Source organism: Rhinolophus ferrumequinum, chromosome 27 (assembly GCF_004115265.2).
Source record: "Rhinolophus ferrumequinum isolate MPI-CBG mRhiFer1 chromosome 27, mRhiFer1_v1.p, whole genome shotgun sequence".
NCBI classification, from domain to species: Eukaryota; Metazoa; Chordata; class Mammalia; order Chiroptera; family Rhinolophidae; genus Rhinolophus; species Rhinolophus ferrumequinum.
Genome location: NC_046310.1, coordinates 23927115 through 24482246, shown reverse-complemented (window position 1 = coordinate 24482246; position 555132 = coordinate 23927115). Strand labels below are relative to the sequence as shown.

General features: G+C 44.1%; 4 protein-coding genes and 1 pseudogene across 9 annotated transcripts; 4 read left to right on the top strand and 1 right to left on the bottom strand.

The window, feature by feature from the left end:
* The first annotated feature begins 76030 nt into the window (after window positions 1-76030).
* Window positions 76031-106335, top strand: NTPCR (nucleoside-triphosphatase, cancer-related). 4 transcript variants are annotated; one of them, XM_033099756.1, is made up of 7 exons: window positions 76057-76209; window positions 76331-76419; window positions 77183-77237; window positions 79816-79978; window positions 80443-80539; window positions 94836-95045; window positions 105764-106335. In XM_033099756.1, the coding sequence occupies exons 4-7, from the start codon at window positions 79872-79874 to the stop codon at window positions 105830-105832; spliced, it is 483 nt and encodes a 160-aa protein (XP_032955647.1). In that variant the 5' UTR covers window positions 76057-76209; window positions 76331-76419; window positions 77183-77237; window positions 79816-79871; the 3' UTR covers window positions 105833-106335. The 4 variants fall into 4 exon arrangements, with proteins under 4 accessions (XP_032955645.1, XP_032955644.1, XP_032955647.1 ...); XM_033099755.1 differs by lacking the exon at window positions 77183-77237; XM_033099754.1 differs by lacking the exons at window positions 76331-76419; window positions 77183-77237 and having other exon boundaries at window positions 76031-76209; window positions 94840-95045.
* Window positions 106336-109889: 3554 nt separating this feature from the next.
* Window positions 109890-329513, bottom strand: PCNX2 (pecanex 2). Its single transcript, XM_033099629.1, has 34 exons — window positions 329177-329513; window positions 312998-313203; window positions 312276-312396; window positions 311540-311576; window positions 304494-305786; window positions 299344-299491; window positions 299061-299206; window positions 297251-297344; window positions 287300-287435; window positions 281275-281420; window positions 278569-278722; window positions 278452-278484; window positions 270828-270999; window positions 263086-263196; window positions 261823-261914; window positions 241293-241402; window positions 239552-239648; window positions 229790-229882; window positions 228878-229028; window positions 216241-216382; window positions 212501-212678; window positions 188449-188557; window positions 183352-183481; window positions 161715-161773; window positions 157686-157901; window positions 142298-142551; window positions 136676-136909; window positions 135140-135252; window positions 121977-122121; window positions 121297-121527; window positions 120448-120722; window positions 119651-119835; window positions 113697-114145; window positions 109890-112236 (listed from the first exon to the last, which is right to left on the bottom strand). The coding sequence occupies exons 1-34, from the start codon at window positions 329327-329329 to the stop codon at window positions 112063-112065; spliced, it is 6387 nt and encodes a 2128-aa protein (XP_032955520.1). The 5' UTR covers window positions 329330-329513; the 3' UTR covers window positions 109890-112062.
* A 12955-nt stretch (window positions 329514-342468) lies between these two features.
* Window positions 342469-401370, top strand: MAP3K21 (mitogen-activated protein kinase kinase kinase 21). Of its 3 annotated transcripts, XM_033099554.1 has the most exons (11): window positions 342469-343534; window positions 358205-358385; window positions 370715-370863; window positions 371650-371825; window positions 379947-380187; window positions 385719-385841; window positions 391547-391697; window positions 391999-392096; window positions 396377-396561; window positions 396883-397162; window positions 398461-401370. In XM_033099554.1, exons 1-11 carry the CDS (start codon window positions 342736-342738, stop codon window positions 398883-398885), a joined length of 2808 nt encoding a protein of 935 aa, XP_032955445.1. In that variant the 5' UTR covers window positions 342469-342735; the 3' UTR covers window positions 398886-401370. The 3 variants fall into 3 exon arrangements, with proteins under 3 accessions (XP_032955445.1, XP_032955444.1, XP_032955447.1); XM_033099553.1 differs by having other exon boundaries at window positions 396377-397162; window positions 398461-401366; XM_033099556.1 differs by having other exon boundaries at window positions 396377-397178; window positions 398461-398587.
* An 82768-nt stretch (window positions 401371-484138) lies between these two features.
* Window positions 484139-486602, top strand: LOC117018521 (zinc finger protein DZIP1-like; annotated as a pseudogene).
* Window positions 486603-513063: 26461 nt separating this feature from the next.
* On the top strand, window positions 513064-552901 carry KCNK1 (potassium two pore domain channel subfamily K member 1). The gene is made up of 3 exons (XM_033099557.1): window positions 513064-513524; window positions 548570-548965; window positions 551737-552901. Exons 1-3 carry the CDS (start codon window positions 513170-513172, stop codon window positions 551994-551996), a joined length of 1011 nt encoding a protein of 336 aa, XP_032955448.1. The 5' UTR covers window positions 513064-513169; the 3' UTR covers window positions 551997-552901.
* Window positions 552902-555132: the final 2231 nt, after the last annotated feature.

Below are 555132 nucleotides of genomic sequence, written 5' to 3'. Positions count from 1 at the left end.
AGAGATTCAGTCGGTCACGTGGAGTAAAGGTGTTGTTACCTCAGACGAGCTGTGAAAATTGTCCACTTAAACCTGCCAGGGCCTTGGTTATACTCCTAGAACCTTCCAAACACTGAACTCAGAACAGTTTCAAGAAATTTACTAGGGACTCTGGGTATGGGGATCAGTTGGATACCCAATGGATTGTTTGGATAACTCAGAATAATGCCTGCGCACCGCAGCAATCCCAAAAGAAAAAGGTTTTCTTTTATTTTTCATTTTTGGCAGAAAATATATTGTGAGCCTTCTAATCTAGGACAGAGTTAAATTGAATTTGAAGGTTAAATATTAATCACATCAGGCTTCTTATATTCCAGATTGTTTTCTCAATGACAATCTCTTTTCGTGATCTTTACAATTCCTTGTAGCCCAAATCTTTTGGATAAAAATGTCTATAAATTGCTCTAGTTTTCTGTTGCTCTTCCCACTGGCAGATATTTTAGCTTCCTAATGGGCATGTTGATCTAATTCTCTTTTCATTTCTTGATAGGTTTAGAATGATCCTCTCTGGTATTCATTTCTCTCCTGACACAACAATAAAAGGGCATTTACTTCCCTTCATCCCTCTGGCTGACAATAGTATCTCCTTTTCCTTTCTTGTCCTTAATTGATGTTTTTCATACCCATGGGGACTCTTTACCCCTCTTCCTTCCTGGTAGTTCTTTAAGAAAACCACCTGTGTTCACACCTCATTGGTCTCAGGAATTCCCCTGTGTGGCCGCTGGTCCCTTAGAAGCTCTTCAATCTTGGCTTCCCCTCTGGGTCTCAATTACGTGTTTCTGAAAACCCGTCAGCTTTCTTACAGATGTGTGGATGGCAATGCAGTGGGGGTTTCAATTAATGGATCTTCTAGGAAAGAAGAACTTTATAATCCACTGTGTTTGTATTTTTAAAAAGGCAAAACAAAACAATTGTCATAAGTCTTCGGAAACAGTGTTGGTTTGCTTTGCAGGCCCAGTGGTAACAGATCGTCCTTTACCACCTTCTTTAAGAAGCAGACAGTGACAATGCCAGGCTTTGTATGAGAGCTGGGAGAGTAAGAGTTAAAGGGGGACACACTCGGGCATTCATCCTGGGTCTGCCACTCATTTGCTTTGTGGCTTCGGGCCAGCTCCTTACTTACTCTGAGCCTCAGTTTCTCCATCTGTAAAATAACTCTAATGCTGTTTAGTCCAATAGATGATTAAATGAAATAATGCATAAATAAAGAAACAATACACAAACGTTGCTGTGTATTGTAATCACCTAGAAATGAATAAAGAATACAGAAGCCCACATGCATTTGAGGTAGGATAAGGTTCTTTGTATTTTTACCAGAAGTTCCCTGTGATTCTAATACACACCGAAGTTTGAGAAACACCAGTCTAGCATGTTGAAAAGTACAATTTAAAACAATTTAAAGGAAATTAGTTTGACTTAATTTTGAGTTTCAAAGGCAAGAGATCTGGAGAGGAAAGGAGTTATATTGAGGATAAATCTATTTTATGTCTCCCAACTGTAGCCCCAGAACTGAGTTTTGGCCAGATCATTCATCCTAAGGTTGCAATTCCTACTGGTACTTGTCACCTTATGCATATTGATAGGAAAGTATACTCTATAATTACGTAGCATTATACATTTTAAGATTAAAAGGTAAAATTAATCTTAACTTTATTTTTAGTAGCTGTCTTTCATAGTTTGTACTTTTACTACATTATAGTTCATATTTAATAATATTTTTAGAACATACCTTCTATTTTCTGTTATTTTTTCACATATTAAAGCATCTTTTTATTTGTGTCTTTGATGGCAGCATTATTTTGTTTAGTTTATCTGTTTATTTGATATCATTCCTCATTCCAAAAGATCTAGGGAAGCTTACAAAAATTTCTGCGGCCATTGGGCCTCTGCTGAGGATGCAGAAATCTGGAAAGAGAGCTGTTCCCACTCTAACAAGACAATGCCAGATAACCGACAAAATCATAACTTCTCTTGAATCTGTCAGAGTTGAAGTCATATGGCAACCAACTGTTTGAACCTGAAGGAAAGAAAGGCACCTCTAAGGTCATGAGCCCTGACTTAGTTGTGAGGGAGAAGGAGAGCGGCCATAGAAGTACTTCAAAGGATTTCAGCTAAAATTGTTATCAAATTGAGAAACGTCGAGGATAGGCTCAGCCGTTGGCAGTCACAGATACAAGAGGCATCCCCACCCACTCATGGACCTCACATGGGCTGACAAGAAAGATTCAGGGCTGAGCAGGTGATCAGAGGAATCTTCCCAGTGCTGCAGGCTGGGAAGATGGGAGCAGCCACCATTCCAGGAAAGACATCAAGCGCTATTTCCCCAGACCCCTCTTCCCCATTGCCAGCATGGAACAGAAGATTTGAGCCCCTCAGGGAAGGACTACAGACCCTTTGTCCCCAGGACACAGGGGAAGACCCACTATAGCTCAGATCATTAGAAGTCTCCTACCACTGGCGACGGTGTAGGAAACTCGCGCATGAGACATGCCCCAAATATAAGATTGTGTGGCTGCCACAAGGAAGAGGGCCATTTTAACAATAGTAAGCCTTCCAGTCCACAACATAACATAGCTTTTCATTTGTTTAGATCCTCTTTAATTTCTTTCAATGATGTTTTGAAGTTTTTCGTTTACCAGTCTTACACTTCATAACTAAAATTTATCCCAAAACATCTTATTCTGTCTGAAGCTATTGTAAATTGAACTGTTTCTTAATATTATTTTTGGATTGTTCATTGATAGTGTATAGAAATACAATGGATGGTTGTCTGTTACTCCTACTTGGTATAGGGTAGAATCATTTAAATGTGGTGGATTTCGTTTACTTATATTTTTTGGAGAATTTTTGCATCTATATTCACAAGGGTTTGTAGTTTTTTGGGGATGTTTTTGTTGGTTTTGTTTTCAGGATAATATTGACCTCATAGCATGATGTGGGACCTGTTCCTTGCTCTTGTAATTTTTTAGACAAGTTTGTGAAGGATTGGTGTTAATTCTTTTCTAAAGCTTTGTTAGAATTTACTACTGAAGCCATCGGGACCCGAGCTTTTCCTTTTGAAATTATTTTTGCTTACTAACCCAATATCTTTATCTGTTCTAGAGTTATTTAGATTTTTGATTTATTCTTGATATAGAAACCCATTGTTCCCCTTCTGGTGGTTGGGCTACTGCTGTTGTACCCATGAGAGCTTTGCTGAGCATTTGTTGGCTTTCAAGGCTACACAGAACTGGGGAGAGGATTCTGAATAAAAGGCAAATTAAACCACTCCAAACCTTACTGTTTTTACAAAAAAAAAAAAAGTCATTTTTCTTGAATAAATGCTCTTCATATTATTGGAAGCCTTTGATTAATTTTCAGTGTTCTCAACATGTTTATGTGACATTTTTTACTGCTTTGATGGAGGAGTAGATTTTCAGATATTCTTACTAGGACATTCCATCATTTCAAAATTTAGTTTTATATGTCATAGCTGGGAGTAACCTTAGAATTTTATCCAGTCTATCGCTCTAATTTTATAGGTGTACACTTGAAAAATAGAAGATGAGGTTTCTCTCTTCTGAATTTAAAAGGTTGCAAGATTTTCTCAGCTTGGCGATCCTTAATAGCAGGGACTTTTTCTTGCTCACTGTTTATCCACAGATCCTAGTACTGGGTCTGGCACATGTCAAGTGTGCAACAAAGAGTTAACCTGATTGTTTGTTCACATACTCGAAGAGTCTCCTCGGCCCTGTGCTCTGCAGTTTATAATTCAACTGGAAAAGAGAAGGTCCCTGGGGGAACCATGGGTTGTGCCTGTGAATTCTGTTAGATATCAGGCCAACTGTCAATTATGTGTGGGAATTTTACAGACTTTTCAGTTCGGATATAATTTTTTTTATAAGTGCTGAATGCCTCACCCTATATCTGGGTTAGCAATAGATTTAGCTCAATTTCCTGATTCTCCGTACTATACATTTACAATTTCAATCGCTTTAATAATGAGATTGAAACCCTTTGAAAGCTTGAAATACATTCTGAAATATATTTTTTAAAATAATAGCGGGAAACCCTTTCCAGATTGTTTTATTGTGTTATGATTCTTTGATAACCATTAAACTATTGACTCATTTATTCTATAACAAATATTTAGTGAATACTACTCTGTGCCAGACATTATGATAAATGCTGGGGATAGTCTGATGACTAAGGCAAGCATGGTCTCCTTCCCTCTTAGGAAGTAAATGACAGCTCGAATCCAAGCAGAAAATGGGGTCATCTGAGTACCTTATTCACGACCACTCTGGACAAATATGTAGATATATTTACTGCAGTAATATCAATAGAGTATCTTCTGGCACACACTCAGTTCTTACAAGAGGTGGAAAACATTTTCAAATCATTTCCCTGATTTACTCTCCTTTCTCTTCATCGCTTGGTATCTCATTTCTCCAAAAATGCTGGTGTGGATTCCCACACCTTCTCTAGACTCTTTACACTCTTCTCATTTTTTTTCACTTATTTTGTTCTTCCTCATTCTCTCTAGAAAAAGCCTTATTTAAACGCTTTGCTCCTTAAATATGGAGCACAAGGTATGATGGAAGAAAATACAGAGAGTGCCAAAAATATGTACATACATTTTCAGAAAGGAAAACTGTATTAAAATTGTAATACTCAACATATACCGATAACAAAAGATGAATACAAGTCACGTTTGACTTCTGCAATGACAAGAGGGGCTCAAAGTGGTTCCCATCAGCGTCCAGACACTTCTGATTCTAGACACCACTCTGCTTGAGCAACGTTGACCAAAGTGTCCACTTGTATACATTTTTTTGCCACCCCCAGTGTAAGGAAAAGCCAAGGGGATGAAGTGACCCCAAGGCCTCCAGGATATCCATTAGAAATTCTTGTTGCAGAAAAGTGTGGACTCTGGCTAAAATGTAAATATCCTTGGGCAAATGATTGTTTTGAGTCTCATAAGTTATTTCTGTATGGGGGGTGAATGAGTTTATTTAAGCCTTTTTCTGAGAACAGATTTTGGGTGGGAAATACAGAAAACTGGTAACCAAAATTATTAGGGGGGCAGGTAGAGAAGGAAGATACCATCATTACAAAAGAGAAAAAAGTCAGCTTTCAAGCTGAAATAGATTTATAGTACTTTCAAACTATATTGCTAAGTTCCTTTAAAATGTGTTCTGATATATGACATTAACAATTGTAATTAGCTTCATGACAAGCATTAAAATTTCACTGAATATAACACTTGGGATAGAATGACACTTGGGTATATGAAAAGATCTGGAATTCCTCTCTATATATTCAGTGTCTCTGAGGCATTCCTTCCTGTAAACCTCTTCCCACCCCAATCTCAAGGGTGAAGGATTCTTAGCATTCTGAGTACAGAGCATGAAGTCAGTGGACTCAAAATCAAGATTAAAGGAGAACATGAAAGGGATTTTGGAATAATCAAAAGCATTAAAATCTCGAGACACATTACTTGTTCACATGTGCTACACTCGGTACATACGTTACCATTCTGTCATGTCACTTCCTGCCTTATACACACAAACCTAGATGTTTCTGTACAAATATTCGCACTCTCCTCAGAACAAAGCTCCGGCTTTAATCATTAATTATTCTTTAGTTTCAGTATGACTGTTTTAATCATTTTAATAATTTTAACTGATTAATTTTAATGATGGATTTTACAGTCATATTAAACAGTAAGGTTTTTAATGTGAAAGAAATGCATTAAATGAATGCAGCATTTAAATGAATAGCAGTTGTATGAAATTGTGTGTGATACCATCCAACATAAAATATGAGAACATAACAACTACAGACCATCTGTTAAACTGGCATCTTGCTTGTACAGGAATGAAATTTCAATTAAGTTTTATTGTCAGGAAGTGTAAATGACAGATCCCATATAAAAGTCCATGGCCAGTAAACTGTCTAAATAAAGAGTGGGATGTCATACAGTTAATGAGTTGGATCAGGTTCCCTGATTACATACTTTGTAAATAATGTGTTTGTTCACCAGCTCTTGGGAATGAGTACTACTGGTGAGCACTTGGTTTCAAGTGCTGCCCATATGGCAGGTAAATGGGAATGGTTGACCCAGGCCAGAGTTGTCTGGTTAATGTTGATTCATCACTTTAGCTGGAGCGACTGAAATTAAATCATTCATGAGATAAAAGAATGATTTGAAAGGGGAGAAACAAAAATCATATCTACAAAGTCTCTAATAAATTTGATTTGCTAGAAGCCATGTCTCCATGGCCTAAAGACCAATTCCCAACTCCGAGGAACTGATATCACGACCCAGCAGGCTGTGTTTTGAGTCATTCCAGGGGGGAGAATGTCTGCCACTATCAGCAAGTCTCAGGACAAGGGTCTGGGTTACTAATGGGAATTCAAATGGGCTCAGAGCATTTAGCAGTGAAATGCCTCATAACTCATAAAATGAGGTCCTCATTTTCTAATCTGTCATCATCATTCATATCTGTTATTACAAGGGTTAGTCAAGAAAAAAGAAATCATACCAAAATTCTACTTGCTCAAGTGGTAACTTGGAGAGTTGTCAAAATGAAGTCCAATTTTCATTCCCATAAAATAAGCTAAAAATAATCTCAAGCCATTTCTTTTTGGTGTACTTCTGAAAAACGTATAATTAAGTAGCACTCTCATTCATCATAGAAGGCATAATCCACAGCTGTGGACCCTTGAAAAGTTATTCAAACTCTTCCAGGACTTCTGCTGAGTAATGTCTGTGCTGTTCAGTAGCCTGGGCAGGATTTGCCCGAGGCATCTGCGAGCTGGGTGACCTGTCCCCTCTGAGCCCAGATACCTCCACATTTCAAGGTTACTGAATGCGTATCATATCTAGAAAGTGATTCTTCAGTCACTTACCCTGTTAATTCAGCTCTTTTAGTTTTTAATGGGGAGTGGATTTTTTCTTTCTTTTCTTGTTTTTCTTTTCTTCCTTCCTTCCTCTCCACCCTCCTCCCCCCTTTCTTCCCTTGTTTCTCTTTCTTTTTTGGTATTACCTTTTGAAAAGAATGAGAAGATGACAAGGGAAAGAAAAGGAAGCTTCTAATTTGGTCCTTCGTTATTTCTCATCTGTATTACAGCAAGAGTTTCCTAATCATCTAATCTACCCACTGAGACTGATCTTTCTAAAATGTAGATCTTCTCTTGACACTTTGCTATTTAAACTCCTTCAATGACATCTCCCTTTCTATAAGGTTAAAGTAAATAACAGCTGACATTTGTTAAGGGATTGTGATGTGGTAGGCACCATATTAGGTTTTTACTTGGTTACCATATTACACCGCCATAATCACTCTTTGAAGTAAGATTCATATTAGCCCCACATACATATGTTGAAACTAATGCTTGGGGAATATAAGTATTTTTCCAGACTCACACATCACATCAGTGCCAAGAACCGCACCCAGATGCATTAGACTCCCAAGCCTATGCTCGTAACCAATACCGCATGGAAAACACAACTTCTTAGCATGGAGTTCTACTTCTGGATGGCAGTTCGAGGAGCTCTGTGGAGCCCTCCCCAGTGAAACAGCAAACTGATGAAAACTATGAAATAATCCAGCCATTTAAAGTCTCTGAAAAATTTCCAAAGGGCATACAGCAAATGAAGAAACATTTATTCAAGAAAAGCTACTAAAACTCCTTAAGCACAGCACGTCTGTGGTATTTGAACAATGACCCACTACCCCACCCCACCCCCTGCACCCATGCAGCTCAGTTTGGCAGAATCTTCCCTCCAGGTAACCAGGTAGGCTGTGGCCAGAGAGACAGGGCTCCCTCTCCCCTCAGCTCCCAATCAAGGGTTACCATATTTCACTGGGAGAGTCAGGCTGCCAGCATTTCTCATGTCCTCCAACCCAGCTGAAGAGGCTGAGTTGCTGGCGAGTGTGGCTGAGAAGTTGGAGGCTACCTGCTTTCACTCAGTCAGTACCTGTCGGAGGCAGGATAAGCTGAAAGTAGGGGAGCCCTGGGTGCCTCACCCGCCTTGATAATAAAGAGATTCCACATCAGCAGGGGAAAGGCGAGAAGACCAGAGATACTTCCCCGGCAGCGTTCCCAGTACTGGCTGGGATGTTTGTCTGTGGGGAGCTGCCATCAATGAGAAGAGAACTCCAAAGCTCTCCAGATGAACTGATTTTATTTGAAACAGAGTGTGGGGAATTCAAACCGAAGGGTGGTATCGAAAATAGCATCTGCTCTTAATTTAGTGCAAGAAGCTGGAACACAGGCCAGCTTTGCTTCAAGATCTTGGGATGGGTTGTGGGGGATGGGTGGACAGAACAACAGTGATTTACTCCTCCCAGATCCCCAATTCCGCCCCAAACAGAGTCTGACTACTACCTGGGTTAGGTCATAGCCTATACCTTGGCCAGAATAGAGCAGCAGCTTGATGAACAGGACCACAGGCACGGGTGGCCGAGGGGGCTTCTAAAGGGAAATCAGACAGGAAAGGGACAGTCGTAGGGAAATCCAAAAAATAGAAATCTCAGTTGAAGTGTTGGGGTTAAGAAAGGGCCGAGCCTGGGAGGGACGTTTTTGAGCTCCGAGAGGGTGAGCTGGAAGAAATAGTGATGGTAAGACACAATCAGTGTTTCTTCTTTCATTCAAAAACACTGAGTATCTATTATGTGCCACACATTGGCCTGGAAACATGAATGTAGAATGATAGCCATTTCTGGTTTGAATTCACACCTGTATGGCAAGTATGTGTGTGGTATGTTGGAATTTTAGCTTTGGCTAATTTGTCTGAAGACCTGTCACTTTTTTCTGAGCAAAACTGATGAAGGTTTTTCATGTTTCAGCTATGGGACATTGATAGTTCTGTGTATCTCAACCCAAATACATTTCTGGAGAATGCTAAAATTCTAGGACCAGTGGAATAGAAGAAGTTACTAAAAACTGGATTTTATTTTTAATGCATATTATTAATTTCCAGGTTTTACGGAGCGACCTTCTTCCCTCCCTTCCTTCCTTTCTTCCTTTTCTCTTTCCTCCCACCCTCCTTTCTTTCCTTCCTTCCTTCCTTCTTTCCTTACTTACTTCCTCCCTTTCTCCCTTCCTTCCTTCTTTTCTTCCTCTTTCTCTCTTTCTTTCAGAAAATATTTCTCCAGTATTTGATGAAGGAAAAACAGGATTATACAGCAATCAACTGCCCAGAAATCCTTCAGCCTCGGAGACAGAAAGGAGTGAAGACGTGTGCAGTGAATGGGGCTGGGGCCTTGTTAGTTGAGTAGCAGTAGGTGGAGAGGAAGGGAACTAATCCCTAATCACGGTTAGTTAGCAAGATGATGAGGGAACAGCTGGGCTGAGAGCAGGTGATCTCCAGGAACTTGCGTGGTCTCTTTATGGGTAAGTAGAATAGTTCTTTCTGTGAGTGTTTGCGGCTATTGAAAGTTATAAAAGAGCCCGAGACGAGGAGAACTACTCTGTGGATTAGACAAAAACAGCAGCGAGCCTGGGAAATCATGAATTATTTATGGAAAACCTTTTTGAAGAGAAATGTTTAAAATGTCCGAAAGAGAGTGAGTGACAGAGAGTGGAATAGAAAATAATGTAGCACAGGAGAAGACTGTGAATCAAGCTATAAAGATCTTATTTGAATTAATATACGGTTGGATATATTTTAGAATGTAACAATTACTAAAAGAAAAGGTATTTTGTTAAATACGCAAGTCCAGTCTTAAATTGGGGTGTAGACATGGATTGTTCAGTTCATACCAAAAATTTGAATAGTTGTACTCAAATTGCAATGGAATCTACTGAAAAATACTGAAGGATTGTAATTCTACAATTTTCTGCATTTGTTCTATTGGGATGGGTTTTAGGCTGTTTGTCAATATAGTGGTGAATCACCTGTAACAGCATTGGGGGAGCCTGGTTACACTCTCCTGGGAGTGTGACTGCTGTGTCTTGCTGGGTCAGCAGGCTGCCCCAACACCTGGATGCAGCTGCACCTGTGCGGCTCGACTCTGGAAAGATGCCCCGAGGCCGGGTTTCCCAACTCCACTGCCTGTTAGAATAATCCGGGAGCTTTTGCAGTTTTCAGTGCCTGGGGCTCACTCTGCACCAATTAAATAGTATTTGGGGGGATAGGGACCAGGCGTTGTTACTTTCTCAAGTCTCTCCAGACAATCACAATTTACAGAAGGAGCTGAGAACCATTGTCCTTGGGAGAAGCCACACAGAAAATGAAATTGCCTGTGGGACTGACTGTGACAAAAGAACAGAGATGAGACTAGTGGGCAGAAGGGCCAGAAAAACTAAATACGAGAGAGAAGGACATGGTAGGTTTCCGACTGAGTAGCCGAAGAATGCTCTCATTTTTTCCAGAGTGGGAAAGAGACTAGAGCATCACTTTCCCCAGCACCATGAAGCCCAGAGACACAGCAAAGGAGCTGCGATGCTGTTAAACTTCTGGAACAGAGGGGTCCCTAAGAAGCTTTAAAGTGCAGTGGATCACAGTTTCTTCAGACGAAGATCTTGAGAGTCTTTGCAACTCCAAAGAACTCTAACAAACGCAATGGTGAGCTAAGCTTTGAAGAACCAGGATTTCTCCATGGTTCTTCAAAGCAATCGTCCCCAGACAGGGCAGGACACGTTCTTCCTGGAGGAGGCAAAGAGGAGGGTGGGAGAGCCAACTTCAGCAATGAAAACTTTCTTCAAAAGCTGTTTAAGAATTCAACATGGCATTCCAGTTAGGCTTGCCAGGTAAATCAAGGGACATCCTGATGAATTTGAATTTTACAGAAACAATGATGCACTTTCAGAATTGCGTTGGACATACCTATATTAAAAATAATGGACGGGGTTTACGTGAAATGCAAATTTAACTGGGAATTCTCTACTCTTAAATCTGGCAACTTTATTCCTAGGACTTTCTAGTAATAGTTTCTAAAAGGCTGGTCTAGAAAACGGGAACTCTGAGTAATGGAGCGAGTCCCACCTGGGCACCAGATGAACAGAGTGCTGTACAGTGGTGGTCTAATGGGAAAGACAGAACGTCCTGTAGGTACAGCCATAGTTTCCACCATAAGCACACACTTGAAAATGGTTTCCAAAAAAGATGTTAGCGTCTCCTAATAAGAAGACCTCATAAAAGGAAGGTACTCTGGAGTGTGTAGTCAGTACATAGGACATCTGTCAACAGGCTTCAGACTCTGGTCCTAGGAGAAGACCTAACAAGATCCACGTAGAGACCCAGAAAGAGCAGTATGCTGGGATCCTAGAGTGGAATGTAAAAGTAAGGCTAAGACAGAAGCTTCGTTAGTAGAACTGGGGAACCACAACAGCAGGCCAAACTAGCAGCAACAGCAACTACATATATACTTATGCCTCTGTTTGTCTATTTGTCATCTATCTGTCTATCGATCTATCTATGAGGTGTGATTAAAAAAATACGGTGAATGTTTAAATTAAAAAAAATTGTTACAGTAAACAACACATTGCCATTAATTCCCCTCAAAACACTCCCCCTCGCTTCGAACATACTTATCCCATCATTCTTGCCACTTTCTGAAGCAGTTCTGGGAATCCTCTTTCTTGAGTGTCTTTACTTCCTCCTCCATCATGACAACGCTCCATGTCACACACGGTCAGGAGGGCCTGGCTCGGGCCACGGGGTGGGGCAGTTGCAGAGACTTGGGATGGAGACCCACAGACCAAACAGGCAGTACCTCTACAGGGTTTGCCGGCATTTCACAAAGCAGGCTGGATAAAATGTCATGACCATATTTGGCAGTTTGTACAGTGGCAAATCAATGCTTTGTTTCTCCCAGCTGTGCTCTGAAAGTACAAAAATGCCCAGTGACAGAAAAATGTCTGAAATCCTGACTGCTAAGCCTCTCTGTAACAGTAGTCAGTGAGCCACTGAGCAGAGCAGGATGGTGCATGGCTGGTTTCACTTAAACAAGCCAGAGCATGTAATATACTCAACTGTCCAAGGAGGAAACGATCTATTTAGGAATGCCATTCTTCCAGAAGGCCTAGTCCTCATTTAATTCATAATTGTTTAATATTTGAGGTTTCCCGGAGCCCAGGAAAGCTGTGTTCCCCATATTGAATGCAGTTCTTTTCTGCGGCCAAACCTATAGAAGTGGTAGAGGTCTGATTCTCAGAAACAGTGGAAAATGGATTCTACAACAGTGTATGGTCTTTGTAACTTCCAGCTGCAGATATTTAAGTAACCACTTACTTCTTGGCTCTCTCTCTGTGTGAAGCTAGGACAGAACTGAGGGTCCATGATTTACTACGTTCTGTATAAAATAAAGCAGGTTCATGATCATTTAGGAATCAACCCTGGGGTCTATAAAATCTCTAATATCCATGACAGCTTTTAAGTTGTGTCTGCATCAGTCTGCTAAACAGAGCATTTCCATACAAGCAATCACTTTGAAGGGTCAGCTAAGCTAGTGGCTTGATACAAGTAAAACAAGCAATGTGCTGGTTGAAGTTTCCTACTCAGTGAAACGTCTTGAAGAGGGTATTTGGCTTCCATCTAAGTTAGTTTTGTAATAGTATCGATCAGATTAGACCTCATCAGCAACTTTGATACCTTTGACCTCTAATTAGTCATTAAACATAAACGATCCACTGGAGATAGGCTCTAGAAGTGTAGAAATTTGTCCTACACCAGTTCTTATCTTTAAGAACGACACAGTTCCCTTTTCATAATTAATAAGAATTAAATGGTTGACTGTCTTCTGGAGTTGTATGGTGGGTGTACACCACTTCCTTTAGCTGAGCCAGCAGAAGGCTGGGCAGCATAGAGCTGATAAAGCATTAACAGGACAATGGTGACCTAGGAATTAAGAGAAAGTCCTTAAGTTCCCTTATTTTTTGTCTCACGTTTATAGTATAACCCAAAGACAAATCTACAGGTTATTTGTACTTCTTTATTAATGGAAGTACCAAAAAAGCAAAATCTGGCAACGTCAGAAACCACCTTGTTAGTTTACTTTGAGTATCCATCACTGTATAAACCAATTTAATAGGATGTAATAGTTGCCAAATTGTCTGATGTCCAGATTTTCTCAGCATTTCCCATCTGCTCACACATTAGCCAGAAGATGTAAGTTTTCCTGGCTATGGGATAATGCTTTCAAACTGCCTGAAGGAATCTCCTCACCCGAGCTGTTTTAATAAGGTTAAGTACATAAAATATTCGTCTCACAGGATATATGCCCCTATGCTATCATATCGTTAGTTACCAAAATAGATATTTTATTTTTCTGGTCTCTAAAGCCCATTTCGATGGTGAGATGCTGAGGGACCCATGCAGTGATTTTTTTTCCCCAGTGCACAGGGCTTCCTCCATGTTGTGGTATTTCATTTGTCTGTCCATCCGGGTAATTCCTTGTTGTCAATCATCAGCATGTTTGGAGGCACCTAGACCCCTGGAATTCTACAAAATATCCTTAACCATCTCCTTTTAGGTTAGTATATGTTCTTAAACACTCTTACTGAACGTGGAAATTCTGTTCTCACTTCAACGGGAGCCAGAGAGGAAGTTGTTGCTTAATTATGTACCTGCAGTAAAATGACCATGAACTACTGACTAGAATCTGACTTTTCACTCTTTCTAAACTCAACTGTTCTAGCCCTGTTACAGGTTGACCAGTAATAAGAAATCACATTCTGTGTGGGGGGAAAAAAGAATCCTTGGGCCACTGAAAGGCCATATATGATTTTTCTTTCATGTTTCCCTATTGAAAGTCATCACTCAGATTTGGCACTTAATGGAGAGAAATAGGTAAATGTATCATAAAGCTTATATTTTCCCAGAGGGAGAATTGTTTGTACTTTCTGTTTGTAATATTTTAAAATCAGCATACATATCAAATAGTGCATGTATATTTCTACTGCAGATATATATATATATACACCAAAGGATATCTACTTAAATATTAAAAGTATTTCTCTCTAGGTGATATAATTGTATCTAGGTGCTTTGTGTGCTTTTCCTGATGAGGTGAGTTTTATTTCCTCCTATTTGCTTTTAGGTAGTTTAAATTTTTTAACCAAGAATATGCTTTACTTGCATGAATTTACCTTTAAATGTTAAAGCAACCCTTTCTAAACTGCAAGTGGCATCTCTATGTGAGCATAAGTGATGTACGTGTACCCCAGGTATAAAAGCCATGGGAATCCAAAGACAGCCTCTGCCTGCCTCTCCCATGGTATATACAGTGGGCATGCACCTGTGTGTGTGTTTTGCACCTATCGCTGTTCCCCCCAAAAGCTCTGGCAGATGCTGAGGAAGGAGTATATTGGGGTCAGGCAGAGCCATTGCAATCTTCCACTTGGATTTCCTAAGAAAATAGTGGTGAGTAGGAATGTACTACAACAAGGGAGTAGGAAGAAACTAATTTGTAGTAAGTGCCTATTTACGGCCTAGGTATTTGATTGCGTATTGTCTCATTTTTTCTTCATAATCCAGCATCATTACGGTTTTGCAGATAAGATCACTGGCACTGAGTTTCTCATGGTGACTCACTAACCTATGGCAGAGCCATGGCTCAAACTGATCCTAATAACTGAAGTGCTTTTCACTCTACCCCACTGTGACCTGTTCCCCAATTTCTAGAGGAAGTTAGGCAGACTGACATGACACAGACAGCTTGCCAGTCACCTGTAACCACTGGTTTTCTAGTACTTTCCTATCATGACTTCTCTCTCTTTTTTTTAATTTTTAGTTTTCAATCATAGTTGACATTCAATATTATATTAGTTTCAGGTGTACAACATGGACATTTATGGTTAGACATTTATGTAATTTAACAAGTGATCCCCCTATAAGTCTAGTACCCACCTGGCACCATACTTAGTTATTACAATGTTATTGACTACATTCTCTAACACTGTACTTTACATTCCTATGACTATTTTGTTATGATTTCTCTTGACATTGGGAAGTAAATGCCCTCAGAACTCTTTCTAAGACCATCCATTCATTACCGTTTTAGTTGCAAACCCACCCAATTAATAAAATCCTTTGGGACCTTTGATAAACCCCCCGTGCATGCACATTGAGGTTCCAACGTATACTGTAGTACAGTACGTGCTGGCTAGCTTACTCTCAGAGTGGAAATAACCATTCAAGGCAACTCAGAAAACCTTGGCATGAAACCACTGATGGGTTCTCATTCTGCTTTCCTGACACTAAGTGACCATAAGTGAATGGATAAGGATGGGATGAATCTTTGATCCACTCTCCAATTAGCTAACATATTCTGACCTGGTGCACAGTGGTGTGAAGCGTGACTTGGAAGGTGCCCTATAGGCTGGTCCAACCTCCCATGCCACAGCCCTGACCGGAGGTCGCCATAGGAGCTCTATCAGTGATGGACGTGGCGGCATGCTGAGGGAGCTCGCCACAAGTTGGGAAATCCTTTCTTTTATCGACCTGCAGCCTACTTTCTTGCAACCACCACTCAAGATGGACAGAATACAAGTCTTCCATTGTCTGGAAACTGTTATTGGGTCTCCCTCTAATATTGTCGCTTGTCCGGGTTAAACTTGCAGTTTCTTTAAACCTATCTGAGAGAATTCTTATTGAGTGCTATGTATTCTTCTTATATCATCTCTTTTTTCTCATACATCCCTGTGGGGAAAGCGTAATGGTTTCCAGACCCCTACCCATCCTCGTCACTGTCTTTCAATCATATTATAGTTTGACAAAAGTGTCTTAACCTTTCCACTGTGTTAATTGATTTCAAGTTTGTTCTCCAAAATGTGTCAAAATCCACAGAAAATAATTACAGTATTTATACTTTTAAGTAAATACAGTTAAGGTGCTACATTTTATTAAAATAAATGATTAAAGTATAAAAATTTTCTATTGTTATTCATTTTTGAAAAACACAAAAATAACGAAAAATGTACATCTGCTTTCCTAAACTTCCTTTCTGGAACAAACACTAAGTTTGTGGGCTAAAGTCGAACACCGCAGTCAGCGGCATGGAAATATCATTCGACTAAGACGAACGTCGCAGCGAAAATGTTAACGCATGGTGCCTATAATTGAAAGTTAACCAAGAAAAATGTTATTAATCTCACCTATTTCCCCTTCAGTCTTACCTGATAATATCACTGTGGTGTGCGTCCTTTCACCACTTTATATATGTAAGTCTCTCTCTCTTCTTTCTCTCTTTTGCTTTCTCTCTCTCTCTTTCTCTGAATTATAAATTCTCCCATCAGGCACAATGTAAACATCCAAGTTAACTTCAGCTCTTGTTTTGTGTCTTTCCATACAATTTCATAGCCTGCTTCTGTGGGTCCCATCCCTTTCCTGCTAACTGTTAAAACAATATTTAAAATGTAAAAGTCTTTCAAGATTCTGTTCAGTTTTAACATTGTAGACTCTATTCTTTAGACTAATATTCCTCAAACCACCTTCATGGGAATCACATGATAAAATACTTGTAAAAACGCACATTCTTATGCCTGCCCCAAACCTGAATCAGAATCTCTGGAGGCGCCCAAAAACCTGCAGGTTATACCTGGATGCATTGGAAGGCTGAAGACTCTGCTTTGTGTGCTTTTCCTGATTAGGACCAAATGCACAATCCCTCCCCAGGCCCATCTGACTCCTGGGGACAGGTCAGGCCCCAACACCTCCCACTGGAGTTCTTCAGCAAGCCCATGCCCTTGTCTTGGCCTCACAGTGACATGTGTGTCACATGGAGCATGCCCGTATCTTACAAGATACATTCTTGCATGGAGTCAATAGGCTATGCCCATCACGGTTTATTCTGGTGAGGCTGCAGGTAGCAGTGACCAACAAATATTTTGCCCTTCGTGTGGCTTCTTGCAGCATTGCAACTGTTGTCTCATCTAGTGGAAGAGCCCTGTCTATGGGTGAACAGCCCCTTAATTAAGTTAGGGAGCTCCGGGACGTGCAGGCAGGCAGAGGGCTGTAGGGCCCACCATGCTTTCTCCCTGAGACTACTCCCTGTATGCTAAAATAATTACCCCAACCTGGAAGAGCTGGGGTCCCTCTGCCCCCACCCTTCTGAGTGCTGTGTTTGAATTCTATCACCTGATAGTGTGTTTAATCACAAGAAACACTGCAGTGCCTTTCCCTCCAACCAGAAATAGAAACGGATGTGCTGTGAAGCACCTGGGATTTATGCTGATGTTGGGATTTGAGTTTCAGCCCCGGGACAAGTTGCAACAACCCTGGGTACCAACAGCAGGGGTCGATTGGCAGAAGAAAAACAGTCCGTCCCTGGCTTGGCAGAAAAATCAGGACAAACGTGCTCCAACCAGAAAGAGAGGCCGTTTTCTGAGAGAAACGCATGCTTGGTAGGTCAGACCATACCCAGCGGAGCCATTGTGGACGTTTTCAATATGTTTCGCCATGTATTTTATGGTTATTGTTGTACAAAATGACAACCATCTGCTACCCATAAGCAAGGCTCCCAGATGGAAGAGCTGGAGTCAGTGAGGCTCTTTCGCCTTCTGAGAACGGCCAGCACAGCGGCATTTCCGTTCCCTTCAGCCAGACAGAGGGGACCCTGCTCCTGTAAGGACCAGAGGCAACTAGATCCCAAATGCTCATGTACACACACACATTCACCCGTTTTATGCTCCGTCCATTTTGGTAGGCCCATTGTCTTGTGCTATTTCTTGCCTCGTTTGGATATATAGGTATGTATCTTTTTTTTTTTTCCTTCACTATGCTGTTATAATGGTTTTGTGATGTGTCAACTTGGCTAGGTAAACTACATTAACCAGAATTCCCTTTATAGATGTGGGAAGGGTGGGCTATAAGAGATACTCTCTTTCATGAGTGGTGGAGAAAGGAAGCAAAGGTGTTTTGCAGCATATACACACACCTTTTCCCAGGCTTTTCAATCAAACACTAATCTAGGTGCTCTGCAGATGAATTAAAGTCTCTAATCAATTGACTTTAAGTTAGGGAAATTTTCCTAGGTGGGCCTTACTTAATCAGTAGGAAGGTCTGAAAAGGGCACTTAGGCCTTCCCTGCAGAGAGACTTCTCCCTGTGAATAACTTTCAGCTCATGCCCATGGGATTCCAGCTGCCCCTGAACTTCCGGTTCTGACGACTGGCCCAATAGACTGAGGATTTGCTTCATCAGCCCCATCAACTGCACAAGCCAATTCCTTGTAATAGGCCCATCCATCCATCTATCTGTTCATCTGTCCAATCACTATCTATCTATCTATCATCTATCTATCTATCTATCTATCTATCTATCTATCTATCTATCTATCTATCATCTATTCATCCATCCTACTGGTTCTGCCTCTGGTTAAACCTTGGCTGATACAATTCTCAACTCCATAAGGCCAAGAACTCTGCCTCTTTTTTTTCTTTGTTTTCATCCACGAGAGTGCACAGCACAGTGCAAGTACACGGCACGTGAAAGAGCTACTCTTGGATTGTTTAAGTGTAGTTACCGTGCGATTTACTCATCAGATAAATATCTACTTGATAACTTGCTAAGATCGTTTCAATTCATCTGTATTTATTGAGCACCTGACAAAAGAAATAGTAGTGTTTGTGTGTGCTGTGCACACATGTGCATACTAGACCAGAGATAAAACCAGATGTGGTCTCAGGACTATTCCAGATGGAAACAGATCCCACCACTTTCCTGGTTCACTCCCAAACTGGGTTAACAGTAGCACAGAGTGGAGGCTGTTTGACCTGGTATATTGTTATTCATCTGATGTTCAATTTATCAGTCACTTAATTTTCCATTCATTGTGGCATAAAATGCAAACTTATCCGTGCAGAAATATTCATTGAATTCAATAGATCTTGGAGTATTTGGTCCACGCAGGCTGTGGCAATCACCTACCACCGGTATCACAAACACATTGGGCTCTTTGGAAGTCAGGGAATTGTATTACACACTAAAAAATGCCAAGAGAGTATCTTGCCTGTCAGGAATGAATTTTAAGTAATAACTTCTATGGAATGAAGCAGATATGTTCAACGGAGATTGAAGAAGGAAGGCTAAATTTAAGGGGGAGCCTGACAAAATGGCCAGGTAGTTATCCAATCTAATCTTGGGAGTATGGTCCACCGTTCCTAGAATGGCATTCTGCAGGATGGAGCGGCCTTTGAACCTCCGTGAAAACGCCCAGGCTGTGGTCTGCGCTTGCTGGAGCTTGCCAGTGTGAGCTGGGGGACGGGGAGTTGCTGTGTCCCATTTCCCTAGATATGTAGACGGAGACCTGTCTGTGATGCCGGCTGACCACACACGGGGTCATGCTTTCCTAGACCAGTGAGATAACGCCGGCAGAAGGTGTTGGCCTCTTCTGAACACAGGTGAAGTTCCGACACAGGCATGGATTAACAACCACAGGGAGCTGATTTGATTAACTCGTTAAATATCATGATGTAACTGCTGGCTCCTAGTCATAAGAGACAGAGCCCAGTTAGCACAGCGTAATAAGCTAATTTTCTATTATGACATGATCTTTGAAACGAGTTTTTAATGATTCTTTTTACAAAGCATTTACAGATGTTCAGCCTATCCCACTGGCGCATTAGCTGAGCAGTCCCAAATTGGGGTAATGATGACTGTTTGGCTGGAGGAGAGATACCTTCTTTGCCAACTAGAGATCATTTCAACACGAAATTCTTTTAACTATGTTTAAGTGTAGAGTTTTCCTTTGGCTCCCTTCCTCCCCTCCTACCTTAAGCTAACACCATTAAATATTCAGATAAGACAGCCTTCTCCACACTACATTAATAGCTGCGTCCTCAAATCATTTCTCCCCAGACTGGAGGGAGGTAGTGCCTGCCTGTCGGGGCAGCAACCTGGACCACGACCTTAGAAGCACAGCCCTACCTGTTCAGTGGGAGGAGAGCAGCTCTAACCTTGGGGGTGTGCTGTGAGCCTCTATGGGTAGTGAAGGGGCTCGGAGTGACTGTTGATAGTGTCCCCAGCCTGAGACGGTTCACTTGCTCATCCTTTTGTTCCTTTGAAGGCTATTAAAGGAATGGAGGGATGAAAGAGCAGGTGTGCTCTGGGGCTGCAGCTGTGTTCATGGCTGTCCTTCGGGGAAGACAGCACAGTGGGAAAGCCCGAGGTTGAGTGAGGGCCGCAGGTGTGCCTCCCAAGGACACCTTAGTGACCCTTTCTGAAAACCAGCAGCTATCTGTGGACAAGATTTAAAATGTCAAGGTGCCAGTGTCACAATTCATAGACTGGGGAGGAAGATGTCACCCATAGACATATTTTGGTTTTCCCCAACAACATTGGACGTCATTTTAAAAAAACAAACAACAACAAAAATTCACTGTGCCTCCCCATTTCAAAGCAGATTTCACATAACGTTTGCAAATTCCAGCTTATCTCCAAGAATCAGAAAACCTGGTCACCCTGAGTCCCCATTCCCACGTGCCGCCCCCCCATAGGCCCCTCTCTGTGGGGCTCTCCAGGTGTTCAACCTCACTGCTCTGTTGTCTCCCTGATACGGGTCCCAAGGGTCAGGCTCTGTTATCACTCCACGTGCTCTAGTATTTGTCTCACCCTGAAGATCAGAGGGAAGCCAGCTGGTGGGAGTGAACCCCTAGTAATCATCCATGTTTAATATGCAAACAGAGAATATTGAAAGAACATAGCTTAAGGAGCTTTTATGAAACAAATTTGACAACTCTACCCATTTATATTATCTCCCTGGCCTCGTTGGTGTTTGAGTTGGTAAACCATAGTTTTAATGAATTTGGGGGACTTTTTGAGTTGTTGTGGGAAGGGCATGTTTCTGGGCTCACAAAAAAGGATTGAGAAGGAGGTCAGGTGACCGACTGTCCTGGTTTCCCAGATCTGAGGGGTTTCCTGGCATACGGAACTTTCAGTGTGAAATCCAGGAAATTCCTGGTAAACTTACGTGGTCAGTCACCCTCAGAGCAGGCTCCGGGAGGGGGTAGAGGGACTGCTACATGAGCCCCGCCTTGTCACAACTTTGCCCAGAGACAACTGTGGGTACCTGCCCCTTTCACTCTCCTGAGCCCAGAAATGCCTGGTTCCCTGGGACCAGTGGTCTCACTCACCACTAAGGACAGAACACGAATGACACAGTGGGCCCCTCCCGGAACAGATCTGGCTGTGAGTTTAGGCTGGGATTCCTTCGAGAAAGCCCCAAACCGCTAGCCAATTCAGTTTGCTTCTAGCTCAGAATCTGACTCCAGTCTGTCTCTGAGAATGAGAGAGGGCTGGGAGCCTCATGAAGGGCACCTTGGGATCTGAAGAGGACAGCAGTGACACAGAAGAAAGCTGCGTGGCCTGTTTTCCATCTGGTTTCCAGTTTACCGGTCACCCTACTTGAATATTCCCTGAAGTTGTCTTGAAGAGAAAATGATTAGTTATCCTTGCCAGGGGAGGGCCTGGCGTCTTTTCAGCGACCTTTTTATTCCCATAGACTGGATGTCCCCCAAGCTTCATTCCTGTCCCTCCCCATTCAACTCAGCAAAACACCTGCCTCCCTGGAGGTTCTTTCCTTGTCCAGCTCCACCTGCCTCAGTCACCACCATCAGCCCCTGTCCCCTGGGTTCCCTGCATCCTGAAGCCCAGCCCTGAGCACACGTGTGATTCCGATCCCATTCACTTGGAATTCCTGAGAGTTCCGTCTGGGCTGAGCTGAATTTTATCGTGACTTATACTTTATGAAGAAAGGTTTCCATAAAACAAATGAATACTGACAACAAAATTATATGGATGTTTGGTTTACTAAGCAGACAATCTGCCAAAATGCTCTCCGTGCTTTGGGGCCTCGGTGGAGTTCCTTGGCAGAGGTGTGTCTGGTGTACGGTACATGCCTGGCCTCTTCTCTTCCTCTTCTTGAAACCTTCCCTCCTCGTCACCCCGGGCTGACCTACCCAACCTCTCCCTCCTTTGATCCTGGTGTCAGTTTTGTACTTGTAGCCTCTTTGGCCTGCATTTGCCACTGCTGCAGTCAGTTCTGCACCCCTGGGTGTCAGACAGCTCGCATGCCATCAGGTATCTTTGTCACATTCCTCTGGGGCCTTTGGCCATTGTCTGCCCAGTCACCCTGTGGCAGCCAGCTGTGCACATGCTCTAGCCAACACCCTGGGCCCTGCAGCCCCTTCCCATGAGATGCTACACAACCCACTAGGTGTCCACACCTGCTCGGCCTGAGTGGGGGGAGGGTTAAAGCCTGCAAGACAAATTAAGACCAATGGGACACCAGGGCCCAAGGACCAGTTCTCTCCTTTCCCTCTTCTGGAACGGTTGCCCTGGGACATATGCATTTTTACAGCCTCTGGGAAGCTGACCCATGTGACCAATGGTCCGTAGGGTCCGTGAGTAGTGCGCCCTGGTATGGCTCCCCATCCTTCTCTCCCCCTTTCCCCTCTGCCCTGCTTCCCTGGGAGTATAACGCCTAATAAAACAGGTGCATATTAACTTTGACCTCAGGCACCACTTTCTGAAGAACTCAGGCTAAGAGGATCTGTCACTTCCTACCTCCCTGCTTCGGAGTGTGTTGGAGCCAAGCCCAGACAGAAACGTGGAGGTGAGTTCCAGGAGCCAGTAAATGGGGGCGGGGGAGTGGGTGTGGCTAAGCTTGGGAGGAGGAGTCACGGGAGCAGGGAGGAGCTCAGGGGCTGACGGGTAGTGAGCCTCTTCCAAAGGGTGCTTACAGGTGTCTCTGTCTTTGTTTTCTTTCTTGATGTACAATGATGCTTTTTCATTGTTTCTGAGTAAGGAGAACACATAAATTTTATTAATACCTCCCAATATAGTATGCGTTGTTCATGCACTTTTCCTTTTCCTATGAGAGCTTAAAGGTGAGGAAGTGTAGGGTTCTGATGAGATCAGCTGAGCGTCTGCACCAAGATGCCGTCCCAGCATGCCTTGCCCTCATGCTTCCAAGTCACGGGAGAAAATACATCTCTTCTCTCCCTACGCCAAGTAGGGTCAGGGTTTCTAGCACCTGCAACAGAAAGAACCCTAATTGCTGCACCGAATCTGTGGTAGTGCTTTGCTACAAGTCAATAAACGTAAAAGCAATAAAATTCTTCCTTTAAAATATTTTTAAATTCTGACTACTTAAGTAGGATATACCCCGCCCTTGGCATGGGCTACACGGGGGTGTAGAGTCATCTCTTTAGCACGTGCTCAACCCCTCCTGACCAGGGAGAAAAGACAGGTGGGGCGAGGGCCATCTGACAGCACGCAGGGCACCCACACTAAGCATTGGGGAAGCTTAAGAAAAGGCTGGGCATTTTCAGCAAAAAGACTAGCCTGGCTCCTGGGTTTCAGTTCTGAAAATGTGACTGAAAGGGAAATCTCAGGTGATATTGTGCCTTCACTCCTTTATGTTCTTCACCAACTCTTAATCATAGATTTTGTTTCATTGTGGTAAAATACACACAACACAAAATTTACCATCTTAAACATTTTCAAGTGCACAGTTCAGTGGCATTAAGTACATTCACCTTGTTTGTTGTGCTGCCATCACCACCATCCATCTCTTTCTCATCATCCAAAATTTAAACTGTCCCCATTGAACACGAACTCCCCATTCCCTACCCCTGCCCCCAGCCCCTGGCACCCACCTTTCCACTCTCTGCCTCTGTGAATGTGACTTCTCTAGGAACCTCCTATTAGTGGAATCACACAGTATTTGTCCTTATGGGACTGGCTTATTTTCACTCAGCATCGTGTCTTCAAGCTTCATCACTGTTGTAGCAAGTATCAGAATTCCCTTCTTTTTAAAGGGTGAATAAATCACAGAATTTTAAAGATGAAAATTGTAGAAATGTTCCTCCTTTCTTTAAGAGGAAAACCAGTGGGTCGTCAGGTCCACTGAGGGCTGACTGAGAATCCTCAGGGGCTGCTGCCTGGGTGACGACAGGGGTCGCTGGGCGGGGGGAGGCAGGACCTCTCATTTCCTCTCCCAGAGCAGCTGTCGTCATCAATCCAGTACTGAGCGTCTGTGTAAGGTTTCAGTAGAGGAAAAAGGGTTCTGCTGCTAAAAACAGCTTCCGAACCCCTAGAGTCTCTTCCTTCTTTTCCTCTGCCATTCTTCTACATTTCTGCCCACACAGCTTCACTCCCCATCTATTCTTTACTGACTAAATGCCAAGGTGTCCACCTGACTCTGTCTGGCTCTTTGACAGGAGGCCAACAATGTATCCCGCTTCAGCCCTCACCAGGACAAGAAGACTGATCCCACTCTGTGCCAGCTTGGAATCCATGGGTGTTTGCTGGCACCAGGAGGAGTTGGGGTGCGCTCAGAGCATCCACACACCACAAAGGAAGTGGTTCCGAGGTCCGTTACTCTGACATCGGTTCAGTGGACTTGAACATGCATTTCGCATGCTGAATTTGAACTTCCTCAGTACTTTCCCTCCCAGTCCCTACCTGGATCCCGCTCATGCCAGGAAGAAAAGCAGAGCTTGTTATAATTAAAAATAGAAACGCATCGCCCTGCGTTCAGGCTCTCTGAATCATATCCAGACTCATGACTTCCTTCAGAGACCCTGTGGGCTGCGTTACTAGACTCCTTCCTATTCTTCAAAATATACCACAAGCTTCCCCCCTTTTATTCATTTGCTAAACACCTTTCTCACCTGGAAAGGGACACATCTCCCAGGATCCACCAGTGGCAGCTGCCACCAAAGGCCTTAAGTGATGCCACCTGGAGGATAAACCCCAACAGGGCCTGAAGCAAGAGGGGACCTGGCGGGTCATTAATGAACCTGGCGGGTCATTAAGAGCCCCTCCTGGCCAGCAGTGTTGGGGCACCTGGAGATGGCCACCTTCCCCTCTGCCGGGAGTCTGGTGAGCACCGGGGGGCAGATATGGCACTTTGGGTTCCCAAGGAGGAATTAGACTGCAGCTTGCCAAGTCTCCATAATCTGGGGGTAGCTGGTCTCCAAACTGGCCCGATGGTGCAGACTCATGGCCACTAGAACTTCCTCCTGCCCATTTAGGAATTGCGTCATGCCTAATCAGAAACAGGGTGTTTGTTTACTGAATAACTGATTATGGGGACCTCAACCACAGTTGAGATGGAACCCTCTTCATCAGGGATCCTTCGGGCTCCTGGACTTCCCACGGACTCCAGACAGTACGTTTGTGCCCAGGGTCTCATGAGCCAAAGTGAATGAACTAACTGGACATTAAGTAACAGGGTGTCACACCGTTAACTTGCATGACCACTTGACTTCAGCTTCCACCTATCCACATGTCACTGCAGAGTCTCTAATCTCCAACAATTGTCTTTGACTCTGTTTGGCTGTTCTTCTCCTGGCCAGCCTGCCTGGTAATTGCAGCCAATACCTGTATGTTTGATCTCCACGCTGCGTGGGAAGATTTGCAGGATAGCTTTGCAAAGCTGGTAAGTGCAAGCTGCAGAGGACCTTCCTAATCTGTCCCTAAGAAGCCATCTAGACTAGTTCCTTAGTGCCCTACATGCCTGTTCTCTCCAGTTAGCGCCCCGGTCCGAGGCTTCAGGGTCTTCCACCAACCCCTGGACTTTTGTCCCCATGTGGCTTTGTATAGCCCTCCTCAGTCTCCTAAACCTCTGCAGGGAGCCCTGTGGAACTGTCATCAGTTAAGTTTGTAACAGCTTGGATCAAATCTTTCTCCACTCCTCACTCCAATTAAAACATCGCTGTTCTCAGAGGACACTGCTTCCCCAGCTGCCCTCTTAAACGATGCTTCTTTGTTTGCTTGTATGTTTCTCCTGCATTCCACATCCTTGGATCCGGAGTAACACAAGAGCCCTCCTTTTCTCCAATGTCACTTCCAGAGCATTGCTTCTCTGTCCTCACAAACAAAAGCAAACAAACAAAACACAAAACCACTCAGCTCCTTCGGAGAACATGCCACCTGATTGTGCTGTGTGCTGCTCCTCCTTTTCACAGACACCCACCTCCCGTAGCCACGGCCCCCTTCGTGAACAATTTGACACCTGACCACTGTCAGTCTCTCCCCCGACTCCTGTCTGCTTCTTGGCAACTTCACACTGAGCACCCCCAGCCTCTCTTGCACCCCAGCCTCCCACCTCATGTCATATCCTGTCTTGTCATGACCTAAGCTACATCAGCTCCAACATCTTAATTTCCAGCATCCAATTCTCTGAGCACAGCCTTTCATCTTTGGGGCTCACCTGCCCTAGCTTCCTGCTCCAACACTTCTTTGCTCTGCTGGGACCTCTGATCGAGTGGCCCGCCACTTCGCATGATCTGGCCAGCTCTCCCTAGAAGCCTCACTTCCTTCCTGCCGAGCTTAGATGCCATGGCCCTTTATGAAAACCCAAGCTCCTTGCCACTCACTTCCCCTGTCACACTCACCAGGAAAAACCCCAAATGCAGTTGAATCCTGCTCTCCGTCTTCTGCACACCTCTATCCGAGCCGCTGGATGTAGCTGTGGAGAAACAGCGCCATGCGAGAAGCCTTACTTCAATGTTCCGAGCCCGGAGGGAGCGCCAGGGCCTCGGCCTCACCATCCGCCTGCATCCCCTGGCCACACAACTCCTCCTCCCTCTGGTGGTCTTGTTTCTTATCCCATTAGGAAGGTAGAAGCTCACAGGAGAAGGTTTCTTCATCCCCCATCTGTGTCCTCTGGGCCTATCTTCTTTCTCCCTCTTGTGACAATGGATGACCATGGTAAGAAGAGAAAGAACTGACCTTTGTTGAGTGCTTACTATTCCAAGAAAAGTCCTAAGTGCCTGACATGCATCAACTCACTTAATCCCATCACAACCCTGTGTGATGGATGCATCATTGTTTTTATTTCCCACATGAGGAAACTGAGGCATCGGAAGGTTAAGTTACTTGGACGGACTGTAAGTGCTGTTATGTTAGAGAGCACTTCTCCATGATTCCTAAATCTCTGTACTGCCACCTACCCGGGGACGACGCTTCGATACTTTCCCCTTCCCGTTTCCCTGTCATTGCATCTTATCTGCTATATTATTCCCATTAGCTGACAAACTTGCTAAAATACCTTCCATCTTAAGTAAACATATGCCCTTGTCTTCCAGTTATTGGACCATTTCTCTGCTCACTTGGTAGCTGACGTCCTTGAGGAGAAGTCCACCCTCTCCTGAGCCTACTCCAGTCAGACTTTCATGCCCACGACTTCAGTGACACCCTCCTAGCAAGATGGCCAGGGACAGTCACATTGCCAGCCTGATTCTCCTCCTGCGGGCCTCATTGAGTTTCTGAGAACTGCCCCTGAGTAACTCATCAGTCTGGTGTCAAGACCCTGGCTCTTGCTCTCACCTTCAAATTCTGCTTCTCCATCTATTTTGATGCCCATGTGTCACTGCAGATCTTCACTTGGAAGCTTTGTCTGGTCGTTAAACCAGGTCCTCCAGATTGAACAAGGACCCATGTGGTACTCTGCCCGAGAACCCCATCTCTGCCTGCTTTTCTCTATCCTGCCTGGCCGGGCACCTTGGCTGTGAGCTGGCGTGCAATCCTAGAGTCGTAACTTGCACCTAGTACACACTCGGGAAACATCGGTTGAATTGAATTAAGTGGAATGATGTTGCAATCATCTATAGTGGCAGGAAACACAAATAAACACCCCCAAACAACAATGGATTAGTATTTCATGACTGTGGGTTGACTGGATTGTTGTGCTATCTGTGATTGTGTGAACTTTGTTGGGGTGCTGGGGTGCTGAGGTAGCTGGTAGGTCCACATGGCCACCCCCAGTGTGATGCTGAGCTGGGGCCACAGCCTGGGGCTTCAGCTTTCCTCCACATGGGCCTCTCCATATGACTGCTGGGACTTCCTCAGAATAGCTGAATTCAGGGCTCTGCTAGCTGATGTGCCATTGGCCAAAGCTAGTCACATGGCCAAGTCCAGAATCTGTGTGAGGGAACAACACAACGTAACTGGGAGCCTGTACCCTGGGGACCCTGCAGTAGCATCCTTCAAAAATGTCACCCCTCTAATTCCTGAGAAGACTCTCTCTCCTCATCCAACACTTACCTCATCCCAGGTCACCTGAGAAGTTGTTGTCAGGTTAGCAGCCATGATTCCTATGTCAGCACTGACCTTGGCCCAGGCACTGCTCGGCTGACGTATCACTTGGGTGGAGCACACAGTCTCCATGCCCGTTTTAACCTAATAGCCATCATCCTTCACCTTCACTGGGCTTCTGAGGAGCCCCAGGTCTCCACCTACTCACCCTCATGAGTTCTCATGTCATGGGGGACAGGAAGGACAGAGTTCTCTCCTCTGTTTTACCGACGGAAGCTTAGACCTCCACCTGGAGCGATCTCTGTACTACTGACGGGCAAAGACGACTTTTCATCTTTCCTAGACTCATTCAGTATATGGACTGTAAGTTAGTGACAGATCGTCATTAATAGTGGTGGAGGGAAAAAACTGAAAACCCGTTAACTAAGAAGAGCATTTTGGAAGAAAAAGCGTATAATCTAATCTGAGCTGGGCCACCCAGCCAGATGGCAAGTAGATACAGCACCATAGCAGCCAACGAGCCCTTACTTAGAGCCAAAGCCAGGCAGGAAAGATTCAAGTGCTTCTTAGCCCAATGACACTGGGATTTTTATTTCGCAAAGGCCAGGGTCACATCCATGTGGATGAAGAAAGTATTCTTTCCACATTGCAGAATGAGATTGTGACGTCTCTCAGAGACAGGAGATGTTGGCCTGGCTCTGTGTGCTGCTTCTATACTCATGAGGACCAGCCTCCAGCCCTGCTGGTCAGGTGGCAGGTGTGGCAGGTATAGAACTGGAGCCCTCCCTCCAACTCCTGGGACTGGAGCCCACCTCTTCACCCCCTTTCCTAATGCGGATGCCTGAAAAAGGGGATCTGCATCAAACCTGAAGCTCCAGTCTTTGGGAAGGGGGTCAGAACCTCTTTTTCCTTTGGAAAAGAGTGGACTTTCCTGAGGGAGGGGCTAAAAGAACTAGGCTGAGGGATTGAAAGGAAGTGGTGTTGGAGAGAGAGAGAGAGACTTGAGAGGTGCCCCCTTCCCTAACCTGCACTGTGGATCGCTGCTCTCATGTGATATGAGGGAACAGCTATGCTGGACCAGGTTACATCTGCTTGGAGATTTCATGTCTCTTTGGTCAAGAGCTATGAATTACCTTCATTGTAGCTGGCCAGGTGGGGGTGGAAGGGGGAGGACAGGGAGACTGGTAAAACCAGAGGAGCTCAGGGAAAGAGGGTACCACTTAGAATCATCCTCACTTCAGTAAAATGTGGCTGGAGGGCCAAGCTGTATTCCTGTCCCAGATAACACTAAGGGCGGCAGAGCGAGCTCATCCCAGGGCCTCCACTTAGAGAAAGGAGCCCATGGAGTCTGGGCAGATGACGCAGCTCCAGGAGTGCAGGGCGCTGGGTGGATTCGAGCCGCTTTTTCCCCTTAATGGAGCAACTTGCATAACCCCGACTCCTGATTATTCCCCATAAATGACCAGGTAACCGCTTGGACACAGAAAATGAGGGACCCTGCCATCGCTGGGTTATAATGATCCTGGTGGCCTTCTCGGAGCGCTCCCTCTAGGCCACGTGCTAAGCTCGTGCTTTCCTTTCATGACCTCACGCTATCTGTCCAGTAAGCAGATTATTCATATCATTTGCTCCTTTCCTTGCAAATGAGGACGCTGAGGCTTCACACGTGAAACGACTGGTCCCAGGACAAACCTATGTAGCCAGCGGCCCCTGCTCACCCTTTGGTTCTCTGTGTGCTCTGACACTTTGGTCTCCACTTACCGCTGCGAGGCGGGCTCCTCTGACCGAATTCATGCCAAGAGGTTTTGTTTGTTTTCAGTTATTTTTAGTTTATTTAACAGATTCTCTGCAAACTGGCTGCAGATTTAGGGCAGGTCAAACTGCTAGAAAATGGTAAGGCCAAAAGATCTGCCTCCCCAGCCTGCATTCAATCTGCGGGCCTCACCCCCATCCCCCAGCCCTGGCTACATCTTAGTCGCACCCACACCCAGTGACCTGAGCAGATGCCACCTATCTGATGTGGCGAGGCGGGACCAAGCACCGGGAGCCATGGCCTCCTCCCTCCCATGCGCCAGGTCAGCCTCGTCTCCCCACCCTGGTGGCTGCAGCCGCCCACTCTGCTTTGCTGAGATGGGTCCTGTTAGCCCACACTGGGGCATCGTGACTCCAGGGCCTCCGTGGACAGACCTGTCCACTTGTGCTGGTCTGCAGTCTGAGTGGGAACTTGCTGTGACAAACCCCAAGGACAGCTGTTTCACCTGTATTCTCACCAACGAAGAAATAGTCACTGCACCATTTCCTTTTGTGGCCTCAAATTCTGTCCCTCAATAATCCCTTCCATGTCTCAGCCAGGGAGTTTCCCCCTCGGGGAGCTGGGAGTGCTGTCAGGTCCCCGTCACTTCTTTGTCTAGCAAATGAACTGTCTTAGAAGCATGTAATACACACGCATATATGTGTGCATAGCTTTTCATTCATAAATATTATCAAATTATTGACTGTTTTGTTCATGCCACTCTTAATGAATATGTTATATAGACACCAAGGTGGTAAAAATAATGAAAGGTCTCATTAACCCCTTCCCACTAAGAAGGAAAGTGACGAGTCTAATGGCCTCTCATGCTCTGGTCCAGCCCTCCATGCGGAAGTTGAGAACACGAGAGACTCCTAGCAGCCAATTGTCTCTCCTCATCTTGGGGCTGACCGATGCCATGTGTGCCGGGCTGTGGGGGACACTCCTCACAGCCACCTTGGGGCAGAGCACAGGGCCAGGTGCATCCAGGTGGCATGACTGGGGCCACCAGGTGGAAAGACAGGAAAGGAAACACTGTGTGTTTTTAAAAGCTCAGATACTTACAAGCATGTGTGTTTTCAAATTCAGTTTATGGGAAAAGAGACGAATAGCATTGAAAAAACTCCGGTTGGGATGATTTCTGTGGAACATTATGCCGTGTGATAAGATGCACTTGGTACAAATCTGATTATAAAGGACAGGAAAGTCTGTAGGAAAAACAGGGCGCTAGAGGGAGAACGTTTCTTCCCTGGGTTAGAAGGAGTTTTGTCAGGTTTGCAGAGCCTCCAGGATATGGGGGAGCCTCTTCTGAGTCTAGGGGGTGGGGGGGCTGGCCATGTGACTCCAGGCGAGGTGCTTAATGGCAGCCTCCACAGTAAACACCGGCAAGGGACAGCCTTGAAAGAGTTGCCAAGTTTAGCAAATAAAAAGGTAGAACTCCCAGTTAAATTTGAATGTCCGACAAACAAATACTTTTTTAGTATGAGTATGTCACATGTAATATTTGGGACCAACTTATACCAAAAAAAAAAAAAATCCTGCTGTTTATTGGAAATTCAAATTTAACTTGGTGTCATTTTTATAGGGCAATTGTACTAGGAAGGCTTCCCCTAAGCCCCCGTAATAATTAAGAGATAAGAGACACAGGATAAGAAAGAAGTGAACAGGAAGGTGCGGGGAAATTGATGTCTTCTTTCTGGATAGCTGAAGGCAAGAAGTTTAAAGAGGCTTGGATGTGAAAGCTACCTTAAAAAAAAGGACTCGGCACTGAATCAACCCTGAGTCCAGTGGACTTTCCAGCATAAGATGAGGTTCGGATTAAACAGGAAGCTATTTTCTTAAAATAATAATGGTGATCAGCAGCAGTTAAAATTAGGCAGGACGTTCCCTGCTCCTTCCCTTAGCTCCTCCCTCCCTGCCTCCCTTTTTCTTCCTTCCTCTTTGTTTTCTTTCTCTTTCTTTCCTTTGCTCACTTTTTTTCATTGAGTAAATATTTATTGGTGATTGATTCTGGGCAAAAAAACCAAAAGTTCATTTTTTTCACTCTTATCCAATTGTATCTTTCTCTGAGTCGTTAAAAAAGAGAGAATCGCATAAATCAACTTCTATGTACCCCATGGGACCTGGGGAAGAAGGGGCTAGAAAAAAAGAGGCCAGTTTTGTTGATTTAGGCCCTGCTCCTACAACAATCTAATAGCATTGCCAACTCAGCAAAGAGCAATTGCAATTGTTTTAAAAGTAAAACTCTAAACTGTGCTAAGCTGTTTCTAACTCGCCCTTTGGAAACACCTCAACGAAAATGAAAAGTGACAACTAGGGTCACAGAAGAGGCAAAGCCCCAAGGACAGGGAAATATAGGTTGTTTCTATAACTAATTCTTGTGCTGATATTACCTTCAGAAATAGTTTCTAACCAACTGCCTGTCGTTGTTAGCCATAAGAGAATCAGAATAAGATGTAGAAGGAAAATCAGAAAGTCTGCTTTGTTTTTCGAGTTTTCAAAAGCTTCGTTCACATAGTGGGCGGGTTACTGCTTATACCAGGGCCTCCCCGTGGGACACAGAGAGACAACACAACAGGATTGATTGTACACATTTATCAGCCAGCATTTCTTGCGTATCCCTCGCAACTAGGAGCTCTGAATTCCCAAACTACTGACGTCCCGCATTGACAACAACCCCCTCTGCGTTGGGATATCACACATGGACTCTCATTTGCCACGGAGTTTGAGTTTGTTGGTCTCCTGTTAGTACTTACACAAACAGATGTCAGTCGTCTTCCCCAAGCTCGTCTTCCCAGCCCTTCTCATTCTGTCAGGGAGCTGTCACTATGGGCAGCCGCTAATTCACAGTCTCTCTCTCTCTCTCTCTCTCTCTCTCTCTCTCTCTCTCTCTCTCTCTCTCTCTCTCTCTCTCTCTCTCTCTCTCTCTCTCTCTCTCTGCTGTTTCTGGGCTTGATATGCCCAAGCTTTGTATTTGAGCCCATCACTCTGCATGAAAGGATGTTCCTGAGAAAGAGTACATTGCCACCTTTTATCCCTTTCCTCAAATGGAAGTGAATTCTGCTATGAAATCATTGGTTGACATATAATTTGTTCTTGCTGTGACCTGATATACAATTGTACATTAAAAGGAAGCCTTCAGTACAACGGCATCCAAGTTGAAATTCTCCAGCTATTTCTCAAAGAGAAGGACAAAATGCAAAATGTATCAGAAAATATTGGAAACAAATGGAAGCTTTTCATTAGTGTTGGATGGCCAGCTTAGCACTGCTTGAATTCTAGGGGCAATAATTTAGCTCCATGCTCAGCCAATTGTATTAAATGCTTCCCTTTTGGCCCATTTTCATGGCCAGAGTGACTGCCTCCTATGTGTTCTGTGTGTAATTTCTCTTCAGATTAGCTGTTTGCCATTTTGCTCCAGTTCACAGTGCTTTGGGCACAAAAATATATTGTAGGTCCAAAGGGGACATTGAAGGTGAAGTGGTTGAATTGGCAGTGGGGTGTCTGCTAGGCCCCGAGGTTAGTGCTGGACGTGACAATTTCATACTTTGCACCTGCCTTTGGGATTAACACGTAGCCAGTACATTCAACTGGTGGAATTGGCTCCTGGGGTAGCCGTGTTTACCAACAGTTAGGATGCTTCTTACAACCACAGAATGTCAGCACAGGAAGAAACATTAAAGATCATCTAGTCTAGTGGATTGTTTCCTAGGTTAGGAAATGAAAGCCCAGGAAAACACACTGGTCAAGATCACTCACTTCCCTTTTTTGTCTTCATCAAGAGTTCTGAACATTACACAGCAATTGCCTCCCCTGGCAGGTGTTGTGTTTTCTAGTCCTTTGAAGTCCTGACAGAGACTGGCATGGGAAATGGTCATATTCTATTGGGTATATATACACAATTTGGGGAGGTTAAATAGTAACAATGGGTACTGTTTGTTGAACATGGGCTGTTAGAGATAGTTTTATTATATTATCTATAATCCTCTTAATAGCTCTACAATGTGTGTAAGAAATACATGTCACACATGAGAGAGCTTAAGCAACTGGACAAAAGTTACACAAGTGATAAATCATAGGGAAGTGTTTCAACCCAGTTCTTTCAACCTCAAAAGTGCACGTTTTGCCCCCAATATCATTCTGACTCACCAGCACTATAAGTTTTAAAGATGCAATTAGAATTCTTAAATTTTCAAGAGCAGAAACCTGGTTCAGTCTGTGTCTCTTTACTGACAGCTATGTGGCCTAGACTCTAATATTAGCTTGAGAGAGCTGAAGACTCACAGCTTGTAAACAGCTTGTAACCAAGAATATCAACCAACCAAAAAAATAAGCTTTACAAGTCTGAGGGCTGAAGGATGAAGAGGTTGGAAGAAAATATGATTTCATCTATACAGTTGACCCTTGAACAACACGGGTTTGAATTGCACTGGTCTATTTATACCAGGATTTTTTCAATAAATACTATAAATGTATTTTCTCTTTTTATGATTGTCTTAATAATATTTTCTTTTCTCTAGCTTACTTTATTGTAAGAATACAGTATACAACACATATAACATACAAAATATGTGTTACTCAACAGTTTATGTTATCAGTAAGGCTTCCGGTCAACAGTAAGCAATTCGTAATTAAGTTTTGGGGGAGTCAAAAGTTATACATGGATTTTTAACTGTGCAGGGGATCGGCACCCCTAACTCCTGGGTTGTTTAAAGGTCAATTGTACTGGTTTGTGTGCATTATAATTCTCTATCCCTAGTGTTATTTAGAATATGGAAATCAGAATCACAGGTGCTAAACAATTTAAGGGTCTTGAAGGCTCACTGATATCTCGTAAAGGGAACCCTTGACAAAAAGGAATGGCTCTCTGACGTTAAAAAAATTCCAGGCTTCCATGCACATGAGGTAAAATGGGTTTTTAAAACAAAGGCATGGTTTGTCCAATTTTGTAAGCAGAATAATGGCCTCCAAAGACGTCTGTGTCCTGGAATCTGTGAATATGTAGATTACGTGGCAAAGGGGAATTAAGGCTGCAGATGGAGTTAAGTTTGCTAATCAGATGACCTTGAGATGAGAGGATTATTCTGCATTATTGAGGTGAGCCCAGTATCGTCACAAGGGTCCTTACGAGTAGAAGAGGGAGGCAGACAAAGACAGTCAGAGGGAGATGTGATGCTGGAAGTAAGGTTAGATGTAATGTGAGGACTCGATTCACCACTGCTGGCTTTCAAGATGGAGGAAGGAGCTGTGGGCGAGTAGCCTCTAGAACCTAGAAAAGGCAGGGAAACACATCCTTCCTTAGAGCTCCAAGAAGGAACACAGCCCTGCTGAAACCTTGATTTTAGGACTTCTGACCTCCAGAATTATAAGGTAATAAATTTGTCTTTTTTAAGCCACTGAGTTGTGGTAATTTGTTACAGCAGCAATAATAGGAAACTAATGTATCCAGCCTCCCTACTTACTCATAAAAACGACATTAATTATGAAAATAGTGCTGTGTTAATTAGGATAGTGGTTTGGCTGACAGAGATCGAAACAATAGTGGCTTCAATAAGGTAGATGTTTATTTCTCTCATGTAATAGTCTAAACAGATAGCTCCTGGGGGTAACTGGACTTTGTCCACAAGGCCCTCCAGAGACCCAGGCTCCTTCTATCAGTGGCTTCACCATTCCTCAAGGAGACTGCCCTCATGGGCACGGCTGAAAATAGCTCCCCACTATACCCTGGACTCTAACAACTGAAGGGGATGTGAAGTTGTTCTTCCTCACAGAGTCTTGACTGGGAAGGAGAGAGACTAAGCAGGGAGACAGCAGGCAGCCCAGCTCTGCGAGGGGAGGGATCAGGGGTCCGATCCCAACATTCTTAGAATTATCCCTCCCAATCTCTCTGGATCAGGCTGTTGAAGCAGGCACCAAGTAGCTGAGAGATTCCAGGAATTGCTACCACCGTCCTGCAAAATGTAGTTATACGCAGGACTCTAAGTTGTTCCCATTAATGCCTATAATGTAGATCTAGCAGATGGTATCACCTGACACCAGTCGTGGCCAGGGCCAGGAAGCATTTCTATTGCACAACCCAGCTCTCTAAATCCCAGCCAGATCTCTGCACAGACTTCCCTGTCATTTCATTAACCTTGCAAAAACTTTGACCTATGTTTCCTGTGACTGAATTTTTTTGGACATCACTTATTATGAAATGGCAAGCTTTTACTGTTTTATCTCCTTATTCTCACAACAACCCACTAAGGGAGATACTATTATTATCACTATTTTGCAAATGAGGAAACACAGGCATAGAGATAATTAATAATTTGTCCAAGATTACACAGCTAATAAGTAGTGGAATGACATTTGAATCACCAGGTATTCTGGCTCCAGTCCTTCAAAAGGTAAGAGTGGGTCCTGGAAGAAAATTAGCAGTCTCTTCCATGAGTTCTTGGACTGCTGTGAACCAAAGAAAACTGTGGTCATAAGTAATACTGAGTGGAAATATATAAACACAGCCCAGAAGTTTGTAACCACTGCTCAGAGCTGACAGCTAATATTAAAACTACTAGGAGAGGATTATGGGAAGATGGCAGATTAAGAAACACCAGGAATCTGTCTTCTACTAGACAACAATCACATTGCCAAAATCTTTCTGATGGAACTATTTTGGAACTCTGGAGCTTGTCGAAGCCTTGTAACTTCCAGAAAAAAGCTCGGACCATAAATTTCAGTTATTTTTTGTCAAGTTCAGCTCTTAGCACAGTAGTAGCTACCCATGTCCCCTGCCCTGTGGCAGGAGTGGCGCCTGTGTTCCAGGAGCAGCTTGCACACAGATTGGGGAAAAAGAACTTTCTATTCCAAATAACAGTCTATGCTATGATTGTTGGTGGTTGCTCCTGATCACAGATATGCAAAGAGGCAGGCAGCCATTGTTGTTGAACCGCCCCATTGGTGTAAGCCCCGCCCCCTCCAGCTGACGAGACTTTCAGAGCATACAAAAGGCCAGTGCATTTCTCCCATTCTTCATTTTTCTCCTTTTCACCTTTTGGGACCCAGACATTAAAGACTAGGACATTGAAAATCCCAGCTGGGGAATTTCTCCATATATGGGGAAAGTTAGAAAGTGACCGTGCATGTCCAGGGAATGGTGCAGCTTCAGAAAGAACCTCAGAAGACCTTAAATTTAATACCTCAACTGAACCCTTGGCATCAAAATGATAATAATATAGTAATAATAATAATAAGTTGGTGCAAAAGTAATTGCGCTGTTGCAGGTATTTTAAACCTTTTAAACTGCAATTACTTTTGCACCAAGCTAATAATAATCAACACCAAAGCCTCAGGAAGGGGAGAATCTGATTCCCGGAGTTATTTCTTTATTAGATTCAACTGTCCAGTTTTCAACAACAAAAATCACAAGGCATACAAAGCCCAGAAAATTATGGCCTATTCAAAGGAAAGAAAGAGTCCATAAAAAACTGTCTCTGAAAAAAGACCTGATTACAGACATACTAAAGACTTTAAAACAATTTATAAAAGATGCTCGAAGAACTACAGCAAGATGTGGAGAAAGTTAATAAAATTATGTATGAACAAAATGTAACTATTAATAAAGAGATTGAAAACCTAACAGGAAACCAAAACACAATTCTAGACCTGAAAAGTACAATAACTGAAATAAAAAATGTACTACTCAAAGGCAGATTGAGCAGACAGAAGAAAGATAGGGCAATGAAAATCAAGTCTGAGAAACAGAAAGAAAAAAGAGTGAGGAAAAATGAACACAACTTAAGAACTCCATGTAGGAGTTCCAAAAGGTAAAGAAACAAAGAGACAAAAGCGTATTTGAAGAAATGATGGCTGAAAACTTCCCAAATTTGATGAAAGACATGAATATAAACATGCAGGAAGCACAGTAAAATGAACTCAAAGAGACCCACATCTAGGCACATTATAATCAAACTTTTGAAGGACAAAGAGAGAATTTTGAAAACACCAAAGAAGAAGTGATTCATCACATAAAGGGATCCTCAATAAGATTATCAGCATATTTTTCATCAAAAACTTTGGAGACCAGAAGGCAGTGGGCTGATATAATAAAAATGCCAAAAAAAACAAAAACAAAAACCAAATCCTGTCAACCAAGAATCCTATATTCAATGAAATTATTTTTCAAAATGAGGGAGAAATTGAGACATCTCCAGATAATCTAAAGCTGAGGGATTTCATTACCACTATACCTGCCTTATAAGAAATGTTCAAGTAAGTTTTACAAAGTAAAATGAAAGGATACTAGAAGTAACTCAAAGCCATATGAAGAAATAACGAACTCAACAGAGGTAAGTACATGGGCAATTATAAAATTTCTGTACTATTTCATTATGCAACAATGGTTTGTAACTGTACATTTTCTTTTCAACATGATTTAAAAGTTTAATACATTTAAAGAAAAAATAATTATTAGTCTAAAAGCTAAGATTATTGTAACTTTGGTTTGTAGTCCAAATCTTGTTATCTAGACAATTTAAGAGATGAATGCATTAAAACAAATTATTAGTTTATGTTTGGGGGCACCCAATATATGAAGATATAATTTTGAGACATACACAACCAAAAGGGGTGAGGACAGAGCTGTAAATGAACAGTTTGTGTATGTCATTGAAGTTACACCAATATTAATTCAATTTAGTGTTATAACTTTAGGATGTTAAATGTAATCCCCTTGGTAATTACAAAGAAACTAGCTATAGAGTATACGCAAAAGAAAATGAAAAAAGGATTTAAATGTTCACTACAATAAAGGCTACCAAAACACAAAAAGAGAACAGTAATGCAGGAAATAAGGACAAAGAAAGTTATAAGGCATTTAAAAAACAAATAACACAATACAGAAGTAAGTCCTTCCTTCTCAGTATTGCTTTAACTGTAAATGTTTTAACCTCTCCAATCAAAAGATAAAGATGGGCAGAATGGCAGAAAAACACATGATCCAATTATATGCTATTTACAAGAGACTCACTTAAGATCCAAGATGAAAATAGTTTGAAAATGAAAGAATAGAAAAAGATATTTCATGCAAATACTAACCAAAAGACAACAGGAGTCGCTACGCTATCAGAGAAAATAGACTTTAAATTTAAAAACAAATTACAAGAGAAAAATAAGGACATTATACATCAATAGAAGTTCAATACAGCAAGAAAGTATAACTATTACAAATATTTATGCATCTAATCATAGACCACCAAAATTTATGAAGCAAAAGCTGACAGACTTGAAGGGAGGAAGAGACAGTTTTACATTAATAGTTGGGGACTTCAATATCCCACCCCACTATCAATAATGAATAGAACAAACACACAGATACAAGTAAGGAAATAAAGGACTTAAACAACAATAAACCGACTAGACCTGACAGACACATACAAACACATACAACAACAAAAGGATACACATTCTTTTCAAGTGCACATGGGACAGTTTACTGGATAGACCATATGTTAGGTCACAAATTAAGTCTTGATAGACTTAAAAAGCTAGATATCATATAAAGTATTCTCTCTGATTCCAATAGGATGAAGTTAGAAATCAATAACAGCAGGAAAACTGGAAAATTCACAAATTTGTGTAAATTAAACAACACATTCTTTAATAACCAGCAGACCAAAGAAGACATCACAAGGGAAATGAGAAAATACTTGAAGATAAATGAAAATGAAAACACAACATACTAAACCTTATAGGACACAACTTTTATTAATAACTATAAATGCTTACGTTAAAGAAGAAAGATATCAAATCAACACTCTCATTTTACAACTTAAGGAATAGAAGAACAGAGTAAACCTGAAGCTACCAGAAGGAAGGAAATGGTAAGAATTAGAGCAGAGATAAATTAAATGGAGAAAAACAGATTAATAAATTAAATAGAGATAAATTAAATAGAGAAAAGGAAATTACAACAACAACCCCATATACAATAGCATTAAAAAGAATAAAATACTTAGTATGCAACTTAACCAAGAGATGAAAACTTGTACAATGAAACCTACAAAACGTTGCTGAAATAAATTAAAGAAGACATAAATAAAAAGAAACATACCCCATTTATTATGTTCATGAATGGGAGGATTTCATATTGTTAAGATGTCAATACTATTTGGTTGGTTGCCTCTTTGTTTTGTTGATGGTTTTTTTTTGCTGTGCAGAAGCCTTTTAGTTTGATATAGTGCCATTCATTTATTTTAGCTTTTACTTCCCTTGCCTTTGAGGTCAAATTCATAAAATCTTCTTTGATCCCAAGGTCCATAAGTTTAGTACTTACCTGTATGCTTTCTTCTATGCAGTTAATTGTTTCAAGTCTTTGATCCATTTTGAGTTAATTTTGGTACATGGTGACAGATAGTCTAGTTTCATTCTTTTGCACGTGGCTTTCCAATTTTCCTAGCACCATTTATTGAAGAGGCTTTCTTTTCTCTATTGCATGTTTTTTGCTCTTTTGTCAAAAATTATCTGCCACTCTATATGGGGGTTTATTTCTGGGTTTTCAATTCTATTCCATTGGCCTCTGTGTCTGTTTTTCTGCCAATACCATGCTGTTTTGATTACTGTCACTTTGTAGTACAAGCTGGAGTTCAGGGAGTGTGATACCTTCAGCCTTGTTCTTTTTTCTTAGGATTTGCTTTGGCTATTCAGGGACGTTTGTGATTCCATACAAATCTGATGATTTTTTTGGTTCTATTTCTTTAAAAAAATGCCATTGGGATTTTGATGGGGTTTACATTAAATCTGTATATTACTTTGGGTAATATGGCCATTTTAACTATGTTGATTCTTCCAATCCATGAGCATGGAATGTCTTTCCATTTGTTTGTGTCTTCTTCGATTTCTTTTAAAAATGTCTTATAGTTTTCAGTGTATAAGTTCTTTACATCCTTTGTTGAATTTATTCCTAGGTATTTTATTCTTTTTGTTGCAATTGCAAAAGGAATGCAAATCAGAACCACAATGAGATATCAGCTCACACCTGTTAGAATGGCTATCAACAGTAAGACAAATAGTAACGAGTGTTGGAGAGGCTGTGGAGAAAAAGGAACCCTCATACACTGTTGGTGGGAATGTAAATTGGTACAGCCACTGTGGAAAACAGTATAGTTTCCTCAAAAAATTAAGAATAGAACTACCACATAACCCAGAATTCCCTCTCCTGGGTATCTATCCCCAAAATCTGAAAACATTTATCCATAAAGATATATGTACTCTGCTGTTCATTGCAGTATTATTTACAGTGGCCAAGACATAGAACTAACAAAAGTGACCTTCTATAGATGATTGGATAAAGAAGATGTGGTGTATATACACAATGGAATACTACTCGGCCATAAGAAAAGATGAAATAGTGCCATTTGGGACAATATGGATGAGTCTTGAGATAATTATGCTAAGCAAAATAAGTCAGACAGAAAAAGTCGAGAACCATATAACTTCACTCATATATTGAATATAAAACTGAAAGAAACAAAGGAACAAGACAAATAAACAAAGAAACAAAACCTCATAGACACAGACAACAGTTTAGTGGTTACCGGAGGGTAAGGGGGTAGAGGGATGATAAAAAAGATAAAGAGGGTCAAATATATGGTGATGGAATAAGAACTGACTGGGTGGTGAGCACACAATGTGATATAGAGATGATGTATTATAGAAGTGCACACTTTAAATCTATGTAATTTTACTAACCATTGTCACCCCAATAAATTTAATTTAAAAAAAAAGATGCCAACACCACCCAAAGTCACCTACAGAGTCAACGCAATCTCTGGCAAAGTCCCAGAGAAGTTTTTTTGCAGAAATGATAAATGATAAAATTCATATGGAATCTCAAGGGACACTAAATATCAAAAATAATCTCTAAAGAAAAGAACAAAGCTGGAGGACTCACACTTCTTGATTTCAAAACTTACTACAAAGCTATAGTAATCAAAACAGTGTGCTACTGGCATAAGGACATATAGACCAATGGACTAGAATTGAAAGCCCAGAAATAAACCCTTGTGTGTATGTGTATATATATTTCAATGGTAGGGCCACCTGGCAAACAGGGTGACTCCACTGGCCTCTCTTGGGCTCAGGCTGCAGCAATCCTTTTTGGCAAAGCTCCCTGAGATGCCACCTAATCTCCCAGCCCCTGGTGGCTGGAGTTGCCAGGTGTCAGTGATGAGACAGAGAGTGTAAAGCTTACCTGAAAACCGACTGCTGAGCTGTGAATGTTCAGGTTGGGTTAAATGAGAAAAATAATTGCCTGTCAATACACTTCATTGCATCTGAGAAACCTAGTATCCATCTTTCTTTCTGACAGGTGTCCTCAGATTCCTTCTCCTAGATCCCGGACAATCAGCTAATTCTGGCTTCACTCTGTGGACAAACTGTCATCACCCACTAGATTTTGGATGATACCTGGAGATTCTCTCGGATTTGAGGATAACTGACATTAGAAAAAGGAGCACTTGTGTAAGGAGTGGTCAGTGTAGTCCTGGGACAAGTGAAATTTTATTTATTCACATGTCACTCTCACAGAATGGGGGTTTCAGGTAGCCTCAAAAAATATATGTATAACAGAATTTTAAAAATAAATCAGAGTGAAAGGAAAATAGGGGTGAGAAGAACTAGTGAAACACTAATTGGGCACTGATTTTCCTGTTAGGCAAATCAATCAGAAAAATATAAACAATTCTATGAGTCCCAGTGTTCATGAGATAAAACTCCATCAGTTCCTCAGGACAAGCGCACTTCTTCCCACTCTTAGGCTTGGACACAGATTTTTCTCGCGGGTCCTCACAGAGGGGATACCTCATAATATTGTGAACAGGCTCCTCACAGATCTCCTGGTATAAATACTGGGGTGACCAGTGTCGTAGTGCTGGAAGTCAGGAACCCCTGAGGGCTGGTGTGACATAGATGGAGCTCCTCAGCCTGACTTCTTAACGGGGCCCAGCCAGCCAAGGCCCATGGGTTTGAATACCCGAGCTATTCCAAGGGACATAGAAAGGTCAGTAGCAAGAGTTCTGCTTGCCTGTGGACTCCTGAGGGGCTTTTGAAAAGGTCCCGAGACTTCTTCCAAGGTAACCAAACACTGGGTTCCTCCTCTTAGAAAAGACATTTCCCTGAAAGCCACATGCAAGGGTGAGCCTTGGGATTAGTAAAGGGACAAAGGAGACTGCCAACCTAAGCTGAGCTGAGACTGGGGACACATGCCTTCTCCAGGGCACACGGACAGGGCAGATATGCCCAACCAATCCTGAGAAGGTTCTGGAGTGTATTTCCTTGGGGAAGCTGCAGTTGCAGGACTGTGAGGGGAAGAGGGAGGTGACTGTTTGCAGGAGGCTCTGGCACCCCATCAATCCAGATTCCTGGTTCCTAAAAAGGAAAAGAGCATGCTGGTCCAGCACAGGCGCTGTAGTTGGACACACCTGGGCCCCGAGCGTTAGCACTGGTGGGCTGTGTGGATGGAGCAAAGTTCAATCTCTAGTACCCTGACTCCTTCTGCGAATATGAGTTGTATATGTGCTACTATTTAGCGGCAGCTGAAAGAACACTCAGTTACTGCAGACTTACACAGAAAGGGTGTTCGTATCTCATACAACTAGACATCTGGGGGTGAGTGGTCCCGGGCTGATATAGTAGGAGGCCCAGCCGCGTCATCAAGGACTCGGGTTACCTCCTTTGCCACCATCTTCGATTTGTAACTTTCACCTCATGCTGCCTCTCCAGGCTTTGTGTCCGCAGCCCAGCCAGGAAGGAGGAAGGAAAAAACCAAGCATTCTGCTGTAAAGCGTTGTCATTTTCTCAAGAGGAGAAGAAATTTCAGGGTATACCACATTAGAAGTATGTCACATGGTCATCCCTGGCTTCAGGGAAGTATGGAAAGACTGGTCTGTTTGCTGCCCTCCTCTGCGTTTGAGAAAGGTGAGGGGACACGTGGCATGTAGGAGGCCATTTCCATGGCCTGTACCAAGTCAGTAGCAATATTTCTGTCACAGTGCTCTCCTTAAGGCATTTAGCCCACTACCTGGAACGTGGGAAGTACACAGTAAATGTTACAATTACTCATCCCACAGGACAGAGCCCCAAACACGGTTTTGACCAGCTGGACCCAAGGGATTTCTCAACCAAATGCCCCAGTTTACCAATTTAATGGTTCGTTGTCTAAACATGCATTACATAATGAATCCTGATTTGGGGTTTCGGAAATATGATCACCACACTATAAAGAATTCTGGTGAGAGGATACGTTAATTAATATGGTTTTCAGGGAATCAACAAATAAGCCCAGGAAATGGAAGAAATATATCCATGAGGTATTTCTATGTGGAAATGCAGCCACATAATAACTGTGCTCTGGAAAAAACAGAGACTTTAAATCTCTTGGGGAAATCTAAGCTTTAAGGAACAAATCGGGTGTTTTTCCTTCACCCAGTGAAAATTAAGGACAGGAAAAAGAGTTTCTTACGAAATTTAATAGTAATTTACCAGAGCTGGGCTTCAGAGCTCTGCTCTTCAGCCTCCCCTCCACCCCCACCCAAGGAGACTGAATACAAACCCTCAGAACATCAATATTGTGGAGCCAGTTAGAATGCAGCCCGTGAGGGGACAGGATGGCGACCACAGTGAGTCCTGGGAGCTGGTGATCCTCCTGCAGCTCCCTCTCTGGGGGCTAGCAGGAGGTCCCAGGACACTGCCTTTCTTGGACGGAGCTGGACCCACCGCACTCAGTGGTTGAGAAGCAAGAATGAAAATGCACAGGGACAACTTCTGTCACCCACCTGGGAAGAGTGTGAGCTGCCAGCTCTGCTGCGACGCTGCAGGCTGGGAGTTTCTAACCAGAAGAGAGGATGAGGCAGTCTGCAAATCTCTGTGCCAAGACCCAGTCTCTGTGCCAAGGCTGAGTCTCTGTTAAACTTGGAAACCTGATCTATTTCCTTGTGGGAGCCACAGTGTTTTTTTTCTGTGTGGATTTCTGGGTGTGTCCTGCTGATTCTAGAGAGCTACGGGAGCCCCTGTGGCCTATATATAATGCACACATTAGAGAACAAACCCACAGGATAGTGAGGGATGTTTGATTGTTTGAGCCTGCCAAGTGTCATCGAGCCCAAGGCTGCAGCCCTTTTCAGGCTCCACGACCTAGACGCTGCTCTCTTTGCCAAAGCCAGAGCAGCCCATGTTACCATCCCAACTGTTAAAACTATGGAGGGAAGGGGAGAGAGAGAGAGAGAGAGAGAGAGAGAGAGAGAGAGAGAGAGAGAGAGAGAGAGAGAGAGCCATTTCCTGGTAATAAGCAACTGCAGCTTTCACTTTAGAGAATGCACAAGAGAAAAGCCCAGATTGCATCTACTCTATGCCGCTAACTTAGGAATAGAAATCCCCAGCATCTGCCCTTTCTGGGGTCCTCCAAGCCAGCTCAACCTTTGCAGACATTACAACCTGCCTCTAACAGTGAGGTGGGGGCTGGAAACTGACACTTTAAAATGCCACAGCTCCCACTCCTCTCTCACTTGAAAGTACAGGGAAATGTCATTTCAATGCCCCCCTGCATGGGCACAGTTCCTCAGAGGACTCAGAGGCGAGTCACTGAGACTCAGAACTGGGATGAGGAGAAACAGGAATTTGGAAGGGCTGCACTGGGCTGCATCCCGTCTCGCTAGAGGTCTCGGTGATTCCTTAGCGACAAGGGGAGGCAGGGGTTTATTCATAATACCACCGAACATTACCCTAGCTTATAAGGCTACCTCTCATGTATGTGTATGTGGGGGTCACATCTGTACACATGTAATTAAGTTTGGTTGTTCTCTCTTGTTAATGTGTGTCACGTTGACTTGATTATTGCACCAGTGGTAGGAATGTAGAGGGTAAAGGAAATTTTGTTCTTCCTCCACATGGTCATTTACACACGTCCATCTCCCTGCTGTACCATGAGCCTCTGGGAAACAGGGATGTGTCAGCCACCTCTGCATCTCCTCCCAGCATCTGCCCCACTCCTGGCACAGAGCTGTCCCCAGTAGGCATTGTGGAACTGGTGAAAATCCAGCACTAAGAAGCAGTTGTGTGGACGCACGCTGCCTGTGTTTGTGACAGGGTTTTCCTTTGCCGTGATCAATTCCCAGGTTAATATCTGACTAACTGGTCCGAAGGCAGTGATGGAGAGGTTAGGTGGGGCTGCTCTCTGTTGTGTTATTACACCCAACGTACCTTGCACTCCTGGGAGAAGGCAATTTCAAAGTGGATAATTTTGGAACCAGCATTTCTTGTTCTTTGTTAACATTGAGTTATTTGCTTTTCAGGAGTCTGCATTTAAATGGATGAAAACCACAACTTAATTTGGAATAAACCTGGGCAGAAGCAGCATACTCTTAAAAAAAAAAAAAAAAAAGAAGCGGGGAGAAGAATCATTCTGTTGGAAATGTAGTCACAAATTGGATTTTCTTTTTCTGGTACTTTAATTTGCTCCTTCCATGCTTTTGTTATTTGACTTTTAAAAGCTACTTTAAATGGTGACTACAAGTAAAATATTTCCTTTCTCCTCAATAGTGTCAGTCATGATGGCAGCTGCAAGTGGAGCTATTTCGTTAGTAAATAAAATGATTTCTAATAATTCAAGATGAGCCCATTTCCCAATAGCTATTTTATTATCTCCATATTTTTTTATTTGCAGCTCTTCTAAAAGGGTTTGCCCCTAATCAAACAGATCAACTTGTATTTTCTCTTTTCCCTCTGTTTCTGTTTCTCTTTGTGTCTGTATCTGTATTTCTCTCTCTCCCTCCTTCTTCCTCCTCTTCCTTCTTACTCCTCCTTCCTCTTCTCTCTCTCTCTCTCCCTCTCTCTCTCTGTCTGTCTCTGTCTCTCTCTGTCTCTCTGTCTCTCTCTCCCTCTATTACTCAAAAGAAACATTTTCCAATGGCTTAATCTTTGTGTCTCAGTAATGAATAAGAGGATATATTATCAAGGATAGCCTTCTTTAAAACTGTAATTGTAAAACTGTTTCATGTTTTCTGGATGGCAGCCAGCAGTGGTAAGTAGGTACAAAGCGACGTGAATCGCGTCTACTTTTTAAAATGGTGCTTTTTAAGTCTCCGGCTAAATTTATCTTTGAGGCTTTACTACAGGGAGCAGCTTGACGCTGGAACAGCTCTCATCTTAACAACAGCACAAGGATTACAACCAAACCCTCAATCCCAGTCCTCTTCCCACTGCTGTGTCTTTTCCCTGCCCCCTTCCAGCCACATTCGGATGACTTCATGACAATACCTGCCTATCCCACTGCCCCTTCCCTCGTTGTCTCATGAACCCTTCCTGGCCAGGCCTCCATCCCACTCAGTCCAGATAGCCAGTGACCTTCACGTTGGCTGAACCCAGGGGTCAGTGTCTCAGTCCTGATTGATAACTTCTGCCTTCTCGAAAAACTTTCTTCCATTCTCCGTGGTCCTCTCCTCCTTCTCAGCCTCCGCTCATTTGCTAGTTTCTCCTCTTTTTCCCAACTTGTAAGCACTGGCTTCTCAGCAGTCCCTTGTTCTTTGTTAGCGAGTCCTTTTAAAAAGAGTCCTTTGTTCTTTCTATTCTCACTCCCATCCCCCTTTAAAGGCATAGGTAGGAGGAAGACTTCCATATTTATGTCTCCATTTTGGACCTGTCTTCTGAATTCCACACTCCAATTTGACATCTCTCGGAGGTTCTAGAAGCCTCTCAAATTTGACATGTTCAAAGATAAACTCTTGATTTTTAATCCATAAATATGTTCTTTCCATTGTCCTGTCCCATCTCAGATAATGGAAAATTCATTCTTCAAGTGGCTCAGATAAAAAAAAAAATTCTGCAATCTCCATCTCCACATCCCAACCATCAGCAAATCCTGTCCACAGAGCTTCAAAATGTACCCAGCATTGATCAGTCCCACTACTTGTGCCCTCATCTGTGCCATGGTGGTTGCGGTGAACTTCTAACAAGTCTCCCTGATTCTGACCTTGAATCTGCCCCATCTCCCTGAAGAGCAGCACTTGCTCTCAGTCAGTGCTAGCCAGAGAGTTGGGCTAACTTATAGCTGGATTTGATAAGAGTGACATACAGGGAAATTGAAAGGACACTGTCACAGCTAATTCCTGACTGCTAGACCAAAAGAAAAGCTACCCCAGTGGTGAGGTTTCCTGTAACAAATGGCTCAATTTCCACTTCATTCTCTTTTCTCTCCCATTTTTGAGTCTTTGACCTGGCAATGGAAAATTACAGAAAAATGTATTCTTTCCTTTGTCCCTTTGTCTGTGACTGAAGAGTTTAAACATGGAGCTACACAAGCATAGAGAGGGACTTAAACGAGTACGGACCTCCCTGTCAGGGCGACCAAATGAAAAACCCATCAGACACACGAGAGGTGATGCAGTTAAAGCTAGAGCCACAGTCCCAGGAGTTAGAACAAAGGTTTCTGAAGATGCTGCTTGAACACAAGGAAATTTTGGATATTTTCAAATACAGGTATTCACAAAAATTAAGAGAACTTTACGCCTATAACCCCAGACAAGATGACTTGCTGAAATCATAAAAAACGGAATGGAGGTGATAAACATGACTGCTAAGTGGAGAACCCCATTGGAGGCCGTGCTAACCAGGTATGGTGTCACGGAGTATCAACTAAGTGACAATTAACCAAGAGTGAGAAACACCACCAGGTCACATATGCACAAAAGGGGAAAATGATACAAAAATGAAGGGTAAAGTATAAGAAATAAGGAGGCATCCCAGAAAAAGAGAGTGAATGCAGAGACCATTAATTACTGAAAGGAAGCTTTGCAAGCAAAAGAAAGATGGAGACAGTGGTATCAAAAGGCTTCCTCAGTACCAGAGGAAACAAACAAAAAAAACGAGACTAATATTTTGTGTTAGCTGGGGCAATAATTTGAATTTTAAGCATAAAGTAAAAAAAAAAAAAAAAAAGTGTATGTATCCAGGCAGGAATAGCAGAAGAAATAAAGAGAATAAAAAAGCTATCTGCAAAGGAGAGAATAGGTCTCTTTTCGCATTTCCTTCCAAAACAATGGAGCCGCGTGCTATGCAATGCTAGATCCAGCCAGATTGTCCTTGGTGTGTGAAGCTAATGGGAAGACATCTCCCACTGTGCCAAGATCCAGAAAGTTCATTACCCTGTGCTCTCCCAGAAACAATCATCTCTTTCTACATTGCAGCCAATTCAATAATGAATTCAAATGAACATTTAAAAAAGAACTGTGTTAAGCATAATACTAGTGAAACAGGGTTAGTTAAGCCTAACCAATTCTTTTGATTCTGTTATAATATGATACAAATCATTGAAAGAAATGCTACAAAAGTAACCCAATTTTGGTTGATTGTATTCCGATTATATTCAGAGGCAATAGAATGAAATACCAGAGCAGGGATTGTGGCTGAGCGAGCCAAGGCCCAAGCATGTGCCTGTGGCTTGGCCCACAGGGTGGGGCCAGCGAGCAAGGGGCTGCAGTGGGTCCATTCCTGGGCTCCTGGTGGAGGTGGCCGTTCTCAGGTCTCAGATGAGAGTTTGGGAAAGGAAGACACCTCAAAAAATAAAAACTGCCGAGGAGAGAGACGATCTTGTTGTATCTAGATGTTGATAAGGGAAAACTCATTTCTGATCTACTTCCTGTGTGTCACCACTAATAGAGTGAAAATAGGATGGATTCTAGATAGAACAACACTCACTTTCCAGGATCCTTTGTTGGCTTCAGAATAATTGAATTTAGGAACCCTTCTACGTATTGTTAAAACGGCCACTGAAGCCGCGAGGCCACTTTGCGATGTGACTGTCGTGACTCCAACACCCAACAAAGGAGAACAGCATGTTTCTCCTACAGTTTTAGCAAGAGCATGATGCTTTCCAGCAAGCTCATATAAAGTAGTTCGCTATTCTTATTTTGCTTTTTGCTTTGTTTTTACACCTCTGTGACAAAATCCTAGCAGACAGTGTCCTCTGAATGGATACAATACAATAAAAAAAATTACAAAATATTATTTGAACAAAATTGATATCTTCAGTGTCTGCTTCCAATCCTGGGCCCAGTTCTAGGAGAAGCATGTGGTTTGTCTCTGGTCCTCTGAAGCAGGCGTTTCCCAACTTTCTGAAAGGTGCCTCATCCTGCTGTTGTTTTGATTCCCTAACTTTCTCTCCAATTCCCTCCACCCAAATTAAACATGCTTTATTTTTTAGTGTTTAAGGGGTGGGAATTTAAATTGTTATTATTCTGAGAATTTTTAAAGATTTTTATAATATGCTTTTACGTAACGGGAGCTATTACAGTGGGCCGTGAATCCCAGCTTTAAGGCTGTAGTCAAAGCAATGAATGGGACACAGAGTCGGGAGGAGAAACAGTAAATCAATAGGAAACTAATGTGACATAGAGTCAGGAGGGGAAAATCAACAGAGAACTGAGTAAAGACAACGCTGTCGCTCAGAACATGGGGTGGGGGTGGGTTACAGTCATTGGATTGCCAAGTGGACTAAGTTTACTCAATTCATTAATTCAAAAAGAAATATTTTTGAGCACTTGCTATATTACGGTCAATTTGGTACGCATTAAAGGAAAAAAATGAAGATGAATAAAATGATGTTTATTCCCTTGAGGAACTCCAAAAACCTATCGGGGAAAGGAATGGTAAACTGAGTCAAAGAACAATTAACTATGTTCATTAAGATAGGATGAGGGACCAAACTCCAGTCTCACCTTCATACTCCACCAAAATTGGGCTCCTGCTCTTGCTGTCAACACTATTGGGTGACAGAAAGAACCGCCGCTCTGTTAATTAACCTGCTATACCAAACAGCTTGGGAATTGTTCATGAGCTAGAAACCCTCAGGGGCGGCCAGATGGCTCAGTTGGTTAGAACGCATGAGCTCTGAACAACAGGGCTGCCGGTTCGATTCCCACATGGGCCAGTGAGCTGCGCCCTCCACAACTAGATTGAAGAACAACCACTTGACTTGGAGCTGATGGGCCCTGGAAAAACACACTGTTCCCCAATTTTCCCCAATAAAAATAAAAAAAAAAAAAACAACCTGTGAAAAAAAGAAAAGAAGAGAAACCCTCAAGTGACAAACATCCGAGACAAACACCTGAGGGAGGCTGTTTTGATGTATCACATTTATCAAGAAAAGAGTGTGTTTAAAAGATGTCACTGTTGAGTGTACAGTTTCTGCAGGTAAAGAAGGAGTATGTATTTGGGCAAGTGAAAGTGTAGGGAAAAGATGAATTCTCACCGTTTCATAGCTTATAGACTTATATTGTATTTTTATGTCAGATTGGTAGGGGAAGAAGGAGACTCAAAGGGAAGTTTAGAGCTAGGTTTCGAAGCTGCTTCTAGATTTCCTTTACCAAGGGTGCAGCACTCAGCACATTTCTGCCCAGTAGCTGGGGCTCAAAAATGTTGCCTGGCTGGATGGCTGCCTGGATGGGTGATGCGAGTTGGTTCACATGTGCGTCAGTAAGTAGACTGGCTGCCTTCCCAGGAAGACTCCTATGTCCTCCAGTTCCCACTGGGGTCTGTGCATCCTGGCAGACGAAGAATCTAAAGGGATCACAGAGAGTACCCACCCTGACCTCCACACCATGTCAGGTGTACCATCTCTGCTAGCACCATCTCCTACAAATGTGGCCTTCACAAAGCCTCCAAATATTTACTGAGTGTAGCTTAGGGAAACTGGTACAACAAAATTGTTATGGGTTGACTTGTGTCCCCCAAAACTCTTATGCTAAAGCTCTCACCCCTATACCTCAGAATGTGACCTTCTTTAGAAACAGGGTCATTGCAGATGTAATCACTTAAGATGAGGTCATTAGGTCCTAATCAGATATGACTGGTGTCCTTATACAAGGAGAAAATCTGGACACAGAGACACACATACAAGGAGAATGTCATGTGAGGATGGAGGCAGAAATTGGACTGACGCTTCTAAGAGCCAAGGAATGTCAAAGGTGGCTAGAAGCTAGGAGAGGGGGCGGGACAACTCCCTCCCTCAGCCTCAGCCAGAACCAACCCTGCCGACACTTGGTCTTGAACATCTCACCTCCAGGATAATGAGACAATCCATTTCTGCTGTTAAGACCCCCAGTCTGTGGTACTTTGTTATGGTGGCTCTAGCTAAATAGTGCGACCACATTTTGCTTTCCTCGTTTTACCAGCAACAGAGAATATTATGTGGTTTTGTTTACTGGTTGTAATTTAAAAGTGAGTTTATGAGTATTAAGGAGTCACTGAGATAAATAACGACTTTATAATGTGGGATTGCACAGAGTATACTTGCAGAAATGTCTTTATTAGAGTTACCTGGAACGCTTAAACACCTGGACCCTACCTATGAGCTCCTGAGAAAGATTGTCCTATAGGGTGTCCAGGAATCTGTGTTTTTATTATGCTCCCCCAGTTCACATTAGTTTGTGAACCACTGCGTTAAAGATAGACTTTTAGTCACTGGAAGAGCAATATTTCTCACTTGGGCATTCTGCTCTGTGCAACTCAAATTACATTCTGATGGTTAATTCTAGTTGTCAACTTGGCTACACTGGGGTGTCCAGGTGTTTGGTCAAATAGCACTCTCAATGTGGCTATGAAGGCATTTTTTAAAGATAAGGTTGACATTTAAATTGGTTGACTGAGTAAAGCAGTGTAAGGTGGGTGGGCCTCATCCAATCAGTTAAAGGCTTTAAGAGAAAAGACTGACTTTCCTCCCAAAAGAAGAAGAAACTCTGCCTTCAGATTGCTTTCAGGCTCAAGCTGCAACTTCAGCTCTTCCCTGGGTCCCTAGCCTGCTGGCCTGCCCTGCAGATTTCAGACTAGCCACCTCCACAACCATGTGAGCCAGTTCCTTAAAATAAATCAATTTCTCTCTCATACACACACACACACACACACACACATAGAGGGTGCCAAAAAAATGTATGCACATTTAAAGAAAGGAAAAAACTGTATTAAAATTACCCTGATGGTAACCATTTTGAGCACCTCTTATAATTGCAGAAGACAAACGTGATTTGTATTCACTTGTTATTTTAATATATCGAGTATTACAATTTTAATAGTTTTTCTTTCTTAAAATGTGATTCATTTTTTTGGCACCCTCTGTGTACATGCTGCTGGTGCTGTAGGTCCCATTTCTCTAGAGAACCCTGATTAATGCATACATCATGTCCATGGCTTTCTGTGCTACCCATGAATCAGCTGGGCCTACAACTGGTTATTGTTATCATTAGCTCTAGCTGGTAATACTAATTCTGCTCTCATTTATTCTGTAAATAATTTTGAACACCTACTATGTGCTGAGCAATCTGCTAGAAGCTGCAAGACTTTTGCACAAATGAAAATAACCATCTGTGTTTTGGAGCTTCAGTTTCCTCTATGAGTGAAAAGAACACCTTAGTTCACAGGACATGAATGGCTCTTTTTAAAGATGAGCTATACAATCTATTTCCTTTACTAAACAGAGTTTTAGATACACTACAGGGAAGAGATGACAAAGAGACTTGAACTCATAAGCCAACTGGGGTCACGTGCCTGTGGCTGCCTGGAGCAGTCCTATGTGGGAAGGGCTCTGCGAAGCCCTTGGGTTCCGAGAGAAAGGGACCAGTCCGTGACAATCTTCTTTGGTCATGGAGGGGGCACTAGAATCACAGGTGCCCATTTTTGTACCCCCGGGCTTCTGCTTGTCATCTTAAGAACTCAAGAAGCTTGATTTGGAAAGCGGTGCCTTGGTTATATGATTGTTGGGACTGGAGGTGCTGCGATTTCCTATAAATAATATCCTGGTCGTGGCCGTTGTCAGCATGAATGTAAATGAAGGCTGGGTGTTGTTCTCTGCAGTTGTTCCTATGATTTATGTTTGGAGTTGGCCTACTTACATCTTATTGTGCATGGCCGAGACTCCATGAAATGCTGTTCCATTGGAGGAGAACAGAAGGGTAAAATACTGATTATAAAGCACAATATGGTAACTCCTGTTCACATCCACTAGAGGATTTGCCTGACGTGAGAAAAGGGACAGGAGGGAGGTTTCATGTCACAGGGTGTTCAGTTTCATTATTAAAGCTCTTCATCTTTTGAGAAAAAAGGATTTATAATGTTTCCAACAAAGGTGCCAGTTAGACTATGAAATAACGCTGCTTATTAAAGATGTAAAAATCTAACAAAGAGAACTGTTAATACTTACAAAGTTGGAGAAAATGAGTGGTGATGTGGTAAAAATCTGAAGATATTTACTTCTTAATAAACTTGTTTGCAAATGTTACTTTTCTTACAATAAAGTCCAGATACAGTTTGAGTTCCTTCCTGGATATAAAATATTGTGTTAAAATCTTGGGATTGATCATTTAATTTTTCAGGAAGTAAAACACTATTTAAGACAACGTACTGCATCCTCACACTTGACAGGAAGATGTAGAGATTAAAAACTCAGCAATACTAAAATAAAAATAAGAAAAAAACCAGAAAACAAACAAACAAACAAACAAAAACTAAGCAAAACCTATGGACCCTGGCTTCAAGAATTCAGAATTTTACTAGAGATATTGACATATAAGGTGTCTAATTCTCAAAAGTATCTTGTGTGTCTCAATTCAGGAATAGTACTTTGTTTTGAATAAATTTGCCTGATGACTTAGTCAAGGAAAAAGTTTAATTGATTTTTTAATTTCCTAACTTGATTGGTTATAGATGTAATTGACCAAATGAATTCACATTTTGTCACAATGATGGCAAGTTCTACCAATCCAGTGATAGATCATGTATTCCACTTGTGTTTTAAGCAAGGTGGGTCATGCTCCAAGAGCACTTGTTTTCCTTTTTTGAAAAATGGGTGTCTTCCTCCATAAGAAGAGGACTCCGGGGGAACTTTTATTTCAAATGTGCTGCTTGAAAGCTCTTGACAAATCCTGAGTCAGATTCCCCCAGCAAAGAAGACTGAGTCTGGAAGTAGAGTTAAGCAATGGTAGACGCTCATTAATTCTTCCAGACCATTCTTCTGGTGCCACTTCGTAAATTCCTACTTAGGTCCCTTGGGGCCAGGGGAGAACCTGACTCACTCAGCTTTGATCATCTGCTGAGAGTAAGCAGCAGGTCTGGAGCACAGGCGCGTAAGGACACACACCAACCCTGTGGCAAAGGGAACATGGCAGCCTTCTTCCCCCACCCCAGGGGTACGGGGCTGCTACCTCTCTCTCTCTCTGCTGTGGCTGTGAAGAGATGGAGGATGGCATTTATTGTGAGGTTAAAGTAAAGGTGGAGCCACTTCCTAAGGAGGAGTGGCTTCTGATGACCAGATTACATCCTGCGATATTGATTGGTGCTACTTGTTAAGTCAGGCACAGACATGACGTTAGGCATGGATGAGGTTCAAGTTCACCAGAGGCCAACTCAGGGGTGTACGTCTTGCCCTTTCTTTTCTTTTCACTTGTGGGCTGGGGTACAGCTACCATTTCAGTCTCCGGAAGCTGGTGGCGGTAAGCAAAACCATCCTCAATTCCTGAGCTGAGCACTAAACCAAACCACAGTTCAGAAAGGAGGAAAGCACCAGGTGTTGTGTAAGGAAATCCTCCTTGGCTCACGGCAGCAAAGAAGACTGACATCGGTGTCACCTTTAGGCACTGAAGACCCTTCATGGGTGTCTACAAATGCGGACACTGTCATTAGGACCTCCCAAAGCAACGACATTAAGCTGGGCCTTGGAGTTTGCTGTAGCAGAACATAAAGAGACCACAAGCCACCGTCTTCCGTGTTAATAGGGACTATTTGTTAAATGGCATTGCACGAGCCATTTACAGGCCTCTACGGAAGGGGTGAAATTTCAAACATTTTCATGCTTGGTTCAGGACAAGAGAACATGGACCTGTGTCCCTGTGGCGTGGCTCCCTAGCATGTCAGGGTGAGACGTCCTGGAGGTGTCCGCCTGGCTGTGTCTGTGTGAGCGAGCACAGAGCCGATTAAACTGAAAATCCCGCTTCGTTCACTTCTGGGCTGTGACTCATGCATGATTGTGAAGAAACTGTAGTGACTCAGAGTGACCCAACGTGCCGGTGACATCTGCGTCTGTTGCTCCTGAAGTCTCCCAGAGACCACACCACTCTGGGGAATGTGTACAGAACATATCTCATGGATGTCTCCAGGGCAGACAATAGAAAGACTATTCAGGGCTAGCAGAGATCTACTCTTTGGCAATTTATTATGAATTGACTAACTTTCCCAGATAATTGTTACAGCCCCAGGTTACCACTCTATGGGTAAACGCCATGTCAGGGTGGTGTGAGTGAAGTTGAAATTTGCTAATAATTCTCTAGCCCGGAGATGTACTTAAGAGAGAAACTGGAAAAGGACCTCAGACATCGCTGGGTCCCACTGCAGATTTTTACAGGGGCAAAATCACATGCAGTCCGGTAATGACTTACCCAGAACCACATGGCGACTGGTGGCAGCGAGAGACTGGAGCCCAGGTCTGAACATGCAGCTCTGTGATCTGCTGAAAGACTGTGCCGCCCCAGTAGGGACACCACAGCTGACATGTGCACTGTTGGCCATTTGGACTACACTCCATAACCAGCTGAGCTGGACCAACACTTACTACATCAATTAGGGAGCTGGAGGGGCAAGGAAACAGTCAGCCCTACAGGGTGGAGACGAGCTGGCTTCTCTCGGTAGATTGCTAAGTTCTGCATTTAACAAGAGCCAGAGAACAAGTCCAGACCAAAAGCATCTCACGAACAAAATTCTTCCTTTCTACAGACATCTGCACCTCTTCGGGGTGGAGGGGGCCCATGAGGGCCATGTGCCCACAGCAGATGTTTGCTGCTACTTGAAGGCTTCCCTGTGATGTGGTTATTGTTTAATTCTCCTGTAAAGAGAGGTTTGCTCCAATTCAACAGGACGGCTTAAAGTCAAACCAGGGCGCCGTGCCCACGGTGCAGGGGTTACAGTGGCACATCAAAGCTCCGAGAGAGGAAGGGGCTGGGGTCTGCGAGCTCGCCCACAGCCCCCGACGTGCAGGGCTGCGGTGTGTGGCAGTGTCTGCATCTCATTCTCAGACGTGTTTGTTTTCAGCTATGATGCAGGCAGGCCCGGCCTGCTAGGCCCGTCGTGCCTTTTGTTCAAAAGGGTAACCTTGCTTTGAAGTGAGCTGGCAAAACACAGTGACAGAGGGCCTCTCGGGCAGAGCCCATAGCCAGGGCCTGGAAAGGGGGTAGGAGCAGCCGAATTCTTCATGCCTATCCAGGTGGACCCGCTTCATACAGGCCAGCGGGCTAATTTAAGAAAGGGCTGTTACAAAGCCAAGTAGTAAGATGAAAAATGACTGTCCATTGTGACCCAGGCAGGCTGAGACTGTGGGAGGACTCCACTGAATCAGATGGACAAAGGTTCAGAGTAACTCCCATGGGCTCAACGCAAAAGGCTGGGCACTGTTTGCTCTTAAGAGGTGACTGTCATTTTAAACCCACTCCCTTATCGCTCAGGCAGCTAGCTGAAACATGAATGTGTTAGTAACTACAGAATGAAGGCTAAACTAATATTTCGAGGAGAGGTATTCAAGTGCAGTGATTCACTGAGTGCGTAGTGTGTGTTTGCCACGGGGAAGGGAGGGAGAGGCTGGTGGGCCGGGTCCAGCTTTCCAGGAGCGGGCCCTCCTGGTGGGAGGCACTGGGCTTCAACTTTCCCGGATGACATTACTTTCTCTGTTACACCCTCTCTTGTGAGTAAGACTTTATTAGTTCTGTTAAGGAAATAAGAGCCACCTGATTGTCACAGAGAGCAATTCCTTTGTGACAGGATCCAGTACAGACACAACACATGATGAATGAGGGGCTGGTCTTATTCTCAGACGGGGCCACCAATCTTTCAGCTTCACGTGGTGACTGCATGGCGTCCCCAGCTAACAGGCCCCCACAGACAGCAAAGCCTGCGCTGGGTCCCAGTTCACGCCCCCCGTGTGCTTCCTCGGGTTTGCTCCCGTGCATGCTCCATTGCTCTGGTTCAGGTTCTCCCCTGCCTTGCCCCACCTCCTCACCTTCCAGACAATTTGTCAGGTTCACAGAAGTGGACATTTATGGAGCTCTCATCTATCTCTTATCACAAATGGATATTTATGGAGCTCTTACCTTTTTCTCTCTTGGGAGAACTAGCAATAACCCTTCTATTCTCTTTCTTTCCTTCCTTCCTTCCTTCCTTCCTTCCTTCCTTCCTTCCTTCCTTCCTTCCTTCCTTTATCTTTACTGAGCACAGGCCACATGGCAAACACTATGCAGATAATTCAATAAAAAACACTGCATTCTAGAGTCAAGTTAAGGGATATAGGGAAGTAAAGAGGCTGTGAAAATAGTCCATTACATGCAGCGTTCCCAACTTGGGGTGTAAGGAACGTATCCCAGAGAAGTGACATCAAAGCTGAACCAGAATGAGTGGGAGGTGGTCAGGCTAAGGCAGATGGAGGAGAGGGCTTCTGCCCAGAGAGGACTGAATGTCAAAGGGCCTGGAGGCTGCAGAAGCTCAGATGTTTCAGAAGCCTGAGCAAATGTGGGGCCGTGCAGGTGAGCAGGGGCCTGTGGTTGAAGGCCTGGGAAGAATGTCAAGACTTGACTCTGTCATCAGGGTGACTGGAAGCTGAGGACAAGCTGTGAGCTCTTGGGCATGACAAGCTCACGGTGACTTGCCATTTAACACTCACTGGGAATTTTCTTCTCTCTCAGCATTTTAAAGAAATGATCATATCCCAGTGAAGGCTTCGCAGGCACACAAAGGAACGGAGGGTTTTCTCATTTTACAGGTGAGGAAACCTGAGATACATGGAGGTGACAGGATTACCAAGGTCAATGAGAGCCAAAGTGGAAGCTGAACAGTCAGCGGAGTCCGTGACAGGAGGAGAAATGTGACACGGGCACAATGAATGCACTGTCCAAGCAGAGCCAGGTTAATACATGGTATAAATTCTTTAAGTGATTAAAAAAAAACCCACAAAAAATCCAACTGCTTGACTGAAACTTAATCAGAATATATTGTGCAAGTTGCCACACACAGAATGTCGAGGCTTTGGATAGCTCTTATCGTGCCTCCTAACACACAGCCACCCAGGACCATGACAGAACGTGCAGCACTAACTAACTAACTCTCTGCAGAACTCAGTAGACTAACAGCAGTCTACGTAGCTTTAGTTCTAGGGGAGAAACAAAAAATGCAAATGACCTTTGATTCATAGACATGCAGAAGGAAGAGCACAGGCTCAGTGGTTCAAACCCACAGGAAGACAAACAGAGGCCTGTTTCTCAGCTGTAAGGGACCCACCTCACAGGACATGGTACAAGGACAGCACGAGTTGACACACGTCCGAGTGCTTAGGACAATGCCTGGCAAATGATGACTGACTGCTCAATCCGTTAACTGTCTTTTCCCCTGAGTTCCCTTAAAGGTACGTGCACCCCGTTGGAGAAACATGGTGGTAGCAAAGTCTTCCAAAAGCACAAGGCTTCCCCAGAACGTAGCAGTACCTTTCTGAGAATGGAATCGAGTTAGTTGCGGGACATGTCCCCCTGCAACCTCCACGTGCACAAGCACCGCCCTTCATCCGTCAAGCCACGCCCTCCACACGGCAATTGAGTGAGGCCTGCGCATGCTCACTGCTGTTGATGTAGAACGGCAGAGCGCTGGATTCTGGTGTGGACCCTCAGGCACAGATGACCAAGGCTAAATGGATAGAATACATCCCATGTGAAGAGTGTTTTAGCTAAAAGTGTGGTGGTTGCAAAGAACTGTAGTTTTAAAATTCCATTTGAAACTTAATGTTATCTGTACTTCAAATACATAATAGTTTTGGAAAACCTCTGGGAGGTCAGATCTGAGTCATAAATAAGAAGGAGAGGAAAATACACCCCTTGTACTTGAAACACCTCCCTTTATAATGACTTGTATCAGTTGAACAAATCCAGGCCCACTGTCCTCCACATCCCGACTGTCCTGACTGATCCTTTATACCGATGTCTGGACCACAGAGTCAGAAGGCACGAAGAAACGTCACCTTTTTGGAAAAGCCCTGGACCCTGAAAGTCAGAGTTAAAGGAGATAAATCTCAATAGTCAAAGTCGTCCATAAAAATCCCTTTGGTCTGTTATGCAAACAAGAGGGCTACAGACAGTCAGAAGATGTCCAGATTCAACAACGATTTCAAGGCAAGTTCTGTTCTTTAAAAGGCATCTTCATTGCTCAACGGCTCCTAAAGAAGAAGACTGGTAGTGAGTACACCGTCACCATGATTTTCCCACTACCTTCTCTATTATTTTATTTCATAATTCTTTACTGAATGGCCCGCTCATTGGTTTCCCATTGGTTATGTGCATATACTGCACATATTATATGTGCATATGTTATATGCCTCTGCACCTATGTTCCCTTTGATGATTCCTCTTTGCTTAATCTCTGTGGATATAGACGAAAACAACGTACTCACTTTGAACCTTTTGCTTCCTACATAACTAACTGCTTTGTCCTCAAGGAGCATGCTCTTTTCCCCTGCTCTAGATTTAACCAGAATGTATTTGCATAAAAATCTTGCTAAATTAACTTTCATATGGCCACGGCAGGAGTCAGGATCTTTCATTTCAGCAGCAAAGGGCTCTGCTTGTGACCTCTTGTCTATTGCAGTCACAAAAGCAGTCTGAACTGGTAAATCTGACTCCTGTCTTACAGTCCTCCCGCCTGTAGTGTGTAACCTTAGATCTACAAAAGTTTAATTGATAATGACCAACAAGTTTCCAGTATATCCACTTAATGCTTTGTTTAAAATCTACCACAGCTAATAAGTGCCAGAGCCAATGTTCATTACTTATCTATCAAAGGCTTTGTATTCCAGTGCATGTAAAAACCATTGTAATTCAGTAACAAAAAGACAAACAATCCAATAAAACATTAGGAAAAATTGAACAGACACTTTCAAAAGGAGGTTTGCGAATGGCCAGTTAGCAGATGGAAGATGCTCAATGTCATTAGTCATTCGGAAATACAAATTGGAAACACAAGGTTTCAATGCTTTAATGGATTTCATTATCATTTAATGGATAGCACTTTTTTTAAAGACCTGACAATACCAAGTGTCAGCAAGGATTCATTCCACAGCAATGTAAATTTTAAAACCACCGTGGTTGTTTGGCAGTTTCTTATAAAGTCAGCATACGCCAACCGCGTCGTGCAGCCATCTACCCCCAGGTATGCACCCAAGCAATGAAAACACATCCACACAAAGATGGATACACAAATTATTTACAGCAGCTCTTTCTGTAATAGCCTCAAATTGAAAAGAACTCAAATGTCCATCAACAGATGAACAAAGCTTAATATGTCCATAAAATAGAACACTATTCGGCAAGGAAAAAAAAAGAAAAAGAGTCAATAAAATGCTTCTTGAACTAAGTTCACAGAGCTATTTAGTTCTGTACCTTGTGCAATGTCAGCACGTGTCCCTTCTTCCTCTTTATTTTCTCAAGCTTTGCAGCTGAGCGTATGAAGACGCTGCACTTCATCCCAGGTTGTTTTAACTCATGGAACCAACAACATGGATATGATAAGTGAATAAAGCCAAATACACAGAAAAATATAGACTACATGGCATTCTAAACGGGAAAAACTAAACTATCTTGATAGAAATCAGATCGGTGGCTGTTTGGTGTATGTGTGGCAGTGAAATTGTCTGGGATGGGGCACAAGAGAACTTTCTGGGGTGATGAAAATTTCTGTCATGCATTTTTGATCAAAATTGATCAAAGTGGGTGTATCCCTTTAAAACGTGCCCATCTCAGTATTGCTATGTGGATTAAATGAGATGATGCCAGTAAAACATTATACATTGAGCCCAACACGCAATAGATTCCATTTCTGAACTTGTATTGGAAGCTTCTGGTTTCAAAATGGAAACCATAATGAGCTGGAGAAAAACACATATTATAAAAATTATCTATCAGTTTAAAACTTCTCCCCAAATCCCAAAGACTTGGGGTATTGTAAAAGCAAGTCCAAGAGCTTTAAGGGAAATGAATTAAGGGGGAGAAGATGGACAATAGCTTCCCTTCAAGAGATAAGAAGGAAAGAAAGATTCATTTTCTCTCCAACTTAAAATAGTGCCTTTGTTTGTATAATTAAACTACCACTTATTTGTAAGACCTAGTAGACTGGCAAAATGTGCACATTCAAAATTTTCAATTTAACAAAACATGTTTTGATGAAAGCAAGAAAAGCATTAATTATACATTTGATTTTTTGTTTAAATGACAGTAGGAGATTATGAGGTCATTTAATAAAATTCTTTAGTTTTCTAAAAAGGACTCCAGGCTTAAATATCATGAGTAGCTTGAAAGCCATTTATATCCATTTAAACCTACACAGATGCTAAGATGCTCTGAAATCCGGAGGCCTCTGGAACAATTCACCCCTGGCTCAGAGGCAACTAAATCAGCCCATATAATGTGGAAGGGGATTTGAGAGTGCTTATACCGTCCAGAAAGAATGAGAGAGTTGGAACCAAAGTGGAGACTTCTGCCATATTCCTTGGTATAAAAGTGCTTCTGAAAAGCTGTTGGAAATAAATTCACAGAGCTATTTATTTCTGAATGCTGTGCAATGCCAGCCTGTGTCCCTTCTTCCTTTTTTTGTTTTCTCTAGCTTTTGTAGCCGATTTTATACAGATGGGCCCCCCAAGATGCAGCCAAGACCACCCCAGGCTCTGAACCAACTAGGGCTTGTTACTATTTTGCCTTGTCAACTGGTCCTGGGATAAAGGTGCTGAGGATGGTTCCTGGGCGCCATTGTAGGCACTTGGCATCCTCTAACCAGCCAGGAATGGACTGTGCCCCTGCAGCGCAGAGCAACCGCAGCAGGCAGTAAGCAGACCGGCCAGGTGACCAGATGGCCCTACACGTGTCACGTGTCAGTGTGTCAACAGTGCTGGGCTGTGAACTTGACGTGTTTTACAAGTAGGGACTGTGCACCAAAGCAGAGTCGTCTTTGCACTTACACAAAATGCTATGGCGTGTAGACCATGCCTCTGTTCCCTTTTGGACTTCTACTGGAGTAAGCTTACTAAACCACTGTTTTGTGAGGCTGGATGGTAGAGGAGATGTGGTGGTGTAATTACCTTTAAGCCAGAAATGACAGTGGGAACTGTTGTCATCGAACTGGATGCCCTGCATTCATCCACTGGGGATTTAGGGGCCCGGGGTCACCCCAAGCACTGAGTCACAGACGAGGACATGTGGTAACATACAGCAGAACCACAGCCATTCAGTAATCAGACTACTCAATAATCAGAACAGTGTGACCTGCGTATTGCTCATGATGGTCCTAGAACTGAAATAGTTGGGCACGTACTAAAGTCTTAATCTGTGTGAGTGGAAAGGCTCTACGAACAGAAGTCTGAGCTATGTCACCACAATAGACTGGTACGGCTTCTCAACCAGTTCCCAGGCTTGAGTCAGTTCGAGTCTAGCCCAGGGCCAGGACTAGAGTGAGACAAGAAAGACCAGTAGGGTGCAAAGTGCAGGGAGGTGCTCACCCTCAGGCTTGTGCAAATGTAGGGTCATGGCATGGACAGGACCCTGAGAGTCATCTCCTTCAATTTTGTGCAGGAGGCCGTCTCTCTTCTCATCCTAGCCGGTCAACAGAGCCTGAGAAGGAAAGGGAGGTCACGCCCTCTAGAGGAAGGGCCTTGCCACACAGCAAACATTTAATGCTGTAAACTTCCCTCCAAAATATCTGTGGCTGTTTATCCAATGACTGTGCATTGAAGAAACGTAAACAATCAAACTTCTCAGAAATCACAGCACACTGGCTCTAAACTAAAACCAACTCCTGGAGCCCAACCCCACTGTGCTCCACTCGTCAGCATCAGGGCTTATGACGGGCAGGTCGCCAGCGACGTTTTGGTGTGAGTCCCCTTCGTAGTGGACCCAGTGGGGCCCAGCCCGCCCTTTGGCGATTGCCCCAGTTTGGAACGTACAGTTGCGATACACATACTCAGCAACAGGCGAACTCCTCACAATGGTCCCCTGGTCTCCGGGGTGCGGGTGTTGTGCTAGGAGAGGCTGGGGGCCGGGGCAGCCAACCGTGTGAGCAGAGGTGGGAACTTTCAATCCCATTCCTGACCTGCGGGGAGGACGAGGGGCTGGACAGTGAGTTCCATCACCAGTGGTCAATGATTTGCTCAATCATGCCTCTGTGAAAACCCAAAAGGAGAGCTTCCGACTGGGGAGGTGCTGGGAGAACAGCCTAGCTCGGTGCCAGGCACACAGGAAGTGAGTGTAATTAACCTTATGTTTCATGATGAGGATGAGGAGAAGGAGAAGCTGCTCCCCAGGAAGACGAAACTCCACAAACCTGAGTGACAGCAGGGAGAGGCCGTGGGACGGTCTCCTGAGGGAAGGCCGATTTCTTTGTTAAAGAAAATACAGGGGAAAAAGGGTAGGGATGGGAAGTGTCCTTCGTATTAAAGAAATACAAGCTATTTCAATTAATTACAACACAGGAAACTTAGACAGATCCTACTCAAACAAACTAGGAAAATTAATGAGCTGATTAGGAAAATTTGAACAGTGAGTTGGTATTTTATATAAAAAAAATAATAGTTTGGGTGTGTAATGGTATTGTGGTTATGTTTTTAAAGTGCCCTGCTGTTTTACAAAGGCATATTAAAATGTTTACCAATGAAATGGTTCGATGTCTGAGATTTTGCTTGAAAATATCCAGTGTGGGTTTGGGAGGGAGGTGGAGAGGAAACGAGATCACACATGCGCTGATAGTGGCTGAATCTGGGTTTGGGTCCAGGGGGCTTATTATTCTATTCTCTCTACATTTTTACATGTTTGAAATTTTACATAATAAGAGTTTAGGGGGAGAAAAGAAAAAGAAAAAAATATCCACCCGGGGCTGTGACAAGTCTAACAAGCATTTCTCAGAGGAATGCAAGACCTGAGAGAAGGTTCTCATAGGAACTTGGAAGACATCACAGGGGCTGGTTGACTCCATACGTTTTAAAACCTTCTCCACAAATAATTGCACTTCATATGGACACTGAGGTCCAAAGAACTTGAACCACCTGCCTAAGGTAAAATAACAACCTGGTCTCAGCTCAGCGGCTTGAATTCCCAGTTCTATGTCTTTCCAAGTGTTTATTTCTATTGAAAGTGGCCAGCTCAGTTGTCACTAGGGTACCTGTGACAGGGTGGGAAACCAGGCTAAAAGGCCCTGGTTTCGCTTATGCAGGTCTGGAGTGTCCCGCTCTGTTTGGTAAAGATGGGCAGTGTCCCCATTACCACGCCTCAGGTCTGCAGGGGCTGTGGATCCGCAGTGGGGAGGTGGGCTGTGTGCGCGTGCACGGGGGTGGGGATAATTACGTGAAACCAATCTGGCAATCGCGCAGCCCAACTTTCCCAAACCAAGGAGCTCAAGCTCCATCACACCCAGCAGCCCTACTCTTTCCCACTTTCCCATCCGCCCTCACTCCCCTGCCAGTCCAGCCAGTGCATTTGGGAGTGTGGTCCTCCGTGGCCATCTGTCAGCGATTTACAGAATCTGACTTGCGGCAGCTGCAAGAAAGGAGGAGAAGAGGGCTAAGGACAACCCAGGATCTTCCAGCAATCTGTGCTGGAAGTCTCCAGGTGGGGCTGTTTCCTATGGACTAAGAGTGGACATGCATGTCTTTGTCCCAGCCAGGCATGTGGGCCCATATTAGAAACTCTGGAACCATTCTTCGCAAGGATCTTCTCCAGTCCTTACTTTCAGGAACCAGTGTGCCAGGATTCCGGCTCCAGTGAAAGCCCTTGCTGGATAGAAGATCCGCCTTTGGACGCCAGGGTCATGCTGCAACAGCGATCTCTCTCCAGGCTCCCGTCCCCTCTGTCTCACCCGTTCAAGTGACATGGCCTCCAGAGCCCCGCTCAAGCCGCATCTTCTCCAAAAGCCTTTCTCTGACCACTCCAGCCTTTAGTGATCTCTTTTCTTCTGCCTGACTTTCCATACATTGATTTTTTAAAAAAATGTTGTATTGTGGTAATGTACAGATAACATACAATGTGCCATCTTAACAGTTTTCAAGGGTACAGTTCAGTGGCATCAAGTACATTCACACTGTTGTGCTACCATCACCATAGTGATCTCCGGACTCTGCATCTTACAAAACTGAACTCTGTCCCCATTAACCAGGAACGCCCATTGCCCCTCCCCCAGCCCTTGGCACCACCGTTCTACTTCCTGTCTCTGTGAATGTGACGGTTCTAGGTGCCTCATATAAGTGGTAACATACAGTATTCATCCCTTTGTGTCTGCCTTACTTCACTTAGCATAATGTCCTCAGGGTTTATCCATGTTGTAGCCTGTATCAGAGTTTTCTTCCTTTTTAGAACTAGAATAATATTCTATTGGACGCACATACAACATTTGGCTTATCCATTCATCCACTGATGAACATTTGGGTTGTTTTTCCTTTGCTGCTGTTGTAAATAATGCTGCTATGAAATACCTCTTTGAGTCTCTGCTTTCAACCCTTTTGGGTGCAGACCCAGAAGTAGAATCACTGAATTCGATGGTAATTGTAATTTTGGGAGGGACTGCCTGCCGTAGTTTGCAACAGCAGCTGCACCATTTTGCGTTCCCAGCTGCAGTGTACAAGGGCTGGTTGCCTCCAATTTCTTCACATCCTTTCCAACAACATCTTTTCTGCTGTTACTATGATTATTTTTTCTCATAGTAGCCATCCTAATAGTGTGAGCTGTTCATAGCCATAGTGTTGATTTTCGTATCGGTTTTATATGTGTCATGATCTAATTGTGTTACGTGTGTTGGTGTGGTTTCCAAAGCAGATGATACGTATTTTTAGGGCAACGATCCTTTGTTAACTTTGAACACCTAATAAGTACTCTATAAGCAGAAGTGATAAATACAATTGAAGACACTGAACGTCTTCACAATGCTGATATGTACAGTAGGCTGCTACCATTCATTTGTGTTTCTTTCCAAAATATCTTTACCACAAAGGAAAATTTTCAAAGGTGTTCCACTGAAAAATAAATGACTGAGGCAGAAATTCACTTATTTAGCCAGCATTAATTGAACTCCTAGATACTGGGAATGTAGTGGTGAGTAAGCCTGACACAGTTCCCTCTCATAAAGCTTTCATTCTAACAGAGGAGACAGTCATTAAATGCATTTAAGTAACAACTGATCCAGTTACAGTTATGGTAAATGAAATGAACTAGATGTTCAGGAAGCCAAGGGAACATATATCAGGGACAGTTGGCATGTTTGTGGGGACAGGAATGGTGAATAAACGTTAACTAGGGGAAGATGGTGACGGAGAGAGACTGAAGCAGAGGAAACAGCATGTGCAAAGGTCCTGTGATCCCTTTGAGCATGTGAGAATATTTTGCATCTCCTCCATACCAAGCAGGAGCCCTAGGAAACTGAAGGGTGGCTTAGCCCTCAATACAACAAGGCCATTGTTTCTACTCTCCTGGCCCCAGGTGGCCTGGGGCATTCTTAGCATCGGGCAGGACAGCCCAGGAGCCAATTGTCCTCAGGTCTTCCAATGTAAGGGTCTCTGGAGCAGTGAACAGAACTTCTTTTCCCAACAACGCTTTACCTGCTCTTGCCTTGGCTTGGAGCATCATTATGAAATAAGGGCGGTGGGTAGGGGCCTTCAGGTGGAACGGGTTCTATCTGTCCACATCTCTATGAAAATCTGCTCTGTCTCACATTGAAGTGACCCAAATCAAGAATCCAAGATCTTTGTTTCTAGCCAGTGTGGGGGTGTTCATGGTCAGGAAGAACAGAACCTGCCTTAAAAATGCTCCAAATTATTTACTAGTCACCACCATGTAACACTTCATACTTCCAACTTCGTTGGCGTTCAGACCTCACATTGGTGTTAGGAGGGGGTGATGGAGTTTGACCTGGGACAGGAATCAATACACATGGACTCTTTGGGGAGATAAACATATACAATCAAAGGGAAAATGACTTCTTCCTAAAGTTTCCCCTTAATTTTCAGTCAGCAGGACCTTTATCAACTTGTCGGACAGATGGAGCTGAAATCAGCCACTTAACTAGGAATATACAAGGGCAGCTTAGACAGCGAGGAGGGCAGAGGGAGGCTCCCGGGGCTGACGGGGGAGAGAACATGGCTGATGAAAACCAACAGCCTTAGTGCTCGCTTCGGCAGCACATATACTAAAACCAACAGCCTGCTTTGCCTGGGCTACATTGTGCAAACAATTCTTGGGATGATTTATTTCGACCAAATTAAAAAGCAATTGGCTTCCCCTGCAAGTGATTTATAGTGAGAGAGACAGTGAACCTTGAATAAACACCGCTGAGCCTGTACCGGTTGGAAGACACACTCCGTGATGCAGCCGAGCTGGCTAAGACAGGCAGGGGTGTGTCTGATTCAGCTTCAGAGGGAGGACGTGGCACTGTCCCTCCAGGACATGCAACCTCACACCCAAAGTGCCTTTGGGGTGAAACAGTGTGCCTGCTTGGCCCACTCGATTGACCCAGGATCTCCCAGTTAGCCGGTCCACGGGGATGTATGTGGCAGTAGTTGTCGTTCTGGAAAGCCCTCGGAAGAAAAATGAGATTAGAGTCGGGCAGAGAGTCCCGCCGTCATCTGCGGTCATACTACAGTAAGAGCTACTTTCGAGCTCTTATCACACTGTAACATGATTCTTATTTGCCTGGAAGAGGGAAGAGCAGACATGGACCGTGTCTGCAGTCCTTACGTGATCCTTCTTGCTTTGTGACATTGCCCACGATCTATTTTCAGGACAAAAGTTAAAAATCGGCATCCGACAGACTCTGGTGCCCAAACACCTGAATTTGAGTCATGTGTGCACACATGTACACCCACATATACAGATATACGTATGTACACACATACATACAAAGACACACACGTATGTGCATGCATATAAGTCCCTTAGCTTCTCTGTACCTTGGCTTCTCCACGTGTAAAACTAAGTTTCTGTGAGGATTAAAGGAGATAATATAATGTATAATGCTCTGAGAAGAAAGCCTGACACTTAGTAAACATTGCTGAATGTTAGCCATTATCATGTGTTAAATGTGTCCAAGTATTAAAAAAGGTTGGTGGCTAAAATGCAATGCCAGCTTTTAGTGGCATATTTCAGTTAATAAGGTAAGTAATTTAAAGGCATGGGAAAGTAATTCTTCCCCCTAGAGATCCAATAAAGGTATTTTCATTTCGAATGAGAAAACTTTGTAACTCATGGATGTACATACACATATATACATTTTAATTTGGACCTAAGGTATAAAAGGCCCCTCACGGGTGTTTGGGGCTGTCTTAGTCTTCCCAGGACAGAAGCTATTTCAAAAGTATCATTGGTCCTTACTGTTTACCACAGTGCACAGTGTCTGGAATAAAACAGAAGAAGGAAGGAAGGCAGGGAGGGAGGGAGGGAAGGAGAAAGGCAGGGAATATTTAAAAAACAGCTCTATTTATATCAGCTGTTGAATATTCATTAGATGCAGAAATTTTTGGTTCCTACCCATCAGAGGCAGAGTCAAACCAGAACAAGTGTCATATTATTTTGCAAACAATGGATTCTCCACTGATGGGATACGGGTGGAACAAATGACTATGAACCTGACCCAAAGAGCTGTGCAGTGTTAGCATTCCTGGGGAAGTGACAGAAAGCCAAAGAGAAGCTCCTTTTCCCCGTACCTCTCGGCCTGTCCTTGGCTGTCACTCTTACAATCTTCCTCGTTCACTTCCGTCATTTGTAACGAGGCTCAGCAGAATCCCCTTCTTTCCCTCGTTCACCATTCTTCATGGAATCTCGCAGACTTGGTTGATTCCCATCTGCGTGGGTTTTCTGCATTGACTCTGAAAATAGCCACACTTTTTGAAGTGCACACAGCACAGCCGAAGGAGTGGGCCCAGACTGCAGCCCAGGGCCGGAGCCGTGGCCACAGTCAGACAGTCAGGGCCTGGCCTCTACTTCCAGTTCTCCCTCTCCCTCCTCCTCTGAGCCAGAGCTTCTGCAAAGCTCCATTTTCCACACCTCTACACCTGGACATGGGGCCCACAAACGTGCAGCACTTGCTCAGATGAGACGGCATGAATACAAATAGTCCCCAAACCCACACGCCTACACACGAGCACACATGCACACACATGCACACAGGTGATTATCACTTCTAACTTTAGTATTTGTACAACAATGTGAATGCGTAGTGAGAAAAGGAATTCCACTAATTATTCCAGAAATTCAATACACAGTTGGCTGTAAATGAACACAATACCACAATTTGTCTGAAAACTATAAACAAAGTCTATCACCAAAGTCAGTGTGTAACATAGCACAGGTTTCAAAGGCACCAAACCTGGTTCAGGTCTCACCCACAGCACCTAATCGTTCTCTGACTTTGGTTGGGCAGGTGACTTTCTCTGAGGCTAGGTATTTACCTATACAGTGGAGATGGGTGGGTGGAAGAATCTCTGCCACTCAGAATTCAGGGGGATACCGACCGCATGTCACGTGCTTAGCTCCTGGGAGGTCTATTTTAAGGTGTGATAGTTTTAAAACATGTTCACAAATTCTTTGGCAGCTACCCAGGGAATATAGGGTCTATGTCCCCAATATCACTTCAAGTATGACCAACAGAGTACCAGGGCCTGGCACTGGCATTGGCCTGGAAAGTTCTAGAATGGGGGTGCACACATGCAGATGTGTGAGCGGTCTGATTAGTTTTCCGTGGCTGCATCACGAATTAGCAACTGAACCGCTTAAAACCCCATCCCTTTATCAGCTCACAGTTCTGTGGGTCAGAGTGTAGTCATGGCTTAGCTGGGTGTCCTGCTCAGAACGTTTGGGCCGGACTGAGTCCTTCCTCCTTTGGGGGCTCTCGGGGAAAATCCATGGCCAAGCTCATCCTTGTTCTCAGAATCCCATCTTCGAGGTTGTGGGACTGAGGTCTCCATTTCCCGGCTGACTGGCAGCTGGCTCTCAGATCTTGAGTCCTCGATCTCTTTGCCACACGACTCTCTCCGCCTCAAAGCCAGCAAAGGTTGAATCCTTGGGCCTCAAATTTCTGACTTCCTCTTTGGGGACCAGCCAGAGAAAACTCTCTGCTCTGAAGGATGAGCATGATTAGGTCAGGCCCACCTGGGTGCTGCCCCTATCGTAGGGTGAGTTAAAGGACAGAGAGTGTCACCTAATCAAGCAGGTGAAATCCAGCACATTCACAGGCCTAGAGGTTGTGCGCATGGGTGTACAGCTGGGGGCAGGGAACTTGAGGGTGGTGATTTTGGAATTCTTCCACAGTAGGTGGATTGCTGCGTTGCTGCTGCCCCCGACAGCACACCGGGAGGCTCCTTAGAGCAATTCTTCCAGCTGGCCCGCACTCCCCTCCCCAACCCAGCTCTGTAACTTCAGGTGACCTTGGCAAAGAGAGGTTCACGAGACAGTGTGTGTGCACCTAATGGGGCACCACAGGGCTGGGATGGGGGACTTTCCAGTGGGGCTTTGCTGTCCCAATCCTTAGTATGCCACGCCAACCAGCACCCGATTGTCCGGGTTAGAAGGGGAACCCTACTCGGCCAGTGCCCTGCCCAACGAGTTTGACAAAAGTCTTGTGACTGCCACAGGGACTTCACCGGGATGATTCTTCGATGTTACCTCAATGTGACACCCACCCTTTAAGGCTGGGAAAGCCTGTGCGACTCCGCTGCCCCTCTGCCATTGCTCTTCTTCCCTGACAGTGATGCTGTGCGGATGGCATTCTATTATTCACACGTTTACTCAAGGAAACATTTACCGAGCACCTATGATATGTACGTGCCAGGAAACACACGATCATCTCGCATCTGGATTTTCACGGTCGCCTCCCAGCTGGGCTTCCTGTTTCCACCTTTGTCCACACAGATGTCTGAGGATCTGTTCCCAAAACGAACTTGCATAAGGCTGCAGCTCCGTTCAAAACCCTGCAAGGGCTGTTCCACTCTGCCACAGTAAAAGCCAGAGTCCTCACCTCAGCTGAAACGTGCCTGCTGCCCCTCTGACCTCATCTCCTGTCCATCTCTCTCCCCATCTGCTCTAGCCACGCTGGCTTGCTGCTGTCCCTCCTTCAGGCCAAGCATGCCTGCCTCAGGACCTTTGCACACACTGATCTCTCTTCTTATCTGCCTTCCCCCAGATTTCTAAAGGCTCCCTGCCCTCAGAGCTCTGCAATCAATGCCTTCTCAGGGGCCTTTTCCCTGATCGCCCTCTATAAAGTGCATACACACCTCCCTTTTCATCCGCATCCTTCTTCCACAGCCTGACCACAATGTCGCCTTCTGTATATTTACTTGCCTATTTGTCTGTCTGTCCCCACGAGAATACAAGCTCTACTAGGGCAGAGGCTGGTTTCTGTGCGCCTCTACCCCTGCTGCACAGAACAGTTCCTGGCACACAGCGGTGGATGAATGTGTTATAAGTAACCGTGCTACGTGTTGTGCATAAAGAAATGAATAAGAAAAGATCCTTTAGATCCTTGCCTTTTGGGAAATTCCTAGCTGGGTGGCCGGAGAAGAGGGAGATGATCCCTGCACTGCCACAATTGCGGGGGTGCTGAGGGAGCACTGGTGAGGGGCCCCAAGAATCAGAAAAGCCTTCCCGGCAGTGACAGTTGAGCCTGTCTTGGAGGATGAGTAAGAGGTGACTGGGGAAGCCTCTCAGATCCCCCACTGCCCTTGTTCCTCTGCTCCTCTCACTGGCTGGTGGCTGTCTTCAATCCCCAGATGCAGGGAGTGCCATGGTTAGGAGGAGGAAGAGGTCAGATACATCCTGGGTTTCTGAGGGGCTGACTAGCTTGAGTCATGTGTGTTATGTGTGCACTGAGCCAGGAGATGGACTGGTCTCATTGGCCAGACTTGTGTCAACGTCTTCCCTGCGGGGGGATGGAGGAGGGACCATTCCTTTCCATTCAGGGACTGGGCCTGAGGGAGGGTTGTTTCCCAAAGGAGAATTTCAGTCTATTTCCATAGGGGCAAATGAATGCCAGGCTGACAAAACACCAGGGTCACCACATTTGTCCTTTTTCCTCACTTTCATCTTTTCATATCCCCAGTAGCCACATTCTTTGTTCTGTTCTGTTTTCTTGCACTCAGGACTTATCCCAAACTACATGTCAGAACCCTTGTTCTATGTCCAGGTCAGGGAGAGCAGGGTGTGTGTGGGGGTGGGTGTGCAGAGGGGAGGGTGTACTCAGACATGCTGTGCAGGAAGAGGTGGGTGAAGGTGTAGTGTCATCTCTGCTTCTGCACAGCGACGAATAGGCTTTCTAGTTATCACCACTGGCAAGATTACTTGTTCAGGAAAAAGATCCCATATCCAGAAAAATTGGCGTATAATTAACTTTTTTTTTTTGAAGAAACTGCTTGTTTTCTGTCATAGTCCATTCAAGCTGTAATAGCAAAATACCAAGACAGAGTCGTTTATAAACAACAGAAATTTACTTCTCACAGTTCTGGAGGCTGGACGTGTGAGATTAGGGTGCCAGTACGATCGGGCGAGGGACCTCTTCGGGGTGGCAGACTTCTCATGGTATCCTCACGTGGGGAAAGGGGCTGTGAATCTCCCAGGATCTCTCGTGGGGCACTAATCCTGTCACGAGGGCTCTGCCTTCGTGGCCGAATCGCCCCCTAAAGGGCCACATCTCCTAATACAGCACCTCGGGCATTCGGGTTTCAACATATGAATTTTGGGGAGACTCAAACATTTAGCCTATAGCATTTACCTTGTTAAAGCTCTTTGCTTTGCTTCCCAAATGCTCCTCTGTCCTCTAACTGTAGAATGGCCAACCATCTAGGTTTGCCTGGAACTGAGGGGGGTTCCAAAGACATGGACAGTTTTAAAACTAGGTCAGTTTTGGCAAGGCAGAGATACGAAAACAAACAAATAAACAAACAAAAAAAACCACTGAGTTTTTAGGACTTTCGGAATTGTAAAGATTAGACATGTGTCGTGCGGGAGACCCTGCTCGCTGAGTCATGTGTCGTGCAGGGTCTCTTCTGGGGTCTCTGGTCCCGCTCCCCACATAAGAATGCAGGACATGGTGAGGCCAAAAAGGAACACCCACGGAGCCATAGGTAGGGGAGTCATACCACTATAGTCTCACTGGAGGCTGGATTCACACGACGTGCAACCTGCTGTCCGCTTTTCTGCCTGCCAACCGACCAACTGACCAAACAACTGACCAACCAGCGCAGTCACGGCAGTTATATCAGGGGCTAATTGACTAACTGGTAACAGCTGATGGTCAATTAGCCAAAGCTGACAGCCATCTACTACCCGAGCCAGCATCTTTCATGTGAGGCTGAGAGCCTGAAAACTGCTCTCTGCGACTCTGTCCGCACAATATGTACTCATAGACTGCTTTGATAAAGAACCGCATTGCATCCTATCAAAGGAAACTTGTACCTAAGTGCCGTGGGAAGAAATAATTAGAATCTCCTGTTCCACAGGTAATTATACCTTGGTTGTATAGTAAGCAAAACTTAGATTCAGTATAGTACTTTAATAGCCGATTTATTTTAAAATGTGTTCCTAATTATGTCCTCCTCTCTTTTGTTGTTAATGTCTAATATAAGGTATTTCATTGTGGGGACAGAGCCAGGAGAGCAGTTTCCAGGCTCTTGGCCTCATGTGGAAAGTGCTGGCTCAGGTAGTAAATGGCCATAAACTTTGATTGGACAGCCAACAGCTGTGGCTAGTTGGCCGTCAGCTGTAACCAGTGAGCCATTGGCCACTAATATAACTGCCGTGGCTAAGCTAGCAGAAAAATGGGGGCTAGCAAGAAGATGGGGGCTGAGCCAGCAAGCGGCGGAGTGAGGGTTACGGATCGTGTGGCTCCTGTTTCCTGTTTCTCCAATCCAGCCACCAGGAATACTATAGTGGTATGACTCCCCTATGTATGGCTCCGTGGGTGTTCCTTTTTGGCCTAAGCATGTCCTGCGTTCTTATGTGGGGAGTGGGATCAGAGACCCTGCATGACACCCTGCGTGACATTCATCTTTGTTATTGATGTGAAACCCATGGAGGAAACCGTGCAAATCAAAATACTCAGATCAATGAATTATCATAAAGTGAAGACACCCATATAGTCACGACCCAAAGGAACAGTGTTTAACAGAAAAAGAATGTCCAATTCTGGAAGAATTGATTTTTGTTCTCTAAGACATCAATCTTCTACACCTGGAATCTCTATGTTCCTTGAGCCACCTGAACAGATGTCTGCTAGTAGCTACAAGAATTCCGGGTATAGTAGCAAAAGAAAATAGTCCAACCTCTGGTGAGCCTTGCAAATATAAACTGCTTTTTAGTGATGGAAAATGTAAGATAATTAGCATCTAAATATGTTTTTTGATAAAAACAAGAGGATACATGACTGTGCACAAGTTCTTTCTTTTGAAAACCACTCCTATGGGTTTATTTGGCTACATTGGCTATTCTTGATTCCAGTTTGCGTGGAGGTGAAAGATAAACATAGATTATCTTTACATTACCAGTGTTGCAGCGTTACAAATGTTGCCGAAGGTGATAGCTACAGTGTACAAGTCTATATATTTTTAGATGATTATTTTTTAAACAGCAAGAAATGGAGGCCATCTGACTGGAGTACATCACAGGCTCAGGGGAGCCCTGCAGGTCCCATGTGGGCACAAACCAATTAAGTTGAGCACTCACTGAAATTGCTTTCTCAGCCGGGATGGAGCATGATTGATCACAAGTCAAACTCTACACATGTTAGGCGGAGAGAGTGTACAGGTAAATCTGGCCCGAGGCCATGGCCACTTCATTTCGTTGGCTGAAACACATCAAGTGGCTAAGTGAGGGGGAAAGCCACTTAACTCCCTGCACAGTGAGGTCCTCCAGCTGGGTCTGGCAGTTATTCCACGCTTGTGCTATGGGGGTAAAAAGGGGAAACTGGTTTTCATAGGCTCACGCCAGTTTCCTTGCAAACACCCCCCATGAGCCCGCCTGGGAGGCTGAAGCACCTGCGCGCAGAGGGGGCTGGACCAACCTGCCAGACGTCGCCCCGGCGCACCGAACCCGAGAGCTGAGAGCGCGTGCGCGGCACGGGCGCGCGCTCTGAGGCACAAGAGCGGCGGGAGGCGGAGCGCTGGAGCGCACGCGCGGCCCTGAGGGCGGTACTTCCGGCCGGTGGAGGCGGGGTCTGCGGCCCACGGTGGGAGGAACGTGGATAGTGACCCCTATCCCGGATTGCCACCGCGACCCTGACCCTCACCGGATCCGGGCAGCCTCCCCCACGCGGGCCCTTCCGTATGGCCCGGCACGTGTTCCTGACGGGGTCCCCAGGTAACCCGCCTCCTGGGTCCCCGCCTCCGGGAGGCCGACGGGTGGGCGTGGGGCGCGCGGGGTGAGGGCGGCCGCCCCGGGCTCTGCTTCTGGCCGCTGAAGTTCCGAATTTAAATCACAGGCTTGGTAGTCTGAAGCCTACGTATCCTTTCCCAGAAAACGGGACTTAAGTACCTAGGTGAGAGAGGACAAGCGACGAGGCCCCCTGTGGTAAGAAGAACAAACTTGTGATGGGGGACATCTGCGCGTCTTCGTCACGGTGGTGAACAGCCGGGTCCCGCGGCCGCAGTGAGGACGGTTGTGATGTGCACGAACGATGCTTCAGGGTACCTGCCGCAGCCGTGATTGATAGGAAGGGTCGGAGTTCTGAGGAGAGGCGCGCTGCTGCCGGTGCGGGCCCGCGCCCACCTTCGTACCGAGGGAGGTGGGAAATTCAGTAGCAGGGCGGTGGAACTGAAAGGAGCACCTGTATTCGCTCATCCAAGTTCACTGACCCCGGAATTCGCTCCACGCACGAGGCTGCAGGGTGAGAAGCCTCGGTACCTGGAACCCCGCTCAGACCCTGCCTCTGTGCCTGTCCCTCCAATCCCTGCCGGTGGGCAAAGCCCTCGGTCCCGCCTTTGAATGGGGTAGTGGGAGGGCAAATGAGAGACTAGAGGAGCAGAGGCCTTTTAAACCAAGGTGCTACACGTGGGCAGGGCGGGACGTGAAGAAGAGGCAGGAGGATGGTGGCGCCTCTGAGAAGCTAAGGGAGAAAGATGGGCTTGGAGTGGAGAGTGATTTCTTCAGCGCCTTTGCAGGGTGGCTCTAATGTTCAAGTTAGCTGTGAGTTCAGATATCAAAGACGGTAACCCTAGGCCTAGAATTCTCTGTCACTTTATTTTAATGATTATGTTTAGCAGCAAAGGCTGCACTTAATATCGCAGAGAATCCCAATTTTGGAATCCCAGTTTGGCATTTTCTTTTTCTCCAGGCTATGCGGAAGTGATGAGGAGGAAGGTAGTTTGAGAACTTTCTAATATCCAAAGGTACTGGCTAATATCGCAAAGAACTGTCTTCTGAAAGTTAATTGGTCCGTCCTTTATTTGAGATTTGGAATGTAGTTTTCCTTCCCGCATGCTGGTCCCAAGACACCTGTGTGTCTCACAACAGGGGACCTATTACTGTGATTGTACCTGCCTGAGTACTGGAGGTGGGTGGGGACAGGTGCCGGCAGTGGTTCTTCTTTTCGTTTTCTACTTTATAAAAGTTTTATGTACACAGAGTTGAAAAGACTCAAATAATTCTACAGTACAGTTGTCTTATGTCTGTTCCCAAACTCACTCACCCACTCACCTTCTCTTTCTGCCCATCTTCCTACAGCAGTTATAATGTCATATTTAATGTCACTTGTCAGTATTTACAGTGTCATGACTATGTAAAAGCTAATCACCCAAGAGCCATATACTAATATATAATTTCTTTTTATGTACAACTTTTTTTCCCCTTTGGAATTCTTGTCTTTATTTTTTTTGATTGACTTTAGTTTCTTTCCCACACCACCTCAAACCAAAACTGCTTGCTGTCTGAATTTACTCTACCTGTTCAGACCATCAGGTAATGTATCTTGTCAAAGGGGTCACTTTTTGTTGTATATGTGTCAGTGCCCCACCTCGTCTCCTTGGCACTTAGCATTTTTCCTGACTTCAGCTGTCTCACCTGTGACCCACCTTGGAGGGCTTTCTCAAGTCACTGGAGCCCACTCAGCCTGTGCACAGGGACAGGTCTGATGGGCCAAGGCCTTCTTGTCCCCAGGAGCAGCCTCCAACCCATGACAGGTGGAAGGAAGCTGCCTGTGTCCTCACCCCTCAGACAGGATAACTCGGAGCCACGAGTCCAAGACTGTCTCCTCAGCTTCCCCAGTGGGACTGAGCTCCAGCTATTCACAGTGGTAACTTGCTTAATAACGCAGTTACCGCCTTACCAGCCTGTCTTTATCTCAGGGCCGACTTTATGGAGGATCCAGAACCAAAATAATTCCGGAGCGTTCTGACCTGCTTTTCACACTGAAATTACCCTTCAGAAAAGTGCCAGTTTACCACTTGCCTGCATTAGACAGATGCTTCAGCAGTTACCGAGAGACGCAGCTGGGCTTAGAACCTGACACAGTCCTCCTATTTGCCACCATGTGGCTGGGACCCCCTGCTGCTGTTCATGTAACACAAGGCCAGATGCCATTGTTTGTGTGAGATACGGAGGAGAGAAACGTGTGGGCAGCCATAAAAATACAGTTGACCGTGAACAACACAGGGGTAAGGGTGCTGACTGCCCTCGCACTGGAAAGTCCGCGTAGAACTTAAGTCAGCCTTGTGCATGTGTGGATTCCCAGCCGCCAGTTGACCCTTGAAGGGTGCAGGTTTGAAATACTTGGGTCAATCAAAAAAATTCCACCTGTAAGTGGACCTGCCCAGTTTGAACTGTAGTATTATTACCATCCCTGTGCTATCTCAAAATTAGCCCTATTGAAGACCTGCTACAAGTTTTCTCTGTTTTTCCAGTTTTGGGGTAATTATTATGCCACTGACTTAAGTGTACGTGGGAACAAGGCTCATATAAACAGTCATGGTGACAGATAAAGGCCCTTGTTAAAATGTATGGTTCTTATTAGTTGTGTGACCTTGGGTAAGTTACCTTACTCCTCTGTGCCTCAGTTTCTTCATCTGTAAAACAGGAACAAGAATGGTAACTACCTCAGAGGATGGTTGTGAGGATTTAACCAAGAAAATGCTTGTGAAGCGTGCTAGAGCAGTGCCTGGCTCCACGTCAGTGGTCAGTGCTGTTATACAAGGTGGTACCTGTTGGTGCTGATAAATACACAAGAGTTAGCGTGGTCAACAGACAGGCTGGGAGGAAAGGAAGCGTCAGGTGAGCAGGACAAGGGCGGGGAGGCATGCAGTTACAATTTGGGGAGGGTTGGGTCAAGCTGGAGGAACACTTAGGGACACTGGAGGAGGTGATAGAGGGGGTTGTGAGCCTGATGCCATTGTTCCTGTGAAAAAGTATAAACACTGCTGTTTGTAGGGGGTTCGTAGTGTTGAAGAGATGTTTTCAGGAGCCACAGCAACGCTAGTCCACTGGAGTGAGTGGTTTTCCCGTGGCTGAATGTAGGTCAGAGTGTCTTGAAGGTTGAAGTCCCGGTTTAAAGTGCGCAGCCTTTGACCCGAGCACGACCAGTTTTATTTCCTAGGTGAAAGAGTGTGGCCACCCAAGAAAGAGCGCAAATCTAGGAGAAAATTAAGCTTGTCACGTAAGATGCAAATGGCACTTGAGACTGTCATCAGAAAACTGCCTGTTGGTTCCAGGATTGTGTATGTGACAAAACTAATAATGTTTCAAAATTTGAAATAAAGATACCAGTCATTTTTATTATGCTTATTTCTACTTGAAATTAAAAGTTTTAACACCTGGAGCAATCAGAATTAAAGTGAAGTGAATATTCAGAAAACCCATTTGCAGCCCATCCGTCTCTCCCCCACCGTGATTGCCTCTCAGAGTCAGTGAGCGCTGCGCGTACTCGCAAGGGAGCGAGTGCTTTCTAATGGGCTTTTTTTTTTTTCCCCTTTTTAGGAGTTGGAAAAACCACACTGATCCAGAAAGCCAGTGAGGTTTTAAAGTCCTCTGGCATGCCTGTCGATGGATTTTACACAGAAGAAGTCAGACAGGGAGGGAGAAGAATAGGATTCGATGTGGTCACCTTATCCGGCCTGCGGGGACCTTTATCTAGAGTTGGGTACTGAGATTTCATTTCTATGGTGTTTATTCCCCCTGGGCACAGGGTGAGCCACGTGATCGCTTCTGTCTTGAAGACTCTTAGGTCTGGGTGGATTTCTCGGAGAAAGGAAGCAGATTGAAACCATCATATGAAAAACAAAGCATAAAAATATCGTGTTTCACTTGAAACAGATTCCATTTAGGGATAAGCTCTCCTCACTTTGTGATTCGTAGCCCTGTTTCTCATACAACTTTTCAAAGATAGTTGGTGCACCAGCTCCCGGGAGCTTCCGGTTGGCCCCACCAAGGCGACTGCAGGAGAGGGCATGGATTCACATCAGCTTTGCACACCAGCACTTTCTGTGCAGGTGGCTTTTAAGGATGATTTAGCATAGGTGGAAGGCCAGAGGTTAAGTGATGCAGCCAAAAGCCAGAAACCAATGCAGAGGTCTTTGAAAGAGAACTCATTGTCTTTTCATTCAGGTCAGAGCCTCTGCCAGGAAGACGGGAATGCCGAGTTGGGCAGTATGTGGTGGATGTGACGTCCTTTGAGCAGTTGGCACTTCCGGTCTTGAGGAATGTGAGTGTGTGCTTTCTGCTTCTTGAACCCACCTTTTCCTTGTGCATTGTGGGAAATGCTGGTCCTGGAGCAGAGGGCCTTGTGCTCTTACAGGGAGGCCAGTTTTGCATTTTATAGTTTTAAAGTCTTCAAGTGATTGATCCTTAATATACAACGTAATTTGCTGTCACTCTGAACCATAAGGAAGTTCTTTGTCACATAAATTCAGCACATAGAAATATTTTATATTGGGAGGGCTCTGTGCCCAGCTACCAATGTGTCTCCAAAGATAATTCTTTCCTCTATTTTCATTAAATACCTCAACCCAGTTTTCACAGCACAACAAATAAACATTTAGGAAGGGAAAATGTCATATCAACATAATGGAGCACCTAAAACATTATATCACTGTATTACCTGTTATTTTTTTAACCAGCTTATTGATATATAATTCACATAACATGCAATTCACCAATTTAAAATGTAGAATTTGATTTTTTTAGTATATTCATAGGATTGTGCGACCAATCATAATTTAATTTTAGAACATTTTCATCATCCCCAAAAGAAACTCCATACCCATTAAGCATTCCTTCCCCACCCCCATGCCCCAGTCCCTGACAGCTCTACTATAGATTTGCATATTCCGGACATTGTCTAAAAAAAGGAACCATACCGTATGTGGTCTTTTGTGACTAGCTTATTGTTTTTTTAGGGTTCATCTATATCGTAGCACCTATCAGAACTTCACTCCTTTTTATGGCTGAATAGTATTGCATTATACGGATATACCACTTTTATTTATCTGTTCATCAGTTTGATGGCATTTGGATCATTTCCACTTTTTGGCTGTTGTGAATAATGCTGCTCTGAACATTTGTGTACAAGTTTTTGGGTAGACATCCATTTTCCGTTTTCTTTGTATACACCTAGGAGTGGAAATGCTGGGTTGTATGTTAATTCTACATACAACTTTTAGAAAAATTATCAGACTGTTTTCCAAACTAGTTACACCATTGTACATTCCTACCAACAATGGATGAGAGTTCCAGTTTCTCCACATCCTTGTCAACACCTGTTATTGTCTATCTTTTAAATTTTCATTCTAGTCGGTGTGAGGCAGTATCACATTGTGGTTTTGATTGGTGTTTCCCTCATGGCTGGTGATGCTGAGCAACTTCTCATATGCTAATTGGCCATTTGTACATCTTTGGGAAAATGTCTGTTCATTTCCTTTGCCCATTTTTTAATTGGCTTAGTTGTCTTTTTATTACTGAGTTGTAAGATTCCCTTATAAGTTCTGAATACCAGTCTGTTATCAGATATATGATATATGATTTGCAAGTACATTCTTCCATTCTCTAGTTGTCTTCACTTTCTTGATGGTGTCCTTTGAAGCACAAATGTTTTTAATTTTGAGAAATCCAGTTTATCCATTTTTCTTATGTTGTTTGTGTTTTGGGTGGTTTATCAAAAAAGGCTTTCTTTGCCTAATGCAGTTTTGTGAAGATTTATTCCTGTGTGTTCTCCTAGAAGTTTATAGTTTTACTATAAATTAGGCCTTTGGTCTACTTTGAATTAATTTTTATATATGACATGAGGTATGGATCCAAATTCATTCTTTTGCATGTAAATATCCAATTGTTCTACCACCATTTATTGAAAAGACTATTCTTTCTCCATTTTATTATCTTGGCACTCTTGTCAAATTCAATTGACCATAAATGTAAGGATTAATTTTGGACTTTCAATTCTATTCCGTATATCCTTATGTCAGTTTCATCTATTCTTATGTCAGTACCACACTGTCTTGATTACTGAAGCTAGGATTCTGATAAGGATTGTATTAAATCTGAAGATAAATTTGGGGAATATTGTCATCTTAACAATATTAAGTCTTTTGATCCATGAACATGAGATGTCTTTCTATTTACTTAGATCTTTAATTTCTTTTCAACAATGTTGTTTCATCGTTTCCAGCATACAAGTCTCAACGCGCCTTTAAAAATAATGTTATACCTTAGTATTATATACTTTTTGATGCTATTGTAAATGAAATTTACAGTGTCTTTTTAATTTCAAAACATTTACAAAAATGTTTTCTTAATTTCATTTTTGGAACGTTCCTCACTAATGTATAGAAATACAATTGATTTTCGTAAATTGATCTTGTATCCTGCAAACTTGCTAAACTTGTTTATTAGTTCTAATAGTTTTTTTAGTGATTTCCTTAGAATTTTCTATATACAAAATCATGTCATCTGAAATAGATATCGTTTTACTTCTTGCTTTCCACTTTGGATACCTTTTATTTCATTTTCTTGCCTAGTTGCCCTGGCTAGTGCCTCCAGTACAGTATTGAATAAAAGTGGAGAGAGTGGACATTCTTGTTTTGGTCCTGATCTTAGGGAGAAAGTATTTTGTCTTTCACCATTAAGTATGATGTTAGCTTTGGGTTATTTGTACTTGGCCATTACCAGGTGAAGGAAGGTACTTTTTATTCCTAGGTCTTTAGTGTTTTACAGTGAAGAAGTGTTGAGTTTTGTCAAATTATTTTTCTGCATTTCCGAGTCAAGGTGATTATGTGATTTTGTCCTTTATTAATATAGTGTATTACATTAATTGATTTTTTAATGTTAAACCAACTTTGCTTGGACTAAATCTCATGTTTATTGTGTAGAATCCTTATATTTTGCTGGATTCCGCTTGCTAATTTCTTTTGAAGATTTCTGCATCTATATTCATAAGGGATGTGATCTGCAGCTTTCTTTCCTGGTGATGTCTTTTTTTGGCATCAGTGTAATACTGGTCTCATAGAATGAGTTGGGAAGTGTTCCTTCCTCTTTTAATTTTTGGAAGAGTCTTTAATGGATTGGTATTAATTTTTTCTTTGAGTGTTTGATAGAATTCACCAGTGAAGCCATGTGGGCCTGGGCTTTTCTTCATGGGAAACTTTCTAATTACAAATTCAATCTCTTTACTTGTTACAGGTCTGCTGATTTTTTAAATTTCTTATTGAGTCAGTTGTGATAATTTGTATCTTTTAGTTATTTGTTCATTTCATCAAAGTTATCTAGTTTGTTGGCCTACAGCTGGTGGGTATTTCCTTGTAATCCTTTTTATTTTGTAAGGTCTCTAGTATTTGCTCCTCTTTCATGCCTTAGTTTAGTTATTTACTTAAGTCTTCTCTGTTTTTTTGTTTGTTGGTTTGTTTTTTGGCCAGTCTAGCTAAAGGTTTGTCAGTTTAGTTGATCTTTTCAAAGAACCAACTTTTGGTTTAGTTAATTATGTATTACTTGTTTTTTGCACTCATTCATCGAATATTTTTAAATCCTGGATTGACAGTCCCGAACAAGGCAGACATGTTTTCTACTCTCTCAAAACTCTCATTCTAGTGAGAAATGTAGAAGGCATTAAACAAATGTACAACTGTCATAAACGCTGTGAAGGAAAAAGCAGGGTGCTGTGCCAGAGGTAAGAGGAACTGACTTTAGATCAGGTGACCAGGAAAGAGCTTTGAGGAGTGACATTTAAATCAACATGAAAAGATCAGAAGGCACCATCACTTTGGAGAGAGAATACTGGGGTGTGAGTGTGTGTGTGTTGGGGGTGTAGTCTGGGGAGAATATTCTGGAGATGGGAGCGAATACACTGAGGTTCCCGAGCCCTGGTGCAGGGGCAGCAGGGCAAGAAGAAGGAAGACGAGGTTGGTGAGATGGGTGAGGCTGTGTGATGGAGGGCCTTGAGGACCATATTAAGGAATGTGGGTTTAATTTAATCTGTTACAGAGTTACGACTTTGATTTGTGCGAATTGATTGGTGCAGACCTGTTTCAAAGGGCAATATAAACCTCCTGGAAGTTTCCGTTGCACCAGCAGTTAAGTCCACGGTCCTTGTCATGGCCTGGGAGGCCCTTACTGTACTAACCTCCGACCTCATCTCACCGTTCTCCCGCCATACGAGCAGGTTCCCCACACATGCCAGGGCTATACCAGCCTTGGCTGGTATTTCCTTTGGTTGGTACACTCCTCCTATCTTTGCTCTTCTGCTCTTTTCTGACATTCAGGGCTCAGCAAAAATGTGCAGTGAGAGAATGTTGAAAATTTAAGCTGCAGCCTGCCAAGGGCAGTTTCTGATTTCAGAGGGCTGGTGGTGTCCTGCGCTCCGGGGTGGTAGGGGGCTACTGCCCCTCAGAGCCCGGCTTCTCTTTGCTCCCTCCATCTTCTCCTGTCTGCGCCTCCCACCTCCTCCTTTTCTAAGTCCTTCCTCTTGGAACTTCCCGGTTCCCGGGGCTGGGGATGTCGTGTTGCATGGCAGCCATCAGAGAACGTGATATTTTTTCTCTCTCGTTCTTTTCCCATCGAATACATGCCTCTCTACTTAAATGTTCAAAAGGCAAGTGAGATACTTCAGATGAACTTCCAGGTGAAGACTCTGCCTTTGGGCCCTGATCAATACAGAGAATTGATTTTTACTAACCTTGCTTGGAGGAGATGGAATCCTGGGAGAGCAGTGCACACAACGTGCTTATGTCTAGCGGCAAGATTATGTAAGAAATTGTGTGCTGACTGGAATAACAATTGAATCTATTTTTTTTTTAATTAAAAAATAAAGAAAAGCAGACTTTTCCCAATTTTATTACCAAACCTACACATTCATACTCTAGGTAGGAAGAGTTCCCAGGCTGCGGGTTCTTACCCAGTCAAGGTCATGGATTTCGTTTCTGAAGCAGAAATTTTTGTCCATCTCATATATTTCATTGGGATGAAGAAAGGAAATTAGCGTTTTGTCTTTATACTAAAAAAGAGAGAAATATGAAAGTATGCAACAAAAATAGAGGAATATAAAAAGGCAGTTTCTATTACTGGGAATTGGACTGACCAACTAAAGTAAACTGAAAGCTTTGGCGACCACGTTTGGGCAGGTGAAAGTCTGGAGTCAGATAGACAGCCTGTGAGTTTGTAGTGCCCGGGATGTGGAAGACACAGACCCGACAAGTGAAGAAATAGCTCTTCAGTGCTTCCTATGTGTAAGAAATTTCATTATAGGTGAAAAATGTTTTGAGTTGTTTCTTAAGAAAAAAGTAAAAATAATTCTTTGGGCAGGCAGGGACACGCGTGCTGTGTTGGGAGGTAGAATGTGGCTGCCAGCCAGAAGCAGCTTGGGGCTCTGGACAGGCCTGGAGGACAGGTTTGAGTTGTATTTCCTGAGGCAAGAATGGGGACCCATAGGGGCACACATAGGAAATCAAGAAAACTCCAGTAAGACTGGTAAACAGTCTAGACTCAGTAAGGTTTTTAGAAAGACCTTGTAGGGTTGACTGTTGTTGAATTTTTTCACTCCATGGTTGACATCTTTCCTTATTTGACATCATTTATTTTCTTCTTGAGTATTTAAGTTGTACATATTCAAGGTAGGAAATTGGTAAAAAATATAAAATGAAAATTAAAAAGAAAATGTGAATAACTCTTCACCTTATCACTGAGTTAACATGGTTTAGCATGGTTTGTTTCTGCCCCTTTTCTATACCTAGTTTATTTGTTCAGTCATCCAAAATTGGGAAAACGCTGTGTATAGTTTTCCAGGCTTGGGTTTTTTTCCCTTAGTATGATTGGGTGACATGGGAATGGTCTTACGACATGATAATCTTGAATCCTCAAAACTGATATTTTAATGATTGTACAATGTTTCATGGTATGGATTTAACCATTATTCCCTCAGTGTTGGACACTTAGGTTATTTATCACTAGTGTAGGTAACCCTGCAACAAACATCAGTACATCAACCTTTTTCTGCAGCCGCGATTGTGTCTCCGGAAAGGACTGGAAGGTGGGAATTTGAGCTGAAGGATTGTGAGTGTTAAGTTTTAAGCCTGGTGCTGCTGAGATGCTCCCGTGACAGCTGTGTCACTTTGCACCCCACTGCCAGTGCGAGAGCGATTATCTTGCTGCACTTTGGCCCATACTGAACACTACACTGGTTTTCGATACCAAAACACACTTCTATGCTCTGATTTGCATTTTAAGTTAGTAATGAGGTTAAATGTTTTTCAGTTGCTTATTGGGTATTTTTTTTTAATCTAAATTGTTCATTCATTCCTTTTCCCATTTCTTTTCTTTTGGCCTAAAAGAGATCTTTTATAAGGTGAATAATCTTTTTATATTGATCGATTATATTTTTCTCAGTTGTCACTTCGGTGATTTCTTTTTTTTAACATTGAGAAAGTTTGTCTCTATTCCAAGCTATAAAATGTATTTCTTCTTCTGCGTATGCACTTTTTTTTTAACGTTTATGTGTTAAATCCATCTGGATTTATTTTGAATATAATGAACAATGACACCCTCAATTGATTTTCTTCCAAATACTTAGCTGGTTTACCAAAGCCATTTATTAAATAACCCATTTCTCATTAGTTTATTATGCTTCATTAATTATATTAAAAAGTGTGTGCATGTGTGTGTGTAATGTTTTAGGATTATCTGTTCTCTTCCATTGATCTGTTTGATTCTTGCATCATTACCAGACTGTGTTAATTACCATGGTGATTACTTGCGTTATTATTCTTCTAAAATTGTCTTTTCCTTCCTTGTTTGTTCATTTTTCCAAACTGGTAGTATTGATGGTGGTGGTGGTGGAGTAAATTCTGTGCCAGGTACTAACTCATTTAATCCTCAGAGTAACGCTATTACTGTATTCCTGTTTTACAGATGAGGAAACTGAGGCATATAGTAGAAATTAACTTGCCCAGGGACATGCAGCTTGTACGTGGTAGAACTAGAATGAATTGTAGAATCAAGACCTTATTATCCATCATAAAAAGTCTTAATATGGAGTGATTGGAATTATACAAAATTATAGTTATTTAGATATAAAGAATAGCTTAACTATGCAGACAGCCTTCATTGTTCACACTCAAAAACAGAGTCTTTCTCTCTCTTTTTATTTGTTCTGTTAAACAATTTTTGGTAAGGTTATTTATATGTCTCTTCTATTTTCCAATGCTGCTGTAATTAGGATTGGTTTTTTAGTTTTCTAATGATCAAGTCTGATAGGATAACTGGCCTTTTTCATAATGGTCCTTCTGACAGCCCCGCTGAATGCTTTATTAGAATTTGATGTAGGATGTAACATTTTCTTTGTTCCCATTATATCTCCTACTGACACAAACAGATAACAACAGATTATGATGTTCCAAAGAGCAAAGCACACCTACTCAGAGCCCTATTTTCTAGGCTGAACAGTATCATTTTTAATAAAGATCCATGGAAGGAACCTAGAACCAGAACACCCAATGACAGTCAACATAGTTTGAACCTTGTATTTCTCTGTTTTGATCAAAATAAGGCTCTTCGTGTATGTTTGTTTTTGAGAGCAGAATCTGCTTTTGGTTCTGAAATAAGACTTTGCTTCAAATCTTTGAAACTTCGTTTGAAGGTGAGAGAACTGTCCAGGGAAACGCTATTTTTTATCACTTGACCTGGAAGTGCCACTTAGGTTTACAGCTCATCAGGCTTTAGAGAGGATTTAGAAAAATCAAGTTCTAGTCAGGATCATTCTTGAAAGGTTGACAAGAGCCCAAATATTGCTTTAGAATTTCCTTTATTGTTAGCAAATGTGACATTTGTTGACCCCTTCCTCCTCTCCTTCTATTTCTGTACCTCACTGTCACACGCATTGCAACTGCAGCCAGGGAAATTAAAAGCTCTCTGGTGCAAACATAAAAATTAATTTAGAAATTGTCAGTAAGAGCATGCCTGCAGTCAATCAGAACAGGCGAGGAACTGAGTTCTGTACACGGTTGGCTCTGCAGGCGTCTTACAGGATTTGTCAGGCAGCCTTCCTGGGACCTGACCCCACTGGGCAGGGTCTGCGGCTTCAGTGTCCCCACTGCTGGCCTCGGTGAGGTCCTGTGGCTTAGGTGCTGAGCCGGCTTCTGCTTTGGGTTTCCATAACTTCCCACTGTTCTGCAGCCCCCTGCCAAGAACACAGTGGGGTAGAGTTTGTATAAACTGTGGTCTCTCCCTTTGGCTAATCCACTGGGTCCCATTCCCAACACTTCCTATGGCTGCCTCCTCCCATATGTGTCCATCTAGGCCCCCGCACTCCTTCCAGAGGAGGTTTGCGTGTGATGAGTAGATTTTCTTGAATCTGATGCAGAGAAAGTATACGTGTGCATGTGAGTGTTTTCTTTTCTGTATTGAGTCTAATTTTTTAAAACTTTATTTAGATATAATTTTATTCATAGAGAAAATTACAAGACTAAATTGCAAGATTGCCTGTGTACTTGTTATCCAGAGTCACCTGTTTTTTAGCGTTTGCCCTATTGTTCTGTGTGTGTGTGTGTGTGTGTGTGTGTGTGTGTGTAAACATACAAATTTGCAGGGGACCATTTGAGATTATGTTTCAGTCACCAGGGTACTTCACTTTTAAGTGTTCAGTATATTTTTTCTACGAACAAGGATATGCTCTTACGTGTCTGTACGGTTATCTGCCCTGAGAATGTACTTTGGTCTAATCTACCATTCCTACGCCGGTTTTGTCAGTTGACTTAACAGGGTCTTTGTCACGTTTCTTCTCCAACCTGGGGTCAGCTGTTACGTTTAGTTGTCATATCTCCTTAGGTACTGCCATGATATCTCCTTTTTTTCTGGATTATTTCCACAGTCATTCTTTGTCTTTTATGACATTGACATTTTTAGGAATACACTTCAATTTGAATAGGACATTCCGCTTTGGGGGGTTTTCTGATGGTTCTTTGTGTTGGATTCAGCCAGAACACTATGTAAGTGGTGATGCATCTTTCTCGGGCAGGGCATCTGGAGGTTTGTGATGTTTGGTGATAGGATTTATGTCACCTGATGGATTCAAGAATTGTCCATTTTCTCCCTGTTCGTTTACTGTTTTTTCCTTTGAAACTAAGGAGCAGTGAACGGGGAGACACTTAAAGACCCTGCATATCCTCCTCATCCAGATTTCTCCTAGTTGATTCTAATTTTTAAAAACTTCATTAGAAAAGCACATTTAAGTACTGCCTTTTGAAATACTTTCTGTAACAAGGTGAGTACTAATTAACAAACATAATATGACTGCATCCAAAAGCTGAATTCAAAGAGCCGGAATGGTTGATTTTTCCTAATCTAAGTTGCACTCCTATATTTGTATCCAGTTACCTCATTAGTTAGGAAAAAAAGCCATCACCATTTTACTAGAGCAAAAATAATCAGCTTTCTCTCCCCCAGGCAATTTTTAACAAAAGACTATCACGCATCAAAAAATACCAAACTTTTATCAAAAATTTAAATATTGACTACAATTTTTACTAAGTAAGTGAAATTTAAAAGCAAATTCGTTGTTGTAAACACTGTCAGCCGATAAGGACGTGGCAGGAGTTAGCCCATTTGGGAGACCTGGTCGTGTGTCTGCCACTGTGTGTAAAGAGCTGTGCTCTGGGTAGAGGGTGGCAGTCCCTTCACCTGTAGGTCACACCTCCTACAAAAGCGGGCTGTTCTCTAGTAGATAAAATGATGTTGGTGATAGAAATTGTTCTGAGACCCCAAATATGTAGTTCTTTTAGAGTACTGAAAGTAATAGGATTAGTATCCAAAACGTAGAGTTTTCGTGGTTGTGCCTTTGTAGGCCCCTAGAAACTAAACTGCTGTTGCTTCTCATTGGAAAGCCAGGCAGTTTCTTCGTGGTTAGATGAATTTCTTAGGTTCATTTTTTTCCTATTTCATATTGGAAGTGTGCAGGGGGTGTCGCACGCACGTAGGGCGTGGCAGGGTGCTTGGGCAGCAGGTGACGTCCCAGCTCTGTCTCGGAAGCTCAGTGACTGCACGAATTACTTCCTTTCCTTGTTGGTAGAGCAGAGGTGCTGACACTTGCCACATGAAGTTATTACGTAGGACTCAGCTGCAGTAAAGTGTGTAAAGCGCGTTAGTCCCGGGCTGCTCCTGGATGCAAAGCAGGGATAGTCTGATGAGGTGAGTGAGGTGGTGGGTGCAGCACTCTGATGTGTGTCTGCCAGGAGCCCCGGGGCCAAAGCGAGCCGTCCACCTGGCATGGGGACTCAGGAGCCCAGATGTCCAGGCTCTCCATCCGTTGGGCTGTCAGCTAGTGGATGCTGTTTCAGTCCAGGATGGTTCTCATAGCTCGGGAAATTCTAAGGGTGACTTTGTGGTACTCTCTGGTCAGGTGCCAAGTGGAGGCCCCCCCCAAGAGGCCAGGTAGGGCATCAGGAGGAGCCTGAGAACTAGTGTGGCAGGGGGGGCTGCCTCCACCCCGAGCATGCCTCAGTGGGGAAGGGCTGGGCTGCCGGGTGCGTCGGGCTGTCTAGACATCTTGTCCTGGCTGCCAGCCTGGATTGTATCCCCTGGGGACACACAGTCGACCTGCCACCAGACTGCATTCTGAAGGGATTCTGAAACTAGGCTTGGAATAAACACACATAAAAGGCTAATTGGAGCCCTGCATTTTTAACTAATAACGTAAGAGGGTTGAGGTACCGTGGGCTGGCTCGGCGGTGGCCGCTGTTCCCACCATTGGCCTTTCTGGCCCCCCAGTTCTGTGGCTGTTTGTGGGGCCGGGCTACAGATCTGCTGCCTGACTGCTAGAAGGCAGCCCGGTTCCTCCCGTGACTTATACTGGCCGACCCTGACAGACAAGCTCAGGAGACAGTCTGTGTGTCTGATTTTTAACAAACAGTTAACCTTAATACCACCAGAGATAGTTATGAAGTGAATCATTCTGAATAAGGCAAAAACCACTTTAATTAGCTTTCTCTCGGTTCAGTATTTTGGTTAAATGAAATTGCTTTTTATTTATAATTTATATACTTACAAGCACATCTAAAGATCAAACAAAGGGCCAAAGAAAACACACTATTTTCAGGTCTCTGACATAACTGGTACCAAGATATTTTGTTGTTATAAATCTATTTAATATTTCCAGAAAGCAAAGCGCTGAGTGCAGCCCAGCCTGTAACGTTATTCATAGTTCTCTTCCCCCAACTGGTCAATTTCAGGACTCTACCCCAGGGAACCGTCTTTCCTCTCAGAACACACAGGAACTAAAATACGCCTGCACAAAGAAGCTTTTCTCACTCTTGGTGACAATGAGAATGTACGATCAGCTGCAGCATTAGCCTGAGGGAGGAGTGTGCTGAGTATACAGACGCGGGGAGGCTGGGCGCGGGAGAAGAAGGGCCGCGCCGCACAGCACACCGGGCGTGCGCAGTGATGGGCACCCAGGGCCTCAAGCCACCGCGGTTACCCGGCGCCCTCAGGTCCGGTTCCCCCGGAGCCTTGTTACTCCCCGACAGCCGGAAGTAGGCGGGCTCCCGACGGTTCCCAGACCTGGGCCCTAGCGCCGTGAGGCTGCGTCTGTCTCAACTCAAGAGCAGAGTTTGGGACAATGCAAACAGGGTATTGTTTGTTCATTGGCTTATTTTTTGTTTCCCTCTAAAATTGCTTGAATTTATATAGAAATAAACCAATTTTGAACATAATAGTGGTTCTTTTATTAAGCCCTTGAATGAATGTTCGTGTGTTATTTAGAAAAACAAGCTGAGCGTTTACATGCTTCCAGTGGCTTAGCATCTGATAGCTGACTCTCAATTGAGCATGAATAGCTTCCACTTTTCATTAAAAATCCAAGACTTATTTTTGAGATTGCAGTGGTTCCTAGATGATAAATGACAGTCCCTAACTGTGGACAGAATGAGGATTTTTAGATAAGCCCGGGTTTTCAAATGAGCACTCTGAGTTGGTAGAAGATAGTGTCTGTGTGTGTGTGTCCGATACCTTTGGCGGAAGTTGAAATGGGTGAGCTGTCCTTAGTGACTGGTGAAGAATGGCGGGAAAGGTGTCCTAGAGCCACTGGACTCCACTGTGCCCGCTGCTGGCATTTGTGCATGCGCGCCCACATGATTTGACCACCCACATGTATGTGCCCAACTGGATGCATGTGTACGACCGGCACACACATGTTCTTGCATATTGTCCCTCTTTGTCTGAATTGAGTGCTTTCAAAACTGTCATTTTGATATGCCAGAGTAGAGTTCTGTTTGACTGTCACGTGGTGGCCTCCAGAAGGACGGCGCACCACTGTTCCTGGTCTCCACAGGTGGCAGAATGCCCCACACACTCCTTGGTAGGAGTCTGGTCAGTTGGAATGGCTTGCACTTGTGGGATTGTCTGTTTTTATGCTCACAAGCAGGTGGCTGACAGCTGTTTCGTTTCTCCCCCATTTGGCCTTCATTTTTGAAGAACAAGTTTGGAATGAATAGTGACTTACTCCACGGACACTGCTTCTTCCTGTGTCACCTGCAGTGGAAGGCAACGTGAGCTGCTGCAGCTCAACTTGCAGCATTATTCAATTCCATTGGAAAGGAAAAAATTAATACAGCCTTGTCCGCGTGTGTGTGTGTGTGTGTGTGTGTGTGTATGGACACACACACACACACACACACACATACACACATACAACTAAACTGAAAGGTGAAAATGAAGTGCGTTAGAAACACAGAAGTTTAATTGTTTAGACCTCTCTTGGGTGATCACAAAGGACCCCCTTCCTGGTCTTCTGCTAATAAAATGCGTAGAAAATAAGTGATATGTATGGATAATAGGAAGGAAAATAAAAAGAGTGCCACCTACTTGAAAGTTTGAAAACCACTGCTCTGCTGCTCCCTGCAGTCACCAGTCACTGCCGGCTTTAGCACCCCCAGTCTTGTCTCCTAAAAGTTGTGTAGCCTGTGTTCTTGACCCCACACGGGGGGCCAGTGGCCTTTGTGGTATTTGTGAGCCCCCACACTTAGACCCTCCTAGCTGGTGGACAAAACCCCACCTCTCTGTGCACCGCACAGGCCTTCGGCACCCGCCCTGGCCCGCCTGAGCCATGCCTGCCACCGCCAGCCACCCTGCACCAGGGACAGTTCAGCTCTGTTGTTTGCAGTACAGACAGACCAGGCTTAACTCAGACATGTCTTCTGCGAGAGGATTGATGTTATTTATGGGGTCTAAGAACTTAATGAAAAGTACTTTGTAATTCAGCTTACATACACTCTTCAGAGTAATTATCTGTACAGAGATTATAACGTGTCACTCAGCACTCATGGAAGTGTCTATTGTGTGTTCTGTGTGCCACTGCTGTGGCAGGACTACTCCAAGTCATGGCAGCTTCCTCTGGGGAGGTTTCCGAGGGAGGACATGTATGTTAGTTACTGGTCTCTGTGTGTAACAAATTACCCCCAATGCAGCGGATTATCACAGCAAAAACTTGTTGTCTTACATGGATTCTCTGGGTCAGGAATCCAGAAATGGCTTCGCTGTGTAGGTCAGGCTCGGGGTGTCTCGGGGTTGTGAGATCTGAGGCTGGACTGGGAAGGGGCTGCTTCACAGCCACTCTCATGGTTGGTGGGAGGCCTCAGTTCTTTCCACATGGACCATCAGCTGCTGGAATGTCCTTACAACATGGCAGCTGTCTTCCCACAGAACGAGTGATCCCAAAGAGCGGGGGAGAGAGAAACAGATATCGAGAGAAACCAAGATGGAAACAGTAGCCCCCTTGCCTGACCTCAGAAGCAACGTGCCATCATTTCTGCCGTATCCTAGTGGTCACACAGACCAGCCCAGTACTGCATTCGGGGTGGGGGTCTCCATAGGTGCAAGTCCCGGGAGCCAGGAGTCATTAGGACGCCTGGCCTCAGACCTCTTCAAGTGGGGTGTCAAGGCAATGACGGACACGAGTTGGAATCAAGATATTAGGGAGGGCATGTTGGATCTAAGGGGCACAGCCCTGCTCACTTGTTTTCTTTTAACTGAGACTCCTTTTCTTTTCATTTTCACTTCTTTCCACACACTCATAGTGCAGAATATGAAATACACAGGCATTCATCCGCAGCAGTTACGTCCTCCCGCCAGACAGGGAATCTCATTGACTCGACACCGAAAGAGAAGAGGCCAAGGTTATTAAGGGCTGCCAGGCTTGTTGTCTCATTTCTTTGAATCCCGAGGCATTCGGGTCCTGCTTATTTTCTGGGTGTCTATAAATATAAAGCTTGGTTATTACTGGAACCTTTCTAGAGGAGTACAAATTGCCAGGAAAACTGGGAGGCTCGGGGAAGTGAGTGTTCTGGGGGGGTGAATCTGGGCGGCCAGTTAATTGTTCACGTGGATTGTGACACGGTCTTCTGTCTCCCTAAGTGTGGTTGTCTCTCCCTGGTATGACTGTTGGTTGGCAAGTGACTGGGGAGCGGGACCCCTGAGCCCTTTGCCGAGTACGTCATCGGTGTCTCAGTGAATGTCTTTGTCATCTTCAGGCAGGTTCCAGCAGTGGCCCAGGCCAGAGAGTGTGTGTCATCGATGAGATTGGGAAAATGGAGCTTTTCAGCCAGCCTTTCATCCAGGCCACTCGTCACACACTGTCCACCCCAGGGATCGTGGTCCTCGGCACCATCCCCGTCCCAAAAGGGAAACCGCTGGCCCTTGTGGAAGAGATACGGAACAGGCCCGACGTCATGGTGTTCAGTGTGAGTAGCCAGGGCCCCAGGCCTGTGCACACGGGCAGGACCTCACACGGGCAGGACCTCACAAGGGCAGGACCTCACACGGGCTGGACCTCACAAGGGCAGGACCTCACACGGGCAGGACCTCACAAGGGCAGGACCTCACACGGGCAGGACCTCACACGGGCAGGTCCTCACACGGGCATGTCCTCACACGGGCATGTCCTCACACGGGCAGGTCCTCACAAGGGCAGGACCTCACACGGGCAGGTCCTCACACGGGCAGGACCTCACACGGGCAGGACCTCACACGGGCATGTCCTCACACGGGCAGGACCTCACACGGGCAGGTCCTCACACGGGCAGGACCTCCCACGGGCAGGACCTCCCACGGGCAGGTCCTCCCACGGGCAGGACCTCCCACGGGCAGGACCTCACACGGGCAGGACCTCACAAGGGCAGGACCTCACACGGGCAGGTCCTCACACGGGCAGGACCTCCCACGGGCAGGACCTCCCACGGGCAGGTCCTCCCACGGGCAGGACCTCACACGGGCAGGACCTCACACGGGCAGGTCCTCACACGGGCAGGACCTCCCACGGGCAGGTCCTCCCACGGGCAGGACCTCACACGGGCAGGACCTCACACGGGCAGGTCCTCCCACGGGCAGGACCTCCCACGGGCAGGACCTCACACGGGCAGGACCTCCCACGGGCAGGACCTCCCACGGGCATGTCCTCCCACGGGCAGGACCTCCCACGGGCAGGACCTCCCACGGGCAGGTCCTCACACGGGCAGGACCTCCCACGGGCAGGACCTCCCACGGGCAGGTCCTCCCACGGGCAGGACCTCACACGGGCAGGACCTCCCACGGGCATGTCCTCCCACGGGCAGGACCTCCCACGGGCAGGACCTCCCACGGGCAGGACCTCCCACGGGCAGGTCCTCCCACGGGCAGGACCTCCCACGGGCAGGACCTCCCACGGGCATGTCCTCCCACGGGCAGGACCTCCCACGGGCAGGACCTCCCACGGGCAGGACCTCACACGGGCATGTCCTCACACGGGCAGGACCTCCCACGGGCAGGACCTCCCACGGGCAGGTCCTCCCACGGGCAGGACCTCCCACGGGCAGGACCTCCCACGGGCAGGACCTCCCACGGGCAGGTCCTCCCACGGGCAGGACCTCACACGGCAGAATCCACTTCTGGCTTGGAATTACTGTCTTTCCCTCTTATGGTAGAATGTAGGGGAGTCTTATTTTCTAGGAGTTTATAGACTTAGAGTGCACCTCTCTCCATGAAAACACAAACCTGCTGTGAGGGAGCCGTCTGATGCGTCAGCGGCTCCGGACACAGGACCTCGCCAGGGTCTGAATCACCCGAGTGGCTGTAATCAGGGTGACGTCAGGCTGGGATACAGAGATAAGTAAGTACCGTGTTACTTTAAAGTTTCCCTTTTGGACCGACCCACTTTGGGGAGGGGAGGCCGTGGCTACCAGGTGCTATGGCATGGCACCGGCCAGTAGAACTTTCTACGATGATGGAAGTGCTATTGGCATGGTGCACTGTCCTAGCTGCTGTTCACGCTTAAATAAGATAAAATACTCGGTCCCTCAGGCACACTGGCCGTGTCGCCCGTCCCTCGACGGCCCCACGGACAATTCAGCTGTGGCGTCTTGCTCGGCACAGTGAGGTTTGCAGCCCAGTGTGGGCCTCACCTGGGAGCTTGTGAGACAGGCCCTTGGAGGCCCCACGCTGACCACGGGCCCGGTAGTCTGTTCTAAGAGGCCCCTGCAGTGGGAGAAGCTTTGTGGTACCACGTGAGGTGCGTACTTCTGTCGCGTTTACCAGTGGCAGATCCCGTTGTACGGGACGCTGCTAGGGCTGCTGGCGTTGGCTTAAATACTTGCCTTTTCTTTCCCCATGGTCACTCCTTGTCCTTTAGGCAGACACTGTGTTGCCCTCTTCCCCCTCGGTTTGTGCCAGCGATAGCCACGCCCTTGGCTGAGCTCTGCCCATACCCCTCTCCCCTCACCCCCAGTTTAAAAGTTCACTGGCCCTGCAGGTGCAAAGTGAACAAGTCAGGCTGGCAGGCCACCCCCATCGGAGAGTGGAACGTGAGCTCTAGCTGCAGAGCAACAATGAGCACCTTACATCATGGTTCAAATGTCACCGTGGCCAGCTGGCTCTAGTGGGACATCCGAATTGTCATCACCAAAGTATCCTGGGCTACTTTGGGTACAGTAAACAGCCGTCAGGGTTAGACCAGTCCCACTTGGAAAATCCTCCCTTGCTCTCTCCCTTGCCCTCCCCCCTCCTCTCCTCCCCCCTCCCCCCCACTCCCTTCCGTCTCCTCTGCGTTAGGCATCGTTCTCAGTCTTGCTGATGAACAACACTGACCAAGTCCCCCGTTCTAATGGGGGAGCAAATAGGAAAACTGTTAAGCCAGCAGTTAGGCAGTTTCAGAAATCAAGAAATAAAGAGAGAATAAACTAGGGCACTGAGGTCGTTGGGGGCTGGAGGCGGGGGAGGGAGGTGCGGATCAGGAAGGGTCTCTGAGGAGCTGACAGGAGCTGAGCCCTGACAGCCATGCAAGGGCACGTCCTCAGTGGTGTCTTTGAAAAGGCTGTGGGCCACCTGTCTTCAGAGTTTTATGTTGCCTTTTCTACCCGTTATTTTACGTGGCCTCCATATTAGTTTTTAGTTGTGATTCTAGAGTTTCTGTAGAAATAGAAGCAATGAGTAGTGAAAGATTAGGAAAGACAATTAGTTTTCAGGCCGGCTAGCTCCCAGGCTGGGCGGCTGGGAAATTGCTGGTGTTAAGCTCCAGGGATTGGCTGTCTCTGCAAACAAATCTAATCTAAAGGTCCTAAGGTGGGATGGAGGGGAGCTGACTGTTCTGTCCAGGAAAAAATGTTTTATCTTAAGATAGCAGCACATTTTCTCTGCTCTCTAAGTCTGGAAATTATTGTCCAGGCGAGGTAATCAGTGCTCTGAATGATGTATAAATAAAGTGATTAGCTTTGGGTTGATTATATAAGAGAGAGGAGCTGGCATACCCGTACCCCGGTCTTCCTGTCTCTCTTCTGTTCTTCTGGGGCTTGTGTGGTCCTGCTGTTCCTGTTTTATAAATGAAGAATCTCATTTTCCTTCTCTGCAAATGTAGGGGTTAGATCAGCTGTATCTGGGTGCTTCCTTTTCTAACATGCAGTGAAGTTACCCGAGTCCAGTTCTGAGCGCACTCTTTGCCCCTGACACTTAGTCCACGGAACAGGCACAAGCGACGCATGATCATGCCTCTCAAGAAAACAGACCTGGGGACAGTCAAAACTGGGGGCAGGACAGGGAGGAGTTGTATGAGCAGAAGGAGTGGACCGTGGTGTCCTGAAGAGAGTGGGTCTTGGGTGGGTTTTCAAAGGAGGAAGTAGGGAAGAGAAGGGAGAGCATTCCAGGGAAGGAAATAAGTCCTACACAGTGTGGAGAGCAGCCTGGCCCTGCTAACAGGTGAGCGCATCGTGCATGTGGAGACAGGACTGAACTCATGACAGGGGGGACATTCCTCCACCCAGAGTTATTCACAGGATCTAGACTCACCATTCTCAGTAGTGTCAGGTAAACACAGCATTGCTTTTCAGAAGAACACCTGGGCAGAGGTTTTAAAACAACCATCATGAAAATGCATCAGTGATCAATTACAGACATGTTTGAAACAAATGAAAAATAGAAAGTCTCAGCAGAGATATGGAAGATATAAAAAAGCATCAAAAGAAAATTTTAGAACTGTAAAATACAATCACTGAATGAAAAAGTCTGGATGGACTCACCAGTAAAGTGGTGAATTTGACAAAGACTCAGTGAATTTGAAGGTAGAACAATAGAAATTATGCAACAAAGAATGACCAAAAGCAAACAAACATGAAGAGTCAAGCCTCAGGGACCTGTGGGGCTATCACGAAAGATCTAACCTTCATATCTTTGGAGGATGGTTTTGGAAATGTAGAAACTTCTGTTTCGGTTTATGTGCTGGTACACTTGCCTTCCTGAAAGTTATGCTTCTCTTTCAGAACTTGGTTACATTTTTTTCTCGTGTGTAGAGTTTACTGCTCTCTAAAGATAGCCACGAAAAATGTTTTTAATTTATTTCGATAGTTGGTTCTCTGAGGCTAATTATCAGAAAACATTTACTGACGATGTTAGTGCTGTAGAGGCAGCTGAGGGAGATTCTCATGGATCGAGAACACTCGAAAGAGCCGTGTGTGCTGTTTTCATCGTCCTCGAATTAATAGCATGAAAACAAGATTTTTATCCCTGCTAGTCACTGCTTAAAAAAAGAAAAAATAGGAGTTTGGTCATATTAGTGGCGTTTAGGAAGCATATGTCATTGGATTTCCTTTGAACTATTTCCTTGATGGAAATGCTGGAGAATGTTACCTGCTAGGGGACCGAGGACGCACCTGGAGTCTGCTGAGCACTGACTGAGGTCGTCAGGGAGGCCAGCTGTCACGGGCCCGGGGTCTGGGTGCCGTGCTCGGCACTGTGCTGCCTCAGTGCATACAGATGTCATGGTAACCTGCTTAGGGATGTCTCAGCATCTCCGTATGTCGGTGGGAGGTTGCACAACTTGTCCAAGGTCATTCAATTAGGTGGCACAGCTCAGACTCCAAAGTCTGAGCCTGAGCCTTCACTGATAGGGCTGGTGCAGATGATTTGGCTGTGAAACCTCAGAATCCTAGAAATTATTTTGATTTTTCTACCATATAAAAATGTTACTATAACTCAAATCTATTTCACTATTCTGAACTGAGAGCCATTTAAACTTGCTCTTTCCATAAAGTGGTTTTCATAGTTTTAGTTTTTATATGTGGATTGCAAGATCACAAGAATAATAGGAACTAGGTCCCAACTTCCCTCCAATTTGGACATTTTAGACCGCTTCTTACTCTTCCCTCCCGTGTCCTTTTTCTTTCTTTTTTTTTTAATCAAGCAAAGCATCAAGCATTTTAATCTCACCAGAAATTTTGTGCTGTCCTCTGGGTCCTCTGGTCCACTCTGTTTTGTAGATACAGGGGTGAGAGTACATCTGTCAACCTCTAGGTCAAAATCAGGTAGAGGTTTTTATAAAAATCAATAAGCTAATCGTAAAATTCGTATGGAAATGCAAAAGACGCAGCTAACACAATCTTGAAAAGAAGAACAATGTTGGAGGACTCACCCTTCCTGATTTCAAAACTTACTACTATAGTAATCAAGACAGTCTAGTACTAGCATAAGAATAGACACGTAGATCAATGGAATAGAATTCAAAGTCGAGAAATAAACCCTTACATCTATGATCAGTTGGTTTTGGACAAGCGTGCCAGATTAATTGAATGAGGAAAAATATGTTTTCAACAACTGGCGCTGGAAAACTGGACATCCACATGCAAAAGAATGAAGTCTGACTTACCTCACATTATACACGAAAATTAACTCAATATATGGTAGACCTAAATTTAAGAGTTAAAACGATACAACGCTTAGGAAGAAAATATAGTAGCAAATGTTTATAAACTTGGATTAGGCAAAATCTTATTTGACAAAATACCAAATACACAAATGATGAAAGAAAAAAGAAATAGATCAGTTGGACTTTATCAGAATTAAACATTTTTGTGCTTCAAAGGACACCATCAAGAAAGTGAAAGGAGAACCTATAGACTGGGGGGAAATATTTATAAATAATATATATGATAAAGGACCTGTATCCCAGAATTTATAGAGAACTTTTATAACTCAATAATAAAAAGACAGTAAACCAATTGAAAAATGGGCAAAGGATCTGAAAAGACATTTCCCCAAATATAGACAAGTGGCCAATAAGCTCATGAGAAGATGTGCAGCGTCATTAGTTGTTAGAGGCTGCAAGTGAGAACCACAGTGAGAGACCACTTCACACCCACCAGATGGCTGTTGTAAAATTAAAGGAAAGAAATGGAAAACGACAAGCATTAGTGAGGATGTGGAGAAACTGGAACCCTCGGACCCTGCTGCCGAGAATGTAAAGTGTAGCCCTCGAGGAAAAGTTCTGCCGTTCCTCAAAAAGGAAATTTGGAGTAACTATATAACGTCCATTTCTACATATTTACCCAAGAGAATTGGAAACATATGTTCATGCAAAAACTTGTACAATAACGTTCATAGCAGCCTTATTCATACTAGCCCCAAAATGGAAATTACACACATGTGCAACTGATGAAGGAATAAACAACATGTGCTGTATACATATAGTGGGAGATTATTTGACAATAAGAAGGAATGAAGTGGTGATACATGGATGAGTTGCTATCACACTATGCTACGTGAAAGAAGCCAGTCACAATGTTACATATTGTGTGACTCCATCTGTATGCCGTGTCCAGAACAGGCAAATTTATAGCTCCAGAAAGTAGACGAGGGGTCACCAGGGCTCGGGGAAGAAGGCAGTGTAGTGAATGAGCATGAGGTTATTGGAGCGGTGATGAAACTATTCTAAGTAGGTAGTGTTGATGACAGCACAACTCGGAGGATACTGAAAACCACTGACTTCTACCTGTGAAGAGGTTGAATTTTATGGCATATGATTTATATCTCAGTAAAGCTATTTTATATACTCACACACAGGAGTCAGTAGACAGGATACCCAAACAAAGGGCCATCGCACCTTTCTCCTCTGGGGCCGTGTGACAGTGCCATTGGACGCAGACATGTAGTCCCTCCCTGGCCATGGACACTGGGTTCCTGAAAACCCCACTGCCAAGATAATTCTTGGTTGAAAAACTTGAACCTTCAAGGAAAAGTAGAGTTAGAGGTTTTGGATTCATGAATGATCCTATTTTTCAGTTTAATATAATGAAATAGACAAAACATGTAACAAAGAGACTAGTACTAACTTTTGGTATTTGTGAACTTGCTGGTATCATGAGCATTTGCAAATCAATTTCTTTTTGTAATCCCTTGCTTATTAGAAACTGCACAGCCCATCCCATGCAGTTTCAGGGACACGTATGGTTTTGTTTTGCTTTCTTGCATACAGGAGGCATACTAAAAGACCTTTTTCCCCTGCCGGTTCCTCTGCCCAAACGCTCCCAGCTTTCCTTAGATTACGGCCTTCAAGTTGCTAGTAACTCCTAGGTGCTTACATGACCCCCGGAGGCACAGAGTGACTCGGACACTTAGGCTGGCAGCGTCCTCATCATCTTTATTAACCACTCAGCTACATTTCAGAGACCCTCTTCGGCTTAGCATTTAGCATTTATTGCGTCCCCACCGCGTGCCAGATACTGGATGAAGGAGACACAGCCTGGTCCCCAGGCCACTGGGCAGGACAGGGGGCTCAGGCTCTGGCCAGCTTCCTTCCTTTCTGCTCAGGCTGCAGTGCAGGGAGGAGGAGGGTGGGCAGCTTTGTTCCTTTCTGCAGTCTTCCTTGGCTCCTTTTTCTGTTCCCAGCCCCCACTTCCCTCATCTAATTAGCCTCTCAGGAACGCCATTGCAGCTCATTCTGGTGGTTGAATAGCAAGCGGACTAGACGTATGCACTGGGGAGGCCCGAGGCTGACCGCTGCTGCTGTCCTCGTTCAGCGTTTGGGTTTGTCTTCGCGGACAGGACCGGACCGGGAGCACCATCCCCGAGCACACGGCTGCCCTCCTGCGTGGTCTTCAGCAGTCCTAGGGCAACCAAACGGGTCGCAGAATAGGAAGGGCATTTTTGCATCCCGTTCACTAACTTGTAATGAGAAAACGTTCTCAAAATGGGTCTTTTCTGGTTTTAATTTGTATTCTTTTTGTATCTAACCGAGGCTTGGAGAGTGTTCTGTGCACGTGGGCAGCAGCAGGCACCGTCCCTGCTGGGCCACCCTGAGCCCCCAGCAGCTCCGGAGGAGGCAGGGCGGGGATCTCTTTGGGGCAGGGGCAGGGACTCAGGACTCCCGGGGAGGGATGAGCCTTCTGTCCTCGTCTGTCCTTAAACCCCATCTCCTGTACCGTTTGCTCCTATGGGACACGGGGACAACCCTGCGAGCTGGTGTGGAGTTGAAATGTGACTCGGCCTGAAAGCTGAGTGCCGGGACCAGGGTTGCCACGTGATGCCGTGGTGGAGAAGATGAGGCGTTTCCCCGAAACGCAGAATGCCTGTGGTATCTCTGTCTTCCCTGAAGTCTCACGCCTGCCACGTCCGATTTCTCTGCAGGCCTTGGCTCTGCCACCTAAACAGCCTTCACACGAGACCCGTGTCTCAGGTGATGGCATCCCCCGTCTCCCTTTCATGTCCCTTCACATGCCCCCTGACGGTTCTAGAACAGAAATTGAGCCTTCGGATGACCTGAGGAAGGTCCCCTCCCGCCCTCTCCATCCTCGCTGCTTCTGCTCCTTTTCTCTCGTGTGTATCTCATTGCACCACCTTAACGTACAATGAGTGACATCAGAACCACTCAACACAGAACTGGTGAGGTCAGATGCACCAGGTGCATCTCTGACAGCTCCCTTCCGTGGTGTGTCCTCGGGGATCGTCCAGGCAGCGTGTGCTGAGGGTGCAGGTCCTCGGATAACGTTTCGTTCAGTGTCGTTCCTTATAAGGTCGATGCGATTCCTAGGAACCTAACTCTCGTGTCCATCAGTAGCCGGTGGTAACCTGGTTTCATTGTACGTCACCTCACTTAAGTGGCAGACCCTCTGGGCACCTGGAGGTGGGGCTCGCCTACCTGCCCGTCCACACCCTGGCCAAGGTACAGTTCATTCTTTCCAGCTGGACAGTGTGTTTCCTTCCCTCCTCCCCACTTCCCGTTTACTTATCTTCCCTCTTCCTTCCTCTGCACTCCTCCTCTCCCCGCTCGACACCTCCTTTCTCTGACTTGTATAAAGGAAGTGATGGGCTATTCAGAGAGGAGGAAGGGGCCCCAGATGCCCCTCGTGTCCTCCTTCTGAGGTGCCTCTCAGACTCTGCAGGCAGAGCCTCGTGTGAGACCTGGTGAAATGGGGAGGGCAGGACAGGGGAACTGAGGCCTCTGGCCGCCATCCTTACTCTGCACAGCAGCCCCCCCCAATAGCCCCCCGAGTTCCAGCACTGGATGCCCAGCTGCCTCCCCTGCCCCCTCCACAGAGAGGGGTTCCTTGAATGCCAACAGCAGAAATGGACTTCGGCTAACTTAAGTGAAAACAGCACAAAAAGCCTTGCACGGCTGCGGTTTCTCTTCAAGCTGAAGGCAGAGCTAATGGTCCTCGTTTCAGGGGGGACAGAGCTGCCCAGGGAGTGACCCGGCAGGGACCAGCAGGCAGTGTCTGGACAGTGCAGTTGGCGTGTCAGCCTCAGCCTTGGCTGCTCAGCTCAGTCCTGTCAGGGCTCAGGTGCTCAGAAAGGTCCTGGCACAGCTTGTACCTCTTCCCCGAAGGCTAGTTCTTAGATGGGTGGTCTCCCAAAAGAAAGTCAGCCACTTAGAGGAAGGGACAGTGGATGCTGGCACCAGAGGGAGGAATCCACTGTGCATTTCCTCATCAGACGTTTATCAGCACCTACTGTGTGCCAGGCCATCCGGTGGACACGGGGTATGAAGTCTGCCGTGGACCAGGCCCGTCTCAGGGCCCACCACCCGCCCTGAACCCACTCGGGTTTCCCAGGTGCACTCACTGACCATGAGTTTCTGCTCAGGACCTTCCGTCTGGGTGCCCTTCTGTCATTGTCCACCTGTGACAATGAAGTCTGTGGAAGCCTTTCCTGACCCCTCCCCCACCCGCTCTGCCTGCTCCCCATTCTCACGGGTCCTTTACCATTCACTGTGCACGCTGCGGTTCACGTCTGTCGCTGCATGCTGGTCTGCGAGCGCTGTGAGGTCCAGCCCTCCTCTGAGCCCTTTCTCTGCCCGCAGCACCTTGCCGTTTCTGGGTGGCACTCTATCAGTGCTGAAAGGGAGAATGTTGTGTGGGGCCAAACAGGAAGGCACCTGTGAGGGGAGGAGCTGTGGCCCTGCCCTTGCCTGAGCAGCAGCCCAGCTCCCCGGGGCTGTCGGAATGCTTTTGTTGTACTCACTGGGGCTGTGGCTGTGAAAGAAGGAAAAATGACAACCGTCAAGTAAAGCTCAATAAACTCTTCGTTACTTTTGTTTTTGTAATGGTACCAATTGCAGAGCAAGCACACTGGGGTCCGCAGGCCTGAGGTCTAGTCCGCACTGCGTCCCCCACTGGCTCTGAGACCTCAGGAAAATGCCTGACTTCTTGGGGTGTCAGCTTCCCCATCTTTCGAAGGTGGAGTTGACTGACGTCGGGCTCCTGGCAACACTCAGGTTTCCTAAGTTCATAGAGAGATGAGTAGATGAGTGACCTTTGGGGGCATCCAGGATTGTGGATGTGACACGGCCAGCTGCTCTCCGGGGGCCCACCTGGCTCACTCAGGCAGTTCCTTCCCGTCAGGTCAGGTCACTTTGGGCCGTGTCCCATCGTGCGTCCCATCCTCCATTCCAGAGTGCCTTGTACGGGCTTCATTCTTAGCTCTTTTTGTGGTTAAATCTGCCAGTTGGAAACTCCCTTTCACTTTGCAGAAGCCGCTGGTGGGATGGGAAGCAGGACACCTGTCCTGCTTCCAGAGCGTCTGGAGAGCTGGGCTTCCTCCCAGGTCATACCTCACAGAACATACCTCGCCCCTCCGCCTTCCGGGCTGTTCTTGTAGAATATGACCTGTCAGAGAACTGAAGACAGGAAAGGGACTCTGACGCCCACTCTCTCGCTTCTCCCCACAGGTCACCAAGGAGAACAGAAACCACCTTTTGACAGAAATTGTGACGTGTGTGCAGAGTGGCCGGAAATGAAGCTGATCTGTGTCACCGCTTTTCTGCACGTGGGGAAATGTGCGCGTTCCCGAGGAGCCTGTCAAGGTTTTATGCCTGCAGGTTTCTCCAGAGCGCCTGACAGCTGTTTTCCATAAAGTGTTTAAAGGATCGAATTAGCCTTAATGCTGGATTGACTTTAAGACTAACCATCCACTGGGGTTGATTTATGCCGAGAGATTTGTTTATTTCCTCTTGCAGTTGTGCGTATGATTTGGGTAAATATGAGATGAGAAGTGGTTTTCAGAGTATTCGATGGAGACTGCCCCCCTGAAGCTTATACATGTGTTCACCGCCTCCTTGGTTCTGCGTGTCCTGAGCACCAAGTCCCTTTCCAGGTGCAGCTGCCGTCCCAGCATCTTCAAGTGATGTTATTTGATTTTTAAAAATTACTATTTCAAAAGCCAACCATTTAGGTTCTCCCCTATCCATCTCTTACTGTTTGTGTATTGCTTAATACATTAAACATTAATGTGATGTTGGCAGATACATGAGTCCTTGTGTGGGAGGGATAAGCAGCCTTAGAAACCAGACCCTTTGAGATCTTCCTCCCTGGCCTATGCTGTCAGTTTAGATCAAATAAATTCTTATTTTTTAAAAAAAGAAAGAAATGGTGATGGTCTTTGGTACTCAGCAGGCCCTGGCCTGGGGGCACCTCAGAGCCCCACTTTGGCCATATTCTTAAACCTCTCTGTGCCTCGTTTCCCTTCCAGAAAAGGGGGGAAATGAATGTGGTCACAGGGAGGTGATGGCACGTCATGGAAGGAAATGTCCCAGCTGTCTGCATCGTCCAGGGCTGGGTCTATCGGAAATGTGTAGGGTGACAAGGGGCAGCTCACAGCCGGGCACTGCAGAAAAGACTGCTGACACCCCAGAATTCATAGAGGGTGAAAACTGCCCTTGAGGGGTTGATGGTACTGGAGTGATTAACAGTTTTTAGGTCATTTCTGGTGAAGATCAATGAACTTCCAGGATTTTTTTATCAACTAGCGTTAGCTGCAAAGCTGGCTGGCATTAATGGCAGGTGTTCCCCGTTGTACCTGTGTACCAGGCCCAGCGTCTGTGGAGGGAGGGGTCCTGTGACGGCTCTGGGCGCACGACAGGACAGGAAGCACTCGTGTCTCTAAACCGAGGTGACGGCTTGCCACCTGTGACAGGCCTTTATGTCAGTGTCACCTCAGCGCTTCCTCCCAAAGCCGCCTTCTGCAACTTGGTCTGGATTTCCCAAGCCTTTGAGGGACCACAGCTGACAGGCCCACTAGAATATGAACCTATCCCTTAATAAAAAGGCTACCTTGTCCAGTCTGAGGACGTGAGCGTCACTGACTCACTGTCCCTGTCCGGCTGGGTTGTTCAGGGAGGCTGAGCTCATGAGGTGTGACTTCAGCGTGCTCCCAGGATTGGGGCGCACTGAGCACAGGTGTGTCTGCAAGCCTCGGCCTCCTGCACGGCCAGCGCCAGGCCTTGGAACCACCTGCCCGAAGTCCACTCGCCCGACTCCCACAGCCCGCAGTGAGCCCCACTCAGCCCTCAGGAGACCTGAGAAAGGAGGCAGCTGGGGAACTCGTCCCCTGCTCCCTGACAATAGGCCCCGCACGCATCCAAGCCTGGCTGACGGGCTCCATCTCCCGGAAGGCGCTCTGCGTTTACGAGGGTTCACATCCATCTGAAGTCTGAAGGGACAGCTTTCCTTTGCTGCTTGTCTTTGTTTTCAGTCATGACTGTTTAGTAGACTGGTTTTGTCTTACATTAGAAGGAAAGCAATGAAATCGATTCCAATAAAGTAAAATAGCTCGTTTGAGGACACTTAGGGCTGAAGCCAAATGTGGTTCTGGAAGGGCAAGAGCGTATGACCCCCTAGAAATCTGACTGTGCACAGACCCAGGACAGCCCCTGACGTTTGTAGGGTGCTGGGAGCTTCGGCCGTAGTGGCAGGTACAGGATTTGAGGCCCAGCCCCCGTGGCTCCGAAGCCCGTGCTGCTTCCATCGTCACTCCCACTGTTTAGGCTTTCAGTCTTTTTCAGTGTGTCATGTGCCCCCAGACTTCAGGTGACATTTCAGTTGTTTTCAGTGTGTCACATGCCCCTGGACCTCAGATGACATTTCTTCAGTCTTTTTCAGTGTCATGTGCCCCCCGATCTAAGGTGACATTTAGTGTAATAATCTGTAGTTGTTACCGATCAAAAGAGCATTTACTGTCTGTCGGCTGTGAGAAGGTCCGTAAATAACCCTTATATTACTTGGTTAAATAGACTGACAGGGAGCATGCGTGAAGATGTCAGACACAGTCTGTGTTTTAAGAAACGAAATTTAATAAAGGATTATGTAATAATAGAGTCTGATGTCTCTGCCTCCCCCTTCCCCATTCAAATATTGAAATCTAACCTGCAATGTGATGGTTTGTGGAGGTGGACCTTTGGGGGTGATGAGGTGACTAGGATTAGTGCCCTTATAAAAGAGCGCCTTCTGCCATGTGAGGACAGCGAGAAGACAGAAGGTGATGACGCAGGAAGTGGCCTCCCCAGACACAGAGCTGCTGGCACCTTGATCTTGGCCTACGCAGCCCCCAGACTGTGAGAAATAAGTGTTTCTTGTTTTGGCAGCTCTCGGTATCTGATAAGATGAATTCACAAATAACTGCCTCGGGGCCAAACGTGCGGAGCCTGTAGGAACGGCCTTCTGCTGAGGTTTAAAGGAGGACGTGATGACGGGGTCAGGAAGAGACGCCGAGGCACAGCACGTGCAGCCACTCAGCACGAGCCAGGGCCAGAGCAGGAGAGGCTGAGCACTGCCCCGTGGGGCCCCCAGCCGAGGCGGGTGCCCTCGGAGAGGAAGGGTGCAGTGTCAGGGTGGGTGGAGAGTGGGAGTTCTCTTCCATATGTGAGTTCGAAATGCCTACTGTTCAAACAAATCCAGATACCTAACGGACATTTGGTTACGAGTGGAGACTTCGAGGAAGAGTTCGCTTTGAAAGGCACAGACTGACGTGCACCTCCTGCACGAGGGATGTCAGCTAGAACAACGGTTAAATGGGGCAAAGCAGAGCTGATTTAGGAATGGGGGTCCTAAATCCTGTCATCTTCCCCCATCGCAGATGGGACCGCCAGCGCAACATACAGTGTCATCAACACACAGTGTATAAACTGTTTCTTTTTACCTCTGAGTAAGAGTGAGCACAGGTAGGGAGATGGGTGAGTCTTAAGTTCAGAGAATAATCTGATAATAGTGACTGAGAGGAAGAGGCTCCCAGTCAAGTTGCCAGTTCAGTCACGCACCCCATGTCCTGCCCTCAGACCATCCAGCCGGTGTGGGGCGACGGCAGCGCAGAAATGGTGGAAAGGGCCTTGTCCCCGCTCTTCCTGTCCTGCCCCCTTTCTGTTCATGCAAGGTTGTCTGGGAAATTGTGTGTGTGTGTGCTTGCGCGCGCCTGCTGATGACACGCTTATGTCCCTGAAGCTCGGTGACTTGGGACATAACAGGAAAGGGAGGGGCTGGAGAGGAGAGGCCTAAGTAAACGGGTGTCACATTGCACGTTTTATGGGCAAAGAGAAGTTGGAGCATCGCGTGATTTCAGAAAACTACTTGCCAGACAGACGATTTCAACACTGCAAAATTTAGAATCAATGATGCCAGAAAGCCACATGATTTATATAAAAGCAAGCACTACAGTTTCATCTTTAGAGGAGAGATTTTTGGCCAGTATCCACATGCAGAGAATAACTCTCTAGCTGTATGCTGGCAGAACATTTGAATAACTGGCAAGAACTGTCACTTTAGGAATATCTCTTCTAAATGGGGGCTAATAATATGGTATTTTGCAAGGACTATCCTGATAAACAGCCGACAGGCTGAAGACCAGATTAACAAGCTGTCATGCAGGGTGTCATGCGGGGTCTCTGGTCCCGCTCCCCACATAAGAACGCAGGACATGGTGAGGCCAAAAAGGAACACCCACGGAGCCATAAATAGGGGGTTCATACCACTGTATTCTCGCTGGCGGCTGGGTTGGAGACACAGGAAGCCGGAGCCACACGATCCGCAATCTGCCATGCGCTTCTCTGCCAACCGACCCCACGTGCTAACTGCAATGTGCACTTCCTAGCGTAGCCACGGCAGTTATATCAGTGGCCAATGGCTCACTGGTTACAGCTGACGGCCAACTAGCCACCCCTGATGGCCGTCTACGACCTGAGCCAGCACCTATACATGTGAGGCCAACAGCCTGGAAACTGCTCTCTGAGACTCTGTCCCCACACAAGCTCATGAGTTGTAAAGATAAAAGTTGTTTTCCACAATTAAGAAAACAAAACGAAAACGTGACTGCATCTGTGAAAGCCACAAAGAGTTGTGAGGCGAGTTCGACATCGCTCTTCCCTTTCAGGCACGCGCACCTGTGGGCGGAAGTACGCGCAGGACCGGCTCACAGCTGTCTCCGTCTTCACTGGTGACTCGTTACATTAGTGTCTGCTGTTGTGGCTAAACCATAAATTTTCCTCTCCCCTGGCCTCCCCAAAGGCTGCACTGAGCAGTGGGATAGGGGTGGTTCAGCAGTCGGAGGAGCCCGGGAGATTCCCCAGGAAGGAAATGCTGGTGCCCCCAGGGCCCTTCGGCCTTCTCCTCCGAATGGTCCTTTACAGGTTGGCTTCCCGGGAGGTTTCAACTTCTGTTGGACCTGGTGGCTTTCTGTTTATTCCTTCTGGACGCACAAGGAGTGGCCAGTTGTGCATCATTTTTCTTACTAAATTCAAGGAGACACTCTACATGGGGAGGCCCCACTCACAGCTCAGGACCTGCCATATGGTGCCCAGGGCTTGGCCACAAAGTTGCCCAAGAGGATTTCAGGAGCTCCAGCTGAGTCGGTTTGACCAACTTTGAGAACTACATGAGGTTTTATCAGCCCCTCATTCGACAATCATCTGCATATAAATCAGAAGCACCAAGTTTTTGTCTCCAGTGGCTGCTGGTCTGAGAATAATGCACTCGGACTATAGAGCCCACCTATTGTTATTGATTGATAATTTTTTTTTAACCGAAACAAAACAAAAATCATATTACCATCTATTTCCAAGGAGTAAGGAATTACGTATAATACCCTGGCCTCACCCCACACTGCCAAACCCTAGAGACCTTGAAATTTGTAAGACTGTTTCCAAATTCAGTGTTTCTAACTGTGGTCTTTTCAGCGGGTCACGGATGCCATTCTTTGTGGGCTGTGTCTTAAGATTTCCATGGCTCCTTGCCCTGCCTCCTGTGAGCAAGGAGCCAGCCATCTTTCTGTTCTACCCCATGGAAATCTTAAGATGGGAAAAGATGTCTCAGAATTTGCCCAAATGTCATTTTCACAGATTCATTTTTTAGAAATAACAGTTTCAGCAGAACTCAAGCAACTGGACACAGCAATAACTATAAACCCTTTAATTCCCCAAACAAAGGCATGTGCAAGTGACACCGTAGGGACTGCTTGGCTTGGAGTACAAGCGGAGGTCCCATGGGGCACGGGGCACGGGGGCAGGGCCAGCCTGGCAGCTGTGGGAATCACTCTGCCCGCCCAGCGTCATGTCCTCCCAGGACGGCTTCCGGCTTCGTGTGGACGTGGACCAGACTCCCACACTCCCCTCTCCAGGGACAGCTGGCTGTGGCACAGGGCATTGTGGACAGGGCTGCATGCACTACCACGTTTCTTGCAATGAAGCTGTCGCCGGTTTATACTTAACATCTGCATAAATATTATAAAGAAGTGAGATTTTCTTTATGCATGGGCATAACAGTAGTGCACTGGACCGGCGGTGGTATGATTCTATGACACGCCAGTTACGTAACATGCAGCTGTCATACTTCCATCAGGTAGTTATTTATGCGCCCCTCTCCCCCAGTTGTGTGAAGATGGTGCATGGCTTTTGTTTGAATCTTCACGTTCTGGAAAGCATTTTGTGCCTCCCGGTCCCAGCCCTGGGCGCAGTGAGTGCTTGGAGCAGCATGGGGGGTAAGAGGCCTGGCGTCAAGTGGTTGTTTTTCATCGTGTGAGATGTTTTTCAAGATCCTGAGATAAAGTTATTCAGTTTTCTACAACAGCTCTCATTTTTCCACAGGAAGGGCCTCATGTGGATGGCAATATTTGCTCTTTTCAGTTTTGGGGAGAAGGGAGAAAAAGAAAGGGGAAGCTGTGGGATCCGTCTGTCCCGGCCGTGGGGGCCCTTCCAGTCCTGTGCGCCTACTGCTCATCGGAGGCGCTCTGCTGGGAAGCCGTGTCGTCCAGGCCGATGTCCTCCTGGCTGGCTCTTCTGCAGACCACCCCAAGGCCCTCAGCCACCACCTCAGCCCGACGGCGGCCGTGAAGCTGCCTCTGCTCGAGGCCCTCGGTGGGTTCACATGGCTCGGAGAAGTGCTTCCGAAGAGAAAAGAGAAGCAAATGGCTCAGCAGACAGGTGTGGCCACTTCTAACTACCACCTCACTGCCTGCGTACTGACCGACTAAACCTGAAGTCGGGTCAGATTACAGAGGACAAAAAGGGCGGCCTTGGAGGAGGATGTAACATGGGCTGCAGAGGTGCCTCTGAACGTGGGGACCCACTCTCAGGTAATCTGGACATGCTGAAAAGATGACCTCGGGTAAAAGGTCATTTGTGTGCCTGGATTTCCTGGGTTTTGGTCAGTGTCACTTCATAGACACTTAGCCCCTGTCACAAATGCTGAGTCCTGCAGGTTTGACCCTGAACAGGAATCCAGAGGCCTTTTATTCTGGATGCATAGAGTCCGACCAAGGGCTCGGTCATCCGTGCTGAAGAGAATTTGCCAGAATCCCAGAATTACACCCACAGTCTGTGCCTTAAACACAGATTGCGGGTGTGAGAAAGGTGTGATGATATTCTGTGCATTTTTATTGAGGAAATGAAAAAAAGGAAGTTTGTTAATACATTTAGTTATCTAACTAAACTGAGTTACAATCCCAAAAGTAACCAGTTTCCCTGTGTTGGCTGGTGTGATGGCGGGGTGAGGAGGTGGGTGGTGGGGGCTCCAGGAAGCCCATAGAACACCCCCCGCCCCCAGGTGGCACGGCACTGCTGCATTCCCATGGCTCTTCTTAGGGAGGTCCGTGCCAGCCTCGGTTTCTCGGTGGCTGAGGATGGCTGCCATTGCCCCTGGGGCAGGCACCTGCCTGGAGGGCTTCTCCTGTGGGAAGGAGGAAGGCCCCCCACCATCCACCTGCAGGTACTGCACCCTTGGCCAGGACAAGGCGTAGCCATTCCAGAGGAGCGTGGGGAATCTGCCATCTGACACGAGGTCTGCCTTGATGTCTCCTATTTTCCCTCCCTGCTGCAGTACGGAAGAGAATTGCTGAGTATTTATTACTTATGAAGCTCAAGTACTCATCTAATATCAGCTAGCTCATAACTCTAGGTGAGTAACAGTTTATTTGAGGCAAATCCTCAAAACTCTCCATTTTAATGTTTAAATACTTAGAAGTAAATATGTAGAAATACATCTCGGCAGCTTTGAAATCAGATCTGGTGGACGAAATCTGTGGTGATCGAACTCCAGTGTTGATGTGTGTCCTCTGGGGCCAGATTAATGTGAAAAGAGACTAAGGTGACATATTTTCTGCTGTGTGGATGAGTGGAGAACGTCCCCACGCCCCGGGCTCAGGGCTCAGATGACAACAGTACCCCACTTGGGTATTATTACCCACAGGACGTGTGCTACATATGTGGGCTGCTTCAGAGCTCGGCCCAACCCTCTCCTGTCTGATGACCTGCTGTCTGTCACTGTGGAGACAGCGGTAGGAGTCTGCAGGCAGGTGGCCGGGGGCCACAGGCCCGGAGCCCGCCCACCCGCCAAACCCCTTACCCGTGTGGCCTGGCTGGCGGCCCGCGCCGAGGGGCCCATCATGATGTTGACGCTGCTGGATGACTGGGTATCACTGGTGCTGCCTCCCTCTGCGGCAGAGAGGCCGGAGATGACGAGAGCACTGGAGAAGCTCCGCTTGCCGAAGAGGAAGCTCAGGGTGGAGCTGGTGGACGAGCCCAGGCTGGACCTGATGAGCGCCTCGGCCCGCTCGCGGACGCTCAGGTGGCCGGTGGTGGTGACAGGCGGGGGCTGTGAGTGCAGGGACGCGGCAGAGGTGTGTAAGGACAGCCGGCTGCCCGAGAGCCTCGGGGCCAGCCCGTGGACCGACGAGGACGTCTGCAGGAAGGCCTGGTGGCTTTCTAAGATCGGGCCTGATGAGCTCAGGATGGCCGGGCTCTGGCTTAACGCCCCGTGGGCCTGCACAGACTGACTCCTGCCTTTCCTCCTGCCTTTAAAAGAAAGGAGAACAGGTGGCCATGGCAACGTCAGTGTTTGCGCAGTGAGGGGGCGGCCTGCTTTCCTGGGCCTCGGAACCCAGGTGGCCCCCCTTACCGCCCGCTTTCAAGGCCGGCCTGAGAGCTGCCAGCCCCACTGAGGGGCTCTCCTGAGGGGGTGGGGGGCGTGGGTGTGGGGGCGGTGGCCAGGGTGAGCAACCTGTCTGGTTTGCCCAGGACTTTCCTACTCTAACACTAACACCCCACCTTCCTGGCAGACCAGACGGGACCAGACGCATAACCTGTCCCCCTTGAGCAAATCCTGTTTTGTTCCTGCTTCAGGACTCACGTTGCTGTGCTCCTCCCCTAAGCAGTGATAAAGGGAAAACATGCAGGTTATCATTTTCAGGTGCCTTAAAAAAGGGGAAGAAAAAGGGCGGAGCCTCATGTTGTGGCCTTTGTTTTCTAGAAAAGTTTTCCCTTGAGATCCAGGTCTTTAAGAGGAAGCCTTTCATGGCCCCCACGGGCTGGCGGCGTTACTGGCCAGGCCCAGGCCTCCAGGGACACAACCATCGCCTAGTGTGTTCCCGTCCAGGGAACCATCCAGCTCCCTGTACCGGCTGCCCCTCCCCTCGGGGTCCCTCGTGGCCTCAGCTCTTCCTGAGACTTTTTGACGAAAGGGGTTGGACTGCCCCAAAGATTTGGTCCTGTCGATGTCTCTGGGACAGGGACGATTTAAAATGCATGTCCTGTGCATGGCCTGCCCCTGTAACTTTATGGACCAAGCAGGTAGGAGGGAACCTGTGCCCAGCAGAATGCTGAATTGCGTCTCTTAAGCATCTATAATCACTAGGGCTGAATTTTAAAATACTATTTAGAAGGAAGCAGCTAGTGACATCACAGTTCTACCAACTGCCTTATGGGCACGTCTCCTAAAGCTGCTCATTCAATCCGTACAGACGGGGTGGAGGGTGGGCACCGAAAAGGGCTGGAATTTCCCATGTTGCACCTCACCCTAAATTCCTAAATTATTAATTGTGCATCCAGGGTTTCTAGAATATTTATGTGTATCTATAGAAGAACCCCCCTAGAGGACACACATCTTGTGAGAGAGCTCCTTAGGAAACAAATGCTAACGTGGAGATTCCCAGGGACCCCCAGCCCCACGCCTGCCCACAGCAGGTTACTGGCAGGAAGGGCCCTTTGCTTCACGTTGACCTTAGTGCTGTGCGGCCACCATGATGGTGGGTGCCTGTTTCCAGAGGGCACTGGTGTTCCCACCTGGATCTTTCTTGCTCGTCTGCTTAGAAGACAGCGTGCCCCCACCCCCACAATGGTGCTCCTCAGCCCTGCAGGGCTGGCATTACCCTCCCTGGGATGAGGGTGGACAGCCCCTGGCTTTGGCTTTCACCCGGGGCCAAGCCCATCTGGATGGTCCCTGCTGAATAGTTGAATAAGTTACTTTTAGAGAGGGAAAAAGAGGGGCCCTGACGAATCAGAATTAAGAACAGAGCTGGTGATTTGTTAGTTTATGCAGAGTCTGGCGAGGCCAAACATCTGTTTGTGATTTACACCGTAATGCTGACTGCTGTCCAGAACTGCTCCAGTCGTCCGCAAGTCAGCGACTCTGATGCCGGATGGAGGACCACCCGGGCTCGGTGGGGGCTTCCCAGCAAATTCCAGAAGGAGAGGGACAAAGACCCCTGTGTGTCAGTGAGTGGGGAAGGGTCTGTTCTCTGCAGGACGAGGCCACCTCCCCCCACCCTCATTGCTTCGGGTTTGCTTGTTGCTTTTGTTGTTACTGTGCTTGATTTTTTGGTAAATTTAATTTTACACGTGGAACAAGTGAGCAAACCATGCTAAACACTTTTGTGCTGCTCAGGACCGCTGTTTCTTCATTTAACTTTGCCACTTCTGTCATTATTGAATTCTGGGTGTTTCCAGGGAAAACCTCCTTAGAATCTGGTTGAAACACCACATGAACGACCCTTCTTGGTTCGTCACCCCGGCACTGTGCCTCCATCTTTGATTGTCACCTGACAGGTTGGTTCTCACCAAGAGGACGGCAGACTCTTCCTCTCCTAACTGCTCTCAGGTAGGCCGCCAGCCTTCGCCAGGTGGACCAGGTCCCCTACCAGCTGGGACATACACTGTTTACCTCAGCAAGAAGACTGCAGGCTGTCGGGCCGCAGCTGAGGCCGCAGCTGCACTGAGTGTCTGGCAGCCGGGTCACACCTGGGGTGACGTGCCGGGCACGCTGGGAGCAGCACGCCACCCGTCTTGGGAGGGGGGCCCTGCTTGTGGGGACTCAGGCAGGACCCTAGTCCTCTGAGAGCCTGGCAAGGGCCCAGTATTGGGACACTTGGCTGGGAACTGAGGCAGGGAGCAAGGGAGGGAGCAGGTGGGGCCCCAGTTATGGGAATTAAGCCTTGGGCACCGTGAGTAAAACAAGACCTGATCTTAGAATTTGGTTCGCATTCATCGTCCAGACCCGCTCTTCATCACTCCTTGGTTGAGCTTCTGGGTCGTGCCCCACCCAGGGTGAGGTCCTTCACTTCCAGCGCCCCAGACTCCCTCCGGCAGGGCACTTAGCACACCTGTCCTGACTGCCTTTGTGGCATCACATGGCCCTGTCTACCCTTCATCCCGCCTCTCTAAAGTGACGGATGACGACTGCATCATTTCATCAGGAGCCACATACATACTGACTGACAATAAGGGACATGAGGGACCAACCTACAAAACTGCATCAGCCAAGTAACCACATTCCCAGCTCCCACCCCAAAGGGGCTCAGCCTCTAGGTCCCAAACGGTTCTAATGACCAAGGTTAAGAAGCCCTGTACACCGCCCCCCCAACTCTGACTTTCTGGGTCCAACTCTTTTTAATCAGAAGAATGACCTGAACCAACCTAAGGTAACAGTGCTCTGGCTGCTGTAAGGAGAAGAGCTGCATGGTTTCGTGCGGGTGTCAGGGTTGTAGGAACAGCCAGAGAGAAAGCGCAAGGGAGAGATGCTTCCTTTGTATGAAGCGGGTGGGACTCTCCCAGCTCTCTGACTCTGCGGGGCCACCAGGTCTCAGGAAAACTCCCAGAGTGCAGTGCTTCCTTCCGCAGGCATGTCAGCTTGTTGAGCAAGGGGAGGGACCTGTGACTGTCCCTTGTCCCCTTTCCTCCCCGTGCCCACAGTGGGGACCTAAACTAACCCTACTGGCTGCTTCAGGAAGAACTGGCACCAGCTTTGCCTGCTGTGGGTCAGAAGGAAGACCAGTCGTAAGAGGAGCCCTTGCCTTGTCAGCAGTAGACAGGACGACGTCAGGTGGGAAGGGGCACTGCCCGTAGCACAGACACAGGGCTGGGAGCGAGGGCGGTGTGGTGGCTCCGTTAGCCCCTTCCCAGCTCGGGAACAAGGAAAGGCCGCGTCCCAGCACAGGTGATGGGACCCTGTGCGGCGGTTAGGATCGCAGGTTCTGGGCTCATCCTGCCTGGGTTCGAATCCCAGGTCAGGAACTGACTGGCTGGGTGATTCTAGGCAGTGACTTAACTTCTGTGTCGAGTTTCATCAGCTGCAAGATAAGAACAGGCAAAGTTCCTGTCTCTTAGGGTCACTTGGGTGAGGATGAAGGGAACGTGTTTGGCACCCACTGGGCACAGGAGGCGGCTGCTGCTTACTGCCTTTTCTCATGGTGGCCGGGACGCCGTGAACAGGAGCTGACCTCACAGGGAGCGGGAGCGGGACCCACTGGCCTCGGAGCCTGGGGCTGGCAGCGGCAGGTGGGCTCGCACGCCTCGTTACCTTGGAGAGCACAGAAAGCCAGGAGTGCCCGTGGTAGGGGCAGTGGTAAGAAGCAAAAATGCAGAAGTGGGAGCTAGTCCGGGCTCTGGGACATCCTGCTCCGACATGTGTCACACGGGTGTGTGAGGCTGCTGGCCTGGCCTCGGCTGTGAATGGCAGGGATGCTCGTTACCCCGTTTCAGGAGGAGAAAGAACTCGCTCTCCTTTTCGCTGGCGCTGCCTTCCTGCTCAGAAATGGGCGAGGCCTCTCACTAAGCCACGGCTGCTCCAGCCCCCGTCTCCACCTCCACAAGCTGTGCCCCTCCGGCCACCTCCCCTCATGCCGGTCTCCCTCCGGTTCAGAGGAGCCACCTGGACCAGCAAACACCAGACACCCAGGCATTTCTCCATTTGGAACCTACTGAAACGTTCCCATCTGTAAAGTCACTTATGTGATTTTAAAACTTATATTTCTCATACGATAACAACTGTTAACTAAGCAATGAGAGAGCCCAGCCTGCGAGCCAGCCACGTGCCACAGCCTCTGGATGCCAGGCACCCTGCTCAGGGTCAGGCAGGTGGCCAGGCCTGGGGAAGGGGGCCCTGTCCCTGCTGAGCAGCTAATACCGACTGCTTTGCCCATCTACCTAGGCACCCCTCTCTCAACCTTCCCTCCCGTGTTTCCTTCCTTCCTTCCTTCCTTCCTTCCTTCCTTCCTTCCTTCCTTCCTTCCTTCCTTTTCTTCCCTCCCTCCCTCCCTCCATCTGTCTATTCTCTCTCATCTATCTATCTATCTATCTATCTATCTATCTATCTATCTATTAATCATCTTCTCTCCACCTACCGCCTTTCCCATTTGGAATGAATCCTTACCATTTCAGTTAAACCCTCAGCCTTGCTCTGGGCCCCTCCAGGAGGCAGGACTGTCACTTGCTAACTCAGTGGTGTGGAGCTGGCAGGTGGAGCAGTCACAGACAGGCACTTACTGAATGCTTCTGGATGGCGAGGAAGCACGAAGACCAAGGATGAAACCCACCTAGCCAAGCGCCCTGTGCTGGTGGGAACCAGGATGGAGCGTCCGTCTCTCCTGCATCTGCCTGGCACGTCCTCTGTAAGCCTCAGGGTTGCCTCCCCTAACCCAGCCCAGCCTCCCAGCCCTCCACGTGGTCAAGCCTAACTAGGCGGGCTGTAGTTTAAATGTGATTTTAAACTTTAAAGTGTCCGATCTTGACCGAGGCACCTCCTCCACTCCCATCTGCTGGCTCCTTCTTCCTTTAAATGTCAGGTATTATGTAGGGGGGTGAAAACTAGAGGAGCAGGAAGGGGAGGGCAGGAGGCCTGTCTGTGCCACCACAGACTTGGAGTGGGGTGGGGACCACCTCGCAGAAAGATGAAAATGCCACCATGGATCAAGAGCCCCTCCAGCTAGCCACAAAAGGCACATGATCAAGTGGTCCCTGGATGAGTGAGATGAGATGGAAAGCGAGAGACTGGGCAGATGGACAGAGAAACACTGCTGGCTGAGGTGATGGACAGACATGGACAAAGGATAAAAGCTGAATCTAAGAGAGAGTTTCTTCCTGAGCAGACGTGCAAGCGTTGGTAAATTTTGGGCGTCCTTTGTCCCAATACTGATTTTTCTTGCAAAAAGGCGCTCTCAGAGGTTAGAATGACACACAGCCATCCGCGTTGGCCACCAGGACCAAAGGTGCCTTTATCAGTAACTGTGAGGCCTCTGCTGCACCCACCTGTCCGCCGTGGCCCTTCCCGGGGTGACCAGTGGTGGGCTCCCTGTTTTCTGGGCTGTTCTGTGCTGCTCTCCTGGCTCTCCCCACTCGGGGCGCTGCTGCCGCCTGCGGACGGGCGCCCCCTTCCGTCCACATCGTCTGCGTTGCCAGCAGTGCGCGGGCCAGCATCGCAGTCCTTCCGAATTCTGTGGGAGGGAGAAGCGCCCCAAGGTTCTCGCCCAAACATCCCCACACGCCCACGCTGAGTCAGGATGGAAGGCACACGCCAGAGGGCAGCAGCACACCTGGGATGCAGGTGGACAGAGGGGCTCTGGGTCCCCAAACCTCAGTGTCTAATGAATGAAAACCCTGCGCCATGGTGAGTAAGCTGCAGTCTCAGCCGTCCACAAGGAACCTTGGCTTGGAGGCCTGAGACGGAGCTCTGCCATGTGCAGGTGAAACTTCTAGAACTCATTGCAACGAACCAGAGACACGCTCACAACCAGGGAAGAAGACTAAGGGACGAGAGCTGAGGGCTGGGGCAGTCCTGGACGGACTCCTTGCAACAGACGTGGGACTTCGGGCCCAACGACCCAGAAGCTGCGCAGCCGGCTGTGTGGGCACTCAAGCCTGGGGCTCAGCGTGGGGGCGTGCGGGAAACAGGCCCCACTGACTGATGCCCTGACACTGCGAGGACACGTGGGGTGGCAGTTTCAGTCATGAGAAAGCAGCAGCGATGGCAGCGATACCAACAGAAGCCTAGAGCTCCCCACGCCCCTGCCCCAGCGTCCGGGGAAGGCCTGGCCGTGGGGACCTACCTTACCCACTTGGTCCGCAGCCACGTCCTAATGCTGCCCACAGTGACGGGCCCACTCCACACGTTCCTCAGCTGCCGGTGGGTCCCCAGGTAGGACGTGGTGAGCGGGGAGACGTACATGGGGTAGCCCAGCGGCTGGTCGCAGGAGGAGTTGATGAGGTTGCGGAGGACCTGCCTGTTGTTCTGGATGCTTCCGCGCTCGGGGTTGCAGTTCCGCAGGAAAATGAGCTCCTGCTGCTGCCCGGCCCACAGCCCGCGGACACACTCCTTGTTGACCTACGGGGAAAAGCAGTGTGTTCCCTGCCCGTGGGGTCAGCGTGCAGTGAGTGAGCCTCGCTCCGGGGCTGAGGATCCTTCGGCCTAAAGCTCTGTCTGTAGCCACGGCGAATGGCGGTCCTACAAGAGGACATGATGCCATTTTCACGGGAAACGCACAGCAAATGGGGAGGCCTCGGGTTTTTGTTCCCCGCAAGGGTTTGAAGCACATTAAAGGAGAATTATTGGGGAGGAAGTTCTTGGGTCCAGAAATAGGTTACAGGAAAGATCTGGAATTAGGAAGCCTTTAAAAGACAGCCTGGGTCCTGACCTCCACCTGTATTGTATGTGCGTCTCCCAGGACTTCTTGCCAAAGCCCTCGCCGACACACCGGCTGTCGGAGGTGGGACGTGGCCCTGACAGGGCTGCAGCTGCAGGTCCGACCTCTGCTCCCTGCCAGCACCCCTCTGAGACCGAGTCTGAACAGGAGATGCTGGCTCAGACTCGGGCGTTGGTTCCTACCACCACTCGGTGCCTTCTCACACATCCCCCCCACGCGAGACTCGTGCCCACCTGGGAAGGGCGGCCACCATACCTTGATCACCTTGAAGCTCAGGAAGCTCCTGTGCAGCATGATGACCTTGTACTCGTCGGTGCCCTCGTCCACCACGTGCCTCAGGGTCAGTAGCTCCTCCTTGTTGGAGAGCACTGCGCCCCTCCAGGCCGGGTCGCCCTCATGGCAGATGACCACCTTCTTCTCAAAGGACTGGATGGCCTCGTAGAGGACCACTGGGTCCTCGTACTCATCAGGGCACGTGAACTGGTCCTGGGGGAAATAAGTCCACCCGTGGGCTCGGTGGGGACAGCGAGCTGATGCTTGGATGAGTGTGAGACGGCCACTGGGCCGGTGATCTGCAGGGCCAAGTGCATTCCACATGTCACTCTCCACCGCTCTGTGTGAATCCTGACCTGGATGGAGGCCGCGCCTCGTTCCATGGTCCTAACGCAGGGACGTGCCTAGAGAAAGAGCTTCATGGCCTATGTTTTTAGGACTTTTTGGTACAGTTTGGGCACTTCTGATACATCATTTCCTCTGGCCAACTTCCTTCTTCCATCCTAGTGGCCAATGTCAAGACTACCCAAACGGCCTCAGTGCTTGGTTGTCTAAATAATAAACTCACTCACGTCATGCCAAGAAAGGGGACCCTATTTCTGAAAGCTTATTTTATTTCCTAATGTTTCAGGCTCATACTTTTTTACAAAATGGATTTTTACCTGGTGAAGCTTGAGGGACATCCTGATGGCTGGAGCAACGACTTTATGCAGAAGGTCCATGTCAGCGAACACCCACTCATCTCGTGCTGTTATTCTGAAGTCACCTTTGAAGAGCGCGTGAAGCCCGTACAGGAAAGAGTCCAGGCTGTGAAACAAAGTCCCACTTACTGTTCTTTCACACTGAACAAACAGGGTTCAGAATCCTGTCACTTTGAGCTAGGGCTGAGTCTCCTATTTGTCACGTCATAAACGGTACTGATTATCTTTGGGCTGATCCAACAGGAAAAGGAAGGTGGCCCTGGACTCATCCCATTGTACCAAACGCCTAAGCAGAGCCCGCATAGGACCCTGGGGACAGCTGATGTGATGGTCGTTGTCAGTAATTTTAGGAGACACTGATGTACTTGACTTCTCAAAGTGACAGTAGAGATCCTGGTCAGAACTGCCCTACCACGTACAGGTGAACCTACCGCAATGATCCCACCCGCTCTCCCGTCAGGCTGTGACGGGCTAACTGGGGCGCAGCCCAGGCGCTTTTATTTTCTCCTTGGTATTTCACTTTCAGGCTACGTTACTCATCGTAAAAACCTGGATTCTACAATATGGAGAGAAAATGAGACCAAATGAAATCTCAAATTGATCATTTAGATTCTCAGAGAACATCCATTTCCCAATCCGTCCTCTTTTTAATAACCAGTGGAAGAAGCATGAGAAAGGGTTGAAATGAACGACCACAGGACCTTTCAGGATCATCCAGGTTCTCACGTTTCTAGGTTTTTCCTTCTTTGCGTCCATTTCCTGCATGTAATTGAGCATTGTTGGGGTGGGGGACAAGGCAGTCACTCAGGGAAATCTTCCATGATCTGTGTCCTTTACATTTTGGGAGCACATAGGGAACCTGGGGGAAAGCGACGCATCCTGCATCGGAGGGAAAGAGCTGTACATTTCTTTTCCTCCGTTTGCATTAATAGGCTCGCTCGCAGCCGCCTCCAACAACCTGGCCTGGGACACCCCAGAGAGGTGGTTACGGGGCGGGTACCAGACACGGCACCCTGACAGGTCACTAGCAGGAAAGTGTACGTGAAGCGGGACCTCTGAGAACGACTGCTCTTGAGGATTTAATGAGCTGCTCACTGAGCAAGACTTCGGCTTCCATACGGCGCATGGCAGCTACACTGACTGCTACTTCAGCATTTTGTTGGAAATGTACAATTGTCATTAACTTCCGTGCAGAAGTCCCTGGAGAGAGAGGCTCAGGCTTCAGGTCATGGCAGACTGTGGGAAATGCCAGGTGGGGCACAGGTGCTGTGGCCTGGAGGAGCCTGGAACCTTCCAGAAAGAGTTCCAGGAGGCAGCCTTGCTGAAAGGCTCCCCCTCACAGAACAGACTTCCTGTGAGCTTTAGGGGCAACCTGGGAGGCACTGAGAGGGGAGTGACAGAGGGGACAGGACAGCAGAGCCGGGCTGCCCAGGGGACTCTCTGCTCTCAACTGAAGACATTTAAAAATGTTCCTGCCATGAGATAGCAGCTCAGTACTGCAAAGGGGGAGCTCAATCGGGAAACACGGGTGGGGCTTATTCTGGAAAGAACCAGGAATGCCCTGTTGCTTGCACACACGTTAAAACATTCTTCTAGGTGGGGACAGTGGCGCAGGAAGATGAAGGGGCTTGTCAAACCCCCAGGGCACCGTCCACAGACCACAGGAAGAGGGAGGAATTCAAGGCCCAGCCCACTGTCTGCTCAGGGGCAGCGCAGGTGACCACAGACGGCCCACTTAGTGGGGAAGGAGCCACATCCATGGAGCCTCCGAAAGTGCTGGGTTTCCCACCCAGACCCCCAGCAACAGCTCCTCTATTTGTCATTTCCATGTTCAGAGAAAAATGACTCATTGCCGCACTTAATGCTGTTCTGTTATATTAAAATGATTCTCAGTGCGGCAAACAACGCCTGATTAGAGTTCCACTAGACTAGGGGTGTGGGCTCCAGCACATTAAAGCTGAAGACATCTGAAAAGTCAGGTGGCTCATCTCCCCCGTTATCCTCAAGAGAAGGAAGAGGAGGAGGGCGGAGGGTGTGACCAGCTGGGGAGGGTGTGGGGCGGAGAGCACAGGGCTCCAGGAGCCTGCCGCACGTTTCTGATTTGGAGCCTCTAGAGCAGGGGTGTCCAAACTGCAGTCCACAATCCATTTTTAATTGGCCCGCAGCAAATTCCAAAAATATATTAGTTTACTTAAATAAACCAAGTGAGGCAACACGTACTTCACCTCGAGTGAGTGGCCCGGCTGTTTGCGTATTTTACCGCATACGGCCCTTGGTGAAAACCGTTGAAAAAAGTTTGGACAGCCCTGCTCTAGAACCACGTCTTTTGAAGACTCTTCGGAGTCCCCACCCCCAGGCCAACAGCTGGAGTGGGGCAACAGTGTTCCATCGGAGTCAGTCAAGGTGGGCCCTCCCGGGACTAAAACAGCCGCCACCCCTGCCTCTGCTGCCCTCCCCCCACTCCACTCCAGGACGCTGAAGCACGCCGTCATCCTGTCTCACCATGGCAGTCACAGAGGTCATGGAGTTTGTGGGCCAAGCAATCAGCATGAAGGGACCACCATGTCCACGTGCATGGGGACAGGGCAGGGCAGGCCCCTGAGGAAACCTGATGTGCAGTCGCACGTTAGGGAAGCACGTCCACATGTCCAGAACCGAAGAGTGCGGGGCTGAGATGGCTGGGCTCCCGCAGCACCATGTGCGTGCCAAAGTTAATAAATAAAAATAGCTCTAGAAACACTCCTCCTTTACATGAGACGAAGTACATGGTACTTGAGTGCATTTTCTTTTTAACTGGAAAAGACACCACTCAACCTGGAACACATGCATGGCTCAGCCTGCGCCGGAGTCTGTAAGACGCACCAGGTCTGCTCGGCTTCCTGTCGGCCCCCCGCCTCCCGTCTGCCGGCTCAGTCCTTGTTCCAGTCAGGACTTGAGCAATGGTCTTGCCTTTTTAGCTGAGTGTGCATGTGTGTGTGCACGTGTGTATGCGTGCACATGTGTGCGCGTGCTGGAAAGGACGTGCCAGCCTCTGCCTCAGAGTGACCCTGCACCCCCAGCAGACACAAGGACCATATAGCAGGGTCTCACTGCGTCTAATTGTACTGACCCCACTGACCCTGTCTGTCTGGTTCCTGATCCAGCCAGAAGCCACGAGGACATAACCGCTGATGGGTACATCAGCGGGAGGCTGATGGGTACCGCGGGAGGCTGGGGCCATCAGCACTTAAGCGCAGTTGTTCACGACCATCCTGGAAACGGCCACTTTCTGCCTCGAGGCTCCGGCTGTTGCCTGTCAGCCCCTGACGACACTTCAGCTCCAGGCTTATGCCTTCACGGGTCCAGCCCACTTCAGCATCCTCAGCCTTCACCTTCCAGGGCAATGGCCAGCTGAGGGGGGCCAGCTGGAGCAAAGGTTCTTTTTCATCTCTTCTTGGTCAGTTTTCCTTGTTCGCAGAGGAGTCCTCACAGCTCTAATCTAGCCAGAGGTTGCTTATGCCCCTCTAAGCCTGACTCTTGTTCAAAAATCACTGACCAGCTCAGCCCAGTTTTCACCTGTACCCTCTCTTACTGGTCTCAACCGGTGGCCATTTTGCTGCTCAGGGGACATTTGGCAATCTGTGGAGACATTTTTGGATGTCACAAGTGGGGGTGCTACTGGCATCCAGTGGGGAGAAGCCAGGCAGGGATGCTGCTACAATGCATAGGACAGCCCCCCACAACAAAGACCCATGCAGCCCTAAAAGGCCACAGTGCACTGTTGAGAAACCCTGCTCCTCCAGAAACAAGGGGACCACCGGAGGATACAGATCCTAAGGGTGGGGGATTGAGGTCATTATCTTGGATCCAGACTTATGGATCTTAGGATGCAGAGCGAAGTGGCATTGATGCTGGGATAGTTTTTGTAGGACTGACAATGGGCTCTTCAGAGCAATGATTTGTCCATTTTAGTGACTTATTTCCCGAACAGGTCTGCGTCCTCTGTGCTTCCAGGTCTGTTGCAGTGTGTCGGGGAGCTTGTAGGACACATGCAAACAATTACGTGTGACTTGCAGCCCATTTCCCTGTGCTCACTGATCAGTGACGGAGATACTTCAGACAGCACGTGCTTATTTACCCAAATCGGTATCCCAGGCACGTCCCCGGGAACGGCGTGGCACACATGCTTTACTCCCCTCTGGAATCCAGCACCCACGTACGTACTGGTCTCACCATTCATCCCATCACTGCTGACCACACTCCTGCCAGTTTCCAAAACAAAATCTACAGTCCAGGTGACTGGCACCACCTCTGAGCGACTGGAAGGGAGGGAGAAAGGACAATGCCATGTTTTTCTGCAGGTTTGTGGGTTACTAAGTACTGGTTCTGTCAGTTCATGTCCTTCTCCTGGAGGCCTATACAGATGTATTATTATTACCCTTTCACGTACGAGGAAACAGGCTGTCAGAACTGAGAATGAGGATGAGACAGGTGGAAACAGATACTCTGTGTGTCATGTCACACCCTGGAAACACGAGAGCAAACCCATGGCTGCCCCCCAGGCTACCTGTCTCTTTGGGAAACCAGAGTTGCTCTGAAACGTGTAACTGGAGTCGTCTTCTTAAAGACCAGCTCTGAGGTTGTGTTAGAATCAACAAATCTCTTCAAAGGCTTCAGGTGACTCACACAGTAAAAATACTACAAAAGTGTAGTTCTTGAACTCACCCCCAGCTCACCCTCCTGAGGTGGGTCACCAGCAACTTTCCAACGTGTAATCTGTGTGTGTACAAATCCTGAACTGAGGGTGTATTAATAGCTCTTTCAGGCACTCTTTATTCAGGAAGCTACCTTATGGGCCCCTGGTTTGGATCCCAGCAGTCTCCTACCTGTAAAGAGGCACTCAGAAAGAGAGCAACGGCGCCCCTCCAGGAGCTCCTAGGTACTTGGTTTGGAGTTCAGTGCCACCTGCGAGGCAGCATATGGCCCAGCAGGGCTGGAGGGATGCGAGCCAGGAGCTCCAAACGTAAGCTCCGGTCTTGGCTTTGACACTTGTGGTTGATATTTGGGCAAGTCTCTCGTCCTCCTTAGCTATTTCTTTCTGTGTTCGTCCTTGGGAGCAAGTCCATCCAGGGGTGTGTGCAGGCTGGGTGAAGGGCCTACTAAGAATCTAAATGGGGGACTGAGTACACACTTGTGGTTTAAGGACACCCCAGTATCCAGCATTCATCTGTCCTCTGAGACCCACACCTGAGTCCTAAAAGACACAGAAGGTGTCTCCAAGAGAGCTGAGGCATTCAGAGCGCAAGGTGGTGGCAACTCCTATAGGAAAGGGCACCGGGCCACAGGAGGGGGTGGGGCGCACAGCCCACAGTGAGCTTTGGGGGCCCTGATGCAGACATCAGCAGGCACCTTCAGCAGCTCTTGGCAAAACCCAGCACAGAGCACATTGACCAAGGAAGCTTCGGGAAATGAAGACACGGTGGGAGCCGTGGAGTGGCTGTCCTCCCATGGAGGTGTCCACACGGCCGGGGTACTCTGAGGAAGGCCAGTCACAGCGCCTCCCTCCTCCCTCGAGCCTTGAGAGAGGATGACATGCATCAACCACGTAAAGCTCAGGACCGTCCCCAGTACACAGTAAGGACAAGGCAGGTGTGCACCTCGATCGTTCTTCTTCTCACCTTGACCTGGTCTGTCCCAGCAGCACAGGCCGCGGTGATCAAGACAGGTGTTTATAGCGCAGAATCTCGCATAATCATTGGAAAGCAACCATGTGGCCAAAGGGTTTCAGTGACACTGTTTCAAATAAATTCCAAATAAAGTGTGAAATAATAATCTCCAAGCAAGAAATAATTAAAAGGCAAGAGTTGATGATGAACTTTTAAAACATACATTCACCCTCCTGGCGTTTTACCACCTGGCAGATCTAGGCTTCTGAGTCTCCGTATCAATGGGATAAACTGCTATTATACAGAGCCCACGCTTCCTAAGGCCAGCTGGGGACCAGTGTCCGGCGGGCTGCTGAACGACCGGTCACTGGCAGCTTGCTCAAGAGCAGAACTATGTCTCCAACCCAATTCCCAGAGAGTCTCAGCTGGCAGTTTGGAAGGGGGCCCAGCTCTATATTCTGAACAAGGCACCCAATTGTGGGGTGCAATGGGGTTCGGGGTTTGAGGCACCAGAGAGCCTGGGAATCTCCTACTGATGTGCAGACATTTCAGAGAAGCCAGGGGCCTGGGGTTGTAGAGCTGAGCCTGGACTCCAGGCCCAGACAGAAGCAGGCTTTCCCACGGTGTTACAATTTAAGGTCCCAGAAATTCTCACTCATTTTTCTAGGTTATAATCTTTTTTTATGCTTTAGACTTATATATTTCCCCCTGCTCCAAGATTCTGGTTTTAGCTTAATGACCTAACTTGTATCTCCTAGGTCAGAATCTTACCTCATGTTTTCTTTATCTATTTCTCTTTAGATCCTGATTTCTGAGTTTCCAACCCCAGTCTGGCAAGTGGCCCTCAATCGTGTCCGTAATATGATCCAGGCTGATGTCTGGCCCGTTTGGTGCCTCATCTCCAATGAAGGTTGGGAAGAGAAGCTGAGATTATGTCTTGGGTTTCTGAACAGCACTATTTTTCTCTGTCCACTGTGGGTGAGTAAATGGTAGATGCGACCTCAGACCATGACAGTGACCTCCTGCCACAAGGTCAGATGTCAGAGCTCAGCCTCCAGCACAGGGCTTGGCGTCGCACATCTTTGGCTGGCTTGTTTACCTGTCACTTTTCAAGATTACATTTATTTTGAGTTTCTATCCTCTTGGAAGGCTATTCTAGTCCAAGAATCAGCAAAATTTCTTCTGCAAACAAACATGTTTCTGCCATGAAATGCAGACATGTCCTAACCTTTTATGTGTAAACAGAGCACCGGCTGGATCTGCTTATCACCTTCCATGAACCTGAAGATGGTAACCGAGCCGCCTCTTAGCCTCTGCGGTCAGTGAAAATATTCTGACTTCCTACTGAAACATCCCATTATATTTGTATGCCTTTCTTCAGCGGGGGTCATAGTTCTCCACGGGAGATATGCCTCAAACTCCAAATTTCCAAAATGATCAGTGTTTGCTTGTCACATCCATATTAATCCATTCTATCTCCATAGCATATCGACATTTTATTTTATTTGAAGACATTTTATAGACTTGTTCTCTTTTGTTCACTTGTACTCAGCTTATCATTTAAGATGATTCTCACTTACTCATCCTCCCTAGTTTGGCATGCACATATTTTTATTTCTGAAGGATTGTCCATCAGAGCTGTGTCACTGTCATAAAGTCAAACTCTGTCCCTTACAGATCCATCAAATGAAGCAGAGTGTGTGAGTGACATTAGGCGGTAGTATAAGATTTACCTGGGGAGACAGTGTCCAAAATCTTAAGTTACTCTTCAACAGTCAATATATGAGAATGACTTGTTAGGTCTCATAAGTACCTAAGGGCATACTCCTGATTTTAAAATTATACAAGGACAGAGTACACATACACACAGACGCACACACACACACACACACACGCACGCACACACACGAGCCATTCATAAAAGTATGAACATAGATATAACTACATGAAATAAAATAATTAGAAAATTGAATCCATCATTATATAAAAATAATAATATATCATGACCAAGTAGAGCTTATCTCAGAATTGTAAGGAGATTTCAGCACAAAGAACTCTATTAAAATAACTCATTACATTAGTAGATTTAAAGAGAAGAATATCATCGGAATGTGTGTCTCCAATTTTAAAAGAATTCAACATACATTCCTGATAAAAGTTTTAGCCAGCTAGAAAGAGAAGCAAACTCCCTGTCTTGATAAAAATGTTCTAATAGAAACCTAAACACCTTATTTTTAATGCTAACGTATTACACGTGTCCCCATGAATGTCTGGATTAAGACAAGGCTGCGGTGATAGGCAGAATGATGGCCCCAAAGACATCCACACCCTAGTCCTGAGCTGTGAACATGTTACCTTACACAGCAAAGGGACTTTGCAGATGTGGCTGAGAATTCTGACATGGGGGTATTATCTTGGACTATCTGGGGTGGGCCTAACGTCATCACAGGGGTCCTTATAAGTGAGAGAGGGAAGTGGGAGAGGTAGTTTGGGTCAGAGGGAGGTTTGCAGACGCTGCAGCGCTAGCTCTGAAAACAGAAGTCGCACTTGGACCGCAGGCAGCCTCTGGAATGGGACGGGCTGTCCCCTCAGAGCCTCCTGCAGGAACGCAGCCCTGCCAACACCTTGATTTTAGCCGAGGGAAGCCCCTTTTGGACTTGTGGCCTCCAGACTGTAACGTAATAATTTGTATTGCTTTAGGCCACCACGTTTGTGGTAATATGTGACAGCAGCAATAGGAAACAAATACAGATGCCCACTTCCAACACTGCACTGGAGGTCATAGCCAATGTAACAAGAAAAAGAATTGTTATAGATATAGAAAAGAAAAAGCCAAAATTGGCGTTATCTGCAAATATGTCTTTCTACCAGAAAAATCAAAGAAAATTAATTGACATATTATATTTATGATAGAACTCAGTAGAGGTGCCCAGAAGGAGGTCAATATTAAAAAAATAGAAAATGTGACAGCAAAAAAGATCTATTCAAAATCACAATAAAACTATAAAATACTTAGAAATAAATCCATTAAGAGATTACAAATCTCAAAAAAATAATATTTTACTGAAAGACATTTAAAAAACTGAATCATTGCAAGGTACACCATATTATTGAATAATGTCCATTTTTTTTCTCGAATTAACCTGTAAATTCAATACGATCTCAATCAAAATTCCAACAGAGGATTTTATAGAATGTGATTCTAAATTTTACCTGAGGAGTAAATACGCAAGAATAGCACCCCCTCATGAAACTACAACAGGTAAGAAAAAAAAGAAAGACGAGCAGACTGAGCTTATCAGATGCCAAACAATGCATCACTCTAGTAAAACAAACGGTATGGTTTTGTTGTAAGAGTAGAGAAATGGATCATTGTAACAGAAGTGGAAATTGAGGAGCGCATCCTATGTATGGGGATGTAGTGTGTGACAACAGTGGTATTTCAAGTTTGTGGTGATTTTCACTAAGTAACTAACTATGAGCTACTTAGCAAACAGTGTTGAACTATCAGCCATCCATTTGGGAAAAACACTGGGATCCCTAGTTCCCACCATGTATGCAGACAGTGTATTCTCTGTGGAGTTGTTGGGAGCCTATTCTCTATGGGTCCCATTATTCTCCAACACAGCCTACGGGTTTGCCGTGAATGCAAGGCACAGGCCGCTCCGCAGAGTTCTATTTGCAGCGAGCACCCTTGTGGGGTTAATAGCATCATTCTTTGCTATAAAATAGCTGGTTCTGTAAACTCATCCCCGAGCCCGGAGGGTTTGGGGGCCAGGGGAACTGACACAAATAGACTGACGCTGTGCTGTGCGCAGTAAAGTCCTTTATCTCTGACCCAGGCGTCTCATGTCCTCTGCCAGAATCCATGAAACAGTAACAAAACAGCTAATAAGTGGAATCAAATCAAATTCCAAGACCCAACAGGATTCAAAAACTAAATTGAAAGAAATAAAAGTACAGAAGTATCAGAGGAAAAGGGAGGCTGGTATTTTTATACCCTGGAGCTGCAAAAACAGGTTTAAGAAAGACACAAAATTGAGAAATAGTAAAATAAAAAATTTAAAAAGATGTCATAGATAATTATCAAAGACACAAGTATCTTGCTAGAAAATATTTTAGCAAATTTATAAATTGCTCCTAAAAACCAGTATGTACCTAACAAAAATGGGTAAAGCAGATAAGTGTACAGGCAATTCACATAAAAAACTATAACTGACCAATAAATATGTAAAAAGATTGTTACCCTCACTATTAATAATGGACATGTAAATTCAAATCAGAATGAGATATTTTTCATGCATGAGATTAGAAAAATTTAAAAGATTGAATACCCAGCATTCGTGAGGGTATGGCACCACACTCTTGGTGAGAATACAGCCTGTGACAGCTTTTTTGGTGAGCAATTTAACAGTGTCTATAAAAATTATGTTATAAAAATTTTTTGAGCTCTGGTAGCATTTTTTGCAAGCAAACCCATGTATTGAACTCCAGCATATGGAAAGTAGAGCACAGCTGTTTGGCTGAAACAGAGGTGGCGTCCTGTTAGGCTCCAGCCTCCCCCCACAAAATCCGTCCCTGTCCCCGTGACATAGCCGAGGAAGTCAGAACTCCATGGACGTCACCCTGAACCACTGGCCGGGGACAGCGTGGAAAATCAGTTACCTTGTGCAAGTCAAAGACTGAAGTGAAAGCACTGTGCTGTGGGAACCCTTAGGAAAGGGAGCCAGTCCCCAGGAATCACACCTTCCTCTGGAATACCAAGGAGAGCCTTCCCAGATTTATCTCATCACTGTTTGGAAAAACTAGAGTTGCCATGGAGTATGAGGAGCTGTTTGAAACAAAGGAAATCCCATCAAAACAAGGTTGAAAAAGCAGCTGGTAGGCATAATGCTTAATCAAGGAAAAAATAAATAAAGCAGACCAAGCAAGAAACACCTGGAGCAGGACTCTGAACAAGTCACACAAAGAACAAACTTGAAGACTTTGAAAGTATCGTATATCGGAACTGAAAGACTGAAATCTTTGAAGCATTTCATGTGCAATTTGTAAAGAAAATTTGAAATTTATTAAAGAAACTTCAGATTGGTCAAACCAAAGAACATGTATGTGGGACGCTCTGAGTATCTGAAGGCTGATTTTGTGATTTCAGGCTCCCCAGCCTCTGACGCCGTCCTCAAACAGTGTTGTCTGTCAGCCACATCGTCCCGGGTTACAACGCCGCCCACTAGCCTTCTGTTAGGCTTTCAAACAGCCGACAACTACGAGGGAGCTGCCTGGGTCTAGCATGAGGCTGAGCCCAATAGGAGGGAAGGGAGGCTGGAGGCCGGTCAGCTCCGCCCAGAGTATTTCCTACAACAGGTATTCACATTGGGAAGGGGCGCGAGGGCTGTTCCTACAGAAGAAGGAACTAGGAGGTCGGATTCCAAGCCTGCTGCCTACGTGCTCCGAGACACAGAACTCAGGCAGACGTTCATCACACAGAACAGACCATCCAGGCCTAGTGAGCAAAGAGGTTCCATTGCGATGGCGATTCCTGTAATTAAACCTGTTACAAACCAGCCACAGGCTGTACCTTACAAAAGCTAAAGATAAACCTGCCTCTATTCTTCTGGCACCTTGCAGAAGTGAAAGATAAACTTAGTATTGTTCTGCTTTCCTCCTTTTCCCCATACCAAGAAATTTTCCACAGAAAGGAGAAACACATACAAGCCCTACCTGAATGTGCGGGGGGGTCTCTCTTTCACTAGTGATTAGAGACCGCGACCCCGTCCGGGTGGTTAGGGGGGTGGGTGGGGTGGCCTTTTCTTACTCTCTGTTAAATAAACTTAGTTTCACTTTAAACTCTGTATCAGCTCACGTTCGAATTCTTCCCTACATGAAGCCACGAACCTTCTAGGTCCAGGACTTGAGTCCCTACTCTGGGGATTCACCCGTCGGCATCAGTGTGGACTCAATACTTAAGGTAAGTCAGGTAGCCCTTCTCACCTGTAAGATAATCAGAGCATTCTGAGATGTGGGAGTGGAAACAGTAGCTCATGTCACCAATTCTGATTACCTCGGTCCTTACCTTTCCCCCTCAGTGACTCAAGGCCACTCCTCCAGCGAGAAGTGACCAGGACTGTCAGTCACATCCCTTCCCCCTTATCTATTCACAACAAACAACTGACGATGCCCTTCCCCAGCTGCCACCAGTAATGCCCCACCCCTGTCCCCTGCAGGAAGGGTACATGCAAACAGTCGACAACCCCCTGGACTTGTTTCCCTGACAGCCGTTGTGAGGGTTGTTAAATAAAGACACAAGTGGGCTTTGCCCCTGAGAAGCTTGGAATCCAACCTGGTTATCCAACAAACCAGGAATCCAACAAAACTCACTCAAGTCAAGTATCTGCAGGACCCCTTTTGCACAGCATCGTGTCAAAAATACAATACAGAAACCCTGAAGAAAGTCCAAGGAGAGGAGAAACCAAGGAGGAAGGCTAATAGAACTTTCTTTTTTCTTTCCTTTTTTTTCTTTTTTTTTTTTTAGGCTCCCTCATTCTGCATGCTTCTCGACCTTGGCCATGTGCTGAAATCTCCCGGCGAGCTGTAAAAATCCTGGTGCATGTCCACCCACAGAGGTTCTGAGGGAGTAGGACCTGGGCGCCAGGAGATTTGAAAGCCCCTCAGGAGACGTGAACGTGCACATTCGGGTGACTCCAGTGGACAAGCAGAGTTCAGAACATGGTCCATGGTGCTAGATGCCATTGGAGCAGTCTGTGAAATGGCCATCGGTTTGGAGGATGAGAAGGTGCCAGATGAAATCCATCAGAGCAGTTTAGCCAGAGTGCCAAGAGCGGGGCGCAAACTGGCAGCGAGGCAGTGGGGGCTCTGGTCGTCTCACTTGGGAACGAAAGGTCAAGAGCTCTTTGTGAGTGCGAGATAAGAGCTCAGTGACAGGGAGGGAGGGTGAAAGGGCGGGGAGTGAGCTTGATTTTGTTCTGGTCCTTCAGAAGGAGAAACTGGCTGTTTACATACAGAAGGGGAAGGTCCAATAGAACGAGAGTTTGAAAAAGCAGGAGAAGAGGCCTCCCATTAATCAAAGCCCCAGAGACAGGCGAGTAGGGTCTAGACTAGAGAATAGATGTGAGAAAACACAGGGAAAAGAAACTAGTATCGAGCATTAATTTTGCTAGACACCATTAATTTGCTAGGCATTCATCTGTATGATTTAATGTAATCTTCCCAGCAAATCTGCCAGGCCCCTTGTAACACTCAAGCCCCCGTATCCATTATTCCGGGGTTTTGCCGGTTCACATTAGGGCCATTTCCCAATCTTGTACTCGAAAAGATCACAGAGATCAAGAAAGTCTTCTTGCAGGCCCAACATGATTTATTACGGAACGCACTATCTGAAAGAAGTATAAGCAGTCCAAATTTAAAATAAAGAAAATGGGGCAAAAGACTCTGTCAGAAACATGCAGTGCCAGTGCCAGGTACCTGAGAGCGACGCTGTGCGCGGCTGTTCCCAGAGCTCTCCTCCCGAGGATGCACAGGGCGAAGGTCAGGGTCACTAACGGAGAGTCCTCGTCACTGTCCAGGGCCTTGGAGGGCTGAAGAGCAAGGATGTTAATTCAGCTGGCGCACAGGGGCCAACGAGCAGCACAGCCTCTCCAGAGCAGTCAGTTACTTACAGGAGGCTTTTAAGGCGCCCACTGGGGTCATCCCGTCCCCGTTCCCGGGGGCGGGGACACTGTTTCTTGAAGCAGGTTCTCTTGTGGATGGACATGGGGAAACATTTCACGAGAAGCTACCATAGGGGAGGAGTGGGGTAACATGGAGCTTGCTGACCTGATTCCCTGGGATTTTGAATATGGCGCTTCAGGTCATAAAGATGGTCAGCCGGATGCCCGCTTCACTGTCACCGCCCTCCCCACTGCCCACCTCACTGCCACTGCCCTCCTCACTGTCACTGCCCTCCTCACTGTCACCGTCCTCCTCACTGTCACCGCCCTCCTCACTGTCACCGTCCTCCTCACTGTCACCGCCCTCCTCACTGTCACCGCCCTCCTCACTGTCACTGTCCTCCTCACTGCCACTGCCCTCCTCACGGCCCTCCTCACTGTCACCGCCCTCCTCACTGTCACCGCCCTCCTCACTGCCACCGCCCACCTCACTGCCCACTGACCACCTTCACACTGTGCAACGCAGGGGAGTTGCACATCTAGCAGGGAGAGAAGTACAGGAATCAAGGTCAGATGAGTGTTTCTGTTATCCCTACAATGAGGAGGCCCCCTGAGTGACCATAAGTTCACAATCAACCACTAAATTAAGGGGGTCATCCAGAGTCAGCCTAAAAAACGTGGCGGGGGGAAGGGCAGAAGAAATTAGAGTCAAAATGTCTTTTGCAAGAAAAATGAAATGATTTCATGACCCAACTGAGGAAAGAGGAAGCCACCATGGCGTCAGCCCACTCCCCCCTTTGTTTGTCTCCCCTTGTTCCTCCTCCTTGCCTGCCCTCCCCCTCTCATTTATAAGCTGTCACGTCCTTAGTTTTGGTCTCAGAGGCTGTGTTCATCTCCAGAAGCATCCTCAGCACAGGAGCTGATGCACGAGAAACACAATTGAGCAGGAACGTGGACTATATGACTGTTAAACAGAATTTCTTGTCCACAATTCAGTATGTGCAGTAAATCCCCCAGATTTCCCACAGATACATGTTGTGCAGAAATCTCAAAAAGCAACTTTCAACTAAGAAGTTTCCAGAGTTTTAAAGCTACGACAGAGACTTAGGACTGCCTGCTCCTGAGTCCAGTGTACAGGGAAAATACACCTGCAAGGCTCCTTCATGGGAGTTGTGGCACATAAATTCTGCCACTTAATTCTGCTTAGTCGTTAAACAGGCATTTATCCACATACCAATGGTTTTTCTCTTCTTTATTGTATTACAGTCTGTCAGGGAGGGTAGGAAAGAGATGGGCTTTACATGTTTCCTTGTTTTTGAACCTGATGTTCAAGCGACCAGCCCCTCCCTACCTCTTGTCTTTTCCGTGCACAGTACTGGATCCATTCGAGATAGACGTTACAGTAGCTGGCGCGTGTGACCCCCTGGAGACACGGAACGTAGTCGTCGTCAATGTTGATGTTGAACGTTGCAAGGTCACGCTCGATGTAATGCCACTTGGCAAACGGCTGCAGGGACTTCAGGAGAGACTCATTTTTGATCCAGGACAGGAGTTTGGGGGATGTTACCATGTAGTATATTATACTCTGTAGAGAGAAAGCAAGATTTTCAGCCATTCTAAAGCCAGAAAGACTTTCCATTTGTTATATCTCATAAAGGAAATTGCGATCAGAGAAATATGAGACATGAAATCCCCATGGGGGGTGGTCCACTTGAGACATTCTGAAATGTTCTCTTAGGGGTCATTAAGGGGAGAGGGCAGTGTGAAAACAGAACACTCACAGAACGTACCAGAACAGACTTTCTGTGGGAAGAAAGAACGACAGCCAGCCCCATCCTTTCTGAGGGAAGCACATGAAAGCACCCATGGCTTACCACAGCTTCTGTGGACGCCAGGCTAAGCTGAGCCAGCTGAACGAGACTGGGAAACGCTCTTCTGGCCCCAGCCAGAGTGTTGAATGAGCTAAATCAGCAGAGTCCTCAGGGGAAGTACTTATGCTGTAAAATTGTGGTAACACACATGCACACGTAATCCTGGGCGTCCAGACAGAGGACGTCTGTGATGTGCTCACAGACAACCCACGTTCTTCTCCTCCAGACACTCTACTTAAGAGGCCCAGTGGGGAAAACGCCACCCTCAGACTTTATTATTCAGAGTCACAGCTTTATCGAAGGCCAGCTTGTAGTCTTCGAATGCATCCATCTTTCCAAAAGGCTAGCACCTGGCCTAGAGAAGTAAAAGTGTGACACAGGAAACGGCAATCCAGGTCTGACGGGGGCACATCAGCAGCAGGTCGGACCAGAGTGCTGGGGCGTCCCCTCCACCCCTCACTGCACTGTCATTTCCTCAGTGCCCCTGAGGCTCAGGTGAGCCCGGGAGCCTTACCTGCCGCCCAGCTCCAAATCTGGGAAATCACGAGGGTGGGAAAAGCGGGGTGGCGTTGGATGCAAAGAGGCAGTGACACGTGTTCCTGCAGAACCAAACCCTTCATGAAGGGCCTTCCCCGGTTCTAAAACACATGCTTCCCCAGTGAGCAGACAGGAGGTAATGCTCGTGGAGCAGACATGAACAGGGCTGAGGGGACAAGCTATGCAAATGAGTGGGCACAGCCACTGTGGTCCTCCCCCTTTGGCTGGGATGAGGAACCTGGTGATTGGTGGCCGAGGTGCCTGGTTTCAGGTTATTTCAGGAGAGTGAGCAGGTGAGCAGACAGACACACGCGGTAGCTGGATGTGGGCAAACACCTGGCCAGCCTCGCTCTGCTGTCAGGACCAAGAGTGGCTGGTATTCCCTATAGGCTCCAGCCCTCCTGTCCCCAAACTGGTGGGGGTGGGGGCGGAGAAATGACATCCAGACAATAAGTAGAATCCAGGAATTCACAGGTTCTCCCACCTCTGTACTACGGAGCCCAGGACACCTGTGCTGGCCCTGAGAAATCCTTCCAGGGTCAGGAGGGAGGGAGGAAGAAGCCAAAGGAAGCCGAAAGCAGAGGAGGGAGAAACAGGCGCTATCAAGGGCGCTTTCCATCACTGCTTTGAGGTTTAAAATGAGAAATGGGTGTGGAGCACTTCGCCTCTGGCCTGGCAGGCACTACAAAGAAATAATAATAACAGCTACCTTTGGCATCTGTCACTTGCTACCCACCAAGCGTGAGGCCGCAGTGACAGCAGCCAAGCTGAGGTCTGAAGCAGGGGTGAGGGAACAAGAGACCCAGAGGGCACACCTGAGGTGTAAATTCCAACTCTGGGCGCTTCTCTGATGTCTAGTCACCTTAAAACTCCTGTGAGCTTGGCCGTTTAAACAGTTGGCCCAAAGTCACAAGCAAATGACAACTGGCCACAGCCACAGTCACCACTTCTCAGCTGACAATGACAAAAGGAAAAAAGAAATGTGGTCTGTCATAACATCTGGCCCAGTAAACATCTGGTCTAGTCTTCCCCAATATGTCCTGATCACGTGTCCCAGATGGAATAACAAACAAATCAGAAGACGAACGTTTACCTTTCCATTCCTTTCTAGCGAGGAACTAAAACAACCCCTCGAGATGAAGTCAGAATAGTTCAAATCACAGAAGTTACAGCTTCCTCCTCTAGTTCTGGCAAAATCCTGCAGTGCTGACTTTGGAGAAAAACCCCCACTCCATGCCCAGTTTTCCTGTGCATGCGGGGACTTGGTCCCCAGACCTCTCACTGGGAGAAAACAGAACCACCCCAACTAGTTGTAAACCATACTCCATTTCCACTTCATTTGGGCAGAAATTCTGTCAGGGAGACATGTCAACGAACAGTGAACAGTGGGAAAACCTTCCGAGTCTGTCAGGGAGAGATGGATACAATACTAAGTAAAACTGATAAGTAAGGATGGTGAAAAGCAATTGCGTAGACCCTGATCCGTGCTGAAAGCAGGACCTCTTCTGAATTAATTCACTATGTCTGGCTCCTCCAGCAGGATTCTCCTGGTTTCTCATTTTAATTGCAGATCAGTGCATCCTATCAGACGGCTCCTTCCAGGAAGGGGGCCCCTGGCAGGCAGACCAACATGTCCGGGTTTTCCACTCCTCATTCTGCAAGCCCAGCGATAAGCTCATCTCCTGTCTCCAGGAGTCAGGCAGAGACAATGGCCGCAGGAACACCAGGCCCTCGCAGAAGGCTGATGTCTGGACTGCAAAGAGGGTTTGAAACATGAATAAATGGAGGAGGCACAGGGGGAAACCTCAAGTCGTCAGGAACGAAATGATTTCAAATATATTCAGGGAGGGTGGGGGAACTGACCCAGTTTATTAGGAGATTAAAAAAAAAAGAATTTTTTTATGCGAAGGCATTATTCCAAGCTCTTTTTCCTTTTGATTCACTTGTCCAATAAAAAATAATAAAAAGAGTAAAACTGAACTCGTGAAACGTGAAGCAATTCAGAGCTACAAAGGCAAAATAGTTCACCATGGAACCAAGACCAAGGAAGGATATATCCATTCATCTTTATCCTAAAATGCCGTTTCTTCTGTTCTAACAGCCTCTTGGCACTCTGGAAATCTCCTTGAACTAACTGCACAGGGGAATGAGGGCAAGATTGGAGCGACCCCTCACCAGAGGGGAAGGGACAGGGAGCCCTCTGTTTAGAGATGGCCTTGCCTGGATAGGCCTATGGGGACCCATCTGCCTCCAAATCTCTGCCCCTCCTGCTTACTGCTTTGGAGTTAAGAAAATTCTGTTTCTATTGGGCACAAATATGTCTGTAGTGGTTCCCAAGACTAGTTGTATATCAAATCACTTAGGAAACTCATTTAAAAACATAGGCGCTCAGGTGCCTCCCTGGACCCATAGAATCAGAATTTCTGGGCAGGACGTGCCCAGAACCTGTAGAAAATTTCACCTGGCTGACTGGGAGGACTGGATGCCACAGGTCTGCCCCTGGCCAGTGAGAAGTGCCCGTTAGGGAACAAACCGTCACACTGTGCGCCTCTCCTACCCTGCCTGAAACTCTCATGTTAGCATCTGCCTTTGAAAACAGAGTCAAGGGCATTGTTTCCCCACAAGCTAACGATTACCGGGCAAGTTCAGGGCCCCTCAGCCCTCTGCCCTTTGTACATGACCCTGGATTTGTTTAGCAGATTGCAAAGTGCCATTTTAGACAACACATCGGGGCCACGTGCTTCACGGGCTGACCAGCCCCTGTGACCCATCAGCCCCTGGGTCCAGCCCTCCTGCAATGGCCCCAACCTGTAGCCACCTATGAACTAAAGGGGATACTCTACCCTTTCTCTGCTTTTTGAGGGAGGTGCCAGAGATAGTTGGTGGCCATTTAACAGTTTCTCTTTCCATGAGCATAGTTTCTATCTGGGTCCCTGGCTGCCCAGGCTACACTTTCCAGACCCCTGTAGCTGGCATCTGACACCTTCCGACCAATGGGATACAGCAGCAGCACACTGTGGTGACGTCCAGGGACCCTCTTAAGGATCAGCTGGTGAAGGCCCAGGCATTCATCTTCTGTGTCCTTCCCTCCATCCGATTAAGCCTGGAGCGTAAGGGGGGGCACTTAACATGGTGGAACTGGGAGCTGAAGGCACCTAGGTCCGAGGACTTCTGGAGCAGAGTTGCCACACCAGCCTTCGTCTGTGTGTGAGAGAAAGACACGTCTGACGTGTGTGCCACTTACTTCATGGCCCTCTGCCAAATCTAATACCATCTGACGTGCCGAGTGTGCCCAGAGTTGACTGTGAAATCTTCTTGCAGTCTCTTTTATCATGGCTGAGGGGACGAACCACGGAGCTGGGAGGCACGAGGTCACAAGTCCCTGATTCGCTTTCCAGATCCTCCCCAGTTGACGTGAAGCTGGGCAGAACAGCTACAGTGTGGTTGAGATTTGGATGTAAACTTTTGCATCCCTCTAGCACACATGAAGGAGGTGAGTATGAACCGCTAAATCTGTTTTAAATACTCTGCCCCAGAAAAGGGTTTCACAAACATTCCTTGTTGCAATCACCTTGGGGTGTGATAATGAAGTTATTTAACATTCTGACCTTCACGGTCCTTCTATCTCCTGTAAACTTCAGCAGCTACTGCTGCTCCCCACTGTAGCAATTCCAAATTTTGAAACGTCCTCCTTTTCAGTTGGTTGAAACGCCTGAAACTTCAGGCGCCCATGTCACCCTTTTTTTTGTATTTGCTCATTTCTATTGGACCACGTGTCTGCCTCAGCTGGCAGGGAGTTTGGGGTCTCAGACAGATGAGCTTCCTCACTTTGAATGGCATTAAAATGTGGACCCCCTCAGAGGACCGTCGGCACTTCCACCATGCAAACTTCTCCCCACAACAGGGGATCCCACGGAGACTTCCTCAGCCATGGCTGCCGTCCCCTGGCCCTTCCCTTTAGAAGACACCTTCGCCCAGTTGTCACTCTGCATCCTCGGTCACGTCTCACACTGGTTGTACAGGAGACTTATTCCAAACGGCACGTTGTCTGAGTAGAATATACACTGGGCAGACATGGGTGCCGAGAGACTGAAACAATATGTGATTAGTCGCCACATGAGTGAGCGGAAAAGGCTGTCGTAACTAATCCTGATGGCATCACTGCGCTTTGGTTCTGAGTTCTCATCATGAGCTAGAAAGTAATTGTGGTTCTACAGTGGACATTAGCAGAGGACCTGGGTGGACACTCACAGCATGTAAACAAGGCTGGGTAGTACCTTCAGGATGTTCAGTTTACTGTCACCAGCGTCACCGCACAGCGTGCTGTTAGCAGGGGGGACACAGTGGCAAGAGCCCAGGCCTGGAATGTGACGGGCGCGTGAACCTCAGGCTGAAGCAAAGCCCCCAGGGAATCCTCACAAAACCAGCGGTTCCCACACCGAGCTGGGCCTCAGACCCACAGGCCAAGAGGCAGCCTCAAATCGGGCTGTCTGCAAAGCTTTTCCGGTGCCCCTTGATCCAGCCCCCACCACCCCCAGCCGAGTGTCCGGGACCCAGGGCGGTACCTTGACATAGTATCGGACGAGGAGCCTGCGGAGGTCGAACACCTGCAGCATGGGGGCTGCGTTGTTGTCTATGACGCTGTAGCCCTCCAGGATGTACTGCGTCCGCGTGACCTCCCAGGTGAGCCAGCGGAGGTTAAAGGCCGCGTTGCAGGACAACAGGTGTGGTAGGTGGCCCGGTTTGCAGCAGCAGCATCCTCCGTCATCCTCGTCGCCTTCCATGATGGCTTCCACCTCTCTCTGCTGGCAATAGGTTCCTGGCAGAGCACAAACAGGACGCAGTTACAGGATTTGCTGACCGATTTGGAGATGGGATGGAGAAAAGATGAGAGAAGAGTAAGCTCAGTTTTCTGACCTGGTCAAGATGAAAAATGAAGTTGCCATTTCCTGAGAAGGGGAAGGCTGCAGGGGGAACAGCGTGTGCGGAGGCCGGTGGGAAGATCGGGAATTTGCTTTTGTATGTGGTTAAGTTTTTGCTGCCCATTGTTAATCAAAATGGAGATAGCAAGTGGGCAGTTCAGGGGGGAGGTTCTGGAGGAGATTTAGAACATCAAGGAAATTATCCAGACATATGGGCTATTTAACGTAATCTGGGAGAGAGTGCGCATAGCGTGGAGAACAGGTCTGAGGAGTGGGCTCCGAGCAGGCCAACATTTAGAGGCTTGGGGACGTGAGGTGATACTAACAGAGTGAGCAGAATGGCCTGGGAGGTCAGGAGCAAAAGGCAAGTAAAAAAGGCAAGCCCTCAAGGAAGAGGGCTCATCGGCTGTGTCAAATGATGCTGACAGGTCAAGTTACATGAGGAATTAACAGGTTTGACAACATGGAGGTGAACTGTGACCTTTGCAAGAAAAGGTTCAGTGAAACGATGGGTCGGGGAGGGACAATCGAGTGGAGAGAATTCAAGACAGAGGAGGAGGAGAAAAGCAGAGGCAGTAAGTATAGGCAACACTATCGAGGAGTTTTAAAATGACTTTATTATTAATTTTTTGGGCACCTCAATGCACAGGCTGGGAGCTCCTGTATGGGGCTGAATAGAAGTGGTGGGAGTTGCCTTGTTTCTTGCAGGAAAGTACGTGGTGTTTTAGGCTCATGTAAGGCAATCAGCCGGAGGTGTGTGCACAGTTAGGACTGTTACGTCTTTTTGATGAATTGACTCTTCAATCATTATGAAACATTTTCTTTATTTTAGTTATACACCTCATCTTGAAGTCTGATATTAATACAGCTATTTCAGATTTCTTATCATTAGGGTTTGTAAGGGATATAATTTTCTGTCATTTTTCTTTTAACCTATCTAAGTCATCGTATTTAAAACATGTCTCTTGTAAACCACATGTAATTAGGACTTGCTTTTTTTATCAGTCTGATAATCTTTCTTTCAATTATAGTGATTAGTCTATTTACATTTACTGTGAATATTTATATGATTGGGTATAAATCTGTCATCTAGCTATTTGTTTTTATTTGTCCAACTTTTTCCATTTGCTGATCTTTTTTTCTGATCTTTTTTTTTTGACTGAAAAGCTTTTAGTATTATATCAGTTAACTATGTCTTTTTTTTTTTTTTTTTTGCCAGTTGCTCTAGGAATAACAATGTGCATTTTTACCTTATCAAAATCTGCCATGGACTGATTTCATACCACTCTTCCTATAATGTAAGACTATTATAATGGTATATTTACCCCCTCATGTCCTTTGTGTTATTGTCAAACATTTTACTCTAACATACATTTAAACCCCACAATAGAATGTTATTATTTTGCTTTAAAAAATCAATTTTTACACTTGATCTTAGCTAAAAGGCCGAGAAACGATAAACAATCAATTTTTAAAAGGCATTTTAAAGAGAAAAAATATCTTTGCTCACATATTTGCCATTTTTGGCAATCTTCATTCTTTCAGGTAGAATCAACTTTCCATTTGCTATCACTGTCTTTCTACTTGAAGAATTTCCTTTATTATTTCATATAGTATAGGTTAGGTTGTGATTATGTCAACTGTGGTTTACTACCTGGAAATATTTACATTTGCCCTCATTTTTAAGGAGTTTTTCCTAAATGTAGAATTCTGGATTGACAGTTTTATTTTCCTTTCAGCACTTAAAAACATCATTGCATTATTTTCTCGTTTGCATTATTTCTTATGAGAAGTTTGTGAAAATTCATATGGCTGTTTCTCTGTATATAATGTGTTTTTTAAACTTTCTCATGGTCTTTTAAATGATGATTTAAAAAATCTCAGATGCTCTTATGTTTTTTATCTCTAATTTTCAGCAATGTGATGGTTATGTGCTTACAGTTGGTTTTCTTTGTGTTTATCTTGCTTGACGTGCCCTGGGATTTATGGATTGATATTTGCTATCAAACTTTTAAAAGTTTTGAATAATGTTTCTTCAATATTCTTTGCCCCTACTTAATAATTCTCCTCTTGAGACTCCCATTACACATATGTTGGAATGCTTGATATTGTTCCACAGATCACTGAGTCTCTATTTATTTTCCTTAATTTTCAAATTATTTGCATCAGTTTGGATAGTGCCTATTGCCTTGTTTAAAACTTCATTGATCTTTTCTTCTGTTAAGCCTATGCTCTAACATATTCATTTCAGACATTGTTTTATTCAGTTTTGGAATTTCAGGTTTTTACTTTTCTATTGATAATCTCCATCATTTCATTCATTATGATAATCTTTCCTTTGAATTCCTGAACATCTGTTTGAAACTTCTTTTCTGTTAACTCCAACATCTTTGGGCGTATTTCTATTTATTGTGCTGTTTCCCTGTGTATGGACCACTTTTTTTCTGTTTCTTTACATACCCAGAAATTTTTATTATATGCTGGATATTGTTGATGGTGCACCAACATCAGTGGTTTGCTGCAAGTTAAAAATGTAATTTAGGAGGAAACTCTCTTCCAATGAATAAAGTAAGACAGTTCTTAGAAAGAGACTACACAAAGAAGAAGCAAAAAGGAGAATTTTCATCCCAAATAGATTAGCAAAACTGGTGAAATGTAAAATGATGCCTGAAAAATCTGAGCTTCTTTCCAATTTCTCCCTCCTTCATTCCTTTCCATCTGGGCCTAGCATTTATCATGTTGGGATGAATGTCAGAGTTTTTTTTTTCCCTTACATCAAACAAAATGGAAGCTGTGTGTGTGTGTGTGTGTGTGTGTGTGAGAGAGAGAGAGAGAGAGAGAGAGAGAGAGAGAGAGAGAGAGAGAGAGAGCGCGTGCACCTGCGTCTGTGTCTATGTGTACATGGAATGATGCAGAGTTTGGATTTCTACCATCCCAGTGAAATAAGTTACCACCGCCCACTGTGAGCCTGGGAGTGTTTCTACATTGATGAAAGGACAATTGAGGAAACAGTTTGCTGGGAAGGACTGCTCAGCTTGATAGAGACGTCATATCTGCCAAAGATTTTTAATAATCACACAGTTCAGGTAGGTCTGGGTACCACCTCTTAGCAACAAAAGATTCATAGTCAGGATCACATAGTAAAACAATATGAAAATAATGACACCCAACTATTTCTGCACAGGCACTAATTTCGCATTCAAATGCGAATCAAGGCCCATATTCTTCTCAGAGAGGCTTACACAGTTTAGAGAATATTCCCTTCAACAGCGAGACGTGAACATCGACTGCTCCCACACTAACTTTTCGCATCACTGGTGGAGGTGAATGACAAGATGGCTGGCTGACTGGTGTTTTCACTGAAACTGACTTTTGGCATCTTTATGTTGCGGTGTTCTCATGGTCTAACTCAATGGGACATAGAAGGCATTCGATAAATATTTTTAAAATTAATGTTGAAAGTATCCTGGAGTCTTTTGGTTCTGATAGATCAGAATGCCTAATGAAAACTGTGCAAATTCAGTGTTTGAACTGAAAATGAATCTGTCAGACCCCAGATGTCTTGCCACACAATTTCCTGAGTGTGGCGAAATGTGAGGCAGCCATTGGCACTACGGCTGGCAGCCCTCTCCTGACCACCTGGCCCTTTCCCCCTCCCTTTTCTTGTTTCCAAAGGAGCAAGCACTGCCCCCACTCCCAACCTCTGTTTGCCATATCTACCAGCGACAGGCCAGGCCTGGCGTATTTATTCACACTTAATTCCAACAAGGGATGAAGTCAATCTAAGAAGGCATACACAGTACAAAAACAAATGATAAAATTTCAGAGGAAATGGGGACAGGAACAATATGATAACGTCAGAATAATGTCAAGGGGCCCTGACTGTGTTCTCTGATGCACTACATATTTACGAAAGGTCGGCCACAGATGTCACGCAGGCTTTCTAGCAGCCAACCTAGAGAGAAAACTTGAATAGTTTCTTGTGTCTTAAGACAAAATCATTATTTGGAAAGATCACAGTTATTTCTGGCAAAGACACCAGCGAGACGATATTCCCAGGACCCTCATGAAAATAACACAGTGCATTATGGGAACACCATCCTTGATAGCATCTCACAGCAAGTACAAACACAAGGTCCCCCGAGCCGTCCTGACATGGCCAAAGCACAAAGAAAAAGCACTTCTGTAGGTGGCTCAAACAGTCCAGCCCTAGGGACGTGGTCACCTGAGGGCAGAGTTCAGACTCGTGCACACGGGGAGTGTGTCCTTGGAGTGGATAATGTCTCTCCACCTAGTTTTGACAATTACTGTGTCCAGAGCACCAAGGAATTTTGATGTTTTCTCCCTGATAAGCACCAAATATTCTGTGTGGCTGGTTGGTGTAGGTGTGCCTGCCTCAATGGTCAGCCTGGTGAGATGTAGAGGCGACCCTCTCTTGGGAAAGTTGGGACACGAAAGGGTGATAGTTGTCTGAACAAAAGGTCTGGCAACCTTCAATTACCTTAAAGTGCTCCCATGGGGGAAATACTTTAGCTGGCAAGCCGGTGCCAAGGGCAGGATCCCTGAAGGGGAGGAGTGGTGGGACGCAGGGCAGGTGGCTGGAGTGGAAACTGGACTCCTATGGAAGCATTTTAACCTAATTCTGAAGGTAACAGGCAGGTGATGGGGATTTTTTAAGTCCCAAAGAAATGTGGGGAAAGTGGCTCTTAAGAAAGAGTTCCCTGCAGCCTTGCGGGAGTCAAGTGCAGAAACCAGTGATGGGAAGTCAGTTCCCCACAGTCCCAATTCAGGTGCAGAGTGATGGGGGCTGGAACTAGGATGTAGGCTGTTTACCAAGAGGTCAGAGGAAGTGATGGAGACTCTGGGCCATTATGTGATGGGGACTTCAAAGGGACACATTTGAAAGGGTCCCCTGCAGCAGAAAGCCTGCACTGAAAGAAAATGTCAGCGTGCTTTACCACTTTCCAGCAAGAATGTGCATATTACAGCCTAAATGCAGGACACATTTTAAAGCGGGGCCTCTTGGCCCTCCAGTTTTCCTCCTTATCTGATATGAATACTTTGAGAAACAACGCTCAGTTGTTCCAAAGAATCTGACTAACTGGAATCCACAGAAAACCCCAAATATCATCAATATTATTACATTGGTGTTATTTTAAAATTAATAATGTTTTAAAATAATTTTACTAGACTTTATTTGAGCTGAGTTTTCAAATGGTCACTGCCTTCATCAGCCCAGTATGCACTGGGCCAAGCAATGAGGTCCCCATGAGGGGACTCGCAGAAGAGAAGCTTGCACTGCCCTTAAAATACAGTCAGTCTCTGCCACGGGGTAGATGCCAGTTGGGCACAGAGATGGTTTGGCCAGTACTCTTCATGCTGCGGGTGGGATGTAGAGACACACTGGGGTGTGGGCCTTGGATTGTTACATAACATGTATTCGCCTCGGAGGTCACAGTTAGAGTCATTCCTGAATTGCTTAAGGCCACAGAAGGAGGAGGCCATCAGGTACGTCACCGCTGAGCTCAGAGCAGTTCAAGTCCATGAACATTTGGACCTCACAGGATGTGTATTACATGTTGGAAACACAAGACGTGTGAGACGCGGCTCAGACCCAGAGAACTCTTATTGGAGATGCAGCCCCCTGACTGCCCTTCTAGTATTGTGCCCCACTACAGCTCTCCTAGAAGCTCTTGGCGGTTGAATTCTGATTCTGAAGAATTGAGCTTTCCCAGAAAAGACTTATCTTCCAGAGAGTCTAGCTTCCCTGAAGCCACCAGGGACAGAGAAAGGCTGAGGCTCTCGACTTGGGGCCAATCTCTGATGGCAGCCTCCCCACTTTAGCAGAAGTAACTACGGCCGCCGTCACCAACAGATTCTCTCATTACACTTTTTATTTCCTAAATGCTAAACATCCATGTGGGAATCACCCCTTTAAAGTAATCCAGCCTTAAAGGTGGGGAAATAGTCTAGTGACACGACTGAGGTTACGGAGCGGAACTAAAACCAGTGACAGGATCGGCCTGTGGAGCCCCAGATGACTGTAGGTAGTCATTATTTAACTGGACAATGTGTCCCCTAGTCCCCAGTTCCAGTCCTTCAGCAGCATTGGGCTCGTGCAGCTATTAAATACATGCTGAGAACGTAGAAGTGGGTTGGCCCACGGTGCAGTAGAGGAAAAAGACAAAATATGTGGGAATAATTTATAACATGTTTAATTCTGTGGACACAGCAGAAATTTTTTTTATCACAATTTTATATTCCAAGGAGCCTCAATTTGGTTTAAGATCTGTCCAAAGGAGTCCAATTTTCCCCCCTATGATTTGTTTGGCAAGTAGGAATTACAACGTGATGTGATACCTTTAAATGAAAGAGCATTGATTTTCTCAGAGAAATTTTATTTCAAAGCATCATCTATTTTTGTAGAGACCTGAATTATCAACTTAAAAAGTGATTTATCAGAGAGTAAGCATCTCATTTGTTGGACACAAACACATCAACTTGCTTACATAGGTATAATTTCCCCTTTCGTAAATAAGGACGCTGAGTCTCAAAAGCAACTTATCCCCTAGAAGGGTCTGGTCTTTTGAATTTAAAATCAGTATTTTTTCTTTATTACACACTGTCTAATGAGCTTTGACAAATTACAAGCAAAAGTTGCCTGAATTTGCTTTTTTCGACCAGCCCATCTGAGAGAGTGAAATGAACCAAATTGCTTAGTACACATGGTAACTTATGTTGGGCAGGATGGAGGCATAAGTATGAGAAATGGTATAATATATAATAATTATCTCTGTGAATGATGTTTTTTCCCCAATCCTGCCCCATTTACAGTTGAGAAAAGCAATGCACTCAACTTTCCTCAGAATCTGGTACTTCCTATTCATATTTAATTGAAAGTCAAATTATCTTCCTTTCCTCCCACCAACTTATTTTTGAGTGTTGATGTTCAAATATGCAGACTCTGCTAACGTCCCCCAGGAAAGCCCCTTCCCAGACTTGCTATCCAGACAAGCATGGCTTTGTCTCTCCCACTAACATATCACATAATTTGAAATTAAGAAAAATATGGGTTTAAGAATTCCGAATGGAGAACCTATTATTTTATGGGTAAAACTTGCAACAAAAGGATTTAACAGATTATTCAAGCTATGCAGACATAAGAACTAAGGAATCGCTAATGACCTAAATGTTACCATAGAGAAGAGAGAATTCTAGATAGTTCCAAGATTAGTGGGAGAGCTATCACTCTACATGGATTAGCCAGTTAGGATAAAGGTTTGGGTTGGATTAGCTTTAGATAAGATTAGGTTACACAGATATTTTTAAAATGTCCCCAAATGCCAGTGATTATGGGGTGTTAGTCAAAGTATGAGATGGCTGATAACATTTCACACACACAGGCACATAAATCCTGTCTTCTGATATTTTCCAGACCCCATGGCAATGTGCGGCGACCTCCTGATAACCATGTCTTTCCCTTCCACGTTTATTCCGTGAGAGCCATCAGGTTTCATGGCTGCTGAGGCAGGCAGGACCCCTAGAAACCGAGCTGCAGAACAGGGTGCCGCCACGGTGAATTCTAGCAGCACGTTCACCTGAAACTCTTGTTTCTGAGTTTCAACAACCAAGTAGATTTTTATAAAATGGTTACTCGTTCTTTTTTTTCCCCATACTCTCTCCCTATTTATTCTTCCTCCCTCTCTGCCGCCCCCCTCCTTCCCCCTCTGCCTTTCCCTCACTCTCTCCTTCTCCTCCCGCACCCCCCCCCCAGCTGTGGGGTCCAGGGAGAAGGCCATGGACTTTGGGGTCAGCCACATCTAGGTGTTTGCCCCTCCCCCACCACTGGTGATTGTGAAGCTTTGGGCAACTTGCTGAACCTCATTCACCCAATTCTGTCAGGTCTAAAATAGGGATAAGAACACCCCCTTTATAGAGTTAATAAGGAATCTTCTGATAATGTAAGTGAAGTGCTTACCATGGCACCTGGCGTATAACGGGTGCTCAGAGAACGTCAACTGTGTCTACTTTCTCACTCAACGACATTTACAGGGCGTCCTACCATGAGGTGGGCCACTGGGGAGGGACGAGAATAAGACAAGGAGGGCCTTGTCCTTTGAGGGTCTCACCACCTGGTTTGGGGGAGTTTTCATAGCCTTCAGGAACAAAGAACTGAATGTAAACTGGCCTTGGTTTTCACATTATTACTTATTAGTTTGTTGTCAGGAGACATTTATTGACTGTCCACCCTGGGAGGCCACACGCCGCATCACGGCTAAGGTCACAGGGGTCGTGACCCACACATGCAAACGCCGAGAGCAAACTTAGCACTCATCATAACTTTGTTTTCAGTAAAAGGACAAAGTGATCAATATTGGTTACATTCCCTTGTTTGACAAAGTTATGTGAGAAAAACCTGGAAATACTTAACCACATGGGAATGTAGAATATATATACAAACACAGTATCATTCATTGTAAGGAAAATACTGAGAAATGAATAAATTAACAGAGAAAATGTAGTGATACAAGTAATAGGAAATGTAAACGTCGACATAACACCTTCAATTCTGATACAGTTTTTCTTGAGCTTTCCAAAAACCCACTTTATCAAATGACTCTAATATTTCCTAAGACCTCCCCTAAGAAGATTTCTGGAAAACACCCCTTGCTGTGATAAAAATGTAGCAGTTCTCTGCTGATGAGAATAAGGAAAGCTGCCTGCATACCTGCGTGCAAATTAGATTTCATTTCTGCGTCACCTTCCATGAGAGAACTGCTTTACTGCAGTTCAAATCACCTGCCCTGGGAGGCCAGACTCCCCGCAGCCTAATTTCCACACTGCTCTGTGAATCACCTCTTCCACTGCCCCACCCTCACCCGGGCCATGAACTCCGGAAATCCTTTCCCTGCGCCCTCTGGAACGCCAGGTCCATTCTTCAACTTCTCCTTGGTGCTCTGCTGGAGACCTGGCTGTCCCCAGTGGGGCTGTTTGCATGCATTCCTCTCGCTGCTGGGTCTGAGGCAGCTGGAAGGTGTCCTCTTGTTTCTCACGGACGCTTTCAGGCCATTCTCTCACTACCCACACCTTCCTCTCCTGGGGCTGTCTTCCACGACCCCTCGAGGGCCTTCCCAGTCCTTCCATGAAGGTATTGGCTCTGGCTCACCGCCACTCTCCAACACACCTCCTGCCATCGTTCCTGGGATTTCAGTACTCACAGAAGGTCCTTCCAATATCGGGGGGGGGGGGGGGCACCTCACCTGCGATGCTCTGTTGAATATCCTGATACAAAGTGGGGGGTGGGGTTGCAACTAGATTCATGATACAGACTTTCTGAAAGGCTGCATATGTGATCGAAGGTATTATACACCAGTTACTTAGTGTTTAATAAACCAAATAAACAATAGGGTTCGCATTTCAAACAAACACCCAACAAGAGTGAAAGAAGGTGAAACGGCCAGGTAGGAAGAGAAGTTCTGGTTAAGCGAGTCATGGGGTTTGCCCAGCTCGGCCACTGACTGGCTGTGAGCCTCGGGAGACATCCACCTCCGGGGGCCTGGCTTTTCCCATAGTTGAATGACTGTGGCCATTCTGAGGGTTGATGTCACTTCACAGGCGAGTGCTCTGGCCCTCGCTTGGAGTTCACACGCGTCCCATGAAAGACTCTCTCTAATGCCTTTTCGGTTTTGCTCCTATTTTTGGTGCTTCACCTCTTCAGACAATTGCCTGGCTTGTCTTGTTGGCAGCACTGTGACTCCTCATTCATTTTTCTCCTATTCTAACAGAAATAAGAAAACCTATCATTCTAGGTCACCCGGATGACAAAAGGAGAACAGAAATGGATTGAACAGATAATCAACTCTAGCTTTTCCATTTTTCTGTGTCCACCTACTGGAATGATGGGTTATATGGGATTTATAAACCAATAGATTCTATTTCTTTTGAAGAACCTTGAACTTGGTGCCCCTCACGCTGTTTGCCTTCTAACGTACATTATCTGGTAGCCTGACTTAGATTTAGAGCCAGTGATTAATCCATCAACCATTGAATTAATCCGTCAATTCTTCAGCCTTCCTCAAAGGCTCCCTGGTTAGGACGATGCAAGAAATAGTCATAATCCTAACAGCAGTGGTGGCTATGATGCTGTTACCTTTTATTAACAAGAAAAGAATTATTTCTATTCTGGGAGCACGGGCCAAAGATGTAGAATAGAAAACATGGCTTGCTTCCTTATTTGCATTCTTGATTTGAATTTGTATAATCATTTACTACAGTACCAGCCAATGGAAATAGGATGTGCCATGGACCTTGATTATTCAAATAAAGATCAATCTTCTGGGCTACCCAGGGTCTGAACCCTTATTCTACATTTGGGAAATGACCCACTGTGCCACCGACTACGTAACTGTCCTCCAAAGCCTTTTTCTTTTTCTCTTGGGTATTCAGCTAGACAGCATTTCACAGCTTCTCCTATAATTATGTCAATTCTTGATGATAGACTGTAAGAGCAAACGACATATCCCAGGTCCAGGCCTGGCACCTCACAATCTTCCACACGATCCCCCCTGCTTGATACTGAAGCCCAGGGTGACCTCAAAAGCAGTATGCTGGGGAACAGGCAGAGCTTCCGTCAGCCAGGAGCCCTGGTGGTTTCGAACAGAACCATCTCCCCACCACCTCCTCCCACTGACTGGACTCTGAGTACAAAACACACATCTGTTGTGCCAGCCATGAGAGCTGGGACTTCACTGGTACAGCAGCTAGCAGGATTTCAACCAATGGACCCGTATTATGATTCTCAGGGAAAGCCGGTGATCACCTCCCACTACAGGAACTGAAAAGTCAGACACACTTTCCCAGCCTCCCTTGTGCTTAGAGCACATGCGTGTGATCTCAAATGTGTCCGTCAGATACACCATGAGCTGGTGACACGAAGAAGCAGGGCTCATGTGGAATTGATTCCGGAAGGGAGGCAGCAGCGGGGCGTATCATCCAGTTCCCAGGGGCAGCTGCGTCCAATATCCGGGTCACGTGTTGATGACCTGAGGGTCGTGCCTGCGTCTACCAGCTGAAATGTGACCTCTTCATGGTGTGATGTTAGACATGTTTCTTGTCTGATACCCACCATGCCTGCTTCTCCAGCCTTCTCAGCAAAGCTGTGCCCTGCCAGGATCTTCCAAGAAACCCTTCTCCTGCATAAGTACCAGAGTTGATTTCTGTTGCTTGCAGCTAAGAACTCCTCTTGGTGCAAATGCATCCCGTTCAGTGAGCGAGAGATAGGTGGACCTTCCTGCTCCCTGGTTTTGGGGAGGTGCCTTCCCCTGGGGAGTCCGGGTCATTTCCTGAGAAAGTCAGCCTCTGCTGGGAGCGGCTTACACTCCCACTGCTGGCTTCAGGAGGAGAACTCAGGCATCTGTATTTTGACTGCCCCAGGTTGTGCTGAGGTAGATTACATTTGAACAAAATAAATCTTGCTATTTGGGAAAATAGGGAATGGAAATAAATGTGAATGCCCAGGAAGTATCTTAGAAAACACCCCAGGAGGAGAAAGAACACCAGATCTTTCCTGGAAATACTGTAATATGTGTTGGGAAGAACAGAAAACAGAACAGTCATTTTAGGTCAACTGGATTCTTCCTGCAACAAAGGCACAATGTAGATTTTTCAAGCTATATGTTCTCTCAGTGGTCCTGTGCTCCAAGCCACAACCAGACTAGGTCAAAGAAAACGTATTGTGCAAGGGTGAGCAGTACTGGGGCAGGTCACCCGGCATTTTTCTTCTCAATATGTCGCTACTGTGCTTAAGCCAGCCTCACAGTGGGCATGCATCTCTTCTGGGGTTGGCAGGAGGAAGGCAGGTAGCCTTGCAGTAAGGGGGAGACACTGCTGGGCAGTCTCACTTCACACAACCACTGCCTCTCTCCTGCGCCTGCCCGCAGGGGAGTCAGTTCTGAGCCTCCTTCCATAATTCACCCAAAGAGGTGTCTGGGGTCTGGTATGTTGGCCCCCGGTGAATCATGCAATGTGACAAAGCCCCTTTTCTATCACTTGAATCTGAGCTGACCTTGGGAGTGGCTTTGACTAATAGAACGCAGTGGGGGTGACACAGTGCCTGACCTGAAGGCTGGGCTGTAAGAGGCCTCGGAGGGCTCGTTGTTCCCCCTTTGGAACCCTGAGACCACCTGGTTGTGAAGATGCTGAGTCCAGCCCACTGGAGGCTCAGCAGTGACCTGGAGATGAGCCACCGTGGCAGGGGTGGTACCAGCCCCAGACGTGGCCCTTGGACGTTCCAGCGTGTCTCATCTATCAGCTGGATGCAGCTGTGTGAGTAACCGGGCGAGAGCGGCAGAGAGCTAAGCTACCAGCCAACTCACACAATCGCGAGAAAGAATAAGACATCCTTGTTGTCTTAAACCATTACATTTGGTGATGGTTGGTCGTGCTCCCCAAAATAATTGATTTGAGGTGAGACCAAAACATTCCAAGTGGCAGACTAGGCAGAACCTCTCTTTTGTGAAATGAAGAGCTGGCAGACAAAGTGCTGCAAAGTTCTAGAATCTGATTAACTTTGAGCCGTTAAACTCAAAGGTCAGTTAAGTTTGCTAAAGGAGCTGTCAGCCGCATGAAACCTGTGATAGAAACTATAATTCAGATTCAACTAGGCTAACTTTGAAAGTTCTGCCTTTGAATTCCAGAAAAAAGGGAACACTCTCAAAATAGACGATTCTATTGCATTATTGTATCAGAGACACTTAATTTCCACCCCCTCCTGTGGCATTTTCTGGCATTTGTGCGCAATTTCAGGGAAGCGCTGCTTCTCGAGTTCTGTAGAATCTGACCACTGCTCCCTCAGCCCAGTGACCTTTTCCAAAATAAGCTCCCTAAGTTAGATTCCTAAAATTTGTAGGATGCACAGAATGCACACCTAAATCGTGCAACCCACCACTCCAGAGAAACTCATTTAGGAATGTTATTACAAGGAATGGAGAGTCACAACACAATGCTTAGAAATTCTCACCCACAGAACCAAAAGACTTGGTCCTCGGTAGGGTAGGATATTGAAGATGTGAAATAATGGCAATTTGTTCTTGGCTAAAAGATGCCCTTTTGTCACTGGGAGGTTCTGGCTGGCTGTGGCCTGGCTCCGACTCACCTTTCTAGCATTATCTCTGACCCCTTCCTCCCAAATCACCTGGAAACCGTATCTGGCTACTTCGTGCCTCTTTGTTATTACATCAGGTGTCTCTCGTCCCCCAACTGTGGCCTCTCCTCTGCCAAGCTGACCTGGTCTCATTCCAGGGCCCCTTCTCAGGTTCCTGTCGTGCCTCTCGCACAGCACAGCCACGATACTCAGCTCATTGATCACTAATTACTCTTTATCTGTCTATCTTCTCAGCGAGGGTCCAAGTGCCTTAATTGGGGCCTTCACTTCTGTATTCATAGCACCCAGCCCAGCGCTTGACATATAGCGAGTGCTGAATAAATGTCTCCTGAAGGAATACAAGGCTCCTAAGTCCAATTAGCTACTGGATATATTCACTTGGATTACTCAAGGGCATTTTAAATTATTTGAAATGGAGCTCTTGATGACACCCCCAAATCAAAAGTTCTTCTCCTAATCCAGGCTCCCAGTTTCACTAAATGTGCCTCTGTCCACCCAGGCACCTGACCGAGAAACGGGAGCATGGCCAGACCTCCCTTTCCCCCCAAGCATCCAGCCCTGCCATCCCCACCCCCAAACCTCCCTGCTCTTCTCTGGCTCCACCATCCTCTGCCTGGGTGACTACAAGCCAGTCCTAAGTGGTCTCTTTGTTTCTGCTTTTGTCCCCCTCTAGTACATCCTCCACACAGCTACCCGAACCATCTCATAACGTGCAAATAAGGTCAGTCATTCCCCTTTCCAGAACCCCTACAAGGCTCCCCATTATGCACAGAACAAAATGCAGCCCCACGTGACCTAGCCTCCAGCTTACCTGGTGCCAGCATGCCAGTTAGCTCTAGTCACCCTGGGCCAGCGGCTGCAGGAACCCTCTGAGGGGCTCTCGTCTCATCCATTCGGCACTTACAGGTTCCTGGCCGGGAACTTCCTTCTTCCTGTGTCCTCTAGAGGCCTTCCCTGACCATCCCATGTAACGCAGCAGCTCGTCACGCTCACCCCTATAGTGATCTTGGTCACAGAACCTCACCTACTTCCTTCACGGCACTCTCCCCAAGCCGTAATTAGTTTGCCCATTTATTTCCTTGGTATTTTCCATGCCTCCCAGGGAAGGTGAAAACCATCAGCGAGCGTGAGGCTGTTTCCAGTGAGGTACCCACTACATCTCCAGCACTGGAACTTTGCCGGACACAGGGGAGGTATTAGGACAACACATATTGAACAAAGAAATAAACAAAGAGCAGAGAAGAAGGGACACGAGCACTCGCATTATGCGCCACCTGCGTGCGCCACCATGTACGCCAGCATCTGATCAATGGAAAAACTGGGGTCAGACTTTCAAGATTCAGAACAACTCGGCAGCCACAAAATGATGAGTGTTCATGCAGGGCCTGCATGTATCTCATCTCATTTAAATCACACAAGAGTGTTATGAGGCAGCCATCCTTATTATACCCATCATTTTACAGAGACAGAGAAAGGCTCAGAACAACAAATGACGTGCCCACAGCACACAACCCCTGTGACCCACAGACCCAGGCTGTTTCAGGTATGGCTGACTCCACATGCAGCCCATGCATGTCCCACGACCTCCTGTTGCTTCTGAGATTTTCCCAGAAGGTTCGAAACCGAAGGCCTCGACTTCCAAAGCTTTACACCAGGTTACACGTTTCAATTCCCTGTCCCCTCAGACGGCTGGGGCTTATTTATATCAGAATACTGGACACAGGCAGTTGTGGCAAGCCTCCCACTTCTCATTCTACAGGACAGGCATTACATTCTTCCTCTCTAATGGTGACTTCTTATTAAAGCTTTGCATGATGATGAAGTCAAGCCACTGACTTCCAACAACTTCCACAATAAGGAGATCCTTACCTCGGAATTCCAGTCCTCGAAGTTGGAAGGTGACAAGCCCGTTTCCAATTTCAATCAGGTGAACAAAAGCATTGAGGTAATCTGAGGCCAAAATAAAGCAGTCGCCAGAGCTGTAGTTCCCCCATCGACCAAGAATTAAGTCTCCACAGAGGGATTCCTGGAGGGCCCTTGTCAAGTGCTCATAAAAGATGGAATTGAGATTGTTGTCATCGTTCCCTAAAGACAGAACGACAAACAGGCTCGGTGAATGCTCACTCCTATGTACGCAGACCTAGGAACAGTGAGTTGGCATTTCATTAAGGCTAAAATCAGACTTTTTAGATACTTCGCCCATTTTAGAGGATTTTGTGAGACCCTCCAATTTGTTCGCTTTACACTTTTTTCTAGGCTACACAAATGGATTGAATTACTGTCTAAATGCAGAACTTACAGACTCGTACCTCCAGCCGAGTCTTCTCATCGGAGCCCTAGACCTGTACACCTACTTGTCTACTGACCGTCTTCCCTGGTACGTCGCGGACGCTCCTGACCTTCAGCATGTCCACGCCGGGCCCCCACTGTTCCCCATCCCAGTGAATGGCACCAACATCCCGTCAGCCGTAACCTCGGCATCTTTGTTCCCACTCCTTCGCACTCTCCATTTTACTTTCTTCTACTATTTTTCACATCTTTCTACCTTTCTCCAATTCCACTACCTCTAGCCTATTCCAAGCTGCATTATTTCCCAAGTGGACAACCGCAGTAGTCGTGTGACTCACGTACGCACCTCCCCTGGGACGTGCTATCAGACCACACCAGAACAGCTTTACAAACCGAACAGCAGGACGTGCTACCCCGGCCACCCTGGCCCCGGTCCTTCAAGCCCGCTTCTTGGTGCTCTTGAGATGGAGATGAGACCTCTCCACGTCACCTGTAATAGGCTTTCCTATACTTTATCACCCACAGGAATGAGCTGGGATGGTCCTGAGCCAACACAGCATATGTGGCCCCACGAGACGCACCTGTTCCTGCTTCTGTCTCCATCCTCACCTCACCCTGTGGGCTCAGCAACACACAACTGGCTTCCGCTGAGGGACTCATGTACCGCTTCGCACCCTGGGCCTTGGCCGACACTGATCTTTCTACCTGGGTTTCTCTTCCACTCCTCTCCAGTTTATTACCCTACTATTCTCTGGCCCTCAGCTCTACCACCACTTCCGGAAACCTTCTCTGACCACTTGGCTGGGCCAAATCCTCTGCTATCTCCCGTTGTCCATGCTCCTCTGCTTTGAAGCACTTGTCACAGTTGGCATTTGACTTTTGTTTCCTTGTGTGTATGTGTGTTTATGGCTATTTGATTAACATCTGACTTCTCTGACGCACCATGAGGTGAAGGCAGATCTATGTCTACTTCGCTTAATGTTATATCTCAACCCTGACAGAATTCCTAACATGGAGTGGGGACTAACTGAGTATCTGCTGAATTGTAGATAACACCATAGATTGCACAGTTTCTCTAAGAGAAATTTTGTTAAGAGCATACCCGTTAAGTACTCAAAGTCACTGGAGTGTAATTTATAGACAGGAAACAGCATCTCTCTCTATATGCTATAATATAGATAATTCTTACTAGCATTATATATTATGTACAAATATATGTTACATATTATATGACTATGGACATAAATTATTAAATACACGTGCCATTTATTGTGTTTAAATTATATATGTATATAAAACTCCGATTACTAAGGACTAGTTCATGCAGAGTACAGTTCAGTCTTCCGAGTGAATCCTATAATTCTCGCACAACGCCGACAGCCAAGTAACCACCCCGCAGAAAAGGCGTCTGAGAGGCCGCCACGCTGCACACAGCGTGTTCTGTCTCGTTGCTGAGTACGAGTCCCTGGCATGTACTGCAGTTTGTTTATTCACTCACCAGTTGAAAAACATGTGGGTTGTTTCCAGTTTGGGTGATTATGAGTAAATCCACTAAAAATATTGACGAACAGAAGTTTGTGTGGACGTAGTTTTCATTTCTCCTGGGTAAGTCCCTAGGAGTGGCACTGCCCAGCTCCAAGTGGCTGTGCCCTTTTTGCATCCTCCTCCCCTCCCACCATGACTGAGAGTCTGGGTCATTCTGCCTCCTTGCCAGAAATTGGTGTGGTCAACTGTTTGTTTAATTTTAGCCATTCTTATTGGGTGGGTGAATGATGACACCAAGGGAAGAGTCCAGGAAGGATACAGCAAAGGAGATGGAATGATGGGTTGCCCTGCTTCACAATGGAAATCCAGGGTTTGTGTGTTTGGGGGAGTGTAGAATTTGGGGTGCATGGTGTACTTCCCTTATCTCCCTGCTGAGCCCTGACTCCTTTCACTCCCTCCATTGGCTCTCAAATGATGAAGGATAGAAACGTTTTGGAGAAGAACGAATAAACTGGGAAATCCTCCTGGATTCTGGTCCTGTGGGTGGAGGAAGTGCTGGGAGAGACATTTGCATTCGACTTTTATTTTAGGAGAATCTTTTCTTTGGGGAGTACATTATGGTTCTGGAAAACATGTTGCCCAGAAGAGAAAACGCCTGAAGCAAAACTCAAGGCTCCAGTCTAGGCTGCCTACTGGAGGGCGACATAGATTCAGGGAGGTAGGTCGAGATAAATAAAGACTGTGGCTGAACAGGGCTCCCTCCCATGGGAACCGAAGCACGACTGGGGGGACAGGAAGGTAAAGACTGACCCCAAGTGTACCCATATAAGTGTGCTGATGCACCTCCAAGCAATATAAGGTCACACTACCAAATTACGAAGTTCCTTGCTAGGCATTCATGACAGTTAAAAACTGAATTGAAATTAGTATATTTATAAGCTAATTATGATTAAAGGAAAGAAAGAAACTGTTCTATGGGCTGAGTCATGTTATGTCATCTGACAAAAGTGTCTGTGTGCTTAATTTCCTATGCAGAGGAAGCCTGCCTGACCTGCCATTATATTCATTTTCTACGATGAATCGGTTTGCATCTCAAGACACTAATTAGAGATTACTTTGAGTCTCTGGAACTTCTAAAGGAAGGGCCTGAATGACAGAATTAACTTTTGCTCAATTGTTCAAACAGTTTGATGTTTAAATAAAAGAGTTTAACCCAGTAAAAGTGGAGATCTTCTCAGAACACACTGACCATAAATTAGGTTAAAATGAGACAAAATTCTGAATAATTACAGGCATAAGGCACTCACGAAACCGTCCTTATGCCTAATATCAAGGGCCCTGCGATGTCATTGAGTCCCACAGCTGCACTTGAGAGATTTTTGTACCTACCCCCAAGCTGTACTGACACACAGTTCAAAAAACAAAACAAAATAAAAACTCTCTGTCTAGCTATTTTAAAATTTCAACTTATGATTTCAAATTAATCACATATATGCAATTCAATAACAGATAATGAGCACGATACAATTCTTCCCAGACAAAATTGTTAGCACAGGGGAAAGTGAGGGGGATAAAAATAGAGAAGTTCAAATTTGCATTCTGATATGAGGAAAAAAGAGGTAGAATATTTAAAAATTAGATACAGTATGGAGAGAAACGAAGTAAACTAATTTTCTAGCAGGTAAATCCTTCCATAGATAAATGCTGAACGAAATTTCTGAAGACTGCTGGATCGTGGATCCCGGAATGGCTTGCCTTTGAGGATATTACATGCTGATATTATTGCAAAGAATTTTTTTTTTTTTTGGCTAAAATACCAAGGCTTATAGTGTGTATTTGAAATTTATCATATGCAACATAAACAGTCTTAATTAACAAAGACGTTCAATTCATTATTTATAATCAATTCTAAGTAATGGAGGAATGAATTTCCAAACCGAATCGTATGCTGGGGCAGACTGCTTGGTACAGTCTGAGCTGTGGAGTCAGCATATTTACCAAGACATGCGTTGTCTCCACAATGATTAAAAAGAGCGAGTACTTAATTCCCTTTTTGGATCGAAGGAACCCATCTATATGACAACATAAACAGTCTTTAAAAAGAGGAGGAAGATATCTTCTTACCTGGATCCCTTTCAATTTGGACTGCCAGTCTCGTGTTGGAATTATCCATGCGCCTCGTACTAGAAGGGGCCACAAAAAGGTGAAAGGTCATGCTTAGATCTGTACAGGTGAGAGAGCTGGTTTATAGAATCCGCTGTGTGAGTGGGAAACGCAGGGGAGATGGAGCTCACATGTTACGATGCCCGCTCCAATCTAATGCTGGAGGGAGGGTCTCATGGTAAAGAAGAGAGGGGAACATACAAGGAACACACGGTGGGGGAGAGAGAATGTGTTCTCTGGATGAGACAATGGCCTTCTGCCTTATCAATTGGGAGCACCTGATCCAAACAATAACAGCAAGCACTTGAACTGCCCGCCGAATGCCAGTCACTCCAGAACTTGAGAGCTGGGCGCACATAAGTGTCTTTTCAATCTGATTCCAGAAAGTCATGGGGAGTGGTCTACGTCTCCACCTCTTGCTTTCAAGAGTTGGGTGCGTACTTACAGGCCTTTCTTAGGTTAAACCACAAAAATGAAAACAGCTCTCACCGACTTCGGAGAAGACAGATTGTCTGTAGCCATGGTAACAAGTGGTCACCAGAACCAGTTTTAAACCTCTTCCATTATAACTCACCTCAGTTCACAACTTTTGTAAGCCAGCCAATCCATGGTGGCCCTTTGCTTCTAAATGTCATCCAGTGAGGGACAGACTCACTCCAGACTTCTGAAGGGTGAAAGCTCTACAACCGTTTCCCCAAGTAACAGCCTGCGCAGATGGCATCACCCCACTGATGCCTCTAAAACCTCACCAATCCCAGAATTGAACATGCCCCCAAAACCCTTTATAAGTGCCACGGTCTGCTGTGCTCAGAGAGACTGTGCCTGACTAGCTTTGTCATTTCAGTTCAGCTATTGCGAGGCGGTCTCATCATCCTTTGAAGTGTGGCATGAAACTGATGTCGACCATATGAAGTGGATGATATTCAAGTACTTACGACCTACAAAAAAATGGCCCTTTCATACGGTTAAACCTACCTAAGCCACGAAGAAACGGCTTTCACTAGAAATACATCACTGTACATAGGGTTCCACACACATTTGAATATAACGAGGGTCTGACTAATATCTGTGAAAAAGCTGATCTCGGCAGGCCTGTGCTCCGTCATTGCTCACTCGGCCAGCGGCTTTTTCTGCTCCAACCTCACGAGCCTTTGGCTGGGTGTTCAGCATGCCCAGACCTCCTTTTCCTCCCACCCCTCTCTCCTCTGCATCTTTTGCGACTGCTGTGTCCGCCACTCCCTCTCCAATTCCACACACTTTTCCTTCTTGACTCTCATCCTTCAAGTAAGCTCAAGTCTCACTTTCTCAGCAAAGCTGCTCCAGGTCAGCTCCACGCAGCACACATTCTTTCGCGCACCGTGCCTCTTTTTGGGAGCATGGTTAAGATCACGAATAATAAGGGCATTAGTATATGTCTAAGTATGCCTATTTACTATTATGCCTCTTAGCTAATTTATTATTATTATTATGTCTCATTATTAAATGAGTAATTACAAGGAAATAAGTAGCACTTACTTGTGCAAGTACTTTCCATGTATTAACTCACTATATCTCCACAACTACTTTCTGAAGAAGGTACTGTTGTTATGTCCATTCTCACGGAGAAGTAGTCGGACACACAGTGCGATTAGGTCAAGGTCACCCAGCTAACAGGTGGTAGAGCCAGGCTGAGGCCAGGCAGGCTGGCTCTGGAGCCTTTGCTCCATGCCACGTCTATTCACTATACCTGTCTCTTACACCAGAGCCTAAGTATCACAAGGCAAGCGCTGACTCACAACTGGTGTGCAGTAGTCACTCAGTTAGTCTTTGTTGAATGAATAAACGAATAGTCAAGATAATGCTGCATCTAAAGTTTTTCTCTCTCATGATACCTGCTAAGAAGAAAGGAGAGTCACTGCTACGAGATGACATTTAACCTTGATCATTGACAGACTATGATTTAACAAACGACGAACACTTATTGGTAATGGTGGTTAAGAAGAAACCTCCAAACGCAGACTTCTTTTGTGAACTTGTCTCTTAGAAATCAGGACAGATAAAAAGATACTTAGATGGAACTGTAATTTGAATAAACGAAAAGGTCTGTTTTCAGAAAAAAGTATTCTCTTTTCCGCATGTCTCAGATATTCCAGAACCACCTTGGCACGACTCTGTTTGACCTTGGAGTCGGTGAGAAGGAGTAGTCTCACAAAGGCCGTTAACCCAGCTCGCTGTCCTCTCACTGCTTCAGTTTTCCTTACAAATACCCTCAGACCAGCTTTGAAAATAAAAGAGCCAGGATGGTAGAAAATAAAGCGAACAACAACAGTCTTTCTAATGAAGGCCGAAATCCCACGTGGACACAGCCAGTCCCTAAATGGAATTTTAATTTCACCTTAAGACCCAGGACAAATGGAATTTTCAGCAGCGGAATAAACAATTTTTAAAGTGGGACTGAGCCGAAAGAAAGTCATTTACCAAACTCCTTAGGGAATTAAAACACCTTCTAAAACTACGTTAACTGGAAAGCTATCTTTTCAGAAAGCTATGCAATACAGAGCTAAATTCTGACCTGCCATCACTAAGCTAAGCTGCCTGTGCACCCTGGGACTTCCGGCTCTCCACCAGCCTCGAAGCATGTGAACTTCAGCCACATGGGTTCATTTGAGCTCGTCTCCACTGCTTTCCTCCTGTAAACCTGGTACTTACCATTCAAAGGCGCTAATTAGCTCAGTAATTGGATTTCTGCCTTAACTGTCCTATTGCATGAACATCAAATCTGCTGCTCAGAGAAAAGGGGGGCTTACATCTCACTCCCCAGTCTCAGGGGGAGTGCAGACGCTGCTACGTGTTTGCTGAGCACCCCCAAGTACCCTTCTTAGCGCCTGCTTGCCAGTCACGGTGAATTGCTAGGTGTCCTGAAGGCCAGAGGCCAGCAGTCTGGTAATAAGTCTTTCCAGATAAGATGACTTACTCGAAAGCCTTCCTCCCTCGTGCTGATACGGAATGCAGATAGCAAAGCGTTTCCTCCCTGTAAACTTTGCCTTACCACCTCCTGACCTGTGTCCCGAAATCAAACACCTTCTCTTATATGGCTTCATCTGAGGAGCTTAAATAATGTAACAATAATTTAATTCTGCGTCACATTTCCATTTGCACACAGAGATGGTAGAAGCATTCCATTTTTGATGGGGAAGTATGCCTGGCTGGGGTGAGAACCCCAAGATGGAATTCTATTCCTGGGCAGGACAGCCTCAGAGAAAACTGGACGACAAGGCAGCAGAGCTTAAATAGAAAAATACTGACTCCACAAAGTGGAAAATATACATAAGGATTACCCGGGTTTGTTTTTCATCTTTGATTTTGGCTGCCACGGACAAATTAGTTCTTGCAAAGCCAGTGGTGCTTTTCTGGCTGCTGAATGACCATGCATTTCAGTGACTTGGAACTAACAGGCATTTCCTGAGGATACGGTGCTGTACAGCTGGCAGCGTGGGCTCTGCGTGAGGTCAGCCAGGTGACATCCAGTCTTGCTACCATGTGGGAGGTCTGGTTTAGTTGTGGTTTCCCAGTACTTTAGGGGGTAGCTGTTTGGAATCCCAAATTAAAGGTGTGGTATCTTTGTCAACGTAGCCACCATTCCATGGGCCTGGGCTCTGATTTCCTTTCCATTTGCTCTTCAAGACCACAAGCACAGCTCAGTTCGGCTGTTCCTTCTTCCGGGCCAGCAGATGCTCTTGGCATGAAAATGGGTGTAAGTGCTGGGTGTTCGCCTTCTAGATTTTGGCCTGAATTCCTCAGTACGTTGATAGTTTTAAGAAAGCTGCTGGTTTTTTTCTTTATATTTTATCTTTTTTTTTTCTTAGTTTCCTTCAGTAGGGAAAGTTGGTTTTGATTACCCAGCACGTTGTTAACAGAAACTGAACTACTATTGTAGTTTGTAGGAAATATGAGAAGAGGGAATTCTTTTTAATTGCCTAATATATAATCAGTGTGTCTCAATATTCCATGGGCACTTAAAAAGGCATACCCCATTTTCTGTGTGTATATTTATGTATGTGTGTGTGTTCTGTAATATGTATTAGAGCTACATTATTAATTACGCTATTTAGGTCTCCTATATCTGCACCTAATTTTTGGTCAGTTGGTTGGTCATGAACAGCAAAAGTGAGAGTTCATTTCCTACCATGACTGTGTTTCTATTTCTTATCAAATTTCCTTTTATTTTTTTCTTTATGAATTTTTCTATGAGAATTAATGCATTGATAGTTATAGTTTATATTTCTACTGTGAATTTCAGTCTTCATCACTATAATTGTTCTTGATCTTAATGATTTTTTATCCCAAGTTAATCTTTGTTTAATAGTAAACTACAACCTCTGCTTTCATTTGTTTACATGCCTAAAATTTTTACCTATTCTTTTATTTTCAACTTTTCAAGTCAACCTATTTTCTTGTTGTGGCTTTGCATTTGGTGTGCAGACATATGTATATCCATCACATTCTGTCTTCATAGTTTATGCTGCTACCTAATTTTATTGTTTCTTTGCTTTTTGAACACATTATACTATGGTCTGATTATAAAATCATAAAGACAATATTATAAAGTCATAAATCATCAGACAGTACCATGAACTACTCTGTGGCAATAAATTTGAAAATTTAAACAAAATAGGTAATTTCCTATAAAAGTATAACATACTAAAATCAACTCAAGAAGAAATCAAAGAGCAGAATATACAAATAACTATTAAACAGATGGAATCAGTAGTTAAATAACTACCCACACATAAGAAAATGCAAACATCTAACAAGAATGATTTACCAAAGAAGAAGAAAGATGAAGGGAAGAGGAAGAGAGAGAATGAAGAAGGGTGAGACAACACAACTAATTATACCGGGAAATAGTACACCTACACATGTGACTGCACTGTTGTGTCTGGAAGTCTCCCATCAGTCACGCGACTACACTTAGGAGGTTAGTGGTGCTCGGAAACTTCATTATTGTGTGTGAAAAAAGGTGGATTTATTTTTGTTTATTGTAGTCATGACTTGTTAGATTCCTGATTCTAAGGATTCATGTCTTGCATCAATTTTGAAAAATTCATATTATGTTCTCTTGAAATTATGTTTCTCCCTGTTTGCTTTATGTCTTCTTCCGAGAACTCCTTCTAGATTTGTAACTGGCGGCTTTCATTCTATTTTCCATGTCTCTTCAACTTCCTGGAATAGTTCGATATCTTTATCTTTCTTTGTTGCATTCTGCTCAATTTTCTTAGACTGCTTTCTTGTTGTGTTTAATTGACTATTTAACTTATGTGTTATATTATACATTTAGTGCCTGTATCAATTTATTTTTATAAGATCTATTTGTTCCAGTTTATCACTTTTTCATAGTATCTCAGCCTCATGGTTTTATTTCTTTTTAGATGACTTTCCTTTCTAAATATATGTCCAATTTATTTGTGCAATTATCTGTAGCTTTGGAGGGTCTAAATCTGTTGGTTATTTGATTGGCTGGATCTTGTTCACGATAAATGTCTTTCTCCTGTGTTTTGTAGTTCAGACTGAGAGCTCATTTCCACTGAGTGTTTAACTGGGATTATGTCCTTTCACGTTTGCTTCTGTCAGCTACTCTAGGGGTTTTATACACCACTACCATGTTTATGTACTTTCTCAACTGGAGGCTTTCCAGACGTGGGTAGTATGATTTTGAACTGCAGACCCACATTTCCAAGGGGACTTGCTCCCATCTGGTCTCTGGCTGACACAGTTGGGCTTCTGTGTCGTTTTCTGTGTTAGACACTCCACTCCCTTACTGAGGGAGAAGCCTTCAGGGTTTTGGCTTGATGTGGAAGTCGCAGCTCCAACTTCCTGCCTCTGTAGGACTCATCACCTAGCCTGGCATGCATTTCTAAATCTCAGCCCCTAGGTGACTGAGACCTACAACCTTGACCATCTCCCACCCCCACCCTTCCCAGATAGCAACAGTGGTTTGGCTGTTTTCTGGCTCCCTCTTCGTTTCTAGGCTTTGGGAATTTTCTAATTTTCTTGCCGTGCTCAAATATGAATTGAAATGAAATTTTTACTATCTATCATTTCCCTGGAACTTGTAACAGGAGGAAAAGTTTTGAACTTCTCTAATTTGCTCTGTCTCTGGAAATGAAAATTTCTGAATCAGATGTTTATAAAAGGAAAAAAACTATTTCAGTTATACAACTTTCCAAAGTAATGCATTTTTTAATTTAAAAAGTGAATTCAACTTTATGTTCTCCATCTAACGCTTATAAAGCCTGCCAAGCTTTATACCACCCTCTGCACGAGGATCCTATCATAACTGATTTTGAATCAGCCTTTTTTGTCTCCGTTTATATTATCTCAACTCTTTTCTGGTTCGTTCTACTCTCCTATGGAGAAACTATGAAATATACCTAGTAAGTGCACTGTGTAGCCTACCTAGAGGTAAATTTCCAGGACTCTATGTAAGTCTGTATGTGTGCTCACATGCAGCCATCTAGGTATAATGAGGCAATTCTCTTCACCACTAATGTTACTGTGAAAAGTCTATCTGAGGCCTGTGGTGAAAGAATCCCTCATATATTGTACCCACCACGTAACGTCATAATACCATACGATATGCTGTACAAGGAGCTAAGCGTGAATAAATAAACAAATAAATACAGCTTTCTTATATTCTTCTGGGAAGATGGAGTTGATATGCTTTCTCTTGTTTCTCCACTAAGTATAACCGAAACTCTGAATATGATATTTAAAACAACAAACCCAAAAAGAAAACAACAACAAAACACCCAATACCTTCTAAAAGGTAAAGACAAAGCAGTCTACCTAAGAACCTCAAGACCCAAAGAAGGACACTGAGGTCAGCTCCCTTGGTTTTATTTTTCCCTCTTATATCCCAGAAACTGGCACCCCAAAATGCCAACAGAAGCAGCAGCAGCAAAAAAAAAGAAAGAAAAAAGCCCCAACAAAACCCTGCTCTTTCTAGTCTAACATCCAGTAAAGGGACAGCCTCCCAAGACAGAAAAGTTTTAGACAACAATCTCTCTGCTGTAGCCAACATCACAGAACAAACTGTGGCCCCATCTGTTCCCACACCAGCAAAGACTGAGCAGGGAGCCAGACTTCCACCCTGCCAGGCAGTAATAAGGTGCCCCTTCTCCACCTGCTGGGATGGTGTCCGAAGGGCCTGTTGGAGAGGTTAGCTTTTCCTAATGGCCCAGGGTAAGGGGGCCACAGTGAGAGCGGTAATGAAGTACTCTTCCAACCCCTCCCTTCTCGGAACTCTCACTGAAGGTCTAATGGGATGTCTGAACTCCCACCCTGACAAACACACAAGGAACTCCCCCCCATTTCAGTGTCAACAGAGGCAAAGTGGGGAACCCAGACCTCTAACCCCACCTGGAAGTCACAAAACAGTGGTCCCCCCTCTCCTCCCAGAGTGGTGTCAGAGAAAGCCAGTTGAAACAAATACTTAAAATAATATCCAGTGTCTCATAACATAATACCCAGAATGTCCAGATTTCAACAGAAAATTTCTTGTCATTATAAGAAACAGGAAAATCTCAAACTAAATGATAAAAGACAACAATAGATTGCAACAGTGAGTTGACAGTATTATCTGAAAAGATTTAAACTTAAGCATTATAAAATGCTTCGATGAGCAATTAAAAAGACTTCAGAAACAAATGAGAAAATTGAAACTCAGCAAAAAAAAAATAGGAAGTCTCAGCAAAGAAAAATAGAACACGTAAAGAACAGAATAGAAATTTTAAAAAAGAGGACAGAGAAAAGAATCAATGAACTAGAAAGATAGAATAATAGGTATTACATAATCTGAGTAACAGAGAGAAAATAGACTGGAAAAGATTGAACAGTCTCAGAGGCTTGTGGGACTGTGAGGATAAATTAACATTCTTGTCATCAGAGTCCCATAAGGAGAGGAGAAATTGGAGATAAATTCAAAGAAATTCACAAGAAACATCATAGTCAAGCTTCTAAAACCAAAGCCAAACCAAACCAAATAAACAGAAAAAACCACACACACACAGTGAGAGAGAAAGGACAACTTACTACAGGGACAAATAATTTGAATAAAAGTGAATTACTATTAAAAACCATGGAGGTCAGAAGGAAATGGCACATTTTTTAAGTGCTGAAAGAAAATAACTATCCACCAGAATCCTATATCCAGTGGAAATATCTTTCTGGAATGAAGAAGAAACAGAGGTTTTCTCAGGTGAAGGAAAACTAAGAGAAATTGTCAAGAGGAGATTTATCCTAAAATAATAGATAAATTCTTAAAAAGACACAATGCAAGAATGAACCATGGAACACCATCGTAAGCAAACATATGAGCAAATATAACAGACACTTCCTTTCCTCACGTGTCTTCTAAGTTACAGTTTATGACTGAAGCCAAAATTCTGCAACTATCAATGTGGGTCTTCATGTACGTAGAGAAAATATTTCTAGCACTATATTAGAAATGGAGAGAGTAAGAGGGCGTGGAAGGGAGGTAAGGTTTCTGAAATCACTTGAATTGGTACAGTGACAATACTAGCCGACTTTGATAAGTCCTTTATATATAATATATACAATGCCTAGAGCAATCACTATTGATACATGGCATTAACTGTGAGTTTTTCCTAGGTGCCCTTTAGCAGATGAGGACATTCTCTTTTATTCCTAGTTTGTTGTTTTTATTGTTGAAGAGTGTCATATTTTGTCACATGATTTTTCTGCATCAACTGAGATGCTTGTGTTTTCTCCTCTGCATTCTATGAATATAGTATATTACACTGATTTTTGCATATTGAACCTCTCTTGTATTCCTGGGATAAATCACACTTGATCATGTTATGTAATCCTTCTCATAGGTTGTTGAATTTGGTTTGTTACTACTTTTTGAAGACTTTTGCGTCTATAGTCATAAGGGATATCGGTCTAAGTTTTTCTTTTCTTGTGATAACTGCCTGACTTTGGTGCCAAGGTAATAATGGCCCCACAGAATGAGGTAGAAACCATTCCTTCCTCCACTGCTTTTTTGGAGGTTTGAGAAGGATTGGTGTTCATTTTTCTTTAAATATTTTATAGAATTCACCAGTGAAGCCAACGGGTCCTTGGCTTTTCTCTGTTGGGAGTTTTTTGATTAATAATTCATTCTCTTTACTGGTTATAGGTTTATTCAGATTCTCTATTTCTCCCTGTCAGGTTTGGTAGTTCGTGTGTCTTTACCGATTTCTCCAGGTTTTCTAATTTGTTGGCATACAATGATTTATAAAACTTCCTTATAACCCTTTTAATTATGTAAGGCTGATAGTAATGTCACTTTTCTTGTGATTATAGTAATTTGAGCTTTCTTTCTTTTGTCATTCTAGGTAAAGTTTTATCAATTTTATTGATCTTTTCAAAGAACCATTTTAGTGTTATTTACTCTGTTGTTTTTCTATCCTGTAATTTCATTTATTTCTACTATAATCTTTATTATCTCCTATTGTCTGCTTGCTTTGAGTTTAGTTTGTTTCTTTTTCTAGTTTCTTACGGTGGAAGATTGGGTTATTGAGTTGAGATTTTTTTTTCTTATTTTTGATGTAAACATTAACAGCTATGAGTTTCTGAGCCCTGATTTTGCTGCATCCCATATGTTTTAACATATTATATTTTAAGTACCTTTCTGTGTTATGTTAAATACTAGTATATAAAATATATAAAGAACTCTCATGACTCAACAGTAAAAACACAAAGAATCCAATTAGAAAAATGAGCAAAAGACATGAAGAAACACTTCCCTGAAGACAACATCCCAACGGCAAATAACTCAGGAGAAGATGCTCAACCTCATGAGCCATCGGGAAAATGCCAGTGAGAACCACCAGGAGACATCACTACACACCTGCCACCTCGGCTAAAATAAAAAGCAGTAAAACGCCAGTGTACTGCCAAAGGGGTGGCGACACTCGATCTCTCATGCATTGCTGCTGGGATGTAAAATGGTGCAGCTCCTCTGAAAAAAGTTTGGCAGTTTCTTAAAAACAAACAAAGAAACAAAAACAACAGCCATATGACCGAGAAATTGCATTCCTCGGCCATTACCCCCAGCAAGTGAAGATTTATGTTCACACAAAAATCCGTAGCGGAATGGCCACAGCTTTATCTATAACCACCCAAACCTACAGAGAGTCCGGATGTCCTGCAGCAGGTGAGTTGTTACAGATTACAGTACACCCGAACCATGGGATACTACTGAGCAACGAACAGGGGCAAACTCGGGACACACACAGTCACCTGGATGAATCACACAGCCACTGGATTACGCTGCATGAAAACAGCCACTCCTACAGGTTAAGTGCTGTACAGTTCCATTCATGGACCATTCTTACAATGAGAAAATCAGAGGCATAGAGAACAGATTAGTGGGGGACAGGAGGTAAGCAGAGGGTGGGGGCAGGAAGGATGAGTGTGTGCGATATGAGGGCACCTCGAGAGATCTGTGTGGTGATGGAAACTTCCTGTGTCGTCACTGTGTCCACATCGATATCCTGGTTGTGATAATTCTGCACGATGTTAACACCTGTTAAATGGGTACAGGGTACATGGTGGGGGGCTCTGTACATGATGTCCCTCAAAGGCATGAGAATCTATAATCACCTAAAAAGTTTCATCAAAAAAATCTCCACGGCTAGTAGGCCTGAATTTAGTGACTTGCATGCATTCACAGGCACTTCTCATCTCCGATCCTAACTTGCTTGCATCTCAAATTAAGATCGCTTGTCCAATTTCAGCCAAAAAACCCCAAGATGATCCAACATTTCAAATACAGGATATGAAGTCCAACTATTCATTCACGGTAAAGTCATGAATATTCAGGGTTGAAAAGTGTAACTTCTCTTTCTGCAAATGCAACTAATAAAAATAGTAGTAAAAAAATTCAACTTGCATGTGGTTGGTCAGAGAGTCAGCCAAATGGAGAACTGACTCAATGGAGACGCAGAGGATTATAACCGATTCATAAGGATAAAGTCTCAGGGTGCTGCTGGTCTGTTCCAAAGCAGGTCTAACAAACTTAAGGTTTTGACTCATGGGTGCGATATCCTTCTGGTAAAAAGAGGCCCACTGAATAAAATGACACTAGCAATGTTTCCCGCCGAGACAGACCCCACCTTCCCTCTGCTATTTTATTTACTCCCAAAGCACATGCTTTGCTTGCATTCATCTTAAAATCTGTTACAAATCAGGTCTAACTAAGACGAGGCTCCTGATTCTACAATCATCCTGAGGCACCGTGTCAGTTACACTGACTAAAACTCTGAATGAAGGAACGCCTCACATGCAAGTGTGACATCTCATGCTTCCATTTTTCATGGTGGCGTGCCTTGTGCAAAATAACTTGGCCTGGAAACATTACACTAATGGTAAGGCAGGGGTCTCCCGAAACAGGACAGCAACTTTAATAAATTATAAACCAAGTTAGTAACAGAAATCAGTATTATTGACTTAAATCATATGAAGGGTAGGAAGGAGAGGACCACTTAATTCTTCTGAACCCTAGTTTTCTGAGCGCGTAAAACAGCAACTAACCACAGACCAGGCTTTTCGGTAGGAAATTAACACAGACTCGTGCCTGTGACTGCCTTCTGCAAAACTAACGAAAGAATCACTTTAGCCTGTAACAGTCTGGTCACCTGTGGGAAGGATGAGTGACACTGGGTGAACAGAAAATAGTTTTGTCACTGCACCAGGACGTCTGGGTATAGATTTTTTTTTAATGGGAAAAAAGGAGTAGTATTTTTTTATCCCGACTATGTTTTCAAATTTGATTTTTCAAACATGAAAATAGATTGTGTGGAATCTTGGCTCACAGGAGCCAGAGTCAACAGAAAATGAGTTCATTCGTCTCTGCCAGCCGTCCTCCAGACGCCCCACCTATTCCCCAAAACGGGTTCTTTGACACCTCGAGAGAAACCTGCTAGAAGTTTCCACATGGCTCCCCTTTATCAACAATAGTTTTAACTAGAAAGCTGGGGTTCTATCATTTTGGATTGCTCCTAAAATTAGGCTGTTGAAGAACTTTGTTTTCTACCCATTTTTCTTTAAAACCCACTAAGAACTTTCTCTCCTTTCTTTCTACCAAACCTCACAGTATACCTTCTCTCTAAAGCCTTCCGTCTCTAGGAAAATAAGCTCAACTATACAACCTCCAAAACATGTAATTTTTTAAACGTAACATAGTAAGACATGACAAAATGGAATAGGAATTTAATATATTAAATTGTCTGTATTTTTATCAAGTAATATTTTTTTTTCCCTCATTCTCCTGCATGTGATTTTTTCCCCATTACTGGTCATTTTTTATTAAAAAATCTTGACGGGGGGTATCAGTCTACTTAATTGTGTTTATGGAAAGAGGCAGACCCAGCAATCCAGACATGAAAAAGCATTATAAGCTCTCCGGAGTGGTAGTGATGGCAGAACGTTTCCAAAGTGACAAGAAAAAAAGAGCACGGCTTCTTGTGTTCACATAACGTATTACTTTTGTTAATCAGTCAACAGACTGGGCCACATGAAGCAGCAACCGCACGCGAAGCCCGAGCCAGGGCTTGGCTTTCAAAGTAGGATTAAAGTCAGCCTTGGAAATATGCTCAGGGAAAGCAGATGAAAGAAGCCCCACCTGATAACCAGAATGCAAGGAACGAGTTTCAATGTAGAGCCTCAAATACAGAAGTGGATTCAGACCCAACGTGGCCTCCGTTAGGGGAGAATGTGGCCGGGACACCCATCCATACTGAGTGTGGGCCGATCACAGGGGAGACCCTTTAAAGTGCCTCCATCTGCACCACGTACACTCAAGCCACAGAGTAAAAGGGTTTGAGACGATGCAGATTTAACAGCGGACTATTTTCCGCCTCCCTTTGTTTAGAATAAATCAATCCCATCTCCAACACTTCCTTAAAAGCTGGAAAAGCTGAGATCCCCTGCTCGGCCTCCTGCTGTACTAGACTTACACTCCCAGCACCATCCATCACCCTGACTCCGTCACAAAGCTGCACTCCTGGGTGACCTTGATGTGTCGAGTCAGCTGCTCCAGACGGCTGGGAAGCAGGTGGGCAGCTTGGACGCCGTCCTGCAGGCGTGCGGTCAATTGCACGACTTGGCACTTTTCAAATTCTTTAACTGCTCAGCAAAATGTAATAGGACCCCGAGTGGAATCACGCTCCACGCATACTGAATGAGCTCAAACCCGAGCTGGTGGAGAAACTCATCGCGATGGAGTGCCTCCAAAGCAGCTTCCTTCTGGAATGTATCTGCATAATCGCACATCACCACACCTGAAGTGTCAAACCTCACCCCTGGGTAGGTATGTGTGTGACAGCTTTCTCAGCTGTCAGCAAACGGGGGGATGGGCCACGATCACCATTTAGATTCTCAGACACAATGGCCTGGAATTCCAGTGGGAGAAATGCAAGAGAGGGAGGTGGAAGACTGGTTTGCGACATGGGACACATCTACCAGAGAGTGGGGGACGCTCAACTGTCTGCCGCTCGACCCTGGTCGTACAAGGGGGGACGCCGGGCACCTTCTCTGGACTTCTCTTTGGGGACACTGATGATATGGTGATAAAGGTTTTATCTTTATAATGAAAGGAATGGGGGAAGGACCCCCTGAGTAAAAGCCATCACCTGCTTTTATTAGGAGTCTTTTGAGTCCAAGTGACAGAAAACCTAACTGGAAATGGCTTAAGCAAAATGTGGGATTTATTGGCTCCCACAGCTGAACAGCTGATTGGGATGCAGGGACTAGGGTGGTGTCATCAGGAACCATTTGACGTCCCTTGGCCCTGGCTTCCTCTGTGTGTGTGTGTGGCATTCTCCGGCCACTCTCACTTGTGGGGACGAGCAGGCTGTCAGCAGCATTAGGCTTGCATCCCACGCCACCACATCCAGTGGGAGGGGGGTTCTCCCTTCCTGCAGCTCTCCCACACCCCAAAGTTCCAAGCAGAAACAACGGCTCTCCAGGACTCTTGGTTCCACACCTTGCCTTTCTATTCTTGGTCCTTTTGGCCAGTTTCACTTGCTTGTCTGTTTCTTGCTTACCTGTGGCCAAAATCCAAGAAAACATTTCATCCAGAGCTAACTTCTACTGGAGTCCCCAGCTCTCTGGCTGATGTGAAATGTGCGGCAGGCCCCCAAAGCCGTAAGCTCCGCCCACACGTCCCAGCCACTTGGCTGGGGGCACTGATACTAAACTCTAAGCTAGTCGGGTTGCTCAGGCGGCCTTGATTCCCATTTCATTCTACAGAACTACGAATGTTTCTCGCTGGTGTATATTTACTTCTATTTCTTTTGGAAAGTTCAAGACTTGGTCCATGTTCCTACCTGGCTATGTCTGGAAGACCCAGGATCCACTCCTGCAATAGCTAAGCTGTGCGAATCCCTAAACACCTGTCTTTTATCAACACACGCAAAGGCAATTTCAGAGTGACTCCTAAGAATTTTCACATTGCTCAACACTCTCACGTTTCTATACACATCCAGACAACTGGGGGTGCCTTCTGACAGGATCCCCGAAGACCTACCATTAGCTCCTAGGAAAGCTGAGGGCATTTCCTAACCCTTCTCACAGAGGGCTTTGGTAGTGCTGGTGGCAGGGCCACACCCAAAGGGGTGCCCTCATGCCTCCCTGCTTGGGGTCTAGAGCTACTGGGATACAACCAACACACAACCTCGTGAAGGAGATGGCCCCACTGAGACCTGCTGCGCCCTGGCTCAGGGACCTGGGGAAGCACCACGAAGTTCCTGTAGGAACAGGGGAAAACAGACTCAAGAGCAGACGGCTTGTCTAGACTGTGCAAAGCGGCCCCGCACCACGCTCTCTGATGGCCTGAAGACGGACTCCAGGGGTGCAGCTATCGGTGTGGAAGCTCAGCCTAACAGTTTTAAGAATAGTCCTGGGTGAGCTGTGTTGCTTCTGACCCTCCAGAGGTTCGAAATGAGATGTGGAAGCAATGTCTGCTTCTGAGAAGCACTTTGAAGGTGACAGGGAACAGTGTGCCTCAGCAGCGCCTGGCGCTGTCCCGTTCAGGGAGGGAGATGCAGTATGCTTCCCTTGGGGACTGAAGGAGGCGACTCCTGGAGTAAGGCCCGCCTGACCTTGGGTTCCGGGCTGTGACAGCCTTCCTTCCAACAGGTTCCTCCCGCCACGCTGGGCTCTTACGAAGGCATCCCTATTTCTTTTCTGAGCAAACACTATAGCTGGTATTCACCGATGTGTGTGTGTGTGTGTGTGTGTGTGTGTGTGTGTGTGTGTGTGTACACGTATGTGTGTGTGGCATTTGAGAGGCTTCAGGACATACTGGAACATGCTCGGGGCCTGGGAAAAGACCAGAGCTGGGGTAGGCTGTTGGCTCAGCTGTGGACCTTGTTCTGTGACCTTGGGCAATTATTTAACTTCCCTGAGTTTCCTTTTTCTGATCTCTGAAAAGAGAAAGACAAAATTCCACTTCCAGAGGGGGTGCAGGGCCAGAACGGATACACTTGAGGCGGCCAGCAGGGGCGTGAGCAGGGGCGTGAGCAGGGGCGTGAGCAGGGGCGTGAGCAGGGGCGTGAGCAGGGTGGGGCTGCTGCCGTGACCGCCTGGTGCAGCTCGTCCCACCACCTTTCTCCCTGGGATTGATAATGACATGGCCGGGTCCCATCACACCGCTGGGGGTGGATCTGAGAGCCCAGCAGCCCTGAGACATCGGACAGGGGACTTCGTGACCTTTACCTCAGCAGGAGATAAATGTGTCCAGGTACTTGGTAAACATACCCAAATGCATTACGGGGGGGAGCTTAATCGCAAGCTGAAAAATATAAACCCCTCCCCTGCATAACTGCGAATTTTCATTATAGTGCTGCATTTCACTGTGAACCCATACGCCATATAAGCTCCCTGCTTTGTGCTTAAGAACAAAATTGCCTGTGGAGAAGCCTGATGCTTTAAGCAAAGATCTTACAAACCACGCTTTGAACAGCTCAGTGGGCAGAGAACACACAGCAAAATCCTCCCCATTCTGAACAAGTTAGAAACTACACACTGGCAAGTGGAGAACTCCTGTCTCTGACTGCCTGACCAGCATACCGATGATTCCTGAAGGAAGACCAGGTGGTGACAGGCCCGGCATCTGCAGGCAGCACACCTAAGGGGCCGGAGGGGTGAGGAAAGACACGACTGAGCCGGCCTCTGTGGGCGGAAATGCTGACTTAAAGCCAGGAAGTTGAGAGTTGATAGAGGAAATGAGAATTGGATTGTCAGTAAAATACACGTCAGGCTCAAATGCTGAAGCCCCGGCTTGGCCATACTTCGGTAATAATTGAGAGGCTCTACATTTAAGAGGCATAAATGAGAACAGAACATCTGGCTTGCAGGATGTCACGGGTCCCTCTATTGCGAGCCGCGTAAGTGACATCTGGAGCTGGCTAAGCCGGGGAGGCTTAGGGACAGTCCAGTGAACATCTGGATGAGGGTGGCTAGGACACCCAACGTCAAGGTCATTTCCAGCAAAGAACAGTTAGGGCTGTTTAGCTTGAAGGAGGGGGTCAAAAGGAAGGAGAGCTGCCTTCGAAGGGTAAAGGGTGGGATGTGTGGGCGGCGCGAGGGTGCGGGGTCAGCAGGTGCACCCAGGTGCTTGTGGAATCAGGTACCACCACCAGCAGCACAGCCGGCTCTCTGAACAGCCCACAGCCGTGCCAGACAAAGCTCACGAGGGCTGCCCAGTGGGGAGCAAGGAGAAGGAAGAGGATACACAGGGGGCTTCTGTAATTCCTAGGGTCCGTGCCAGCCTCACGTGCCAGCCACAAAGGTGCTAGGAAATAACAGTATGACTCATGGGAGCCCGCTGAGACTAGTGAAATATCTCAGTCGGATATTTTGTTGTTTGATAAACCACAAAACAGTGGTGCATTAGAGAGCCTATTTTTCCACCGAGGCCGCTGTGATGCTCAAAGAACAGAAGCGAGCTCTGTGACCGGTGAGGCGTCAACATAAACTCAGCACCTGGAGGTGACCGACTGACGGTTATGGGGTGACTCCCAGCACACTGGCCGATAAGGCTGCGCCCTGCCCTTGCAGGTGGGTAGCAAGGACATAGAAAACGTGTCTACACACAACTGAATTTTAAAGTTTAATGAAAGAAGATAGAAATCTAGGGAAGGAGAACACAAAGGGGTGCGAATAAGGATCAGAATGCTGCCGCAAACAGACCTGCACATTTACCACAGCCATGTGCTTCTCACTTGGTGTTTCTGGCTCTGTGAGGCACACAGAGACAGCATCCCATTTTACAGACAAGTTAACTGAGGCTCACAGACAGATCATTTCCCAAAGTCCAATACCCAACCAAACAACCAGGCTTGGATCTTAGTCAAGGGTCTGACTGACCATAAAGCTCGATCATGAACCGTCACCGCCTTGGGGAGAGCTGAGGATCAAGGAACACCGATTCCCTTCTTACTGCTGAGGGCGGGACCAAGGGTACACACGGCAGGACTGACGTGTTGGCAGACCAATCACACAGAGTGATTCCCACCAGCGGAAGCCCAGCATGGCACCCACATCTACACACTTACTGTGTATTTGTTGACCAGGACAATGCCCGGGATGATTTAATGTCTTAAAATCAATCTGGAAAATATGATGGCCATGTAGCAACCAGGAAAGCTGTATCTGCCTTTCAGGGAGCTGTGATATGTGTCTTCTTATCGCTATGGCATTTTCCATTTTATAGAAGACTCTGATGAATCAAAACAAAGTCACTGTCAATGGGACTTTTCATCCTTTAGGGCTGAAGACAGTTAACTCCTTTAGAACCAAGGGGCAGACATGAGTCCACTACTTTCTAGCCCAAACATCTGTTTCCTGTTAATAACAGAGTTTGGTTATTTAGTGATTGTTTATGTATAAAGAGAAGGATGATAAATCATAATATCAGACTGTGTTTCTAAAGCTTTTTAAAATACTCTGACATAAGGGGATTTATAAACACAAGACACTATTACAGTACATTTGCTGTCGTTGCCTGCAGTTTAAATGGAGATACCAGGCAGAGCTCATCAAGCCAGATTTTAAAGCCCTTATTTGTCAAGGGAACATCAGTTTAACAGTGAACTTTTTAACAGTGGCTTTCCCTTCTCTTTTACGTAATACTGTCGGAACACCTACTACGTGCATGGCCATAGAGCCACAAAGATGGAGAATACACAAGCCCAGACGTGGTGGTCAACACAGGATACGCCTATCCTGGGACAAATCTACTGATGGCCAAAGAGCAACTGATGTTCCCAAGATGCCGGGTGTGATCCCCGTCATCGTACGCGTCCTCCTGACCCTCACCGCCCATCCATCCACAGGGGGGGATACACGCCCCTTCCTGTGACTGTGGGTGAGTGTGGATGGGACATGGGGTGGGGGAGCAAGGGAAGGGCATAGCCCAGGAAAACCACAGTCTGCGCTGTATAAAGAAGCTAGAAAGTGAGATGAAGACCGAGGAGGGTCCACATCTGTGCTGCCCAACATGGTGGCCTCTGGGCACAACTGGCTACTGAAATTTAATTAAAATTCAATAGAATTAAAACTTCAGTTCCTCGGTCACACTAGCCCCGTGTCCAGCGCTCACAGCCACGTGTAGCCAGCATGGCTCACACTGGACAGGCAGGTATGGAGCACTTCTGTCCATGCAGGACTTGTTCGGCCAGCGTGGGCCAGAGTGAGATTTCTCCTTGTTCCCCAGGCAGCAAAGAGCCACGGGGTTCTGAGAGAGGACATAACCTGGCACTGAGAGCATGAGAGAGCAGTTTGGTTAGGTCAGAAGACACATGTGTCCTCTGCCCCGTGAGGAGCTGCGCTGGGGGCAAGGAGCCTGCGGGTTTCCAGACAGCCCTGCCTGGGGAAAGGAGACTGGCCACAGTTGTCAGGTAGCTGGTGATTCACTTAGCAGTTCCTCAGAGTATTAAAATGGCTCCATTTCAGCGCTGGGCTCCCTGGAGACTTGCAAAAAACAGAGCCAGCTTTACAAGGCCTGAGAGAAAAACCAGAGGATGGAAAAGGAGACAGGAGAGGAGGCCAGGGGGAGGGGAGCACGTGCCCTCACACACCTCCCAGGTCGGGGCTTGGGGACCCGGGCCCCCACGTGGGGACATGTACTCTCCAAAGCGCTGGTGGAGTTTTAGCTGGCCTTTTACTGTGACGTGGCAAGGAAACAATTAAACAGAATCAATTACACTAAATGCTCCTTTGTATCAGACTGAGGAAAAGATCCTAAGACCCACTACGGACACTCGATCTCAAGAACACTAGAAGTTACCAGTATTGGAAATAAAACCCAACCGTTTCAGATAGAATGAGCTTCCCGGAGCCTTCGCAGGCGTCCCGATGAGATTTCCTGCCGTTTCCGTTCCTGGAACCACCACCCTCACTGCCCTGAATTCCATCACTGATCTCTTAGGCAGAGGGGACTCTGGATCCCGATGCTTAACACAAGGTGACAGCAACCCTTTAACAGACTGGGTGTTGCATCAGAAACGCTTCCCCCAGTGGGGCCAAACATTTTCTCCAACTTGGCTCCTTCAGCGAGACCTGGCAAAGGCTGGATCTCCTTACATATACCCACAGACCCTGATGTCCCCCGACACCCGTGCACCGGCCGACCAAAGGTAGGCCCGTCCCACACACGACAGATGGCTACGGTGAGGGAACATGGACCACGGCAGAATCAATTCTCTGTGAGAATGAATAAGGAAGCAGAACTCCTGCTCTGGAAGCCCAGGCTAAACAACAGACACCCTCATGTCGGGCCTGAAAGGATGGCTGGGTCCCGGAAGTGAGGCGGCTGATAGCAAAGCATACCACTTGCTCTGCACAGATGTTGGGGTGCCCCCTGAAGTAAAACCTCCCACAAAGATTCCTGCCTTCCCCTTTCTATCTGGACACTAGCACCCCTCCCTGCTCAATGGGAATGTCTGTTGCTTCTATCACATCCTGTCGGGCCAGGAAGACTGGCTCCTAACTCATCAGAGAACAGGAGACAGGAGGACATCTTTTGTCCTGAAGACCAAGTTTAAAATATCTTGTGCTTTCCCGTGTACTACAAAGCACGAGAGAGTACCACCCCTCTTATTTACAAGCCTTTGCACTTTCCAGAAGTGGGATTTTCAGAGCTCCAAAAAGCTCCTTAAATTGTTTCTTCTATAAAAAGCTTAAAGACAAGTGGGTCCTGGTGGTTTACTCTTATTCTCTAGAAACATGCACGGTATCTCTATAGACAAATGCAAAAGGAGACTCTTGTTTACGTGTAAAATTCAAGATGACATTCCTTGTCCTGCAAAAAGCCCACCTCTAGGAGAACAGGAGGAACCTACTGGGAACACGAGGCCTCCGCCACCTCCCCACGTCCTGCTGGCTGCTGTGGGCGCTCTGCTTTACCTTGTTTCCCCGGGGCACCCCTGATGTGAGCTCATGGGGGGTGATGCTCGCAGTTGTGGTAACACTTGTCACCAGGGGCCAAAGGGGAAGCAGTCCGAGAGGAACCTCACCACCGCAGGCTCACACAGTGTCTCCTTTGCGTCAGGCTGGTCGAGGTGCTTTAAGTGTCCCCCTGATTTTCCAAAAGTGGAGAGAGAGGCCTGAGTTCACCAGTGTTAAGCAGCAGAGGTGAGGGGTGAGCTCAGGCAGGCTGGTGGTGCTACTGCCGCCCCCAGAAGGATGCACGTTTTAGGCTCACATAAACCGTCTGGCGGGACAGACAGAACTCCTAACTCAATGCTGGCCTCTGTGACACAGGAAGGGCGCACTGTAAGGAGCCAGAGCTGTGCAAAATGGAGATGGATTCGGGTTTATATGGCACAGCACAGGTATGGCTAATGCATTAGGGCCAAGAAGATCTTAGTGGGATCCTGCCCTCGGCCCACACAGCGACTCCTCTGCCCCAGGTGAGGCCAGGCCGCTCAAGGCGCTTTCCGCCTCCGCCAGATTAAGAGTTCTTGGAAATCACTTAGTGAACCAGCATTCCTCTCTTCTCCCCTTCTCTTAAAAAATGACTGCTCCCATTCCATCACTGTGCTTGAGAAAATGTATGGCCAACTGGTCCAAACAGTCACAAAGGAGTGCATGCCTTCTCCAAGGTTAGTGGTGCTCGGAGACACTGCAGGTCTCCTTTATGGTGAGCTGTGATGTGTGTACGCTTGTACATGACACTGTATTTAGAGTGCTCCCAGAGGGAACACATGCCCCCCAGGGGCCATCCCCGCATGTCATATGACATGAGGATGGCCTTACATCTTTCTTAAGGGAATGGCTCGCATTCGTCAGTGACAGCCCATGCTGCTTCACACCTGGTGAAACCTGGGCTAGCACCTGATTGCAAATCTGTGATCAGTCATGTTTTTTCCAGACCCCGGAAGCCGCTGTGCTGAGTCCATGATCTTGGGAGGCACCTGAACACGCACTCTACCCCCCCGCCCACAGCAGAGTGAAGCAAGAAGGCTGGACCTTTGTGTAGAGGAAGGTCAGGAGCCACCTGAAACGCAAGTCTAAGCAGAGCAAGTCTGCATCAATTTTAGGACCTTACTTGTAGTTTTTCTCCCAGAATTTCACTGGCCTGACATACGAAGTGATGAAAATGACACTCCCAAGAAATGGGCTCAATGGAGTAGAAAAGATTGACGTGACAAATGTCTGAAAGAAAAGCATGGCAGAATCTGAGAATTTTGAGTTAAGGCAAACAATTTTTTTCATTGTTCTATTTCTAAATATCATTTAAGATTTTAACTAGTTTACATTAAAGCCATTTTCTCATCAAGAAAAGAAAGAAGGACATATACTTGTTCTATGTACATATTTGGAACTATAAAACTTTCAGTAGTATTCTGCGAGTTATCATTTCACCACCATGAAATTAAATGACTCAAAAATCCCAGCAGTCTCCGTACAATTCATGCAAAGATTTAGTATCTCAGGTTTAAAAATAACAGTTTCTTTTTAGAAAGACATCACTAGCTGAACAAAACACATGGTGGTTCATTTACTAAAGTACTAAGTAGCTTTATAAATAACCAAAATCAAATGATATTTTTTTAAATAAATAATAGCATTGTTTGGGAAAGTCGCATGTCTGTTTCTCAAAGAATGTTTTCCCACTATTCAAAAATATATATGCTTTATCATACATTAACGCCAAAGGCTCAATTCAAGTCCTGTCTGGGTTTTAAGCTAAAAACATATACCCGTGAAGTCGCAGCAGTTGTGGGCCAAGTCACTTCTTTTGCACTCTGTACGGGTTTTTCACTTACTGGCTCACCTCACTTTTACACACCCAAATTGATAAGAAACATAATTGTTCAATATAAAAAAACAGTACTGCTGTAACTTTCCGCTTAATCCCAATTGGTCTCTGGAAATCTGGGGGAGGTTCCAGAAGGGCTGGTCCCTCCCCCATCTCACCCCATCATCAGAGAACTTCTTCCAGCTGTCAATCACATCCACGTCACTGGTACAGGGGTGAGGGCAGGACCCATGCAGCTGAAAGAGCAAGAGGGAACTGAGGTGGCAGAGGTCAGTGGGGGCCAGACTGCTCAGGTCTTACAAATGCACATTGTCCCTTGTCCCCTGGGGTTTGGGGTTGGAGTGTTTTACTACAGGTCTGATCTGATCTACTACAAGGCTGCCCTTCCCACCTGAAGGGGACATGTGCCTCTTTCTCACTGCTGCACAAATGGAGGTCTTATTTCTTTAGCCCCTGTTCAAAAAGTTCCAGCAGAACGTAAGAAGGAAGTGCCTGGCACAGTGAGGAGGATCTGTGTCTCATCACAATCAGAACCTAGGAGAAGTAACTCAGGCTCCAAAGTGCCTTTCACACATTATCAGTGGCTTGGCTTAAGTTATGGGACAGGGGAGGAGTGGGGATCTTTAGGGCCCCACTTACAAATAAGTACAGAACAGGGAGTGAGCCGTGTGCTGTCTACATTCACATTTTCAGGGATGTAAGCTCAGAGTTTTGCTTCCGGAGTAACTGTGACTTCTTATTTATTTACTTACTTGCTATTTACTTCTAAATACCTTTAGGAGTGACATGACACATCCTCCATTAATAATCCATTCTGGTGTTGAATTGTTTGAGTATTGAAAAGATCTCTACTGTGTTACCATTGAAATCCAATTCCTTTTATTTTGACATTGGTTTAAATGGAGAACTACAGAACAGTATGCGACTGGGTTATCCATTATCACCCATCCGTTTCCTCTTCATCTGCAAGCTGGAAATATCTACATACCCAGGGTCACAAGACGTACCAAATTAACTACACCCTTGTCATTGGGACAGAAGGGAACTGCACGGGAGATGTCACTGAGTAAAGGTACTGAAAAAATGTGAGAAGGCAGAGTGGGGTGACAGGGGAGTCCCAGGTGGGTGGAGGGGCGGGGGTGCATCCAGCCCACCAGTGACAGAGGGCGCTGTGGGGCTTGCAGGGTGCTAGAAGGGCTGACATTGCTCTGCTCTTCATTTCTAAACATTTCCCCAAAGATTATGTTGTCCATTTCACAATGCCAGAAACAATGATTTAGAAATTAAGGGTTAAGTGAGGGAGGCAGTGCCAGCCTATAAGTAAAGTTCATGGTGGCAGACAGGTCAGAGGTAGCGCAAGAGTGAATAGATGGCCTCAGAGGTAATTTTATTAGGGAAGATCAATAAGGAAATACAGCACGCTCGGGACAAATGTGAAGGACTGTGCCCTGCTGCTAAGGTCCTGCCAAGAAACTCCTGGACAGCAGGCACATGCAGCCACCTTTATTTCTAACCGAGAGAGCCAAGAGGTCAACCGTGACACCTTTAAACGCTTCTATACTGTTCTGCAGTTCTCCATCTGAGTACATGTAAAATGAAAACATCAATGTCAATACTTAAAGTTACAAAAAAAAAAAAAAATCACCAGAAGCTTAAAAGGATGTACCAAGTAGAAAGCTGCCATTGCAACATACACATTTAACGGAGCTAATCTGGCTGAGCCTAATTATTTAAAGACAATGGTCTTGCATGGTCTCTATACATATTAAAAGGGTGAACATTCTGGTCTTTCCCTGGGGGTTACAAGCTCAGAAAATAACAGAGGCTACCGAGGGAAAAAACATGATCATACTGGAAAAAGCAATTTACTAAACAGCGCCCTGCTGGCCTGAAAGCTAATTCAATTCCAAAATGGAGCAAATTAGTGCCCTCTCAATGCCAGGATGGAACCCACAGCTTCTTAATGCAGTGATAAATAATTAATATTTCAAAATTAGTAAGACCCAGGGCTGGCATTTACGTACCTGACAGCTTTGCTTGGTGGCGGATATATATATATATATATATATATACACACACACACACACACACACATATATATAATCTCCAGTTTCCTACACTATCTCATTATATTCTGCATGGCATATTGGACTCCAAATAGCAAATGTCTACCTTTACAACTGATCAAGGACGGGAAGGTGTCCTTGGGAAAGGCGGAGGGGAGCTGAGGGCCCCGTCAGCCGTCACACAGCCACAGCGGTCTGGCTCCATGGTCACTCTCAAGGCTCTTATCTTAGCAGAAGAGAGGACCTGGAAGTCACCGACAGAGACAGTTTGAAGAGCCAAGCACAGGGTTGGCTGTGTGTTCTAAAACAGACCTACCAAACACCCAAGGGAATCTACACCTCAAATGTGTTCAGTTTCTCCAGAGAATGAGTGTGCCCGTCGTGGAAGTCCTTAGATTGAATGCGCACTCTGCAATCTGAGAGATACTAAGTCTGCTTGGATCTTTGCAGGAGACATTAAGCGCCAGATATGACACTTGCATGTGGGCGCTCCACACACACGTAGGTCAGGCAGCTGGGGGTCCCGGCTGCCAGGCGGGCCTTCCTTCAGCTGTGGAGCAACCCGGAGAAATCAATGTCCCTGAAGTCGCCTCACAAGGCGTAAACAGGCACAAGCAGTGCCACGGCTCTACCTGCGGCCAAAGTTTGGATAAAACGGGGAATCAGAACTTCAAGTGTGAAATTCTCAGAGGAACTCCTCAACCACAAATCTGCATCAATCTAATAATTCTCATTTAATAAACTGGCTTCAAATTCTAGACAGGATAGGATACCTTAGGCACACTTCAGAAATAAATAAAAATCGCCTCATTCTTTGTTTTAAAGGACCCTGTTTAGAAAAGCTAAAATTACTGTATAACAGAAAATGACTGCAGTTAAAGGAAAGGGGCGGTGCACGAGCTCACGCTTTCGCCACGTTTTTCTCTTAGCTTGTTCTGCCAAATAACCTTGAAATACTCTAGAAATATCAGCGAGGGTCTAAGAATAGGAACACTGAACAATGTGCATTGTGAGGCAGGCTCTTGGTATGCCTAAATTTTTTTTAACACATAAATATGGAGGAGAGCATTTTAATATTTTTTTAAATCTAGAATATTATTATCACTTCATGATGAGCCCAAGTATGTTCCATTCCTGTACACAAAGTTCAGATCCCATTCGGATGTCCTAATGAGCCTTACATAAACTGCATATGAAAGACTGTGGAATAGTCCTAAAAACTACTCCACAGCACACTCCATGGAATGTCGGGGCCTAGAACTGGGGTCACGCCCATTAGGGGATACGAATCACCAGGGAGGTTCGTGAAGATGGGGATCCCAGGGTCCAACCCCTGAAATGTGATTTTCAAAGCATCTGCTGGGCGGAGGGACCTGCTTATTTAGCAAACTCCTCCAGCACTACTGGTGCAGTAGGCCCTGAACCACAGACATCCTGGGAAAACCAAGTTAGAAAGTGTAAAATCAGAGGAAGGAAACCTCTGAGGGCAAATTTTAGGCCTGAGTCAAGAATATTTTTGTTTAATTTCTCTCTTCAAGACTATTTCTAGTCTATTCCCTCCCTCCTTCCCAAACATACGCAAGCATGAACACACATCCACACACGTGCACACATACACCCGTGCACAAGCATGCGCACAAGCGCACACACACTTTACTGCACCCAAGTGATCTTCAGAAGTAGCATCTTGAGCTTGTTTTGAAATAAATTAAAACTAATTATCATGACACAACACTTAAACACATACAAAGAAACCAAATGAAACTACAAATGATAAAACTAGGCTCCCTGGCTAATAGCAACCACAAAACAAAACCACAAATTATTTTTTTAGTCTTCAAAACTATTTGGGTAATTCTATCTGTGCCTAATTTTGGGTTTTTGAATATCACTCAAATATGTGACAACCAAACTATATCACAACACTGTGTTATATAATCTGTACCAGAGGAATTCACCAATCCTGTCCACAATGGTTAAATACAGCCAATCAACTGGCAGTATTTTGTACAAGTCAACCGTATCATTTCAGCAGTAATTTTCCATTTAAAAGACAGCATGTCTTAATGCAGGTCTGGGCATGGGAAATGGAAGAACCAGAAAAAATACAGTAACTCCTGAATATGCATTAAGAAGCAGGCATAGTTCCAAATTAAGAACCATCTTTTAAGGCTAAATGGCCTAAAGGGAATCCAAAGTGCCTCCCCGCCCCCCATTCAAAAATAATCATAAAGACTTTAAAGTCCTTTGATTGCCAGGGGTCAATGAAAAACTTGCATCGGTGAAATGGGGACGAAAACAGCAGCGGAAAGGATACGAGGAATTGCAAAGAGCTGAGCAAACACGTGGAATGAAGAACCCCAAGCCATCTGCCAAGGAGCCACATATGTTATGACGAACTGTAACTTCAGAAGCAGGTCCCTGAGCTGAAAGCAAAAGAAGAAAAAGATTCATCAGAGATGACAGCCACAGTGGCAGTGGTGTCAAGGTCATTTAAAGCACGCCTGTTTACGTTAGGAAGGGGCGGTGAAAATCCTGTTTGCCCTCTTACTCTTACCTTCCTTTGTCCCATACGGTAAGGCGGCTGCGGAAGGATATTGTAAACCAGCAGCAAGGTGGTGAGAAAACAGTTTGTGTGGTTAATCGCAGCGGGCTGAGTGTTTCAGCCAACAGACTGATAGGTACCTCTGCCTTTCTCAGAGGAACACACAGCTTGGTCTTCCTTCCTTCATACTGGGTCATTTAGAGGGCGATTCATTAAAAACCTATCGCCATCGACATCGTTCAAGTTCTGTGTATTAAATTACCTCTTCGGCTGCGCTTGCTGGGGAAAACAGCTCCACAGCATTGAGCTGCAAGGTACAAAGGACTTGAGACACCCGGATAGGATGTAGAAGCTGCTGCATTTGTTAGACAAGCCAGAGTGGGGAAATCTGAGTTCTGAGGAGAAGCAGGGGGTGGAGAGAAGAGGCCTGAAGGGACCGGGGATGAACACGAAGGGCAAATACTTTCAGTGGTGTTAGGGGAGAGTCAGGATCTGAATGTGCCCGGCAGCACCGAGAAGAAGGGAATGTCCTGGCTGTAGGCCTCTGTCTCGTGGGAAGAAGCGCCTGAGGAATTCCAGATGCAAGTGTACACCACCGTCGCTTGTACACACTGCCAGTAAGCGCCCTGCCAGGATGTTCTCCCAAACTCCACATACGCCCCCCAGCTGTAATGCAACGCTCCTAGACTGGCTAGCACACAGGACGATAAATACATCCACAAATCCCGTGGATGCAAAAAGGGAAAAACTAGAATTCTTAGTTAGGCTTCATTAGGTGTTTGTTACATAGAACATCAGAAGACCACAAGGAAAAGAAGGCAAAGGTTGGCAAGTAGGGCCACTAAGGAAAGGTTCAAGGAACAAGGACAACTCGACCCTACAGTGAAAGACCAACCTTGTGATTTTGGACCAAAAGATAAGGTTACTTTGAATTGTCCCATGAAAGTGTGATGGCGTAAAATGAGGTTAGTTAGAATCCTCTCCAAATCTTCCTGTCAATTTTCTTGTCGCCTCATATTCTCATAGATATCCTGATTTTAGAGAAAAACTTTAAAGTGGAATTAAACATTGTTGGACAGGACACACAAGATGAACCAAGGATAAAAGTTTTCTCAAAGGCACAGCAGACATGGAATTCTTAAGAAGTTGGAAGCATCTGGTTATGTAGGAGAATCCCTAGGGTCTAAATATGTCCACTAGGGACCCTTGTCACAGATCTAGCAATGAAAAATCAGAGAGAAAGGAAGAGGGGTGGGGGGAGAGAGAGAGAGAGAGAGAAAGAGAGAGAGAGAGAGAGAGAGAGAGAGAGAGAGAGGAAAGAAATGACATAGGAAAGGTAAAAAAAGGGATAAATGGAGGACAGAGATGACATGATTGGACTTAAAGAACTGAGAAGGTGTATGAATTCTGGGAGAAAAACAGATGCTAATAACTTTGTACTTTCTTTGCTCTTACTGTCCTGCATCAACTACAGACGGCTGATTTCAACGAACTGCCAAGTTCTTTCAGAAAAGCCACTCAGTTTTAATCCTGGTTTGGTTTAAGCTTCCTGAATCCATTCCGGATGGGACTCCACAGCGCCCAGTGTCTCGGAGAGTCTGACAAGTGAGAGAACAGCAGTTTACTCTGTTATGTCAGCTTGAGTTCACATCTCTTAGGTTCACGTAAAAAACAGTCTTCTCTCCAGCACCATATTTTTTTACCAGTCAATAGGTGACTTGTACAGACTGAGAGATTGACAGTTCTAACACAGATTCAAACGCTTGACTCACTTCTGTTAAGTTATGATTTCTCGTGCTCGCTTCAGCAGCAGATATACTAAAAAAAGAAAGATATGATTTCTTCTAAAGGCCAATATCATTTCCTTCCATCCCTACCATTAATCCAACCAGAAGAGGAACATTCTAGTTACAACAGAGAGGACATTCAAACACGTGAGTCTAGATTACACCCAAAGCAAAACTTCTGAGAAGTGGTAGTGGGTTCTCTCACATTAAGTTGCTCATTTATGCCTAATCAAACTCTCTAAGACAAAACACCTCTGGATTCGAAAACTAGTCACCCCACTAAGAATTCTTAGTCTATGTATTAAGAATTAGCCTTGTGACTCACGCCTAGGTAAAAACTGCCGGATTACCTTATGTGATGTACAACCCCTCCAATGCCCTGAAAATAAACCACGGCTTATGGAAAGGAAACTCCTGTTGGGTTTTCAGGGTATGACTGTATCCTGGGAGGTTTTTAAGCCGCCTTTTGAAAAAGCTGATAAGTAGGTCAGGCATAGCAACTACAATCAGACAGGCAGCCCCAGGGAAAGCCTCATTTGCAAGTTGAAAGCTCTAACAAGTTAAACTTTGCGCATTGTGATTAAATGAATCTATTACAATTATTTTTTGCTTAGCACAGCGACTTGTATTTACACATAAGCAAAACCAGTAATCAGAGACACCCATGCTTTAATTGCCGCCAAGGCCCCAGGTATTTCCGCTCTCTTCCTATGTCTCTCCATGCCTTGGTGTTTTCACAAACATTGTGAAGAATAAAACACAAGCTTTGTAAAAGATTTTCAATACGCAGCTCATAGAATAGACTCTGCTGTTCTCCATCATGGAAGAAGGCAGCTCTTTATATACTTAGTATCCCCCTACAACACAGTAATTTAGTGCTCCTCCACAGCCACCAGAAAAGCACGTACTGTGTCAGATGTCAACACAGCACTGTGTTTAACAACAGTGGCTTGAGGGCACGCTGCCAGGGGTTGAATCCCGGCTCACACCTATCATGGATGATAACAGTACCTCCTCACGGGGTCCTTTGAGGATTAAATGACTTCATCTTTCTCAGGACACAGAACAGGGTCTGGCAACCGTAAGTTCAATAGGAGAGCGTGATAAATAAATGTCAGCACAAGTCTTATTTTGAGGATGTACTTAGCTCACAATCAGGAAATTCTACAGCCCCCTCCCAAATAACTGTAACTTACTATGTCCGGGTCCTCTTAGCCTTCAGAGTTGGAAACAAGACTCCGAGAGGCTAAGTGAGGCATTGGCCCAAGTGAAAGCGGAAGTCAAAGTTCCCGATTTTCTATCTGGTGATATTCCCACCATCAAGCCTTACCACGTGTCTCCTCGAGGCCAAGGGCCTTTGTGAATGACAGCAGCGGGAAAACCTGCCTGACATGTAGCAGCTAAAGAGCTGTCCTCTACCTAGGCCTGACTGCTGACAGTAAGGGGCAGGGTCACAAGTGTGGATGTGACAATTCCGGCTGCAGCCACTCTCAGGGACCTCTTCTCCACTGCACAGTTATGAGGGGTTCTGACATGTCCTGGAATGCATTTTTCAGTACACACACCCAATTAATAAATACGACACCACCCTACCAGCCTGGAGACACTCAAGTGGATCTCACAAAGACTGGCACCTGGCTTACCGTGCTGCTTGCGTGCACAGCTCCAAGGAGATTGATACGGTTCTGTGCTTTATTCCTAAAGCTGTGACCCAGGTTAAAAAGACCCAACTTCATAGCTTCCTTTTATACTGTGTCCTTCTCTTCAAGGGTAACATCAGGTGAAAGAATGAAAAATTTGTAACGTCAAAAAGTAATGTCTAAGCACAAAAGGAAACCTAAATATGAAGCGTCTATGAAGAGGCATTTCAGGTGCCACATTAGGCCACTGTGCATAAAATAAAACATGTAAGAAAAGAATTAATGAAAACACCACCACCACCCTCTCTAGTAAGCACTGCCACGGGCAGCATGACACTGCCCTGAGCACTTTCAATAGAAATCCCATTTAGAGTTGCTTTGAACTTGCATCTCCTTAGACAGTGTGAGGCCCCTGTTTTTATGAAGCTTATCTCACTAATGTTCTGCTTTCAAGATCTTAAATCTCAGCCCTATTAATGCATACTAAACTTCACAAGTTACTCAAGTATGACTCGAAAAAGAAAACAAAATCATTTGGGTCTTTTCCCGTGAAAACACTATGAAAAGAGCAGGGAAAGTCACAGTGGAGTAATTCTGACTGTTTTCCAAAAAAAGACACCATAAATATTCTCATTTCGAATGACCTATTTAGGAAATATCTTTTCAATTATGCATAGACATGCTGCTATACTTTAGGAAACCCAATCTGCATAAATCCACAAACCGTCTTAAGAGAGAGTCACCAAATACAGATGAACCCAACAAACTTCCTCACTCATACCATCTGAAATAAGACATACGCCATCTCTCCCCTGGGGACTACCTCTCCCCAGTGAAATCACTTAACATTTACTGAACGTCCTTATGTTGGACATCGTCTCAGGGAGATGCACCTATATTATTCCATTTGCTTAAACAGGAACTTTCCCTCCCAACCCCAGTCGCCACCTTTTCTCCTGCTCCAGCTTTACTAGTCTCCCAGATTAGTTCTATCACTTGCAATTTTTTTTTCTTTTTTCTTTTGCATTTTGTTGTCAGATTCAGCTAGTCTCTGTCACAGAAAGAATGCACTTCAGTTAACTTTACACAAAACATCATGACCAGGTTTGAACTTGACTGGACATGTGAGACCGGAAGGAGCCTCAGAAACTGGCTCCCAAATTAAAGGTGAACTGAGTTCAAAGTCAGAGGTACTCAGGAGTGGGGGGTCCTGAGCACCTGGGAAAGGGGTAGAAAAGATGGGAAGACATTTGGGGGCTCAACGGGAAACAGGTTAACGAACTCAGGTGGGGTGAAAGCCAGGAACAAAAGAATTGGGGAAGTCTAGAAGATATTTCGAGGTAAAGATGGTGATATGGGGAGTAGGAAAATGTCTAAGAAGGAATGAACCATACACTGAGATTCATTGCTCTAAAAGACTAGAAATACAATATTCAATTTCCAAAGCCTAGAGAAGAAAAGGGGTGGATCAAAGAAAGTGCATTCCATTCATCAGAAGGGGTGAGGCTGACAAAGATAAAGCATCATGAATATAAAGCAAAAAATGTGATAGAAAAAACATATCAGTAATTACAGTAAATGTAAACAGAAAAAATTTGCCTATTAAAATATAGAGATTCTCAGTCTGTATTAAGAAGAAAAATCTTGCTAGATACTTTTATAAGAAATATTAAAATGACTTCAAAAGTTTTAGATAAGAGAATAAAAAAGGATATCAGATAAACCCTAATCAAAAGAAGGCTTGTTTACTTATATTAATGTTAGATAAAATAGACTTTTACTCAAAAAAGGATAAAAGCGGCACTTGACCAAAGGGAAGCATAACTGGGAAGATAAAATAACTGGAATGGTGTACTTAATTGCATAGCCTCCAGACTTCTGAAGTAAAAATGGACAGAATTACAAGGTAAGATTAAAAAATCCACAGTCACAGGGGGAGATTTTAAGACACATATCTTAGAAATGATAGTTTAATAAATAAATAAATAAGCATATAAAATATTTGACCAACAGAATTAAAAAGCTTTATCTAAGAGATAATCTGTATTAGAACTTTGCAGGCACCCAAGAGAAACAATAGAATTTTTAAGCATATGTACATTTACAAGAATTGCTGATTTACTAAACTACAAACGGAAGTCTTGACCAATGCTAAGAATTGATATTACGCGAATTGCTTTGCAATTAAATTAGAAGCCAATAATAAAAAAATGGCAAAATAACAATAGCAAAAAACTACCACAAACTTTGCATTTGGATATAATAACAACAAACACTGAATTAACTAAGAATAAATGATAATAAAAATTTGAAAATATTTAAAGTGGAATGACAATGAAAAACAGTAGTACCAATCTTAACTTGTGTGGCTCAGCTAAAGCAGTTTGTAGAGAAAAAGATGTAGCCTTAAAATGTGCATTGTAGAAAATTTTCAGTTTATAATGGGAGGCTATTTTTTAATACAAAAAATGAACAAGAATGTTATGAGCAAGGAAAATACAGAAAATACAGTATGTTCTCATCTATCAATATAAATGTAAAACTCCTTGACAAAATATATACAAAATGAATCTATAAAATATACCATGACCAAATTTGGTTCATTTCATAAATGGTTTAATATTAGAAAAATGTCAATATAATTCATAAAATGAAGAGAGTAAAAAATAAATTGATGCTGGAAGAATGATGAAAAATAAATTTAACACTCACTCAAAAGAATCTCCTGCAAACTAGTAATAAAAGCTTTACCTTAAACCTGCTAAAGGAGGTTTACTGCAGTGCTACATTGCAGTAAACACCATACTTAATAGTGAAATGCAAAACAGCAGGCTTATTCAGGTGAAAGGTTATCAGGCAAGATGAATCTGATTAACCTACAACAGAAAAGTGAAAGTAGAACTATTACGGGAGACTAAAATCTAAAGAAGGTGAAAGGAACTGTGGTAATAGTTTATCATCTGTGAAGTGCAGTTTGGAAAATTGTAACTAAAAAGAGAAATAGGTCTAATGCAAGGGTGAGAGGCCCAGCAGGGGTGAGCTACTTAGGCAAATGAATGGGAGCTAATAAAGGAAAACGCAACCAGCCCTGATTCTCTGATTAGCTGACCTTACACTGCCAGACAAATAAAGACCCCTAGGAGAACACGACAGAAAGTATTAGTTAGGTTCGTATTTCATACCTGCTAATTAGTGTATCCATAAATGCAAATGAAGTCACACTGCACATTGAAATGTTATAATCTACCAAGAGGTAGGAACGCACAAATCTAAAAGGTCTGGTGGGGACTCCCGAGAATTAGGAATTAAATGTCATTCTGAGTCTGTGTGTGTTTCTGATTGTGGTGGACAAGAGGGGTGCAGGCTCAGGTGTGTGGGGAGATGAGTCATTGAAGAAGGAGGTAAGGGTGGACTCAACGTGGAAGAAACAGGAGACGATGCAAGTAATTGGTGTTCTTGAAGCATCCTGCCTGAAATGACCTTGAAATGACATGGTAGGATTAATACAGTTTATGCATACTGTGTTTCCCTGAAAATAAGACCTCGCCGGACAATCAGCTCTAATGCATCTTTAGAGCAAAAATTAATATAAAACCTGGTCTTATTTTACTGTAATATAAGAACAGGTCTATAATATAATATAATATAATATAATATAATATAATATAATACCAGGTCAAAATATTATAATATAATATAATACAATACAATATAATATAATACCGGGTCTTATATAATACAATATAATATAAGACAAGTCTTATATTAATTTTTGCTCCAAAAGACGCATTAGAGCTGATTGTCCAGCTAGGTTTTATTTTCGGGGAAACACTGTGCTTTCTTCCTTCCTTTTCAATTCTTTATTCCTTTAAATTCCTTATGTTTACCTTCATCCCACTACTCTATATATGATACAATTTCCCCACTTTTGTCTTAGATTTTATTTAGCCTTTTCCTCCCTGTGGAGAAAAAACAGCATCTGGATTCTGTTTTGGAGGCTTCCTTTCTAAGGAAGGTCTATTATAATCATACTGGTGGCAAATGCTGCCTTTCGGAAAGAGGTGCGACGGCCAAGTTCATAAGCCTTCTATAAAAGACACATGCTGCTTTCACCCATGTAGCATTTTAGTAAGAGAAACAAACAATGCTAATATACGCAGCTATGAGGCAGCTTTTCCTCCACCTTTTTGTGAATGTCCCCGTGTCCATCCCATCCCCACGTTATCTCCTGGAGGTCTAACTTATGTTCTCTCCTGGGATTTTATACCTGTAAAAACATTTCCTCAATCTTGTACACAGAGGGATAAGGTGATTTATACAGTGGCGTCCCATATACCAGGGCATTCTGATTTAAGTACTAACCTTTCAAAATTTGTTTGTTTGTTAATACAAATGTAATAATATAGTCTATAGTCTCACTGTTAAGATTCCAAATAGTTCAGAATTGCATAAATTGTAAAGTGAAAGTTCTTGTTACCCACCTCATGCTGACCCAACTTCCGGTACCAGCCACAGTGAATAACCTGGTTGAGGAGGTATCTTTCCTGGGATTTTCTGCACATGAACGTATGCAGTATGTGTGTGTGTGTGTGTGTGTGTGTGTGTGTGTGTGTGTGTGCGCCCTCTTTTAAGACTGAATTAGAAGTACACACTGTTGTGAAACTTGGTTTTTCTACCTCAAATACCATGGACACCTTTCACATGGTATAAACTGCTCTACCTCACATCTAGTTAGCTGCATAATACTCCATGTGTGGCTAGACAATCTACTGGGTCACTAACTACTGATAGACATCTAGGCTGTAAAAGTTAATTTAAAACCAAATGTCACACACTTATCTAAGAGGTGGTACAAGGCCAGCGCAGAGGCTGTTAACACAGGGCACTCCCCTGAGCCCTGGGGTGAGCACAGTCTGACACGCCCCTCGGTGCACGATCACTGGAGCAGAAGACAATTCTGGGGCACAGACAAAGGCACAGGATGTTATTTCCACTAGGGCTGCTGTGTGAAGGTGGGGCTTCAGGCACCAGGCTTGTTCCTTGTATGGAGAAAAGGTGCACAGAGAGTGAAACCAAGCAGAATTGAGTGAAAACAAGCAGGAGAGAGAGTTCAAAAGGACAGAGCCTGCTGCCATGTTTGCTCTGGGGATGCCTAGGTCTCACATGAGGTCCACCCTTCGGCATACTACCAACGTAAAGCAATATAGTTCCAACTTTGAGTGTTTGTCACTTGACGTCAAAATGTTCTGAGTAATATGCCAAATTGCTCAAAGTTTCATGTAAAATTAAAAAGTAGTTCAAAGGGCTTCTGGTTTCTTCGCTGGGACACACAATGCTGAAAAGAGCGTTCCTCCTACCCTTACAATGAAAAAAAAGCCAGACAAACTCCAAATTCATGACTGTTATTTTTAACCTGTTGGAGAATTGGATTGTAGAGCAGCCGCCTAGCCCACAGTCTAAGGAGAAACAGGCACCTTCAGGGAGAGAGGAGACAATAAGTACTCACTCACCTGGGGCAGATACTATGAGACCTTGCTAGAAAAAGTTTGAACAGAAGAAGTGATGACCTGGTGACAGTGGAGAGTGGGACAATGTGAATCCTCTGGGGCCATAGATATTGGAGGTTCTTTCTCCATAAACTCCACTAGGTGCTCGCAGGAAAGACTAGAGGGAACCCTGAGAAAGTGAATAAAGTGGTACAGACCTGAAGGAAGGAAGTAAGCAGCAGACCTGTGGAGGGGCACCAAACTGCAGGACTTTCTCTCTGACCTCTCCTATGGAACACAAATGTTAGTATGTGGAGCAAAGGTCAATAAACACTGCCATCTTTAGGGCACTGGTGAAAACTCACTGCAGCTGGGGGAAGGGACCGACAACAACAAAGAGCCCCACTACTGAGGAAGGGGCAGGGGTTCCTGCTGGACCCACAGCTACGGCTGGGGGAGGTACAAGAGAACTCAGAAGGACACATCCTTGAGACCAAGGGACACTGTGAAGGCCTAAGACACTGATGGGTAGGGACATGAAAGCACAAGAGCAAGCAGGGAAGTACACTGAGGTGTGGCACAGACCTACAGCTCTGGCCACCAACTCCCAACCGAAACACTGGGTTTCCCTCCAGGAGTCCTGACGCCTGTGGTGGCCTGCAGGTAACCACAGCAACAACAAACGCCAACCCGGCCAACCTCCCAACTGGATTAACTCATTCTCCTGCATTAAAAATCTAGCAGAAGGAAAGGCATGCTTTAGGCATAAAATCTTTTTACTTTATTATCTGTGGTCCTCTACAAGATGTCCAGCTTTGAACAAAAATGATGAGGCATATGAATGGCAAGAAAAATATACTAAAAGACAAAGTAACAATCAGAGCAAGACTCAGACATGACACATATGTTGGAACTATGGTAAGGGCCCTAATGGAAAAGGCAACGATACAGGAGATTAGATGGGTAATCTCAGCACATGGATGGAAACTATAAGAGAAAGAAAAGAAAATGACAGAGATGTAAAGCACAGTAACAGATATAGAACACTTTCAGTAGGCTCATCACACTAATACAGTTGAAGAAAGAATCAATGAACTTGAACATAGGTCAAGAGAAATGACCTAAACTGAAACACAAACATAAAATTGAGTGAATTCAATAGAGGAAACATTACTGAGAGCTGCTAAACAAAGAGCTGCTGAACAAAATCTAATTAAAGCATATTTTGAATATGCTTTGGAGAACACGCCAAAAGAAGTATTTGAAGAAATACTGACCAAGAAATTTCCAAAATAATGACAGACACCAAGCCACAGATTCAAGATCAGATTTACACCAAGGAGGATCAATACCCAAACAAGCAAACAAATGAAAAAACAAATAACATCCAATCTTACAACAATTAGGCCCATCATAATCAAACTTCTGGAAACAAAAGATGAAGATAAAATCTTGAAGGCAGAAAAAAAGAAACCACCACAAAAAACCAAAACCAAACTAATAAAAAACACCACACAGAGAAGAGAAAAAGTAAAAATTACAAAGACTTTCATCAAAAACCACGTTAGCCAGAAATAGTGGAACAGCATTTTTAAAGTGCAGGGTTGGGGAGGGGGCTGTCAATAAAGAATTCTATACCCAGTGAAAATATCTTTAAAAAATGAAAGAGAAATACTTTCTCAGGCAAGCAAAACTAACAGAATTCATTGCCAATAGACCTATACCACAAGACTTGTTCAAGGAAGTTGTTAGGTAGGAGAAATATGATATAGGTTGGAAATTTAGATGTACACAAAGAAACAGAGCATCAGACATGGAAAAAATGGGAGTACAATTTTTCTTATTTTCAATTGCTCTAAAAGAGCAATTTTGATCTAAAGCAAAAATAGTAACAATGCACTATGTGTTTATAGCATATATGAAAATAAAATGCAGGACAGTAGCACAAAAGAAGGGAGGGAGGAAACTGTTGAAATTCCTTACACTACACATGATATGGCAGAATATTATCTGAAGGTCGATTCTGATTAAAGTTTTAATTTTTAATGTAACAGCAATGACTTTAAAAAATGAGGCATAAATAATAAGTCAATAGAAGAAAGAAAACGGGATGAAAGAGTGGTTCAATGTTTTGCCTGCTCCTCTTCCTCCACTGCTCTAAGTAGCTGTCCGCTCTAGAAGCCCACATAGTATTTGGCTTATAACTTCACATCACATGAAAAGCAGTATAGCCTCCTGGTAACAAGGATGGGATGGGCTTTGGAGTTACACAGACCTGGCTTGTCTCAGCCCTGCCTCTCACTAGCTGTGTGATGTTGGACACGCTTCACTCCACTGAGATTCTCATCTGCAACGCACGTATGGTAATGGTGCCGGTTTCAGAAATTTATGGTGAAGATTAAATGAAATGCTGCATGTTAACGTTTTAGCTTAGGACTCAGCATAGAAGTGCTCAATAAATACAGGTTATTTTACTTAATGCACTTATGACATTGTTTGAGAAGTGTTCTTCGTTGTCTTTCTCTCCCACACCCTCCATCGGAGTGCACGCTCACTGGTGGCCTGACCTGCTGGTACTTCTAGTCGTCCACTTGTTTCCAGATAAGTGGTGCGGGTGCATAATGGGTGCAAGTACGATATTGTTTTCCAGAAAGTGAAACAATGAGTGAAGAAAAGCCTCAGGTATTTTCCCAACTCATCAAGTGATAGAACCATGTGTTCAGTGGACTTTTTCTCGTTACTTCCTGATTCTCATTTACCTGCCAGATCGTTGCCATGGTCACTGATTTTCCTGATAAGAGGTATTTACCCTCTTTCTCCCTGGATGTTTTAAACTTATATAGTAACCATCTCAGTCTTATCAACAGCCTTTCTTCAACTAAGGCAGAAGCACCAAGGTTTGGTCCATTCAAAGTACTTCCAAAACTGGTAGCTCAAGGAAAGAAAGGACGGGAAGGTCGGTGACCTCACAGAGCTTGTTCTAAATCTGAGCACCTGGTAGAGGACATGATTTGAAATCTGCAGGTCCCCATATGAACATCCTGTCGAACCAGAAGCCTCCAGCCAGTAACGGATGACAAGTGCCAGTGGTCAGCCTCATAAGGCTCCTAGTTGCTGAGTAAGGAAGGTTTTCAAAATTCTTTCAGTGAAGAGAGTCTGGAATTGTCACTTCTCCTGTACTCCCAGAAGCCACTCAAGTAGCTGTTCTGTGCCTCAAACACACATCACTTCCCCGTTCTGCAGAGTCACGAGAGTGGCTCCTCAATTTTCGGCCGTGATGAAGGCACATCACCACGACCCTGATGGGAGGGGCGTGACATTCTGCCAGTGAGTCGTCTCCTTCCGTAGAGAAAGTGGCGGACTTTTAAACAATACGGGAGCCACAAATACCTCTCGGACATAGTAGCAGGGACACATGAGACTACGCAGATGTTTGAACAATATCCTACATCCATGTATTTAGGATAACACACTTTTGCATGACACTAATGGGGGAAATGAAGAAAAAAGGGCATAACTCTTCCATCCCAGGCTAACAGTCCCCCGTGGGGAGGAAAGCCTGATTGCCACTACAGAGGGGCTGTTGGCATTCCTTCCGGCCATACGTCCCTTCCAGGAGATGAATTACAGCAACATGTGTGGTTCGAGTTCAGGGGAACTCATCTCTGGTGTGGGGGTGCTGTACTTGGGAATGGAAGATACAGAAGTTGATACCTTGGGTTATAAATCAGGACTGAAGGATGTTCGGGGCTGCCCAGGCACTTCCGGCCAGTGACATGACACTGTAAAGAGTGAAGTCACGGTTGGGCCACATGTAATGGGCTGGCCAGCTGGTTGCATCAGCTTGTTACCGTGGGGCAGAGAAATCTACAGTGAGAAGCAGGCTGTGTCCTACCCCTCTCAGCTTTGCCAGAGGGGCCTGGCTGACGGTAGCACACAGAGCACACAGTCGCAGGGCAGCAGCCAGCTCTGCTGCTCATGCGCGGACTTCCCCGCTGTGAACAGGAAAGCAGGCAGCGGTGAGGCAGCTAAACAAGATTGATGAGAAGCCAAGAAAATCCAAACACACACCATGACAAACCCAAGGAGGGACCTCTAAGTGACCCATATGCTCAATCTGAAACTCCCTCCTCCCCATGCTCCCCTGCCCTGTGAGTCACCATCTCTCCAGAATAATAAAATGTCATCCAGCCACCACATCCAAGCTGAGACTTCATTTCTCAAAAACCAGTTTTCCCATGTCTGCACTTGCAACTGAACTCAATGGCTTTGTATGAGGAATCACGGTGACTCTGCATTTCGTTCGATGCTGCAGGAGGCAGGAAATGAATAAGCACAGCCGCCGGCTGAGCCTACCACTCAAGGGGTTTCCAATTTTCTTGGGAACACAGACACACTGGACTACGTTCTTTGTTTCTGGACACAGTACTGAGCTTGTGAAATTCTTCTCCTGTGCCATCCTGGGTGGCAGCAGGTGAACGTGTATCCCTGAGAGCCGGAAGGTGTGCCATGTTCCTGCAGGGGCTTCACGAACCTTCTGCAAACCATTCTTTACTCCTGTGCTTGGGCAGAGTGGGAACAGGACCAGTGTGGCCCTGTGAGTGACTCTGGGTAAGTCACTGAATAGTCAGCGTAAGAGAGCACCATTCAACGTTCCACAGTGGTTTATGTATACCTACTGTGTGCCTGAGTCTGTTCTGGGTATTGGGACATAGCAGTACACAAATCAGGCTCTTGTGGAACGTAATACTAGCAGGAAAGACAACGACATGATATACAAGCCAATGACAAAGCACGTTAGAAGGTGATGAATGGCTAACAGGCAAAAACTGCAGTAGAAAAGGACTGGGAGGCTGGGCGGAGCATGGAAGAGGGCAGGGTGCAATATCGAACTGGGTGGAAGGTCTGCCGCAGAAGCTGAGCTCCAAGCCAAGCCATGAAAGAGCTGACGTGGTGAGCCCAGTGGATTTCTGGAGGGGAGAACTTTCAGACAGGGCAACATAGAGCGAGGATTCTAGAGTGTGGAGGAATTGCGTGGACAGCCAGATTCCACATGGGGACACGAGAGGAGGTCAGAGCAGTGATGGCAAGCCAGCTGGCGTTGGTCCGTCTGGGGGCCAGTGCAAGCGATGCTGGCTTTGACCTTGTAGGAAGTGGGGAGCCATTTCAGGGTTCTGAGCAGGGACAAGATCTGGATTGTGACTTGCGGGACTTCCAGTTTCTGATCCAACATGAAAAGAGATTAGAAGTCACTCCCATTTTTACAAGAAGAAAAGGCTGGACAAACTGAAAATCGACGACTTTTCTTAACCATCAGATGACTTACGTCGCAGGACAAACCTCCACGCTGGAATTTGGAGGGCCAGGGGTCCAGAGTCAGTGAGACCTGCCCACCCGGGGCGGAAGTTCTAGAGCCATGAATTGGTGGGGATTCTTACATGGTGATTCTAATCTATTGCTGGAGTCTGAGAGTGTGGACTGTGGACTAGCATGAGACTGAGAAAGTCCTGGGCGCCACAGTCTTAGCCACCCCCCTCCGCCCCGCACTTCCATGGGATTTGCCTCCAGAACCTCCAGTAGTTCTCATGGAGAAGAGCCAGGAAACACCCCCTCCTGGGTCCGGCAAGGGGAGGGAAGACAACCACAGTGAAACACAATGGCCCACCCTGAAGGGTAAAGGGCTTTGCCTGGCCTTATCCCAGTTAGAAGAAGAGTTCCTTCCACTCCAGCTTATCTCACCCAAGGGAGGAACAAACACAGGCAACAGGGTCAGGGTTTCAAGGAACTAGACCGAGAATGCTACTGCGGAGAAAGAAGCAGAGTGTATGGGGTGGGGGCGGGGGAACTACATCATTCTGGAAGCTCTTATGAAGGTCACAGCCCTGAGACACAGGTCCAAAAAAGGACTGAGATCTAATTGGGAGAGAAAAGAACATGCCCCCTCCCTTACACCTTAACCAGCACACCACAAGGATCCAGTGACACCCGATTACAGCTGAAATAACTGCAAGACACAAGCTCTCAGGAGGAGTTTTCAGGGAAGCCAAAAATGAAGAGGAGACAAAACAAGGGCACTAGAAAAGATCGAAGCCTCTGAGACCTACAGCAAACATGAAACACAGTCAACTCCTAATAAAATCAACATAAATACCCACAGCAAAGGCCCGTTTACCTCAGTTTCTATTGCCTGATACAATATGTCCAGCTCTCACCCCAAAATTAACGGCAAGCAGAAAGGCAAGAAAAAAACAGTCTGAAGAGGCAAAGCAAGCATCAGAATCAGACTCAGATATGACACACATGTTGGAATAATCGGACGGGACTTAAAAACAACTATGACTGATGTGTTGATAGCCCTAATGGAAAAAGTAGACAACTTGCAAGAACAGATGGATAATGTAAACAAAGAATGGAAATGTGAAGAAACTATTAAAAGGAAATAAAAGAGATTAGAAACACTGTAACAGAAATGAGGAATGCCTTTAATTGGCTCATCAGTAGACTGGACAGTCAAGAAAAGAATCAGTGATTTGGAAGACATGTTGCTAGAAATTTCCCTAACTGAAAGGCAAAATGAAACAGAAAACAGAACAAAAACAGAACATCCAAGAACTGTGGGACAATCTCCGAATGTCTAACATATGCTCACTTGTGATACCAGAGGAAGAAGAGACAATGGAGCAGAAGAAACATTTGAATAATAACTAAGAATTTGCAAAATTAATGACAGACACCAAAACACAAATCCACAGAACTCAAAGAACCCCACGCAAGACTGAACACACACACACACACACACACACACACACACACACACACACACACACACCCTAGGCATATCAAATTCAAAAACTCGAGGAGTGTGAGTTAAGTATGGACTTTAGTCAATAATAACAGACCAATTCTGTTCATTAATTGTGACAAACGCACTATACTAATGTGTGAATAATAGGGGCACCTGAGCCTCGAGTGTGAGGGAACTCTGTACTATCTTCACATCTTACTGCAGTAAACTCAGGTGAGAGGTAATGATGCTAGGACCAAAATGGCACCAGTGAAGGTGGTGAAATTGAGAAGATACTGGGTATACTTTCAAAGGTTTATCTCTGAGTAAGGACCTGAGAAAGCGATCAGAATTCCAGAGTCCCCGATGAGCTAGTGTAACTCTTTGGTATTTGTAACTTTCCCGTCTCCCCCACTAGACTAAGCTCTAAGAGGGCATTCCTGCCAAAGCATCTCAGTTCCTCAGAGAGCTAAGGAGCTAGTAATGCTGAGATCTGGTAGTCACTAAATAATAACAGTTGAATCAAATTATCTGTATGATGAGATACTGCAGGTCTCCTTACTTCTGATTGGACAGAATACTGATCAGTACTGAAATACTGATAACTCAACACTAAAGCAAATGTAACTCTCTCCTACTTACCTTACTAGAGGAGGCACTTTCTTTTTAAAATCCACCTAATTAACTTTCAGATTGACATTTATATTTGCACTGTAAAACTTACTGATGAATTCCATAACGCAATGAACACTCAACACTGGGAGGTCATTTTTTAATTCATTTGTACGTTCCTGCTCAATTCCACTACGTGAGTCTAACGTTTAACAAGAAGTGGTTATGCCTCTTGCCGAAACTGTTTATGACACTTTTACTTGTCATTATAATGACTATTCACTTCAATTAAATATTATATAAACAGACACAATAGAAGTGCACGTGAAAGACACTTGCTTCTATCACAATAAAGTTGAAAGCTGAAGACCCGATGAGGGCAAGTCCCTAAAAATAACGCTTGGGACTTGGATGTGAATGCGTAGAGATGTGGGAACAGAGGAAATGTGAGCTGCTCTCAGACTGCTTCACAGGTAACTTGAACTTCTCGCTTCAAGTAGAACGTAAGAAACAGAAACAGAAACTGAACACCCTGGAAAACGCATTACGGGCCTGTTCCATGCAATGAGACCTTAGAGTCCTCATTCAGTAGATTTGTACTCAAAGGCATGGTCTGTTCTCCTTCAAAAGACTGGTAATGAGAGTTCATGTACAAGTCTTAAGCTATTATAAAATTATAAAGATAAGAATGTAGGTATCATTTGTTATTTCCTGCTTAATTTGTTCAATGAACCAACCAAGCACCTGCCAAATTTAGATGGAGATGAAGTTTCCAATGCACTGTGATTCTTCTCCTACTCATCCCCGTTCTCCTCTTCTCTCTCACCATTTCTTTGTCACCCACACTGGTAAATGACAAGCGGCTCCCGGCATGTGACTGATAGATTTCCTACAGAACACTGCAGGTGACTTAAAGGATTGATCAGAGCAGAGTTCGTTACTTCACTTCCCTGAAGACAGGACACTGTGGGGTATGAAGAGCCCGCTAGGCGTTAAGGCTTGATGTGATAATCAATCCGTAACAGCAGGCAGTCTTGTCTTGTAGAGAGGAAGCTATGACATGACCTTACTGACCATTCCAGAATTGGGAAAATGATCAATAAACCTGACAAGTCCCTTCTTCAATTCAGTAGGGAAAAGTCAGCTAAAAATAAACTGGAAGTGGAAAATGGAGCATCAGTCAACATTATTTAGCCAAAATGATTAATTAGCCCACGTAATGACCCTGTGAGAGACGTGGGTGCAGATGTCACCATCCGAAAACTCAGAGGAGGCAGAGGGAAGGCACGCTGAGAGAGAAAACGACATCTGTGTCGGTGATCTCCTAGCCCGGGATGCTAGAGAACTGTTCTGGTAGTAGGTATCAAGCCCCGTATTTTACATCAAGAGATGGTGGCACTAAATAAACACTGTACACTGGCCTGTCACATCACACATATGTAGCATGTTTATTCCTGGCAAAGGCAGTGGACGAAACCATTTATACATAAGGAGAATGTCATGTCTAAAGTCATTCACCTCTTCTAGGCCAATAAAGTATCAACAGCCCTAACGTGCTTGTGATGGTGAAGCTTTCTATTACAGACAGCTTCACTGAATAGCCTGCTGTAAGTTTTCCAAAATGCCCACACTGAAATGCACTGACCTATGGCCAATGCACGTCGTCAGTCAGCTACAAACTGGCAGGGCTCACTGAACCCGGAGCAGTACAGTGGGAACGGGAACCCAGACAGGAGTAAGCAGGGGCCCTGACCGCCGAGAACCGCCCCGAACAGCGCCAGCCCTCTGTGCCATCAGTCCCAGCGCTGAGCTCTCCACTGCTAAATCCAGTGTCCACTTTTCCGTCTTAGCTTTTGATCTCTGTGTAGCCTCTGAGAGTGTCGACCCGTCCCTCGTTCCTGAACCGTTTCCTTTCTTGCTTCCCATCACACTGTACTTTATCTAGTTTCAGGGGTCACTTTTCAGTCTCTCCCTGCATCTTCCTCTTCTGCCTGTCTTGTAAATGCTGTTCATTCTTATTAGAAGCAACAGAAGTCCTTCCGAAGGATTCTCTTTGGAGGCCCTTTCATGTACATCTGGTCGACCCAGCAATTGCAATCAGAAGTGTGTTTCTTAAGTGCTCATCACAGCAGGACGTTGGTTGTGATCTCTGTGAAGTCGAATGCAGTGGCATCTGACACTGCACGTCTGCTCTCCTTCTCCTCCCTCCCTGACTTGCAGTTCAGGTAGGACTCAAGGGTGGGCAAGACGTCCAGGCCTCACTGACGAGAGGACATGCATCCCTCTCGAACCTGAACCTCGTTCGTCAAGGAACACACGACACAAATGAGACCCTCCTCTAGGATGTCAGCTGAAACAATAAGGAAAGATGCTTTCTCTTCTTTCTGGGATTATTAGCTGTGAGAATGCTATAAATCTAGAACTGCTAGTGACCAGTTACACCATGTGGATACAGCCAATCTAAGAACGAAGCCAGCAGAGGAGAGAAGGAGAAATAAAAACAGAATTTCAATGCTGTAATTTAAGCTTCCGAAACATCCAATCAGTTATGTGAACTATTAAATTCCCTTTTTATATTAAGCCCGTTTCATTTTTGTTTCTGGAATTTGTGAACCGAGAAGTCCCAATCACAGAAAAAAAAAAAAAAAAGGAAACAAACTAAATGGCTATCAATAGAGAAATGGTTAGTCAAATTATGGTACGTGCTGTGGAATACTATGCAGGCATCAAAAGGAAGAGGCAATGTTATGTCATGGAAGTTCTCTAAGAGACAGTAAGAAAAATAGGGAAGTATAAAATGTAAAGAATAGTCCTATCAAAATTTTATATGTGTGTGCGTATAGTGTGCATGTGTGTATGTGTGTGTGTGTGCAAATACTTAAGAAAACAGAATGGAAGGAATTATTCTGAAATGTTCACAATGGTTATCCTTAAAGAGAAGAGGAGTTAAGGAGTGAGGGATGTGTATAAAAATCGACTTTCTCTATATTTTACCATTGTTATCTAATTTCATTGCAGTGAGCATACATTTATGTATTAGTTATGTAAATTAAGATATTAAAATGGGAAAAAGTCCTGTTCCATAGGTCTTTACTTTGGGTCCTCATCACTGCTCATTCCACAATTCAACACATCAAAAAACAACACTCTTTGCCCCCAAAACTTCTTTCTCTTTTTCCCTTACTCTGGTTACTGCCACCACTGCGTCCCCAGAGCCCTGGATCTGAGAGCGCCCCCAGCGTGCCTCTGCCTGCCACAGTGCACGTCCCCAACATCCAAACCACCGCTAACTGTGACCAGCTCCCGAACGTGTCCCATCTCTGTCCTCACTTCTGCAGTTCAAGTTCCCTGCCACGGCCACCTCCCTTATCAGATTTGACTGTAATTATCTCTTGACCTGTCTGCCTTCTTTCCAGATTCCCAGGCAGGGGAGGCAGCCTCGGAGAGAGTCCTGCGCTACCAGTTTATAATGTGAGACCTCAGGACAACAGACTTAACTTCTGTGCCACGAAGCTCTTGTGGGCAGGAGCAGGCCCACGTGTGCAGAGCGCCTGGCCCGGGGAAGCGCCAAAGGGGGATCTGCCGTCATTCTTACGATCAGTCCTCTTTGTGCCCTAGTACAGTGCCTGCACAATAAATAATCATTTCTGTGAATGAAGTGTTTTAAACAAACACTTCTGTGAAAGTGTGCATTCCCTCAAAAGTGGTTCAGTTTTAAGACTTTCCACCTGTATACAGAAAACAAAGAAAATGCCATTTAGAAACTGGTTTCAAATAATTCAAATACTAATTGCAGTCATCCGCAACACAGCCACTCACCATGGCTGTGCTGCAATTATTCCTACAGCTTTATATCAAAACAACCTCCCCCATTAATTTTAATTTCCTAAATAATAAAAGTGCTAGTACCCATGTTGAACTAATGGCCTGTAGAATTTCATGCTTAATGTGTCCTGGAAATTATCCTCTGGCAGCAATTTTTCAAGTCCTGCTTCTACAACTAAAAATTACTAAGAATTTCAGAACAAGATGATTTCTAAGAACTTTTTCAGGACCAGTGGGAGAGCACGAAAGAAGCTTTGTCATCCTTGCTCCTATGACAACCTAATATTACTTGCAACCAAGTATCTTCACCTGGAACATGTCTTAATGTCCCCCAAAGACCTAGGCATACTAGAAATGTCACAAATTAATTACATTAATTAATTCTTGAAAGTGAAGAATGACTAATGGTGCAGAAGAAAGAGAGAAAAGCGATTGAGAGAATGGGGGACAAGGAAGGATGACCTGACTTCTCAAAGGCAATGAGCCCCTTGGGGTGTGTGTTTGGGGTGTCATACCTCTTAGGACAGGATGTGCAGGGGCCCCCCTTCCCCTCTGCTTGTCCCTCCCTCCCCCTCCGGCCACGTGCCCTGGACGCCATCCACTAGGAACGTCCAGACCTCCATGCTAATCATGGGCGGCATTCATCTTTCCCGTTAGGCTCTGACCCTAGAGCTCGTTTCCCATTTCCACCAGGTCTGGCAGCCTGAAGAGACCAGCCAGCATGCATCCTCGAGACCTCAGGGGGGTTGGTGATGCGGGCGGCAGAGCACCACACACAGGCAGGGCCCTCTGGAAGCCATGGGCTCATTCTCTGGCCCCCTGGTGCTTTGATCTCACTCTGCAGATCGTCTCTCCGACAGTGTCTCTCCTTTCTTTCTACCATAAAGCCTGGAGGATTAGGGACAGCGGACTTACAATAACGAGTCCTATATTCACACAGTGCCTTTTTTCCAAGGACACTGGATGCCCTTCCAGTGGCTTCCATTCGTCCTCAGCCCTCCCGTGCAGTGGGCTGCAGGCTCCGTAACAAGGACTCTCTAGTGAGCGGAACAGGACAGGGCAGGGGAGGCTTAGGGATTTCCACAACCGGCAGACGAGAGCACGTGTCATAAGCAGGACTCTGATGAGTCTACGGAACAAAGGAGATTGCACACTGTGCAATGAATAACTCTGAAGAGTAGAACTGCCTACAAGAACAATCTTAGAGGTTTCCAGAAAGCCTCTAGCAAATACATTAATACGGACCATGTTTTAAAAGACATATTAAAATGGGTGGAGGAACAGAAAGCACCAGCTGGGATTTGCAGGCGGGATCTTTCCAGGAAGCATTCGCTGGGGGCTTCCTCCGGGCCACCACCGTCTTGGCACTAATTTCTACTGGCTTTTAGCCCCAGGAAGATGTCAAATGCTGTCTCTTTCTTTAACTACATTTGTTTTGGTCAGGGAATCAGAGCTTATTCCTCATTCCAGAAAACATACTGCTGCCAGCCCTCTCAAGATGAAGGGCGAGCGGGCATGAGAAGGAGAGAGGGACGTGTCAGGACTGCCTCACCACGCCCTGTGCTGGTCTTTCTAGCTTTTGTCTCATTGGCTTTTTGTTGATGTTTTAGACTCAGCTGTTACCTCCAGCCTAAAAGCGGACCCTCAAAGTGTATGTGTTAATGCTCCCTCAATTAGTAAAAGTAAGAACCTGCCACCACGGTTCTGTTTGAAACACTAGAAAGTGTTTTAATTGGTGCTTCAAAAGGTTAAGGGAATGAACGTCAAATGCCTGCAGCAACCACGTTTCTACAGATTTAGTTTCAGACTATGTCCCGTCAGGCCCCACACTCATGCACAACACGCACCCAGTGTCCCTGTGACAAGAAGAATGAACAACCTCTCCGCGTCACCCCTTTCTTTCCCCCACAAGCCTCTCTGGACACCGCAGCCAGCCACACGTTTGCAGCACTGGCCTCTCAGCTGACCAGCAGGCAGCCCAGTAGGGACAGGCCACCTGTGTTCCTGCAGATGAATGTCACTGTCCCTGTGGCACATGTAGGACCATTTAGAAGCCGTGTTGTTAAGACGTTGCCAGAGAGACCCTCACACTCCCTGCCACGCTTCACAGGATGGGCCTCTCCCTTTACAGGATGATACGGAGTTCAGGGTGGAAAGCCGGCGACGCTCCTTCACATACTAACAGTAGGTGACTTCTCTTTTACTGCGATGGCTTTAAAAATGCTACCATGTATTTGGACAGCACATTTTACTTAAAGGTCTATCAGAGTTATGTTCACGAACCCTCTCAACACCCAGCTAAGCCTGGCGTCATTACTTCTGTGGTAAAAGAAACAGGTTCAGAAAGGAATACAAACATCACCTTGTCACAATACGCATCCTGGCAGGGTCAGGAATTCAGCCCAACCCAGCACAGTGGCATCTGTTATACACTCCGAGCCCTGCGAGCAGTAACATGATTTACGATGACCTCATACGTGCTTGAAAGGTCACAAGATATCATTTTACTTTTATTATGTGAGATAATGGCAATTTATACATCGTGAAGGAAAACAGGGCATGGAAGCCTGTGAAAATTGGTAAGTTTATCAAGACCGAACAGGAGTCAGACAGAGAACATGTTTCTGGGTAAAGGAGCAAGGCCCAGGTTCCGGAATCCGCTGGGAAAATGGGGCAGGCTGTGGAAGGAAGAGTAAGGAGCAAATGACAAGTGACACGAGGAGGATGTGGACAACTGAAAAACCAGTGCTCAACCAGAGTTATAACAGGAAAGGCGTATGCAGTGACGGGGTGATTTTACTTCTGGAGTTTCTTCAGAATACTCTGAGAGTTTTGAATTTGTTACCTAAAACAAGCAGATCGAAAGCCAGTGAAAGGATAAAAAAGAGAAAACTTAATAGAACTGATTCCAAACAAGGTAAGAAAATAAGTTTAGGAGGGAAAAAAACTTAAGCTTTAAAAATGATTAACCGAGAGGGGAAGCTGTGGGTTAAGTCGATCTCAGGTAGGGCGGAAAACTGAGCACACAAGGAAGCCGGACGTGAGGAGCTGTGGTGTCACTTGGGTTATGGTGTCATTTGCCAAGAGTTACTCACAATTCCTTCTCATTTCTGTTTACAAACCCAGGCTTATACAATCAGATGAGTACCCGGAGGGTTCCACTCCCCTTATGTTAAACACTAGAGACCATTGCGTACATTTGCCCGCATTGTGATTGGGATTTCTCATTGCCCATGTTCGACTTTACAACAGGTGAAATCTTGACCTGAGACAAGCTAAGGGAATGGAAAGGCACCAGGGGACCAGGTTCTTGGCACCAGGTCTCAAGTTCACCTCCAGAGGCAGAATGCTAGATTTAAACAAAAAGGCTGGTTGCTAATCTTTAATTCAGAGCATTTGAGATCTACGGAAGTTCTATAATGAGATTGTTAGCAGAGAAAAACATCATAAAATTTCAAGCAACATTAACAGTTAATTCATATTAATTAGTGATTTTTGGCAAATAACACGCACATTGACATTTCATGGGGAATGTCCCCCAAATGGCAGCCAGAGTGTAACGTGCATATGTAATTCAATTTCATTTCATGCTATAATTTTTTAAGAAGAAAATGTTTACAACTCTTAAAACATTTGATAAGAAATGTACCTTTTAAATTTTAAAATGAGGAAAATAGCCAATAAACTTGCCTTGCTGAACAAAATGGACATCATGAAGAAATCCAGTAAGAAGCTCTCGGAAATATCTTTGTAGTCAAAACGGAAGAAGATTACAGTGAAACTCAAGTGAATGTACTGGAGAGCTGGGTTACAGAAAGAGGTCCGCAACAGCTTCATGCCAGCCAGCGTCACCAGAAAAATGTCCCAGCTGTTAGAAAGGAAAGAAAGAAGAGTGATCAATGGCGGTGTGCAAACTACTGGGTGAGTGACGCTAGCTAACGTTTTTGGAGCATTTACTGTGCATTCTGCACTTTGCAGGCACAAAAAGCCAAAGCGGGGGGCTCTATGATTACCCTCGTTTGACAGAGTAAACTGGGTCTCAGAGCTTGAGTCACTTATCTAGGGGGTCACGGCGGAACTAGGATTGAAACTCAGTGCAAGGGACTCCTGAGTACAGACTCTGCCACTAGAGGAGGCTCCTTTCCACCATATGCTTTTCACTGTCCCCTGTCCTTCGGCAAGGACACAGAACTCCCTTGGGGCTTACATGAAGGACTGCTGCAGTGACAGCTTCCATGGAAAGCTTGAAGGCAAGTGAGAATCAGAGCGCACGCTGCCCCTGTGAGGTCTGTGCAGTGCATGCCTTTTGTTATAAAAGAATCTTCCCGAAGCAGTGATGTAATCAGTCAGTATTAAATTGTCAAAAGAGGAAAAGAACCCGTATCTTAATAATGCCATTGTTACTTTTTTTACATTTTAACTTCCAACGTTTCTCAGCATATGTGTCATCCCAGCGAGCATAAGCCTTCTGGTCTCCCTTTTTTTCTGCTGAAAATTCTATCATCAACATTTTCTTCCCAAGGCATAGGCCTTTTCAGTTAAGGAGCTGACCAAAACAGTCTGGCAAAGACAGACCAGGACACTGCTTTGCACCCTGAACTCCTGAAAGGCCCTGTTCAGGGGGTGGGGTTAGAAACCGCGTAGGGACCCTGCGCTGTGTGTGCAATTCCACCAGACGGAGAGGTCAGCGGGGAACCACCGACGTATCGTGAGAGTGACGGCCTGACAGGGCAACCACCTGCGTGAGGGGTCTGTCTTTCTGCAGGAGGGCTTTGCATATATTACCAGGTCCCCCCACCCCCCCCAATTATAATATCCTCTCTGGGAACTCAAAAGGAACACAGAGGTGGGAATACTTTGCAGACAATGGTTGCACTTGAAAGAGAGAGGCTGAATACAGAAAACTGGGGCCGTGCCTCAATGTCCCCGAGCCTACAGGGCTCCTGGGCTCTGGACCCTCACGCCGTCATCACTACCTTATCCCGAGATGAGGGCATTGAAAAAGTGCTTTCAAAGCCTTAGCACCAATCAGGTGCAAAATTGTCATTCTTGTCATCAGAAAGATCTAATGTAGGCATTTTTATGTGCTGTGATCTGATATGTTGCATGCCTTCAGCCCTGGGCTGCGGTCATTCCACTCTGCCCCTGGACGTGCCCGGAGAGGTTTGCCCCAGGCCCCCCTGAGAAACACTGGCCCTTGATTACACGCAGGTTTGGGAGAGAGGGAACGTTTTTATGCATGCTCGCAGGAAGCCCTCAGTGTGCCTGCCACAAGGCTGAACACTGCTCCACAACCCGCCTTCCTTTTCCTGGACAACTAATGGCCGTGACGTGACAAGAACACAGTGTGAAAACCTGACTTCCACCCCAGGGTACAGCATCCCCAGGGTGACAGCCAAAGCCCTTGGAAAGACCCCAATGACAAGCATCTTAAGACTAGGGATAGTTTGGTTTTCAGGGGAGATGGGTGATTTTCTGGGTTATTCAGGCCCGATCTAGATGAGGGCTAATTCTAAACCTTCTGTTTTCTGTGACTATCGTTAAAATGCACGGCATTTGTGTTGTGTGTGATAATGGCGACTGGATAAGACGACAGGAGCTCTAACGAGTGATGTTATGGCCTTCCTAACATTGCAATAGTAACGGCTTCAGTTAATGATCCGTAACTAAAGGTTTCCTAGAGGCTTACATAGCAATCAGGGAACAGTGAGTGGCCTGGCACAGATGCATCGAGATCAGACTGGGAAATATAAACACCTAACAAGATACGATTCAGTCACTTGATAATGCATCCACCCATCCTTCTACCATTTACTAGCGGTTTGGTATTGAAAGCTGACTAAGAAACAGTGCGAGTGAAGAGTTCGCTATCTGACCATCCAGTACAGTGGGCGCAATGAAGGACGCTCACAAAGCTTCAAACAGGCCTCTGGGTGACACTGACACACAGCCTCCTGCTGTCCTTTTTGAGAACGGCTCGTCTAGTGGAGTGGTTGAAATCTTGAGAGTTGTTTTTTTGTTTTTTTTGTCTTCAGATGGATGCCTCAGGAATATAAAGGGACTGTCAACTTTGGGCTCTGAGAAAAATAATTCTGTTGGTATCATCTTGCAGTTGAAAGTACCTGGAGGTACACAGGTAAGGTGCTACTTTCTGACTTTAGTGTTTGGGAAAACATTGCAGGGGTGACGGAGTAACATTAGGTCAAACTGGACTCTCTCTGAACTGTTTCTTTGACTCTAATTCCCAAGCCTTGTGTTCAACAGCCAGAACTGCTTGCTCTCAACCTGCAGCTCGCTGGAGGTCTAATCCTGATGCTGACCGGGGGGGTAGGGGAGACCTGGAAACCTTAGCTCCACACCCCAGGCAGCACTGGTCCTTCTTTGCTACCTTGGTTCTGACTAAGAGCCTTCATTCTAGAAACGAAGGATCTGCCTTGTTCTAGGTGGTCATCATGGGGTCAGCCAGGATTGTTCCAGAGTGGAAACACCTTCCATGAGGAGAAGCAATTGGGGTTGTACATGTAGTGTCACCTCCTGGATTGGGCCCCATCCAAACTGCGTGAGAGGTCTGTGGCTCCATTACCTGCCTTCTTCACCCAGTGAGACTAATTTTCACTCTGGACCTGAAGTCTAGGATTTTAAGTACCAAAAGGCACAGACTTCTTGCCCTGGCCTAAGTGAAACAGGTCTGAGCTGGAAGGAAGGTAGAGTCTGATAAAGGCAGGAAGGTTATAGGGTCATTTCATTTAGTGTCTGCCTTGTAGGACCATGAATCCTCTCCAAGCCCAGTATGCCAACGCCTTTGATCTTCGCTTGCTCAGTCTTTGGCAAGTATTCATCAATTTGTCCTCATCTCACCCTGAAAGGAAGAGCAGGTTTGAATTCGTCGGCTCGACATTATTCATCAGGGTTGACTTGGGCACATATTGTTTAAGCAACGTGACTAATAAGCAAATCTCCTACTCTAACAACTTATTTGACTAGAAACTTCAACATTTTGCCAGAAGGACAAATCCATACATTATCCAGAGGGTTTCCATTTGTAAGTTCAGAGTTAATTTTAACATATGAAACCAAGGGCCCAACTGTACATTGTCAGTGCTTGCGAAAACGGCTGTATGTGAGGTCAGAGGGGCAGTAGATTGGGGGCGGAGGGGTTATCACTTTGTGAGGTATGTAAATGATAAACGTCATCGTCTTCGGGCTCACTGACTAAGTTCTTGCACGATGATTTTCAATCCACTGACAGTTGTTCACAGCGTCACTTCAAGTAGATCTAACTTCATTTGCACCCCAGTCACCTATAACCACCATCTAGCTCTAGCGAGTTTGAGTAAAAGACCACCATGGAAGCTGACTTCTGCAGCAGTTTAGAGAAAAATCACTAGATTTTGAAAACAAATCATGAGAATAAACCATGATCCACTTACTGGGTCCCGAGTCTCCGGTAGTTGCTTATTGAAAATGCATCAATGGTGAGTGCGTTCAAAATTATCGCTGGGTACAAGATATATTTTTCAAAACACTGAAGCCAAACATAGAGTCGTTCAAACCACATTAAATGGGCGACATCTGAAAGAAACACGAAACCCACTTAGAACAGCCACGGATCAAATTATTTTTCTTTAAGCACATGTGATAATAAGTAATATCTCCCCTTTAATTCAAAAGCCACTGGTTGAGAACTCCAGACACTAGACACTCACCACACAGAGTGACCCAACAGTGACATAAAAGGGGCAGTCCCCTCAGGATCAGGAGATAAATGACCTGTTTCCAACATTCTTCCCTGGGACTTTATGGAAAGGGTTTCAGGGAGCAACACAAACACCACACACACAAAAATCAGTCTTAGTAGGGCTGACATTTCTATATAAGAATGTATTATCTTTACGACTCAAAACACAAAAGCTATCTTCATCAAATGAAGGGAACCACTTTGAGCTCCTCTTGTAATTGCAGAAGTCAAACGTGACTTGTATTCATCTTTTGTTATCGGTATATGTTGAGTATTATAATTTTAATACAGTTTTCCTTTCTTAAAACGTGCACACATTTTTTTGGCGCCCTCTGTGTGTTCACATCCACCTTCTTGTTCCTCCTGAGATTCAGCCCCCATCGATGGATCCCATTCTTCCTGCCATCTTGGTTCAGGAGTCACTCCCTTGACTCACTGGTAGCTCTGAGAGGCAAACGGCAAGATCACAGTGTCTGCGGCACTGAACACCCGCCTTCCACGCCGCATCTCCCAGTGCTCAGCCTGTGCTTCTGGGCACAGCCAGGCTTCTTGAAAAGGCTGTCCGTGTCTGGCACCCCAGAGTCTTGTCTCCTACTTACGGCTGACACTTCTGCCCCTGTGTTTGTGGCTCCCGCACGGACATGGTGAGGCCACTTGACACCTCCGAACTGACCAATAACTGGTGCTTCTCAGGCCATCTTACCGGACCGTTGTGAGGCGTGAAATATCACTGGGGCTTCCTTCTTTGGAAACTCTCTCCACTCTCAGCTTCCCCGCCCCCAAACTCTCACTCGTGCTCAACCCTTTCGCACGACTCTTCCATTTCCTTTGCAGGCTCCTTGGCCCGTGGGTCACCTGCTCTCCGTGGACCTCTTTATCACATCTCCCGTTGTCCTGAACTGATATCCTCTACACCCAGGACTTGCAGTATTACTTCCGTACTGATGTCACCCGAGCACCTGGATGAAGAAATGCCTTCAAAGGACCCCACGCCCACAGAGAACCACTGCCCAAACCCTGAACAACACCGTGTAGTTTGGCCTAATATTCTTTGGTGCCCTTTGCTCAACACTGTGAGATCCACTCACTTTTGAGTGCAGCTGTCATTTTCCATTCTCACTGCTGTAGAGTAATCTACTGAGTGAACACACACAGTCCATTTTTCCAGTCTACTGGGCGTGGGCATCTGGTCAGCTTCCAGTTTATACCTATGATGGACAGTGCTGCTATGAGCACCCTTGTACACGTCTTTCGGTAAATGTGTGGCCCTGTGGGGTATATCTATCTAGGTGTGGCATTGCTAGGTTATTAAGTGAGCATGCAGGAAGCTCCAGGAGATGCCACCTGACAATTTCTCAGAGTTCTTGTGCCGATTTTTCGCTCCCACAAACAGAGCGAGAGCTCCTCCTGTGTGTTTCACAAAACATTTTCTCTCTCCTACATCTTAGCTACACTGGTGGGCATACAGCAGTATCATATTATGGTTTGATTTTGCATTTCCGCAACGATTAATGCAGTTGAGGACTTTTGTACATTTACTGGTATTTGGATACACACTTCTGTGAAGTGGTTCTTCAGTCTAGTGCCTAGTTCTTTTTCCAATTGGATCATATGTCTTCCCCTTACTGATTTTTAGGGGTCCTTTATACATCCTAGGTATGAGTCTTTAGTCAGATATATGCATTGGGAAAACCTTCTATTTTATGGTTGCTTTTCATATTTTTAATAGTATCTTTTGTAGAAAAGAAATAATTTTAATGTGCTCCAACTTCTCATTTTTTGTACTCTTAGAGTCTTTTATGTTCTGTTTACAAGACAGAGATCATGACTACATTTTCCTATGTTTTTCTTGAAAAACTTTATTGTTTTATTTTTCACATTTAGATCTGCAAGCTATCTAGAATTGGTTATTGTGTGTAATGGACGGGGTTGAGGCTGATATTTTTCCATTTGGATATCTAATTAACCATTACCATTTATTGAAAATAACTTCCATTTCCTCTGCGCTGCAGTGACCCGTGCTGTTTTATATGCCTTTGTATTTGCAGGCTGCTTTCCTGGAATGTCCCTCCATCTTTCCTATTTGAGAAACCCCTGATCTTATTATAGAACCAAACACCCTGCCATCTGGAGCTTTCCTGGACCCCTCCCCCCACTTGGCATTCCCAACACAGTCACTACCAGCGGCTGCCAGGGGGAGAGGGTTCAAAGTGTCCATCCTACACTGACACTGCTTAGAACCATTAGCACATGGTGATAGGAAAAAGGAGTCCAACGTTTAATTGGCTTTATTATTGTTGTTAAATTCTTGATAAACAATACACCCCTCTTCTGCCTGCTCCCGGTGGACCCCGCCATTTCCCTACCTTTGGTGCCCACTTCACTGCCCTGTATCCAGCTTAGGTGTCTGCCAGACACTGAGCCAGATATGTGTATATATGACCCTTAGTTTTAAGGCAAAGTATGTTATTGCTTTGCGCCATCACTGTACACTGTGAATTCTACGATTATAGAGCCTGTCACTTCTCAGAGGAAGTATTTATTTACACATTCATCTTCCCACTAGACTGAGTCTGTCAAGAGCAGGTGTCCTGTCTTAGCTGGCTTAGTATTTCCAGTGCCTCGCAGAACACCTGGCCTAGAGGTAGGGTGTGGTAACTTGGCTATCTGATCCATTTTAGTGGCTGCGGGAACTCTGAATGATTAAATTGAACAAAGAGGGACTAAGAAAGCAGCCTACTGGAATTATTTTTTCGATTACAAAACAAAAATCATTCTAACTGTAGCATATTAAACAACATTTCCATTTCAATCTCTCATAAAGTACAATCAGTTACAGTTAGGTTTCCTTTTCTACAAAATCATTTTTTCCTGATTTCTCAATTTATAAGAGATCAGCAGTGTCACACTGAGGCCATCACACCAAATGCTTTTCAGCCAGCTTATAAAAATACGTTATCAGAGTTCTATCAACATTTGTCACCAATTCAGAGAAACATGGCAACCTTTGCTAGATTGCTGTAAAAATACGTAAATGAAGAGAAATATAGGCCAAGCTCATCTTGCTGTATTGTTGGAAGAACATTGGAATGAAAAGAAATATTTGTCTGGTTCATCCCTGTGGAAGGGCCTGATACCAGATGGATGGATGGGGTGGGGGTTGGTCCAGACTTTCAAATGCTGCTCACGTTTACTCTTAGAAGATGCTATTTTCCAGTGAGTGGGGATAAGGCCAATCTGAGTGAAGGGACACAGTCCCATTGGAGTCTACAAGAACTTACTGCAGATACTGATAACAAATATGGGTTTACCATAAGAATTTTGGTTTGTACATCTCAGAAACACATAAAGCAATGAATTTCAAATAATATAGAAAGGACTAATAAACCCTGAATTCACCGTCCATGTCTTTCCAAATATTTGAGAGCGAAAATACTTATAGTGAGACCTTTATTCTCTGTGGTACCTGGTTGGGGGTATGGGGTATGCGTGTGTATGAAACTATGTCACGGACACAACTCTGAGGCATGTGGCTAAGACATTTAGGCTCTAGGAAGTCATGGACTGTAAGCGCCGTTCTGTTGTCTGACTGTGGAGCCGCGAGTCCTGGGGGCTGTGGTCAGTACGGCCTCCACGACACGTGTGAACAGCGAAAGCCCGGCATCCTTGGGTAGTAACTGGGTCTCCTGTTAGAGACCCAGCTACAAGACCACAGCTACAAAGGATGCTATGTTGGACTTTGAAGAATAAAAGGAACTGCTAGAGAACTAGAACTCAATTCGTTCATATGTCATAAAATCCTTTATTTATTTTTTCATAGTTCCCTTAGTCAGAGTCGCGAAGAAGGCTGAGCTGGGAGCCAGCTCTGGTGCAGCACTGACGTGCTTCAGGGGAAATGACAGGGACAAGCGCTGACGTCCAGACGTGACGCAGAAGCCCCTGCATGCCTCCCGCTGATTCATTCTGAAAGTCCAGCTGAGAGGACAGCGGGCGCATTTCACACTGTGTACACCAGTGAGCACAGGTGTGCGTGGTGCATTAAGGGAAAAGCATTTTAGGAAAAGATTCACCCCAAGGCATGGACTCCCTGGCTGGTGTTCATACAGCATCCAGCCAAAGCAGGGGTGGGGAATGGTGGAAATGGAGCTGAAATAAACGTCTAGGAATGGCAGAAAGAGAGAGAGCGCAAACCCCAGAGATCACCAACTCCAAACTTCTGACATCAGGTTCTGCTAATTTATATACTGAAAGAAAATCAATTTCAGTTTAATTCTTACATATCTCTAGATTCCCTCTATCAATTTTGGTAATTTATTCCAATGAGATGCTACAATCTCTGGATTATAGAAAACATTTAACAGATAAATCGAACTCGCACTGAATGTTCATATTTGAGAGTTGAAGGGAAACAAATAGAAAAGGTGAATGATGATACAGAAGAAGCTAAACAAAAGTGTAAGTCCAGAACTGTGAATGCTAAGAGGTTAAACTTAGTCCTTTTTATGGAGTTACCATAAAAAGCTAATAAAAAGGAAAGCTTACAAAAGCAATAACATAACAAATATGTTTCTTGAGTCCCCAAACTGTCTCAATATTCATACAAAGTCAAGTTAAAAAGAAAATCTTTGCAATGATATTTTATAACTGCCTTTCTGTAATGTCCCAAATATGCAAAGAGACTGTAAAAAGACATTACTTTAGCATTACTATTTCTCTTTTCCACAGAATATTAGGCCCTTGAGAAAAAGAACGCAAACTAACTATGCCATTTACAAGTTTATATATGACTTGTTACAACCGAACACGTTAAATTTTCTCAAAGGCTTTTTAGGTTGTGTTTCACTTAGATGCTTATGTTACTAAAATAAGTCCTTCTCAGTAATTAAAAGGTAATCAACAATCCTCAGGATGTTTTCATCTTTAGGAACATAATTTTCTCTAATTCAAGTCTTGAATATGATTAGGCTACAAGGACACAAGGCTTCCAGCCGTACAGGGTCCACACGTGCTTATAAGCATTTCAGTGCGGGTGCCACTCGGTTCTACTGGCCTGTCACCCCGAGGTGTCCAAGAAAAGAGACCCTGCAAAATGGAATTACTATCCAGGCTGGGAGCATCCACCCTTATTACAGGGAACTGCTTTTTGCTCTGAGCCTTTCTCACTCTCATCTTTCTTGCTGGGCCAAATCTCCGAGCAGGAAGTCCTTAGCACTAACATGTGCACACGTCATGGTCTGTTCTCTAGAAATGCGCTTTCTCGTTTTGATGCAAAGGTCCTCGATTAATATCAAACTGTAGTGTTTGAAACTGAAAACACCAGTGAAATCATTTGTAAAATTCTCACATGAAGAGGCTTTGAGGGATCTTTCCAATGTCCTCACTCTGGCACGGGGAGGAAGACACTTCTAGGCAGAACCACCTTGTAAGGACTCTGCTCTCACTCATTTTGCATTCTCAACACCTGACCCAGCGCCTAGTACATGGCAGGCGCTCAGTGAGTGTCCAACTTACAAAATCAGAATCCCTTCCCCAGTAAAATGTGATTCATATGTCATCTAAATTACAAGATTACTTTAAAACACCACTTCTCTTTTTCCACTAGCATCTCCATATATTATCCTATCATAAAGTGCTCCTGATTTTTAGGGTTCGTTTTTTAATACTTCTCCAACTACTGACCATTCGTTTTATTTCTGCATTGTTTTGGATTTATCAGCAGTGCAGAGAACCCCAGTGGGTACTTGGGTGAACAACCTGGAGAGCTGGAGTCTGAGGTTGGCAGCTGACCGCTGAGCTCTGTCCCCAAGCCCTTCCCCTTATGTGGGTCGCTGCTGGCCTCTGCTTCTCCAGTCCCCTCTGCCTCCTTCTCCTTTGAGCAGAGGTAACTCGATTCCACTTTTCTTTTTTCCTGCTGTGGTGTGAAGCTGGTTTCAATGCCAATCCCAGCAGCCCCCTCCGGCCCTGTGGACACTGACACAGAAAGATAAGTTTCCCGGTGGACTAGACGGGGACCAGCCAGAGTGTGAGGTACAGGAGGCGCAGTGCCGGGCAGGGAGGGAAAGAAAAGGAGAGGAAGAGAATGTGCAGGAAATAATAACAACACAGAGAATAATTAATAAGGCAGGCTGCCATCCGACACGCTGCTGTCTGACATATGGGCTCTAAGCTCTCCTTTGGCATTTGGAATCAACATGCCTGGAGAAGCATCGCAGCAAATGAGGCTACGGAATTCACCAGCACTGGTTCCGTTCTTTTAGTCACTTTGAATTAAAGAGGCTCTAGAGCAGGGGTGTCCAAACTTTTTTCAACGTTTTTTACCAAGGGCCATATGCGTTAAAATACACAAACAGCTGGGCCACTCACTCGAGGTGAAGTACGTATTGCCTCACCTGGTTTATTTAAGTAAACTAAATATATTTTTGGAATTTGTTGTGGGCCAATTAAAAATGGATTGTGGACCGCAGTTGGCCCACGGGCCGCAGTTTGGACACCCCTGCTCTAGAGGGTTTTCTAGTCTCTAACTCCGGCTACTAGTATCTTTTCATGGGGCAAAAGAAGGGGGCAAAGAATATGTTCTTCCCAGAACTATGGCATCTCCTCATCACACACACAGATGAGACCTTCCCAAAGACTCCAGCCTTTATGTCCCCAAATCAGACAGTTATCTATCTATCTATCTATCTATCTATCTATCTATCTATCTATCTATCTATATATATATATATCTCAAAGGATTTTTACGTATATTATCCACATGATTTAATCACTAGAGAAATTCTGTGAACTAGGTCATTCAGGTAGAACTATCACCTATTGACAAAAATTTCCAAAACGCTTGGACAGGTTCATCCAGATTATAAAGGGCCACCAAACGCCTACCACATGGGTGACATGAAGCACAAAGGAAGGTGCAAAATTATTGAATTTCAGAGCGGTGGGGAAGAGGAGGAGGACGACTGACTGAGTACCAGGGACCATGCCGAACGCTCTGCATTTATTACTGTGATTAACTCCACCCCACATCAAACCTTCACTGTAGGAACTCCCAATCATAGACCACAAAGTTGAATCACAATAGTTCAGCACAACTAACACGTGACAAAGCCAGGATTGGAGCCCACCTAGTCTTGTTCCAGGGCCTGTTCTCTGGGCCTTGGCACTTTAATTCCCTCCAAAACTTTCCAAAAGCTCTCTGCAGGGAAAAACCTGGTCCCATATAAAAGGACCAGGAGTCAGAAAGACATCAGACTTTTCAACAGCAGTAGTGGAAGCTGGAAGGCAATGAACCATTGCCTTAGACTTCTGAAAGGAACGTTTACATCTGACAGGCTAAATATACACTGCAAACTACCCAGCAAGGGCAAAGTGAATTAAAATACTTTGACATAGCCGAAGTTTAAAAGTTTCCTTCTCATGCACCCTTTTTCTAGAGAGACTGGAGGGTGAGCTTTGTTCAAAAAGAGGAAAGAAACAAGCAGCAGATCCCAGGATGGGTCTGCAGGAGGGAGCTCATAGGTTATCTGACAGGTTTGCCTGTGTGGAAACTGAACTGAGAAGTACCTGACATAGCTATGGGAAAGGCTAGCAAATGCAAAAACAGAAGTACAACCAAGAAAGGAAATGTAATCACAGCATATGACAACATATGACTTCACTGCACTAGATGTGAACAACAAGTAGATTTACTAGTAAAAAAAAGTATGTGTTCAACAAATATTAAAATTATACTAGGAGAAAGGAGAAAGGGAAAACGTTCATGTATCGGGAAGGTAAGAGAGATAAAACCTCATCTTTCATTAACAGGAAGCCAGTAGATAGGTAAATCCGAAACATCAAGGAATAAGCAGTGTGCACATTATTTGGAAGAATTACGGTAACTACCAGAAGAAATATGTAGAGTAGAAAGTACTTTTTTTCTGGAGAGGAGGAATCAGAGATAGGAGAAAGTTGGCAGCGGTCTGCTGCTTCTCATTACAACTTGTTCTATTTGATTTTCAACACTATGTATTATTACTCTGGTATAAATGAAAAATACATTAGAAAAAGTATTATCTCTCAGAACCATGTCTCTCACAGGCAGACACCAGTCTGCAAACTGACAGGCACGATTTGCTAAAATGCAAAGTAAATCTAATTTAAGAATTACAAATTCATGACTCATTGGTGAATTAGGTTTATAATGGTGAATTTTTAACATTACAATTTTAAAGAGATTTTCAATTGATTTTAAAAATAATTTCTGTAATCTTTCATCCATTTATTCTAATGCATCCAAAAATTACAGCTTAAGCTTTCTCAGCAACCGTTTTTTCAGAGGAATGAGCCTGCTTGCACGTGTCTCACTGTACACTCGGGTCCTTCACACCAGCCTCCATCCACCTCACAAGGCTTGTTCTGCCCACGTCAGCCTATAGGGAACTCTTCCTTCAGTGAATTTACAAAGCACTAGTCATTCATTTGTTCATTCAACCAATATGACTGAGCACCTACTACGCACCAGACAATAACTCAACATTAAATTATACAATCTCATGTTTTCCGTTTTGTATCCATATCTAACCGGTTGGAAAAGCTTAACCAATATGAGACAGAAAGTGTGTTTTAGTCATCCTAGCTCACTGGTCCACAGGCTTGGCGTCATGTAGAAACTCAATAATTACTTTTTTAGTGAATAGTACACTCATATGCATTTTCTGAGTGAAACAGTAAATAAACAAGTGAAAGCCAACAATGCACTTATTCTTTATCTCACTCCCTTGTCGCTCCATTAAACCCATTTTTATGGTAAGAGTATGGCCATCAAATCAGATCACTTCTATTTTTCTGAAACTAGTCAGAGCCCAGAATGATAACATTATGGAAATTTCTCCTTGGAGGACCACGTGAAAACGTGACTCAACTCCATTGTTCCCTTTCAAAATGACCTAATTCCTTTGGAAAGTTCTTAGGGAAAACAAATCTTCATTCAGATCCAACTTCTTACTCTTTTACAGATGGGGGTGAATCAACAAAGTCACTTGTCTAAAATCATCTCATAATTCAGGATAATAGATTTGTTTCATTTTCTAAAAATCCAGTGCTCCTTGAACATTTAGTCTTGAAAGTTCCATACTTGATAACATCGTGCTATTTGTAGCACTGTCTACTCTGTTATTTTCAGCATGATTCACTTAGATTGGTGGGAAATAGAGTGAAATTTTTTTTTTTTTTTTTTTTTTTTTAGGAAAGAGCAACTTCACAGATACCCATTTACTATGTCAATTATGTCCACATCACTACTGTGAATGACTGGACTGCTGAACTGCATTATAGGTGATAGAATTTTATTCTTTTAGCTTAATTATTATTGAAAGACCTTTTTGGGCTAGGATGGGATAATGTTTACTGAAATCAGTCTCAAAAATAACACAAGTGGCTAAAATATATATTTCAATTTAGAGCGGTCAACTTGAGTTGTACCACAGGTGCATTTTTATCATAGTCTGAATTTTATATCAAAATTAAATTTGTATCTCCAAGTATCTGTACATAGCAAAGAAAATTACATATCAGAGACATGTAGAAAAGAAAGTAAACTGAAAGAAAGTACATGCACCAAGTTTAAAGTTTGGTGGAGCCAACACAGGGCTGATGACATCTGTGCCCTGCACCCCGAAAGCACTGGAGGGTCAGTGTGAGCTGACAGACATGTTGTTCCGTCATCTCAGAGAATGTTATGAAAAGAGAAGCTCGTGTGGCATGGTGGGTCAGGGAAGGACTTCCGGAGGGACTGGGTGCTAAACAGAGAGCTGAGGGTTGCTGCATGCGGCATGAGGCTAGTGAGGCGTGAGGAAAAAACATCCTAGGCAAAAGGAACAGCCAGGAAGGGACAGTGAGAGAAACTCGAGAAACCACAGGAATGCCCAGAACGTACTGTGGCAAGTCTTTCAAACCAGGGATAGAAGCTTTGGAGAGTAAGCGTGAGCCTGTGGCACGTTAGACCTGCAGGACAGACCGCAGTGACGCAGTTCTTCTGGGAACAGCGAGCGACACAGTGACGGCACCGACAGCCGAGAGCCACGTGCAGACGGCACCCCAGCTGCCCAGGGCACTGAGAGCTGCTCGGGTGGCAGGAAGAACACCTGACTGCACAGGGTGAAGCGACCTGAGTTCTGGCCACTCACTGGCCACCAGCTCGGTGGGACCGGGGGATTCTGGTGACATCTGCAGACTTGCTAGGCCTGCTGTGCTCTACCTTCTTCTCACTTACAATGTTTTGTGAGCCTGTGAAGATGTGAGCAGTTTTCACATGAAGAAGGACACGACTGGCCTGTGTTTTTTGTTGCAGAAGAAATGAAGAGTGAAATACCTCACAGGCAGAAGGGCAGGAAGAGGAGGGAAGGAAACTCAGCACACAGATGATACCAAAATGGGGGGCAGGACTTCAGGAAGTTCGTGCCGGCGCATTTTAAGCATTTGGGTTTCCCTTCCACACACGTAATTTTAAAATTCAATCTGTTTTTCATTACCTGCCTAATTTGTCAAATGGATTACGCCTGGCTAAATTTCAGATGGCTTATAAACAGCTAGTGTAGGCAAGTGACAAGCTCCACGGAGCGTCTGCTTGAGCCTGTGTGTGGCGTGTGCCTGTCCCACCAGCCAGCCCGCCCGGACAGATACCCCGTGTCACCTGCTCAACTGACTTCAAGGAGGGGACGGCACAAACACACTCACATCATTGTTCTCGAATTCTTACTGATTCTAATTTAAACTGGGCACTGGGCACTTTTATCTTTCAATGCTGAACTGGCACAGTAAGGGGACTCCAGCCTTGTCTGTGCTATTCTTCATTGTCTCCGTTTCACAGCTTTCTCCTCACCATGACACCCAAGCCTGCAGGCAGAGAAGGTCCAGACAGCACACACAGACGTGCAGTTTCCTGAATCAGACCGTCTTCACCCTTCTAATCTCTATCAACTACGTACCAGTGGTGCCAAAATAATAACCCCCAAGTACTCTGTCAATTTCACCAAAACTCAGTCTTTCTAACATTTTGAAAGGGAATGTGACCTTAACACTGCAGAAATTCTGCAGAATTCGTCATTTCATCAGTTCCTCTACCTACCTACCCACAACTAGGCACCTGTTTGGATAGACCTTTCTCTACACGTGGACTGTAAAATGAGCTAACCATGATAAATTGTACTGATGGTAATTTGCATTTAAGCAGCACCTGAAATTGAACAGAGCATTTAAAACATATTATGTAGCTGATCCTGAAGGCCCACCTATTGAGGGTGAGAAGAGTTACCCTCCCCGCCTTCCAGACCCCACCTGGCCGCAGGCCCAGTGCATTATGTTTCTCCACTAAATGATCCACAGTTTTCCTGACTTGGTTATTTCAAATTAAGGCAGCTCCTCGTACCCTCCCACAAACGTTCCTTGAAGAAACGCACTATTCTTGCTAGCATCTGAGGGGATTCTTTTGCTTCTTCATATTTTTATCCGCACCTCCCTTCCTTTTGCCACAATAGTCTACTGAAGTTACCGATGACACACCTGGCCGAGTCCAGCACATTCCTGGGAGTCAGCAGACTTTGGTGCCACTCATGGCCCCTTGTGTCTGGACATGGGAGACAATCACTTAACAACAGGGAAGTTACGATGGGCTAGAGACTTCTGTGCAAAATGACCAACATGAGCTAGTGATAAATTGTGACCAATCACTTTGAAGTGTATGAAAATAGGGGTAAGTCAATCCTTCTGCCATCTGTCTAATCACAGAGCCAGGGAGACCTAGCAGAGAAATTCCGGCGACGGTCTTTATCTAAAAGCTCTGACACTGTCGGGATTACAGGCTATGACGTGACCCTGCCAGAGACAACCCGGGACAGCTCAGACCGTCAAGTCCAGGTCTAGGTGAGCATAGCAAGGATTTGGGGTACTGAAGGTTAAAGGTCAGTCTCTGCTGTGTCCGGGCACTTTGTGGAGGACGGGAGGGTGGTGAAGTGATGATGGTCTTCTCGGTCCACAGTCAACTTCAGCAGAACACCATGACCTTCAGGTCTGAATGATATAAATCAATTTTCTGCAATACTAATAACCAATTAATATAATGCTATTTTCATAAACATGCCTCTAAGTGACCCCACTTCAACATTTTTGCTCTTGGAACAAGCCGATATACTCCAAGGCATCCCCCCACCCGTAGCATGGCAAGATGTACAGAATGTGACATGAACAGAACATACAACTCGCACCATAACCCGTTTAAAGGCACACCTCTGTGGCATCCAGCACTCACACGGTGCCATCCCCACCCCGTCTCTTTGCGAGGACCGATTACGAACCTGTCACTTCCCGTTGCTCACACTCTCTATTCTTCAGAATGGGGTGTGAAACCCACATCCACGGATGGTGCTTGCGGAGCTGAGGGAGCAGGTAGTGGGTGACAAACCCCACAGCGCCCGCCAGGGCAAACAGCACGACGCTGAGGAAAGGCTGCAAGGAAAGAGCAAGAAATGTGTTGAGCTCAAGACAGGGCAGGGTGGCCCCGGAATAACACAGCGGGACTGTTCTCCCCGTTTCCTCTGACGGGGTACCTGGACTCAGTCCTTGTTTCAGGCTCTGAACATGGTTTCCACGTCACGTGAGACCCACCTCTGCGGAGAGCCACTGAGAACCACTGAGGTGGCCCGGGGAGTGCAGGCCCCGGGAATTCTGCCCACTGGGATACTGTGGGGTTTTTATTTTCTTAAAAGATGAGGTAAATAACACATTTCTCTCACAGATTTTTCCTCCTTGGAAGAGTTCGTAAGTGTGTAATATTTTTATATAGAGATGGCAACTGTCTGTGAGGACCTTAACCCAGAAATCCCACCTAGATTTCTCTACGTTTATATTTCTAACTAAAGTTACGTTCCAATATCTTTTTGGCTGTGTATGAATCACTCGTGCTGGGGTAAGCCCTCCCCTCTCTGCTGTGCGCTCAGCTGTCCTACTTCTACCGACCATCCTCACGGTGGATCCCACAACATACGCGCCCCATTGGGGAAAGGCGAAGGGCAAACTGAACCCCACCTGCACAGTGGCCCAGACCCCCTCTGGGCAGTAACTCTCCCAGCACGCGGGTATGTGCCTTCCGCCCCCACTGGCACTTTGTTTGTCCCTGTGGCCCCACCCCCATCAGCACCCAGGCTCCACCCCGGGCTCTGCCGCGAAGGACCCCAGGAGGCGGGGAGGGTGCAGTCAGTGGGTCATACCCGCAAGGACAGGAACACAGTGCTGGCACTGACTGCAAATGACAGAACCGCAGCCACCGAGCAGATGAGGAGATCCGACTGTAAGACATCCTTCTGTGAAGAGAAACCAGCTGTTGTTTCTCTCAGCAGCTCTGTGTCCCCAGGTAAATCACTACTACTGACCCTGCATATTCTACCCGTCAGCCCATGCTTACCTGATATTTTCCCAACGGCACACACACTGGATGGACCCTTCACTACCTCCTGCTTGGGGACCATCAGGAAAAGAAGGCGATGGATGGGGAGAGGGAACACAGACTGCAAGGAGAGCCTGCGTCTGCTGCTGAGCACGGCCAGAGAGAGGTTTGCTACACGTGGAAGAGGCGCACAGCTCTTCCCTGCAAACACAGGTCAGGGACGCCCAGGTCCCACGAAGGAGGGTGAAGCGCTAATCAGCTCCTGGGGCCTTAGCGTAGCTTGTATTTTATTTAATGTGCAAGCAGCCTGGGCATGACAAACAGAAAACACTCGCCCATTTTCTTATTGCTTTGGGCCAGAACAGATTTTACTTTTCACAACATCTGATTTCAAGGTTTATTGCAAAGCTAGATGGCATCGATGGGATTGGCACAAAGACACACCTAGATCAACAGAACAGAAAGAGTCGAGAAACAGACCAACACATATATGGTCAACTGATTTTAAACGAAAGTGTCAGGTGACAGGACACCTTTCCTCTAAATGAGGTAAAGGATAATTTTTTCAACAAATGGTGCTGGAACAACTGGATAGCTACCTAAAATAAACAAAACAACAAAAAACCACTTGACACTTCACATCACATGTAAAATTAACTTAACGTGCATTATAAACCTAACTTACACGATCAAATTTCTCAAAGGAAACATAAGAGGAAATCTTATTGACCTTGAGTTTGGCAAAGCTTTCTTAAATAGGACACTAAAAGCTGCAACTGTAAAAGAAAACAGTCATTAAATTGGACTTTGTGAAAACTGAAACAATTTGCTCTTCAAAAGACAGTGCTATAGAACGCAAAGGCAAGCCAAAGACTTGAGAAAATCTTTGCAAAACATAACCAACAAGATTTCTATTAGGTTGGTGCAAAAATAATTGCGGTTTTTGCAATGATTAATATTTTTAACCTTTTAAACCGCAATTACTTTTGCACCAACCTAATATAATGTATAAAGAACTTTACAACGCAATAACAAGCCAAACAACTCCCCCTACTCCTGTTTCCAGCTGCACATGGGCAAGAGTTTTGAACAGACTCTTCACCAAAGGAGATGGTAAATGGTAATTACGGAGCTGTCATTCTTGGTGCTAATTAACGAAATGACAGACCACTCTCTTAATATTGGTGAAAGTAACATAGTAAAATAAAAAGGAAAAGGTTTCCCCTTTCCCTACCGCCACCGAAGAGTAGATATTATTCTGTCCCAAGAATTTTGTTCTTGAAAATATTATTTTTTCAAAGGAATCGTGAAAGATAGCTGGACCTCACAGATTGTTACTATGTCCTGTGGAAGTAACCTTGAACATGGTGACTTCCACAGGACATAGTAACAATCTTGTAATTTTGATTAATTTTCTAGTTAAATAATTTTTGCTCATTTAAATGTATACTATTACATATCTGTTTCTAAAAGATATAAACAACTTTGAAAAAGAAGAACAAATATGGAGGACATGCAATATCTGATCTCAAGGCTTATTACAAAGCTACTGTAATAGGGTATTGATGGGATTGGCACAAAATACACACCAAATCAAGAGAACAAACTAAAAGGGGTGTTTCTTTGCACGTGTTCTGTGGGGTGGGTTTTCCCTTAGTTTTTAGTTATGTTATACAAAAGGAGAATTACTGGTACTACTCTCTTCCTTCGTGTGCTGGAAGGCTAAAAAAGCTATGGCTCTGTTGAATTACTGATTTCAGCAAGAGTTTTAGAATCTGTTTCATTTCGATAAATATCGTAAGTCTTAAAGAGTGAACTGCACCATGTTAGACCTTACAAAAATGAGAGTACAAAAGATCCAAGCAAAATTTAGGTCCCTGCAATTTTTTGTTAATTAATTTTTCCATTATAGGATAACATAACATTGCAGCACTCCAGAACATCCAGAAAGGAGAAAACTCACTCATAATCATTATATCCTGAACAATAGTAGCATTTTTGTGCTTTCTGGGGCAGTATATTTGCCTGTGAATGCTGAACCATGGTTCTAGTTGTAATCATGATGTACATGGGCTTTTTATTTTTTAAATGCCTGTTTTCAGTGCGCATATGATTTACTAATAGACACTTAATGGCTAAATAATTTGCCATCTTGTGATGCCATAGACACACACACACACACACACACACACACACACACACACACCCCGCCATGGTGGACACTCAAAACATTACTTTAGTGAATGAACCTGAATGACCTACACATAGTTAGTGCAAAACCCCTGACTGCGAGAGGTTGGCTTGCTTTCCATTTTCTACCCTGATAAATTATGCTGCATCATTATCTTGATGCACCTAAATCTTTTTTCATAGTTTGAATTAATTCTCTAGAAAAACTGTGACAAATAGATTTACTGTATCGTAAGTTATGAATATTTTACAAACCTTGATAAATTATGCTTTTCCAAATGACTGTAATAATTTACACAAATACAATGTCTAAGAGATCTCATCCTGTCACCAGTGGCATTATCATTAATTTATCCTGTGCTAACTGAGTGGACCAAAAAAATGCCATCTTATTTTAATGCGCATTTCTTTATTTACAAGAAGTGTAGAATATTTACGTACTAAATATTTTGTTCCTAAATGATATGTATTTTGTAATATCATTTCCTTATAGTTTTTAAAATTATGTGAATTATTGGTATAGGACATTTAACTTTCGTCAAATTTGCAACAAATATTTTAATAAATTATTTGAATTTTATTGCTTTTTTACACAAAGTTAAAAAATTGTGTGTACTTAAGTCTAAGTCTGTGCGTGTGTGTGTGGGGGGGGGGGTTATTTATTTTTATTTTATACATTCCAAGTCTAGAAAATCATTCCCTCTCTAAAATTTGAACAAATATTTGATTTTATTTCACATGTCATCTTTTCTGAAAATGTCTTTTACATTTAAAAAATGTGAGCTATGCCTACAGAAAAGTGCATAAAATACCTATTTACAATTTAAAAACTAATTATAAAGCAAATGGTTCGTTAACCAACAACCACTTCAAGAAATCTAGCATTTCCAGTACCTGAGAAGCCCCTTGCATGCGCTCCCTGAACACAAACCCTTCTTTCCCTCTTAGGGGTTTCCTATCAACCATCCTGACCCTGGTGAAAATAATCTCCTTGCTTTTTAAAATGATTTTACTACTCAAGTGTGCAGCTGTAAACAGTTTAGTCTATTGCCTGTTTTTACCCTACATGTTACTAGACTGGATATTTGTTTGTCTTGCTTCCTTTACTCACATGATGTGGTTAAGATCCACCCACCCATTGCATAGAGCTGTAGTAAGGTCTTTCCCTTTGCAATATACTTATATACATACCTCTCATTCTGTTGATGGTGCACTTTCCCATGGCTTCAGTTTTGGCTCATATACATACACGTGCTACTATGAATGATCTTATACTCGTATGTGTATTCTGGTACACACGTGCAAGATGTGCTCCAGGGTAAATATCTAGGAGAATCGCTGGCTGCAGTGTACAAGGATCTTCAATGTTATAGTACCAAACTGTTTCCAAAACAGATAAACTAATTTACACTGCCACCAGCAGTACACGAGAGCTCCCTTGCTCAAAACTTTTGTCAATACTTAGTATGGTGAGAACTTTTTTTCTTTTTGTATTGTGAGAACTTTTGACTTTTTTGTCAGTCTGGTAGGTATGAAATGGTAACTTAGTGTGGTTTTACTTTGCAGTTTAGTTTGGATATACAGTCATCCCCCATTATCCACAAGGAATGTGCTCCAAGACCCCCAGTCGATGCCTGAAATCAGATAGTACCAAACCATATATATATACTATAGTTTTTCCTACACATATACATACCTTTCAACGTAAATAAAGCAATTAATGGCTTCTCTTTGGCATAGCTGACCTGCCATCATCACTACTCGTGCACTTTGAGACCATTATTAAGTAAAACGAGGGTGACTGGAACACAAGCACTGAGAGGTTGAGACAGTCAATCTGATCACTGAGGTGGCTACTGAGTGCCTCATGGGCAGGCAGTGGATACAGTGGGGAGACGCTGGGCAAAGGGACGCTTCACGTCCTGGGTGGGATGGAGCCGGACAGCTCCGTGATGAGAGATTTCATCACGCTCCAAAGAATGGCGCTCAATTTAAAACTTATGAATTGTTTATTTTTGGAATTTTCCATTTAATATTTTTGGACCGTGGTTGACTGAAACCACTGAAAGCAAAACCACAGATAAGGGGAGACTACTGTATCTTAATGTTTTTGGCCATTAATATTTCTTCTTTTGTGAAGTGCACGTACAAATCTTTTGCCTTAGTTTTAACTGAGATATCTGGCTTTCTAATTGATTTATAGGAATTTTGTATTCATCTTGACATTCGTGCTTTAACAGCTATCCATATTTTAAAAACTGTGCATGCTGTGGCTTGGCTTTTCGTCTCTTTTTTAGTGTTACTGGATAAATCAAAGGTCAAAATTTTAATGAATTTGAATTTTTGCGTTATCGTAAAAAATTATTTCCTATATTGATATCATGAAGATAACTTCCTTTATTAAGGTTATAAGTGCTTTCTAGTTTTGTCATCTCCTATTTAGGTTTATAATCCATCTGGAATTGATTTTTAAGAATAGTGTGACAGAAGAGTCCTATTATATTTGTTACTGAATAAAGAACTATTTTTTAATCATTCCATTTTCCCCTCTTTACAGGGTTGGGATTTCTATGCTCTGTTTCTATTCCTTCAGTAGTTACACTAAACATTCCAACATACATAATTAACCACCACAGTCTAAAGTTAATCAATATCACTATTCATCTCCTGGACATTACTAAAAACTTTCAAGTCTTGGAGTCCATTTCTCTTCCCACTCAAACTTGTTGTTGTAGTCACATATTTTAATTCTACCTTAGGCTTTTAAGCCAACATATACTCTTATTATGGTGTTATACACTTGATGTGTTTAGATTTACCAATGTATCTGTCACTTTCTTTTCTCTTCTTTCTTGCTAATTAGACCTTCCATCTGAAATCACTTTCTGTTGAAGAATATCCTTCAGAATTACTGTTCGTAAGGGTCTCTCAGCTTTTGTCTAAAATATTTTTATTTTGCCCTCATTCTTGAAAGATATTTTCACTGGGCACAGATTCTAGCTCAGAAGTTACTTTTTTTTAGAGAACATTAAATACCAAACAACTGTCCTCTGGCTACTGTGATTGGTCTTGATAAGGGAGCTGTAGTCTGCCACTTGTTTGAATGTAACCAGTCCATTTAACTGCTTTAAGATGGTCCATGGCTTAAGTGTACTGCACAGGGTTTCACTGGCGGGGATTCTTTCTTCTTTAATTCACCCTGCTTGTGATTCACTGGGATTTTAAAATTTCTAGATCAGGGTTTTTCATCAATTCTGGTAAATTCTCAGATATTATCTCATCAAATAGTGATCATTCTCCAGTCTCTCCCTTTTTTTCTGGAATTCTTATTAGATATATGTTAGATCTCTGACTCTGTCCTTCACATTTCTTCATCTCTCATATTTCCTAATTTTTTGTCAAGTAGTGTTGATCCTGGACACTTTCTTCTGTCTTTATCTTTCAGTTCACGATTTCTCTCTTCAGAGGTGTCTAATCTCCATGTGTGAGGGTTTTTTGTTTTTTCTTTTTGTTTGTTTTTTGTTGTTTTTTTAACTTCAATTGCTCCTTTTTGCTTTGGTTTAGCTTTCCTTTGTTTAGAAGATCTATTTGGTTTTCATTCAAATATACTGGATCATTTGAAACATTTTCTATTATCCATAAATTTGTAAGCCTTTTATTTTTTTAAACATAGTAAGTATAGTGGCTCTAAAATTTGTGTCTCATACTTCCTACATCTGAAGTATTTGCAGATCTGTTTCTGTTCCTTGTTTCCTTGTACAGTTTCAAATTTTTATTGTGAGCTGATCATTTCCCTTAGAAAATTGGCTTTGGGATTAGTTGGATACCTGGGAGGAAGGAGGCCTCTAGAGAGGATTCATGTTTGTTTCTGCCATGAGGTATTTCCATTTGGAGGCTACTTTAAACTATATTCATAAATTGAGTTTTATGCCATCCCGACATTATAAAGTAGACTGTAAATTCCTTATTATTTTGTCAATTTTTTGTCACATTTAGGAAGAGCTTCTTTCGATATTTTATTCAGAATTTTTAGTTTTAATCAGCATTAAGTTTGGTTATAATAATTTAGCCTGTCATAATGTCAGAAATGGAAAAGTCTCATTTGATTTCTCGCTTTCTCTCTATGTCTCTCACTTACATTGGTGTCTGGAAAAGGATTAGCACATAAAATTCTTTTCTCCCTCCCTCTGCTAAACAATTACCTCAATACCATATAATGGATAATCAATTCTTGATTATGACATTTAATTTTTATGTAACAAATTCATAAAAACATGAATTTCTGTGTTTTACTGATTCACTAATCTCATTCTCTAATCTTGGATGAGTCTGATATTTTTTTGATTATTCAATCTTTATAATATACTTTTAAATCTCAAAGTGCTAAGTTCTTCTTTCTTATTCTTCTTTTTCATATTTTTAAAGCTATTAACAGCTATCCTTCTAAATAAACCTTAGAATCATTTCCCCAAGTTGTAAATAACATTCCTTTATAACTGTTTGGAACTACATTAAACCTACAAATTTCTTATAAAGAATCAGCATTTAATAAATCTCAGCCTTCCTATGGAAAATCAGGTTATACCTATTCATCACCACTTATTCAAAACTTCATTTACATTTTAAGAGACTGCTGTAGTTTTCTTTACTTCTGACACTACTTGTTAAAATCATTCCTATTATCAATTCATGTATTTTGTTGCTATTTGTGAGTTGGATCATGTTTTCATTATATTATCTAAGGTTGTTTTTCATGTGTTAGAATGTTCTTCTTTGTCTACATTTTCTTGTCTCTGATGGTCTTTATGAATTCTTATTTATCATAGTTGATTTTAATAAACTTTTCTGTTCCTTCTATATGAATACAATAATGTGACCTACATTTGTTTCTCTTTCAGGACTTAAGCTAGCCAGAAATTCTGAAACAATATTTAATAATATTAATATTTTGTTCCCTATTTTAATGACGAGCCCATGAATGCTTAGCTAGTGAATATATTAGCTCTTAGTATATTGACTGTTTTAAATCCATTGTGACATTTTACGTAGCACTTCATGCTCTGACCCTAAAAAGAAGCTTAATCATCCCTGGTCCAACACTACACATCCAGTAGATTTAGGGAGCATGGGGCCCAAAAAATCTAGATGATACAACCCACGGTTTAAAAGAAGTTGTTTGAATTGTACAGATTAAAATTGGGTAGTTTTGTTTGTTCGCGTTTTGTCTCTAGAAACTGAGAAAAATAGTTAAGTGAAAGTGTTGAAAACGATAAAGATCAGTGACAGTAAAAACTAAAAAACCAGCTGAGGAGGCATGTGGAAAAAGACTAACCCGGCAAACCACTAGTAGAAAGTTGATATTTTTATTAGCTGTTGAATTATGGTAATCAGCTTTGTGTGCATACTTTATGTTGCTCATTTGGAAATGAATAAGCCCACTGACAGAGCTCGCAGTACCTTTTTCTAGAGCAGTGTCCTGAGTGGAAGGTCTTGTAAATATGCAGACCCCCAGGTACTGTCATAGGCCAAATGAGTCAGAATAAAAGGGAAGCCTGGACAAATGATCTAATGAAGCTAGCTCCCTAGGGCTTTCCATACAAACTGAAAATTAAGAAACAAGAAAGAGAGAGAGAGAGAATATAAGAGGGTCACAGAGAGACACAGAGAAAGAAAATCAGAGACGAGAAGGGAAATTTTATACTTGCTCTATGGCACAAAACGTATTATGTGTCAAACTATAAAAGCTGAACCTCACAGTCCCATTAAAATATTATAATTAGACCAGGAGACTTTTCAGAGAAATGAGCACGCATCGTATTAAATCTCCTACAAGGTATGGGCTCTACCTCATGTGAAGCACTTCAAAGTGTATGAAAACCGAGCACAGTAACACCTACCTCGTCACCTCTAATTATACTAATGAATGTTATCAAGTGTCTGCTAGGCAAATTTCTTGTCGCATTTCACTGTAATTCGTGCATTATTTTTACTACAATAAATTGGTAGCATCTTCCTCAGTCATGAAGTTAAGGAACATTTGGGGGCGCTCGTTTTTCCCAGATATCCTTGGGAAAACTTTTGGGTAGATTTGGGGTCACTCTGGCTTTCACTGAAACTGATCTAGGAATGTCAGTTTGATCTTGTCCCTCATTCCAACATACTATGTTTGAATGTCAAATGTCTTCCTTCTTTATTAGCTGCCATCTCATCTGCCCTAGAAGCGTCACTTCTTACCCTACTTTTGAACATATCTCTACTTTTAAAATTAATGAACCATGCCCTTATTCAGAGTAAGTGATTTGTGTTTTGATTCCCTTGTGGTGATGAGCCTCAATGCTTTTTAGCTGGAACTGTGACGACTCTCAGCGGCACAGGGGCTGAGTATGAATTTTGAAAATGTTATGTTGGCAGAGAGTCCTGCCTGCTGTCTTGAGATGGCAGGTAGCAATATACCTCGTGTGAATCAGTAGAATGCACTGAGCACCTACTATGCTGTATAGACGGGGGCAAACGAGACATGGCTCTGGCAGGAGCACCCTGCAATCAACACACCACTAAGTGCTTTTCCTCTGATCTGTCATTCCTACAGAACACAAGGAAAGCACAACCCAAAGAAATCACGCTGAACCAAGCGCAATACTCAAATAAATGCAGATTACATAACCAGTGAGCACTGCCTTTCAAAGTATTAATATTCCTCTTTGGAAGCTGATGTCAACTTTCTGCTCAAAGGATGTTTGAAACTGTCCCCACGCCATTTTCCTGGAGAACAAAGAAACAGCGCCATTCCTTGCACGCCTTGGGCTCTCTTCTTCCTTCCTTCTTCCCCTCCGTCTTCTCCCCATCATGTGCTCCCACAGGTACGGTGTGGTTCTCCCTCCTCCATCAGCCCAGACACAGGTATACAGCCCAAGGGCCCTTCGCCAGGGTTGTACAGACGTCAACCTTGAAACAAAGACCCTGGAAAGTGCTCTGAGCTCAGCAGGAGCTGAGGCAAGGCATGGAGCGAGTGTGTGTGCAGCACCTCAGTTTGGCCGAATGTTTATTTGACAGGCTTTCATTCAGGCACAGCCCGCCTGCCATGTGGTGCCAGCCGTGGGCGGAACTGACCCAACGCGCTTCGTTGGAATTACCCGGGCACACTGCCATCAGCTGAGGGCCACCTCAGTGTCTCGGCACTAGTACAGCAGCCGCCTTCGAGGCTCTGAAAGGGCCACAGCCGGCAGGCGGCTCAACAGTGCACATGCCAGGGTCAGGCCAGGACGAGGCTCGGCTTCCTGCTCTAGTCGCTCTCAGGCCTGGCTCTCTAGGGCCCCCCTGAGAAGCTGAGTATGTGACAAACTCCACGCCCTGTCAAGCAAGTCCCCTGCAACATCATGAAACACAAATGTCTCACCACTGAATCTTTCATCTTCTTGGGGAGAGGGTCTGCAGCCAGCGTCTCCAGATTTTGATGTAGAAATTTAGGAAACAATCTGCATTGAATAAAGGATCTGAAAATGGAAAAACACACAGGTTTTCCTTTTAGAAAACGTGCCCATTACAATGTTTAAGGTACATAACCTCACCTTAGGCCTCACGCTCACGAATGACAAAAGCAAGGCTCTCTCCTTCGTAACAAAGAAAATAAGGTATGTATTCAAGTGATCGCAGAGAGAAGGTTTTGATTTTCCAATCCCACTCTAATTAAAGTAGCTGAGTACCTCAGGAGGTGTCCTACCCAGACTGTCCGCAGCTACCTAGGCTCAGGGTGAGGCTCTATTTCTGCCAGGCCAGCAGGTTTCAGCCGCAGGAAAACACGGCAGCAAAACTCAACCCTCCAGTCCAGTGTGTGATATGAACAAGTGTGCAAACCATATTCAACTGTTCCCCGTTCTCCCATGCCTTTCATCTCGCTGCACCTGACAGCCTAAAGTTACGGTTTCTCTGGCCCCCAAACAGTTATGGTTCTCTTGCGTCAAAGTCTTCCCTAAGTCTGGACAAATCACACAATGTGAGTGACATCTGATTGCGACTGATTGGCTGGTACCTGAAACGTTGGCATCACACGAAAGGGTTTCAGCTCCAAAGTCCATATTTAGCGAAGACTTAAAAGACTCGATTAAAGGGAAGATTGCAAAGTATATTTTCAAGTGACTAAGGATTATTATTAAATACATTTTAAAACTTCGGTGTAAACTTCACTGTAAACCCAGAGGGCACCGGCCGAATTGGGAACAAAAAGCAACAGAGCAAAAGACAGACCTCTCCTTTCAGAGGTGCTGCTGGGCCAGTCTCCCAGGTGACTCCTGGAATCAAGGCAGCAGCTCAGTGGCCCCAGAGAGAGTCCTTGTTCAGGATGAAGCTTCTCAAACACCTCGCCCAAGGACGAAGCAGAGCAGCCATGTGTCCCTGGCACTGCCCTTCATCCCAGAAGCGCAGAGAGAAGGTTAAACGTGCGCAGAAGTCCCTGAGTCTCTGGTCACCCTGCATTTCTCCCACCCTCGCCCAGTGCCCAGCCAGAAGAGTCCACCCACCATTGTCACTGAACAGCCATGCCCCACTCAGTGAGAGAGCACAGTGTGTGAGTGTGTGTGTGACAGTGCAGGGTGTGTTACAGCTGAGTGTGTTACAGCATGTGTGTGTTACTCACAGCTCTGTGTGTGTTACAATGTAGGGTGTGTTACAGTTATGTGTGTGTCACAGTGAGGGTTGTGTACCCACAACTGTGTAACAGCACGGGATGGTGTACTCACAGCTGTGTGTGTGCATGTATGTCACAGTGCAGGATGTGTACTCACAGCCGTGTGTGTGTGTGTGTGTGTGTGTTATAGCACATGTGTGTTACTCATAGGTCTTTGTATGTGTGTCACAGCATAGAGTGTACTCACAGCCGTGTGTGCCACAGTGAGGGGTGTGTACCCACAACTGTGTAACAGCATAGGATGGTGTACTCACAGCTGTGTGTGTGCATGTGTGTCACAGTGCAGAATGTATACTCACAGCCGTGTGTGTCGCAGTGTGGGGTGTGTGACAGCATGTGTGTGTACTCACAGGTCTGTGTGTGTTACAACGTGGGGTGTGTTGCAGTTATGTGTGTGTGTCACAGGGCAGGGTGTGTACTCATAACCGTGTATATCACTGTGTGTGTTACTCACAGGAGCACAGAGGGGTCACTGCTGTGCCGGCTCAGATGGAAGGAGAGCGAAACCAGGAGGCCACAGAAGGCTGAAAACATTGCTGGGATGTGCTGTGCGCTCCATGGTTCCTGAGGAAAGGACAGCAGACAGCCCGTCACTCCACGCTGGGTGCAGGACAGCAGGCTGCTCTCTGCAAAACGAGTAGGGGCGTCCCCAGTGTCCAGCTGATGGACGTGGTGTCCTGTAGTCACTCCTGCCAGTGGACATACCAGCACCTGATGGCCGGAAACCTGCCTGTTCGTGTACAGTGATTTCGAGAAGGGATGTGGTGGGGACATGTCAAAGTAATTGTACATTGTTTCTGAAACTATCTTACTTAATCTTTTCTGAAATTAAGTTTAGGATTTTTATAGGATGTAACATTAAACATGGATTGTCTCTTCTGAATACAATAGAATACTTATTAATGCCTATAAGAATTGTATCTCTCAGTTTATTTCATCAATGGTTTAAAAGGTATAAAACTTGTAAATATGGCATTAAGATATCAAATCAACTAGTAGACGGAAGTGAAACTATTAGGTTGATGCAAAAGTAATTGCGGTTCAAAAGGTTAAAAATAACTGCAAAAACTGCAATTACTTTTGCACCAACCTAATAGATAAAAATTAAAGACAATCCCGAGGAAAGAGAAAAATGGTTTGAAATCAAGACAGCAAGACACTTCGGGTTTAATCTGACAGAGGCACCGACGTAGTAACCAACACACTGCACTGGGGGGTACAAACAGACCACAGGTGATTCGCGTTCCCCGCCACCCGCAAGCAGCGTGGTGACCTGGGGCCCTTCTCCTGCCACTCCTCCCTGACATTCCTGCCAACACACGTCTTTACATACAAAGAAGAAAACTTCTAGATATTGAACCTTTTCAGTCCCCGTCAGTGGAATCGATGATGCCTTCTGAACGCTGGATCTAGAAAAGGACTTCAGTACTTGTCTCAAGATTTTGATCCCTTAGCTCACCAAGTGCTTTGTTTGAGAAGGAAGAGTTGTTAATTATGCATAAAATCAAATACGTGAGTGAGCGAGGCCAGTATGCTCGTATCAGATTTGTCACTGCAGAGATACGCTGGAGGAGCACGTTACCCTGGGCGGTGAGGGTTTTATTCTCGCAGGCCTCACTTTCCTAGCAAGTGAAATGCACTTCCTTTCTGTCCCCACATGAGACCTCCCCAGTGAAGGTCTAGGATTCTGAGCACAGCACATGCATGGGAACTGTGGGAACCAAGTCTCAGGGAGGCCGCTGAGCCTGTAGCTGGACAGTCAGGGGCGACTGACTAGCTCCAAGTTCACTGTTCACCACCAGCCCCGCCGGGGACGCCCTGTGAGCCTCCGACCAGCTCCCTAGGCACCTGCGCAGTCACTTTCCCGGCGGCCTCGGGCACGGTGCTCATTCCTTCTTTCCCGATTCTGTGCATGTCTCCAGTGCAGCAATAACAGCGTTCTCCGCTTCTCTCTTAGCCCCTTCGAGTTTCATCAATGGCTTCCTTTCCTGTGCCCAAGGGAGAGGGGCACTCCCTCCATCCTAAGATCAGCCCACGATGCCCTCCTTATTTTACAGACACCCCCGTTAGAGGAAAGACATCCTCTCTTTTCACTGGTTTCTGCTGCCTGTAAAAAGGCTTAAGTTGCTGACATCTTTAAAAAATAAAAAAGGCCCCCTTCATCCAGTGACCCGCCACGTCACAGCACTCACTGCCCTTTCCTTCTGAGCCAGCTCACTAGTGCAAGAAGCCCCTTGGTCAGCCAGAGTCCTTAGCTTCTGTTACTCGGGCACCTACCCAGGGGAGTACCACTTCCTTACCAGGTGGGCTTCGAGCAGCGCAGACCTGGATTGGAATCCCAGCCTGTCATGGATGAGCTGTGTGGCTTTGACTAAGTTACTTAACATCTCTGAGCACTGGGTTGGTTTCCTCTTCCTTAGGATAGGAGAATAATACATACTCAAGAGTTGTAGTGAGGGTACTTTTCACTACCTTGGGCCATTTAAAAAAATTTTTGACACGGGAGAGCTCAATGCAACCCCATGTGGTGACCGGTACCCACTGCACTGAGCCAGACACCTGCATCCCCAGTCAGCTGATCCGCACGTGTCATTGCTACGTCTTTAGATCTCTCTCCAATCTGTCTATTCCTCTCAGTGTATCCTACTGGGCAAGGCTCTCTGTCTCCTTCCAGGACTGTTGTTAACAGCTTCTCAGTGGGAAGATCGAATGCTCGTCTCCACATCCCTGCCCCGCTCCACAGACCCCAGATTCATCCCCCACATAACAAGTGATTCTTCTCTCATAAAAGGCAAATCAATCACATTATTGCTCATCATCCAGTACTTCTCAATAATTCTCATTTCCTAATAAAATCCACTCCACAGGAAGTTACATAAGCCAATCAGGCTCCGGCCCTTGCCCAACATTTGGCCACGTTCCTCACAATTAGGACATGCAGAGCAGCTAACGCCATTCAGACACGTCGCCTCCTGACGCCCTGCCTTCACATACAGGGTTCCATGGGCACAGAGGACTCTTCCATTCGGGCCCTACTCCACTCCCTTCTGCTTGGTGAACTCCTACCCATGCTTCAGTGCCCAGCAGAATAAGTCCCATCTGCTTGGTGCTGCCTCCCTGACTTCCCAGGCAGATCTACTGGCCCTCTACTATGTGCCAGGACCCAAGGAACACACATGTGATGAGGACAGACACCAGGTCTTGGGACAGGAAGAACACATTAATAACTGCAATAAGGCATGACAAGTGACGTCACAGTGAGGTGATCAGTGCCATGCAGAGATTCAAGTGAGTCGAGAGAGGCTTTGAAGTGGAGCCCTGCACAGAAAAACACAGAACATGGTCCCTCTCCTGCAGGGCTTCTGGAAAGGGCAAGCTTGGCTCTGTAGGTGCTTGTGCGTGGGTGGAGCTGCCCACTTGCTGACACTCTACTCTGTGCTCTGGTTGCCACCTAAGGATTCTCTTCTTTCTTTTCATACTTTGCTGGTACAAAAAATAAAAATAAAAAACACAAAAAGTTTTCCAAAAGAGAACAACCTGCTAAATTCTATTTCCTTCCATTGATTCCTCTCTGCTTGCCTATGCAGTGTATTTAATTCACAATTTTGTGCAGCTTATAAAAATGCAAACACTGGAACACTGGGGGGAAAAAAATCACTGTGAGGATTTATTAACCATGACCACGGAAATAACTGTCACTGTGTAACACCGAGACAAGGCCAAGGGAACACGCGTGGGCAGAAGCTGATGCCCCCTCATCACTGCCAGGAATGACTGATTCTGTGGAAGCACATTCTCAGTGGCCTGGTCTCCTCTTGTATAGAAAGGTGACAATGACACCTTTCTTGAAGAATTGCTGTAATGACTTAATGAATTTGAAACAGCCTTGCATGCTGTAAATATGTCAGTTAGTTTTTATTAATTGGAAAAGAAAGAGCACCCATGATGGTCTTTGCAGACAATAAATTAAAGCCAGACTAATACATTTAAATGATTTACCTTTTATATACCAAACATCCCTTACCTAATTCTTCTCACATTTGCTCTCTACGTAAGTAAATCTCTTCAATGCAAACGCAAAAGGACAGCCCACCTCACTATTCCTGAGGGACCCTCCATCCTCACCCACTAAAACTGCAATTGGTAGGAAAGGGAGTGGGAGGTAAAGCTGTCACATCGGAAACAGTGGGGTTGGAGGTGAGTGATGGCTTACCAGCACTTCTCTCAGCCCATGGTTACCCATCTGCGTAAGTGACTGTCTCATCACCATCCGAGGGGATGGGCCCACGGACAGCAGGGGCTCGTCTGTTTTACCCCAGTGGATTCTGAACGCCTTGTGCAGGCCCAGGCCCTGGAAGGCGGTTAGTCAGTGTGTAAAGAACCAACACACTGGATGTGAGGGAGTGTTACTTCCTTCCTGTGCAGGGCAGACGGAAGGGAAATTGCTACCAGTGCACACGTCAGTCCTTCGCGGGGCAGAGCAGGAGTCAGACGCCTGGCTCTGGACTAGCACCACTGGCTTCAGTTGATTATTTTTGGGTTACTTGCACTAAGATACTGTATTTGTGGATTTTTCGCACTAAGATACTGGGCAAGCTCTTCAGCCTCAGTTTCTTATCTAAGATAATTTAATAGTCAACCCCATGGGGTTGTTGTAAATGTTATATGAACTACTGTGTGTTAAATACTTTGTAGCCAGTATAAAACACTCAGTAAATGTTCCTATTGCTACACGCTTCACTAAGACACTGCCTCAGACCATTTGGCCTGCTGTAACAAAGTAGCACAGACTGGGTGGCTTATAAACAGCAGAAATTTATTGCTCCCAGTGTTGGAGGCTGAGAAGATCAAGATCAAGGTGCTGGCAGATTTGGTGTCTGGTGAGAACCTGATTTCTGGCGCATAGTTGGCGACTTCTCACTCTGCCCTCACACGGCGGAAGGGGTGAGGGAGTTCTCTGGTCTCTTTTATAAAAGCACTAATCCCCTTTATGAGGGCTCCATCTTAGTGACCCAACCACTTCCCAAAGGCCCCACCTCCTAGTACTACCACCTTTGGGGCTCGGATTCCAAAATATGAATTTGGGGGGCGGGGCACAAACAGACCACAGCAGATACTTAAGGGGACTCGGGACTGTAGTAAAATCACATTTTCTGACAAAACTAGAATCGACCTTAAGAGTGGCCGGTCCTCCTCTAGGAGGTGAAAGAAGAACAATGATTTTTATAGACTCCTTATGTCCTTCTGTTTCTGTACCAAGGCAGAAGAAAATTAGGAAACAGAACTCTGCAAACTGTGACTCTGACCTTGCCAAGAAGTGTTATGATCCCAAGCGGCACACACTGAACTGACTGATCTTGTTAGGGGTAATTCTCATTTATTTCAAGCCGTTACATTCCTTGTGGTGTGTGTCCTGTATTAGTAAAACTCTGCATCCATCCATCCATCCATCCATCCATATGATTTCTTTTTAGCAGAACCAATAGCTTCAAGATAAACTGTTAGACATGAATGAATGGCCGTGTGGCCATAGAGGTGGAACCGAAGGCATGAATACTTCCTTCAACAACATAAAAGCAAAGTGATGCCAGAACAGCCCTCACTCTTCCAAAGAGGGTGGGAGATAGGGGGCAGAGTCCATATTCTCGGTGCTGCTTCTCACATTTTCTCACCCAGCCTCTGATCTCCACACAGCTCCCTCTCAGAAAGAAGCTGGGCTGACCTGAGCTTTGACAGAGTGCACAAGGCAGTCCGCCTGCATTTCCAGCAGGCTCTCTACTAGAAACACCCTCAAACTCCACGTTCTTAACCTTGTTCATTTTTTCAACAGTTATTTATATAGAAAATAGGAGGCAATTTCTCAAGGAAGCAAGACAGGAAAGACTTCTTGGATATCAACATGAGTTATTCTTTCATGTGCAAAGTGCCAAGGTTTGCAAAAACCATGCCATCTTCAGTAAAGATTATTTCAGACTTGAAAGAGATCTCACAGCTGAGCTAGCCTAAGCCCTTCAAATCACTGATCAAGTGAGAAGTCCGGAAGAGTAGATTACCAGGTGGCAAAGCCCTCGCCCGTGTCCACTGCCCTGAATGTCTGCACAACTCCCTGAGCGATTGCCCAGAGAAGGCAGTGATCTGGGAACAGGTCAGGGGCAGCTTCACAGAGGACAAATAAGGAGTGGATGACAAAGGGGACTGGGAATGAATGTGGGACAGCACATGCCAGGTCACAGGAGGGGCGAGGCCTCAAGGCTGCACGACCCAGCTTTCCAGCTGGCTCAGCTGCATGGGATTCTAACGGTGCAGCTCTTACACAAATATGAAGTTTATAGAAATAGATAAGAGTGGAAACTAAGCTTGAAGAAAATTCATTGAAGGGAAATGACCTTTATGGTTTATCACCCATAATGCTCTGCACTGGGAAGAGAGGCAGCTGGGTGCCACCAACTCTTAAGACCAAACAAAAGAAAATATGCTTCAACATCAGTGGAATTTGAATGTAATTTAAGGAAGAACTTCCCGACATTGATGACTCAATAAAGTTACAATTAGAGAAACATTAACATTTCCTTTTCCCAATTTTTTTTTTAAAAAAAACACACTTATTTTCCTTGGAAAGTTAAGATCTAAGCTTGCCTAGAAGTAAAGGAAGGCGAGGCTTGTTGTAAGCTTTTCTTCTCATGCTTTTATCACATAGGAATATATTACTGTGTGAACAGCTCCACAATTTAAAACACACACACACACACACACACACACACACACACACACACACCCCTAAAAAAATCAAATTGAGTACAAGACGGGACTATTCAGAATTATTTTACAGAATTAAGATTTGGGGTTGAGGGACCCCATTTTTGCATTCTTTTCCCCTTAATCGTCACTCATGCACCACCACCTACACTACCACACCCCCACATGTGCCTCCACGGCCAGGCTCACGTCCCCAGCGGCTCCTCAGGAAGGTTTGCCCTGCACAGAAAGGACCCGGGAAAGAACGACCGTGAGATGGGCTGGGGCTTTCTAGAAGCCAAACTGCTAGAAGGAGTTCAGGTTGTCAAGTCAGAGGTACAGTAAGAAAAAACATGCACTTGAGGATGTTTTCATTTTAATTTTATTTTGGGATAGAGAAGGAAATATTGGTATTGGAGGAAAACAACTGACCTGAAAAGGGATTTTGAAAGAAAATGATCAAATGCACTGTGTGTTTTATCTGAAAGATATAGTGTGGTGCTCAGGTTCATTTCTACTGTTTTTTTTGTTTTGTTTTGTTTTTACTGTTTCTACTGCTTTCATCTTCCAAAGAAAAGAAGAAAGGAATAGGGGAAGTACTGACTGACATTTCTAGTGGATTTAAAGAAAAATAAAATGTTATGTTTTAAACATGTACATATTAGTTTTGAATTTTATTGTATATATGTTATTTATTATACTCACACAAACACCCACATGCACAAATATATAAAGATTTTGGAGGGAGACAGTTTTAAACAATCTATCACCCACCGATAATGAAGGGTATATACCATGTGATAGTTTGCTTCAAGATTAACATCTCTAATTGCTTTGAGATTCATCTCATGGGCCGAATTGGGATGATGTGGATTGATGAGCGCTGGCTTCATAAAACTCCCATAGGTTTTGAAATATTTTTATGAGGTAGAAATAAAACTGTCTAATAGTCCTACAATTCTGTGGTAGATTTCAAATGCATTTGGGAATTCTTCTGATGAAAATGCATAGGGAAGTTCCGCTTTGTATAAAAGTACACTCGAAAGAGAATCTTAGCTTCAGAATTTTCTTTTCTTAGAAATTTTAGAATCTCTGCAATGCAATCTATGGGGCAGACTAACCAAGGGTTATAAGTCAATGCAAACAGACCAAAACCTCACTTTGCTTTAAGCTCCACATGAAGTTCACACACTTTCTAAGCAAAAAGCAATGGATTTTTCTTGGCCATTACACAGAGGGTTATTTCTGAGATCCAGGTTTTCAAACCTCCTGAAATAAGAACTAAATCATATCACTTTGACACTGATGCAAGTCCTAGTTCTCAGTGTATTTTCAACACGAGCTCATCTTGAAGTAAAAGGAGCTCTGTGCTTTTAAAATTCCAGAAATTCACTAAAATCAAATATGTCTCCCCGTCCTTGTCCTGGGTGTCACGTGATCAACACTTGTGCGAGAGCATGGGGCACCCTTGGGGCCAGCACCCAGGGCTCGTCCTGCAGCAGCTGGTGCTGCTGCCCTGAGCACCGCGAGGGGCCCCCAACGCCCAGCACTGAGTCTAATCCACTAGGTCGTCACTAGGTGTTCAGTAAATAAATGCATAACCACTTTAAGAAATACGACAAATCAGTCTTCCCGTTTACTAAAAGTAGATTTTTCTTATTTCATATGCTTTATCATTTAGGTAAAAAAAAATGCATACGTTTATAATTTAAGAAAATATTTTACTGTTATGAATATGCACCGAGGAAAATTAGATCATTAGCTACCAAGACAGACTGATGGGTCCCATTCATCCAAAGCTATGTATATCAGCACAGATATAATACAGACACATACACACACAAAACACACACACATACGCGTATACTTTTGGAAAATCATTGACATTTACTTTCTTTCTCATAGTCTTCTTCTCAGTTACCTGTATTTATTCAACCCGGAAGTTTAAAGAACACCTTTTACGTTACTGACACTGGACTTTTTATGGGATTTATAAAGAAACATATGGAAACCACAGTGTACGACTCTGAGGGGCTCACGGCTCCACTGGGAGCGAAGAAAATACACACAGAAAACCACCACAGTAATTGTTCCCAGCTACTGAGCCATGACTTGACTAACTACTCTGTATATATAATCACATTTAGCTCACAGCACACCTTCGAGGTACGTATTACTCATTTTCATGATAACAGAGGATTTTACTGTACTCCTTATTATCGTGAGTACCTGTATTTTCCATGTAGAACTGATTACATACAGCAAAAATAAGTGCTGAACTTATTTTTGAACAACACCAAAAGGACAGTTTTATCCACAGGATTTTTATCCACAGAGAGAGAAAAAGATAAACTCCAGCTGACATGGCTGAGACAAGCATCGTCTTCCATCTCTACTAGGATCACCACTGCTCATACTCCGGCCTAGAACTTTCTATTGTGCCAACCCTCCCCTCTCTTTATCTATTACTCCAAACTGGATGGTCAGTAAATCGTACCAATATTGATTTCATTATGTTTTCTGGATTTGACCAAAACCCAAATCCAGATCTTCACTCAACAATTGCCAGTTCCATTTTGAACAACTGAGCTATCATTATTCTTCCTGTTTTTTCCCCCAAATCAGTATCAACTGCCAATGTCCAAGTCACCCAACACAAGCTTGAGCAGCATGACAATCCAGCATTAGCTGGGTTTAGAGATCAATTACACTTTTAAACTTTCTAGGAAGGGCAATATGACAGAAAGCACTAGCGACCTACCTAACACCCATTTCTCCCTTCTTCCCCATGGTTGACCAGACGCTAAGAGACTTGTCATTGCCACTGCCTTGCACATGGACGTGACATGATCCCAGCCACAGAATGTAATCGGAAGTCCAGTACAATAAAAGTACATTAAAACTTGGATTTAATTTTTAAACGTATTACTATTAACATCACCACGATGTGATCACCATCATACCCATGACTACTTATGCTTATAATAGTTACCATTTGTATTAGTTTTCTACTGCACTGTAACCAGTTACCACAATCTGAGCAGCCTGAACCCCACAGACGCATGATCTCACGGCGCCATGGGTCAGGACTCTGTACACGGAGTGACTGGCTTCAGCTCAGGGCCTCGTCAGGCTGAAATGACAGTGCTGGCCAGGGCTGCCATCTCACCTGAGACTTAGGGTCCTCCTCCAAGCTCACTGAAGTCCCTATTTTCTTGCTGGCTCTCTGCTGGGGTCCACTCCAGCTCCGAATGGCCAACCTCAAACCCTTGACAAGTGTCCCTCCCACAGGCTGTTCAACAGGGCAGTCTGCTTCCCCAGAGCCAACAGTGGGGAGGGATCTCTGCTGCTTCTTCTCTGACCTCTAGACTCGTTTTAAAGGGCTTGTCCGATTAGGCCAGACGCATCCAGATCCTGCCCTTTTGATTAACTTAGTCAACTGATTAGGGACCTTAAGTGCATCTGCACAATCCCTTAAACTCTGGCAGATAATGGAACGTGATCACCAGAGTGACATCCCATCCTACTCACAGGCCCTGCCCACGCTCAAGGGGCTGAAATTACAGAGGGGCAGACCAGGGGACAGGCGTCTTGGAGCAACTTAGAATTCTGCTCACCACACCATTTAATGAGAACCCTTGAGCTAGACACTTTACATACATTAACAATTTAATTTCCTTTACTTCTGGCAACATTCGTATGAGGTAGGTGTTACCGATCTATTTCACAATTGAATAAACGATGTGAATTAGCCACGTGCCCTTAGGCAAATAACTTAAGCATCTGTGATTCACACCACTTGGAACAGAGAAATGCTATTATCTTCTTGATGTATAATATGGATCCATAATAAAGGGCAAAAGAGAAAACACTTGGGAAATTATTTCAAAAATTAAAGTAACATAGATTTGCAAGGTATCATATGTACCTGCGAATTGTTCTTCTGACTAGAAAACATATTTACACTTCAAATGTGTGAGGGAGGATGGCGCAGAAGTAAGATTGGAAAGACACAAGACTTGGGATCCGTGATGTGTGACGTTGATTAAGTCACTAATTTCTTCTGTACCTCCATGTCCTCATTTTAAACAGTAAAAGGAAGAGGCTGGACAAGGGCACAGCTAAGGTCCATTTCAGTAGTAAAACTATTCTAGAACAATGAGCTTGTTTCATATCTACAATTAGATTTTAAACCCTAAATGCAGGGGAAATGTCATAGCTTGATCTGCAGCTCACACTACAAGAACACGGGAAAACTCCCACAAGCAATCATTAATGGAGCTCGGGAAACACTAAATTATAATAATGTGACTCAATCTCTGGGTCCCCTGGACATCAATAAAATGGAATCTCTTTGTAAGGGCTAATAAAAAACAGAAATCAAGGCTTACCCAGACATATAGAAACCCCAGCTAATTAACCACTGAGCCATTTATCCAGGGAGCAGACATTCCGGTTGTTTCTGTGTATCACTGTCGAATACTTAAGCCAACGAGGGTTTGCATTCAGATGGTACTTGTTACCATCTTGGATGAGTCAAAGAGAATATGAAATTAGAAGAGGAATCAAATTCTCCCCTAATTAATATTCCAGAGAGCAAAATTAACACACAGTCCCTTAATCTGTTTTTATCAAATGAGAATAAAAATAAGGGACATAAACAAATACCAAGACCCATATAGAGAAATCCACCTTTGGCAAGGCAGCTGACACACTGAAATTGTTCACAAGGGCCCATCAATCCATCACAGTGCAGACATAAAAGGAAAAAAATCAATTTAGCAATGAGAAGAGTAAGCATAAAAGGCATAAACAAAAGCATGGTTAAAGGAGAAGTGGAATGACAGCTCTGGGTAAGTGGAAGACGGGTGAGATTTCCTTGTTTCCCAAGGACCCCCTTGCGAATTTGCTCACCACAGTCATTCAATTCACAGCATTTAATAGATGTTTGAGAGGAGAGTCAATCTGTGACCATTAGCAACCTGAGGACTTACAAATAAGAAGAGAGAAATGCTAATGGCTCTCTTTTTACTGAGACATTTCAAAATACAAATCAGAACACTAAGAATCTGTAACAACAGACCATATTATTTCTTGCAAGTGATGCTTGTTCTATGCGGAGCAATACCTCTCTGAAATGAAATAAACCTTTCCAGTTCCATCTGGTAAAAAGCCTGTTTCAACACTTAAGTGAACCCGAGAGCCTCTGACTGTTCATTCCCATCTCAGAATTAGCAGTGTGCTTTCAAAATGGAATCTACTTACTTACAGTTACACCTGTAACATGCCATAAACAGGAAACAGAAATAAGCAAGTCTCAACCGAGGATAAAAAACCGATTCTGTTTCTTGGGTGAGATCTGATCAGTTGGTCCTGGCTGCCTGTAGTACTGTCTGGGCATCACTGACCTCAGTGAGGAAATGTGCAGTGATCAATTAGCAATGTCTGATCTGAGGAGGGAGTGGGAGTCCGGGAGGTGAGGGAATGAAGACACCTGTCCCACCACTAGGTAAAAAACCCCGAACACTCTGTTTTCTTCAATACCAGATTCTGCAAGGGTTTCCAACCCCCTCTAAGGATTTTGTAAGAAAAAGTCATTTTAAAATCCCAGGAGTGTACATTACTCTTGATAATGTTTGAACTGGTAATAATGAGTCTTCAGCACTTGTTAAGTAAAATGTGTTTTTCGGAGCATACAACCTCTCCTGTAGAAATTATTCTAAGAAGTCCCGTGAGTTGTTCTTTCATGGAAAGCCTCCCAAGGGTGGGAGGATATTCTGCCTTCCGTAACCATGTCTCTATTATCCATGAATTATTTTTCACTATCAAATGAGCCTTATCTGCTGAAAAGCATGAGGCATAAGACAAAGGTTTGCTGCAAGTCAAGGGTTTAGAGTAAGATGTGCTTTAGTGGAGCAATCGCATGGAGAACTCAGCTGATGGAAAGTGGGGTTTTTGGTATGACCACTCATGGAGTGGTTTGGGAAGTCACTTGGTGGAACTTTTTAATGTCTTTGTTTCCATCATCACTGGGGCCACCAGCTCATGTATGGCCCTCAACATCTTAGAGCTGATGACTTCTTTTTTCTGTAAGTTTCCATCGTGGAACCACTCTTCTTCTGATGCACAGCATGTCCAGTGCATCAAACACATGTACTTTCAGCCTTGTATTCAAAATTGTCCACAGCGCTAACGCATCCGCCCAGACACCCAACCTTCTCCCATCCGTCATTTTAGTAGGATAATTTCCTTCCCACCTCCTGCACCTGCCGTGAACATTCATCCCTGACTCTGATGAACATTTCATGTGCTTGACTGTATACTCTATAGTGAAGTTCTCAGCCCAGTGACAAGATGTCTGAAAGCTGTGCTGAAAACCACCTTCTCTGACTGATTTCCTCTTTTCTGAGCATCCACAGCATATCATCATCTCTGATGGATGTTAAACTCCTGAGGAGAAAATACTGATTTCTTTTCTCCTTTTGTGTCTGTGTAGCACCTGGTCGAGTCATTACTAAACAAATATATGTTGGTGACCAGCGAATGTGAACTTTTCAGCTCCTGCATCAGTTATAGAGAACTTGCATCAAGTAGAGAGAACAATATTTCCATCAGACACTGTTTGCTGTTCAGGGTTGCAAAGAAGAGTGAAGGAGTGTGGGCCCTGGTCAGAAGGGATCAAGAACACAGGAAACTAGCTTTCATCCTCTCATTAAATGCCCAACAATATTCAAAAAGAGAAAAGGCAACTCCACATTGGCAACCAGACAAGGCACTTGTGCATAAACCACAGGCTCTGAGAATTTATTCCAGATCTTACCTTATACTGGAAGACACGAGGCTTAAAAAAGGTTTTGAGGTCTTACACACGACCCCAGTTCCCACTCTCTATTTATGAGAGTGGTGTCTTGAGGAAGTAAACAAAAAAAATGTTGCTAAGCCCCTGTGATGTCACCCAAATTAGAGCAGGATGGCTGGAGCTGAGGCAGGCCACAGGGCTGGCCGACAACACAACACTTGGACTTGCATGTCTGTGGGCTGGCAGGATCGGGAGAACACCACTGTCTTGGAGGTGGCAGGCTTCATTGGTCAGGTCATGGGTGGGGATGTTGGAACAATGAGGGTGACACAGAGATAACCACTGTCCTAGGCATTCCATTCACATCTATTGCCTGTGCGGGAGCTTCCTGATATAACTACAGAAAACTCCAGCAATAAGACATTTTCCCAGGAGAAAATTACATCTGAACTGGTGGTATGTTACTGGAACATACTTTGTGTTGTTTTCCTCTCTCCCTGTATTTTAGACCTTTGGTACTTTTGGAAAATTTGGTCAGGGAGTCTTAAATTTTTCTGACAGAAGCCAGCTCAATTCCTACTTGACTACGGGATGGGGATCACAAAATCTAATGTCCACCTGAGCACACAGGTGACATAAATGCATTAGGTGGCTCAGGTAGGGCATGATGAGGCCTGTGATTTGGGGACAGCTGTGACTCGCTACAGTTTCAGCAAGTTGTATCAAGTGGAAACGTGGGCCCAGTGCTGCCAGAACTTCAGATTATTTCAGAGAAGTAGGAAAGTCACATTTTGTATCAAATGGTCTAATTTTAAATTTTGCCTCTACACTCATTTTACATAGTATAGAGGCCAAAAATAAAAAGCAGTCTGTGGACTGATTAGAGACAACAGTAGGTAGTCAAAGGAAAACCTGGGAAGATGAGAGAAAATATAAGACAAAAAGCACCCTTAAATTGAGATATTTCTCTAACGGGACCACTTAAAGATGCTTTCTACAACATACTCAGTTCAAAGAAACAGTACATTTTCTAGAATAGATCTGGCTCAAAAGATTCAAAAGTCTATTAACACGTTAAAGGTAAACAAGCAACTATGAAGGGGGAACAATATAAATGCTACTTGGAAACTTCACTGTAGCATAAACCACACAGTGCACAATGCAGAAAAAAACATACAGAAGTAAAACTAGGGTAACAATACTACTTGTCTCAACAGGGATGCTGTGTGAAAAAATCATATAAGATATATAAGTTAACTGTTCCAGTTCCTAGTACATAATAAATTCCCAACCAAAAAATTATTGCTGTTATTGAAATGAGAAACTATACCAGAACACAAAGGAAAAATATAGAGAGGAAAACCATGAAAAATAAAGACATGAAAGACAGACAAAAAAAAAAAAGTCTGTGAAAACACTAAAAACATCATGTAAACAAAATCAATAATCTCAATAATCACAAAATAAGAGGGGGAAACTGTTCTTATTCGTCTAAAACTCTTCACTGTGAAAAGTGAAAACAGATGTGATGTTCCATAAAACATAAAGAGAACTGAGTCTAGCCATAGTCTATTGCTTTTTAAAAAACTTCAGAAGAAAGAATTTAACAAGAATTCGGGAAAAATTCAAGTTGGTCTCATTCTTGTTCTGCTCCACACTAAATATTGACAAGTGAAGGCTCCATTTCAGGTACAGAAATCCAAGAGTATGACTGACATTCTAACAACAAGAAAAAGTCAGATAATTTATAAAACATCAACTTTAAAATACCTATAATTAATATGTTAAAGGATCTAGGAATTGGTGGACAATGTTCATAAACAGATGGGTAATTTCAAAAGAGAAACTAAAACTATATATAGAAGTCAAATCAAAATGCTAGGAATAAAAAACCTGATATAAGAGATTTAAAAAATTCTATTGCTGACCTTATCATTAGACTGGATACAACAGAGATGTCAAGATAGGTCAATAAAAATTATTTAAAAGAAAACTCAAATTAGTCTGAACAAGGGTATCTAAGATAATCCCATGGCTAACGTTATATTTAATAGTAAAAGAATGAAAGGTGTAGCCCTAAGATTAGGAACAAGGCAAATGTCTGATCTCAGCAGTCTAATCACATTGCTTTGTAGATTATAGCCAGGGCAATAGGGCAAGAAAAAGAAATCAAAGGCATACAGATTGGAAGAAAAACATAAAACTGTCTTTATTCATAGAAAACATGACTATGTAGAAAATTTCAAATAAGCTCCAAAAAAAAAAAAAGCTACTAGAACTAATAAATAAATTTAGCAAGGTTGTAAGGTACAAGCCTAAATATATAGGAATTAATTGTATATACTATAAATCAACAATTGGAAGTTTAAATTATACAGCACAACAGCACTTACAATAGCATAAACCACATGAAATACTTAGCAATAAATGTGAAAAAATATGCACAATAACTGCAGGTTAAAAAGTACAAAATATTCCTGAAAAATTAATGAAGACTCAAGTAAATGAAGCAACACGATATTTATAGATTAAAAGACTCAATGTTGCTATGATGTCAGTTCTCCACAAATTGCTCTATGAATTCAATATAATTTCAATCAAAATTTCTATAGGCTTTTGTTCTAGGAATTGGCAAACAGATTCTAAAATTTACATCGAAAGAAATAAGACCTACAGTATCTAAATATTTCTGAAAAAGAAGAATAATGTTGAAACACACAATTTGATTATTTATCTTTCACTTTGAAGGATAATTTTGTGGGGCAGAGAATTCTAGGTTGGTGGTTTTCTTTTTCTTTCAACACTTTAATTACTTTGCTCCACTCTTGTGTTGCTTGCATAGTTTCTTGTCTTAGTCAGCTCAGGCTGCCATAACAACATACAATAGACTGGGTGGCTTAAACAACAGAAATTGTTTTCTCATAGTTCTGGAAGCTGGATATTTGAGATTGGGGTTCCAATCTGGTCAGGTGCTGGTGAGGGCTCTCTTTCTGGCTTGTAGACAACCACCTTCTCTTTGTGTCTTCACATACTCTGTTTTCCCAAAAATAAGACCTAGCCGGACAATCAGCTCTAATGCGTCTTTTGGAGCAAAAATTAATATAAGACCCAGTATTATGCTATATTATATTATATTATATTATATTATATTATATTATACCCAGTCTTATATTACAGTAAAATAAGACTAGGTATTACATTAGATTAGATTAGATTAGATTAGATTAGATTCAGTTTTATAGTAAAGACCGGGTCTGATATTAATTTTTGCTCCAAAAAATGCATTAGAGCTTATTGTCCGGCTAGGTCTTATTTTCAGGAAAACACGGTAGCAGAGAGAGAGCTCTGGTGTTTCTTCTTCTGATAAGGACACTAATCCCATCACGAGGTCCCCACCCTCACAACCTCTCTACATCTAATTATCTTCACAGGCTTCATCTCCAAATATCATCCATCACATTGGGGTTAGGGTTCAACATGTGAATTTGGGGAAGAGTTAATTCAGTCCACAGGAGTTCCTGAGGAGGAGTCAGATGAAATTCTAGTTTTTGCTCCACTATAGGTAAGGTATTTTTTTTTCCTCTGGTGGCTTTAATATTTTTCTTTATCTTTGATTTTCAGCAGTTTGAATATGCTATGTACTGCTGTGGGGTTTTTTTTGGGGGGGGGCATTTATCCTTGGCTTGGTGTTCTCTGAGTTCCCTGGGGCTGTGGTTTGGTGTCTGATATTAATTTAGAGAAATTCTCAGTCATTATTGCTTCAAATATTTCTTCCGTTCTTCTTTTTTTTTCCTCTGGTATTCCCATTACACCTTTTGTAGTTGCCCCAGTTCTTGGATATGTTTTATTATTCAGTTTTTTTTTTCTCTGTGCTTTTCCAGTTTGGAAATTTTTATTGACATATCTTTAAGCTCAGAAAGTCTTTCCTCAGCTGTGCCCACTCTACTAATGAGCACATCAAAGGCGTCCTTCATTTCTGTCACAGTGTTTTTAATCTTCATCTTTGGTTTTCTCTCAGAATCTCTCTCTGCGTATATACTGTCAATTTATTCCTGCATGCTGTCTGCTTTATCCGTTAGAGCCCGCAGCACGTTCGCCATAGTTGTTTGAAGTTAATGGTCTGATAATTCCAACATCCCTGTCACATCGAAGTCTGGCTCTGATGCTTGCTCAGACTTTTCAAATTGTGCTTTTTGCCTTTTAATATGACTTGTAAATGTTTTGATAGCCAGGCATGATGTACTGGGTAAAAGGAACTGTGGTGAACAAGCCTTTAGTGATGTGGTGTTCAGGTGTGTGGAGAGAAGTATTCTACAGTGCTGTGCCCAGTCCTCAGGCTTTTAGTGAGACTGTGCTTCTTACCTATGAACTTCACAAGTGCTTCAGGGCTACCTGCGCCACCCCCTCCAGGGGGGACAGAGTGGCTGGAGTGGGCGGGGCTAGAGTTGGGCCCCTTCCTTCAGGTCAGTTAGGCTCTGAAAAAAATCCCAGTAGCTCAGAGACTGATAAAATCTTTTTTTCTCTTTTCTTTTTTTTAAGGAGGGCACAGCTCGCAGTGGCCCATGCAGGGATCAGATCCGCAATCTTGGTGTTATTAGGACCATGCTCTAACCAACTGAGCTAACTGGCCGCCCCCGTGTCTGGTAAAATCTTAAGGGCAGTCCTCATGAAGAAGAATACTGTCGTGTATTTCCAAATGGTTATTCTTCCCTCCACCTGCTGAAAGCACGAGGTGACTTCTCTCTGATACTCACTGTGAGAACCAGGTTGAACTCTTGGAGATAAAATTCAGAAAGGTGTGGGCCCCCCCCAGTGACTGGGTCCCCCTAGAGTGACTCACTCTCAGCCTTGTCCAAACTGAGCCCCCAGCAGTTTGTCAGTTACAGTTCAGGTTTTCCTGCCCTGGTGCTGGTTCCCAGAGATTCTGCTCCTGGGTTCCTGCCCCAGTAAGTCATAGTTCTCTGTCCACCTGTCTAATTTTGGAGGTGGCCATTTGTGCCACTCCCTCGCTTCTCTGATGGATCTGTGAAAAGCTGGTGATTTTCTAGTTTGTTTAGCTATTTATTATTAGGAGGGAGTAACGACTTCCCAACTCCTTATATATTGGACCAGAAGCCGGAAGACAGTAATTGAACTTTGATAGTTTCAAAATGGGGAATTCAATGGGGAAAAAAAAGCAAATCTTTCCAACAGTTATGCTGGTGAATCTTGGTCTTTACCTCATATCATACACAAAAATCAAGTCAAAATGGATCACAGATCTAAATGTAAGAGCTATGCCTTTAAAACTTCTGGGAAAACCTGTGTGTGACCATGCTGTAAGAACCTGGGTATGGGGAGACGCCAGAATTCGGAAGAGAAACTGGGCAGAACTGTTCTCCATCATGACCATGATGGCGCTTATGTCACCATGCACATTCGTCAACACTCATCTATGTGTCTATTCCACTAGTGAATGTTACTGTATAAAGTTGATTTTTAAAAATGATAAGCACAGAAATCAGATCAGTGGTGGCCAAAGGCTGGGGTAAGAAGAGCCTGACCACAAAGGACACAAGGGGCCTCTGGGTTGGTGGAAATGTTCCATAACTTGACAATGGTATTGGCTGCATGACTACATACACTTACGAACACTTACCAAACTCTGTACGTCAAAAAGGTGAACTTTGCAATATATCAATTACATCTCAATAAACCAGACTTGAAAAAAATAAACAAACAATAAATATATAAAAAACAAACAAACACTGGTACACAACGGAGTGATATATGAAGGGTTCTGCAAGTGAAAACTTGTGACCCAAAAATTTTATACACAGTCATTTGACCAAAAAGCAATAAATAGAAAGAGGTCTTCAGAACTGCAAGGACTCAGAAAATACCTATCCAAGTATGCTTCCTGAATGAAATACGTGGGGTCTGGTGACAGAAGAAAGGAATGGATTTCAAAAGAAAGAATGCCATATACGACAAGTGACTTCATACTAGTTGTACATGATGGAATAAATGTGGTAACAGAGCCATTGCAGCACATAAATTACCTTTGTGCATTCGAAAAAGGAAACTTCCTGCACCTCAGAAAGAAATCTGAAAGAAAGTATCTCCACAAAAGGAACAGCATGTGGTGGAAGGGGTTACGCCAGCGATTACCACAGATAATTCAGCAGTGACGTGAGGTGTGTGAAGTAAGAATGTTGAATAGCTCTTCCACAAAGGGCATAAACAATTCTCTTTCTGCCACTGACATTGAGAGTTTAATCAAATTGTGAGCTAATATTTTTTAAAAGTTAGTTAAGAAACAGCCTATGATAGATATTAAAAATCCTTTGGAACATATATTACTTTTATTTCCTCTTTTACATTTAATTTTTATTTTATCAAAAAATAACCTGTGGTTTAAAACAGTAAATGCAAGGTGTTCATAAAAATCAAGAAATCTGTATAGTATTAACTAATTTTTTGACTGACTGAAGACACACCTGAGGACGTCACGAGCCTGTGCTTGTTCTCCAACTACCCAGGCACCAGGTATGTAGCGCTGCCACACTGAAGGGGGACAGCAGTAGGCCCCGCCCACACCACCCCTCCACTCCAATTCCTGCTTCCTGAAGGCAGTGCCTTTCAGCTATTTCTTCTTCACCTATTTTCCTCCATTTTTTCAGATAACACGCATGTTTTATTTCTTGAGATTTTTGAATTTCAGATATTATTTGCTGACTTTCTAATATGAAAGACAGGACTAAGACCTCCCCATCTCTCTCTCTCTCTCTCACACACACACACACACACACACACACACACACACACTCTTTACCTCCCCCATTCTTCCATTATCGATATCACTATTATTTAGATTATAAATATAAAATATGCTTCCCAGATGAGCCATGCAGGCAAAATCGTAACATTTCTTTTATGACACAACACCTTCTTTCCCTAAAGTTAATGCTTATCATGTTTCTCATCATCTCAGCCTTCCCTTGCTGCCAGGTTTCAGCTTTTTCCATCTGGATAAGTCTACCATCCATCTGTTTTCGAGATTCTAGAGTTTTATTGCGGTCATATCCTCTCCTGTTCTCTGTCCGTTCCTGTACCTTTGTGCAATTTTATCCCCTTATGGTCTTTTGCGTGGTATTTCAAAAGGAAGTGAAGGTAAACAAACGGTCCTGTTGGTCATGTTAAGCTGAAGCCCCTCCCAGTGTCATTAACTGAGGGGGCCAGAGACACCTGTGGGGGGTGGGGGAGGGCCAGACCAGGTGGGCTTCGTGCTCCAGGGACCTCAGGTATCTTGACACCCCCTCACAGCACTGCGTCCTCCCCCAGCAGGCCCTGCCAGCCCCGATGCGCTCAGACCGCCTTGCTCCCATAGCTGGAGAAGACGTTCGTTTCCTTGGATCATCATCTGATTTACTGGATGCCAAGAAGGCCGAGGCCCGGTCCCCACACCTACCTTCACAGCGTTGAAGCAGAGCACGTGGAGCACGGTGGCAGCTGCGGCGCTGCGGACCACGCTGTAAACAGCCGACATCATTCCAGAAACGGCTGCAACACAAACATCAACAGTTCCTGTCTAGGCCAGCAAGCCTCACAACCAATAAATGTGAAGAGAAGGCTGCAGCTTGCAAACACAAAATGCCTGCCAAAGGGCAGAGAATAAATCTATGGGATCAGTCAAAAGGCGCTGGTGGCCGTTAGTATAAGAAAGAAACTGACCATTTGACTCAAAATTCAGGAGCAAGGCATTGAGAAAGAACCTGGACATTCTCAGGAGACCGTGTGAATGTGTCAGTGTGGAGGTGGGAAACCTCCTTACTTACGGTTCAAAGCTGCCCGCCAAGGTAACGATCATGGACAGTGATTTCAACAGAAGGAAGAGGAGAGACAGAGACAAAGACAGATAAAGAGACAGAGACAGGGATAGGGAGAGAGATAGAGATAGAGATACTGACAGACATACAGGCAGAGACAGAGACAGGGAGAGTGATAAGGACAGAGGCAAGGCTAGAAAGACAGACAGAAGAAGTGCTCCTCTGTGCGTGCGTGTAACAGTGGAAACAGTAACTGATCGCCACCTATATTCTAGCGCATGATTTCACTGAAGCCTCACAGCAGCCGTATGAGAGCAGCGTGTTTATTTCCGTTTAGAGACGTGTAAGCTTTAAAGGTAAGCAGTCTGTGTGGTCTGCAGGTGAACGTCAGGTGAGCTGTCATCCACCACGGTCTGAATCTCAAGCACTCGGCCAAAACTAGGCCAAAAGAGAATCACTGTGACGAGGAAGAGACACAGGCCACCTGTCTATACAGGTCCACACACAACGCATACGCGGGTGTCACATTCACACGCTCACATCCACAGCCCCAAACTCACGTACGTGTTCAAAGCCACATGCACACACACATACAACCACACACTCATTCACACATATTGACACATGGTTTTTCCAGGGAATGGTTAGAAGGGCCCAAAGCTATTCCAAAGCTCAGAGATTCTACTCTTCCATGTTTCTTTGCCTAGCGAGATGGGCCCCTTTCAATTTGGCCGAAAGTGTGCAGATGGGCCCACCATCCACTTGACTGACCCAAACTGAAGAACTTTACATGCTCAGAACAAAGAGAACCTAACTGCCCAGACTCTCACTCCAGCCCGAGGCTATTCAGCCTTTATCTGAATCTCAGACCCCTTTACAGAAAGAGTAGAACGTAAAAGACTTACCAGAACCTCCAAACAGCAGCATGTCGATTTGTTCCAAGAGATAAATGCAGAAAGTATTAATCTGTGGGAAGAGCCCAAGGAGGGAAATGGCTGGGGAGCAATATAAAAATGCTGCAAGTGAACAGACAGAATTGACAGTAAGTGTGCGGAGCTGTGCCGAGGTCCCCCTCAGCCCTGCCTCCCCCACAGCCCACCGCAGCCCACCTCACCCCACCCAGCAGGCCTAGAGGACTCCTCTCGCCCACTGGGGAGGACAGCCTGGAGGCGGAGCTGAAAATGTGCCTGTGGAAGTGACGGGGAGCTGCTCCTGATGCAGACGCCCAAGGAAAGGACACAGACAGGTCCAGGACTCGACAGAGACCGCCATGACGGCGAGTGAGAGAGCAGACTGCTCTTCAGCTCGCTCTCAAGAGCCAACTTGGACTTGAGGGAGATGAGGGTGGGAGAAAGCGGAGTAGGAAACCGAGGGGAACATGCAAAACCCAGGGACAGCAGGGAAGGGCTCTTCCTGCACGGGAGGGGGCTGCAACACCGGGAGCCCAGGGGCTCCTCGCGTCGTGTGTCTGTGCCCTTGAGCACGTGACTTGCTGAGAGTCTGTTCCGTTCTAAACGTCGATTGGAGATTGAGGGTTCAGTCAGGACTCCAGACTCCCACAGAGGATCGAGGGACAGTGGTGATTAAGGAAGGAACCCCACACATGATGGTGGGACGCTGAAGGGCCTGCTTCTCAGGGGGACCCGTTCACCTGGGAGATGAAGGGGGCCCTGCCACTTCCCCAAACCATGACAATGCAATTGGATAAAAATCCATGTGCTGTAATTCTGTGCTTCTCAGAACTCACTTGTTAGAGGAAATAAAATGAAGCAGAGCTGCATTTCATAGAAACTTCTCTATCATTCCCTTTCTCAGTTCCGTGTAAGTTGGGTATCACAGAACCACAGAAACTCGCATGGGTAGTGTTGTAATACATCTGTCTTCATTTCTGTTTATTGGGTAGAATATCAGTGATTTGATACTGGTAATCCTTAATAAAACTAAGGAAATTTGGTTGGAAATCTAACATGTCTCAACACTGGAACTGTGTCCTAACACTAAACATAAACCACAGGGAACAGTGCGAGTAGGGAGGGTAGTGGAGGCTCTTCTAGTTATTGATGAAAAATCAGAAATGCAAACTTTCCAAAGTGAAATTGCAGGAATAAGCGCTTTGTATGTCTCATTCCCTGGCTAATAGTGGGTTAAAAGTAATTATGGGACAAACCCCTCTACAACCGTACCAAGGAACTGTTCCAACTTTGTGAAAATAAAATGTCAGGTAATGGACGTGGCTCTAATAAATGGGCCTATGCATCATCCTTTGATACACGTGGTGAGTTCAACTGAAAACATTACAATGAATGTGGCAAGATTTTAACTACAGTCATGCTCCGCGTCATGACATTTTGGTCAATGACAAACTGCCTATACGATGGTGATATACCATATAGGCCACGTGTGCAGGAGGCTGTGCCATCCAGATGAGTGTGTGCAAGACGACCTATGAGCTTCATACGGTGATGAAATCGCCTGACGACGCACTTCCCAGAACACAGCCCCTTCCTTCAGGGGTGCACGACTGTATGTTGTAAAAACATTGAGTGTCTGTGAATAATGTATTTCTCAAAGTAGGCAATAAGATACAAATACTGATCTGCTGACAGAACTGTATAAGACACAAACTTATTTTTTCTTCCAATTTTTGTGGAAGGAACTCAGAGATCTGAAAGGAAAGATGTAAGAAATAGAAATTCAATTGTGCAACATATAGTTATGAGCATCAAAATTTTAGTCCATATCATTTCAAGATAACTGACTAGCTCTTCTTAACTTTGGGACTCAAAACCCAGCCAGGAAGACTGCATGCTACGCTATAGTCTTCATGGCCAGGAGAGGGGCACAGGAAAAGGGCCGTGAGACTTCATATGTTCACCTTCTTAAGTGCTGTGCATGTGACAAAAACTACACCAAGAATGAAGAACTATAGGGAAAAGTACGGGCATGAACTCATATTAAAGGCGGCCAAGGACTGGAAAGTGTTCGGCAAAACATGGGCAGAGTGTTCTCCGTAAGAAATACATTGAGCTATGAAACCAAAACTAGTGAAGGGAGGAGAACTGGAGCACAACGGTGATGGCGTGAGGAAAATAAAACAGTGCCAGACACCAGGAAGGCCCAGCTGAGGGTGTTCTGGCTGCTCGTGTGGAACTGGAACCGAGTGAAACAGCAGAGGAACAGCCACCAGAGCCCCAGGACCTAGGTCTCCAGGACATGTTAGAAGAGGAAGGCTCTAGTCTTTAACATCAAAGCTGGCAGGTGGAATGAGGGGAAGATGGAGCCCAGGGATCCTATCTGTCAGGTAGCAGTTCACGTGATGACACAGCAGCCAAAAGCTTGTTGCATTAGTGGGACGATTGGAAAATTACACTTGAAATTGCTGAAATTATTTTTATCCAAAAGTAAAAAATAAGGACCCTGTGGTCATAGGCAATTTTCCCTGTGAACAAAGTTTCGCTATTTTTGTTTTGTTAGCATTCTGCTGAGAGGGTCTATAACTTCCCCACTTCTTCCCATGCTTCTCATTTTCCCTAATAATTACCATAAATGCAGCAACTTCTGGAAGAGTTCCATTTCTTTTCAAGAAAGATTCATAAGTAAAAATATTGTAACATGCTGATTTCTTTTGTTGAATGTGAATAATAATATTCATTACTATATTTGTAGTTTTGGAGTGAAAGCATGCAGAATTAGAACAACACGGAAATAAACCCAAAGCTGTGCAGTTGAGTGAATGGACACTGTGTGTCTCCAACGGGCCATTGCTGTGGGTGACTAACGTCCTGGTGTCAACTACGGGGCTCAAGAGCCACGTCTTCACACGAACCAGAGAATCGTGAGGTCTCAGTGTGCACAGGACAGCGTGCAGACTCCAGGAATGGTTTAAAAAATCTCCACTTATCTTCCAGGATTATAGTACTGAAGTTCCATTATTGTAGGTCGGGGGTTAAGGTCTTAAGGACTAAAAGAGAACATAAAACTCGGATCTGAAAAGACCATGGAGACCATTTACTACAGAACCCACCAGTGCACTGAACCTTTCAACAGTGACGGCTATCTCAGCTCACCCGAGCTCCTCCTGTGTCCGGGACGTCCTTGCCTCACTAGGTACCCACGCTACGACTGTGCAGCTCTGAACAGACCACGCTACAGGTCTCGCTTGCAGTGAGCTGTAATCCACCTCCCATCTGCTGGGGCTCGTGCACAATAGCAGAGAACAAAACCCCTCCCCCTTCCACCTGGCAGCCTTTTAATGATCTGAAGCCCCCACGTGTATCTCTGGCACCCACGCATTTCTTCTCTAAGGTGGGCACCCCCCTTCCTTTGTCCCCTCTCCAGATCCAGGGTAGCCCGAGTGGCTACGTGCCTCAGGGCACACTCTAGCTTTACTACCTCCACTTGAAATACGGTACTAAGACCCCTTGGCTTTCTCATCCATGGGATAATTACAAAGCCAGTCTCACTCACAAGCATTTGCCCAACTGGAAAGTAATGAAAGTCCTGGCCCAGAGGTCAGCAGTCCCTGACTGAGCACAGGAGATGAGAGCTGCCTAAGAAGACCTTTCCCTTCACTCCTGGAAAGAATTTTTCCTTATAATGAAAAAGAAGTGCACAGAGTGATAGTCTGAATATATACAAGGGATAGTAAAAAGAGAAGAAACGATGCAAGAATATTACCCTCAGTGTTTCTATCTCCTTAATTCACACTCCAGCCTATAAAGGCACCTAGTCCCTGTCACTGACGGGCTTTCTTCTTGTGCCTCTTTCTGCCCTAAGTCCACTGCCTCCTGTCACTGCACTTTCCTCCCCCTCCTGTTGTTCTACCATCTGACGCTCTTTTTTTGCATTACACATGACGAGGAGCTTCTCCATCTCTCCCACCTGTCCAGCTTCCGACTCATCTACCCTGGGCCTGCGTTCAGACCCTCTGCCCTGGGAGGCTGAGTGCGGCCGGCTCAGCTCTGCCTGAAAGCAGCAGACGCTGGATGTCCCTGACCCCCTTCCCAGCCTCCTTCTGACAGGTTGAGCAGAAACCAGGAGTGGCAGTGGGTAACAGCAAGATCACCAAGAAGACACAACACTAGGAAACACTGCACGTTCCCCAGTGACAGCCAGAGGAAGACCATGCCCGCCACGTGCAGTGTGACAGGCACGGTGGTACGTTCGGCCACAAGATGGTACACAGTATCTCACGCACTCGGTTCTCGTTCCTTGTCCAATGGGTTGAATTGCATCCGTCCAACGTGTGTTGAAAGCCTAGCCCGTGTCTTGTAAATGTGACCGGTGGAAATGAGGTCCTTGCAGATAGCTGATGAGGTTACGATGAGGTCATTAGGGTGGGCCTCAGTCGTACACGGCTCACGTGCCCACGAAAAGGGGAAGTTGGACCAGAGACTGACCACGCAGAGGGGAGACGATGTGAAGAGACAGGGAGACGTGGCACCTACAAGCCCGGATCTTCCCCTCGTCCTTCACCTCCAGAGATTTCAGACTTCTGGCCTCCAGAACTGAGACCACACACCTGTTTGTCACCTGTGGGGGGCACTTTGTGACAGCAGCTGTAGGAAACGAATCCACTCTTTCTTCCCAGTAACCTTTTCTGTTTCCTCCGAATTTGTGTCTTCTCTCCTTGGTGGTCTCTGAGCCTAACCACGGCCGCCAACTACCACACAGCATCCTTGGCAGCTGACGGGACAGGAGGCGAAGAGGTTCCACGAAGAATAAATGCCTGTGAACTGCCTTGGCTTTTCCTCATAAAGCCAGAAAAATGGGTGATGCCTCTACTGCCTTCCTCTTTTTCCCAGTGGTTCCAAATCTGTTCCACAATGTTTTCCTACTCAGTGCAAATTAGTGTGTTTAATACATTCATTCCACAGGGATTGCGACTGCTCTATTTTCCCATTTTTCTTTACCCCAGGAGTCATTCAGCCAATTTGCTGGATTATTTATCACTATCTTTACTCATCACTGTTGACAAGCAGACAAAAATATGTATTGAGACTCTTTAATGAGAGAAAAGGAGTTCCAGTGAAAAAGATAAGGAATGCCACGTTCCCTCCCTGCCCCATCTCCTCTTGCTAGTGGAATTGGTTTGAAGAAAAATAAAATGAGAATGTGCAGAGCCAGTAGCTTATTCTAGAACAAGGACTACTGCCAAGAGTAAGGTCTTAAGTCTTTACCAAGTACATTAAGGTCTCACTTTTTGAGCCTTAATGACATTTCACACTCGGATGCCATGGCCAGGTTGCGAGGCCAAGACACCTACGTTTGTTCAGCAGCACTGGCCTTCTCATAGCGGCAAATTAAAGAAAAATGGGAATGGGGGGACATCCACGCACAGGGCAATTTCTAAGTGGGACATATGTCATGCTCTTCTTCCTTTGAGTCTCTTTACACAAATCAGCTGTGAAAGATGCTTATTCAGCCTCCACTTCATGTAAGGACCGAGGTGAAGAGTCCAAAACGACGACAAGCTTTCCCTGATTTTTATGAAGGGGAAGTATTCCAAAAGTTCACCTGTACATGAATTTCTTTAGTACGTAAAGCATACTTGTGTTCCTTAGTTCATCCACGCAACAAACGCTTCTTTAGTGCCTGTATATATCAGGCACTATGCTGGGTGCTGGGGACTCGTGGTGACAAAGCAGGGACTCTGCCTTGCCTTTACCAGCGCATAAGCCGGTGAGGGAGACAGATATTACTCACATTTTACAAATGAAGCCGACTGCTTCAAATAGGCTAAGTGCTATGAAAAGTATGGTTGTGAGAGAGTAGACGATGGGACCAAAGTTAGGGGACACGAGCCATTATTAACTAGCAGAAGCGGGAGGTGGGGGACCCCACATAACAGGAACACAAGGGGCGAGGACCAGATGGAGGAGCCATGGCAGTTAGGGCTCCAGGTCGGGCCGCAAAGCCTCGTGACCTGTGAGAGTTAGGACGCTACACACACTACTCCACGCTCGAGATCCTGGGAAGGTGGCCACGGGCACAGGCCCGAGGGTGCACTGCAATCTGATACAGGCCAATGTCTCTTGGGCATCTTCCAAATCCTTTGATGCCTCTCTACCTCCAATCCCCAGGTCCTCCTGTGCCCTCCAGCACTGCTGTTTGCAAAGACGACAACAGGAAAGGATGGGCCTCCAACGTGTGGGCAATCGTGACCGGGTGTCTCTGCCTATGCAAACTCTGACTTCTTCATTGCAGCTGGTCTTAGGAGGAAGATGGGTGAGCTCATTTATGAGAAGGTCGAAGTGACTGAAAGTCTTTGTTGGTGCATGTGTTCTCCAACTGACATTTCAAGTAATATGAAAAAGTAACGTGAAAAGTATCTGGCAGGATGGAAGCAAATACCCTCGAGCAAGAGGGCACCACCTGGGAGTGTAATCATGGGATCAGCTGTGGTTTTTTCCAACATGTTTCTGTCTCCTATTTGAGCTCAGAGAGTATCTGAAACTGGCTGCCTAACCCTTTGGTATTAAGAAGCTGCTCTTTTCCTCCCCGGCTGGAGCAGGAAGTTAGGTATTGAAAGTGCAGACAAGGGTGGACGTGGCTGGGTTGGGTGAAGGGAAGTGAACAGTTTGTTGCCAATAGAGCCGGAAGAGGAATGGAAGCTGGTGTCAGGGAAGGAGAGTCAGGGGAACAGCTGCTACAGTTTTCACCTATAAGGAGCTCAAAGGAAACTTCCGCCATATTCGGGGCCCTCCCGGTCCCACTAGACTCAGCGTGCTATCACGGGAGTCAGAGAAAGGTTAACGTGGGACCTACGACTGACAGTCTCCTCTGAGCAAGATTTCCAGCTGGCAAGCAACAGATCCAGGGGTGGTCTCTCTGGCAGCCACTCAGTTGGTCAATGTGATCCGAGCGAGGGGGTGTCAAACCTCTGGATGTCATCACAAGGATTCTCAGAGCTGTGGGCCAATACGGGGGGAGTCTCTTTGCATAATAGCAACAATGACAGCTAACAGCTGGTGCCAGCCACTGTGCTATGTGTATCAATACACTAAACTCATAACAACCTCTGAGGTGGATACTATTTTAGTCCCTACATTACAGTTGAATTTTGCTCAAGGTCAAACAACTAGTAAAGTGGCAGGGCTGGAATTCAGACAGCCAGCCATCTGGCTCCAGTTCAGGGCTCTAAACCATTATAATATGCAGGTAACTTGTGTAAATGGATCGTTTTATATCCAACCCTGCCTAGACTTGAAGGTGAGCAAAGGATACCAGCGAAAGCCTGGGTGACCCGCCCGTCCAGGACTCTATCTGGACTGAGAATCACGCCCACTCAAGTGTCACCTGAGCGTCGGTGCCATGCAGATGGCACTGTGGCTGCCACCCTGATGGCAAAACCACCCGCACCCCGGGGAGCCCACCGGCACCCCGCACCAGGCAGCACAGTGGCCAGTCTTCAAGTATCACGAGGCTGCAACTTCTTGGTCATAATGTCAAAACCCTTTAGCATAATTCCATACTGGATGCTCTGGCACCCAGAGAGCCTTCTATCGGTGGGCCAGCCAAGAGGGGATGCTCATCCCTTCATCCAATAATCAAGTGAAGAAGTGTCTCCAATCAGGGGTTCAGAAGATGAAGGGAAGACACACCCTCCCTCCTCTGCAGTCTCCCCACAACCCCAACATGAACTCACCTATTAAGAGGTCCCTAGCTGATTGGAGCGACCCTGGAGAGAAGAGCTTCAGGCCATACACACTGTAAGTGGGGGGGTAGCTGGCCTTGGCCCCTGCATCAAGAAGCAAAATAAGGCCACACAGCACACAAAAATAGATTGGTCTGCTGTATGTTATGATTTGGTTGTGTCCCTAGAAAACAAACACAGTTTTTGAATGGTACCTTTATTTTGCTAAAATGACAAAATCCTCATAGTCAATCATTTATACCATATCATACAATTCATACCCTAAAACATATTCTCTCTCCTCCCCTTCCATAGTTCATACATAGGAAACACTGCAAAAATAAAAAATGATGCTTATTCTGTCAAATAAGAATGAGAATATCAAATAGAATGCTATGCCCCTCAGACTCAGCAAGATTTACCTGAAAATTTAATTACCATCGTTGGGTACAATCTAGACCTAATTCAATGCTTTCCCAACAGCGAAACTTCCATTTTGAACTGTTCATTTCACATACAAAACTAATGTAAACTATTATTTGCAATACGTGGTCTAATGTGCGCTCCACTATTAATAAAAAAATAGAATTGTAGGTTGTGGGTTTCAATCTTTTTATGTGTTAGAAAGCAAGACAATACAGGTCAAAAGTTCTACCTGCAGAAATTTCATAAAATGTCCTAGGGTAGCACAACGAAATGACACAATTAAAAAAAAAATCTTGCTATTTATGTACACTTTCCTCTTAGGAGGACCAAAAACTTAACAGATCTCATTTTAGCCCTCAAAATATTGTTATGAGGAGAAGTAGAAACATTTTTTATTCTCCTCCGTGAATGGATAGAAAGATTAAGAAAAAGATATAACATCAACTTTCCAGGGCAAAGCCAATGAAGAATTTACATCTTCCAAATCAATGCATAATTCATAAAGTTCAAAATAACAACGAAAACGAGTTAGGGGGAGAATATTCTTTGCAATCCATGAAGTATTTTGAGTATAGAAAGATGAAAGTGATATGGTTGGTTTCAGATGTGAATTTTTAGTCACTGCCTTGAACATGTTATATTTAGAAATGCAATTTAAATTGCCACTGCTTCTATAATAGAAATGGTCCTATTCTGAGACCATCTTTTAATAGGAAGGAACACAGGCTGTCCATGGGGGCTGGCGATATTTGGCCCTGAGTCCAGGCTCAGTCTTGAAGGAGTATTTGTACTCTTATGAAATTTCCTTTTGAATCCAACTAGGTCATAGATTAATGGGTATGGGAATACTTTCTCTGCATTGAAAAAAAAAAATGAAACTGAAGCCCAAGTTAAAGCTTAATGCATTTCTTATCAAGCCAATAGCAAAATAAATTGGTTGGTGCAGAGAACTATTCAGTATACAAATACACAAGCATATCAGACATTTCCTCAAACTGACGCATTTAATAAATATAATTTAATAGTTACCTCCCCCTTGTCCTGATTCTTCCTTTTTTTAAAAGGTTAAAAATAGATTTTCTAGGAACTGAAAGTCTTTGGCCTTGAACGAGTTTGAGATATCATCTTGGATTTATTTACTGGGTGTGGGAATGCTTTCTTCGCATTTGTAATTGATGAGACAAAACCTGAAGCTCCCTTAGAGCCTGCCCTCACCCTCAGGTTCTTGCTTCACCCCACTTCCCATTAAAATTTTAGGACCCCAAACCATTTTTTTGTGGCATATAAGTTACCTTTATTTGCCTTGGTTCATGAAAACACCTAATAAAATTTTCCTGCTTTCCAGTTCCTTCTTTCACATATGAATAAATCATCAAAATCCCCCAGGACTGATTTTTTTTTTTTAATAGAAAAATTCCACTCGCTCCTCCAGGTGAAGTCTGATCACAATCTTTTAAAACTTATCCAACTATTTCCCATCTGTTTTTTAGCCCTAAATACACGGGGTAGCACCACTGAGCCCACCTGTGGGGCACCTCAGAGGCTGTTCCACAAGAGCTGGTCTATGTGTGCATCTGGGTTCCCCTCAGCCCCACGGTCACAGGCAATTTCATGGCCCACACTCTCTCAGTGCAGAGAGAGGGGAAGGTGAGAGAATGTATGGAAACTTCCAGAACTCCCCACAGAGAGTGGTGGGGCATGTGGCTAAGCCATTCTCATTATCCTTTTATCAAGAGTAGAATGGTCAAATGCTTCAAACTTATTAAGAAAACAAAAACAATCAAACAAAGGTTTTGATTATAAGGAAGATGGGTGTCTGAGAGAATCTTAGGCAACTGGGCCTCGGAGGCGACTGAACCGGGGCTGTCCACAGCTGGGCCACGTCAGGTGGCTGCACGAGCCAACTCCAAGCTTTGTGCAAATGGGCGTTCCCTCTCCCTCGTGCACGGGGCCTCAAAGAGCTGCTTCACACCTGCCCAGCTGGCACATGTGCCCGACCAGCCACATTCAGAGGTCTGAGGGGAAACAACAGTTCCCGTTTACCCAGCCTCTCCTGCGTTCTGCCTACTCTAAGTGGACTCACATGCTTAATCCTTGGTCCACTCTAAGAACTACACATCGTTATTCTCATTTCCCCAGGGGTAAACTGAGGCACGAGGACTAAGGAATTTGCCCACAGACAGAGAACAGTGTGGCCGAGCAAGGACTTGGACCTGGTTGCTAGCCGCCTGCTGCTACACACTGGCTCCCAGCAACCTCCAGGGAGGTGACTGCATTTAGCACTGGATCCTCCAGGCCCGAGGACTCGACCTGACTTAACTAGACCTCGTTCACAACCACCATTCTTTACACACACAATGCGAGAGGTACTCACGCAAAGCAAAGACAGAGGCAGTAATAGCTCTGGGGCGTCGACTCTTCTGAAAAGGACTCTAGAGGATGCAGACAAAAACCCGATGCTCTGTCAGCCCCCCTCTGACACTGTACCATTGAAGGCTCATCACTAGCAGGGTTTGCTGTTTTTATAGCGTCTTATGATGGTATAGGTTAGTGTACTTAAGGATCACCTCTTGGTGGCTGCTGCTAAGTTCTCTTTTACTTTAGCTTCAGCAGTTCACCTATTTAGAGTCATCCCGAACAGTTTTAACCGCACACCTCAGTTGCCCTTGTATGTGGAGCAAAAGGCAGAAAGCTGGGGTGAGCACCCTCTGCCCTGTGGACAGCTGAACCCCAGTGAAACCTGAGGCAGAGTCACCTTCTGTGCCTCACACTGGGTGTGCACAACGGGATCCAAAACATGTCAGACAACGCAGTACAGGAGGCAAGCAGCAACGAAAGGGTCAAATAATTCTGAACTCTTGGCTAGTAAGATACCGCTTCAGAGTCAATATGGTAGAAATTTGATAAGCTACTTGAAAAATTGAAAAGACATAGGCATAGGAGTGTCTCTCAGCTTAGTTTATCATTTAACTCCACAGAACAATTTATTTTAGGTCCAGCTTCCTGACTTTCAGGTCTGTGAACCTTGACAAATGGGCAGATGCAGGTGTCTGACGGCGGGACAGTGAGAGGGACGTGAAAGTACCCCTCGGTGATGTCCAGGGGCCCACTCCGCTTATTCCCATGGCCCTAGCAATCCTCTCCCTGGCACTGGGAGACGTGGGCAGGGGAGTGACCCACGTTCTGCCCCTATTTAATGGCAGAAACCTAGTATAAGAAAATGAAGACATTTGAAGCATGGGATGGCCCATGCTGCAGAGAGTACTTTTTGAGCAAAGTAAAATACACAACTAAATACGTATTGTTTAACTTTTGAGATCCATTAAAACTAAGTTGCCCACCTTATTTCTAGTACTGTGGACTGAGAAATTGTTTGATGTCATTCAAAATCATTCTTCTGATAAGCATGACCTTAACCAGGGGATCAAGGTCAACGTCAACAGTGATAGTTACAGTATCTGCCTCGACATGAGGTGATGAAAATGGCCCTCTACCCTTGGCTCTTCCTCCCCCAAATCCATAACCCCAGTCTGATCATGAGATAAATACTGGGTAAGTCACGACAGAGGGACAGTTTACACAATCCCTGAGCGACAGTCCTAAAAACTGTCCAGGTCGTCACAAACAAGAAAAGTCTGAGAAACTGTCACAGCCAAGACAAGCCTAAGGAGACACAACGACTAAAGGTACTGTGTTGTCCTGGGAGGGATCCTCAAACAGAAAAAGGACACACTAAGGAAATGTGAGTAAAATACGGACTTTAGTTAATGATGATGTATCAATATTGGTTCACTGGTTGTGACACATGGAGCACGCTGACGTGAGTCACGAGTTTAACAGTGGAACTGGGCCTGGGGTATGTGAGAACCCCCTGCACTGCCGTCCCAATTACTCTGTAACTCTAAAACCTAAAATAAATCTAAAATAAAACCTAAAGAAAAATCTAAAGTAAAAATCAAACAAATTAAAAGCTTATTTACAAAAATTATTCTCAGTGGTGTCTACATAACTGGACGTGGTACCAAGTGTCTTCGCTGTGTAGCAGCCACAGTTCATTGACTAGAACACGTAATAATTTCGAGCCCTCGCTCTTTGGAGTTTGTACTGTGAGCGAGGAAACAAGTATGCAGAGTGCAAGAGCAAGGGATGGAAACATCTGCAGAGGACTCAGTATTCTCTGGACCCCGGGCTGGGCATTTACTAAGTCCCATTGAGGTGGCTGCTACCCTCCATATTTTACTCACATGTGAGTTGTTAGCATTTCTCAGGAGCTTCCTGGGTGACAGACTGTGCTGAGCACTTCACGTGCATCATCGTGTTTAACCTCCTTACAAGCCTGTTTTCTTATTTCCTCTTTTACAGATGAAAGAGCTGAGATCCAGAGGAGAAACCTGCCCAACACCCGAGAGTTTGTCCACAGCTGGATTCACATCCCAAGGCCTGCATGTTCCCAGTTTGTCACATGATCTGAGCTTGCCCCCACCATCACCACCTGGGGGGTGAAAATGCAGCTTCCGAGGTGCTGCCCACTGGCCCTGGCTCCGGCTCTGCGCAGGGCATCCCAGCCTTTGGCCGCCTCTCAGACGTCCTCCCGCATTTTGCTTGGTGGGCTTTCATTAGTGGTTATTTTGGCCAGACCTGGTATGACCCTGCGAAAGCCAGGTCATGTCCACAGGGCCCGTGACTCAATTACCCATCTGTGATCCTCAGGCTCCTTCCAGAATCCACCCACCCTCAGTTTTTCAAGCTCTCTAGACCTGTTTTCTTTTACAACCAGACGCATTTCCTTCAGGCCCAGGGTCAATGGTACCAGATCATTAGCCTGTCATTATTAATTCTACATCTACATCTGAAATATACAGAATGTTATGCAAAATTTTATCGTTTCATTTTGCAATCTTTTGGTTTTAACAACATGCTCACAATTTGTCACCTCTGTGCTCTTGGAAACAAAGAAGAAAAGTCAGCCAAATACTGTTAAGAGCAAGAACTGACTGATTTGATTAAAACAATGGCCCCCCTCCCCCGCCAATGTACAAAGTAATGTTGTCCTGAGAAGCGTTGTTGTTTACCTGACAGCCCCTGACAAATGACACTGAGGCTGGAGAGAATGGCTGGCTTGAGAATCACTCCTCTGCCCAGACTTGGTTCTCTCTCCACCCTCCTTTCTGAGGCTGTGTCATTTGCAAACTGGAGATGGTAAAGCAGCCTTCTGAGTGCTGCACGGCTCCGTCAGATTGCAAGAGGAAATATTTTCTAGCTACCACATCTTCTTTCCTCACTAGAACTGTTAGAGAGATGCCCACTCAAATCTGGGACGACTCCACTCGGAAATCCGTGTGAGTGAATTAATTACTGCCATGAACACCATCAGATGTCTGACGATGGCCTCCTGACAGCAAGAGCAGTCATTTCTTACTATCTCTGTGACATGCTTGCTCAGATAAAGGAATAGCAGCTTGATTGAGTCCTCCAGAAACTAGATCAATAGAGACAATATGTGTCGCCAATGTAGAGTGATGACACAGGCGTCCTGCTAATGGACATCCAAACCCACAGGGATCATGCAGCTGTACTCAGCATCCGCCTTTAGTGGCATTTTCTGCATTACTCCTGAGAGTACACAAAGAAAAGGAATGTTTCATAGCCTGTAAGACTTCTCCCTGCTGTCAGCCAGGAAACAGTGACACTAGAAAGGAGGGTTTGCTCCCTGAAGCAGGAGGACGGTGGTGTGGCATCTAGGATGGGCTCGAACAAAACCTTTCAGAGCCGTGCATCTCTACTCCCACCGCCTAACCCAGATTTCTGCCTATAATCACAACAATACATCTTAATACCCTAATTATGCTGCTTCTACTTATCTTGACACTCAGAGTCTGGGATAAAAGAAGATGTATTATACGTAAACCAATTATGGGGAACAGAGGAATTTAACAAGATAGCAACGTGTGCCATGTGATCGTCCAATTATAAGCTTGTCTTAATTACCATGAACTAAACATGAGCTACCAGAGATTTAAAAGCAGTCCTAAATCCTGGATATGAATTTTTGAAAAGCACAATAGAGGGAAGACCAAGCTTTCTTTCACTGGAAGGAGTTTTCGGGAGCCTGCAGAAGCTCACCATAACAATGGAAAGAAGGTTTCTCAAAGAGCTGGGAAGTCTCAGTGCAGAGGCATGTGGCCCGGGTATCGGTGGGCACAGGGCCAGCCCCTGTCCCACAGCACCTGCGGCGGGAGGTGCAGCTGGGTCAGTGGGAACTGGGCATGCTTCAGAGCCCGTCGAATGTCAGAGCACCAACAGGCCACACTGATGAGCCCAGTGAGCCTAGAGTTATAAACAAGTCCAAAGCTATGGGGATAAAAGGCAACAATACCCTTGAAAATGTGGACAGGAAGAGATCAGCTTTCTGTCAAAGAAAGATGATGTATTCTTACATAACTGGTAACAGCAATAATGAGAGCTACCGTTTCTTAAATAATTTCTATGTGCCAGGTATTGTTTTAAGTACACTACATGGATTATTTAATCCCCGTAGGCGTTTTTTGTTTCCTTATACACAAGGAAACTGAGGCACGAGGGTATACATCTTGGTCAGGTCCATCACTCAAGCAGAGGACCCAGGAAACAAACGCAGGCAGTCTGACTGCAGAATCTGCACTCGTCCCCACCAGGCTGCCGTCTTTTCTGACACGCGTCCAGTGGGACAGAAAAGCCCCTCCACACACTCTTTGGCCCCACCCTGACTATCCCCCCCACTGTCCTCCATGCCACGCTCTCAGATCCAGCCTGAACTTGGCCGCCATGCGCTAATATTTCTATTGGTAGCATGTCTCGCTCTCTCTCTACACACACACACACACACACACACACACACACACACACCCCGGGGGTGCCAGGGGATGCCGAAAAAATGTATACAAGTGGACACTTTAGTCAACGTTGCTCAAGCAGTAGTTCGCCGTCATCAGAAGTGTCTGGAGCCCCTCTTGTCCTTGCAGAAGTCAAACGTGACTTGTATTCATCTTTTGTTATCGGTATATATGGAGTATTACAATTTTAATAAAGTTTTCCTTTCTTAAAATGTGTGCATATTTTTTGGCACCCTCTGTGTATATATACATATTTTTTTTTGCCTTTTGAATAGATTTTGGCCATTCCCCTCTCTTCACCACAAGAAGACAAGTGGCCGGTCTCACTGGAAACTTACGTGTATTGGCGAGGCAGGGTCAGGCTGGACGCTCTAGAACAAAACCAGAAGTGTGCGTGTCATCATCTCATGATTTCAAGGCTACACAGTGACCGTAAGAATGAGAGGCGGCCTTGCCTTGAGCAGGGAGTACTGGCAGCTGGCCATGACCAGGCAGAAGAGGAGCACCCACATATCCGTGCAGAAGCCCCGGTTCAGGGTCAGAAATCCGAGCAGGGACACCAGGACGACGACTGACACCGCCAGCACATTTTCCTTGACGTCTTCAGTTCTGTGCAAAGTAAACAGATAAAAATGAAAGAAATAAAAGTGTCTATTTTTAAACAGAGATTCCTCCGTGCCTCTAAAAAGACTGACAATGACAGCAGATGGTTCCCCCGGGCAAGCCATTATAGTTGGGAACAAGGCTTTGAAGTTTCTTTCTTTCCTTCTTCCTGCGTTTTATAAACAAAATCTACATTTTAACCCCAGATTTCTGTTATTGAAATGAAGGAAATATAATCTCATCGGGTCTCCTTGGCCATTAAATGGGGTTTACGGGGAGAAGGCATTTAACTCTTCCATCCACAAGAGTGAAATGCATTTCAGACAGAGCTCCACGGTCTCCTTCAAACGGGGGTGGGTGCGTCACACCTGGCTGAAGCAGGAAGCCGTTCCCACGTCTACTCTCTGTAGCCAGAATGTGCCACCTAGTTTCAGGTGCCTGGAGCGCTCCAGCTGAAGAGCTGACAATGCAGAGGGTCTGAATGAGGTGTGTCGTGACCTCATTGGCTGGTGTTCTCCCGGGGCACTCCGCGTAAGAGGTGTGGGGCGGAGGTGGGCTCATCCAGAGGTGGCTCGTTGTCATTGCGTGTGCAGAGGGACAAGTGAGGGAGTTTAGGATGCTGACACAGAGGGGCTGAAGGCTGGTCACGGAGCCTAAGTAGGACGGGAGGCCCGGAGGACAGGCAGGGCTGCGGGACGGGCGGCAGTGGGCGGGTCAACGTGCTAGCAACGGTTTGGGAACATGTGGGGGGGTGCGAGGGGATACGGAGGATGAACAGAGGCTGAGAGGGAATAAACCTTAGGAGGTGGAAGCTGAGGGGACAGGATGCGTGGCGGAGTTACGGGAGGGGCTGGCGTGGAGTAAGCAGGATGGTGTGGACCACAAGGTCAGGAGCACGCTTGGGTCAGTCTCAGGGATGCTGAGAACACTGTTTACCTCACCATCTTTTGCTCATGTACATACTGGTCTCTCTGATTAAGTTATGGTCATTTTTAGAAAGGGACAACCGGCTACTTCATTCCGGGCACGTAGGCACTCCTGAACATTCCTTTTTAAATTAATAGACTTTATTTTTCAGAGCAGCTTTAGATTCACAGCAAAATTGACAAGAAAGTAGAGTTGCCAGACTGCCCCTCCCCCAAACACACACACACACACACACACACACACACACACACACACACACCACCCTACCCCCCACCCATCAACACCGTCTGGTCCAATTTCAATAATTCCTTTTTTTTTTTTTTAATTTATTTTTAATTTATTGGGGTGACAATTGTTAGTATAATTACATAGATTTCAGGTGTGCAATTCTGTATCACATCATCCATAAGTCACACTGTGTGTTCACCACCCAGAGTCAGCTCCCCTTCCATCACCATACATTTGATCCCCCTCACCCTCATCCCCCACCCCCCAACCCCCTTACGCTCTGGTAACCACCAAATTACGTTCCCCAGATTAATTTTCAAACCCCGTGGCCATCCTGTGGTCACCGACTGCCCTCCAATCCCCTCACCCTCCCCCCCACCCCCAATAATTCCTTTTTAACTTCAAAATATATATATTTCAAAAAACTGCCTCACCTAAGAGAATGTATTCTGTTGAATTATTTTAGTTAAATATGAAACATTCATCTTAAGTGTGTGCCCCTCGGGTAACATAGTGCTGTTAGAAAAGACATTATAACTCCATTCCTTGACTTGTGGGTCCTGAAATTTACTGTTGTAATTTTGCATGACTATAGTTTCTGAGTATGTGATCACACCATTTAAGACATTACTATAATAAGTAGTCACTGGGGGACCAACTACAGCGGGGCCGGCCAGCAGCCTGCCCACTGCCCCCGCTGGCTGGCACTTAACTCTGACACTCCGTGTTGGCTGATGACAGCGTTCGGGACTGCAGCTTGAATTTTCAAACCGACACTCCAGTCAGAACTGTACAGCCCTTGACGAGCATAATGCCGTGCTTTCTACCTCGAGGACGGCTGATGGAAGTGGGGCGTCCCCCCCCCCCCCCCGGCCCCCTCTCCATCATGCCCTAACCAACCTGACCCTCCTCCCACCCCTCCGCACCCAGGCACCACATCTCCGACCCACACCATTTTATTGTGAGGAACAGGGTCAACGGTGAGAATGAGGGAAAGGGGGACAGGAAAGATGGTCAGTTGGAGTGGTCCAAGGGAAGAGGCAGAGATCACTCACTTCCTCTTCCCTCCTCTCCCTCTGCACCCAGTCAGGCCAGACCCTGGGCTACACGTGGAGCCTCAAGTTCTGCTACAAAAACGCGGCCAGCTGTCAGGACACCAATGCACAATGTTGTCCCCAAAGCTAACCTTACACCTAAACCACCTACCCAACTCTCAGTGCTCCGTTTCAACTACTGAACTATCATTTCTACAGCTATCGGCATCCTATTGCTTTGACTTGGACTTTGCACACAGAGGTGCACAACGTGAAAATGCTCCCGTGAGCCTCAGCGCGGCAGGCTTCCTCGGACAAGTGCGCACGCGGACGCTGCCCCCCCACCGCCGGTCTCCTGGGGGGGCTTACCGATCGAGTAACGCCAGCAAGGTGAGCCGGTCATACCATACTTTAATCCACTTGCCGGGGAAAATGATAAACTTGTAAAACTGCTCTCGGTTCAATTTCCCTTGCGTTGAAGAGCATGACGAGTCTTCTAGATCCTGACTCAGATGCTGTTAGACGCCAAAAGAAACAAGGGAGAGGGTTTCATACTGACGTGTTATTGCCATGAATATACCTCATAATTTGAAAGTCCAAACAGCACGCGATGTAACCGAACATATTTCATAAAAACGGTACTCTAAGGATAATGATCAACAAGGGTCTTTCTTACCAACAGACTTCATTTCCACGACAATGTACCATTAAGATTATTGTACGCATCATGTCAAAACAGTTAATTAAGGCCTAGAAACTGCCATGAAAATAATTCTTATGAAAGATCAGAATTCAACAAAATATCTTAAATGACAATTTGTGAAGTATGTCATTTAATGTAATGTTGAGATAAATATTAAAATTTAATAAGAATAAAAAGATTTTCATTGCCAATATGTAGGCCATTGGTGGAGACCGATGTAAGAAAAACTGAACTATTTATAGAAAAAATCTAAGCCAATAAAATAGAAATAGGTGGGTTTAAAATGTTTTAACCCAAAATTCATCTATGATTGGCTCTAATCCAGTGGAGAAGAATTCAATTTTGAAATAAAAGAATAGGTAGGTTTCACGATTTATCTAACAAATACTTAATGAGTGACTTATAAGCTTGGCATGACGTTGGCAATAGGAAAATAGAAAGACCATGGTGGCCTCCGTCCCTGGCGTCCTAATGCCAGTAAAACATCTCTTAGACATCATAACGGTCACACATACTCAAAACCCCTGAATGCAGGCCAGGCCCAGCACTACCCACCCTAAAAGAGAGCTGGACCCACGTCTAAAATGCAGAGGGGACATTGACCTGGAAGGGACCTGCAGGTGGGGGAACACTGAGGACAGAACAGAAGAGGGAAGAAATCACACCTACCTTTTCTGACACCTGACACAATATTTGAAACAGAAGTAGTTAAAACAGCCTGTTGTGGCATTTCCAGAGACTACACTGGCAACTAAGTATCAATTAATAGTTACTCGTTTATTTATTGTCAATGAGGAATAAAATGTTCCATATTGCTAAATTTCTCAGGAGACTGAAGATTACAGTTTAAATCTTATGTATTTAGTATTGACCTCTGTCATAGCCATCTTCCAAAACTGTGCAGTTTTATCTTCTTCTGCTCTTAAACACAGCCTAGAGGGCGCACTTGAACTTCCGGTAAGGTCAGGTGCACACCGTGTTCACCCTGCAGCACCAGTCAGAGAGAGCCGAGGACCCGGAAGTCCCTCAGGGTATTTTTCCTTACACCGAATGACACCCCTCCATGCATCCCTCCAGGTGGCTCAGGTGTTTGGAGCCCCGGGCACCTAACGCCGAGGTCACCAGTTCAATTCCCAAATGGGCCAGTGAGCTGCGCCCTCTACAGCTAAGAATGTGAACAACAGCTCTCCCTGGAGCTGGGCTGTGTGCTGCCATGGGCTACGGTGACCATCTACTGGCAACCTACTACCTCAGTCAGGGGCTGGAGCGCAAGACTCATAATACCAGCATGGGCCAGGGAGCTGTGTCTCACACAACTGGACTGAGAAACAACGGCTTGAACCAGAGTGGGGGGGAGGGGAGGTGGAAGTGGGGGAGGGAAAAAAAGCCCCAAAAAGTTAAAAAAAATAGTTTTATTAAAAGTTGAGTTGATGCCAACACATATCTTTTAAATGTATGTGAGGTGTAAAGAACAACAATGAAGACCTTTGTGGCCGTCACTCAGTATGAGGAAAAGAGCACGACGTTAGCATGGAGGTCCCGTGGGCCACTCCTGAATCTCTTCCTCTCCCCTCCTCCGTCAGAGCTCACAGCTGTCCTGAATTTTGTGTTCATCATTCCCCTTCTTTTCTTCTGTTTTACTATGCATATATCCAAAACTTCTGTATTGTTTAGTTTTATGCTTTTGAACTTCATAGATATAAACTCGTATCAGATGTATCCTTTTGCAACTTGCTTTTTGCTTTTTTCCCTCCATTCCACATTCCATTCCTGAGACTGAGAACATGTTGTTTTGTAGCTGAAACATCCATTCTCACGGTTGTATAATATTCCATGATAGGGATATGCCATAATGTACTTACCGATTTTACCATGGAATATTTAGGGGATTTTTCTTTCAATTTTTTTGCTACCACGCTGTTATAAACATTCTTGGACATGTCTCCTGGTACATATGGCAATAATTTCTTTAGACTGTACACCTCGGAATGGAATTGCTAGGAATACAAATGTCTGACCATACCAGGAAACAAACTGTTTGACTTTTCTAGGAAATACACACATCTGCCACAAATGGAATAACTGTGGCAATGGAATTATGGAAATGTTCAATTTACTTGAAAACACTTTAGAAAAAAGTTCTCTAAAGTGACTCTACCAGCTTCCACTACCACCAACAGCTTATAAATGCTGCCCGCTCCACACCCTCATCAAAATTTGACAGTGTCTGGTCATTTTAATTTTTGCTAGTCTGCTAAATATAAGGTGATGGTTCATTTCTATTCTATTTTGCACTTCCCTCAATATTAATGGAGCTGAGCATCTTTGTCCATTTTTCGTTTTTCTTCATGAAATCATCTGCGATTTTCTCTATTTGGTCTCTGTCTTTCATTAGTTTCTATATGTGTATGTGTCTATATATGCATGTGCATATGTATGTGTATGCATGTGTACATGTGTATGCATGTGCATGCGTACCTGTGTACATGTGTGTATGTGCATGTGTGCGTGTATGTATGTATGTATCCATACATGTGGATGTGCATGTGTATCTGTGTGTACATGTGTGCGTGCATGCATGTGCACATGTATCTGTGTGTGTGCACGTGTAGATGTGTACATACGTGCAACTGTATGTAAGTGTACGTGCGTGCACGTGTGTGTATACGTGTATGTATGTGTGTATATGCGTGCATATATATGGATGGGTATGTGTGCATCTGTGTGCATGTGTGTGTAATACATATACTCGTATGTGTGCACATAATAGAATCAAAACCTTCATTAGTGATATGAATTATAGATATTTTCCCAGTTTATGACTTGTTTTTTTATTTTCTTTATGGTGTTATTAATATATAGATATTCTTAATTTAAATAAAATGAAATTATCCATCTTTTTCTATAATGGGCAAAATTTTTGCAATTTTTGTGCCTTGTTTATCCAATCCATGTTGATCCCCTCATTTTAAGAACATTTGATTTTATCATCTTTTTTAAGGTTGTGTAGTTTTGCCTCTGGAGAGGGGACCAGGAATTTTTGTACACGAGATGGGGATAGGGGTCCACTTTCTTTCCCATAAGCAAAACGATGGTTGAAGTGCCTTTTATTAAAATGCACATCCTTTCCTCACCAGGTTACCGGGATACCATTATCTATGTCTGTGTGTTATCGCAGTCTTTGAATTCTCGATTAGTTTTCGTTATCCCATTCTTTCCTCTGTCTGCTGGATTTCTGATGAGGAGCACGATGGCCCTTCTTACTCTGACCTCCATGCTTCTTCACCTCCTTTCCTATTTTCCTGTTAGTCTCTCTGCGCTGCATCTAAATAATTTCTTCAGCTCTCATTTCCAGTTTACCAATTCTCTACTCTTATGTGTCAAATTTCCTGTTAAATACTTCAAAGTTTTATTTTCATTATTATATTTTTCACTTCTAGTATTTGGTGCTTTTTCAGATCTGCCTGGTCATTCGTTATATGGCCTTTTGCTTCGTATCTTTTCAATCTCTTTCGTAGTTTCTTTATACATATTAGACCTACTGGATCCATATTCTGAATCTCATCATTACAATTTCTAAATTCATTGAATGTCTGTTTGTATTTTCTGTTGATTTTGCATACTTTTATTCATATTGTTGTGTTTTCTGGTATATTTGATAACTTTGCATTTAATCTTATTTTCCTTGGATCTTTATTAGTATGAAGTCTTTGAGAACAATATCAAAGCTCTGTTCTTCCACATTAAAATTTACCCTAGTTTCTGCGAGACAGTTGGAGGCAACACCAACCTGGTACCAATTTAAAACAAAATTTTGGTTTGAGGTGTTTGGACCCTCCATGTCTTATCAATAAGGGCTGCAAACCTCCATGGAAGTTATCTTGAGGTCACTAAGTCTTAAGAGAGATTTCTGCCCCCTTCACCAACAGAGGTTTGAGGCAGGAAGTTCTCTAAACAGTTGGCCAGGGGGCGTGGTGGTGATCCAGTGTGTTCAGTTATTTCTAACAGTAGGGTGCCGCTTCTTGGGGCCCCAGATTGAGTGCTTAGACTTCCCACATTGTGCTTTGTCTGCCTAATATGAAAAGAAGTGGACCAGCCCTACTGGGACCCACCCCCCCCCAGGCTACTTCATGCAGTGCCCACTCATTTTTTCTGAGTCAGGGAAAATGCAAATTTCTCAGAGAAAACCCACATTCTTCAGGGCCCCCCCATGCACTATGACTTATGGGGGGAACGTAGTGGCAGCTGAGGTGGGGGCTGAGCACAGGGCATGGAGGGCACATCCTGGGGTCAGGGCGCATGGGAGTGCGTGGAGGTACAGGAAAGACGAGTGAGCCTCCAAGATACTGGTGGGGACGGGGAGGCAGAGAACACAGGGCCCTCAGAGCTGGGGACTAATGGCTGGGTCGTGGACCCCACCACGCCACTCTAACTGGACAGGGGCAGCCACGTCTCCGCAGGCACCACACAGCTCGCCTGGTGACCAGGCTGGTGCCAGGCCTCTGAGCAACCCTCCCACCTCCATGTGCCTCTGGGTCTAGGAAAGCTTCCTGCACCCAGAGATCCAGGGCAGGAGGAGAGAGAGGTGAGAGTGAATACAAGGAAGGGAAGAAATAGCCCTGAAGACTGATTCTTTGAATTAATGGAAAGCTTGCTCCCACCAAAACTCCTTCGAGCCTGAAAAGGCTGAGTTATGTTTCCCTGGCTTTTTGAGGCCCCTCCTACCAGCCCCACTCCAACCTGGTCAGCAGGAGTGAGGACCCTGGAGCAGCGTGCGCTCAGAAGACAGCATGACATTTTTTTCACACATCTGACTAATAGCATATAAATTTCAACCCAGTATACTATCAAGCACCTTTTGGAAAAATTTGGTTAAGCAATCATAATAAAACCGTATTATTTTCTCATGAGATTCTCTGGAAGAAATCAAAACACTGTCAGGAGAAAGGTAAACGCAACAAAAAAGAAACTTCACCTAACCTGACAGTATCCCATGATAACCTTTCTTGGCGGCGTGGCCTGTGTCCTGTCTTCTCAGGAATCCTCTCCACACTCTGTCTCCCAAGGGCCCAGGACTGAATCCGTAGCTCTGAGCTCACGGTTGCTATTTTACCCCCATGTCACCTTTGCTCTGCCTCCCAGGACTCTCACCGAAGGTGTACTCAACAAGTGAAGGGAGATTAGTAAGCTCCCTCCAGGTGAAATAATGGAGCGCTTTGTATTGTAAGCCTGTCGATAATGTCGTTTCCTCCGAGAACAAAGTCTCCCAAGTCAAACATTTATCTTTAAGAATCTCTGAATGCTTAATAGATAGGCCATAATAAATTAATAGAAACCCAGATATTTTCTAAACCATGAAAAACCAAAAAGCTTAGCATCCTAACCAAGTGAGCTCTTATGGGATGTGTGCCTCCCAGCACCCAAAGATCAATGTAAATGAATTGCTAATGCGTTTGGAAGAGCAATTGAGACAGCGGCCCTCCTGTTGGTAGCCACAGAAGGGTGTCTGTTACCTAAATGGTTCCTTTTCACGTTTGTTCAGTAGACAGACGACCATGCAATCACATATCCACAACCCAGTGAAGTCAGAATTCAGGACAAGCCCTGATAACACTGTTAACTAATCCATCCTACAAACAGCTGTCAAGGTCGCTGCTTCTGGAACGCTCACACAGCGACACTGGAACGTACCCGTGGGGTCTCCGGCTGGGTCCTCCGAGCCACCATCAGTAACAGCTGCTGCTGAAGCGCACTGACTGCATGGTCCCCGGAAGAAGGATCTGGACTGTCAGAGGTGGACGTGCTGGCGGAGCTGCTCTGCATCCCTCTGAAGATGGGCAAAACAGAAGCTCGGTTACCTGGAGGTCCGGAAGTCACCTGTTTATTATACACACGCACCAGAGCACTCGGGATCCCCAAGCACTCAGGAGTTGAAAATTGTGTGTACGAGCTCCTTTCCAGCAGAAGGGCGGTCCTCTTGCACACACACGTTATGCAGGCTGTTCCGGCTGCGTGTGCCACGGGGTAGGGAGGCACCACCCTACTAGTCTGTATGTTTAATGGTGGGGTGGTGGTGGCAACAGTTTCCAGCCTCATACTTTATGAAGACAATAAATAGTGGGCTGGATAATTCCCAAGAGACCCATCAGAAAGGAGTGGTCGTCTAATATCTCTGCTACCTCCCAGCACGCCCACCCCACCCCTAAGCAAAGAAACGTCCCATCAGGCAAAAGAAATGCCTCCGGTAACTGAAAGAGAGGACATTATTAAGTCAGTTGTGCCCTCCATCAAAATGGTTGTACTGTCTTTAATCGCCTATAGATTGACAGGACTTAAGTGAACAGAACTCCTTAAGCAAGTCCAAGCCTGGCCTCTTTCCTCTGGCCCAGAAAGCAAAGAATGAGGACGCACTTCCCATCTGCCTTTCTAGCAGGTGCCGGTAACTTTAGGAGATGCTGGCTGTCCACCCTACATTCCTTTCTAACAGAACTCCTGCTGACATAACTCCAGTTCATTCCATCATCTAAGAGCGTGTGCTCAGGAAGAAGGACAGGCCCCTCCCTAGCACCAGCGGTAAATCCTGGTTACTTACCGCCCACAGGTACCTGCATTCACCCTGGCCGGTGCCTGGCTTTGGAATGAGAGTGAACACTATTCTAAGAGGCCACCATGGAGCAAAGGTCAGTCAGATACGGAGAAGGGCAAGTTTTTCTATTTCTTAAAAGGTAATAAAAGTAAGAGGCCATCTTTCCCCGGGCTTTTAGCTCTTCTGTGAATAAGGAACACGGGGAGCTGCAGCAGCCACACTGTCATCGTGAGGGACAAGCCTGAGGACAGACGGAGCCCTGAGGACAGCAGAGGGGAGAGACGCAAAGAAACTGGTTTCTTGATGACCAACCAACAGTGCACTGACCATAACTTTCGACATCCTATTTTCTGAAAAAACACACCCTGTTATTATTTAACCCACTTTGAATTTGGGTCTTATGTTACTTGCAGCCCAAACCACCTCAAGAAAGCAGATACTACATTAATGAAATCACCTTCTGGTTTCTAATCTCACATTTCATTGTGTCTCTGGCAAGTTTTTGGATCTTTCTCCATCCTAACTCCTTACTGATATAGTCATAAACATACAAATAGTCCATAGGGACAGTGTTTAAAATATTTCCACTATTCATTCACACACACACACACACACACACACACACACACACACACACACGGATATCTCTACATTTGTTTAAGATGTAATTTATGACTATTTGATGATACATTCAGTAAAGATCCCTCTGCAAATGACCATTTAGGAAACATCATATGTTAAAGTCAGGGTTTAAGAAACAAATCAGGTGGGTTAAAACCCCTCTCCTTCTGTTACATGGGGGATTATTCCGTAAACAGTACTTTTGCTTCTTGTCTATACTGTCCATATTCATGGTAGAAAACCTTCAGTAACAGAGCAAGAAAACAGGTTTTACAAAGACGTTCATTTTAACGTTTCTACTTTGTAGAGACTCCACTGACCACTGTTAACTGTCATTTCAGAGTGAAATACAACAGGATTGAAAGTGCCTTGTTATACAAATTCAGAGAAACCTAAAACTCAGCAAATGCCAGAATGTCACAAAAACCAAAAGATTCATCTTACTTCGTTGGAGGTGTTGACTACAAACAGGCAGGTGTGGGATGAAAACGTGTGCTTCTGTGAGAAAAGTCTAGAACGTGTACAGCGCCCTCTATAGCCACTGAAACAAACTAGAATTGACTCTTGTGAGCTGTAATGCCGGGCTACTTGTCTGTGTCAGAGCAACCCGCCCCCTGCTGGTCCCTCCTCCCGGGAAACATGATATAAACTGAAGTGTCCAGGACACTCCAGCTTAATTTCTCCATGTTACTTAGCATGTTTCTGATTGCCAAATAATAGTCATAAATAACATTATCTCTTATACAAGCCATTTAAAAATCCTATGTAAAAACCCAGGGCTTGGTTTTCTTTTCAAAATCTTTGGGATGAAATCTAGATTGAAATAGAACGAGGCTTGACTATTCACTGTACTACTTACTAAAGCATGTTGTTCTACTACCTCACATCCTTATCTGTAAGATGGGGAAGATACTCACCCACAGGGCTCGTGGTGAGAATTAAATCAGACCAGGGACGTAAAGCACCATGGTGCCCCCAAGACATTAGACACTGAACATCCACACATAACCTTTTTATATCCTTCTGCTGATATAGGACCTGACTTTGCTTATTCTCATATCGAATAGCAGCATGACTCCTATGCTTTCCCCACAAATAACATGAAATCTAGTTTTCTCTATTAGCAGGAATGGGGGAAGAGTGTTTTGCCCTCAACTTACACCTAATTCTTTTGATTTTATGAAGACAGGGTCAAACAGCACATGAAGTTCCCTCTTCATGAACCTCTTTGATAAGAGCTGCATATTCCAGACAAGTCCTGATGACATTAAGAAAGATCCTTGTCTGAGTCTTATGACTAGTATGCCGTCACCAGAAAACCTGTGTCATCATCTGTAGAGAGCTTCCTGTCTGGCCAGCAGGCACCCATAAATGCTACAGGAAGCATCACTCAGCTGACAGGGACTTACCCCTTACTTAGAGCCAGTTCTCTGGGGGTCCGAGGTCCAGGGCACCTGCCTGTCCACGCAAGAACCGAGAGGCCACGATGCCACAAAAATCATGGAGTGCACAGGAGTCTTCCTACCAACCTGTGAAGAATGCCTCCCTATCTTCTTTTACCTGTAGCTCATCTCAGACTATTTGTTGCTTATTTGCCATTTTTTAGCCATGGACTGCGAGCTGCATCATCATCTGAAAGTCTGCTTTACTAACTTAAGGCCAAAGATACCCCCACATCAATAAATATAATGTGCAAGTGCTAAGCTTCAAGAGATGTTTCTTCCTAGGAAATAGCAATGGAAATGGAAATACTCCAAGCTTGTAGTAAGTACACTCTGCACATGACAAAGCGACACTCTGCACACATCACAGCGACATTGCATACATCACAGCGACACTCTGTACACGACACAGTGAAACTGTACACGACACAGCAACACGCACACATCTGGTCTTGATTAGCCTGCTCTCTGGTAAATCTCTGGCAAACTAGTTTGGTTCAGGGTTATAGCATAGATAAATTGATTTAAACTAGACTGAGCTCAGAGCAATGGCAGAAGTAGAAACTACAAGAAGGAAATAAAGATGAACAAGGGGCTAGAATCTAGTCTGGGCCGGAATAGTGCACTTCTATAAGGGCAGAGTTGGGTCCCAAATTGCGGGTGACGATGATCCAGGTTTTCACTCATCTAAGTGCCTACAAGTAACAAATAATCAAAGTACCTGTGCTTCTACATTGTCCACTGATATGGAAATAAATTCCTGCAATTCTTCATCTTCCCCAGAGATCTCAAAAGTTACAGCCCAGGAGCTGGAGGGAGAGGGCCTCTCTTTTTCTGCCGATCCTGCCTTGTTTTTCAAGCTTACTAAGGGGACATGGGAACAAGCCACCAAGAGGGCAGCCTAGAAAGGAAAGTCACAGCAACACGTTCAATATGTAGGACATTTAAATAAAGCAGCCCTGTTTTGAAAACTACAGCCTGTTATTTAGAATTTTCACAGCGACTCTTGTTTTAAAGTCTGCAAACAACTCTCCTTTTATATGACAGCAAAATTCATCTGTGCGTTTGAGATAAAGACACCGGAGTGGGAGCCGCCAGGGCCACCAGCATATGGGGGCTGAGTGCCACCGTGTGGCGGTCGGGGCTATGACCACGAAAGCCGGCCCTGCTGTGTCACAGGGATTCTTCCTGGGGAGTCACACAACATGTCTCAGAGAAGTCTTTCTAGAATCAACCTCATATACCTTCCATCCTTGTGACTCTGTGCCTGGATGGAAACTTCATCTCTCTCTAATGTGTCTGAGAAAACAAAATGAGGACTACAGTGGAAGGATCTGAGAGTGACACCTGAAAACCAAGAGAGTGCACAGAAATTTGGAACGGCACAAACCCTTCATGGGCAAAGCTCTGCATGGTCATCTGCTTCTTCCAGATCACTTCCACTTCTGTGTGATCAAAGGTACCAAGAACCCACAAAAGTTCTTTAATGTAAAGCAGTAACACACAACTCTATTCTGCAAGTCAACGGTTACGCAGCTATACACATACTCTCAGATATTTATAATTAGGGATGAAATTTTCAACTTGTACTTGAAGGGGTTAGAACTGGGCATATCTATTATGGGAATTCACATTTTAGTCTACATTTTGAAGACCCAACTGACTAACTTCAGTGCTCACCATTCTGACTCAGCTAATCCAAGCCAGGGATCACTATTACTTCTGACTAATGTAAAAAAAACAGCTGAAAAGAGATGATTATTTTTGCAATTTTCTGCCTGTTTACCTTTTTTGGGAACCAGGCACATATTTAAGCATTGTGGTTTTAAAGGGCTTTCCTGAGAGTTGATCCCAATAATAAGGGAGTGCTTATTGAGATAAGAGTCATGGAGGCTGCTTAACGTCAACAAAAGAGCAAGAATTCCGAGGAGGCAATGAAGACTAAGCACAAGTTTCAGTGTGGAGTACACATCACAGTCGGTTTAGAGATTTAGGACAGTTTTCAAAACTAAGCCCAACTTAGAGCCAGAAAAATATCTGCTTCGATATGTGCTGCAGCCACTCAAACAAATAAGAGAATACCTTACTACCCAAGCTACTCTACTTTTTAAATAAAACGAAGCTGAGGTACAAAATCCCCCAATTAAAAGTCCTGGAAACGATCTGCCCCAGAATGAGTCTTCCATTTGGTCGACGACATGTCTACTTTATGAGGAATAGACGCTTCAAGTACATGCGGATATCATGTCTTCCCATAGGATCTCCCTGGAGAGCATATGGTACGCATCTTCTATGCATTTTCATTAGAGTGCTTATGATGCTGGAAAAGCTGGATTAATTCTGAAGCATGGTTACGTATCTTCCACAGAAGGAGCTCTGCCACGTGACTTGGAAGAATTTATAGACAAGAGAAATGTAAATCTTTGCTGAGCAAAAGACCCCCAGAAACTATGAAGCTTTAATTGCAAGACCTACAGGAGAAATAAAAAAGTCTGCTCCCAAATGAACCCTTTAGACACACAAAAAACCCCTCAACGCTCCAGCCAGACAGACCACTTCAACTTCGATTTTCAAGGCAGATCAGTAACTTCCACCTTCTAGATTAGCTCATTTTAGACTCTGAGCTACTGAATCAACCCTGTGTCCTGGACAATGAGACACTGAAGTGAATTTATCTTCTGCACATTCTCCCAGGTAGCAATCCTAATGCTGTAATTCAAGCCATCATTCCCTCATTCTAGTTTCCGGTGGAAACAGAACTCCGTTAGATAATGTTACCTATGGTACCTATTAACGGACAGCTATTGTAGAACCGGAAAATGCTGCTTCTGTTTCTTTGGCAGCTCATGAGAAATGTATTGGTTCCCACAATGACAGCGGGGCCAAGGAGGGAAATTTGTTTCCTCTCCTGGTTTCCTCCAGGAATCCCCAAAGAGACATGGAAGTTACATTGCAAACAATTCCCTATTCATACTTGGGAGTCAGGGACATAAAACTGTCACATGGCAACCAGGCTTAACAATGACAATGAATGGCTTTCTGGCCAATGAGAAAAATCGGTGCTTTAATGGCCTAGTTGGAGGCAATCCCGGCTGTTGCCTTACAGGGAAAAGGCTACTTTTCCAGTATCTTCCATGGCTGAATGGCTTAGAATCAGCCCCAACTAGGAATCCTTCCAAGTTCAAAATCAAAGTTGATGTTTACTATATAGCAGGAAAACTCACAATCTAATGGCATTAAAAGGCAAGGATATAACATTGAAATACCTCCTCTAAAATTGCCAAATGTTGGAACACCAGGTTAACAGGAAGAAATACAGTACTTACCCACCTTAACGTCTCCTAAAGTGACTCATAGAAGTGCTAGAGGGAGGCTTCCACCGGCCACCAGTCAGGGTCTTCTGCTGCATAAAGTGACAGTGAACTGCCCGCCCCCCCACCACATACGCAGAAACAGATACACAGACAGACACAGACACACACAGACAGACACAGACACACAGACAGAACAGACACACACAGAAACACACAGACACACATAGACACACAGACACACAGAGACACACAACAGACACAGACACACAGAGACAGAGACACAGACACTCAGACACAGAAAGACAGACACACACACACAGACACACATCCACACAGACATATACAGACACACACAGGTATGTTAATGCAGGGATTAAAATATTTCCATTGAACCAACTTGCTTGCTTTTATCCAATTTTACAACAATTTTTCTTTCATAAAAAGAGTTCAAAGATACCCAAATCATCATTTCATCATGAGCTTTCATGATATCTGAGGCATATTACAAATCCAAAGAAATTAGCCTCCCATGAAGGGGTGGCATAGCTTTTAACACCCCCAAGTCTGGGGAGGCGTCTGATGCTGTTGGAATATCCATTGTAAGCCTGTCAGACAGCAGTTTAAATCCAGAAGATCACTGACTCCACATAGGACCGAGCCCTTTTTATTGAGCATCAATTAAACAGATGGCCGCCCCTTAACTGCTTTTCCAGAACTGCCTAGGGAACAGCTTCAATGCTATCATTTTGCTAAGTGTAGTGACTAGTTTTATGCTCATGCACCAAACAGGAGGCACTGTACATCTCCTGTGCCCAATGGGCCACTAAATTGCCAGAACACCTGTAACAGAGTCTACTCTGAAGGACTAACTTATTTCAAAGAGAAGATGGTGTAGAAAGCATGTATACTCTCAAATTATACGCTCTACAAATAATAGCAAATACATATATTATTTTATTTTATCTCTGAAGACTAGAAAGAGAGGAGGCTATGTGCCATCATGTTCCAGAACTCTTAAGACCAACGCCATATCAAGTTACCTTGGGGCAGAGCAGGTGCTCAAAGACTTTGAACTTGGAAAGTTGGCACCAATGAGGCTCGTGGACCAAGGCCTTTTTTACCAGGATGTTCCCAGACAGGAATGTTAGAGAAGACCAGGGATGTTAGTTTCATAAAGCTTTTCTGGAAGGGCAAAGTTGCTTCCATAAGTCTTGATCATAATTCTCTTTAAAGAAGCTCGGTAATTAATTCAATTGCCACTTTTCCAGAAAGAGAGTGTCCTCAGGGCTCATCTGTTGATTTTTGCCCAGCATCCATCCACCCTACTACAAATCTCCCTCTGAAAAGTCACCCCCACCTCAGAGGGAACCCACAAATCTGTACGTAGACCCAAGCCAAGTACTTGCCTTGGTGATTGGGCTCAAGCTACGTGGTCCGCTCAGAATCAATCAGATGTGATGAGACCTACACTGGGGTTCATGGGAAAGCAGCTTGCTGTTACCGCTGGTCTCGAATGAGGGGACATAAGATCTGGGGTGGCGACAGGCATCTTTTAACCACTAGGGTAACGTGTCTGAGAGTGGTACCAAAACAGAGGACCAGGAGGAGTGTGATGGAGAAAGAGATATGATCCTTGAAGACATCTACCCAAGACATCTCAGTTACGTGGTCCCCAAATCCCCACGTTGATGAAGCCTGTTGGACCTGGCGTTCCCTCGTGTGTAACAACAGGAAGGACCTAACAGTTGTACGTGCGTGAAAAGGCAGAGCTAGGATGACATTCTGGGACTCCCTTCACGGCTTCACAGGAAAGCTCAGCATAAACACCGTCGGCACCCCAACACCCCAGCAAGGCCCCATCCTAACCTCACAGGAAGCTCTTTCACTGACAGCAAATGCAGGCTGGCAAACCGAAGCCCAGGCAGGTCTTGAAAGAGAGGGCAGGTTACAGAGAACGGGGCTCTGATATGGAAAGGAACGCAGAGGAAACGCAGAAAACAAGAGTTGGAAGAAACTTCATAGAGAAGTTACGGGGAGAACATGTTAGCGGGCGGCTCCGGGCGAGGCACGGTTCCCGGAGGTGGGGCCCACTCTCGGACTCTCATCTGCACGCTGTACATTTTAGCTTTTTAAGGCTCTGGACACGTGGCCTTACGCTCACTGGCATTACCTTTACCAGCAAATGTCGTTCAAGCATTTACCTGTGGGAAAGGTGAAGGCCATTTATCCAGGAAAAGAAAAATAGACGGTTGTGTAACTTTATTTTGGGATAAAATAAGAGGCTTACGTTTGTTCTAAATTTAGATTAAAAACAGTACAGCTTTCAACTGAGGACCACAAGATAATCTGGCAGCTCGCAAAGCTGTGTTCACGTGTGACTAAATGTTTTGTCTGAGAAAGCTGCCACCTTAGACGACGAAACTCATCAAACCACGGCAACAGAATAGCCTAAAAGTTGGAGCTAGGATGGGGACAGCGAACCTCCCATGCTTTTTGGCCAGAGAAGGAGAACTTTGTTTTCTGTGTTGATTGGTACGTGGGTACCTGAGGGAAACAGAGGAAGAGCGGAAAGCATGTAGGTGATGGAGAAATGTGCCTGTTCCCCGGGCAGTGATTCTGGACACAGCGGCTGCTGCAGGATGGGGGCCCAGGCGCGACTGTGTGGCTGGGTAGCCATCGCCTGTGGTGCCCATCCACCGGAAAGGCTGACGGCAACATGCCTAAGTGGGTCAGAGGTGGCGGGGACGGCAAGGGGGGGACACCCTGAAAGGCTGCCACAGGACAGAATTCCACCGGAGGCAAAGGACAAAGCCAAGGACTAGGACAGCCTTCATTCCAGGTGCCCGGGAGGCTCCCCTTGAACTCCCCATACACACCCGCTCAGGAAACTTTGACCTTGAAGGGACATGGAACCACAGGATCTGGAATTAAGGTTCCTATGACTCCCTTTACATGCCCCAGGCGTGCAGACTAAGGCATTCCAGGTACACCACAAAGGTCTCTCATAAACCCTCAAATAGACACACTACCTTAAAGAAATGTACATGAAAAATTTACTTCCACACTTAGAACAGGCAACTGAGGCATATCCATATGGATTAGCCTCGAAGAATCCTCCAGTCCAGGCTGAGCTGTGAGTCCAGTCTGCCACTGGTAAGACTTACGGCTTGCCCAATGCCACCAGTAATCCTTGTGTGTTCTAGATATGCAAGATAAATGAATAACAACTTAACTAACGTAATTAAGAAAGTTATTCAATGCATTCTGAAGGAAAACAGAAAAGATGTTTATTAATAGAAAATCTATCTACAGAACAGCTAGCCTTCATTAGTGCAGATGACAATTAAGCACATTTCTAATCCATTCCTTGGGGCAAATTTAATAATGTACAGAGAGCTGCGTCTTAGCTGACGGGGCAATGTTGTGTACACCAGGCTCCTCTCTGTTTATGACCACAGGTACTATTCACCTTTGAAAGTGGCTATTACGAAAATGGTTCTGTTTAGTTTTGATTATTCTACAATGTCAGATTTTCCTTCACACAAAACACACATGCTCTGACACCTACAAACGTATTAACACATTCATTCCAGGACCATCACTTCCTTCACAGTCAGAAGAAGCTGCATGTCCCCCAGCAATGCAACAGCCTCCAGACCTGAAAACAGAGCTCACTTACCCAGCAGGAGAGAAACCGTCATACTCAGATGGCTGATGCTGGAAAGGGCCTTCCTTCTGATTGCCAGACTTTAAATAACAGGATCTAATTTCGCCTACAAAATCACAAGATTTCAGCAAAAAATACTTCATGTTTATTTGCATATGATCATTGCAGCCTATGCTTTCTTCAAGTTAGAGGGAACTCATTTTGAACTATTTTAATAAAAATCATTGGCAATCTGGGTCCATTCTTCATATTTCTCCACAGAATGTATAACTTAACTAAGGAAATCTTCCTGCCATACCTCTCTGATGATACGCTTAGACAAGTGACTTAGTATTTAATTGCTTTTCATCAATTAATTTGTGCAATCTCTTAATTCACTTTTTATACAGTATCTTCAATGCATTTTTTGTACGTTCCCTTCATGCATCAGTATGATCTGTGTATGCTGGAATTGGGTGTTCTTTAGTATCATTTGCAAAACGAGGCTCATTAAGCATGTGGTTTTGACTGGTACACCACGTGTGGTGGCCCTACCTTTCAATTTGCAGCTGAGCAGTGGCACAGCGCACTGACTGGTGTGTCAGCCTGGTAATGAGGAAAAGCAAGAGATGGAATTAATTTGCAGTTAAATGAGTCTGCTAAAGAGCTTCTGGGTATCAAGGTGTGAAAATCAGTTCACTCAGTAAATGCACGTGGTCTCTCCCAGAAGAGACTTTAGGAGTACCTGCTTCAGGTGGCGCAGGGATGTCGTTAACCTTGTCTGTTATGAGCAGCCGGAATGTAGGCTGGAGGCTGGACCCCACGTAAGGTTCCTCCCAAGGGACACATTACCAATGGCGACCACCCACCACTGCAGGCCCTGACAGTGGTGGGCTGTACACCGTAAAAGTCTCTTTGCATTTCTGCAGATTCAAAAGCACTTAAATGACAACTACTGATCTATAATCAGGTACCATGTGACTTACTATGCAAACCAGGATCTTTTTGAGAGTAAAATGACATGCGTTCATTGATCCATAAGGGACTTAAGACAAGACCCATCCTGGAAAAACTAGGACCTATCCCTTATCTGTAGGACTCTGAACTTACCACTTAATGATCTTTCTTTTTTTTCTTTCTTTCTTCCTCTTTCCCTTCCTCCCTCCCTTCCTCCCTTCCTTCCTTTCTTTTAAGTCCTTTTTATAACAAGGATTGATAAAAATATATCAAGGTCACATTTCAATATATATCCAAAAAATATTTACCAGGTGCTGGCCACTGCCTTTCTGAAGTTTACAACTGTGAGGAGCAAAATGTCACTAATCAAATAATTACAAGTCAATAAATAATCATAAGCTGTAATAATATCAAAGAAAGAAAAGGGGAGGGTGTTCAGACAGCAAAAATCAGAACCTGATTACGTCTGGGGAGTTCAAGAAAGGTTGTCCTGAAGAACTTTCTTCAGAATTAAGATCCCAGGGATGAAAAGCACATTGTTGACATCGGGACGTGGTATGTGTAAAGGCCCTGAGGCAGGAAAGAGCGCACTCTGTTCTAAGAACTTTATATGTGAACAATCGTAGAACTAAGTCTTCCTGCTCCGAAGTCTAGTACTCAGGTTGAGAGAGCATGTAGAACCCCACAAAAGCTGCCCGTTTTGTCAGAGGGGCAATAGATTGGAGGAGAGGGTTTATCACTTTGTGAGGGGTGAAATGTCTAACTAGTGCATTGTTCTGTACACCTGAAACTAATAAAAATAAATAAATAAATAATTTAATATTTTAAAAATTAAAAAAAAGTTTTGTCCCTTCTTCCTCATTTGTAAAGAGCTCTACGGACTCACCGTGTTCACCAATGAAGACATGCATAGCATCCACAGATATCTCGTCTTGCACAGATGTTTCAGGCCCACTGATGACTTGCAAGACAGAACTATCTTGTTGGGAAGTTACCCTGTAGATTATCTGTCTTTGTCTATTGCCCTGAAAACTTAACATATATAAAAGGTTCAAAAACCATTAGGAACTCCCCCTTATCCTTAACAAAGCATTAAAAGAAGCAGCTAGTAAGTGAGGCTGTCTCATGCTTTGCACCAACACGAAGCTAAATAAGTAAGTTATCCTTACAGGGCCGTGATCTTGGCAGGTTCAGTGAGCACAGGGCTGGTGCTAGTATGGTCTTGACTTAGCACGTCCGGTTTTCCTTGCTTGGAATTGCGTCCACTGGGCTTTTCACTTTCCAGGGTTTCCTCCTTTTTTTCCTGGGAGCACTTATCTGAAAAACATTGCTTTATGTGTTAATATAATATTAAGTAGGAAATCAACATGAAAGCAGTTGGAAAGAAGTTACCAAAATTGAAACAAGAATAGATAAAGAATCTAACTAGTTCCTATGAATTCAGAATGCACTTAAATACATTTTTGCTTTATTAACTATGTAAGTACCTAAATATATTTGAGAAAAAGAAGAGTCTATGTGTTGGAGACATGTTGTTTAGACATTCACAGCCACCAACTACTTTATGTACCGATTTGGGGACTCGCCTGAAATGACTCTGTTGACCGTGGCTTATCAGGTTGAGAGTCATCAGTTTAGATCACTTAGGCCTGAAAGGTTCATTAGTCATAAATGGACAGCATCACATGGAAAAAAATTACATAAACAAACCTGGCTATTTTGGAGCAAGGTCCCATTTATCATTTTAAAATCTTATCAGTCTTTCCTTCCCACTCATTCTCCAAATCAAACTTTTCTAGCTAAAGGTAGAATTGGCCCCCTAATAAAGTAGGTACTTGGTAAGTAGAGCTGACTTGGAACTCCACGCTTGGCACTGTGGAAGAAGACACATGAGATGCTACACCTGCTCCTTGCCCTGGGAATATTTTAAGGTGAGTAAGAAGTCCAAGGTCAACAGAATCCTCTTTAAATGATGGACAAAAAACAAGAGTCTTAGCTTACGCCATTATCCCAAATGGAATCCGCCCCTAAGGGTCAGCCCTCCTTTGTCTGAGGACACTCCCCAAACGGCCACTTTCAGGGTCACAGTGGCTACTGTGATCCCATGACCAAAGACACCAATAGTTACCTTCTTCTGAGCAAAATTTTGCCTGAGACAGACCATAACTGAGTGGTTTGAACCCGCAGACCCCCTCCAAGACACGCTATTCAGAAAATAAACCAAGATCGGCCTAGAACCTCAAAAAGCAAAATTACATTAGCTTCCCTGGGTTATAAATGACATCATTATGTATATAATGAAGTTTTTCATCCTTAGACTTCAAGTAATTAGAGAAACATTGCTGTCTTCATGTGAGTCCTGAAGATAAACACTCCTACCACATCTGCGAAATACCATTAGAATTTCTTTGGTACAAAAATGTTTCCATTTCATTTGACAGCTTGTCAAGATAGAAGTTTTCACAGTTTTCATGAAACACATTTGTGAAAAAGTACTATCATAACAAATAGCTTCAGCCAGTAATCATGTCACATAACAAGCTGCAGAAAGGCTTGTTACACTTACACAGCTCTGCCCTTCACACCACAAGCATTTGGAATCATTTCTTCGCAACTCTTTATAGCTTAGTCTCTCCCTCTCTTAAGTGGGTACATTACTCATATATGTCAACATAGGGACTATTTTTTCCTCTTCCCGTTAAAAATACATTTTTAGGAATTTTCTGCGTATAAAAACGTACACATTAATTTTATAAAATTTAAAATAGAGAAAAGAAAACAATTTAAATCACTCTTGACCCCACCATGCTGATATAGGAGCCAATTTGATACATATCATAGCAGTCTTTTTTCCTACGCACACACACTTGTTTTTTTACAAAAATTAAGTCATAATATGGATGTTGTCTTCTGTTATGTTTATCTTAAGTATTGTAAATATTTAATGACATTAGACATTCTTCAATAGTATCCAAAAATATTAGTTCTATATTACATTGACATAGTATACTTTATTGAACTAGACCCCTATTGTTGTAAATTTAAGTTGTTTCAATTTTTCTATACTGTAGGTAATTCTTCAGTAAACATCTCTACATTAATTCATAAATATTTTCTTAGAAAGTCTAGAAAAGACTGAATATATAAATGGACAATGGCCAAACAATATATATATAAAAATAAAACTCTGACCCACAATATACAACTGCCCCATAAACCAACCCATTGTCTCCAGTAACCAGCCCAGGAAGCCAATACACTATGTACAAGTAACACTTGTAGGAAGTCAGACCACTATTTTTGGCAAACTCTCTAGGAAGCCAAACAATAACCCCTATAACAATCGGCCCAAATGACTAGGTCTTGATTAATAACTGACAGCTTCCTTAATTTCTGTTCCTGCTTCCAACTTAGGACCAACCAGAGAAAGCCAAACACACACCCCTAACCAATCACATGGGAGGCACTAGTCAGCTGCCTCCAGCTTCCCCAGGCCAACAGCCCCAATCAGAGCACACCAAGAACCTTCCACGTTCCACCATGAAGCTTCCCCACTCCTCTGCGTGTCTCTGAGTCTCTGCCAAAACACAAGTGATGGAGCCTGACTCCCTTGCTACCGGGGGCTCTGAATAATAACAGCCTTTGCTTTTCTCATTTGCTGGGTCTTCCTATATCTCCATAAAGTAAAATAAAGCTGTATCAAAACCAAACCAACTCATGGTTTTAAAGTCTTTTGCTGAGTGTGTGGTTTTCCATAGCCTTGAACTTTAGGATATCCCCAAGTCCTGAGTAAACCCTCCAGCTCTTGTGGAGAGGACCTGGGTAGGAAATAAAAGTACAGTAGAGAGAATTGGGAAATCACATATCTTTACAATCATGTCCAGTCTCAAGCATTGTTTCACTATTGAGCAGGAGAAAGATTAGGGAACATTCTCTAGGCTGCTGATATCACTAAATACTGTCATGTTGTTTTATAAATACACCCCAAATCGGGTTTTTAGATTACAATAAATAACAAATTACTTAGTGATAAAGGAGCAAGAAGATATTAACAACCTCTAAGACATAAGGCACCACTGGAAAACTATCTAATTTGCCATCATTAGCACTGACCACCTTCAGCAAGAACTAAAAGACTCATTATCCTTCTTTTTCATTCTCCAATTAAAAACCTCTGTCCTTTCCTGGAATAGGCATATAATCTACTCCGACTACCCCCTTCCTGCTGTACTAGCAAATACCTGACAACCAAGCCTGCTCCTTCCATAGAAAACCTCACAGCATCCATACTTTGAACGGCCCCTAGATTTCCAGCTTGACACTGTTCTGATTGAACATGGCGGGTTGAAAATTTTAAGAAGAGCAGAAATTTAAATAAACAAACCAAATAAACCTTACATATGGCCTGAGGGAAAACCAGAATAAAAGGCTGAAATTGATCAAGTAGCAAGACTTTTTACATATTTTTCTAATTGGATCCTCACAGTGAATCTGTAACATATTATTATTCCTGCTGCATTAAAGAAACTGTGACTCAGATGGATTTGGTAAGTTGTCCAAGCTCACCCAGGTGGCACTACAAAACCAGAATTTGGCCCTGGGCTATCAGGTTCCAAAGGCAGTACTCCATGCACATGGCTTCCCGGGAAGGCACACATGTCATCTGGACCAGTGTCGCCCAATATGGTAGCCAGTAGCCACGTGTGGCTATTTAAATAAATTAAAATTCAGTAAAATTAAAAACGCAGTTTCTCAGTTACACAATCCCCATTTCCAGTATGTAATAGGTACATGTGGCTAGAGCCTGCTGTGGTGGACAGAGATATGGCATATTTCCATCACTGTAGAAAGTTCTGCTGGACAGTGCTGGTCTAGATGTGTGAATCTTTATAATAGATGACAAATATCCAAATCTTGTATCAGAAAGATTTTTACCTCCAAGTAACCCAAGTTTTCTTGTACTGCCCATGTCTGTTAAAAAGTTGAATTGGATTTTTCCTGTTCTTATTACTCTATATGCAAAATCACAGATATCCACCCATCACAAAATGGAGAACACATTCACTTTACAGAATTTAAATATTCAAACTTAATGAATTTTTAAGCAAGAATGGACCAATCACCAAGCAGGCAGTCCTTTTGGCAGTGTGGGAAAGACAAAAGAAACCAGAGCAAATAGCTGGGAGCTGCCAACATGCGGCCAGAGAGCCCCCTGGCGGTTCCCGCGAGCAGAGCACAGCCAGCAGCCAAGGCCAATGCTGGCACTAGGAGATGCTACATCCTACAGCAAAGAAAGGAGCTGCCACGTGCCACCACAACCTCCAGCAAGGGATGCTCCCACAGAAACGCTCTCATCAGAGACACATGCAGAAATGTTGTACTCGAAAATTACAGAAACGTAGACATCTAAAGTGGAAAGACTGTGTGAAAACTCTAGTCTGTAACATCATTTACCAGTGTGGGAACTGAGGCTCAGAGATAGCCTGTTTCCCCCAAAATAAGACCTTTGTGAGCATTGGCTCTGGATCAAGACTGTCAGGGGTCAAAGCTCAGTTCCGGTACTTCCTATACTTACTAGACTAACTTGGGAAAGTTAGTGAAAATATCTGAGCTTCATCCATAAAAAAGGATTGACAATAGCACCCATAACACAAGGTTATGTGAGGCGTAAATGAGTTAATATGAGAATAATTGTATAATGTATTGTTCAAAATGGGAATGCTTTGGAGAGTGAAAGTCGGTGCTACTAATAATTATATTGTCAAAACAAGTGTAAAAGAGGACCTGTCGGGCAAGCTACCATATAGGGTCACCCTGTTAACATATGTAAAATGCTTAGGAGAACCTGGCATAAATCAAGAGCTGTGTGTCTGTTATACTGATATATAGAACATATAATTAGGGAATTCTGCGTCCAGGATTTGATAATGGAATTCAACAGAAACGTGGATTGCCTTAACAGAAATTCACTTTACGATCAGCTTTCCCAGAATGCATCGAGTCTACACAGGAACAAGTTCTTGTCACCGTGGTAAGACATAATTGCTCATTTCCTTGGAAACAAATGTCCTGGCTTTCTAGGGTAGCCAAACATTCCTTCCTATGCCTTCGAGTTCCTGGTGGGGTTAGCCAGTTTCAGTATATGCCCATCCCATAGCTTCATATTGGCACATTCAGCAAAACCAGTGACAATGCCAGGCAACAAACAACTGCCTGATAGTTGTCCTACTATTTGCAAAGTCACATCACAGAAGGCAAATAACAAAGAGATGCATTGACTTCTCTGTACCGTGAGGACGGAACTGATGGAGAACCTTACCTCTGAGAAGCCCGCTTTCTCTGTCCGGCTCTGCTGGGCCATTCCTTTGGCTGGTTGCCACCACCTTGGAACTATTGATTGATTCCAACAGGGAGACAAATTCCAGGAAGTTGGATTCATTTGGTGTTTGTCCTTCTTTAGCCTCTAGGTCAGATTTGGAAGTTGGTATTGTTTTGTCTTTATCGTTAACAATTTCTGTGGAACTTTTGCTCAGGAAGACATCTGTCCCACTATCCACACTGAGGACCCGGGCATGTCTCTTCTCGTGGCTGGTTTTACAAGATGAGGGGTCAAGGTGAGCCTGGCCTGCCCTTCCCCGCTCGGACTCAGAGGCCACACTGGGTGTGAGTGGAGGGGCTGTTTCGCAGTGGCCTCCTGGGGGAGGACTGCAGGCCTTTGCAGAATTTACCCCCTCCCCAGATTCATCGCCAGAACGCTGAGTGGCGTCTGCCTCCACCCTCAGACTCTCTGGTGTCTTCTGCTTCCCACTGCCTTCCGGACACATAATGTCTCCTCTCTCATCCTCAGACAGCTCGAGGGTGATGACAGGAATTCTTCTCTGCTCCAGGTTTGCAGGACTGGCCACCCCTGGGGAAGCTGGCTCAGCCTCAGACTCTAACCCGCTTCTCTCAGTGCCCGTCACCTTCAGGTGGAGCGAGCTTTCCAAGTCTGTCATGGAGTTTGGGGTACTGCTCATGGTGATGACTATTTTAATGGGTTCGTGCAGGCTCAGGGGGTCCCCAGGTTGAGAAGTATCGATGAGAGTAACAGCTACGTCACTATCTGAATAGTCCACCTCCTGGTTTGACGGAGGGTCCACCTGCTGAGAAGCGACCACGGGCTCAGGCTCAGGTTTGGCGATAACAGTGTCACACTGAGGGCAGCTGCTGCTCACGCTGTCCTGAGGTGACCTGCTTTGCAACTGTTCCTTTATGGAGCCCTGGGCATAACTCACGGGTTCTGGAATCAGGACTGAATTCTCACTCCCCCACGGCTGGAAAGAAACATCTGTTTCTAGTAAGTCATACTGAGACAAAGACAGGTGTGGCAACTTCCTTAAGGTTTCCTTCTCCACTAAGCCACCCTCGGACCAGTGGCGGCAAGGGGGCTGCCTCTTGCCTCCTCTTTCCTTCCCTTTATCACTTTGTTCTGCCACAACTGGTTTCGCTGGTATTGCTGACATGGTCATGGTTTCTGGCACGTAAGCTTTAGAAGCAGGTAAGCTTTCTGTTTTGATACCAGGTGAGGTAGACGACACTGGTGCTACAGGTTGGTCTTCTGACAGAATGACACCTAAAATAAACAACAACACCAACTTTATCCCCATCTGAGATAGATGAATAATGGCCCAGAGCAAGGCCTAATAATAACAAAACCAAAAATAGCACCAGCAACCCACACTATTGGATGCTTATTGAAAAAATATCACCTCCACACGAAATTGTTCTTTTAATCTCTATGTTTAAAATAATAATTCAGACTTTCAGCTTTTACTTTGTGGTGGCCTTGGGAGGCAGACTGGTGTGCTTTAAACAACATATCTGGCCTTGCAGTCAGAAAGTTCCTGGCTCTATTTCCTAGTTCTGTTACCTTGGACAAGTCATGGAATCCCTCTAAATCAAGATGTCTCAACTGTGGCACTACTGACATTTTGGACCAGATAATTGATTATCTGTTGTGGGAGGCGTCCTGTGCATTATAGGACGTTTAGCAGCACCCCTGGCCTTGACCCACTGGATGCCAGCAGCAGCCCTGCCCTCAATCATGACAATGAAAAATGCCTCCAAACGTTGTCAAATGTTCTCCCAGGGAGCAAACCCCCGAGCCCCAGTTGAGAACCACTACTCTAATCCTCAACCTCCTTATCTATAAAATGGGGATAGTTTTACCAATCTCTTAAGGTTGCCATGGGGATCTGTTAGCATGGACCAGGAAAGCACCAGCCTGAGGACTGGTAATGGGCTTGCTGGCGTCTATACCCAAGGACAATAACAACAACCTTGCATTTCTGATGTGATTTATGTATTTTCAAAACATTATAAATCACATCTGCAAACAATATTTACTTATGAAGGTGGCTGACAGTGAGCTCTGCCCTGCTCCCAGCTTTCCTATACCTGTTGACAAGCCTACCATTCCTGAGCCTCTTAGGCTTGAAACTCTGGGGTTATGTTTTGGCTTTTCTTTCTCCCCTAGCCTACGGTCATTCAATGAATAAATGCCTTCAGTTCTTCCTTCCCTTCTGTCATATTCTCTGGGAACATAAGGGATGCATTGATTGAGGATCTGCAAAACCACAAGGAAAACAGGATAAGCAACTTCTCATTTACTCAGATATTGGAGGAAAAAAATAAATAATACAACTCTTGGAGTAATATAAAATATTACATTATCAAAACAAATGGTCATATTATGGAAAAGGATGAAAAGAAATTTGAGACAAACGTATTTTTTTAATTACTGGTTGCTAGAGAGGCCCATTCAGTCTATGACCCTGGGTGTCTCAGCGGGTAGGGGCCCGGAGCAGGCGGGGTACATACACACTGTCCTCTGCCTGCAGGGCACTTGGATAGAAAGAATTGAGAGGCCCTGCCCTACCTACATGCTGTAGTCAAACGACCCGCTCTGACTCCAGCACAGCCTCTGGGCAGGGTTCTCCCACCTGAATATCATCTCTCCTCACCCACTGAAGACCCCAACCAAGGCTTTATTCTTCCTACCCCTCCTTCAACACGGAACTCCCCGTGATCACCTACACCAGAAATAAGCTCTCTTCTTCTGAATTCCTTAAGCATTTAATGTCTGTAAAACTAAGCTTCACTTACCACATACTCCTTAAACTGTAGTTTTATTTATGTACATTTAAATTATCTTTCCAACTAGATTGCATGGTTCTAGAAGAACCGCCATTTTATCCAGGAGGAAATATGTGTAAGGAGCTCAATGCATGAAATTGAAATCCAGAGAGACGTCAAAATTGGAGAAACAGATTTACTCATCATCATCACATAGATGATATTCAAAGCTAGCTATGAGATCACCAAGGGAGAGCTGGTATCTAAGGAAGAGAAAGGGGCCGAGGACCAATACTGGGGCACTCCAACCTTTAGTTGTCAAACAACAGAGGAGGACCAATCAAAGGACACTGAGAAAGAAGAAAATCAGGAAAATGTGCTATCACAAAAGCCAAGAGAAGAAAGTTGGACAACTGCAATTTATTGCCTAGAAATGACTAGTCATATTGTGGCTGGTAAATGGGTCTTTTGTGAATATGTTATCATGTCACATCTCAGTGCCTGCTCAACTCTAAGCAAAAATGGTAATAATTAATTTAATTTCCTACTTGGAAAACTCAGTCAAGTTAGGCTAAAGTGACACTACCAAGATATTGCTTAACAATGAAATCTAACTGAATATAGTCATCTGGCTTCTACCCTTCACACTCTTTAATTGTAAAAATACACTGTATTACTAAGAAAAAATATATCAAGAAAGACACTATGACAAAACTACATGATCATGTCAATAAATGCATAAAAAACATTTTGCAAAAATCCAATGCCCTTTCATGAAAATACTAAGATTAGAAGGGAACTTCCTCAACCTGATACAGGCTATTTATGAAACACCCAAAGCTAACATCATATTTAATGGTGAAAGACTGAATGCTTTCTCTATAAGATTTGAAACAAGGCAATGATGTTCACTCTCACCACTTGTAATCAACATTGTACTGGAAATTCTAGGTAGTGCAATTAGTTAAGAAAAATAAATAAAAGACAACTAGATTAGAAAGGGAAAAGCAAAGGCTCTCTATTCATAAATATCATTTTGTATATAGAAAATCTAAGGAATCTACTAAAAGCATTCTAGATTTAATAAACATTCAAGAAGTTTGTACAATTGAAATCAATGTACAAAAATCAGTAATATTTTTATACACAAGCAATGAACAATCTAAAGTGAAATTAAGAATGTAATTCCAGTTATAATAACATCTAAAAAAATACTTAGGAATAAATTTAACAAAGAAGTGCAAAACCATGTACATCGAAGACTACAAAGCACTGTCAAAAAAAAAACACAAAAAACCAAAGACGATCCAAATGGAGAGATATGTCATGTTCATGGACTGGAAAACTTAATATTGTTAAGATGGTAATTTTCACCAAATTTATCTACAGCCAACACCATCCTTATCAATATTACAGCCATCTATTTCCAGAAATTGATAGGTCACATGGAAATGTAAGGGACCCAGAACATTCAAAATAAAGTCAGAGGACTCACAATTCACAATTTCAAAACATTTTACACAGATACAATAATCAAGACAGTGTGATACTGGCATAAAAATAGGTATATAGATTAAAAGAATAGAACTCAAAGTCCAAAAATAAAAACCCTTACATGTATGGTCAATTGATTTTCAAAAGGGGACCAGGACAAGTTAATGGGGAAAGTAATAGTCTTTTCAACAAATAGTGCAAGAACAACTCATAAACATAAGCAAAAGAATTAAGTTGGACCCTTGCTTCACATCATACAAAAAAATCAACTCAAAATGGATCATAGACCTGAATATAAGAGCTACAACTATAAAACTCTTAGAACAAAACACAGGAATGTATCTTCTTCACCTTGATTTTGGCAATGGTTTCTTACATATGACACCAAAACCCCAAACAACAAAATAAAAAATAAAGTATACTTCATGAAAATTAAGAACTTTAGTGCTTCAAAGGACCCCACAAATAGTAACAAAAGAACCCTCAGAATGGGAGAAAATGTTTGCAAATATATCTGATACAGGACTTGTATCCAAAATGTATAAAGAACTCTTACAACTCACCAAAAATACAATGCAATTAAAAACAGGGCAAAGGACTTGAACAGACATTTACCAACATCAAAATGAAACCATTAGTCAGTCAACATTAGAAAACATCAACAGCATTACTAATTAGGGAAATGCAAATCAACACCACAATGAGATGCCATTTCACTCCCACTAGGATGGCCATAATAAAAAATATAGACAATAACAAGTGCTGTCAGGGACACGGATAAACCGTGACCCTCATATATTGATGGTGGGAATTAAAAGTGATATATCTGCTCTCTAAAACAGTCTCACAGTTCCTCAAATGGTTAAACATAGAGTACTAATGACTCTATGTTTAATACTATGCATCATACTAAATGACTCAGCAATTCCATTCGTAGGTATATACCCAGGAGAATAAAAACACATGTCCTCACAAACACATGCACATGAGTATTCACTGGAGCATCATCACAATAGCCAACAAGTACAAACAAACCAAATGTCCATCAACTAGTAAATGGATAAATAAAATGTGGTATGTCCATTCAGTGGAATACTATTTGGCAATAAAAAGAAATGAAGTACTGATACATGCTACAACATGAATGAACCTTGAAAATGTTATTCAAATCTTAAAGAGCCAGTTCCAAAAAAACGTGTATCATATGATTCTATTTCTATGAAATGTCCAGAACAGGCAAATCTATAGAGACAGAAAGTGCATTAGTGGTTTTCTAGGGCTGATGGAGATGGAGAGGTTAATGGATAATAGCTAAGTGGTTCGGAGTTTCTTTTCAAGGCAATGAAAATATTCTAAAATTGATTGTGATGATACATATACAACTCTGCGAATATACTAAAAGCCATTGAATTATACATTATAAATGAGTGAATTGTGTGATATCTAAATTATATCTCAAAAGAGCTGTTAAAAAAAGAAAGACAGTGTCGATTTTAACAACAAAAGGAATTGGATACTAGGATGGTATATTATGAGACTGGTGTATGAAAAAAAATTTGCTGTAGCGCAGTGTTGCTGAGAAATACTAGATTTAGGAGTCAGGTATGGATCTGCCCATTTTATATTTTACTTGTTATGACTCAGAATGGAATGATGCATCAAAAACCCTTATTGGAATGCTTAGCACACAGAAGGAAGGAAGGAACTGTTTCAACTGAAATGGTCAAGTTTAAAGGCCAGAAGAGACATCGAAAGGATGTAACAGAAAGGTGTTAATAGCAGCAGTACAGCTCATCTGGAAGAAGATATAATTTAACACGAGGAAAGCGCATGTGTCTGTCTCTGTGTGTGTAAAAACTGACAGGAAACAACTGCTATGAGACATTGTGCATAACTAAAATATCTGAAGCCTAACTATGGTGTATTTATTTTATTTCAGTAGTGGTAGTATAGAAAAAAGGAATTTGGATAATCCTTTATATATTATTATATATTATATAATACATACTATTATATTATTGTATATTATTATATAATAATATTGTATTATTATTAATAATACATTATATGTATAATAATACATTATTATATTATTAGCTGAGTGATAAAAAAAGAAGCTTCATTTTAGGTTTTCAGGGCCATGGTGCTAATTTCAGCTGTTTTCCAGAAAATAAAACTTTACACTATTTTCAAAATTTAAACCACGCCTATGTTTCTGTTTGTAGTAGTACTAGAAAAAAAAAATTGCAAAGAAAAGGGTTAATTCAGCCTCCAAAAGTTATTTTCTAAGTCTTCTGAAGGTATTCATAAGACAGTAAAATGAAATCTCAGTAAAAAAGTAAAACAAAAACTTGAAGGGTTAAAGGAAAGTTCCCAGAAACAAAATTTGTAACTTGAAAGAAATGCAGATATACAGAATTTGATATAATTTCCTCTGTCATTTTTCAATGTACTATAATAAAGTTTGTATGTAGATGATAAATTTATCCTGTTTTATATCTGTTATGAGACACGAAGTGAAGCACAGATTGGAAAAAGGACAATGAAATATCACAATTTAAATGTAGACATGAGATACAAATTCTAATGGGAAATAATTAAATTTAAGAGCAAAAGAAATTAAGTTAAAATACAACTATGTAGTCTTAGGTATAGTTCTTATTTTCAATTATTTCACTGACATTCTGTTTTATAAAAAATATTTTTCACTTCGGATAATGCTATGATAAAATATTAAATGATGACAACAAACACTACCTTTGAGATCTTCTGCTGTTTCCTGTGCTGGCAACTCCTAAATAAATGAAAGGATGAAAATCAATACATGATTCAGCTCATTGCACATTTCCAGGGCGTCAGCAGCCACTATTTTTCTAAAGGACATGTAGGGAAGAGACAATAGTGTCCACTCTGCTTAAGTTTCTCATAAAATGGGTAGCAAAAATGAATACAAAGATATACATATGTAAGTGTAGACATCTAAGACCACTGTACTATGATAAAAGGGAGTTTGGTAATTAAATTAAAAAGGAGAAGGAATGATGTGCTACTTTATAATAAAATTTATCTAGAAAAGAGGGAATTTATTGATTTTCCAAGACACAAGCGTGGTCTAAAGTGTAGATGTGATGCTGACTCCAGGGGAAGCCATTGCAAATATGGTGACTTCGATGAAATACAGGAGAAGGGACAGGAAAGTGAAGGTCTGCAAATGGGCTCTTCCAGCCAGAGTGGCCGGCTTGGCAGGATGGGGTGGAACACAGGAGGCCAGTGGGTGTGCTTCTAACACATGACTGGGCGTTTATCTTACGGCCCAAGCACGCCCCCCAGATCGCCTCCTCCCTCTGAGATGGGATGCTCCACAGGCTCCAGGGCCAGTATTTACAAGCAGTGTGCATGGAAGCGACAGCCATGGCCACTGCACACTCCCATGCAAGGTGGGATCCACACACAGCAACATAAAGAAAGAGAACCAGAAAAACGGACCACTAACCAATAGCCCTGAAGAGTGAGGAGAGTTGGTGCTTTGCCCTCTGGTGCTGCCGGGGAGTGGAGGCACAGAGCGGATTTGATCAGCGTCTTCCTTTTTGCCATTGTTCATCGGCCTGTTATTGCTAATCCAACAGGAGAAACAAAGGGTGGTGACATCATCAGATAGAATGCTGACTCTTTCGGTACCGGTCCCCAAACAATTTTTTTCCTAGAGTCCACTTTGTCAAAATCACTGCATATAAATTGTTTTTAAGAAAAAGTAATTAATAAACATTACTTTAAAATAAGACATGCTCTCTTAAGGAATTATAAGACTATCAGAAATAAGGGCAAGAATGGTGACAGTGATACTCGAGAATTACTTTTAATATTTCAGTTCTATGCAATATGTTACTTTTATATTAACAAACACAGGATCTTTTAGAAAATACTCTGGCACACAAAGCATTGAAATGACGAGATAAAAACACTGAAGTAAAATATTTGTGCTGAGACTAATGCAAATGAATTCCAGAGCATGGTTTAAGGTCATATCAATAGTTAAACCATCTTGATTATCAGTATCAGTTTTATGCTTAAGTGTGTGTGTTTACATATAAGAAAAGTGTATATATTTGTGTATAAAAGCTGGCATATTTTCATACACTAATAAACAAGAAAAATAATTTTTATCAAAATGAAAACATTTAAATTATGAACTAATGCAGTAATTAGAAATGTTACCTTGGGTTTTTGGGATTAGTTATGCGTTCACTGTTGGCGTCTTTGCCTCTCTTTGGCTTTTCTTTCTTTCTGCAGGGCCTTTGCTGAATTACTTCTCCTCTATCAAACATGACATGTAGACGATAGCTGACCAATTTGATTATTGTGAAGAACAGAGTCACTGAACTGCAGTAAAAAAATACAGTGATGGCATTTGGAGGGAAAGCCTAAAGATGAGAAAAGGAAAAAAAATCATTTGCTGACAGTATTATCTTTTGTTTTAAATCTGAAAGCATTTATGGACTATTTATTGAGCATAAGTTGGGCAAGATTTCAAATTATATTCGAAAATTGTAACTTTTCCTGTTCATAATACCTAAGGAGAAAGAGCTGCCCTCTTTTTGTCTTTCTTCTAAAGTCTTTCTTGTTTCTCAGGTTCTGGTACTAGTGGAAACGATGACCAACGTTTGACTTGCAGGCAAGGGCCCAACAGAACAACCAATAGCTAAATTCTAGTGAGCCTCTGCATTTTCTACTACCTTTCTTCCATACCTAATCGGATCTTCCTTTGCATCTAGTCTTAAAGGCCCAGAGAAAGGTCTTTGAGGTGCTGTTTCCTCCAACAAAACCCAACAAGCTTTGTGAAGAACAGAGGAGGAGGGATGGAGAATGGTTGGTGTAATGTCCCCTTCCTTCCCTCCCTCTGCTCCCACTGGGTTAACACCATCAGGCCATGATTTCCCTGCCGGTGTGATGCAGGCGTGGTGACACAAAAGGGTGGACTGCTTCTAAAAGGAAGAGGGATGTTTCCATCAGTGACAAAGAATCTTAGCATTGTCAACAAAAGTTGCTGCCACCAATCCAATGCCAACCAGAGTCCCCAATCTGGGGTGTAGTAAAAGGAGAAATTTTATTCAGGTAAAATAGTTTGCATCCAGGAAAATGCACCCTCTGGTGCAAAATAAAAGTGCACACCTCAGAAACAAAGGGGAAGCCGGCTTATATAGAAAAAGTACCCACCCTGGTCTCTGATTGGTCTGGTTTTATGCAAATGAGGAACAAAATTTGCAGTCTGATTGGTCCAAATAGCAGTCCTGATTGGTCGGAATCATATGTATTCTGATTGGTCATTATGGAGCCCCTCTGACTGGAGAGGGATATATGCAAACGAGGATATAGCTGTGTGGCTCCAATTAAACAGGGCAGGTCTCTCAGCCCATCGGTGGAACTATGATTCCAGGAATTTCCTTTATAAAGTTTGGCTCAGGTGGCGGGAACGCAGTGCAGAAGCTTGGCAGCTCAGTTTGTGGCTTTTCCCTGATATGCACTGTGCATAAGAGGCCTCTGTCAGCAACGGCTGCTGGACTCTGGTTATGAATTTTGGACCCAGTAAATCACAAGGAGTTCTTTTTGCCATGTATTTCTTCTTAGGGTCAAAGCATGAAGAACATGGTGAACGTCAGCTCAATTCTGTCCAATTCCCTCAAGAAACAAAAATAACCACCGGAATCTATGTAATTGGTCCACTATATAGGATCCCCCACATACATTCCAAGTTCTCTCCCAGGACCATGGACCATGGCAGGTTCTCTGGTCCCTCCTAAATTAAATTCCTATCTTTTGGGAGGGAAATGGATCGCTGAGTGTCCCAACACGATATAAAGGACAGCCTCAGTAAACAGCAAGACCATTTTATCAGTGCACCTAAATGAAGGGTCCCAGTAATCCAGTGCTGAGTTCAGTCTATGCTGAGACCTAGAACACAGGTAGGCCTGTAGACAAATGGCGCAGCCCAAACATACTCCCATTCAGTCCTGCACAACCTGCCATGGTCCTCCCTGATGGTTTTCCGCCTAGGCAAGACTATTCCTAATAGAGAATAGCCAAACAAAAAGAACAACAAAGAAAGAGGAAAACTATCACCAACACGGAAGAGCTGAAGTGAGGAATTTTCACTTCATTTCACTGAAATGCTTTTACTTCATGGGAAAAAAGGTCCACAATGAATGTAAATTAATAACTAAGCGAATGAGAGAGATTAAATAAGATGATGATGATGATGATGATAGCCAGCTAGATAAAGTCAGCTCCCCTACCTGGAAGCAGATGAGTTGACATTTTCACAGGCACATCCTAATGAGAAGCTGTGAAGAACCTTACGCTGTATACAGAGAAGTTGAAAAAAGAAAGAAAGAGTGACAGGGGACACTAAGTGCCCCCAACACTTTTTCTTAACATGTCTGTATATTTTAGGTCTAAAAAATTTAGGCTAGTGATTGAGTTTGAGGAAATTGATAAAGAAGGAATAAATCACAGCAATGTCCATGAGAATATATTAGTACATCGTCATATAAAATTATATTCAAAGGTTGTTTGAATTATAATGAAACTTGGGCTTCACAGTGCTTCTGTTAGTAGGGGTAGCAGAGAGAGTCAATGCTCACTAAATATTCCACATGCTCCCCTACATTTCCCAGCCTCCCCTGTAGTCAGGCTGGGGCCAAATGACTACTTTTGGCCAATGGACTATGAGCAGAGGTGGCCAGTGTCACTTCTAAGCATGACAATCCCGAGCTAGGGCCTTCCTCCATCTTCCCCTTCTCCTCTTTAGTGGGTAATCTCAGAAGCCATGTTTTCCAGATCTTTCATCCACAAGATCACAGAGCATCCTGCAGCCTGGGTACTTAGGTGATTCTGTGGGACAAGGTCCTTACTGACCCGAGATGGACATGTCCTGGGTGTGCGACATAAATGTTTGATTCATCAGACCACTAAGATTGGGGTTTTGCCTGCTGTGGCAGCTATCATTGCTTAACCTAATTAATACTGGGGGTTCCACTTCCATGAGGAAGCTTCCATTCAAATTAGGTTAGAGACAAATTAGGAAAAAAAAACACCCCTAAGGTATTGAGAAGACACTGCTAGGGAAGAAGGGTGAGAGAGAAAATATTATATATGGATACCTGGAGAACTCATTTGGAAATCACTGACTTGCCACAGTAAGAAGAGATATGACTTTTTAGTTTATCCTCAAAGTATGGACTACAGCTTTAGCTTGGTAATGTTGAAATTGAGAAGACAAGAAGTTAGAAGTTCACATGAGGATTAGCATCTAGTTTGCAACCCAGGTGAGTACAGGCCATTATCTCGTCCTCTGTGAAGAACCACTTGGTACTTCGTCACATTTCCAAAAAGCCAATACACCTCACCAGGCCACAGTGAGAGACAGAGGTTTTACTGAAAATATCCAGGGAAAGAGGAACAGTTTTACCAGATGTTCTCCATGCCACTCTATTCCTCCCCAAACTCTCTGCTCTCATGATTCCCTCGGTAGACCCTCCAAACCAAATCGGGCATCCTCCCAAAGATCCCCCGTTTTCGGCCATGTAATTAAGCTCTGCTCAGCGTCCTCCAATTCCATACTCCCAGTGACATCTCCGAAATTACTGTCAAGGCCATTTTTCTGCTGGCATCATTATTCTCGGTCAACAAAAAGGTCTTCAACTTCTAGGATTTTCTCTTCTTATACGTAAGTATGAATGTGAGAAGAAGAGGAGAGTTTAGAGAGGAATGTGTCTTGGATGAGCACTTTTAAATTTGTTTTTAATTTATATCATAGATCTCCCCCCGCAATATAACGTACACTCCAATTTTAAATGGAGGTTTACTTGGTCTAAGACAAATCATAATTTTTCTTTGTTTCCATGAACTTATCATTTTAACACACTCTAATTAACAAACAGAAGGCAACATTTATCAAAATTATATCCTTGGCCAAAGAAAAGCTAAATGTTGTTCCCTGACCCATTATTAAAATAACTACTAGCATAATAACTCATGTGACCAAACTTTTCTGACAAAATTTCCTGAAAAACAACATGCTAGGACCAACTAAGCAATTACAAGTACAGTTGTTTGTATTTCTCGCCAACTGGATTCCTCAGGATTTAGCGCCTATTTGCACATGCAGACCATTCAGTGTCCTCCCAGGGGAGCCCACCGCTCTTCTCCTAGGCTCATAGCTCCAGCTCTCTCACAGTCACCACTCTTCTTTTTTCTTTTTTTTTTTTTAACTTTCTTATTGTGGTAAAATATATATAATGTAAAATTTACCATTTGAACCATTTTTAAATATACAGTTCAGTAGCATTAAATACATTCACATTGTTATGCAACCATCACCAAAGTCCATCTCCAGAACTTTTTCATCTTCCCACACTGAAACTCTACACCCCTAAACACTAACTCCCCATTCCTCCTGCCCCCAGCCCTTGGCAACCAGCATTCTACTTTCTGTCTCCATGAATTTGAATACTGCCCTGGAACCTCCTGTAAGTGGAATCATACAGTATGTGCCCTTTTGTGACTGGATTATTTCCCTTAGCATGATGTCTTGAAGGTTCAACCATGTGTAGCCTATGTCAGAATTTCCTTCTTTTTTAAGGCTGAAGAATATTATACACATTTTGTTTATCTGTTCATCTGTCAATTAACATTTGGGTTGTTTCCACCCTTTGGTCATTATGAATAATGCTGCTGTGACTATGGGTGTGCACATAGCTCTTCAAGATCCTGTTTTCAACTAAAAAAATATATATAAATATATATATATAAACATACATATACATATATATGTATATATAGATATATACACACACATATACATATATCAGAAGTAGAACTGCTGGATCATATGGTAATTCTGTTTAATTTTTTAAAGAACCTCCACACTGCTTTCCATAGTGCCTGCACCATTTTAAACCACGTTGTTTAGGCTGATGGCTTATTACTTTCCATCTGTGGAGTAGCCTGAGAGATCAGTAATTTGGCTGAGTGAGGACTAGACAGAAATAACGCTGCATCCAGTGAGAAAAACCACATCTGAAGGTTGCAGTATGCAGACATAAAAAAGGACCCTCCTGGGGGCCCAAGCTTTATTGATGTATACTTCATAAAGACATTTCATCAAGCTACTTCCACTAACTAATTTTAAAGACTTCTGGAGATGATTCTTTTCATTTTGAAAATGAAGAAGCTGAAGTACCAGGTGGGTCATCCTACAGAGACGAGAAGTACACACATCTCCTCTCACCTGGAAGTTACTTACCTAGCCACCTCAAAGACCTGCTGGAGAAACAAGGACTCAGCAGATTTTTAATGGCCTCTGGGCAGTCAAAGCACATTCCTGTTAGAGGGAGTGAATTCCTCCGCACTCCTCAGTCTCCAGGAGAGGACACAATCTCCTCTACACAGCTGGCCTCTGTGCCTCGGACTCTCTCACCCCTCAGTGGTTTCTGAGCAGGGTTTTGAGCACCAGGAACTGGGCCTGCCTTCCTCACGCCTTCCCCTTCCCTCTCAGGAGCCGCTCGGCACCAAGGAGGTGTGTGTCTGGGCAGCATGGGCATGAGGCAAAGTCTCCAGGGTCAGGCCCCTAGTCACAGGCTCAAGGCTTTCCACACCAGGCCTGACAGGCAGGGCAGTCTCCGTAACTGCGGTTCACAATCAGGAGGCCCGCCTACCTGGAGATCAAGTCACTGTCCCAAGTAATAGCTCCACTTGTAACAAAGGTGATATACGACTCCTGCTTGACTCCTGGTCTCCTTCAAGTGGCTCAGAAAAGGGAAGTGCTATTTAATGGGCTGTCAAGTCTAAGCATCCAGTTTATCCACGTTATTGGAACGGGAGCCACTCAGACCACCAGCTGGAAGCTCTATGCTCTTGGTCTCGGCATAATTCGTGTAGGAGGCACATAACAAGCTAATAAACTTGGTGTCTGGCCCACAGCAGAAATTAGAAGGGGGAATGAGAAACAAATAGAAGTAGACATAAAAATGTAGTAAGACATGGTAAGTGACAGCTTGCATAGTGTCGGAAAAGTTAAAAAACAAACAGAACACTATGAAAAAGCAAGTCACCTGTGTGATCATTTTCTGAGACACAAACAAACCTCAGTCACCTCTGAGGCCATCCCTATAAAACCATAATAAGGAATCTAGAAGTACAAAGATGTTCAATGATATTCAATACACTGTTAGAAAAGTCAGGGACATGTAAAACTATCCACCGACGTGATTAAAGTAAATTGAGTTTTCCTGCTTAAAGGTTAAGCTTCAAGTCATTTGGAAAATGTTTTTACTTGGAAATGTGGCCTAATAAATAAGGTATTAATGTGCCAAGCATAACACTCACACCGGCTTTTGACATTTATATACCCATCAAGGAGAAGCAGGAAGATTCTGCTGTATGCGGAGTAATCCCTTTGCCTGTGAGGGTCTGACTGAGGTGGGTACCCATGCCATCCGGGGAAGACACAGGCTGTGGAACCTCCTAGATCACATTTCTGGAAACCTGACCAGTTGTACAACTGTCAGGAGACCCTATGTTATTCCAAAGAGACAAGGTATAGACTGAGCAATCCGAGTGGTCTTTGCTTCAGAGAGAAGATAGATGCCATTTTGTTCGTCCGTTCTGTCAAATGAGGAGAGACCGGCTTTGTCCGTCCAGCCGTCCATTCTCCACTCGCTCATTCAACAGATAATGTCGAGTATTTCATCTGTGTCAAGGCATCAGTCCCCATGGCTTCATGCAAGTAGTACCCTTGATTATAAGTATTCCTTGGGGGGCTGGCAACAGGGCTGTACAGCAAAAACCAGGCCACAAGATAGAGAAGTACAGTCATTTCTCCACATTTACATATGTAAAAGAAGGTACAGGTTTTCAGAGCCTGAATAATAATCGTTCATGAATTTCCTTTACAAAAACTCAACATATTTAGTACTTTCTCAGGAAATCTGGGACTTCGGGCTATATAATAGAAAACTGGGATGAGCTCAGCAGCAGTCTGGGTCCCGGGGATTCGGGTCAAGAACTTGTGGAGGCCGCCGTGTGACAGTGCGTGCTGACAACAGGACACCAGGACACTGCCTGACAGAACACGGAGGGAGTCCTCAGTGCCGTGCTCTTAGGGTAGGCCAGCCCTGCAAACACGGGTCTGAACATGATGAGGTCCGGGAAATCAAGAAATACGACTGATTCTCAAAAGACAGCCCTCCTTGCACTTCTATCCTGAAGTAAGATGAACAAAAAGGAGAAAAAGTGTTTTATCCTAGGCCTGCTACTTGACTTTCTTTGGGTCTGCTGTCTATTCTTATTAGATCTGCTCTGGTTTCTTTGAGCTCATAGGCCTCTTTCTTTGTGTGCACCTTTCGTAAGGGAAGTACTGGAAAGAGACGAGGCAGGCAAACGTTTGGATCCTTAAGACAGTGCTACAGGGAATAAGATGGAAAAGTAGCCATAGGCTGGAGAGATCGATTTGAGGCACGATCATTAAAATGAGAGGCCTTGATGGCCCAAATGCTCTGAAAACTATTTAGAAAGCTGGCCCCTCAATTACCCAAGGCCCACGCCCTTCTCTTCTCATGAAGAAAATTGAGGGGATAGTCAATAGTCAGTGAACACTTCGTACAGTCAAGAAATCTGGATTCATGTTGTCTTTTCAATTTCAGATGGTCACGATAAAAGTTAACATTTTATTTACATTTTTTAATGTACACTGAGATGAACAGGAGTCGTCAATCAGGAAGCTGCTATGATTTTTGTTTTAAAAAGTTACCATTTATGGAAAACAGTATGGTAGTTCCTTAAAAACTTAAAAATAGATGCCTAACCACTGTGTATACACCTGATGACCCAGAATTCCACTTTCATCCAAAAGAACTGAGCGGGGTCTTGAAGAGGTATTTGTACACCCATGTTCACAGCAGCATATTCGCAACAGTCAATGGATCTGTCAATCTCCCTCTGAATTTTTGAGAACAGCTATTTAAAGCACGTTGGTATTACCCTTTAAATCTTTGCTACCTAGATATGCCAAAACCACATTATTTTAATATGTACGCATACTTCTTGGATTATTAGTAAAATAATCATTCACATGTTTCTTAAATATATGTATATATTCCTTTGTCAATTGTATATTTATGTCACTTTCCAGGGTTTTCTGTTTTCCTTATTCTTATTCATAAGAGCCATGTAAAGATGGTAAGTTCCATGAAGACAGATGCCAGGTCTGTCTTACGCTGTGTTATACGCTCAACACCCAACCTGCTATCCAGCCAATAGTTGCTCAGAAATATTGGTGAATAAATAAATATTTATGATAGTAATGTATGTTTATATGTTTTAAATTTTTCTCAGATTAACAATTTTGCAAGCTTGGGAAAGTTATTTAGCCTTCGTAAATCTGTTTCTTCTGTGAAATGGGAATAAGAGTTCCTAACAGGATTGCTAATTATTTTATTAATACATTTTCTTGGTAAAATATTCCTTGGTAAAATATTTGCCTCAGGGATTGCTCAGGGATACCTCTTATATTCAGGAATTTTTATTGTTCCCTGATTATTAAGTATCTAGTTGTAGTCTTGAAAGGAAGAATAAGTTATTAAACGATGAGGAAGATCAATAGGAAATAAGTATTAGTTCACTCGATTTTCTTTGGAGACAGTAAAGATTTGAGGTAAGGACTGAAACACACACATAATCCAATATAGAAAATTCTTAAGGTCCCTCATAGTCCAAAACGTCTATGTTTGTTTCCTACATGTGAGATCAATTAATATCTATAAATGAGCCAAAATCATTTTTGTCTGATCTAATGATCTTTTTTTAAGTCCAGGTTTCCCATGATAGGGAAAAACTATTAAATAAGTGACACAAAGAAATACCTAATTGCCACATAAGTAATAAAACAAAGGTTATCTTGGAAACAGCAGCAACTTTAACGTTTAGGCAATTCAATACAAAGAGTAACACCTTGGTGCTCAAACTCCACTTTGAGTGACCCGGACCCTGGCCATAACCTTGCGGTGAGTATACTGAAACGGCCAGGCCACAGGCTGCTTCACGCACCACCACCACTGAGTCTTCCCATACCAAGTTAGGTGCCATTAACAGAAAAGGCCATTTGATTATCCACTGTGCACGAAGCAGCCCCCCAGGGACCAAGGGGAAGTCCAAATCACATCCCCATCCTCAAGGTTCCCACACTATTGGGGCAGAGATAAGCCTCTCCTGAATCCAAATCTCCCTCCAGATATTGTGCCATTTCTCTGCTCCCTACTGAAGGAACCGTCTTTGCCAGCTGTCTCCATTTCCTCACCTGCCATTGCCTCTAAACCCACAGCAATCAGGCATCTCCTCCCCATCACACCACTTAAAATGCTCTTGTCAGTGCCTCTGGAGACAAAAACGTCATACAATTTTCTCTTTTCTCAGCAGCACTCCCCACAGTTACTCGCTTCTCACTCTCCTCTGCTGCTCCCAAGATGCCGTGCTCTCCTGGCTTCCCCTCTCTCACACTCCTCTTTGCCCTGCATCCGGGGATGGAGCTCCTGGGACCTCACTGCTTAGCCCTCTTCTCTCCCTAAGAGCGCTCACTGAGTCCCTTGGTGGTAAGTATAACCTCTACCCTGATGATTTTCAAATTCGTATCTAATACGAATTGGAGCTCAGACCACTCCTTTAAGCTCCCCACGCCCATATCCAACTCTCGGCCTCTCCACTTTGCTTTCTAAAAGGAAACTCCAAACCAACATGTGTGGTTTTCCGTCCTTCCCAACTGTCCTCTCCTACCCTTCCCCATCTCAGTCCGTGGCCCCCGAGACACCTGCTGCTGAAGCCAGACCACCGGCATCACCCTGGATTCCTCCCTCATCCTCACTCCTCCACCAGAAATGGACTCATCACTAAATTTCACCAAAATGCATTCCCAGTTCTCCATCTTACTGCCCCCGCTGTGGGGAGTCATGATTTCTTGTTTATTCTGTAGCCTTGCAGACTGGCTCAGTTTATGGTTAACTTGTTTTAGCTCTTAAGGCATTGTCTCTGCTTACACCTGGAGGGTGCTTGCAAGCTGCTGAGGAATGAGGTGGGAACGGACAGTTCCCGGACACAGATCACTGATGATTATCAGGGTAATTGGTGGGCTTTGTCATTGAGATAATGACTTTGGGAAAGTTTCAGTGAGCCTGTAGTTCATATGTAAAAGTTGAAAATTTTACTTTCAATGAGGTAATGCTCACTCGTGATTGTTAAGCTGCACGTACACAGGTGGTTTAAATTGGTAAAGGAAAGTAAACTCCGCGCTTCAGGATCACTGAAGACCGGCCGCATCATCATTTTGTGTGAGTGTCTTTTTTCATTCCCACTCCCCCATTCAGGAACTGTTCGATTTGTGGCGGCTGGCACGCCACACCCCGCCAGCTGCTGCCTGGACTACTAAGTCTCTGAATCTCCCACTTCTACTTACGCTCCTTCTCTAATCTACTTTCCACCCAGCAGCCAGACATGTTTTTTGAGAAAGTACACAGCATATCATTTTAATGTGTTTTTTGAACCTGTTAATATTTTATACCTCTAAAAATCATTAAATCAACAAGGATGGAGGGGAAAACTAGAATTATATACCCACAGATGAACCTAACACAACAAATTAATAGCACAACCACAAAGACAAATCAAAAAATAATTAATTTATACAAATATTAAATCATTACATTGTTCACCTGAAAGTAAAATAATTTTATATGTCAATTGTATCTCAACTTTTAAAAAAATTATAAAAAGAATTAATCCGACTATCTTTAGAACAGAATACTCTCACAGCATATTACTGGCATATTCTTAAAATAATAGCTCAGAGCAATCTTGAACTTCACTATATTAGAGGTGTTATGGCCGGAGGGTACGAACTCCCAACTGCCTGGGCTCTGGTTCTGGTCAGATCACGATTCGCCTTGTGTCCTGAAGCACGTGAACCAACGTCTCTGCCAGTTTCCTCCACTGTGAAGGGGAGCAATGACAGTGTCTCTCTGGCTGTTGTGAGAACGAGGTGATGTGGTTCACACACAGCTCTTACCACTCTGCCTGCCTCAGCCGTGCTCAGGGAGTGTGGCTCTTTTTATGACCTATTCCAATAAATAATAACAATAATTAATAATATGTTAACGGGGGAAAATCCTTCAGAATAAAAGGGGAAATCTGGATGCCATTATGGACTAGTCCATTGTTTTTTCTTCCATAGGAGGTAGGAAGGAGATTTAGATTGGGTAAAATGGAAATGTTTGGTAATATTAAAAGTAATCATTCGAGAGACCAAATGGTTACAAGCAGAAGATGATAATCACCTAACAAGTATCGAGTTCCATACAAGAAATCACACTAAGGGCATTGAAGTATTAAGCAGTACAACTGGAAAAGATAACAGTATGTCTGGGGAGAGCGGCATCAAAGTATAACTGGTCACTACCCGGGAAAAATCTCAAAAAGCCCTCAGAGAAGTTAGGGTGCCTGGGAGACATGAACTTAACCCCCGGAAAATTAGTCACGAAGTTGCAATAGTAGAACAGAAAGAAACATTTTTAAAAGTGCTATTTTGGGAGGGTCTGGCCGAGGCCCATACCCCAGGACAAGGCCAGTGCCTTTTGCCAGAGACCAAAACGCCACCTGTCTGCAGACGCCCACGTGTCTAAATGGCAGAACATGAGGATACGCAGCAGGGATTTTGCAGAAGGGTGGCAGTCGTCACTCAAAATAGGAGGTATTAGCTTGGAAAGATTGAAGGTGACTGCTCTAGGATGCCCTGGGGGTGGAGGACATCCCAGTAACAGTAAATGTGCTTACGCCCAGCAAGCACGCCCTGAGCGCACGCGTTCCAAAGAGCCGTCTGCAGCAGCAGGATGTTAAAGACCACTGCAGGCAGGGCACTCAGCCCAAATGAAGAAGGGTCTGCACCTCTGTGGGGGGCCAGGGGAGAGTGTCTTTAAGCACCCCCAAGCTGCAGCCCCTTAACCGCAGACCCCACTGTTTCAGGCAGGTGACGGCTGGAGAAAGGAAGTTCAGCCATTCGAGTGAATTATGGGAAAAGTGCAAAGGATCACGTTTCTCAGTGCAAAGGATCAGACATTAGAACCCTATAGGTGGAAGGGCCAGATAACAAGTTCAGAGAAGGAGAGTATGGACCATGTGATTCAACAGCAGAAAAAAGCCTTTCTCATGAAGAAACTGAATAAAAGCTAGGACTGACCAGGACGGGAGGTAACATTTTAGGAACGGCAACATGCCAAGTAGTACAAAAAAGTAACAGCAATCGAGTGCACGCAGCCTATGGAAGGTTGTGCAGGTTGCATCTTGCACAAAGTCCTCCAACTGATGGGGTCAAATGGTGCTAGTCCCCAAGTCCTGAGCCAGGAAAGAGTGCCTGTTGGGGCAGGCCACTTTTCCATAATTCATACAAAGGTGTCTTATAAGTTAGAAGTGGGAGCGGAAGGAAAGGTGGCCAATGAAATACAAAACCAGAGGAAGAAGAGTTAAGGACCCCAACGGCGAGCGGCTACACACTCTAACAGGAGAGTTACCGACCAGGTGTTACAATGTCACAATAATAGCTAGTTCACATAGAGTGCTCTGCTGGCAGGTGACAGGTAATCCCACTTAATTATAATTATAGCAATTAGAAATGAAGTGGTTCTTATCAAAGAAAGTCTTTCAGGGAAACGAAAGCGCAGAACTGGAAGCAGAACAAGTTTGGCTAAAATAAAAGAACATGAAAGAAAACATACAGCTGCAGCCTTAAAAGACAGGCTTTCTGTGTGATAACCACACAGAATGTAGTCTTGGAGAATGTGAAGGTTCCACCCCATTTACTCCACGACTCAATTCTCCTCCACTCGGATGACCAAGCTGCCACCAGGATAATCAGATTCCACTTTCTGTTGCTCCGCTGCTTCCAGGAGTTCAAATGTTCTCGTGTGCACCAGCTCAGGTAGCAGAGTGTGGTGGAAAAGCCAAAGACTTGGGCACCGTAGGGCCTCAGCTAAAATTCTCAATTTTACCACCTACGGTCCAGATGGCCACGGGCAAGTACTCTCTCAGTTGCTAAATCTATAAAATTAAACCTGTTATCCCTGTTTTACAGATGATAAAACTGAGGCCGAGAGAAGTGAAGTGACTTACACAAGTTCACACAATTGATCAGCACTAACCTAGGGCTGTCAGAACTTACACGGGGTCAGAGTCATGTCCAGGGTGGCCCCGTTCTAAAGTTCTACGTGAATCTCGGTTATTTAGCTCAAAAGAATAAGTTCAAGAACATGTGTAATAAACGAAAGTTTAAATAGCTCTGAGAACAAATGCATTTTTCAGTCTGTTCAAAGAAAATTAGGTTGATAATAAATCAAAGTAAAATTCTTTCCAAATTATCCAAACTGGCTTAATGTTTTGGGTGTGTATTTTTTAGCATTTCTCATAAATATATAAATAGTTTATAAGTGCTAATAAATAACTTTCCAACAATATCAACCAGAACTAAGTAAACTCTGGGGCTTAGAGATAATAATAAAATTTTAATGTACATAGTCAAAGTCCCCATTAAATTAAAAGGTGGATTCTCCCTGCAGTGGAACTGTCTTGATTAAGCATGTTTAAACTGAAATTGTGCAAACTCCGAAAAGTTCCAGGCCCCTTAAAGAACAGAACTTTGAGGAAGCCCCTATCAGCGAGTGGCCAGGTATCTTTTTGGACCAAGTTCTTGTAAATTGATTAAACTAAAACAGATGTTAACATTCTCAGGCAGCACTGAAGTCAGAAGAATATATTTCAACACCAAGACATAGAGAACAGAACCCTCAGTTGGGGAAGAGGATCTCTCGTTTCTAAGATCACATTGAGAGACCAGAGGCCAAAACAGCATAGCCTACATTTTGTAATAAGACAGGCTACATATTAAACAGCAGCATAACAATAACTGCACTCACATAAAATTATTCTGTAACAGTTAAAAGCACACTGGCATCAAGATATAAAAATTTTGGTATAACTGTTTGGATCCCAAAAATCCAATATAAAAACAAAATTACTTACGGTATCAGGTTTTACTTTCTAAACTCTTGAGATTTCACCAAAAATGTTTAAATATCACTAAAGATGAATTTAACTAAGGACAATTTCCTATTTACAAATAAGGTAGAAATCAAAGCACTCAATAAAGCATAATTAGGTAGAATTTAAGGGTTCTGATCATATGCATACATCAAATCTTAAGCACAGTGATATAAAAATGAGTTCATATATACAGAAAAAAACCATCTGTAGAAATATACATGAAATGTTACTGTGGTTATTGCTGAGGAGTGAGATTAGAAATGGAATATCTATGCTGAATATCTAGATATGAAATATCATTATCAGGAAATACTCAAATACAATGATGTAAACAATATAAAGCTCATTGGAACAGAAAGAGATGCTTCCACCAGTTTATTATATATAAGTGTCAGCCAAAGGCAGGGCACTCTGCTAGGTACAACAAGGAAAGCCAAGATGAATCAACAAAATCAAAATCCATATTCCTCAAAAAGCTCATGATCTATAAATAGAGGTAAAACACATGTTCCAAAACTAAGTACAAGGACAAATCCATAATGTGCGGTAGTACTGACAGTAAATCCAGAATAGTATAAGGGAAAGAGAAAAGAGAAGTTAATTCTAGCTAATGGAATTAGGGAGGCCTACACAGAGATGGCCACTCCACTGGGCTTTGAAAGATGGAAAGATTTTGGCAAGTGAATGATGGGAAAGGAAAAAGAAAAGGAAAACAAGACTGTGAGAAGTACTTTCATTAATTCATTCAATCCTCATATTAGCCCTACTGGGAGGTACCATTAACCCTGTTTTACAAAGCTGGAAGCTCAAGCTCACAGAATAAGTACCGTAGAACCACCCTGGAACCCAGCCTTGCGTTCCTCACTACTGCTATGCTACCCTTCTAGGCAAAGAGAAAACACTGGGACCTATAGACTAAGGAAAAAGGATGGACAAAGTCACAGAAGAAGAAACTTATGTCTATTAACAGGCCTCCATGATCAGTCTCTGTATTAAGTGCTTTTCATGTGAAATTTTATTTATTTTTCCTATGAAATGCTCATTATCATATCTATTTTAAAGATCAGAAAACTAAGGTTTGGATAGGTCAGTTATCAGATCAGGCAGCTAATAAGTAGCAAAACAGAAATTTAAACCAGTTGGAGTCCAACCCCAGATCAAGCCAGACAGACAGATGGGTTTACGTGCAGTATCTCATTTAAGCCCCAAAACAACACTGTACATACATCTCGTAGTATTATTTGTTTCGTTTTACAGGTAAGAAATTGAAAAATCAGAGTAACTTTCCCAAGGTCACAGAACTGGTAAGAAGTCGACACAGAATTTAACCTAGGAGTCTGACTTCAGAGCCAGATTTCCCACCCTCTGGAAAAACTGCCAGCAACAGAGTAAACAGGAGCCAAATCGTGGACAACTTCCAACTCAGAATCCCTCAGTCATGCAAAGTCATCGAAGAGTTTTGCTGTGGAGAACATGCTCACATCATGTTTTTGGAATAAAGTCTTTCAATAAATATATCAAAATGAGATTCTTGGCACATAAAGTTTAATCAGACATGGAGCATCTCACCCGTACAGCTTTTCAGATTAAGGTTAACCGTTGTTTCAATTAGGCATGTTTAATTTACCTAACCAGGTCCTCGACATAGTTATGCAGCAGGTATTCCATTATGGTAACCCTACGCAAGTATCCAGCCCCAACTGGGTGCTGTAATATTTTGCTAGCATAAACTGCATTAGATTTACCCTTGACTATATCTTTCTCTACAGAGTGGCGTGGAAATGCCAAGTTGAGTAACCGGTAATTGAAGCTGCCTTCTCAAAGCACAACAAGAAGGGAGGAGGTGGGGGGGGATCAACAACTGAAATAGGTCTGCTTTTAGCATTTCATTTGGCCTTATGGCTCTCATGCACAATATCTTATACCAAACATTACCCCAAGCTAAACAGCCAAGAGGCCTAGGATTGTCCACCTATAAAAGAGGTTCAACATTCCCCAGGGCCAAGTAGAGGCTGACTCGTACTAACTGCCAGCATCAATTCCTAATGAGTCCCAGGGCCCCCAAAGTCCTTTCTCCATCTTCTGCCATTGAGTCCCTAGTTCCCCTTTCCCTGGACTTTCTCTGTCTCAAATTCCTGAAACCTTCCCCATCCCACCTTTTAAGAATCACTGCCAGCCCTTTCCATCAGGAGGCAGACGCTCAGGTTTGGGCATCTTCCCTCCTGCCCCGCGTTTTTTCCGGGGCTGAGCCTCCCCACTCACCAGGTGCAGGGCCATGGGCAGCAGCAGCAGGAACAGCCACAGGTACAGGTGGCAGCTGTTGGTGAACTTGCTCTGCTCGGGGTCGTGGTACCAGCCCCCGGTGAGCGCGGCCCACACGCCCTGCCGGAGCAGCTGCAGCACCTGCGACACCATGCCTGCTGCTGCCGGGGCCCCGGGCGCCCTCAGCTTTAACACCGGGGCCCCCGGGCCGCGCTGCCGCCGCCCCCTCCACCTCCTTCCGCCCCACGACTGAAGCTCGAGCCGCTTTTCTGCCCAGACCTGCGAACCGCGGCGCCGGAGCCGGCTACTGCCGCCGGGCAGGTAGACGCCATGTCCGAGGGAGGAAGGATTTTCCCATGATGCTCAGCGGCGGCTGCTCAGAGGATGCGCGAGAGGCTCCGCCCAGCGCCCCGCCCCAGTCCCTCCACCGTCCTTCGCTGGGACGCGAGAAGGGTTAGGGAGTCCCTCCAGCCCCTCCTCTTTGGCCTCTGCCCGCTCCCTCCTCCTTTTCGCACCATCCTCCTATTCGGGGCGTGAAAGATGTTCTCAGTCAGAAGAGACAAACCTGGACATGCCTCTTTGCCTTTTTGCCACCTGCACCAAAACATCTGTGTAACTCAGATCCCGTCACAGGTCACTCACTCACTAATTTCTCCCACTGAGCGCTGCCTGCTCAGCTTCTCTCTCCTTAATTAACACTCACCCCAGACGTTCCGTTCATCTAAGCTCTACCTGCACCTTGGGCACTGACCTTTTTCCCTCCCTGAGCTTTTCTCCTCCTCCTCCTCCCTGTTGCCCAACTTGGCATATGAAGAAGATAACGACTTTCCTGGAGTAATTTCAGGAGCCTCAGTTAAGCTGCTTGTCTTCTGTATATTTCCTAGACCATAATCCCTTACATCAATCAGCTACTTAAACATTCCTGTAAATCTCTCTACAATGCTTAGGTAGGAAGCTATCACTGAACTAATCATCCTTCAGCTTTCCTAGTCCTTTATAATGTACAGTAGATACATTTCAGATTCTCTTTCTGAAAGTAGTTTTGGACAGGGAAGAGACAAAGAGGAACTCATGATCTTTAGAAAGAGGAAAGGAAGCCCTCGTTATTAGTAATTGATAAAGTAAACGAGTTTCAGATTCCTGAAGGGAACAGGTTTGGAAAAGGGGGGAGATAAAAGGGAACTTGTCTTCCTTAGAAACGAGCAGAGGAAGCCCTGTGTGAGTTAGGGCCTTTGCGGAAGAACAAGGATTAGCAGGCTCCGTGCCCCCAAACCTGCCCTTCCTGTTCACGCTGGCCTCATCCGCGCCAAACACCTCTCTTCTCTGACATGGGCCCCTGCACATGCCCTGGCCACGTGCTGATCCGCAGCAGCATCTGCTCACGGCTGCCTTGCTCAGACCCAGTGAAGGCATGCCAGCTTTCCTACGCTGAAATGAAATAAGGGGCGTCCATCCCAGGGAGCAGGTCTGGGACATGAAAGCCCACTGGGTCACAGTCAAGTCTCAGACTGGTATGTATACCTCCAGCCTGAGCCGCTCTTCAATCTGCTCTGCATCCACCTGCAGGAATGGCTAACCAAAATGTAACCGTGCTGCTTTCTGTATTGGAAGAATAATTTTCTCAAAGACACAGAGGATACTTGCTTTTATACGGCCTCAATGCTTGAAACCTACCAGGTGCTCTGTAAATGTTTAATGAATGACTGAATCAATCAGTCAACTCCACAGGGAAGCCCCTCACTACGGGGGGTCGTGTACAGGCCCAGGAGCAATGAAGCCCCTCACTATGGGGGGTCGTGTACAGGCCCAGGAGCAATGGCCATGCAACCGGTCCATCCCTGCGCCGAGAGTGCTCTTGTTCACTTGTACCTGAGTCACCCAATGTGTATTGAGCACCTTCTGTGTACCAAGGCATTTTCCTAAAGACTGAGAAAACAAATATAAATCAAATATAGTCCCTACCATGAAGAAGTTCACAAACTACAAAGGGAGACAGGCAAAAAATAAAGATTTGCAAAACAGCGTGCTCTGTGCTCTAATAGGATTGTATACATAGGAGTATATGCTGTTGGAGTTCACCGAGAGAATGTGACCTCACGTTAACCCAAGAGCTGAATGCGGGGCAAGGGATCAGAGGCTCCTTATGTCCCTGCCCCATGCTTGGACTGTATGTTTAGCCACCATTCATGCACCAGCAGACACTTCAAGGGCACAGCTTGGAGAGAGCAATGTTTTATTGAGACCATCTGGATTGTATACATGGCTGAACCCCAATAAGTCTTCTATGAAAACTCTGGCAGGTGGGTGCAGAGATCTGTAGGTCTTGCTGCGCCCAAGACAAGCCTCAGATGTAAGTTCCCCTGTTTATTAATCCTGCCACCTACCGATCTGGAGTGGTCTGCCTCTTCTCAGGTCCCTCTTTGCCCTCTGTGTTTGGGGAGTAGTTCCAAATTTCACTCAGGAACTCCTGGGGCTGTGAACCAACATATACAGATTTATGATATATAAGAGTTGAGGCACAGAAGAGGAGACAGGGTCAAGTCTGTGAAGAAGGGGTAGTGTCAATGAGACCCAGAGAGCTGGGACTTAAGGCTAAATACTAGTTCTCTAGGCAGATAAATGTGAGCAAAGAGAAACGTGGCCATTTGGGGAAACTGTCAGCACAGTCGAATGTGCGTAGAAGGTAGGTCTGGGAAGGGAGGAAGTGGAACAGTAGACAACTTAACAAGAGCAATAATCAGAGATCAGTTTTGCGGGTCATATGAAGTTTTTCACCTTATCCAAGGCAATGGACAGGCACTAAAAGGTGCTAAACATGGATGTGGCGTCCCCAGTAGTGCAGGCGGAACGTTGGATACCCAAACCACTAGGAATGGACATGATGGTGAGGGATTAAATACCACTTAGGACTTGGAAACCAATTCAATGTAGAGGTAAAAGAACAAGGTAACTTTCCGGTTTGGGCTGAGGTGGCTGTGTTGTAAAATTAATCAAATTATGGAATATAGGTAATTTAACATAAAAAAATGACTACACTGAATTTGAGTTGCCTGGGGACTTGGGAGGTGGGGCAGGGAGAGTATGGTTCTGGAGCTTAGTTCAGACAGATGTCTGAATCAGAGATATCGACTTGGGAGAAATCAGGATAGAGTTCCATGAACGGGAATGCTTATCTCTGCCTGGAAAAGTGTGGAGTAAGGATATACAAGGACTCCAGATTATAAGGATTAAAGGCACAGGCAGGAAAAAAGAGGAAGAGAGTAGGAGACCAAGGTGGGCCTGTTATCATCAACTAACCAAATGGGGAAAGAGCCATTCCAGAAGGTAATGACTAATTGTGTCAAGTGCCATAGAAGAGGCCAAATACAACGATGAAGTCATCGTTAGGACTGACGTTCGTCACAGCAGCGTCAGGGGCTGAAGATGCTGAAGTGGGCAGACCTCTATGCGCATTTTTTAGGAAGAGTGAGCATGTATGAAGAAGTAGAGGGAGCCAAGTAAGCTAGCCCTTAGCGGCCATGAAGGCAGGTGTCATCTAAAGGCAGGTACAGGGGCAACGAGGTGTTCCTGTTGGCTAATTGGCCTTTAATATGAGGGAAATTAAGCATGTTTCTTCTCCACTACTCTGCTTTTTCTGGGATGGTCTTGCTCTATTGTCCCGGCTCTAATGATTACGCACACATTGGTGACTCTGAAATCTCTATATCCAGCCCCGACTTGTTTTCTGAACTTCAGGTTTCTAGCCACTTGGGGGCCCCCCACCTCCAAGCCCTCAGCATGGTCTTATTGTTACTTTCCCATTGTATTATACCTTCTGTACTTTGGATCTCCGTTAATAAAACTACAGTCCACCCAGTCATTCAGAACCCAAGAGCTATCCCAGCTTCCTGCTCTCTCTCATCCTCCTCTCTTACCTCCATATCCAGGCAATGATCAAGGCCTATCAATTTGATGTCCAAGTGGTTATTAACCAGATGCTTTGCTCAATCCGACCACCACCACTTCACGTCAAGTCCTCAGGAATTCTCACTTGAATCATCACAGTGGTTTCCTGGTGGTGTCGCATCTCCAACTTCTCTCCCTATGTTGATTAAGGTCCAACCATAAGAAAGGAACAACTCTGGCTTTGAGGCAAAGATAATTTTACATGGGAAATGGAAAAGCTGAGAAAGTAAATAAGGGATGATGAATAACCCAGAAATTAGTAAAAGCAGAAGCAAGACTCCTAGGACTGAGGAACAGTGAGAGGAGGTCGTCTGGAATGAAATGAGAAAGCAAAGATTATTAAAAAAACCACAAATATATATATATATATATATATATATATATATATATACAGTGTCAAGTGCAATATATATATGTATATATACACATATACACACATACAAAGGGTGCCAAAGAAATGTATACGCATTTTAAGAAAGGAAAAAAACTGTATTAAAATTACACCGATGGTAACCACTCTGAGTACCTCTTGTAATTGCAGAAGTCAAGTGTGACTTGCATTCATCTTTTGTTATTTGTATATGTTGAGTATTACAATTTTAATACAGTTTTCCTTTCTTAAAATGTGTATACATTCTTTTGGCTATATATATATATATATAAATGTTATATATATATATAAATGTTATATATATATACCCTTTTTGGACATAACCAATTAAAGTTTTTTATATCTTGCTAAATAAATTAATATTTTATAACTATGCAGACTCCCTCCAATAAATTTTGTGCTTTAAATTCAATCTTGTCTATTATCAATTTAGTTATACCACCTTTCTTTCATTAGTGTTTGTATGGGCATAACTTCTGTATCACTTTACTTTGAACTTTTCTGTATCCTTATGTTCTAGGTTTATCCTTTATAAGCAGCATATAGTTAAATTTTAAGCTTTCCTTAGTCTGATAATCTTTGCCTTATACTTGAGATACTTGGTCTGCTTACATTTAATGTAATTATTAATATATTTGGATTTAATAATATCATCTTATAAATGATTTGCAATTAGTTCTGCTTCTTCTATTCTTTTTCTTCGATTTTGGGGGATAGATTATATTTTATTATTCAAACTTTCCCTATATCAGCTTGAAAGTCATAAATCCTGAAATCTTTCTCTTAAAGGGTCAGAAGTGTCAGTTAATGTCTTCCTAAAGGAGGTAGAATTGTACAATAGACAGACAATGTCAGGATTGAAGGACACAGTGGGGAAGCACCGGGGATATGGGCCTGGGGTGGGGATCATTCTGTTGTGTAGTCGCTGGAGGTAAAGCCCAAGTTCTTCACAATGATGTAGGAATTTCAGAGAGCATAGCAGAAAGGCTTTGGAGAAGCGGCAGGCTAATCCTCGGTCAATAGGCACTGAGAAGTATGGAAATTGAGGACAACAAGACTGTGTTTAGGGGAAACTCCTAATATGTATAAAACTCACCCTTTACTCCAAGAGAATTTGAGATTTTCTCAAATATGCTTATCTCTGCCTAAGAGTGAACATATAACATAAATAACATTTTGGGGTTCTTTTAACCTCCTACTATGATTCAAACAGTCAAGTATGAAGTAGGAAATACCAATTATTATTATTATTATTATTATTAGGAGGAGGAGGAGGAGGAGGAGGAGGAGGAGGAGGAGGAGGAGGAGGAGGAGGAGGAGGAGGAGGAGGGGAAAAAATGGAAAAGAAAAAGCAGAGTGGTCTTTACTCGTTTGTACCACTAGGTGGCCCCAGAACACCACTTCAAATACAGTAAAATGCAGTACAGTAGCTGGTTTTACCAGCAAGAAAAAACTTTTAACAAAGCGTGAATTCAGTACTCCAGAAAGCTTGCCCCCAAATGACAGTTCTACTTTTCACCTGATTATTTTGTTCATGTCTTGTGGAGGACAGTGTGTATTGTGTGTGTGTGTGTGTGTGTTTTGTGGGTGACTATTATTACTTACTTTTTAAAATTGTTTTTTCTTCAACTTCTATGCAAATTAATGTCCCTGAAGAACAGAATAGACAAAATGGAACCCAGAGTGGATTCTAAATTGTAATTAAAGAACTTTTCAGTAATAAAGGAGGACTTCACCTAAACAGTAAATGCCCCGCCCCATAACCAAAATAAATAAATAAATAATTAACATTAAGATAGATCCTAGGGTAATTGACATCTGTAATCACAGAATAAGGACTTTGATAAACTCACTCTTCCACAAAAATAATGCAAATACAGGTGAAGCAACTAAAATCAATCACTTCAAAATCCTGGAAATTAACGAAAGCCACCGGTTGAACTGCAAATCCTTATTACAATACAGCATACAGTGGGTACAACCTAACAATTAAACAGAATGAAGCAGCTTTAAATGTTCTGCTACAAAATGATCCCCAAGGTGCATTAAGTGAAAAGAGTAAGGTATAAATAAATGCATATGTGTATGAATCTATTTCTGGAGAGATACAAATTATACTCTGAGGCCAGGAAATGGATGGCTGGGGGATGGAGGGAGAGCGAGGGGGACATGTGACTTTTCAAACTACCCTCCCTATACATAACTTTTAAAAACTATGAATTTTATTTTTTTAATGTGTGTATGAAATAATTAGAACACACACATAGATTTTCTAGGTTCCCTCTAGATGAATTGTAAACATAGAAAACATTAAAAGATGGAGGCAACTCATCAAGACAATAAGAAGCTGCTGAAAGAATATTGATTTCACTTTAAAAAGCAGGCTTAGGATCCACCTAAGTAGGAAAAATAAGGTTCCCAATTCCAAAGTTAGTATTAAGGAGTCAATATCCAGTGTAAGTGGAAGCTGGGGCTCAGGCGCTACCTGATGAATAATACTGTAACTTGTCAATATTATTTCAAACTGTTTAGTTTCAAATCTTTGAGAGTCAGAGTAAGGGTGGGTTTTTTTTTAAGAGTATTCTTACTGTTATTACAGAAACCAGTTTGTCCAAGAGCATTATCAGATAAGAAAAACCCGTGAAAGAGATCCTTACGGGAAGCTTCCACTCACTGATCCCTCAACTTTATCAAGTGACTTAAGGAAAGAGTAGGAGACTTCATATAATCCTGCGATTCAGTAGCCTACAGGAAACAAGGCTACATTTATAGGGCACATTACAGTTTTCAAAGTACTTGACATTCATCAGCTCCTCCGGATAAAAACAACCCTATAAGGTAACAATAGCACCCATAAAATCGACCATGACTCAGGCTTTGGGCCCTGAAAATTCCTACAGAGATTAAACTAACATTGTAACAGGAATGGAGTAAAGCAGAATACCTACACTTGGTATGTTCCACATTTGTGTATAAAAGAAGGAAAAGTCAGCTGGGTTAATTTAAGAGTTTGGAAGGAAATTCAGCAAAGATTTAAAAAGACTAAGAAAAAGGGGTCACTTTATGAAAGAAACCTGAGATCAGTGCTGAATTGGCCTATATTTGAAGCATAATTAGGAAAAAAAAAATGCTTGGAATTATTTAGTGTTTTTCTTCTAAGAATTTCAAAAGAGCTGTTTAATTTTATTATCTCATTAATTCTCATGGTATTCATCATTTTCTTAAGGGGTATGTCAATATTCTTCTAATTTTATATATGGATTAAAAAATATTGTAAATTTGAAATAAAAGCTTAAGGTCACAAGAAAGAACAGTGGTGTAAGTTTGACTTGTGCTGTGTGTCCCTAGATCTGATATGCAGGAAACCATTATTTTCATGGAGTAAGTAAGATAAAACAGCATTATAGAGTAACTTTGTTCAGAGTAAAAGTCACCTGTAACCCATGAGTCCAAGAATTAGACGTTCTCGCCAAGAATGCTTCACTGTATGTTTCATAGTGTAACTAGCCGGCTACTGGCACTTATTAAAAAGTAAACACTTGCTCTTTTTTTTTTTTTGATCATCTTTGTCCTCTGTTTAACATTTCTAGCAGGTTACGAGGCATTAGTCATTACAATTGAAAAGAGTCCAGTAAATTATAAATAATATAAAACTAATTTTGATAGGACAAAATGTACAAAAATGGCAACTCAGAATGGAACAGCAATTTTCCTATCTCAGGTCCAAGGTCACGAGCTTTGTAGCTTTACCTCAGAAGGCATATCTCCAAGGGTTTAAAACAGACCTTGGCTTTCTGAAACCACTCGGATTTTTACATTGTTGTCTTCTTCAATGAAGTAGCTCATTGTCTAAGCATGGACAGGCAAGGCTCTAGTCTTGTCCTCTGATTAAAGTTACAGAAATTCTGAAACTCACGATTACTCTGTCCAAAGCTAGAAGCCAGGTGAACCTTTGAGAATAAACAGCAAGCCAACACACAGACTGAATTAAAAGCGTAATACATGCCAGTAAACGTTAGCTGCTGTTGCTGTACCATTATCTTTATTATTATTCACTTACCCCCACATCGTTAAGCTCATGAAAAGGAAGCCAGAGAACCAGATTCAAGAGAAAAAGGCTAATTTACAATCTCAACTCATTCAAAAAGTATTAGGTTGGTGCAAAAGTGATTGCGGTTTAAAAGGTTAAAAATAATTGCAAAAACCACAATTACTTTTGCACCAACCTAATACTTCATGCTACTTTGTACTCACACCGCCTTCATTCAGAGTCACTCAACTAGAATATTGGAGTATTGAATTGGGCTTTCCTGAGAAGGTGAAAGTCAAAGTAGATTGTGAACTTCCTTACGGCATATATTCACTTAATCTTCCTCCAGATAATTGCTTGTCCAATTCCTTTATCTTCTTCAAGGTTCTGCTCAGATGTCACCTTCTCAACGAAGCCACCCTGTCCACCCAGGTGAACAGCCCACCTTCACCCCATTCCTGACCCATTCCTGTCCTGCTCTCCTTATTCTTACACAGAAGCTATCAAATTCTAATATACCGTGTAATTTACTTATATATTTTATTTCTCATCGACTGCTGCTAAAATATAAGCTTCATGATGATAGACAACTTTGTTTTGTTCACTTTTATATCCCAAATACTAGATTACTGCCTGACATTCAAAAAAAAATGATGTTGGACACGCCCCCCTTCCTTCTGTGTATTCTGTCCTATCTCTATTACAAATTTTCTCTATTATTGGTTTCATGATAGAATGGTTCATGGTGAAAAATAACAAGAACACTGGTGAAGATACAGGTTGCATACATGTATATTTGGTTTGTTCAAATGGCATTATGTATTGAGGTGTGATATGCCCAAGAGCCTTGGAAGTTACTATTCCAACATTTAATTCTGACCACCCTGTGAAAAATTTTTAATTTTGGTTGGCAGACAAAATGAACTTTGGTAAAGTAAAATATAACAAATGGAAGTAAAAAACGAATAAAAAGTTTAAAAAAATACTTTTAATTGTAGATTTATGTGCCGTTGTAAGAAATAAGACAGAGAGAGCCTGTGCAGCCCTCACACAATTTTGTCCAATGGTAGTACAGTACAATATTACACCCAAGAAATCAACATTGATAGAATTCAGTGAACTGATTTCAGCTTCACCAGTTTTACATGCATTTGTGTGTGTGTGTGTTCAGTTTTGTGCGATTTTATCACATGTGCACGTCTGTGTGACCAGCACCCCAGTCAAGGTACAGATGAGCTCATCACACACGTCTCTTGTGCTACCCTTTTGTAACTGTAGCCACCTTCCAGTCTTTCTTTCCACCTCCCTAACTCTGGACACCACTAATCTTTTCTAAGGCTGAAGTATTTTTGATAGCGTCTTTAGGTCATTGTGGATATTCTTTGATACTATTCCAAAACTTGACAAGTGGTGGTCTTTTAAAGACTAGTTGCAAAGCAGAATCTGAAATCATTATGAATGAACATTTCATAATCCACTTTGAATGGTCTTTTATCCATTCATAATTTTGTGATATCAAAAAGATACTGATCTTTGGAAAATATCGGTTCACAGAACTTACAGATCGTCCAATTGTTGGCCTAGTTCACTAAACAATCAAGAAATCACATTTGTTAATATCACTACCAATCCTATCAGAAGTCTTGAAGTGTTTGGGAAGTTGTTGAGCTTATAAAAGTAGCTACAAGTTTTCCAAAATCCTGATATTTGCTTTGAAGCTCAAATTCATCATTGACAACAAATTTCATGGTTTTCCATGATTCAATAGTCTCACTTTGTTCACTTTCAAGAAAATATCTTCCAAATATCCGAATGTGTCTATCAGTCATTCTTTCAAGTAAAAATGGTGTTTCATGAAAAAAAGTGACTAAGTTGGCATACAGCTAAAAAAAAAAAAAAAAAAAAAAAAAAATCACTGTGAAGTGCTTTTTCATAAAACAGCCATCATACTGGGGTATGCAGCAGAATTTTTTTATATGTATTTCCCATTTTGTCACATAAAATATGAAAGAACTGTACTCAAGAGTCAAGATTTAATGAAACTAATAATTTTTACTGCTCTGTCAAGGACATTTCACAATGAACCTGGCATTTTTTTTCTTTCACTGCAAGTGTGTCACATTGAATAATAACTACTGGTACAATCTGATGTCATTGCCTTGACTTGCTGTACTAACCATTGCCTTTGCACCATCAGCGCAAATGTCAACAGAGTCAAAAAAAAAAAAAAAAGAAAATTACACTTTAGTATAATTATGAAATAGTTTTGACCTAGTGAAACCCCAGAAAGTCTCAGGGATCTCTTGGGGCCCACAGACCACACTTAGAGAACTGCTGAGTTAAGATAATAGGGGCAGTGATAATTCACTAGAGGAAGATTCCCAAAGAGAGGTGATTCTTAGGGGCTGGTTCTCTTTCCAGAGCCAACATGGACAAATCCAACCTTGTTTTTTAAGGAGAGCAATTCCATACAGCTATTCCCTCTGTTTTCCCTAACACTAATCCGCTGTCCTTTTTGTCTGATCTTTTACATTTTTTTGCCTTGGTTTTTATTTTCATCAATCTGTTTATCACCAAGGTTCTGTCTTAGCAGTCTGTTATTTTTGTGTTACTGTCTACCTGGGGAACGCGCTGGGCTGGGCAGAGTGGGCGTGGTTACAGTACGCACCTCAGAGCAATGCATGACACCCACGCTACTAGCCCAAGTGTAAGATCTGGGGGGTTAAAAAAAGATGCAAAAGTAACAAATGATGAGTTTTGGGATAATCATGCTTAGGCAGACTCCCTTCCAGGACAGTTTCCTACTCAGAGGCCCCAAATGGGGAACAGGTCCCAGGGGATCACATTGCTCGAGGCTCAAGGAGGGTCTACAGGATGAGTGGGGGTGTGGAGAGTTGTCACCAATGGGGACAACTTAGTACCAGGTGTGTGAGTCAAGCGAGGTCTCAAGTTTAGCTAAGTTAGAAGGCTCTGCAGCCTGATCCCTCTGGAACTGGAGAGGCTGGATCCTGGCAGGCCACCCACAGTCCTTGAAGGGCTCAAAGAGTCTGCCAGGGTGAATGGAATGTCACCCAGCTGTGCACGGGCTTTCTAACTCAAAGGGAAACGCTGGGTCCCCCTGCTGTCTACATGGCCCAGAACAGTCCTCTTTAGTGTGTAATATCAGCTTAGAGAATTACTTCCAAAAGTAAATTTCCTCCGTTCCTGCCCTCCTTTCTGAACTCCTGATTCTGACATCCCAACTGGAAGAGCTGAGTTTTTATTGAAAACTTAATACGTGCTAAGCATCTTCCCAAGCCTTTACATCTATTAGCTCATTTAGTCTTCACAAGCACCCTATGGGCTTCCTACTATTTATTATTATTCCCATTTGACAGTGAGGAAACAGAGCCACAGAGAAGTAAAGTAACTTGCTCAAGGTCACACAGCCAATAAATGGTATAATTTAAAGAACTGAAAGAAACTGAAAAGGCAATACATTTTTTCATTATGTGATTCACTGCTATACATCTTATCGCCATAAGACCAAAACAGTCTCTCCGTTAGCAGATAGTAAAGGACCCACACTTCAGGAAACTCTGGCTTCCACAGGACGCTCTCATTTCTTTAGAATTTTTAGAGCTGGGCTCTTGTCTTTCTTTCTAGCCTCATCTCCTGCCACAGGAACCTTTCTACCTCTCGCAGTTTCCTGGGCCACGACTTATTGGTACTCGCGTGCCTTTGCTTAGTGCCTGGAATGCGCTTCCTCTTCACTATGAATCCGTCGTACTCAGCTCCAGTGACACACCACAAAGCACGCCCAGCGAGTGCAGGCATAATGAGTGGCTCCTTCTCTTGAGCGCAGGACATTTGGCTGATTCTTCTGCCACAGAACTTTCTTTATTCTCTTTTATCTTTCTCTAGCGCAGGGGCTTTGTAACCTCCCATCCTTAGCATGGTGTCTTACACATAATGCTCAATAAATATTAGTGAAATTAGATGTATTCACACCTCGCGGGGTTCTTCCAACACCTCCATCAGATAGAGAGGATATCCACGTGTCTCATCGTATAGAGGAGATCCACGTGTTTCATCAGACAGAGCGGAGATCCACGTGTCTGTGGGTGGGTGATCACAGCCTGTCATGATTGTGGTGGAAACTGTACAAGGGGTAGGATGGAGGGAGAATGGGGTAGAGAAGGGAAACCCGCTGTGAACTGAGCCCAGTAAATACCCGGTAAGTGAAAAGTCAGCATGCCAGCGAGAACCTGAGTCTCTGTGCACAGACTCTCTTGCGCTATGCCCCTTTCCCGGAAATATGTAAGGCTAAGCCTCTAGCACCCAGCCGTGGCCAATGCCTCCTACACCCAACCTGTGGGTTCCTGGAGACAGGCAGTCCTTTCCCATTGGCGTAAACAGTAAAGACAAACGCGGGGGTTATCTGTCCAGAAGGAGGAGCTTCAGGGCTGCACAGACCGGCGGCTCACTGCGCGGGGATCCGTCACCTACCCTATCTAGTCAGTTCTGGGCTGCGCGGTGGATTCAAAAGGTCGCAGCCGGGTAAGCTGGTTTGGAGCCGCGCTCAGATTTGCTCGGCAGCCTGTTCTGGGAAGCACCGTGACATTCGCGAACTTAAACCCGCCTTCGCGTCACGCCCTACAGCACCGGATGGTCTTCACCCGCCGCCAATACTTTTTTGAGAAGCGTGAACTCTGGAAGCCTTATCCTTGGCTTTATTTAAGCTTTTGGGAAAACATTTTGCTGCCCTCGGCTGGCTCCGCCTCCCGGGCCACGTGGGCGCAGCGCACCCAAGCCCCAAGCCCCAGCCGCGGGGTGGCGGGGCCCCAGAGGAGGCGTGGCGGTCCCGGCGCGGTGGGCGGGTCCTCGTAGGGCGGGCCAGGCCCGGAGGGACCGGCCCAGGCGGCGGCGAGGCCGAGCGAGCTGCAGGCCGGCCGCAGGCCTAGCGCGCCACCATGGTGCGACAGCGCCCGCGGGCTCGGGGACCGCTGCGGCAGCAGAGGCGGCCGAGGAGGAACGGGGGCTGAGGTTGGGTCCTCCGGGTAGTGGGTCCGCGATCCCCCGCCGTCCCGGAGCCCCGATCCCTTCTCCGTGTCTTCCCGGGGCTCGGCGGCGACCCCGCCGGACGATGAGCGGCCGCCCGGGTGGCTGAGCCCGTCGTCCCGCGCTCCGCCCGCGCCCTCACGGCCTCCCCCCATGGCCTTGCCGGGCGCCGAGGGCGCGGCCGACAGACCGGTGTCCCCGTCCCGGGGCGCCCCCGCCGGCTCCGCGTCGTCGTCGTCCGCCTCCTCCAGCGGCTCGGCCTCGGCGGGCGCGGGGCTGTGGGCAGCCCTGTATGACTACGAGGCGCGCGGCGAGGACGAGCTCAGCCTGCGGCGCGGCCAGCTGGTGGAGGTGCTGTCCCAGGACGCCGCCGTGTCTGGCGACGAGGGCTGGTGGGCCGGCCAGGTGCAGCGGCGCCTGGGCATCTTCCCCGCCAACTACGTGGCGCCGTGCCGCCCGCCCGCCCGCCCGCCGCCGCCGCGGCCCGGCTCGCCAGTGCACGTCGACTTCGAGAGGCTGGAGCTCAAGGAGCTCATCGGCGCCGGCGGTTTCGGACAGGTGTACCGCGCCACCTGGCAGGGCCAGGAGGTGGCGGTGAAGGCGGCGCGCCGGGACCCGGAGCAGGACGCGGCGGCGGCGGCCGAGAGCGTGCGGCGGGAGGCGCGGCTCTTCGCCATGCTACGGCACCCCAACATCATCGAGCTGCGCGGCGTGTGCCTGCGCCAGCCGCACCTCTGCCTGGTGCTCGAGTTCGCCCGCGGCGGAGCGCTCAACCGCGCGCTGGCCGCCGCCAACGCCGCCCCGGACCCGCGCGCACCCGGCCCGCGCCGAGCGCGCCGCATCCCCCCACACGTGCTGGTCGACTGGGCAGTGCAGATCGCGCGCGGCATGCTGTACCTTCACGAGGAGGCCGTCGTGCCCGTCCTGCACCGGGACCTCAAGTCCAGCAACAGTAAGTGGGCGAAGGCGGGGGTGGGGGGGACGCAGCCGGGTCCCGCGCAGCCCACCACCCTGCCAGCGCAGGGCGGCTCCCGGAGCCTACTGCCAGGTGGAGGAGGCGGGGGCCAGCGTGGGCGCCAGCAGCACCTCCTGCGCAGGCCTGCCAGGGTTCAGAGGTCCAGCTAAACCTTCGGTTATTTGGAGCAGGTGACTCGTACCTTGAGATGTTGCTTTTGGGCGCCTTTTTAAAAGGATCAGACTTGCTTGCAGACGAAACAGTTGTAACAATCTGGATTTTTCTGGAAACTACACGGTGCTGTTTGGCCTTTAGGTACAACAAGTGGTTCCTTTGGGGAGAACTTTGCAAACCGAGGCCTTCCGCGGATTATGCGGAACCCGGGGCCCTCCTTCTGGCCTAGTGGCCTTCATCCAACTCCCTTTTCCTGCAGCTTCTCAAGTGCTTGTTGAAGTCGTCCCTCTAGCACTTTAAATATGGCTTCGTGTCCTTTGACGTTTCTTCGGTCTTTTCATTCAGACGTCTCTGCACATGAAATATGATTTTATCATTGGTTGGGTGGCTTGAGTGTCCGTGAATAGTCTCCCGACCAGAAACACCAGTTTGTGCCATCCTGTGTATTTGGGTTGATTGAGAGCAAGGTCATTGTGGTGGCACAGGTACGTGAAATCCTGAAGACTGAGCCTGTATCATTTACTTTGTTTAGAAATCAGGGCGGATTTTCCAGGTATCAATAAAATGACAATTGAACCAAACATAAATTGTTTCACCATATAAAAGAGCTAATAGAACTGCTTTTTAAAGTTGGTTCTTGAATATGGGAAATCACTTAATATTCTTAGAATGAGATGAAATCTTACGACTTGAAAGGATGCAGTCAGAACTGGCATTGACTTACCACAGCTGCGTGTCTCTCAACCTTGTAAAACCTGCTGGGACAGGAGCTAACTCAACTGGAAACATTGTCCTTCTCCAAGTCTGCAGAAAGAAGAGTGACATGAAGAAATGATAAATTTGGTGTATGTTTGTGTAGATTTTTTTTTTTTTTTTTTTTGCCTATTCAGAATCCTTCAGCCCTGAAATTTACTTGAAAATGACTAATGTAGCATTTTGATTATGGGAATTATAAAGTAATTCGAGTGTTGGTGACTACATATAAGCACTGAATACTTTTCTTTTCGGTTCTCTTTTATGACTCCCGCTAAGCCCTCGTCTTATTTAGATTGCAACTGCTTAAATACCAAGAGCAGATTCTAACAAAATATGGCAGAGAAATGGCAAAGGTAGTGTGTATTCTTAGAGTTCTGACAGAGGCCATATGAATGATTCTAGATTTACTTTTGGACTGTGTACAGTAAAGACATAGCACAAATTTTAATGTAGTTATTTTTGTAAATGCTTCAAACCTGACACAGTCTTCACTGCCAATTGGTGCCTATTTACTAAAATATGCTTTTATGCAAAGAAACGTTTAACCCGCTGCCAGAGAACAAGGCCTGTGTGGCCTGCCCATGAGTCCTGTAAGCTCTTTTCCCGTGACGTCCTGCTTGCCTGTGTCTGCTCAAAGTTGTCTGCAGAACCCGGAATTTTAAGGACGGCAATAGCATCTTGTGTGCTCTCGCTCTCAGCAGTCGCAGCATTCCTGTGATACACCCGGAACCTGGCATTCTACAGACTCACACTCTACAATGTGATTCTGTCGCACAACTTCAAATCACCAACACAGGCAAACGATTCAGGTTGGATTGGTCGTTAGACCAAAACGTCTGTGTTATTGGGTTGTAGTAATACATGGGGCTCCTGTTAGCTGACCACCAGGCACAGCATGTTTGCTAGCATCTGTGAAAGCACAGAAAGGGAGAGAACAATCCACATTCTAATCATAAACTTTTTATATAAATTTAAAACTCTTAAAGAACTAATACTATTAAATAGTAAAACAAAAGAACATGACCTTGGAATAATAACTATGGTTAGTTTTTATTGACACTGGAAAAAATTTGTGCAGTGGAACCATAGACTACTGTGCACATGACAGATGTTATGTAATTTGAAGGTGATTATATTCTGCAACTTAGTGTTTGAAAGACTTTTCACCCTCAAAATAAATTGCTAAACCTCCTGGAGCATTTTAATTTCTGTCATCGTGAGGCAGGGTTGCGTTTTGGTTTAAACTGTTGCCGTTTTTAAAAGACTTAATTGGGTAGGTCACTAGCTTAGCCCAATATGTGTTACAATATGACCATTACTGTAGCTGTTAAATTACTGTGGCATGAACATTAAAATAGGGCCTAAAATGTGCAAATCGCAGTGCCTCATCCATTGTTTATCCTGGCTCTGCGGTGTTACTTATTCAGGGAATAACTATAGATGCTTTGGAATTCTCTTAGGATAGGTGAAGCCATACTTCTTGTTCTATTACAGTCTGTTTTGTTTGACTTTATTGGTTATTTGCTAATGGTGGTAGTGAGTTAATGATAATGTAAACAAGGTTTTAAAACTCAATATTGAATTGTATTTTCATTTGGTAGTCTACACAGCGAACAAAGAGCCAATATAAGACTACTTGGAACCAAGGTAGTGGAAATTACTGTTTAAAACAAATGTTTAAATTTGTCAAAGGAAGATATGGCTCTTGATAGATTTTCTTTCCTTTTTTCTCATCGGTCTTTTTCAGCTTTATCGTATCGTTTGAAACAGTGTTTATGTTGAAATAAGAGCTGATATGTGATGTGTACCTTTTCCCTTTTCTAACAGAGAGCAAAAGATTGAAACTTGAACAAAATTAGCAAGCTTTAAGCATCATTTGTGTTAAAATACACTAGGCCCTGTCACTCCCGGAACACAGAGTAAGTAGAAAACAGTTTGCTAAATCTATCTCTATGCATCAACTAGAGAACAATGCAATGCAACTTTGGGTTATCGTGAAAATGGCCAGTTTTATATGCATTATGAGAACAGGGAAAAATCATCGTGAGCTAGAACTCATGTATTCACCACATTTGAGTGCCCACCCTGTACCAGTCACTTCTGGGCCCCAGGGACACAGTGGCAAACCAGATGACAGTATCCCCATCGGCACAGGGCTTAGTCTGATGAGATAGATGGCAGTCATGCAGTGGCAGACATTAGCAAGTGCTATCAAGAAAATAAAGCATGGTGGGGGCAGACAGTGATGGGTGCAGGGTGATCAGGAGACGTTGCTCTAAGGAAGTGACACAGAGACGTGGAGGAGGAGGAGGCATGAGTCAAGTAGAGGGAAGATGAAGCCTGGGGACAAGGCCAGAAGGCTGAGGCGGAGCGTGGAGAGGGCAGCAGATGTCAGTGCGTGGCCCTGGCAGGCGGTGACCCACCTGGGATCCCCTCTGAGTGCCGTCTCCAGGAGCCTGAGCATTTTGTGCAGAGGAGTGGTGTGATCTGATTTCTGTATCTACAAGGTCACTCTGGCTACTCTGGAGAATGGACAAAGACAAGCTTGGCCTGAGTGAAGGTTGTCAAGGTTGACCAGGCCAGAGCAGGCACTGGCTTGGCCGAGAGCCATAGAGGACGTGGTCTTCAGGAAGTTACCCGGAAGAATGAAGATAAAATATAGTACAATACAGGAATTGCTGAGATGGTATGAACGATTAGAATTTCGTCTAAGTGTTTTGCTTATTCTGGCATAGTTTAGGATGGGAAGAAGATTGAGTGGTGTAATTTGTGGTTCCTTTCTTTCTGTTTTTCTTTTTTTTTTGTAAGAACACAGTCGCTTACTGTGTTCTACCTCTTTAAAAGTAGAAAATGAATGTTCTTCGAGAAGCGGAACCACAAATTTCAGTAGCTGCTTACTTTTGTACTTTTTATTTCAATGATTAAGCAACTTTTTATCCTGATATTTTGAGCCTTCTGGGAATAATTATTATCTATATTATCTACCACAGCATCTACAATCTACAAATACACACAGATTACTTATTATGAAATGCAATTTAGAGCTCTAACTAAAAGAAACTACAAAAGGGACCTAATTTTTTTTTTTAGCTTTTCCCATTTATACAATGTAAATAAAGGAACTATTTGAGAAAATTATTACAAACGTAATCTCTAAGGTGCTTCAAAAGTTTATAAAAGTGCTTTGGAGGAGCTATTAATTATGCTGTGATCGTTAAAAGACATGTGTCGTCTTCCTTCTCGAGACGTGTAGCTTCTTGTCATGGCCACTTCCTGTTCCCAGGGGCGCAGGGAGCTCAGCCCGGATCTCCCAGTGGTGACAAAGAGCTAATCTACTTCTGAAACAAAATCAGCTAAAGGACAGATTTTTAGAAGACCAGCAACCACAAAAGGTCCCCCATCCACCATTTTCATGCTTGCGTATTAAAAAATCAACAGGCCATTTGTCATTTTTTATAGTTGTGAGGAGGCAGCTATTTAGTTCTGGATTGTGCAAATGTACTCTTCAGTGTACACATCTGGGCGTTTTTGGAGTCATTGTCAAGTATATCAGCACAGAAAAGGGAAGAGGAGGGGGTGGTCCACTTCATGGATTTCAGAAGGCGGTCTGTAAGCCCTGCATTCTTATACACAGCCATGTGAGTGCTGAATTTTTCTACAATAATGCAGTTACTGGAAGTCAGTCAGACCTGTGTTTGAATATTGGTGTCCTCATTTATGAGCTGTGTGACCGTAAGCGAGTTCTATAACCTCATTGAACCTGAATTTCTTGATTTCTGATACTGTCTACTGAATTTCTCTCTTGGAGATGGACAGAAGTCCTGTAGGAAAAAAATCTGTTTAATGTTTCTTTAACCCTTCCAAGGCAGTTGGGTAAATACTGGCATGAAAGCAAAGGGCATTTCTGGGGAACAGTGAGTAGCTGGGTGTGGCTGGGATGAAAGGTAGACGGGGGTTAGTGGGAAGGAAACAGGCATTTAGCTTGTGCGAGACGTGAGTGAGCGCCTTGAATGCCACGCTAAGTAAGATGTGTGGACTGTCTGAGGGCAAGATGAGCCGCTGAAGGTTTCGAGGAGGAAAAGTGGTCCGATCTGCTGAAAGAGAAGCATCGACAAAGAAAAACGACAAGTTTGGGATCATTTGCTTTATGACTCGACTATCACAGGTGATCAGTGGGGCAGTAATAAAATATCAAATACTTAGACACTGGTTTGACGTACATTGTTGATCATTTATGACCGAGCCTGGTTTTTATAATCACTGTTTACTTAGTGAGTTAATTTAGGGCACTTTCTCCTTCTGGTCACCAGAGTTAGAAAATAACGCCACTATGTCTGGCTGATGATTTTGACTCCAGATGTCAATGTGACTAACCTCAAACCCTCGGTAACACTTGAGGGGCTCCCAAAAGGCGGACACACCTCAGTGAAGGAATTTTCCGGGGCAGGAGGCGGAGTTGCCTGGGAGGCTGGGAGAACTGTGCTGATTTTGTTTCCAAGCCTGAAACGTAAATTTGTACAGTTGACGTTTAGTCAGTGTGAATTTAGTTATTTCTTAAAATTTGTCTTCTTCAAATATCACTTCATGTTAAGTTCTTTAACTAAATAATACTACTAACAGGAAAAAACAGCTAATATTTATTTAATGCTTATTAGGTGCTGGGTACTGCCCAAACTTTATGCTTATTTATTCCTCACAGCAACCTTTTGAAATAGGTAATTTAATTATCCCCATTTTACAGATGAAGAAACTGAGTCAGGAATTAATAGACTTTATCAAGTTCATTGGGCTTATCAGAGAAATGAATCTAGGGCCTCTAAAGCCAGAATTTGAGCTTTTATCTTCTCCAAATATGGCCTAGGTGAGTAGTCCTCAAATGTTTGTTATCAGGACCCTAAAAAGCTTTGGTTTATGTGGGGTATAGCTATTGATGCTTACCATGTTATAAATTTAAAATGATAAATTTAAAAATATTGAATAATATAAAAATAACAATAGACCCATTACATGTTAACATAGCATTTTTAAGGGGGAGTAAACCTCTTATTTTCCAAGACAATTTCAGCAAGGAGAATGGCATTGCCTTACGCTTTTGAAGCTCACTTTAATGCCAGACTTAAGGGAAGACGGATGGATGTTCATATACGCTTCTGTATGTAATCTGTTGCCACCTTAGGGTCGCCCAGGGGACCCTGCCCACACCTTCATTCCTGGGGTCCCTGCCCACACCTTGGGTCTCTGGAGACCCTGGCCATGCCTTGGGTCCCAGGGGTTGCCGACCACACCTTGGGTCCCGGGAGTGCCTGCCCACGCCTTGGGTCCCGGGAGTGCCTGCCCACGCCTTGGGTCCCGGGGGTCCCTGCCCACGCCTTGGGTCCCGGGAGTGCCTGCCCACGCCTTGGGTCCCGGGGGTGCCTGCCCACGCCTTGGGTCCCGGGGTCCCTGCCCACGCCTTGGGTCCCGAGGGTCCCTGCCCACGCCTTGGGTCCCGAGGGTGCCTGCCCACGCCTTGGGTCCCGGGGGGTGCCTGCCCACGCCTTGGGTCCCGTGGGTGCCTGACCACGCCTTGGGTCACGGGGTGCCTGCCCACGCCTTGAGAACCCCGAGACTAGATGATCATTTCTGTTGAGGAAGGATGGCCCACTACAGAGGATAGCACCTCCATACCTACTGCTGCATCAGAAGTAAAATTCCTGTCTCATCTTTGGATGTTCGGATTCCCAACCATTGACTTTGGTTGGGAATAAGTGATGAATTTTTTTCTAACATTTTATTTAGAAAATCTTGAACCATGCAGAGCTGAAGGAACTGTAAGGAAGCACCTATACACTCACCACCTGTAGTAACATTTATTAAGTTGCTTTAACACAAATCTAATCCTATCCACCCATCAACCCATCTGAGCTTTTGAAGCACCACTGTGTGTGTGTGTGTGTGTGTGTGTGTGTGTGTGTGTGTGTGTGTGTAAGCTTCTGGATGACTCACATGTAGAGCTCACATTAGAAAGTGCTGTTTAAAGGACCAGATTTGTGGGTTCCTTCTTATGGTTATCTGGGTTGACATAAATTCTTCCAGGGCCACAGACAGACTATCCCAAATCCAGTATTAACTATCTAATGATGGTGGGTGGTTGGTCACATATGGCACCAGGTGAGAGTGTGGGTGGCTTATCCTAGGCTTGTGTCTCTGGGGAAAGGAGTATCTCTAAGAATTTGTCCCTGTGACATTGGGAGACAAATGTCTGAGGTTTGAGCTCTGACCCCACTACTCACCAGCTGTGGGCTCGGGGACCCCCACTGTCTGAATAGGGTGATGTGAGGATCAAGTGAGATAGGGGGGGCCTGGAGTTGGCACACTTTCCCTGTAAATGTCTAGAGAATAAATATTTTTGCTTTTCGGGCAACAGGGTCTCTGTTGCAACTGTTATTATACTCTGCTATTGTAGCAAGAGCATCCAAAGACAGTATGTAAACAAATGAGTATGTCTGTGTTCCAATAAAACTTTATTTACAAAATCGGCATTGGCCTGGATTTGGCCTGTGGGATGTAGTTTGCTGACTCCTGGTATATATCAAAACATTTAGTAAAGTGTATGACACAATCTAAATGAAAGCTGGTGCTCATTTTTGGATGTTGTTTGGAAACACTTTGAGTACTATTTCCTGATTTTTGTGTGTGTGAACTCATTGATACTTAAAAGTTGTCTAGAACCCTTTATAACCTAAGGACGTTATTATTGCTCATTCTGCAAAATACAGTGCCACAGAATCATATGTTTATTCATCTTGGTTGGGGGTGAGGGTCTTTTCAGTTTAGTAACTTGCTTGTTCCAGGCCAGCCAGCAGTATGAGGAAGCAGTCCTGAGCTTTGTTCTCTGCAGGAGTGCTGCCGTCTGCATGCTTTGGCAGGTCTGCTGGTAACTTGCATTGAGAGTTGAGGGTCAGGGAGGAGGCATGAAGCACTAAACTGCTACTGTAACTGTTTCACTCCCAGGGTCAAAACTAGTGCATTTCTAAAGCTCTTGGAAAAAGAGCAAATCAGACTCCATTTGGGGAAGTATGTTGATTGCATATAGGATGTTTCAGTTACTACTGGCTTAATGTGATTTTTAAGGACTTTATTTTGTTTCAAGTTTTCTGCAAATATTGAATCAAATAATATCAAATAGATTACTTTCTCTTTACTAGTATATTAGTATAGACTGTTGTGGAAGAGTCCTCCCTCAGTTGCTTTTTTTTACATACCTTGACTGCTAAAATACTAAGGTGATGGAAATATAGAACTAGACTTTCATACACAATGAAATGTAAGAAGTTGTCTCATTAAAACTGAGTATTGAATGTGACTATGAAAAGGTTTGTACAGTGGCGTTTGTTTTTGGCGTCAGAGCAATATGAAGCTAGTTTAGCTGACCACGTCTATATTTTCTTTACAGAAGTTTCTTTCTTATGTTTAGTAAGCTCACTCGTTCGTTCATACTACAGTTATTTATTGATCAGATACTATGTGCCAGGAACTCTCCTAAGCTCCTGGTACTCACGAGTGAGCACAGCAGAAACAAATTCTTCTCTTCGTGGAATTTACATTCCAGTGGGTAACACAGACATTAAACAATAAATAATAAAAGATGTAGAATAATAAAAGATGGCGAGTGCTAAGTGCTTAGCAGAAAAACTCAAATTGCAAAGGAGGCTGAATATGTTGTGGTACATACACACTTGAAGTCTTAGATTGTATCACTAAGGACAAGTGGATGATCAGCAAAACCAAAAGAAGTGAGGAAGCGGGTCCCCCTGGCGAAGACACTCCTGTACTGGGAACAGAAATTGCAAACCCCCAAAGCAAGAGGCCGGTGTGACAGGAGAGCCATGAAGGACAGGAGGGTCATGTAGGTCCCGCCAGGCCACTGACTTCACGGTGACACCGGAGAGTTTTGAACTGAGCACTGGGATCCCACTGACTGCAGTTCTGAGAGTAAACTGGAGGGGCCAGGGTGGAGATCGCACGTGGGAGTCATCAGAATATAGAGAGTATTGAAGCCCTGAGATTGGGTGCCATTGTCTGGGGTTTGGTGAATGCTGACAGAAGAGACCAGAGGTCCAAGCATGGAGTCCTTGAGGGCTCCTGTAATTAGAGGTCAGGGAGATAAGAAGGAACCAGAAAAAGGAGCAGCTAGAAAAGGAAGGAAAAACCAGGAGGGGTGTGATGCTCTGGACGCCCCGGGGGAACCTGTTTCGGGAACAGTGATCACCTGTATCAAATGCTGCTGACGGATCGGCACTCAGATAATGGTTTTGTTCTAAGCATTCTTAAGACAGACTTCATGTCCTCATAGTGTTTCAGGAGCGCAGAGGGGAGTTGGTTTTCCATAATGAGTGGGTGACTTCTCATCAAAAAACTTACAATAACTCATCTTCTTCATACTCCTTTCCCTTACAGTACCTATTTACTCGTTCATGTAACAAATACTCAGTGAGCGTGCAAAAATGCTAGTTGCTGGGCAGTCACAGTGAATAAATAAGATGAACGAGGTACAGATTGTCTCCTTCAGTTGCTTACGACTTATCTGGGGAGTTGAGACTAACAAGTAAAGTGAGGCAGCACTTACGTGGAACGGGAGTGGCACGGCTTAGGCGCAGTCCACACGCAGAGGAGTTTTAGCTGAGGTTATGCAGGAAGGAAGGTGCTGGGAGGCAAAGCTATTTATAGATTCATAGGATAATTGGAGCAAGAAGAGAGTGACAAAGGTGTCCATTTGTCTTATGGAAGAAGAAGCTGAGGTCCCAAAGGCTGATGGACTTGGGAGGGGTCTCAGTTCATACTGATGGGAGCCCAGTACTGGTGCCCTGGTGCCTTGTGGGAAGTGGGGTGCCCAGTGTGGTTTTCCCAGAGGGTGGGGGGGCAGGTGGTCCACACAGCAGGTGCAAGGAGGCCTGGCGACAGACTGATGCAGTGTTGTGTTCCTTAGAAGTGGCTTTTAGTACCCAGAATTATTAGCATGTAGGGGTCATTTTGGAGAGTTGTGCAAAGAGCTGAAAAGATCATTTAGAATGCGATTGAGAAGAGCCTTGAAAGCCAGGAGGGTCTGGATTTGATTCCATAGACAGGAGAGTGAGTGAGTGGTGTATGTATGAGGGGATAAATGGAGGGAAATGTGAGAAATTTCAGCGCTATTTGGTAAACGTAGAAAGTTATTTATTCACTGTTAGTGGCTGATTGTTCAGAGTTGAAATTCACAGAGTCACCTTATATCTTAGAGGAGAGAAGGGGTGTTTGTTAATACATGCTTTCACAGTGTTGCTTTTCTCAACTTGTTTTCTTTCTTGTGAGTTGTTTTTTTTTTTTTTTTTGGTGGTAATATATTCCTAGTTAAAGATTAATTGAAACAAACTCATTGGACTGAAATGGAATTTGGACATAGCAATCCTCTAAATGTTGAGAAAATAGAATGGATACATTATAATTGCTTTTAAAAAGATGTACATTGTATGCCATAATTCTGAAAATACTGAAGTGAAACTTCAAAGGAGCCGGGAAATGGGGTGCCCCACGGCTGAGTAAGTAGACTAACTACAGGCTGTGAAGGCTGATTGTGAAGGACCTGGCTGACCGGGATCAAAAATCTACACTGAAGTCGCACAAAAGGGGCTCAAGCACACGTCGCTAGGTTACTAACAGGAATTTGCCATTTCTGTGGCCAAAACAGTTGATTTGCCCGGTTGGCACATTGTACCTTCTGGTGGGTAGCTAGCTAGTGCCTGTCACCCTCCCCCGGGAGTGACAGGAAGCGGAAGTTGGCCTCCAACCTGTGTCCTTAGGCTGAAACCTGGCCAGCTGCCCCATTATGTTACCTGTCGGGACACTAGCTATTTTTGGTTTCGGTCACTTTGCCCAAAAGATAAGGAATTTCAGGAATTCTGCTGAACACCTCTGAAATAGACTCCAAAACAATGGGCCTTTCAGGGAACTCTAAACGTTTGACATTCAGAGTGTTATTTTAACTTGTTTTCTGTTAGTTCAAAGCGTGGAGGTTCTTAGCTCCTGTGGAAACTTTGGACTTGGGGTGGGGGAGGTGTTCTGAGACCATCAGTACAAAGGCTGCTAACAGTACATTGTACCATGACCTTTATTTAGAAATGCAATTAATTTTAAATATGTAAGTTTTAGTTCTCACTTTTAGTTATGTTTTCACTTATTTTGGAGCTGCCTTTCTTCAGCCTTTGCTTCTCAAGGGCTTCCAGGCCGGGACTGGGGACGTGGAATTGTTTTAATGCCTGTTTTAATCCATAAGGTCTTCAAACCTTCCCATTTGGATATTCGTAAGAATGAGGGCATAATGTATATGAAAGTGTCCTGGAAAACAAAGATTTATAGAATTGAAAGCCATTTGATCATTAATTCGGGGTCTTTCTTGGTGGTAAGAATTATCATTGTTTAAAAGTGAAATTAGTAGTATTATAAGGGAAAATGTAGTACAGCTGATACGTAGCTAATAATATGTATTTTTTCCTGCTGTGGTTCAAGCATGTAGAGTTAGCTATTTACTTTTCTTGATAAATATGAGGAGTAAAGACTGAGAAATAAATATACCTTAAGCTGACATGGAAGGAAGGGTAAGTCAAAAATTAATCTCCGAAGCAAGATACAAAATGAAATGTCTGCTTGTTTTGCCCCCTTTCTATAACTGATAGCATGATTGGTAGCACAGAAGATGGGGGAGGTGCCCTATTTACCCGAAAATAAGACCTAGCCAATGAGCACTAATGTGTCTTTCTTTTGGAGCAAAAATTAATATAAGACCCGGTCTTATATTATGTTAGATAAGACCCTGTCTTATAGTAAAATAAGACCGGGTCTTATATTAATTTTTGCTCCAAAAGACATTAGAGCTGACTGTCCGGCTAGGTCTTATTTTCAGGGAAACACGGTAGTCCTGCAGATGGCATCTAACACAAGGTCGGTGTTTGTAACCATACTCATATGATCTTGGATAATATTTCTAAACTGTAAATGAGGTTATAATCCCCACTTCATAGAATGGTATGAGGATCAAATGAGAAATGTGTGGAAACAACTGTAGAGGATCAGAAAATGGTAGGCGACATTCTTATTAGAACTGGTGATAATTATCTAATTATCATTAATAAAAACTATTCCACTGAACATTTGATGTACAAGGTACTGTGTGCGGTGATATTGGGGAACACAGGGGAAAGTTATAAAATATAGTTCCTGGGATTAAATAGTTTGTATGTAATTTAGGGCCATAAGTTTTAAGTGAAAAGATAACTGACAAAACAATATATGGATAATGAATGATTATGAAATAGTCACTATTTTGTAGGATGCTCTAGAAAAGTTTCCAAAGAAAGCTGAACCTTGAATAAGAACAGTATAGATGGACAGAAAGAAGAGGAGGCCACTCCAGACAGAAGTGAGTCTCCCTGCCTCCTCCCCCATCCTTCACTACATAGTATAGCATGGGGATTAAGAGTGGCAAAAGTGGTAGAATTTGGCCTTGCTATTTATCTACCAACTGTGTAACCATGGACACATAACCACTTTAAAACCTGACCTCTCATCTATGTAATGGATGTAAAAATAGAAGAGGGCGTCCTTGCTCTCTAAATCTCATGGGTAGAAGATTGTTTGGAGAAAGAAATATTACAACACAACAATATTCATTCAGTATTGGTGACTTATATAATAAGTCCCCACTCAGATATCTTTTCATGTTTAAACCTAGTATTGGTTCTCTCCAATTGCAGTAACTCTTTGACTTTTACATCAGACATTTACAGTGTTTGATGATATGATGGAAACACAACATGAATCCATAGCCAAGTGAAATTTCAAGCTTTGCAAAAGATGTAGAATTTCCTGACATCCATGAAATTGATTTTGGCTACAAGCACTTTCAAACCCACTAATAAAGGTGTGTGTGTGTGTGTGTGTGTGTGTGTGTGTGTGTGAGAGAGAGAGAGAGAGAGAGAGAGAGAGAGAGAGAGAGAGAGAGAGAGCCTTACGAAATGCCTCTACATGTATTTATTTCCTCCTTACTACAACCTGGTCATGTACGTACTATCATAATTCCCGTGACAGGTAAGGAAACAGAAGCACAGATTCCAAACCAAGCAGTCTGGCCGTAGAGTGCACACTCTTCATCATACTGCCTCTACTTAGATCTGTTGATAATTATGCAGTGACAGGAAATCAGAAAGGAGGAGAATGGGCACCAGAACAGAGAGAGAGAGAGAAATTTCCAAAGGATAAAGACAGCATTTGTGAAAAATTGATACAATCTGTCAACTGAGTGACACAGTTAGGGCCATGGGCTCTGGGGTCAAATGGCTTGAGCTTCACTGCTTCTCAGCTTTGTGATTTTGGACAGATAACTCAGCAACATCTCTGTGTCTCGGTTTCCTTATCGATCAAGTCCAGATAATTAACAGTACGCCACCTATAACATTGTAGTGTGGTTATCTGATTAAAATCCCAAAGTGTATCTGATAAGTAGAATGGATTCAGTAAACATTAATTATCCCTGTAAATAGCATCTGGAAAAAATGGCCCTCTTTATGATCATGTTCCAAAAATCCAACATGATGAATGTCTTATGCTATTCTCAGTTTTCAAGTGGTGAGACCAGAGGTAAATGTAGTGACCAGGAAAATGGAGAGGGCAGACCTGCTGAGCATTCAGTTGGAGTAGAAGAGCAGAGCTACAAGTTGGGATGCAGGATTTTAAGGAGTAAGGAGGCAAGTTAGACAAAACAGTAAGTTTAAACCATTCCCTTTGTAGCAAATGGGACGAAGGAACTTGGGTAGGTGGCTGCATTAGATCCTCATGGAAAACCCGGGACCATTTCTGCATGGTTATAGGCAGAGGAAAATCAACCAGGGGAGACAGGGACCCAAGGTGGGCAGGGCTGGAGGGTAGCCATGGATGGGAAGGGCGGGTGGGCGGGGCAGATGGGGAGTGATGGATGGGAAGGGCAGGTGGGTGTGCAGGCGGGGAGGATGGGGAGCACTTTTCTTTTAGGTGCTGTTCCCTGAGAGCTCCCCGACCAGCGTGAGCTCTCCTGATAGTTGCCCCTGTGCAGCCTGCATTTGGTCAGGAGCCTGGGGCCTGGGAAGCCTCTGGATAATGTTTCTCCAGTTTTCACTTTTTGCTATATTTCAAGCTTCAGTAAAGCAGTCATATCTCCTAAAACATCTTCACAAGTCAAGGTATCAATAAGCATTTTGCAAATTTAATATAATGTTTGATAATAATTATTTATGATAACAAGTCATCTATTTGAGATATTCTCTCATATATTCAGTAGAAGAGACTCTGCTTTTAGATGAGGACCTAACTTCTTGGGAAAAAAACAATCTATTTTTTTCCTATCAGGTAGACTTTTGCAGACTTCTGATCCTGTGCTATCTCAGTAAATGTTCCCTGTTGCCAGAAATCATTTACTTTCACCTAAAGAAAACATTCATGAAGAATGCTAAGCTCTATTGCATGTGGGGTTTTGTTTTTTTTAAAGAAAAACTTGTATAACATTAGGCACACATGACCCACTAAAGGTTATGATACAAGTAATGTCAGGAAGATAAAATGGTAAAGTACAAGTTCATGTTCATGTGCTCTGCCAACTGCAGTGAAGACTGTTTTTGTAAATGCAAAGGAAAAATGATGAGTGAAAAATCCTAAGAATATGAAAATATGCCCCCTTTGATTTTTCTTTAGTTTTGCTGCTTGAGAAGATAGAACATGATGACATCTGCAACAAAACGCTGAAGATCACAGACTTTGGGTTAGCGAGAGAATGGCACAGGACCACCAAAATGAGTGCAGCTGGCACCTACGCCTGGATGGCCCCGGAAGTCATCAAGTCTTCCTTGTTTTCTAAGGGAAGTGACATCTGGAGGTAAGCACCGTGCTTTTTGCTTTTGCAAACGTCTGCAGACACTGGTTGCTATGCTTCCCTTTCGGAGTCCCGAAGTATTTAGTAATTCTGAGCATAAAGGGTAATGGAGGCCTTTTTGAAGGTTTTATCGTTTTGATCAAGACAGTATCATCACAGTGGGACAGGTAACTTAAGGTCATCTTTATCACTTCCATTTGTTAGGAGCATCTTCGTGTTAAATCTGAGATTTGATCAAAACGGGTTATAACTGGAGTTAACAGTAATGCCAGGATTTTGTCAGTAACTAAAAGGGAATTTTCACTTTAAACAAAGGTTTGATTCCTCATGATTCACAGACAGAATAGCATGGAAGGAGTTTGAGAAAAAAATTGAGATCAGCTCCTTCATTTATAGATTGCATCCTCTAAAGATTAAAGCTTCCAGTTGAGAATGGAAAGCTGGACCCCAATGGGATCCCAGGTTACTGGATTTCCACTCAGCTCTGCACCATCAGGGCATGAAGAGGCCATCAGCAGCAGAACCACAAAGGAAAGTCTCCGGTTAATAGTAACTGTGCCCCAGGAGCTTATTTACCGTGATGTAATGCTCATAGATCCTGTGTAGAATTTTCTGGATTATGAAATTGTTCCAAAATTAACTGCTCTGTATTAAAATTCCAGCTTTTTTTCTGTTGTTCTTTAACAGCTGAATGAGATATAATTCACATATCACACAATTCACCTATTTAAACGGTACAATGCAATAACTTTTAGTACATTATACACCACAATCAATTTTAGAACATTTTCATAACCCCAAAAAAGAAACCACACCCCTTAGCCATCACCCCAACACTGCATTCCTTCCAGGCAACTGCTAATGTGCATTTGGTATCTTTAGATTTGTTTATTCTGGACATTTCATATAAATGGAATCGTACGATGTGTGGTCCTTTGTGACTGGCTCCTTCCAGCTAGCACAGTGTCCCGAAGGTTCATCCGTGTTGCAGTATGTGACAGAATTCCCCTCCTTTTAAGGCGGAATAGTATTCAGCCATGTAGATCGACCACATTTTGTTGATCACTTCATCAGTTGATGGGCCTGAGGGTTGTTTCCACTTGTTGGCTGTTGTGGATAATGCTGCTCCGAACGTTCGAGAGCAGGTTTTTGTGAGGACGTGTTTTCAGTTGTCCTGGGCATATCCTGAGGACTCTGATTGCTGGGCCATATGCTACTTCTATGGTTCATCATTTGGGAACTGCCACACTAGTCTCCCAAGCAGCTGCTCTGTTCCATTCCCACCAGCAGTGTGTGAGGGCTCCGATTTCCCCATAGCCTCGCCAACACTTGTTCCATGACATTGTTACTCTAGCCATCCTAGTAGTTGTGAAGTGGTATCTGGTTGTGGTTAAAATTCCAGGGTTTTTTTTACAATAAGAGAAAACTAGGCCTACTGGGAAATGTCAGTTGCTAAGAATCCATATCTGATAAATGACAGAACTGCTGTTTGAGTCCAGATCTATCTGATTTCCAAAGTCATGATCAATACAAATTTCCCCTTTAACCATTGGAAGCACTGGAAGTTACTTTCTCCAAATCACACATTAGGTCAGTGGCAGAATCTGTTAGTGTAAGTTCCAAAAAATTCCTTTAAATTTAAAGCTCATGCTCTGCATTTAATATGTAATTTAATTGTTCTACTTATGACTTTTAAGAAATGTATCAACTGTATTGGGGGCTCTACGGTGCCTTGGGGCCATTCTGAAAACCACAAATGCCCGAGCCCTTCATGAAGTAGACTATCTTCTGATAGAGCCAGAGCATGTGAGTCTTTATAAAACATTACGTGGTTTCCTTGATTTACTTACAGTAATTTTCTGACCATATGCTACCAAAATACTTAAGTGAAACAGGTGATTCTCCTAAGAAGTTATGTTTCAAGACTCTAAAAGCAAATAAAATACATCAAAATCAATTTTACATTTAAAACATTACCTCAGACTCTGACCATTTCATTTTGTGTGTTTCCTTTACGAAGTATGGAATGACGAACAGTGGGACCACTGTACAATATATATAAATGCTTTATACCAACTTCATCTACTTTAAATATAGGAGACAGTTAAGAAGTAAGAAAAAAAAAATTCTAAAACCAGCCAAAAAATGGGTCTTCAACTCTATACATTCATTGGAGAGGTCGTCTCTCAAAATTTGTTTATTTCTCATTCTCAGTTTTATAAGCTGAATTATCTGATTTTCAGTTAAAGCAGCTTATTAGAAGAGAGAGGGACGCTAAACTGGTCATAAAAACGGACAGCTAGAAACAAAATAGTAGCAGGAAGATAAAAAGCATGAAATGCTATGAAAAGGACTAGGGACTGCTAACTTCCAGAGCCATCTACCTGGAGCTAAACATTCCCACCCAGCTGCAGGATGCGTTACTATAGTAAAGAACTCTAGAGTACTGGCCTGTCAGGATGGGGAAGGGCACGGAAGGCCACCTCTGAATTGCACATACCTTTGCTTTAGCATCTCTGTTTCTAATATTCCCATAAGTGCTACTGACCATCTCGTGTCCCTACTGACCATCGTCCCCCACCTCCTTCCTCCATACTGGATGTTATACTGCAAGGTAACTGAGACGGCTGTTATCACTGAGTTTTACAGTATCTCCTGTGATTAGCCCAGACTTGCAAAGTATCCAAGGCCCTGAGAGGTTAAATTTCCCCAGGTTGTAAAACTAGTTAAGTAGCAGACTCAGGCCCCAAGCCTGAGATCGACCCATGCTCTGACTGCCACAGCCTGTCAGGCTGCATGAGTGCTCAGGACGGGGCTTCATTTATACTGTACCCTCCCCGGTTTCAGAGAACAGAAAAATATGCATTATACTATAGAAATATAGTTCCATTTTTCACATTGGTTTTAACCAGGATAAGCCCTCTCCTCTCTGAAACAAATGACCTATCCTGAAGTACTCATTCTCTGAAACTTTCAAGAAGTAAAGTTATATGGTCGTTACTGTTTGTTTTAGTTTTGTTGTTTGCTAATAACAATAGCAAGGAAGTTTCTTTAAATTTAGATGGTTTTCAGTTATTCTAAGATTTTTTTGGTCCCCTGTTCTGAGGTGACTTTTGTTGATTGACCTATGAATGATAATACAGATACTTTACAACAGATAACCTTTGGAAAATATTGGCTGCAATTTCCTTGCTAATAGTTATAGCATTGTATAATTTTCTACTATATGTTTATTTTTTAAGAAATAAAGGAACAAACAAAACAGAAATACAGTCATAGATACAGAGACAAACCAATGGTCTCCAGATGGGAGGGAGGTTGGGGGACAGGGTGAAAAAGGTGAACGGATTAAGAAGTACAAATTGGAGTTATAAAAACTGTCATGAGAATGTGAAGTGCAGCAAAGAGAATATAGTCAATAATATAATATGGTAATAACTATGTATGACGTCAGATGGGTACTAGACTGATGAAGTGATCACTTTGTAAGTTAACATAAATGTCTAATTGTAATGTTGTATACCTAAAACTAATGTAATATTGTATATCATCTGTAACTGAAAAAAAAGTTTAGTACCTAGACTGCAAAAAAAAAAAAATTCAAATTCAAATAAAAATATAAAAGAGTTCTTTGAGATGATTGAACAGGTATCACTATTATTTTACAGATAAGTTAACTCAAGATCAACTTTAAGGCCCCTATGAGTGGAGACATAGTTAGTAGGTAGTAATACTCCCAAAGCTCAAATTCAAGTCTGCTGCTTCTTGATCCAATTGTCTTTCATTGGTACCTGTTATCCCAGTTCAGAGCAGGAGCCCCAGACTCAGGGGACCCAGGACTCAAACAGCTCTGCTTAGGGCCAGCAGAACATGAGTTGGAAGGTCCCTGAGACCCTGCAATTGGCACATTCTTTGGTTTCTACATTCTTTTTTCTGAATGTGTTCATTATTAAGTTTGGAGTTCAAGAGGCACTAACGGAGAGGCTTCAATGAAAAGTCATCAGATCCAGGAATACCTGAACCTGGAGTCCAGAGAATTCCCGGCTCTGTGTAGACCAGGTCTTCTTCACAGAAGGGTTTTTCCATTGTATTTGTGATGGGTGAATCCCCATATCTCTCAAGATTGGAAGATAATCCAAAATTCAAGCATTTTTTCTTTAACTTAAACCTAGTGAAGTTTTAAAACATTAGAAAAGTAAATAAGAAGTTGGAATTCCGGGCAAGATGGTGGAGTAGATAAATGCTGTGTTTGCCTCCTCCCATGACCACATTAAAAGTATAACTGAATAATAATACAATAAACCTGGAGAACCATCAGAAGGTTGGCTGAACAGAGGTCCTATAACTAAGGATATAAAGCAGCAGCCACATCGGAACTAATAGGAGGGCTGGAGATAGGAAATGGGTAGGCCCCACACCCATGTGTGGTGGTTGAGGATGGGGAAGGATATCTTGGCAGTGGAGGTCCTCCCTGAGGAGCAAGGGACCCCAGCCCCACAGCAGTCTCCCCAGGCCAGGGTTCCAGTGTTGGGAGGAAGACTCCCCACAACATCTAGCTTTGAAAATCAGTGAGTATTCTGACTGCTGGGGTGAGATAAGAGGGTGGCTGGAAACCCACACATCCTCTTAAAGGATCTGTGCACACAGACTCACTCGCTTGGAGGCACTCACACTAAGCTCCAGGGAAGGGACAGTGACTCAGGAGTTACCAGAGACATACAGGGAGAGACTAAGTTGTGTGGCTGCAGGGCAAGGCCTAGAGGGACAGCCACCATTTCTTCTGTGTAGCCTACAGGCAGGCACCATCTCTCCTATGTTGAGCCCTCCACCCATGTGGCCAAATCTGAAACTGCACTGGCCTGGTAAACTCTGCTTGTGCCACCCAGATGACTCCCTAGGGCCCTGCCCCACCCAACTCGAGAATCATTGGAAGCACTTTTGATGGCCGGGCAATCACCCCCACCCCATGCACCACAGGAAGCTCTTTAAGCCGCAAACACCAGGCCTTGGCTCATGCATCACTGGAGGTACTTTTGGTGATGGGTAACTAGCCCCAACCCATGCTGCAGTCTTTCATGGACAACTCTCAGTGGTCTGTGGCCAGTGGTGGTGGGCCTTACTGTGCTTTGAGACTTTTTCAAGGGGCCCAGGCTCAGCACTGGTACGAAACTTGAATCTTATGGCAGCCAGCCTTGGTTCGCAGCATGGCCTCTCCCACACAACTCTAGGTCCAGCACAGGCAGTGAGAAACTGTAGATATCTTTGTAACTCCTACCACATAGCCGCAAGATAATCACAGGCAGAGGCTGATCTTGGCCTGCACGGGGACCCCTCCCAAGAAGGTCCAAAACCAACACACCCAAAGTCTGGCTTTAGACCACAGCAGAGCACTACCGGATTAGCCCCACCAGCAGCACACCCAAAGGATGGTCACAACAAGCACACAAGCTCACTGGAGTGAATCCTACTTTGTGGGATCAACTCCAACACAGCATCTCATATGCTGTTGGTGTGGCCGATCCTCACAGTCAGTCAGCTTGAGAGTCAGTGCCACCCACTGACCTGCCAACAGCAATCAAGGCTCAACTACAACAGGAGGGCACACACAACCCACACAAGGGACACTCCTGGAGCACATGGTGCAGGTGATCAGGGAGACAGTGTCACTGGGCTATACAAGACACCTACTACATAAAGCCACCCAGCTAAGACTGACAGACATAGGAGATCTGATACACAGAAACAAACACAGATAGGCAGCCAAAATGAGGAAACACATGTGTCCCAAATGAAATAGGAGAAAACATCAGAAAAAGAACTAACTGAAATGGAAATAAGCAAACTACCAGATACAGAATTCAAAACACTGGTTAATAAGGATACTCAAGGAACTTAGTGAGAACTTCAACAAAGAGATAATAAGCATAAAAAAGGACATAGAAACCATAAAAGAGAACGAGTCAGAAATAAAGAATAAAATAAATGAAGACTATACTAGAAGGAATCAATAGCAGATTAGATGAAGCAGAGGATCACATTAGTGATTTGGAAGACAAGGAAGTAGAAAACACCCAATCAGAACAAGAAAAAGAAAAGAGAATTTGAAAAATGAGGATAGTTTAAGGGACCTCTGGGACAACATCAAGCGTAACAACATGAGCATCATAGGGGTACCAGAAGGAGAAAAGAGATAGCAAGGGACTGAAAACCTATTTGGAGAAACAATGACTGAAAACTTACCTTATCTGGCAGAGAAAATAGATATACAAGTCCAGGAAGTGCAGAGTCTAATAAGAGGAATCCAAAGAGGCCCACACTAAGACACATCATAATTAAAATGTTAAAGGTTAAAAACAGAGAGAGAATCCTAAAAGCAGCAAATGAAAGACAGCTAGTTATTTACAAGGGAACTCCCATAAGACTATTAGCTGATTTCGCAACAGAAACTTTGCAGGCCACAAGGGACTGATAGGAAATAGGCAAAGTGATGAAAAACAAAGACCTACAACCAAGATTACTCTACCCAGCAAATCTATCATTTAGAATCGAAGGACAGATAAAGAGCTTCCCAGACAAGAAAAAGCTACAGGAATTCATCACCACCAAACCAGTATTACAAGGAATATTAGAGGGACTTCTTTAAGAAGAATGAGAAGAAATAAAAGATCAAAATATGAATAATAAAATAGCCATAACTATGTATCTATAAGTAATCACTTAAAATGTAAATGGATTAAATGCTCTAATCAAAAGATATAGGATAGCGTGGCTGAATGGATAAGAAAGCAAGACCCTTACATATGGTGTCTACAAGAGACCCACTTCTGTGTGTGTTGAAGGACACACACAGACTGAAAGTAAAGGGATGGAAAAAGGTATTGCATGCAAATGGAAATGAAATAAAAGCTGAGGTAGCAATACTTATACCAGACAAAGTAAACTTTAAAACAAAGACTATAATAAAAGATAAAGAAGGACATAAATAATGATCAATCCAACAAGAGGACATCACCCTAGTAAATATTTATGCACCCAACATAGGAGTACCTAAATATATAAAACAAACATTGACTGACATAAAGGTAGAGATCGACAGGAATACAATCACAGTAGGGAACTTTAACACCCCATTGACACCAATGGACAAATCTTCTAGACAGAAAATCAACAATGAAACAGCAGAGTAAATAACACATTAGACGAGATGGATTTAATTTATATCGTTAGAGCCTTTCACCCTATGGCGGCAGAACATATATCCTTTTCAAGTGCACAAGAAACATTTTCCAAGATAGGCCATATGTTAAGCCACAAAACAAGTTTCAATAAATTTAAGAAGATTGAAATCATATCAAGCAACTTCTCCAACCACCATGATATGTAACTAGAAATCAATTACAAGAAAAATACCTGAAAAACACACAAACACATATAGCTCTGTGCATCTATGCTCTGTGCATCTAAATAACATGCTACTGAACAATGAATGGGTTAACAATGACATAAAGAAAGAATCAAAAGATATCAAGGAAGAAATCAAAAGATACCTTGAGACAAATGAAAATGAAAATACAACTACCCCAAATCTATGGGCATAGTGAAAGCAGTCCTAAGAAGGAAATTCGCAGTACAGACCTACCTCAAGAAATAAGAAAAATCTCAAAGAAACAATCTAACCTTACACTAAACGGAACTAGAAAAAGAATAGCAAACAAAGCTGAAAGTGAATAGAAGGAGGGAAATAATAAATGAAATAGAGTCTTAAAAAAACCACAAAAGATCAATGAAACCAAGAGCTGGTTCATTGAAAAGATAAACAAAATTAATAAACCTTCAAGCAGACTCATCAAGAAAAATGAGAGAGGACCCAAATAAATACAATCAGGAATGAAAGAGGAGATATGACAGCTGACACCACAGAAATACAAAGGATTATAAGAAAATATTACAAGCAATTATATGCCAAACAAATTGGACAATATGGAAGAAATGGATAAATTCCTAGAAACATACAATCTTCCAAGACTGAATCAAGAAGAAAGGAAATCTGAAACGGTTGATTACTACTTACGAAATCGAATCAGTAATCAAAAACCTCCCAACAAAGTACTGGACTGGATGGCTTCACAGGTGAATTTTACAAAACATTTAAAGAATTAACACCTACTCTTCTCAAACTATTCTAAAAAGTTCAAGAGGAGGGAAAGCTCCCAATTCATTCTATGAGGTCACCATTACCCTGATTCCAAAACTGGACAATGACATTACAAAAAAAATAAAATTATAGGCCGATATCCTTGATGAACATAGATGCAAAAATCCTCAACAAAATATAAGCAAATCAAATTCATCAATACATTAAAAAAAGCATACTCCACAATCAAGTGGGATTTATTCCTGGGATGCACAGTTGGTTCAGTATCTGCAAATCAATTAACGTGATACACCACATAAAATGAAAGATAAAAGTCATATGACCATGTCAATAGATTCAGAAAAGCTGTTTGACAAAACTCATCCATTTATGATAAAAACTCTCAGCAAAGTGGGGATAGAGGGAACATATCTCAACATAATAAATGCCATATATGACAAATCCATAGCTAACATCATACTCAGTGGGGAACAGCTAAACGCATTTTCCTTAAGATCAGGAACAACACAGGATGTCTTACTTCACCGCTCTATTCAACATAGTGTTGAAAGTCCTACCTACAGCAATCAAAAAAGAAAAAGAAATAAAAGGCATCCAAATTGGAAAGGAAAAAGTATTACTGTCCTTATTTGCAGAAGACATGATACTATATGTAGAGAACCCCAAAGATTCCACCAAAACACCATTAGAACTAATAAATAAATTCAGTAAAGTAGCAGAATACAAAATTATTATTCAGAAATCAATTATATCTTTATACACCAATAATGATCTATCAGAAAGAGAAATTAAGAAAATAATCCCATTTACAGTTGTATAAAAAAAATACCTAGGAATAAACTGTATCCAAGACACAAATAAGTGGAAGCATATACCATGCTCAGGGACAGGAAAAATTACCATCATTAAAATGTCTGTACTGCCCAAAGCAATCTATAGATTCAGTGCAATCCCTATCAAAATGCCAATGTGATTTTTCACAAAACTAGAACAAATAATCCTAAGAAAGAAGAACAAAATGGTAGGTATCACACTACCTGATATCAAACTATACTGCAAGGCCACAGTAATCAAAACAGCATGGTACTATCATAAAAACAGACACATAGATCAATGGAACAGAATAGAGAGCCCAGAAATAAACCCACACCTATGTGGTCAATTAATCTATGACAAAGGAGGCAAGAACAAACAGTGGGGTAAAGACAGTCTTCAATAAATGGTGTTGGGAAAACTGGACAGATACATGCAAAAAAATGAAACTGAACCAACATCTTACTCCATATACAATAATCAACTCAAAATGGATTAAAGACTTAAATGTAAGACCCAAAACCATAAAAGTCCTAGAAGAAAACATAGGCAGTAAACCCTCTGCCATTGCTCTTAGTGATATTTTTTTCTGAAATGTCTCCTCAGGTAAGGGAAACAAAAGAAAAGAAAAAGTAAACAAATGGAACTATAAACTAAAAGTTTTTGCACAGCAAAGGAAACCATCAACAAAAGGAAAAGACAACCTACTGAATAGAAGATATTTGTCAATGATATATCTGATAAGGGGTTAATATCCAAAATTTATAGAAAACTTATACAACTCAACACCAAAAAAACCCAAACAATCCAATTTAAAAATGGGCAGAGAACCTGAATAGACATTTCTCTAAAGAGGACATACAGATGGCAGATAGACATAGAAAAAGATGATCAATGTCACTAATTATTAGACAAATGCAAATTTAAACCACAATGAGGTATCACCTCACACCTGTCAGAATGGCCATCATCAATAATTCAATAAATGCTGGTGAGGATGTGGAGAAAAAGTAGCCCTCATGCACTGATGTGGGATTGCAAATTGGTGCAGCCACTATGTAAAACAGTATGGTGATTCTTCAAAAAATTAAAACTAGACCTACCTTTGACCCAGCAATCCACTTCTGAGTATTTATCCAAAGAAATCCAAAACACTAATTCAAAAAAATATATGCACCCCCATGTTCACTTCAGTGCTTATTACTAATAGCCAAGATATGGAAGCAACCTAAGTGCCTATTAATAGACAAATGGATAAAGAAGATGTATATATGTGCATAATGCGCGTGCATGTGCGTGTGTGTATACACACACATACCAGGGGTGCCAAAAAATGTATACAAGTGGACACTTTGGTCAGCGTTGCTCAAGCAGTAGTTCACCGTAATCAGAAGTGTTTGGACGCTGATGGGAACCACTGTGAGCACCTCTTGTAATTTGCAGAAGCCAAACGTGACTTGTATTCATCTTTTGTTATCGGTATATATTGAGTATTACAATTTTAACACAGTTTTCCTTTATTAATATGTATATACATTTTTTTGCATCACACACATACTCACACACAGAAGATGCCAAAAAATGTATGAATATAAACATTTTAAGAAAGGAAAAACCTGTATTAATATATACTGATAACAAAAGGTGAATACAAGTCACGTTTGACTTTTGCAATTACAAGAGGTGCTCAAAGTGGCTACTATCAGTGTCCAGACACTTCTGATTACGGTGAACTACTGCTTGAGCAACATTGACCAAAGTGTTAACCTCTTGGCACCCTCAGTATATATACATACATATAATGGAATATTACTAAGCAATAAAAAAGAATGAAATCTTAACCATTTGCAACAACATGGATGGACCTAGAGGGTATTATGCTAAGTGAAATAAGTCAGACAGAGACACATACCGTATGATCTCACTTATATGTGGAACCTAAGAAACAAAATAAATGAACAAACAAATTACAAACAGACTCATAGATACAGGGAACAAACTGATGGTTGCCAGATGGGAAAGGGGTTGGGGGAAGGGTGAAAAGGTGGAAGGATTAAGAAATTCAAATTGGTATTTACAAAATAGTCACAGGGATATAAAGCACAGGGATATAAAGTCAATAATATTGTAATAACTATGTATAGTGCCAGGTGGGTACCAGACAGATCTGGGGGGATCACTTCATAAATTATACAAATGCCTAACCACTCTGCTCTATACACCTGAAACTAATATAAAATAATATGGAATGAACTGTAATTGAAAAATAAGACAAGCAAATACAACTGTAGGACTGTACTACTTATGTTAATAGAAATAAAAAAGAAAGTAAATATGATTATTCCTTATATGGTTATGTGTTTCAATTTAAAGACAAGTGAGTCATCTGAGTGACTGGTTTTTTGTGTATTAAAGTGTACTTTATGTTTTGAAGAAGATAAAGGGAAACTAAGTTACTGACTGGTATTGTAGAAGAGAATAAATATATGTAATATACACGCTTATTTCTGGGCTCCTCTATGCTACCTTCAAGTTTGTGGTAAGGGTGTGAAGTGAAATTTGGTCTTTCAGCTTCATTTTAAATTTTCATTTACAAGGCCTTGTATTGTGTATTTCCTCGGTTTTTGGAAGTGCTTTTGCCTTGAAGACCCGAGCAGCAGAAAACATACATCACATCTGCTGACACTCTGAGATCATAGCGACTATAGTTGTTCTTAGCTTTTCATGCCCATTTCACTTAAGCCTCCTGCCTTACAAAAAGATGTCACATGCTACCAGCCGGCACAGGGAGGCCCACGTTGATTCCTTTTGTCCGTTACCATTAAGCAGTATGATGAAAACAATGGTAACACGTCTCCTAAAATACGAAGGGAGAGGCAGAAAGATAAACACTTTCGAAAACCTTTAAAGAGAATCCACGTGATTCCATGTCAGTCCTGTGGTGCATAGCGTGAGATTTCTGTGGGGCTAGAATCTTCATGTCCTAACAATCCTCCAGCGGTTTTATCTCAGTGTGGGGAAATGAGATAGAAGGACAAACATCGAAACAACCACTTTACTCCCAAAGTGTGGCCTGATGCGGACCCTGCTGAATTCAACCGTGTACCGCTCCTTTCCTGTTCGTGAAGTCGTTTAAATTCCTCTGGCAAATGCACAGCTGATTTCTGCGGAGGAATGAGTTTGAGAGGGGAACTAGAGGAGCCCACATCTCTCCTTGGGATGAGGGCCACTTAGGGGCTCTGTTGGAAGAGAAGAGTCTTCCTAGGAGCAGGAGGTTGGTACTGATGCATTTATCCCACCAAGTGTGTCGTAAGGAAAAGACAGTGTTTCACCCTTTTAACTTTATGAAAACTTGGCCTTCTAGCTATGGAGTCCTGCTGTGGGAGCTGCTCACAGGAGAGGTCCCCTATCGTGGCATTGACGGTCTCGCTGTGGCTTATGGGGTAGCCGTCAACAAGCTCACGCTGCCCATCCCATCCACCTGTCCCGAGCCGTTCGCCAAGCTCATGAAAGGTATCTGTGCACCAGTCTCTGTGTGTGTCTGTCGGGGCACAGGGAATTACTCATCGGAACATCTCTATTCTTTTAACCCAAAAAGTAATTTCTGTCATTCTCATTTTGAAATGCTTTTAAGTACTTACATATGACTTAGAAACCTTGTCTTTGATCTAAGATGTGAGGTCTAAGTAACTTAAAAACAGTCCAGTTTTATCAGTGACTCATTTATGTACAAAATTCAACTGACTGGTAGTAAAGTTTTCACCAAGTACACGAGCAGAGTTCAAAGACAATACTGAATTGGCTCCCGATCTGCTATTTTTTAATCCTATCTAAGGATCAAAAATGTTTTACAGTCTCAACTGGCATGGTTTGCCACGACCTTATCTGTTTAATCCTTATCTCTTAAAAATTAACTAACTCTTTTTATAAGCAGCTTACTTAATTATTAGGCTATTTCTCAGAACCCCTCTCGTGATTATAATATTTTAGAGACTTTGGTTTTCTTGAGTATGGAACTCTATCTCAGTAAATCATCTGGCCATCTGAGGCCCCCAAACAGAGTTCCTGGTAAGGCAAGGAAAATACACGTCCATGTACTGATGTCATAAAACAGAGACAACAAGAGGCCTATCTAATAGTAATTATTGTGCAAGCTGCTTGACGTGTACACTGTGTAAAATACAATAGTCAAAATCATTATCAGGAGATTTTAAAAATATGCAGCAGACAGTATCAGCACGGGCTGATAAGCTGAACGATGCTGAGAAATGGAATTAATGTGATTCTTGTTTATTCTAGAATGCTGGCAACAAGACCCACATATTCGTCCATCATTTGCCTTAATTCTTGAACAACTGACTGCCATTGAAGAGGCAGTTATGACTGAAATGCCTCAGGAATCTTTTCATTCCATGCAAGATGACTGGAAGCTGGAAATCCAACAGATGTTTGATGAGCTCAGAACAAAGGAAAAGGTGAGCGAGATATATGTGAATTGCCTAATACACCCACATTTAGGAAGGCGTTGGAAAACATGAGTCAACCAGTGTTAGCATTATTCTAAACTATTTTCAGACATCAGTATTTATTGATTCTTGCCTCTGGTTAAGACAAAACAAAACAGAACTATACTCGAAATGTGTAATTGGAAAACAAAGAACCTTTTATTTAGGATCATTTTGAAATGTTAAGAGGAGAAAATAGTGTAATAAACCATTTGTGTGCCTTAAACATGTTTCAGTAATTGTCAGTGTTTTGTCATTTTGATCATCTCTTTTGCCCATTATCATCTTTTTTTTTTTTTTTTTTTAAACTGGGGTATTTTAAATTAAATCCTAGACTCATGTCATTTTACCCTTCAGTGTTTCAGTATGCATTCAAGTATGCATCTCTAACTGGTAAGAATTTTCCAAATAGTACTCTTGCTATTATTATCTTAAGAAGTAACAGTAATTTTTTGATACCATATAATACTCCATATTCAAATGTCACAGTTTCAAAGATGTCTTACAGTTGGTTGGTGCAAATTTGAACTTAAATAAGGTTACATTTTTGATGTAACCTTTAATGAATGACTTTAAATAAGGTTGTTTCTAGTTGTGTCTTTTAAAGCCTCTTTTAGGCTAGTCCTTCTTCCCCTAACCTCCTTTTATCTCCAAGGCATTGCTTTGTTGGAGAAACTGGGAAAATGTGTAATTTTTGAACTTTTTAATATAATAAGGTAAGCTCTGTTTGGTTTATATATTTTAAGAAGAAATAAAAAACCTATATGTTAAACACGCTGAAGCTGTATTTACGTTCCCCAAAAGTGAAATATGACAAGTAAAAACATACCTAATTGGAAGGCAGACCAGCTGGGAAAGGAATTTGGTTATATGATCTCCTTTGACTGGTGACAAATGACTGTTAACTGTCACCGAAGAACCCCAAGCTCAAGGCATGGTTCTGTGCTTCAGTGGCAGTACGTATTTAAACTTGAGAGAGATTTTGGTAGTACTTGGGCATTTGATGAATCAAGGTCTATTCTGGCGGTCGGAAGTGTATACCTGTTCAAGAGGTTAAATTCTTATTTTGTACATGCAATAAATGGGCTGAAGTACAACACAGCAAGTTTTTTTTTTTTTATTAGTTTCAAGTGTACAAAGCTTTGTAATAGTTAGACATTTACACTCCCCACAAATTAATAACCTCCCCAATTTGCTATCCCTCTGACATCATGGATAGCTGTTACAATTCCATTGACTATATTTCCTGTGCTGTACTTCACATCCCATGAATACACACACACACCCCCCCACACACACACACAGACACACACGGGGGGGGGGTGTCAAAAAAATGTACACATGACTTGTATTCATCTTTTTTTTATCAGTATATATTGAGTATTACAATTTTAATACAGTTTTTCCCTTTCTTAAAATGAGCATACATCTTTTTTGCACCCTCTACATGTATTTAATTATAGTCGACATTCAATATTATTCTACTCCAGCTTCAGGTGTACAGCATGGTGGTCAGGCATTTACAGTCTATTAAGTGATCCCCCTGAACACTTCCAAGTTTTTGATAAAACCTTTATAAAGCTATATAATTGTCCAGAAAGGAATTTTCATACTTCACATATTTGTGATTCTTTTTAAGTAGGCAGTAATGCTTTGCTAAATAAAGAGGCCATGTGTTTATGACACTGAAAGGTGGGATTACAGTGTAGCTGAGGGTCGTTCTCCCACGGTAACATGACCTTGACTTCCGTGGTTTGGCTCTGATTGCGTCTTTGGACTTTCACACTGGACACAATACCAAAGGCCAATAGCCTACCTACGTGCAAAGGAAGGGGCCAAAGAGGGGATGCAGAGTTGTGGTTCGAAGGCCTCTGCACAAACATTTCTTGGGCTACTGTATGTAATACTGTGCGTGATGATGAGACATCAGATGCCCAAATTCTTCCCTTGAGTTGCTTACTTCTCCTGGTACCTTGCTGAGTTGGGAACTAACACGTTTGTCATAGGTATACCCCAAAGTGCAACTGTTTTCTTAAAAAATAATAATCATACAATTTAAATACATATTTATTAGGAAATTGTTCAGAGCTTCTAATTATTTTCCAGCAAAACTATATTGAGTATCTACTGTGTGCTGGGAACAGTGTTAGGATGCAAAGGTGGAGCTGGCAGTCTGCGCCCCTGCGTGGTCCTCTGAGTACCAGGCAGGGCATCTGGATCTTGTTAACAAATTTTGAAGGGGCTTGTGTACTACCTGGGTACATTTTCAAGCCAAATATGGAAGTCAGCCTTGTCCTCACCCCCACTCTGCCTCCCCTCATTTTGCTTCCTTTTTTGTGATAGTGGGATTACTGTTCTCTTAGGTACCCAGTCTCACAGGTCTTGGAAGATGTTTCTCTTGGTCTCCTATGTGACAGAGACCATCTGTGGTAACTCACTCCCCTCATCCCTGTGTCCTCATGTCACCTGCGTCACTGCAGCTGCATCCTAGCTGGCTGCTGGGCATCCAGTCTTGCTCCCCACCTTATCCCCTCAGCACCACCAGTGACCTTTCTAAGACGCAAATCTGAGCATCCTTGCTTCAGTGGCCAACTCCGTTTCCTTATTAACTTCTTTGGTTCTTCCCCAGTTTGCCTCCCTTTGTCCCCAGCCGTACTGAATTCCTTCCAGTGCGTCTGATGCCATGCTCTTGACTTCTGTCCGTTGTGTACATTTTCTCCTCTGTCCAGAACACTGTCGCCCCAGCATTCAGCCGCACCTCACAATCGCTGGCTCCTTTCTTCTCAGTCTTTCAGAGCCCCACCCCCTCCTGGGCTCTGCTGCATCAGATAAACAGTCTGTTTAGTGTCCTGCACCTCCCTGATCACGGCTGGCACTAAGTCACACTTTATTATTACTTGTTTGTTTAATTGTTCTTGGTCTGCCTTCTCTGCTAGATAATAAGTTCATGAGTTATACTATTTCCTTCTCAGCCATTTCATCCACATCATTGAACAAAGTACCCAGTACATAGTAGGCATTAAATAAGCCTAAAGTTTCTTAATATACTCCTGATATGTATGTTAATAAATGAGAGGTATTAGTAATTGTTATTATTACTATTTTAAATGAAAAGCGAATTTAAAAGGGTGTAAATGTTATGAATTCTATTATGAATCTTATGCTACAACACAGGTATACAACTCAGCTGTTTAACGTCTGGTTATATATTCCTGAGAAACTTCCACACATGTGCACAAGGAAATGAAAGTTGTTCATTGAAGGATTTTCGTGATAGTGAAAAACTGGAAGCCACCCAGTATCTATTAATAGGGGAACAGGTGCCTAACCTGTTGTGCGTTCCTACAGTGGAAATCTGTACAGTAGTTAAAATGAATGAAGTCTAGCGATGTGTTTCAAACATAATATTGCGTGGAAAAAGCGAGTTGCAGAAGAATAATTGCATTAAGTACCATTTATATAAATTTATAAAATCACATAAACTGAAACTGTTCAAATGTACAAAAAGACTAACAGTATAGACAGGGGAAGGATACAAATAAACTAAGAACAGCAAATCTGAAGAGGGCAGGGATAGGATCAGAGTCTAACAAGCACATGACTTTAACAGACCTGACACAGATACGGTAAATATTTAGCATCTGTTAAATATTGATGACGAGTGCATGGGAATTTGCTGTTCTAATTATAGCCCTTTTGTCGCAATGGTCAGAAATATCTGAATGAATATATCTGAAATTTTTCTACATAAAAATAATGTCATTTATATACAAAGCAGCTCAAATTCTTATTAAATGCATAAAATAGTCAAAATATCAACTTTTTGTTTTTTGTGGATTTGACACATTTTGGAAAAAAACTTGAAATTAATTAACACAGCAAAAGAGATAGTATGGTTTAAATATTTCATAATTTGCAATGATTAAAAATAAAGATTAAAGAGAAATATGTAAGCTGCACAAGTCATTTTTTTTTCCTAGTCTTTTTTTTATCAAGTAGTAGACTTATAGGTCATTAATTCACTGTCTTAGGTTTTTCGGTATTTTGTAAGTTTAAAAATACAAGATTAGCAAATGCAACCTTAGACCCTGACACTGCTAATAAATCCATAGAGCTTGTGTGATAAGAATAATCCCGTTTGACTGTCAAGATCACATCCACGGTGCTGTGTTTGGCTGTCGGCCTCCCAAGGACAGCAGATGGCCAGGAAGGCAGGAGAGGGGCCTGGAAATCTGAGCAAAGAACAGAGGGTATGGGTGGGGGCGGGGGCTGCCCTCACGTACAGGAAGAAACTTCAAGTAAATGAGGGAGGAAATACGTTTCATGCTGTTTCAGAGTTCAGAAGTAGGGCTGTTTGTTTAGGTGGATACTCCCAAAATTTGGATTAAAATTTGGTCCTCAAATCAAGAGCTTTCTAACACATGCAGCTGTGTAGTGCTAGTGGAACTCAGGCGGACTGTAGGGGTATCTGTATGGGATGCTAAGAACTGTGCTGGGTCCTCCCCATTTCTCAGTATTAAGCCTTTAGTGGAACGCCAGCATCCATAGCAGTTAGTGTCATGGTTAAGACCAAGGACTGGAGCCAGGCAGCCTGGCTGGCATGGGGCCCTGCCACTAGCTGACCGAAGACTGTCCTCGCCCTGCCGGCCTTGTCACTTAAATGTCACAGGAACACTGTGGCCCTCAGGAGCAGTGTGAGGCTTAAGTGAGTAAAGGATGCAAAGGTGCCTGTTCCTTAGTGAGTGCTAAGGAAGTGTTAAGTGTTAGGACCAAAAAATGATGGCACCATTCCCAGGCCCAGGTGACAGGGAAACTGGGCTCTGGGCAGTGATACTCGAAAATGGCTGACTGGATTACTTTACAAATCCTGCAGTTCTTTGAAGGATTACTTTCGGTGATATTATTCATATGTTTCTTGGAAACTTTAATACAATTTGTTAACTTAAAATGATGCAGAAAATATTGATCATTTTTTCTTTACACTTCCCCAAATTGTTTTCAGGAATTCTAAAATCAGATGTTTAATAGCAAAAATAAAAAAAGATTTTGGGGAATGAGAGAGGACTTTGAGGAAAAATAAAAGTTAAAATCACAAGGTTTAGAATTTGTAAGTAATAATTATATCAATGTTTTACTGCTATGTTGTACACCTGAAACTAATAGAATACTGAATATCAACTGTAATTGAAAATTAAAAAAAAGAAAATAGAAAGAAAAAAATTGAAAGTAATGTTACTAATTGTTATTTTAAACTATTTTAAGTATTTTTAATTAGTGATAATTATTTATCAATAGAGACATATCCAGTGAGTTAATTCTTATTATATGTGATATAAAAATGAAAAAGCATGCTTCCGGAGTTGAGCTTCGCTCTTTTGCTATTTTGAGGTTTTACAGTAGTTCCTTTGTTATTCTTCAGATTCATTTTTTAGCTATCCTGTGGTGGTGTCTGCTTTTTCTTTTTATGTGATTTTTGCACAGTGCTCCTTGAAATACAGCATTTATGGAATCCCGTAAGCCTTCGATTTACCATGAACGCATATAGAATACATTTCTTGCCCAAATGTGCGTCTTTTTTGATGGAGTTGAGCACAGTGTACGTGCTTTGTTGCTCACTGATTGCTTAAGGTAGGCGGCGTCGGACATGGAATTAATGGTCGGTCACTTGGCCCTGCTCTGCATTACTCAGTAAACTGCAGCCTCCATAGATGCTGGTTCCTCCCTAAATTCTTCGCTTCTTATCTCCGTGTGTCTGTCTTTGTGCGTTGGGTGTACAAAGTGTCTTTGAACCCCTATATGAAGTCAAGTCACCATTAATGATTAACATCTTCTGCCAGCAGTCTGGACTGGCCATTACGAGAACAGCCTGTGCCAAGCAATTAAACAAATATTACTGCTTAGTAATCTCAGCAACCAAAAGAATTTTGTGTGTGTGCTTTATAATTTCAAAGCATTCAAAGGGGTTCTAATACCCCACGCGATTTTGCTTTTGAATGTTGTAAAATTCATTCAGAAGGAAGAGTGCTTTGGCTCCTTTCTTCTTTTTTTCTCCTGTGAAGTCTTAAGCAAGTGTTTGTTTGTTTGTTTTTATTCATGAAATCGTTGCAAGGAGATTCCCATTTTAGCCTGGGACCTGGAATTAAAAATGGTTTCTTTTTCAATTACTGTAGTAGTAACACACAAAAAGCCTGATTTTAGTTGCTGTCCTTATCTCTTCCTCATGCCATTTCATTTCACAATAACTAATTGGATTGATACCAACACCACTGAAAAGTAGTATCTTAACAAAAGGGCAGACAGTAATGAGTTAGAAATTGGAAGTTGATGCGAAATTATCCTCTGTCCCCAAATACACTACAGTAATCTCTCCAATTTGGACAAAAAGGTTGTAGAAAGCCAGCAGTTAAATAATGGATTCCAGAATTTCTTTTCTAAATATGTAACATTTTCTTTTTTCCTTTTCAAGCAATGTATAGTAATTTATATCTGGTACAATGTAATGAAGAAATACCAGTCTGCTCTGTAAGTGAGAATCAGCTGGTACACATTAGCAGAAGCGAAGTGAATATCAGTTGGTCTTAAGTAAATTATTTCTCCTGCAATTCTATTTATGAAGTTTGTTTATAAAAATAAAGAATGTTTCAGAGGTGAATTTCAGTTCACTTTGGTAGAATTACTCTAAGTTCAGAATTAGTTTGATCTGAATAAATATATATTTTTTGTTTTTAGAGCTCCCCAGTCTTTTCTTGATAGTATCATATTTATTTGTGGAAGGGTGGTCTTCTGTGTTCGTTTTCCTTTATAACTGTACTGGCAACCTCCAGTTATTCTTTGAGCCGGTCTGTAAAAGTGCAAGTGCTTGGTGGGACTCAGGTGGCACTTTAGTCCCAGGTTCAACTCTGGTTTCTTCCACAAGCCTCCATCTTAGTTTCTTCACACATCATCTGTTTGAGGGGGGCCTGTGAGAGGTGTGCCTGATTGTATAAAGTCTGCCATGTTTGCACAGCTCACACCTCAGAGCCAAAATTCCACCTGAGAAGGCAGAGTTTCTAAAAGGTATTTGGTGTTAGGCTACCTTAGATTAAGGTTGTCTGGAGCAGTGTCAATCCATGTTTGCAGATGCCTTGATTTCTGAGAGGGTTTAGGAGCTGGGAACTAGAAGGGGAAGTAGTTCAGGACTGACAGGAATATTTGTGTGTCTGGTAAAGAACAAAACACTTTGCAGAAATGAAATAAGAACAGGGCTGTGATTTTAAAAACTCGCCGAGTTCTCAGTTTGAGTTAGTTTTGAATTATTCAAAAAATTGAGTATTTTTTTCCTTATAGGAATAAAAGTATTCTTTAGTTCACAGATTTTCTATTTCTCAGAAGTTCACTAATTCTAAAACGAAACCGAGAGGAATTTAGACTTTAATCAGAAAGTATCATGACGGGAGACTTTCTAAAGTTAATTCGTGTTATCTGTGAATAAAATGATACTTTCCAACCATCCATGGGATCCTGAGAAGCTTTTTGTAACTGATTTATTTTCCATCAACTTACAATTTTAGAGGTGTCTCATTTTCATTTCTGATGGGCCGTCAGCTGACTCCTGACACATTAGCTTTGTTCTTCCCCTTAATCTCACCACCAAGATGTTTTGATCTCTAAGCAAACTCTTAAATACCCTAAGAAGTCCCTAAGCAAAGAAACCTGAACTGCAGTCTTTTGTAACTAGGATAATTATCCCTTAATTAGCCAAGCTCTGATGTGTGGCTTTATTCCAAAATGGATCATTCGCATCCATTTGGTTGCTATGTGTTCATGTACATTTCATGTGTCAGGTGATGATAAAGACAATAGGAAACGAGAGCGACATGCTAACATCGAGGTGAGAATTTCCCGATGCCTCTTTTCGGGTCATAAAACCCAAAGAGTCAGGTGAGGCGTGTGCAGGGGCTTGGGTTTCAGCCCAAGCTGGTGGTGTGCCCAGGGCTGTGACAGTTTGCATGCACACAGCGCTGTGCCCTGAGCCCCGGGTGAGCAGGCGGGGGGACTGAAGAAGCGGGAGGTCTTCGTGCTGGTGACGCCGCTGGCCCTCTGTCCGCCCAGGAGCTGCGGTCCCGGGAGGAGGAGCTGACGCGGGCCGCGCTGCAGCAGAAGTCCCAGGAGGCGCAGCTCCGGCGGCGCGAGCAGCAGCTGGCCGCGCGCGAGATCGACGTGCTGGAGCGGGAGCTCAACATCCTGATATTCCAGCTCAACCAGGAGAAGCCCAACGTCAAGCGGAGGAAGGGGAAGTTCAGGCGGAGTCGTTTGAAGCTCAGAGACGGACACCGCATCAGTTTACCCTCAGGTATGACTCTACCTGTTGCCGAAGGTTCTTGTCTGTCACCTGTCATCAGCTGCTTTGTGTCGTCAGAGGTGGGGAGATATGGGGGGGATGAGCTGCGCTCACACGTTAAACCAGTAAGTATCTCGAGTGGCTTGCTGCAGTTCCTGGTCACGATGTCCCGACCTAATGCGTCTCCGCGTGGGAGGCTGCGTAAGGCGTGCACCGCCCCGCGTGGCGGGCTGAGTACCGAGCTCGCGGCGCACTTTCTTGGCGTGGATTCTTAGCTTTGACATCGACGCAGAATTCCATTTTAGCTGATTGCCCTGAACCGCATTGCATGGCACTGTGAAAGTCCAGAACAGCAAACCACTGCTATTTCATCAAGTTCATTGCTTCCACGAGGCCCTGGTAACTGAGTTAATTTGGGACATTGAAGATGCTGTTTGCACCTTCAGCACAATACAGAGGGCGCCAAAAAAATGGATGTGCATTTTAACAAAGGAAAACTGTATTAAAATTGTAATAATATATACCGATAACAAAAGATGACTACAAGTCACGTTTGACTTCTGCAATTGTCAAGAGGGGCTCAAAGTGGTTCCCATCAGCGTCCAGACATTTCTGATTACCGCGAACTACTGCTTGCGCAACGCTGACCAAAGTGTCCACTTGTATACTTTTTTGTGGCATCCCCATATATCAGAACTTCAGTTTCTTTCATCTGTGGATTGAAGACCCTTCAGGTATAAAAATAAGCCAGTTCATCTAGGGAACCTTTTAAAAATATTTTTTAAAACATTGTGATGATAACATGAAAGGATTATATGTGTTAGGAGAAACTCCGCAGAATGGAAAATAGCAAACATGTATTAATTCATCAAATTAAGTTCTTTACTGTTTCATATTTAAGAAAAAACCAAATGCCCCTGTATTTTGTAATTCTTTCTAATACTGGGGAAGTATGGTAACAGAACAAGAGCTGACTACACTTTTATAAAATGTTCATTAAATATCTATATATCTGTATCTACCTCTATTTTTCTATATATGTATTACCTATTAGAGTACTTTGGAATTCTAGTGTTTTCCTAAGATGTCTGCTGATGGCATGGAAATTTAAATAATGCTATCGACAGTTTTGTTTTATATGAAGTATGAATACATTGCCCTGTAAAAATACTTATTACAGAATACTGGACACCTTGCAGTTTACTGTGATTTTTTAGATTCGTGCAGAAGCCCTCACGAGATCAGAAAAGTGCTGGTATGGGGTAGTCATGCGTACATTATACACGTTATTAATTATTAGGTTTGATGAGGTGAGAATAGACTATGGGTCCATATTCATCTTACTTGAACCTCTGGGAAAAAGATAAAAGTACTTCCCCAGGTTCTCTTCTGATGTTTGCTTTTAGCAAAATTGTAACTTTGAGGAACACTGGCTGGACTGTCTTGTAGGGCAGACATAATTTTAAATCATCTGTTTTATTTATGATGAGGCTTCTCCTTTCAGGTATGGATGACAGAAAAATTTAGAGAGGCACTAGATGTGAGCTTTTCTCTCCAGTTCTTAACTATGTTAGCTTTCTTCTGTCTGTGTTGGGACTATGTTATCATCAGTAATATTCATTGATTCACTTGGGAAATTTGGGGGTTGTGACTAATGAGAAACTGATGGAAAATAAACTTGGGAGAAAACATTAAATCACTCCAATGATTCTTAATCTCAGGATTGCTGAGGTCAAACTTTCAATCTGGTTTTTCTTCTCAAATGTTGCTTGGCTAATACCTTGCATTCATTCAAAGCAGACTGAATATATTTGACTAGTTTTCTTAGATTTATGTCATTTTGGATTGTACTATTTGGCTTTCCTCTTTCTGAGAATACAGAGGACATTTTGGTTACACATTTATGCTGTGGCACTTAATAAAAGATTATAGTTAAAATATAACCAAAAAATATACAATGCTTTCATAGTGTATGACAATCACACATTTATAAAGCACTTCATCTAAAATAGACTGTTTCATATCTATATGTAAGAATACTTCTTTCTTTTACCACCTCCCTACCCCCACACCAGTCAGGCGTCTTGTTCTACTGAACTGTTTTCTTGCTGCTGTTCTTCACTTAAGCAGCTCTGCCTGGCCGAATATTTCCTAATTTCTTACTTGGTAAATGGCAGAAGTCCCCCATCTGGTACTTCATTGCCATTTGCTTTGTCTTCCGACCGCCCTCCACCCTACCTTGGACTTGTGTTTCTCAGCAATTAACTTGAAGCACCAGTTTGAACCTGTTGCAAAACCTTGCACAATTTTCTGGTTCAACAAACACCTGGGGATCTACCATGAACCAAGTACTAGGGATTGAAATGAAATAAAGCTGATTTCTGCCCTCCTGTTACTGATAATCAGAGAAGACATCCACTCAGCAAAGGTTTCCTAGGCCCTTTGATGTGCCAGGTGCTGAGCCGGGTGGGACTGCAATGGGATTAGGTGAGGTGGAGGTGTGCTGGCCCTGCCCATACAGAGCTGACACTGTATTAGGGGAGGGCAAACCTTATGCTAATAATTAAACATCCTTATTTTCGGGCCATAATTATTAACTACTGTGAGGGAAAAGTCACATGACAGTGATTAGCAGAGAGATGTCACCTGGCCTAAGGAGAGCTTAGAGGGCTTCTAAAGAAGTCACATTTAAATTGAGACTTAAAGTAGGAATTTACCAAGTACAGGGGGTGGAGGGTGGGGCAGGAAGAGAGCAGGCGGAGAGCACATGCAAGGAAGGCTTGATTTCTTCCAGGAATTGAGAAAAGACCAGTGGGATCTGACCAGGGATTGGCACACTAGGCCCCGTGGGCCACGTCCAGCCTGGTTTGTACAGCCCACGAGCTAAGAATTGTTTATACACTTTTAAATACTTGAAAAGAATAAGAATATTTCCTGACACATGAACATTGTATGAAATTTAAATTGCAGTGTCCCAAGTTGTATTGGAATGCACTCATTTCTGTGCTGTGATGACTACTTTCTTACTACATCTGCAGATTTGGGCCGCTGTGACAGACACCACATGGCCCACAAACCCTAAAACATTTACCGGGTGGCACTTACAGAAAAACGTGTGCTACCCCAGGGTGACCAGGGTGAGCTGGAGCGACTCACTTTCGCCAGGGCATATGGAGTATGTTACATTTTGATCTCTAACTTTAGAATCATGAGAAGCCTCTGAAGGATGTGAAGTCGGGGAGTGACATGGTCAGGCAGGTGTTTTTAAAAATACACCTAGCTGCTGTGAGGCAGACCAGAGGGGCCAAACGTAGATGCAGGAAGATGGATGGATCAAGGAACTGTAGCAGCCTCGGCCTGAAATGATGGTGGCAGTGGAGACGGAGGGAACAGAAACAATCAGACATGTATTGAGTATCTGTTAGGTCCGGAGTCCTGTGCTAAGTATTTCTTATACTTCTTTGTATTTAAGTTCTCAGAGATGTCCTATAAAATAGGAATAATTTTATTTACACTCTTGTAAGTGAAGATACTGAGACTTAAAGAGGATAATTTGCTTTCACCAAATCCATATGGCTAGGAAACGGGAGTTTAAATCCAAGTTTGCTAACTCCAGAACCTAGAATATAAACTTCTCAACTATAACTATGAGGAAAATAGATACCACAGAATTTACAAGACATTTTGTGTATGATTGGCTGTGGAGTGCCCGGGAGAAGACAATATCAAGAAAACTTTTCATATTTCTAGCATGAATAACTGGATAGATGTCTTGCCTACAAAATTCCAACTCCTTCTCATTTCAAATACCAGGTGGTTCATTAAAGTTCTTTAAAGTAGCACTTTCAAAAAGGTAAATTTTAGCTGTCTCGCAAATATGAACATGTGTCCAAGATTTTATTTGACTCATTAATTAATAAGGGAACCAATTAAAACTCTCAGATGAGAGTTTGAGGTGCTAAGTATTTATGGGCCATTTAATTAACGAATATTAGGATTAGATCGTTAGGTTAAACACCAACCTGATGAATGTCCAATGTGGCAATAGACTATAACCTTTGGGATTGTCTTTTTCGCCAGACAGAAATTATTTGCATCATCACCAGACAAAATCTACAAGCTAACCTCTGCCCCTTACTGGGTTGTAAAAATAACCCCATCAATAGAAAATCAATCAAAGGTTAATTAAGCTCAGCACTGCACCAAAAGAACACCCAGTAATTCTTTACCTGTGTCTGAGTTTTCAGTAATTTTTTTGACAGTTGACTAAGTTTTCTCAGATACTCTCCTCTCCCCTCTGGTAATATTACTCTTTCTTTCATATATTCCTGTAGTTCTTAGAGCATCTCTGTCATGACAACTACCCTACCTTACAGTTCGGTGATAGTAACTATCATTTCTAGAGTGCCTTGACTACGAAGTACTTTTAACTGTAGGAGAGCAAAAAGTTCTCCTTGATCCACTTAGGGTCCCTGGAAGGGTCTGAAAATTAAACTGACAAAGGGAAAAGCACAAAAATGTATTTAATGTAAGTTTTACATGACACGGGAGCCTTTGTAAGGAAATGAAAATCTTTTTTTTTAATTTAAAGTTAATTTAATTTAAAGGGGTGACAATTGTTAGTAAAATTACATAGATTTCAGCTGTACAATTCTGTATTACATCATCTATAAATCCCATTGTGTGTTCACCACCCAGAGTCAGTTCTCCTTCCATCACCATATATTTGATCCCCCTTACCCTCAGCTCCCACCCCTCTCCCCCCTTATACTCTGGTAACCACTAAACTATTGTCTGTGTCTATGAGTTTTTGTTTCTCATTTGTTTGTCTTGTTCTTTTGTTGTTTTTGGTTCATATACCACATATCAGTGAAATCATATGGTTCTCTGCTTTTTCTGTCTGACTTATTTCGCTTAGCAAGGAAATGAAAATCTGAAGAAACAGAGAGACTTGGATTTTTATGCTAGCTTTGGTAAAAAGTGGGCAGTCATGTAGAAATAGGACGTGTCCTGTACCCCATCATAACCTGCATTTTCTGTTTCAATCACCACAGCAACCCTGAGTATTGTTGTCTCCACTATGACACTTGGGACAGGGTCAGAGAGGTGCCTTACTGGTTTGAGGTTCATAGTTTGTTAGTGACAAACCAGGACTCATCTAAATCCAGTCTTCTAATTCAATTTTGTTTTTAACAATGTCAGACTGAATGATGGTAATTCCTTCTTCCTGGATCTAAAGATTGTAGAATCGAAAGTACTCAGTGGTATTTCTCTCTCTCTCCCTCCCTTTCTCTCTCTCCCTCTCCCTCTCCCTCCTTCTCCCTCTCCCTCTCCCTCTCCCTCTCTCCCTAACATACTGCCTCTGAATTATTATTTATTGATTTGAACCCTGAATAGAAGATAAGTGAAAAACAGACGCTGAGATATACTTCATTCTTACTGTCGGGCAAATTTTGCTTTTATTGCTATGTGCTAAAGACATGGCTGTGAAAATAACTTAAAACCGTGAAATCCCAATTCCTCCTTTTTTTCACATCTCACAGATTTCCAGCACAAGATAACCGTGCAGGCCTCTCCCAACTTGGACAAACGGAGGAGTCTGAACAGCAGCAGTTCCAGCCCCCCCAGCAGCCCCACCGTGATCCCCCGGCTGCGAGCCATCCAGCGTAAGTTCTCTCCCAGCTCAGCCTTCTGGGCTGTTTCTGTCATTAATTAACTAGGATTCAACTTAACTGCTTAAGTCAGGCTTTTGTAGCTGGTTGTAACTAAGCATAAGACATTTGCGTAATAGGTGTCAGAACTATTTGGAAAACAAAATTTCGTCTTACATTCCTTAACCCAGTTTTCTTACATTCACAATATTTTTGTCTTCTTTGCAATTTGTGATGTGAGCAGGCCACAGAGTAGAAAGGACCATACCTTGAGACAACGGGTTAAACACTTGGATACAAAATTAGCATAACCTAATTCTATCAGTAGCATATTTATGGATATTCTGAAAAATGAAATCAGGAATTCAAGGTGACTTTCATTTCTTTCCTTGTTTTGTAAAGAAGAACATATTTTGCTTTTTGAGATTTAACTTTAACTTGCTCTCTTAAGTGACCAACCTAGTACTTCAAAATAGCCTGTAGTATTTTTGTTTTAGAAAGAGCATTCTGCCTTTATGGAAAAAATACATGAAGTTAATTTTCCTGTCACCTTTGCACTGGGAGAGTTTCAGATAGACCCTGAATCAGAGTTTAGTGGGATGAAATAAAATAAGTGATTATTTTCAGAAGTGAGTTCAAAAAACCTGAAAAGTAGGCTAAGCAAAGAGTGTGCTTATACGTATGTGACTAAGCTTGCATTCAGCCTAAATTCCTGTATCAATTCATTTACATCCTCTCGCTTCACCGTACTTAATTCTCCACTGCTTACCATCTTTATTTGGGAGAAAAAAATTCCAAAAGAATATTTTCTCTAATCAGGCCTGCAATCGTTGTGTGTGTGTGTCTGTGTGTGTTTCCCCTTTGGGTAAGGAAAACCCTGGCACCAGCAGTTTTTGGGTTTTTTTTTAAGCTTCAGAACACCAGTCTCTTCACAGTTAAAGGAAAATAATCTAAATAAATGTATAATAATCTAAGTTCTTAAATACATGTATAATCTTAGAACTTAAAGTACCATCGTTCTGTTATAACTAATTTGTCTTTCTGAGAAAGCGCTTTCCATGAAGCCATACTTTTCATCTTGCCTTTGCCCAGGTGGACGAAGGACTTAATTAAAGGAACCAGAGGGCACGGGGCTTATCTCTCAGCTCTGGTGAAGGGACAAGGGAGCAAGAAGTCACCATGCCTCTGGTTCTGCCCAGCTGGTTCTCTGCCCTCTTCTCTGTTGTCTTCACATCCTTTTTTTTTTACTTTGTACTTTAGGACGTCATTATTTTTTTTGAGCAGTTTTAGGTTCATAGCAAAATTGAGTAGAAAATACAGAGATTTCCCATAAGTGCACCGCCATCCGCTTGGCCACTATCAACACCCAGTGACGCAGTGGTAACATTGGTTACAATCAGTGAACCTATGTTGACATGTCATTATCACCCAGAGTCCACAGTTTACACTGTGGTTCGCTCTTGGTGCTGTACATTCTGCGGGTTTGGACAAATGTATAATGACGTGTATCTGACATTATACAGTCATGTGCTGCTTAACCATGGGCACACGTTTTGAGAAATGCATCTTTAGGCAGTTTCATCCTTGTGTGAACACCGAGTGCACGGACACACACCTAGAGGTCCAGCCTCCTACAGTAATTGCACGCGCTGGACTGTTGTACGACGGGCAGCACAGTAGGTTTGTTTATACCAGCATCACCACTAACACGAGAGGAATGCGTGTGCTGACACATGATGATGGTTACATACTGGGCAACAGGAAATTTCCATCTCCATTATAATCTCCAGGACTCCCGTGTTATATGCGGGTCCGTCACTGACTGAAACGTCGTTATGTGGACATGACCATAATAGCATACAGAGTATTTTCACTGCGCTGTCAGCCCCTATGCTCTACCTATTCATCCCGCCAGCCCAAGCGCCTGGCAACCGCTGATCCTTTTACTGTGTCCACAGTTTTGCCTTTTCCAGAATGTCATATAGTTGGAATCCCACAGTATGTGGCCTTTTCAGATGGGCTGCTTTCACTTAGTACTATGCATTAAATGCATTTGCTATGCATTTAAGTTTCCTCCCTGTCTTTTCATGGCTTGATAGCTCATTTCCTTTTAGCACTGAATAATGTTCCGTTGTCTGGATGGACCATAGTTTGCTTATCCATCACCTACTGAAGGACATCTTGGTTGCTTCCGAGTTTTAGTTTTGGCAACTGTGAATAAAGCTGCTGTAAACATCCGTGTGCAGATTTTTGTGTGGACATACATTTTCAGTTCCTTTGGATAAATACCAAGGAGGGCGGCTGCTGGATCGTATGGTTAAGAGCGTATTTAGTTTTGTAAAAACCACCACTGTCTTCCATAGTGGCTCTTCCATTTTGCATTCCCACCAACAGTAAATGAGAGTCCTGTCTTCACAATTCTGTAGCTGGAACACCGGCCTCACTCAGGTGGGGAACTCACACCTGGACAAGCCTGGCAAGGCCCGTGATTTGTACTGAATTGAATACTTTGGGGATTTCAAATCAATTCTAACACTGTGGGGTTCATCTCAGGGAGCAACCCACTTCTCCCCAAACAACAGGGTCCTCAGCATTCACTCTCTGGTGTGACAGGTAGAAACACTGGAATTCAGATATTCCAGCAGGACAGCTGTGTGTGTAGGAACTGTCTGTTCACGTTCATTAGCCTGAGTCTTGGTCCTCTTTCTACCTTGGTCCCCAGGTACTCCCAACAGCTTACTCTCGTCTTCGTGTCTGTGTCACTAGCCTGCGTAGGTGTCCCATTTTCACAACTCAGTATAGTGTGGCAGCTGAGAGCAGGGTCCCTGGAGCCACACTGCCTGCGCTTCCACCCCACCCCCACGGTGCTGTGACTTGGGACAAGCCCCATAACCTCATCACGCCTCAGATTCGATTTCTGCAAACTGGAGATGAGCTCTGCGGGAGCTGTTCTGTACAGGAGCAGAGCAGGGCTGTGAGGACAGGGCCCTGCGGCCGTCACTCATTCACAGGGTCGCCGGGAGTCACAGCTGACTCCACAGCACGTAACACACACAAAATGGGCATGATACCAGTTTAAAGGGTCAAGTGGATAAAAAACACTTAGAACGGCACCTGGCATGTGGTCAGAGCTCTGTATGTGTTGGCAGTTGTTATGATCATCATTTTTATTATTCTGAAGCTCTTTGTGGCCTTATGGTCTCTCACTGTGTTGTCTGCCTTTTGTAGCATTGGCTAGAGCCACTGTGCAGATTCTGCCTCTCCCAGGTGGACGAGGGCACACTAACATGCACACCTGACTCGGCAAGGGACTTCTTTTCACGATGACCTCTAGATGTTGTCAGGAACCATTTTCCCTCCACCAAAGATGGTGAGAAAAACTGATTATGAAAGCATTATAAGAAGCAAGATGCAACCTCTGAAACTAAAGGAAAGAGTAATTGTATGTATTGAGAGAGATGGAAATCATGTCCGTGAACTTGAACAACAAAGAGATTAGCTCAAAGATTGTTTCAAGAATAGGAACATGAAGGGCCTTACAGAAGAAAGTTGACTTTGGATGAAAACATGGATATTTCACCATCACGCAAAGAATCACTGTCTGCTAGAAAGAACACCTGATATTTGCACAAATTTTTTTCTTAGCATTTGTTCTTACTATTACTTCCTGTGGCTTACTCTAATGATTGGTATTGTTAAGTGATGTCATTTTTAGGGCACTCTTCTCTTTGAGAATAAAAAACAGCAGAATTCACTAATCCTCTGGGGATTTCAGGTTTCAGGGTACGTCTTACGGTTGATGTCTTAAAACAAGGGGCAAAGCCCACCTCTTCCTTGTTGTCGAATAGAATCAAATGGTGGAAAAGTGAACCATAGCCTCCTGCTGTGTCAGGAACCTGCTGCCACTGCACACCCAGGGCCTGTTTCTCAGTGACAGAGTATCATAAGTGACAGTAACCTTGGAGCACGTAGTTTTCCAAAGAGGTCCATACAGGGTGAATGTCAGTAACCGGCCCCCTTTCCAGCCTGTTCTACTTGTCAATCTGCGTAACAAACAGAAACCTAAAGAGCTCTGCTAACTAAACATGCTGATGAAGAGTAGATGATGGCTTAGGAGAGGGAGACACAGTAAATCATAGGCTCCATAAAGGCAGAGACCTCTGTGACCCAGCCCCTGGGGCTATTACACCGTTACCATCCACTGAACACTTGCTAAGTGTCGGCACCATTCTAGACTGTTTCCATGCGTGAATCCATTTAATTCTCAAGACATCTTTATCAAGTAGGTACTACTGTGATTCCCGAATGAGGCACAGAGCAATTAAGAAACTTGACCTAACTCAGCAGCTACAAAGTGAAACTGGATTTGAACAGTCTCCAGAGTGGAGGCTCTTGACCCCTTTCCAGTACAGTAAAAGTTCAGTTAATGTTGAAAGCGAAGAGAAAACAGAAGACGCGGAAACACGCTGAGAGTCTGTTACTGGCTCTGGGCCAGAGGCTGGCACACTGTGTAGTTGAGAGAAACCCTCCAACCGAAAGCTTTCCCTGCTCTACTCTGCAGCTTCCGGAAACCAGGATGGCTGGCCCAGTCCTCTCTAATTCTCCTGTAAGACTCGTAATAAACGTGCACATATCATTCGAGATTGTCAGACACACACATGTGCGCGCACACGCACGCACATGCATATGGACCATAAACACATGTACATATATACACATTTTAAAATGTAGAAAACATTGAAATGCAAATCAAATCAAGCATCACTCATAATGCTGCCAGTTTAAAAAATGATATAAAGAAGTTCTATTTCCCTCTTTACATAAGCAGTCACCTCCCTTAAAGGTAAACACTGTAATCAGAGTTTGATATCTAGGTTTATTGATTTTTCCTCTGTGTATGTGTGGATATACACACGGGTGCATAAACACTTAATTTTCAGTGAAAATGGGTTAAATATAATGTGTATTATACAAACATTTTTACATGTACCTCATGTTTTATGGCTGCAGAATATAGGTATGTCATAATGTTTTAATTGTGTTTTTGGAACATCTAGTATGTTACAGGATTGTGTTTCTAAGTGTATAGTAATAATAGCAGTTTCACAGTTATTTCCAAGTCTGTTGTAAGTGCACGTAAAGGCTGGAGGGATAACATATATGGATCTGCAAAATGTGGACATGAAACATTAATATAAACTCCCAGTGAGGTGAAAAAAAGATAAGACGTGGGCAAACTGTTAAGTATTTTCAGATTTTCAAAGGTAACTGTAGCCAAAGTGCTGTGATGACTGAGTGAAATTATTAATGAAAAGTTGGCTTAAGTTACAATTTTAAAATATACCTTCAAAGTTCAAAACTTGAATTGATTTGGTTAAAAAATTAGGGTACTAAGTTTGTTTTAATATAAATGTTCAATTTGGCTCTTTTATTTTCCCCAAATAAATGAAATCCTAACTGTTGCAGAATGTTAAATAAATAATCAGATCGCTGCAACTAATTTACCTCGAATTTGTATCTTCTAATTTATTCCGCTTTTCTTGCTATTTTTATGATTAGAAAAAGAAGTTTGCTAATCGTAGGGTGAAAGAAATCATTTCTTCATTGTTTTCATGTTTTTTCATTGTTTACAGGTTTTGAGTAAGGTAGTTTCACAACTGATTTGATTGATTTAAGTTTAAAAGTTTTTAATTGGTTAATGAGTAATGCTCTCTGTTTAGTGACTTCAGATGAAAGCAATAAAACTTGGGGAAGGAGCACCATCTGTCGCCCAGAAGAATTTGAAGATGTAAAAAGGAATTTCAAGAAAAAGGGTTGTACCTGGGGACCAAATTCAATTCACATGAAGGAAAGAACTGATTGCAAAGAAAGGTACGTGTGTGACATCTGGTGGTTCCAGTGTGTACTGTGACAAATAGCAGTGCCTTCCAGAATATCACATTGGCCAGACTTAACTTCTAAAAAGAAATCAGTATACTACAGAGCTACCTGAATATTAATTTAATTTCTAAGATGAGTCTATCATACTAAATCAGTTATTTAGTTAAGCAGCTACAAAATTCTCTGGTATGTTTTGTCTCGTTTTAAGGTTTTATTTGTGCTTTATTAGCTCTTCAAAATCTAATTTGTCACGTGGTTCTACTATATTAAAATAAGCATCTTTCTCTTGTAGAATAAGACCTCTCTCAGACGGCAACAGTCCTTGGTCAACTCTCTTAATAAAAAACCAGAAAACCATGCCGTTGGCATCACTATTTGTGGACCAGCCAGGTATGTGCTTCAGGAAACAGAATCTGTTTGAGTTAGACTTAGCTTCCGAGTGTTCTAGAAGCTTTGTCTCAATAGTCTCCTAGGGTCATCCCAGTAGCACTGTTGTTTATACACACGGGTGCATAAACACTTAATTTTCAGTGAAAATGGGTTAAATATAATGTGTATTATACAAACATTTTTACATGTACCTCATGTTTTATGGCTGCAGAATATAGGTATGTCATAATGTTTTAATTGTGTTTTTGGAACATCTAGTATGTTACAGGATTGTGTTTCTAAGTGTACTTTACTTCAGTTCAGGGTTACTTCCTGTCATGTAAGTCTTCATGGCTGACGGCAATTTGGCTCCACGTTGTTTGTTGGGAATTTGTCACTCCTGATCTTTACCAGAAAAATTAGTGTTATAATTACACAGAGCCAATTTAATTTAGTAAAGGAGACAGTAAATATGAAAATGCAAACACGCTGAAATTCCTCTAGATTAAGCGTGAGGTCTTCTGGCTGTATGGCCACCTCCTGACATGATGAAATTTTGTCAAGCTGGTTAGTTATGGAAAACTACTGCTTGGAGAGTGTTATTAGGTTGGTGCAAAAGTAATTGCAGTTTTTGCAATTTTTAACCTTTTAAACCTCAATTACTTTTGCACCAACCTAATATATTGGAATCTCTATTTAAATAAATCATAATTATTTTCAGTATTCAGCCTCCCTAGTCAATATTCACATATTAAAAGGTTAAAGAGGTATGGAGGGTGTTGAAAAACTTCAAGAATTGTTATCACCAAAGAAGAGAAAATCAGTCTTTATACTTGACAATCTGAGGCATTTTATCACTCACTACGCACGTTCAGTTTTCTTCTGTTATCGTCATGAGGACATGTTTTCAGTGTAAATATGTCCTTAACTACACTTAGGAATACACGAGACAGGTGCTCTGTCAGAATTCCTGGGTAAATCATCTCTCTTGTCAGATTTATGATTGTACTCTGACTCCTTGTGCAGGCAAATTTCTACGATTTATTGTCAAGCACTTTGAGGACTAATGAAGAACAATTAAAACTAATAAACCTGTTATTTCTATGGTACATATTTCATTATTTATAACTGTTTGTCCCGATAGAGGGATTAATCAGAGAAGTTTTCCTGCTTTCTCTCCTTTAATGCTTTTAGCCTTTCGTAGAGTATTTTGATCCTATTAAAAGGACAGTTACAGGAATTAAAAGGATATTATTTGGCTGACTCAGCTTGGTCTCCATCAAGTTCACTCTGCAGTTCACTTGAAGGGTTGATGAGCGAAAGGTTTATACTTGTCTGTCCTGCCTCAAGGCCCCTTCCCCACCCGTCTTCTAAGCATCTGTGTCTCAGCTCGAGCCATTCCTGAAAGCCTTGCCTGACACCTTCACTGAAATAGTCCCATTACGCTGACTCATTACCCGTTTTTATTTATTCATAGCTCTTATCTGAAATTCATTTGTGTCTGCATTGACACCCGTACCCGTACGGTATGTGCTCTCTGTCACCCCCAAACTAAAAAGCCACCTTCATGAAGGCAGGGATTTTATCTGTTGTGCTGGCCACTCTGCTGCCGGTGCCTGGGACACAGCAGTATTCAGAGTTGGCCTAAGTCAGTCCTGAAAGGACTGTCTGATGGAAACAACTGAAATGCCCATCCGTAGATGACTGGATTAAGAAACTGTGGTACATTTATACAATGGAGTATTATGCAGCCATAAAGAAGAAAGAAATCTTACCATTTGCAACAACATGAATGGACCTAGAGAGAACATTACGTTAAGTGAAATAAGTCAGACAGAGAAAGACAAATACCATATGATCTCACTTATATGCGGAATCTAAAGAAAAGAATAAGTGAATGAACTAATCAGAAACAGTTTTGGAGACAAAGAAGAAAAACTGAGGTTGCTAGATGGGCGGGGGGGTGGGGATAAGGGGGAAGGTGAGGGGATTAGAAAACAGTGGGTAACCACAAGATGGCCACGGGGTTTTGAAAATTAATCTGGGGAACGTAATCAATAATGTTGTAAAGATTTTGTAGGGTATCCGATGGACACGTGTCCCATTTGGGAGACCATCTCAGGGAAGATGTAGATGCCTGATCACTGCACTGTACACCTGAAGCTGAACAATAATGAATGCCAAGTATAATTTTATATGTGTGTATGTGTGTGTATGTATGTATATACTTACAAGAAGCGGAGTACAGCATTAGGAATAGAGACAGTGGAAATGCAATGGCTCTGTGCAATGTCAGAGGGATAGTGGATGGGGGGCGGGGGGTTCACACAGTGTGAGGGATATAAATGGTAAACGTCTAAGTATTACTTTGTCTTGTGCACCTGAAACTAATAAAAAAAAAAAAAGAGACTGGAGAGGAAGGAGTTAAGATGTACAAATTGCCAGTTATAAAAACAGTCACAGAGATGTGAAGTACGGCATAGACAATACAATCAATAATATTGTCATAACTATGTGTGGTATCAGATGGGTACTAGATTTATCTGGGTGATCACTTCGTAAGTTATATAAATGCCTGATCACTATGTTGTACACCTTAAATTAATGTAATATTGTATGTCAACTATGATTGAACAATTAAAATATTATTTGAAAAAAAAAATCCAGAGTTGAAAATCCTGTATAAGCAAACCTTGAAAGGCTTTTACCAATTTACTACCTAACTCCAAACCTTGCTTAGATTCCTTACTAATGAGCACTAACTTTCTTTGTCCTGTCAATTTTTCAAAAAGTTATTGTGGTTTTTTTTTGTTTTAAAGGTATAAAAAGGTGCCTGGTTTGGTCATTTCTGTGAGTCTCATTTTATGATCTGAGCATTATATTGTGATTTTCCCATGGGCATATATTAAATTGGTTTTTCTTTTGTTAAAAAAAAAAAGGACTGTCTGACCTTATAGAGACATTGATTATATTTACCTTGGTTTGGGGGCCGCTAATGCTTATCATGGGCCATGAAAAGGGCTGGGAAAGATGCTGATGGACCGGTGTACGTCTGAGGAGGGCAGTGTACACTTACTACATGGAAGCACACGTTGGGATACGCTCAATATGCTCAGAAGTCTATGGACTTCATCGGGTGATAGCATCTCCCCTCTTCTGTTTTTAAATGATGGACTGATTATTTGTTAGTTGTTCCATATAATGTGCATTAAATTCACCAAAATGCGTTTTGTACCTATTTGATGAAGGCACTACTCAGGGAAGAGCCCTCAGCAGATAAAAAGCCAAGCACGTGGTAGTCTGAAAGAGTCTTCTGAGGGCAAAGGGCGCTGGGTGAGCAGTGTTACAGAGTGGAAGGAGGACAGACGAAGCAAGAGTGGGGCAGGCTGAGGAACAGTTATAAAAACAGTCACAGAGATATGAAGTACGGCATAGACAATACAATCAATAATATTGATGGGAATATTAGACAGCGATGGGAAGAGCATGTGCTTACAGGGGAAAGCTGGCATCCAGCTTGTCTTGATGACAGAGCTTGCTTCAGCCATAGTGGGGGTTGTAATAGCAGAAAAATAATTGGAGGCGCTGTTTCGGATTGCTTTGAACACCCAATCAAGGAGTTTGCTGTTCCCGTCAGTCACTGCTGGGCACCTAAATGATAAGAATTACCGCCTCCTCTTCAGCTAGTAGGATCCGTTACCCTTTGGGACTCGAACCCCTCTGGAGAACCTTCCTCCATTGCAGTGGCGCCCAAACTTCAGCAAAGGCTGTGAAAACACAGATCGCTGGGCTGTAGCCCTAGACTTTGTGACGCCGTATCTGGAGTGAGTGGGCTGGAAATTCATGCTTCTAGAAGTTTCCTGGTGATGCAGGTGCAGCTGGCTGGGGAACACACTTTGAGAACCACTGATCTGATGCATGATGGTTCTTTCACACACAGGCCAGCTATAGGAAACGGGGCCTGACACATTTCTTTAGCTGAGGCAGAGGCACATTTTGCCTGATATACCACAGGGCTTCTGGCTCTGTGTGCGCATTTCTGTATCTCGATTACTTCGTTTCTGCAATCATTTTATTTTCCACGCTTGTGAAGAGCGATTTCCTGAAGGACCGAAAACAGCAGACAGTCTGCTTGCCGGCTCCTCTGCAGGGACCTTGAATACCCGTCCCTTCCTTAGGATCCGCCTGGACCAACTGTTAGAATATTTATTTGTTAGATTCTAGCTTTATTTTACAGTACAGTTTAAATGATTTTTACTGTGAAATGCTACTACTATGTGTCTATTTTTACCTTTATTTAGGTGCTTGTGAAGAACCAAAGCTCTGCACTGACGGAGTAGAACACAGAAAACCAAAGCAAATGAAACTGCCCAGTCCAGCCTACGTTGACCTACCTCTGTGGAAAGAGGGCCAGAGGGAGAACCCAATGGACAGCGAGAGCTGGGAGGAGGGAGCCTCTGGGAGCCCGGCGGCTGGCACGCCTCAGGTGACCCCTACCAATACTCTGAGCAGGTCACCCCCCAAAAAGAGGACGGAGTCTGCTTTGTATGGCTGCACCGTGCTGCTGGCGTCAGTGGCTCTGGGGCTGGACATCAGAGAGCTTCACAGGCCACAGGCTGCTGAAGAGCCATTGCCCAAGGAAGAAAGGAAGAGACGCGAGAGAATCTTCCAGCGGGCTCCGTGGTCCCGCAGTAGTGCCGGGGTCTCCAGTAGGCTGCCATCCACGGGTGAGGGGGCTGGCAGCCCAGCGTCACTGCCCACCCCCAGCGCCCTGAGCCTTCTGTCTGTGCCTTCTCTCTCCACAAAGTGCCTGCTGCAGACCGAGGGTGAAGATTCGTTCGAGGGCAGCACACACATTCCTCGTGACCCCACGGTGCCCACTCCAGAGTTTTGCCCTGCCGTGGGAGGAAGCGGTCGTGAGCCAAGCTCCACGCCAAGACGTGAGGCCGATGGTGGGGTGTGGAGACACCTGTGTCCTCCCTCCGTAGAGCAGCCCCGTGGGAACATGCCTCCTGGTGCTCCGTCAAAGGAAGGAGCGGCACGCCACAGACGGACCATGTCAGACGGAAGTGCTTCTCAGGCTCCACGTAGGTAGTGATCCAGGTAACGGGTCATGGTACTGACACCAGCATAGACATGAGAATGGAGCCTCCCAGTCTGGATGCCTCACGCGTTTGTTTTCACTGTTCACATACATCTTCGAATTTTACCCTACTCTTTCATTTGGCTTTAGTTTAACTATCATTTGGATTCTGGGAAAAGTATAATTCCATTTCAGTAACTACAATATGTAACAGCATATTAAAACAGAAAGAGCATGTGGAGAGTAACTGCCCTGCGTCCCTCGTGGTAGAGAAGACAGGTCGTTTGTCCAAATCAGTCATGAGTGGGAGAGCCAGAACTAACACTGGCCACCTCACCTCCCTCGTCACACCTGACTTCTGTGTCACCCAGCTTCATGGCTCAGTTTGTGTGCAGGTGGATTTTAGCAGGTGTAAGAGTCAAATGGCACACTAGGTGCCCTGGGGGTCAGCTGTTATTTCTTCTGTATGTGAAGATAATTACAACTACTTCATAGATCTGTCTTGAGTATGAAGTGAGATCATGTGTGCGAAAATTTTACATTTTACATTGTAACATGTTCCACTAGGGTTGGTTATAAAGTATCTAAAAACCGAAACTGATTCCATTCTCTTTATCTTTTCCTCTCCCTCCTCTCTTTAAGTACTGTATCTAGGCATGATTTTTTTTTCAGATTGTTCATTGCCTTTAGATAAATTGGTTTATTGCCCTTTTGTAATACAATGAAGTATTTGTGATTTATAATTGCACAAGGAGAAATCCTAGCACAATAACCCCATAAGAAACCTTTTTTCCCCTCCTAATTATAAGCCAATATTATTTGCTAGAGTTGTAAGAAGTCGGTTGGTTCTTCAGAACAGAAAAGAGAAAGTGTAACATGTAAACACCTGACCGCTCTCCATTTTCATTAGTTTTCTGAAACATAATCTGAGAGTGAAGTTTAACCATATTAACCATCATTTTTAAAAGTCCTAACTTCACTCTCATCTAATCCATTTTGAAATCTACCCTGTTCATAAAACAATTCTAATGATTACCGACCAGTCCAAGCGCTTGGTTGGAGACTTAGTCCATTTCCAGACACAGTTTCCATAGTTCAAAGCATTTTTTTCCAGCCTTGCAGGACTTTTTCATAAGAAATCAAGCAAGCATTATGTCCAAAGTTTTAAAATGTTTGTGTTCAAGTCTGGGGTTTTTTTTTTTTTTACACCCACTTGAACCGCCATTGCACTTATTTTTCCCAACACGCCTTGTTTTAGAAGTCACGGTCGTGTAATCACACACTGTCTTTGCTCTCTCACAGTTGCTGCGACTCTCATCTCAGGTGCAGGAGTCCCCACACTGCCACCTGAGTGGGTTTTGGGGACGCCCCACTCCTCATCCGGCCCTCACAGTAACCTGCCAAGAGAGACCCTGCCTGGAAAACAAAGAGCCATCACTACTGTGCCTCTGCCTCACCCTCCGTCCCTGAGACGCCCCGTGGATGCCCCGCTGGCCTCCCAGGGAGCGGAGCCTCAGCCCGCACAGGCCAACTCCGTCGGGGCTGGTCCCGGCCCAACCCCCAACCGCTGCCTGGGTGCCAGGGGCAGAACTGCCTCGCACGTGCCTTCCTTACTGGACGCTGACGTGGAGGGTCAGAGTCGGGACTGCACGCTGCCTCTGTGCAGGATGAAGAGCAGAAGCAGCCGGCCGTCCATATACGAACTGGAGAAGGAGTTTCTGTCTTAAGTGCCTTATGCTGTCCCAGCATTTCTTTTAAGGTGAACAAATTAAAACAATGTGTCTACCTTTGAACTGCTTCATGCTGCTGTGTTTTCAAAAACCGTGGCCATGTTCCTACATGGTAATGGATGTCTAACTTCCCCAACATGTACGGGGTCACTGTAAACTGTCTGCATGTATTTTTTCCACTGGATTCCTACCTAGTAACTTGAAATATACACAGGTGTAAAACAAGAAATGTGCAGCACGTAAAACTATGCTGGTAGAATGACCTTAAGCACAGTTTTCACGCTCTGCTCTGACTTAGATCCTGGTCTGCCAGTACACAGAAATGCAGCGAGGCACACTGTTTGGTTTCCTTCCTTCTTTCCCTTTTCCTTTCCTCTCGTCTCTCTTTTCTCCTCTCTCTCTCTCTCTCTCTCTCTCTCTCTCTCTCTCTCTCTCTCTCTCTCTCTCTCCCCCCCCCCTTTCTCCTTCCCTCCCTCCCTCCTTCTTTTGTGCAACAAAAAGTCAAAAATAATGTGATATTAGTAAGTAAAGGTATCTATTTTTTTTAAAATGAGGTCTAAAATAGATGCCAAGCCCTATTTAAACTACCTAAACTCAGTACTGGGTTTAAAATACATAAACAGGCCCAATTCTCACCTAAATTATGCACTATTTCTCCCTTTGAGCAATTCTACTGAATGTAACTTGTACAAGTTTTACTGAATGTAACTTTAAAAGTGTTACCATTAGAAGACCAAAACAGATTTTTTTTTAAAGATCCGCAGGACCACATATACCTGAGAGACACATGCATAGGCTCTTTGTACTGTAGAAGGTTCTTTCTTCTTCAGTAGCCGTTTATTTGGTCTCCAGAAGGGTAAAGCTTTTTCATTTTGTAGTAGAATTTTAAAAAATTAAGTGACACAGGTATCATGTATTATAAACACTCATGTCATTTAAGTTTGGTTTTCTCTATTTAAATGCATAATTAATAATCCCAAATACAATTGGAGAGAAACACTGCCAAGTCAAGAAATAGCAATGCTGTTAGAATTTAAGTATTTTGTAGTTATTTCACATTTCATTTAATTGTGAACAAATGTTAGACATTTGTTGAGATAAGCTGATATGGTGGAAAGGACAAATATATTACAGATTATTTTCAGATATGGATTTATAAAATGGACCTCTGGATGAGTATTTTAAATGATTTAAAATTATAAAGAAATGACTTATGAATCATACCTAGGTGATACAAAGAGACTACTGAGTTATGAAACAGAAGTGGTTATCCAGGAGCTTGGTAAATTTGCCTGGGTTTCTCTTGCTAAATCTATTTTGCTCCCCTTCTGTAACTAGAATATGGTTATTCATATGACAGACAATAAATGTTTAAATTTTTCCATATAGTGAAAAAGTAAATTACAAACGTTACTTGATATTTTATTTAAGAATTTACCTTGGTTAAGGTTTACTAACTGAAATGTCAGCAATTTAAATTAAACCAATTATGATAAAATACCTACCTATATAGAGAAAAAGGAAAGTTTTATTTGGCCATTTTGGAACATCTCAGTCACCTAGCAGGTGTGGCCCAGCAGATGACGAGCAGGGCATGAAAGGATTATAGTAACATAAGCACATTTTGCCCTAAAGAAAACAGTCTTGTGTTTAAGATTCAGCAAAATCTCAGGTACTTATTGCGTTTTGTTTTATTATTGTCCATTCTATGATTTGGGTTTACTTTTGGGTGGCTGTTGAATTAGACCATCATGATCTGTCTGGTTTCCTCTAAATTTTACCTCATTTGAAACTGTTTGGCTGCTTTGTACTGAGTCATTTCGGGGCACGTAAGTTCCAGACAAAAGTGAAGGGAGGGGGTGCCTACAGTATACATGAAAGAAGAGGTGCGGAAACTGGGTTCTCAGTTTTGCTTCTACCAAACATTGTGCGGGGTGGGGGGCGTGCAGCGTGTCGTCTGTCTTGTCCCTCTACTCTGGTCCTGCTCCTGTTTAGCTTTATTTTAGTCATTTCTACATTGTAATTAATTTAGAAATGAAGCTATTTAAAAAGATAATTGCAATCTAAGGACTTGCTCTCACATGTTACTGCAGATAGCTATTTTTGGCCGAGATCTATTGTACATTTGCGATTTTTTTTCTGTGTATACTTAGCAGAATCTGGTTATTTATTTTCGTATAGACTTAATAGCTCACTGAAAGACAAATTAAGCTGATTTCTATTAGTCAACAATTAAGGTGCTCCCACTGCAGAGATGAGGCCTGGGCCTAATATGCTGTATTATGAAGCCTTGTGAGTGAAAAAGATGTTTACATATTGTCTATTTTTTTAATAAACTTTTTTTTTATAGCTAGCCCATTTGCCCCGTGGCTTTGATCTACTCCTGATGATTGTGACTAGAGTTTGTAATAGTTTATTTTGTATTTAGTTTGTAATGGTTTATTTTGTATTCGATTAGGAACAGTACGTTAATAAAGATTACTAATGCTTAATAAGCCAGGTGTTAACTGAAGACGATTAAACTGCAGACCACTACATGAGTTATGGAATTAAATATTAGGTTGGTGGAAAAGTAATTGTGGTTTAATAGGTTCAAAATAATTGCAACAACCGCAATTACTTTTGTACCAACCTAATACCTGTTTTAAAGGGATAGTGAAATATTTTATTCACAGTGTTGTTCGGTTTACATGGGCATTGAGAAGTTGCATTTCCTGGTGAGAATCTGCAAGTCCAGCTTCTCAGAAAGCACGCTTCTGCAGCAAGGAGTTCGTATAAGAACTAAATGTCAGTTGATGCTGCAGGAATGTAACTAATGAGGCATGTTAACTGTTCACATGTGTAGTAAGTCAGAAGGATTTCAGAAACCACCAAACAGCTGGTCATTCTTACTAAGCGATAAAAGCTTGGGTGACAAAGCAGATCTTAGCATTTCATGCAGATCCAAGCATCCCCTACCATGAGAGAGGGAGGGAAATTCAGCCTCTGTTGAGTAGCTCCTAGGTTCCTCTGTAAGAGAACCTCCTGTTCTCTTTAATAACATTTGTGAGGTAAGTAGTACTGTCTGTATTTCATTAGACAGTAAATCAACACCGAGAACTTTGGTAAATTTCCAAAGACCTGCCTGTATCTGGTCACTAACATCCTACCTGTTCACCCTTGTAACCATGCGCATAGCACAGGAGACAAAGACATCTGAAATCGGAGCTTTGTAAATGAAATGCAAAGAAAGCTAGGGTAGTTTTTCAATCACCAAAAAGAAGAGAATTTTTTTAAAAGTTAGAATTCTACAAATGTACGAGCACTTACTTAAAAGCAATGATAACCATGGTTAATACAGTGGGGTACGTGTAAGGTGAAATAGGAAGTATTAAAACACCTCTAACAGATCAATTCAGAAAAATGACGGGTTTATAAACACGGTGAAATTAAGAACTGCAGCATAAATGGAAAATAATTGGGCTTAAGCTGTCTATACCCTTTGAAAAGGCCAACGTGCGTGTGGGGACAGAGACCCAAAAAACAGTTTCCAGGCTCTCGGCCTCACATAGAAAGGTGCTGGCTCAGGTAGTAAATGGCCATCGACTGTGATCAAATGGCCATCAGCTGTGGCGAGTTGGCCGTCAGCTGTAACCAGTGAGCCATTGGGCACTAATATAACTGCTGTGGTTACGCTAGCAGAAAATGGGGGCTAGCAAGAAGATGGTGGCTGAGTCTGCAAGCGGTGCAGTGAGGGTTGAGAATTGTGTGGCTCCTGCTTCCTGTGTCTCCAACCCAGCCGCCAGTGACAGTATAGTGGTGTGACTCCCCTACCTATGGCTCCGTGGGTGTTCCTTTTTGGCCTCACCATGTCCTGCGTTCTTATGTGGGGAGCGGGACCAGAGACCTCGCATGACACCCTGCATGACACATGGCGAAGTCGGCAGGATCCCCTGCACTACACATGGCGCAGCGAGCAGGGTACGGTGCCGGCCAAAGCTCTCCAAAGGGCAGTGGAGCAGTTTGTGCATACGAACACTCAGTCTCAGGAAGACCAGGAGGAGCTACTGCCGGAGAGCTGGACCCCTGTGAAGGGGTGGGAAGACGTGGACGGTTCCCCAACCAGCAGAGGCCGGAGAAAGCGAAGGTCCTTGCGGCCCTGTGGGCTGGGAAGTGCTTGCTGAGGCAGCCCGGATGCAGGACTTGTAGTCCCAGGAGGAAACGCTTGCTGAGTCCTCCGTGGGAGCTGAGGGTGAGGTCAAGGTCATCCCTCACCCCCAGGACAGCCCTGGTGAATGACTATGGACTATGGGGAATTGCCTTCCATCACTAATTTAATGGACCACTTGACTGTTTGGGAACATACCACAATGTAGTGGAACTGGCGGATGTTTGCTTTTGTGTCTTGACCGGCCACCATTGAGAATATGTAAGCACCTTGACAGTGAGCCACTGTTGTTCCAGCACGGTACCCTGAGAGGCCCAGAGAGAGTGGCAGTGCCCTGAGAAGCCCTGGCTGAGTCCAGGAAGTCTGGCTGTGTCCAGAGAGAGTGGCAGTGCCCTGGGAGCCCTGGCTGTGTCCAGGAAGTCTGGCTGTGTCCAGAGAGAGTGGCAGTGCCCTGAGAGCCCTGGCTGAGCCCAGGAAGTCTGGCTGTGCCCAGAGAGAGTGGCAGTGCCCTGAGAGCCCTGGCTGTGCCTAGGAAGTCTGGCTGTGTCCAGAGAGAGTGGCGGTGCCCTGAGAGCCCTGGCTGTGTCTAGGAAGTCTGGCTGTGTCCAGAGAGAGTGGCGGTGCCCTGAGAGCCCTGGCTGTGTCCAGGAAGTCTGGCTGTGCCCGGGGAGACTGGTGGTGCCCTAAGAGGTCCAGGAAGTCTGGCTGTGCCCAGAAGTACTGGTGGTGCCCTGAGAAAACCTGGCTGTGACCAGAGAGCTTGGCTGTGTCCAGGAAATAGCATTCACATCCAGGCTCCTCACACAGGGCCCCTCGCGGAAGACGCTTGTTGCGTAGATTGTGAGGCGAGACCCTGTAGGGGTGGAGTGTGGGGACAGAGCCCCAAAAAGCAGTTTCCAGGCTCTCGGCCTCACATAGAAAGGTGCTGGCTCAGGTAGTAAATGGCCATCGACTGTGATCAAATGGCCATCAGCTGTGGCTAGTTGGCCGTCAGCTGTAACCAGTGAGCCATTGGCCACTAATATAACTGCCGTGGCTAGGCTAGCAGAAAATGGGGACTAGCAAGAAGATGGTGGCTGAGCCTGCAAGCGGCGCAGTGAGGGTTGAGAATTGTGTGGCTCCTGGTTCCTGTGTCTCCAACCCAGCCGCCAGTGAGAGTATAGTGGTGTGACTCCCCTACCTATGGCTCCGTGGGTGTTCCTGTTTGGCCTCACCATGTCCTGCGTTCTTATGTGGGGAGCGGGACCAGAGACCTCGCATGACACCCTGCATGACACATGGCGAAGTCGGCAGGATCCCCTGCACTACAGTGCGCAAACACAGTGAAAGATGAAGCCTTAATGAATGAAACTGTGATGCACCGTACAGTGGACCCAAAATTTGCTCGTTTTCAGCCCAGCTGAGCCTGGTGGGGGTGGAGGAGCGGGCAGGAGGGAGCAGGCCATAGGGCACATGCCACAGACTCACTGCTCTTACCAAGACTGAGTATCTTTTGGAATAAATATGTATTTGCTGGGTGCACTTAAGACAATTCCTAGAGGCTTTAAATTTTTTCAAAAGCTAATTTTCATCAGTTGTACTTATTTCCCCGGGCAGTGGGTCGTTGAACCTCCTCATGCAGCCGTCCCATACGTATTATTTCACAAAGCCGATTACCAACTCCTTCTGAAGCATTTTCTCCTATTGGCTCAAGGACCATCACACATCTAAATTCACAGTGTTAACCCCGTGGCTTTAAATAAATGCATTTTGAGGCAAATCACTCAGTTTTCTATCTCCAGCCCCATCCTAACCTTAGAGCTCCGTTCGGACATATTCTGCTGCTTTCTTATCATCTTGCCTCAGATGTCTGAGGCATTTCAAGCCAGACAGGACCCAAATAATAAAATTCTGTAGTCCCTGTCTTCCCTCAATTTGCTCCTCCCTTAACCTTCCTCCTGTAAACAGCACCAGCCACTCCCCACCCCAACCCCCAACAGTGCACCTGCTGGATTTGAGTCCAGTCTGAATCTAGCCGATGCTTTTAAACCACAGGAAGAAGTTTGTGAAGTTAACTATTTGGTTGTCAATAAACATCACTCACTGTCAGCACGTTGATCAAAGGGTAGTTGAAAAAAAGTAGAAATTAGTTGGACTGGGACTTAGGGGCATTGCTATGGAGGATTCTGAATACTAGTGGAAGGCTTTGGCACGGCATCGTGCATTAAAAAGGAACAATCATAGGTTTTAATTTGGAGTGTACATTAGAGAGAAAGGTAGAGATTTACTTTAAGGAATTGTCTCGCAAATGCAGGGGCCAGCAAGTCCAAGTTCTGCAGGACAGGCTGACAGGTAGGAGACCCAGGGAAGCGTTGACGGAGCGTGAGTCGGAAGGCGGGTGGAGGCAGGACTCTGAGAGGAAGGTGGGCAGGGCGGCTCCTTCCGAGGCCCCTCTCCTTGGCCTGAGGGTGCTCTCCCTGTGTCTTCACATGCTCTTCCCTCTGTGTCTGTGCTTCCCCAGTTTCCTCTTCTAATAAGGATACGCTCTCTCATGACTCATTTCCCTCCTAACTACCTCTGCAAAGACCCCCAAATACAGACACATTCTGAGATACTGGGGTTAAGGCGTCAACATATGAATGGGGAGGAGCAATTCATTCCATAACAGACTGGAACAGCTTCCAAATACTGAATATGAAGTAGTCATGAATATGACCGTGTAAAACAGAGAGGGAACGTCTGGAGTCACAGGAGAAGATTTTACCTGGTCTCATAGCAAGAATAAAGAGGAAAGGGACTGGCTGCGGGGGGCAGAGAAGAGGAAGTGGTCAGTCAAGAGGGAGGCTGTGGGCATCCATAGGAAATGAAACACCGCGAGGAGGATTGGCACATGGAGGATTGGCACATGGATTAAATAGGGATCATTCTGGGGAGAGGCAAAGTCTGCCATTCTGAAAGACGGAAAACTCTAGAGACTTCCACTTGGCGTGTGGAGCTGGAATTTGAGACAGAGGTTGGAGTTGGAGAGAGATTCTGTATTCATCGAATTTTGGTGATAGTTCAAGATGCTGAATGACTCAGATGAGGAATGTAAAGAGAAGAAAGCCGAAGAAACCTCTCTGGAAAAGAGTGACGAGAGCCAGGGCGGGATGCAAAGAAGAAGGACAATTCACGTGGGTAAACATGACCCAGGGAGTAGAAAGCATCACAACGTCTCAAATCCGTAATAAAACTTTGAAGGTAATATTATCTGAGAATTACCCCCATTCTCTGGAGCTAGCAACACTCATTTCCCTCCTCACTGGAAGTGGACGCTCACCAGTTTTATTAAAGGAAGCAGCCCTACTGAGTTCTGCCTCCCTACAAACTCCCAGGGGGCTATGATGTCAAAGGAAGATAGTTCCAGGACCACCACTCGTCACCCTTCCTCCTTGCTGATCTTTTCTAAAGGGTAAAGATACAGCACAATGGCACAAACCACATATAAACGTTCCCCATTCTTAAGACTATAGAAGACGGAACTAATATTAAATGTCACCATTATCTGATCTCAGACATACTGATTAATTTTCCAAGCCCCACTGGTCATCCTGCCTCTTGTCAATCCCTACAATGGCCACTGGATCTGTGTCAGTGATGGCATTTCCCTCCTGGTGTTAGCCCAGCGCAGCGGGAGGACACACCCTGGAACACATCTGCAGAGACAGCCAAAGTGGACTGCTGGCAAGGACCCAGGGGGAACGTTTTTCTCAACCTGGATGTCAAAAGTCAGAACACATTCTAATGGAGTCTCTCCAAAAAAGTTTTAACTTAGTCTATTAAGTAACATTTTCCACAGGAAATAAATATCTAGTTGTATCACATAAATCTGTAAGAAAATATATTATCTGAAAAAAAAGATTCTGCTAAAGAATGAAAATTTGTTTGTTTGTTTTTTACTTAAGATTTGATCATATAAGTAGCAGTGGCCCATGACTGTTCCAAAGTTCTAATTAAAAACTAGAAAAATCTCTTATGTTTAACCATAAAGGCTTAATAAGCATTGAATTTTTTAATAAGCCGAGTCTTTTCCTCTGGAAGAAGTAGTTATTCATAGAGGTGCAAACATGATTCGAATCAACGAATTTGGTAATAATTGTTCCTTATATCTCTTCATTTCCCAAACTCAACATATGTATTACAAATTGAAGAATCCTGCTTGCATTGAATTTTCTGCTTTCTGCACACTAGATGGCACTATATACATATTATTTCACAGACAAGGAAACAACATAGCTGGATTATCTGAAGAATTGCCACCAAATTTATACCCTTAGAAGAAAAAGGAACAATAATGGATGTGATTTGCGAAGGTATTGAAAAGATCAGGGAGCAAAAGAAAATGGTGTTCCAGGGATGGTTACACAGGAACGAGACGGTGATCTTTATAGAGTGATCTTTTTTACATATCTGCTCCAAACAGGGAGATAAGGAAGGAGTTTTACAGCTGCTTGTTAGGTCCAGTCCCCAAATGTCTACATCAGCCCAGGAAGAATTGAACCAGTGTCTCAAGCAGTAGATGTCCCACCATCGAGCGACACTGGCTGGAAAAGAAATCCCCTGCTGCACTCAACAATCCATTTAAAAATATCTGCTTACTCAATGTCCCCTAATATTTACCTAATAAACATAAACTGATCACATACTGTACGCTATACTGGAACCTGTCGGAGCACACAAGACACACACACTTAAATATACACAACACACCTATCCCCACACACAACAGACAACACACCCACACTTACAGCACTTACCGTAAACACACTTATCCACGAAACACACTCATAACACACTTAAACTCACAACAAAACACAAATATACAACACACACTTAAACACAATGCATACTCACATACAGCACACACGAACTTATACGCACATACACACGTTCATACGCACACTGACACACAACACACACACTTACCCTCATACACACAGTCATACCCAACACCACGATTATTTGGTTTATCAAATGATTCACCTTCAAAGGACAGTAGTACCTAAAGCAGAAGACGGGTACAGAGCAGATCCCCCAGACAACCACTGGCCTCACTCTTGTACTTATAGAAAAAGCAATTTAAACAACTTTGAGTTTTAACATTTTCCACGTTAACAAAGGAATTGCAAAATTAAGACAACATTGATACTTTATGCAGTTTAAAGACTCCAATCTCTCTTGTGCACCATAAAAATATAGAGGACATCATGGTAGAAATCTCTCTCAATTTGCTTTTGTCACATCGCCATGTTTACAATACTCTTTGGTCCATTTAATTATTGCCAATTAAGCTGAAATGTCTGGGCTTGTGTAGTTCCTTTCCCTCTGGAGGTAAACGTTTCCTTAAGCATGTTCAGTGCTATAACAAGGCCTATTAAACATGATGCCCAAAGGCGTTTGAATTGGTGGCATCACTGTGTTTCAAGCAAACACCCCAAGTTCTGCGGATCTGACTCTGACAGTGTATCATTTGCTTTGATGGCATCACGTGCTCTGCGGAATTTCACCACTGAAAGGAAAGCAGAGCAGTACATTTCTTCTTTCAAGGTAAGGGAGAGGTATTAGCTTTACAGATGTTAATTACGCCTTGGGACATCACCTGTCTGTGATGCACGTCATGTATTAACAGACGTACATCACGTCTGACCACACACCTCCAAAACCAAAACGTTGGAGAGGTGGTAACGTTGTGTAAACCATGTTTCAATGTGCCATTTTGTCTACACACCTGCTCACTACCCACCCAGACTGAAGAATTTCGTGAAATAAAATTATGGTGTGTTCTCTATGACTCGATTGGCAAACTAAAGCCTCAGTGTTTATTTAATATGTTCCTTATAATTACAAAAGAAATACTCAATTGAGAAAACATGGAACTCACAGTAAAACACAAAGAAGAGAACACACAAGCACGTCATCCACAGATAACCACTGGTTAACATTTGGTCCACATTTTCCAGTTTTCTTTCCACTGATCTACAGATACTCGAATGGTGTTTAAAGCAGAACGTACTGCCCTCGCTTGTTCGCAGGGCCGTCCATCCAGACCATTTTCAGCGTCAATAAAGAGTCTAATACGACATGAGTTTTAATGGCTGAATACTACTCCATCTTACAGCTGAATCATTACGTTTTGCATTTATCACCATTATGTGAAAACGAGCCGGTGAACATCGTTTTTTCAGCATCGTGTAATTGTTTAGCGTCCACATGTAAAGTCAGACTGTCTGGCTTCAGATCTTCACAATGTGACACATAACTGGGCACTCTTGAGGGAGTTTCAGCAACCCCCAAAAGCTTCATTCTCGTAATCTGTAAAATGATTACAATAGTAGTATCTGTCTCATAGCGTTTAGTGAAGATTAAATGAGGTAATGCCTCTTGACGGCAGAGGTCTGTATCCCTTTTCAGTCCTTATTCTTTTGGCCTCTTCTGTGCTAACATGGTGGTAATAATTAGCAAAATGTCCCTTTAAAATTACAAATTTCATTTTAGGGAAGCTGAAAAGTGCTGAGAAGGAAAAAAAAAAAGCACCTCCCTTGTAATCACAATACTCAGAGATAATCACTTTTAGTATTTTGGTTGGTTCATATTCTCCCAATATTTTCCCCCACAGTACACATATTTGATTTCAAGATATATACTGTGGGGGAAAACATTGGGAGAATATGAAATCAAATCAAATATGTATAGTTTTAAATCAAAATTGGGATGACACTACATATTCTTCGATCATCTGGTTTTTCACATTTAATGTACTCTGGATAATTTTCCATGCCTGTAAATATTCTTCTGCAACTACTTTTTGTCATGCCAGCAAATCGGATGATCATATTGATATGTTAAAATTCATTTTATCTCTTTAGCACTGTTAGGTATTCAAGTTATTTTCATTTAAAAAAAATGTTATCAAGAAGATTGAAAGGCAAGCAGTGATGTCAACTAACAGGTACCTGCAGATTCTCTCGGAGAAGCCAGCAAGGTCTGATGAGTGTCGGAAGCCTCTGGAGCTAACTCATATTCTGTCATCCTATCCTGAGGCGAGACGTGTATCTAGCCCACGGAGCCTGGGAAACTCCCTCTGAGAGCTGATTAATCCCGAGTTAAGATGGGTTGAGAGGTTAAATGATCTTGGGACGTGCCAAGTGGGATTGGCATTGAGAAAAATATTTTTCTCCATCTTTTTAAATTAAGTCTTCTATTCAAGAACATCCTGTCTTGGAATAAGACGAAAGCTTTGTAAGTCCTGTGGATGCTACCAGATAGAATTTTAGCAATCTAGAAATATCTCTGAGGGAGTCAATTTACCTCTGTGGGCTTCAATATTATCATCTCTAGGATGAGTGTATGCATTTAGATTTCTCTGAGATTCCTTCGAATGCTGTAATTCTGTGACCCTGTGCACGGAAATAACTGAAGCTCTCCTTGTATCCGACCCACCTGGATCACCCTCGCTGCCCAGGCCCAGTCTCTAGGAACCATGCAGGGCTGGGCCACGGGATACCTGGTGGGAACTGGCTCTTCACAAGAGGAAAGGCTAACCCAGTAAGCTGCAGAACTTTCCAGGAAGTAGAGGGAGCCAAAGTGGTGAGCTTTACCAGATGCAAAGCAAGAAGGAAATGAGTGATTTGGGGGGTACAATGAAGATCAGTGGAAGAGTCCTAGCCAAGAATCAATGGGCGTGTAATTACAGGAAACTAAGCTTTATTTAAACTAGGGTTTTCCTCCTGTGGTGCTGTGGCATTCTGGGCCTGATAATCCTTTGTAGTGGGGGCTGTCCTGTTCATTGTAGGAGGTTCAGTAACAGCCTTGCCCACCACCCACTAGATGCCAGGAGCACCCTCATCCTCATTATGACAACCCTAAATGTCTCTAGGTGTCTCCTGGGGGGTAAAGTCACCATTCCGCTTTTAAGACTCATGGCTTTAAACCTACCTACCGTACTTTGCAACCAGTGAGGAAGAAATGCTTGGGGAACTTGATTTTGTAATGAACCACCAAGTAAAGTAAAATAACAGAAAAGGACTTAATTTTTTTGTAAGTAAATTGTTTGGTTTGTAAGAGCAAACAGCATGAGATTAATCTTTTAATAATTTATCTTGTAACAATTTTCTTTTTTAAAAAACAATTTTATCTTTTAACAATTCATGGTAAATAGTCTTAAAAAGCGGGGCTAACATTTGACCTTTTAAAAATAATTTAAATGAAGTCTCGCTGTATCAGTCAGGATTAGGAAAGAAACACAGAAACCATTCTAGGTGTTTTCAATAGAAAGGGATTTAATGCAGGAAATCAGATGCTTACAGAACAGTTGGGAGGGCAGAAGAAGAAAAGTCGAGGGTCGACCGCGGTCTTTCTAGTCTGCCACTGCACCCTTGGTTACAACCAGGACGTTGCTTCTGTCACCACCAGGTCAGAAATCTCCAGAAAGCCACTGCCAATGTCCTATCTGAGTAGATGACTGGCAGGAGACAGAGCTGCTCAGGTGTCTCAAAGACGCAGGTGTATGCAGAAGCCTACATATCCTACAAAACCTACAAACCTGCATTTCTGATAAACGAAGCCGAGTGGATTCTACCACCCTTCTGATTCCTAAAGCTCAGGCAAGTCCATCTCACTGGCGAAACGTATTTAAAACCCCGCTGTCATGATGTCCAGAGAACGCAGTTCCCATGCGTCCCTCTGTCTCGTGCAGGGTGTGGGAGCACAGAGCAAGGAGCGGAGACGGTGCTGGCTGCCAACGGACAGTAGCTCACATGCCTCCTTTCTCGAGTGTTTTGTTTACTCAAATTGCACTAATAGTATATATTTTCTGGCCTTTCCTGTCCCTGTTTTTCTTGGGCTAAGAAGTTTTTTCCAAGCTTCTATCAATTCTCTACACTGTTCAAGCAGATGAACTCAAGCAGTTCAAATCCATTACCTGCATAAAAGAGTAATACTGGGGAAGAGCTCTAGTGATGACTAACTGATCACAAATAAAGTGAGATTCTTAGTTGAAGGTCGTTTGAAATAGTTTTATGCATGTAGGTGAAGGCATGGACAAAAATGCCTTTTTTAAATTTCAAAATCGAATTAATCATCTGAAAATTACCACTACCATTGTTCTGAAATATGAAAGCTTTCTTTTAACTTTTTTCATGCTAGAAACGTAATGTAGGAGGCATTTTCCTATCATTGCATTTACACCACCACCCAAAATATCTTTTGCCAGAGTCACTAGCTGCTGTCCTCTATGGAAGCACACACTGCGGTCAAGTCCACACGGTGGTTTAGGGCACTGATTTTACACATATAATTAATTGTGTTTTGAAACCAGAAAACATGCTTTCACTGTTTTTGATCCACATTCAAAAAATCAACAATCAGGTGGGTGGCTCCTTGCCTTACACAACCATGAAGCCTCAGAGTTATTTTAAACAGTGAAACCCTTAAAGATGGTAACCAGCTGAGGAAAGCACCGGCCACCAGGGCTTACAGGGGTTGAGAGTCCCTTGCTTTGTGCCAAGGGAAAGTTCATCAATGTGAAGACAGCATAGGTCTGCGACGCTGAGGCAATGAACTGCTGCATACACGCACAATGAAATGGGAACAACGGAAAGTGATACAAGGAACCTCCATAAAACAGCCTTATCCTGCATCCCTCTGGTTTAAAACTTATCAGTGGTTCCATTCAGGAACAGAATTTGGCAGTTCCCTTAGCTTGTCCAGGGCTCCTTCACCACCAGTGAGAGCTGATGTTTTCAGCCTTGCCTCCCACGGCTCTCTTACTCCCCAGCACTGGGACTTGGGGCTCCCTCAGCCTGTGATGTGGTTTCATGGCTCTGGCCACGGTGTAGGCTCTTATCCCTGCCTAGACCACCTTTCCTGCCTTTCCTCCATCCCCTGCCTCTGTCTCCTTCCTCTCCCACTGTCAAAACATATGTCATCTTCCCATAAACTCCTACACATCCCTCAAGATCCACTAAAGGATTCACTTTTCAGCAAAACTTTCACTCTCTTCCCAAAGCTGATCCGTCTCTGTAGTCAGGACTGCATGTCAGTCTCTTAGTAGACACTCAATAAGTGTTTGTTGAATGAATGTAAAAAGGTACACAGTCCTATTAACTAGGATGATTGTATAAACTCTCATACTCCTGAATTTGAAATTCTTATAACTATTTTATTTATTTTATGTGTGTGTGGTTTTGGTATTGTTTTATTTTTTCCCCCAGCACATATTAAAAATCTCACATGGACATTTGCTTATAGCACATTATAGTCTATTAATAGTTATTTTAATATGAAGTATAATATAGAGCCTTCAATCAAAAGTAACAAATTAAATGTAATTTAATGTTATGTTTTCAACATTTATTTGAATTTTCCACACCAAACCTCTTAAAATGTTTTCTTTTGTTGATTGGGGAAGTTAGAATACTGAGACTTCTGTGATTTACTGAAATGCTCCCAACCTATGGCTTTTTTAAAAATGACTAGGACATTTTTTTTTAACCATTAATTGCTTAAATCTAGACTTGTGTGAGCTTGGAGAGTTTCCAGGCATATTAACCATCTGGCCCTACTGTGTCCATTTCCACAATCTTATAAAGATTGAAGAGAATGTGAAATGGGATCACTTTCCAATAGTTTCAAATTGAGCTGAATAAAGAAGGATGATGGTTTCTTTTCGACCTTGATGCCTATGAGCAATTCGTAATATGCTGAGCTAGTGACAACCCCAGGCTGTTTGGAATCCAATACCTCAAAGAACAGGGCGGGAACAATGAGTGTATTAGTGCTCTCTCACAGAAACACACAAGCAGCACTGACAACAAAAACATCCATTTATAACAGAATAAGAGGGAGAAAGATGAAAATATACAAGTGGAGATGCTACACTTATTATTCTTTACTTAAATTTGTCTTCTGAAAGTAGCTAGGTCAGTGGCAGAATCTTGGACTTGAGTAAATAAGCAAAGAGATCACTTCCAACTTGTGGCATTCAGAAGCATCTTTAACTCATGCTTTGAGCAGATGAAGGTCAAGGTATATTGACCGCTATTGTATGTCCCTCCAGTATTTCTAGAGCACTTACGTGTTATTAACATTGTCCCTTTATTGTTTTAGTCTGCTAACTTGGGAATGTGATGAGGTCAGAGATTTGCTCACTCTGGTATCTCCAACCCCTAGCAGAGCATTTGGCGTATGGTAGGCATTTAATAAATATTTGTGGGATAAATTGGTATTTATATAATGTCATAGTTTTATCTCTCATTTACTGTTGTATCTCTAGCACCTGAAACAACATCAGCATGTTAGAAGCTCTCAGGAGATAGTTCTTAAATAAACAAATGCATACATTAGAGATGGCCCTCTCCACCCCTCACCTTCGATGAGGATATAATGCATGTTATGTACCTACTATGTGTGCTTTTTCTTCTTGTCAGCTTTGAAAAGCAAAAAGAGGTGTCCAGGTGGAGAAAAAAATCCCTCCCTCATTAGCATACCACAGACCTCAGAGGAACTATGTCTACCATGAAGCAAACAGGACATTTATCACCTAACAGAGATGTGCTTATCAGAGTTAAAATAGTTATGGATATTTGATGACTATGAAAATAGAATGGTGGAGCTGAAAAGACCCTGAGAGATCACCTAATCTATCCTACAAATTACACAGATGGGAAATAAGCAGCTGGCCATGGGTCCAAAGGTGTGTTGGAGGCTGAGCAGGGAACGAAATTCAGACCTCCCATCCTCTAATCTTCTTCCATTATACCAGGCTGCTCTAATAATAATTTTATCTATTAGGAGGAAAATATTAGAAATTTCAATTATCATCTCTATAAGTGATTCTCATCTAGAGATTATTTTCCCCCTAAAAACCAAGAGAAAGAGCCACTACTTCTAAATTTTTACAATTGTTCTTTGTTGAGGGGAGTTTGAAGAAGAAGATAGCTAGCTGTGTGATCAACATTCACTGAATTTTATAATTCCTCAAGTGTTCACAGCTTTAGCATGAACTTAAAGTGCACATCTGCCACTTAGATCCTAAAAGCCAAGTTCCAAGAGATTCTGATGCTCTGGGTATTGCATGGGATTCTAGAATTGGTACTTTTCTTTGAGGGTCTGAGGTGTGAGAATCATTTGAGAGGAAAGAGCCTCATTTAGCAATAGGAAGGGAAACAATCCTCAAAGGATAAGGAGCTCCAGCCGTGGAGGGCTGGCCACAAGGATGGAGAAAGCAAGTCTGAAACGAGGCCTGACAGAGGCAGGGCCAAGTGGTTTAACAAGGCAGTTTCTGGGATGAAAGCCTGCAGTCTCAATTCCACCTCTACCACAGACTTGTGTATCTTGGGCAACATTAAAAAATTTCAAAGCTTTGATTTCCAAACTTGTAAAATGGGTGTGATAATAATTGTAACAATGGAAATTATTTCTGATCAAGATGGTGGAATAGATAAAAGCTGTGCTTGCCTCCTCTCCTAACCACATCAAAATGACAACTAAACTACAGAATAACCATCATTGAGAGTCACCTGAAGTCTAGCTGAACTGAAGTCCTACCTCTAAGGACACACAGAAGAAGCCACCTTGAGACTGGTGGGAGGGGCAGAGACATGGAACAGGCTGATCCTCTGTGTCAGATAAAAATCAAGAGGGATATTTTCACTTCAGAAGTCCCTTCTGAGGCATGAGGTGTCCCAGCCCCACATCAGGCTCCCCAGCCCAGGGTTCCAGTGTCAGAGAAATAAGTCCCCACACTTCTGGCTGGGAAAAACAGGGAGATTGTACCTGAGTAAGATGGAGGGTGGCTGGAGTTCCAGGTACTCCTCCTAAAGGGCCTGCACATGGATTTACTCACTAACGGGCTCATTCCCGCCGAGCTCCAGCATTGGGGCAGCAGTTCGAAAGGTGCCAGGGACATACGGGGAGGAACTGTAGTGCCTAGCTTCAGGGTGAGGGCTGGAGGGGCAACTTTCTCCTTGACAAAAGTGCCAGTAGAAGCCATTGTTCCTTTGTTGAGCCCTCCCACACCCAGCATGCAGACACAGGTGGCTGCCATATCTGAGTCTCCATCAATCTAGCTGACACCATTCACTCCACCCTGGTGATTTCCTGAGACCCCGCCCCAACCAACTTGCAGGCCCACCTAAGACACTTCCAGCGACTTTTCCATACAAATGGCCTGTCTTGGCTCATGCTGCAGACTTTCCTAAAATCTCTCAAAGGTTCACAAGCTCTAAACAAGCAGCATCTAGTCTCACAGTGCCCCATACCACTTGCCAAGCAGCCACAACCCTGGCACTAGTGGTAGCTGGCCTTGGTTTTGACTTAGCCTCTCCCAGGTACTCCAAGCCCAGCACGGGTGGCAGCCATCTGCAGATCACTTTGTGGCTCATTCCAGGTGGCCCCTGGCAGGCACAGGCAGCATGTGACCTTGCCTGTGGTGGGTCCCCTCCCAGGAAGCCAGGGCCTGGCATGTCCAGTTGCTGGCTTCCAACTTAGCTAGAGAACCACCCAGCCACCTCCACAGATGACATACACAAAGGGCAGACTGCACAGGCACCGGAGCCCTGCTAAAGCAAATCTTGCTCCATGGGGTCAGCCTGTGCACAATAGCTTGTTGACTGTAGTCATGCCCAGTCTTCACAACCAATCAACCTGAGGTCAACCCCTCACATTAATGTGCAATCAGCAACCAGACTCAACTACCACAGGAGGGCACACACAACCCATACAAGGGACACACTTGCAGCACTCAGCTGAAGTAACCAGGGAAACTGAGCCACTAGGCCCTGAAGGACACCCACTACATAAGGCCCTTCTACTAAGACTGGGTGGCATAGCAGCCCTACCTAATACATAGAAACAAATACAGGGAGGCAGCCAAAATGGGGAAACAAAGAAACATGTCCCAAATGAAAGAACAGAGCAAAGCTCCAGGAAAAGAACTAAACAAAATTGACACAAACAATCTACCAGATGCAGAGTTCAAAACACTGGTTGGAAAAATGCTCAATTATTTCAGTGAGAACTTCAACAAAGAGACAAGAAACATAAAAATAGAGATAGAAAACATAAAAAAAAAAACCAGGCAGAAATGTCAAATACAATAACTGAAATAAAGAATATATTAGAAGGAATCAACAGTGAATTAAATGAAGCAGAGGATTGAATCAGCAATTTGGAATAAGGCAGCAGAAAACACGCAAGCAGAACAGCAGAAAGAAAAAAGAATCGAAAAAAATAAAGATGGTTTAAGGGGCCATTGGGACAACATTAAATGTACCAACATTCACATCACTGGGGTACCAGAAGGAGAAGACAGAAAGTGAGGGGTTGAGAACCTATTTGAAAAAATAATGACAGAAAACTTCCCTAATCTGGTGAAGGAAATGGACATACAAGCCCAGGAAGCACAGAGTCCCAAACAAGATGAACCCAAACAGGCCCACACCAACACACATTATAATTAAAATGTCAAAGATTAAAGACAAAGAGAGAATCTTAAAAGCAGCAAGAGAAAAGCAGTAATGACCTACAAGGGAGCTCCCATAAGACTGTCAGCTGATTTCTCAACAGAAACTTTGCAGGTTAGGAGGCATTGGCACAAAATATTCAAAGTGATGAAAAGCAAGGACTTAAAACCAAGATTGCTCTACCCACCAAAGCTATCATTTAGAATCGAAGGACAGATAAAGAGCTTCCCAGAAAAGAAAAAGCTAAAGGAGTTCATCAACATCCAACCAAGGAATGTTAAAGGGACTTCTTTAAGAAGAAGAAAAAAAGATGAAAAATCTGAATAATAAAATAGCAATAACTACACATCTACCAACAATTACCTTCAATGTAAATGGATTAAATGCTCCAATCTAAAGACATAGGGTGGTTGAATGGATAAGAAAACAAGACCCCTACACATGCTGCCTACAAGAGACTCACTTCAGATCAAAAGACACACACAGACTGAAAGTTAAGGGATGGAAAAAGATAGTTCATGAAAAAGAAAAACAAACAAACAAAGCTGGAGTAGCAATACTTATACCAGACAAAACAGACTTTAAAACAAAGGCTATAACAAGAGACAAAGAAGGATCCTGTAATCCCACTTCTGGGTATTTATCTGAAGAAACCCAAAACACTACCTTGAAGGGACATGTGCATCAATATATTCATTGCAGCATTGTTTACAATGGCCAAGATGTGGGGGCAGCCTGGGTGTCTGTCAATGGATGCATGGATACAGAGGAGGTGGCACATATATACAATAGAATATTACTCAGCCATAAAAAAAGAATGAAACCTTGGCATTGGCAACAACCTGGTTGGACCTACAGGGTATTGTGCTGAATGGAGTAAATCAGACAGAGAAATACAAATGCAGTATGATTCTACTTGTATGTGGAATCGAGAGAACAGGATAAATGAACAAACACAACAGAAACAGACTCATAGATACAGAGAACAAAGCGATGGTTGCCAGATGGGCGGGAGGTTGGGAGGGTGGGTGAAAAAGGAGAAGGGATTAAGAAGTAACCTTGATCGTTACAAAATAGTCACAGGGATGTAAAGTACAGCATGGGGCATACAGTCAATAATATTGTAATAACTATGTACGGTGTCAGATGGGTACTAGATTTATCTAGGTGATGACTTCGTATGTGATATAAATGTCTCATCACTGTGTTGTACACCTGAAACTAGTATAACATTGCATGTCAATGGTAATTGAAAAATAAAAAAAATAAGAATAACCACCTATGTGAAGTATTTATCACAGTGCCTGCCACTTAGTGAGGATACATTATTGAAAACTTCTAGTTGGTAAATATCTCACACACATAGAAATTTCTAGGGAAAGGTCTATCCTGTGAGGCCAGGCTCCATTCAGCAGGAATGACTTTGCCAAGGCTGTGCCGGACCCAGCGGAGAGTTACAAACTGAATTCCTAAATTTAGATTGCTCAGCCTGGCGTGAACACACAGCACACAAGGCAAGATGCCACACTGCCCCCTTCTCTTTTCCTCCAAAAAACTGCCATTCTTCTCTGTCACCTGAAGGACAAAACCAAGCTCCTTGGTTTGACTGTCCACGCTGCTCTCTTGAATGCCCCAGAGAGGCTAACGTGCAAACACTTATTCTTCCAGGGGTCACCTTCACTCGACAAGGATAAGGGGTCCACCCCTCCTGGAATTCCAGCATTTCTGGCTCTGCATTCTCCACGTGCCCTCCTGGCTGGAAAGCAGGGCCATACTTGAAGCACAGTCCATTTTCTACAGTTAACGTTTCTTTTTTTTAATCATGGTATAAGCGTATGTCTCCCAAGGGACACAGAAGCCCAACCTCCGGCCCACGTACCCCCACAGCCGCACGGAGTTCTGCCCCACCATCCCGAGCACCGGCTCCAGCCAGGAGAGTGAAAAGGGAAGTAACTCTCAGTGTCCTCTTTCTTAGAACTCCCAACAAAAGCAAGATTTCCTGGGAAATCGATGGAAAGCGAAATATTCTTGGAAATGGCATAAATGAGTCACACTTACAACATCTCAAGAAGAACTGCTCTGTGAATCCAGGAACATATACGTTCCTCGGAGGCAAAGGAAACAAAAGTGTCCGTCTCTCTGAGGGTGTGTTCGCAGGGACCCTTGGGTTTGGCTCTGGGCACAGTGTAGTCTGTGAGGCTTGTTTCGTGTGCTTTTTTTACTTACTGACTTTCCATCTTTGCCTCAGCGACCCTGGGAACCCACGCCGAGCAAATCTCTGTGTTCCCCAAGGAAAGCAGCTAATAAATTAGTCCAACTCAGTCTTGACTTAAAATGAAGTCAAGCTTAGCTTTATCCACTTCCAGGGTTTTAAAAGGTAATTATTAGAGAGAACACGCTGACTGCAAAGGCATGGACTCATAAAGGTGGCAAATGCTCTCTTTCTTTGTAAAGTAGCTAAACTTCTTCACAACTCTGATCACTCAACAGACACAGCGGATAGTATTATAGGAACCGAGTTTTTCGAAACTGGAAACCTGGGCACGGCCCATAGATGTCGCTGTTGGGCCCATTTTATCTTGTTTCTCTTAAATGCCGGGTGTTCCTGGAAGGAATGGGGCCATTTGGCCTCAGAGGCTGAGGAAGAAACCTCCTTGTCTCTGAGTCCCTCCGAATGTTTGCTTTGGGAACATTTCACAGGAGGCTGCTGTGAGCTGGCAACGGAGGCAGGAACGGCGTTGTTTAATGTCCCTGTTGTTTAATGTCCCTGCTTCCTTCAGTGAAAACAAGTTTGGCCCCTGCCGACCTGGGCCTCTCACCTGTTCCCCTGCACGGCGGTGCACTTGCTACAGGAGGCCCTGGCCAGTCCGTCTTTGCCCGGGCCATTCTCTCTGTGGGACTCCACACTTCTCTCTTCCCAAACAACCCTTAGTTGTCCCCTAGTACAGTGCTCCAAGCATGGTCCACATATCAGCTGCTGGCCTGTGACAGTCTGGTCCTGGCTTGTGACAAGATAGGGGGCTTGTGTCACAACCTAAGCCCACTGAATCACTAAGCAAACTCTTTAGTTCCTTTCTTTCTCTTTCTTAGAAAGACTTCCTTGCAAACAAAGCTGAAGGAAGGGCTGTGTTGTCGATTTACTGTCTTACACAAGCGCGTCTCCCATCGCAGGCTGGCTCGGTGACGTCTGCTTTGGTACAGGATTGACACCTCCTCCTCCAGGAAACCCCACAGCCCCTCCATGCCCACCTAATCTCTCCATCCCCACCCCCACGCCACCAGTGTCAAAACACCTAGAAAACTATGGTGTAACTGTCTGCAAGTAGTTTATAAGCATCTGTAAATATGTGGGGCTTGCCACATAATAGGTGCTTAGGAAACATGTGCCAAATGAGGAAATGGATGATGTTTCAGTTATTTTCAACACTCATCTTTCCTTTTGTACAGTTAACACCTTGGGTGAGAATTTTCAATTAAAATTTTGTGCAGTTTTGGAAACTGTACTCTCCATCTTCCTAATATTTTGAGTCTTAATTAGGATTTCAGAAATAAAATAGACTTAGTCCTTCTCATCAATTACCCTTTCCACAAATATCACACAGGAATTGGAAATGAGTTAAATCATGCTCACTTAATATGAACCACCCGCTTGTTACATCAGCCGAAGCTGTAGGTTTGGTAGCATGTGGTGTTCAGGATGTTTGGATCTCACATCGCCGTTCTTGGCTCCAATTCTCTGCCTGTCTCCACGCTGGAACCTTCTCAGAGTCTGGGGTGTGCCTTTATCCACTCAGCGATCCCTAGCTCCCTGCTGTGAGGGGGCAGAGGGCTCATCCCCCCAAATGCTCCCAGGACACTCCTTCTTCCTTACTGAAGTCCTGGTTTCCTTCAACAAATCTGGAGCTTTGGGGGCCATGGGACAAGCTCACCTTGTCTCACGTAGCTGCAGCTTACCAGGAGCTACCATTTACGGGGTGTGTTTTTCTCCCCATGCTTTACTTCCTTTCTCATAATAAGCCTTTCCTTTGTTAAACAACAGGACACCTAGAGACCCAAGTTTGAGAATGGTCACAGAGCTACCACCCACCAAATCAAATGTCTCTCCACCCAAAATAAAATGGGGCAGAGAAACAGAAAGCTCCCCAAGAGAAAAATAAATCGCTATAAAGAAGAGCCCGTTAATCAAATTTCTAAGCCTTTGCTTTTGGCACAAATTTATTTGCTCATTTGTTTCTTCAGGCTGGTATATTTATCAAATATGTAGGGTGAGTATGTGTTTGTGTGAGTGTGTGTGTGTGTGTGTGTGTGTACGTGCGTGCGTGTGTAAATACTCCAGGTGCAGCTGTAAACATTTTTAAAGTTACTTCTCTCTATCCCTAATCCTGACTGACACCTACACATTTGAGACTAAAATATTCAGAAGAAACCTTGAGATGTGTCCCTTGGGAGACAGGTGCTGCCTGGGTGGTATGTGACTCTGGTTACACGCCTCATTCAATACACTTAATTTTCTCCCCCCCGTTCCCAGGAGGATACTAGCTTTCCTCTGGAATCAGCCCTCCAGCCAGAGGGACCCAGGTCAGAGACGGCAACGTGACGTGGCCGTGGGCAGCCTCTGCGTGGCTGGCAGACGGTGCTTTTACTAGCAGCAATTACACAAATCTGACATCTACAAAGTGCTTTCAAAATTTAGAAAGTAATTTCATTTCCGTGATCTCTCTTGATCCTTCAAAACAACACACACTTTAAGCATGTTAAGGTGAAGAATTTGAGACTCAGAGATTTTGGGTATTTTGCCCCAAATCACTAACAGTGGGTGGCAAATCAGGACTCCACGCCATATTCTGACCCCAGTTCTGGAATCTTCCCTCGTGCCCTTGGCCTCCAAAAACTTCTGTGAGCTGAGGAAGAGTAGAAACTTTATTTATAACAGATTATCACAACAGGTTTTTCTTTTCTCTGGTCAGCCAGGATGCATGGAGAGAAACTGGCTCCCCTTGTTTCCAAGGGTCAGGCCTGTTACATGGGACTAGCGGGGAGCTGGTGGCCTTCCACATGCCTGTGGGTGGCCTTCAGCATGCCCGCTCCTCTCAGGGCCTAGTCAGCTCTCTGGGTGCAGATCTGAGTAGTTGCACAGGGAGGGGGCGAGGAGGGAGGCCAAGTCCACAGCAGGACTCTCTGTGGTCACTTCCTTTTGTCTCAACACCCAAGATAATGCAATGTGACCAACAGCTTTTCCCAACCATTACGTGCCTCCAGGTGCCAGATGAGTTTGGTGGTTTGGGTACGGATGGACATAGCGGCAGTGAGAGATGCCTGAACTTTCAATCACAACTGATACCCTTTGTTACAATTTCCTACAGAGCTCTGTATTTGTAGCTGAAATCTTAGCCTTAAAAGCACAAATCCTGAGATGTCCATTAACCTTGTTGGTTGGAGGTAATTATTTCACTGGAGCTATAACACAAGCTGAAAAAATAAAAATGCTCCGTTTTCAACACGAAAAAACATTTGGCTGGAAGAGTCTACTGAAAATTTCATCTGATCTCACAGAATTTGCTCGTGAAGGTTTCAGTGAAAAGGAAACATAATTATAATTAACATGTGAAAAGTGCTTCTCGTGCTTGGCCAAGCGACACGGATGTGTGCCTGGATGTCTAACGGCCGAATAGTCAATGAAACGTTTACTGAAAATGGATTAAGATAAAACGTTTGGTTACCTTTTGTGTTTAGATCACTCAGACCTCAACCTTAGGGAGATTTCAAAATTAGCATCAGGTGGAGGCTCAAGCAGCCACCCCCCAAAAAGGGCACTGGAGACAAAAACAGACCTCCTCCATTGGCCGCTGGGTCTCTGGACTTGGGAAGGAGCCAGTGGGGCCGGTGGGAAGCAGGGGACTAAGTTTAGAAACAAAACCAAAAATGGGTGAAATGGAAATAAAGAAAAATGGAGGGATAAGAGAAAAAAATAAGGGCCCCAAGCCATGGACTCAGCATCACTGAGGGCAGGGGCGCCCGCTTCAGCTGGAAGCAGTACAAGCCCACCACTGACCAGGGCCACCGTGGAAGCCACAGGGTCCAGCCGAAGCCACAGGGGCCTCTATTCCCTTCCTATGTGGCGATAGCATGATCAGCGATACAGAAAGGGGAAGGAGAGCTAGGAAAGAGATTCCACTGTGCCTTCCAACCAAGGGTCCCACAGGGACTGCCGGACAGCTGACACTGGGAGGGACATGAAAGGATTCATGAGACACTGGTGACCGCATGCGTCAGGGTTAGGCGTTTCCTATTATTTAATGTGCTCAGAAGAATCACATACTATTCAATGTTTTAAACTGAAAATGCACACATTGGTGGGGTTCCTCAGACTGAGAAAAAGAAGCCAGGAATATCTTTTTATACTTGACCATGGATGCTTCTGTCTGGATTCCACAGAACTGGGAGGTGGGTACCGCCTTATAAGCTGAACTCCCACAGCACAGGCTGTCATCGGGATCCCATGCCTTCACCTCCTCGTTTTCTGCCACGTAGCGGGGCCTAACGCTCAGCTGTGCCCGCGGGAATGCTCCACAAATGCTGGTGTGGATGGAGGACCAAAGCCCCAAAGCGGCAGCCCGAAGCTCCTGCCTGCTGTTACGTGACGGCACCAGGCCATTCAAACATGTTTTGTCCCTCGGTCAGCACCACTAGAAACAAACTTCGTCTCCAGTGATCAGGAACCCCTCAGTGAGAACCTGAGCCCATGTGCTGCACTCAGCGCTGGGTGGGTACAGCTGACTGCTGCCTTTGGGAATGTGCACAGTGAACAGAAAAGAACCCATGTAAATAGGAAGCACGACGGTGCAGAAAACTTTAACCGGCCCTCCAGCATCTGCCCTCATGGAACTGTTGTCGCCAGGGAGGGAAGGGGGCCTGCTGAGGCCCAGGGGCCCACATGGTGGTCTGCCACACCTTGGCGACTTTGCCAGGCCCTGCCTTCAGCTCGCAGGCCTAGAGATTTAATTTTGCCACTTGTCTCTTAGAAGCAGGCACATATTAACTAAGCTCGGGAGACTGATATTGAAAAGCTGAAAGCCAATTTATTAATTCACTTGAGAAATTAGTGCTAAGGAACCAGGATACTCACAGGCATACGACCAGAGGATTTGCCAGCCTTCAAGCAACTTCTGCGGGAAGCGTGCTGGGGCTTAGCTGGCTGCCGGGGCGACCAGAGGGTGAGAGCTGATGGAGCCGAGCCCCAGGGCACTGCTGAGCTCGCCACCCCAGCACCCATCTCCTGCTGAGAAAGCCAAGGCCTGGCTGATGGGACAACAGTGCCCAGGGATCGTGTCCCACACGGAGGGCGGGGGTGGTTTTTGGGGGTGAGGGGGCGCTCTACTGAGTAGAATCAGTGAATTAGGTCCTACTTCTTTTGGGGTCCAAAAGGAATATAAACTCGGGTTGCTGGCCTCAAGGAGATAGAGCTGTTTGTGGAAAAAGAGAAATTATTTTTATAACCTTCCTTTGCAAATGTTCTTCCAAATATCTGACTGAATTATTTTCCTGATTTTGCCAGCTAACAGCATGTCCATTGCAAATCCACCCACGCGGCGATGGCTTATTTCTCTACCGGTGGATGAGACCCAGGGACCATTTGGCCCCTTGCTGCTCAGGACTTCGAGACAGAAAGAGGAGGTGCTTATCTAGTCACCCCCCCACACCGTATCCATGGGGGATGGGCTTCAGGGGCCGTCCCCTCCAGGATAGCAGAATCCACAAATATTCACATCCCTTATATTAAATGGTGATTTGCATAGAACTTACGCACATTCTCCCTCCCACAGACTTTAAAACATCTCTAGATTAGTTACAATATGTAACACAATGTAAATGCTACGTGAATAGTTGATAACACTGTGCTGTTCAGGGGAAAAGTCTGTACACTCAGTACAGATGCACCACGGTGGGCCTAACTCCAGTATGTATCACCGACAACGTAACATTTTACAAAGTATTTTCAATCCGCTGTTGGTTGAATCCGCTGCAAATGCAGAACCTGTAGATTTGGAGGGCCAAGTATACCTGTAATTTATTTACTCTCAAAGAGAGGGCAGAGGGGCATATATAGAATAATATCTAGGCCTCAGTCTTCAGGCAACCTGTTCTCTCTGAAATTCCCCCTCCAAAACAAAAAGAAAGATAAAGGAAGAAAATGAAAGAAGAGAGGGAGAGGAGAGGAAGAGAGAGGAGGGGAGGGGAGGGAGGAAGGAAAAGAAGGGGGGGGAGAGAGAGAGAGAGAGAGAGAGAGAGACAGACAGACAGACAGACAGACAGGAGGCAGGGGAGAAATCTAAATAATAAAATCATCACCATCAAGAAGAAAAAGAAAAAAAAGTCCATGCACTGTATTCAACAGAAGAGACCCCCATGTTCTCACTGAAATGAGTCCCTATTTTGCCCGGTTACCTAATGCACAAGTTTAATTACTAGTTTGCTGACACACAGACTTTCAAGATAATAGTATTTGATTAAAAGAGAAGATAGTAATTCGTTTTTGCTATTGTAGCTTCTAAAAGATTGCACAGGACTCTGTCGAGCAATGGATAACACATTGGACTTCTAAAAGATGGCACAAGAAAAGGTAAATAAAACTGTACAAGCAGGCATGAGCACCAAGCGGCACCCACCTGCCTGCCAGGATGACACTGTCCCCTGGCCCTGGGACAGCCACGATGGCCAGTCAGAGCTTACACTCCTGCTGCTGACTCAGGAAGTATAAACATTCATTAGGATTACTATACCTCATCTAACTAGTCCAAGACGGAGTTTTAAAAATATTTTGCCCTTACTGTTTAGAAGTGCTTTTAAATAGGTACTTGGAGGGTTATAGTTCCATTAATTGCAAAATTCACTTAAAGCGCTTATTTCATATGCTGTTAAATAGACATGGGACAGTCCCTTATTCCTTGAATCTAATCGAAATGTCTTTGAACTCGTCATAAGTTTATTTTCTTCTCTTTTAAGTGTATAAAGTTTCCAAAATCTCCCTACAGCCCTTTAAACTCCATCCGCACAAAAAAATGGGTTGCATATTTTTTTTAAAAAATCAGAAACAACAACAAAAATAAAACTTTGAAGGATATAAGGACTCCACATGTAGGAAGTGGCTCATCCTTTATTTGGGGGAAATGTTTCAAAAGAGCTTCAGGGGCCTTTTGTTGAAGGGTCCTAGTTTTACCACTCTTGCTTGGATACCCGGCACACAGTAGGTGCTCAACACACACTGGTTGGTTAAAGGGCCTAGCAAAGGTTGGCTCTCACCGCCAGGCCCACCCTGAAAGGAGGGATCCGGCAGCCAAGCCCACATGTCTTCCAGTGGCTCTATTTGCAGGTTGTCTATTTGTAAAAGGCAAGGAAATGGACCGCGGTCTTGCCACCCCTCACTCGCTCTTTGTTACCACATTTTAACAGCGGGCGTCTGCGCTGCTATGTGTAAAAAGAGGGAGGAGACGTTTCCGGGAGCAAGTCCGGCGGGCTCTCCTGGGTCAGCACTGAGCTGCCGCTTGTTTAGTTTGGGCCCCCGCAATGTGGGAGTTAGCGCCGCCCCCACCTGCCTGGGCCCCCTGCGTGTGACAACACGTGCCCAGAACAGCCAAAGAGAGGTGGGCACCTGACAGCGGGTGCACAGTGGTTCCCATTGAAACGCCAGGTGAAAAACGGAAGGACAAATCAGAGGAGACCTGGCTTCTATTATAAAATAAGTGTGTTTGGGTGTGCCTGGAGCTTCTCCTAAGTTTGTCTTCCCTTTCCAAGTTGCAAACATCTTTCTTCTGCTTTTATGATTTCTTTCCTCTTCTCTCTCCTGGCACTTCCTCTCCAATCTCTAGCCCTTCTCCTTTCTCTCCACCCTACTCCAGCTATTCCACCCCTTCTTCCTCAATATGCAATGGACAGGGAACAGAATTTAACATTAACAAGTAAGTAAATAGAAAAAATAAATAATAAAAACCAAATTGAATAATATGATTGGTAAAAATAAATATTTTCAGCCATTCATTTTTCATTCTTTGATAACTTTCATGTTTGCCTCTAGAATTTATGCTGTTAGTAGCTTGTGTCCAAATTTTGGGATTTTTTTGGGGGGTCACTTCTTGCTAAGTTGGGGGAGATCCACCATGGAGTGGTTTGCTTCCTTTCAGCAATGTCTTGATTTCAGATGTTTCCTGATGTGCCTCTGGCAGTATTTTCACGAATTTAAAATTTATCATTTGAACAAGGCAGATTGGCCAAAAATAAACTGGTTGAACATGCATGTTTCCAATCACTAGGTCGAGCCTGGACAACTCACATGGACCCTAGGTGATTCTGTGACAACTCAGTGAATTTGTCTGCTTTCTAACTAATTTTGCTGTTTACAAATTCAGTTTAGCACTGAACTTTATTTTGTAAACAAGATTTCTCTAAGTAAAGGAAGGCACTTTATAGATTAATTACTGCCCCTGCCCAAGTGTTGGAAGCGGCCCTCCGCCTCTGTGGGACATTTCCTGACACCCTCAGGGATGAGCAGGCTCCCCCTGCAGCCACCCCCCGGCCTGGGCCTCCAGGACACTTCACTGCATTTTCTTGTTTCAACGCCAGTCTCCATCTACGAAATAGTCTACCTTTAATTTAGAAAACCTTCTTTATTCCTCATATGTAGTTGGTGTTCAATAATTGTTTGTTGAATGAATGAGAAACTTCTATGGAGTTATACCCACTCCTGTATATAATAATAAAAATATTCACTGATACTTTATTGCAAGTTCATTTTGTGCCGAACACCTTTGTAGATGCATTATCTTCAAAGCAATGCTACTAGGAAGGTATCATTATCATCCCCATTTTATGGATAAGGAAACTGAGGCTCAGAAGAAGCAACTTATTCAGAGGCATTCATTCAGCAAGCGGCAGAGTTAAAATTGGAACCCAGGTCTCCGCAGCTTCAAAATCCTCATTCCAACTGCTCTGCTGTTTTCTCCTTAGAGATAAACAAGAGTAAATCAGAAATAGTGTTCTCCAGCAACAACTGTCTTTGCCCTGTTTGTGTTTTCTAGGCAGTGGATTAATGAAAAGAGGGCTGGATTTCACAGGAAGTTGGGTTTGTGCCCTGTTGTTATACTAACTAGCTACAAGAATGATCTTTGGTACATCACTTTACTTAAGTGCAGTTTCCTCTTCTGTAAAGTTTGGATAATGATACTGTTTATTTCACTGAGTTTTGTGAAGATAATTAAATTAGACAATGTGTGCAATGATGCTTTCTAAAGTGTAAGTAAAATTAACCTTTGTCTAAATATTTCCCCTCAGTATTTAGCACAGTTTCTTTTAAATATTAGTCTGGCTTAGCTGTGCAAAAGGAATTGAAGAGTTTGGATCAGTGTCTGGCCAGGTATTTTAAAGAGAAACAAATATGCTTGTGCAGTGCTTGGTAGGTGCTCAGAAAATTGGCAGCTCAAAGAATGATATCCTTGTCTGATTTGAACTGCAGTAAAGGTACATACAGGACTTTAAATTTCTTGAGTGCCTTAGCAAAAGATAGTTCACCCCTTGGGAAGAGAGCTGGTCCTTTAAGAGATTAAGGAATCCAGGACCTTCATGAGAGGGGAATGGACGCAACCTGAGTTTTGAGTGTCAAAGTCAGGGAGAAAGTAGACAAGGAAATCCTAAACTGTGTCCTGTGACAGGGAAGTAAAATAACGTGCCAGACGGAAAACAATCCAGAGGAAAGAGAAAATCCAGATGCATATTGACCATGCCTTTTATTTTCTGTTTTCTGACGCTTTGACATCTGGGGCCTTGGGGGAGCAGCTCAAAAGGTACAAGGGATATACGAGGAGGAGCTGAGTTGTGTGGCTTCAGGATGAGGGCTAGAGGGGCAGCTTTCTCCCAGATGGAGAAGCTGGTGGAAGCCATTGTTCCTTGGTTAAGCCCTCCCTCCTCCCAGCATGCAGAAATGGGTGGCCACCATATCTAAGTCTCCATCAGCCTGGAGATTCCGAGACCCAGCCCCACCCAACTTACAGGCCCATGCAAGCCGCTCCCAGTGGTTTTCCATACAAACGGCATGTTTTTGCTCATGTTGCAGGATTCCCTATTATCCCTATTATCTCTCAAAGGTTCACAAACCCCAAACAAGCAGCATCTGGCCTCAGTGTGCCCTGTACCTCTTGCTGAGCAGCCCCAAGCCCAGCAATGGCAGCAGCTGGCCTCAGTTTGAGGCGTGGCCTCTCCTAGGCACCTCTGAAGCCAGTAGAAGTGGCAGGCACCTGCACATCACTTTTTAGCTCATATCAAGCAGCCCGGGCAGAACACAGTGAGCAGCTGACTTTGGCCTGCAACAGAGACCCTTCCAAGAGGCCCCAGAACCAACACACCTGATGGCCAGCTTCAGACCCCACCAGAGCACCACCCAACCACCATTTGGGTATAAATGATATACCCAAAGGGTAGACTCGGCAGGCACCAGAGCCCTGCTAAAGTGGACCCTGCTCCATAGGGTCAGCCCTGCACACTAGCTCTTCTACTATAGCCACGCCAGTCCCAACCAATCAGCCTGAGGGTCAATCCCTCCCAGCAATGTGCAAACAGCAAACAAGGCTCAGCTACAATAAGAGGGCAAACACAACCCACACAAGGGACACATCTGGAACATCTGGCTCAGGTGACCAGGAAGACTGTGCTCCTGGGCCTTATAGGACACCTACTACATAAGGGCACTCTACGAAGACCAGGAGACACAGAAGCTCTACCTAATACATTGAAACAAACACAGGGAGGCAGCCAAAATGGGGAGAAAAAGAAACATGTCCCAAATGAAAGAACAGAACAAAGCTCCAGAAAAAGAACTAAACAAAATTGACACAAGCACTCTACCATATGAAGAGTTCAAAACACTGATTATAAGTATGCTCAATGATCTCAGTGAGAACTTCAACAAAAAAATAGGAAACATACAAATGGAATTAGAAAGCATAAAAAAGAACCAGTCAGAAATGAATATAATAATTGAAATGAAGACTACATCAGAGGGAGTCAACAGATGAAATGAAGCAGAGGACAGAATCAGCAATTTAGAAGACAGGGTAGCAGAAAATCAGAACAGCAAAAAGAAAAAATAATCCAAAAAAATGAAGATAATTTAAGGGGCCACTGGGACAACATCAAGTGTAACAACATTCACATCATAGGGGTACCAGAAGGAGAAGAGAGAGAGCAAAATAATCCACCTTTGAGAATAATGAACCAACAAGTTCATTTTTTTCCTGTTTGCTACACATTATACTTGTATTCCACAAATGTATAAGATAAATAAGTAGATATCCAATGTAAGTATTTTTGTATAAGGAATGATATAACAAAGGTTTTATTTAAGGTATTTAGGAAACAGGAAAAATATGGATGGATGGCATGGAAACAGAATTACCTTAGTAACTTTTTGAAAAAGTGAAGAAAAATAAAATTGGAAATGTCTCTCAATTTAGCAGGAAAACAACTTTAATTAAAGAGACATAGTGAAACAAGTCCCTTAGAATGAAAAGTACTTTCATTTACTTTTGGCTCCATGTTGGAAATCAATTTCTCTTTGCCTAGAAGAGAAGCCAAGGACACTGCATATCTACCACCCAGGAAACTTAACAAAGAACAACGCTACTAAGTAATTGAGTTGAAGCAAATTTCCAATAAAGCTAAAATTTGACTCTGTTTGATCATAAAAGGAAAATTTCCTGTGTTTTCTTGGCTTTAATGCAAAGAAAGAATCAGATCAATATCACTAACAAATTGTTTTGTTATTCACCCAAAAGTTAAAATGCTTATTGTGAGAAGTAATAAAATATGGCAGAGACAGAAAATAATGATTGTTTTTTACTGTTAATTATTTTCAATTTAACTTTAAATAATACTTTAAATAAGCCGATTGGATTTTAAAAAATTATTTTGCACCCAAAATCTTATTTCACTGTTCCCCAACACTATACAGACTCAAAATGATTTTTAATATTTGATGTAGTAGCTTGATAGCTGTCTCCTTCTGGCAAAAATTAAAAGCAAGTTTAAACAAAATATTATCCTGACATATAGAACCAAAGCATAATGCATAATTTTGTTTATCTAAACAAAGTTCGTGGCAACTGACATACAAAGTAATGAAAAAAAAAAAAAAACTAGAATGAAGACAGTACAAATAACGAGGAAAGAGAAATTCAGAGAATCTGACACACAGTGTAATCCTGGCTTCCGAAATGTGGAGAATGACCAGTTTTCACACATTAAAGACTTTTAAGGTTGAAATTAATCTCTGGGAAACTTTCAGAATAAATTATTAAATGAACAGATTGTGACCCATTTGGAAAAGCAACAGTTGGTTCCCTGGACTCTACTATGGACCCACTAAACAATATGTTCTAAACTAACTCTATTGCTTTGCCATAAGGGTTAGGGTAGGTCAGAGAGGTATCAGGCTATCATGTGACTTGGTTTCAATAAACCATTTGACAAAATGTCCTGTGTTGTCCCTGTGGGTTAGAAGTTGATAGGTAGGTGGAAGGACAGCTATGTCACTTCAATTCACCACGAGTTAAAGAAACCTACTTTGTTTAATGGCTCCTTATCAACCTGTAAGGAACCTAGCAAAGCCACTCTAGACTCCTTTCTTGGTCCTGTGCCCTTCACCATTTTTGTTTTGATTGAAGACAAAGCAAAGTTAATACATTTTCGCAAGCACCAAAGTTTGAATGGATGTCTCCTATGGTAAGTGCTATATTCAAAAGTTAAAATCATTGTAACAAGGTGATTGAAACCAACAAAAGGACATCCAGTAGAAATAAAGAAATAGTCCAGCATTCATATAAAGAATCACAGGAACAAATACAAAATGAAATAGAGCTAACTTTGCAGCAATACATTTTAAAAGAAATCTGACACTCTGTTGACCACAATTTTAGAATAAGTCAATTTATGAAGCAGTTAATTCCCTTCCCACCCTCCAAAAAAGGCAATGTTATTTTGGTCTGTGTCCAAGGGACAGAAAGTCAGATCAACGTTCTGTGCCCATAAGCCCTAATTGCAATAGGATCTTTCCCATTTCCATCCCTGTATTTTAATAGAATATTTGCTCATATAATATGCTCAGAGAAAAGATATATTTGGAGGTCAAAGAATCGGAAGTGAGATCACATGAAGAACAGTCCAGGGACATAGCATGTTTAGCTCCAATGAGAGAAAAACTAAAGGCAGATATCATCACTGCTCTCTAATGCTTGGAGAGCTGTCGTGTAGAAGAAGGGACAGATTTATTCCGTGTGGTGCTTTGGAAAGCTAAAAAGAAGTGAGGTTTTGTTTCAACATGCTGGAGACGCTCCTAACAATTAGAGTTGAAAACAGTGGAGCAGGGTGGGGGGAAGGGGGTGGGGGCCAAAGAGGGGATTTCTGGGTTGTGAGGGCAGTGGAGCTGGACGTGATCTCCACGTATGAGTGCGATCATACAGCATTTGTCTTTCTCTGTGTAACTTCTTTCACTTTGCACAGTGCCCCCAGGGTCCATCCATGTTGTTGCAAATGGCAGGAAGGACTGTCACAAATGGCAAGGTCTCTTTGCAAAGGATTGTCACTCACTACAGTCAGCTTGGGCTACCTCACTGGTTGCTGGTGTGTGAAGCAGCCCTCTCAGTTTAGCAGGACTAAATTCTGGCTACACCTCGCTTTCCTGCCTCTTCTTCTCTCCCAGAACAGCATTTATCCTCTTTACCATTATTTGTAGTCTTAGCAATCCATTGTAATCTGGGGGACTTTCTTGGGAATTGTATTTTAAAAGGCTGAAGAGGTACTCCATTTAAATGTGTTATTGTTTTTGTTGTGTGTGCAGAGAATGAGAAGCTAAGTTTGAGAACACAGACCTCTGTGTTTTGCTCGCTTACTTCTGGGTCGGGGGACTTAGAGGTACACAACGAGAGGCTCGCTGTCACAACCATGTTAGGGTTCCGCTCAGTGTACTCCTCTCTGCTGCTCTGATAGAAGAGCTCAGTCTTTTGGGTTTTATCCTAAAAGCTCTTTTTCATCCAGATTCATTTTGTAACTGGCTGGGAAAAGCCACAGGCTCTGTCCTTGAGAAACTCACGGGCATCTGCCTCTCATATGCTCCTAGGGAGGGGGAGAGGGCCGCCACCCCTGGGGGCTGGCATCCTGGCCACCTGCAGTGGCCGGGAGAAGGCCACCTACTATGTGCAGGAAAAGTGTCCAGAGAAGAATCCTCGTAACTGTCCAGTGGGGAGCTGTCCACAGAATGGAGGTCCTCGGAACTTCTGTCACTTGCATCTGAACCTGATCATTTTATTCTCTCTGCAATGTCACCTCCCACTGTCAAATGAGGCTACAAGTTCATGCATGCCCCTGATTTCTGAAGTGAAATCACCACTGATCTGTAAGTGATGCTTTTGAAACCATGAAAAAGAGAGAAGAAATACGCAAATGACTGCTCATTCATTTCACTGTGCTGTTCTCATCCTAAGCATTGAAATCTTGTTTATTGCATGCCTCGCATAGACTAGTTTCCTGCTAAGTAGCTCCTTGCAGGGACACTTTATCCCCACAACTGACACAATGTATCACGAAAGGCCAACCTGAGATAATTTGACCCACTTTTCTCATCTCCTTCTGTGGGTTATCAGAGTCCTGTCAGTGGGAGCAACAGAAGGAAGCGAAAAAAAATTGACTGCAAAGTGCCTCCCAGGGAAGCATCGTTTAAATTTCCCCCTAATGAAGTCTATTTTGATTGCTGGTAATGCTGTAATATGTTACTGTTGAAACAATCAATAATCTTTCTTTTTTTCTTCTGGAGCCAAAAGAATACTGAGATTTTTCAAAAGTCAGAGCAGTCTGTGAGATCTAGAAAGCAAGTCACTCCCCTTGCACTGGCTACTTAATCAGGCAGCCCACTCCTAAATCAATTGAGTAGAAAATGAAACTTGGCACCTTCAACAAAAAGGACAGGATCAATACACTCATTTGTATACCAGCCACTGAAATCAGTATTTGCTTGCTAGACTCTTGTGGTCCACCGAACGTCATACCTATTTACCCTCTGTTTTCTTATTTCTCCTTCAATGTAGTCTAAGTAAGCTTCCGTAACAGCACAGCTCATTTTCTTGCAGTTCCTACCCCGTCCTCACTAAAGAGAAGCTGGACCACATGCCCCCCGCTGAGCCGTGGCATCGCGGGACAATTCAAACGGCGTGTCAGTCCCTCGTCTCCGGGAGTGCAGTGTGCACCCGCTGTGGTTACAACCCGCTGTGGTTACAACGCCATCTTCCTATAGGCAAGTTTTAATTAAGCACTGATACGGTTCTGTAGGGTATCTGCCATACTGCCCAACACTCTCAGGGGATTGCTCAAAAGTAAGAATAAAAGTAAGTCTTCATCTCTTTCAGCCCTCAATTCCAAGCATATAGTGACTTGAAGAGACATTTACGCGCATGTACGGCGCGCGTGCCCACACACACACACACACACACACACACACACACAGACGTTGTGCTCACACACATGCTTCAAAGCATTACGGCTGGCCGACTGGAGGCTGAGCTCTCCTGCTGTACACAACCCACCCTGCTGGTCACCGCCTCCCAGGCACCCACTGATGTGTGAAGGACTTTGTCTGCAACAGGGAAGAGGGAGGAGTGTGGAGAAGGGGAGGTCTCAGGGGAGAAGCGGATTGAGGACAGTGGGAGACGAGATGTGTAGCATCTGTTCTCCTCTCCCTTTGGACTGAGTTTCAGCAACTATAATTAGACAGGATGAGCTGCAAACAGAAGCCAACTGTTTTCCAGGGAGATGTTTTGGAAATTCTAGGCAAGCAGCGAGAGAGACCAGTGGAGCTGTTTTCTTATAAAGTTTATTGAAGACTCTGGGCATAAGCGGAGATCCTTTGCAGCCTAGATGCCATAAAGTACAGCATGGAGGTGGGAAGACGGCATTTTTCCCTCCGTAGAATCCAGAAGTGGTCCGGCACCCAAAGGCTGGCCATTTGGCATTTTCTTGCCCTCTCCTGGTTGGAACCATGCACAGGGGCCGCGGTGAGTCAAGTGCATTCAAAGGCAGCACAGGAAGAACACGTTGCATGCCTGGTAGTGGCTGCAGGAGTGTGTGGACAGAGCCAGGAGAGCAGTTTCCAGGCTCTCGGCCTCCCGTGGAAAGGTGCTGGCTCGGGTAGTAGATGGCCATCAGCTGTTACCGCTTAGCCATTAGCCACTCATATAACTGCTGTGACTACGCTGGTGGCTTGTTTAGTTGGCTGGTTAGCAAAGAAGCTGATGGTGGATTGCTGCTAGCAAGTTGGTTGGTTGGCAGAGAAGTAGACAGCAGATTGCAGCTAGCAAATGCGGTTAGCAAGCAGATTGCATTGTGGATCGTGTTGATCCTACTTCCTTTGTCTCGCCCGGCCACCAGCGAGACTGGGGTGCAGGAAGACCCCTCAATGGGGTACTGGCAGATGTTTGCTTTTGTGTCTCGACCAGCCGCCAGCGAGACTATAAGGGTATGAACCCTCCATCAATGGCTCCGTGGGTGTTACTTTTTGGCTCACCATATCCTGCGTTCTTAAGCCGGGAGCGGGACCAGAGACCCTGCATGACAGACAGTCTAGTTTCCAGGCGGAGACCAAATGTAACTCTGAAATCCTGGAAACAGTTCATGAGGAGTCACTTTGGAAATGATCTCGACTTATCCAAACAGGTGAAAGTCTGCAGTCCTGTGATTTTCCCGTAAATGTGTATGGCCTGGAGCGGCCAGACAACACTCAGGAGACACACCTTCACACACACACACACACACACACACACATGCGTCCTCACAGTCCAACACACAAAGGCATGTGTGTCCCTAGAGAAATATATTCATTTTTCCATGTCCACATTCACCGACAAGTTTATTCTGGGTGGTTATTTTTACGTTTGTCAGTGTACTAGGAATTTGAGAGAATATACAGAAAACTGAAAATTGACTTCTGGTTCAATAGGCAAATGGACCACAGATGTTTATCTCCTTGTCTACCAAAACCCTGCTAAATGAAGTGAACAAAAATTTGCAGTTATTATCCCCAAAGAGCAAAAATAACAGGAGAAGTGAAGAAGCAGATGAAAGAGTTGAACTTAGTTTTGGAATTCGCAAGGACGATGGATGGTAGCAGGTGGAGAGGGTTACCTGTCCTTTTTCAGGGACATCAGTGGGAGGGAAGCGGTGGACCCCTCTGAATGCTGACCATGGAGGGGACTTGGAGGGGACAAGAGGCTGGCAACAGGAGCCCTGGGCTTACGAGGTGCTATTGGCCCTCCCCAGACCCCCACCACGCGAAGGCCCCCTTCTCCCTCCTGCAAAGGACAGGGGCTTATTTTCTAGAACTGAACTGGAGACATCTGGGGCTGTGTGGTGCCAGGGGGAGAAGGATGCAAGTTGAGGCCACAGACAGAACACGGAGGGATTCAGTGTGCATCTCAAATCAAACTGGGAGAACCTCCCTGTTTCCTGTCACTTTTCTCCCTAATGGCCGACCAGCAGGCCAGAATATACCCTCCTGGGCGTGATGCCCAGAATTCTCTGCAGAAACTGAATGATGTCTTGTGGAGAAATGTCTCCAACTACTGTCACCTAATAGTCCCCCCGTGAAAACTTCAGCTCCCTGCCCTGTCATTCGACAGGACACCCACCAGGCGAGAAGCCCCACCAAACGATCAGCTTTACTGTCTCACTTTTTTTTTTTTCAGTTTCAGGTGTACAGAACAATGTAATAGACATGTACACCCCTCGCAAAGTGATAACCCCCCTCCCCCAATCTACTACCCCTCTGACATCGTATGTAGCTGTTACAATTCCACTGACTATTCCCTATGCTGTACTCCACATCCTGTGAATATATATATACATAATTATAGTTGACATTCATTATTATTCAGCTTCAGCTTCAGGTGTACACTGCAGTGATCAGGCATCTACACTGTCCATGAAGTGGTCTCCCTAATAAGACAAGTGTCCATCAGATACCCTACAAAATCTTTATGACATTATTGATTACATTCCCCAAACTGCCTTTCGTATGCTCGGGGCAATCTTGTGGATACCAATTTGTGCTGTCTATTCCCCTCCCATCTATCAGTCTCAGAGATATAGAGGAAAACTGTCTCCCTCTTGAATGGGAGTGGGCAGGTAAGGACCATGAGCTTCGAGGAAAGTCCCAAAGACAAAGGAGGAAAACCAAAACATCAAACAAAAAGGTGCTTGGAGAAAGCAGGGACGCACAGTTTAAAGAAGAAATGAGAAAAACAAAATAAATTATAATGAGTAACTAAAGAAATACGAAAAGATATTGTATCCATAAAAGAAGAATAGGTCGCTAGGAGGGGAAATCAGAAAAAAAAAAGAAGCAAAAAGCCTGTAAAATCAAAGCTATGATTACAAAACAGTCCTGCCAGCAAAAGCTGGTAGACTCCACAACTGAAAGCGTGAGGAGCGTGAACACTTTGTTCTTAGTTCATATCTCGGTTACCAGTTCTGCTCTCTGTACCAAACACCATCTGGTTGAGTGTGCTGGAGGGGAAGCGTGATGGACAGGAGAACGTGGAAGAGGCAGCTTAGCTCATCTGGGGGTTAGGGGAGTTTGTGCTAGTGTTTCTGATTTGAAACTGATTCTAGTGCTATCTGGTACCCATCTTCTTTGGCTAGTAATTCCAAAACACAGAAATTCCAGATGCTTATGGAAGCATCTAGGCCACAGTTTGAAAGTGTGATACCTCTACTATAATGCTATCCAAACTGAAATGAAGACTGCTGGTCTAAAAAAAAAAAAAGCTTTGATACAGTATCCAGATGTAACTTGTATTATTCATCTGGTGCCACAATAACGCAACATAATAAATTCCTCAAAATGTAATGGCTTCAACAATGCTGGCTGATTCCAGTGCCAACAGGTGGTGTGGCTCGCTGAGGCTGCACTCCTAGCTCGGGGTTCCAGACTTTGAGCTCCACGCTCTACTGGGAACGCACCTCGACGAGGCCTGCTTCCGAAGCGCCTCAGACTTCTAAAACCACCATATACCAGAATGTACATTCTGCTCCCTGTATTCCATTCTTGGGCCCAGCTTCGGGAATGTTCTTCACTGCAGTCATGAGTAAAAGTCCAACCGAGCAAGCATGTTTCAAGTTTCCGTTCATATCCTTTCAATTAAGTCACATGGCACTGTCCAAATTCAAGGTCAGGGAAGGGCATCCACTTGCCTAGAGGCCATGGCGGTGGCAAGCGTGTGGATTTCTAACGCAACTAGAGAGTGAAGAATTGGGACCAACAATTTAATTTGCTGCCATCTGCCCAATTGGCCCCAATGATTCACATACACCCCACAATCAAAATACACTCACCTCCAGCGTAAGACCCACAAATATGTCAACCAATCACAGCATCTGATACCATATTTGATCCTCATCAAGTCCAGGTATATATATGTGCCCTTCACACCCCCAAACACCAGGCGTATTAGGAACAGAGGACATAATGACAGGAAACACTTCCATCGGAAAGTGCGAAGAACGGGAAAAACAGAGCGGTCACTAGTTCACAGCAGTTTTCCCATCTGACCAGGCGAACGCTGTCAGGCACGCAGTAGGGACTGCGGCTCTGTTAGGCCAGGGTCTGTGCTGCAGTGGCCCCCAGCCATTGCTTCCGTGATTCTTGGCTCTGCCCTCTGAGAACTCGTTCATTTGCATCGTCCACCTTGACCGCTTCTGAAGAGGACACTGGATAACCTGCCCTTCATGACAATGAGCTGCTTTCTCAGTCTGCAGGCTCTCTGCAGGCTGTCTGCAGGCTGTCTGCAGGCTCTCTGCAGGCTGTCTGCAGGCTGTCTGCAGGCTCTCTGCAGGCTCTCTGCAGGCTGTCTGCAGGCTCTCTGCAGGCTGTCTGCAGGCTGTCTGCAGGCTCTCTGCAGGCTCTCTGCAGGCTGTCTGCAGGCTGTCTGCAGGCTGTCTGCAGGCTCTCTGCAGGCTGTCTGCAGGCTGTCTGCAGGCTCTCTGCAGGCTGTCTGCAGGCTGTCTGCAGGCTCTCTGCAGGCTGTCTGCAGGCTCTCTGCAGGCTCTCTGCAGGCTGTCTGCAGGCTGTCTGCAGGCTCTCTGCAGGCTGTCTGCAGGCTCTCTGCAGGATATCTGCAGGCTCTCTGCAGGCTCTCTGCAGGCTGTCTGCAGGCTCTCTGCAGGCTCTCTGCAGGCTGTCTGCAGGCTGTCTGCAGGCTGTCTGCAGGCTCTCTGCAGGCTGTCTGCAGGCTGTCTGCAGGCTGTCTGCAGGCTCTCTGCAGGCTCTCTGCAGGATATCTGCAGGCTCTCTGCAGGCTCTCTGCAGGCTGTCTGCAGGCTGTCTGCAGGCTCTCTGCAGGATATCTGCAGGCTCTCTGCAGGCTGTCTCAGTCAGAGTTCCCCAGAGAAGCAAAGTCAACGGAAGATAGATGATGGATGGATGGATGGATGGATGGATGGATGGATGGATGGATGGATGACAGACAAACAGACAACAAATGGATAGACGTCAGATTAACTGATTTTGCATAACGAATTGGCCAACATGATTATGGAGGCTGACAAGTCGCTAGATCTACAGTCAACAAGCTGAAGCACCGGGAGAGCTAATGGTTCCATTCCAAATGCAAGCAAGCTTGAGACCCAAGAAGCCCTCCTTCAGTTTCTCCTTGAGACCTCCTTCAGGTCAAGTCCAAAGGCAGGGAAAACCCCAGTGTCCCATATGCCCCAGCTCAAGGGCAGTCAGGCAGGAGGAGTCCTCGCTTACTTGTGGAGAATCAGCCTTTTTGTTCTAGTCAGGCCTTCAACTGATTGGCGCAGGCCCACCCACGTTACGGAGGACCATCTGCTTCACTCATCCAGAAACAGGCTCACAGACACACCCTGAATACTGTTTTACCAAATGTCGGGGCGCCACATGGCACACAAAATTAACCATCACACAGCGTGTAGAAAGTGGAGCCCAAGAGGCCTTTTTATATCTCTAACCGTCTCAGCCTCTTTTCGTCCAGGCTGGCACAGTTTTTGCCAACATAACTCTCTCAAGCGGTGGGTTTTCTAAGAAAGTGATTCCAGTCGACTGCATGTGGGAAAGGCACACCTATACCTTCCAAGACATGCCTCTTTCTAGTCTTAATTACGGATTTTAAGAAATCAGGTTTCTGTGGAAATACGTCCATCATCTTTCTCAGAGCCTTTTTGTCCAGCTGAAGGGACCTAGTAGATGCCGTCTTAATCCTTTCAGATGTCATAACAAAAGGGGTTTCAAGCGGACCCTGAATGTACTTTTTACTCCAAGGCTGGGTCATATTAGCAACACCCTACATTTTGTTTTTGCCCTGAGGCCCTGTGATAATGGCGCCAGCCTTGACTTTGTGAGAAATTGTTTCAAATTGTAACTCTGCCCCACAATTTCTAGAGTCCCTAAAATCCTTCTCAGTTCTATTTGCAACTGACCAGTCTTTTTCTGAACGTATTTCCTCTTACCTGTAGTTCCTTACCATTTGTACCTAGTAATAACCAATTTCTGCTCTCAATATTCTTCCTGCAAACTTCTTTACCCAAGACAAAAAGTTCCATAGGTACATTTTCTACTTTCCAAATGAGCACAGACTACAGTTGTACAAATGCTTTGCTGCTATGCAATGTGGGTTATTGTTTGTTCAGCCTCCCATAAGTTTCCTTGATTTGTGTCTCATTACCAACACTAACCCCACAAAGTTTAGGTTCTTGTTGTGGCAGCACCCCGTTTTTGGCATTAATTAGCCATGACCACAATAATGATGTATGAGAAAAATCTTAAAACTCACTGGCCAAAAAAGTAACAATTTGTTTCCATAGTTTCAGGTCTGCCAGTTGGCCTCAATTTAGCTGAGCGTGGCTGGACAACAGGCTCCAGGGTCCCAGGGGTTCAGGTCTGCTCCCCACGCCTCTCTTCCCTCTGGGACTAGCAGCTACCCAGGGCACATGTTCTGCCTCAAGCATCCCATTCTCAGACCCAGGCTGAGGGCAGGTGGGTCCCTGGGGCATATTCTGTTCATGGCAGGTCACCAGAGTGCATGAACGGAGGACCAAAGACACAAGGATATTTTAACCCTCTGTTTGAGCCACGTTCACTGACATCTCATTGGTCAAAGCAAGTCACATGACAAAAGTCAAAGTTAAGGAGAGGAAAGTATACTCTGCCATCCTTGAAGCCAGGGTGAGGTTGTGAACGGACCATACTGATACAGGTGGCTGGAAAGTTGGCGTTAATAATTCAATCTAACTTAGTGCTGAAATCTCTCTCTCTCTCTCTCTCTCTCTCTCTCGCTCTCTCTCTCTCTCTCTCTCTCTCTGACTATCCCAGACTACTGAATTTCAGACCCCCGGGGTTCTGAGACATCCTGTTGCTTTGTTTTGTGTAAAGTGTGATTATACTAGACCAAAGTCACTGTCATCAGTGCACCACCTGTAGTTTCTCATCTGCCCTATATGGGTGGACCTTCTGGCCGTGCGAACCAAAGCCAAGGAGTTTAATTCGATGATATTAGAAAATAACTTGTCTAATGGATGATGTCTCCCTGGTAAGCACACACTTTTCTTGCAGCAGCTAGACTCCCAAACAGCCACTCGGAAATTGCATCCTCACCCTATTGATTACTTCCGTGTGGCTCTGTCAGCACTCGCATTCATTCTCCAGCCCGTGTGCTCCACAGGCTGCTCTGATGCGTCTCAGGCCATCCTCACTGCTGAGTCATCTGTGTCCCGTCCAGTGGGGTTTGGAATGATGTCACTCAGAGGCTGGGAGCACTGTGGTTCCATTCCACCTGCGCCTTTCCTGAGAACCAGCATCCTGTGTCCCCAGGGATTCCTCCGCGCCGGCAGACCCCTTCCCCTTCGTCACAGCCATGCCTGTCTCTGCTTCTCTCTCCTCCTCAGGAGGCCCTAACTGCACGACTCCACCTGCTCACATTCTACTCGGTTCCATGCAGGTGCCCTTCAGGGCAGGCAGTTCCTCCTCGGCTGTTAGTGCCTCACCTTGACATGTCCTTGTTTGGCTGGTGCCCAGATGGCACAGCCCGCACCCCACGACTGCGCCTCACCAGAGCCCGGGGCCTGTCTCTGTATCCCTGGCCAGCTGCCGGGAACTTGGCCACAAGCAGACAGATCTAAAAGTATCAAGACTGGTATCTAGCTGTATCGCTCATGTTTGATACAGATTTCACACAGATTTCATGACTCCTTAAAATTTACCACACTCATTTCACCGCTGCTCTCCGGATGGCCAGGCTTCGGTCCCAGCTGATTTGTCTGTGACAGCCCCACCCCATCTTGGTTTTCAAGTCCAATAGGTCTAACGTGGTTGATTTAATGATTAACAAAAGCCATTATTTACCTAGGGACGGCCACAGTTCTGCTCTCTGCACTTCAGAAACTTATTGAATTTCTGAGGTAGTTTTTGCTAAGGATTTTGGATTTTCTAAAGACAAGGGGTTTTAAGTCCCCTCTCCCTGGAAAACAGCTAACAAGGACCCCACAGCATTCAGAAATAATCTTCTAAACATAACATGTGTTATCGAGGTAAACAGTGATAAAATCATTATGAAAAAGAACACAGTCTTCAGAGGCAAATGGGGACCCCCAGTGGGAGTGGAATGGGGAAATGAGCTGGAGAAGAACAGAGTATCCCTTGGATGGGATTCAAATGCTGTTTTGTGTCCAGAGGGCAAGTGTAGCAGGTGTAAAGTTAATACAGCTCAGGACTCCTGCAGTTTGGGGTCTTTGGTTAGTGTGACGAGAACAGAAACATTAGCCGATGATATTTCCCATACTGAGGCAGGCACAGCAATGGATAGGTATTGTCGGGCCTGGGGCTGACATCATTTGGGACATCTCTTTAAGAAAACAATTACAAAATTCAGTGCAAAGGTGAAATTATTTAGAATACAGAAATAATTCATAACAAATTACTGGAGCCTAGAAAATTCAGGCCTCTTTGTTCTGAGGTCTCTTTAGATTTACCAGAAACTCTTACAGAGTAATGCTTCCTCATTGCAACTGGCTGTTCCTTCCCATCTAGAACGTTCTATGGCTCCCATTAGCTCACCAGGCTGAGCAGGAAGAAACCACCAAACTGTCTTCCACATGGCTGCACAATTTTCTGTTCCTACTAGTGATGTACAATAATTACAATTTTCTCTAAATCCTCACCAACACTTGTGATGTTTTGTTTTTAAAAAGTTATTATAGTGATGGCAGGTATGAAGTGGTATCTCACTGTGAGTTTCATTTGCTGTTCCCTTAATGCCTAATGATGTTGAGAATCTTTTCAAGTGTTACTGGCCATTTGTATGTCTTCTGTAGAGAAATGTCTATTCAAGTTCTTAGGGTTGTTTGCCTTTCTGTTGTTGAGTTGTGATTCTTTGTATTCTGGATATAAAACTTTATCAGATATGATTTGCAAATTTTTTCCCCAATATGTACAATGTCCTTTCACTTTCTTGATAATGTCCTTTAATGCACAAAAACTTTTTATTGAAGTCCAATTTATCTGTTTTTTCTTTGGTTGCTTGTGCGTTTGTTGTCATGTCTAAGATCTGATGGAAGAACATGAAGAATTAACTATATTTTCTTCTAAGAGTTCTGTGGTGTTAACCTTTATATTTGTCATTAATATATTTTCAGTTGATTTTTGTATATGGTGTGAGGTCAGGGTCCAGCTTCATTCTTTTACGTGTGGAAACTGAGTCATCTCAGTACCATTTTGTTGAAAAGACTTTTCTCTTTGAATGGATTTGGAACCCTGTCAAAAATCAATTGGCCACAGATGTATGGGTTTATTTCTGTACTCCCAATTCTATTCCTCTGGTCTTTGTGTGTATTTTTATGGCAGTAAAACAGTGTTTTGATTACCGTAAGTTTTGAAATCAAGAAATCTGAGTCCTCCAACTTTGTTCTTTTCCAAGATTCTTTTGGCTATTTGGGGCTCATTGAATTTCCACATTAATCTGAGGATTGCCTTTTCCATTTCTTCAAAAAAGGCTACTGGAATTTTGATAGGAATTGAGTTGAAATTATAGATTGCTTTAAGTAGTATTAGCATCTTAACAACAGTAAGTCCTCCAACCTATGTCTTCGCATTTATTTAGGTTTTCTTTGATGACTTTCAGCAGTGTTTTGGGTACAAGTCTTTCACATCTTCACTTAAATTTTTTTCCTGGATACATTACACTTTTAGATGCTACTATAAGTGGAATTATTTTCTTAATTTCTTTTTCAGATTGTTCATATAGGTGTATAGAAACATAACTGATTTTTTTGTGTATTTAATCTTGTATCTTGCAACTATACTGTAAAAATTCATTTACTAGCCCTAGAAGCTTTCTTGTTTTTGCAGATTATTTGGGATTTTCTATATGTAGGATCATACAATCTATGAATAGAATTTTCCTTCTTCCTTTCCAATTTGGGTATCTTTTCTTTCTTTCCTTTCCTTTTTTTTTTTTTTTTTTTTTTGTCAAATTGCTCTAGCTAGAACTTCTAGCACAATATTGAATAGCAGTGATACGTGCAGGCAGGCATCCTTGTCTTGCTAGTGATCTTAGGAGGAAAACTTTTAGTTTCTCACCATTTAGTATGTTAGGCGTGGGTTTTTTATAAATGCCCTTTATCGTGTTGAGGAAGTTCCCTTCTATTCCTAGCTTTCTGAGTGTTTTTTTTAATCATGAAAACCTGTTGGATTTTGTCAGTGCCTTTTTTCGTGTTGCTTGAGATGGCCCTGTGGTTTACTACTTTGTTCTGTTAATGTGGCGTATTACTTTGATTGATTTTTGTATTTTGAACCACTATTGGCATTCATGCAATAAACCCAACTTGATCATGATGTATCATCCTTTTAATATGCTGTTGAATTCAGTTTGCTAGTATTTTGTTGAGGAATTTTGCATCGGTGTTCATAAGAGATACTGGTCTGTAACTTTTTTTTCTTGTGATGTCTTTGTCTAGTTTCGGTATCAGGGTGACGCTGGCCTCAAAGAATGAATTAGAAAATCCCTCCTCCTCCTCCTCCTCCTCCTCCTCCTCCTCCCACTCCCCTCCCCCTCCCCCTCCCCCTCCCCCTCCTCCTCCCCCTCCTCCTTTGGAAGAGTTTGGAGGGATTGCTATTAATTCCTTTCAATATTTGGTAGAATTCACCAGTAAACCATCTGATCCTGGTCTTTTCTTTGTTGAGAGGTTTTTGATTGCTGATTTGACCTCTTCACTTATTATAGGTCTGTTGAGATTTTTTATTTTTTCTTGAGACAGTTCCCATAATTTGTGTGATTGGGTCCTTTCCCTTCTTTCAGACAGACAGACTGTATTAATATATCATATCTTTCCTTCTATTATTATCACTTTTTCAAGTCCATGTGCTTAAAATTAACTCAGTTTCTCTACAAAGTAAAATCAAGTTCCCTACATTTTTGTTACAAATGTTAATTTTCGCGGTGAGTAGGTTTCACTAGTTGGAGACCAATTCATTTGCACCCAGAATGTCTGTAATGCCAGGAATCTCTCTCTTTCATTGGATCATCAGTTACTCATTTGCATTCCTGCGCAACAAGGTTTCAGAAGGAAAGTAACAACTGGTAAGTATTTAGAGCACTGCCACAACTAATTGGCTGTTTGGCACCACTGTCTTCTTCATGACAGTGTGGGGACACTTGTTCTTACTACCAGGCTCTAGTTTATTGTATTGACTATGGTGGTAGTTACAATCTGAAACGTTTCCCAGTGTCTGCTCTAATTAGAATCTTAAAATGCTGTTTGTTGTATTCCCGATCCAAAATATTTGACTCGTTATGAGTTTTCTCACATCAGTTAATGACTTAATTAGCTAAGCGCCTTAATCTGATCTTTTATTAGCATTATATGTTGGCAAAGACACAAAATTCTCATCCTCACATCTCACATAAGTCCATAGAAACACAGAGAGCAATTTCCTATAAGTCTCAAATACTAAATTTCTGAAGAAACTTCAACTTCCACTTAATGATAATGGCAGCCGGAAGAGGACATACTGCCACCAACCATTATATTCCCATAATGTTCTCCTGTCCATAATTTCAATGCCTGTCGACAACTAATAAATTGTCAAACAGTACCAATGACACCATTTCTATTTCTATTTGCTGTCCCATTATTTATTTAAATACTTTTTCTAGAACATTAGATGTTCTAGAAGGAAGGGAGCAGTAAACTGCTCCTCAACTCCAGACCCAAATATATATGTGAAAGGAAATCGCAATTTATACAAATGAATTATTAAAAATCTTTAACTACTGCTTGTCGCATTCAGCGCAACACAGGCTGTGGGGAGGCGAGAAGAGGCGGCTTTGGGTTAAGCTTTAAGAAAGAAGCAGAGACTCAATGTGGTTAAATCTTAGAGGGCCAAGGGTCTCGCCGCCTCGAAAGACTGGAGCCCCGAATCAGACCGACTGACGGCTTTTATTGATTACACACAAGGAAGTGGCATTATCTTAGACACAGTCACTGAAACTCTTTCACTATGTCAGAAAATTACCTCAAACCGAAATTATTTGTTCCAAAACAGCCAAAGCATATAGTCCCATGATGACTAAGGTGCGGTATGCACCTCCCTGGGGGGCAAAGTCTCTCGTGGTAAAACAATTCCATGAGCTGAGCAGAAAGCGCTTGATCTTATCGCTCTAAAGACCTCTCTCACAATTAGGTGAGAGGGAGCAGCCAGAGGCAGCAGCAGCTTTTCTCAAGCATGGGGGAAGGGGTGGCAAGGCCCCTTCCCAGATCTTCCAAGGCAGCTCATTGGGGGTCTCTGTAGAACTCAGTTGCCTGGCTTGAGTTGTTCCCCCCGTGAGGAATCTTACTCGTCATTGGCTGCAGACCCTCTTTGGGAGACCAGACAGAGAGACATAAGATGTAATAACTCAGTCCCAGAGAAGTATAGTCCCACAGACTCTTCTTTCCTTAAGGAAAGGTGCGGGGGGACAAACGGCTAGGCCATTGTGTGACTACAACTGGTATTGCAAGGAAATCGTCAATCAGAGCAGGCATCAGCCGTCAACAAACGGCCACACTAGAGCAGTGCAGACTGGATGCGTGTCAGCCACAATGTGTTGTGTGTGTGAATGTGCCAACTGTTTATACACATGTCGCCTGTGTAATGTGAGAAAGAGATGAGGGTGCCTAGGCCAAGAGAAGAGAGGAAAGAGATGGAAAAGGTGAGGGAGCAGCATGGGCTACGGGGCCCTGCCACATTCATCACCGCAAGTTACACATCTTCAAAAGATTTTTATTTTTTTTTTAAAGGCATTCAGCTTTTCAAAATGCTTTCACCCTATCTCATTTTATCCTCATTATCAAAAACAGCAAAGCCTCTTACTGTATAGCTTCAGTAGAGAACTAGGAAGATGTGATTAGAAAGTGGTCTCATAATTCTCAAGCTGGGTACCGTCTTCTTCTACCTGTGGCTTCAAGTACACATGTTGCCCACATGCTAAGTGGAGACTCTTGCCCCTGCACGCTGTGAATTCAGCCTCCCAGACGGAACCACAGTGACCCTGCCGCAGTAAATCTGTCTGGACAAGCGGACACCTGGCTTCTTCTGCCAGCCCCGTGAGCTCTGTCCTTGGATCACTCCTCAGTCTCATTGCCCTGCTCCCTCTAGATGCTGGCTCTGTTCCTGACCTTGGCGCAGCTCAGTTTGATTCTCCCAAGGATACATTCTCAGTCAGCGCCTGTTTCTAGCTTCACTGCTCCTGTGCCAATTCTGGCAGCTCAATGAGTCTTGTCTCTCTACGTAACTCAAGATGAGCACACTGTTCTCAAGTTGGGTGTGAACATTATTATTTCAGTTTGTTTGTTTCTGGTCAGTGGAGAAAGTGAGGCTCTGTGTAACCCATTTTTTCCTAGATCTCTTCTGAAAGTAAAAGCAGGATCATATTTACAGTTATGAGCACCATAAATGTCGCCTGTCCTTCGAAGATCTGCTCCCTCTTTCCATCTGTTTCTAGGACGCCTCTGAGGGTTTCTCACTTAAGTTTTCACATGCTGTCTGCTAACTTTCCCTCTCCTCGTCTGAACTCCGCTCACCCTCCTTTTAGTACTATGTCTACAGCCGGATACATCAATGGTTGTAATTGTGACAATGGTCACGTCTGGTCAAGGGTGCTACCATGCTGCCAAAGGCATCACAGCCCTCACTTCTTCCAAAGCCCTCTTTGGCCTTTCTAACCCCTGCCACTGAAGTTGGGAAAGGAGTTTGTTTCTACAGCTGCCGATTCTTAAGGCACGGGTGTCTGGCACTAGTGTGCTTCTCGACATGCCCTGTGAGGGTGCAGCTCCTGGGCCAGGCACGTGGTACGGGGCTTGCCACAGCCCACAGGAGTTCCACCGAGCCAAGTACTTCCGCGTAACAGGAAAATCCCTTTCCTCTGTTTTTTATGTTCATCTGTTAAACAACTCCTGAACTTTAGAAAATGGGAATGTATCAGGTCATATATAACCAAAAATCTACAATGTGGTTTTAGCGCCTCCAGAGGCTCTACAATATTAAAATATCTCCCCCACCCCCCTTCTAAAAGCATTGCATTTTCTCTCTATTGGCCTCCTTCCCTCTTACTATGAAGGGGTTTCCTTCCTGGGTGATGGTTTCGATGAGAAATGACCTCCAACTGAGCCAGGCTTACATCATTCCAGCTTAGCAACCTCAGAGGAGAGATACTGCTTCTCTCTTTCAACAGCCATCTGTAAAATCTTACCAAAGACATGACTTGGCCCACTTTGGGTCAGGTACTCTTTCTTGGATCAATCACTACAGCTGAGGGGTAAGAAACTGAGACTGAGAGCACCATTAACTCCTTGCAAAAGATAGGGTGGGGCCAGTCCACAGAGGAGGAAAAGCACTGCTATCAGAAGACAGGAGTAAGGAAGGATGGGCAGGGAAAAAAAGCAATAAATGCTTGGTTGAAAAATAAATGTCTTACAGAGTTTTGGGTGAGATAACTTTAAAGTTTTATTTGCCACAGATCTCTCCCTGGACTTCAGAGATGACTCCATGGAGATGGTTCAAAGGAAGAGCTTAGTGGCAGATGGCACGCCCCAGTCTCCCACCCCACTGCGAACAGCACTCTGTGTGCCAACTCTCTGTCTCAGGTGAGTTCTTTCTCAGGAGCTTCTTTAATCTCCTGTGCCATTAACTCATGGCAGGCCATCTCTACACCAGGCCTACAAGCATGCTCAGTGTGTCTGAACCCTAAAATGAGTAATCCTTGGGACTCTGGAGGATGTGTCATGTCTTACTTTTTCCATAATTATAAAGAGGAATTACGACATCTGCTTCTATCACTGTCTAGCGTTCCTACAGTGATTAATAACTTGAAGCTTCAGTAAAGTGTTCTAAGGTCCTTTCGAAATGATGATGACGTAAGTAGAAAATATCTAATTAATACATCTTTATACCATTGTGGTTTGGATGAAGAAATTTATGAATGTCTGAATTTCTTGTGTAATGCTATATTTTACTAAAATGCCATGGGAAGAAATGTTAACTGTCTAAATCAGGACAAATGGAGTGGACAGCTATATTTCTGGGATCGCTTATACGTGACTCTTCCCAAAAGAAGCGCTGTGGAGTAGGGAACATTTAGAGATTCTTTCCACCATTGCACCAAGCCCTAAATTCATTTTGCAAATTGAAAAATTTTATCCAGATTGTTCCATTTTTTATTTTTGTAAATCCCACATTATCAAATTTTTAAGCAAAAGGAAGAATTAGCTGAAAAAGACCTATGGAAATACAATTGTGGCCTATTTTGCCAGTAAGGAAGGCATTAGAGGTTGAGGATGTAGTTTTCAATGCCTTACTTTGGTTTCCTTTGTTTGTGAACATAAATCATAGTAGCTGTTGACTCTCACATCTCTATCTCCAGTTTCAACTTCTCCTCAATCTCCTGACTGTACAACCCACTGTCTCTTCAACACATCCTTTTGGCATCATAATACATCCATCAGACAGAATTCTTGATTCCTCCTACCTGAGGAGGAATCAAACCAGGCTCTCTCTATCAGGTGTTAAAATATCTCTCAGCTTGCACCCCACCCTTTCATCTCCTATTTTGTGAGGCTCAGTCTTTTGGCTTTGCTAGCTGCTCACTACTAGGCATTGCCGGTAGGAGGTGCTAGAGGGAGACTTCATACCTGGAGGAGGAAGAAAGAAGGGACCTTTCCTTCCTGTTTCCTTCCTATTCCTGGTTTTCTTTCTCTTCTTGTTTTGGTTTCCTGGTTTGGCTTCAATGTGACCATAACAATGATTTTTTCACCTGTCAGTAGCAGTGCGTTCCAACACCAGCAGTGATTCCAGTTTGAAGTTTTTCCTGATCTCATTATATCTCCTTGGAGAAACCAACAGCACCCTCCACCTGGCACCCCTTTCTCAGAGGACTGGGCCCCAGCTCTTCAGGGCTCTTTTTCTAAGTTGAGAGACAAGCACCAGCTAAGCAGCACCCCCTTCTCATCTTACTTTCAACTCCGTGGGACCCCTTTTCTGAGCTTGTCAGTATTAATAATTCCAGCTCTTCTCTTTGTTCTCCCAACCTCAGGAGTGGTAGTTTTTTCCTGAGGTCACTACCTCAATGATACCTTAGGGCTCATTTGGCCTTTTTAGTTCTTTAATACCTAGGTTTTGGGGTTTTTTAATACTAAAGTTTTATATTAAATTATCTCTGCTAAAAGAAGCAGGATTATTTCTTCCTTCTAACTGGATCTTGACTGATACATTCCTTATCTTCGTTAAAAGAACCATCATCCACCCATCGGCTCAGGCCCAACTCTTGGGAGTCATCTTTTCTCCCCTTCCCTGGATCACATAGTCAATCCATCGGCAAATCCTCGAAGACCCATTTTCAAAGCATACCCTGAATTTGACCACTGCTCATCACCTCCATGTCTACCGCCTTCATCTGTGGTGCTATCATCGTTTTGCCTGGATTACTGTTGCGGCCCTAACTGATGTTCTGAAACTGCCCTTGCCCCCGATATATCAGCCCCTACACATCATACCTCAGCCAGATCGATCCTTTGGAAACTTAAATAAGACGATGTCACTCTTCCGTTCTCAATTCTCTCATAGCTTCTCTTATAAAAATCCAAACTCTGCGCCCTGGGTCTCGAGGCCTGGGGGCATGGCTGGCTCCGACAGCCTCTCTGACCTCACGCCCTGCTACAGGCCCCACTCTACTGCAGCCACTCTGGCCCCTTGGATGGTTAATGAACACAACAGATGTCCCCCACCTCGAGACCTGCTGCTCCTTCTTCCTCGTGCACTCACTTCCAGGGTCTCTGTACAGCTTGGTTTTTTTTTTTTTTTTACAAGAGTTAGGACCTTGTGCAGTGTGACCTCTCCAGCCTATTAAATAGAAACCTGTTCTCCACCTCACCCACAGCACCTGAGAGGTGAGGCTTTTCCAGACGTAGACATTGCTCACATCACAGAAATGGCTAACACTGGTGTGCCAAGCACGACCCAAAGCACGTTACATGTAATAACTGAGTTATTTCTCATTACAATTCACATCGAAAGCATTATAGTCAAGTTAATTAATTTATCTGCCTTAGTTCCCTTATCTTTGAAATGGGGGGAAATAGTGTTATCCACGTCCATGTTTATAGCTGTTGAAAGGCTTACATGACATAATACATCTGAAGTGCTTAGGAATATTATTATTATTATTATTATTATTATTATTATTATATTAGTATATATGGGAATATTGTTTTTGTGCCATTTTTGAGGTTTCTGCCAATGCATTTAGCCATTTTCTCAGTGAATAATTATTGTGGTTCATTTCAAATTTTCAGGCAATTTATCATCTGGGATAGCACTAGATAAAATTCACTGATAAATTTTCATAAATGTATTAAAACCCCAAGTCACAAATCACCATTCTCATTTCAGGTGATGTTACTCAAATATTACATCTCATTGTATCTTATTTCCAATGTCTCAGATACTGAGGTTTATAACTACTTCGTGAACAGTTAGGATTGAATTTATAGCTTTTCACAAGTCATTCTCAACATTTATTACAACTTCCTATTATTAAGTTAAAAAACAATGTTAGAGTTGGCCTTTTTACAGTCACCTGTTGGAGAAATATTGACTGACTGCTTACTATTGCCAGGAACAAAAATTATAAAGATGTGATTAATGCCTACAAAAACCTTCTAATATTTTGGTTGGTATTCAAAACATTTATTTTATACATTTTTCTTATTTACATCAGAAAAACTAATGCCGTACTAATGTGTAAATATGATTGTATAGCACTTCATTAGCATTCCCTACAGCATTCAGCAAAATCTTTGAGGCCAGAAATATAAATCATGTATTCCCCAAGGCACGGATAAGAGCAGAATCCTTTGTTTCAGTTAGGATTTGGAGCCAAGAGATAAAAAAACTTAACAACAAGGGCTTAAGCAAGTGGGGTTTATTTTTCTCATGTAATGAAAATCCAGACGAGGCAGCAAGGGACTGGTGCCACCTCCCAAGGGGGTCAAAAGAAACCCAGCCTCCTTCGACTAATCTGTTCTGGCATTATGAACATGTGGCTTTTGTCCTGCTGGTTATAAAATGATTGCTACACCCCCTGAGGTTGTGTTTGCATTCCAAGAAGATAAAGGAGGAAAAAGTGAAAAACCAAGGGGTGTGCCAGCTGAGTTGGTCCCAATTTTTCAGAAAAACAATTGCTCTAAAGACAGCCTCCCCTCCCTCAGCAACTCAGGCTCCATTTCATTGGCAAGAACTGGGTCATAATGCAAAACAGTCTGGCAAGGTGAATATTTTAGTTGTGCATAATCAACCCAAAGAAAGTTGGTATTCTGCTAGCAACAATGAAGAGAAGAATGGATATTGACTGGGTCATAAGGTTCCAACCATGGGAAGGTACGATTGTGGCAGCACCTAAAGACTTTCAAAGGAAGTCTTGGAAGCCATTTTCCCGTTTTTCAATGTCTATTTATATAAGTCTGTTCTAAAATTGACCTAGCTGAAAAGCATCTGAGGTTAAGACATACCAGTAAGGAAAGAGGGAAGAAATAAAATGGAGTCTCTACAGTCAAACTGCTATGTTGCTAAAACCAAGTAAGTTGAGGCATGAGGAGACAATTTGATTCTCATTTTAACCAGCCTAGGAACTTAAACTTTTGATCTTTCCAGTCCTGTGTCAATGCCTGGATAATCATCAAACTTCCAGATAACCCTGATTACCCGTGAAAGTCTAAGGACAGAATGCTCACATATCCAGACCACCTGCCAGACATCCATTATCCAGACCACTGGTCACCTAGCGGATCACCATTTCGGTCCAATCAGAGGGTGATTCTTCTCAAGAATGTACTTTGTACTATAAGAACTCACCTTTGCTTTCTTCTTTGGAACACTCTGGGTATTGCCTAGTTGTGTTTTCAGTTTGCGAATCCTAACATCCTTGAATAAATCTTTGTTGTTCATTTCTGGCTACAGCCTCCAGACTCTTTCTGAGTTCCTCAGACACCAGTCTTCTTTAACCCGCCCTCTTCCCACTTTGTGAAAGAACCACATGCCTGCAAGCAACCCTGAGTTTTACTACAGTGTATTTATCCAGGGGATGTAAACAACTCCAGGATACAAACAAACAAGTCAAAATAATGGAATCACAAAGCCTCATAGCCTTCTTTCATTAAAGCAGAATTATCCTGGTGGGGATTCTAGTTTTTCCAATTATTGTGCATATTTCTGTTAAGAGAAAGCATGGTATTAGAAATCAGGGATGGGGGTTAAGCTGTCAATGTTTTGGATACAGGTATATTGTTGAGTGGAGCAACAGAGTTTTGACTATTTTTATTTGCATGCCCCTATCCCTCTCATCCTCTAGTCTTTGTCAAAGAGTTTATTACTACTGAGGAAGAGCCTTCAGGGCAAAGCAAAGAGAACATCTGTGAGGAATGTCTTTCTCTCTCTCTCTCTCTCTCTCTCTCTCTCTCAAAATTTGAATTCAGAAATAAGATGGTTGACAAAGAAATCTATATAATAATGTTTATTTGAACTGGAAACCAAGGAATATTTTTCTGACAAATATTATTCTGATTTTGCTGATTGGTTTGATAATGGGAATTAGATTTGGCAATTAGGGTCATATAGTGAACATTTTCCAAAATTTCAGTTAGGTAATCTGAAGCTCCAGTGTTTTGAAGAAAATATTTTTTAAAATATATAACAACAGTATTTTATTTAAATAATTACAGTGATATTTTAAGTTTTTTTTAATTCAACTTTCTCAATCTTTCTATAAATAGTGGGTTAAATAAGTCCTTCTAAGTGAAAGACTAACAGGTCTAATCAGTAGTCATTTTATAAGCCAAGGTTATGTTCTTTTTGGTATCATCCCAGACTAAGAGAGGGAATGATTCCAAAGACTAGAAATAAATGCTTTTGTAAGTCAGGTGATTTCCAATATTCTGTTATCAAGAAAATTAAAGGTGAAACTAATCAATTTGTCAGCTAATCATTACATGATAAATTAAAGAAGATGTGGTGTATATATAGACAATGCAATACTATTCTGCCATAAGAAAAGATGAAATAGTGCCATTTGTGACAACATGGATGGATCTTGAGATTCTTATGCTAAGTGAAATAAGTCAGACAGACAAAGTTGAGAACCATATGATTTCACTGATATGTGGTATATAAAACTGAAAACAACAAAGGAACAAGACAAACAAATGAAGAAACAAAAACTCATAGACACAGACAATAGTTTAGTGGTTACCAGAGGGTAAGGGGGGTGGGGGTGGGAGATGAGGGTAAAAGGGATCAAATATATGGTGATGGAAGAACTGACTCTGGCTGGTGAACACAATGTGATATATAGATGGTGTAATATAGAATTGCACATCTGAAACCTATGAATGTAACTTTACTAATAACTGTCACCGCAATAAACTTTAATTAAAAACAAAAACAAACAAACAAAAAAGATAAATAAAAAGATTGATCACTTCATTACTTTTGGTATTCATTTCAGATAACATTTTTTAAAAAGTGATACTGTTATAACAAAACTCCTTCTATTCCTTTCTATTTATGTGTATGTTTCTTAGTGTTCGCACATAAAACATGAAAAATAGGACTAAGATGGTGAACACTGTCTCATACTAGCAATATATAATATTCACCCATGGAAATATATACACAATCTAAAAAATGCCCTACCAACTCATTCAAAAAGGCATTTCTAATAAAATGTATATTTTCCATTCAATAATTATCAAAATGTATAATATAATTGTTTTATTTTGATTGATATTATCCCATTAATACTTATATTGAATTCAGAAGAATTATTCCTAATAGATTCTGTGGTCACTAATTTTTTTTTTAATACATATGTACATGTTTATGATGGAGGATATAAAATTGCTCTGGTATTTAGAATTCAATGGATATATGGTACTTATATTCCATTAGATAAAATTAAAATAACAATTTTATTTTATTATTTTAATTTATATAAATCCAGTATAACACTATATAAATATAAATTCATTATTTATAAAAACCTTTTAAAAATATTTTTAAAACTCTAAACTAACATATTTTGCAACTATTTAAATTTAAAATAAAAAATTTTGATGTCAAGTAAAAAATACCGTACTTCAAAATTCTTTTAGGAGACATGTAGGCAAAAATGTTTAAAGATTATAGGTTAAAGACAACTACCACTGTCATCAACACCTTTCCCCTCTCAGATATGTTGTCACAAAGCTGCCACAGTATGACTAATTTTTCAAGTGTACCTCATAAATTAAGTTATGGAACTCTTAAAAGAAGCTCAGCTCCTCAAAAAATTAAGATTAGAATTATTGTATGACCCAGTAATCCCTCTTCTGGCTATCTACTCAAAAACTTGAAAACATTAATCTGTAAAGATATGTTCACTGCAACATTATACATAGTGGCCAAGACCCATGGCCAAATGAAGTGTCCTTCAATAGATGATTGGATAGATGATTAGATAAAGAAGATGTAGTACATACATACCATGGAATATTGCTTAGCCATAAGAACAGATGAAATAGTGCCATTTGTGACACGTGGATGGATCTTGAGATTATCATGCTAAGTGAAATAAGACAGAAAAAGTCAAGAACCATGTGACTTCACTCATATGTGGGATATAAAACTGAAAGTGACAAACAAAAACTCATAGAGACAACAGTTTAGTGGTTACCAGAGGGAAAAGGGAGAGAGGGAGGTAGAAAAGGGTAAAGGGGATTTCCAGTCAAGACATCAGAGTAGGTCAAGGCTGTGCCTCCTCCCATGACCATATCAAAATCACAACTAAACTACAGAACAACCATCATTGAGAACTACCCTAAGTCTAACTGAGCAGAAGCTCTACAACTAAGGACATGCAGAAGAAGTCATGTCAACATTGCAGGAGGAGTGGAGACACGGAATGGGCTCGTCCCACACCCACATGCGGCAGTTAAAAATCAGGAAAGATACCTTGGCTACAGAGGTCCCCTTGAGGAGCGAGGGGTCAGAGCTCCACACCAGGCTCCCCAGATCAGGGTCCAACTGTGGCAAAAGCAGTCCTCACAACTTCTGGCTGTGAGAACCAGTGGAGATTGTGGCTGAGTGAAACGGAGGGCAGCTGAAGACCTCTTAAAGGGCCTGCATATGAACTTACTTGCTGACAAACTCACTCACTCTGAGCTCCTGCCCTGGGGCAGCAGCTCGAAAGATGCCAGGGACATACGGGGAGGAACTGATTTGTCTAGCTTCAAGGTGAGGGTTGGAAGGGCAACACTCTCCCAGACAGAAGTGCTGGCAGCAGCCATTGTTTCTCTGTTGAGCTCTCCCTCCTCCTACAAAGACAGACAGGCACCATATCTGAGTCTCCATCAACCTGACTAACACCATTCATCCATTCCAGCCTAGTGATTCCCTGAGACCGACTCCACCCAACTTTCAGGGCCCCCCCAAAGCCAGTTCCTGTGGCTTTTCCATACAAACAGCCTGTCTTGGCTCATGCTGGAACTTTCCCAAAATGTCTCAAAGGTTCACAAATCCCAAACAAGCAGCATCTGGTCTCGGCGTGCCTCAAACCTCTTGCTGAGCAGCCCTATGCCCAGTACTAGCGACAGCCCACCGCAGTTTGAGGCTTGGCCTCTCCCAGGCATTTCCAAGATCAGAGCAGGTGGCTGCCACCTGTGGATTGCTCATTCCAGGTGGCCCTGGGCAGGCACAGGCTTTGGCTGAACATGGCCTGTGACAGGGCCTCTCAAAAGAGGCCTCGGGACTGGCACACCCAGTGTCCAGCTTTGGAACTAGACCACCACCCAGCTGCCTCCACAGGCAACACACCCAAAGGGCAGACTAAAGTGAATCCTGTTCCATAGGGTCAGCCCCTGCACAACAGCTCCTCCACTGTAGTCACAACCAGTCCTCACAACCAATTAGCCTGAGCGTCAATCCCTCCAATGGATGTGAAAACAGCAACCAAGGCTCAACTACAACAGAAGGGCACACACAACCCACACAAGAGACACACCTGGAATACGTGGATCAAGTGATCAAGGAGACTGTGCCACTGGGCCCCACAGGACACCTACTATATAAAACTACTCTCCTAAGACCAGGAGACATAGCAGCCTATCTAATACTTAGAAATAAACATGGGGAGGTAGACAAAATGGGGAGGAGACATGAAACATGCCCCAAATGAAAGAACAACAACATCGATGGACCTAGAGGGTATTGTGCTGAGTGGAGTAAGTCAGATAGAGAGACAGATGCCATATGATGTCACTTACATGTGGAATGTAAAGAACAAAATAAACAAACAAACAAAACAGAAACAAAATCTTAGATATAGAGAACATTTTGATGGTCGCCAGCTGGAATGGAGATTCGGCGGAGGATGAAAAGAGGGAAGGGATAAGAAGTGAAAATTCGTAGGTACAAAACAGTCATGGAGCTGTAAAGTATAAGGAAGATAATCGATCACAATAACTATGTATTGGGGTCAAAGAGATATTAGATTTATCAGGGTGATTCCCTTGTAAGTTATGTAAATGGATAATCATTTCAGGATAATCACCTGAAACTAATATAATATTGTATGTCAACTCTAATTGAAAAATAATTATTTAAAAAGAGAAAGAAAAGGTTATAGGGAGTCAAATATATGGTGATGGAAGGCGATTTGACTTTGGGTGGTGAACACACAATGCAACATACAGATGATGTATTATAGAATTGTACTCTTGAAACCTATATAATTTTATTAAGCAATGTCATCCCAATTAATTTAATGAAAATAATTTTTAAAAAAAGAAGAAGAGGAAGCTCCTGAAATTTAAGGCTAAGGCCATCAGGTGGAGTGTGAGTAAGAGAATTTGTTAGTTATTAATAACAAATTGTTATTAACTAACAAATTCTCTTAGCCCTTCCTGTGCCCCATGAGGGCACCCACCTGCCTTAGCATAAACACAAGAGGTGCCTGCGCTGGAAGAGTGTGCAGACTGGCATGTAAAGAAGACATGATGACACAGAGGTCCCCTACTGTCACAGGCATGTGCGGTTGTGGGAAGATAGGGAGCTGGTTTGAGGATGGGCATCAGGGTACTCTGGTGACAAGATATATAGATCCCTGCCATGATGTGCAAAGATGACGTGTGTCTAACAATCTTCAGATGACATCTACCTTAATACCCTGTGTGATTTGAGACTTACGAAAGATCTTTCACAGAAATGACACTGAAAAAGGTGCTGGCTTGACCACAGCAGAGAAAACCCTGCTGCATCCTGTCCGGGGGACGATAGCTCCTGTGGCGTGCTGCCCATGGGCCCAGCACAATGGCGGAGCTGGAATGTGTGAAACGTGCTGCTGGGGGCCAGGCACTCACAGCGTGTCCAGGGAGACAAAGCACATACATCCCACATTAGAGGGGGGATAGAATATCAGCCATATAGAGCCATATTCTGTATGAAAAACTTACATTTTGAGAAAGAAAAACAAACAGCAGCTCTGATAGCAGGCAGTTGTCCTGGCCCTCAGAGCCAGAGCAGCCTGTTCTGTTAATCATAAACTATTTCACAGAGCACTAACATCAGAGGAGGCCACTGTGTGCAGGACACAGTGAGACAGAAGAGTGGTCATGTCCCGGGAAAGACAGTAACGAGAAGACAATGCAACCACGAAAACGGCCAGGCATGTCCTTCTCCCAGCTCACAGCAGTGACTGCTGCTTCTTCACCAATTACAGCTTGAGCCTTGTTCCTGGACTTTCTAGATTAAACAATTCAAGCTACCCATTTGATCCAGAGTAATCGTCTACTTTCTTACTCCCTCTCCAAAACCCGCCAACACGAGCCCCTCCTGACACCCTCTTTCTGAGATGCGGTGTGGTGCCCCAGAATTCCCCATGGTGTGAGTCTCCTTTTATTCTTCATTATGTTTTCATTGTCTCCTCTGTTACTGCTGAGCTAATAAGTAACAAACCCAATTCTGACTCCAGGTGTGTTCCTTGTGGTCTTGGGCTTGTAGTCGTGAACAATATATGAATCCATTTAATCCTCACAATAATCCCATGAAGAGAGTACTGTTATCATTCTTGTCTTACAGATGATAAAACAGAGGGACACAGAGGTTCAGTAAACTGGCCAAAGTGACACAGCTAGAGAATGGCATCACTGGGATGTTAATCTTGGTAATCTAGCACTTGAGTCTACGCAACTCAACGAGAATGAAAAGGAGGGATAGAACAACACGCTAACAATGTAGGATGGACAATGTGTGCAAAAGGAATTAGAGAAGAAAAGTCAGATGAATTTTTTTTGTTACAGAGAAAGTCAGAGAAAAGGTTTTTAAGAAAGTCGGTCCTCGAGCAGGCACTGAGGATTGGCAAGGTGGAGCTGGTCCTTTCAGGACAGTCATAGCAGAGGAGAGAGGAAGGCTATGACTCCAAGGACAAACCCTCAGGTCCCCGAATAGGAGGAGAAAAAGTAACGTCTTATATGTGTATAATCCACCAGTAAGTGGATTGTACTGAGACAAGAAAGATAACGGAGGACTGCCCAGCTGGCTATGTTTGATGGCTGCCGGTGGAAACATCTCCCAGTTCCTATATTGCAGTGTGACATAGGTTGTCAGCATGGATCTGTTGGGGACAGGAACTGATTTATTTCCTTTTCCTTTGTCTTCCTTCAAACCCCAAATTGATTTGAACAGCTCTGAAGATCGCAATGTAATTTTATGACCTCCCAGTCCCACTGCTCCCACCAATGGTGGTAAAGGTAGGCTCAAGTTATGTTAAAATCTCGTGGGTGGATTGAACATTTCAGCATGCCAGTATCTCAGTAAATTTTAATGGGCACCGTTATGATGATGTACTAGAAAGAGAAAGATTGCTAAAAACAAAAATGAGTCTCTGCTTCCAAGACTGACCTGACATACGTTCCATATCCCTTCCAATAATTACAATAAAAACCTTGGATATTATAGAAAAACAAGCAGAAGAAGACTTTGAAAGATGGAAAGAAGAAGGCAGACTGGATAAAGACTTTGGGACATGAAGAACACCATGGTGGTGAGTTCCCTGGGTTTGTTTTTATCTCAAATATCTCAGTTTGGGTGCTGAAAAAGCCAACAACATAAAAACATCATCAGGCACAAATTTAAAAAAGAAAGAAAAAGGGCCGGTCCAGTGGCTCAGGCAGTTAGAGCTCCATGCTCCTAACTCCGAAGGCTGCCGGTTCGATTCCCACATGGGCCAGTGGGCTCTCAACCACAAGGTTGCCAGTTCTCTTCCTCAAGTCCCACAAGGGATGGTGGGCCCCGCCCCCTGCAACTAAGATCGAACACGGCACCTTGAGCTGAGCTGCTGCTGAGCTCCTGGATGGCTCAGTTGGTTGGAGCGCATCCTCTGAAATGAAAAAGACAATCAATAGAAACTAATTCCTAGATGACGGAGTTGGCAGTTGTTAGAATTATCTGACAGATTTTAAAGCATCCATCATAAAAATATTTCAATAAACAATTACAAATATGCTTAAAAACAAATAAAAAAAATGGAAGTCTCAGCAAAGAAACAGAAGACATGAAAAACCAAATGGAAACTTTAGAACTGAAAAACATAGTAACTGACATAAAAACCCGGTGGATGGACTCAACTCAATGGGGGGAATAGGGTATGGAGTAATTGGACCTTTATAGGAAAACAAACAAGCAAACAAAAACCTGAACTCAAGTCTCACTTCTTTTATAAAAACTGTCCCAAAATGAACTATGACTTAAATGTAAAATGCAAAACTTTTAGGGAAAGAGGAGCATATCTTCAAGATTCAGGGTGGGCAAAAGGTCTAAGAATTTACACCCCATAAAGGGAAAAACTTATACATTTGGCTTCATCAAAATTTAAAACTTTTACTCTAAAAACAACTCTTTCATGATGATGAAAAGACATCCTTCAGACAGGGAGAAATTACTTGCAAACCATAGGAGTAGTATCTGAAATATGTTAAGAATGCTTAAAATTCAACAGCAGAAAAAAAGTCCAGTTAAAAAATGGGCAAAAGATATGAACGTACATTTCACCGAATGTTTCACAGATGGCAAATCACCTCATGAAAAGATATTCACCATCATTAGCCCGTAGGGGATGCAAAGTAAATGCAAAGTATTAGAATGGCTAAAATTAAAAATTAAAATAGTGACAACACCAAATACTGGTGAGGATGGGGACAAAGTGGATCAGTTGTATCTTTCCAGACTACAGTCACTCTGGAAAACAGTTTGACGGTTTTTAAAGTATCGAAACATGAAACTCTCAGACTGAACATATAACTACTATACATCCCAGCAATTGCACTTCTGGACATTCATCTCAGAGAAATTAAGTCATATTCACATAAAAACCTACACGCAAATGTTTGCAGCAGCTTTCTTTACAATAGCCAAAAAACTGGGAGAAAACTCAGATGTCTTTCAACGGGGGAGTGTGTAAACAAACGGGTGTACCCAAACCATGGAATACTATGCAACAATAAAAAGGAAAAAAACAAAACTATTTATACATGCCACAACCTGGATGAATCATCAAAGAATTATTTCAAGGGGAAAAAAGCCTCCAAAGGTGACATACTGTATGCCTCAATTTATAACACAGTCTTGAAATGACAAAAATTATAGAAATGGAGAACACCTGAGCAGTTGCTAAGGGTTAAGGACTAGACTAATAACTAATAAAATTTAAATAGAAATATATGGAAAGTGAGTCACAGCTCTGTGTGTAGGTCTCTACTCAAATCATGTATAAAATCTAAAGGTTATATTAAACATTTAATATACTTCCCTCAGAAATGACGAAAAATAAAGACACTGAATAAAGCTCTTATCAAGTCAATGCCTTAAAATACAATCTTCACACAAAATAGAACACAAGCTAGATATAACAATTATTCCCCCAAAACACAGTAAATGCTATTGCCATTTACATTCAGTTACACGGGTTTCTGCTTGATTATGTCAATGCCTATTCATGCTTTTAATTCTCAGAAACAAAGTCATACAGTATATGAACCTAATTGTATAGATTCTCTTCTTGTACTGATCTCTAATTAAAATATGTTAGTTAATGGAGTTCAGGAAATGTCATCCCAAAACATGGCACCTTGGCATAGTGAGTATTTTAAAGCTGAAGCAGTTTGCAGGAAGGTCTTTCTGACCTTCCCTTCCTCCTTTTCGCCTGAAGCAAGTCATAAGACCTTCATTTGAGATGCGCCCTCCCCACACCCGGAGGGAAGGAACACCCTTATCTCCAACATGGAGGAACACCAAGAGGATCTGAAACGGCTAAGTTTCCCCCAGTTTATTACACTTACCTCATACTCTTTGTCCTATCATATTTTTCCAAGACTGCCCACCCTTCATCAAAACTCTCAGAAAACTAAGAATAAAAGCAACTGTGTTAATATGACAATGGTATCTACGCAAATCTGACAATTAACATCATAATTTATGATGAAATGTTGGATGTAATCTAAGACCAGGGAAATAGCCCTGGTGCTCATTCACCATTTTTGGTCAACAGGCTATTAGAAGTCATACGTAACGCAATAAGGCAAGAAAAAGAAATACAAGCCAAGAGATTGGCAAGGAAAAGGTAAGCCCCTCCTAGACTGTCTGATTTCAAGATTTACTATAAAACTGCAGTTATGAAGAAAGTGTAATATTTGTGTAAACACAGGTCAAATGGATCATTAGAACAAAATAAACTGTCCAGAAATAGACCTACAAATGTACGAATATAGCCTTATACCCAAGTTGCCAAGTTAATTCAAAGGTGAAAGAGTCTTTTACACAAAAGGTGTTGGAATAACTGAATGCCCAGTTGGGGAAAAAAAATTAAACCTTGAGCTTTACCTCCCTCCATACATAAAGATTAATTCAAGATGGATCATAGCTGTAAATATAAAAGCTTGAATAAGAAAACTTATATAAGGGAGCATCTTTGCACACTTGGTTTAGGGAAAGACTTCTTACAAAACAAGAAGGCCCAATTATAAAAGAAAAAAATATATAAATTGGATTATATCAAAATTAAAGTTTTTCTCTTAAAAAGACATATTTCAGACAATAAAAAGGTAAACCACAAACTCTGGAAATAATCATGATACCTATATTTAACAAAACATTTTTATTCAAAAAATATATTTTTAAATTTCTCTAAATGAAAAATTAAAAGAACAGCTCAATTTAAAAAAAGACAAAGTTTCAAAAAGACCCTACATGAAAGAAGCTACATAAGCTGTATAAGGTGACTAAGCACAAGAAGAGGTGCTCAAAGTGATTAGTTGTTGGAAAAATTCAAATTAAACTATAATGAAGGCTACTTTGCATACACTAGAATGGCCAAAATAGAAAAAGACTGGTGATACCAAATGTTGGCACAGGTACTAAGCAAGTGAACTCTCACATTGTTGGTGAGGCGTAAAACAGTGCAACCACCTCAGAGAACTGCTTAGCACACAAAAGTTAAACACATATCTCTCCCTTAGGACCCTGAAATTCCATGCTTGGGTATTTGCCCCCAATAAAACAAATATGCACAAAACAGCTTGCAAAGAATGTCAGCAGCTTTATTCATAATAGCCCCAAATGGAAATAACCCCAATGTCTGTCAACAGGAAAACAGCTAAACATATTGTAGCATATTCATGCTCAGCATCAAAAATCTTCTCATCTCTTTATACCATGTTTAGACCTAGCCAGACAATCAACTCCAATGCATCTTTTGGAGCAAAAATTAATATAAGACCAGGTCTTATTTTACTATAATATAAGACCGGATGTGATGTGATGTGATGTGATACCGGGTCTTATATTAATTTTAGCTCCAAAAGATGCATTAGAGCTGATTGTCCGGCTAAGTGTTATTTTGGGGGAAACAGGGTATATGCAACAATGTGGATGCTAAATCTCAAACCCATTATATTGAGTAAAAGAAGGCAGATGCAAAGGAGTAGATGACATATAATCTCACTGAGATAACATCGAAAGCAGGCAAAAGTAATTGATACTAATACAGTCAGAAACAGTTGCCACTGGGAACGGGACCGTTAACCCGAAAGAGGCACCAAGGATGCTTTTGCAGGTGATAGAAACATTATAGTCTTTTACACAGTGGTTATAAAATTATATGCAATTGTCAAACCTCACCAGTCTGAACATCTGTATGTTTTATTTTATGTAAACTACACCACGTTTTGAAAACAAAGGAAACATGAAAACGCAGTGTGAAAGCAAAAGGCCTGGTGACAGTGATGGCTTCTACCCACATGCCAGGTTCCCATAATCCTCACAGCAGTCACATGATTTAAATATCATTACCAGTTTACAAATGGAGACAGTGAGGTGCAAAGAAGCCACATGACTTTCGTAAGTCACAAGGCTAGGGAGGGGCAATTTCCCAATGTCCCAGAGAGGGAACGTGACACATTAATGGAGGAGCTCTAGCTGGGAGACAACTCTGACCAGCTCTGTCCCTGATATTTATCCTGGAGCTCACGTGCATCAGCCACAAGGGTCTGAGCAGCTTTTATTTTCCTCTAACAGAGAAACAGAGGAGATTTAAAATCGTAAATACACTCAGCTTTAGGGAACACATAGGGAAAGAACATGCCTCACCACTGCCACTGAAGTTGCAGTCACCTGGTAGGAACTGCTAAGCTTACAAACCTTCCTCTCGCATAGATATAAGGTGGTAATACGGAAGCACTGTATGTTCTCAGGGTATAATGGGGAATTATTCACATTTCTATAAATCTTATCTCACTACCAAGGAAGCAGAACATAAAGCAGAGAGAAAAGAGACCAGAAAACTCAAAGATGAAATAATGGGCCAATGCAATCAAAAAGCTTTTCTTTCACTTTTATGATTCTTTGATTTTACATGTGTGAATTTGACTTACTCCATAAATGTTGGAGATAATCAAATTGCCAGATAAGAGGAAACGTACACAATGTGCAAAATGGACAAGGTATCTCTTCCCTCAAGAGTACTGTTTTCAAGCTACTGCTTTTCTCTACTTGAACCAACACCACTCATTTCCATCCAGTTTCTTTCATGCTTTGAATTGATGAACCTCTAGAAACAAAGGTAAGGTGCGGTAACTTCCCGCATGAGATAATATGTGCAAGTTCTTTGTAAATTGTCCTAAACTTCGGCTCAAATATTACTTAGTCCATCTTCATTTCGTATCCAATTATGATACTGACACAAATGAACATGCACGTTTTTAAAGACAGGAATCCTGAAACTCAAAACATTTCTCCAACTCACCCAAGGACGTGCCAATGGTTAAGTGGTGAAGCTGGTATTTAAATGCAGAGACTTATGTCTATACAGCATAGCAGTTTCCATCCACTCCCATGATTACCCCTCTAGCCATCTCCCCATTTAAGTATTGCAATTTCACCCGCTGGAATTCTTTCTGCACTGCAGATGTTTCTTCCAGCCACCTCTGTCTCCTGTGATATTTTACAAAACAGGCTGTGCACTTAAGTCCTCACTGCCTCCTTCCGAATGTAACGATCTGTTCTCTAAAAGCTGAAGGAGTTTGCAGGAAGGTCTGTCGCTGACCTCCCCCTACCCTTTCTTCCTGAAGCAGGAGGTGGGGGCTTCGTCTACCCAGGATTCTACAGGTGAACAGGGCAGGTTCAATCTGCATCTTTGAATCCAGCAGGGTTTCATGGTGTTCTTTGTTTTGTGTTTTAGCTTTGGAGACAAGGCCTGGTTAGATGTCACGCTTTTTGGAAGCAAGGAAATGCTGCCTTCCTGAATACAAACCAAGGTGAACGCTGCAAGGGGACCCCCCGACGGGAATGAGCAACTGGACTCCAACTGCCCCTCAGGACTCAGCGTCTAGGTCATGATATTGCTGACACTTCGTTCAAGCAATGACAGCACTTTTAACAGCAGCCCGGTCACTGCTGAGACGCTGCTGCCAGGACAGACCTTCTGTGCCTGTTTAATTCCACTCCACCGACCTGAGTGTCTATTCTTGGTCCAGAACCACATGTCTCTATTATTGTCACTTTCTAATGCTTCCGTATCTGATGGGAAAACAGCTGACTCTTGAGTGGATTATATTCTGCCTGATGTTTCTACCAGTTGTTCATGAAAAAACATGACCTTTTCAATTCTTTAATTAATGCACTCCATTTTCAGGTCACAATATCGAGTCAATTAATCAACTGCCAAGAATTAACTGACAGCTTGCGGTGCCCAGAAGTTGAGAAATACAGAAATTAGAAAATACAGTTTAAAGAGATGAACAATCTATTGCTTTATATCCCCCAGATGGGTGTTGCTCGAACGAAAGCACAGAGGAGAAAACAGCATATGAAATGTACACAACGCGACAAGCACTTTGGTGTTACCGCACGCAGGTGTGAGGAGGGGTGACCAGGCTCCGAGGTGGAGAAGCCGTGCCCTGGAAGGCGGCCCCCTTCCTGGTCCTCACACATCAGAACACCCTGCTCTGCTCTGGCCTCCTCCGGTCACACTGCACCCGGGGGGAGGGGAACCTGCAGGGTGTCCACCTGGGACCCCTGCCTCACCTTCTAGACCATGGTCTGGGAAACAAGATTTCGGAAGCCCTTGCCCCTGGCCCTGAGTCAGCTTGCATGGCTTCGGTGGCCTCGTCCCTGGGTCCACTTCCAAGGTCAGACCAGTTTTACAGCACGGATTTTGTGGGCATGATGGGTGGCCAAGGGGTGGCTCCTGGCAGAGGCTCTGGATGGAGTTTAAAGGTGGGGTTGGCATGGTCCCTTGTGGTATAGGAGAAAACCAGGAGTAAGGAGAGAAGGGGGTCGGGTGCACGTCAGGGCCCTGGGCCTGGGTACCAGCTCTCCCCAGGCAGACACATTCTGGCTCTCAGGGTTTGAGAATTCTAAATCTGAACCTGGATTTCTAAGGCAGGAGAACAAAGTACACTGTTCACCCGAGTGTTAAAGTGATTCATAACATTTACACATGTTGGCCGTGGGCCTTCGTTTTCATTTTTGGCGCTAACACTCAGAGATGAGCCTACAGAGGAGAGTCTTCTGTGGACCACCTGTGGGCAGTGGACATCTCTGAAGACACTTATCCAGGGCAGTGATTTAGGTTTCGAAAGAGCCCCTTCTGAAGTGTGCGGCCTGGTGGTGAGTGAGCAAAGCTGGAAGCAGGGAGGCTGTTTAGACAGCTGCTGAAATAGTTTAAGCAAAAGGTGATGTAGGTTTAAACCAAGATGGTGCCAGGGGTGTGGAAAGAAAGAAACACAGTACAGAAATATTTCTGAGCTTGCAAGTGACCGTCTCAGGGAGCTGGTGTATCCTTCACAGGCCCCGAGCTTCAGACAGCCATGGTTCCTACGCAGAAGCATTTTCTCCAACATCCCATCTGTATTAGTTTCCTCTTGCTGGTGTAACAAACTGCCACAAATCTAATGGCTCCAACAATACCAATTTATTATCTTACAGTTCTAGGGGTCAGAAGTCTGACACGGGTCTCACTGGGTGAAAATCAAGGTGATGGACAAGCGACACTCTTTCTGGAGGCTGTTTGGGGAAATCCCTTCCTTGGCCTCTTCCAACTACTGGAAATGACCGCATTCCTTGGCCCACGATCCCTTCCTCCATCATCCAAGCCAGTACGGGCAAGCTGAGTCCTTCTCAGGGCACAGCTCCCGTCCCCACACCTCCCTCTTCCCGTTTTATGGACCCTTGTGAAGGCACTGCCCCACTCAGATAATCTAGGATCAATCTCTCTAGTTTAAGGTCAGCTGATTTAAACCTTAGCTACATCTGCAACCTTAATTCCCCTTTGCCACGTCACCCAACAGATGCACAGGTTCTGGGGAGAGGGATGTGGGCATTTTGGGGCTGATTTTGTGCCCGCCACACCATCTCAGAACGTGCTTCTGGCCATTTTGGGTCCCATCGCTGCCATCACCCATTACGATAGAATTAGCAAAGCTGGTTAGGCAAGGTATTTCACCAGTTTATGAAATTCGGGATGAGACACATTTACTTATGTTTAGAGCTCAGTACAGTGTATCTGAAAACCGCCAGCACTTCAGGAGATCTGAAGATGTGGGGCCTTAAGATACGCTGCCTGTCCTGCTCATCCGCTCGGCCTCTGTTCCGGTGGCCGAGACGGTGACATTCTCTGGACGTGTCTGAAGGTAGCTTTTCCTCCCAATCCTTTTCCTAACTTAGGTCATGATTACAGGGTCCCTTCTATGGGTTAGAGCTCGGTTACTCCAGAGGCAGCCCATTAAAATTCAGTCCCCTAAACCTGGTTAGCAGACCATACACACAGCATGATGCGTGAGGCAGGAGGTGGGAAAAGCACAGAGGAATGTCTGCAGCGTGAGATGGGTGCTGAGTGCTGTGGGGGTGGGACTGTAGGGAGCGCTAAGGGGTACGCAGCACAGGAAGAGGGGACGAGCGTGGGAACCCCCAGTGGCGAATCTGGGTGACCTCACAGCTCTGGATATGGCCTTCCTGGTAACCACAGGCTTGGAGTCATCGGCTCCTTCTCTGCCCCAGGCGGGCGGTCCCCAGGCACAGGATGGACGTGTGTTGTTTTCACTGTTTTTCTGCTTGTCCTCCCCTAGGAAGAAACCCTTTCAGAATTCAGCTCGGAAAACTTAGATCGAATCCGGTGGAAGGATGGCGTGCTGAGGGAAGCGGCCACAGGCGGTGGCCCCCAGCTCAGCGCCGGTCATCACGTTTTTCCCAGGCCCAGCCCTGACCTGGCAGCAGGGTGTCGGGAGTAAGTCATAGCATCAGCTGTCACAGTCTGTGTGGAAGCTCTGGAGACAAGCACTACATGGGGAATAACAGTAGAAAACCGAGCCCCATGCTTTCAGTGCGTTTTCTGTGCATGAATATTTTCGGAGATTGTTTTGGCTCTGGCCTGTAATTACCGAGCTGCCGAACACTTTGAGATTTATCATGCAGTTACTGGTATTTCAGATACAGTTCCTTTTGATTCTGTCCTGCACATCCTTCTCCCAAATCTAAGAAATACAATTTTGAAAAGTGTATTGAATGTATCAAGGGGGTTGCAAATTTAAGCTCACTAGAAACACAGGGTAGTGAGGGAAACCTCTCGTGGTTTCCTCTTGGGAGAAAATACCCAGATTGTACATAAATAAATACTTCAGATTACTAGTTAAACAACCAAATATCAAATTCATTATCTTACTCATATATAATGGTGGTGAGAACAATAACAAAAGAAACTTTACTTTTTCATGATGTACTAACTCTCCATTTGATATTTTAAAAGTCCAAATGGAATCACTGGCAGCTTTTTCTTTTCCTTTCATGTATTAAATTAATTTATTTTACATATTAACCCCCCAAAACAGAGGCTCACTGTTGTTGATGATATCACAGTGATCAGTGGCCTCGTTACCAGACTGGAACTAGGCTGTGAGAAGGGCACAGCGACACAACTAAGAGACACTCCTGTGGCTTGATTGTAGAAAGGATACCAAAGGGCTCAGCGTATATTTCACGTACTAAGCACAGTCCAGAATATTTTATCTTCTTTCTTCTACTCTTATGTTCCCTTTGCTTTACTTCATTGCTATTAAAAATATACCACTCTATTTTTGAAATCCTCTTTTCAAACGTTTTGGGACAGAATGACTGTTAAATTTTCTTTACAAAGTCAAAATTGACAATCGCGTTTTGATTCATTTAACTCTGGGTTCTCCATGTCGGCACTAATGACATTTAGGGGCCAAGGAATTCCTTGTTGTGGGGCGAGCTGTTCATTCCAGGATGTTTAACAGCATCTCTGTTCCTTGCCCCCTAGATGCCTGCTGGTAGCACCCCCCAGTCACGACAACTGAAAATGTCTCCAGACATCGCCAAGCGTCCTCGGGAGGACAAAATCACCCCCACTGATTTAACTTTTTCAGATAATTAAAATGAACAGATACTGTAGCCTGTCGAATGGTAATAATTGTTAGGGACGCAGGGAGGAGTGTGGGGACCAGAATCCTACATATGTATATTATTTCCTTTTCCTTCTGCACATCTTGGCTGAGGGAACAATTATTGCCAAATGAGAAATGAGGTGCCACTTTATCAATACATGGTAAACGTTCTGATCTGCCACCCATACCTTCAGTATGGGGCTTCTCCAGTTAAACAAGGTCTAGAGCTTTCGCCTGTACCTGAGACCAAAGTGCGGACTTTTCATTCCTCCTTCACCCCATCGTCTGAGATGGCCCCTGACTTACCCTCGTCATCATGGACTTGGAGAACGTGCATCAGAGTTGGGGGTGGGGGAGACGGTTGGCCAGGCTTGTGAGGCTCTGCTGACTTCAGAAGCACCAGGGAGGTTAGAAGACTAAGGTCAGGTAATTCCGAGCAGATAAAACACTGCTCTTTGAACACCCTAGACTCTGGCAGATCAGAGGAGAAATTCTGACTCCTGTGAACGTGTCAGAGGCAGGGTGAAGGTGAGGGCAGCCAAAGAAAGGAGTAGAGGAAGTCAAAAGCACAGAATCTTACACATGCCCTGAACGACGGAGGGAGAAGTAATGTCCTCTTCACTGCTGAGGCCGGTGACAGTGATGCAGAGCAGGGCCACTTATTCTCTGCAGGAAATGCAACGAGGGGGCCTGGACAGGAATCCAAGGGCCACTGCCACAGTGTGCGGGATTTTAGCTGTGTCAGCACCTTTCTATTGGCTCTAATACAGCTGTCTCCCAAAGGAATTACTGCTCCAGTCAGTGGACGTGATCTGCTCTCCAGGCCGTTCTCCTGGAACGGGGCCTGACCAAAGGGCCCAGGACAGCTCCCCAGATGCAAGCCTAGGCTTCTTTTTGGAATCTGGTCATTCCACTGTATGGTAGGGACTCCGAGAGTGCCCCTTCAAACAGAAATGGAGACCTGGGTCCATGCAGGTTTCAGCCTACGCTTGACGTACTTCTCCAAGACAGCACTGCAGCTCACTGTCACTCCAGGCACTGGGAAAGGATGTAGAATGTTGGAGAAAGCCTTCTGAAGCGTACGGGCTCCTGAGGACAGGCCCCAAGTCAGGGAGCCTGCTCGAGCGGGTCTAAGTGTACTAACTCAAGGAGCCAAAGGACAGAGAAGATGCAGAAGTCTGGAACAGCTTAGCCGAGATGTCAGCTGATCCCCATCACAAGGAAGAGAGTTTGGAGTGCAAGATAGAAGGACTTGGTGGCATCCTGGGCTTTCCATTGACTTGAAAAGACTACGTCTTAGGAGTGAGGACTCTCCAGGACTAGGGGATGTGTCTTAACAGCAGTGACAAAACTGAAATCAATTTGTCCAAAAAAACAAACCTAAAACAAAGCCTTTACAAGTTTAAGGTGGTCATTAGTGATTTAACTGCCTGCTAAACCAAAAGGCAACACTTTTCATAAGAAAGTAACAGAACGCCGTCTCTACAACACATGATCCACAATTTCTAGTACAGACACACCCCATTTTATTGCATTTCACTTTATTGCGCTTCACAGAAACTGTGTTTTTATCAATACACGGCAAGACCCTCCACCGGCAAAAAGATTACGACTCAGATGATGATCAGCATTTTTCAGCAATAAAGTAGTTTTAATTAAGCATGACCATTTCTGTAGACATCGTGCTATTGCACACTTAACAGACGACCGTATAATATAAACATAACTTTTACAGGCACTGGGAAACCAAAAAATTTGTGACTCGCTTTATTACAATATTCACTTTGTTGCGGTGGTCTGGAACCAAAGCTGCAATATCTGAGTTCTGCCTGTATATAATTAAAAAATTCCTATAAACATAAAGAAATAGAAAAATGTGTTTAATGGGCAAGAGAAAACATAGTTTATCTAAACAGATCCACAAATGCTTTACATTTTTTGAATTAGCAGGTAATGACTTTATGCTAAATATATTTAAAAGTCTACAGTGGATGAAGAGATGGAAATCTTTGGATACTGACAAAAAAAATGGAAATCCTAATTGAAAAATGTCATATTTGAAATAAATCATTTATTAGCAAATTGGACAAAACTGAAGCACAAAAAGAAAAAGATTGGGAAAAAATGAACAGAACATTAATGACCAGGGGAACACCACCAATCAATCTAATTTATGAGTATTTCGAGTCCCAAAAGGAGTAGAGAGAGACTAGAAAACACAAAAATATTTCAGGAGATATTGGCTGATTTCACTTTTCCAAATTTGATCAAAACAGTGACCCACATATTAAGAATCCTAGGAAACCTCAAGCAGAATATAGACAAACAGCTCCATAGCTAGGTTCATCTCAGTCATCCTGCTGAAAACTGAAGATAAAGAAATAGACCCTAAAATTGTACAAAGGTCTGACAATTAGGTTCGTGAACTCATCCTAGAAACAGTGCTACATACCTCATTGCTGAATATCACTACGGTCACCTTTGAAGTCCTTCCCTTGGGAAGCTAAGCACCGATGCCAGTGCCTAGTCCACCCTTCAAAGCAATTTTAGAACTCTTGTTCTGGAATGGCCATCAGAGCTGTCATCGTATTAAAGTTGATGTCCTGAATGTCATCAAAATGTCTTCCTTTCAATATTTCCTTTATCTTTGGGTAAAGAAAGAAGTCATTGGGGGCCAGATCAGGTGAGGAGGGAGGGTGTTCCAATATAGTTATTTGTTTACTGGCTAAAAACTCCCTCACAGACAGTGCTGTGTGAGCTGGTGCATTGTCGTGATGCAAGAGCCATGAATTGTTGGCAAAAAGTTCAGGTTGTCTAACTTTTTCACTCAGCCTTTTCAGTACTTCCAAATAATAAACTTCGTTAACTGTTTGTCCAGTTGGTACAAATTCATAATTAATAATCCCTCTGATACCAAAAAAAGTTAGCAACATCGTTGCAACAAGTTCGTGAACTTAATTGTCACAGCTTGTATGTCCACACCATGAAATGCTACTCCTCAATAAAAAGGAATTGATTACTGATATACACAATAACATCAATCAATCAAAAAAACCAATATTTGATTAGTCTTACACAAAAGAGTACACACTATTTTATTTTATTTATATGAAGCTTTAGAACAAGCAAAAGTAAACTATGGTGACAGAAATCAAAGGAGTGGTTGTGTGTGTGTGTGTGTGTGTGTGTGTGTGTGTGTGTGTGTGTGTGTGTGTTGGGGGCAGGGATGACTGACTGTAAAGGCCAATGGAAAAATTTTATACCTTGTTTTACATTTGTCAAAATTCATCAAAATGTACACTTAAACATATACATTATTATGTGTAAATCTGTCTCAAAAACTGGGTTAATTTATCGCTTTTTGAATAACAAAATGTTGTGAGTAAACTAATCACAATCTTCCCTTTTCTCTTCCTCTTATCTTTTCCATCTGAATTGAGAAATCCCCATCTTGTGGCAACTGTGGCATGTCAGGGAAGGTACACTGAGTTCAATTTCAGAAAACGCAGTAGCTGCCTGGAAGGAATGATGGAGAAGACTTCAGGATTTATAGTTGGCCATTAGATTCTTGAAGGAAGAGAAGGACCAGGTCACTGCTGATCACTCCCGGGTTGTCTTCGGGGAGAAACTCACCCTAACGTGTTGTTCACGCTAATGAACCAGAGATTTGAATTCTGCCAAGATTAACTGATGAGCGACAAAAAGGGCCTTTTGAAATGTGATGCTGTGTGTTCCCGGGGAAATGTGTCACCTATTCATAAAGAAAAGGCACGACAACAAAACTTTAGCAGAAAGAGTTAAATGACAGCCAGGATTCTTTGAGTCGTCATTTGGGAAAAGGGTATTTGGGGTCCCAGCCATTTTATTGGGTGGTTTTCAGGATCAATAATGGTTTCCCTATTGTTGCAGTTGTTACCCTTGTAAGTTCCTGGAGAGGACGCAGTATTATCACACGTCTTTTCATCAGTGGAGTTCTGAACCAACTGAGAAATGTGACCAAGCATTAGTGACTTTTTACTAAGTTGGTGTTGACGAATCAGCTTAGATCTGCAGGCAAGAGGACTTCCTCATACTTGGTTGCAGAAGCGGACATTATTTCCCCATCTAGTTAGAGGCAGTGCCAGGCCACTGCTGCCCTCCACCACTGGAGCCGGGCTTCTGCGACTCAGCTTCCCACAGGACTGACGGAGAATAAGACGCGCTCTCTAAAGTCAGGTTCCAGCCAAGAGGAAAGAGGAGGATGTAAAAATAAGTACAGGTTTCTTCCAAATGCCCAACAGACACGTCCCTTACTCTCCCTGGGTGAGGCGGCACTGTGTGGTAATGCAGGTCTGTATTTATCAGGCCTTTTCTTTCCATAGTTCTGATGCTTTCTCGTCTGAGCCTTGCTGACCCTGCAGGGACGGCCTCTCCGAGGGATAGCCAGTTCCTAGAGAGATAGTACACAACTAGCCCGCAGCACACTTGTCCAATACAAGCCAACCCACCCGGAGCCTACACCCAACCGCGTCCTGTCTGGGCTCTCACTGCAGGCCACGTCCACCTGCCCCAATCACCCAGGGCCAGGTATCAGACCCAGGACAACCCCCATGCCCCAGAGCCCTGAAATATTCAAAAGAGCCACTCCCAAGACGGCTGATCCTTCCTGGCCTGTTCCTTCCTGAAGACACCATAGAAAAAGGCTCTTCCTCCCTGTCCCTCTGCCCCTGATGGACCCCCGTGCTTCCCATGTGCCCCCCACTCACATGGGACAGCCTGGCCCCTCGGCTTGGGAACTGTAACAACTATCTTCTCAATGATAGTTGTCTCCTGCATGGTTGGTCTTACCAGACCTGCATAATAAGAGAACCTGTATTGTAAAACAAGCTCTGTGCCCATGGGGGAAGGAGGTACGTGTGCCCCTGACTGTCCACTCCGGAAGCTGAGATTATCCACACGTTGATCTAGTCTTCTCTGTCCCTGCCACAAATCCTGGTTAACTTCACAAACCTGGGTCAATCGCCCTGGTGGACCCGGGAGGCAGGGCCATGTGAGGTCTGAGGCTCTGGAGTCAGACCAGGCCTGGGCGCATGGCCAGCCGTGCCGATGACTGGGACCTTGCCCCAAGTGCCTAAGCTTCCTCACCGGAGGAGGGGCTGGTGGGAGAATGCACTTCACAGCGTGGTCCTGGCATATAGTCGGTGCTCAGCAAGAGTGGTTCTCCCAAAACAAACTCAGATCCCATGTAAGGAAAACGCTATTTTCTCAGCCATAGACAAGAATGAAATCTCGCCATCTGCAACAAGACGGATGCACCTAGAAGTTACTGTGCTGAGTGGGGTAAGTCAGACAAATGCTGTATGATGTTACTTATACGTGGAACGTAAGAACAAAATAAACAAACAAAACAGAAACAGACTTAGAGATACAGAGAACATTTTGATGATTGCCAGATGGGAGGGGAGTTGGGGGCTGGGCGAAAAGATACAGGGATTGAGAAGTACAAATTGGTTGTTACAAAATAGTCATGGGGATGTAAAGTACAGCATGGGGAATAGTCAGTAATATGGTAATAACTATGTATGGTGCTGGGTGGGCACTAGATTTATCAGGGGGATCAGTCATGAGTTATATAAATGTCTAACCACTCTGTTGTACACCTGAAACTAATATAAGATTATACATCAACTGTAATTGAAAATAAAAATATTAACAAAAAAAAGGAAACGCTATTTGACAGAATTAGCTGGATCCTTCTTGTGATTGTCTCCTAATCCTATTTCTATGTTCCCAGCCCCAGCTCCTCGATAGCTGTCGCTTCCATATGTTTACGCCCTTCTATAGACTGTGGACTTGAGCACCTCCCCCGTTTGGCTCTCTGTGTCCTCCCAATGCCCTGTGACTGGCTTTTGGACCACAGACTTGGACCTGGCTGCCGCTGATTTATTTTCAGTGCTGACCTTGTATGCCCTCGGGTTTGATTTCTGCTCTATTCTGCTCAGCAAGCGATTTGTCTCTTTGTGTCTAAGGAAGACGTGCCAGTGTCCGACCTTCACGGCAAACCCATCTCCACCTGCTCCAAACCCATGGCCTCCAGCATTCTCTGTGGCCAGCTTCCTCCGGGGTCTTCAGTTCCTCCCTCTGTTACCTCCTTTCCTCAGCATGAAGTAACCAACGTCTCCCCCATATGAAAAATCACAGCCCATCTTGCGTCCCTCCCTTACCAGCCATTCCTCATCCCCTCCACTGACAACACCCTGAAAATACTTGTCCCCACTGTGTCTCTTGCGGCCTCCTCTCTGCTCTCAGCTCACACCAGCATGACACGTGCCCTCCTCTAGTTGGGACCTTGGGCCAGGCCTCTTCTCTCCAGGCATCAGATACTCTGGAAAGTGAGAGGAGGCGGGACTAATACGTCTTCAAGGTCTTTTGCAGCCCTCACCGTCTAAGGCAGGTGAACGTGGTACAAATTTCTGGTTAACCTCACATCGCTGCATGTATAGTAATGTCCACTTAGATTAAAATTTAAAAGCAAAAAATACATCCAAAGAAAACTGTTGAAAAGGGACGAAAAGGAATGTTAATAATTTCTTGTAAGGAAACGTATTGTCTTATCTGTCTGTGATATTATCGGGTGCTTAATGCTATGAAATCCAGTGCATTCTTGTGCCTGGAAGCTGAAATCTGTACTCACTTTGTGATTTTCGGCCAATGAGGAAATGACATTCATTGACCTATTGACCTGCTCCATCTGAATATGAAGCAATAAAAAGAGAGTGAAATGGAATACATTGTTCTATATGAAAATAAGAGAGAAAGAAGGGCTATCTTATTATCCTCACTTAAATCTAAAATGATTCCATATTTTTCTATTCCAGCTCACATGTGTATAGATATTGCTGACAACGAATCATGTGGTTTTGGCACTAATAACACATCACATTTGGGTGTGGGAACTACAGACTGGGAAAATATCTATTTCCCATGTGAGGTACAGTGCTGAGGATTTGGGTCGCAAGGAGACCAGTCAACTTGCTGTTTCCTCTCCTTCCCCATTTCATTCCACTGACGACTCCAGCTTTGTCTTCCTGCCACCAGGATGTCGTCTTCCTATTCCCTCTTGTCTGTCCTGAGATGGGAGAGCCTCTGAACTGAGAGTACCCCCCTAACCCTTACAGACATTACCCCAGTTTGTGTAAAAGGAGAGGACACCCAGAGCCCCGGGACCTGCATTGAGTACAGGAGATGTCTCCAGGATACACTTGTTTCAGGGCCAGGCCAGTGCAGACTAATCTTCCCAATAAAGGCTGCAGGACTAGCCATAGCTGGGGACAGAGTATGGTAATGAACGTGTTTTACATTTGCATAACCTTGTAACTGTGCACATCATGTTCACTGCACTTTGTTATTTGATCAGCATGTTATTTGATCACCCCTACACAAGATGAAGTTTTATTCTTTTTTCTATATGGTTGATTTCAGCTTTTTAAAAACAAAAATTAAAACTGAATTCGATAGCTTTTTTTTTCTTTTTTCCTTAAAGTCAAGTAGCTGGGGAGAACACAGCGCATGTAAAGGTCCGTCTGCATTCCACTTGGCCAGCTCCCGGTCCTGTGCAGTTTGATGCGATTTGAGAACACAGCAAATGGCCCCCATCCCCAAACATCTCCCTCCAGCCTTGCCACCACACAGGACCATTTGTCAAAGTGGAAACACAGCATATAAAGAGATGACCATTTATTAACAATGTGGCTGAAATGGTTCCAGCCACGACCACGCTCACTTCCAGGGTTTGCTCAGTCTGCTCCCCCAGCCTAGAATGACTTCCACGTCTTATTTACCCATCCTCCAATTGTAACGCAAACCTTCCCAGACACTCACTGTCCCCATGTTGTAATGAATCCCACCTTCCTCCTGGAAAGCTGTCTGATACGCTGGTGGGCAGCAACTGTGACTCAGTCGTTCCCACAGCCTCCACTAATGACACAGTCTTTTGAACACGGCACACGTTCAAAACACGTTTTTGAACTCGATATATTTAAGACAAAAAGATGAACAACCCCCCCAGGGTGCTGGCTACCAGGATGAAGTACTCCTGCAATGCAGTGATTGGCAAAGTCAGCTATAAATTGCCCACAGGGAAAACAAGGTTAAAAACGAGAAATAAAGGTTATATTATGAAGAACAAACTTGGAAGAAAGCAATCCACCATGAAATAAATACAATATGTTGGAGAGAGAGTGTGTGTGTGTTTTTCTCTTTAAAGTGCTTAATGTTAGATGATTCTGAGGTTGCATTTTCTATACCAGCAGCCACCCAAATGGCTCCCCCCTCCTCCATTTAGTTGGCCCCTAAGAAGAAGGCAATGGCAGAATTTTAAGTCCCAGCCCACCCACGTCTACACAGAAGCATATGCAATGTGGGATAATCACCTCCTACACTCACAATCCTCTTTGCCAGGCAACTGTGGAGACAGCAAAACAAGATCCTTCTTTAAAGAAACCACAGTCTGTCTGGTTGGTGAGTAAGTTCTAGTGCAGCTTTTTCCTCTGTCGACAACATTCAAATAGCTGACTAGCTGTCAATCCGTTACTTCAGAATTTTTCTAGGAATCCACTTCCTGACAATTATAAATAGGAGGAAATGTCTTTGCAGTTGTAGTTATAAGCCCCTGATCCAGCCTCTGTGGATAAAACCACTTCCTAACTCTGCTGTTTCTGCTCTGGTCCTTGACATTTGCTCCCATTCCAGCATCTCTGAAGGAACCCAAACCCTCTGTCTACCCAACAAAAGGAGCACAGCATTGACCGTTTCAGTTATTTCCTTCCTTTCTGAGGCTGAAGCCCGAGTTCAGGTGGGGTGTTTGCTGGTTGCTCCCACATCTGCTGGGACGTGTCAGTCACCTCAGTAACGCTGCAGGGTGGCCAGTGTGCATCCCTGAGCCCAGGGAAGTTGAGTGACTATTCAAAGTCCATGAATGGAAGGAGTAGGATTCCAACCTAGGTCTGACTTCAAGTGAAATAACCATACCATACCACCTTCAGTGCTAATGCTTTTACAACGAGAAAGATGAAGCCACAGTCCCCTCGGCTACTCACACCTTTATTTGCCTCCCATGGTGCCCCTGGGCTACTTTTTCCCTTTACCCCTGTGGCTCGCCCCAATCCTTTGAACTTCCCATTTGCTTCCTCTTCTCATGCTGTCAATATTAGGCCTGGGAGACAGGCAGGTGGAAGAGAAAGTGTAGGGTCAGGACGATTGTGAGCAGAGTCCCTGCAGAAAAAGCGTCCTGCAGAGCACTCTCTTCCTACAGCTCTTGCTTTTTCTGTCCATACTCATGACTAATTCTCCACACAAGCTCCCTAATAATTCACGTGGAGCAGACACCAAAGTGCTGTAGAATTGATGGCATTTTTGTTGAGGCAGATTTCCACAGGCTATAATTACTGTGAAGATCTTTATGTGATTTGCAGCTGCCTGGAGTTGAAAAAAAAATCTCAATAGCACTGTTTCCCCATTCATCCTGGCTCTGATGTTAACAAATTGATTCAAGCACAGTCTGTTATCAAAATGAGTAAAATCTACCCAGACATGCAGGTTTCCCATCAGTCATGTTAGAACTGGACAATTTTCCTGGATACATAAAGGTTTGCTAAGGGTTTTAACACAAATGGTTTCCAATGTCCTCTAAATTTTAGGTCGAGTCCATATGTGTGAGATTTTATCCTTAGTTAACAAATTTAGAAAGACAAGGTGAAGAAGGAAACTTAATTTAAATGATTGCTTCTCCCGGAAGGCCATTCCCTCCCATCAAAACGAAACCTCTTCAAAAATGAACTGTGCGTGCGTCCAGCCTTCTGCTCCCTGATGCCCTTTCTCTTTGGGCATCAGGACGGTCTGCTGTGGAAATGGCTGTGCAGTGGCTGCTCCAGTTGACAATGGTCATCTCCAGCCACTGTCATGCGCAGACAGAGGACTTCACCGTGTGGTGTGGGTTTAATTCCGTGCCCCCAAAGTCGTATGTTGAAGCCCTAACTGCCAGTATCTCAGAATACGACCTTATTTGGAGACAGGGTCTTTACAGAGGTTATCAAGTTAAAGTGAGGTCATCAGTGGGCCCTGACACAGTACGACAGAGGGCGATGTGGACACGGCCAGCCGTGCAGGAGAATGCCACGAAGAAGACCTACGAGCCTAGGAGAGAAGTCCGGGACAGATGCTCCCTCACAGCCCTCAACAGGAACAGCCCTCCAACACCTGACTTCAGACTCCTAACCTCCAGAACTGAAACAATACATTTCTACTCTTTAAGCCACCCAGTTTGTGGTACTTTGTTACAGCAGCCTGAGCAGACTAATACACCGTTAACAGCTGAGCAAATGGAAGCTCAGGCAAGGGATTAACATGCGCACAGCAAGCACCAGCCTGCCACTCATGATGTTGACAGCAAGAGTCCTCGCTGGTTTAATAGCAGCTTTTCCAGAAGGAAAGAAATACCCCATTATTAAACATATTTATCGATAATTAGTGATTGTAATAGTGTTAGCTAACATTTCTTTGCACACTTATGGGTATCAGGCATTGTTCTAAACTCTTATGTGTATTCACTAATTTAATCCATACAGTGATCCTAGGAGGGAAGTATATGCTCACGCCCATTTTACAGGTGAGAAAATTGATGTGCAAAAAAGGTGAAGAACTTGCCTGATTTCACACAAATAGTGGCAGAGGTGAGTCTGTCCATTAAAAAAAGAAAAAGCTGGAGGAGGCCCGAGAATGCTACACATTTGGTAGCTAATGTCTGATGTTAAACAATAACCTTCGAGACCAAAAGCTTTTTTGAAAGAAAGGGTTTAGGGAGCCATATGCTAACCAGGAAAAGGACCAGGTCATGGGGCGTGCAGACTAAACTACCAGCAGCAAGGCTGGATGGAGAAGACAGCATGTCCACCATCCTGGGGCTGACACAGCTATTTTTTATACAATGGGTCTAGAAAGATGTAAGTTGTTTTGAAAGAATTTACATTGGCTGTAGATAAAGGGAGTGGAAGACGGTGAAGCAGAGAAAGTTCTGGGATAGGTACATAGTCTGGAAGGAAGAAGTGTTTGCTGCTTTTGGATTGTTTGTGGGCAACAGCCTGGACAGGGCATGTGTCAGCTGGAGGGTGGCATCTGGTGGTCCACTGTTCTCTCTAGATAATGGCGAAAATAGCCACCTACAACTTAATTCTAAGTTCCAACATACATTTGGGAAAGCGAGCACTTTTTGGTTGGTGTCAGCCAGCTGCTCTGTTACCTGAATAACCTCCTGTGTCTCCCTCCCACTCTCCCACCCGCTGTAATTTAACTAGGACATCTGAGAATATTTCTCTTGTCACTTAGCTGAGTTGAGTCTACGTTTTAATGCCACTGCCATTTTCCACATCAGCACATCAGATAAGTACAATTTTCATAGGTATAATCTTCATAGTGAAGACGTTAACTCTGTGTCTGATAATTGGTAACAGATTTGGGGGAAGGGGGCTGGGGAGGAACACAATACTATTAATACCTATACCGCCATAAGCCAACATGTATCCTTAATGTCCTAGAGTGTTTAATGTAAAACATTAAAACTGAAATACAAATAAAAAAGTAATGGAGAATACATATTCATTCTCAGGATGGGAAGATCTTTCTGAGAATCAAAAGCACAGAAAGAAACCATAAAGAAAAGACTGATAGACTCTAATATAAAACATCTGCACATCAGTAATACATAAAAAAATAGAAATAACAGAAATGCAAAACCAGTTTGGAACATATATCCTCATGGCTGGAAAAAAAAAAAAAACCTAAATAAAATCTCCAGTCCATCCTAGGAAATCTTGTCCACAAATGTACGAAATAAGATAGGTTTATTATAGAATTCGCATTAGAACAGACTGCCAGGTGCGTCACAGATGAAATGCTAATGACATTACAAAGACAGAAAGAAACCCCACCTTTTGTACATAACCTGGCAGATGCAACCCATCACTGACACGTTCTCAGATTCTTGGTCATTTGCCCTCTGGTAAGAAGACTTGAGGCCACCATTTGTTCAGTATTCACCTAGTGATTGGGACACAATCTGTGCTAGTTAACTGCCTTTACCTGAAGGAAAAATAAAACTTCTCCTTGTGTCTCTATGACAAGCAGGAGGTTTAGAGCAAGGACCCCAGGTTAACCTCCCACAGGACTGCAAGTTAGAGGCACTGTCTTCCTTGATGTTTGCATTTCAAAAAGAGGGCTCCAAGCCCTTAAGAGAAACATAATCTTGAGTTGTAAGGCTGGCAAGAGGCTTATTTAGCCTCTAAAAAGACTTACATGCACATCAAAGAAGCAGAGGAAGGATTTATAAATAAGCACTAGTTATTTCCAAGGAAATGCTCTAAAAAAAGAGGTAGGGTAAGTCTCTTTCCCTTTTAGCAACAGAGATAATTTGGGGGTTTTTTTACCCTTACACTGACCAGTGATAACATCCTTCACGTATACAGAGCTCTTAAAATCAACCAGAAAAAGAGGATGTTGCGGACACAACAGGGAGCAAGAGAAGCAAGGGCCTTGCTCCCACTGACCCTGAACCCAGTGTCTGGAGCACACAGCCCACAGACCCGCCAGGAAGGACGAAAGTTTCCCTGAAGATTGGTCCAAGCCGGGACTCGCGGGTGGACTGAGTAATGTCTGGCTTTTGCTCAGCTCATTGATCTCTGTGGTAGCCACAGGCAGCCCTCCCTCACAAGCCGAAGAATGAGAGACATGAGGTTAAAAACAGAATACAGCTGCTGCACAAGTTTGTAAGGGTCCTGGGTGCACGCTGACCACGTGGGGTGGGGGTGGAGGGCTGGCACGCCCTTTGTTTCTGCTCCGAACCCCACCCCACGCCGCCATAGCAACGGCCTGGATGCCCAAACCTTAACGCCACCGCTGCAGCTGCCTCCAGGGACCCGGCCTTCGGCCACTCCAGAGGGACGGGGAGACGGTGGTCTGGGTAGACGACACCGCCCCCTCCGATGCCGGCAGAGGTGGCCGATTTGCTTCCAAGCATGCCCTTCCAGAAGCATGTCTACTATGGGCTGCCCAGCGGCCTGGAGGGTCCTGACGCGCCCACAGCGTCCACAGCGGGCCCGGTCACCATGGCCTGCGTCCCTTTCCCCTCCCCCGGGGTCCCAGCAAGGCATCGGGTCACCTGCCCTTCTTCTAGTTCATGCTGCGTCTGGAGAGTATGAACTGGCGCGGCTGAGCGCCATCGCCGTGAACAAGGTGGCGGGGCGTGGACGTGCTCACGCTGCAGGAGAACGTCATGAATGTCACCTGTAAGCTAGAGGGCGAGGAGCGCCCGCACTGCCAGGCGGGGTGGGCCCTGAGCTGCTGAAGCTCGTCGATCGAGCAGCTCACCACCTGGTACCTGTGGGCTGGCAGGAGGTCCTCACCTCGCAGCTGCACAACCTGGAGAAGCACCTGAGCCAGGTGGGCTGCCCACAGAGCGGAAAGCTCCTCACCAAGCAGCCGGGGAGGGCAGGTTACTCAGGAAGGGTGTAAACGCAGGAAGAAGATGATCTCCACCCCACAGACGATGATGGACAGGAGCCAGCTATTACCAAAGCCATTTCTGTGACAAAGCCTTTTTGAACCACGGTTTTCTATACTTATAGTCAGCGCCGCCACCATGCAGGTTCTCACACTGAGTGTAAGAAACAGGCGCAGACTGATAAGCTCCAGAATGAGATTTAGGTGTTGAAGGAGCCGCTGCAGCTTCCCAAGTCTCAGTTAGAGGCGGCATGGCACGCTGTGCAGTCACATTCTCTAAGGGATATGAAATGCAGAATGCAAAAGAGGAAGAATTTCTGAAGGTGATAGATGGAAGGAAGAAGAAAAGCAGAAACTAGTCGATGAAATGGAAATAGTCAAGGAAACGTTTATGAAGGAGTTTAAAGAATTAACTTCGAAGAATTCGGCATTCGAGTATCAATTGTCAGAAATCCAGAAGTCCCACACAGGCACACTGAAAGATGCACGTGAGTTGAAAGAACATTCTCAGTATTCCCAGGATTTCCAAAATGTGATGCAAGTTCTTGACAGTCAGGAAAGCTCAAGTTCAAAAACACAAGAAAGAGAAGGGTCGGCTCCTACCACATACAGAGAAACTTCGAACCTCCATGATCGACGATCTAAATGCATGTAATGTTTTCTCCAAGAAAAGGACAGAAGAGCGAAGGCAGAGACTCCAGGAACAGAATGAACTGACTGTGACTCAGAGACAACAGACTGAAGAGTTTACCAGTCAACCGTTAAACAGTGTCATTAAACCCAAAGGGAACCCGTTAACCTGGCCAACTTGGGAATTGAAGCCACCTGCCTCGTTGTGCCTATGAATGCCCCAGCCCCACAGACTTTGGATGTCAAGTCAAGTCTAACAATGGCACAGGGAAGGGAAAATGAACAGAAATTAAATAACAACAAGATCCACTTAAGGAAAGCATTGAGAATAACCCCTCTTACTAAGGAAATAAGAACAGTCTTGCAGCAGTCTGGTGGGGAAATTCGAAACCTTGTGGATCAACGCAGATATATGCATTACTCCCCAAATGATCACTCGAATAGAGTGCTAAGAACCATGGAACCAGCAAGACACGATGGAGAAAGGCAAATCCCTAACATTCGGCAAATCTGAGAATTCCTCAAACATCAGCTCAGGTGTAAAATCGAGGAGAGAACATCCTGATTTCAGACAGGTACCATGCTTCTCAAGGGGATACCCTTTCACCTGGAGAAATACCTGAGGCAATACAGCTTCCTCCCAAAGCAAACAACTGATTAGACGAAGACCTGTTCTTACTGATAGGACATCCGTTCCAAAAATTAAGAAAAATATCATAGAAGATCATTTTCGCAGAAAGTCTTCAACTATTACCTGTCCCTTTAGTTCAGAGGAAGAGTTGGGACGATGAGGACCCCACCCAGGCATGCGCATCCCCAGACTTACTTCCTGTCTCGTCATCTAAAGGCAAGAGTAGCTTTGGCCGGAACAGCGTCAAAAGTGACACAGACTGGACTGAGGGAAGTGAAATACAAGACTCCGATATTTCTCCCAAGGCCGCAGGAACCCCCATTAAAACATTAACTGAAAAATTGGAAAAGACGGTTTCAAACCACAGAAATGTGAGAAAGCCAGTTGGTGGGTGTAATGTTGCTGAGGCGTTCCTCAAAAGAGAATTAGAGGAAGAACTGAAGTTATGGTCACTGGGACATATATATATCATCGTGAGAGGAAGGAAAATCTTTGGAGGGAAAAAACTGGCAAAGAGCAGCAAGAATCTCCAGCTGTGAAAAATGAATCAAATTCTACTCAGGTGCCAAGGGCCTGGGGTGCATCAAATCTTAAAGGGCCAAAGGAGAAGGCCTTCCATGTGAATCAAGCACACGGAGGAGCAGCTTAGTAACTGTGACTGACGGAGTGACTCTTCAGATGTGTAACTGGAGTCCCACATGTCAGAACCCCAGATGCCAACAGGATTTCAGTATCACAGTTCTTCAGTCATCTGCCAGCGCGATTCGACTGCCCCTGCCTTAATAGTATTTCCCAGAATAACAAAGAAGCTGATTCAAAGAACAAGGGTCTTTTTAATGGCACCTAATAAAGTTTTGAGAAAAATGAAATTGTCAACAGTATTTGGAAGCATATAAAGGTGCTTCAGACTTCTGCTGCTTACAAATAACCCACCATTAAAGGCATAAATAGTTTTTTCTTCAGAACGGTACTCTGTGTTGAAGTGTATTTTTTTCAATTGATTTTTAAGTGAATTTTTAAAAATTATAGGTTTTAGTTTGAATTAAAACTTTTGTAATATCTTCCCTATGTATGTTTTCACATTGGAAGTGTTTCATTATAAAGTTAATATAAAACTTGTATTAAAAAATGCCTCAAAACTAATTTAGTTCTATTCTTAACAATGACATTGTCAATGGTCAGAAAGTTCATATAAACTGTTTTTGCATTAAAGAAATTCAACTAGAAAAAGATAAGCAGACCAATATGAAAATAGGCAAATGATTTAACGAGACGATTCATGAAAGAAAAATATATGAAAATAATATGAAAACGGGATCATGTCATTAATTATCAAAGAAATACAAGTTGAAATGAGAATCTATATTTACACATCAATTTGACAAAAGTCTGGGGGGGAAAGATAATTGTCAATATTGACCTGGGTGTAAGGAAATGGGGTGCCTTTACAGTCTTTTCTGGTAGGATCAGAAATTTGTACAGCTTTTGTCGGGGGGGCGCGGGAGTTTACAGTGTCAAATGCCTTATAAATGTTCAAAATTATTTCAGTGGCTTATCCAAAAAGTATCAGAGATGTACATAAAGATTTATATATATTCTACAGGTCATTATTTAACATAGTGAAAAGTGGGGGAAACTTCAGGAACAGAGAATTAGTTCAATTTTGGTATACCCATATAATACTGTGGAGCTATGGAAATCTAATTTTCGTAAAACATTTAAGGACAGAAAAATGCTCATGAGAGAATGTTGGCTGGAAGGGGCACAGAGAGGGAAAAAGTACTTAAATTGATTCACAGTCTCTATCTCTAGGTAGTGGGAGTGACCATGATGTTATTTTCCTCATCTGATGTTTCCTTCCAATAAATATGTGTTTATAATTGAAAAGAAAGCACCCTCGTTTTCAGAAAGAGTTCTTTATGCAGACACAGTGACACAAAAGGATCGGAGGGCCAGCTGCCATTCCTGCTCCACTGCAACGGAGCTTCCGGTGGACCTGGGATCAGGCAGAGATCCTGGCAGCGTTCTGATGCCAGTGACCTCTCCACAAAGCCAGGAAAGGAAACTCTAGACTGGGGAGCTCTCCTCCTTTCATGTTCTTAGAGCATTGCTGTGTGAACCATCCACTTTGTCCCAATGCTCCCTTGTGTTAAAAAGCACAGCGGAGGAGAAGGTTGAAGGTGATCTGGCTCAAGCTCAAAGCGCTGAAGCTGAGATGAGTGAGCCCAGAGAGCCTGACTCAGAGTTTAAATCAGCTTTTGTGGGGATGCAAGGGAACGGTGAGGCAGAGGCTCCTTCAAGGTGGGAGACCACAGGTCACCTGAAGGTACTGACACAGGGGACTTAAGAATGCAGTGGACAGCAGACAGCGTTACGTCACTTAGGAGGCAATGTGGTGACCAGGTTATCATGAAGTCGCTTCCACCACCAGGGTCTCTACTCACAACTCTAACACTTGATCATGACAGTGACTCAACGTGACTTTTCTAATCATTTTTCTCTAGTCCTCTTCTTCCTGCTGATTTCTACATGTCCTCGTTCCTACCGCTCTTTGCCTTCCCCTGTCTTTCTAGGCATCGTCCAGCACACTACAAATGGTTGTGTTCCTTCTATCGGCCACATTTACCCTCCTCACCTGCTCTGAAAAGGTCTGACAGGTTCAGGACGTGAGGTCACCACGTGGACGCCCCTTCTTTGTCTTATGAATGGTGCCAGCCGTTGTTAGGCCAGGAGGGCATTTGGTATACAGTGTTGACCAATGCATTAGAACGTCCTCAGAAAGGGGCTGAGGCCCACAGGTCCTGAGGTTCTAACAAGGGGTTCTCCCAAGAGTATCTGCACAACACAAGGTGCAGATTCCTTGTCTGACCTTTCCAATACAAGAGCCAACCTGTTCCCACTCAACTCTGTTCCTTTTCACTTACTTGTACTGGAAATGCAGAGCCAAGGGGGTGAACAGCTCCTTGCATTTACTGACATGAGCAATATACTGGCAAACTTCAACAGTCAGCTGTTCCTGGTGTGGTGAACGGTGTCTGTCAACTTGGCTCGGCCAAGGTTCCCAGATATTTTGGTTCAGATGTGGCTGTGAAGGTGTTTTGTTCAGATGACATGACTGTTTAAATCAGTAGGCTTTCAGAAAAGCAGATTCCCCTCCATAAGGTGGGTGGCCTCATTCAATCAGTTGAAGAACTTAAATACAAACAGACTGAGGGCACCCAAAGTCTGTGCCCTCCCCACCCCCCCCGCCCCAAGCCCATCCCTCTCTTTCTGTTTTTCAGGAACACCTAACACAGTTGGTCACAAATTATTTGGGACCCTGCTAACAATTATTCTTGACTCCATGATTATGCATCAGTGAATTAATAACTTTTCCCAAAGTCACCTAGTTTGTTAGTAGCAAAATCAAAATCAGATCTCCTGAGTCCCAGCTCAGAGTTCTCTCTTGTGCATCATAATCAAATCAATTGGTAATTCCACTTACAGCGCAGCTCTGTGCCACATGTTCCTGAACCAAGATTATTCAGGGTCTTAGAGTCTGTTTGGGGTGACAAGGCCGACACAATGAAATAATCAGGGAATGACAAAATCAAATTAAATCAAATTCGAAAAGCAAGAGCTATGCTTTCCAGTTCAGGAGCTGGTAATCACATGTGACTGTATAAGTTTAAACTATTAAAATTACATAAAATTAAAAGTTCAGTTCCTTAGTTTCACTAATCACATTTCAAGTGCTCAACAGGCATGGTGGCTGGGACTGCCATTATTATACAGCATAGACAAAGAACATTTCCATCACCTCAGACAATTCTGTTGGAGACTAAAAGTCCAATGTGAATTCAGAGACGAGACAAACCAACCCATATTGAAAGTGTCCTGAGCATAAGCATCTATGCTTCTTAAATTTCTCTGGAAGCCCTGCACTGCTTTCTGAATTTAGTGCAAAATCCTTATCAGGGTAACGGAATCTGTTTAAAACACCATCCCCTGTCACATTTCACTCACAAACTCCACTGCCACGCCACTTTTCCCTGGATAGACCATTCTTAGGGTTAACCTTTACTTTCAGCACAAAGCCATCGTGAGGTAGTCAGTCAAACGTGATGGAGAGAAAACATGTATTTGTCTCCTCTCCCTCCCCAATCCTACTTCAGTGACAGCAAAAGAGTTTTTTTAAAAAATGAATGAATGAATGAATGAATAAACGAACAAACCAAAGGTATACATGGACAAGGAATAAAGGTCAACACACTTACCCACTTATGGAGGATGGAAGTGATAACTGCAAGTGGTAACTGAGTTAGCATTTAGGTAGCAAAGGTGATACCTCGGCCTGAGGAGGCAGCATGTGGAAGCCGGCAGGAAGCAAGCTGGCAGGAGACATAGAAACCTGGAAAAGTCAGGAATGGAAGCAGCAGGTCAAGGAGAAGGCATGGGCACTTGGTGGGCATGAGAACTAGGAGACTAGACTAATGTCTTTGCAGGGACCGTTCTCCAGTCCCCATTCCTCACTGTGTAAAGCCAGCCTAACACCCCTCCCATACCATACAGCTTACAAGTGATCCAAGACTCTGCTGGGAGAGGGGTAACCCTTCGTAGTGAACTCAGAAACAGTAGTATGGTCACAGGGTAATGTCCTGAACACTGCGTTGGCACCAGACTCATAGAAGAAATACAAAATGCAGTCCCTGCTCTCAAAAATCTTTCAGTCAGTATCAGGTGACATGCGACAATACTGCATTAACAGCTATACTATTCCTTTTTGCCCTCTGTTGGGTATGTGAGCCCTGTGAATTTCAGAGGCATTCAGGAACAAAGGACTCTGGGAAACTGAAGTTGCTGGGGAAAGGGTGGAGACAAAGAGTGACTGCATTTTGAGGATGGTAAGATTTGGACAAAACAATTACATCTATTAATTACTTCTAAGGAATCAGAATTCTTCAATGATACCTTTAAAATGTATCTGCAGGCTCAAGCAGTCAGAATGAGCAGTCTGTGTCACATGAGGGCTGCATTTACTAAATTCATTCCAAACCTTGCTTCAAATCTTGCACTCCATTTGGGGAACTTTCCAAATCAATAAACTCTTAAAACTTTGTGATATTGTCCTCATTGCTGAGAATGATTTTGCTTTGCATATAGTCAGTAACTCTCTGTACTAAAACCCGGAGCTACATGTGACAGTTAAACCAGGGCAAGAGGATGAGGGATAGAAATGGAACTATTCACACTCAAAAGGACACCAGGAGGTGTCAGTACAGAAACCTGCAACAACTCTCCCCACTTACGACCAATTACCTTACCTACAGGGCAAGATAAATAATTCCAAATGGTCTCATATCATGGCAAAACATGTCTGAAAAAATACCTTGATTGTTTTTGTTTGATTGGGCTGGGTTTTTATCATTATTTATTTATTTATTTTAATTTATTGGGGTGACAATTGTTAGTAAAATTACATAGATTTCAGGTGTGCAATTCTGTATCACATCATCCATAAATCACACTGTGTGTTCACCACCCCGAGTCAGCTCCCCTTCCATCACCATACATTTGATCCCCCTCACCCTCATCTCCCACCCCCCAACCCCCTTACCCTCTGGTAACCACTAAATTACGTTCCCCAGATTAATTTTCAAACCCCGTGGCCATCCTGTGGTCACCAACTGCCCTCCAATCCCCTCACCCTCCCCCCCACCTCCCACCCCTCCCACCCATCCAGCAACCCTCAGTTTTTCCTCTTTGTCTCCAAAACTGTTTCTGATTAGTTCATTCACTTATTCTTTTCTTTAGAATCCGCAAATAAGTGAGATCATATGGTACTTATCTTTCTCTGTCTGACTTATTTCGCTTAACATAATGTTCTCTAGGTCCATCCATGTTGTTGCAAATGGTAAGATTTCTTTCTTCTTTATGGCTGCGTAATACTCCATTGTATAATGTACCACAGTTTCTTAATCCAGTCATCTACCGATGGGCATTTTGGTTGTTTCCATGTCTTAGCTATTGTGTATAGTGCTGCAATAAACATAGGAGTGCATAAAGATTTTTGAATTGAAGTTTTGGGTTTCTCCGGATAGATACCTAGGAGTGGAATTACTGGATCTATCATTATTTTTAATTGTGGTAAAAAGCACTCACGTTATATTTACCATTAATTGTGTCTAAGTATACAGCTCATCAGTGTTAAGTGTATTCACATTGGGCAACAGATCTTTTTCATTTTCCCAAACTGAAACTCTATACCTGTTAAACAACAACTTCCCGGATTCCCCTCCTCTCAGGCCCTGGCAACCAGCATTCTACTTTCCATTTCTATTAATATGAATTTGACCACTTTAGATACCTCATATAAGTGAAATCATACAGTACTTGTCCTTCTGGGGCTGGCTTCTTTGAGTTAGCATAAGGCCCTCCCACTTCCTCCACACTGTCTGCAGTTTCCCTCCTCTTTAAGGCTGCATTATATTCCACTGTATGTTTATACCACATTTGGTTGACCCATTCATTTGTCAATGGACGTTTGGGTTGATTCTGGCTTTGGCAACTGTGAATAATAACGGGTGTACAAATATTTCTTTGAAGCCCTGCTTTGAATTCTTTTGGACACAGATCTAAAAGTGGAAGATCATACGGTAATTCTATTTTTAATTTTTTTTAGAGACCTCCATACTGTTTTCCATAAGGGCTGTGTTGTTTTCTATTCCCGTCAACAGCACACGAGGCTTCCAACCCCTCCATATCCTTGCCAACACTTGTTAATATTTTTTAATGGCAGCCATTCCCACGGGTGCGAGGTGACAGTACACCGAGAGTTTCACTTGCAGTTCTTTAATGATTAATGATGTTGAGCATCTTGTTATATGTTTGCTGGCCACTGTATGTCAATCATCTTCGGAGAACTGTGTATGAAAGTCCTCTGGCCATTTTTTAATCAGATTGTTTTTGCTGTTGTTGAATTATACTTCTCTATATATTGTGGTTCAAATAGCAAGTGTATATTTGGCTTATGTTTGTGCAACCATAGAACCTATCTTTTTGAAATTTTCCCAACTAATAGTGTTTGCAACGAAGAAGATGGCATCTTTCCCACCAGAACCTCAAATCATCAGTAACTCCCACATTGGTTAGGATTAGATTCGACTATACAGAATAGCACAAAAAAATCGTGGCTTAAATAAGATAAAGTTTACTTTTCTCTTATATAAAAGAAATCTAGATGTCTAGAAGTAGGGCTTCTATGTTGCATCGTCATGGGCTGTGAGCCCAGGCTCCTTCTCCGGTTCACCACCTACCTGCCCGCAAGGAGGAAAGAGAGGGAAGAACAAGTCTTGCCCTGCACACACTCCATTGGCCAGAGTTAGTCACGTGATTCTCCATAATAACATGGCAGTACGCACGTCAGTAGTTAAAAAAAATTCAACAAAATGATAAATCCTTAATGCTTTACTGGACAGATGCTGACTAGAATATATGACTATGTTATTAATACCTCTTTCAAATAGTCTTTTTGAAGCTGACTAGCTTTTCCCTTCACTGCTAAATATAAGGAATTATACCTTCTGAGTATAGGGAATTTTTTTCTCAGCAATCACAAGGTAATTTTTAGGATAGGTCTTAGATTGACCTTATATATTAAATAGACTTATACAAAATTTATTTTAACATCTAATTTTGATTACTTTCTAACACTACAACACCTAGATGCAGAAGAAACTAGAAATGTCATCATTCCACTACCCACAGATTCCACTGCTAAGGAAGAAAGGGAAGACAAATATTGGGGGTTAGGCAATAATCTCTTTTATACTCCCCAAATGGCCAGTCTCTTGCTCAAGTTAAAATAAAGGTAATAATACAGTCCTTGTGACGCAATTCATCAGGCATCAGAGGATTTTCAAAATGACACAAATCTCATCATGCTTCTCGTCTGCTTGTAACCTGTCCATGGCTCCCCAACACTCTCTAGAACAAAGGATCATTTTATACACTATCCAAGGCCACCTTCTCTACTTGCCTGCCTTTTCTATTGCCCTGATCTTACATCCACCCTTAGCTCCAACCCCAAAGAACTACATACTTGCAATTTCTCAAAAACACCTACTTTTTACCCCTGAGCCTTGGCATATGCACGATCCCCCGCCCCGAGCCTTTTCCTGCCCCTTGGCTGGGTAACCACCACCTCACCACAGACCTTTGGGTAATATGGCCCCTTTATCATTCGGGTAGATTCCCCAGGCAAAGCAGGTGTAAGACCAAAGACTGAGCTCTAGAAGATTATGAATCATGTCCTCCAGCAGTGGCAGGTGGGGGTAACATGGGGGACGGGGGTGGCTCAGTGCCTTATAATCCTTTACTTGCAATTCCAAAGTCAAAATGATCTGAGGTTTTCCACATCTCAGTTGGCAGCAAACCTGACCTGAAATAACATGAGGCTACTTTTAATCTTTATCCCACTTAGTACAAATATTCATGCATTTCACTGAAGAAACATTAATGTGTTTGATTTCTGGGTTCTGCCTCAGGCCCTGTGGGGGGTGTTATATAAAATCAAAAAAAAAAAAAAAGGCTGAATTATAGCCTCAAAGGCTTTAGCTAAGGGACTGTGGAACTGTGTTTCATTTCTCAACAATGAAAACCGTATTAGCCCCCACTTTCACGTCTGTGGTTGAAAAGAGTGTGTATGTACCTTTCAAAGGAAACAGAAGAAGGGAACTTGTCCAGTGGGGATAGAAAATAAGCCATTTGATGGAATATTCATAGCCACCCTTGACATATGACCTGATACCAACGCCCCCCTGCCCGTACCTTTGACCTTCACCTTTCTCCCCTTAGAGTGAGTTTGCCAGCCAGGGCAATGTAAACGTGTCAAGAGGTGGACCTTATTTCCTGAGATCCTGGGTGCCTTAGGGGCCCATCATCGGCTCCAGCTCTCAGCCTCTGCCACGTCCCCACACCCTGCCCCTGGCTTCTGGCGAGTGTGCTCAGCCAGACATGTGGGTTTGCAACTCCTGTAAAAGCATCGCTTGTCCTCAGACATATGGTCCATATTTATAAAAAGAACCACACCTTTCTACTTATTCAGTTGGCCAGGGAGTTACTTTAGGCATTGCAGACTGCATTAGCAGTGCTCCATTAAATTCATGGAATTATGTGATAACTGTATTCAAGGGAACCTTTACACAATTTAAAACATCACTGTGATTTCAGTACAGGCCCTGGAAGCAGAGAATCCTTTTTATAGGTTTACCCATGCTCAGAAGCTGGTGTACATTTTCTTGAACCTCTCAGTACTTGACCAAAGCAAAACAGATTAACTCATTATTAAGCTGTCCCTGCAAGACAATTATAAGATTAAATTAGAGCTCTAATCATATTTCTTCTGGTTTCTATGATTTCCTATCTGAACAGCGATTCCTAAGCAAATGAGACGTTTCAGATAATAAATTATGATCACGGTTCAAGATCTGCTAATATTTGGGAACAGTTATTCTAATTTATTATTAAGAGCAGCTACTTAAAAAGCCAGAGAAAAAGTTCAGTTCTCCATAGTCCGGGCACAGCGCCCGGGAAATGCGGTGTTGCCCCGAGGGAAGCCGTGGGGTTTTGGAGAAATGTGTGCATTCCTTCATCATGCCTTTACTGAATCTCTACCATGTGTCAGGCACAACATTACACATCGCAAATATAAAGACAGATGAGACACCACCTCATCCCTTGAGACAGGATGGATTTGAGACATTGAAAACAAGAGTAGAAAGAATAAAAAACCTTTAGAACTTGATGATACCATGTCTCAAACTAGACTTCCATTTTCTGTCACAGATAGAGACTGTATCTTACTTCTGTTCTCTTAGTTTCGAGCACAGTTGTGGGCTTACAGACTAGAGTTGGGCTAATTAACTGAAATGGAAAACTGAAAAGATATTAATAAATTTATCATTAAGTGAACTACAGGGCGAGTCCCTAGGGGCAGAGGACTTTTTTTATTTTTCTAACTCATCATCTCACTTCAAACTTACGCTTACCCCACAGAGCTCTCAAAAAAACTACTGAGTGAATGAGCCTGGGTTTTTCTGTTATTTTCCCTAGAGCTAGAACTCTAAAGCCTATCTTGATATATAAGAGGTACTGTGCTAATATGACTGCATTTTTCTCATATGCAGTATGCTGGGTTACCATGGTGATTATAACTTATCACTGCTTTCCAGTTATATTTTTCTAGTTGCAATATAACTAGAACTACTTCTGTGTGCCATCCGTGGAAAACAGCTGGGAATACCATTGTCACAGGTTCCCAATCAAATCCCCGTGCCATTGAAAAATCAAGAAATAACATTTTAAATTGTGATATCGTGTCCTTATAATGGAATCTTATATTGCCCTTTTCATCACCAATGCTAGTTTCCATCTGTTATTTCAAGTATATGGAAATGAGTCCAGAAAAATAAAACAAATTATACCATTTGACATAAGGAGAAAAACTCTTCTTCTAGTGCACCTTCGATCATTAGTGTGATTTTTAAAACCCCGAAATAAGCACAAGTTGGGTTGACAGTATGTGAGGAAGGGTATTATCTCATAAAACGGAACAAATACAATATGTATTCTCTTGGAATTGTAGCCGAGATGTCATGCTGTTAAGATAAATGCATCCAGATTTGCAGACCTCAGAAGGAAAAGCAATTTCCTCTGTGGTCATTTGTGGCCACTGTTTAGAGTGAACCACTCATTTTTCTACAGTTAAAAATAAGGAAAATAATTTCAAAGCAAAATAACAACTTCGAAGTTCATTTTCCTGGTTATAAAATCAGACTATCTAAATTTGCTTTCAATATTACCTTTTTAGGGTATTTTCCCAGCTTCAGTATAGAAAACAGTTTTAAGGTTTAAAGAAGTACAATCGAAAATAAGCAAGAGGAGGGATGAAACCACGAAAGGAATAGGGAAAATGAGATGCAGAGATAAGGGGGGAAGGAAATAAAAGAGCGAGGAGCGGAGAAAATCATAGCTGACATCACTCAGCTTATTGCCTTCCATGAATAGTGGTCTTTGGTTAATATTTGTGGCTCAGTTGCTTCAACACAATCAGGGCTCAGTGTAACTTCTAACTTCTGTGATGTAAATGCACTGCCAAACCTTTCCGCAGCCCCTCTTTGCCTAGCGCAGGATCACAGAGCTACATGATTTACATTTCAGTTCCCTGGGGAAGAGACTTTCCATTCGATGCTGCAGTTTCCAGAAAAAGTAATAAGAGCTAACATTTATATAACTCCTACTGTGTGTAAACCCTTCTCTAAGTACTTTACATATATTGTGTCGGTTAATCCTAAAAACAAAGTGATTATATCACCACCGTCCCCACTTTACAGATGAGGAAAACAAGGCACAGAGAAACCACAATGAGAAGTCATTAAGTAGCAGAATTGGGGTCTTTCTCCAGTATTCTCGCTCTGAACCACGCTGCTACATGCCTCATGAGGAGGCTTGTCCAATGGGCATCCCCCAGGTTCTGGCCCCAATGTTCAACATCAAATTACAGAATATAAATATAATAAAGAAACATAATAGAAATTGAAAAGGTTTGAAAACCAAAATTGATAGTGGCAATTTGGTTTACATTCACTTAAAATTTTCCAAAACGAATTGGCTTTGTACAGCACAATGCTCTGACAATGCATCTCTCCTCGACCATGAAGGAAATGTAGGGGTACACCAGAATATAAATATTTAGGAGCACAGCTGAGGAGAACACTCAGATAGCTAATCAGAGGTGTGTTTTCTGAAGGTTCCTACTTCTCTAGGATCTGCAGAATATTTGTGTCTTGAATACTCTTAACTAAATGCAGCTATAATAAATATAACCTGTAGTAATCACAAGACATAACAAACAGTTTTCAAACCAGAGAGAAACACTTTTAAGCAATTGTAAAAGAACTAACTGAAAAGCTAAACACCTAGAAAGGATCGATGGTAGGTAGACCCCAGACAGATGTGCATTTCAGTATTCAATAACCAATATATCAGCTATTTACTATGTGTATGGCACTGCTAGAAAGTGGGGAGTGGGGAGACACAAAAGTCAGAGGCTTCAAGGAGTTCATATCCAAAAATGCAGGAGAAGTAATGTATTTTCTAACATTTTGTGCTCCTCGTAAACATACATTCCCCTTTGAAAAAAATTAAATTCGGACTTTTAATATTTGGCAACTTAACTGGAATTTAGACGGGACTGGTGGGACAGCCATTATCAACAACTGAGGTCTCTGCTTGTCCCTTGGGTTCCCATAAAAAACAAAACTCATTACAGTAACAAGGAATGGGGGCGACTTCATTCAAACTTTATTCAAATTGCCCTCTTTGATCTTTCTCTCTAAGGTCCTACAGACTTACAGTTTGTATCCTACAATTCATCTCTCAGTTATGTGTCATATTACATTACCTCTTTGTTAATCTTTTTTCCCCAAAATTAATGTTAAATTCTCTGGTTGTGGAGACCATTTCTTTTATTTCTGTAATATTTATAGAACCATGGCCCCTGTACTTCATTCCCCAAAGGTGTTAAAGTCTACACACACACACACATACACACACACATGCACACGCACATATAGTTGCATAGTAACCCATGCATACACACATCTACGTATGTTTTTATAGCTATTTGTATATATACAAGGTTGGACAATTAAGTTCGCGAACTCATCCTAGAAAAAGTGCTACATGCCTCATTGCTGGATATCACTATGGTCACCTTTGAAGTACTCCCCTTGGGAAGCTATGCACTGACGCCAGCGCCTGGTCCACCCTTCAAAGCAATATTGGAACTCTTTTTCTGGAATGGCCATCAGAGCTGTCGTTGTATTACCCTTGATGTTCTGAATGTCAGCAAAACGTCTTCCTTTCAATATTTCCTTTATCTTTGGGTAAAGAAAGAAGTCATTTGGGCCAGATTAGGTGAGTAGGGAAGGTGTTCCAATACAGTTATTTGTTTACTGGCTAAAAACTCCCTCACAGACAGTGCCGTGTGAGCTGGTGCACTGTCATGATGCAAGAGCCATGAATTATTGGTCAAAAGTTCGGGTTGTCTTTTTCACGCAGCCTTTTCAGCACTTCCAGATAGTAAACTTGGTGAACTGTGTGTCCAGTTGGTACAAATTCATAATAAATAATCCCTCTGATATCAGAAAATGTTAGCAACATCGCCGCAACAAGTTCGCGAACTTAATTGTCAGACCTCGTATATTAACTTTGACTTTATAGTGGTAACTCCAATTTTAATCCAGCCTTTTCACTTTCCTTAATTGTAAATGATTTCTACAATAGTAAAAAGCCTGCCTCGATTTACAATATATTCACTTATTTGTCCAATCTTTGTACGACCATGAAGTAGTTACAGAAATACTAACCAAAACCCCTGTAAGAAACAGATTTCCTAACTAAAGTACAGTATTTGTGTAGTTATTTCCTTCATTAGCCTTACAATATCCAGTCACAGCACTCTTTCCTAAAGTTACACAGGCTAGTTCTTTCTTCCCCATCCCCTTCAATGTGGTTGTTATTTACTTGTAATAAAATTAGGCTTATTAGCCACTATTTGCATGTGGGTTTCCCCCACATCCTGGTTGCTTTTAATTATTTATTTATGGGGGGCAGGGGGCTAGATGAAACAATACTACCATGTTTCCCCCAAAATAAGACCTAGCCAGACAATTAGCTCTAAAGCATCTTTTGGAGAGAAAATTAACATAAGACCCGGTCTTATTTTACCATAGTATAAGACCGAGTCTTATATAAGACCAGGTCTCATATAATGTAACATAAGACTGGATCTTATATAACATGAGACCGGGGAAATATGGCATGATTCTCAGAGTCAAAACCACACAGAAAGGTATCCTCTGATTGGTGCCAGAACCTCTCTATCCCTACTAAGCCAACCCACATCCCCTTCACATTCAACTGATTGGATGAGGCCCACCACATTATGGAGAGTAATCTGCTTTATTCAAAATCTACTGATTTATATGTTAATCTCATAAAAAATGTATTTTCACAGCAACATCTACACTAGTGCTTAATTATCTGTGTACTGTGACCCAGCCAAGTATTAATAAAATTAAATATAAAATTTAACATTTTGCCAAGTAAATGAAGAGATTCTCCTGTTTCTCTTAAAACTTTTGTGATTTTTAGCTTTTATATTGAGACACACAATCTATCTCAAAACAATTTTTGCGTATGGTGAGAGACAAGAGTTGAGGTACATTTTTTTTAAACATGGTCATCCAGATATTCCAGTACCATTTGTCAAAAGCACTTTCCTTTCCCATTGGGATTACTCTGGCTCCTTTGTCAGAATGCTGACGACCATGTACATGACAATATTTATTGGTTCTCTATTCTGTTCTTTGATCTAGTTGACATGTTGTTTTTACACTTTTTCATCTGCTCTGTGTTCATGTGCCTTGTGATTTAGTACACACGTAATTCAATGCAATAGGTTGTGATTGGGTTGCATAAAATATTTTGAAAAAGTAATCTGCTCTCTGTCAATATAAATATATACATATGTGTGTGTGTATATATATATATATGTACTTTAAAAAGTTACACAGAGGGACTTAGTATCCCTAAATACATATATAATCATGTTATATAAAAGAAGTACAAATTCCATTAGTCATATTTTGTTCATTGTTAATAATTCTAAAGAATGTGGGAAAAATGATATTCTTATAATGTATTCGATTTTAAGTTTCTCATGATAGAGCTGCAGTCTCTTTCAATAAGTTGGTTTCAAAGCACAGCCTATGTAGTAGTCAGCTCTGTTGATCAGAACATGGGGCCGATAAAAATTGTTTCAGACCTCCTCTCCTCATCACATCACCAGTTAGCTTCTTTAGAGAAAATCCCTAATCCATATTAAAAGCTGAATGCCAAAACATGCTATAAATCTTGAACGTGCATTATTCCGAGGTGAAAGAAGATGGATAAATACGAACATTTACCAAAAACACTATAAACACACACTGAGGTGGTGGTGGTTGGCCCAATATTCATGTTTATATATAAATTATCTTCGTTCACTTTGTAGAGAAATGTAGAAAGGAGGATGTTTGTCTTTCTATTTCGCAATTAAAAATAGTGTGCCAGCTCTAAGTTATTACGCTGAACTAAAGCAAAATGTTTCCCAGGGTCGCTGCTTTTAATTTATTCTCTTGGAAAATCCCTTGTATGTGAAACCAATACACTTAACAACATGAGTTTTACATATTTTCAATGATGCCTTGATTAGAAAATGCCTAGTTTGGTTAAGTGGCAGGAAAACAATGACAAATCTCACTGACAGTTGAGACTAATGCTCACCGCCGTTGATTCGTAAAAGGAGAAAGTAATGCCTGGCTTCTGAGAAGGGGTGCATCTTTATGTACAGAATTTTTTGCAACTGTAATTTCACAAATGAAGAATTTAGGCTTAAAAACTCAGCATCAAAGTTTCCATGGCAACATTTCCTTAGTCTCCTGGTGTGTCACATGTCTATAATCATTTTTCATTACATGGTCTAGCTGACTACAGGATATGTTCACAGCATTTCAAATCAAACTGGGTTATAATTTAAAGCTGGGGGGAGGAAATACTTTATTCTTATTCACCTTTAACTTTAGAAAAAGCAATGACAGGAAGGGACATAGTTTTTCATGTTTATTTACCACTTAAATCTCTATGGTGAGTAATTAATACAGAGCAATAATGTAGTAATTAATGATAACTGGATTAAGAATTTGGGGGGAGGGATTATGGAGATTTTAGGACTTTAGTGACACGTGTCAATCTCTTTTCTCTTGTCAATGACTCGAAGAACATAATCGGGGTGCGGACACGAGTATCAGCCTAAAGGATGCTGAGTCGAATCGAAGTACAGATTCGTGAGGAACAGTGGGCCTTACAGGTTACCTGTTTCAAAGGAAACATTGACCAAGAAGGAAAACTATAGATTTTATTTTTTAAGGCTCCCACAACGGAACCTGTATCACAGTGTAGGTTCTAACCATCTTATATTTTAGGTAAATATTACTTTGAAACACATGCAATTGTTTGTATTTGACCATCATTTTATGTACAAAAACAATTTCATATGATTCAATTAAATATTTTAAAGTATAAAATACTTTATGATTCAACTAAATATTTGATTCAACTAAATATTTTGATTTAGTTGAATGATTCAACTAAATATTTTAAAGTATAAAATACTTATTATAAAGCCCAAGTACAGATTAGGGGTCATTACAAGTTTATGATGATTTTTATGCCAAATTCCTAATCTTTATCTGTTTCGCTTAAAGGCACGGACAATTCGGGCATTTTTCTCATAACTCTGGCCAAATTTGTTTAGATCAGATTGAAAACCATTACAAAAGCCGCCCTTGCCTGATCTCCAAACATTCTCAGAGTTGCTTATTCAGGTTGGTTTCTGTCATTTTTCAAACCTGCATTGAAAAGGCTCTGAGAATAATAAAAATCTTAGAACCACTGACTAAGGTCCATCATTTCTTGTTTTTCAGCGACTACTCTAGTATTGTCTTAAAACAGACACCAAGCATGCTCATTGTTTCAAGTACAGCCACCATTATTAATCATTCTCATTATTGATTACGTGTCACTTTCATGGGGGTTATGTGGTTTTCGGCAAAGAACAAATATATTTCTCAGTGATTGAAAAGACCTTGAAAGATGACAAAGCAATAGTGACAGGAAGCTGTTATTACCAACCCCTTAGGTTTCGCTTTTAAATACATCAGTAAGTGCATCATAACCATTTCATAGGCATGTTTCAGAGCAACCTTATGAGCAAGCTCTGTGACTTCGCAATTCAAAGGACCAGATGCCCTTGAAAACTATTTCCCAAATTCTTATTTTACTCATCTGTAAGAACTGAATTATAACAATGCTTTACCTATTAGGGTGGTGCAAAAGTAATTGCAGTTTTTGCAATTATTAACCTTTGAAACCGCAATTACTTTTGCACCAACCTAATACTTCCACAGTAATGAAATTAATGAATGTATCTAATGAGCTATTTATATGGAAATGATCTACAAATTTCAAGGCACCAAATGAAAGTGAAGCTATTTAGAAAAATTAAGTAGAATAAAGGATATTTAAAAGAAAAAGAAGTGCTCTGAAATTAAGTTAATGACCGTTCTTAGAGTGAAAACTTCCAACATGCACCCTACAATCAGGGAATAGTAACAAAGACGGTCATGGCTGGTGTTTGGTTTACTGTGACAATCGTTCTCAAGTTTAAAGTGACCGTGTCTTGCATCTGGTGAGCATGGGGAGGGTGCAGAGGGCAAGGCGGAGGTGAGCAGAAGCAGAGGCCACTACCTGGTGGCAGGCTGACCGCAGACAGGACAATCGGCCGTGAGTTTCAGCTGCACCTGCATCCTAGTTGCTCTAGACCACAGTTGGCTTTGAAACCTTGAGACCAGTTAGTTCTGCTGTGCTGCACTTCTCCATCTTCTTGGTCACCTTGCAAAATGTAGGCTCCTCTATCCATCCATCCTCCACTCTGCTCTCACCTGCAGTTTCTTCTCAGCTTCCTCTCCTCTGATTACAATTTCCACAGCTCCTCTTCCATGCAGTTTTCCATCTACCCTTTGGGACTTTTACTGAAGCCACTTCACCGACTTCTCTATTCCAATCACAGAATAGCCTCTGCATTTTGCCTCTCAGGAGCCTGGTCTTCCTGGCATATCCCTGACAAGTCCTTGGTGGTTGCTGCTAATTTTAGTACATCTCAGGGCTGGAGAAGTGATTGGCATCTTTCTCAAGTTCCTAAATCAATTTCCAATCAATTTCTCTCTTCAGTAAAAGGACCCTCAGTTGGGGGTCGGCCCGACAGCAGTACATCTTCCTTCAACCATCAGCTCTGTTATCCACTGACCTCCCACTCACTCCCGAAACCCTGGAGATTTCTGCTTGCTCGTGGCATGGGAGTCTCTTTCTCTACCCCAGACCTGACACTGTTGCATGTCTTCATCATCCTAGACTCACAGCACAGCCAGTGAGTTTTTTCTCTCCAGTCTAGCAATGGCTAGATGCTGTCATCATCCAGAACTTACTCCACCCTTCCGAAATAAATGTCCCACCACCGCTTCTTCTCCTTGCACCCCTCACTGCCATATCCCAACTGTCCCCAGTCTCCCACTTCATAGAGACAACTAGCTGCTCAATTCTTCCATTTCCTCTGCTTTTTTGGCCCCTTACTACCTTCACTGTCTGATGAAGGTTGTAATAATAACTGATAATTGAGTCATTATTTACAGATGTTCCATATGTCGATATTAAATTAGATAACCCACCACCATTTTGATTTCTATCTCCATCAAGAATTCTCTGAGCTCCAGTCTTGTATATACAACTGCCTAGGGGGACATGTTCTCTTGGATATCTGAAAAGAACCTGAAACTCAGCTCACCCTAAACTGAAATCATGAGCTTCCCCTGCAAGGCTTATCCTCCTCCAGTGTTCCTGACATCGAGTAATGACACCACCACCATGGAAACTCATGCACAAGCCAGAAACCTAACGCCTTTCTTACTACCTACACCCACCCACCCACTCACCCACTGGGTCCAGCCCCAAATCCTGGAGACCTCTCAAGCCTATGCCCTTCTGCTCGCATTCATTCATTCATTCACTTTCATTTCTACAACCATTTATTGAGTTCCCACTATGTGCCAAGCCCTCTTCTAGGTGCTGAGGCTGCAGCAAAGGACAGAGCAGACATGGGTCCCTCTCCTTACTGCACTGCCACACATTGGGGCAAGCCACAATCATTCTCCTCCTGGGACACTTCCTCCCAACCCCATGGGTCTGCCAGCACTCACTCTGCTCCACTCAGACCCTTTCTTCACACTGTAAAGTGGCCACTTTGAAATGAAAATTCTTGTGCTGAAAACCCTGGGTTCCCATGAAAAAGACCAGAAATCTTCATCTACGCTCCAATTCCTGCATGGTCTGGCCCTGGCTGGCTTACTCGCCTCTTTTCCCATCAGTTCCAGCGCTTTTCCTGGGCCCCACCTCTTTCTCTTAGTAGCTAACTCCTATCGTCTTTCATCTCAGCACAAACAGCACTCGCCAGATTCAGCCAAACCTCCCTGTTACGTGCCTTATGGTTCCCTGAACCTTACTTTTCATATTTCGTTAGTGTTTGACTCTGTCATTTGAATATGTTCCTTTAAAACAAGAAACAATCATTTTGCTCATATTATATTCCTGAGCCTAGCACAAGTCTCATTACATGGCAGGTATTCACTCTCTATTTGGTAAATGAAGCAACTAATAAACGAATGAACAGTCCAAGCACTCACTTTGCTCCTTTTCTTTGTCTATCACTTCTATGCTATCGATGGCCGTCCTGGCTACTTCCTCTGGAACCATTCTTTATCAATCGTCTCCTCTTTCTTCTCTTGCTTCAAACCCAACTTGTCCACTCGCTTCTCCCCTGAAATGCACAATCATGCCCAAGTCTCTCCCGTCTTACACACACGTCTACACACACACACACACACACACACACACACACACACACACACACTACCTTGTAGCCCCATCAGTAGGCTCCCTTCCCTTTCACGGCCTAACCTGAATTAATGTTCTGGGCTTATGGTTTTTACTTCTCCACCTTTCTCCTTAACTGAAATATCTCTTGGACCCTCCAAAACCATACTAAGCAGCTTTCCAAAGCCTTCTTCATGTTCACATCTCAGCCCCCACCTTTCTGTCCTCCTGCAGCACCCACCGCCCCTGAGGATGGGCTGGGTGACTCTCTCTCTCCTGTGTCTTAGAAGGCACCACTCTTTCTGGATTTCTTCCTGCTCCACTTCCCAGTTCCTTTCTTAATTTCTGCCAATGTCTTTATGTGGAAATCTCTCTCATCTGAGAACAATACATAAAACTCTGTAAGTTCCTCTAACTTCTGTTTTCTCTTCCCTTTGTACAATCAAACTTTTGGGAAGTATTATCTCCATTTGCTATTTTTGCTTTCTCAACTCCTATTTACTTCTCAGTCTACACAGTCCTCTTCCACCTCTGATATCGCACTGAAGCTTGTCCTTTATTTTTCACCCACGCAGCCGGGTCATCTTGCACCTGATCCCGTTCAGTCCTACTGCCCCCCTCCCGTCCCCCACCCCTCGCCACTGCCTGAAAATCCACATTTGGTTTTCAAATAATTGTAGTGAATCTGACTGGTAGACAGACAATCATCGGTTTGAGTGGCTTTGGTTCAAGTTCTACCCCTAGTCCAATTCGTCATGCTAGGGATAAGGTCATGGCCACAGTCACGCTTCTTCTAGGATCTCGAAAAGAGGTGTTTTGTTTTGTTTGAAGATTCTGGGCAGAGCAGACATTTGAAATTAAAAGTCCAATAGAGGATCTCTGGCTCCCTTTGGGTTAAAAAGAACCTGAAGGGTCATCTTTATATATGGAAAATTCTAGAATCCAGTAGAACACAATTACCATCAAAATAAATCATGCCCTGTGTAGGCCCCTGCACAGGTCCTTGTGCTAAATTTCCTCACGCTGCAAGCAGTAATAGGTATTTAATGCACAAACATGCGGGGTGGTTGACCAGGGTTCTATAAATATTTCCCACTAAACAATACAGTCTCCTGGAGAAAGTGTAATCATGGTGATTGTTTATTAATTAAACAATCAAAGATATTTACTGTACACATATCACGTGAAAGAATTGTGCTGAGTGCTGAAAAGGACACAAAGAACTAAGGGACACAGGGATGGCTCCTAAGTGTACAATCTCCTGGGGAGACAAAGCATGCCCTCGTGAAAACAATGACACTAGGTACATGTTAGGGACCTAGTGGCTCACACAGACAATATGTGTAGGCCACAGTCAGAAGCAGGAGAGATGGGTTTTCGTGTGTTTCGGCAGTCAGAGAAAGTGACCTAAACAGTAGATTTCAATGGGAGTTGAAATATTGAAAGTTTAAGGCAAGAGGCATGTGATGGGGAGGGAACTAAACTATTTTAGGATTTAGGGGCGGGACTAAGACAGCAAACTCACAAGCGTATGGAGTGCGCATCTACTTCATTTGGAGGCCCGGCCCTAGAGTTCAGCAGGATTGGGTGGCAAATCTCAATGTGCCCAGATTTTAAAATTTTCTGAGGAGGTGAAAGGGAAAACACTGACCTTCAGCACGAAGCCTCTCTGCTGGAAAGCTTCCTGGATTCCACTTGGCGCCTGCGTCCGTACTGCTGACCTGTGTACATGCAAACACAATAGTTTATTGTCCTATGTTGCGAAAGAGCTTGTACTCAGGGGCCATCATCTAGGTAGGAGTGGGACGCAAATGCAGAGGATAACCAGCAGCCAAGCTGGACTACTGCCAGGGCCAAAAAGATACTGTCCGATTCTGCGTCACTCTCTTTTCCAGCGGTAGGGCCATAACCCCCATATTGTTTAATGGTTTCAAATCATGGAACAACCAGGCTTATGTGAGTCCATTTCAAGCTGCTGAGACATGGGACCTGGTTTTGGAGCAAGGAATGAGGCAGCTGAGGGAGGGTGCACCCAGAAACCTCACCCTCTCCCCCTTCTATTTGATCTCTTCCTCACTCATTTTTCTTCCTTCCAAGAGAGCCTTTTCTTCGTTTCCTCTCCCTCCTTCTCTCTTGTACCCACGGCGGGGAAGGAGGTGTTGAGTAAGAGGCAAGCAGAGATCAATTAGGTTCTCACATTCACAGGTAAAGTACGTGCTGAAGAGACAGAGCTGAGGGCAGGGCAATGATGGGCGTCGCTGAGGCTGGGAGTGGGGACTGGACAGTCTTACAGGCCTGCGTGGGCAGGACGACCTCCAGGGGAGTCATCTGCCGCTTCCTGCTCTACCACCAGACCCTGATCTGCGCTCCTCCCAGGACGGACACCTGCCACCACCATAAGATGACAGAGAAGCTGAGACTCTGCTCTATTGGGTTCCCTGACACTGGCATGGCCCCAGCTGGCAGTTAGGGCTCAGGCTGGAGCCTCCTGGGCATCCCTGGTTAACAATCCAGCACTTTGCAAAGGCACCTCAGGGCGCCTTTGCGCTTCACTCCATTCCTCCCCAGACCCTGGACCTTGCAAATGCTGCAACTGCAAAACCTCAGCCTTAGAAAGAGCCTTCCCTCACACAAGGCTGAGTGCTCTCCATCGTACCTTCCTCATTTGTGGCTGTTTCCTCCCTGACCACGCATGCATGGCAGGAAGCTCACTGATTCTAGAGGCAGCTCATTCTACTGACAGTCAGGTCATACGATTAGATTGTTCTCTAACAGTGACTTGTAATTTTTACACCCTATGTCCTCCAACATTAGTCCTAGCTCTGCCCTCTGAAGACGTATAAAATAAATTTACGTATTTGTTTCTCTGCATGCAGATCATCCTAAGTTTTCTTTCCTCGTGGAAACGGCTCAAATACTCCTGCCCTTTCTCCAAGCTGAGTTTCCGGTCCTGTCACCAAGGAGGTATAGCTCATCTGGTGTGTGTCAGGTCACTGAGGTCCCCTGTGCTGGCTGCACCTGGACCATCCAACACTCTGCAAGTGAAGTATGTCTGCTTCTTCAAGGGCCCACACCATGGATACCGCCTAGAGCTGGTCGGCTGATGGGATAGCTTCAGCCCGCTTTGAAGACCTGTGTCCCCACTGTCAACCCAAATACTAACTTTTTAAAAATTGTTGTGGTAAAACATACGTAACGTAAAATTCACCACCTGAACCTTTGCTAAGTACAGGTCAGTGGCATTAAGCAGACACATGTTATTGGGCAACCACCCCACCACGCAGTCCCCGTACTTTTCCAACTTGCGAAACTGAAACTCTGTCCCCATTAAACATTAACTCCCTGTCCCCCCCGCCCTCCCAGACCCTGGCAACCACAGGTCATTTTATTTTCTGTCCCTGTGGACAACTCTAGATACACTACGTAAGTGGAATCAGAGTGCTTGTCCTTTTGTGATTGGTTTACTCGCTTAATATAAAGTTCATTCATATTGTATGTCGCATGGGTCAGAATTTTCTTCCTTTTTAAGGCTGACAAACATTCCATTGTATGTACTACATTTTGCTTATCCATTCAGCTGTTGATGGACACTTGGGTTGGTTCTACCACTGGCCTATTGTGAATAATGCTGCTATGAACATGGGTGTGCAAATGTCTCTTTGTTTTTGCTTTCGATACTTTTGGGTATAAACCCAGAAGCGGAATTACAAACACTAACATTTTGTGCCTGCCGCTGATTGACTGGGTTGCCCCCACCCTGTGTTTGTGAATTTCACTTTCTGATCCTAAGAGAAAGTCTTTCCTATTGAACCACCATCTCTACAAACTGCTCTCCTTGTCTCACCGTTGAGATAATGAAATCCATTTACATGAACTGCTTGCCCTTTATGCCTAATTATCATACAGCACAACAGTGATCAGTAGCTCTGTGCCAAGAGCAAGGCTTCTCACAAACGTGGCCACCTGTCTCCACATGACGTCAGGGAACAAGGACAGTGCTGTAGAAAGCAGGCCCGTCTGGGAGCACACTGCCTGTCCCACCCACTTCACCCCACCCCTCCCACCTCCCCCTAGCTCCCCTCGCGTGTCTCTGCACTCTTCTCTGAGCTTTCACCCATAGTTACTCTTTTCCCCTGAGAAATGGTTGGGATGGCCTCTGGCACACTGGGTGGGGTGGCAGGGATGTCAGCTCCAGTTCGTATGGTCCCCTCGAGGAGGCCAAGAGGGAGGTAGCTAGTGAGCAGTGGGTGCACAGCACTCATGTGACATGCAGGTTTCAGCAGAAGAAAATACCCCCACGTTGCTACGACTGCTCACTGTCCAGAGCAGTGGGCCAGGAAGAGAGACCGGCCACCTCTATTGTGATTCCCATCAACTCAGAGCCAGGAAGGCAGAAGCCTGCAGGGCACGACCTGGGTCTCCATCAGACCACTCGCAAGGTATTTCCAGGTTCTGTCCGCAGTCTGAGGATGACACGACTTTAAAGGACGCCGTATCCATGGCTTAGTTACAATATGAAACTGGGCAGCAGCAGTGAAATATGGGAGAGAATGGCAAGTTCCTCTGAAATAAACACCTCGTGGTGCTTTTTAAAGTTCAGCTGTTCCAGTTCTTTCCTACTGCATGAAAAGCTACCCCAAAACTTAACGGCCGGAAACAACCACCTTCTCTATCTCAGGATTCAAGCCAAGTTCAGCTGGAAGGTTCTTCTGTTCCAGCGGGCATTGACAGAGGTCCCTTGGTGGAATTCAGCAGGTGGATGGCCTGGTCTGGAAGGATGAAGATGTGCAGGGCCACAGTGGGAACTGTCACACCCACACGTGGCCTCTCCAGCATGGCAGGTTACCTTCATTACCTCAAGGTAATCAGAGATCTTAGTGGTGGCTCAGGGCTCCTAGAGAGGGGTGTCCAGTGAACAAGGTGAGAAGCCGCTGGCCTTCTGTGATCCAGCACTGAAATCACCAAGTATCATTTCTGATGCACACTGGTGCTTGAAGCAGTCACAAGGCCACAGAGTTTCAAGGGGAGTGGACACAAAGCCGACCTCTTGATGAGGAGGGTCAAAGACTTTGTAACCATGTTTTAAAGCTGCCATTTGTGTGTATGTGTACTTGAGCGCACGATGATACAACCACTCCTATGTGCACCTGTTAACCACATGTACCCCACAAACTGTGGTATTCAAAGGGATATGTGGCTTGGGAGGAGGAAGAAATCACACTCCCTCGGGGATGAGGTATGGCATTGAAGCCAGGCCCCAAAGGCTAGGTACTGCATCACAGCTGGAGATGGAACAGGGACTGTCTAACACAGATGAGCAAAGACAGAGGGGCAGAAAGAGAGCAGGAAAACAATGACGCGAGACGAAAGGCACGTGGGAGGCAGGAGAACTATGAGGAGGCTGCAGGAGGAGGTGGCCTCAGGGACAAAGAGCTGCCCCAACATATCAAACTGGCAAAGATCAAGGAGGACGGGGTAGGAGGAAGGAGGGTGAGAAAGCATTTTGCAGAGCACCCTGTAGGAGGGACCCACAGTGGTGGGTTAATGACTTCATGTTGAAAACGAGGTGTTTTTTTCCCTCTGAGAAAGGAGAAAGGAAAGAAGTGGATTACTGATTAAGAGATTTTGAAGTGCAGAGAAGTAAAGTGAAACGATGGCTTCAGTCTTCTGAGAAAGTAGGAGGTAAGGTTATTTACTGAAAGAAAAATTGCTGACCAGTATATTAGATGTTTCTGTGAAAATTTCTATCTAAATGCAAAATATGGCTTTTTTTTTTTTAAAGAATTCAGCAAAGGAGGCAGGTAGCTAGGAATTGTACCAAATAATTGTACAACTCAGTTTCATTTATTTTTAATGTTTTTCTTGATTACAATAATTTATGTCCACTGTAGAAAATTTGAAAAATGTAAAAACTTGTAAGAAATAAAAGTCACCTACTATATACTCTATTATCCAAAGACAACTGTTAGGAGCTAGTTTTATTTCCATGCAGTCGATCTATGAGGCAGACAGTTATATGTTACAATATAAAATACAAATACTTTACGTGTTTGAGATTCTGTATATAAGATTTTATGTCCTACACATAGGATTCCTTCCTTATGCTTCAGTAGCCTGCAAACACATCTTTAATGGCCATATGGTATCCACGCTGTAGAGATACCATAATTTATCAACCATTCCCCTATCTTGGAACATTTTGATTGCTCCTGACTCTGCATTGTTTCATATATGTAATACATGTAAATACATACATTTCATATATGTAATATACATATACAGAGGTTGCCAAAAAATGTATACACATTTTAAGAAACGAAAAAACTGTATTACAATTGTAATACTCAATATATATTTATAACAAAAGATGAATACAAATCATGTGTATACATTTTTTGGCACCTTCTGTATACAGTTTATGAACAATCTTGTCTATAAACCTTTGCACATCTGATTATTTTTTCTTAGGCTCCATCATGGAGTCAGAGCACCTAAGAGTTTAGGAAAGCGTTCCAGGCTCTGGAGACCTATTGTCAAATTGCCTTTCCAACAAGAGTGCACTGATTTTCACTGTCAGCCACAATAAGGTGGCTCACTGACACGTGTCACCTTAAAAAGAAACACCACTTGGGAAAGCTGTTTCTTCTGCTAGTTGGCATACTGGGATTTTTTCACTATTCATGTTTTAAAGAACTGGAGTTCAGAAATATGATTTTTCCAAAAACGCTCCTTTACTCTCAGGTCCTTTCTGGGATGGGAGGCAGAGATGTCTAAAGAAGCCAAGGTGCCTAAGGCTGGAGCCATCATCACTGGTACCAGTGTTCAGTCGCTGTCCCGTAAGACAGACGGGGAAAGCACTTCCACACTCTTTGGTAACAGTGACTCTGATGAGGAAGAAATAGGTGGGACAAGCGTGCAGCTGGGACCCGGGCTTGGACAAGCAGCGCCTCGCCCAGAAGTGCCTCCAATAGCGCGTGCACACCCACACAGGGACACACACGCACACAGAGACACTCACACTCGAGGACTCATCTTCACGCGCGCGCACTCACACACACACGCGCGCGCGCACAGTCACAGACTTACACGCACGTGCACACACTCATTCAGAGACACACACACGCACACACACAAGCACACACATACTCTTAGACACTCACACGCGCGTAGTCATCTTCACGCGCGCGCACACACACGCGCGCGCGCGCACAGTCACAGACTGACACGCACGCGCACACACTCAGACTCTCAGAGACACACACACGCCCATGCACTCACAGCCCGCCCTCAGGCCGCTGGGTGCGGTGACTGAACCAGGCGCCGGGCCGGAGCCCGTGGCGGGGCCGGGGCCTGGCGCCCGCGACTCCCACCCCCCGCGGGGCCGCGCACAGGGCCCGGCGTCCGGCCGCCCGCCCAGCCCGGTGCTCCAGCCAAGTTTGCGCGCGGTGCCGCTCGACGCTCGGGTTACCTGAGCCGGCCACCACGTCAGCGCCACATCATCGCGGCTTTGTAGAGCCAAGGAAGCAGGAAAAGAAGGAAGAAAACCTCTCCGGCGCGAGCCAATCGCGGACAGCGGGCCGCGGGCGCGCGGGGGCGGGGCGCGCGGGGCCGCCGGGGCCGGCGTGCGGGGCCGGCGTGCGGCGCGGCGCGGTCCGGCGGCGGCGGCGGCGGCGGCGGCGGGAAGATGCTGCAGTCCCTGGCCGGCAGCTCGTGCGTGCGCCTGGTGGAGCGGCACCGCTCGGCCTGGTGCTTCGGCTTCCTGGTGCTCGGCTACCTGCTCTACCTGGTCTTCGGCGCCGTGGTCTTCTCGTCGGTGGAGCTGCCCTACGAGGACCTGCTGCGCCAGGAGCTGCGCAAGCTGAAGCGGCGCTTCCTGGAGGAGCACGAGTGCCTGTCGGAGCCGCAGCTCGAGCAGTTCCTGGGCCGGGTGCTGGAGGCCAGCAACTACGGCGTGTCGGTGCTCAGCAACGCCTCGGGCAACTGGAACTGGGACTTCACCTCCGCGCTCTTCTTCGCCAGCACCGTGCTCTCCACCACGGGTAGGAGCCTGATGTCCCGCGGCCACTTGGCCTCCCGAACCCCCGACCCCTCCAGCCCGCCCACCCCACCCCGGCCACTCCCGCCCTTCCCCGAGTGCCTCTTCTGGGGACTCGCCGAGGGCAGGCTCGATGGAGCCTGCAGCCGGCGAAGTGGCCTCAGAACGTGACTTGGTGTTACCGCCGGTAACCTTTGGGAACTGGTCCCTAAAGCCCTCGGCCTGGGTGGCTAAAGGGGCTTCATGGGCTGCGCCCTTTATTCGCGGTACCCTACACCGAGGCGTCGGGTTCGCATCTACACCGTCCTGGCCGCGGCACGGCGAGGCCCGGGGACTCACTCCCCATACTCTCTGAGTGCGCGCAGCTTCCTGACCCCATCCCTCAGGTCCAGGCTGCGGAATGGAATAATGCGTGACAGGGTCACCTTCCGGAGCGCATCTCTTTTGACGATGCGTAGGCCGTTCAGATCTTTTCTACCTTGGGGGCCGTTTTAGGGGTAGCCAGTGACATCACTCTGCTCTTCGCAGGTGACCTCTGAGCGCACAGGCCGATCCGGTTTCTTTTCAGAGTAGGGGGAAGGGTGAGGGAAAGGAGCGTCCGGTTGCCTTTGATCTGGCAAAATGGGAGCACCCTGATTCAGCAGTTTTTGCAACTTTAGGAGTGCGAGACCACCCTTAAACTTCGAAGCGCACTTTCCTCGCACTATTCGCCCAGCAGGACGTGCATGAATGGAGGAGCGCCCTGGGGTGACCCGGGTGGCCCACCCTGTGTCACAGGGCACCGTTACTGTGCTATACTATATGAGTGAAGACTGGATTTTCCCAGCGGCCAAGTGAGGCACATACACCCGGATAGAGAAACTTATAAATTGGTATGTGGACCCTGGAAAGTGTCTCAAAGAGCCTTCAGCTCAGTGCTGTCTTTTTGTGCATAAGGTCAGGTCTTTGAACAGTTCTTGGCTTGCACAAGATCACACATTTCCTAGTTAACAGTGTAGTCCAGGAATCTGGGCCTTGGGATTTATCTGCCAGGAATTCTTTGTACCCCACCCCCTCACCTTTACCTTTACCGGTGAATGAATCAGCTTCCTGACTCCGGACTCTTCCTGCACCCCACCCTTTTCCACCTCCCAGGGTTATTTGTTTTTAATCTCCTTGGTCTAAACCCAGTTGATGGTTTTGCTAATTATTTGGTAATGCATAGTAGTAGTATACTGTCCTCTTAGGTCCTATAAAACAATGGCTCAGAACTCTGGGATGAATTGCCAAATTGACTTGCTTTTATCCAGAAATAAATAGAAGGAGAAGTCTAGCTGGTATAGTGATATTTTAATACTGTGTTAATCGTAGCGTTAAAGAAGACAAACCTGTTATCTTACTTTCCAGCGTGGCCAACACTGTTTAGTTTTCATTCTACCAGTCCTGCTTCCATTGTCGGTACACACTCCGGTCCTCAGATCTGCACTCAGAGGTCACCCAGCCTTTCCTTTGGAGCATGTTGGTGCATCATTCTCTGCAGAAGTGTTTCCACGGGGCCATAGGAGGTCTCCGACTGGATCACAACGTTGGGGAAACATTGTGAAGAATGATGATCACTTTTATTATGTTGGTGCACAAGTAATTGCGGTTTCTGCAATTATTTTTAACCTTTTAAACTGCAATTACTTTGGCACCAACCTAATAGTACTTTCTAAGTAATGCTGTTATAAAGATAGAACAGAATAAGAACAATGGATGAGGGAAAGGACATGGTGGCTCTTTCTGAGTGGAATGTCCCATCACTGATGCAGCTCCTATAACCTCAATACTACGTGTATCTATTTAAATGTCAAAAATACGAGTGTACATCTTGAATAGACCATTATTTCCTAGATTCCCTCCCCTCCTTTTTTTTTAAATTGGAAAAAACTGCAGTTACTGTTTGTTTGTTTTTAAAAAAGAAGGGATAGCTGTCTTATTATTGGTATTCAGATTGCATTGTAGTCCCTGAGAAAGTCTGTATTCATGCAAAACAAGAGTTCATTTAGGAAGTCAGTGCAAGGGGCACTTAAGGATAAACTAGAGGAAAAGGTGCCTCTTGGTTTGCAAAATTAGCAAATCAATGAATTTTTGTCATTGATAGAATAGAATTGAGTTTATTAATTCAAATAGAATTCTAACAAGTTCCACGTGGTATCAACACTGGTTTTGTGACAGAATCAGCCAATTTTTAGAGTAAAGCTCGTGTACTTCATTACTAGAAAAATATTTTCTGGAGAAGTACCAGACAACTCAGATGAATTGGGACTGTGGTTTATGCTTCTCTTTCAGGTAGATTTTAGACACGCTGTAGGTTTTTTTTTTTAAAGCTTTTAGCTCTGTCAATGGCGAATCACTGAGATAATTGTCACCCAATCAATCAGTACGGTCAATCCCCAGCTTGTCCAGAATAGAAACAATGGGCGTTACAAACGTGCTGTTCTTGGTGGCCATCGTTGTCATACGGGAGCATGAATACATGATGTCAGAATCTTGACAGGACCGCGAAAGTACAAGCCTCCGTTTCTGGAAGGAACTGGGTAAAGTCTTTGTGGTGTATTTGGAAGAAGCCTTAGGTTGGTAATTCAGCAATGTTCTTTTTATTTTCTGCTCTGTAGAAGATGCAGAATTATTTCCAGCAAACAATATAACATCTCTTTACTTCTGGATTACAAAAGAAGGCAACATCTATATAGGACTCATGTGGATGGAAGAAAGAGTGAAACCCATTTGTACCTTTTCAGAGAGAAGGGCTATATAAAAGTAAGATGAGGAGTTATAGACTGAAGTATTTCCCACATGACTTTTATACTGAGATTTTTTTTTTCAAGGATTAAGGAAATAATGTCTAGGTGACACTTGGGGAATAAGAAATAATTTTTATGAAAGTTATGTTTTGTAGCTACATAAAACTTCAAGCAATCTCATTCATTCTTAAGAACAGTTTGTCACGTCAATTTGCTTCTTGATTCATCCCCCCCAAGCAAGGCTATATCGTGATGATGAATGTTTGGTAAAAAATACAGTTTTTGTGTGCATTTGAATACAAAGCTGCCACTACCTTTGCTGCTTTGTAAGTGTCGGATCCCCAAGATAGCTCAGTCCCATTTCTGTCACTTGGAGGCCTTTTTTCAGAGTGTTGCCTATTCCTGTTTATGAAGAGATATTTTGAAACTTTAAAGTGCTCAGAAAAGGATCTTAGTTCAGCTTGTCTTACACTGGCCTTTGATTGTCAGGTAGGGAGCTTCTGCAACATCGGTAGTTTTCAAAAAGAGAAAGTAGGAAACGGTAATGGGAGTGCTGGGTCGATCCTTGGTTTTCAAATTGTTTTCAGTAAGAGAAATAAGTTCTTACCAGTAAAAAATACTTACTGAACTTTTAAATCGCATGCAGCTGGGCAAACTATGGCTCCTGGGCCAAATCCGACCCGCCACCTGCTTTTGTGTGGCTCGAGCTAACAATGGTTTTTATGTCTTCAAATGGCTGGGGGGAAAAAATCTAAAGAGAAAGAATATTTCCTGACACATTAAAGTTTATGCAAATCAAATTTCGGTGTCCACAAAAAATATTATTGGTGTACAGCCACACCCATTTGTTTCTATATCATTTATGGTGCCTTTCTAGCTACGACGGCAGAGTTGAGTCGTCGTGACAGAGAACACATGGCAGCAGAACCTAAAATAATCACCGTCTGGCCGTTGCAGAAAAAGTGTGCTGATTTCTGCTTTAGAGTAATTCTTGGAAGGAGCTCTAAGTCAGAGGAGTTATAAGTGCTTCCTTTTGGAAAATTTTCCATAAGACTGTTTAGCTTCTTAGACTTATTTGTGCTGCTTTATAAGTGTTGTGCACTGTCAGCCACAACCGCTTCCAGAGCACATGACTGTTACAGCATGTCACTAGTTTGGGGTCAGATTGATGACAGTACCTTTTTTAAACAGTGACAAAGATACCCTTCTCATTGGCACTGCCTTATCTGAAATGTATGGTAAATACTGTGTTTTATCTGGGACAGAAATAACAACAGGGAAAGACATCCTCCCAAAAACAGACACGCAAACTGTCAGCCGGAAGAGAGGTCTGCCTGACCTTCACACACGGGGTCCTCGGAGAGCCGTTGGTCTCCATTTGGAGCTTTTACATTCAATTCTACCAGGTTCAATTACCTGGTTGTGAAGCCCCTAACAGAGTAAAGAAGGAAAGGCACAGTGGCAGGCAAACATACGTGAAAGGTCATGAAAAGACATATTTAAAATAAAAAATAAAATGATATTTTAAGAAAGCAAACATTTATTGAACACTTGAGTGCACCAAGCAGTGTTTGCATGTGTTACTAGGACCTAAGGAGGTATAGGTGTCGTTAGCCTCACTTTACAGAGGCTGACACTGAAGTTTAGTTTGAGTGACTTCTTTGCCGAGGTCACAAGCTAGAAGTGACATGTCCTTGATATGAAGCCGGATGTGCCTGAGTTAAGAGAGTGAGCTTTGCATAGTGTCACAGTGTAGTAGGTTGTTACGGGCTCACTTGTGTCTCCCCAAAATTCATATGTGGAAGTCCTACCCTCAATACTTCAGAACATGGCTGTGTATTTTGAGAGAGGACCTTTAAAGAGGTGATGAGTTGAAATCAGGACACATGAGAAGGCGGCCATCTGCAGACCATAGAGAGGCCTCAGAAGAAACCAAAGCTGCAGACACCTTGATCTTGGCCTTGCAGCCTGCAAAACAGACATGAAATTACTTTGTTTAACTCACCCAGTCTGTGGTACTTTCTTATGACTCCCTAACAAACTAATACAAAAGTACTATGTTATTTTCTGTGTTGGGTTGCAAAAACACAAACAAAAAACAAAAACAAAACAAAAACAGGAACACAAGAAACAGAACTTTTAAGATTTTTGGTGTTAACAACCAACAATTTCATATGCCTGAATAGGACATCACTGTTTCAGAACCCAGTATAATAATTGATGTCCTTGAATTATATTACAATAATTGTCCTTGAATGGTCCAAGACAGTAGAAATTCATGTTTAATGTGTAGGCCCATTTCTGTCTATAAAACATCAGTTCTTTAGTATTTTGAAGTGTGTTTTTTTTGTTTCCAAAACTAGAAATTTGCTGCTATTTATGCCTATTTTATGCACCTGGAACATACTGCTACTATTGTAAATGACTATAACTTGAAAGAAAGTATTTGTTTGCTTTTATGACATAACTCTAAGTGTGGTCGGAAATACAGTCTTTAATTGTGCGGGTAGCCTCGTGGGAAATCGGCTGCCTTTGAGGTCAAGTTCTCTTACAGCCCTGCTCCTTGAAGTGCTGCGGAGGGAGCGTGTTGTCCGTGGAGTAGAGGCGTACTGAAAGGTTGGAGCCCCTGAAGTGGCGGTGCTCAATTTTTTCGACACATAACAACGCTATTTCATGTGGTTCAACTTACTACGAGTTCATTTTGGGAACACAGACACCGTCTACGTCATCAGCTGTGTTGGCGTAGAACGCGCTGTGCTGGAATTGATTCTCAAGGAACGTCATTCGATCCCAATGATAACCGAATCCGTGAAATACTAAAGTGCTCACCTTCTCCGTGGACTGTGCCGTGTTCACACCGCCGGTTACTGGCAGGAGATAAAGGTTGTGTCTTTATAGAAGAGCAGGCGACTTTGAGGACGTCCTCTTGACGCTTCCATCTCCTGGACTCAGTTTCTGTCTGACTCGCTCTGTTTATTCTAAGTGGATTCCTTGTCCGCAGAGTTGGTGGACACTCTGTCAGTGCAGGGTTGTGCCCCAACCCGAGGTCCGATAACTGGGGGTGCAGAGGGAGCGCATCTGAAAGCACGGTGTGGTTCCTCCTGAGCATGAATCAGACCCAAAGGCGTGGCTGCTCTTTCCTAGTGGTGTTCATGTTTCCCTTCTTCAGTCGGTAAAACAGAGTCAGTTCTCACACGACAGAGATGGTTGGGTTCTGTGAGACACGGACAGTGGTTTCCAGTCGGCCACCGTCTGCGTGAGCCCTGCTCAGATTCTGACCATGTGCTTTGGCTCCTCTGGCTAAGGCTGACTTGCCTTGGGAAATCAAAGCCCACATTCTCCAGCACATGTTTCCTGAGCACTTGGCTTCACTGGCCCTGCTTTTGGCAGTTAGGGATCTCGTCTACCTGGACGTGTGTCCATGGGACTGGGGGAGGTGCAGTAAATGGGGTAACTGCACAGTACGTTATTCACACAGAAAAATGCACAGGATGCTATTTGGGCATAGTTGCTCTGGAGAAACATCCTGCAGCTGAGGGAGCCAAGGCGGACGGAGTGTTAATTAAACGAGTGTGTGCTGAGGGCTGGGGAGGGGTCCGGGATGAGGTCTTTGATAAGGAAGACAAAGAAGGTCTTCCGGCGTTTGAGTGAGGAGCTGAAGGAGGTGGGAGTCATGCTGTAGCTATCTGGGGAGCTGGGTTCTAGAACTAAGTCCCCATATGGGGGCTGTAGTAGGAAGCCATTGTGGCTGGGGCCGAGTAAGGGGGTCTTATGAGATCAAGGACGAGGGAAGGGCAGGTAGTGGGGTGTGACGGCATCCTCCGAAGGATGCAGAGCATTTGGCTTTTCTCTGAGTGAGGTGGAAAGCACTGGGAGATTTAGAGCTCGGGGGGGATATGCTCTGACCGTGGTCCTAGCAAGTTCACTGTGGCTGGTGTAGGAGGACACGGGTGGCGGCAAGGGTGGGGGCTGTTACAGTCACCCAGATGTGGCCTGTTGGTGGCTTGGAGGAGGGCGGTGGGAAGTAGGTGGTGAGGGTGGTCAGATTTCAGATATGTATCGATGGAAGAACCAACAGGATTTGTGGATGGATTAGGTGTATGAGCTGTGAAAAAGGGAGCAGTCAAAATGACCCCGAGATTTTGGTCTGAGCCCCTGGCAGCATGGAGACAGGGAAAGCTGGAGAAGTAGCAGGTTTGGGGTGAAGGGGGTCTCAAGCTTATGGGCAATTTGAACTTGAGATCCCTCCTGGGTGTCTGGGGGTCTACACACTCCACTGTGGTGTCACGAGGGTCGTACCGATACTGTGGCAGTGCTTCCTTTTGTCAGTAAGCCATGCTTTCAAGTTATATGTGTCATTGGACTGCAGAGGCTGAAGGCTGTGGAGGGGTAATTCCTGAACTTGGCCTTGAAGGAGAAAATAGAGTGTCCATAAGTAAGGAAGAGGATAAAGCTACTCCAGGGTGAGAATGTGAATCCTCTGGGCTGAGTTGCTGTTTGACGAATACATTTAACAGTAGTTTAAACTACTTCACCTTCCAAACACATCCAAACTATGATACTGTTTTCTAATTTAATATCATGTAAGACCGTGTGGAAAACTGGGGAGGAGGAGGAAGGAGTGGGCAGGAGGATTTGCTTCATATAGTCTTAACAGTAGGATATTTTAGTATTTGACATAGTTCAATATAAAATTTACATGATATTTAGTCCAAAGAACAGCAATAAGTAAATATCTTAAGTATATTATTTCGGAGCCACTAACATTAAAGTTTCCAAGGACTCAATCTAGGTCTTTTCTGTTTTAAGAAGTAAATAACCACATTTCCCCGAAAATAACACCTAGCCTGACAATCAGCTCTAATGCGTCTTTTGGAGCAAAGATTAATATAAGACCTGGTATTATTTTATGATATGATATGATATATGATATGATAAATAATATAATACTAGGTCTTATATTAATTTTTGCTCCAAAAGACGCATTAGAGCTGATTGTCCGGCTAGGTGTTATTTTCAGGGAAACATGGAAGAAAAAGATGATTTTTTTTTTCCCCACAAGAGAGCTAAGCATTTTAGGAGTCTATTGGCTTCAAATACATACACTTACAGCTTGTAACAAATGGGACGGTTATGTCGTGACTCTGAGAACCACCTGAGTAACGTTCCTTACTTCCGTGTGTTTTAAGTCGGCTGCTTTGCTCTTTGAAATGCTGCCATGCTAACGCTGTGGCTCCCTGCTCGTCCCTGACGATCTCAGCAGGCTCTTCTTCTCAAATGCTGTATTTTTGATGTCGCCTCAGTTTGTGCTCAGGAGGGAAAGCGAGTGTTTGAAACCAGAATTAAGCAGTTAAAACATTCTTGTAACTGAAATTTTTCAAATGTTTGAACACTGGTCACCAAGGCACTGAATTATTTACAGGCCATGGTTAGGTAGGTTAAGTTAATTAAAGCAGCCGGAGAGGCTGTTCCACAGCTGCCTCCTTGTCAGGCGGAGAGGCCCCCATGTCACGCCTTACCTGCCCCCAGTGCTGTGACACGGGCCACCGCAGCCACACAGCCCCCACCCACGCCAGGTGCACAGATGCCCTCCTGGTGACAGGGCGGGAGGAGCCCTGAAGTGTCGCAGGGAGGACACTGTGTACAGCAATCTGTCACCCCATGCCCATCTGACACTCCCGCTTCCACAGTGCTGCTTACATTTAAAAATTGAACCAACAAAGATGGAAAGAAAGAACAAAACGCATATCCCCCAACCCCGAAAACTTGCACACCTGTGTTAGTAGTTAGTGGACAGGACGTAAACCTCTACTTGTTCTTCAGCAGCGCCTGTTGTTTGTGAAGGGAATCCGAATGAGGCTGGAGACACACGTGGTACCTAAAGCGCACATCGAGAGTCCCTCTCTGGCCTCCATCACAACTCGTTTTGTGTGTTGATCTGTGCTGGTCGTTCCCGCCCTGGCGAGCCTGTTGTTACCACGGGCTGTTGGGGGCGCGTGTGTTCTGGGTGTCGCTCTTCAGTGTCCCGTCACCACATAGGGCCGGCCGAGGCAAGAGCACCTGAGAGCAGTGTCCCCAGGTAACCACGGGCAGGGACGCCTTCTCCCTCCCCAAGGGGTGGAGTTAAGTACAACTATCATCAGTTACGTCAGACTGAATATTTAAAAAATGCAGCCTGATTGAGTGAAAAGTAAGAATCATGAACTACTTTTAGGAAGAATATTTATCTTTGGATATACTGAACCACCCTCCATAGACTAAGTAACTGTTGCTTAGAAGTGTTCTTGGGGAGACTTAAAAAATCCAGGGGCAGCCTCTGGAAGGCTGTTGGGGATGGGAGGTGTGGTGGCGTTGACCTGGGGACCGAGAGGTCTGGGTTCTCAGGAAAGTCATCGTCACCAGAAATGCGGTGGTCGTTTCTCTGGAGCTGGTTATTCATCTGAACGATCAGTGAGCTCCTCTCCCAGCCCCAGCGTAGAGACCTAGGTCTTGGCAGTGTTTACTGAGCACTGCCCTGCTCTGTGCCCAACATGTGGGGACCCCAGAAATACTGTGAGGGGGTCATCCCTGACTTCACAAAGCTACAGTCCAGCCGGGCACACTAGAGTAAACCATAGAACTCTTGGCGAGCTGTAGAGGGCGTGGAAACCTACCTGAACCATGTGGGGCCTCGTGACAGCTGTAGGATTTTGGGGGGCGGACCATTGTGGGCAGAAGTGTTTAGAGAAGCTTCATGGGGGAGTGTGCCTTGAGACGAACGAGCAGCGTGAGCAAAGTTTGGTGAGGGGGCGCAGAGGAAAGGGCGGTTGAGGACAGGGCCGTCGCTCAGCACAGATAGCGGAAAAGGCACGAGTCTGGCCTGGGAAAGGTGAGGATGGCAGGCTCAGAGTCGAGCGACCTGTTGGCAAGTGGCCGATAGAGGCGTCAAGGTGGAGGCAGACGGCCTGGAAGGTGGAAGCAGAGTTTGCGCTTGACTGTCAGTGGCAGGGAGCCACCGTCGGCCCCTAAACCTGCACTGTGACAAGCAGTCCTCCCTGGGGACTGGCTGCCAACCGGCAAAGCTGGAGTTGGGCAGCAAGGCTCTAAGGCTTTTGTAGTCTTCACACACCAGGTGCCTTGAACCGAAGAGAGAAAAGTGCCTGAGGGACAGGACATGGAGAGGAGAGTTGGGGGTGGGGGGAGCTGTGGGAACTGGCAGGACAGGAATGGGACCGCCTAGGCCCTGGGGCCCAGTGGGATAAGGAGATGGCCCCCGGCGGACATACCAGGAATTTCACAGCCTGATCCCTGTGGAGGCCTGGGTGAGTGGCCAAGCTGTTGCTGTAGGTAGGCGTGTAAGTCTCTCCGTGTGTGTGTGTCTGGGGACATTGACGGAACAGGCCCCAGTTCTGTGCTCCTGCACCACCTCACACAGTGGGTTTGGCAAGACCCCAGCCTTCGTGTGTGCTTCTGGGGGACAGAGGGAGGCTCTGGGGCCCTCACCCCAAATTCTCAGGGTTTTGTCCGTAAGACGATGAATAAGCTCTGAGGGGTATGGTTGTAAATGTTACTTGTCGTTAGTAGCCAGTTAGTTACAAGTGGGCATTTTCTACACAGTTTTGGCAAGTTCTAAATAGGGGAGCCATCCCCCAAGTCATGTTTATAGTATTTATTGGCTTTAAGTAAACTCTTTTTTGGCATACTAAAATTTCAACTTCAGCTCAGCTCCTGAGTGACCAAATTGGACCTTAATGAAGCTTTGTATTTAAAAGAACATAGGTAAAATAAATACCATTCTTTGCATTTCGTAGTTGTTGAAGGTAACTTCTTAGTTATTTGGACTCAGAAGAAGGAAGATTGGCTTCTTAATCTCTTAGTAGTTTCATTTTTTGCTGAAGGCATCCAATATCACAAGTCCACCCTTTCTTCACAGGAAGCTGGGGTGGCAGAACCACCGTGTGAAAACTCATAGATGCTTTGAGGAAAAGGCACCACTGGTGTAAATAATCCTTATATTTATAATCTTGTTCTTCTTTCTTCCTCCTCAGATGTGATTTAAAACAGACAAACAAACAAACAAAACCACACTTGCAAAGTGTCCTTTCCTTCTTGCTACCTTTTCGAAAGCTGTGAATTCAAGAAGTGAGTTGCATTCTGAGTCCACATCTGCGTAGGTCGTTCTTTTAGCCCCCGTTTTTGCACAGTTCCCAGGCAAGTCTGAGAGGTGTACCGGGATGTGGAAATGGGTGAAAAGCAAAGCAAAGTTGGCTTTTTATTCTCTGAAAGACCTGCCATCTAACCTGTGAGGGTCCACACTGGTAGCTCTCAGTGTCGACATGTTCCCCGCTCCAAGACACACCACTCCTTGGCCATATGTCCTCTCAGAGCAGTAAGAGCACCAGAAAAAATTGATACCTGGCTCCCTTGCAGCAAAGGGGAGGTCGAGCTTCGGAAGTGACAAAAGACTTATTTAAAACAATTAGAGTAGGTTGAATATTATTCCTGTAATAATGTTACTCTCACTTACATTCTTGAAAAGGAACACACCACACCGTCTGCGACTCTGGCCCTCAGAATCATGCACCATCCAGTCTGTTTTATTTTCACCCCTGTTGGGAATTAACGGTTCGAACAAGCTTGATGGTACTGATTATCATAATGCTTCCCTTTGCCACCAAATGGTGGGGTTCCAACAACTTCAGGGGTACCTGTGAGAGCGCCACTCATTGGATGTCTGGTGTTTGTTTAGCTGTCAGGGAGAAGGGTGCACACCCGGCTCTAAGGCAGAGTCCTCTCCTTCTGTATAGAAGTGCCGTGAAGTCGCCCACGCTCGTATGTGTCCTTTGCACATTTTCAGAGGTGGCGTGTACGGGGACCACAGCGACACAGTCATTTGTCTTCTGGTTTTCCAGCCCCCGCTCATTTGTCATTGAAATGAGCCTGGAATCTCGTGGTTTTCCTGAGCCTCTTGCTGTTCTCACATGTTAGGCTCATTCCTCCTCGGTCTCATCTCGCCAGGAGGTGCCACCTTTTCCCCAGCAGGTATTCATCCCTCCATTTCCCACTAAATGCACAGGTAGAGAGAGTTGTGGCATCCACAAACTTCTAGTTTGGTCCTCTTTGGTTCAGGCAGAGGTAACATTGTCCTCGTCCCTGCAGAGGTGTCACAGCTCAACCTGGGCCTGAAAGCCGACTGTGACCTCCAACACTGCAAACCACAGCCTCTGCCTGAGACACCCCGACAAAACTTACCACTCACCCTCTGGTCCTACATGTGGCCATAGTACCCGTGGGGAAGGCACACATTGCTTTGTGTCCTGCTAAGTGGGAGTGTGACCCTGGGCTGAAGAGCTCTGTAGCCCTGTAGCCCTGGCACGTGAGCTCCGCTGCCCAGTTGGGCAGCACGCATTTCACCCCCGAAGGCTGTTGCCAAGTTAATGAGGCCTGGCATGGCGTGTTCTGCACGAATTCACTTTTACGTGGACATAGTTGCCCTGTTGTCTCTTCTTTTTCCCTAAGAATATCAGCTCTAATTTGAAGCCAAGTCTTAACATGCAAACAACCAAATTTTCAGATTATATCAAGGAGAATATTTTATTAGTCATTTTGACCAGGGAAGAGGGTAAGGTCCATGAATGGACTACAGGCCTCAAGGGTCCATTTCTTCATAATCTTACCAATACTGGATTTCAGCTTTTTTGTTTGTTTGTCTTTTGTTTTTAACTGCCTACTGTCCAGATCCAGTGTAGCTGCGGCTGCTGGCTGTCCTGGCACTGGTTTGTCCCCTGTTGGCTGCTTGGACTTCACAAAGGATCCGGTCCAGTGATTCCAGTAATTCCTCCTGCTGACCACGTGCTGTGGGCCACGCACTGGAAATGACCTCTTTGTCCTTCACCTAATTGGGTGCTTCTCCTGTCCATACACTGATCTTGGAGGTCACGGCCACGCTCTGATTTTCCTGGCTCTGGGCCTCTTCTCAGCAGGAGCCAGTCTGCAGCTTCCTGACCTGCATCTTTGTTTTCTTTGTCCTTCAGTTTTTCTTCCCCGTCAGGTTCCTGTGTAGTGCAGCTCTCAGAATTCAGTTTTTGGGGAGCGTCTCATCTCAGATGCAGTCTCTCCCTTTGAAGAGGTGAGCGCGGAGATCGTACGCTCTGTTCTCAGAAAGGCTTTGAAACCCACCTTCCCACCTGTGGCTTTATCAGAGCTTCCGCCTTGTCCCTTATACAGGCAGGTCAGTTACTGTTCACCTTGGTTTGATTCCATAGGTCGTTTCAACGAAAATCGTATTGGTGGCTAATGAGTGAATCAAATGAAAATAGGATTCTTGAGAAACGGGGTGGAGAGGACGTTATGAGCAATACTGTTCATTTTATGACCCTTAGAAATTTACCCCATAGTGGCTGGACCTTGCATTTGCATCCTCTGACAGGTATGAAAGAGGAAAAGTATGTAAAGGAAATTAACATTTTGAGAAGAAAACTCCATTCGAGTGTTTCTTACAGGGCTCTTCCCCGGGGCATGTTCATATAGGTCATTAAAATAAGCCAGGGTGACATAAAATACTTGGGAAAGGCCGAGAACCCATTAAACTTAATGTTAGTTTTTCTGAGGCATTCAGGAAATATTCCTGAATCTAAGAATATTTGACTTTATTACGTTCTTTAAACTGCCAAATTGGTAAGGTGAAATTTGGAGTCCTATTCTATCCTTCTCTATAGAGAAACAAAACCATGGTGCTAACTTGTCTAAAATCTTGAATAATATCCTGTAAAATACGAAATTTACTTACTGTTTTGGACAGTCTGAAAAGGAGACAAGTTTTGGTGGTTTCCAGCGTCTAAAATTCCATGTTTTATTTTGGGGGGGATAGTTTTTTTGTTTTTGTTTGGGGAGGGGGAGAAGATTTGCAAGGGGGAGATTCTAAGGCACGTGATTTACGTGGGCAGCCCGCAGCCTCAGTCACGGTGGGTGCCATGATGGGAAAACGATCTTAGCTGTTCGGGTAGTGAGGGGGTGTCAGAGCAGTCACAGGTCCTCAACCAACGACAGTTCCATTTACTCGCTCACTGAGTATGTGCTGGTACAAGAAATTGGGAAGACTGGTGTTTGGCGATGACAGTGAGGACAGTAAGGAGGGGACAATAAGAAATACATACACTCAGTGGGAATATTTACATTTTGGTACTGCTTTTCAATTTTCCCAATTACTCTCACTACCGTGTTTCCCCGAAAATAAGACCTAGCCAGACAATCCACTCTACTGGCATCTTTTGGAGCAAAAATTAATATAAGACCCAGTATTATATTATTATTATATTATATTATACCTGGTGTTCTGTTCTGTTATGTTATATTATATAAGACCCGGTGTTATATTATAGTAAAATAAGACTGGGTCGTATATTAATTTTTGCTCCAAAAGATGCATTAGAGCTGATTATCCAGCTAGGTCTTATTTTTGGGGAAACACGGTAACATTACTTCGTTTGGTTGTTGAGACATGCATGTGTGGTGAGCAGGGCAGACCTTCATTAATTATCCCTGCGTCACAGGTGTGACGTCTGAGTGTGAATGTCCTTTGTAAGCCCAGCAGTCAGGAAGGGGCCACACAGGGCCTCAGACCCAAGTGCTCTGACAGTCCCTGGGGCCCTTTGAGAGAGTCAGCCAGGTTTGAGGGCCAGGGATTCTTCGCAGCAGGGCTCCTGGGATCACTATGGGAACTCGATGCCCTGTATATGGTGACTTTCACTTTAGTACGTGCCTCCAATTAGGGTCACTTGGAAACTTCCATTGTTGCTGAGAATCCTGTACTTAAGTTTCCTTGAAATCGCTTAACAAAAAGCTGAAAGAAAATGAAGGTCACCTCTTAGGAGGAAGGACATAGATGCCCGATGACGTTTTTCAGTTTGCCAGTGTAGCCCGCCGAGGGCTCTGAGTATGAAGTGGTCCTTCTGTCCAGGTGGAACACTTTCAGCAGAAAAAAATAATTGTTCCTTCCCAAAGTGAAATGGACACATTGCAACCTTCGTTGGTACTCAAGGCTCCTGTCCTTTAGCCCAACTCCAAAAGAAGAATGCTTAAATGTAAGTAGTTCTCTGGTCCAACCTATCCGTTGTTTAGGCAAATTCTTTACAATGGATTCTCAGGGCGGCGGGGAGGGGTTATAAATTGGCAAAGCACAGAGGACTTTTACGGGACCCACTCTGTATGAGGCCGTAATGATGGGTGTGTGTCATTATACGTTAGTCCAAACCCATAGATCGTACAGCACCAAGAGTGAACCCTAAGGTAAAGGACGGACGCTGGGTGACGATGACGTGTCAGGGTAGGACCATCTGTTGTAACAAATGTCCCACTCTGATGGGGGAAGTTGATCCTGGGGGAGGTTGTGCCTGTGTGAGGGCAGGAGGTTTATGGGAAATTTCTGTACCTTCCTACTCTAAAAAGTAAAGTCTATTTTTAAAAAGACACAGGAAATAAATTGGAGGCAGGAGGCAGATGGTGGTTTCTAGGAGTTTTGCTGCACAGAGAAACAGAAGAACGGGCAGTAGCCGGCAGGGACGTGGAGGGCCAGGAGGTTAGTTATGTTTATGTTATAGACAGGAGAGCAGCAATGTTTACGGGAAGAAGCAAACGTGCTGGACATGTCCGTGGGTAGTTGAGTGGGGCTGGGACCTCATGCCAAAGTGCAGAGCCGGCCTCAGGGACAGAACAGAAAAGCTGGGGTCATTGTCACAGGAGGAGAGATGTGCTGGTGGGTTCTTGTGGGAGCTCTTCACTGCTGACTTCCGTTTTCTTAGTGGGATGAGACTGTATTGAAACAAAAGGACTTTAAAAATGCAACGGTGTACGTCACCAATTCTGCCCGGCTCTCAGTGTTCCCCTTTATTTCTTTCAAGCTGTCCTCTCAGCTCTTTCAAATTAAAATTTCCACTTGGCAGGGGATGCTTACCTTTTCGTAGGCACAGAATTACCAAGCGTTCAGTGGGACCTTTCTGACTGGTGTATTTCCCAAGGAACGACCAGTGACGAATGAGGTCATCATCTGGATGAAACCTGCACGATAGTAATTCTGCTTTTTTTGGTACAATGGAGTGGTTAGAATGTAGTGTCGTTTGGGGAACCACTGGATTAAACGTAAATGCAGTTCAGTCATTTGAGGAGCAGGAAACTTATTTCACACTTTGAATGGTTCTATTGCGGAGCTGATAGGCGGCACTTACAGTCTATCATAGCAGAGATTCTATTATAGCCGAGATTCTTAAATCTGTAGGGCAGGAGAAGGCCATGTAGCTTGAATACTAAGAATTGTATTTTATATTTGTTATTTATCATGAATGTTACAAAAATTAATACTTGATGGAATGTTCCGGGCTGCAGAAACATGACAAAACATACAAGGTTACCCAGGCCACCCCCGCCAGTAGAAGCAGGACCCTCTCCCATGATGGATTTCTTTTTGTGCTGTTTATCCAAAGGGAATGTCGATTTTAAAAGTAAAATATGGGTTTGGATATTCAGCCCGTTAGGTTACATGTCTTATGTGGTAAAACAAAGCCAAGTAAGTGTTGATTTGAGACACTTGAAAGTGGAGGGACCCCGTGTGCCTCTACATCCCCCGACTCTGTAGTGCCTGCCCTGAAGAGAGAGCTCTTTCCTGAAGTCACCCAAAGACGTGCGTTAGGAGAAAAGCCTCTTTCTCTCTCTCTCTCTCTCTCTCTCTCCCTCTCTCCCTCTCTCCCTCTCTCCCTCTCTGCCTCTCTCTCTCTCCCTCCCCAAAATGGAAACAGAAAGGAATGATCAGCTCAGGATTCTGCAGAAGTGACAGTGTTTCCTATGACAGATGGGACCAGAGTCCCCTTGGGTGGTGTTGACAGACTGTGGAGCTGCAGAGCTGTCGGGCCGAGCGATGGCCAGCCTGCAGGCCTCCTCTAGAGGGGGCACCTCCTGGCCGCCCCTCTGGCTGGGCCACCCTGTCACACAGGTGGGAGGCCGTGGGGACCCGGCTGGTGAGGAACAGAACGGGATGAATATACCACCTCTGCATCCATGGGCTCCATGACTAAGTTGAGCTACATTCAGGAAAATGTTTTATGCCAGAAAGTACTATTTTTAGAAAGGGAGGAACTCACGTGATCTACCAAGCAGCTGTTCTTCCCACATTGGGCTCCATGGGCTAGGGTGTGTGTCCGCACAAGTGGCAGATACATTTTCCCTGCTACCTCAGGGTGTGTGTGTCACGTGCCCTTGAGTCAGCTCTGACTCCTGGCGACCCTTTGAATGAGTGACGTCCACCGTGCCCTGTCCTCACCGCCCTGCTCAGCCACAGACTCAGCCAGTGGCTTCTTTCAGGGAGTAGGTCCAACTCATAGGAGCTCTTCCCCTTTTCCCGCTGCCTTCTGTTTTTCCCAGTATCATTGTCTTGGGGTAGAATTGTCCACAACATAAGTGACACCACTCACTGTTTGGGAATATAAGACATAAGGGTAATGGTGATTAGTTTTTTCGGACGAAAGTCTTCAGAAGTCTTCTGCCCACATTTTTGCTTCCACGTGTAAATGTACCCACCACCCTTGGCACCACGATCGTGCTCCAGTCCTGAGTCAGCGAAGAAGAGGTGAGTGCTCAGATTTGAGTTTTCCATTCATATGTGACTAAACCTGGACCAAGAGCAAAGAAAGGGTTAACGCCAACTTCCTGTTGCACTTCCCCACCTCTTTCATTCTTGTATAGAGCATTTTTTAACCACTCATTTGGCTCCTAATATGCTGTTTTGCATTTTTTAAAATGTTCTCTTTTTCTTTCCACAACTATATTTTTCATAAGATCAGAGGAGCATGGATCTGGCCCTCTGTTTCTCAGTGTTGGGTACATAATAGGCGTGTCAAAGCCAGGCTGTACCAGGTCAGACAATTCAGTGCGCAAACTTGTTGAAGTAATGTTGCTAAACTTGTTTGCTACCAGAGAGATTATTCATTATGAATTTGAACCAACTGGACAAACAGTTAACCAAGTTTACTATTTGGAAGTGCTGAAAAGGTTGCGTGAAAAAGTTAGAGGACCTGAACTTTTCACCAACAATTCATGGCTCTTGCTTCATGACAATGCACCAGTTCACTGGGCACTGTCTGTGAGGGAGTTTCTAGCCAGTAAACAAATAACTGTATTGGAACACCCTCCCTACTCACTTGATCTGGACCCCAATGACTACTTTCTTTACCCAAAGATAAAGGAAATATTGAAAGGAAGACATTTTGATGACATTCAGGACATCAAGGCTCATGCGAGGACAGCTCTGATGACCATTCCAGAAAGAGTTCCAAAATTGCTTTGAAGGGTGGACTAGGCACTGGCATCGGTGCATAGCTTCCCAAGGGGAGTACTTGGTAGGTGACCGTAGTGATATTCAGCAGTGAGGGATGTAAGCACTTTTTCTATGATGAGTTTGTGAACTTAATTGTCAGACCTTGTATTCCTACCTTTAAGGCTGGATAGAAGGGTGGTTTTCCAACTTCATGTTGCCAAGTGAATCCATCTCTCCCATAACAGACATCTTCCTTCTCAGCACCGAGCTTCCTTCTCATTTATCTTCCAAGAATTTTTAAAATTAATGGAATGTACTGCCTGACAAGATGTTCAACATTCTCAATGTGTTTGTGTCAAGTACTTGATCCTCTCCCCACCAATACCCTAGGGAAGGAGTCAGTGCTTTTTAAGCTGTTCCGGTTTTTTAAAACACAACTTCGAGGTCATCAGTCCTATCATGAACTCGGCTTTGTGGTTTGTTTGCATGTTTGCTTGGTTTGGAATTTGGTTTTCGTTTTGTACGCCTGACTTTTATCCTGCAAATGCCTTCCTGAAAAGCAGTACTGAATGCTGGGCCTTCTTGCACATGTGCCAGGTTGCAACTTGGCCCTCCCCACCTCACTCTTGCTCTGTGTAGTTGCTGATCGGGGCTTGGGGATAAATGGAAAAGAGACTGATTAAACATTGAGCACGTCAGGAGGTTACAGCTATTACTTTGATAGTCTCCTTTTTCAAAGCTTCGTATCCAAAGAGATCTGGGTGAACAAATTCCCTTTCCAAACGGAAAGACTGGAATCCCCCAGATGTGTGTGAAGCAGCAGTGAGAGAAAACCATATGATACTGGTGTGAAGAGTGAAACATTTTTGGTAACATTTGAATAAATTGGAAATCTACTCCAATTTAAAAGATAACATTTTTTCACTATGCGTCGTTTTGAAAAGGCATGGAAACACTTATAAGAGATAGCAGTTGTGCAATATTGGTGGGCTCCACGGAGGCTGATTTACCAGCAGGTGAGCAGGTGAGTAAAGGGGAGTAACTGGAGTTCTCAGGGCTCAAATCTCAGGGTCAGTCAGGACGCCCAACCTCGCTTTTGACCTACTGATCAGCTTGAATTCAGCAGACTCATTGTATTTCTAATTTCATCTCCGTTGAAAGACAAAACAGACTTGGAAGTAATTAGTTATAGTCAGAGGTGAATGGTAAAATGAATTGGCTTTGAAAGTTATTACCACGTGAACCAGTTTCCCCATGATAGAAATCTGGTAAAATTTTACATATGTATTTTTAATCTCTTTAGTAGGTGTCCCTGTAAATTGCTCCAAAAGAGGTGGTTTTCTGGGACACTGTTGAGCATAAAGTTCGGGTCTGTCTCTTGTCTACCTGCATCAGCCTCTTAGAACTGCTCTCCTCACCTGTGCTGCTCTCAAGGTCTTTGCTGGAGTGAGAGATGAGTAAGACAGAGAATCAAGCATCTCTCAGAGTGACGAGCAAGCTGAAATTATAATACAAGTGACTCTACCAATTAAGATCGCTCTCAGCTGTAGTAAACAAAAACCCCAGTTTATAGTGTCCTAAAGTGATGGGATGTGTGGGTGTGTGTCGTGTATGTGTGTGGGGGTCAGTATGTGTGTATTTTCTCTCGTTGTAATGCCTAGCTGCACAGACACTGGCTGTAGTGCAGTTGCTCCACGCTCTCCCTGCCTGATGCCCCTTCATTTCAGCTCCTTCATCCTTGGCTCCTTCATGCCAGCCCCTCAGTGTCACAGGATGGTCAATCCACTCGACGCGCTGTTCGTGATGAAGGCAGGAAGAAACAAATGTTCCCCAAACCATCTTCCCGCCAGCAGTCCGCTTACATCTTATTGGTCAGAGCTGTGTCATGTGGTCCCTTTTGGCTTCCTGGGAGGTAGAAAAGGAAACGTGTGGCTTCGCCAGCCTCAAGTAGAGATTGGCAAGGGAGAAGGGGTCCTGTGTGCCGTGAGGACTGTCACAGCACTGTGTGCGTCAACTATTGCAAGAGTACCTGCACACACAACGCCCGCCCGAGGAGCTTGGGGACAGGCCAGAAAGATGGAAGGGAGCACCTTGTGTGAAATCATGCAGGTGCAAAGGGCAGGGATGTTCTGAGAACATCCGGTTCTCTGATCCGGCCATGGGCAAGCAGTGAGTCTGGACACGTGGGTACCTAGAGGTCACCTGTGGGGTCTGAGTTTTAGCCTTTTGCAGTGAGGTATGGTGGCACAGGGCATGGGCAGAGTAGGAGAAAAGCCACTCGGGGCTCTTGTGTACAGAGGGGCAAGAAAATCCTTAATTATAACTCACAGTGCTGACAGAGAGAAAGGAATGAATTGGGGAAATTCTTCCAAAGTCAGTGTCTCTTGGTGTCCACTGAAATGTTAGTGGTGAGGCAGTGAGTCCGGGACTGCTGTACAAGTAAGCCCGCTGATGGCTGCACAGTGGAGCCGTTCTCCAGGCTAGAGATTCAGGCGGGAAGCTGGATGACAGGTGAGCTCACTAGCTCAGGTGGAGATACGCTGGCTTGGAGGTAGCTAGGCTTTGTCCCTAGGTTTGTTGGGAATGGAGGAAGGACTTGGTTTGATTAGAGAAGTGGGGCTTGGTGTATAAGAGATGTAATCAAAAACTATGGTGAACGTTTAAATAAAAACAATTTATTACAGTGAAAGACACATTGTGGGCTGGCCCGGTGGCTAGGTGGTTAGAGCTCCATGCTTCTAACTCCGAAGGCTGCCGGTTCGATTCCCACATGGGCCAGTGGGCTCTCAACCACAAGGTTGCCGGTTCAACTCCTCGAGTCCCGCAAGGGATGGTGGCTGTGCCCCCTGCAACTAGCAACTGCAACTGGACCTGGAGCTGAGCTGTGCCCTCCACAACTAAGACTGAAAGGACAACAACTTGACTTGGAAAAAGTCCTGGAAGTACACACTGTTCCCCAATAAAGTCCTGTTCCCCTTCCCCAATAAAATCTAAAAAAAAAGAAAAGAAAAAAAAAAGACACATTGCCATTAATCCCCCTTGCTTTGAACACACTTATCCCATAGTTCTTGCCACTTTCTGAAGCAGTTCTGGAAGTTCTCTTTCGTGTCTTTGTTTCTTCCTCCATCATGACAACGTTCCATGTCACATCGCTTCTGGTACAGCAATTTCTGTCAAATAAAAACATTACAGTGTTTCCTCATCCACCTTATTCACCAGATCTGGCACCATGCAACTTCTGCCTCTTCCCCAAAGTCAAAATGACCATGAAAGGTAAATGTTTTAAATCGATTCAGGACATCGAGGCAGCCATGACAGCACAACTAAAGACACTCACAAAAGAGGACTTCCAGAACTGTTTCAGAAAGTGGCAAGAACAATGGGATACGTGAGGGAGAGTATTTTGAGGGGGCTTAATGGCAATATGTCTTTTTCTGTAATACATTTTTTTATTTAAACATTCATCGTATTTGTTGACCACGCCTAGTACATAGATTAGGGCCTTTGTGTATGTGGGTGGGGGAGGGCATGTAAGTATGAGCTGAAATCAATGGCTGGATGGGAGTTCCAGAGTGACAGAGTGGCTTACTCAGTGCACACTGACTGGAAGTCCTGTCAATATGTGACTTCATAGTTTTATATTCCCTCCAAAATAGAACCTTTTCTCTGATGATCTCCTGTGGTTAGTACACTTTCCCTAAAGTGAGTTCCCTTTAAACATGTGCTTCTCTTTCTTTACTGTATCGTTAGACTGCGATACCTGTTGTGACCTGTGTCTACAGAAGTCAGAAGATGGGGATGAGAACCTGGAGTCCTTAACTGGGTGTGGGCTGCCCCCTGGGTCTTAGATCGCACAGGCAGGAGCAGCCCAACCTGCTCCACGCCTCCCTCATTGCGTGGGGGTACTGTGGCTGAGTCCAGATAAACCACAGCTAGCAGCGTCTCCCATCAGGCATCATGTAAGTTCACCTAACCCAGCCCCCAACCCGGTCATGCCCAGTGTAGAATATTTAGAGTGTAGATGTGGAAGGAAAGTACAGTAAGACAAAAATCACCTGTGCTGCCTCAGTCCCAAAAGAGTTGTTGAAGTTCACATGTCTTTACAATAAAACTGCCACTCATCTCAGGTGGTTCATGGCACTCCTTAACCAGACACCCTACTGGTTCATATAGTCAACAAATATTTATTGAGCCCTACTGCCTAGCAGCTCTAATAGGCACTTAGGCATACAATGTCAACAAGACAAACTAGGTTCCTATCTCCAAGTTAGTTGGGGAGGCAGTCAACACATAACTAAATAAGGTGGTGTTTGGAGCTACAGGAAATTGAAAAAGAGTAATGGGCTTCAGGGTGAGTGGGGCGACTTTGGAGACGGTGACCTCAAAGGCTTCTCCCAAGTCAATGCCATTGTTCTGAGACCTGAATGAAGACTGGGTGGAAAAGGTTTCAAAGCCTGGTGACAGCAAGTGCAAAGGCCCTGAGGTAAGAGCTTGAATTTTTTAAAGAGTAGACGAAAGGCCACTGTATCCAGAGGGTAGTGTGTGACAGGGACAGTAGTAGGAAATTTGGTCAAAGAAGTAGTCAGGGACCAAATCCTGTCGAGTTTATAAAGCATAAAGGAATTTTTTATTACATTCTATGTCCGATACTTGCCATGAAAAGTTGTTGGAGTATTTCGATCTAAGGAATGATATAATTTTCATTATTAAAATAAAAACCCTTCAATGTTGTAGTGGGTTGAATGGTGGCCCCAGAATTTATGTTCATGTTCTAAGTCCCAGAACCTGTAAATATAACCTTATTTGGAAAAAGAGTCCTTGCAGATGTAATTAAGTTCCAGATCTTGAGAAGAAATCGCCTGGATTATCCGGATGGGCCCTTAATGCAGTGACAAGTGTCCTTATATGAGGAAGAAGAGCAGAAGATATGGGAGCCGGAGGGGCATACGGAACTGGAGGCAGAGAGCGGAGTTTTGTAGCCATAGGCCAAGGATGCCACCTTCCTGGAAGCCTGGAGCCAACAGAAGCCGGAAGAGGCAGGAGGGACTCTCGCTCGAGCCTGTGGAGGGTGTGTGGCCTTGCCAGCATCTTGATTTCAGACTTCTGGCCCTCAGAATTGTGAGATGATACATTTCCATTGTTTTAAGCCACCAAGTTAGTGGTAATTTGTTACGGCAGCCACGGGAAACCAAGTGTCTCCCAGACGTGGTATGCATTAGTGGGTGGAGTGGACTCAGGGGGACCAAGTGGGAAGCTGTTAAAGTAATCCCGGAGAAAAATCACGTGGCTTGGATCAACAACAGTGGGAATGATAGAAAGTACTCTGATTTGGAACATATTTTGGAAGTAGAACCCATAGGACTTGTTGATAGCTTACGTGTTGGGGACGAGGGAACGAAGAATTAAACTTCTACTTGGTATTTGGCCTGAAGAACTAACGCGGTACTAGTGCTGTTACCTGAAATGAGGACCGCTAGGGGAGGGGCACTTTTGGGTTGAGGTGTTCAGGGTGGGAGGTGAGGTGGGGTGGAGGTGGTCCTTAGCATGGCACAACCAAGAAATCTTTTGCGGGCATATTAATTTTGAGATGCTCGTATCGCATCCCAGATGGGATTTTAAATAAGATGTTAGGCATGAATTAGCACTGAAAAGAGGTGAGAGCGAGCCAGTTTGGGAGTCATTGCTATATGGACCAGAAGCTCTCAACCCTGGCTGTACCTTGGGGAGCTTGAGAAAACAGAGACACCAATTCCTGCGCTCCATCCCAGACCGACTGAAATGGAAACTCTGAAGTATGTAAAAGTTCCCCAGCTGAGCCTAACCAGGCTTGAAGCCCCGCAGGCATAAAGAGCCACAGGCATGGGTCTGGGTGCAATCCCCACTGCAGAGCAGCCTGAAAGATAAGACGCTGCCAACAGGTCTCTGAGCCCCCTCGGCTCTCGGGGTGGCCATCGTGTGATCGCCATCCACGTCTAACCCACTGTGACACTCTAGGATTACTGTTTACTAGTAGTGCCACGAAGGCTTGGCACCAAGTGTTCTCATTCTGGGGGCCGTGAGGCGAAAGAGCTAGGACAGGGAATGAATGCAGGTGGAGTAGGATCTGAGGCACGGCCTGGAGGCTCCAACAAGGCGACGCACCGAGGCGGAAGGCCCCGCGAAGGGAGCAGAAGGGTCCGTGAGCCGCGATGAGAGCCAAGCAGAGTGATTGACGTGTGTCTGAAGCCAGGCGAAGAAAATGTTTCAAGTTTGGTCAGTTGGTGCTTAGAAGTTGAGAGACGTGAGGACAGAATGAATTTTAGGATTTTCCAAGATCCTCAGAGCCATTGGTGACCTTGAGAAGACAGACCTGTTTGAACAGAGAGGTTTGGAGGGAAGTTCATATTGAATCAATTGAAGGGAAGTACGTTTTGAGCCCGTAGATCTTCGCATTAAACCCGGAGCAGTGAGGGAGGCCTCTTCCCGGCTCATTGCTTCTGCTTCCCCCCTTGGAATCCAGCATATCTGGGAATTAGACAGTTTTATTCAAAGTTATTTTGTTGAACCAAATATTTAATCTTTTGGAAAGTGGTACCTGAATCCCTTTATTAATGTGTCAGTTGTGTAAACGGTATGCCATCTGCACCTCTGTTCCTTTCATCTTAATCTTTTTCTTTTTCCTGTGACTTTGCTCCGGGTGAAATCGTCTGGTTTTTCCCTGGGCTTGAGTGACTGTCAAACTCTCCCCATCGGTTGTTTCTCGTGAGCGAGGTTGTTCCCTCTAATGAATCACAGATAGTTCACACACAAATGCACGTGGTGTCATGCAGCCTCACTGCCAGCGACACAGTGGAGGCTCAGCAAACACTAGTGGAAACATAGGGCTAAAGTACCCAGTGTCAGACAGCACAACTGCCCAGTGGAAGAGCGATGAGCCTTGTGAGCTTGTGAGGTCCCTGGGCAGAAGGGGACCTGAGCCACCATGGCGGGTGGGAGAGTTTTTGCCCTTTACAGCCCCTCCTCTTGCCACCCTCTCCTCCTCTGTTCGGCCCTTGGTCCTCGGTGCCCCCACTCGGAGCCCAGTGCACACAACTGCCACGATGCTGAATGTGGGGAGGGCCTTGGCGGTGGGGTCTCACTCTGGCACTCTGCTCTCAAAGAACCCTTGTGCACCCGCAGTAGTTGATGGAAGTCTGGCCCAGCACATGTGGGGGGTACTGTATTGTGGCTGACGGCTGTTCCCACAGCCTTGGGGAGATAGCATTTCCGGAACACAGCACTGAGGGACAGGTTGGAAAGGCCAGGAGGTGCTCCTGGGCTGCACTGCACCCCTCCAGCCGGGCAGATGGGGCTGGGCTCCTCTAAGAATTCTGTCCCACGGTCCCGAGCAGACAGCTGAGTCGCTTTACCCCCTGGAAACTCTACTGAGGAAACCCCAGAGTTTATTCCCCTCTACCCAGTCAGCCCAGTACTTTTGGGTTGCCTAGGGCCTGGGAGTTTGTGCCCTCAGAGATCAATCTGAGGTTTTTACTCACCTCTCTGAGGAGATTATAGAATCAAATTTGGAGGGCCACACCTGTGTGTTACAATGTATCTTCTGTTTATGTGCTAAGGTATATTTCTAGTACTGTCTGTACAAAAGCAGGATTTTAAAGAGTAAACAAATCTAGAAGTTCCTCCTAGAGGTTGTGGAAAACTGTATTCTTACATCGCATTTCAGCTTTTTTATTTGTTGTTACAGGTTATTTTCAAATATATACAAAATTAGAGAGAGGTGTATAATGACTACTCCCTGTACCCACAAGCCAGCTGTCCACACTGAATCTTGTCATTCTTGTTTCATCCATCCCACATGCCTTCCCACCTTTTTATTTTTTCCTGGCATATTGAATTAGTAGATTTGGGGACACGATGCAGTGGTGACTTGGCTTCCAGTGATGTATGTTGACTAGAGATGTTCCCCTGCTCTTGCATGGAAGGGTATACAATCTTCATGAACCCTGCAGAATGGCTTTCTGTGTCCAGGACTCCATCTTGCTCCATGTTCTGCCAATTAATGAAAGACCCTGAGGATCCTGCTGCCTGATCTGACCAGAAGGGAACTGAATCCAGCTTTTAAAAGAGTGTTGCCTCTGCCTCCGCCAAACCTTTCAAGTAACGAGTCGTTCACGTTCCTCAAAGAGAGAAGGCTTCACCGTCCCTGAGCTTGCTGCAGGTTGTGTGACTATTCTGTGCCTCCATTCGTTGTAATACACCGCCTAGTAGAGAAATGTTGAGAGGGGACCTGCAGTCCTCACCTGCCTTTAATTGTTGGGATCCACTAGAATCAACCGGAGAGTGTGACTGTGGTGAACGGTCACCATATTGGGTTAGTTTATGATGAAGCAAGTGAGAACTTGAGAGACTTTGGATTTTTCTCTTGGGGTGGTGGTCACTAGTGTCCTCCCAACCTAGAGAGGCCACCAAGTTCATTTATATCAGGTTGTTCCTTAAGTGCCATTGTTAGGTCTTTGTCATCAGGACTGCTTTAACCATCAGTGTGGAAGGTGCCTTCAAGGCCGTGGGGAGAGCTGACATGTGTGCACAGAACAGAGGAGAGCATACACACACCTTCTAATCTGAAGGAGTCTGCGTGTTGTCTAGATAATCCCATTCGTATTTCTTTCAGCATCAGTAGGGGAGTTGACCTTTGCGGCAGTTCATGTCTCCCAGCTTCCGCCCTCATTGCTTTCATTGGGTTATTTCAGGAAATCCTCTCAGCACCTCCATGAAGCAGGAAGTATTACTCATATTTGACACATGAGGAAATTAAGGTGTGAAGTTTCTCAGGGCCGCACAGCCAGGATTCAAATTCGGGAAATCACATTCCTCAGCCTGTTTCCCAAACACCACCTTTCATTTACTGCAGTGACGCTGCAAAGGACTTTTTTGTATACATCTTCCTCCCTGAGTTCCCAAGGTTTAAGAGCCTCAAGGTCTTTCAAGTCTAAAAACGGCAGGGTGAGGGGGGAAAGGCATGGAGATGTGGTTTGACCCAGCAGGGGCCCAGCCTTTACACAGCCTGAGCGTGTAGGGCGCTTTCAATTCTAGTCTGGAGTCAAGCTTTGTGCCAGGTAAGATCTGTATTGATTATCTTTGGGGATGGAGGTGGGAACGCAGCATCAAGTAAATGATGTGTCTTCTCCATGTCATCCAGCATTGTTCCCATTACCTTTGAGCCTGTCTTCCATTGGGCAAGGTGCCCAGCTGATCCCAGGGGAAAAGAAATCGAAGTCCTGACTTGTCTGGGCAGCATCTGTGCCCAGGGGTAAAATGCCTACAGCATGAATTTTAAAACTCTGTTCTGAAAGTGCGTTGCTGGGAAGCCTCTGCAGCATGAAGACTTTTAAACCTCGAATAGTCTTGGCTGTGGGACACTTCTGGCAAATCTGAGAGAAGTGGCTGGTGGAGGAAATACTGCTTTGGTTAGTATTAGGTTGGTACAAATGTAATTGCGGTTTAAAAGGTTAAAAACAAATGCAAAAACCTCAATTACTTTTGCACCAACCTAATAGATCAAGAAGACTAATTTAAAATACCGAGGATTTAGAAAAAAACAAGACCCATTATTCGGTTGCTTTCTTTAGCTTTTCTGTCATTCTGGTGTCAGAATTCCTAAGAAATGGTCAAGAATGAGTGGGAGGGGAATATAAAAATAAATAATATAAAAAGACCAACTAGAGATGTATGATTCCTCAGCTGTGTGGTTTTCTGCACTAATCAGGCTCAGAGTCAGGGTTTTCACTCTTTCTTCAAATGACCCGGAAGTGGGGCAGGATGGGGGCGGGGAGCTCTGTATGTGACAAGCAGGCAGGTGGGAGCATGGGCGTGTGCAGATATGCTGACCCCTCACAGAGGTGGGCAGGGGGTATTTCCAAGGGCGTGACACTCTGCTGCTAATGCCTGCAAGAGATTTACTGTGGATTGCATTCACCACGAGGATATGCAAACCCTCTAGTCCTGTTCTCATGGAATTGGGCCCAGGTAGGTCAGAGATGACCTGGACATTTCATGAGGTTACAGCAAAGGTAAACGAAGGTGGTAAATCCTGGGGGTAGCCCTGAGGCCGAGATAACAGTGAGTTCGAAACCAGGGTGGGCCACGCAGAACCCTCTATCCAGGGTCCAGGGGAGGGTCAGGACCGGTCCGTGTTCAGCCCAGGTAGCCTGCCCCTCACTTAGGGCCACCGGGTCCCCAGGGCTCGGGCGAGTTTCTGGAAGCCTGGGTGTGGAATAGCCAAGCCCGTGGTCTTGTTGGTCACAGGTCTGATCTGTCTCAGAGTGTTCCTTTCCTTGGAAACACCCAGGGGTTTTTCCAGCTTTTACTTCCCACATAGCCAGCTACCCCTCTCTACTCCCCGTGATTTTCCCTTGTTCCTCCTCCCACAGGCCCTGTAGCCAGATTCAACAGGTTGATAAACTCAAGGTTCAAAGCGCCTCCCTCGCTGTTAGAATTCTGGGGAAGAGTTCCATCGCAGTCTCTTTCTGTAAACGAGGGGCCTGCACACTTACCGCAAAGACCTGATGTGAAGGTTAAGGAGATGAAAGCTTGTGCAGCTCTCCACAGGTGCCTGGGTCCCAGCATGCCAGACGCCGCACATTCCTTTTCTCTCTGGGACCGCCTTCCCAAGTCGGTGCAGGGAAACCGAGTTCCCAAGGAACAAGTGTGGATAATTTGAAGGTTCCAGGAGTTCGAAGGATTCTTGTGATTGTTTATGGACCACATTCCCTGATGCTCTTTTCGAGCACAAGTCCCCATTCCCACCCCCAGTGCAGGGTGTTCTTCCTGGTTTGGTTCCTGGGACTAAGCCCTCAGGCTGGGTCCTAGGCTATCCCGATGGCTGTGCCTTTTCAGAGCGGGGCTCTGTGCCACTGCCCTTTTGTATTAAGTATGTCTTTATTTTGATGCTTGGATGTCTCGGGGCCTTGCAGATCCAGGAGGAACCGCCTCTCCCAGGGTTCACCTACCCAGATGATAAGGGCTCACCTGCACAGGTACCTTTCACACGCAAACCAACCAGTCCAGAGCCTACATCCCCTCCCACCTCCTTTATCACAGCTTCACTCTGAGCCACTGTCCTGCTGCCCTCATGATGCCAGGGCCAGCTGCCAGACAACTAGGGACACCTCTGTGCCCCGAAGCTCACTGAAATTATGCAAACCTGCTTTGCCTATTCCTAAGCCTGCTTTGCCTATTCCTAAGCCTGCTTTGCCTATTCCTTCCTGTGGAAACCACAGTAAATGTGACTGCTTGGAATTCTGGGAGAACTGTTCTAACAATGTGAAGTGATTTGGTTATAAGTCATGCGCTACCTTTTTCTGCCTCTAGTAACCTAACAAAGACACCAACTGACAGTGCTCTATAGATGGTACAACTGAACAAGCTGGCATTTGGGAAGGTAAACAGATTATTACCTGATTTTTTTTTTCATAGGAACACGTACGTACACATAACTATGATGATTAGCAAAAAAAAAAAAAAAATGCCTTGGCCACCTTCTCCTGGCCTCCTCCTTCCTGTAAATATTACTAAATTATACCCAGACGATGTGAGTGGCCCTCTTAGCACCTTGACAGAGTTAGTCAGGAGGCTGGGCTCAGCCAGGTACTTGGCAGCTCGGGAGAGTGGCCGAAAGGAGGTGAAGAGTTTGGAAACGTTTATTCAACGTCCCTCTTCCTTTCAGAATTTCAGTTTCCTGAAGCAGCGCTTCATAAGGCGGTCTTGCCTTGTGAGAATAGACAGAGGCCTGTGAGAGAAGGCATTGCTCTGGGGGATACTTGCCCTCAAAATAGATTGAGAAACAGGTGAAAAACATGCAAAATAAAAATATAAAAGAAATTTGAACTCTGGAGCTAAAAAGATCACTCAAGAAATTTAAAAATCAAGTAGTACAGTGCTAGGGACAAGTGAACATGTAGAAATGAAACAGTAAGCATCAATTAGAGTTAGGTATTCAGTATTAGCGTGACTAGTTTGAAGGGTAAAATGAATAAACATAGTTTTATAGAGTCAGAGGAAATGAATCCTGAAAATTGTCAATGCTTCGAAAAAGCATTTGTACTAGGAATTCCATAGTTGGCCATGTTGCTCACTTAAAAATTAAAATTCAAAAATTAATTATTTTTGATCAGATAATTGGAGACAAAAGATCAATAAGCAGAAAAGAATGAAAACTATGTATCGAATCAGAATCACCAGAACATAAGGAGTTGTTTATATGTAAAAGATTAGGTGCTGACTCTAGCAAGCCAAGAGAGAAAATGGTTGTGTTGCCAGCCAGCTCTTAGTTAAATAAATAAAAAACTGTACAGAGGCCGTTTTTGTGTATTTCATTACAGTTTCAGGTGAGGCGGCTGGGGGCGGGGCCCCAGAAAGGTAGGAGACCTGTCCATCAGGACAAGGAGCAGCTCTCCCTGGAGGTGAGGATGCTTCTCACTTCCGCCAGACAGAGAGTGTGGTCTGTACAGACGCCACCCGGGAACTGTGACCCGCTGGGCACGGCCCCGCTGGGAGCTGGGGATGCTCAGGCAGCAGAGGAATTCCTCTCGGGTATCGGGGGTAAGCCGCCTTCTGGGCTAGAAGTCTGTGTCGGTACAAGGCTGGAAGGGAAGGGCCCATGGTCATCCTCTCAGCGCTGCCTCCGATCTGTTGTTACTCACAGAGTAAATGCCTGTCAGGTGGAAGGGGGGCAAATACACTTAGGGTGCTTGCTTAGGGTGGAGACCGCTCTGACAGCACAGGTAGACCTTCATGATTTGACATGGAGCCATGTCAAGATACGTTGTTCAGAGAAAACTGAACAATTAGAGACCAACAATACATGTGGAATACAATTTATGATAGAAACAAAATAAAAGATTGTTTTCCTGGAGATATATGTATGTGTATATATAGATATATATACACATACATGATGTAGGTATACACATGACTTGTATTCATTTTTTGTTATCAGTATATATTGAGTATTACAATTTTTAATAGTTTTTATTTACTTTCTTAAAATGTGTATACTTTTTTTGGCATCCTCTGTATATGTGTGTGTGTGTGTGTGTGTGTGTAAATGCTTAGAAAAATTTCGGGAACTTTTGGCTACAAACACAACAATAACATCTAGAGAGAACTGCCGTTGAACAGGAGGTGGGTCCTCAAGGAGACTTGCTTCATTGGGACTCCTGGGAAGTTTTACGATGGAACTACACTTATGTATTGAGGACAATGTACAATTTTTATTTAGACTTTGACCTGATGTTTAGAATAGTCTCTGGAATATAACCAGCCCTCTGGGCCACTGGACATCCTATCTTATTTTGACTGGTGCCTCTGGCTTTTGTATATTTACTTACAGACAGGGATTCCATGTGGAATTATCAACATTTAAGTTAGTTGAACAGGACAATAGGTGTTTTATGGAACTTTATTCCATACATAAATCGCTGATGTTAGTCATTGCCACAGAAACTACTTTCTGCGGTCATCACTAATTTGTTATGATGTTGTTTTTCTTCCGTGAGTTAAGAACAGTCCTCTCTCCTTTTCTTCACTGGTGAGCCCACCATTTTCCATCGTCGTTTATCCACGTGGCTCTAAACTGAAATTCAAGAATATGAAGCTCCCAAGGCTTGTGCCCACCTGCTCCGGCCCTTGGTAGATTTTGTGCGGACCCACGTCCTGACGTCCGTGGTGTCCCGGGGTCTGCATTCTCCTGCCTTCTCTGTGTGAGTGGCACAGCCCTTTGTCTGCCCTGCTGTCCTCTCATTCTCAGCCGCCTCCTGAGTCTCATTACCTCATACTCAGCTCCGTGGAGCCACAGGAAAGACGGGACACCCCACCTTGTTACCATGAGCTCCAGAGACGTAATTTTGGGACCTGAGTTGACTTTGGAGGCATCACATAACACACCTGGGTGGCACAGTGGAAAGATCATGGGCTCTGCTTATGATTTTTATGAGTTTGGACAAGTTATCTTAACTCTCAGACACTCAGTGTTCTTGTTTATAAAGCAGAAATAATAACTCGGGGGTTTGAATCTCATTATGGAGTTTCACAATCCTGTGAACGCAGATACATGGCAAGCAGCAAGTGGGTGTGTTTGTGCTGGGTGTTTAGAGCTCACCTGCCTCCTTCCAGAACCTCAGTCTCTTCAGACGCGTGGTTGCCTGGCAGGTGCCCCTTGCCTGAGCCGTCATTTCTAACTGTTCTTTCACCGCGCTGCCATTCCAGTTGAGACTCGAATTGGAAACGGTGAAAGGGGCTCCCATCTATGACGTGCAGGCCGTTTGCTGGGCTTCTCTTGTTTTTAAATGCAGTGTTCATTTCCCATCTCTCAGAATGGCTGCTCTATGGTGAGGATCCTGGCACTGCCCAAACTAGGAGTTCCATTGCCTGCCTCTCTGGATGTTAACCATTCAACGGAACTACCCGGATTGAGTAGAAACAAGTCCATTTTTGCAGTATACAGTTTGTGGTGCTCAATCTTTTGGGCCCCCAAAAAGATATGAATAGCCTTATAAAAATTTAAAGAACAACAACTATGGAAGCTTTATTACCATTTTGCTAAATTCTACATGGTCGTGATGGCTTTTCGTATGATTTTAAGATTTTAAAATCTCAGCTTTGCTTTAAGATTCACCTGGGGGTTCAGTTGACGGCACTTGAGTAAATCAGTCACCCGTTCATTAAAATTCAGTAGGACTGGAGGTTTCCATCTGAGCATTGAGCTGTCTGCTGCCAAAGAATCTCTGTGTGCCCAACATGGCCAGCACTGAAAGCATAGAGAATACAAGTGAGCTGTACATCTTACGTGTACTGTCCAGTAACAAGACTATTTGTGTGACCATCAGGACAAATGGCTTTCAGTAAAGGTCTACACGTTGGTGATTTTTAATCTTTTAGTGGGAATATATTACCAGCATTCAAACACATTACTGCAGAAAGAGATCTAGAGTCTTGTAATGATTATCTTTGTTGCTTGGAGAGAGTATTGTAGCAAACAGACATTTAGTAAACATTCTAACAAAAAGAGCTATCATCATTTGAAAGGAAAAATTACATCCTAAAATACTATAAAACTAGAAATTCGTGTACTTTTTTCGCCTACTACAACCAAAATCATGTAATTTATTGGAACAGATGGTACAGAAGAGGTGAGCTGTGTGGAATAGCTGTGTTATACTCTTAGTAAAGATCATTTGTAAAAATGTTACAAAAAACATAACGAAATCATGAATTTCAAGGCTTTTAGCCAGCCCCACTGATTCAGCTAATCTTATGTCTTCTCTACAAAATTCCTGCCGAAGTTAAATGCCATCCCTTGTAGCCTCTTGTCTCCAATACTAGTCACAGGCTCATAACCACTTGTGTGACTGGCTTTCCCGTTGCCTTTCTTACATTAAATAGACTTCCGCTTTCACATTCTGTTTCCAGATATCTCTGACCATTAGCACATCCTTCCTTAGTGCCTGGCCTAAATCGCAACTCTGATTGGTCTTCCGTGATGTGGGATACTTTAGTCACAAAGCGGTCTCATTCCTCTGTTACATTTTTTCCTCAAAAGTAAAAGTTGGACTTTCTCCTGCTTTTGCCACGTGAACATTATCTGGAATGTTCCATACACACACACCCGGCATTAGTCTCTGGGTCCTCCACGATGCCCATCGCCCTGGTTAACAAGCAGCTGGGTGTGGAGGGACCAGATGGATTCTGGGCCAGCGGTTCTTACCCTTGTGAGAGTCTAAACTCTGGAATGTCTCCATGGAGAAACGCACCTGTGTTTAGACGTACACATGGCCTGTGATTCCAGTGGGTTCTGGCCTCCCTGCAGCTCGTTCACAATCCGCACGCCAGTGTGATGCAGACTGACAGCCCCGGCTGTCGTGGTGACACCGTGCATGGGAGTGGCACCGTGCATGCTGTTTAATGACCTGTGTACCCACGCCCGACCCCAGGAGTTTGGTACAAAGCAGAAAATTGGGGGATCTGAAGGTGGTTTTTCAGAGTTACTTGTTTTTAAGCAGGATATATTTTAGAAACTGGATTTTGAACCCACTGTTAAATCATAATTGCGAATGTGAGGGTTTTTTCAGAATCCAGTTTTACCAAAAATGCACTTAGTTGGCTTTATGCTGAACTGACTTGTCCAGACCCGGGAGTCCTTTCAGGATGAAGTGCCCAGGAGACTGCACATCCGGAGGGGCTCCCCGGCGTGTGAAGGATGCAGAGTGTCTTGATTGGCTTGATTTGGGAGTGACTCAAACCTAGTGGGAAGTACAGCGCATGTGTTTGGAGCACTGGCCCTAATGTGTGTGTGTATTTTAATGTTTTGTGGAATTTATGGCATCTTGGAACCTACGGAAATGATAAAAGGGGAAAATGTTCTGATTTCTAAGTGTGCCGTTTAACCAGATAATTGAGCAGAATATTTTAAAAGAAGTGCTCAGCCCTGTGAGTTGCTGCGCCTTGATCTCCTTTTCTCTTCCTGTTTCCTGCTCCCTGAGTCACCGTCCCACTGGACCCTCATCAGCCTGGCCGCAGCCCCACACCTTTATTTGTCAGTCAGCCCTGTCCTGTGAGTAGTCTGCTTTGGACACGAGCGTAGACCAGCGTTTGGATACTACCAAGGCTCCCTGGGGGCAGTGGGTGGGGGTGTATGAGCCCGGAGAAGGGGGTGTCCTGTGCCAAGTTGTCCCTGGGGGTCTAAGACCGTGAGTCTTAGCTTCTTCGCACAGAGAACTGCCACTTCCACCTGACGGGGAACTCACAAGCAGACTGGGACGTGTTGGCGGGAGCTGGTGAGAATTGATCCAGAGGGGTGATTTCCCGCAGGAATGGCGTCCACTGTGGAATGTGCCGCAGTGACGGTCACAACGAGCCTTTGAGGCGTCAGGCCGGCGATCTGGCTCTTCTTCCAGGCCGAGGGGAATGTGTGGGCAGCAGATCTGTGCCACTGAAAAGTGTCCTACTCCCTCTCCCTTCTCCCCGCAGGTTACGGCCACACGGTGCCCCTGTCGGACGGCGGGAAGGCCTTCTGCATCGTCTACTCCGTCATCGGCATTCCCTTCACCCTCCTGTTCCTGACCGCCGTGGTCCAGCGCGTCACCATCCATGTCACACGCAGGCCTGTCCTCTACTTCCACATCCGCTGGGGCTTCTCCAAGCAGCTGGTGGCCATTGTCCACGCCGTGCTCCTCGGCTTTGTCACCGTGTCCTGCTTCTTTTTCATCCCGGCGGCCGTGTTCTCCATCCTGGAGGACGACTGGAACTTCCTGGAATCCTTTTATTTTTGTTTTATTTCCCTGAGCACCATCGGCCTGGGGGATTATGTTCCTGGAGAAGGCTACAATCAAAAATTCAGAGAGCTCTATAAGATTGGGATCACGTGTGAGTTCTGAGGCCCGACTCTGCCCCCTTGGTGTCTCTTTCTGGGTTGCAACTCCACCTTGCCTGCTCATGAGTAGCTCTGCATAGAGAAGCCCCGATTTCTTTTTTACTGATGACGTTTCAGTTTTGCCACCTTCTCATAACTATTTCATTTCATCATGATTCCCTTCAAAACGCTATAGAAATTTTAACTATTACTGAGAGGTATTTTCCCCAGGCACCTGAAAATCACTGATCTATCTCTTACTAATAATGTAATAAGCATTATAAGTTACAGTGCAAAAACATACCATGCAGAGGATACTTGATAACCAACTTTTAATTAAAAAAAAATAGTGCTCGACTTTATTAAATATTTTAATCTCAAGAAATATAGGGCTGGGATAGTGGACAGTTATAATCAGTCATGTTCTTTAATTTCCTAGGAAAATCGTAACAGAGTTGAATGTCTTATTTGTTCATCTGGTTCTTTTTGGGAAAAGTTAGAAAATGTTAACCATTTTCAGACTACTTATGTGGAAAATAGGCATTAAAATTCAGATGGCCAGTGATTTATAGTTTTTAAACAATTTTGAAAAATTCAGTTCATCATGGAAAACTTAGAAATCCATTTTCAAATCCCTCTTTCATGTGTCCCTTTCCTCTCTCTTCAAGATGCATAGAGTTGCCTCCTAATGTACATACACTTTTCATTCCTGCCTTCTCAAGAATTTATCAGCTCAGATCAGATCTTCTAGGCAATCACAGTACATACTCCGATGCTTGCTCTGGCCCTGGCTTGTAGTCTTAACCAGACAAAACTGTATTTTAGCATTTCCCTTAAACCAGGGACTCACGCAGGACAAAGACTTCACTCACAAACCCCAATGCTTTGAAAAGTGCCCACCAACCATACAAGTTCCATAAATATTTACCAACTGGTTACAAGGGTGACTTCATATTTCCCCTAGTTACCATAACTTTTTAATGTCTACCTAATGTTTTACCAGGTGACTAGACCAAAATGTAACTGTGCCTATATTGTCAAATATTTCGGTTGCTTCCAATTTGGGGGCATTAGAAAATAACTGCAGTAAACACTTTTCTATGTTTGCACCTTTTCTGCTTTGATATAGTTCCAAGAAGTGAGGTTGCTGACCCACTGAGCTTGCCCCCTTGTGACACACAGGACACACTGGCCCAGTGCTTTCCAAACTGCATCTCGACTTAACACTGCACCAGTTACCTGCGCGTGGGTTTCAGCGCTCCTGGCGTGGTGTGGGCCAGTGCGGTAGAGGGGTTTTGTGGCACGTGTCACAGCACAGATAAACATTACCGCAACTTTCTTTTCACATGTTAGGTAAAATGTTTCCTCCTTGTTTTAATTTAATGTTTTCATGACGTAGGGAAGTAGAACATGTTTCTTTAATTAGGTTTCCTGGCTCTACTTTTCTCTTGTGTTCAAGGTCTTCTCATAAATTTTGCCCAACATTAAACTTCCTCGGTTTCTCATCTGATACTAAATCCCTACAGAACATGTTAAGACTTGTTAAAATGTGAGCAATGGATTTTTCTAGGCAATCTACATAGCAAATGACTGTTCCAAAGGTGTATTATTTGTGGATAGGAGAAAATCCCACCACTTTTGCCTGAAGTCCCATGGGTATTTTTGTCAGCATTCAAGAGTTTGACTAAATAATGGATAAAGGAACAGGAAGGGATTTACCAAAGAGTTTGACTAACAACGTCATTGCTATGTCTAAAATACACTATATTACTATTGACACCTAATAGCCAAATTCTAAAGGTACTAGAACTGTGTCACTTTGCTTTCTTAAGACAATCAGCCTCCTTGATCCTATTATGCTGCCAATGCTAGTTTTCCTAGTTCATTTATTTTCTGAAAATCTTCCTCAAGCATTTTACCACTGGGACACGAAATGGGGGTTTTTGTAATTCTTACAATGTTCTTTTAATTTTCTGTTCCTTTCCAAGATGACACATTTTTTTCTTAAAACTGATTTTAAACATGTTGGAACTGACTTAAAAATGACATGTTTCCCATCACAGATTCCAAGGAAGAGCACTTTACGTGAAGCAACAGGTTATCTTTTATTTTGGAGTAAGAAACTGGTAGAGTTTTTCAGTGAATGGTCCATGTGCCAAAAAGACAACAAAAAAGAAGAAAAAAAAATGACTGTCACATAATAGAAAGCTTAGTTTGCTGCTGCATCTTAGTGAAAGTGTAAATAGCCACACACAAAGAGCTTTTTAATATCTACATCAATTCTTAAAGCAATTCTCATCTAGCTGAAACTGTAATTTCTGTTGCTGAACTTCTCATTCTATAGTGGAATAACGATAAAAGTACTGAGTGTGTCAACCTTTGTTGTGAGCACTCATGATAAATCAAAAACTCTTCTAAAGTGTCACTGGCTTTTTGAGCCACTGATTATAAAGGGTAGGTGGAGCGCCCTCTCCTTGAAGGTCACCCTTGGGTGAGTACAGTAAGTTACCTCTGTAACGATGCCACATCGCCCCCAACTTTTGTTCTCAAAAATTGGACCCTCTGATTCTGAATAACCCAATTTTGTGGTTTAAGGCATTCTTCATTTTTCTCTGGGTCATCCCTCTCTTTAATTCTGGGTCTCATAATTCTGTGTTATGGAATTCAAAGTCTTCCTAGAAATTAGAAAAGTGGCAATGGATTTACCATCAGCAGACACGTTGTGTCATGATTTGATTTATCCCTGGCTGGGTCCCACTGAGACGCTGTCATTTTTCTCACACAGGTTACCTGCTACTTGGCCTTATTGCCATGTTGGTGGTTCTGGAAACCTTCTGTGAACTGCACGAGCTGAAAAAATTCAGGAAAATGTTCTATGTGAAGAAGGACAAGGACGAGGACCAAGTGCACATCATGGAACACGACCAGCTGTCCTTCTCCTCCATCACAGACCAGGCCGCTGGCATGAAGGAGGACCAGAAGCAGAACGAGCCCTTTGTGACGCCGCAGTCGTCGGCCCCCTCGGACGGCTCCATGGGCCCCTGAGGGCCGGGCTTCGTCCTCGGGCACCAGGCCAGGCTTTGTCCATGTGTGAGAATGTAAGAGCCACAGTGGTGTTTTAACAAATACCTACTGTTTGTAATATTCAAAACGACACAGGAAAAATAGGACAAAGGAAGCTTTTGCTCTGGAGGACTGATAATACCCGAGGAGATGGGATATAGACCTGTAATTCACCTGCAACAAAATTGTCTCGACTTTACTGATAGGGGAAGAGCACCAGAAGCAGTATGCTGCTGTGGGTAGAAGCAGATTTTATACTTTTAATGGGGATTTGGGGATTTGCATTTAGATCACTTTAGCTGGTGGCTAAATAGCAAGATTTATATTTAAAAGCAAATAAAAAGCATAGAGATGTGTTTTATAAGTAAGTTTATGTGTACTGGTTTGCATGCGCCATCCAAAATGATTATTTTTGTAGAATCTAAGTTAAACCTACTATTTATAATGAATAGGTAACCATTAACTGTGTACATATAAAATATAAATATGTTTATATCCTATACATAGGTTCTGGTCACCAGATCTCAGCATACTTCTTAACCCAAGATTGTAGATATTTTTTCTTTTGATTTATCTTTATACTAAAGACTCGAGACTTGCTGCAATAAAATAAGAGGAATTAAACACTTAAAGAGTGAACGACTGTACTATTCTACTCATATCAGGTGTCTAAAATGTTTATAAGCATTTCCCTGGAGGTGAACAAGTCATGTCAAATATGATCTGTAAAAAAGGTTAAGACATTTTGTTTTAAAAGTTCATCGTGATTTGCAGTCACCTAGGAATACAGCCCCGAAAATGACCCTTGCAGCCCCAAAGGACAGATTCTGTCAAATTAATCTGAGAATTTTTAATTTATAAGCTGAAATAAAGAAAGCTCATAGCTGGTTGCAGTCTTCTGCTTTAATATCTCAGAAGTTTTCTTCCATGTGGATAATACGTATGCATTCCACCGAAGCCACAGAGGCAGCATGTGAACAACGTACACAGGACACCTTTAAGAACCTGAGAAGAGCACATCAGAAAGCCCCTGCTTGATACCTGACGCTCACTGTCCCGCTAACCGAGCCTCCTCGCTGTCCGGGCTGCCCGGTGGTGCTTGAGGTGTTGGGAGAATTCTCCCTGCTGATGAGCCGACCAGGGAGCCTCACCCTGAGGAGCTCACTCACCTCTGCCGCCTCAGTGATGTGCCACCCTGAGCACGCGTCCCCAGGCCTGTCCCAGCACTTCTGCATTAGCCCACAGACATTGCAGCCCCTCTCTTACAGCAGGGCCCTTTATTACTGCATAAAATCCCATGTTGTCTCAAGGCAACAAAACCGTAGGAGTTACCAGGACTCCATAGCCCCATGCCACTCCATAGGTCCTGGGATGGTGACTGTCACCAGCAGTCCTTTCCAATGTTTAATCCCAAACGTGTCCTGTTTCTGCCCATCTGGGTTCTGCTGGCCCACCAACACAGCTCTGTCCTCGTTCTGCGGTGGGAGACTGCTCTCCCACGGGCAGGTAATTGGCTGAGGAGTGGAACAGAGGTGACTTCGAGAGCAGCGATGCATATCGTGGACATGACGGTCTGGAAAGTTCAGTGAACACAATGCTTGGAACAGTGCAGAGTGAGGAAGATTATAAATCAGAAACGGTGGATGCAGGAGAAATGACTGAGGGGACCACAAAATCCAGAAGATGGGGAAGAGCATAACGGAAGCATTCTGAACCAGGATAAAGTGTAGCACTAAATGTTCAAAGCTTGTATGAGTCTGCAGAGAATACACCAAACCTGGATGACGTTCAGGTTATTTTCATTGTTTTTAATGTGAAGGGTGAGGTACAAAAATAGAGCACGTTTTTTGCCTCCCACACCCTGTCAGATGCGCAATGTGAGGGAGAACGTCTTCCCTGGACTTGTTTTTGTCATCGGCCGATGCACAGATGCTGCCCTGTGGTCCTAAGGGAGTGGCGTCCACTGGGGGCAGCAGAGCTGTCCAGGACGGACACCGCAGCCCGCTAGGTGGGGGTGAGAAGGAGGTTGAGGTGAAAGTGACCTAGAGAAGGGGATTCCGAGTGACGAGTAGAGTATAAACAAGGAGCCAAGTCGGGGGCAGGAATGATCTAGATCGAGTTCTTCAGAATCTTACAGAATGGCCTCAGGATGGAGAAGCAGCTGAGATGGTGGTGGTTCCAAGAGAGCGCCACTGTGTGTGAGTTTCAAGTTACGTGTGCCCAGTAGGTGTGTTGACTTGGGAGCAGCAGATCCACTCACATGAGGAGAGAACAGTGTCTCAGGAAGAGTGCACAACCTCTCAGAAATCAGAGCAGCTGTGGACCAGGGACGTCTCCACAAGAATCGGACACAGAAATCCAGGCGACAGTGTGGCCCAGATGACTCCATTTGTGAGGCTGGTTTCTGTCTATATGTTCAAAAGCTGGAGAGGGAGGGAGAGTGGGAGAAAGAAAGGAACATTTTCTGAACAGGTACATGTCTGGGCCTGATTAGGATCCTAAGACATGGAGTCCCTTTCTTGCGTGGGAAACAGTCACACTCATACCTACTACAAACCACCCTCATGTGCCTTTTGGGAAGTCAGGGAGGAGATACTTACAAAAGTGGAGAATGATGTCAAGGTAACTGAAATAGCGCAGAGCTTTCCTAAACCTTTAACCAGTACACTGGCTTCTTACTAACGCAGCTGAGACATTTGCTTCAAATAAGAGTTCATTTTAAATTGGCATGAACGGACATTGGAAGGTGATCGCAGGACCAGCTGGCTCTTATACATTCATTTTGTGGTTCATTGTCGGAGCCTTGGTGCTGAGCACAGCCGTGATCCACCCAATATCTTCAAGTCAGGAGGGCAGGCCTTGTGGGGACATAGTTTCAAGGTCAAACAGGTCATTCCATGGCAAATACAGAAACAAAACTTCCTTAGAAAGCTGAATTGAAATAACAGTATTTACCATTTACTTTATTCATGATGCTCAGTGAAATTTTAAATCTGCCTCTTCAGTATATTTAAAGTTTTCCCTAACGTGATGTATTATTTCCCAAGAGTTTTACTTTAGGAAAATTTGGTACATCCATGCCTCTTGTGTGAGGCAAAACATGAAATTGTTTTGCTGA

Coding starts and splice junctions, on each gene's coding strand:
- KCNK1 (XM_033099557.1), top strand. CDS start 513,170: ATGCTGCAGTCCCTGGCCGGCAGCTCGTGCGTGCGCCTGGTGGAGCGG. Junction 513,525..548,569: donor CACCGTGCTCTCCACCACGG/GTAGGAGCCTGA, acceptor TTCTCCCCGCAG/GTTACGGCCACACGGTGCCC. Junction 548,966..551,736: donor CTATAAGATTGGGATCACGT/GTGAGTTCTGAG, acceptor TTTCTCACACAG/GTTACCTGCTACTTGGCCTT.
- NTPCR (XM_033099753.1), top strand. CDS start 76,176: ATGGCCCGGCACGTGTTCCTGACGGGGTCCCCAG. Junction 80,540..94,835: donor CACTTCCGGTCTTGAGGAAT/GTGAGTGTGTGC, acceptor TGTCATCTTCAG/GCAGGTTCCAGCAGTGGCCC. Junction 95,046..105,763: donor CCGACGTCATGGTGTTCAGT/GTGAGTAGCCAG, acceptor TTCTCCCCACAG/GTCACCAAGGAGAACAGAAA.
- PCNX2 (XM_033099629.1), bottom strand. CDS start 329,329: ATGGTGTCGCAGGTGCTGCAGCTGCTCCGGCAGGGCGTGTGGGCCGCG. Junction 271,000..278,451: donor ACCCTGCCTCGCCAATACAC/GTAAGTTTCCAG, acceptor TTTGTTTTCTAG/GGACACAACCAAATCATAAC. Junction 183,482..188,448: donor TCAGCTCTTTGCAATTCCTC/GTATCCTTTCCG, acceptor CAAAATTCTCAG/ATTCTGCCATGCTTTTCTTT.
- MAP3K21 (XM_033099553.1), top strand. CDS start 342,736: ATGGCCTTGCCGGGCGCCGAGGGCGCGGCCGACAGACCGGTGTCCCCG. Junction 385,842..391,546: donor CCGGCTGCGAGCCATCCAGC/GTAAGTTCTCTC, acceptor CTCTCTGTTTAG/TGACTTCAGATGAAAGCAAT. Junction 392,097..396,376: donor ACTATTTGTGGACCAGCCAG/GTATGTGCTTCA, acceptor ACCTTTATTTAG/GTGCTTGTGAAGAACCAAAG.